Source organism: Archocentrus centrarchus, chromosome 15, assembly GCF_007364275.1.
Source record: "Archocentrus centrarchus isolate MPI-CPG fArcCen1 chromosome 15, fArcCen1, whole genome shotgun sequence".
NCBI classification, from domain to species: domain Eukaryota; kingdom Metazoa; phylum Chordata; class Actinopteri; order Cichliformes; family Cichlidae; genus Archocentrus; species Archocentrus centrarchus.
This window is the reverse complement of record NC_044360.1, coordinates 22,158,286-22,735,001: the sequence shown is the minus strand read 5'-3', so window position 1 is coordinate 22,735,001 and position 576,716 is coordinate 22,158,286. Positions and strand designations below refer to the sequence as shown.

General features: G+C 40.2%; 6 protein-coding genes across 7 annotated transcripts; 4 read left to right on the top strand and 2 right to left on the bottom strand.

Moving 5' to 3' along the window:
* Window positions 1-18,766: 18,766 nt before the first annotated feature.
* Window positions 18,767-24,491, top strand: btbd3b (BTB (POZ) domain containing 3b). The gene is made up of 4 exons (XM_030748556.1): window positions 18,767-19,699; window positions 20,620-20,710; window positions 22,514-22,632; window positions 23,334-24,491. Exons 1-4 carry the CDS (start codon window positions 19,389-19,391, stop codon window positions 24,364-24,366), a joined length of 1,554 nt encoding a protein of 517 aa, XP_030604416.1. The 5' UTR covers window positions 18,767-19,388; the 3' UTR covers window positions 24,367-24,491.
* A 68,765-nt stretch (window positions 24,492-93,256) lies between these two features.
* Window positions 93,257-113,393, top strand: sptlc3 (serine palmitoyltransferase, long chain base subunit 3). 2 transcript variants are annotated; one of them, XM_030748097.1, is made up of 12 exons: window positions 93,257-93,436; window positions 95,203-95,394; window positions 96,174-96,328; window positions 97,815-97,963; window positions 101,301-101,425; window positions 102,933-103,026; window positions 104,909-105,014; window positions 106,274-106,493; window positions 108,890-109,016; window positions 110,842-110,977; window positions 112,054-112,183; window positions 112,363-113,393. In XM_030748097.1, the coding sequence occupies exons 1-12, from the start codon at window positions 93,335-93,337 to the stop codon at window positions 112,474-112,476; spliced, it is 1,650 nt and encodes a 549-aa protein (XP_030603957.1). In that variant the 5' UTR covers window positions 93,257-93,334; the 3' UTR covers window positions 112,477-113,393. The 2 variants fall into 2 exon arrangements, with proteins under 2 accessions (XP_030603957.1, XP_030603958.1); XM_030748098.1 differs by lacking the exon at window positions 93,257-93,436 and adding an exon at window positions 93,899-94,021.
* Window positions 113,394-116,384: 2,991 nt separating this feature from the next.
* Window positions 116,385-127,196, top strand: ism1 (isthmin 1). Its single transcript, XM_030748181.1, has 6 exons — window positions 116,385-117,296; window positions 122,310-122,525; window positions 123,324-123,579; window positions 125,127-125,270; window positions 125,402-125,491; window positions 125,807-127,196. Exons 1-6 carry the CDS (start codon window positions 117,159-117,161, stop codon window positions 126,322-126,324), a joined length of 1,362 nt encoding a protein of 453 aa, XP_030604041.1. The 5' UTR covers window positions 116,385-117,158; the 3' UTR covers window positions 126,325-127,196.
* A 4,990-nt stretch (window positions 127,197-132,186) lies between these two features.
* On the bottom strand, window positions 132,187-165,415 carry tasp1 (taspase, threonine aspartase, 1). The gene is made up of 14 exons (XM_030748831.1): window positions 165,235-165,415; window positions 164,516-164,720; window positions 164,265-164,332; window positions 162,936-163,004; window positions 160,936-161,056; window positions 160,291-160,375; window positions 160,134-160,213; window positions 159,862-159,968; window positions 156,027-156,146; window positions 153,024-153,102; window positions 147,493-147,603; window positions 142,782-142,889; window positions 140,940-141,013; window positions 132,187-132,503 (listed from the first exon to the last, which is right to left on the bottom strand). The coding sequence occupies exons 2-14, from the start codon at window positions 164,676-164,678 to the stop codon at window positions 132,411-132,413; spliced, it is 1,278 nt and encodes a 425-aa protein (XP_030604691.1). The 5' UTR covers window positions 164,679-164,720; window positions 165,235-165,415; the 3' UTR covers window positions 132,187-132,410.
* An 8,913-nt stretch (window positions 165,416-174,328) lies between these two features.
* On the top strand, window positions 174,329-571,057 carry macrod2 (mono-ADP ribosylhydrolase 2). The gene is made up of 18 exons (XM_030747747.1): window positions 174,329-174,553; window positions 181,183-181,284; window positions 183,234-183,347; window positions 290,982-291,011; window positions 334,973-335,089; window positions 441,303-441,424; window positions 470,433-470,463; window positions 480,572-480,645; window positions 536,128-536,206; window positions 542,683-542,721; window positions 544,375-544,434; window positions 549,260-549,298; window positions 549,733-549,777; window positions 551,080-551,250; window positions 551,818-551,871; window positions 567,947-567,982; window positions 568,429-568,491; window positions 569,776-571,057. The coding sequence occupies exons 1-18, from the start codon at window positions 174,517-174,519 to the stop codon at window positions 569,796-569,798; spliced, it is 1,236 nt and encodes a 411-aa protein (XP_030603607.1). The 5' UTR covers window positions 174,329-174,516; the 3' UTR covers window positions 569,799-571,057.
* On the bottom strand, window positions 243,754-254,272 carry flrt3 (fibronectin leucine rich transmembrane 3). The gene is made up of 3 exons (XM_030747746.1): window positions 254,008-254,272; window positions 247,934-248,654; window positions 243,754-246,926 (listed from the first exon to the last, which is right to left on the bottom strand). The coding sequence occupies exon 3, from the start codon at window positions 246,882-246,884 to the stop codon at window positions 244,932-244,934; it is 1,953 nt and encodes a 650-aa protein (XP_030603606.1). The 5' UTR covers window positions 246,885-246,926; window positions 247,934-248,654; window positions 254,008-254,272; the 3' UTR covers window positions 243,754-244,931.
* Window positions 571,058-576,716: the final 5,659 nt, after the last annotated feature.

Here is a 576,716-nt window from a genome sequence, read left to right as displayed (position 1 = left end):
TCAGCCCATGGAAGCATCGCACAGATCAGTTTTTGCTGATGGTTGATGGGGCTTGTTTGTGAATTTTAGAGGCTGCTTCAGTCACACAACGACAGCCCATCATGAAGCAAGAAACCAATGGCCTTTATTTTCCCTGCCATGGTCCCTGACATCGTCTGAATGGCAGAGCGAAGAAAAAAAATCTACTGAGACAACAGAGGGAGGCAGACAGGGCGAGGGGAGAGAAGCAAAGAAGAGAGGCAGAAAAAAGAAGACAGACAGACATGATCTGGGGACAGAATAAAGGAGAAAGGCCACATCACCGTCAGTAAGCAAAAGACTCAAACAACCACCTTGTGTCAATGTCAGGTCTGTAAAAAATACACCACATGAAAGCCAGAGAGAGGTGAGTCACAATATACACTTGAACCATGAGAGGCCAATTCAAACACTACCATGCTGGGATGGATATTGCAGGGTGCATTGTGGGATACACTGATTATGGGGAAAGCGACAGAGAGGAGGTGAGGGAATGAGTAACACAGGATCGGTCTCCATTATGCTCTCAGTGTGAAATCCAAACTCTTTATTGTCGTCATTAGCTCATCCTGTGTCCCACTTCTGAAGATTTGCATCATCCTCTCTAAACCCCGTTTATTTATTTATTTGCATGGAAAATATAGGTCATGCATTCATACAGGACCATACATTTTTAATAGTTTTGCAGCTTTAATTCAAATGTCTGCAAGCTTCCCTGTGAGCCAATCTGCCACAGACGCCGAGTATGAATTGAGCCCAAACAGCATCAACAATGCATGGAGGGGCTGGGTCTCTGTGGAAAAGTCTGGAGTATTTAGAAACACTCCTGTTAATTTGTCTGTGGTGTGGTTAATAAATCCTCTTTTCAAGCTATGCGCTGTGATATTGAGAATGAAGAAAGGACAGAAATCTTTGCTTAGTACTGAAACAAACCCAGCATTGTTACTCAATGATGAACATTAGTTAACAATATCCTGCAAAAAAAAACCCAACAACAACAGGAAAGGTAAATGTAAAATGTCTGTAGTGATCACCCGGATGAATCAGTTACATACTTTTGTGAGACAGCCACAAATAATTTCATCCTTGTTTATGTTGATCAGTCTGGCTCCATTTCTGGGAGGCATAAAGGAGCCCAGAGGCTGTATGTGGCCTTTTCTCTCCCACAGCATGCTCCATCATTTCCACTCTTCTGTCCTTAAAAAGAAACAGAGAAAGGTCACTCTATCTGTATCTTCTGTAGCAATCATCACCTCTGTCACTACATGAGTCTAACATGTATGCTCGTTCAAATTAGCATCCTCAGTGTGATAAGCTTAAAAACATCTTAAGTCAGCTTAGAGAAGATGTTGTTAAGCCATAGATCTAAACCATAAATTATGGGCAAAGGCAAGAAACGCAAAGTGGTTACCAAGTGGTTTGGATGCTTTACTAGTACTGGAGTCCCACCTTTGATGGAAAGCAGAGAACGATTGATATTGTGGTTCCACTGATTCATTTTACAGCCATTAACATCTGATTAGACTGAGATCTGAGGCCCTCTGCTTGAGAACAAGGGAACGTTGTCTTCACTTTTAAACAAGGTTTCTTCTGGGTAGCAACAAAGCGGTAACTGTCTTTCGGATGATGATAGGAGATAAAATGACAGGGAGGGGAAGATGTTAAGGACTATTTGATTCTTCATTTATTACCTTTCTCACATCAGCAGTTTGCCAAGTGACACCGCATTTCAATTACCATCATTTTCCCTCTGTGAAAGCCCACTGCTTTAAATGTCTGCCAAATTACTGACTTCTGTTTGTTGCTTTTGATCTCAATAGAGGCGCATCTGTTTGAAACCTGTTTAGTTCAGTGTCTATTGCAATCGCTAATGACAACATTTACCTGCTAATAAAGGCGTGATTGCGCGCAAGCTTTAAAGTGTAATCTATTAAGTAGTTACACATTAACAACTCAGCATTCTTTATACAAGAAAGGCAGAGTCACTTCTTTTAGACAACCATCATCCAGCTGTGGCAACAATGCTACAAATGATGGCTGTTAGTCATGCTTGATAAAACAAAGGCAGACTGTTCCTCAGCTGAGCGAGCGGTACTATTATATTTTGAATGCATTAGATGGTGGGGAAAAAAATCAATAAATGTCTGCATGTTCAGCCTACCAGAGGAAAAACATATTTTTTTTATTTTACGCTCTGTCTAAAAATTAAATTGGCAAGAAAACAGAATTCAGCCATGGTTAAGTTGAGGCATTTCTATATTTGTCTGGCCATGATTTCTACCCACCAGTCCTCTGAGTGATTGGGAGGGAATGTATTACCATTATTACATTATCTAGTACATACATATTTCTGAAAAAAAAGAACAGTTTCTTTCAATGATTAAAGTCAGGAGGTCCTCAAGGCAGTGTGACAGTATGTCTTAAATAATCTGTGTATAAACTAATTTTATTTGACATGAAGAAATTATAAACTGATCCATTACATAGTTTATGTTAGTAACCGCACTTGCATTGAAATGGAGCCATCAAGTTTGGAAGATATTCGGATATCAGCAATGGGACAAAATACTTGCAGACTTATCCAAGAAGATGTACAGCTGTAACTGTACATCTGTGGGGTCAAAAATGACTCCAAGATTTTGCAGTGTTTCTGGAGGCCAAGGTAATCCCATCCAGTATCTGGTTAGTGTTGGGTCTTATTTTTACTCTTTTTACCTTATGAACAAAATTATAATGTTTCGGAATAAAATTGCAATCAAATGATTAAGTGAATAGTGAATCAATCAATGATTAAATAAGTGAATAAATGAAATGATTAGATTAATAATAATTGAATTAAATTAATAATTGGCAGTTGACTCAAAGCTCTAAATAGTAGTTGATTAAATGATAAATTAATACTTGAATCAAATAATGTTTAATCAGTAGTTGAATTAAAATGATCAAAATAGCAATTAAATTAAAATAACTAAATAGTGGCTGAAGCAAATAATAGAGAATTAAATAAATACATTAGATAGAGCGCAGACAGATGGGAGACCAGTGGTCACCAGACCAACTTCACGGCCTTTGGGAGATATGTTTATCTCGGAGAAGAATATGTTTATCTTATCCTTAAAAGTTTTGCCAAAACATGTACATCTGTGTCTAAGGAGGGAAGGGTGTGTGTAGGCCATCATACCCTGTTGCTAATGAGAATAAAACTACCAAGTCATGATTAGGAATATGTGAGAAGGGAAGGTGTTTTTCTTTTATGGAGCTTTTACTGCTGATTGGAGAAGTTTGTGCCATGATGCCGGAACCAACCACTGGATGAACCAATGTGAGAAGGCCAAGTCTACACCATGGCTCTCTCCATCTGTTTTTGAATTGATAGTGCTTGTAGATGGTGCTTGTAGTATAAAATTGTTATGTTTAGCTTAGAGCAGTGCTGTTCTGGGGAGGGCAGCATAGGCAGCTGGCTGGGAAGGCCTGTGTCTCCCTGAACAAGATTGCCCACGTACATGTAATTTCTTCTGATTCTTTAATATGTTAAATGTTATAATGTTTTAATTAAAGTGTTTCAGGTGTCTTCCTCCACAAATAAAAAACACGCCCTGACATTAGACACCATGTTTCTAAGATTTGTGGGGCCGAGTACATTTTATCTGAATTTAGAAGCAGGAAATTAGAGGTCATCCAGGTCTTTATGTCTTTAAGACATTCCTGCAGTTTAATTAACTGATGTGTGTAATCTGGCTTTATGGAAAGATAAAGCTGGGTATCAACTGCATAACAATGAAAATGCATCTAATGCTTTATAATACTTATAATACTCCCTAAGGGAAACATGTATAGTATAAATAAATTTGGTCCTAGCACAGAACCCTGTGTGAAGAACACTCACCAATTACATAAATATCATTTGTAACCTTCACTGATGCTGTTTCTGTGCTGTGCTGAATTGTGAAACTCTTCAAATAAACCATTCCTCTGCAGATGATCAATTAGCTGTGTTACAAATATTCTTTCAAGAATTTTTGAGAGTAAAGGAAAGTTGGAGATTGGCCTATAATTAGCCAAGACAGCTAGGTCAAGTGATGGCTTTTTAAGTAATGGATTAATTACTACCGCCTTAAAATCCTGTGGCACATATCCAACTAATAAAGACAGATTGATCATTTTTAAGACTGAATGGGATCTAATAAACAACTTTGTGAATTCAATGTACCAAAGTAACCTGTTATTCTAAAGTTCAGGTTATTGTAAACAAGAATTAGTTTCTTCAACTTGTTCTAAATGCTGAGTGTTTATAAAAGATGGATGTAGCACTGAGCATTTCTGGCTTTCTGGATGCTTTCTCATTCCTCATGAAGCTTTGATTTTGGCTTTGATTTTGGCATTTTGTCTTTTGTGATCTTGTGTTTTTTAAACTGCACGCAGGAGCAAAGGGTGGACCTGACTGAGAAACCGAAGACGTGACAATACTGTGAATCAGGAAGTAGCCTAAAGCGTATTCTGCTTTGTGGTCTATTTGACTCTAAAAGCGACCCAAACCTACCAAATTAACATCACGCTTTATTCGATATCACTAAAAACTAGAGACTGAGAGCATAAACTCATCAGAAAAATGTTTTCTGAGGTCACGAATCAATTAAGAAGGAAAGCTGTTTTCTCATAGGCTTCTCATAGGACCAATCCCTGGCTCCTCCAGTCTACTGAAGTATCCTTGGGCAAGATATGAAACCCAGAGTTGACCCCGATGCATCCACTGGAGTGTGAGTGTGTGTATGTGTGAGAGAGAATGTTAGATGAGGAGCTTAGGTGTAGAAAAAAAAGTGCACACATGAATGTGTGTGTGATTGGGTGAGTGAGACTTGTAGTGAAAAGCACACTGAAGTCTTAGTTAGTGCACAAATGCGTTATACAAGTACATGTCCATTTGTACATTCAGACATCTTTTGTAAACCAGAGGCTGCCCCCCCCCCCCCCCCCCCCCCCCCCCCCCCCCCCCAACCCCCACCCCGATGGCCATTGCAAATAATCTGAATGAATGTTTTAACGTTGATGCTCACAGTAGCAGTACAACAACTAACAAAAAAATGTATCCAAATATAGGGGACAGAATAACAACTGTAGGGCTATAATTTCTAATTTGAGAGCAAATATGAAACAGCACTGCTCTAGTTCAACAGCAACACATCTCATTTTATTTATGTATTTCTTTGTACAGACACACAACACTATTTAATGATTTAATATTATCGTCAATTCTTGACTCAACTCAGACCAATTGGTTGGATGTTTCTTGTTGATTTTTGTGCCCCAGCAGTTTGGTCGGTGCCCAGTCCGTGTAGCATCCCCGCTGTTGTAAAAGCAAAACCAGATATAGCCAGCTGGGTTCACAATTTATCAGGTTACAGTATAATGTCATTATATCACAAGTTAGTGGGAGCAGCTGGAGAGGCGGCATCAGGAATAAGGGTAGATGGAGATTGCCTAACACTGATGCATTGTTGAGTCAGTGCTTTGATTAGGTGTGCTCGCGTTCTGAAAGTAGATCGCAGCATCATTTGGTAAAATTCATTCACTTGTTCCAAGTCTTTTGGCACAAACTGCTATCAAGTGTAACCCATGAAGTGGGAAAAAAAAATCTCTTCCCTTATTACATTAGTGGAAAAATTTAACATTAAGGAACAAGATGATATGGATACAAAGAAATGCATGAAATCCCGGACAGTTAAAAAAATAATAAAACAAAACCAAAAGCAAGACATAAAAAAAAAACACAATTCAGAAAAATAGTTACTAAAGTAAAACCAACAATAAAACAAAAATATTCTACAAGTGTCTGTCTGTATTAGGAAAGCATGCATGTGTGTGTGTGTGTGTCACGTATATTTTTTTTTATCACAGTGAGGCCTGCAGTAACATAGCAGAGCTGAGATGAGCACCATCGGCCCTCTGTGGCACATCAGGGACGGCTGGATGTTGTCAGGCAGCTATAATGCTGATGAAACTGTGCTGATTGCAGCTTGCAGGCTCCTCCCACTTATAAATCAGTTTCACAGCACTCAGGGGTGGAATAGAGCAGCGACAAGCGGCGTCACACCTAGTATACTGCATAGGAATCTCTGCAGCAAACTGTATATTCAAATGTCTGACCTGTTATCCTAGTGAAACAGGAGGTTTTTTTTTTTTTTTTTAAATCTCAGAACATTTTATCTTAAAATACATTAACCTGAGTCTATTCCTCATTCAGGAAACACCACTGTCATTAAATCGGTACATAATGACATTGTGCACCCTTTAAAAATGAGAACAATGAGAAGTTGAGGCTGAAAGATTTAATGTGTAATTATAAAAACAGTCTTATACTGTCTTATTCTGGGACAATGTTCAGTGATGTTCAGTCTTTTCTCTTGGTGGTGTTCAACAGGAACTGGGACGGATTTATACCACCCACATGGGCTGCACCACTGTCAGACAAATGTGAAATTAAAAAGCATAACTGCAGCATGCAGCTCCAAAAGCAGTATCATTCTAATTAGTCAGCTTTGGCTCTGCTTCAGAAACAAATTGAGATGCAAAAGGTCTCAGCAGATTTAAATTTTTTTTTTTTCTGCACCCATAATGCCATTGGACTTCAGCACTTTTGAGAATATAAAATTACAAATATGACATCGCTCAGGTTTACAGTGCCTGTTATCCAGTGTACCTAAAATCATTTTTGCAGTCAGGTGCATAAAAGAGTGTTTTAATGTGCATCAGTGAAGCTGTATGAAACTCAGTGGGATGATACATGCGGCGTGAGCAAATAAACCTGAACTATTTATCATTTCCTGGCAGGTAGAACACACAGTAAAAATGGTTTGTATTTGTATTCATTCATTATCTCATTTTCGGAGGTGTTAGAGAAAAAATAATTAAAAACAACATAATCTATCATTCACTACTGACCTTTTAACAAAGTCTACTCAAATTAATTGTGCTGAGAAATTACCAGGTGCCTAAAAGGTGAGTATACACAACAATGAAAAAAAAATCTTTTTGAGCTGATTAGTCTGACTGGCACTTTGCCAATATTTGAGGTGTCAGATACAGTATTTTTTCATTAGTCCAGTTGAAACCACAATATGACACCTTTTTGTAGGCATTATCCAAGTTTAGTTTTGATGAGTTTCATTTCCACTACAGCCTCACAGCGGGGCAGATAAGGTTCTTGGTGGCAGGGCAGACAACCCACAGCAGTCTCCTCCTCCTTTGTATTTGCCGGCTTAACCTGGGCATCTTTGAGACCTGAGAAAAAGTATAATGATTCACCAAGCCATAGAGCTCTCTCTAGTTTTGTAGCTCCTACCTGTTTTTTGTGGTTTGGAGTTTTGTGTCACCCCTGGCTTCCTGAACCTTTTGAAAAACTTCCCATGAGAAAACCAGCAGACTGCTTAATTTAAAAGAGTTATAAAAATTGCCCTGTGCCCACAGTGCCACTGTGGTGTTGCTGTAAACTTGGCTCCTTGGGTCAGATAACAATATGCAGACAGCTGCAAGGTGTCAGGAAATAAGAAACTTTGTCCACGTGCCTCAAACCAGCATGCACTCACTGGCCACTTCATTAGGTGCACTTAAAAGAGTCACCAACTTCTTTTCAAGACATATAGTTAATCAATCACATGGCAATAACTCATGCATTTTCATATATAGACCCGGTCAAGATGACCTGTTGAAGTTCAAAGTGAGCACCAGAATGGGAAAGAAAGTTGATTTAATTGATTCTGAAGACAGCAGAAGACCACACCAGGTGTTACTCCTGTCCTGCTAAAAATGGGAAACTGAGGTTACATTTCACACAGGCTCACCATCTTTTTGGCACACTTTGGGCTCCTTAGAACCAATTAAGCAAAGTTTGTTTAAATTAAACAAATCTGTACCGTGAAGAATTAAAGCAATTCTGAATAAAAAAAAAAAAAAGCAGGTCCAACCTGGTACCAGCAAGGTGTACCTAGCAAAGTGAGCTAATCCAAGAAGTCATATAAAACCTAGCAATTAATCTAAAATGGTACCATAATACTATTTGGTGATGGTTATATTTCCCTACCATCCATCCTGTTCCAGAGAATATGTTTGAGTTTAAAAAGAAAAGAAAAGAAAAGAAAAGAAAACAAAAGAAAAGAAAAGAAAAGAAAAGAAAAGAAAAGAAAAGAAAAGAAAAGAAAAGAAATTGCCACAATGCAAACGAAAACATGTTTTCCAAATAAGGCCCAATAAATGATTTGGTCAGTTTCATTATTGCCATCTGATGCTCCAAATTGAAATGGAATGAGATGTTTTTAAAGGTGTCATCACATTATCCTTATTAGTGTGATTTTGTTTATATTGCTGGTAATAAAATTAGAAAAGGTCACCCCCCCCCCCCCCCCACCATGGGGCTGTGCTGAGGCTTAGGAGAAATCATGAGAAATTAGCTGTGAGAAGGTTAAACCATCCACTCCCATTCCAGCAGTAGGTAATTAGTATAAATGCATAAATCTAGGTGGTCGCAGCATAGGATAGATTCAAATAGCTGTGGAAAAAAAATTTAAATGTTAATGCAATGTCTGAGATTAAACTGAGAGAAGGAGAAGGGAGGAGGTCTGGGATAGAAAAGGATTAGGAAGCAGCTTTGAAGGGCTTTTCCCATGTGCTCCATAGAACCATATCTCACATTCTGCTTTTCTACTGGTTTCTATAGGGACTGTTTTCACTCAGAAAACCCAATCTCCTCTCTGACCTTCTCTTGCCCAGCAATATCTGCTGTCTTCAACTTAAAATTTAATGATTTATGTTATGGGGACTTACTTTATGTCCCAATAAGGAGGACAAGTCCCCACAATGTAAGTGTGTAAACAGATTTAGGTCCCAATATCAGGAGCACTATGTGGACCACATGCGCGCATGTGAGCACACACACACACACACACACACACACACACACACACACACACACACACACATACGTATATATATAATTTTATGTTGCAGTATAAAACATGAATATTGCCTGACAGCGTCCACATTGCAGCAACCTAAAATATCTGTCCACAATGGCACGACATCTTGATTGCACCATCTTACTGTTACATAAATCAATTTAATGTTTCCTACAACCTAAAATATATCACATGGTTTAATAATCTCATTGAACTGGTATTATAACATATAAATGTCTATTTTCGTGGTTAGGATATGTTCGCCATCCTCCACTCCGTCTCTTTCTCTTCTCTCTCCTTTATGTAAGAATGTGATGGATATGATCTAGACAGCTGAGTACATCATTAATACTATCCCACTGCTGTTCCCCTCCTGCTTTATTAAGATAGTCGGGAGACACCCCCTTCTTCCTTGGCAAAAGCGTCCTCATTACAAACCATCTCTTCCTCTCCTTATTCTTCCTCGTTCTCTCTTTGTTTTCTCCATGTCCATATGTGCCTTGTCAGCACGCAGCTCCTTTGCTGCAGCTTGAATACATATGAAGCCTGTTTACATAAACATATGCACATGTGCACAGTATTTATCACCACCCAACACAGTACAAATACCATAGCAATGTGCAGTTCAAATATGTATTAGCAGACGATACATTAAGGTCTGCGTTATGGCTGGGCATTTTGTGTTAATCCACTGATTCCTGCATCTGCTTGGGTTGCAGACATTCTAAGTCACATCACAGGATGAGCCATATGTTCATCCTTTTCAGCACTGATGGGACTCCCACCACCGTCGTAACAGCCTCGTCAACACATTGCTTTCCATATTTTAGGTATCGGAGAGTCTGGTACAGTACTGCAGAAATAAGCATCTGTGTTCCACATGAGTCAGAGAGCATGCAGGCTTCACCTAAAGATCACTAAGCAGCTGATTTTATATGACAAGCACCTCCTGCCTGGTTGACATTATGCTAATCAGTGAAATCATTTGCCGATGTGAGGTTCGCTTGGAGCTGAAGCCTGTTTGATTTAAACTGTCACTAAGTAAAATGAAAGACCGCGTGATGTGCAGAGGAGTTTATGCAGGTGAGATTGTGGATAAAAAGTCTGTGAAATCTGACACTGGCCTACTAGAAGTCTTGGATGCCTTAGTGTCATGATGATGAGCATATGAGGATACAGATTTTGGTAAGTTGAAATGATGAAAGGAAGCAAAAAGTCAAGCTTAGTATTTGGAGTATTTGAAAAAAAGAGATATTACATTAATTGAAGGATTTATGATTTAGGAGACACCCCAGGGACAAGCAGGGGTGTGTGGTGAATAATTACATTTGAGTAAAATTTGCTGAATCAAAATTAAATTTAAAAAGAAAAACACAACTCTCAGAGGTATTTTCAGAGACTCAAGGCTATAGCACTGCCTACTAAACTGAGTGTGGGTCTGTTCACACTGGGAAAAATCCTTCCTCCTGCCATGGTTTACCAGAACCTGTGGGCATGAGCTTTTTTTTTTTTTTTTTTTTTTAAAGGTGCCTCTGTGTTAAACTGACCGTATCTAATGCTAGAAAACTAAAATTTGTGTGTGACTATGAGTGCTGGGGTGAAGGTTACACTCTTGTTAATGTCATTATGATAACGCTATGTAATAATTAATCACAACATATGTTTTAAAGATATTTGAAATAGACAGAGACACACAGCCCATGGAGGTCTCTCTCCATCTTGTGCACATTTGCAGTCAAATTCAAATGAGGCTAAAAAGGAACCGAACCTTGGCAGCACCTGGATTTCATCCAGTGAAAATCAATTCAAAGACCTGGCGCCGGCTTTTGTTAAGATTTAAAACAGCTCTCACTTTGAGTGTATAAGACCTGGGTAGCTTCCTGTAGCTGCCTCAGCACCCACACTTCAGCAGCATCTCTTCTTGGAGATCTTAAAGAACTCAGTCCTAGTCTGACATCCAAACTCACGTTGAGGGAACATCAAGCATTTCCACTGCAAAGCTTTCTAACAGCCTCACTGATCTATGCAAAGGAGATAAGCTGTGTCTAGACTGGATTAGTATTACAGGACAATCAATGTTGGTTATGTAATTTAGCACATTCCACGTCAGTGGTTTTAATGAATAATATGAGCTCATAAAGTACTACTTTATGACTCTCATAAATTATTGAAGAAGCCTATCATTTAAGTCAGACTCCAGAATAACTCTGCTGCCAAAAGTGTTTGTAATTTATGAATCACATATTGATGTTAGTAGAATGGTAGTAGAATTAGAAAGTGAAATCCTAGCAACTGTACTTCCTGTGTGGGATGCATAAGTGATAATCACAAATAATCTAGATCTTTGCAGGAATACACTTCCTGAAAATTACCAGTAAAAGCCTTCACTGCCAGCACTAAATGCATCTCAAAGGGTGGTTTACAGAAGCACCACACTACAGCCGACTGAACAGAGAACGCGCTTTCAGGATTTGTTCAGTCCTGTGTACATTCTTTTTTTTTTTTTATACTTTTAAAATTTCAGCATGAGTAATATCCTGACTCCTACCACACTTAAACAAAAACATTTTAAGGTTTAGAAATCAGAAACTAAATATCACTTTCCATTACCTCTCTGAACTCGTCCCACAATGAACTTATGGAACAGCAGGTCCTCTTTGCAGCCTGCTTCTTACTCTGTGTCCAATCAATGCCATCCTGAACCAGAAAGCCACAATAAGAGTTCCAGGTGAGACGTTTTGGTGAGGATGTCCCTAACTCTCAGTGCAATCTAAGGTGATTTCATTTAACACAACCACTACCGTGTGAGAAGCTGAGCTTTCTGATAATCGACGGAAAACGGGCAGTTGGAATGAAAATAATGGCAAATTTACAACTTGAAGTCATTGGTGAAGCAATGAGGCGTTGGTTTCAGACATATGGAGGAATTATTGTAGCAATATTATTTGCAAAGTATGTGTGAAGAGTTTTAAATCGGTGTCTCAACATGTACCTGAGTGCAATCTTATAAATATGAGAATATGTTTGATTTGAAGTGCAAACGCATTCAGATTTGCAAGTACTATGTATTAAAGAAAGTGTGAAAGTGTGAAAGGGGGTACAAATCTTCTGTCTTCCTGTACAGGAATATGCAAATCTCAGTGTATTGTTTTCTTTGTGGTCGGCTGTCCTGTGCTGTTGCTAAAGCTTACTGCTCTTTGTGGATTTAGCCAACTCCGCTCTATACAGCGGTACTACTACAGTATGGTTGCTTTCCAACACGTAACCACAGTTTTAAGGTGGTATTTGACAGGTTGTAGGCATCTGAGATCATTAATAGCGTAAAAGCAACGAACCTACATAACCTATAATGACCATTAATACTACGGCCTGACCACAATAGTAAAGTACTGTAACACAATACTGTAAACTACCGAGTTTCATAGCCTAAACTCTCCAGCACTCACACAGGCTTTCCAGTTTATTACCGCTTAATTCAGAAGCACATCGCTGTATGGTTAAAAAAAATTATTAAAATTTGAAATTACTTTAGCAAGTTTTATGTAGCTTCAAATTTTTCAGACATCTTTTGCTGGAGCAGTCTTCACCCTGCTTATAATCAGACAATCTGTCATCTTTCTTCCATCTTTGAGAATAAAGATGGAAGAAAGCAGTGAGCAGGACTGATAACCAAGTTGCACAAACACAGCTTCTTTGGTTATATCTGTGGCTACATTTGAGTAATTCCATTTCAGTTTGCTCTCCTTTTGTAGCTAGACGCTAAACAGATGTATGAATGCACGATGGGGATGAGAAGAAAAAAAAATGTGTGATGAGCGCGAGGATCGGACTGAGGGGTGTGATTACTTTTTGATTTGTAATGAGTAAATATCTAGATGTCATCAGCTGAAGGGAACGCCAGGCAAACAAAAACAAGCTCTACGTATGAAATTGCAGCTCATTTATTAATCCAATGTGCTTGATTGTTCCTGGCCACTCTAACCCCTGTATTTACAGGTGTGGTCAGAAAAATACAGCATACTGTATAATTTTGACCCTACGTGGATTTGAAAAAATCCCAAATAAATTCAAACTTGTGCAACCAGTTTTTGTTTTTAAAGTCATTAAAGATGTATGCTGTATAGGCATTCAACACTGAAAAAAGAACAGTTCAAAAACATCATCAATTTTTCTCTCTTTCTTTAAATTTCTTCTTCTGTGTCCAATCAATGCCAACCCGAGGGTCAAAGAAATTATTAAAAGCCCCAAATTACCATGACATTCATGCCCATGATAGAATGAGAGCATGTAAATTTTGTCTACAACTGTATACTTAAAAATCAATGTATATGCCTTTTATTATGAGTGAAAACTTTCTAGTAATAGAAGGTTTTCAACAAGACTTGAAACTAGACTTTCTAGTAGTCTAGGTCAAGAAAAACAGATACTGCAGATAAACCTCAGGCACAGCAAGAGGGTCGAAAAAATCAGATGGATACAAGATCAGGCACGAATAAAACCATCCTGTAACACACGTCGAACGCCGTCTATCAAGGTCCTTCAAGGTCCTTCAAGGTTTCCCTGTTGCTAACACAAATATAAAAATCTTTCAGCATAATTACCAATTTAATACATGCAACACCAAAAAGCTGGTTTGTAAACACAAGCCAATAACAGGCTCCGACAATAAGTTGCAAGGTCGAGACAACAAATAAAACGTGCCGTCACTGAGTTACACTGCTGAATTACCCAAAGGGCACAATACATAATACATCTGCAAAGACCGTCTCACATCACATGCAAAACATTTAATCACAATGAAAATGAGGGCTATTGGGTTTTATGTGACAGCAGAGAGAGGGTGATGAGTGAGCAATGGTGGAAAGCGCGTGGGAGTCAGCGTGTGAGCATGTGGTGGGCTGGGGTTATAAGGTCTTCTCTACACTGTCGTTACTGTGTCCACGCACTCGGCACACACACACACACACACACACACACACACACACACACACACACACACACACACACACACACACACACACACACACATGCAGACACACAAACACACAGCTCCGAGACAGATGCATAAGCATAGGCAGATATACAGGTAGATACACATAGAAAAAGACAGATAGTGTACATGTACAGGGGAAAGGATCCATGCTGAAACGGCTGTTCTTGTGCATGTGATCCTGAGAGGCTTCTGGCTCCTGCAGCCCTCCTACAGTTTCTGTGTGTTTCTGTGCTTTCTAGGCAAGTAAAATTACCCCCATACATCTTCTGCCTGTGACATATTGATTGTGAGCCAAAGGAGAGGCTATCATCTCATCTATGGTGTTGTTGTCTTCTCTGGTGCGTTGGGCTATTTGTTAGACAGGACGTTGTTAAAAAATTCCTGTTGATAATCAATGTTGATTGGTTTTTCTAAAGAAATCTTTACTGTGCAATTGTTAAAACTAATTCTGACAAGCTGATTATGCAACAGAGGCTAAATCTGCGACGACAGGCAAAATTAATCCTCTGGTGTTTGTTGTGAACAAGCAGGAAGGAAAACTGGAGAGTGCGGTGTCAGAACGAGGGTATGGACAAATGACATGCTTTAGTTTTATAAACACACATCAAGTTGTATTTTAACATGCACACACACACACACACACACACACAGACACTCACATTGTTCTTGTGCCTGACTGCCTGGTCACTCCAGGACCCTGCTGACCAGCAGCTCTTTTTTTCAGGAGCTCTAAGCCTCATCTCTGGGCAGGCGCCATCACTTCCGCCCCTTCCACCTGTCAGGTGCCCTTGCCTGCTTTAATGGTGGCAGCAGAGGGGGGCACGGTGCTGGGAAGTGGGGACACACACACACACACAGTGGACGAGCTGCTGGATCCTGTCCCTGCGTTCGTGCGCCAAGCCTGCATCACAGTTCATTTCCCAGCCTCCTCTCTCCTCTGCTGTGCGCAGCCAAACCTCCCAGCAGGTGTTTCTCTGCAGAAGAGTTTACCACTACACAGAACAGCATCTCTGTGCTCTAACTCAGAATGGCAAGCAGCCACTTCCATAACATAACTAATGACCCTAGTACTCAGTGAGTTTGGAAGAAATTATACTTAGATCCTCCTACTAAACTCCATTAATATTACTTATCTTCACAAATATTTTTAAAACTGAGAACTTACCGCTCTGATCGCTTGCAAAAGTGTGAGCATGAGCCTTTAATTATACTGCAGTCATCTGCCTAAATTCTGAAAATGCAGAGAATAATATAATTATAAATATAATTTAGTCTTGGAATAACTCTCAAATTAACCACTGGGCATCAATGCTGTGTAACTGTTCCAGACAGGATACTTCTTGGAAATGTTGTAATCCATATAAAATAGATAAACAGCAACTTTAATTACTTAGGTATGTTCCTAACAACTGCAGGATCTGCTCCCACTCTTTCTGGCTTGTATGCATTGCACACCGGCCACAGTTACCGCTTAGAAGATGAAGGCGTCCTGGTATGCCTACTTTGAAGATAAAGGTGTTGCATTGAGTACGGTTATCAAGAAGCAATCAACAAAGGCACAGCTGGACTTCTGCTGCTTTTTAACTTCACCTTTTGAAGTTAATAAACTGAGGCTGGAGCAACGCAGAGCCTTGAAATAGGAGGGAAATGTTTCAACTGCATGCCTGCATGAAGAAAGTCAAATTATTTAATACTTCAGCTTCACTTTTTTTAGTAGTACCACCTCAAAAACACACAAGAATAGCATCTCTTTGCAACCGACTCTATCAGTAATTATTATTAATGATCAATGATTAAAATAAGAATGTTAGTGTCAGTCTATTTTTGAGTCAAATCTTCAATATTTAGTCATCGGTGATTCAAGACCTGCTGAAAATTGTTGTCCACAATCCTGATTGCTGTTCCACGCTAATGTTTTCCTTTGCTGTGGAAACGGCTGACTGTGTGATTAGAAAGTGTGAGACAAAAAGGTGATGTTGACGCTGTGACAACACCATCATTATTTCCTCCTGTCGCTCCTACCCCCTGAATGTGTGAATAACAAGATTACATTTTCTGCTGATGAATGGAGGGAAAATGTAATTAAAGAAAGCAGGAAGCCATTTAAAGGTGATATATAGTGACACCCTATTTATCCTGTACTGTACGGCTGCATCACCGTGATACCAGATAAATCACCAAACTGTCAGTTTAACATGTGTATTCTGTCACTGCTTATCCAGTTTCCTTCTTAAACATTACAGTTTTTAATACAGCGGTTAGTAGTGACACCGGATTGCTAAGGAATATTTAAATTAAGGTCTCCAATGAAATCCAAAGATGCAGAAATATATTGGGCCTTTTCATTTACTGTCCCCATTGTTTGTCTGTATGTTGCATTTCTGTCCTGCCGTTGATTGTGGATGTGGTTACCAGGGTAACATCTCTAGTGGCCTGCAATTTGAGAGTATGTTGCCCTGTAATGTTGGCTCCATGTTACCATAGCAAATTTTCTCTGTTCTACAGGCTACACTGTAGAGGGGACTTAGTGGGCTAATGCTCCTCAGTGCAACAAACACTAAGACAGTTAATTAAGGTTTATGGAAAAATCAATACTGTGACAGCGGTTCAGGGAAGACTTTCTCTATTAAATCTGTCCACCTTATCTTGTTCTTTTTGTCAGTTTTATTCTCACTCTTACAAATATAATGCGATATATTACACCAATGAGCAAAATTTAATAGCTGTGATAGTGCAATAGTAACAGCGCCGCCTAAAATAGTACTATCATAAATGTACGTACAAGGCAGCAGGAGTAACAACAGCAACGTGCTATCAAATGCAATAAATTAAACGCCAGATTGCTGCATAATATGTCAGCAAAACAATTTAAACCACCAGCAAAAAAGAAAATCCTCCCAGCAGTTTAAACAGCATCCCCACTGTGCTCAGGTTTAACTAGACCAAAGGAAAAAGATGCATCGTGTTGTACGCTGTGTAAAGAGTGCAGTGCATTCAGAGATTCATCTGTTGTTTTCCTTCCTTAAGAATTGCTTCTTGATAGCCACCTTTTCCTTGAGACCATTTCTGATGAGGCTTCAGTAGATGGAACAGTAGATGGATCAACTTGGGGCCAGAAACATCTCTCAGTTCCTGTTTCGGGTCCTTGCTAGATTTTTTTTTTTTTGCCCATTTCTTAAGGAGATGACTTTGAGATACTGTTCAGCTACAGTACTGTAGATAGTTTTTAGACCTCACTCTTTTGTCCACCACTTGTCCAGTTTCCTCTAATTTTTAGGGACACACTGCATACTGTGCTGAGATACACCATGTTTTCAGCAAATAGCTCTTTGGGAATCACCTTGTTGGTGCAAAAATATAATTTTATGCCTGTCAAACTGTGTTATCTTTGTTATTTTTCATAGATTCAACTAAAGAAACTGGATTAAATGATGTGTCTTTGTGACAGGCTGTTGGCAACAAAGTACCTAAAGATACAATTTAAAACTGGTTCTTTGCTAAGTTGTCTGTTATGTGTAGACACTGGTTCATCCCCTGAGTTAGATGCCTTTTTTTAATGCTCGAATGATTCATAGGTTAGTTTTAAGTGGTTCAACAAACAAAAGAAACATGGTCAGGTACAAGGACTGGATTAAAAATGAGTGAAAAAGCAGCAAATGTTCAAAGAAGAACTGGAAGACCTTCAGAAAACCTGGAGAACTATTACACAAGACCACTTTATTTTTAAAAAGTCTGGCTCCTTGGAAGCAAAATATAAAGAAATGAGGGCTGGCGTGAGACTTTTGCTCAGCACTGACTGTCAGCAAAATATTTTAAACCACCACCGCCAAACAGCTAAATCCTCCCTTCAGTTTAAAGAGAATCCCCACTGTGCACAGGTCTAACTAGAGTAAAAGAGCAAAGGAAAAATATGCATCATGTTGTACACTGTGTAGAGAGTGCATTACATTCAGAGATTCATGTATTCTCCTGAAGCAATGACCTAACAAGGAAGCTTAAGTGCAAGCACATATTTGCCTTTTGAGTGCTTCAAAACAACAACGGCCTCTCAGAAAACATCCTTGGTATTACTAAAAGCAAAAAAAGGCATTAATTGTAATCTGAAATATTTAATGCTATAGGGATATTTAAACATTGCGATATGTTACAAGATCAAATTCTTCAAATGATAATAACTTGTGTATGGGGTTTTTTTTGTTTGTTTTTTTTGCATTCATGTTTATACTATGACTCTTCTGTTGACTTAAATCTACTAAGGTTTTGCAGAGGTCAAAAGTCCCATCAAAGCATTCAAGGTGAATAATGAAGTTCAAATTCAGCTGTTTGTGTAAATGTATGGAAGGCTCATTTAAATAACAAGTGATTGTCAGAGGACGCATGAATTAGGCAAATTTTGCCCTTAAAAAGACCAGATAAATTTACATTGTCCCTCTGAATTATAACATGGTCTGAATTTACCAGAGTGCCGAATTAATGCTGTGGCTTCAGGTAAAGGAAACACAGAAAGTAAAGCTGGAGATGAATATATCATTCTTATGGGGCATGGCTGTCACTTTAATTGAGACATTCACTATTGCATATTCAAGTATGTGCTGCTATAGGTTGCATTAGCCAATCATGAATGCTGTGTGCTGCCATTGGCGGAGCTCTGGAGAGAACCATGCACTGTGCTGAGAGAGGGTGGGGAGTGGGGGGGCTCTCCTCCTCCTCTTCCTCCTCCTCCTCCTCCTCTCTCTCTGTCCCCCTCTCTCTCTCTCTCTCTGCACTCTCTCATTCAACCTCTGTAGTCAGCAGAATGAGAGGCTGAGCAGAGCAGAGCAACACGGCATCCACAGCTACAGCATCCTGCAGAGGACTCTTGCTCCATGGAGGAGAGGAAGGGGGGAAAAGAGCCAGTGTTGGAGAAAAAAGGGTAGCTCCACAAATGAAATGATACCAGAGGGAGGGGGGAAGAAAAGCACAGAAGGAGTAAGAGCGCGAAATGAAAGGAACTGATTAAACACCGCTGCTTGAGGACCACTGCAGCTATACTAAATCTGGAGCTGTCAGGCCAACCCTCAGCAAAGCAGTGAGTGAGAGAGGCAAGGGAGCAGAGGAGAAAAAGAAGTGATTTTGAGAGCTGATCTCATCACTCTGGACTAACAGGGATGGGACCCACAAGAGCCTCTCCGTCAGCAGACCAAACTTCACACAGGAAAAGTGCCTTTCAATCACCAGTCTGAACCTGCCTCTTCAGAAGAGAGTTATTCTATTAGTTCCCTAAAGGTCATACAAACCTCACATAGGATCTTTGACTACTGCGCTGCTGAGTACAGCTCAAGTCTCTACTGTCCTCGCTCCCTCCCCCCTCTGTCCTCTATCGCACCTGCCTGCTCCCGGTGAATGTTTTCTCTGCGTGCACTCTTACTGCTCAGCAGTTGAACACACTCATGGTCGATGCCAAGGGAAGGAACATGAAATGTCTGACTTTCTTCTTAATGCTTCCTGAGTCAGTGAAAAGCAAGTCAAGCAAAAGCTCCAAGAAAGGGAATGCGAGTGGCAGCTCCAAGCTGCCCCCAGTCTGTTATGAGATAATCACACTTAGGAGCAAGAAAAAGAAGAAGATGGCAGCGGACATTTTTCCCACCAAAAAGCCAGCATCCACCACTACAGTGCAACAGTACCAGCAGCAGAACCTCAACAACAACAACACAATTCAAAACTGTAACTGGCAGGGACTCTACTCCACTATAAGAGAGAGGTAAGGCAAATCAGCAAGTCTCTAGTTGCACTAGAAATCATTGCTGATGATCAAAACAGTTTTATTAAACTTATATTTAGAGAAAAAGATGAATTTAAAAATTTCACTTGAGAATGTCCCATAAAGTTCACCCCATTTTACTGATCTACACCCCTGTTACAATGAAAAATGTATAGCAAAAACACTTCATATATTAAAGTAGGTTTGTGTGTGTGTGTGTGTAGGTTTGAGTATGGGTGGGTGCCAGCTCTGCCCTGCTCTCCATCTGATGGGGGAATCTCTGTTTACACCCTTTCTGCTTCCTGCAGACTTTGCCGCTCTGACACAACAGAGGGCGGACAGTTGCCGTGAGTGCGTTTTACATGCACAACAGGCAGAGGGCCCGGCTGCACTAAAAGCAAAATATTTACTTTGGCCTATCAGTAAAGGACCCCAGCTGTCCAGTGCAAAATGTGTGTTTTCTGACCTGGCTTTGTTGTCTCTCCAGAACATCATGGGGCTGTTTACCCACCCCTGTGACATGTTCCACTATTCAATAATATATGAACGCAGCTTTATTGTTGGTCCCATTCTTTCACAGTGGGGATTTTCCATTGACTTCATCATCTTCTTTCATTTTCCTTATGTAGAAAGAATGAATAAAAGAATAAAAATGATGAGCTTTTAGCAGTCTGTGTGAGACTTAGATTTTAATTCAACTAATTGATACACTTTGCAGAATCATAAAACTCTTGTGTGTAGCGTAGCAGAACAGATCGGTATAAATGTGATGGACTATATTTGATTTCACTTCTCCTAAAAACTACAGTCACTAGTTGGTAAAAGTTGAAATTAAATAGAAAGAAAATACTTCAAATGCCTTTAAATCACCTAAATTTCTGTTTCTTTTTTTTCCCCTTTTTGTTTCTTTCCCTTTGTAGAAATTCTGTGATGTTCAACAATGAGCTCATGGCAGATGTTCACTTTGTTGTGGGTCAGCCTGGAAGGACCCAGCGACTGCCGGGACACAGAGTAAGAATTTTAGCAATCAGTAAAGTCACATTAAAGGGTGGAAATTAACGAACAAGCAACCCATTGTCTGGCCCATTGTTGTTCATATCATACAAGCATGAAAAAAGATCTTCCTTACTGCCAGCCATAATGAAACTGAAGCCTTTTGTGTTCCACTCTCACTTCCGCACCATGTGTCTTTTCTAGACAGTCCTCAATTATTTATGTAAATGAGACTGAGGGATAGAGGCACAGAGCGAGCGAAGGAGGAAGGGGTATCCTCTGCAGCAGTCATGTCGTGCGGCGTCGTGGAGTATCTTTTTCTACGCGTTAGCTCAGGTTTTCAGAAAATGCTCTGCAATTAATTCATTTTAATCAAACACGTTTAACAAGACACCATTGCAGTGATAAGGCAGAGTGAGGTGGATTCAACTGTGCGCCTCACACCCTACGCAAACTTTTGGACTCATTTACCTGATTATCCTTTAGGTTTGACATGACGGTGCAATTTTTAGTGTAAACACAGCTGATGATGGGCTGATTCAGGCAGTTTACAGGCGCTGCAACCTGCAGGTTTAGCCTGCACTGTGACCTCATCAGTTTTTCGCTCTGTTTGAATACGATTAGAACATTCACATAAATGTGTAAGTGATTTTGCAGCCATAAATTGGCCCCAAGCAATCAACAGGCTGTGAACAGCTCTGCATGGGTCATTTTTAATGTACTTTACATGGGACTAAACTGTGTAATCTGTGAATGGTGGCTGCAATGCACTTTGTCCACTTTAGAGCGCAGTTATGGAAGGACACTGACTTAACTGTACTTCATGCTGAAGACATTATGGCAATGGGATATGGCATTCAGTGCAACAATCTTTATTGTGTCCAGTTGGCAGGAGATTAAATATGCCTTATGATCTACTTTTTGTTAACAGTTATATCCTCGTGGGAAGGAGGATGGAGGTAGAAATAGTTATTTATGTCGATATCTATAAAATATAATGGGCCACAAGGTGAGACTGATATTATTCTAATATGCAGTATATGTATACTTGTCTCTAAATGCATAGAAAAGAGCATCTGTCTTTCAGCTGACCTTGCTTAATGAAAATAAGCATGAATTTCAGTGTATAACAACAGCCACAAAAACAACGGCATTGTTTCCGACAACCTTTAGATTTGCAAGGTTTATTTTCAACTGGTGCACATGCAGTTCACTTTAGAGAAATTCTGTGTTCTTTATGCCACCCACATACCCACCTACGCATACTTATGCCGCGCGCGCGCGCACACACACACACACACACACACACACACACACACACACACACAGACACACACAGACACACACACACACACATATGCACAATGCAGGCGTGAACACAGAGACCTAAAACTCAGGATTAATAACAGAATTCGTAGCTTTGTATAATAAAATATTACTAGTCACACAGTCACATTGAGTTGCATGTGATTACATCATAAATTCAGATGAGTCATTAGTTTTAGAAATTGAACTTTTGCTACACTCAGTACAGTGTCATTAGGAAATTACACCCATGGCCTGAGGGGAAATAGTAATTGTCTAAGCAGTCCTGAGAAAACCAACAGGAGCAATCTTACTGAAGCACAGTGAGATTTGTGTTTTTTTTTTTTTTACATGAAGCAAAACTAACTGAATTCACGACTATTACCGCCTCAAATAATCTTTCTCCATTTTCCAGATGTTAGCACCTCATGTGGATTCCAGTGAAGTCGCAGATAAACTGTTTTCATTTGGGTTTTCCCCCCTCTGTCACTCTGTTTTCTTTTCTGCTTTCAACAGTATGTGTTGGCTGTGGGCAGCTCGGTGTTTCACGCCATGTTTTATGGTGAACTTGCTGAGAACAAGGATGAAATCCACATACCAGATGTGGAACCGGCAGCATTTCTGGCAATGCTGAAGTAAGGATTTTCCTCTCTAAATTCATCCTGTTCTTTCTTTGACTGGTCCTGTTGACCTCACAGTGCTTTAGTTAAACGAGTGATCCTGTGTGATCTTAAGGGGAAAAAAAGAACAATTTGATAAGATTGGCCAATATGTATCTCTGGCACATCTTAGATGAAACTGTTAAAAAAAAAAAAAAGCCCTGACAAACAAATGAAATGAGGTGTTCTTCATATATCTCAGGAACAGAGTCTATATCAGTCTATTTTATTTTTTCATTTCATTATACTTTCAAATTTTCACGTTGAATCCCAGGATACTTTTTTTCTACCTCCTCCTTGCCATTCTTTCATCACTTTTATTTCTGAGTTTTGTTTCTCTGTCCTTGCAGGCAAACTTCGTAGGTGGTTGACAAAGACGTAGGAGGAATACTATTATGTTGCCCAGTTTGATAAGTTTGCACACGAATTGTTTTTATCTGTTGAGAATCTCATTCCATTCCTGTCTTACATAGTTTTTTGAACAGATGCAGAGATGTTTTCCTTACAGTGCTTCAACGTCAAACGATTTCAACCATAAGAAACAAAAAAAAACCCTTCAAATGCATTGTTTATATCATGTCCTCTGTAATGACGATCTTAGAAAACACATTTGCACCATGCAATTTTCTTGTCATTTCTCCGCTGTTTGCTGAGAAATTCCTATTTTATGTCAACAGGTACATTTACTGTGATGAAATTGACCTGAGTGCCGACACAGTGTTGGCCACTCTTTACGCTGCCAAGAAGTACATTGTCCCTCACCTGGCACGTGCCTGTGTCAACTTCCTGGAGACTAGTCTGAGTGCCAAGAATGCCTGTGTGCTACTCTCTCAGAGCTGCCTGTTTGAGGAGCCAGAGCTGACACAGCGCTGCTGGGAGGTGATTGATGCCCAGGCCGAGTTGGCGTTACGCTCAGAGGGCTTCTGCGACATCGATGCCCAGACCCTGGAGAGTATCTTGCAGCGGGAAACGCTCAACGCTAAAGAGATAGTGGTATTTGAGGCAGCACTTAACTGGGCAGAGGCTGAGTGCCAGAGACAGGAGCTTACCTCGTCAACTGACAACAAGCGTAAGGTTTTGGGCAAGGCCATGTACCTGATACGTATCCCTACTATGGCTCTGGATGATTTTGCCAATGGAGCAGCCCAGTCAGGCGTGCTAACACTTAATGAGACCAATGACATCTTCCTGTGGTATACAGCTGCCAAGAAGCCTGAGCTGCAGTTTGTCAGTCAACCTAGGAAGGGCCTCCTACCCCAGCGCTGCCACAGATTCCAGTCCTGTGCCTACCGAAGCAATCAGTGGCGCTATCGAGGCCGCTGTGACAGTATACAGTTTGCAGTGGATAAAAGAGTTTTTATTGCTGGGTTTGGACTGTATGGATCTAGCTGTGGCTCAGCAGAGTACAGTGCCAAGATTGAGCTGAAACGCCAAGGAGTACTGCTCGGACAAAACCTTAGCAAATACTTCTCTGATGGTTCCAGCAATACTTTCCCGGTGTGGTTTGAGTATCCGGTCCAGATCGAGCCCGATACCTTCTACACTGCCAGTGTGGTTCTCGATGGGAATGAGTTGAGCTACTTTGGACAGGAAGGAATGACAGAAGTACAGTGCGGGAAAGTAACATTTCAATTCCAGTGCTCCTCAGACAGCACTAACGGCACTGGGGTGCAAGGAGGGCAGATTCCTGAACTTATCTTCTATGCTTGACGACACCTGTTCAAACTTCTGGCTGATTCTCAGTGCACTTTTGAAAATGGAAAAGTATCACTTTGTGCATAGTGTCACTTTCTGTTATTTATTTTTGTCACTATTGTGCAAAAAAAAAAAAAAAAGTCTCAGACCTGTGAAAGGGTCTTATGTGTTTTGGAGTTTAGTAAGTGGTCCACTTGAGTAGGACCATATATTGTATATGTTTCAAGGTGTGGGATTGCCCAAATATACCAATCAACCGGTCTTAACATCCTAAAAGACAAAAAAGACATCTTGTGCCTGTAGATATTAATATATTGTACATTCTGAAATGTATATAATTCCACAGTTGTGGCCAGTGCTGCCCACAAAGATATCATATATAATGAATATGCTACAATATGTTTATAATTTCTATGCTTGCATAGAAGGCACATATATAGCAGCAATACTTCACATTCTATATTATATGATGATCATTTCATGTTATGACCATCAGCATCATAAAGGAAGTGAAAGCAGCTGTATGATATTCAAAACCAACACCAAATTTCAAGACATGAGTCCAGTAAAAAAAAAAAAAAAAGAAGAAGAAGTACTATTGTATGTATGAACCATACGAGAAGTTTCAATCTGATTCTGGATTGATTTTTGAATCTAGTAACGGGGCACTTAATGAGGGCTTGAGGGGTCTTAGATTAGGGAGCACTAGATATAAGTCACATAACCCCTCTGTAGCATGTTGCTCTGCACCTGCACCCATCTTAGTCATTCCACTGAGGTTTCATTATCTGTACAGGGAAAATTAGGACTTATGGCTATTTGCCACTACATGGTAGAGCAAAGGATTTCTTTGATTTTCTATCGAAATCTGTCTGCACTGCAGTACTTACAGCATGGGCAAAGCGGCACCATTTCATCTGATGTGTACTACTAATTGTTCTGGCGCCTTGGTTTTGTTTACAGTGAAAAAGATCAATGAGTGAGTCTGTGTTAGAAGCCGTTTATGGACTTTTACTTCCCTTAAAAACCCTGTGCACTCTGAACTGCTGAGCACTCCCTCCCAATGTGATCATCCAGTATCAGTATTTGCAGACGCATACTGTACATGCTACAGAATTGCACTGATGTTGGTTTGTAAATTAATTTGTTATTTTGTTTCGCTCCAGTGAGGGAGGTTTTTGATTTACTGTGCTACTGAACATTCATCTGCTGACGACAGTGGATGAAAACTGGTGTTCATGTCCTGTGTTTACGTGCTACAGTGCTGGGAGACCAAGGAATGTGTATGGTTGTTGATGATGCAAATAAACAAAAGAAGTGGTACACATTGGCTGTGTAGCCCATCTGTAAAAAGTGATAATGTTACCTTGCCTGAAATTAGCAGAGGGGACAGATGATGCCCATCGGCAATACAGTGATTTACGATGCCAAGTAGAACTCTGCTGATCGATGAGGCCTGTCTTCATCTGACTTTTACATCCTGTTTTAAGTCTGTCAAACCCCAACTCTGCTCTGTCTCCCATTTAAATAAGCAGTATTACACCTCACAGCTTGGCCAATATTGTACGCCATCTTGACTGCCATTATAAAGAATGGCTCCTTAAGGCCATCAAGTCACAGCATTCAAAAGATAGAAAACAAATCGAAAACAATCTCAGAGCCCCAAAGTTTTGCATTTCCCACCTTGGCTGCTTGACCGAGAGTAGATCTTGAAGCATCAGTCTCCTGAGATGAAGTCAAAAATTCCAATCACACAATAAAATATACATGATAAATGATAAGTCTCTGATTGCCTGATATGCTTTAAAACTCCAAAACAAGATGAGCCATTTGTTGAATCTATAAACAAATTTTTGTGAACTGTGCATTCAGAAAGACAATCCCTCGTGGGAGCTCATGGCAGGCTCTTGATTACTAAGGCACTCAATAATACTGAGACTAAGTTTGACATTGGCAATGAGCATAAAGCCCTTGATGAATTGAGCTCAATAGGTTGGGGAGCTTGGTGCTTCAGTGCAATTTTTCATGATTGTGGCACTGATGTCGCAAGCAAGATCATTAATTGTATTAAAAGAGGCAGGGGACTAAAACGTGGCAGGAGTCAGGCCTCTCTCTGACAGACAGAGATACACACATAGATTCATTTTATAACTGTGACTGATCTATGGAGGAAAAACTCAATTCAAGTACGCTTTATATTTAACTGAATGTTAATTAATATTTATAACACAAACGACCCCATGCAGGGATTACTGAAGTTGTGCCACCCTCAGTGCAAAAACAAAACCCCCCGCTTCACTGGAGACACCTTTCCTCTCTTTGTTTTCGTGGAACGGTAGCTACTCAAGCCCATCAATTTGCCATTTTCTGTGCTTTTCACAGTCAGCTCAGAAGGCAGAATATCTGCCAGAGGCTACCGGCTCACTCACAGAGCTGCGATGGGAACACCTATGCTCTTCATGGAGCACATTACCAAAAACGACTACAGGATCAGTAACAAGACTTCAATCAGCAACTGTGTTGGGAGCTCTAATTACTCACAATTGCACGATGCATATTTCAAAACCCTCTAAGATATGAATCTATCATCGACTCCTCCTGTGCTCAGGCTACGTTTAATAAAAACACAGTATTTTTATTTTATGAGAGGTGACAGTTGTTGTGGGAAGCCATTTTAATTATATGAATGAAATGCAATTAAATCCTATTTGGCTAAGGATAAAATGCATGGTTAGGCCTCTAATTATGATGACTCTGTCAGTAAAGGGAAACATATCTCTGATGAGGAAGTCAGTATTTTCCTCCAAATAAGCAAAATAAAAATGGCAAACATGTCCCGCCTTTTTTTTAGACTACTTGCAAACATACAATGTCATAAAAGACACTATATGTGCAGTTGGAGACTGTGTGAAGATGACAAATACTATAAACGCAGAGTGTTGACTGTGAATTATAAAACATAATGAGGTTTGTAAAAAAACATGGTTCAGCGTGGGAAGACAAAAAAGGGAAGTGGGGTTGGTGGGTATTGACTCAGACTGGGCACATATTGCCCAGGAAAACCTCACTTGGGGTTTAATTACTGTTCAGTACAAATTAAGGATGAAAAGATTCAGTCTGACTTAGAGGGAGGACTGTGGATTACCATTGATCAACATTCTTAATGTTCTCTAAGATTGATTGTTTCAAGTGCAGACATGCCCGTGAAAAGAACCAAAAGGTCACGTGGTATTTGACAGGGACGGTGCTGTTTTCTTGCTCTCTGCTCGCTTAACATGCTGCACCAAAAGATCGCTTCACTGACTTTTGTGCATATTAATGCGGTTTGTAGCGTGAGGCTAAACAGGAAAGAAAAGCCTCCTAAACCCACGCTGCTGAAAAACACACACACACACACACACACACACACACACACACACACACACACACACACACACACACACACACACACACACACACACACACACACACACACACAAAATTCAAACATACAAGGGGAAAGAAAATAGTGAAAGAAAGCGCATCAAACATCGGTCTGTTCACTGCAGGCAATCACATATCCAGTCTTCAACATCCTGATAACTTCCATCCCAGCAAAATGTCAATGAATTAATAATGGCCAAAGAGAGGAGGGAACACAGCTGTGGGTTTAAAGAATTCATCAAAGAAAATGATTTTAAAATATATTTTTTTAAATTCAACAAATCTCAGAGGAAATCCTCTTTTCCCCTACGTCTCCTTAGACCATATGTTAAACAATGTTCAAAGCACAGGTTACATTTTCCAATATACTGGCTAATTCAGGGTGCAAATACTGCCCAGTAAGTGGAATGAGAGCATCTGGCAAGGGCTGCTAAAGGTTACTGAGAATTACTTGTAAACCTGACAGAAGTAAGGGTATCTGAGCTCTTCACTACCCTTATTGGTCTAATCTCAAACTACTGGCAGGAAGTCAAGCAGGAACAAGGGGGTGAAGGGAAAAGACGCAACAGAGGCAAGTAGCAAACATGGCCTGCCTAGTATTCAAGTAATGTGGTCATTCCCTTGGTAATTATCATAGATTATCAGCAGGCAGCCATGGCGGTAATTAATCACAAGTGAGAGGGGCAAGAAGTCACGAAGTTCAGCTGGAGGATGCAGGTGGAGGCAAGGAGAAGGCAGGTGGGTGACTGATAATAGCTGCTGTCACTTCGTACCCATCCCCAACCCTGCGGTGCTGAGGATCTGCAAACTTTAAGGGACATCACTCCAAATAATCTCCTGTTTCTTAGTTGCTGCCGCCTGACACACATGGTTGGGATGCACTGCAGGCCTCGGTGTGTTTTATTTATCTATTTATTTATTCATTGCTACCAGGCAGAGCTAAATCGTTTCAACAGGCTAGGATGTTGAGAGGCCACCTTTTATGTTAGATTAGCCTGTTTATAGCGATGTTGCTCTGCTCCAGATGGATCAATACGGCTCGGATTTCTGGTGGTAAGTGCTATGTGTATCAAGTGAATTATGATTGCTGAAAAGAGTGGAAATGCGCTTTTAGTGGACAATGGGAGTTGCAGAGCCTATTCAAAGTAGGCAAAAATACAGACAACAGCAGAAGAGTATTGAGGGCATGCTGGAAGTAAATCATTACCTTCCAATGGTAATGAAATGGTGCAGAGGTAAATACTTGTTTACATAATTGTGTCTTTCTCCAATGAAATCCGATCCCAGAAGGTATATGAATGCTGCAGTCGGGCAAAAAAGTAGTTCTTTCACAGGCTCTGAAAGCTAAATTTGTTGGCGATGCATTATGCTAATCAAGCTATTTATTCCCTCAACTATGGTTTCGTATACCTGTCACCCACAGCCATTACAGCAAGCCTGATCAAAACCTTGAATGTTGGCAGCTTCCCACCGAGAGAGGTGATGAGGGCTGAGCATGCTACTTTTTGTATGTACTCTAGAGCCTCTATTCATACTGAAGCATGTCCTCTAAGGCAGCTCCATGGCTTTGATAGTATGGAGTGAGAGGGCCCTTCTCTCCCCAGGGTCTGATATAATGAGAGTGAGCTTACTAAACATGATCTGCAGCTCTCTCAAATAAGCTACTCAAAACGGCTCGAGTCTGAAACAGCACAACAAACAGCGCTGATTCATTTGTACACATGCTCTGGCTCTGTGTCTCCTGTGTGCCGCGTGGGGGGGTGAGGGGGGTTAATGTGTTTTAATGTGTGGCAGAGAGAGATAGAGAGAGATGGAGAAAGAGCACAGAGTGGCACAGTAGTCTAGCTTCATGTGCATCCATTCAGAAGTCACACAAGAAATCTGGATTTCCAGTTTAATTATTTCCTGAAGCGACAGATTTTTTAAATGATTGCGCTCACATTTTTTTTTTTGCATTTGTACACACATGAATAGAAATGTTCTCTGCAGTTATTGTCAGAGTGATAGTTTAACTTTGCCATTGCTCATATTCAGTGATTATCTGTTTCAGGATCTTATCACCTGGCAGCGGGAAGTCTGGTAATCAACAGAGACATTATACTGGCAACAAGGCATTTCTTTTGTCAAACAAATCAGAACTATCAACTCGTCTGGGAGTCGGCACAATTTAACAGCAATACATGAATATGTTCTGTATCCCTGAATGCACATTTACAAAAGTGAATTATACACACTGAATGCTCGTTTTGTCAGTATTCAACCTTTGAATGACCGTACATTTTCCAACAATGGCAATTTTTTTCTGACTTATTGGAAAGAGTATAATAACACCTATGGAAGAGTGAAATTGAGTTTTTAAAAAAATCCAACCTAGCTTTAACAGCCTTCTTTTGTGGCCCAATTTAAGAAGTGGAGTGCTACTCTATCTCCTGCTTCTCTGCCCCTCTTTATGTCGTGCTTACAGCAAGAAACACCCGTTACTGGGACTGCAGATCTGTGTAATTAGCATAGTTCAAAAAGGCATTTCACAGACAAATATGGTCTAATTCCAAAAGCTGGTGTTACACAATTCATTTAAAACTTCGCAGCTTGTACGTCCAATCAAAGAGGGGTCGGGAGCAGTACACCTGCTTACCCAGCTGCTCCGCATTTACGTATCGCGTCTACACAAACATCCTCACAGCTGCACGATTCGAGCCTTATTGTCAAGCTGATGATGAATCCGACTTTGGTGAGGCAAGTGATCGCTTCTTGTCTCACCATTAATGCAGATCATTAGTCGCAGCTGCCTCAACTGTCAGAAAGAAAACCTGTTTCAGAGCTGTCATAAGTTATTTCTTTACGTTGAGTCAGATGAAGAATGATATCGGCAAGGATTAAATGCGCAGTGATATTAAATTATTGCTCTTTACCAGATGTCTATCAAAATGGCAGGTAATGGGGAAAACTCAGTGTTATACGTCATTCCACAGATTTAGAGCATCTGCCATCAGCGTTCATCTGACCTAACTAAAAGTATTTCTCTGCCTGTGTGTGTGTGTGTGTGTTTTTTTTTGAGTCAAGCTTGAAACTATTCCCGCTCTGCCCTCAATAATGGCCTCAATTTAAGCTTTGCTGTGCCTCACCTTCCTCCTATTTTCACTTCCCTTTGAGATACCAAAGCTTTTCTCTCTGTGAGCTGCTGGAAATAATCACAGGACATGAGATGAATGCGAGTGTTGCTTGTAGAAGTTTTCCTGCTCGACTTTATGTGTTTTGTATTCTCCTGCTGGCAGTCTACCCTCAGTTTAATGCGTTATTTATGCTTTGTACAAAAGACAGGCAGGTGACAGCTCTGATAAATGCAGCCCTCATATGAAAACAATGCAATTACACGCCAAAGACATATAAAGCACATCAGACCCATACGCAAAGCGCTCATCCCGTGACTGTGAGTGATGTGTGTTTACTGTATACAGGCAGGCAATCATACATGTGCACAGGAGTAGATAACCATCATGTATTCAATCGTGGTGGTGGTGGTGGGAGGGGGAGAGGGGTGGAACACATGTGCTTCTTCACATGTTTGTAAAACATACTACACGTGACTGTCAGTTTGTGGGCAGACGTCACTTCAGCGGCACATCGGCTGACCCCAGTGAAGTAAAGTCAAAGGTATAAGTGGGATGAAAGGTTGTAAAACAAGAAAATATATAAATAAGCTAATAAAACATGAAAGTGAGAGCTAGATTTAAACTTTAATTAAAATAAAATCTGGGCTTTGCAATACTATGCAGAGCTGTTGAGCCACCCATCAGTTCTTTATATGTTGCTAGGAAAATGGGAAATAGATGCTGTGAATTATTTAAACATGTTCAAAGATAAATGGAAATACAGTATATAGGAAAATATGATGTTATTATATCCAAGGTTGCTTTACCTGCATTGGCAGGGTGTTTGGGATCCTTGCTGTGAAGTCGTTGGTGACACTTTCCAGATGGTATTACATGTTGGATCATAATCTGACTGTAATTCTCTGCGTTCATATTTCCATTAATTTTGACAAGATCTCAACACTTCTGGCTGAAATGCCACCTCAAATCATGACAGAGCCTCAATATTGTGATGAAAATTTGAATCAAAATGTTCAAATTTGGATGCATCACTCCATCAGACCTGTTGCTACTGATTTTCAGTCCAGTTCTTGTGTAATGTGGCATACCTCAGCCTTTTCTCCCTGTTTCCCTTCCTTAAAAAGGGCTTCTTGGCAGTCACCCTTCCACCATTTCTGATTGGGGCTGCAGTGAACAGTAGATGGATCAGCTGAACGACCAAACGCATCTCTCAGGTCCTGTGTCAGGTCGTTGCTGGATTTTTCCCTATTTCTTAAGGACATGACTTTCAGGTTCATCTCCTGTAGATATATTTTTTTAAGCTTGCCATGTTTTCTTTTGTGGCAGGCTGCTAGAAACAAAGTCCCTAAAGATACAATTAAAATTTGGTTCTTTGCTAAGTTGTCTGTCATGTGTAGACACAACATTGGTTCATCCCTTGAGTTAGGTGCCTTTTTATGCTTCAGTGATTCATAGGTCACACGTAAGTGGCTTAACAAACATCACATTCCTCTGAAAAAGGTCAAGTACAAGGACTGGACTGAACTCTGAAAGACCTTCAGAAAGCCTGGAGAACTATTCTCAAGACTGCTTTCAAAAATTCTAAGAAAGTCTGGCTCCTTGGACGCAAAATATAAAGAAATGAGGGGTGGTTCAAGAGTTTTACACAGTACTGTGCATAAGTATTATTTGTTTTTTATGATATCATTTGCTTCTGCTTATGAATTCACTGCTTTCTGAGGGCAACCTAACAGAATGAATCATTTGGATTCTCTATCAGTGTTAAAGAAGATCTTGATCACTCAAAGGCAAGAAAAAGTCAATGCAGCCATATGCAATATCAGCCAACCAGCAATGCATCTCACACCATCATGATATCAATGAATGTGTTGTCATCCAAGGCAGCACTAAAGCAAGCGGAGCAAGAACAAAACATTTGGCAGCATCCGCTGCTAAATTGCTTATTTCAGAATTAGCATCTGTGAATGAAGGTGAAAAAAAATCTCAAAATGTGCACAGTCAGGAAATGTGCATTGATACTAGGAGAATGTGAATAATTAATATCTTTTATCAAAGTACCATTTTCTTTAACATTGGGTTCGCTGAAAAGGCACATCCTTTTCAACACAACACAGTGCTTTCTGTTTTCCATTACACTGAATGGGTTTTAAAGCAAGGTTGCCAGCTCTTGAACATCTCCCCCTCAGCATCTTCCTGTCTATCCCTCCAGTGCACAGAAAAGCAACATGAAATATCAAAAGGCCAAAGACGTCAGAGCTCAAGAGATTGGAGTGGAGGGGATTTTCCTCCAGTGTGGAGTGCTGCACCTCCAGCAACACTGAGGAGGAGGGGCAGCTGGAATTTCATTTCTCAAAGATGAAATCCTTTTCATCATGCCTCCTTTGCATAACAAAGGTGTATAAAATTCATTATATATAAGTGTAACTGTAAACCACCACAAGAAGATTACTCCAGAACACTCCTCTATTTTCGGGAATAGAATCAAACTCTGTTGCCGTTGCCTTACTGAGGTTAAAAATATCGCCACCCACGACCACCACCAAGTATGAGTCACTAACCACACATTTAATGTGATTAGAGTGCTCATGTAATTTCAAAAGGAATTCATCCGGTGAATACAATATGTGAGGATGACAGCCTACTATTTCTTGATGTTATTCATACCTATTTGAATACATCCTTTTAACATGCTATATCATTAAAGCCTGATTAACCAGTGACTTGTTTCTTTCTGCCTCACACAGAGTTTAGCCGGGTGCAGAGTGGAGGCTGTAGGTTTGTAATATTTCATCAGAGGTCTATTATGCTGATAAAAGAGGTGGGATGAAAAGAAGGGCCATTACGGCTGAGGATGCATGCCAGGTGTCACTCTAATTTAATCGAACCACTAAAGACAAAGAGAGGACCTGAGGGAAGCCACTCAATAACAGGCCTGACTGCAGACGACAAGTGGCACAGTAACCTGTGATTGAAGGGACAGACAGTAGGCTTCAGGAAAGCCTCACCCTGCAAATGATGAGAGGATCTAGGAGCTCAGAGTTCTGAAATGTGTGCTTTGTGTGAATAAACAGGAATTTGATAACATTTAAAATGTAGCAAAAGAGCAGCAAGTGGACCATTGCAGCTTCTAAAAAGAGAAGAGGCAGTTTGTTTTCATGCTAACCATTATGGATGTGAGAGGTACAGCATATGCGCAGGCTTTACACAGCTTTTAATAAATGAGAGTCCTGAGTCCAGATTCTCTGTGCCATACTGTATTTTTTTTTTCCTTTGCAGAACCAACTGTGGTCAGTAGCTTCAGATGCTTCTCTATCTGTAGCTGTGAATAATTACTGTTTGGATCAAGGCAATTCAGGAACAGTTCAGGGGCCCTGGACACAGTAGTCCTGACAAGTCCAGAGTTTTTATACCACAGTCTCAATGAGTACTGCAGCTTAATCTGTCCTGACGAAGAAAAAGGTCAACTGATCTTAAAAAAAATCACCAAGAACCAGCTGGAATGAATATAGTAACAGGATGTATCATATAAATTATGTTTCCGCAATGCTATCCAAGTCACTAAGATATTCAATACACCACTTCAGGTCCTCAAGAAGATTTGCAGGATTAGAGGTTGTAAGCCCGGCCCGGTCAATATATTGATCCTCCTTCACTGAGAGCTGCATTCAATTTCCCAACAATTAGATGCACCTGAAGGTTAATGTGGTGCTTTGTTAATCTCTCGCACTCTCTATAACTGACTCTCTCTGTGTGTTTTTTCCATGTTTTTTCCTCACTGCATACGTGTTGCTCTGACATACTGGAGCATTGAGGGTTATATACTTCTAAGTAATTTCTTAGAGTACTTAGATTACATTTTTAATTTGTGATGTGTCTATTTTTCCATCTGAATAGGCTCAAAGCCTGCAACAAAAGCCTGTTTTGGTCTCCATAGATAATTTATTTTTAAGCGCAGGGATAGTGTATATTATTTTATAACTTACCTGTTTAAATTGTATTAAGGCTTAAAGTTAAGTATCATCAAGAGCATTGCATCATTTAGTGACCTGTACTAGCAATGGCTAGTAACTGGTAATGGACTAGTTCTTATGTAGCGCTTTTCTGCTCTAGCTGAGCACTCAAAACACTTCATACATGTTTGCATTTACCCATTAAACAAGCACTTCCTTCTACAGCTAAGCACTTACTATCACTCTGATTGGAGAGCAACTTGGGGTTCAGTATCTTGCCCAAGGATACTTTGGCATGCATACTGGAATAGCCAGGAATTGAACCACCAACCTTCCGATTAGTAGATGACTTGCTCTACCTCCTGAGCCACAGCTATCCCAACAGTTTTTTTCTGGTGTTTATACAGTTTCTTTGCAATTATCCAGCCGTTAAGATGACTTGCTGTGCAGCTAAGTGAACTAAAAGCCAATTCAAGAAGTCCATTTTCTGGTGGGTGAATGTCTAATATTTTTACCTCATTCACCGATAGGTGGAGGGAGGTTATGTTTGCACACCTGTTTGCTTGTTTGCCTGTCTGTTAGCAATATAACTCACAAAGTTTTGAACTGAAATTGATGAAACTTTGTGGAAATATTCCTTGGAGACCCAAGAGCATATGATTGAATTTTTCAAGGTCAAAGGTCAAGATCAGCAAAAATTTTCAAAAAAAAAAAAAAAAAATCCCATCTCTCATCGTCGATGAAATTTTAAAATTCATATCGCAGTGAAGTTTTTTGCTATTGCGATACATAAAATGAATAAAATATATATATGCCATTATCTGTTCATGTGTTAAAATAAAAATATAAAACCATATCTTGCAGTTTTAAAATGCCAATAAAATTAATTTCTTGTCTTGGTGATCTAGTAATTTATGATGGAGTATGACAACGTTGTGTGGTATCTACTGCAATATATCAGTGCATACAAAATTTGGGGTGGGGGAGTTTTGTGCTTTACTGAGTGCCCTTCTAGTATTTGTATGTATCTATGCATGTGAACTGTGCCAGTTCAGCCTGTGGATGTACATTGCTAAACAAGGTTGCTTCTGTTTAACTGATTACTTTTTTCTGAGCTCATCTCCTATGTGGTCACCTCTGCTTTCAAAAAACAAGATGATTGTGATAAGGTAGTTGTGTCAAGCCAGAAGGAAAGGACCAAAATGAAGGACACTCGGAAGCAGAGGTAAATAAAAAAAAAAAATCCAAAGCTTTATTTGGAAACAGGCAGAGGTCAAAACCATAAAGCCTCCAGCAAAGCAAACAGTTTCAAAAGATGAGCAGCTAAAGTCAAAGTCTATAAAACAATCCAGAAAGTCAAACACAAAAACATCAGCAGTAACACTGCGAATTCCAAAGAAAACTCACCGAGCACCAAGCAAGACAATCTAGCAAATTACAAGGGGCACTGATGAGTATATATGTTGGGGCAAGTGACAGCAGATAGGACACAGGAGTGTGACTGGGGAATGGGGAAGAGGTGTGGAGCACAGAAGAAACTAATAAGGCCAGAGCAAACAAACAAGGACAGACAAATACCAAAGGAAGTGAAACGAACAGCAATAGACAAGGGCCAAAGATTACAAAATAAAACAGGAAATAACCTCAACCAAAACAACAACAATGAATGAACTATCACAGAAGTCTACAAAGCAATGGGTGGCACCATGGTGATTATAACAATATCTTAAAAGTCTATGGGAAGCTTAAGCTCAACATCAAAAAGCACAGCTCCAAAGCAGTGGTGGAGAGACAGATTACAGAGGAGAGTTATTCTAGTGCGGCTGTTCCAAAACACCAACTACCAGCTTTTATTTTGGCTATAGCTCTCACTCTGATGGAAATTTACAACCTTGTTGCTGGTGGGGAGATTCTACCAATATCGCCTCAGTAATCTGCTAGTTTTAAGTGATCCAGAGGTAGGTGTACAGTAGGCTACGCGTCTGCTAGACAATAATGTAACCAACATGTGCAAAAGCACTCTAACCAGTTACTTTTCTCACTACATAATGCACAAAGCAAACCTTTATTAGCGATAAAAAGTAAGAGAGCCCAGCACTGCCACATGGTTTGGCTCAATTATTAGGCCCAACTCTGTAGAAGGGCATTCTCCATACTGCCATCATAGAGGTCATTTAGCAGTTAGTAATGCCGTGGTATTAAGGTCTTAGTGGAGAGGCTTTCTCTCACAATGCTGAAAGGTAGGCACTGTAAGCCTAACCCTGCAGCTCATTCCAAGTCAACCTTACTGGCCAGAGTAAATTAGTTTTTCCCCACTATGACCTTGTAACCATGCTAACGCCTCCCATGACCACAGTATGTTTTTAACAGGACTGCCTTGGATACCCTCTTAGTGGCAATTTTGTTTCCATCCCCGCCGGCTGATTTCATATTCTGTGAACGTTACACGACTTATGGCTCTGTGAGAATGAGATTGCTCACATGGGATCTCGGGTGGGGGGTGCGTGTGCTAGGTGTGGCATATATTGGGCTTGGAGAAGTAGGAATGACAGCAACATTACATGGTTGAAATGAAACCTCCAAAATGTTATCCATATTATTCACAATGCCTCTCCCTGGTTTCCGTGTTTGAATGCAGGGTGGCAGAGGGGATATTTGTAGCAATTCTCAGTTATAAATCATGGCCAACACGTGGTAAGCAGAAATTTTATAAAGTGATAGTGTATCTGTGGATGTGTAGCATGCAATAATGTTACAGGTGAAAATGTAAGATAATATTTGGTGTCACAAATGCTTCCATTCAATTCTTGGTCTGGATGCTTTATTATCATTCAGCCTAGTACACCTAACTCTTCCACTGAAGAACCATTTTCCATCAAAGCTGACACTTTAAACAGCCAGGGCTAATAGAGTGCAATAATTGGCTGTTAAAACAGTATTTTTACTCTCTGTTCAGGCGCATATGGACTTTCCAGGGTAGACTTAGAGGCTGAGAAATCAGGGGAAAAAAAATGAAGATCATCTAAAAAGGCCAGACTTTCCATTTTACTTTACTTTACTGTGCAACCTCAGTCTGCTCAAAAATTAAACTTCTTTTTTATATAGGTGCTATATAGAAGGGTGAGAACTGAGGAGGCCATATCCGCTTTCAAAATGAATTTACTAAACTATAACTGGAAGAGTGTATATGAAGAAGGTTGTGTAAACAAAGCATATGAATTGTTCATACATACTTTTAAAACCTTGTACAATAAACACTGTCCAATACAACAATATTGTCACAAAAACAAGTTCTCAAAATGTCCTTGGATGTCCAAAGGATTACAGAATGCTTGTAGAAAAAAAAATACTCTTTATAGGCAATTTATAAACTGTAGAACGAAACATAATGAACAAAGGTATAAAACATACAAGAATAGGTTAATCAGTATCATTAGGAAATCCAAAATTGAGTATTATAATAAGATATTTAATGAAAATAAGGACAATATTAAAGAAACATGGAATATATTAAATATTATTCGAAATAAATCAAGCAAAAATAATTATCCTGATTATTTTATAGAAAATAATATGACAATTACAAATAGGAATGTGGTGGTTAATAGATTTAATGATTTTTTTGTTAAGGTGGGTCCAAGACTGGCCAAGGAAATACAAAATATACCATCAGAGCAGAAAAGTGTAAGTGAGTTTTGTGGACTTAATAATTCAAATTCATTATTTTTGAAACCGGTAGAAGAAAGAGAGATTATTGAAATGGTAAATAAATGTAAAAATAAACTTTCCACAGACTGTGATGATATTGATATGATGGTAGTAAAAAAGGTAATTGATGGAATTGTGTCCCCTTTAACATATCTGTGTAATTTATCATTCAGAACAGGTACATTCCCTGAGAGAATGAAAATTGCTAAAGTTATTCCTTTACATAAAGCCGGTGATGTTCATGACTTTACTAACTATAGGCCAGTCTCTTTACTTTCACAGTTCTCTAAGATAATGGAGAAATTGTTTGTGGCAAGGCTTGACAATTTTAATGAAAAATGCAATGTATTAATGGAAAGTCAGTATGGTTTTAGGGCAGCCAGGTCAACAACATTGGCAATGATAGAGTTAGTGGAACATATAACGGAATATATACAAAACAGAAAATATGCAGTGGGGATATTTATTGACTTAAAAAAGGCCTTTGATACTATTGATCATAAAATATTAATATATAAAATGGAAAGATATGGAGTGAGAGGGGTAGCAAATAACTGGCTGAAAAGTTATCTTGACAACAGACAGCAATATGTACAAATTGGTCAGTCCAAATCTTTATGTTTGAATATTACATGTGGGGTTCCTCAAGGCTCAGTATTGGGTCCCAAATTGTTTATTATGTATATTAATGATATATGTAGAGTGACTAATGTTTTGAATTTTATTATATTTGCTGATGATACAATTATTTTTTATACTGGGGATGATCTAAAACAGGTTTTGGATGATGTTGGTAAAGAAATTGATAAACTTAAATATTGGTTTGACAGAAATAAATTATCTTTAAATTTAACTAAGACAAAATTTATGTTGTTTGGAAATAAAGAAATTAATACTGTGGTAAAGTTAGAAATTAATAATGTAAGGATTGAGCAAGTTTTTCAACATAAGTTTCTAGGAGTAATATTGGACCACAAGTTATGTTGGAAACCCCATATCAAACACGTGTGTAATAAGATGGCAAAAATTATAGGGATATTAGGGAAAAATAGGCATATCTTGAATATTAAAACTTTGCACACTTTATACTGTACAATGTTACTACCATATTTGGAGTATTGTGTTGAAGTTTGGGGTAACACATATAAGAGTTCTCTACAAAAAATATGTATTATGCAAAAAAGAGCACTGAGAATGATATATAATGTTGGGTATAGGGAACACACAAATCCACTATTCTTTAAATCAAAACTTATGAAATTTATGGATTTAGTAAAATTTAAAACTGCTCAGATGATGTTTAAATCAAAAAACAGTATGCTTCCAAAGAATATTCAAAATTTCTTTAAAAATAGAGAAGGAAGGTTTGATCTAAGAGGGAAATGTAACTTTGTTCAACCATGTGTTCGCTCAAATCTTAAAAGTATGTGTGTATCAGTTTGTGGAGTGCGTTTGTGGAATGGTTTAGATGATGAAATTAAGTTAAGTACAACTATTGCACAATTCAAGAAAAAATATAAGGAGCATATAAATAATGTGTATAAATACGAATGAGATGTTTTGTTATTTTTGTTATTGTTGGATTGTAGCTTCATGTACATTAAAATGATCTATAGAAGATTGGGTAGATTGTATCACAGGGCACTTTGGCATGGGTAGGTGTGTGTAGCCATGCATGCTGGTGTTAGAGTATGCATGTTTGGTTAAAATGTTTGGTTAATATTATAATTCAGTTTAATTATGAACTTGTAAAAGGCAATGGGGACAGGACTAGATAAGCTATTGCTTCTTCCTGCTCCCTTTTCGAACACCTTGAGATTGTTATAAAATACATTGCTGGTCATTTTATTTATTTATTTATTGATGTTTGATTTGCATTTGTTATATAGGTGAATATGTGTATATATGCATATATGGATATATGTATGTTTTATTTTCCTACACGTTTATTTATTTTTCGTTGTTGTTTTTTTTATTTTATTTTGATTGTTCGAAATAAATTGAATAAAAAAAAAAAAAAAAAAAAAAAAAACTGCTTACTTCACACAGATGTGGCAGTAAGTGTTCTGGTACTTATATAGTAACTGAGCACACAAAGAACTTTTTAAATACAAGCCTCTGTTACCAAATCACACACACATTCATACAAGTGCTTTTTTCTGTACTCACCTGCACACACACACACACACAGATGCATCAGGGGCAACTTGGGGTTCATTATCTCACCCAAGGATACTTTGACATGCAGACTGGAGTGGCCAGGCACTGAACCACCGACCTTCTGTTCGATAGACAACTCACTCTACCTCCTGTGCTATGGGCCGCCTCCATAAGCCAGCCGGTATTCATGAGTTTTTTCCTTTTTTTTTTTTCATTAGCACTTATTCCAGTAAGTGTGAAAACTGGACTCTCCTGGTCAGGTTTTGGTCATTTTCACCTTCACATCCTCCTCTCAACACAATCATATTATCAGCTCTACTACAGCTGATTCTGCAAAATTGAGAAATGAGACAAGATGTGAGGGTGGTTCTACCACGTGTGTGTGTGTGTGTGTGTTTCCTTGCCTGTGGTAGTACTCTGCTCTCTAGATGCGTGGCAGTGAATTCAACATTTCTAGTCAGTGAATATAATTGAGCTTACTGCTCTGCCCTGGAATGATTGCTGTCCATACTGATTATTGACCATTAGGTAGTCAGTGAGTCAGACATGCAAGAGAATAACCTGCATAAATGTATATCTACATTTATGATATGATGACTTTTTGATTTGCTTTAACTGAAGTCAATCAACACTTACCTGCACTTCAAGTGCATTCAGGACGTTTGTCCAACAGCATCAAGCCATCGATAAGAAATTGGAAAATATCAGCAAATTCTTTTACTGGCACTTTAAGGCATATATAACAGATGTCCTTCTCCTTCAAATTTAATTTATCCTGTAGAATTGCTAATTTAATCCATTAATTTGAACTCACACTGTTCTCAGAAACCCTTCATCTTCTCATCTAGTCACACACCCTTCTACTTTCCACCCTGGTGGCGGATGGAGAAGTGGTTGGGGGTACTGCCTCAGTAATTGGTGAAGCCTTCTGAAACATGCAGATGAAGCAGGGTGAGAAGAAGAGGAGCGAAAGTGGAAACGGAAAACTGACCAGATTCCTAATTATCCACCCATTTCCTTCTATTCCCTTTTTCTTGCTCTGACAGGGTTACAGTCATATGGTGGAGGCTCCGCTTCTGCTTCCCATGCTGGCCTGTGCAATAATTAGGCACAGTGTACACGGCTGAACAGAGATTGATGCTCACATAAAGGCCTGACTGAGGAGGGAGGGTTCAGAGGAAAGATATGGTTTTGATGAGATAGTTAAGAGCACTGTCAGCACTCTCACACTTAGATATGTTATAAAGAATCCCCAGGTCAGCTGCAATTAAAAACTTACAGTGGTATGGACAGGGACGTCACATACATTGTTCTAAGATATCTCAAAGTAATCAATGTCTTGTGCAGTTTGGTGTATTTCCAAAACAGAGGGAATAGAGGGAAACCCAAGATAGCATATAGACACCTGAAATAAGAGAACTAGCTTCAGTTAGGTCACATTAATTTCCTCACGGTTGGTGATTGGAAGATGAGATAGGCAGTCTGCTTTTAATACATTTATAACACTGCTCCCTGTGGCACAAAACAGAAGTGAGCCCATGATGAGGTACAGTCCACTGTATCATTCAGTGCTTTGCACAGAAATTGATTTTTGCATAGACATAGTCTCACACTTTGTTCCACTGTTTGTGCACTTGTCTCTATGTCTAAAAACTCCCCTCAGATCCACTCAAACACTGTCTACGTGAACGATAAAAACAGGATTTAGATTTTCCTCTGCTTTATGAGTCGACCAGCAACCTGCTGTTACAAGTTTCAAGTCAGGAGGAGATGCAGTTTTACTTTTGATTGTACATAAGAGTTTAGATGTCGATTTAAAAGTTGAGCAAAAATTGCACAAATATGTTTTGCACAGTATTTCCGTTACATGTGCAGTGTTTTTAAAAGTGAAAAGTAAAGCAAATTAACCCCCCCCCCCTTTCCCCAGTTTGAGATGGTATCAAACACGTACAAAAACCTCAGATCGCACTGAAAATGACACTTAAAATGCATATTTGTATGCGGACCTGTTTATTTTTATCTTTATGCGACAGGTGTTTGACAGCCATATTCCACTTAATTTTTCTCCATGCAGTTTCATATTTAACAAACATGCACACATCTTTGAAAAAGCTAATTCCCACTGAAAGCTCTGATGAGCATTCTTCTCATGGTTAAGCCACCTACCACAGCTAAAGGCGGCTCAGCACTGCCACTCTTGCAGTGCACCGGGCTGCTCTTATCGCCCCACCATGAGGCCGTAGAGGGGTAATAGGATTGTGACTCACAGAGAAAGTGCCATGCTTACCGTGCAGGGAAGGGCTGAGGCACAAGTATGAACGCCTTTGCGGCTGTCCAGCATCATGAAAGCAGAGAGGGGCAGGGGGGGGAAGGATGTGTTCTCCTCGCTCCATAAATATCTGTGCTAAATTGCAGGCTTTGGAGGGTCAGTGGGACACTAGTCTGCCAGTGTATATCTGAAGGCCTGGATATAACCTGTAATCCTGCAGCCCAGAAAAACGAACAGCACAGCAGTTACGGCAAAATGTATTTTCTGTAAAATGGAAGCCTGGGCATTTATGAGCTTGGGGAAAGAGAGACAGAGAGAGGAAGAAGAGCAAGGCAGAGCTGAGGCAGGGTGTGTGTGGGTGGGGTGGGTGGGTGGAGGGAGTGTTGTGTGTAGTGTCTGCATGGTAGAGTCCTTCCTTGGCTGGCTGGATCCCAGCAGCAGCACAGCATTCACTTTGTACTGGGAGGAAGAAGATGAAAGCAGCACTGGGTCAAATAGGGATGGAAGGGGAGAAAGAGGAAGGGGAAGGCTTTTTTTTTTTTTTTTCACCCAGATCCCTTTGGTTTCAGTGTCTGGCTGGGTGTGACTCTTACCATTCAGCAAGAACCCTTGTGGTTTAGCAAGCATTCAGAGATTAAATACTGACTTCAAAAGGTTCACGGATTCTCTGTGATGACTTGAAATCAGAATTGCGATGAAATTACAGTTTTCTTTTCAACCCACCACAGCGAGAACAGGGTAGAGGGTAAGCCAGTTCCACCTGTCTATAGGCAGTGGGTGTGTATGTCAGTTAATGAGTGCCCCAGTGCTCACGGGAAGGGCAGTGAAACGCACAGCAGGTGGTCAAAGACCAAAATGGCCACGGTGGTTGTTTTGTTTTGGATTTGAAAACATAAATGCCTGAGGCAGTGAGAGGTGAATTGAGGGCTATGGTAAAGATATAAAGTTATGACCGAGTGGCAGACAGGTATAAGGTGAACTTCAAGCTTGTGAGACAGGAGACCTCCACTGCAGGATTGATTGCAGAGAGTTACAATCACTTTGCTGCACCAGATAAGCATGACAAGCGTGAGAGAACTGCTAAAGTTGAAGTTAAAGTTTATTATTATCGGGTAACCAGGATTACTGAGCTCCACAGTGCTGTAAGGAATCTATACACTCACCTTCTGGTCTGTTTTTTCCTGAACTTTGTCTTCAGCTTGTTGTAACTAAAGTAGGCCTGCTCGGTCCTGCAGTTACCTGTGGTTCAGCCACACAGACTGAGCTGACTGGAGGTATAATGTGCACTACACACTGTCTGATCAGAAGGATGTAAAAATGTACTGATTGGTGTTATAGTAGCATAATTTTAGCTACACAAAGAAGTATATTTTCATTATGCTACTTAATGTCCTCCTATTTGAATTTCGTATTGCTTGTTTTATTTAATTGATGGTGCTGTTTAATTCTGCACACTCCCATCAGGGAGGGCACTTTGGTTGATGGTAAGTAACTAGCTGTTGCTAAGAAAGCTAAATTTAATCAATGAGTGGATATTTCTGTCCCCGCGGATAACAGACTTATTTGTTTAGCTGGACTGAATAAAACACATCTCTCTCACAGGCTGGTCGAATAAACAGGATTTGGAAATGAATAGAAGGAGAAGAATTTATTATGTGAATGTGGGTGACCAGGTTTACAGAGCTGCAGAAACAGCTGGAAGCCACAGTGCTGTAAGGATTCTCTGCATTCACCTTCTGGTTTGGGGTTTGTCTCCAGATGAAAACATTTTTCATGTGTTAATATTCACATCATGATGGATGTGTTTAGTACCTTTATTTTGTTGTGACTGAATCTAAAAGCAGACCTATTTAGAGATCACCCAGCCTCGCAAGTATCTTTCCATCGTTCCTGCATGTAAAGATGCATAGACGGAGCTCACTGGAGGCATACAGGTGCTTCAGATGGTCTGATCTGAATGTCAGTTTTAACTGTAACACTAAACTCTGTATGCCTGGAAGAGGCCTGGTAAAGAGGAACGCAGAGACGGCCATCTTTTGTTGTTTGGTTGTAATCATAATTACCCTGGCAGGAACAAAAACAGATATTTATTTTACATTTTATGCAAATCTCTGTTTAATGAAGCAAATATGCTAAAGAACGTCTCCTAGTAGAGTTCTTTAAAATTCCAGCTTAATGAAGTAAAAGACGGCTGATGCTTTTATTTTTAAAGTTTCTGCAATGTTAGTGCTAATACAGCTAGCCAACAACTGTAAACATAATAATGGTGTACATTTTGGTACTTCTACTGATTCTCCTTTTGTGCATTTATAAAAAAAAAAAAGAAAGAAAGAAAGAAAGAAAGAAAAAACTAGATAGCAATTATTCAACACTAACAGTTTCAAGAAACACGCAGTGTGCAAAAGTTTTAGGCAGGTGTGGGAAAAATGCTGTAAACTAAGAATGCTTTGAAAAATATAAATACTTGTTTATGTTTATTTAAGGATCAACCAATTATACCAAACAGGTGCTAATGATCATCAGTTTCAGATGTGCAGGTTGAAACACAGTCAGTAACAGAGACATTAACAGCTGTGTAGGAGGCTTAAAACTGGGTGAGGAACAGCCAGACTCTGCTACCATGGTGAGGTTGTGGACGACAAGACACAAGCGTTCCAAGATGTGCTGTTCAAGCTCTTCTGGAAAAAGCACAAAGTTACAGGCATTGTGGATTGTGGAAGCAGTGGTCAGCCGAGGAAAGCAGCAGATGAAAAATGTACCAACCTTATTTCCCCTTCAAAATCGGATGATGTCCAGCAGTGCCATCAGCTCAGAATTGGCAGAAGGCAGTAGGATCCAGGTACACCCATCTACTGTCCAGCGAAGTCTGGCCAGAAGTGGTCTTCATGGAAGAATTGCAGCCAAAAAGCCATACCTCAGAAACGAGGTTAAGCGGCTTATAGTAACTGAACAAAAACATAGGAACTGGGGTGCAGAAAAATTGCAGCAGGTGGTCTGGACTGATGAGTCCAAATGAAATAAAATATGGGGCTGCAGCAGAAGGCAGTTTGTTTGCCGAATGGCTGCAGAGCGGTATATTAATGAGTGTCTGCAGGTAATAGGGAAGCATGGTGGAGGTTCCTTACAAGTCTGGGGCTGCAATTCAGCAAATGGAGCTGGAGAATTGGTCAGGATTAATGGTGTGCTCTGTGCTGAGATATACAGGCAGATGCATCATGCAATACCATCAGGGAGGTGTATGATTGGCCCCAGATTTATTCTGCAGCAGGACAACAACCCCAAAACATACAGCCGATGTGACTAAGAGCTATCATCATGTAAAGAAGAACAAGCTGGAAGTGATGGTCCCTACAGAGCCCTGATCTCAACATCATCAAGTCTGTCTGGGAGTACAAACAGAGACAGAAGCATCTGAGGAAGCTTACATCCACAGAAGATCTGTGGTTAGATCTCAAAGATGTTTGAAACAACCTACTAGTTCCTTCAAAGTCTGTGTGCAAGTGTACCTAAAAGAATTGAAGCTGTTTCAAAGGCACACCAAATATCGATTTGATTCAGATTTCTCTACTGTTCATTGACTTTGTTAATTGAAAATAAACTATTAAAACCACCATTTTTGAAAGCATTCTTAGTTTACAGCATTTTTTTCCACACCTCACCTGTATTTCCCCGGAGAAATGCTCGAGTAAGTTAGCAAGTTGCTAAATCAGACAGGTACAAAGCCTTTTTTTTTCTTATTATTGTTTTTTTTTTTTTTTTTGCCTCATTCTGTTGCAATAAGCTGTAATGATGCTCATTACCACCCAATGAAGCTGGAGGGCAGAAAAATGCTCATACCTGATTACTCTAACAGTACCTAATGGGCAAAAATGAGTGAATATCACACTTGATTTGCCAAATATACGTCTCGTTAAGCAGCCACACTGCTACCTGCCAAGATCTGTTTTTCTTCTTAGTCATGTTAGTTCATACCATTGTTTGTCAAGAATCACAGGCATACCAATAATATGCTGTTTTGAAAGATTTGTTGGTGTCACATTTGTATATTTTTTTTCTGATGCATCAGTTCATTTATTAACAACGAGGACAATAAATAAGCACGTTTGCACAAAGCATGCATCTGCAGACGTAGCCTGGACACTAAAAACATTCAGCTTTAAAAAGCTTAGTTAAAAAGTATTTACACAAATACACCAGTTTTGTTCAAACTCCCCCTTAAATCCACGTCCATCTCTGAAAGTTGAAATTTCCTTTGCAATTACACACTACATCAAATCAACATAATGGAATCCCATTTTTGAAAAGGCGCCACCATCTCACTATCACATCCAGAGTGTGCATCCAGCTGTCACCAATCTTAAAATGCACATGCATGAAATTATCAACTTACTCATAGCAAAACAGGACCGTCAGCCAATAACATGTGTGTCACCGAGGATGCGGCTTCTGTTTCCCCTGCATTTGGTGTGTCCTCGTTTATTCCTTGTCAGCCTTGACGATGATAAAGTGACAAGTGGTAAAAGGAGGTTGTCAGGAGAAGACGCGTTCTTTCTTCTCTGTACCTTTTGGTAGCTATCAGGGGTTCTGATCGGCCTGAGAGCAATGCTTGCCACACTGAAAGGTTCAATAGCCCTCAAACTGCAACAAAACCTCTTTTTGTTCTGTGACTGACACCGAGTCACCACATATATAGTCCCTGTTGAGTATCAGTGTATATCAATGTCTTAATGGGAAATAGGATTTGAGGATTTTTGATAGAAAAAAAATACCTTTAAAGGGAAAATTGGAAATGTATTATATATGGGATAATCTGAAAGACGTTAATCAGTGTGACAGTTGTAGAAAACATTATCGTAACACCTTAGAGCTTTTCCTGTTATCTTCTAACAGCCGTGTTTGGATGACAGGACCTCAATACAGTGCACGAGAGCAGAAAACCTTTTTCATATCATATATTTTACCACTATTGGCGAAATGCATCGATTCACGCAATCATAAGTAATCCTGCAAAATGTGTGAGCTATGTATGCTCGTGCAGTATTTTTATTTTATTTTTTTACATATTCAAATAAGCTGTCGAGCGGTACAATAGCTACAACTGTATCGTACTCTGTACTTCAAAACTCAAATGTACCATCAAAGTTTGGTTGGTAAGAAATTTCCATTTGTAAATTCTTCGTTTTTATTTCGCAGTTGTTGATGGTCACTTGACAACCTGAGATATCTTTTTGTCATCAAAGGACTCAGCTTTGAAATGTTTTCTCTCTTCTAAAAATATGTAAGTTTTCTTTTCTTTATTTATGTCTCCTGGCTTGTCACATGAAAGGCCATTATCGCTTCCTCTTCTGAATTTTCTACCGTCTACCTGAATGATCCACTGGTCTCATCTGTGGGCTAACAGTATCTCTTTGATATTCTTTGTATAATCTGATATTTTAACTTTACAGTAAGGGTCCTCTCGATGTACTGCAGTTTATATTAATTCTGCTTCTCCCCTTCTGCTTTTCTTTGTAGGTCTGCCTCTCTCTCTCTCACTTTCATGTGAAGGAGTAGACGTACTGTACTTCATCACTGGGTGAGCTTCTGCTTCAAAACACACAATCCTGTTAGAAATTGGCACAGCCTCGTCCATTTGATGCCAGTCAAAATATTACAGTCTGTTCACTGATATAATAAACAATGCATATTATGCCATCCATAATGAGATTTGTTTATATGTTTGCCTGGTGGAGTATGAGTTGGAACAGTGCCATGTGGATTAAGCACCTGAATCTGTTTACCTTGTTTTACAGGTTTAAATGTGTGTTTGTTCACAGTTGTTGCTGTTTGAACCTCAGCAGCAAGACGTGGATGCTATCGTGACAAAGCGATGGGCTTTGCTAATATGAGCCAAATGTCTGATCAGGATTCAGCAGGTGTTCGGCGTGGAGGAGACTGACGTTTGGTCGGGACCATCCATCAGAGCTAAATGGCAGATGGTCTTCTCTGTGGCCAGGGAGGAAGTGCACTAACACAATTGCTGCAGAAACACAGGGAGCACTCTACCTGCTGATAATCCACTTACGCACAGACAAAGCCGCTTTAATCTGCCCGCTCCTTCCCTGCATTCCCCCCCATCCACATGACAAGGCCAGGCTCCATGCTGGTGGAGAATCAGCATTGATCCACTGCACGTATGTACACAGGCTAAGCACTGACAGGCCATGTTATAATAAATCCTTAATCATTCTCATATGTGACAGAAGGTTCACAGACAATTAATACAAAGATTTAGAAATAATTAGAAAATTGCAACTTTACATTTAGTTGCTCTTTACTTAATTAATGTTAAATATTATCCTGGCATCTGGATGAAGTGGAGGATGCACAATTAAAAGTGACAGATTATATCAGTACTGACTTATGACATATGATACATACTGTGATTCACCAAACAGAATTAATTACCCACTTGCATTATTACAACGGTTGTGCAATGGTGCAGGAAGCTATTCTTATAAGGCACTTGAACAATGTTTTTGCTACTGTGGCAAAGACACATGAATTTTAAGTAATTTGTTTGAGTACATAGATGCTGTTTAAAAGAGGATCAAATGTTTGGTTGTTCAGCAATTTCAATAAGATTGAGTTATTTTTTTTTACTTTGGCTGTAGCTTAAAATTTTAAACTACCTTTCAAATGTTTAGCAAAAAAAAACCTGAACAAACCTTATTTTGTGTGGGGTTTTTTTTTGTTTGTTTTGTTTTTTTGATTTAATGAGTACAGATTACCAGGTCACATTTCAACCAAGCCCATGCTCATTAGAAAAGCCAGGTTTGGAGTGAGACCCATCAGGTGCATCAGGCCAGGACCTGGAAATCCCACAGGGAGTCATTATGTAAGAAAATGAGGTTTGATTAAGATATTTTCCAGGGTTTTCCCCACTGATTGGCTTCATTAAACAACACAGACTTATTGAGGACTCCTATGTTCATCACTCAGGCCTCAGTAAGGGCTGCTGCGCTGAACCGCTGCCCAGATCAAAGCTAATTTATAGCAGGTTTGTCTTTCCGCATCCTAGTGTGCCGAGCTGTTTTGCGTATGAACTATTTAACAGTTTGAATAACGAGTTGTCCTCTTTTCTTAAGGCGTGAGCACAGGATCTCTGCAGGGAGGAGGTGTCAGAGCGGAATAAGTAGGAGAGAAGGAATGAACAATTAGTGTAGAGTGGTGGAGCAGGTCCATGACAAGCAGAGGCGAAGGGGGAGGGAGCCCTGAAAGAGGCCAGGTGCAATATCACATCCTTCCTGTCAGCGGGCTTAAAAGGAGAGCAGAGGAAGAGCTTTTAGCTCTGAAGGGACGCATGTGGAATGCTGACCATAGGCTGGAACAATCGACTATTCAGTGTGTGTTTCATCCGTGTGCCCTACTGGGTCGGGGAGGTATCTACCAAGTAAAAAGTGTTGCCAGCATCTTCTGAGGTGCTTGGAATACCGACAAGAAAAATCATGTCTGGAGGATGAGAGCTGACCTTGATCATTGCAACTGTGATTCTCATGCATACTAGTTAAAAGAAGTACACACCATACAATGTTTATGTTTTTTGAATGCATCTGAGAATATTTACACAGAGATTTTTTTTTTTTACCTTTACCTGTGAAAGGGGCAAAAAAACAAACGAACAAACAGTGCTGATTTTGCAGGAATGAATTGGCATTTTTTATGTCAGAAATATTTATTCTGTTGCTTTTTTATGTATTTTCTGCTTTAGTTTCATCATGCTATGTGTAAGCATAAAAGTCCGCTACCTTCAGAGGGTACCAGTAGATTAATTTTTTTTTTTTGGCATGCTTTGGAGTTCTGAGGAGTTTTAATCACTTCTTTGTTCTAATGCACGTCTTTGCTTCAATTCACCAGCTTCTCTGAGGGAACTTTATTGCCCTATTTTACAGATTATATAAAGTGCAAATTTGTGAAACACAAGTTTAAAGAGAGGGATGTAAATTAAAATAAAATAAAATAAATCATAGATGGGAGATTTGCTGCTGCTGTCTACACCTGGTGGTCAAACCTGATATTTTTGACTGGAAACTTGGTAAGTGGGTAAGTGTGTCCAAACTTTTGACTGGTACTGTACTTTATGTGTGACAAAATATATTTAAATAAAAATATTTGTTGATCCAGTACAAAAGTCTTGAGCCACCCCTCATTTTTTTATATTTTGCTTCCAAGGAGCCAGACTTTATCATAATGCAAATTTGTACTGCGGTGCTGTGGGCTCCCCTTTCTGTCTGTCCATGCTGCCTGGGTGGGACCAGGATGTGCTGTCTGCCCTCTGTTGGGTCTTGGCGGGGGCCTCGGCCACTGGTGGAAGTCTTCCTGCATGTTTCTGGCTCAGCATGCTGGTGTCCACTGCAGCTTGATCTTTGCTGTAGATTGCAGCCACTTGGGTTGGCTGGTGTTCAGGCTCTGGTGATTCTGGTGGCCTTGATGGGATTGGGGGTGCCCTCATGGGGTGGGCCATCACACTGCCTGTTGCTGTTTCTGCTTGTTTCTCTGTCCTTGCCTGAGTGTTTGATTTCTGGATTTCATTGTGGTGCATTTTGCCTGCTTTGAAGGAGGATCGCTGTTCAGGGTGGGATGTCGTTGAGAACCATGCACACATGCTCACAAGGGGGAAAAAGGAGAGAGGTGGAAAAAAGGGGGGATTTATCAGAAGAATACAAGGTGATTAATGTCTCAACCTGTAGGTGGTGGCACGTTTGGCATTTCAGTTTGCTACCTGTTTCACCTATAAGATTGAGATGCCCGTCAATACTTTCATGAAGCTTAATCATTCAAATCATTGTCAGTATATACAGAGGAGGTCGGGAGAGAGGTACAACAGTGAGTGTCTACAGAACTTTGAATTTCCTTCAAGAAGCCTGGAGAACTGTTCCTGAAGACTACTTGGAGAAATGACAAGAAAGCTGCCTCAGAGCACTCAGGCTGTGTTGAAGAATAAACGTGGTCACACCGAATATTGACTTTCAAGCTTGTTAGGACTGTACAAACTCATGTACTATATTTCAATTAACAATGTGTTTGCACATTTAAGTAAATTTCCCATTTTCCCAGCAGAATATGTAAAGAAATGAGGTGTGGGTCAAGCCTTTTGCACATTACTGTATGCTTTTGCCACAGAGATGAAAAAGTAGACAGAAAAGAAGAAGATAAAAAAAAAAACCATTTTTACATAAAACTGTATTTCACTGGTAGAGATGACTTTTTCCTCCAATCCACTTTGTAATGGCCATCAGTCCATCTAAAGGCTAACGTTTAAAGGTTTTTTAGCTTCCAGTTGCCTGTCTCTTTGATTGACTCTAAGTGCTACCCAATCACCATTTACTGGTGACTGCTATAAAATCTTGTCAAACTAGTTAATTGGTTCTATTAGAAGACCATTTTTGGAAAGGGCTTCTCATTTCTCCCAAGGGCAGCAGGTGTTGAAAGAACAACAGTGCAGCGTCTTGATGCCAGGAGAACTGCTCCAAATTACATTCATTAGGGCCATTCAAATATAAGGACACTTATATAATTATGTGCTATTAAAGAATTCAAACAAGTTTGGGAATGGTTTAATAATCAAATCAAATTACTAACCTCTGTAGAGTTTTAATTGTATACTCAATCTGGGGAGCAATTTAAAAAAAAAAAAAGACAATGTGCTTCAAAATGTTTGTTGTCTTTTGTTTCTGCTCAGAGGGACATCACAAGATGTCTTTGCATGGTCAAAGTCCCCGCTGGGAATTGCTGGTGTTTGTCCATCATTGATTAGGAGTGTCTGTTAACAGCATGCACTAACATCTCAATTCTCTCTCAATTCTCCAGTGATGAAAGTGCCAGGTTCAATAACCACCCTCTCTGCTCTCATAGCTAGAGTGTCTTTTTGTATGTCACAAGCATGCAAAGCGCCGTCTTTTCTTCTTCATTGACGTTCTTCTTCTGAAAGTCAATATCAGCCACAGTAGACCATAGGATTAAAAAAAAAAAAAAGGAAGGAAGGAAGGGCACAATGTTCTTTAAAAGTTTTGACTTTTAAGCTAGAAATAAATAAATAAATAGAAGCTTTTCTTCTTCATAAAGGCTTAGACTTAAAAAACAGAATCAATTTTTATGTCTTGACATTAGCGTATATCACAACAGACCAAAAGATTAGCAAGATTAGCCAGTATTTCTGCTCACACAGCTGCTCACAGAAACACAATGAAGGAATTCTATTGATCAGTTTGCCAATTCACAAATGGGGACTGACAAGGTAGAGGACATTTTGTAAAGAAGCTGAAGGTTGCCTCAATCTAACCCTAAAGTATTCATTAGTCCACTGTCTTGGACAACAAATATACTGTTTGTGAAGCCTCCGGGTGCTCCCCTTTTGTCCTTGCAGAACTTTCTGCCTGCACTGTTTTTAGAGTACAACACACTGAAAACTGTTAGGTGAACGTTCGTGTACAATGACAATAAAGATTCTATTCTAAATGAATAAAACAGGAGGCAATAATAGTATAAGCAAACCCTATGGATTAACAACACTGACAGAGTAACAACAACAGGACAAAATCAACATTTTCTTCTTTTTCAGGTGGGGGAAGGATATTGTTTGGACATAATGAAAGGAGCGTATCAGAAAAAAGTCTAATACTGATACTGATGCACATAGACAGTGCTGATTGTGATTTTTTTTTTCTTTTTGGTGTGTGTGTGTGTTTTGTTTTGTATATTCCTCCTTTGAATTAGGAAAACAAAGAAATCTTCATTTTGAAAGAAAATTAGGTTTTCAAAGTCTTTCAGCCTCCTCACACTTTAATCTTCCCACAGTTCTTGTAAAGGCTGAACTTTGTTTCACCTGTTCAAAGAATGCTGTTCCAGAGGCAGCCTCGCTTTTTGTTTTCAGATATTTTCCTGGCAAAATCGAATCCATCCTTTCTGTTCTGCAGACTGTTTTTTTCTTTTCGTTTTTTTCTTTTCTTTTCTTCTTATTTATTTATTTATTTTTTGCTCTTGTTAACTTTTCTCTGCACTGTAAACTTTGACAATAATATTCACTCCAGTTGTGAAATTTCCTTGCTACTAATATTCCACAGCCAGCCATTGGTGGTATTATAACAAAGTGGAAGTGATTGCCACGAAGTGGTAGGCCACGTAAAATCACAGTGGGGTCAGCGGATACTGAGGCACGCTGTGCACAGAGGTCTCCAACTTTCTGCTGAGTCAGTCGCTACAGACCTCCAAACTTCATGTTGCCTTCAGATTATCTCAAGAACAGTGTGTAAAGAGCTTCATGGAGTGGGCCAGCAGCTGCAGCCAAGCCTTACAAGTGCAAAGTTTGGTGGAGGGGGTATTATGGTGTGGGGTTGTTATTCAGGAGTTGGGCTCGGCCCCTTAGTTCCAGTGAAAGGAACTCTTAATGCTTCAACATACCAAGACATTTTGGACATCCAGTGATCATCCACCAGTGTTGTGATTCAGGTGGTTTCATTTATAAATGTAGCTTTTGCACAAAACGAAAGAGGCACACACCACTTTATTATGCAAAAGTTGGAAATTATGAGAAACAAACTCGAGAGGAGATTGTGAGCACCTTGCTTTAAACATACAAATAATGACAGTTACTACTAGAGGACAATGCAATTTGAAGAACCTTTAATCAGCAGCCTCAAATATAAGCATAAACATGAAGTGTGACAGTTTAAGGTTTAGAGGGCAGGATATGAGGCTGATTTATGTGTGCATATGTCAACACTACATGTAGGTGTGCACATCCTGTGGGTTCTTTTGTAAATGAGTCCCCAGGCATTTTTAATGATACCCAATTTAACAATGCTTTCTCTTTTTTTTCTCTCAAAATGCAGCAAACTGCAGATTTGGCCACTTTTAATGTTCCTGATATCTCCCTGACTGTTTAATTTTTGCAGGCTCTGACCTTTTCTTTACCAAACTGACACATTTTGAATCACCTCCAGACCTTTTGCAAGCTTCATTATAAAGTGAGTGAACATTATGTGTTTCGTTTGAGCCCCTGAAAACACTGGACTGTGTATACAAATGTCTGCAATTCCCTCAATGAGTAACAAAATATTTTTGTTCAACCCCTTGGATTAAAGCTGAAAGTCTGCCCTTTAAGCCCATATTCGTCATATAACTTTAACCTTAATATGTTTGGGCACAGAGATAAAATAACAAAAAGTGCACCAGTGTCCAAGCGTATTTGGTCTTAATTTACCATTCACCAGCAACATGACAGCATTCATGTACAATATTGCTTATCAGTGACACAAATAGTCTACCACTAAAAGTCACGCTGCATTGTCCATAAAAAGCCTATGCTTGTCTATGCCAAAGTTTCAGTGTGAATTTCAAATACATGATGCCACTTAAATACCATGTGGTAGTGGATTTGATGAGGAGCCAAACATAAGAGCTGCTTTTTAGACAGCAATTGAGGTGTTTGCAGATATTCTTTGGGGCCCTTTAATGAATAAATGGCCAGGCAAATGCCGCCCGACTTAAGAACATGCTGCTACCCAGCTCTAGAGTTAAAAGCCTAAAGTGAGATTAATCACTGCTGCTGAGGGGGATGATGTTCTTTGTATCTGGTAATTTATGGTCTCTTTACCGCTGAGACCCTGAACCAACATCACGCCTCTCACATACTGTACATACTCTGCCACTAATCATGAGCGGCTCCTTAGGCACCTCTTTAGCAAATGTACTCAGCAACAAGAAGATGGGCTGGACATAAACAAGTTATAAGGGCTAACACAGTTACTTTCATGCTAGGAAAGCTTCTTTAGCTGCTTTACAATATCCTCTTCTTCCACCCATTCAGGAATGCGCTAACACAGGCACTAGTCACTTTTGAAGTAAGATATAAGTATGATGCCGACATAGTATCACAGAAAAGCAGCGATGTATATGGAAATAGCTTAGCATGGGAAAAGACAGGTTGTAGTCTGGAGGGCTTGCAGAGGATCAAAGTGAACAGTAACTTATTTTAGCCAGGTCTGATGTGGGAACAGGATAGTAAGCAGAGCTCTCCCTGCAGTCAGAACCTGACTCATGGTATAGTGAATATTTCATGGCAAGCGTCACAGACCTGACAGCAGTGCTGTCAGGTCTGTGACGCTTGCCATGAAATATTAACTATACCATGAGTCAGCGTCACAGACCTGACAGCAGTGCTGGCCACAGGGCAGCTCTGATAGACAGAAGAAAGCATGTGTATAGTGGGGTGTTAGAGGGGCGGGGGCATTAGTATTCATAGTACGGGCAGTTTATTTACAGGCATGTGCACAACATATGAAGTGTAATAAACTATCTAAAACAGAAAACACAATCTCAGAAAAATTATAGTTTTTTTTTGTTTGCCATTATAAGGAGGCTTGAATGTTGACTGGTGACTTACATATCTCTAAAGAATCCCCCAAAAACCTATTAAAAACCTTCTCTTTAAAATAGTCCTCCTTATGAAGACAGAGCATACTGTTACTGTCACTGGTTACTGTTATATCATTGTAAAAATATAACTATTTCTCAGTTTAATAACATTCCTTGTCACCCACACATTTTCATAAGTGTGCAGTATTAAGCCAAGCCCTTAATGCACTGTTGCCCCCTAACAGTTTTAGGAGGCTGCATTCAGCTTCAAAAGCTCTGATGGGCTCTCTGGAGAGGCCAAATCATGTAGTCTTATTATAGAGGAGACAAATCAAGTGTACCAAAACCCTCCCCTTCAGCCCTACTTTCTCAAGGTTATTTTCAAAGATAGCTCATGTCTTAGTACAGTATGTGGGTTGGGCTTTAAGTAAGACCTGCCACTGGAGATGCAGTGTAACCCTATGCAGTAGAAAAGAAAGGGTTTCAGAGGCCATGGGTGTATCTAATTTAAACCCTTGGGAGGCTTCGATGAGCACTGGCTTTAGTCCCAGTAGAATAAAGCCAGGCCACTTTGTTTCTGGGTGTGTTGGGCTTCACACACAGCAAAGGCTCTGTCAACTTATGTCTCAGCATTACAGCACTCAAAGGTAATGAGATTTAGGCTTTCTGCATCATAAAGTACGGACACCCTTGAGTCGGCGGTGCCCTTGTTCTGCCTAGGAGCACAAAACAGACTTACACAATATCGGAATCACCACATATTACACTGAAAAATGATTATGGACTCCAGAGAGGCATGTTCCTTCTGTCAGTGATATTTTAGCTGTCACATCGGATATCTCTCAATAGCGCACTCACTGGCTCCACTTTCACTTGCAGGACCAAATACTGCATTTCCTGCAATAATAGCTCACTGAATTCAAACAGATGAATCTCTGCAATCATCCTTTCCACACTGATAAGCACACTGTAATTTACTCAAGGAGCATTTGTCAGCGACATTACTTAAATTTACCTGTAACAACTGTCACATTCTCCATTTTTAAATGCACTGCACTGTGACGATGAAAGCGAGGGGACTGCTGCAGCATTGTATTACTCTTTGGTGGGAATCCAGGCATCACTAACATTGATTTCTTATATTTTATACTGCATTATAATGAACTCCCCTCAGTCAAGACCTGTCACCATGCATTACTGTCTGACCACACCAAATGAAAGCTATGCTGCCTTTCAGGCACTTTAAATGAAATATAACTGCTACATCCAGACAGGAAAACAGGATAAACTATGCAAAAGAATTGCTTCTCTGCTTTTTCATCTCATTTGATGAAAATCCAATGCTTAGTTGGATGTTCAGCTTTACTTATTCCACATGTGCATGTATAAGGAACTCGTTCACAGAGGACAATACAGAAGAGAAAAATGAAAAGCAGGTGATATGTATATATATATGTTCCATTTTTGAGAATATATACAGGACTGAGTTGATTTCAGTCCTCTTGCAACCTAATCTAATTGTGTCTTGCCCTGCAGTGGCATCAAATGTTAAAACCTAAATTTATTAACTATTTAAACCACTTTTCATTTGGATGCATCATTTTGTTAAAGATTATCTTCTCTTTCTTTGGCGAGTGAACAAATGAATCAGAAATCTTGAGTAGTAAAAATGCACTGATCTTAGGAGCTAAAGGTTCTGATAAATGTGAAAGGTGTATGTATCTGCATATCATCAAAGCATGTGACACCAGCTTGCAAAAACCTGACTTATTAGGAGCATGACTTCCTCCTAAAAGGGTGTATACTGCTGAAGAGATGGCTCCAAAAGGTACATTGAGTAAATTTCTTAGAAAACGTTCACAAAAAGTACAAAACCAAACTATACAGTATCTGGACTCTGGTAGGGCAGCCCTTCATATCAGCCAATCTTGCCTGAGGCTGAGATCAGGAACCACCCAGCACATTTTTCTCTTACCCTCTCTTTTTCTCTTCTTCACCTTGTTTGACTCATCACTACTGTTTAGACCAACTGAACTGTGCCAGTAACAGTGAAAGAATGTGTGCTTGTGTGCATTGTGCCTAATGGCAGATGTGTGGTTGATATCAGCGTATGCGGTACACTGCTGCTATCCCCCCACAACAACATGTGCTGGCCTCTTCACGTGTATGTACTAAGCAGGAGTAAAGAATTGTCATCCAGGCAGGTAATTGGCTGATGTTTACACTGCCTTTGGCATATCCCTCCTACCCTGCTTGACACATCTGTAGTGTTCATTAGAGCTGAGGAGCCCCGTGCTTTACTGTGTTAACAAATCTGGCCTCTCAGGCGGTTCACTTTGCAAAGCAAGTTTCCAGAGCTCAGTACTTAGATTCATGTTGGAACAAATCAAAAATTGAACTTAAATAGCCTTTAGACTAATTTTAGACGAGCACATGTAATGTAAATGCATTAAGATCCAGTTTACGCTTTGCTGAATCCATTCATAAATAGCTACTGATGTTCCCTGGAGAGCTCATGCTATTTTCTATAAATAAGTCATACATATTATGGTTAAAACACACAGTAAGGGTAAGAGCTACCAGATAGTGCAGAAGAAAAAAAAAATGAGAGGAGAAATATAAAGCATATAAAAACTGGTACTGAGGAAGGTTTACCCCAGGTGCTCAAACGCCAGATGGAGAAACAGCTGAATCAAGTCCAGCGAAATAGACTCATCATCAGCTCCAGCCTCAAAATCTTCATTAAACCCAAACCAAAGAGAGACAGACGAAGTAAGTGAGAAGAGAAGACATAAACGCTAACAACAGCTTGTGTAAGGACAAATTAAAATTCAAAGTGGTTTCACGGCAGAGCAATTTAACTCTGAAATCCAAGGCTTAATAGATTAAATCACAGAACTATGTGCACGCCAAACTTTGTATTAATGAATGATTTCAGAACATTGTAATTACACAACCACAGTCTATGCATGCCCAGTAATTTCAAGAGAAAGGGTTGAGTGCCCTTATATCGTCTTCATTATGTAAGTTGGGATGTTATTCAGCAAATGCATCCTTCATTGAATTACTGGATGTATTTCATAATATTAGAAGCATTTGTCACACCAGAATCCCTCTCGCCTCTCTGAGAATGGCATTACTTGATGACACAAACTATAAGAGAGTTACGCTTTAATCATATTAATTTGCGCACTTTGGAATCCAGACTGTTTATTGTGGGTATGAGACTCTTACTCATCATATCGGTGCTTAACTCAATTTGAAACATGAAAAACAATTTCCTAAAAAGCCGTTCATACTCAGAACAAATTTATCTTTGAAATCTGATTCTCAGGGTGTTCACTGTGAGAATCACACAAACGTGATGCAAGTCATTTAATGAAGTGAAGTATAACAGGGCTAATATAGAGGTATGACTAAAAAGTAGGACAGATATATTTTGTGTATATATCTGAAAAAACTGGGACAATCAATAGACTCAGTAACAGAATATTTGTTTAACAAATAGGTGTACAACTACTTTGTTCCATTTGCTTTCTCCTTTCATTCATCTATCAGCCATCTGGAGCATCACAGAGAGGCTTCATTTCTTGCCCAAAGACACTTCGGCATGTGGAGGTGCTGAAAATCAGCCAATCTTGTGATTGCTGTGAAACCCGCTCTGCTTCTTATCTAAGCTAAGTGTTGGGATCCCTGGAAGTTTTGTATATTACTGATGTACCCTCAATTCAATTACAGCAGTAGTCTTTGTTTGTGAACTATTGAATTACATTTATTACTATAATACACAATTTGAAAGGTGCACTGCGTGGCTTGTATAATGGTGTGGATATTAAGTTAGCGGACTAGAGGCATATAAAAACAATACTGACTTGAATTTGCCTCATAAAGCACTTCCCCGTATCTTTCAAGTCTTTTTGTGCCTTTCTCCATTTTAAGCAAAATTACAGGCAATTGGCCTCTGGGAAATCATTTCAGTTGCAGTGGAGGGAACAACAATGGACTGTAATAACACATGACCTTCAAGGTGTGAGGTGACAGCAAAACTCCTCTCCAAGATGGCCAGCCACAGCCAAATTAGCAGGTACAATGTGTGTGTGTGTGTGTGTGTGTGTGTGTGTGTGTGTGTGTGTGTGTGTGTGTGTGTGTGTGTGTGTGTGTGTGTGTGTGTGTGTATTTGAGAGAGGAAGAAAGAGAGAGAGAGGGGAGCCTCTAGGCATTACCTGAAAGAGCTGTATGTGAGAACAAAAATGTCTGCCACAGTTGGATTGGAAATTAGGCATCATGTGTCCTGCCTCCTTCACGCTCTATCTAGGCGGCTCCATCAATTAATTTCCAGAGGTGAGAGTGCTACTGAGATGTCCTGTGTGCTGCATATAAAAGGGAAACTTCAAACAATCTTGCAACCTAAACGTTTGTTTACATCAAAATACACCAAGCAGGCATAAAGCTTGCTCCCCCCAGTGTGTGATTTTAATTAAGATGCTGGCATTGTGGAATCAGAAAGGCACGATGTCCAACAAAAAGTGGACATATATAGCAGACAGGCTTTTTTTCCCTACCCCGCTGCTACCTTAATGGCACTACAATAAATCCCTCCTCCATTAAATGTTCATACGTTTATGAAGAACTACAAGGTGAAATAACACCATGATATTCACCGATTGAACAGACTGTAAAAGAGGCTAGAAAGAAAGAAAAGGCAACTTAAACATGTGGAACGTATCCCCGCCCTCATAAAGAAAAGTCTTTGTTTTGTTGCTGTCCTAAATTATGTATTGCTTGTGCTATCTTCTTGTTTTTTTTTTATTGGCGTATTGCCACTTTACCACACATTACTGCTACTGTTAACACCCGTTGCAGCTGGCAGAAATCAGAGTCACATTGTCTAGTGATCACGGCCTGCATGTGCATGTTTGCAAACACATTGATAGAAGACACGGCACGAACAATAACACGCCGCTCGACAGCCCCGGCAGTGGCAAAATTCAAATGCAATGAGGTCAAATTAGCTTCTGGCAGGATAATGAAGCTGAAATATACATATGCGTACATATTAAAGACATTCAAAAGAGGAAAAAGTAAGATATTTCCGTACACACAAGCATTTAATGACAGTACAAGCTATCATTAAATGGTTTGATGAGGATGTAAATTACACGGGACTCTCTCCCAATATCATCACAATCAAGAAAATTTGTAGTATCTATGCCAAGGAGCACTGAAGCTCCTCTGCCAGCATGCAGCTTACCAGACTTTTGTGTGTTGTTCTCTCGTTTGCTTTGTTGTAGCTGAGAGAAGCCAGCATATCCAAGACGCTTTCAGCCAATGTAAACCGTGTAGTGTCGCCGTGAGGACATTTTATCTGCACATTTCAAATGCAACTCCTGTTCGGTCCATGGCATCGAAACCAAATAACAGCCCGCTTTTAACGCCAGAATATTTCCCACTGATATCAAATGAAAAAAGAATCTGTAATATAGGTTAGATTCAAAATTAACCATACATCATAGCCACAATGGCAAGCGTCTTGGTATTTTACCACGTGAGTAGGATCAGCATCAATAGAATCGAGTCATATCCGATTCTACTTCATCAAACTGCATGTCAGGACATATATACCATATTATATCAGAATGATATAGTCGGAGAGGAGACATTAAAATATTGTCCCTGATTGTCAGTCCTACTCTGACTTCATCATTACCATGCCAGGGCCTGGACAGCCCCGCACGGAGTACCTCTGACTCGTTCTGCTGCCTTTCTGATTGCCATAGCAGATTAGCTGACCTCAAGACCTGAAAGGAGCTAGTATCACTTCCCTTGGCCATGCTCTCTGTGTTCTGAGGGGTTTCAATCAGAGCTGGCACCAAGCTTTCTTTCCTCAGTAGCCACACTTGGAGGTCAGGGTCCTCTATAAAATCTGCTTGGGACAAATAGCTGGTAGAGAGTTGACTAATGGAGACTAGATGACAGACTCTGCATGAAGGAGACAGGGAGGTAAGGTATGGCACAGAGCAGTCTTACCACACTTTCAGGTTGTGTATATTTTTTTTTACATACTCATTTTAAATGGATTCAATTTTTTTTTTTCTCATCCACGACACACAACAGTCTACAGTATTCAAGTCTTTTATTCCTGCACCACTGGCAGGAATGAGACTCTTAAGTGTTCTTGGAAATTATCCTACAAGCTTGGCAAACACTTCTTTTGGAAGTTTTTCCCATTAAGCTCACCATTCCAATAGATTGATCTGAAGCACTGGTGCGCAGCCATTTTCAAGTCTCACCAGAGATGTTCTCTTAGGTTTAGTCTCTGACAGGACTTCTCCATGATGTTCACAGTCTGCGTTCTTTCTCTAAAACCAATTATAAAATCTACTTCACAACTGGCTGGTGTATTGCTGGAGACCCAAAGAAGCATGAAGTTTGAAGTTGCTGCTGGGACTGTTATTTCTGAAATGGAAGGATGGCTAAAAAAAAAAAAAAAAAGACAATTGAAATGAAAGAGTCCAAACAAAATCCAAACACATTCTGTGAGCAGTTTTCAGTTCTGAAAGGTTCCTCATTTAAATCTGTGGTGGGACTGGTCATTTGCTCACTGAATATAAATGAACTTGTACACTGCAGAAATGGTTCAATTTACAGCAGCCATGGCTGAAGCTGACTGAGGCCAGGCTATTGGCATGCTGGATGCTGGTTCAAGCTGTTGCTGTAGCCTTTCATGTCCATGAGAGCACCATCTCTGATCCGAATACGCTTGGTGGAAATCTGACTGGACACTGTACCAAGATGAGGCGCTCCAACCTGTACTTGGTCCATTCTAGCCACAGCCATAGCACCCCACCCTATGGCTGTTTCAGAAAGGCAAGTCCCACCCCCACACTGCCAGAGTAGTGCAGGCCTTTCTGGATCCCACTTCCTTGGTCGGGATTTAGTCCTGATATGTCTCCTACAGAATATGCCTGGGATATGCTGGGTTGACATGTTCAACAGAGGCAGCCATAACCAGTGACCATTGTACAGATGCAGGCTGCACTCAGCCGGGAACAGAGAGCAGTTCTTCAACAACAGATCAGACACATGTGCAGTCCATGCGCAGACAGGGGACTGCTTGCATCACACCCAGAGGAGGCCATTTGATTTGGGATTTGGGATTGGAAGCAGTTCCGTTGTGAGATTGGTTATAGTGTGTGAGAGAAGGGGCGAGTAGTCTTAGCATCAACTCACAGAGACGACTCTTTTCTTAGCTGGGCTCTTGGGTTTGGAAAGTGCTGGGGCTAGAATTATGCTGATTCAAGTATTTGAGTGCTCTGTTGTGAATGTTAATTATCAGTGGGTATCTGCATACTTTGCTATGCATGCATTTGTTAGCAATTTTTTTTCTACACTCTAAACCAAATGAAGCTAAGGGCTGGATAATGATTAGATATTCTGAGTAATGTTCTTTATTATTAATTTGGGAGGGGTTATTATACAGGGCATTCGAGAGTAGACTTGAAGGCAGAGAGCAAGGGGGAATGACACACAGGAAAGAGGGCAGAATCTAATCCAGGCTCCTCCAGCCTTCTGGCATATGGGTCAACCAGGTGAGCTATAGACGTGCCCAGTTTTGAAAATTATTTTACAGAGTTTGGAAATTATAAACATTTATCTTAACTGCATTTAAAGCTCCTTAAAGCTTTTTCTTTGGCGTATTAATGGGATGAAGAAACTCTTTGATACAGTTATTGTTTTTTTTTCTTCACAGAACTGTGATTTCAACACTCCAGGCGTAGAGCTTTAAACCATTAACTGATGACCGTAACTGTTTGTTTGCTGTCTCTTTTCTCAGTATCAATGTCTGCATGAACATTTACACATATATATGTTTAACAACAACTTCTTAGATATTTATTATCTACATATCTATCTAGTGTAGGAGAACTCACAAAGATTTTCACAGTAAAACCTCTGAGGCAGTTATAGGGGTTTGAAAATTCTGTCCACTCAGATTTAGCTTTCTATCAAAAAGCAAGAAAAAGTGAGCAGGATCAATCCCACCACAGTTTCTCAAGGAGTTACATGTGGAAAAGCATCTCCGCATACAGTAAACATGAAAAGGGAAACATAAAACAACATTTATTGACTATGTTACGCTTTGGGCAATACAACAACATCATTAACACTGTTATTAAGTTGTTTTGTATTTTTTTGTTTACTTTAACATGTGTAAGAAAATGGATTAAAGACAGGGCCTGTGCAACACCTAATGTAAGTATGTTAATGTTAACATTTAGTCAGTGTGTTGTGATATAATTTGGATACACAGATGGTCATCAATACTGAAAAAGTTGCAAGCAGGAATACTGAAAGCCAAGCATTACACACACTCCAAAAAGGCATGTTTTTATAAGCACTGCACTAGATATAAATGCACTTAAAAAATACTCAAAAAACCTGTTTTAATTTTAATTCAATTTAAGATAATTCTGAAATAAATCAAATTGTGGAAAACATTAAAAGGTTGCCAAATGCACTGAACTCAAGACACCTACAGGGTGGAGAGTCCCCAGGCAGGCAGGCAGGCGGAATGATTCAAGCAGCTCATGTGCAAAGTGCTAAAACAGAGGATACACTGTCATAACTGCAGAATAACACACTAAGCAGCACTTAGGAGTAAAACGCAAAATACAGGACGATAATAAAGTTGTACTGTTTCCTCAATTGCTACAAGCATCAATTATTAATTTCATATTTGCGGAAAAGGCATTGTAAGTTTTTATTCCTAGCTCTACTAAACAGACCTATAATTTTAAAAACATCAACAAGCATTTTAATATCCCGAATCTCTTTGATCCTGCATGCATTACGATCTCACGCTTGAGAATTTCTGGTATAATCCTTTTTGATTAGCATCTCTTAGTGTCTCCTACCTTTAGTTCACCTCGAAACTTTAAAAAAACACACACACACACACATACACTCGCGGAAGAAGCCAGAAAGAGAGACAAAGAGGAAGAGAGAGAACGAGAGCAAGAGAGTCCAAAGATGTTTTAAACATGAGGGGGGGTTTTGTTGCCTGTGTTTTGCTCTCAGACATAATTAAATTCTTAATTAGCAAGCCCTCTGGAAGAAATAAATCAAGATAGAATTCAATTTAGAGCCCTTCCTCATTTAGCCAACAGTAAAAGAAGAGAGACGGGAAGAGACAATGTATATGTAAGGAAGCAAGCCCAGCAGCAATGAATGAGCACACTGTTTTAACTTTAGCTTGCTCTGTGGGAATGCTGCTCCAGCAAATATAACTGTTTCTGCTACATCCATATGACAAACTCAGTGAGCCACTGTTGCCTACATTGTGTCCATCAAGTGTGGCCCAAGAGCAATAATGACATACTGAAAGGATGTCATTATTTGCTTTTATGTCTCTCCGGCCCTTTTATTGTAACAACTGAAGGGACAGGGATTTCTGTGTTGACTAGATGGACTACTTAACATGTATGCTGCTGCATACACGCTCCTTCAGTACTGGATATGGTTATGCGTTTTCAGAAAAGTAACTTTAAGCCAAAAGAACAAGAACTGGATGTGAAGAAAGTAATGCAGCCCTGTTGTATACATCTTATGATCCTGATCATCCTTCTCCTCACCCCTCAGAGTTAACCACGCCACACTGAGCCAGGAAACCTCTACCCAACGGCTGGTCTGACAACTTTAACTCACCGAAGTGGGAAATAGAGAATCCATTTTTTAATATGCCTGCTAAGGTCTTTAGTCATGCCTGGCCTCTCCCTGCGTCTGTCTGGCCTACCTTATAACGGCTGCGACATAGCTCTGAGGTTCCGAGGAGGAGTATGGATTTGCAGCAGCCCTTTGATGTGTCAGCAGTGCGTTGGCGGCACACCTCTGTGAAATATTGAAATGTGATGCAACGACGATAGGTAAGGGTGAAGAACTGCCAGGGGCTAACTGAATGTGCTCTTCCCTGCATGGCATTCCCTGGCTCTAGGTCCTCAATTCCTTCCTTGAAATTGGCAGATGTGTTGTGTAAGAGTGTGTGTGTGTGTGTGTGTGTGTGTGTGTGTGTGTGTGTGTGTGTGTGTGTGTGTGTGTGTGTGTGTGTGTGTGTGTGTGTGTGTGTGTGTGCGCGTGCGTGTGTGCGTGAGTGCGTGCACGTGTGTGTGCAGAAATGCGTGATTGCATTACAAATAAGAGTATGTCCGCACATGTGCCTGCTTAAGTGTTCAATAAGTTCAGGTGTGATGAGGAAAACAAAAAGTCCAAGTGTTCTTCAGAATTAGTTTTAGCTAAAAAAAAAAAAATAAAGTGACATACAAAAATAGACTAATTTGGGAGAAGAATACACAGCTCAGCTCCACGAACCTCTGGTGCACTGGAGTGTCAACTCCCAGAGGGTCCAGTGTGCACGGAGGCAAGATAACAAATTTACTCATAGTCCGACCTTCGCTTGCACTGCAGAACCCTGTGGATTTGGAGTCTGACCGTAAGCATTCGGCATCCTGGGAGAACGGAAACCTCACTACCGTTAGTGAAGCTCAGGTAGTGGAGCTAGGAGTGAAGGAGATGATTGTGCAGTCAGATCAGCTCTGCGGAGGCGAGGGTTTAGAGGCTTTAACATGTACGCAGCACATGTAATCCCCAAGCTCCAGGGTAGGAGTGTGTGCCAGTAGGATTCTCAATGTAACTGCCATTCTGACGGGGTCTGGAAAAAAAAAAAAGATATTTTATTGTAACAATATTCACTTAGCATACTCTATGATGTAGTAGTTTTCTTCACATGCTCCACAAACTCCAACAGACTCAGGGCTCTGTGTTTTTGTTTTAGCTACATAACTAAATCATTCTGGAGCCACAGTTTGGCTGCTTGCACCTCAACCTACAAGTGGGATTTCCTTGATTCATCAAACAAAATCAGTAGGTTTAATGAGTGCACCGAGATCCTGCTATAACCTCAGTGTGCAGCTCTGCGCGATAACCCCTCCATCTAATCAACGACTACTCAGAGAATGATGGGTAATGCTTCATTTCCCCTAAAAAGAACTGGAAATTCTCTGAACTAGAGGATGAGGGCATAGTGGTCATTAAAGTTTTCTGTCTGTTTGTTCTCCCCCTCCTCTTTCCCCTATCATACCTTTCCCTCCTCCTGGTTCACACCTCCCAGAGGGAGAGTAATGAAACAACACATCAGCACTGCTGCACTGTACAGGAACAAAAGCAGGAATGCTGCACTCTTCCAAAACAGAACTTCCCTAACTTGTTTGTCTTGTAAGGCAGGTCAGTACCTTTCATTACAAACTGTCACCCGATGACATTTACAGAGCTTTATAATTTCTCTGACAGTGTGTCTACCTCAGGCACTTCACACAAGGGTGGCCGTCACTCACTACAATGCCTAAAACCTTCCGACAAAACACCAAAGCTGCTGCTTCAGTTCTGCTAACGTGTTGCTCACAATATGCCTGCTCTGTGAACACAGCGCTTCAAATCTTGCAGTAACACTTAGAAGTTATGGGCTCCTCAGACCAACTGACTCAGGACCTGCAGAAGAATGTACTATGAAGAGATATCAAAGCACTTCCAGCATGCAGTTTCCAGTGACTGAATTGTCATTAAGAAATGGTAGTAAAGTGGAAGGGGAGAATTCAAGACAAGATCAAGACCACCAAGAAAAAACAAGTAAAACTGCATGTGGTCGGACTCATCTCGAAGGGAGATGAGGCAGCTTACAGAGAGGAGGTCTTGAAGTTGACAGCCTGGTGTTCAGAGAACAACCTGGTACTGAACACCATGAAAACCAAAGAGATCATCATCGACTTCAGGAAGCACAGGACTGACCCAGCTCCCCCCTACATCAACGGCGAGCGTGTGGAGAGGGTCCACACCTTCAGGTTTCTCGGTGTCCTCATCTCTGCTGATCTCTCTTGGTCAGATAACATCACAGCTGTTATCAAGAAGGCTCAGCAGCGACTTCACTTCCTGAGGGTCCTCAGGAAGAACAACTTGGACTCAAACCTGCTGCTGACCTTCTACCGCTCATCCATTGAGAGCCTGCTGACGTACTGTATCACAGTATGGTACGGCAGCTGCACTGAGGCAGACAGGGTCAGGCTTCAGAGGGTAGTCAAGACAGCACAAAGAATCGTTGGCTGCCCTCTCCCCTCCCTGATGGACATCTACACCTCCCGCTGCATCAGCAGAGCCAGGAACATCATCAAGGACAGCTCACACCCTGGCTTTGACCTGTTTGACCTGCTGCCCTCTGGCAGGCGCTACAGGTGCATCAAAGCCAGAACAAACAGACTCAAGAACAGTTTCTTCGCCAGAGCAATCACCACCCTGAACTCACACACTCACCCACTGTAACTGTGCAATATTATATTATTCATACTGAACAATATCTGACATTCCTATATTGTGTAATATCCAGTATTCATTCACTAGTGCAATATTCATTCACCAAGTGCAATATTCATCATCTTCATTATTATATGTATACACATATTTACTTTTCTTACAATGTACAGATGCACCAATGTATGTATATATTTTTATACATGCTATTTTTTGTATATTTTACACATTGTTTATTTCTGTATATCTCTTGATTATATTGATCATACTAGATTATAATATTTTCATAATATTTTTATTTTAGAGAGTTTGATTTTCTGTTACATGGCACTGAACAGGAGTGGCCCTCCAATCTCATTGTACATCCTGTATAATGACAATAAAGGCATTCTATTCTATTCTATTCTATTCTATTCTATGTCTGCTCAACAGAGAAAGGTTTTTGCTGGCCAAGGAGTGAGGCATTCCTAATACAAAGAATGGAGTCTACAAATAATGTAATGAGGAAACCTCATCACAAAACGTAATGTCTAAAACACACTCTATGTAAAAAAATACTCGACCACCTGCACATTACACCTATAGGATCTGCTTGGCCATGGAAACCTACACCCTGAAGCTTGGCAGAATGCAGGTTTTGTGCTGATGTTGATGCCAGAGGATGTTTGGGACTCGGGAACTTACTGAGTCAGCAGAGCGTTGGTGACTTTCACGCACTATGCGCCTCATCACTCAGCGACCCCACTCTGTACCTTTATGTGGTCTACCACTTGGTGACTGAGTCGCAGTGGTTCCTAAACGCTTCTATTTTGCAGTAATACCATTTACAGTTGATGGTGGAAAATCTAGGAGGGATGAAACTTCATGAACAGACTGGTTCCAACAGCAGCATTCCTATTACAGCACCATACTCAAATTCAATGAGCTCTTTAGAACAACCCATTTCTTTTTTTTTGTAAAGGCAGGTGTTTGATTTTACACACCTGTGGCAATGGGGCTGAAAACACGTGAATTTAAAGATTAAGAAGCGTGGCCCAATACTTTTCTCTATATGGTGTATATAAAACCATGTAAGTCACTGACATTTTGGAAACAAGTATGGTAGATAAATGAATTTGTTTGGTGAGAGCAAGCAGCAGCCTTAAGTGAGGCAGCTTACTTACTATCAAATATTCTGCTTTTGGGCTGTGTGGTAGAAACTCTGCATATATATAGGGAAGAAAAGACTCCACTAGACATCAGCAAATTCTGGATGCAAAAGCCACATGGTCAATCAAAACTGAACAGAGGCTCGCAGGAGAATGATCCATAGCATACCTCAAAATCCACTATGAACCGCTAAAACCAAGATGACAGTTTTGGAGCAGCATTCACTGTCCCCTGACTTAAACAGCATTATAAAAAAAAAAAAAAAAGACCTTAAACATGCTGTGCATACACGACAGCCTAAAAACATCTCAGAGCTTAGAGTGATCTCTTTTTAATGAGTCCGTTTTTCCATGCTCTATGTGTAATAATAGCCCTGTGGAGCTCACATTGTCAGTGTGGTCAGTAAATAACTGATCCATTACCTTGTTGCCATCCATTATGAAAAGATGGCCACAATTTAGTTATTAAATTGCCTTGCCTTATTAACCAGTGTTTGCAACTTAATGGCATAATTCCCACACATTGCAAACTAGTGCCATTCAATACTATGTTTTTCACATTACTAAGAGGGTCTACTTTGTGATATATTATGAGAATGTGAGCAACAATTGATCTAATTCACAATTTATGGAATTCGATAACTGCATAAAGAAATCAATCCCTTGACAATGCGAACACTAAAATGATCTGATTGGGTAATGCTGGCTATTATGGCCGTATCCTCTGTAAGTAATCCATAATCTATGAAAAAAAAAAGTTCTTTGAACACATGCAATATTCCCACATTTATATGCATGAACTAATGAGTTTATAATGTTAGGTTAAAGTGGCTTGTGTGCTCATTCAGCTAAAATAATGTGGTACAAGTGGCTATCTGAGCAAGAATAAATTAGATTTCATTCCCTCAAGTGTCTGCATGTTACACTGCTACAGAAGCAAAAGTCTTGGTTGAGGGCATCCTCGTTTTCTTTTTTCTCTGCTACTCACTAAGTGATGTTCATTCCAACGGTAGCAGAAGTTCTTGTTTTCTAGAAATCCCGTGTTTCATGTGAAATATCCGTCAGCCAGGAGACTGCCTTGAGACAAGCTTATTCATTCCATCACCTGTCTTCTCTGAGTGCTTGCCCTGTGTGCTGCCACGCTGCAGGGAGTCCATGATATCATCTTCTATTAGGAACTTGACTTTAACATAGGGAACAGCCCCGTAATGGCATGCAGAGGCGATTGATGGGTGCTGTTATTGTTTTAAGCTTAGTACACTGCTGGTTTGAAGGGGTTAATTATATCTAGGTCACTGTTTTTTTTTATGAGTTCTAAGAATGAGTAAAACACTGCTACAATTGGGGGGGCTGCATAGGAAGAACATGAACACAAAAGAAAATCTGCATGTTTGTGTGCCTGTGCAGACAAGAGACACACACATGTGCACACTGCATAGTAAATCCAAAAATACTACATTTAGAAGCCTCAAGAGCAACTAAGCCACTAGATGGATGCTTGCCTGGAAACTGGGTCATCTAAAGCCTTAAATGCAGTCTTTTTTTTTTCAGATTCCAAGTAATTCTTTTAATCTTCAACATCTTGCATTTGCATTTGTGCTACAGTACATGCTGTAGAATATGGCAAGCAGTGCAACAAGCAAAGGCTGTATAAGATTACAGTCTGAGCAGAACGGGTAACCATGCCCCACAACAGCTTTGCAATTTGCGACAAAACATCCTAACCAGGCAAAAAATTAGATGAAAATGTTACCTGTAAAGGGAGTAGTGTACAACCCAAATGTGTCAGTTCAATGTCGCAAAATCAGGAGAAATTGTTTACAGGCATACATCATCCTCCAATTACTGCAATACAAGGCAAAAACATTAAAGGTAAGAGTTTTTACATGTTCCTTCTGCTATAGAGATATTTCTTATTACCCCTAAATGCCTCAAACAGCTCTTTTCACTTGGGTGCTTTCTTTATAACAAGGCAAACCTGTGATGACATTAACGCTGTGACATCTCGTGCTGTGGCCTAGCATTTCCCCCCCTCCTTGGTCAGCTAATTGGGTCATTCTCAGTTGGGTTTGTTAATGTAACCATTGAAGCTTTCATATGCTGTATACTTCATGTTTACTAATCTACCAAGCTAGATGTGAGATATCCTCTTCTGTATTCATAAAGAGCACTACATTGTAATGAACCCCTCCCTGTTTCACCCTGCCTTCACAAAAGAAGCTGAATGCAGATGTGGTGCCGTCTGTTTGTGTTCACACTGGCCTCTAGAGTTAAATGCTAAAACAGATTGCCAAACTCTAATTTGCAGAATTTCTAGAAATCAATTTGTATATCACAGTTCAATGACCAACAAGGTATCTCAAAACAGCAGATTAACTTGTCTGTGTTTGGGTGTTCCTCTACTTTCCTTTTTAACACGTGAGTTTGAACATGTTAGTGTTTGCAGATTTCAATATAGTGTGATCTAATAATCGTTTCATAACAGCAGGCACATCCACTGAAAGCTTCGATGGCTCCAGCATCTGCCAGTAGCCACAGCTGCACCCAGAACAAGCTGGATGAGCTGCGGCTCTCTCATCAGAGACTATGAGTACGTGAGACTTTTTAATACTATCGCTCAAAAGTTCATATCATAGATTGTAACTGTGGGTTAAAAATAAGCACGTGAAAGTTATCTAGTATTCTGTAAGTATTAGGCCATTATCTTTATTTATAATTAATTTAGCAGGCTCAAGGTAGAGTGCACTCATGCACTAACAGCTGATTTAGTGCATGCCTCCCTGCAACTAATCAATTGGTTAAGGAGCAGGTCAGACTTCTGTGGACGGAGGTTTTCTTGACTAAAAATCTTCTTGAATAGTTTCATAAATGTCCTTTGTTTTCATTTATAACACACATTAAACGCATCGGAAATTAGATTGTAAATTACAATTAACAGATCCAGCAATCATTTTTTTACATTTTGAGTTAAATGCCTGTCTGGGTGTACAGAGGCCCATTTTCAGACACCATCAGTTCCGTGTTCCTATTATTAAAAGGTGGAGGGTTTATTTCTAAAAGCCTTTTTCAAATATTTTTGCACTCATGGAAACTGTTGTGATGATTTAAAAAAGCAATACATCTGGAGAGCAGAGGGTTCAGAATACGCTCTCAAAATGGCCAAAAGAGCTGTTTTTAGAAACTTGTCAGACTAATCTTGTTCAAAGAAATGAAATGAAGGGTATTTCATATGGGAAAGTGCCAAAAAATGAAAAATTGAAGATTTTATAGCACATTATGTACTTCTGCCTTCACAGAACAGTGCAAACTAGCTCTAATCAGAATTGGAAGAAAAGTGGGAGGCCCAGTAACTGAGCCAGAAACCATGTACATCAGTCACGGGTATGAAAAACAGACGCCTCACAAGTCTTGAACTGACAGCTTCATTAAATGATAGCAGGAAAACAGCAGTTTCGACGTCAACAGTAACAAGGTGAACACCAAGATGTTGGCCTTTTGAGCAGTTGTCTCAGATATTTTCCAACTCCAGCAGGCCGGCCGGCTGATGTTCTACTGCAAAGCAAGTTCAACATAGCCAGGCTTCCCATGCTTTAGCTGGCTCAATAAAAACTATTACTCCAGTCACCGATGTGTGTGTGTGTGTGTGTGTTTATGCGTGCAATTACATAAAAGGGGGCATTTGACATGACATTTAAATCTTGTTCATCAAAAAGTGAACGCAACAAGTGCCACTTAATTTTTGCACAGTGGAGCAGTACGGAGATTATATCACAACAATATCCAACTCCACAAACAAGGCAACAGAGCAATGCTGCAGAAAATCTTAACTCTTCTGCCATTAAAAAAAAAAAAAAGGCCCAGTGAAGATTTGTTAGATGTCCACTCCAAGCAAACTGAACTCTTCTGCCTCGGAACTAAAAGAAGATTGAAAACATTGCTGGGGAGACTTTGTTTAGACTGCTGTTGGATGGATGGAGCTCATTAGAAGTACAAAAAAGAGGCAGTAAGAAATTGCTATTAATATTTCTATACAATGTAATGATAATGAGCAGCCCCTAATGTTTGGAATACATCAAATACTACAAGAGGCATTTTGAAGCACCCTGTTAATAAACACTCACCGGCCACTTCATTAGGTACACTTGTTCAACTGCTTGTTAACACAAATGTCTAATCACAGTGCAGCAATTCAGTACATTTGTGCATGTAGATTTGGTCATGATCTGCTGAAGTTGAAATCGGGCATCCGAATGGGAAAGAAAGGTCATTTAAGTGACTCTGAATGTGAATATTTCAGAAATGATATACTGGGATTTCCCCCGGCATAGCCATCTTCAGGGTTTATAGAGAATGATCCAAAAAAGAGAAAACATCCAGTGAGCATCAGTTCTCTGGATGAAAATGCCCTGTTGATTCTAGAGATCGCAGGAGAATGGGCAGATTGCTTTGAGCTGATAGGAAGAAAGTAGCACAAAGTACCTCAAATGACCACTCACTATAACAAAGGTGTGTAGAAGAGCATCTCTGAACACACAACGTGTCAAGCCTTGAAGCAGACGGGCTACAGCAGCAGAAGACCACAATGGGAGCCACACTTGTCAGCTAAGAACAGAAAACTGAGGCTACCATTTGCACAGGCTCAACAAAATTGGGCAATAGAAGACTGGAAAAATCCGCAGTCTGATAAATGTCAATTTTTGCTTTGACATTTGGATAGTAGGGTCAGGATTTGGCACAAACAACATGAAAGCATGGATCCATCCTGCCTTGTAGCAGCAGTTCAGGTTGCAGGTGGTGTAATAGTGTGGGGAATACAGTATTTTTCTGGCACACTTTCAGTCCTTAGTGCCAACTGAGCATTGTTTAAATTCCACAGCCTACCTGAGTATTGTTGCTGATCATGTCCATCCCTTTATGAGCACAGTGTTCCCATCTTCTGATGGCTGCTTCCAGCGGAAAAAGGCACAATGCCACAAAGCTCAATTCATCTCAGGACCAACAGGAGGGTGACATTATGGATGTGCCTTCGACAAATCTTCAGCAACTGTGTGATGCAGTCATGTCAATATTAATCAAAATTTCTGAGGAATATTTCCATATTGCAGTTGCTTAAGTGGAATGAACACCAAAAGAGCTTAAATGTTAGCGCAGATCAATTATTTTATTCCCTCCAATCAAACATAATGATAGCCATGATTCAGACACTAGAGAAGTGCAGCTGTAAACCCATTCTGTCCTCTAAGAAATATCTCAGTGCTTAACTTCAAAGTGACAGTGGCCATTTTCCAAATACTGATCCACAACTTCAACTAGAACACCATTATGCAGATCCTGCTCGAAAATTCCTATCTGCAATTTTCAGGCGCACCCTGGAGTGTTGCATTATTAGGTTGCCGCTCTGATTTATTCTCACAGATGCTGTAGATCAATCTAAATGATGTCTTTCATATCTTGGTTTGTTTGGAATGATGCATGTTAGCACTGTTTAATTGAGCTGTTCAGCCCCTCCCCGGTGTCCCTTAGTGACATTTACTGGCAGTTCCAATGAAAAAGAGAATTTGCATATCAAACACTGGTTAAACTATTCTCAAGGGAAATGCAATTTTTTATTCATATAGCATAGTTGTTCTCTCTGTTGTTTATTATTTTTTTGCACAATGATTATTTGATTATTTCAAAATGAATGTGTCAGGACTGTTTACCACACAAGGGTAAGTGTGACATGAGGAGTTAGAAAAATCTGAGGGGTTGCTGTTTTGAAGCACAGTAGACAGTGTGAAGCATGCTGGGAACAGGTCTCTACTTCAATTTTATGTAGAGGTAGAATTCAAAATCTGCATCATAATCTCTAAAAGCACTGAAAGTTCACATTAAACAGCATATTAAAGCCTGATATTTAAATGTCTTAGTGCCCTGTGCACGTGAGAATAAAAATGTTAGATACAGTCATACTGGACATTGGCCAGTCTTCAACCTGCCAGCTCCTCAGTGCAAAGTCCATTCAATTATGTGCAAACAGTTCAGCTAACCGTCCGGTGCACTTAATGCTAGTGAGTAGGTGTCATGTTTGCTGCCACCTGTACACTCTATCTAGGCAGGTCTCTTGACTGCATTCCCAGAAGTGTGAACATGTCTGAAGGGAACTGCTGTATAGTACATGCAAACAAAGAGCAAGCTTGGAAAATATCCCAACCCAAATTCTCCTGAAATAGCTGAAAATATGCCCAGTCAGATTAGAATAACAGCTAAGAAAGTCATTCTTTTCTCTTATAGTAAAAAATGCCCCGTCACATGTGGCAACATCCGCCTCTCTTCTCTCATCACCACCTCCAGCCCTCATAAATAATTAAAGATTTAATCTGTGATATTTTCAAAGGTCAGATGCACAACAAAGAGAGAGAAATGCCAGTCTTTCCTCTGCAGGAGTGCATTTGGTAATCACTCCATACTGGGTTTATGTTTTCACCTTGAAAGCTCTATCAAGTGGGCCAACAGATATGATGCTTAGGGGGTGAGGGGATAAGGGGGTGCGAGGAAGAAAAGGTGGGGAGGCCAGCATTACCAAACAATGCTGAATCTGCCATTGTCAAAAAATACACCTCATGAATGTTTCATTCTTTTGTTTGGAACTGGGCAGGACTGATGTCTAGGGGAGCTGCTATGGCCATGAGAAGTGAGCAACTGTACTCAGAGACAACCAGAAACGACAGAGCCACTTAACCTGGCCACAGGTACAGAGAAAGAGCCCATGGACACTTTCATGCATAAATGTCTGCTTCATGCATTTAATGGATGTGGTCCTGATGGATTTCTTCTCCTGATGCATTATCAATGAGAGCTGCTCTCCGCATCACAGCTCCAGCACCGACAGAAAGGCTTCTATCATCTATTTCCTTCTTCAGTGCTTCTCTCAACTTAGAACCAATGGAAATTTAAAAATATAACTTCAGGTGAAGTTTGAATATTTAAGCAGCAGGCTGTCTTTGAGGTAGTGTGGGATCTTGCATTTCTTGCACGCTAACTGGTAAAAGCAATAATTTGCTACAATATTTGCTATTATGTGCACAATATAGCCAGTAAAAAGTGTAAACAAGAAGCACTCATGAGAGCGCAAACATCCGCTAAGGCAGCTCACTCTGTGGGCAGTATTTGTCCTTTACAAATGTATGTAAAGAAGTTTGCAGTGCAGTAAAAATCAGATAAGGGAAGCGTGACAGATGTTTACTTTGATTACACAATGAAAAAGGAGGAGGTCCGCACACCAAAAAGCTCCTTGAGAAATTTCAATCCATCAGTATTTTAAGAGAAGTAACGTTTCAGGCTGGAATGAACTTCTTCAGACTTAACACGGGTGGGGTATTTAAACAGGTGTGTAGCATTACCATTGTTAAGTCTGAAGAAGGGCATTTTCATTGAGTTTTGCTTGGATCCAGCACCCAGGTTAAGTTTTTGGATGTGCGTGTTTCTCTTTTATTAAGTACTTTGATTACACAAACATTTTGTAGGAGTAGGTGATGGATAATAGGTATTGATTTGTAAATAACTGGACATGAATAACTTAAACTTATTATATAATATTATACTACAGAATATTTCTAACTAACTAGGCAGCTCATTCTCTTTCCTTGACAACACTTTCTTTAAAGATACAACACATTTTGGGGTCAACTTGAAAGAAAGGAAGATGTAAAAATTTAATGTGAGGTCAGAGATCAAAAGGTGACGTGATATTTGGATGCAAACTATAATGCGAAGAGTTTTAAATTTAAAAGACATGTTATGAAAGTTTGACCTTGTTTGACCTTGAAGAGGTCAGAGGTAACATGATAACTAGAATCCCCATATATCCTACATGCCTATATGTTGTCAATATAATCAGTAAGAAACATAGTTTTAATAAATAGCTTCATTTAGCATTATCACTCTGACCTTCAGATCAATCTGTTGACCATGAAGGAGAGGTCAGAGGTCAAATGTGACATGATATTTTAAATCTTTATACTGTATGGTGCTTTCTATATGCTGGCAATACACACCACACTTGTAAGAATCATAGTTTTTAAGTTAAAAGGTTTTTTGTTAATTTTCAGCCAATAAATCATTAAGTTGACCTTGAAGACCTTGCTGGATATGAGCCAAACTTTAATGGATTGTTAACGTGACCCCACTCTACACCCATACAAAGTTTAATCAGAATTCATTCAAAGCTTTTCAAGCTGTCCTGTTTACAGACAGAATGACACACACACACAAACGCTACCAAAAGCATAACCTCCTTGGCGGAGGTAAAAATCCGATTAACAAAAATACGAGTTTCCATCTGACCTTTCAAATACCGGCCTCTTTTTATTGCTTCCCTTTCTTTAATTATTCTGCTGAAGTTGTCAAACTGAATGACTACTCATGGAATATGTAGGAGTTCTAAAGTAGAGTTTTTACTGAAATCATATTCAAACACTTTTCCACCCTGTTAGTGCAGCTGACTCATCCGCTTGTTCTCTCCCTCAGATTTCAGCACAGAATGAAAGGCTTTTTTCCCGTCATGCCACCCTGGTAGCAAAATGCAGGAATATATGAAGTTTCCCTTCACCTGGAGGTAGCCTCAGTCTCGCTCTTTTTCTCTCTCACCAACCACCCTGTGTGACACACTTGACTAGTGCTCCCTTTGTGCTGTCTCGTCCACAAAGCTGGAAGAGAGGGAAGCTGTCAGACAGACATGAGAAGTTGATTGTGTTTATCTTGCAAAAAGAGAGAACAGGACTTTGATTTGATGTTTTTTTGTCACTCTATAGTCAAACATCAAACATCATCAAACAAAGAAATGGATGGGGTTTTTTTTTTTAGTAAATGTTTTCAGTGCATGAGAGTATGTAGTTATAGGCAGGAAAAAACCTGGAGACAGAAAAAGGTGGATGTAGGCCATGAACTATACTGTAAAGGAGAGGACTTCACAAAAGCTCTTCAGCACATCCTGTTGTTTCTGGTCTCTCTCCTTCTCAGCCTCTTACCAGAGGTGGGACATAAAGTACAAATACTTTGTTGCTTTTCTTACATAGAATTTTCAATTATCTGTACTTTACTTGCATAGTTTTTTTTTTTTTTTACTTTTACTTCCTATATTTTCACACAAATATCTATACTTTCTGCTGCTTACTTTTCAAAACAGGCTCATTACTTTAAATTTAGGACATCTGAGGGGAGTTATTATTTCCCATCACTACAGACCTTCAAACATCAAACCAATTTGAACCAAAATGGAGGGAATAATAACACATGAAAGACAAAAAAGTGTATCCATCACCAGTGTTTATTGCACACGAGATGAAAGAGGCAAAAAAACATATAACCTATGTATCATTTAAAACTCTATACTCAGGGTTAAAGTAGGCTGGAATGATTGCAGCATTTTTTGGTGCAGATGATGATAAGCTCCAGCTTATCAATGGATGATAAGCTGTGGTCTCAGTACTTCAGCAACTAGCTAGCACTACATAAAAAGAATGAGAGAAAAGGGAATGTCTTTTAAGTCGTATGTAATTTCAAATGCAACATTTCTATCAGCTAAAAAAATATCAAACACCATCTGTCTACTAGCTAAAGTACACCTGCTGTATTTCCCAGGGAGAAAAGAATATGAGATACTGTAACTTCACTCAGAGATGAAGAAAGATGTAAGAAAGTAAGGACAGGAGACGGAAAAGATTATTTTTAAAGGACTGCTCAGTGACATTTGATAGACTGGAAATTTAAAGCTTACATGTAATGTCCTAATTCAGTTAAGTGTTTTTTTAACAGACACTGGATCAATACAGGATATGTTTTTTTCATATTATAAAACATCCTGCAAAACAAATGAAAGTATACAATTGTGTGTTATTCAAAAGCTGCATAAAAATACTGTAGCAGCACTGAAACTGCTCTTTTAAAGGTCTATATTGATCTTCTAATGGCATCTGATGTGGGAAATTGTCCTGTATTCATATTACTTGACCTCAGTGCTTCCTTTGATACTGTTAGCCATAATATTTATTTTATAGGCTCAAGGTTTTGAATGGTTTTCTAGTTCAGCACTGGACTGAGTTTCCTCCTATTTATCTGGAAGGACATTCTCTGTTAGAGCGTGCACGTTCTCCTCTTACAGTACACTGCTTGTCTAACCTGTGGGGCGTTCCACAAGGTTCAATCCTGGGTCCACTGTTATTCTCCTTTTACATGCTTCATTTAGTTGGTACTATTCAACTTTTTTCTGTCATTTATCATTTCTATGCAGATGACATTCAGCTGTACATGTATGTGTCTTTTAAGCCTCATCAATTAGATAGGCTGTCCACCTTAGTTGACTGTTCCGTACTATCCCGTACTGCTGACTGGCTCTCCAATAACTGCCTTGTTGTAAATTCTGAAAAGACTACGGCCACAATTATAGCTCCTCCTGATATACAATCAAGAATCAGTCAAGTGATTGCTTCCTTTTGCTCATCTGCAAAGACAAGTGTTCATAATCTTGGTGTAGTATTTGGTTCCTCTCTGGTCTTTGACTTACATATAAAATCTATCTCATGTTACCTCCCACCTAGAAGGTCTGGATTCAAATCCACTTTTACCAGGTCCTTTCTGTGTGGACTTTGCACGTTCTCCCCATGTTTGCATGGGTTTTCTCCCGGTACTCCGTTTTACTCCCGCAGTCCAAAGATGTGCAGTTACTGGGGTTAAGTTAATTGGTGATTCTAAATTGCCCATCGCTGTGAGTGTGAATGGTTGTCTGTCTCTCTGTGTTAGCCCTGCAACAGGCTAGTGACCTGCCCTATGACAGCTGGGACAGGCTCCAGCCCCCCCGTGACCCTGAACAGGATAAGCAGAAGAGAATGGATGGATGAAGTATATATATTTTTCCTTAAGTGATGAATGTACATTTTTTTGCAGCCTCTGCCTACTACACTTGAGCTTGTTGTCATTAGAGTAATCTACTTATCAGTCTAGCTTTCTTATGTGATATCAGAGGATGTTAATGCCTATAATCAAATGTGTGTCAAATTTTTGAATTGGAGAAGAAAAATGGGAAAAAGTGGGAATATGTGTATACATAATTGCGTGCCTTTATCCTTCCAGACACACCTGATTTCTATGAGTCTGAGGGACTTTCATTTGTTGTGTCCGACACCCTGTATTCATAGCACCCACTGTTTTTAACACCCACTCTGCCTTTGAGTTAGAATGTTTCTGTCAAGTAGCAAACCGAGCGTGGCAGGCCCAAAACAGCCCGCCTTTCCATGAAACATTCATGAACTTCAGTGCAGTGGCACCAATGTAGAAAGGTCATTCCAAAATAATCAGTTTAGTCGTGTATAATGCCCTGCAACAACATGCCAACTTTTAATAAATAAATACATTCCTCACAGACCTGCACCTGGTGCCCTGTTCCTTTTGTAACAAAAACAGAAGATGGTGTTGTTGCATATCGTCTCTACTGAATATTGCATTGAAGAAAATAATTTGAAACGGTCACTAACTCACTCACTCACTCACTCACTCAAGTCACATCTGCGGCCCTGTTTGAACAAGCACGTTTTCAGGTGAAAACAGTAAACTTCTGTTGCACTCTGGCTGGTTGTTTACATGAAAACAGCGTTTTGAGTCCTGAAATGGCACGATTTGAAAACGGGTTCCAGATTGGGACGTTTTTGAAACGCTCTGGTCCCTGTCAGGGAAAACATGACTCTTCCAAAGTGGGAGGTACTGGCACATGCGCAGTGTGGTTGTGACTCCTATACACACCCCGCCAACTTGGCATGGACTGCAGTGCTTCCAACTGTTCCTTGTGAACAGCGATCATTTTTAAAACGCTGCCGTCTGCATGTATTAGTTTTCAAAAACTAAAAAGCACCAATGTTTCTGTTTCCAGCAGATTGTTCTAGAATAAACAGTGCCTAATTGTACCATTAAAGGCACAGTTCACCCTAAACACAATGGAACTTTCTCCTAAAATACAAAGACTGCAGTCTATTCACGCAGATAGTTTTGTTGTGATTGGCTGAGGTTTGCAGATGACAGTAGTAGTAAACTCCACTTTTAAAGGACTGAGTGGCATTTGTTTTATGGCAATTGAAAAGTCCAAAAATGTGCATTTATAAATATCAGTATCAGCATGCCTTGCTGGATGAAATGACAACAGTTCTCCTCTCAGTAAAATACCTGACTTTCTCAATTAGCAGAAAGTTACGCTAAAGTTTCCACCATCTACAGTGCACTGAAAAGCTGGCAGATGTGACTTCTCTGGGCCTTTGAGCACCAAAAAGGCACATTATATTGGTATAAAGTACAGTACTTCTATTAACAGACTCTTTTGAAGTGTATAATTATGTTCAGCAAATGATGTCGAACAATGGCTTAAGGCATTTAATGAAGTGAACAAGAGGACTTTTATATTGTACAGTGTACTTCTTCCAAGTATAACTTTTTGCTGGTAAGATCCCTTGCTTGTACAACTTTTACAACTTTACAACACTGAGCAACTTCTTTGTCATATTGTTATGCAAGCAAACAAATATGCATGTGCACCAGATGCAAATGTTACTGCAGCAGCATCACTCTTTTGGTTATTGCGTTCAAGGGCAGTTCTCTGAAGTGCACTTCAGTGGCACTGTAAAGATGTTGTGTAAATGGTCATAAACTTTGCACACTGTCATTGCAGCATTAACCTTATTATTTTATCTTTATCAGTTGCAGGTTGTTTAAAGCACACAGATGTAACTGAGGCCATTAGAGAGTATAGTAATCACTGAGGATCTGATTCAATGTACTGGGAAGGGCTGCTGGAAGGGGCAGCAAAACAAATCACATTACACCTCAATTAACACCACGGAGGCCTCCGGAGTCCAGTTTCATTCATAGCAATAAAACTCTCCATCTCTCTAGCACACTTTCTGCATGCAAATTAAATACGCACTGCAAATCTGAAGAAATGAGAGCAAGCATGAAAAAGAAAAGAAGAGAAAAACATTTACTGTATGTGCGTAATTGCAGTTTCAGCTGAGCTCGTTACAGTACTCAACTGCAGCGTCTCTCTCTGACCCTACTCGTCTCACTTGGTTAATTATAAAATGCTGCATCTGGCTCGGAGGGCGGTGAGCGGATAAGACCACCCTGTGGAGTGGCTGGTGTCACCATCAAGAGACAAGGACAGTTCCATAGTGCAGCTCTGGGCCAATTACCCACCTGCTGCATGACTGCAGTTCAGTGGTGTCATTTCGTCCTAATACCACTGCCATAATTGCTGTTGTTTTCCCAGTTAGAGGGTTATGGAAATGAGATCTTAAGTGCCACTCAGATTAGACCATACTGTATAACTGGTCAGCTTTGTCTAAACTGTTAGATTTAAGAACAGAAATTATTCAGAGGAGACAATGGCAACTATGATATTAGTATTAAATGTTCATTTAAATGGATTAGGGAATTTCAGCACCATATTAATGTAATTATATGGTCAATTAAGCTTAATTATACCTGTTGAAACATTCTTATAGCCTGTAGTTTTGCAGCTATTTGATAGATATGTTATTTTCATGTGTGGAAAAAAATATAAACTGTAACTTGAACATGTTCTCATTAAGCTAACCCTTTCCACACTATTGCTGAAACAGCATCATTGTTATTCAACTGTATTCCGTCAAGATTAAGGAAGAAAAAAAACTAGAGCACATGGCAAACAAATCAGTAGCACGGGGACTTATCGCTGTCACTATCTGTTTTTCACACTGGTTGAGCAGCATGCTGGAATAACATGTCTCCTGTTAATTTCACAGTCAATTCCAGAGGCTGAATGCCACTCTTCTTCTCTTGCCATTATTTCCCTCAGGGCTCCACATGAGGGCTTCTAAAAGCAGGGGACAAATCAAGGTCAGTGAAAAAATTATAGATACTGAAAGGCTAAGACCTGTACTCTATTATGGCCTCTATGACAATCATTGCTGATATTAAGCAGGTGATTCAGTGTTGAATGGGTTGTAAAAAGCGGAAGAAAATATCAGTACAAGTCTTGGTCTCACAGGGATGCACTCTGAAATTGCCTTTCAAATTAAGTGTACAAATGTTCCGTAATTAAAGCAGAGAGCCTTCTATTCAGCGAACAGTGTAGTACCAATCTCAGCAGCACAAAATGTCCAGAAAAGTTGAGTGGTAACGCAATCCTTCCCTCAGCTGCCCCTCGCTCTGCAGTGACTAATCATTCAGCTATATGCTTCAGCTGCCTTTAGCCTCCAAACATATTAGTGAAGATGATGATGAGTGACAGGGACTTTTACGTCTCGCCCTAATTAACGAGACACTCTTGTCCCCCCTTAACATTTAGTACAGTAGGAGGGTTGACACATGCCCGTCAGTCAATCACCTCCCCTTTTGCCCCTCTTCCAAATGCACACAACCCTCCCCCCTCATCTTCACACTCACGGGCCTGTTGCCACCAGTGTCACAGCCAGCTGGCGTCAATCTCGCCGTCTCTTCTCCCTTTTACCGGCAGCGAACTGAGAAACAGCACAGCAAAGTCAAGAGTATGAAAATCACCGTATGCTAGAATCAAATATGTGCTTTTCAGTACTAGTAAATCTATTTACCAGTTAGCTCATTATCACTGAATCGCTGGGAGGGAGCAGCTCTGAGGAGGTGCTTGTTTTTATTGTGTCTGAAAATTTGAAGACAGCCTGAAAATAGCTAGCATCTTTAGATCAGCATTAGAAAATGATATTCATGTGAAACTTGAGCCACAACAATTGCTTTTAATACTCCAGCTTTTAATACCAAATCAGAGGCACGATTTTGAAGAAAAATCACCAATTGGTGTGAATTTGTTCACAGTACCTGTGAGATGGACTGCTGTAAAACAAGGAGTAGCACTGTGTTATCTTTTTTCTTGTTGTAGTTCACCAAATGCAAAGTGGTAGGTTTACTTTATACACAAATAATAACAAGCGCAACCACGACAGTGATTATTTAGAGGATGTGCTAGACGCTTGAGAAAAACTGTGTTAAATGCATCCATTTGTTTGTATTGATCTATTTTTCATGGTGTGAAGGTGAACCATTAACTTCTTTCTTTGCTTTTGGAGTTTCCTGTATTGACTCTGGGACTCTTCCAAAGTGTGAATACCTGGGCTAGAGTGAGCCACAGCCACCAAAATGTCCATAAATGACGAGGAGCATTGAACAGCATAGAGAATTTCATCTACACTTTAAACCCAAAAAAAGGCAGCTGATGTGACTGGCTCTTAACTGAAACTTGCCTTAACTCCGTCCGCTGATACAGTTTTCTTTTTTCTAACAATATGAACATTCTTTTCCAGCCTTCTGTAGGCATTTTAAAAGAATTGCATTAGCAAACGCACCCAGTTTTAGGTAAATGAGAGGCGGGAGTGTCAAGCTTTCAGCTTGGGGTGCCTCACACAAACCAGGATAAAACCTGAGTGTGGAGACAAGATGTCAAAGATCTGCATGGCTTATAAGGCTTATTAACAGTCATTTCCAGCTGTAGCTGGAATAATAACAAATACTGAATGTGACTATAAAATACAGTGCTTTACTTTCCCATTGAGGCAAAGTGTTGAAAATGAGTGGAATTCCAGCGTGTCATCTGTCTTTCCAGCTCTTTTTATTTCTCTTTTACTTTGACTGCGTGGCAGCTTCGAGCACAACTGGTCTCACTTATCTTGTAGCCTGACACACTGATGTGCACAGCTGTGAGTGATTGCATATAATAAAATATTGCTGTTTCATATATCTGCATAGTGCGCACGGTGTCACTGTAGTGTCTTGCTTTAATCAACTTTTATTAAACACACAATAGTGGCGTGGTTCAAACGGAGCGCTGCTTCAGTTTCACAGAGAAAATCCGAATATTTGTTCTTTTATCTTTTCGTTTTAAAAGCCACGCATTGATTTCATTTGGAAGTTGTGTAATTTACTTTTGAACAACAACATAAAAACAAATCGATATTTCAAACTAGAGCGAGTGAGGCAATCAGCCCATCGCAGCCTGCAACAAAGCTCCATGAAATGTTTTACATCTTAGTTTTTATTCATGCTCTGTAAGCAGACATTTTCAACATAAAGGAAGCACAAAGCTTAAAAAAATGTTTAAAAACTACTCTCGGTCAGCCAGCCATCTGCACCAAAAAAAAAGTAAGATAAACTCTTGTTAGTTGAAATACCTGAAAATGCACATCGATCAGGGAGAAAGCTTTCACTCCAGGCTCTCTTTAGTCCAATTTGGAGTGGACAAAACGGTTACATCACTGCAGTTCAGGAGCAAAACAGCAGAAACAAATGAGAGAAAATGTGTAATTTTGTGCTGCTGGATGTCAAAATAGAAAATTCTTTACTTTTATAGAACGAGGTTTATGTTTATAGGCTGTTAGATGAACTGAAGGAAATCATTCAGAACTAGGATGCACTTCTTGTCAGGCAGGATTTCTTGGTTTTGCCTGATATGAAATCTCTAACACGCACACAGTAGAAACAAAGAAATCTAGTTAATCTTCTTACTATGACGATCTTAGCGTATGTACAGTATGTATACATGCATGTATCCTGTCTCCTCCTTAACGAGCCAATCTGAGCAAAAATTGCACAAATTTATATCCGCAACAGAATTTTGCTCAAGTTGCCAACAAATACAGAATGAAAATTTTGAAAAAGTGCCGCAGGCCTGGCAAAAAACCCACCCTATGGGCACCCTGAGAGAAGAGCAGGGCGGCTTTTTGCTAGTAAGGATAAATTTTCTACAGCAGTTGCAAAGGTGGCGCTTCCAGTTCACTTTTTCACTACACTAGACACACCATTGGTAACATTTGTAACAAGTAAACAAACCACACCTCTTAAAGACAGTTTATAACACTCCATATCATTTATGCAACCAGTTAGTGAATTAATCGTGCATATGTTGTTATTTCTATAATATCAAATTTACTTTAAAGTATGATTGTAAACAAATGTAGCTAAGCCTTGGGACAGCAAAATATTGTTGTTGTTGCAACGTGATAACAGAGGACTTAATGGGAGGCATTGGTGGATCCACAAACACCAGATTTGTTCACTTATTCAAGGTAGAATCAATGTATGGAAGCCCCATCAGTATGTACTTTGAATTGTTCAAAACAGCCTAACATTAAAAAGGTCGACTTCCCTTTGTTCATTTCAGTTTTGAAAAACCGTCATGAATTTTTATATCTATAACAGCATGTGTTGTGTTGCCGGTTTAATTGTGTTTTTTTTTCTTGCAAAAAGAATAACTGATTAAACTGTAATAAATGTAATCTATTTGCACACTAAAAGCAGACGCAGAAGTATAATGACTAACATCTGAGGCACAGCTACCACTTCCCTCCACATATCCTCATTTACTCCTTTTTCTTGACAGCCCAGCTCCTATAAACTCCTTCCTTTTTTTACAGCTTGAAAATGGCTGTCTGCACCACCGTGTGTCTCATCACAGAAGACAACATTTTTTCGATGCTATCCTGAACACAGCAAACTCCCATCTATCCTCCCGGACACGTTTGCCAAGTTTGACAATGACTTCAGAATGGCCTAGTGTGGGAGGAGAGATCATCTATTATTCGCCCCACGATGATCCATACATCAATTGCCCCGGAGTGGAGCTCACTTCCAGGAGGCCCTCCCTTTTTTGTGCCTATCCAGCTACCTATCTGAACGGCCAACTGACAACATCAAGGAGATTTAGAGCAGAGTCTCAGTGGGCCTGGCCTGAACAATCCCAGTAGATGGGGAAACAGTAATTACAGCTAGAAGGCTCACTGAAAGTCTGGAGCCTTGCAGAGATTCAGTGTCATAAGGCCAATAGATTCCTGGGTACCTGGAACAAATGGTTGCTTCAACTGTCAGAGCAGAAAAAGAGCTACAGATCTGGGCAAATTTGACTTCAGAGGAGGTGATTTAGTGGTTTAGCTGTCTACTTAGTGCCAAAATTCTACCCAGATGGGAATTTTAAGACTTTGAGTTGACATTATGACTTATGTATGAGTTATTCAACATTACTTAAAACACTTCTGAAGAACCTATTTAACTTTAAAAAATGCTTATCTACCTATATTATTCTTAAAACATATAAATATTTTAAATTCTCTCATGGTGTTAATAATCTGTGTTTAGGATCACTGCAGTAAACTCATGTGCTGTAGACCCAGGAGCAGATGAGACAGTAGGGAAACAATAGACACATAAATACATGACATACCCTGAGAAGATATTTTTTCAAGTGACTCATTCGCAATATCTGCAGGACTTAATTAGGGTCAACACAGACAATAAAGCTCCAACCTGACCTACAGAGGCCCAGAAATTTACAGCAGGGTCCACACAGCCTCTGGTGATGTGTGCAGCATTATCTATTTCTAAATCTTGCTGCTTCATATTCTCCACCATCTCCCTGTTTCACTCGACAACTCTGTCATTCTCCCTTTCTGTCGTTCTGCCGCTCTCTTTTACTTTAACCTTTCAAGCCACAGTCTCACTTTCTCCCACTCTCTCTATAAATATCTATCTCTGAGACAGTCTTTTTCCCCCCTTCTCCCGCTTGCTTCTGAAGAGAACAGGGGAATCTTCCATCCCCTGTGGATCTGAACACCCACTCAAGGTTAGGAGTACTGCAGATGCAGGAGCTAACAGATCAGGCTTTTAACTGTCATGACATTTGTACAGTCCACTGTATTAATAGCCCTTACTCCCAAGTACTAACTCACTTATCTACTTAAAAAAAAAAAAACAAATACATACACAAAAACTAAATCTGGATTAAATTCTTAATTTTTTTTTCTGTTCCCGCATTCCCCAAACTAATACAGCAGAAACACAATTAAAGTTGTATGTTACATTTTGCTGAGTGCAAACACAGTTTGCAAAGTAAAAACAACAACATCTTCCTTTTATACATCAGAGTTTTATAGTTTTCTCATTTCTCTTTGTGGTTCAAATAGATTGATGGCTTTTGATCTGTACCTCCCGGCAGCCAACATAAACAAAAGATGGAAGACTTACCACCCTGAGATAAGAGCTATTGTATTATTTTTCTAAATGAATCATTCAAACTATGCAATATACTTAATTACATATAAATCCATTTATCCTAACTATCCTAGTTTGAGAGGCGGGGTATACCCTGGACAGGTCACCAGTCTATCACAGGAATAACATATGTAATATTTAAAATCATCATAACTTGAAAAATTAAGGTTTATTGTTTCTGTGTGTTCCATATCTATAAAACACTCCTCTGCTGTGACTGCCCAGTCACTGCAGTCTAGTTTATTTAAAGGTTTAACATCTATGTAAGTGTTTCTGCACGCTGTTTTGTTTTTCACATGTTGGCATCACGTAATAAAGCACATTTGATAAAAGCAGCTCATTTGCACTTTTTTGATTTATATTGGGATTGTTCCTAAGAGTGGTGGGATATGGCAAAGCCCCAACTGGAAATACCAGCCAAGCCTGATCACACTTCTCCTGCCATTCCAACATCTAAGGAATTGGAGCTTATTCTGTCTGTTAGTCTCACACGTTAAGAATGTCTGCAGCAGTGTTTAAATTTAAAATGTAGTATAGCTCATAGACACAAATTCAATATTCAACAATGAATGATTTTTCTTTCTTAATGCTCTCTGATGTGGGTAATGAGGTCAGCCAGGCCTGACGAAGAAATTACATGATTTAATGGCACCCCAGGGGAAGTTTAAATATAGCTCTGCATTACAACTAGCCTCCAACAGCACAGCAGGACATCAGTTCATCCATAAACAAGTGTCCAAATCCTGGATGAGCCCAGCTTTAAGTATTACTGTGAGCAAATATTACATATGAGTGAAGATGTGCTCATCTGCTGATGTAAACACATTTGCTCATTCATTTCATTATAGGGAAAACATGGGCGTGGATGAGGGAAGTGAGGGCTCTGTGTGTGGCTGTATATGTTATGGTGCTGTTACTGCACTGCCACAAGGTGGCAGGACAACACATATCTGCTACTCATGAAAAATCTTTATTGTGGTGTGTTCATCCTTGTTCTTCTTTCAAAAAGAAAATCCCACAGAAATAAATGAGGAAAAATTAATTAGTTAAGCCAGCAACCCGGTGAATGAAGGTCTATTGAAAAACATGCAAGCAGAATAAACACTGATTAGCATTCATCATGTTTTTAAGAAAACACCATTTATTTTACATTCATATGAAATCAGTGCATACAAAAACCCACCAGGCAGCTTATTCACTATGCAGTGTTTCACAAGTCATCTGCATTCATGTTAGAAAAACTAATTTGTTGAGCATCAAAAATATTTCGCCATCCAACCTTAATCAAGACAATGCCATCTAATAATGTGGAATGCAGAGAGGAGACGTCAAGATGATAAATACAAGAAGCAATCCTGTAGGAAACCAAAACATCGATGGGTATTTAACGGGATACGTTTCAAGCAAAGAATTTAAGTCCAGCCCTCAGTCACACTGCATAACATGAAAAATGCTCGCTGAGGTGTAAAATTCAGCTCTCCCTGTGGAAATTAGCCTAATTCTGTGATCCTCCTTAAAGACTGAACACCTTTAGTAAAACTCAGAGTGACGGTATATTCAGCAGCAAGGTGAAATACAACTAAAGGTTCAGTGCTGGAAACTTCAAAGTGTAAATCATGTTTGCCTAAATGTGTGAACTGATTTAAAAAATTAATAAATAATAATGTTTGTAAACCCAAAAGGAACAGTACCTTTCAGATTGACGTAGCTAATGAAATCTGACAGATGTAGGTTACATCTGGTCCCACTGGTAAAAAGCAATCCTCCATTCAAGACTCCAAGCTAAGCTAAGAGGAGGTGAGAGCTGCGAATACCTTTAATTTACTCAGATTGCTGTATGCTACCCTCCATTCAATCATTCTCTCTGTAACAATTGGATGCAAGGCTGACTAGTCTGGATTCATCACGTCCTTTTCTCTATGCTTCACTCAGACTGCAATACCCACCGTCTCCCAGCACTCTTCTGTCAGCTTTCCTAGTTTACCCTCATGCATGTGTCAGTCTGCGTTCTCCCCCTCCCTCCCTGACAGCGGTCTTGAGTTATTAGACAACACCAAACCTCATCAGTTAGTGTCATGGAAAGGCAGCTCTGAAATGATGGTGGATGACACATGTCATCCCATAGGGCTTTAGTGTTTTCAGCCAAAACATCACACAATGCATTCAAAGAAGATCTGATTCTAGCAGCTTTGCAATTTAAATGAAGACTTAAGAACTCTAGACACATGTCAAAGAGAGAGGACAATTTCCGACTGCCCTGGGTTGGGTAAGAAAGAAATGATGTCTATCAAATGGATGTGAAGGCTATACTTTCATATCTATAGTTATAAATGATTTGTGTTTAAATGACATGACGATGAAAAGAATCAGATGGTGTAAAATGCCGCACATTGCAGTTCAGACACTACCTGCAGAGTAGCCAGAAAGAAAGCAGAGAGTTTACGACAGATAGTTATCTAAAACAATCCCTGGTATGTTCAGACATGCACCTACATTCCAAACTTCAAGTTCCCCTTAACATTATCCCTTGGGTGGTGTGGTACGCATATTCTATTTGTGAATCGAGACAAACCGCTCTCCAAAAGCACACATCAAGAAAAGGCGCTCAGTACATTTCTCATTACATGAACTGTCACAGTACCTTGCATATCCTGATTTACAATGCACACACAAACGAAGTGCACCACAAGACCATTGTGTAGGCTCTGACCTTTTACCAACAAACAATCTCTTTGTGTTTGCTGAAAAGGAAAATCTCAAAAATGCAGGCAGACTCCAAACTGTCAGTAGCCCGCATGCAGAAGTTTACGAGGCTGTTTTGATCTGACCTGTGGCACTAAAAGTGTGCCTGATTTATATCACTTTGGTAGATCATCAACTACTAAGTGCAGTGGCCAAAAATTGTTGCGCATTTTCAGCTCTGTGTGCTCTGCAAAAACAATGCCACAGTGGCTGTAGGGAGTATAAAGTGTGTCATTAGGTTCAGCAGATCCGGTGCTCCACCCAAAATATAATTTACCTGTAGTAGTATTATACTGAAAACTTAGTGTACATTTATGACAGGAATCTAGCAAGCAACAGTCCAAGCGCTGATATGAGGAAAAACGTGCTTTCCGGGTGTTTCTTGCATCAGACTGAGACAATTTATCAGTTACAGATGAAGCTGATGATGCATTAAAACAAAGTCCACACTGAAATAATGTAGATTATCATAAACTCTCTTTAGAGCTGTTTTATGTCAAATTAACACAATTTGGGACAACATTTTGTAATGTGCATTGTAATGTGTTTAGCAGAATTGTGAATCTTGTAATCAGATTGATGTGGGCCATAAAATCATGCAAATTGCTAGTGATAAAAGTAATGCTAGTACACCTCACACTCAAAGCTCATACAGGAAATGACATCTACACTCTCTAACCATGTCCTATTTAGCTGTCTGGCGTGGCTGAACAAATGACAGTTATACATTTTTATTATTATTTATTCTTATACAAATATCTTAGTGTCAGGTGCTATAACACTACCAAAATGTGTTATAAGTATCAAAAGCAACTGCTAAATACTTGATATAAGAAAGGATATAAGAAAATATATTCCTGGATTTGATTGATGCTACTGCTGCATTATTCCAAGCAGGTGGAGCTCATTTTAAGTAGGTCATATTGTTCTGTAGTTGTAAAACAATGTTATACAACTACAGAACAAAGTTACAGGATGTAAACTCTTCATCTGCTAGGTAGCAAATAAATGTTTATAATAATGTAGTGAATAAATAGTGCAATCCCTATGTATAAATTGGAGTGTATATATATTCAAGGTGCCTCCATCTATAAAGATTTATCCAGCTAAGAGCTGGAGCCTGTCCCAGGTTACACAGCCAGGACAGGTTACCAGTGCAACACAGTATCCTTTTAGTATGCTTAGTATGCTTTTACGTTGCATTATAAGGAAGTACTCAGAGTACAGTACTAGGAGTACCAACAGCTCTACTCACTAACACAGACTGAGTAAATGTGCTTTACTTTCCAATCAAAAGATTTTTAAATATATCTTTTTAAGAATGAAACCAGACGCACAGTGCGTTTATTTTTATTTTATTTTTTATTTTTTTTATTTTTGCGGAGCAGTCATTTAAAACACTCGAAAGTTTTTTTTTTATTTTTCCACTGATAATAAACGAGAAGTTGTTGCATTTGCACAATATCGAAACAGTAAGTGATCAGAAGCGCGACACACTTTGAGAGAAACCGTGAGCACAAGTTGAAACGTTTCAAAAGAGGCTGAACCGGAGCAAGAGAAGAAAGAGGAAGTCACCTTTGGAAGTTGAGCAGAGCACACCGGTTATACCTGTCAGTCAGAGGAGACAGCCGAGCCCGTGCTTTCAGGAACATGGCAACAACTGCTGCTGACGGCAACTTAAAACCATACTTGAGACAGAATGGACTGAAATACGAAAATATCGCGAAAAACGGCTATCATAACAACAGAGAGGTATGTCTGTCAGCGGAAGGGAGGTTGAATAATGTGTTTATAAAAAAAATATTTATTTTATTTCGTGCGCCCTGGGTTGTGCCTGCCTGCCTGCTATAAAGCACTGCCAAGAATTGCAACACACAAGTGCTAAAATAATACAGGAAGTTTATGTTCATTTGGAGTTCTTCCTTACTAGACGAGACAAACATGACAAATGTGACGTCAGCAAATGTTGTACTATTTATGTGGAAAAAAAAAAAAAAAAACTTCAACTACAAAAGTTAGGCAACACCCACAATGGCAACATAACTGTGTGATTGCAATTTTAATCAGTCAGAACAGTTCTATAATCTGCCTATGCTTAGTTTATAATGATTCATCAGTACAAAATATAAAATATCGAAAACAATACGATGAGGATTTTTAGTTGCCCTAAACATAATGAGCAATGTAAAGAGCAACACTAATGCAAGACCCCGCCCTGAAGCCTCCGTTTTTGCCAAAGCAGATTTTCTCTGCCTTCAGGCCGGTGTGTGAGCCAGGTGTAGATAGCTTTGTGTTAGTTTAAAAATGTCTTTGTATCCTGTGCAAGGGTTAGTGCTGGTAAGTGAGATGAAGCTGATTTGTCTGAGTCACCTACATGTTCAGTTTTAAGCCGTTTCAGTTCCACAGAACTCCCGTATTACTTGGAAAATTTTGCTAAATGGACAGTATACAGTTTATGAACCGTTGTTTTGGTTGCTAGTTTTTTCTAGTGGCTTTTCAAGACATTTGCAGCCATTTCCACGACTACGTACCTACTCGCTACTTAAATTTTTCTCCACAATAAAAATGTTCCTGTAGAAACTGCTTAAAAGAATATCGTGTTCAAAACAAAATTTTTAGCTTGACATAACCAAGCTGCAAGAGCTGCCACAAACAAACATGGCAACCGGAAGTGAATGATCTTTTCTGTACCTGCGGTGTAGCAAGATAGCTTTCAGGCATAATGTTTTATCAAGGGCTCTGTGCTGGTTTTACAAAGTAAAAACAAGTCATTTTGCTTGCCTTATTCCCTGCAAAAACCCCAATGGCACACATATATACTATGCTCCTGCTATGCTTGTTATAGTTTGTCATTAAGAAAGCAAAGACAAAGTGAATGAGAAGCAGTCCAATAATGTATGCAACAAGCATAGTCAAATGATCTTTTATTGAATGCTTTTGGTATGACATAAGTATGGTACTGCTTTCTTTAATAATTTTGTTCATAGATAGGTCCATAGAGTAAAGGTGGCAGCATTACATTGGTAAACTGTGGCTATCACCAAAGTCATTAAACCAAATTGCTGGTCTTCAGAAATCAGCCCTCTTGCTGTTAGCAAGTTTCATCCATTCAAAAGATTTCTTAAATTAATGGAATATTTTCTATTTGAAATGTTTTCTTCATAATTTTTTTTTTTTTTTTTTACAATATTTAATCTTTTAGGCATAGATTAGCTAGAGGGTCAGCGGCCAGAATGGTTGTTTTGTGAGGTACAGTAAAGAGTTATTACTTGTAGTATGCCCGTTTATAACAAATTCAACATTTCCAGAAAAAAAAATTCAATTAAATGAATTTTATAGCTTTTGTCCACACATTTTTTGTTTGTTTGTTTGTTTTATGTATGTGCCACTGACAGCTTGGCCATAGTCTCCATTTTTCAGGTTAATTGGAGCGTCAACTACAAACCCTTTATTTGAAACTGTGTTCTCTGTTCTTGTCTACAATGTAAGACAGCTTATGTGGGCCTCTTGTTGTATAGAAAAATGACCAGGGGACCAGTGTTGCCTCCAAACACCACCAGCAGGAGCCCTTTGAGCAGGCTCCCATATATGTTGCTGTGATGACATACCTAGGCTATGGCATTGTCACCCTGTTCGGCTACTTCAGAGACTTCCTCAGAGCTGTGGGCGTGGAGAAGTGCAACATTGCTCAGGAAAGAGAGGAACAGAAGGTAGGTTATACATGCAAAAGCATATTGTAGGCTTTCACACATAATGTAGACCCAAATACCCATTTAGAGTTGGAGTAGAGAAGCAGCATGTGGTGTCAGTATGTTTTGTTTTCCTCTAATTATTTCCATTTTTTCCCCCCTTAAGCTGTCCCTCTGTTTTCTTCCTCTGTGTTCCTCTACACTATAATGTTGCCATGAGTGAGGCAGGACACCATAGAGAATATCTGTTGAAGATCTAATTAAATCTCAGAGGATTCAAGCGCCTTCTTTGTTACTGTGCTTCAGATTTTAGATAAGGCCTTGGCATTGCCACATAGGAGCCTTTGTGTTACCACAGATTTGATTTTCCAAATCCAAAAATTGAAGTTAAGATGTGTTTGTTGTTGTCAGATTTGTTTTGGTCTAGGTCTTATTAAAAAGGCGATAGCCTGTAAGGAAAAAGCTAAAGCTGTGATCATGTTTTGTCATTATTTCTGTGATAGTCTTTCTGTAGGCAGAAACCTAGAAGGAATAAGCAGGCAGTTTTGCCCTGTGTTTGTCAGGAGTCACTTATGGTGTGATGACTATATGAGGGCTCAGATATGATGCTCGATTCATTAGATCAGACACATGGGGAAGGGGTTAAAAAGTCTCACTTAATCTCGTTAAACACTTTGGCATTAACAGTGGATCACAGAAGATTTCTTGGACTAGAATGAAAACATAAAAACATGAAAAGGCTTGATCTAATTCATGTACCACTTATTGAATGAATCCCGGTACCATCTTGTCCCCCTTAGGATTTTGTGCCACTTTATCAAGATTTCGAGAACTTTTATACTCGAAACCTGTACATGAGGGTACGAGACAACTGGAACCGCCCCATATGCAGCCTGCCAGGACCTGCCTTTGATCTGATGGAGAGGGTGTCTGATGACTACAACTGGACATTCAGGTACTGTAACCCAGTCATCTGTGATAGATATACTGTAAATAGAATACCCTGTATCACTGAAAAGGTGAAATATTATGACTGCTCAGGGTAAGATGAAAAACACTCACTATTACCAGTTAGTAGCACGTGTCAGAGTCTGGGGATGGTAAATGAACTTTAGGTTCTCATAAGCACCATGTTGAAGTTTGCATACATGGACAGGTGTGAAGCTCTGAGTCACTTTGGTAAGGGCCAAATTATTATAGCCAGTCGACTGGGTTGGAGCATCTCCAAAACGACAAGGATTGTGAGCTGCCTCTCACTGGGTTTTGGGTAATTTGCTGGAAAAAATCTGAAAGGATGTAGTGTATGCTAGCACCAGATACCACAGGGCATCAGCCAAGGTCTTGTAGAGTCCATACCTCAGTGGGGTGGCACTTTTTTGGGCAGCATACAAAAGAGCAATTGCATGCTGGTTTAAAATGTTTTGGCTTGTCAGTGTATACCACTCACCTTAAAATGTGCACCAGGAGTTTCAGCTTATAACTGGCCTGAAAGTGTTTTTGAACCCAATCATCTCTCTTCTGGGGTAAAGAATAGATAGCCAAGATATAATTGGCTTGATAACCTCTATAAGGTAATTGCAAAGATGAAAACATGGGTATTTGTCATCTCCAAAGATACGCTACTCCAAAGTTTCTGGGCCAAAGTTGATATTCCTTTTTGCTACACATCAGGGTTGGGGAAATATAGTATGGAAAAAAGTATGAAGGGAGCCACAGGCTAAGGAGATGACATTATGAGTGTGAAGTAAGCGTGGATTACATATTTAAACAGGTTTAATGTGACTAGAAAAAAGTAGAAATGCGGTACTGTGGTGAATGGTGTAGATGGGTTTCGTAGCAGTATAAAGGTTTACATGAAGTTTGAGAAGAAGTAGGTCAGGTGACAAAATGGAAAAGTTCTTCTTAGATAGGTTTAAACTCAGATTATCTCTGGTAGGGATGTGTACTCTTGCCCGAACTCATGTCATGTTTACCTGATCTTGCATTAGTGCAAGAAATTATTACACTCAGATATTCCAAGAGCTCCCAGTTCACACACACACACACACACACACACACACACACACACACACACACACACACACACACACACACACACACACACACACACACACACATTTTACAGTGTGGTATAATCTCTTAATTCAGACTAAATATGACATTTAAATATTAATTAAGTACTTAAAAGAGCCACAACTGCTGCTACTTCCACATCCAGTCACTGCCACTGTCGTCTTAAATAAACATTTTTATAATTACACTTCTCATTAGCAGTCCCCTATTAATAGAATAAGTGGAGTTTGCGATTAGCAAATAGCATATTTAATTGAATGATGATTGCTATTCATATCATGTAATTCATCCTCTGGGCATGTGTGAGAGTCAGAAAAAAACAAACGAATAGACAGGCTAATTGATTCCTGATGTTTGTACACTTGCAGGTTTACGGGGAGGACGATACACAATGTCATCAACATGGGCTCGTACAACTACCTTGGTTTTGCTGAGAACAATGCTGATTTCCTGAAAACTGTGGCAGACAAAGTGCGCCAGTACGGGGCTGGGGTTTGCAGCACAAGACAGGAAATTGGTGAGTTTGTGGTCTGGTGTTCAGTTGTATAAAAAAAAAAAGTGACAAACAGCCACTTTGCTGTTTGTCACTTTTCTCTGTGAGCTAGTTTCACAAGGGGTATTGATCTGATTTTAGAAAAAAATAGTCCACTATATAATAAAGTTATAACAGCTATATGGTAGTGTTTAGTATCGTTACATGTCTTATATATGCCCTAACGAGACTGAACTCATTGCATATGCCATCATTTATTACATTTCTTGCAAACGGCACACACATTTAAATGTCTGTCAGTGGCTGCAGTGTTGTATGAATAATTCATCTTTAGTTTAATTATGTAGCATTTAGGCATATGTTGAGATCATTATATAGCGGTCCAAAGTGAGGAGCTGGGGGCTACAGTGTTGTGGAACTTATCATTATCATTAAAAACCTATATACATGCATGTGCAGGAAACAGCAAGTGAGAAAGTGGGATCTGTGGCTTCTGAAGAATCTTGAATGCTGTTTTATCCTTTGAACTTCAGTCTGGATTTTTTAAGTGGCTACGTTTTAATAATGCTATTATTGTGATGCTATGGCGAGGAAATCGAATGATTGGCCATCGGTTCTGTGTTTATTCATTAAAACCTGTCCATTGATACTCATTATGGCGCTTGAGGAACAGGCAATGCAGAAAAGTGTTTCTCTCTCTGTCAATGAGGTTTGCTTTATGACACCTCTGATACCAATGTGCTGTTTCTGTAGAGAGCAGGCTATCAGTAGGTTAGCTGACATGCAAGCTCAGATCAAGGGCAGTCACTGAGCGTTGCAGGATACCAGCACTTTGACAAGAAAGAGAGAAAATCAGAGGAATTTAAGGACATGTGATTGTTAGTTATACGTATCTGTTTGGCAGAATGCAAGTATGACTACAAGCTGAAGGCACTCCCACACACACACACACACACACACACACACACATACATGCACATACACACTCCACGCCATCTATTATTCATCTATGTGATTTATTTATATGTTTATTTCCCTTTCAAAATTCAACTTCTTTAGCCTGGGTTTCTAATGCGTGTTTTAGCTGGCTCACCGGGAGGCTTAAGGAATAACAAGCATTCTTCCCATGAGACCTTATTTATGCATAAATTATTAAAGATCCCAGAGTGTCTGTTGCACTAGTGATGCCGTCACCGACACAGCAGTTTTTACTGTTGACACACGGAAATTCTTCAAAGTCAAATCATCGAAATTGCTTTTGACTGAATTGCCAGCAATTTATAAAAAAAAAAAAACAAAAAAAAAAAAAAAAAGAAATTAAAAAAACATTTATACATGTAATGTTTTATTTACACTTCACCCTTGTCAGCCTTCGACATCAATTTTTTTGAGCAACCTTGATTTAATTTCATCTCATCTCAACCTTCTACATTTTCTGATACTAAAGACGTAGGTCAACTTCCAGTTCAGAGCTGGCCAGAAAAATAAAAACAACTAACAATATATTTCAAGTGCAGGAGAGTTTTTTTTTTTTTTTTTTCTTTATCAGAAAGGCATTTAAAAGTAGACACAAAGTGCACTGGAAGCACACCCTGTGAATAAACACACATGTCAAACATTTATAGAGTTACATTAATAGGTAGCTCATTGGCACTGCTTTTCCTGCAATCATCTAAAGATAATAATGTCAAACCTTCAGATGAATAAAAAAATACCAGGAAATACTGGGTGTAGCTACTAAACAGAAAGTCATAAAAATTCTGGTATTAGTATGTTAATGCAGTAGGGCATCTTTACATTTTAAAATGTGCTGCACTGTTATGGACCATGGACTGAAGGTTAGTATAAGAAATGATTAACTTTTTTATTTTTTTATCTTTATGTCTTTTTTCTTGTCTTTCTATAAAGGCTTTAAAAAAAGCCTCAGTCACATTTTCCCAATAAAAGCAACAGATTTAACTTTGAGATTTGAATGCACAGTCTTTACTGTCCCTACCCTTCTCATCATGACAGCAGTAAGGTGACCTTGGTAACTCAGAGGAAAGGTGGCCAAACGTAACCAAATGTAGGTTTTATTTTAAGCAAAGCGATCGAGCTCTATCCCCCTCTGTCTTATCTGAAGCATATCCGGACCTAGAGCGGACTTCTGAGGTTAACACATCAATAAGAAGGCAGGATGGGCCTATAAAAAATGTTCTATTAAGAGAGCAAATGTCAGTGGAGTCTGATTTTTGTTCTAAAAAAACAGCTCACACAGGGCTGTGAGCCTGAGTGGTCGAGGAAATGCATGAATCGATCTGACTTGGAGCAAGGCCTGATGGAAAGCGGTGAATGGGAATCACCATAAAGACAGAACTGCTTCTCTGCATTATGTTTTTTATGCACGTAACTCAATAACCATTTCCCAGTCCTTCCTGAAACATCCAGGCTGTTTGAACTTTTAATGCCTGCTCTCTGTGATTACTGATTGTTATTGATTGTGACTACAGTGATTAGGATCCTATGTCTATGCAATTAATGCCCCATTTTTATATGTGAATGCAGCCGTGATATACTGTATTATCTAAACACTCGTTGGTAATTTTCTGTACAAAGTAACTCTCATTCAGTATGCAATACCTACTATAATAATAGTAATAATATAATAATAGTGCATAATCACTACTACGCAATATCACAATAAGTATAGATTGTATTAAAATTTTATAAATGTTGTAGCGTGTTTGTGTTGTACTTAAATCCTACAACATTGTCTTGATGCAGCAGAGATAAAATACAGTGTATGCACTCCTTTTATTGCACACCTCTCTCCTCATAGCTCACAATTATAAAAGCAATTCTTTTATTTATCTTGTCAGCTAAGCACAAGGGCGGGTATCTGAAAAATCCCACTTTATTGCACAAAAAAGAAAAAAAAAAAACAAAAAACACGCCACATCAGGTGACAGATTGCAATCTGATCAATTTTCTAAATGAATTCTGGTCCCTACCTGTCACATAGGGTTATCACCACCTGAGCTGCCTCAGTCCTAAAATGTACAGCAGAACCAGTTCAGACCTCGTAAGACCTCCCTTAATATTACCTGGGATGAAATACGGCAGTTGAACTAAATTACAAATTTACCCCAACTTGAATCTTTATAAATCCCCTGAGATCCCTGAGAGCAAGCGGCACTGATGCTGATCTAGGCGCTTGCTTCTGGGTCTCTTACTTTTTATCAGGAGACATTTATCTCTGACAAAACTTGTGATTGGATGACAAAGACCGGCAAAGCCTAGGGACTAAAGGATTACCAGAGGTGCCAACAGTTACAGTGATCTTGTCAGGGTGAGTTATGTTTTTGTGATTTCCATCTTATAGGCAACCTGAGCATCCATGAAGAACTCGAACAACTTGTGGCCACTTTCCTCGGAGTAGAGTCCACTATGACTTTTGGGATGGGTTTCGCCACCAACTCAATGAACATTCCAGCACTTGTGGGCAAGGTGTGTGATTTTATACACTCAACATTGTTATAGAAACACTATGCGGGTGTAATTACATCATCCACCAATAGGTGGAGGGAGGCTACATTTTTGGTAGTGTTGGTCTGTAGGTCTGATAAGTCAGAATCTTCTAAAAAGAATTGGGGTGCAACATGACCCTAAGTCCTGTCATGTAGCAAAGTTTGTTCATGATTGAAGGAGGATTCCGGATCTAATGAACCAGAATGCTGAAAATTATGGGGTCAAAAAATAATTCACTCCTGTAGAGTAAGAAATAAAGCCAGTGACATGCGACTGACATCAAAATATAGCTGAACCTGATGGAGTATGACAACGCTCTACTGAGAACCCTTCTAGTTTTCATAGTGCAGCAGATATCAGTCTACTTAGCCTAGCTTTCCCCCCCCTTCTTGAATATTGCCTAAATTAATGAACGGTCAAATAAACTCAGCTGCAAACAATCCGACCCACAGCTGTTAATTAAAATCTTAATTACACATTACAGTAGCCAGAAGGAAGCTGCTTTCAGACAGATACACAAGGAAGGGTAGATTTTGTTAAGAGCACTCCTCAAGGGTGGGATTACCCATACTCTGGCCTCTTAGTGCACCGGCCTAGCTCATGCAGAGGGCTGTGGGTTACCAGGGGCAACACACAGCATGAATATCTGTGATTGGACTGGACAGGAGGAAGAAGAGGTTGACTGTTTAAGTGATGAGAACGGGGTCGTTTATGCAGCTCAAGAGGTGTAGCAGCCCCTTAGGCTGCAGCCCCCACAGTAACCCTGCAGAGGCTGGAGGTCAACCCTCACTGCCAGCTCTGTCCTACAGGGACAGCCTGTGCCAGGACAGGCCGTGCTGTGCGGGCAGAGCAACATTAGAGTGACAGCTGCTGGTAGACCAGGGACCAGTCTGGCTGGACCTCAGGCCAAAGCGAGCAGATCTGTCACTGAGACGGTGTCAACATAGCCTCTACAAGACTCATTCAGACTAATGAAGTCAAATGCTTAGAGCTTGAGTCGTATATATGCTAATGCACCAGAGAGAATTTCAGTGGAACAACTGAATTAATTTGCATACAGATTTTTTTTAGGGAACATGAAGTACTGTATTTTCTGTTAAGAAAATTGTAATGGATCTGTGGGTCACAACTTCATCAGACATCAAAGAAGTAAAAAAAAAAACTGCTAAAATGTAGCACATCCAGCTTTGCACAGAGAAGCAGACGTGATTGTGGTTGAGGCATGGATGGAGGGCAGGGCAAGAGGTGTGAACTAACTTTTTTTATCCACACATTCTACAGTTAGAAAAAAAAGGATCAGGGTCAAGTTTTACCATCTTATCAGTAATGGAGAAATTACTATATTTAATGTATTTACAGAGGAGTTTCGAGCAGTAGGTAAGAAATGTTTTATTTCAACATTGCAGTAGCTTAATATTACCCTGAAACCACAAAGCAGTCCTTGTGACATTTAAATAAAAAATGTTTTCTCTTTGCTCTTCACCAGGGTTGTTTGATACTAAGCGATGAGCTCAATCACACTTCTCTCATCTTGGGAGCCAGACTGTCAGGAGCAACCATCCGGGTGTTCAAACACAACAGTGAGTCCAGTCACATAGTACATAAATAGTCCATGCATCATTCTACAGTACAAAACAGCACCCCCTATTTTTTTTTTTTTTAACCACCACCTTCTGTGCTGCTCCTAGAGTAAAAACTGCTCTCCCTTTATGTCATGAGATTCAGTTTGCAGCCAGTTGTGCTCACACTATCAGCTTTTTCTTCACCTAATTCCATACTGGTGCTGCTGCTATGAGATGCAGGCTACTTTTTGTGTGGTAAAGGATTTGCCTTAGGAAAGACCTACATTCAGTGTTTAGAGCAGCAGATGTAAAAGCTTTAATGCAATAGGTTCGGTTTGAAATCCCAGCTGTGTTTTATTCGGCAGCAGTAGCAGCCGTCAAGCAACATATATATATTCTTTGTTTTGTTTTGTTTTTTAACATCGTCTTTACTTAAACTTTTTGTTCTCCACTATATTGTCAAGAGGAAAAAATGGTACAACATCCATAGCTTGCATTTGCTACATCCCTGTCCTTTCAGTAGATAGCACAAATGAGCCAGTCCTCTGGCAGCAAATTTCTCTTGACAGGTACAAGCAGAGTCAGTTATGGGTCCTCAAAGCAGATCCCAGAGGCCTGTCTAAAGGCAAAGAGCCCTCAGGCACCTGAGCTGCTGACCCCTCCCTGCCACTAATCCTCCTGCGCATGGCACTCAGGAACTCTTTTATTTCTAATATGTGCATAGAGGGGGTTATGCCATCCAATTCAGCCACAACAAAAGTTAAATGAACACAAAATACTCATATTTTTTGTAATGATACTTGATGTCTTTTTTGGCAGAAATGGAAGTTCGTACTATGTAGGTAAACTGGTTTGTCAGGCTTCTACGTGAGCGTTACAGTGTTGTATAGCTATAATGTATCAATAGCATTCTTACTCTTTCGAATAATTAAATGTTGTATTATTGTACGAATTGTATTATTTATTAAACTAGTAATATGTGTGTGTACCCCAAAGGTGAGAGCACAGATAAGATAATGTGGAATTATTTTATGGATCGAAGCTGAAGATAACCATCCTCAGTCATACAGTATCTCATATCACGCTGCGGCTTATCTTAAATCACTCTTTCACTGTGAAATAATCTTTTGCTCACTCTTGACTGTGCAGCCAGAAAGCCACAGTGAATTCCTTTTCTCATTTCTGCTTTCCTTAGTCGAGGCATTGTTCTGCTAAGCCTCAGGAAGGAATTTTAACAGCGGAGCATCTGTTGCCTCTTAGTGAACCTGTTTTTGTTTTGAAGTAGGAGTATCAATCATCTATGACAGATTATTAGCTACGACAGGTTTCCTCACTGCTCAGCAGGAAATGGTTGGTTTGCAGTCATACTTTGAATAACACTCTTTCATCACAACTAGAGCTATTTAATACTGCCATCTACTGGTATGCAGCAGAGGCTCATTAGTATTGTCACCACTGACTGCAAGTCACCAGGAAATATTTCTGCTCAGTCAAACTTTTACTGAGGACATAATGCAGACTGCGCTGAACAGGTCAGAGGCAAGCCCCATATTTAGCCTAGTTAGACATCTCAGGTGTTTGTCAGCATCAGAGTGCAAAAGTGTTTCCGGTGTGTTGTTTGTGTAAGGTGTTTCTGGCAACTAAAGTAGCGATTTGTGTATTCTGTAAACCTTCTGACCCAGTGGAAATTATTTCTTTACTTTCTCAGGTTTGCTTTGATGTTGTGTTCCCTCTAAGCTGTAAACACGGAATACATGTAAAGTGTTAAGCTGTACATTGCGTCATGATACATTTGTAAACTATACTATACTTGTATACTAAGGTTGCAGTTACAGTCTGTCTTCTTTTTCCCTTTCTCTTCCTCTCACTTTCCTGTGCGTGTGTGCGTGCACGCGTGCAGACATGCAAAGTCTGGAGAAGATGCTAAAAGAAGCCGTTTGCTCTGGACAGCCTCGGACCCACAGGCCCTGGAAAAAGATTCTCATCATGGTGGAAGGCATCTACAGGTCAGCTGTCATTACACATCTCACACATTATAGTATAGCTGCTTTCACAGACACATATCTTGGGTCTCTTGCATCAATCTTTCTAACTATGAGCTTCCAGGTGGTCTTTAGGAGAGTTTTGCACAGCGAGATTCGGGTAGAAATCTTATTTTATAACCTGAGGTGATTCTGTGCTTAGCCGACCCTGTTACAGTCTCTTTTTCAATTGCTTCCTTTTCTGCACCCTTGAATAATAGATTGTGTGTGTGTGTGTGTGTGTGTGTGTGTGTGTGTGCGCTCATGGTCGGGTACCGTTTGATTACCGTAGAAAGGAGAAAGGTATTGTGTGCCTTGCCCGCCAGTGAGCTATCCTGAGTCTTAGTGACCCTCTCCATCTGCTCATTAGCTCCAAATCAAGGCCAAATGGAGCCATAGAGATTGACTTGGCTACACCCCCCACCTCCAACTGTTTATCGTGGCCATTTTCTCTTCTCTTTTCTTCCCTCTTTTTGCCTTCAGTTGCACTTACATTTCAGTCCTCCCGAAGTAAAATATGACGCTGTGAAGATTACTTGTTTTATGTCAATTTTTTTAATCAAGAAAGAAGAAAGCCTTAAACGTGGCCATCAGCTGGTGTTAATATAATGTAATTAGTTCCACAACAATCCTGGTACTTTGAAAGACAACCTAATTGCACATCTTCAGGCCGCCTTTGTCAGACAGTAATGTCTAAGACATGAGAATGAATTGGCGCCTTTCAGTAAAGCACAGAAAGATCTAATGCTCTGTCTATCACCTCCCTGCAACATCAAAAGGCTCGGATAAAGAGTAAGCATACTTTAGCTATATCCCGAGTCTGCCTTTGATGTCCACATCGGTCCTGGTGAAACCCTGTCTTATGTCATTTGGGCTGCAGACGTTCTCAGCCATAGCAACCAGAGCAGGTCTGGGATTGCTCCATTCCCCAGCCGTATAATCACTCATGCTGTCTATTTGTAGCCTTAAAAGGTTTGCATCTGAGGGGAGGAAGAAATGGAAGAAAGGTGGGAGTAAAGTGAAAGAGGCCAGCAGGAAAGATTCTTGGAAGACTGTAGCATGTCAGATTATATAATATGCATTTGTAGAAGCAGAGATGCTCTGCTGTGGATATTGTTAGTTCAGGGTCGAGTCTTTTCCTTTTAAACCCAATCAGTTTAACAGTTTGGTTTGTAATTTGTCGAATGTGTGTGTCCACGTTGATCCTTTTTTCAATGTGTGTTTGTGGAAATCTCTGCCAATAGCATGGAGGGTTCAGTGGTGCGACTGCCTGAAGTCATCGCTCTGAAGAAGAAGTATAAAGCGTATCTGTACCTTGATGAAGCCCACAGCATCGGAGCAGTGGGCTCAACAGGGAGGGGCGTGACCGAGCTGTTTAAAGTGAACCCGGCTGACGTGGACGTGATGATGGGGACTTTTACGAAGAGCTTTGGGGCTTCTGGAGGCTATATCGCAGGGAAAAAGGTTACTATGAATTTACTCTCATTTTGTCATGGCTTCTCACTATTCTTGTATATGTCAGGCACACAAAAAACACACAAAGCAACATGAAAAGACACATAAATGGGGCATTCTGGGAGTTTGTCCTGAAGGAACAAAATAAGCAGTTAAGGCCCTTAGTGCTTGCCGGGACACTCCAGACGTTCCACTTTTCTGCCCTTTTAACATCATTGTAAAAAAAAAATATAGATACATAACCTGCCCCGTGGAGTGCAACAAGGAAGAGAGGCTGGACAGATAAGACTCTATAGTCAACATGGTAGTGTGTTGTTCCATTACAAACCTCCCTGCCTTTTTCAAAAGCATGCAATCCATCATCGCTGCTTTCATTTCCCTTCACATTGCCAGTTCATAGGAATCTTGTGAAACGTAAATACTGCAGTAGACCTGTTGCTCTGCAAAGAAATCGGGTCAAGATCCATTTTTAAGAAATAAGTAGATGGGATTAATCACACTGAAACAATTCCAATGGCCTTGGGTGCGTTGCCATTACAGAAAATCTAATAAATGAGCTGACTTTTTAAATCCTGACATGGTTAAAATAATCTGACAAGCACTGCATAACACAATTAACCCTTCTGGCTCCAAAGCAGGTTTAAATATCACACAAAGGTATTTTCAAATAATTAGTATTTGAAATGTAAATTTTTATGACGCACGTTATATTTTGTGCCAGGGGTGTTATTAAAAATGTGCAGGAGTCAATTATACGCACTCCATCACACCCTCCCTCTCTCTCAGCCCTCACATGTCGCGCAAATGTTCCCCGGGCTGCGACTGTGGGCTTTTGTAATTCCTTTTTCTTTACTCCATTAAAAAGTACACTTTGGTACATAACCACACCAGTTTCGTGGCAGTTGATTAGAAAGCAACAACGGAAACGGCCATGCTGTTTGAATTAGGTATTCAGAGAAGGACCCTTCCTTCCTTCGCCTTCAGTTTCCCCAGCCCTGCTCCGCCATAATAAGAAGGTAAAGCTGGCAGAGGGCCAGCCCCTTTTTGTGGCAGGCATCAGAACTGCTCTCCAGATTTAACAGGATGACTTTTAACAAGCATGATAATGTTTGAAGTATGAACACTCTGCCTGGTGTGACAGCTGGCTGCAGTAAAGTCCTAAAGGAAAGAGGCAGGAAAAGAGAGAGAACCTTTAGATTTGACGTATTTGTTGTTGTGGTGAAATACCTCAAGTCCTACATTAAGTGGATTTGGGTTGACCAACAAAAGACTCCGCAGATGTGCTCTGGAAAACAGTCATGTTATAGCTATTTTATGAGGGTACCAAAAATAAATACCCCAATAAATACACCCAGAGCTATTTCTATTTCACTGCAATCTTATATGTAGGAGTCTTTATTTATTAACCCTTTTCTGAAAACACAGATGAGATTGGAATTAGGTTATTAAAAAAATCTGTTGAGGATCCAGTTGTTCTGGCAGTTGTGGGCAAGTGGGCTCGCTGTTCTGGAAGCGCCTCCACTCCACGGCTTTGTGAACTCGTATTCCCACATCGGTGTTGTGGCCACCGTGCGGCTGAGGGAACCCTCTGAGCTGTCACTCAGTGCCCCAAGCATGAGATGAATTTTGGACGTGTCCTCTTAAACAGTTTATCTTGGTTGCACCGTAATCCTGCAAGACCACAAAGCTGTGAAAATCTCCTGCCTTAAATGAAAACAGATGTCAGGTTGTTTCAGGGTTCTTATCCTACATTCGAGCATTTCCCCTAAAATCCTTTCCCCTCGTGCGCTCGAGGAAGCCGCAGCCACCGCCCAGCAGGGACAGATGGTGTTGAGTGGAAGTGGTGGCCAGACAGCATCTCCGGCTTACGTGTCATCACCTCGCACCCCGGCTTGCCACCGAGCAGCCACTGAGCAGCAGCCCATCACAGCTCCCAACCTCAGGCCGCTTACACACATATGCTCTAGGGACCCGTGACCAAATCAGTTTCCTGAAATCCTCTTCTTCTCTTGTCAACCACAAGCAGAATTAATCTCCTGCTGACATTTAGGAATAATGAGCACGACAGCCCTCATTCTGGCTCATTTTGACTTTGGTTCTCATATTCATGTGTTGGCTCCCCCAGAGTGGAGAGCAGGAAAGGAGCCAGGGCTATTTTACAGACAGTGCCAAGATAGTCATAGTGACAGAGAAATGACTTGAAGTATTTTAATTGCTTCTCAGGTGTTGACTATACATGAGCTCTCCCTAGTGGTGTTCAAATATAACTGCAGGGTCACACAAGAGGTTCAGAGTTGTTGGTTTGGCTGTGCAGTCGAATGTTTCTTAGCGCCTTAACAAAAATAGATTGTAAGCTTACTATGTGGCGCCTCTGTACTGCGCTGACACTGCATCCCATATTGCAGGAGCTGGTGGACTACCTGCGGGCACATTCTCACAGTGCAGTATACGCCTCGGCCATGTCCCCTCCTGTCACTGAGCAGATAATACGCGCCATGAAGTGCATCATGGGAAAAGACGGAAGCACAGAGGGTAAGTATATGAACTCACTCCTGTGAATGTCACCCAGCGGTACGGTCTTTTTGTATCAATATATTCATCACATGTTCTTTACACGCCTGGCTTATAAAAATTTCTACACCTTTATATAATTTTTATGGAAACAACAGCAAACCAAATCCAGAGGACACTACCAATGTTAACATTGGTAGTGAGACCTGCAGCGAAATGCAAACAGCTGCCCGGTCAGGAAAATGTGGAAGCAATTACAGGGGTCTGCAGTGGTAAGGAGAGGGGAGACGTGCAGTCCCTGAGCACACGTGACCCTAACGTGGAGGAAATCATTTTCATGTGTGTGTTGTGGGGAGCGCTGTTGCTCTGAAAAGTTGCTGCACTAATGGCATCAGACACTAGGGCAGGGAAGCGGTCGTTACCAGACCAGACGCGATACCACCGGAGCAATTCCTGTTGAGTTATTGTAGCTGTACTTCTGGTAATGGAAGGAATGCTAACGGGAGCAGCATTAGTGCATCTAGTGTCTAGTAAGTAATGACAGATTGCAGATTAGAGTTATACCAAATTTACAGTACTTAAAGCATGCACCGTGAGAGAAAGCTAGGCAGCCATGACAAACAAAATGAAACACTTCTGTCATCACTTCAAGGACTAGAGCCTGGTGTGTTGAGGTATACTGCAGTTTCTTGCTGAGATGAGTAACTTTTTCGTCTGGCTCTGAACCAGACATGCTTTCTATCTGACGTAGTCCAGTGAAATATCTGTTGTGGAAAAAAATCAGTCTTGACCTGTCTTATAGAGGGGAGGGAATGCAGCAAACAGTGCAGTCTTTCAAAGCATCAGTTCCAGTGTCCATCAAAAAATTAAAAAAAGACTTTAAAATCTAATCTAATAAGTCTTTATTCCTCTTCCTCCGAGTTCTCCTCTGTCTTCTTCATCTTTCCTCTTTGATGTTGAATTTCACACAAGTCCGACAGACAGCAACTTCCACACGTTCTCGCCCGCTTGTACGATTCCTGTGTCTGGCAGCAGGTTTTTGACCTCCATGCCCTCTATCCTAGCAGAGAGAAACAATTTACAAAATGGGGCCTGGGCTTTTTGGCAGATGTCCTAATGTTATGTTTTTTCCCCCCTTTCTCTCTCTCTCTCTCTCTCGCTCTCTTTCTCTCGCTCTCCTACTCCCTCTGCTGAGATAAGGGGATTTAAAGTGCTCTCTTACATCCCTTTGAAAGAACTGCCAATCTGTTCCCAGGTAATCAGAGGGAAACAGAGCTGTGTTCCAAGGCCGGGCTATGCCAAACTCTACAGCAGCTACAGAGCAAGCAGGCTCCCCAGTGATTCGCATTGTTCGGGAACACAGGGGGGTCAGCAGAACAAGCCGTCTCTGCTGCCTTTGATTTGTTTTCCTAGTACTGTATATTTATTGGAAATACGTTTGATACTTAAGCATTATTTGTATTCAATTTTTCTGTGTGTGTCAGGGCTCCATTCTAGTGTCAGTCCACAGTCACTAATTTAGTGCAAAATCCATCACATCCAATTTGCGAGACCCCGTTCTGGCAACATGCAAGTGCGTATAGCATGCTGTCAGGCGAACAAAACTGAACCATCTGCTGCTGCAGCTGAGCTGTAATCATGGACAACTTCATAGAGGAGGCTGGAATGGCCCAGATGGAGGTGCAGGACTCAGAATGAGATGGCACTACACAGGACTCGCAGTGCATTAGCTGCTACTGACAGTTAATGTCCTTCCCTGCAGGGGACGGTAGAAATATGCAGGGGAAATGCAGTGAAAAGGTGCTTTACTCATGTACATCTGGTGGTGTCCTTGTTTTAATTGGAGGAATGAGACGGATTCGCCAACTGGCAGAGAACACCAAATACTTCAGAGCCAGACTGAAGGAGATGGGCTTCATCATCTACGGCAATAATGACTCACCTGTGGTTCCAGTGCTGCTCTACATGCCGGGCAAAGTGGTGTAAGCATACCTAAACCCTCATCAGAGTTTACAGAGATGATCAGGAGGTTCCTTTGTTCTTATTATATTATAGTATATTATATCATCACATGCATCTTCTGCTCAGCACATCATGTGCCTCCAAAGTTTCCATCAATCATTAGTGTAGAGTGATGCTGTCTGTAACCTCTTAAGAGGCAACATCAGGTACTGATTTTGTAAAATCCCCAGACTGCCACTGAGGTATATAATCATGTGTCTTTCAATGCCAGTCACCATTAATATCCACATAAATGCCGATTCTGCTCAGTTATTGCCTTAATCTGATAGTATCGTTATATAGGCTGTGATTTTAGATCACCCTGTTACTGTGAGCGTCAGTGTTTATTGTAATAAAGTTGAAATTTCACAGGCCCCAAACCTTGTTTCAAAAAAATAAATGATTTTTTTTTTCCAGAGCCATAATATTTATTCTTATAACAACACTGAAGTCCGTTTATTAGCATTGAACATATTTCTGTAGATACTCACCACCAGGGTCATGTAAAATATACAAAACTGCAGAAGTCTGTTGTGTCAGATTCATCAAACATTTTCAGGTTTAAGGTTTAACCTCTCCAAACTGTCCACTTTGCAGCAAAACGAGCCAAACCAGGTTAGCTTCGTTAAAGTGAAATCCATCACAGGTTTGCTCTGAGGTCATCAAAACAATTAGTTGTTCTCTTTTTAATTCATGGTGCTTTGCAGAAATTCTCACAAGCCTTGAAAACCACACATCCCAACTGCATATTTAAACATTTGGAAGGGTTAGAAGGAACAACATTCCTATGGAGTTTTAATTTGATGAGGCGTAGCACCAAAACCTTTCCCATCATAATGTGACTTGTGTGCTCATTTTGGTGAACTCCGGTGACCTCTTAAATATGAGATACATTGCTCTATTGCATAAGTACAGTAACAAATATAATGTAACAGCGTAATACATGACTGTGTTTGGTTAGAAAAACCAGCAAGAAAAAAAGAAAGAAAAAGCACAGTACAAAAAAAGTCATTTTTGTACTGTGTGTTAAACCCGTTTGTTTTTTGATGCTGACCAGGGCTTTTGCTCGAGAAATGCTGGAGAGAAAAATTGGCGTAGTGGTGGTCGGCTTTCCAGCAACACCGATCACAGAGGCCCGAGCTCGCTTCTGCGTGTCTGCTGCACACACCAGAGATATGTTGAACCAGGTATACACACACACACACACACACACACACAGACACACACACACACACACACACACACACACACAGAAATTTCCCACTCTGATACTTTGGAGAGGTGTGTTTTTTTTGTTGGGTTTTTTTTTTTGGCACCTGAGTGAAATATGAAATATACATGCTCTGAGACTTTCCATTATCCTCAGGTGCTGCATTATATGAATGAGGTGGGAGATCTTCTCTGTCTGAAGTTCTCACGGCGGAAATATTCCTCTCTGCCTGATCACTGTGATGAGACAGACTTCGAGCTGGAGAGCTGATCCGACCTTTGACACCTTAACTTCACAGTGTCTAAACTGAGCGCACATAAGCACACAATGAAGGGTAACACTCAGATCAGACAGCAGGGGAGGGGCCAAATGTTTGACAGTTGTTGTTGTTGTTGTTTTTTTACGTGTTAAATCATAATGTCAGACTACTTATTCTTCTTTAAAGGACAAATGTCTTAAACTCTTGAAATGCTGTTTCTTTATGTGTATATGAAATTACTGCAAAAGCATCTTTTGGATTGGCCTAATTCTCAAGTATTGTGTAAATATCTTGAGTTATTTATACGTGGAGAAAATCACATGTTTTGTTCATGTTAACCATGTTAACCTCCTCTGCAGTGACATCTCTTTAATGCTAAAAATGTTTTTTTATAAAAAACATTTTTAGCATTAAAGAGGGTGCAATTTTTTTTTGCAGATTTGTCCTAATTACTTAATGTCTATATTTAGATGCTGACAAGTTTTTATGGAAGCACTTTTTTTGCTTCTTTTGAATAAATTTTTGTAACCATTTATTAGAAGTGCTCATGGCAGCGATAGAAGATAATATTTACATACGTATACTTTATATTTTGAGAAACTGAAAAGATATTTGTTGATATTTGAGGTTTCAAAGTCTCCAAACTGCTATTTTTGCTCAATTTTGAGGATTTTTTTATTTTCATTGTTCTCAAATGCAGTGCACTAAATGCCTTCCAAATAATAAATTAACCTTCCCTTTGTGACTGTGCTTATATCCTGATACATGAATGTTTACACTACTTGTGGCTGAACAGATCAAGGAAAATTTTGTGTTCCACGGCGAACTGTTTTTATAAAAACGTCCCCAGTGAAACACTACTTTCATCTCTACAGTAAATGATAGCCTTTCTGTAAATAATAGATCATGCAGCAATTACTTCTTTGACATGCAGTTAAATCTCAACAGCCCGCGCACAGAATAAAAAAGGTGTTATGGCTTGTTTTGTGGCGAGACTCCTCTTATTCACCAAGTCTTAACAGCTTAATTGTTGATGTTTTAAAGACCCGCTGTTCTCTTTCACGCACAGCCTGCGTTACAGTTGTGAAGGTAAGCATGCCGAGCATGCAGCACCTGAGCCAACAGAAACCTTACCCGGCAATTAGCTCTGAAACTCTAAATTCTCGTGGTATGTGGTAATCATTTGATTAACGCAGGAAGGATTATAGATGGATGATGAATGTGTGTTCGCACTGTGTCAGATTTGATCTAGTCTGCACTTGTTTCTTTCCCCGGGATGTTTCTATGTTTGTGTTTTCCTCGCCATAAACAGCATAGCGATAACATTTTTACAAGGGAGGATAAAAGTGCAGCATGCAGTTATTGGGAAACACGATGAAGTACAAAAATAGATAAAAGTTATGAAAAAGAACTAATTTTCCCCTCTTGAAACGTGTTCTCTGCACTGGATCGCTTTGTTCTGTAAGTGAGTATTTCACATCTGGCTCCTATAGCCAGGAACAATAGAAAACAGTTTCTTTAATCCTCGAATTTGTGATGTCATACCAATGTACTATTTCATAAAGATCTGGAGGAGATGGGGAAAGGTGGCCTCACGCCTTGCGTCGGGGGTGCTCCTGACGTCTTCCCGATGTCTTAGTAATTTTTGTTTACTTTCACCTTGACTCTGAGTGTTAAAAATTCAGTGTGGGGTTTGCAGCAGGAGAGACACGTGTGCAGAGAAAAACTCAAAAGCCAGAATTCATCCTCTGCCCTAACGCGGTGCGTCACAGGCATGGAGTCTTCAAATACTAAGCTCCAATGTTATTATGCAGAAAGGCAAACTCTAACTTGCTGAGACTTAGCGGTGATATTTTTGCACAGCACAGCAGGAGAAAGGCTTGTTCTAGAAGACTCATATTTGACAAAGACTTCTGAGCGTCAAAATAGGCTTGCATAATTCTGCAGTTGTCAGCAGCAACACAACTGGCATATTTAGTCAATATGTCCTCATCATTAAAAGACTGTTCAGATAAAAACAATCATGCTGACAATCAAGCTGTTTTTAAAGATCCAGTTGTCACTGACATATGGACTTTTTTTTAAATTTTACAATCTACTCCAAAAATATCAAGTTCAAACAGGCTCCTGAGGAGTGTAGTAATACGCACTTGACTGCCAGGCAAGGTGGGGAGCACGAGTCTTTCCAAGTTTTTTCCAGTCACTTGTAACTGCCTTCAACTTCAGCAGAAGTGGCAAATGGTCTGTGCTGGCATTCAAAACATCTGTGCAGCAAGACTACTGGTGGCAAGGCCCCAGAGACCTGCCTGCCTGCCTGCACCAGCCTCTTTTGAACTGCAGATCCAAATACACTGCACTTATTGGAATGGCATGTAGCTGCTATTCTGAAGAGGGATCCTCTGCTACGCCTTTGATGTCCACCACTGTGTCCAAAGCAGGCGAGCCATTCTCACCGCTCTCTGTTTTCCATTTAGGCAGAGATTTTTCTGTTCTGCAGAAAGAGATCTGAAGTGAAACAGGACAGACTTGCATGCTTTGCCTGGTCTAAGTAAGGCTGAAGGTTGCAACAGTGCTGTGCTGGAAGCTACTCGTTATGAGGAAAAAAAAAATAATGAAAAAGGTCAAGGTGGGGTCATTAGTGCAGAAGATAACTAAAAGCATTTATTGTGTGTGTTTAAAGCCCAGTTCAGCCTCATCAGATATTCCTGAGGTTGTCTGAACAGCTGTATCTAAATTAAATATTTAAGGTGTTGAACTCCTCAAACACCTGCTCTTCAGTATCTGGCGGTGATCATTAGATTTCTTTGGAATGACCATGATGCCTTCTGGCATAAATGGGCATCAGGGGACACTGTGCTTACACCAGCAGAGGTAAGCTCTGGACATTTCTCCTAGAATCATGTCACAGTTAAAGACATCATTAGGAGCTGATAAAAAATTAAGGCATAATTCCTGGTGCAGGGTGGCATTTTTACATATCTAACACGTCTTTGTCGTTCACTGCAACTTCCAAGATTATGCATGTACACAAATGTTTTTTCTACTGCAGATTGAATTATGCCATGAAAACCACGATCAGACTGATTCCGTGCTTATTTTAGCTGTCGTGACGCTGACAAATCATTTATGACCGCCAGGTAACAGGATCCTGTTAGTCGTCGTCAGGTGACAGATGATATGGAAAGCGTGGTCTTCTCCGGGCCAAGAGGATCAGCAGAGCTGTCACCCACGCTAAAGCAGCAGCGTCCCTGCTTGGTGCATAATTTGACACAGCGGCCTGTCCTTTGAAGCGGACAATAAATAGTCTCACAACAGCTAATCGCATTGTGCACCATTTGTCTTGCTTAAGCGAGGTGTTACAACACCTTCCGTTTTCCTTATAGACTGAGACATGGCCGCTGCTGCCGCTGTACACACACGCCAACGCACGCAGACCTCCCGTAGAGTTCCTTTGGGTGTCTTCCTCTGCGCTGCGAGGCGCTTGCGTACCCGCTGTGCCTTCAGGGACCACCGAAAACACTCAGAATTTGATCTGGAGTCCCCATTGTGCCTACATCGTTTTTTGTTTGTTTGTTTGTTTATTTGTTTAGGATAAGAAATTATGTGCCATTAATTAATCACGCATATCAATCATGCCTTTTGGAATATAATTTATAAAACTGTCATAAACTTTAATATGACCAGAACGCACTTTTGGATACCGTCTGCAGCGGAAAGTAGAGGGGCACCAATATAGTTTCTGGGTGTTTCAGTTTTCACCTTTCTCAGGAATGTTGTGGACGTTAAGCTCCACCGGATTTCAGTTTTGTGAGGACTGGTTCAGAGGGACGAAAGAGTTAATCAGGGGGAGGGCGTCTGCACAGGGGCGTTTGGTATAAAACCACCTCAAGAGCGCACAACAAGAACAGCGTGTGTCTCAGTGGTTTGATATGGTTTCTTTCCACCAGTGGCCCACGACTCGTTAGACACGCACGCCAGCCCGCGTCTTCATTTCTGCGCGCCCGCAGTCCCACGCAATGGATGAGTACTGTTTATGAAGCATAACAGAACTCCACCGAGAAGTTTTAACTGGGAAGATCTACTTTTTTTTTTTTTTTTTTTAACTACCTGTACTTTTCCTCCAAAGGTAGGCTCGCCGGTTAACGCAGAGTGCGCGCAAAACAAGAAATGCGTAAAACGGCTGAGGTGGAAGCTGAGAAAACTGAAGCATGAGGCTGAGGATGTGGGGGGGTACACCACTGAGCAACAGGGCTGCAAGTTTCCTGAGTTTGGAGTTTTGAAGAAGGCGCAGCGAGAGAGGCAAGTGTTAATGCTGCACGCTGGAGCCGTCCTGCAGGATTCACTACACTGTACTGATTGGCACATCAGCGTTGGCTCACCGTATTCGTCTTAAATAAAAACTTTATGAACTTTCAGTCAGAGAGTAAATCTCCATGCAGGACAGTACAAACATCTGCAAAGAAAAAACACTGGATCCAAATTAAACTGCAGCTCTTTATTTCAGATATTTCGGCTGCCCATCTCCGCTCCGTTTCCCTTCATTTTTGCAATTCTGATTCCCGAAGTGGCTCCGAAGTGGTGTTGCGGCTCCTCGTCCCCGGCGGATCCGGAGATTGGAGTCTCTGCACCGGGAGGAGGCGGAGTCGGAGTTCCGACCACACCGCAGGCTCCAAAGAGCGGTCGCGTCAAGAGGATGGTGCGACTGGTGGCCGAACTGCTCTTGCTCCTGGGACTTCTTCTCCTTACCTTGCACATCACAGTGCTGCGGAGCAACCCGCTTCCCCAAGGAAATGTAACTCTGAGCCTGGATCAGGGGACAACACTTACAGAGGTGAGTCAGGAAAGCTGCATAAAGGAGACTTCTTCGGGGAAATTTGACACTAAATGGGGGAATGTAAAGGGTGTCTGGTCGCAGATGGTTCTGATAAAATGTTTATATAACCATACAGTCCAGGTAAAATAAACCTTCATTACCTGGGGGGGGGGGGGGGGGGGGGGGGGGGGGGGGTCCTGTGAGTGAAGGGAGATTGACATACACACGGATGCAGCCTGCCAAAGGTGTCCCCGGGGAACAGCGGTGAGCCAGCCAAGGGGTAGAAGATGAGGCAGGGTCAGAGTTCAGTCCCCCACACCAGACACACCTCCCTATTGTCGGGGGTTAAATGCTAGCTGCAGGCACTCCTCTGTCATCATGGGCTCATCACTGTCATCCGGGCGAGCACTTGATAAGACAGAGGGTCAGAGCTGAAGCCCTGAAGGTGCCCACTTCCTGCCAAGATTCCCCAGGGCGTGTTTGGAGAGTCCAACATCAAACTGCTCAAGATCAAACCTTAAACTTCGCATTTTAAATCTCATCCTGGATCATCAGTGTAGGCAAAATTATACATTTTGGAAATCTTTAAACACTATGGTCAAAATACAGTTTTGTTGACAGCTCTGAGCCTCTATAGAAGGTGTCAACAAAAAATTCACCGGGGAGACATTTGTCAATATGACACTGCTTAAGGCAGCTTTAATGGTTTAAATGCCCATTTTAACATAAAGCACAAAGCACAGTCTCCAGTAGAGTCCCAAATCCTGACCTGCAGGTTAAGACGGGTCTGGGATCAACAGGCTTTTTTAGAGAGTGTTAAGCATCCTTCAGCTGCTTTTTGATGTATATTTAGCTACTGAAATACTCTCTTCTTCTCCTGGTGATAAATGGGTATATATGCCCACTGGAATTGTATCCCTGTGTAAATGCTTTAATAGGAATTAGGGGAAATGAATTGAAAGAATTTTTACTTCAACAGGTCACTGCCATCATTGTGACCTGCATGTATGCAAAAACAAGCCCGTGTTTTGTTGGATATAAGGCCATGCAAAGCTGAGGAAATATTCCAGGAATTTATTGAATATTTGTCACATGGCCAAACGTTGGATCGGATGAGCAGGACGAGGAGCAGCAGGGAGTTTCTCCAGCCGAATCGCAGTAAAAATACTACACACATGCCAACTTGCATCCCAATTTCAACATCCCTTTTGGCATTAGTGCAGATTTACATGGAGAATGTGGCCTGTGATGAAGGAAGCCAGGCGAGCTTTGAGATTTTCTTTTTTTGTTAGTCTTTGCTCATGAATGCTGCAACTATCTGCAGATACGCTTCACTAACCCTCCACTGAAACGGTGATGTCATCTTTCAGCTGTGCTTGTCACGGCCCAAGGGGTGCATTGTCATCCCAAGGTGTCATATTTAAAATGCCATTCACAGAAAGACAATTGGCAGGATGCAGCTCTGTGCACCTGAAGCAGAGAGAGAAAACTCTTTTGTTCAAGGCCTATTATCATCACTGGAACAGGAAGGCCACTGTGGCTGTGAGAAATTAGTAAAATAATAATTCAAAAAAATGTATACATGTGCTAATACAAATTAATCTGATTTTATAGCATCGTGCTTTTCTTTTTAAGAGGTCTGTCATAGCTTGTAGCTTCACAGTTTCATAAGGTAAATAAACATTTGCGCACACCCCGTATGAGGTGTGTGACAGGGGCAGGATGATTTTCTCTCCCACCTACAGAAGCATAGTGCTGAAAAGCATCTGGCACAATGTGGACAGCCTTCATTTCCTGCCAGCCTCCCAGGGGGAAGGACCCCTGAGTTACTCACAATTGAAAATAGAGTCATGCCCCTTTAAGCAGCCCTCACAAAGTGAAAAACGGGGAAGCGGGAAAAGAAGAAGAGATACTGTGAGGATGTAAAGGGGGTGGCTTGTGTGTGCAAGTGTTCATTAATGGCTTTTGGGAAAGGGGGGGGGGGGGGGGGGGTGCATCCTGGGAGGCCCCAGATGAACTGAAGACTTGTGTCACTTTTGATCTCCAAATTAAAGCATTTCACTTGTTCAAGAATGAGATGAGTGATCGGGAATGTAGAACAGCCCACAATCAAACAGTCAACACTGTGTACTGTTACTGTATGAGAGCAAACAAATTAGGAAAAAGCACATTTTTTGGAGTGGCAAGTAGGCAAAAATACCCCATAAAATCAGTAATTTGGGGGTATAACATTTCATGGCTTGTCCTTCACACTGCTGAGCTCATAGAATGGAAATATAGAGTTAGTGAAATGTGACCGTGTGCAACAAAAAGCAGATGAGATTTCCTTCTTGGCTAAGTGATTGATGATGTCAGGATATTCCTGTTTACATGCAAGGTCAGTAGCAGTTAGAAAATCATCATCTCTTCTGGTGGCACCAAAGAAAGCGAGACGCTGGCTGTTCAAAGGGAAAGTATGAAATGTGAAATATTAAGTCAAGCTGAAGGCTGCAACTGTTTGGGAAGAGCAGCCACAAAAAAAAAATTGTTTCTTTGGTCTATGATGGCAGAGCAAGTATTGATGAGACCTAAATACAGGGATGATGGTTTGAAGTCTCTATAGGCTGGGAAATCCAAGGATGGGGACTTTTTTAACGATTGTAGCTCAGTTTGTAATCCGCTGGCTCCTACAGGTGATAACACGACACGTACACTGAACCAACCTGCCATCACATCACAGCAGAAACCATCCTTCCATTTTCAGTGACATTTGAGCAACAATTTTTTAAAATAATCTAATCCTGAAGCAAACTTTAAGCAGGATGTTCTTCCAAATTTACAGAATAAAATTCAATAGCAAATCACTGAATATTCCACATTGATTGATTGAAAAAGTAGAAATACTCCAATATGGTGCTTTTTTTTTTTTTCTTGTTTGCAACATAATTTATGTTTAAGCCACAGATTAAGCGGCATTAGTGCTGCTAAACTACCAATATTTGGTCATAAGCTGCCAAACTCTGTTTACAATCACGCTGCAGCTCGCTGAGCTTCCACACTGGGAGTGTCAGTGGCTCCAGCATTAATCAGAACATGTTTAAGTTTGACTTTAAAGCACCCAAATTTGTGTCAGGGCTAGATAATTTGCCTAATATGATGCAACAGAAGATTCAGATAGGATTAGACTGGATAATGGAGGAATAATCTGTCTGCAAATACAGGGACTGAGTTTTTAGGAGCGTCTGTAACACTTTCTCTTCGAGCCAAATACCTGGGGAAAGGCAGCAAGAGTCAGTTTTGTGTTTTGATTAACCTTCTGAGCATCTCTGGATATGTTTCCATAAATCACGACTTGTACAGAAATCATCTGGCAGTATTATGTCTTCAGTGGCTATGATATTTGTTGTACTGTATTTAGAAAGCAACTTAAATTACTGTTGATGTCATTAGTATAAAAGGTGGCCTCCCAGATGAGCTCAACCACACTTGCTTTAATTTGTTTACAGTTGTGTGTTTGCATTTACACAGTGGGTTAAAGCTGTGAGTGTTCATTCGGGGCTGCCTCCCTCCTCCCTCAGCGGAGCTCAGTTACAGCCACTGAAATCTGAAGACTGGGAACTTGAAAGGCAGGGTTATCACATGGGCATCTCAAAGTCCAAGTACTTGTGATAGATCCAAAGAGAGCCCTGTGATGTTCACATAAAGGGTCGATAGCTGACGCTGCTGGAATGATGTTTTCCTGCACTGAGCCTTCAGCTGTAATTGTTTGGTTGTGACGATGGTTTGTAGGGTTTTTTTTAATTGGAATCTATTCGATTCTGAATATAAATTATCATTAAAAACACATATTCATATCTATGTTAAAACCTTTTTTTTTTTTTTTTGTGGCTCCAAGCAAAAATTTCGACCCATCTGCTCTTTCTCAAAATTATGGTCAGCGGTATAATCATTGTAATTAAGGCAATAGCTCAAATTAAGAGATGCAATTTCAAAGTTTAAAAATCTTTTTTGAAATCCATTATCATATTATCTCCATCTGGTTTTGAATTAAGAAACACAATGCTTAATGGATATGGAAGTCTTAATGTGCAGCTGCTGTGGCTGAATACAAGTTACATTTATAATCCTTCCTCCCTTGCTGTGCAGTTCCATTTACAGCATCTATATTGCCCTAGAGTGCACCTTGGCTGGACACAAACCGCTCCGCTGGGGGCTTTTATACCCGCTACAATGTGGCTGAGCTGACACTTTGTCTGTGACTGGCCACCGCAACCGTACAGCTCTGCTGCCATATTCCCAGGCCTCAGCCTGGCCACAAAAACACTAGGCAGGAAGAAACGGGACATGAAAAAAAGAAAACAAGGAGCGTGACTGATGGCTTTTTTTTTTTTTCATCTTATTTTCTGCCACCCCACAGTGGATGATTGCCGACTACTTATGGCTGCCTGTCCAATTGCTCCTTCTGTGCATACCTGATAGGGGACATATGCCTCAAGTGTCCTTCTGGGGTGAATTTACAACACTCCTGTCAGTACACCAAATGTTTTTCTGTCTACAAGATGGCAGATGTAATTATTTTGCTATGTTTGCTTAGGTTTCTCTGTGTAACCCCAAAGCAGGAAAACCATCAGTCCTACATGGCTCTTTTCTCCCAGCCACATTCAGCACATGCTATATATGTCCACATCATATTTCTATGGTAAAGTAGCAGTATACTCTGTCAGTTAAAAATGGAAAAATATACAGTCTAGCTGTGACACTGGCTCTGAATGCAAGTTCTTGACCGATTATACTTTGGTTTTAGCAGGCAGACACACAGAATGTTTATCCCAGTGGCTCCATCTTTCTGGGCTCCCAGTAGTCCACTGTCCACAGGATTTATGACAAAGGTCACGGTCGAGTGAACCTCTGTCAACACGGGAGATCAATATAATGCTTCTAGTGTGCAAACCCTGTAGTTGTTACACACAGGGCTCATAGCTTTAACAAACCAAACCAAATCGACACAAAGTGACAACAAATTAACATTATCTGCCTTTCTCCCTTCAACAGAACAATATAAATGCAAAAAGCAGCTCCTCGGCCCAGCTGGCCCCTCAAGACCGGAGGTCTGGTCCAGAACATCGATTGGCCCATCGGCCCGCAACCCTCCCGTGGACACAGGGCGGCCATGTACACAAGGATGGCCCGGGGGCTTTCCTCCTAGATCTGCACAACTTTCCTGACCTCTCCAAAGCTGACATCAACGGACAGAATCCCAACATTCAGGTGATCGTGTGTGTCTGCCCACCTGCCAGTGTGCTTTGATGCTTTTTCCCACTTAAGACATGACTACCCAAGCACATAGGACAGGAAGAACAAACAGGAAGAAGGAGAATAGTTTGGTGCACATCATTAACCCCCTTCTGTCGCCTTTCCTCCTTCCTTTTGCCCCTTGTCCCTTTTCACACTTCCTGGCTCGCAGTAAAGCTAAAGACATACATTGAAGCCTCACGTCGATCATAATGACAGCTGAAAAGCAGATGCTAACCAGCAGCGCTTCACTACTAACCAATGTGATGGAAGACAGACAGCAGCTTATGTAAATGTGTGGCAGACCCTTGCCCATAAGTCCCTCAGTGATGCAGATGGTTGAGTAACCGCTGCCATGTTTAAATCATTCTCCTGTCTAATCTAGCAAGGGGGTCTTTCCATTTCTGAGGGCATCGCTGCTAGATCTGAGCACGAACAAAGTGTATTAACATCTCAAGATGTGGGAAGAGAGCAGAGCAACCAATTGAGCAGGGGCGTGAGGCTATGGGAGAGGGGGGGAGGAGGGGGGGGGTGTCTTTGATCCTGAGATTCATCTGGCTTTCATGGTCTGGAGGAGGCTGAATCGCCCTTTGAACTTTGTGTTTAGGTGGAGAGAGCCCGAGAGGTGGGAGGGTGACTGCGGGGCAGGGGTAGAGTTCCCCCCTCATCTGGGAGGCACATGTGTTAGGACAGAAAGGGGGGAGTGGGTAATACTGTGTTGGGGTATCAGAAAGTGCCACCTTGCTGACTTTGTATTGACTGCTCTTAATGCAGGTGACCATTGAAGTGGTGGATGGACTGGAGGGCCACGAACCAGAAAAAGGCCTCCGCAAGGAAAGCAAGCCCAGCTGGGCTTCTCCAAACTGGAGGAACTGGTGGCCTCACACTTCTTCGTCCTCCTCCTCGTCTTCCTCCACTCATCAAACAGAGGAGAATGAACGCCCCTACGGGAGCAATACTCAGGACAGCAACTTCCTCAGGCCACCAGTAGACTGGGACAGGAGGGGAAGCAAATCTCAAACTGAATATGGTGAGAATTAATTACATGAGGTAGAGTGTGTGTGTGTGTGTGTGTGTGTGTGTGTGTGTGTGTGTGTGTGTGTGTGTGCAGAGTCTTATTTGAGCACTGGTCCCCAGCGTTTCCACAGATGGCCATAGTCTGATGTGGAATCTGTAATTTGCAGATTTGCTGATTTAAGCTGTCACCATAATAAGTGCAGTCATCCCAGGCAAGCCTTTGGGAGCCCCTGATTGAAGCCTTTAACACTCTTTTATGAGATGGATTCCTCTGTGTTGTGGAGCTAGCTATGTGACACAGTTTAAACGCCTCACTACATCAAAGTTAAGGAGCAGGACGGGGGCCAGAAGCACTGTTGAGTCGCCACACCGTCCTCACAAGACTCTCCCAAAGTAACCCCACAGATAAATCTGCCGGTGAAGAATTTACGCTCGCTGTCAGAGCGTGTGCGTCCGGCCCGTGTTGTAGCATGCCCAAACCAACATGGTTGAACAGGAATGCGTGTGCTGTGGAAAATCTCATTTTATTCACTTTGCACTACAGTGATTAGGCGGCCAATGTTATAATGTTTTTTTGTAAAGCCATAGCCCATGTTTAATGTCTCTGGCTTATCGCTGTGGTCATCTCTCATTCATCGTTGATTTCATGCCACACAAATGGACAAAGGAACATTTTACCATTATTACTGTCTTGGGTTTTAAACTTTATAAGCATAATTGCGGACAGGCAGTGAGGATCATCCATTCAATCATCTCATCTGTGGCCTCAGCGCCGGTCATTATCTAGTTTTTAGTATTTTGTCTCCAAATTCAAATTTTTGGTTAGTGTTGACACCCAGCTTTGTAATATAATTTAAAGGGGGAGGGGAGCAGCAGAAGTAGAAGCCTATCTGGCCTGTATTCATACAAAAAGCTCATAATGAGGGGCAGATGGCAGCGGGGGGTGTATAGGAAGGTTTGGAGCCAAGCCAGAAATACTTCCATTCCAAAATGCCCACATTAATTCTTCTCATTAATGGAGTATGGCTTTCAAGATGTGTGTGTGTGTGTGTGCACGTGTGCGTTATGGCGATGGCAGTAGAGGAATGAGGTGGTCATAGAGCCTCGTGTAACTGTTTCCATGTATAACAGTGATGTACTCAGTGATAATTGGAGTTAAAGAGGATTTTTTGACATTTCACTTCCCATTTTCAAACTAATACATCACAGAGCAGCTCAGTGGCATCCAGTGCCTCTGAGCCTGGGATACTCAGGCAGCACAGAAAACTTTGATTTCTACATCGCCACCTGGATCCCCGGTAGCTTTGTTGGAACTTCCAAAATACTCTCCAGTTATTTCACTCACTAAACTCACACTGTGCCCTTTGACTCAGACTTGCTGGTTCAACAATTTTGCATTAGCATGTACAATATAGTGAGCAGATAGATGAACCCCCTCGCTTCCCTTTACGTCTCCAAAACCAGCTTGTTATTAGTGAGTCATACTTACAGGCTGGAGTAAGTGCAGCATGTGGCCTGCACCAGAGCTGAGGATATTTGTTTCTTTCTCTCTGATCCAAGACTACATAGATGGAGAGGGGGACTGGAGTCCCTGGTCAGCATGCAGCGTCACTTGTGGAAACGGAAACCAGAAGAGAACAAGGTCATGTGGTTATGCCTGTACAGCCACCGAGTCCAGAACCTGTGACATGCCCAACTGCCCAGGTAAAATCTTATCACTCACACAAAAATCCACATCAGTCAAGACATTATTGATAGCAAGGACACATAGGATGTAAGTCAATGTGTTGATTTAGCAGTCTTTCATCTTTCACTATACTTTAATCTCTCTAAAGGTATTGAAGATGCCTTCAGGACAGCAGCTACTGAAGTGAGCCTGTTAGCTGGAACAGATGAGTTCAATGCCACAGAGCTCTTTGGTGTCGGTAAGATTTTTGCCTCCTCGTGTCTTACTCCACACTATCCCTCATTCAGATGTTCTTACTCTATCAAAGGCATTTCTTCCATCTGGCAGCAGTGTTCCTGCACACTCTTAGCATTCCTCATGCTCACGCTGGGCTCCATTACTGTGCAGGAGAACAGGAAGAGCGCAGCATGCTGCTGCCCACTCCCTCTTTGCTTTCTGTTCTTAATAAACTCAGTGAACACACCTTGATTTTAAACCTTACACTGGTTTCCTCTTCTGCTGTTGGGAAGTGTTAGAAAGATGTTGCATTTAACGGCGTCCTCGTTTCTTCCAGACACTGACAGCTGTGAGCGCTGGATGAACTGCAAAAGTGATTTCTTGAAGAAATACATGACTAAGGTGGCAAACGACCTTCCCAGCTGCCCTTGCTCTTACCCGACTGAGGTGGCTTACAGCACAGCAGACGTATACGATGCCCCCACACGCAGAAACTTCCGCTGGAAAGACGCCAGCGGGCCCAAAGAGAAGCTGGAGATCTACAAGCCCACAGCCCGTTACTGCATCCGCTCCATGCTGACCCTTGAATCCACCACGCTGGCTGCGCAGCACTGCTGCTACGATGACAACATGAAGCTCATCACCCGCGGCAAAGGAGCCGGCACGCCCAATCTCATCAGCACAGAGTTCTCAGCTGATCTGCACTACAAGGTGGACATCCTGCCTTGGATCATCTGCAAGGGAGACTGGAGCCGCTACAACCAGGCCAGGCCGCCAAACAATGGGCAGAAGTGTCCAGAAAACCCTCAGGACGAAGACTACTACAAACAGTTTGAAGAGGCACGGGAATTCTAGCCCACAAAAACACTGCCTATATATCCAGCTAAACCTCAGAAGTGGCCCTGAAACTTTTTTTATTCTGTTTTAGGTCAATTAACTCGTGAACTTTTAGGCTTGGAGGAAAGATATGCCGCTCTTTTGAACCACAAGGAACTATAATTTAACAGAGTCAGAACCAATTTTCTGCTCACGAGGAACTTCTCTCAACTTCATCAAAACCAGGCATGAAATACTGCTTCTTTTTTTTATTATTTTTGTACACTTTTAATAAATGAAAATGAAATGTTGCCAGTAATTATGTTGCCAATTGTAACTCTGTCAGATTTGGTTACTAAAGGGAGGACTGACTTCATATTAAAAGGGAAAACTGTTATTGTAGAAATGTCCATGTAGATTGTGTTGGGTTTGGTGGCGTCTGAGAGAGACGTGTGGTAACAGAATAATGAGACCCCTCAGGAACGAGTTACCCAGTTTTCCTAAATTTTGTCATTCACAGTTATCCAGGTTTTCATGTACGCTTGATTGTTTATTTAGCATGCACACTTTTTCATTTTCATTCATTTACCTGTGTAATTTAACTGTGTGTCTCTGAGGCAGATCTTCATTGCAAAAAGCCAGCGTTATTTTTGTAAAGTATTTATTAAGTTGTAGCTGAGTTTAAGTTGAGTGTCTGTGGCTGGTTTCTGATTCACACGTGGCCGAAGTCGAGATTCCTCTCCAACTCATACTTTGCCGTCAGTGTGCGTATCCATGACTCAAGTTAGGCTTAAATAGAGCAGAAAGAATGTGTGAACTCAACTGTACAGAACCATTTTTTTTTGTTGTTGTTGTTTTTAGATATAAATCTATAAATAAATGTTTAAAAAGTCAGTGAATGTGTTAGATGTTAGAAAAGAAAAATTACGTTAAAGATCCTAATTGACAAAATTTCAAGCCGTATCGGTTACTGTTAAGAGTTCCCTCCTGCTGTCAGAAGGAAACTTCCATCAGCAGGAAAAGAAAAAGCATCTTCAGCTCGGTCACAAGACTTTCATTAGTTCTATGCAGTGTGGCTGTCGGGACAGGCTTTTTGATGGGATTGTGATATTTCTTCAGAGGGCGAGGAGAATAAGGTTCCCTTGAATGCAGCGTCTTTGGCATGTATCCTCACATTCCTGAGTAATTTCTCAGTGTACAAACACACACACACACACACGCTTGGTGCTGCATGTCTGCAGCTGAGACCCTCGACCATTCCCTTTCCACTCAATGGTGCAGTCATTGTCACACAGAGAAAGCCATTCATGGTGCCCTCATTCCTGCAGTTTTGTGTGCAGCACAGCTGGCTGGGTGTAGGGCTCGTCTTTATAACGCAGCAGGCCCCAGCATGTTCCACACCCGAGGCACAACTTGCAACCACCTAGTTTTTCTTTTTTTTTTTTTTACTATTCATAGAAACTTTCTCCAATTGCCTCTTTTGCCCCGTTTTTCCCCCAAACATGGCCTTTTATCAGCAGCCCACCTTCAAATACTCACTGCAAATCACATTCCATTAAAATGGAGATATCCTTCCCCTCTGTTCCATCACACCGGCAGTCCGTAAAGCCTTCTGTCCTCTTCCTGAGCGGTTTAAGGCTAAGATTACAGTAACCTGCATGGATCGTTATCTTAGCAGCAAGTCTGCTGAGCAGGTCACGAAGATCAAAGCGGGGCGTTCGTCTTTATTTTGAATCATTAGTGCCAAGCTCAAATTGATGACATACCTCCACCCCACCTTAACCCAGTATCTCTTCTCCAGACAGGCTCCACGTGTCTCCGGAGCAGGCAATTACTCGTACACCCGACTCACTTTACATCTCTCATTTTGTCTTCCCTGCCCTGCAAACACAAGCACAATTTTCACTGTCTTCTTGTGCCTGTGTACAAGACTTACTCTTGTGAGAGTAACTGGCATGAAAATGTGTAAACTGTAGAGCAGCCAGCACAGTGAAATAGGGTGTCAGTGAGGCCTTGCTTTTGTGTTACTATTTCCACGAGGCTACTCTGGTATTTTTCAAAGGATGCAAAGCACCATATTAGTGGTATATTGTCAAGGATCCGAAAGGGCTCATTAAGCATCACCAAGATATGATTGTTGGTATTTTGTCTCTATTTTTGTTATGAGAAGAAAATCATGTCCAATGTACTTAAACAATTTTAGACCAAGCTTGACAGGGTCGGCTCTGGGAGTTCTCAGTAGATCGCCGTATGAGAGCTAACTATGGGAATAAAAAAGAAAAAAAAAAGAAGAAAGCAGTGGAAACTTGGATGCGTTCATGTAGTACGTCAAGATAAGCTTTAGAGGTGTTCTGCTGCAGATTTTCATAGAAATTGTTCACATTAAAGACAGGTTGAGGTGGTTTGTTTACCATGCTTTCGGAGTTAAAGAACCAGGTTTTATGGTGGTAATTGGGCATCTCTTTGTTTTGTGGTGTGGTGCAGATGTGCTAGGGCCATTTTTAGCCTCTCTCTCTCTCTCTCCCTCACTTTCTTTCACTCGCTTGCCTTAGCGCTGCTACTTTATGGGTGGTGTAGCACAATGCAGGAAGTGTCTGAGCCACAATACCGCAGGGCTCTAATTGCACGGCAAACTTAATTAAAAGGTTTGTCTTTCGTCTTCTAATCTGGAATAGCTGACCTGGACCAGGAGTTTGCTTATCTAGCACCCACCTTCCCTCCACCTCCAAAGCCCAACCTTCACCAGCAATACCGTACTTATAACACAGGACGGGCCGCTGGTGCTCCCCCTGTCACAGGCTCTCTTCTTTGGCACTGTGACAGAGGAGGAGTGGGGCACAGGGGCATACATGCCTGCATGTGCAGCTGAAAAAAACAGGTCAAGCAGATACTGAACATCTAAGGGCATGGTACCTTACTCAACCCCTGCTGCGATGACATTGCTGTGAGGCTAGCATGTGAGGCAGAACATTGCCAAAGCAAATTCCTGAACACTTGGACATAAAACAAAGATTCACTAAACTAATAACATACAAATACTTTTTTAAATTTTCATCTTTAAGCCTGGAAAAAGTAAGTGAACCTTCATGTGAACGGCTTCTCCAAAAGCTACCTGGAGTCAGGTGTTCCAGTTATAGAGATGACTCTGGAAGTGTGTGTGTTGTAGAGGTGCCCAAGCCTAAAGATACACAAAAGTCTGTACTGGCAAAGTCTGCTCTACCTGAAGAGCTTTTGGTTTGAACTGTGCAGTGATCACAACAACTTTTGAAGAACGTTAGCAGAAGTTTTCTAGAGATCACAGAAAAAAGACACATTATGTACAAAGCGTGGTGGAGGGGGCATCATGGATTGGGCCTGCTTTGCTAAACTAGGGCCTCGATTAAATCCATCAGATCTTTACAGAGAAATAACTTCATTTTGACTAATAATGAAAGTACTGTACACAACATCTTTGAATTTATTATAGGAAATAAAAGAAAAGCAAGCACAGTGAAATTCTGCCGTGTCCTGTGAGGTCTCGGTGAGTAAAACTACCACAGAACTACTGAAACACTGGCTTGTTCTGACTAACAGAGCCACATACACTGCTGGGTTTCAGCCCTCTCTGTGAATAAGTGTTGATGTTAGACACTGGCACAAAGTGGCAAAAGTGGTGTTGATGGGATGGTGTCCCTGAGGTGGTGAAGGAGGGTAGTCAGCATGAGCACGGAAGCTGCATGGCCATGACTCACTGTGACAGCACCGCTTGGCATGTGAGGACAGCAAGCCAGACAGGCAGGGCTGCTGCCTTTGATCTTTATTTGCTCCACCGTCTGTTTTGCATTTAAGAGCCTTGCTGAGCGCGAGGCATTGGATACACCTTGAATGGCTCGGGATCGGGTCCACTTTTTAAAGACCCGGGATCCTTTTTCAAAGCTAAGGGGATTCAGGACGGAGAGGGATGATGTTTGAAGGGGAAGGTTTGGGGCTGAATAGGGCAGAGGGTCTCCCAGCAACACAGATTAGCTTTGAAGAAAAGAGGGTGCTCTATAATGGCACATAATCAAGCTGATAGCGAATGCTGTGAGTGTGGGTGAGGGGAAAAGGTAACATGTGCCCTTTCGGATGGACTCTCAAGATGAAACCCAGGGGTGAGACGACTGGAATAAAAAAGACGCCACAACACTTCCCAAACCAACCTTGCGATGCAACTCCTGCATATTATTACACTTCCCCAACATCTGATCACTGTAACGTGCTCCATGTGATTGGAAAACTGGCTGGATATCATTCCTCAGCCAGGCAGGGTGCACTGACAGGGAGGCATTTCTCCCTTCAAATGACAAATATATATTTATCTTCTTGAGCAGCTCTATTGCACATTCCTCTTAGACACTACAGTGACCACAATCCAGAGTGAGGCCCAGCACTTTGACAAACCCTGCCCTGGAGCCTGATACCAATCATATATAAATAACTGCTCTCTAATCAGAGGCTCTAAATGTTTATTTATGAGGAACCAAAACAATACAACTTAGAAGAAAACACATTTTGAGAAACACTTAAAATGGAACATTTTGATGCCTTTACAAACACAGACTTCACTTTTTTTTTTCTCCTCCTGCAGATTTTCTTTTCCCATTTCAGTTACTTCCCCAGTATGTAATTTATTCTCAGACTATACATTTTTGGGAGTCCACACTTTAGATTATATTTATTCTGTCTGCGAGGGCTTACACAAACTGCTCTCCAAATAGCAATGAACGTCTTTTTTCGGAAAAGGTACAGTTGGAAGAATACGTCTCATGTCACGGACTTTAAATGACTCAAAGACAGACGTGGATACTTAGCATCATACATTTTATTTTATCTTCTGAGCACTTTAGAAAGCGGTGCACATATGATTTACATAGCTTATACCATTTTATATTAGTTGCATTTTCAAGTAAACATTAAACAAGCTCTACTGTGGTTTCGCTGGGCCTGGACATCTGATCCAAAAAAAAAAAAAAAGCAAAACCAGAGAAACCAAATATCCGAACAGAAGTATCAATTCAGACAATTATGCTGTTCAAGTACAATTCTCGGCAGCACCATTTCATGGGCTTGATGCATACATTAGTTTTCAACTGTACTTTTTTAGCAAGAAAATACACGTCTCTGTCAATGGGACTGTACAAATATAAATTGTGATTTTCATATGATGACTAACAGTCATGTTTGGCGCTTGGGTCAAATGCTGCTGCCTGAGCACTATATATATAGATATATATTTATGTATAAGCATTACTCTGGAAGTGCATAGCTTCCTGCTTCTTGAGCATTTCTGCACATCAGAGAAAAGAAAAGTGGCTTATTGTGGATTATGCACATGCAGTAGCTATGTATTCACATTTTAAAACGAAAAGCAAAGCAGTGTATTGCAGAAATGGTTGGAAAACTCATCCAGGATGCACATTATGCTACATTAAACAATATGCATGTGTGTATGAGTGGAAGTTGTACATGTAAAACGGTAAGTAGGTTTTATGTCATCGTTCAACCCTCGCAGCTTTAATTCCTCATTCATAATAACCTTGAGTCGCAGGCATTCCACAAGGTGCGATCTGACATCTTTGTAGGATTGAAAAGCATTTTAAAAACATAATAAGGTCTTGCATTTGAAATTCCTGAAAGTCTGAAAATAGTCACATCTGTTCAGTAATATAAAATAATATGAACATCCACCCTGTTTGCCAAAATTATAGCTTATATACAAATGGAAAGAAGCCACTTTTAGTTGAAAAACATTAACAAAGACAAAAAATAAAATGGTGCATCAAGGCAATGGTGCATCAAGTTTAGTCCAGGTGACACTGGAGAGCTCGGGGATAAGTTGGCATAGAGTACGTGCTGGAGGCAGACAGTGGCAAAGGGAAGTCCTGTAAGTGCACTAAGTAGAAGCTAACACTCCTCCCTTCTTCCTGGACACCTGTTTAAACAGTGAAAGCTTATTACTTCTGGCATCACAAAGGCTGTGGGGAGGTGAGGGTGTGTGTGGGTGTGTGTGTGTGTGTGTGTGTGTGTGTGTGTGTGTGTGGGTGGGTGGGTGGAAGAGTTTATGTAGGGGTATTGCTGAAGAAGCCCAGAAGTAAGGAAAACATGGTTCACTCCACTACACCCATCAGCCGACACACCCCTCCCTCGATGGCCAAAGACTGTCCAGGAACTGTCCCGGGTGGTAATCTGGATATGTGTGTCTAGAGGCAATAAAACACACACACACACACACACACACACACACACACACACACACACACACACACACACACACACACACACACACACACACACACACAATGGACGAAAAAAGGATAAGGACAAAGGCAGAGCCACATGAGGAAAAAGAAATGCTGAGAGGGTTTTGATTTCTTAGATTCCTATAAAATCATCAAAGTTCAGTTCATTTCACTTCAATTAGCACCAAAGAACAAAATAAGTCTTTGAGGGCACTTTATAAGTTAAGCTCTACCAGTACGATATCAGAGAAAAACCCAACAATTTCCTGTGAGCCGACTCTGGGTTGGCAAAACTCCCAACAATCCACCTTTGGGTTTCTATTATGTCATAAGTGGTTAAGGTCTCCTAGCTTAACTATGGCATCCCACTCAGTAACTCCAAAACCAACACCAGCACCCAAACCCATTACGCCTGACACTGCACAGCTCCCAGAGATTAGAGAGACACCCAAACCACACGACCACAATGAAGTTTTTAACTGCTTGGTGGGTAGATAGAAATGTTGAGAAAGTAAAAAGCTACTTTCTGCTGTGGGCGGGTGGGTGGGTAGCTCCTCATGTTTGATTTGGTTTTTTTTTTTTTTACGCCGAATGCCGTTCCTGACCCAAGTCCAAAGGGATTTATGTCTCCTCCAGGGACTGAACCAGGGATCTTGTAGGGAATATGTAAACCACTACACAAAAGGATGCATCTAAGCAGAAGATTTAAAAAAAATAAATAAAGCAAGACAATTAGAGAGAGCAAAAACACACACTACAATTGTGCCATCATGAGTTTGTACTACTGAAGTCCAAAGGTGCCAAGTGTGTATTTGCAGAGTGACAGAGTAAGCAGAGAAGGAACAAACTGCTAGTGTTTTTTTTTTTTTTTTTCTGAGCAGAGACTGAAGAGGAGTAAAAAGAGGAGGGAAGGAGCAAACACAGCTGTGAAGACGGGAGTGATACTTCCACTGGTGGGATCAAAGGTGACCGACACTCCCTGTGCCAATAATTGCTGTCATGCTCCTTCTTCTTTTTCCACAGAGGGTAACGCTGGCTCTAGCCTTAGGGGAATAATACATCCACTCATTTACCGGGGCACTGAACTGGCCTGACATCACTCTTTCAGTTGCAGGAGTTTACTGGTCTTTTTCTGTGTAGGCAGCGACTATGGCCCAAAGCACCCTGAAGGCAACTGTCACTTCAATGGGACAACAGCCAGACAAGGCCATGCACACATGGGAACACTCTCAGGGGCCCATTATGCCTCCAGCACACGTTTCTGGGCTCATCTTCTTCCCTTCATTTTCTGAGGATAAGGTTAAGGAAAGGCCTAATTTAAATGGTTTTGAGTGAAGGTCTATAGTGAGTTATAATGAATTAATGTTGACATGCTAAGTGTTTTCCTTCAGAAGTTTGCATGCCAGAAAGGAAAAAGCTTCGCAAATCCTTACCACACTGACCATCTAGCTGAAAACTGGGTACAATTACCTGCTAGCTTTATCAATGCGTATATCCATGCATATTTCTGACAATGACACCTTGGGCCCTAACAACTACTCCTACTCCTATTCAAATTTTTGCCATATGTTAAGACCTTAATTTTGTTTTTAGCTGACAAAAAGGGCAGCATGAGTTAGTCAGCAGGGAGAGTCAAAGGCTTACTAAAGCAAACAAGTGAGTAATGACAGCACTGCAGGGCCAGGAGCACTGCATGCGCATTACAAGCATTGGGATAAAGTAGTGAGGACGCTTCAGGCTCAAAAATCACACAACAGATGTCTTAACACGTCGGTGACATAAGTCTTATTAGCGTCAGGCAAATAATGCTGCAGACTTATGTGCAAACAATAAATAACTTATTCACATTCAAAAAGTTTCTATCACTCTGGAGGAGATACTAAAAAAAATGTTTTTGAATAATTTCTAGAGGCAGAAAGAAGGTAAACTACAACCCATGAAGTGCACAGAAATAATTATTTATTTTAAATATTATGGACAAAGTACCATTCAGCCTGGGTGTTTGATTAAATGGTATATGGATTGGTACCTCAACTGCTCATTAATGCAAATATCTAATCAGCCAATCACATGGCAGCAACTCCATGCATTTAGGCATTGAGGCGTGGTCAAGATATCCGAGCATCAGAATGAGGAAGAAAGGTGATTTAAGTGACTTTAAATGTAGCATGGTTGTTGGTGCCAGAAAGGCTGATCTGAGTAGTTCAGAAACTGCTGATCTACAGGGATTTTCCCACACAGCCATCTCTAGGGTTTACAGGGAATGGTCCCAAAAAGGGAAAATAGTGAGCAGCAGTTCTCTGGGTGAAAATGCCTTGTTGATGTCAGAGGTCAGAGGAGAATGGCCAGACTGCTTCAACCTAACAGGAAGGCAACAGTAACTCAAATAAACACTCATTACAACCAAGCTATGCAGAAGAGCATCTCTGAATGCTGAACCTTGAAGCAGATGGGCTACAGCAGCAGAAGACCACACTGCTATCAGCTAAGAACAGGAAACTGACGACATGGTTCACACTGGCTCACCAAAATTGGAATATAGAAGATTGGAAAAAATGGGTTGCCTGTCTGATGAGTCTCAATTTATGCTGCAACATTCAGATGGCAGGGTCAGAATTTGGCATGAGCAAAAGGAGCCAACCTAACTTGTATCAACGGTTCAGGCTGATAGTGGTGGTGTAACAGTGCGGGGATATTTTCTTGACACACTTTGAGTTCACTGTACTCAAATGGCCTCCACCTTGGGATGTGGTGGAACAAGAGACTCACATCATGGATGTGCAGTCGACAAATCTGCAGCAACTGTGACGCTATTATATAAATATGGACCAAAATCTCTGAGGAATGTTTCCAGCACCTTGTTGACTCCGATCCTTTTGCCTTCAGAACCAGCTTTCATCTGTACCTAATGAAATGGCCAGTGAGTGTATATAAGCCTTTTGTACACTTAGTGACTACTATCTGTTCCATAAACACTCCGTATCACCTTGATTGTAAACTTTTTTTAGTCTGCAGCAGTTATTTGATTCAAAAGAAATAAATCTAGAAAATCTTTTAGCTGTTATGCTTAGTAATACAATACAGAGCAGTGCTAAAGTACTTAGAATGAAACCTTGTTGTTATGCTAGTCAACATACGTGGGCAACTTTTGTCAGTTGTTTCACTTTAATTACCAACAGGAGCTCCTAACAGTTATCTTAAGACCATCTGGTGCCAGTGTGATGTCCGTCATCTAATTCCCAGCACACAGTAACATAACTTGTGCTCCAGTTTATTCTGTAATGACTTCTTGATGCAAAACGCAGATTTACAAAAAAACAGTTAAAAGCTAAACTAATTATAAAGGCAGTCAGCTTAAAAGTAAAGCACAGACGTGCAGAATTATGTGACAGCAGGAACAGACAGAAAGAAAATGACAGCATGCAAGGCTACAGTGAGCCTCTTGTCAGTTTGTTACCCTGTGACTAAAGTGACCACATGACAGGACAACGACTGAGTTAAAATATCCCACGAAAAACACATTTCCATTGTATCTGTCAGAGAAAAACAACATTCTTTGGAGATATGAATGTGTTTAGGAGTGAGAGAAGCCACTCATTAACACCACAGCGTAGACCAAAGGGTAAATTTAGCTCTATGACTATGTTGTTGTTTTTTGTGTTGTGGTTTTCACATTCTTTGAAAATATAAAAATAAATTAAAAAAAAAAACAATCATATGCTATTTATTCTCCTTGCAAAATGGATAATAAAACCAGCATGTAACATAAGAAAAGACATTTGTCGTGTAATATACAAAGCAGACAATAACCATAAGGCCTGAGTTGCACGCCATTTGATTGTCTCTGGCCTTAAAAATCTTTATAGTGGTAATGATGTCCACAAGGAGGAAACTGAGCCATATTCGCGGTGTTGTGGATCCTGTACTTCTCTTTCATCTGTCCAATCATGACAATCATCATATAACAATAGTCTGTTTCAGAAGTACCGCCACTGGCTTGTCCATGCAGCTTTGTGTGTCTCTGTAAAACACAGCTTGATGTTCTCATGTCTATCCAATGCAAACAAAGGTGAGTGTTTGAATAAAACCAGATGCTCTCACTCTTCTGCACCGCTGCCATTTCACAGTCTAATGTCAAAAAGATTAGGACACAGACCCGACTTTTCTGAGAAACAACATCTGACTGAGAAGAAAGAAAAAGCTGAGCAGAGTTAAAAGCACAGTGTCTAACAATCTGGCCTGACAGTTTGGACTGCGCTGCAGCAGTCCAACCTATTCTGTCAGAAAAATACATGCATACAAATCGCACCAAAACACTCTGAAAGAATAGGAATCCAATCTGACCTCTGGCCTGAATACTCCTGCTACTGTGTATCAGCTCTCTCATGTTCTTATCGCGGAAAAGTGGCGGTAGATGGACTCTGGGTGGTTAGAAATGCCCAGCTAAAAGGAATGGGAGGAATGTCTGCTGAACAGCAGCTGAGGCAGTGGATGGCTCCTTATGTTTAGCAATCTGTGCAACCAAATGCACAGAAAATATGCTTAAATTCAAAACTGTTAGGCCAGCCAATTACAGCAAAATGGAATTATAAGTCCATACCACTTTTTTTGTCTTTTTAACAGATTTATGGCAACACAGTCACCCAAATCTTCACCAGAGGCACTCATTCCCTGTTACTTGTTCTGCTCCCAGGGCTACAGAGCAAGACTAAGACTCTACTAAGAAGACAAATATAGGCTTGATCATTTTTGCATTATACTTGCTTCCCTTAGGCAATTTTATTAGAAAAAATGCTACATACATTTCCACTGCTATGCAGAAAACACCCTTGTATTTATCTAAGAAGTCAAATGCTATAAATAAGTTAGTTAAACTACGGGCATTGCTTAAAGACATAAAGACCTGGATGATGAGTAATTTTCTGCTAGACATTAAAAGACATTAGCCTCCATGGCATTACCTTGGCCTTTAATACTACTGTGAGGCACTCTGGAGCATTTCTGAGGCAGACATGTCTTTTAATTGAGCCATTAAATAAATATGTTGGACTGCCTTCTTCCATCTACACAATGTTGCTAAAATTAGAAACACCCTGTTTCAGAGTGAAGCTGAAAAAGTATACCATGCCTTTAATAATTCTAGGCAGGACTATTGCAATTCATTATTAAGCAAGAGTACTAACCAGGACATGAAAGAGAGATCACATTTCTCCCAAATTTCTCTTAATTGGCTCACTGTTAAATCTAGAATTGCATAGTATCACATTATCCCAAAGGAGCACTTTGCTCTCACAGTGCAAGCTTAGTTGTGGGTCTTTGAGTTTACAAAACTGGAACGGGAGGCAAAGCCTTCAGCTACCAGGCCCCTCTGCTGTAGAACCAGTTTGGAGATACAGTGTATCACAGAAGTGAGTACACCCCTCATATGTCTGCATATATTTAAGTATATCTTTTCATGGAACACTGAAAAAAATGACACTTTGACGCTATGAAAAGTAGTCTGTGTGCAGCTTATATAACAGTCTTCATGTAGCGCAACAATTCATCTTTTAAGATCCTCAGAGAGTTCTTTGCCATGAGGTGCCATGTTGGAACTTTCAGTGACCAGTATGAGAGAGTGTGAGAGCTGTACTACAAAACTGAACACACCTGCTCCCTATGCACACCTGAGACCTAGTAACACTAACGAGTCACATGACATTTTGTAGGGGAAATGACAAGCAGTGCTCAATTTGGACATTTACGGGTGTAGTCTCTTAGGGGTGTACTCACTTTTGTTGCCGCTGGTTTAGACATTAATGGCTGTATATTGAGTTATTTTGAGGGAAGAATAAATTTACACTGTTATATAAGCTGCACACAGACTACTTTTCATTGTGTCAAAGTGTCATTTTGTCAGTGTTGTCCCATGAAAAGATATACTTAAATATCTGCAGAAATGTGAGGGGTGTACTCACTTTTGTGATACACTGTATATAAATAAAACTGAATTGAAGTGAACTGAATACTGCCTCTCCAGATGAGTAATGCCCCCCAAACTCTTGGCCCATTCTTTTCTAACAGAATTTCACCGCAGGTTTGCCATGAATGCCATAGACACACAGGTGCCACTTCCTGGGCCTCCATGGCATAGAGACCACAACAGACATGACTGGAGCCTGGCCGCATCAAAGTGCTTCTCTTTGGCTTGGTTCTCGGCAGGCATAAAGGACAGAACAGCCAGTTGCTCTGGTATGCAGATGGTCAGGCACAGAGACACATCAGAACGTCATAACTTCAGTTTCACAACAACAAGCTACTCAGTCTCTGATAGAGCAGTGCGAGATTTGGTGGAGCAGCTGTCTTCCTGGCTGCACTCTCCAATATCACTGTACCACCAACGGCCCCCCCCAGGAGGAAGTGGATACCCTTCCCCAAGAGACCCAGAAACCACTACTGACAGATGATATTCCTGGATCTCCACCCACCTAGCACATGCACGTTGCAAAGAACATTTTGCATGCATATCTTAATTATGTGATGCTTGGTGACTTCACCACAGTAGATTTTAAAGTTACTTGAGTGCTTCTTTGGTGCCCAGACACTAAACATTTCTGCTGTTTGAATTAAGGGGTAGCCTACAAGTGCTCTTTCCATGCACTCTGCACTACTTCGAACTCTGTCAACAGAACAGCTTGAGGATAAATTTGTGGAACAGTAAAAGAGCACCATATTTGGCTCCTGCTTTTCTGACTCACTATCAGTCCAAATACTCTAGTTGTCTTGGGAACTAAATTCTTCTCTATCATCTAGCTATTAAATGAAATACCTCCAAACTGTCATTGCCATATTTCCTTTTAAATTAGCAGCAGATAGATGTCCTACTGCATACTGTAGAGGGGAAGCAAACAAAACAGTGAGTCACAAACAGGAACTTTATGTTCACTGTGCTCTGCTTACCTCTCTCTCTGTTGGCACTGCCATGACAGGAGAGCTTGCATGCTCACATTCCATCCCAAAGCCCCTACACAGAGCACATCTGACAAATATGCAGATTGATACTGATATCCCCAGTGGCGCATGACTTTCAGTAAACTTTATGGGCCTTTAAGACCAGGTAGTGGTCAGAGAGAGGGGGCGATGAGAGAGGCAGACCATGAGAGAGAGAGGAGAAAGGACGGGTGAGAGAGGTGGAGCCAGGGGACACGGGGCAAACACTTTGAAATCTGAACCAGACTTGAACAACAGTGCCCTCTCTTCATACAGAGTGACAGAGATACATTAGCCAAACAAATCAGTGTGAGCTGAGACTCCACTTAGAGCCAGGAGACCAGAGCACTAGGCCCTACTGCTTAAGAAGCCACAGAATTTATGTTAATAAAAAAAAAGAAAAAAGTCTTAAATAGGCTCTGAGATGCCTTTGGCATTCTAATATATTCACATATTATTGTACAGCAGCAGCTAAGAGTGACATTCATTACCCAGGACAGTGTCAGCTAAACAATATAACATATAAAGTTCATGAGTATTTTTCATAAGGAATTAAAGTGGAATTAAGTGCCTGGCTAAAACATGCTTAACTTCATCCACACAATTCATAAGGCACTCGACCCCTATGGCTCCTCTTGGGGGAGGAGGGGGGACCCATGTGGCTCCGTTGTGCTGAGCATGGCCGGGCCCGATGGGTTAAAGCTCCAGCCACCAGGCACCAGAGTGAAGCTAATAGGTGTTGGAATATTCATAGTATATGCCACTTTTATATATCTTACATACATTTACTTCCCTGAGAAATTTGTCTGGAAAATAACTTAACTGATTAAAAATACAGAAGCTTATAATGTTCTGTGTCATCATGAACTTTGTGTTCTGACTGTACACTGATGAAGACTAAACAATGATAGAAATGGAGACTTCGAGGTCACCCTGTTGTTGAAATTCTCTGTTTTCCACATTCTGTTTTGTAAATGATGTAATCAGGACTGATATGCTCTGACTATATGACAACTGTAACTTGAATTAGAAAGCGCCAGTACTTCATGCCATCTCACATGAGTATGGTATGCAGTTCTGACCCGGATTAATCTGTAAACTGTTTGTAAATGGCTTTATTAAATTTAATAATTGGACTCCTTATTCCTGTTTGTTTGTATGTCATTCCTGTTCAAGAAACGAAAACACAGAAACCTAAAAGCAACAACAGCACTCATGCACTCTTATTATTATTTTAAATTCCTTCATAGGCTCCTTTTTTCCATAAACTATCAAAAAAAATCTTTATAACTCAAAGTTAAAAGGGGAGACAAACCACTTTAAAGCCACTTTCTCAGGAACTGGTCAGTGATGCAAGCATTATAAGTTCATTTTAAGACTACATTTAAAACAATATGCTTCGGTTGTCTGGCTAATTGGGAAGCTCACCTTTGCTTTGCTATCTTGGGCAGACATGTAGCCAACACACATGCTCTCTGTGGTGTGACTCCACAGGAACTCCACTGTAAATAAAGACAGACAAAGGTCACAATAGTAAACATTCATACACAGATTTAATACAATGAAGCGGGCAGAGCAACGGTTTGACAGAAACAACAAACCATACAGAACCAAAGGTTCGATTTCCCAAAACAAACAGGAATTAGTAATCCTGCCAGAGAAGAACATCTGGCAGGTGAGTAAGTGGAGTTAACGCTGAGCATGCCCATTATGATGAAAATATATGACTGGCAGTTGTGACATAATTGCAGAGAATAGCAGAACTTGAAAGGTGAAATGTAAACTCAATTATTGCACCAAAAGGATGTGGCTGACAAGCTGTTTATTTGTGTAAAATCAACAGCCCACAGCAATCTGTGGTAGGTGACATTGCACAAAAGCTGCACTACATACGCAGCATCGAAACATTACTCAGCGTCACTTTGAAACATTTTATTATTCAGGCAGACTTAATGTTTTATATAAACTGCACTTCATGATTTGGAGTTAAAATATGAAAAACATTTGCACGTTGTCAGTGAATTTGAACTGAGGATCAAATATATATTAAAATTAGCATCAAAAACAAAAGGAAATATAAAACCCAGTAGTAAAACATACAGGGCCCAAACTCTGAACTGGATGCAACTAGCACTGAAATTAATTCCATAACAGCAGAAATGCCTAAAGAAGGATCATTCTCCTGAGCTCTGGGCAGAGAAACCAAATCCATCAATACAATCAGTTGTCAGAATTAGAAGGCCTCCACTTGTCTGAAGATTAGTGGTTGATTCCATAGTGGGAGGTCTCTGCTTAAATCTGAGATGAAGGGTGTGAAACCAAAGCCTGATTGTGCAAGCTAAAACACAGACCACCTGCCAGGAAAGCCACAGTGCCTCCTCCCTCTCCTAACATCTCACTAATAAATCAAGGAGTCACTGTATGTCTGTGTTCTCTTTGCTTTTCTCAACAGTTCATCACAGTCACTTCACTCTTGGTGGGTGCACTGCTGGGGATCCAGGGAAGTGCAGCATCGAGTTTGAAGTCTGGATCAAAGTAGTTTTTCTGCTGTGCTTTCATAACTATTGCCTGCATGTGTGGGGTTTAGCCAACACATGTAAATTATACTTATGTTATCTAACACCACAAGTAAATTCTCAACCCTTCATGAAAAAAATGCATCTCAAAATGTGCGACTTGGTTCCCAATATTAACGTGAAGGCAAGCAAATGATAGAAATTGAGTTTCAGTTTAATGTGTTCACATCTGTAGCTACAAAAAAAGTAAGTAGGTTACATTATCCCCATATAAAACGCATGAATCTCTGCATGCATTTGTAACACTGGCTCCACCACCGCAGGTGAATTCGCAACCTGTGGGAAGCAGTGCAGTGAAATTGGGTAAAAAGAGATGAGAGAATATCTTATCGGGTTGTGTTAAATTCCAGCTGCCGATCAAACAAATATTGCTTGTTGTTTAAACTTCTATTATGATGCCGTTGTGAGCAAGGAGACAGACTGGACACCAGTGCCACTTGCTGTCTGCTAGAAGTTAAAGTAACACTGTTGTTACACGGGACTATCAAACCATCAAAGACATTTTCCAGTTTAGGTTCAGAAAAGAGATGATTTTTGTTGACTATAAACTTAATCTTTAACTATTACCTGACCAATTATCTGCTTTATTACCAAGGTGGCAGTCTAACTGTAACAGACAATTTAAAAACCGATTTACACTCTTGCCATCACAAGAGGCCTGAAGGCTGAAGTTATGAGATTATTAACATCTTACCCAGTATACCCTGAATATTTTGAGATGGCTGAGCTTCCACACATCTGCAACATCGCAAGACAATTACTCCACCCAAAACACGATCTTCGCTGGCCAGAAAGGGTGAGCCTGGACACAGAGGAAAAACAACACATGTAAGACTTTTAAAAATGGCATAACGGTATAAAAATTTTAAAAATATATATATAAAAAGAATTTCTTTAATCAATAATGTCTCATACTTTTTAGTTTTCCAAGCCTAAAACACAAAACCAAGAATAAAACGACATAATTAGGCGAAACACAACCTTTGATCTACGAGAAACAAAACTTTCTCTTTGAGTTGTCTGCCTTTATATCCAAATTACACAAATGAAAGCAATTGTGTTGAACTGCTGGAATTATTTCATTTAGGTAATTTTTTTTTTAACCACATCTGTGTTGACAGACTTCAGCACATAAACAGATAATAATGGCCAGTGTCATTTTAACTCTCCACACTGCATGTTACTGCTGTAACACCAGATTTCATTTTAGCTCTGAGACCTAAATAACGCTTCAAATATGTTTCAGCTGACTTTCATAACACAAAAAAGAAAGGACCGCTCTTGCTCCCTGACTAAATTTCAGAAGAGACAAACTTCAATGAGGTGTTGTGTATACAGAAAAACTTGGACGGGGCCATTAGTGTAGTGCAATAAAAGAAGAAAGGGCTCGGTTTGGAAAAAAAAACACACTATAAACAGCTAAAGCATGACCTGAAATGTCTCAACACAGCAGTGAGCAAAAGGAAAACGGGACCAGTTGGTGCAATTGATATAAATATTGTTGTGTCTGCATACCATTGTTGCATTTCTCTCAGATTTTGGTTCCATGTCGTAATCCTCCCTGCACTCTATAAAATGCTTTTTTCTGTGTGTAGCTTGGACAGCGTTCATACACAAAAAACAACAATGAATATTTGTTCTACATTTTAAAAAGACAAAATATTCCATAAAAAATATTTTCCATTATTTATCCTGCAACAAGAAATGAACAATGAATGAATGGGAATAAAGATTTTTGAAATATCTGGCTGCTTGATGTGTAACTGGCAGGTGTGTCTATATTACTAGATTATTTTATTACACAACAGCGTTACACAAAAATATTTTTTTAAATGTTTTTTTTTTTTTTTTAAAAATGGTTCATTCAACCAAGAGTGAATTATCTGACACTGCTATGTTATACCTACAGTATTGTGCAAAAGTCTTGAGCCACCACCATGTTTCACATATAGCTGCAAAGCATGACATTCACTGTTGGACCTTCCTTCTGACCTCGTCTGTACATACTGACAACGATCGAAACCAAAAATCTCACATTTGCATTCATCGCTTCCTAAGACCTGATTTTCTGATTTTTAGTCCAGTTCTTTTTGATTTTCAGCCTCTTCTCCCTGTTTCCCTTCCTTAAGAATGGCTTCTTGACAGCCACCCTTCCAACTGAAACCAATTCTAATGAGCCGCTCTCAGGTCCTGTGTCAGGTCCTGGATTTTTTCTGTTTTCTCAAGGACATGACTTTCAGATGTTGTTCATCTGCTGTAGATGCTGTTTTTCAGACCTGCCACTTCTTCTCTTGTCCTCCACTTGCGCAGTTTCCCAAAAACTTTTAATGACACACTGCACACCATGCAGAGATATGCCAAGTTTTTGGTTAAAAGATCTTTAGGAATTACCTTGCTCATGTAAAAATATTATTCTGTGCCGGTCAAACTGTGTTATCTTTGGCATTTTTTCCCCATTGATTCAGTTTAATAAATTGGAACAAATGATGTGTTTTTGCAACAGACTGCTTTAGCGTCCAAAGATGCAACTTAAAACTGACACTTTGCTAAGTTGTCTGTCATACATAACACTGGTTTATCCCTTGAGTGCCTTGCGAAAGTATTCGGCCCCCTTGAACTTTTCAACCTTTTGCCACATTTCAGGCTTCAAACATAAAGATATAAAATTTTAATTTTTTGTGAAAAATCAACAACAAGTGGGACACAATCGTGAAGTGGAATGAAATTTATTGGATGTGTCAAACTTTTTTAACAAATAAAAAACTGAAAAGTGGGGCGTGCAATATTATTCGGCCCCCTTGCATTAATACTTTGTAGCGCCACCTTTTGCTGCAATTACAGCTGCAAAAGGGTATGTCTCTATCAGTTTTGCACATCGAGAGACTGAAATTCTTGCCCATTCTTCCTTGCAAAACAGCTCGAGCTCAGTGAGGTTGGATGGAGAGTGTTTGTGAACAGCAGTCTTCAGCTCTTTCCACAGATTCTCGATTGGATTCAGGTCTGGACTTTGACTTGGCCATTCCAACACCTGGATACGTTTATTTGTGAACCATTCCATTGTAGATTTGGCTTTATGTTTTGGATCATTGTCTTTTTGGAAGATAAATCTCCGTCCCAGTCTCAGGTCTCTTGCAGACTCCCAACAGGTTTTCTTCCAGAATGGTCCTGTATTTGGCCCCATCCATCTTCCCATCAATTTTGACCATCTTCCCTGTCCCTGCTGACGAAAAGCAGGCCCAAACCATGATGCTGCCACCACGTTTGACAGTGGGGATGGTGTGTTCAGGGTGATGAGCTGTGTTGCTTTTACACCAAACATATCGTTTTGCATTGTGGCCAAATAGTTTTGACAGATTTTGGTTTCATCTGACCAGAGCACCTTCTTCCACATGTTTGGTTCTGTCTCCCAGGTGGCTTGTGGCAAACTTTAAACGAGACTTTTTATGGATATCTTTGAGAAATGGCTTTCTTCTTGCCACTCTTCCATACAGGCCAGATTTGTGCAGTGTAGGACTGATTGTTGTCCTATGGACAGACTCTCCCACCTCAGCTGTAGATCTCTGCAGTTCATCCAGAGTGATCATGGGCCTCTTGGCTGCATCTCTGATCAGTCTTCTCCTTGTTTGAGATGAAAGTTTAGAGGGACGGCCAGGTCTTGGTAGATTTGCAGTGGTCTGATACTCCTTCCATTTCAATATGATTGCTTGCACAGTGCTCCTTGAGATGTTTAAAGCTTGGGAAATCTTTTTGTATCCAAATCCGGCTTTGAACTTCTCCACAACAGCATCTCGGACCTTCCTGGTGTGTTCCTTGGTCTTCATGATGCTCTCTGCGCTTTGAACAGAACCCTGAGACTATCACAGAGCAGGTGCATTTATACGGAGACTTGATTACACACAGGTTGATTCTATTTATCATCATCAGTCATTTGGGACAACATTGGATCATTCAGAGATCCTCACTGAACTTCTGGAGTGAGTTTGCTGCACTGAAAGTAAAGGGGCCGAATAATATTGCACGCCCCACTTTTCAGTTTTTTATTTGTTAAAAAAGTTTGACACATCCAATACATTTCGTTCCACTTCACAATTGTGTCCCACTTGTTGTTGATTCTTCACAAAAAATTAAAATTTTATATCTTTATGTTTGAAGCCTGAAATGTGGCAAAAGGTTGAAAAGTTCAAGGGGGCCGAATACTTTCGCAAGGCACTGTAGATGCCTTTTTTATGCTTGAATGACTCATAGGTCGGTGTTAAGTGGCTTAACAAACAAAGTTTCTCTGAAAATGGTCAGGTACAAGGACTGGACTAAAATGAGTGAAAAAGCAGGTAATATCCAAAGAAAAACTTCAGAAAGCCTGGAGAGCTACTGCTCAAGACCACTTTGAAAGTCTGGCTCCTTGGAAGCAAAATATAAAAAAAAAAAAAAAACAAGAGATGGCTCAACACTTTTGTATAGTACTGGACATCAGCATTGCTCCAGGACCAACATGGAAACTGATCAATCATGTTCTGGCGATCTCAAAGCTTTGCAAGCTGGGGATGAAGAATTAAACCTAACCAGGCTATGAATGGAAACTCAGAAAAATACACATCAAAATCAAAACAGGATGAAAGCCCTGTGTTTGATCCCTTCATCCAGCAGGAGCATGCTGACTTTGTCAGTCTTTATACTCACTGTTTGCATTGCATTTTAGTATTTGACACAAAACTGGCATCATAACAATGCAATGAGTCACTTGCAGAGATGGTACAGAAGCAACATTAATATGATGCTGCAGGAATACTAGTAACACAGGATGCCTCTTTCTCAACTTCCACTGTTATCACTGGATCTGCTAAAAAATGAGTGTAAATTTTGAGAGGAAACAGAAGAATTAACTCCAAACTTTCATTCAGTCCTCGGTGTTACAGATATCCATGACAAAGCCAAAATTGGGACGGACTTCTAAAGGAGGCCCGAACAGGGCAGAAACCACCATATGTTTCCACATGTCCTCTTTTTCCTCTGCTCTGAACTATCCCCGTGGTCATTCACAGGCGCAGCAAACACAGTTAACAAGGCTTTCAAAAACTGACCACTTCTGAGAATAAAGCAAAAAAAAAAAATGCATCTCCATATAAACTTTCAACAAAACAAGTATGTCTTCCAAAATTATCTGTGGCTGTCAGCTATGATGTGTGGAACATCTGAACGTTCTTTTTAAACAGCGAAAAGGAACCATAAATCAAAAGCTGTCTCCTCTGGTTCTATAATTTCCAACGTTTCCAGTTGTTCTCTCATTCCTTATGTTATGCAACATCTGTTTGTATAATTCTCTCCACGTGTTTCTCACAAACACGTTCTTGGCTGACAAATCTGTGCATATGGAAAAGAGTGGTAATCCGGCTACGTGTGTGACTCACTGATGAACTTGTTTTGCATAGCCTCCAGCAGGGCTTGGTGGGCATCTTCAGACTGCATGGCAGCGGAGCATTCCCGTGCCAGCATGGTGCGAATCAGATGCTCTCCGCAGCCTGGCAAAAGACACAAAATGACACACATGCTAACTGAGTTAACTTTTAGAGACTTGTGGCAGATCTAGACTAAACAACTTCCTCTCAAATCCAAAGCACATGAAAAGTCTTACTTGTAAAACTTCTAAAACATTGTTTATGGTAGTAATTGCATTGTGATGGTTCTCATCTCTCATCTCATCATTTCAGGGGTTAGTCGGTACAAGCATTCTCTGATTACCATCATAATACTATGCTTCGATATTTAAGCCCTATTAAAAATATACCTGATTATTAGGTTACATAATGGAAAATATCTAAAAAAAAATCAAAGGACTGCATTTTTTTTAACCTCAAATAAAAATAAAAATGATAATGCAATTATTTGGCATATTCTTACAAGTGTAATTAGGCAATTATTATTTCAGGTAATCCTGAAATCACTTTAAGGTTGCAAAGTACTGTTACCTTGCTCAAGGGTACACTGAGAATAATTACAAAAGGAGGGTTTTTGTTTCAGTTTTCCCTGCCTGGATCCCAGCGGGTTTGGGGCTTTAAAACAACCAACCGCCCAGTATTAATTTTACCTCTGTGCTGTAGCTGGCTCTCAGTACAACTGCAGGGTGCGCATGCATACTCACTTCAATCGCCATTACACATTTATGCATCATTTTTATTTTAACAGGCTTTAAATTTCCATGTTAACACAATATGTATTTTTAGAAACAGGATTTTCCAAGTTTGGCTAAGGAAAAGAAACTATTTTTGATCAGATCACCATTTAATTGCATTAAGGCATAAAACAGTGGTAGGACAAAGCAACGACTGCATGTAAAACTAAAAGTAAATAAAACTGCAGTACAAAAGTTGTTTGCTAAAAGATATGAATATTATATTCATGCTAAAATCTAATCCTGCTAAGAATATTGTATTAATGCTAAAAGCTAATCCTGCTAAACTGCTTGCAGGATTTGCTCCAATTGACTGTGATAAGCACCTGAATGTGCCTGATGTTCTTCCTTCATGGTGCATGTGGTAAATAGTCGAAGGAGAGAAACAAAGCACTTTGTTAAGCATTTAGGCAAACCAGGAACCATAAAAGCATGGGCAGCCTGCACAGTCTCTCACATTACCTTCTACCACTTCCAAGTCAAAGCATAGCAGGTGTGCTTTTTTTAATATCTGAGATAATATGCCACTTATTGCTTAAAGGTCAAACATTAAAACTGATGTATTGTTGTTTTTAAGGAAAAGACAGACACAGAATGCAAACTACATGCTTACAGTACAATCTTCCTGAAATGTAAAGTTTGTACGTACTGGGGAACAAGACAAGAAATCTTAAATTGAAAACAAAACCCATCTGGCAGAGGCTCCTGTGGAAACCCATAAAGACTGAAGAATATGGTCTCATTGTTTCTGTAAACACAAATGAAAGCCCCATAAAAAAACAGGTAACTACAACAGACCTGAATGCAGGTCAGTAACTGTGGAGAACAAATGCCCGGAGCAATCTGAAGTGCTTTTTTAAGGCAAGTAGAAAACTGTATTGGCAAAGTACTGTGCCTTTTGTGCTGTGTTTACCATGCCCCCCGCCCCACCCCCCCACCTCACATCCCAGTCTAAGAGGAACTGGATATTATGGCAGTGCAAACATAGTTAAATTGGAACTGCAGCAAGAAACACAAAGCAACAACTCACCAGAAAAAAAAAAAAAAAAACACCCAAAGAGACCAGCAAATGTGGACACATTATGTGACAACCAACAGCAGCACGAGTAAACAGCAAAGTTTGTGAGTTGTTCTCTTGCTGGCCACAGCAAAGTAAAGGCCAGATGAAGCAATAAAACAGACACACATGAGCCATATATTACAAAACTGACTACAATAGAAGAGGTGGGAAGGGGAGAGGGAGGGTGTGTGGATGGGCAAATGTGCTGGTGCGGTGGAGAGACGAAAGGGACATTCGGGGTGAGGATCACACTCCGTGTGTCAGAATGGAAATTATTCTTTTCTGTTTCTTTTTGATGGAAACATCTTTCATGTTAGGAAATTAAAGACAGGTGTTGTACTGGAACACACATTATGCTCTCTGAACCCATAAGGCTGGCTTCTTTTTTTCCCCGTAACTTCAAAGGCAAAGCCACAATATAGGAAGACAGGGTGAAATGCACAGAGTGCAAATATCAAACATACAGTCTACACTTGATCTTCTTAGATAATTAATGAAAAACAGACCATTACCACAACAGTGGTCGTATGCTGGTCGGTTGATGTAAGAAACACTGAACAGATCTGCTGAAATATATCTGCCCTCTCACCTTTAAGCTACAGACTACAAGCAAATGACAGACATTTATTTATTTAAAAAAAAAAGCAAAAAATTGCAGATGCAGTTTGTAAAAAACTAAGTACACACTTACTGCTTCCATAGGAGTGTTAAGAGTGTTAAGCAACAGCCAGGTGCTGCGAATCAATTCACTTGATCAGCTGATCAGCAACAAGTGTGGTCATAAAAGCAGAGGTTTTGGCATCATTCACGTGTTAACATAATGACAACGAGAAAGAGATCAATAGAGAGAGAGGCAGCTGTTGCTGCCCATCAGTCTGAAGTCCATCATTCTACAGTGAGAAAGATTATTCACAAGTGGACAACATTCAGGCCATCTTCCCAGGAGTGGACGTCCCAGCAAATTCACACTCAGAGAAAAAAAAAATCCAAAAAGCTAAATCTTTGACTCTACAGGTCTCACTTAGCATGTTAAATGTTGATGTACAGGTATGGCTTGTTTAGGGTTGCCAGAGTGAAACCTCTCCTCCCTAAAAAGAACATGGCAGCACAGCTAAGGTTTGCAAAGTTACATCTGAGCAAACCACAAGACTTCTGGAACGATGTCCGTTAGACAGACAAGACCAAAGCGGAGATGTTTGGCCATAATGGACAGAGCCACGTTTAGCAATAACCAAACACGACATATCATCACAAACACTTCATACCGACTGACAGCACAGCGCTGATGATTTGGGCTTGTTTTGAAGTCATTGAGTCGATCATGAACTCCCAAAGCATTCTGGAGTCAAAGTGAGGGCATCTGTCCAAAAGCTAATACATGACTCAAATTGGGTATTGCAGCAGGACAGTGATCTCAAGCACAGCAGCAAATCTACAGGAGAATGGCTGAAGAAAAAAAAAAGAATAAAGGTGTTATGACCCAGTCAAAGTCCAGACCTCAACCTTAGAGAAATGCTATGGCAGGACCTTAAAAGAGCTGTGTGAATGCCCGTAAACGTAAATGAACACTGTGATGAAGAGTGAGCCAGAGCTTCTCCACAATGATGTGAGTGACGGATAAAATCACACAGAAAATGATGACTTCAAGTTATTGCTGTGCTATTTTTAATTCTGCACTGTTTTATGTTGTTTTATTGATGCTGCCACGACAAATGCTGCCTACAAATTAACAAAAGAGGCCCCAATAGCATCAGGTCCATGACACATAGATGCACATAAACATATAAACATATCAAAAATAAAAATCCCAGCCTAACATGGAGCAAGCGTGAAATCATGGATCTCAGTGGATCTACAAGCTACTGAATCATGGCGTGTACTTAGTTTTTTGACACACTGCTTCTGCATTTTGGCTTATTTTTTTTTAGTTAAATAAATAATGACATGGTGTAATACGCCATGTGATATAGTTCATCTGTGGGTGTATTTAAAGAATCTTTAGACCTGATAACCTGGTAAGGACCAGATGATTTTTTTTTTTTTTAATTATATCCTGATACGTAAACCCTTAGAACTGAAAGAGCATTCATTTTCACATGTCTGTTCACTCTAATAAAAACAACAAGGAAGCTAATATTATAAGAGACTTGCTGTGATTTTTGCTATGGTGAAATGTTCCAGATAACCTCAGGACTGCCCTACTGAATCTTACATTCTAGGTCTTCTAGACAGCAGACAGCGTAGTCCAGTACTATGAAACAATGTCAAAAAAAAGTCCTAAGATTTGTTAGTAATAAATAATAGATTTGGACATAAAATAACTGTACCACCACAATTGTCAAGGATCATATATTCCCATCAGGCTTTAGTGCCATAAGGGAAAAATCACAAAAACCTGTTTACATTCATATAACTCAAGCTACAGCCTGTCCCATCCAATCAGCTCATCTGCAGTGAAATGCATTAGGCTGGAGATCAACATCAAAAGATTTTTAATGAACTCAAGAAGCAACATTGCACATGTCTACACATCCTAAAGAAGTGGGCTAATGTAGTCAGATTCAAGAACAGACAGCAATGCTGCTTTCAGCACACAGGCACATTTTTGGAAACAGTAAGGCATGACTGTGTCTGTGGTATATGAGAATGAAACATAGCTGGCCATGAAGAACGTAATTTGTTCTCAAAATGGAAGAGTGGTCCTCAAAGGGAAGGACGTCATTGCCCAAATTTATGTAGCTCAGGAGGTAGAGCAGGTCATCTACTAATTGGAAGGTTGGTAGTTCAATTCCTGTGGCTTCAGTCTGCATTGAACCACAAGATGTGTTCACTGGAGTGTGAATGGCTGTGAATGTTAGAAGTCGTAGGTGTAGAACAAGTGCTTGTATGAATGTGAATGGGTGAATGATGCATGTTGTATAACACACTTTGAGTCCTTAAGTAGAGAAGAAAAGCACTTTATGAGAACCAGTCCATTTATCAAAGAACTGTAGAGATGAGACACAGGTCATCTCACAGCTATATTAAAGGCAGTTTTAACAATCCTAAATAACTGTTTATAATGTCATGTTTATCACAAAAGGCTGCTTTGATGCTTATCATTTTTATGGTGCTGGATCATTTTTTCATGTGCTTTTAGTTTATTATTTATGTTTTATATTATATATGCACTCTAAGTAAAAGCTTACACTAAACATCAAATGCAAAAGTGAAAAGGTTTTTTTTGTTTTTTTTTACCATGCTATACAAAAAAAAATAAATAAATTTTTTAAATGCATAAATGCTGCATAAACAACTTCTACCTGATTTAACTGCCAGTTATTATACCGGTAAAGTTATGAATTCACTTTAACACTGCACTGAACTTCCAGCAGTTCTTCTTCAATCATATCTACAACAGGTGTCACAAGTCACTGGAAATTCAAAGAGCTTTGCAATGCACCTGGCATGCAGCTGACTAACAGAGTAGAGAAAGATGACTCAATCAGTCGAGGAAGTGACTGATGAGAAATCACTCGGTGAGAACAGTTGGAGGTCATCGGAAAATATTATCAGGCTTTTTGAAGCCTGACTCGCTCAGGCTGATTCATATCGTCCTTAACACCAAAAGCGAAGCTAGTTGTGAACCCAAAACAGAGAGTGGAAACAAACACACACACACACACACACACACAACTGTAAAGTGGATTGCAGAGAATGTGCTGGTATACCTGAGGTACTCACTGCTGTGGAGTAAGAGTTCATATTAGAGGCATTTTCAGCCCAGCAGCCACATCCATAGTGAGCAGCCTGAGAAAATAAAGACAGTTTTAGATGAAAAGAATATTTGCCTTGAAATAAGTATAAGAATTTCTTAAGTAATAACTTTAAGTGCAGCAAAATCATTAAACACTACTGCCTGGTTGGTTATTACAGCCTAATTTACATTTGAATATCTTAAACTAAAACAGCACGCCACACTTCACAGCTCTATTGCTAGAAGCTTCAGGTTTTCTTAACACTACAAGTGATAATTAGGTTGAGGCAGTAAATCCTACTGATTCATTCATTCTGTTCAGCCTCAATTGTTACGTGGTCGTTTTTCCAGTTAAGCTACTTTTAATAGAAAATGACTTCCTGTGGCTGCCTCAAAGTAAAGTCTTTCTACAAAGAAAAGTTTTGGATTACCATTAAAAGCAGGCCCCAGACCATTGGTTATTATTTCTGTGGTAAGTAGCCTTATTATTTTAGACCATATCCATTAAGAAGAAAGATTTTAGTTCTTTGAATTATACCCAGCAAAGAGAGAAACAAAAGAAAGGGAACCAAATGCTTGGGATCTTCACTGTTAACAGCTGCTTCCTGAAAACTCCAATCTGCTGCCCTTAGCCTTTTGTAAGGTGCACGGATCAGTTAGACCTTTAGCCACTAGAGGGGATCAAAACTCACGAAACATCACAACCTTGACACACTGCTTCCTTCCCATGATTTTAGCGGACAGTGGGTTAACAAGAATGTATCTGTCCACACATACAGCAGACAAAATCTCTCTGACAGTGTATATTTCTGGCCAATTATTAACTCTAAAAGGACTGCAAATACATTCCCATTTAGAGCATCAATCCATACTGCTGCCAAAATCGCAGCCTCGGATGATTTTTTTTTTTTTTTTTTGCACTCCAACTCTGACCTTGTTGTCGTGGCTCCAAAAGCAGCAGATTAAATTTAAGGGGAAAAAAAGGTTTCTATGTTGTGAACATAGTGCAACCATTTCTTTAATGACTGATGAGATTTTAAGTTTCACTATATCCAGATTCCCCACCAACTGCGGGGTAGGGATATAATAAAAAATCTAATACACAATTCATTTTTAGCTCTGTTTTGGTCCCCACCAACAGATAGACAAATATCTTTAGCTGCTGGCTTTTTTTCTTTCACTACAGTTTTTCTAAACAGGTTTTTTTGAACAGGTTGCAGAAAATTTAAAACTAAAATGAAACTTGCACCAAAAAAAAAAAAAAAAAAAAAATTAAACACCACTGCTCTTCAGACAAAAAGACAGGCATGGAAATATTTGACTTTCGCAACATATTTGTTAGCATCCTTGAAAAAAATATAGAGGCAGACATGTAGAGGGATACTGTACACAACAAATGATACAGTAAATGTATATTTTCTAGTTATTTTTATCAGTTAAATCAAAAATAATCATCAGACAAAATGGTCAGAGAAAAATAGCAGGCCCACGCCGACATTAATCACACCTTCACATCCATGCTGTTATGATCAGGTTTGTACCAATCATCCGAACCTTCTAAAGGGAGTTAATGAAGTATGTGCTGTCATCATGACAAGATCTGAACACCTCTCGAAGGCCTTAATAAAAGCAAAGTGTGGAACCCTATGAGTTTAGCAAGGTATTTAAAAGACCTCCAAATTCTTTCAAATAAATTGATTTAAAAAAAATAGACACCCCCAAAAAAGTCAGAAATTTCAAGCTCTGCGGGTAGCTCTTGAAACTGTTGATGTCAAAGTGCATATGTGTACATGCCAGGAAAAAAGTCTTAGCTGTCCAAAAACAACATCAGAGCCATGCTACAGTTTTGCCATTGAACATATAGACAAAGAACAGGCCTTCTGGAATAATGTGACCTGAGTAGAAAAAAACAAAGAGTGAGTTTTTTTGGCCACAGTCAGAGGAGACATGTTCGGCACAGAGCAGAGACAGCGTTTTCAAGAGAAGAACTGCATAGCAGCTGTAAAACATCGTGGTGCGAATGTGCTTTGATGCCCCTGGGACTGGACAGCTTGCAGGCATTGGTTTTACTATAAACCAGCATCGTATCAAAGAGTGCTTGAAGATAATGTGAGGCCATCTGTTCAAAAGTTGAAGTTAAAGTGAAACTGGCTGTTCTAACAGAATGATGATCACAGGCAGTCTAACAAATCCACTGAGAAACAGCTCCAAAAAAAAGAAATGGAGGGCTCTGGAGGTCAAAGTCCAGATTTGAATCCCATCGAAATGTTGGAGGAGTTTAAACAGGCACAAACGCAAAAAAATAAATAATAAACTTTTCCAACTGAAGGAAATTTAGTGGTGAAATTTCTTAACAACCCAAAGGCTGATGGAGGATTAAAGGTGGCATACCAGCTTTTGAGATCAAGGTTGACTTTTTTTTTTCCCCACAGAAGAATGTTACATTTATTTATATTTCAGCTTCTGTTTGTTAAAGCATCACCTTTATCTGAAGAAATCTTTATAATAAAAAGATATAAAGTCTTTATAGATATAAAGAAGAGAAAAAATATCATCAAAAACAAACATTTCCACTGGGTATATTGACTTTCCTCACATGACACTGAAATTATCCCCAAGCCAGAGGTCCATAATTTGGAGCAAAAAAATATTTCCCTCTTTCAGATGGCGATAATTCAGGCAGGCAGAGGAATCTTTGGAGCTTCAATTACAAACATCAGAGTTACATCAGAATTAAACCCAAACCGTATGTAAGCACAGTACACTAATTTTGCTCTCTAAATAGAGTACTAGTATGTGCTATACAGAAATGATACATTACAGTGTTGAAATATTTAAATAAAAAGATGTCTATAATAATAGTGGTACCAAATATAGACATTATCTTTAATTGTGTTACATAAAAAGACATTTAAAGAAGTTATGTGGATAAAGATAAGGAGGGAAGAGAGAAAAAAAAAAAAAAGGGCTTCACTACCTGGCCAACCCTGCCGGGATGTTTCATAGCCAAACCTCCGCTGGACACTGCTGCAGCTACATTCCCCTCCAGGTCCACCACAACAGCTCCAACTGTGTCGAGGCACCCTGAGCCATTTTCCTATATCACAATAAAGAGAAAGAGTCATATGAACTGCAAAAAAAAAAAGGAATATATTCAAATGGACATCTTAAACGATAATGAGAACTGTCATTTGAAGGAAGAATTTCAGGCAACAAAGAGGTGGAGAAATGAAAAAAAAAAAAAAAATCACTTTCTGAACTTGAGATGCTAACTTTGACTAAGAATCCCACTAATAAATGAAGGAATCTTTGTGTGCATCTGTCTGTCTATGCTGCTGCTTCACTTTCTGTCACAGCCGTTCATTCGTTCACACTCGCCATGTGCAGTGCTGGGGTCCTGAGGAAGTGTGGTATCAGTGAGCTGGTCTCCTATTTTGGGTAAAAATTGTTTTTTATTAGGCTTTCTACCAACTCAGTAAATTGTAGCATCTTCTTGTAATAAGAGTAGAAATTGTGTGTTTGTAAGGCACTACATAAAATGACCTAGGTTCCACTTTTCCCGTATAATCTGTGCGACTATGCATGCACGCACATCCATCACGTGTTGTGTCATCTGCCAACACTTTTAAACTGATTTTTAGTGTTTGGAAAACAGAGCAAAAAAAAAATTGGGCACCACAATTAAAAAAAAAAAAAAAAAAAAAAAAAAAAAATGGAATATCACTACACTGTGCATGCCGGCAATATTGCTAAACTCAAACTGTATGCCATCTTTAGTGAGTAACAGCTGTCCCGCTATCTCTTTTAAAAAGGGGACTGACTCAAAAATTGAGACAGCACTGCATGAAAATATGAAGCATTCTTCTTTGCTCTTCACATTCCATAAAGATGTGCTGCTCTAATTCCAATCGTCTGTTTTCTTCCTTGATTGCAGTTTGCTTTGGAAGCGACTCGGTTGTGAACCATCATGAGTCAGACTGCATGATAAATGAAGTCCTACAGGGTAAATGTGCAAACTGGCATTATTACACATGATCACAACCCAGCCTTTACCAGACACTGAAGATCTTGATTACACCTTGGACTAAAAAAACAATGCATCAGCTTGTCTCTTCTGCCTTCTGCTCTCCTAAATCACCCCTGGGAACTGAGCTCCAGAGGCCAAAAAAGATCCAGAGCCAGCTATTTTGAAATGCTACATACGCTAACCTGTCATACATGATCAGCGTATTTAAACTCCACAGTAAATAATGACTGTAAAACCTAGGAACATCTTTGTAATCCTTAATTTATGTGCTTTAGATTCCCCAAAACAACACTCAATCCCGTTATGATGAGACAGGTACTTGCGCTGCACTGCAACAAAAAGACGGGAAAGATTTTATTGGTTGGCAAAAAGACAGAGTCATAAAAGAAAACCTTGTATGCAAATTAAAACCAGGCTGCAATAACATTGTTTGTTGAAACCACTCTCTCTCTCTCGCGTAGCCATTCTTAATGGATGTTATTTCCTATTAACTGATGTTAGATGTCAGTGGCAGAGGAAAGATTAAAGATGAGGTAAAGTATGTTAAACTTCTAAACATGAACAGTCCCCATCAGAGTATGTGTTATTTCCACATTAGCTTTAACTGCACCAAATGGCCACTTAAGCATTTGCCATATTAAAGTTTTAAATAAACATATAGTAGACAGATGAAAACTGGGTGACTCAATCTTTTAACTCTCATTAAGCAAAAATAGCTATTTGACATAAAAATCAATCACTGAATCAAACCTCATTTGATCACGGCTAAGTCAACAAACAGCTGGTCCTAGATGTTAGTCTTTCATTTAATGGATATATCATTAATAAAGACGATTGATGTGACTGAACTAAATAAACCGCAATGCTATTCAAAAACAGATCCAACGAAGCAAATCAGGCAGTGTCTGTTTACACGTTTTACTCCATTTAACACAAATCACATCTGAACCAAGATAAACTTTCCCACCCTCTTCTGTGCTGCTTCCCCTGCTCATAAGTTTGGAGCAGAGGGGAGTTTGCCTTCAGCTCAGCTCATCATGAGGCCGCCCTTCAGTTGTGCTGATCAGGGCGCTGACACTGAATTTTTCCTGGAACTGTCCCTTCAGCTGTCTGGTAATGCAATTTTCTTTGAGAACCCTGTGAGAACATAACATAATAACTGGCAGAATGCATCTTCATTTCTTTGGTTGTAAAGATCTATAAGTTCTTTTTGTCCTTGTTTTTAAACTAAACAAATCACCATGGTTGGTGTTCAGTGAGTGTAAATTTTAAATCCATCCCTTGACTTGCCTTTTTAATTCTGTTTGATGTCATGCAATGAATTGGATGTTTCTCACTTTTACTGCTTTTTTGACAAGAATTTACAAAAAAAGTCAATGTCCTCCAGCATTTCACTATTACCGTCAAATTACTGTATAAAAATTTAAAATATGTCGCATTTGACCTCTGACCTCTCCTTCAAGGTTAATAGAGTGATCTGAAGGTCAAAGTAGTGATAATGCTATATACAGCTGTTTATTAAAACTTTGATTAAATGCCTTTTAACTTTAAAACTCTTCTTAAAATTCTGCTGCCTTTGTTTGTATTGGCAACATTTAGGAAATGATGCTGGTATATTGGGATTCTAAAAATCACATTATATTCTGCATCCAAATATCATGCCACAGTTGACCTCTGACCTCACTTTGACACTTCACATTTGCCTTTCTTTTAAGCTGACCCCGAAATGGGCTTTATCTTTAAAGAAAGTGTTGTCAAGAGATAAAAAAATGAGCTGCCTAGTTAGTTAGAAATAATATAACTCAAAAGGTTTTGAACCAATATTGATGAAACTTTGTGGAAATATTCCTTAGGGGCCCAAGAAAATATGATTTTAATTTCAAGGTCAAAGGTCAAAAGTCAAGGTCACTGAAATCTTTCAAAAAATCTCATCATTGGTGAAATTTTAAATTAATATTTTACTGGGTTTTTCCATCTATCGCAATGAAATTTGGTGCTCAGGTATGAACAATTACTGTTGATAATTCATTGTCTTTTTCTATTTTAAATTAAAATGCTCATAATAATGCAAAGTGAACTACAAACCATACACAAAAAAATTAAAAATCACACACACAGATATACAATTCAAAGCCCAGCAAATACTTTCTTTTTCTCTATTTAGTTTTTTTTTTAGAGGTATTAGGATACATAAACTGAATAAAATATATCCAGACTATTTATATATATATATATATATATATATATATATATATATATATATATATATATATATATATATATATATATATGCCATTACGTGATCTGATCATTTTTCAAATACAAATCCAAAATGTTATTTTACAGTTTGTATGAGCCAGTAAAATTAATTTCTACTTTTTGTGATCTAGTAGTTTTTGATGGCGTCTGACAACCTTGGGCAGTATCTATTGCAGTGTAGTATCAGCACACAGAAAATTTGGGGTGGGGAAAGTATGCGCTCTACTGAGTGCCCTTCTAGTTATTTTTTTCTGTCAAGCACCTTGAAACTCTGTCAGTGCTAAATGCTGTATATCTTTATTATTATTAAGAATATTACTACTTTAGAACATTTTGTTTTATGTAAAAGGTCAAACAGTCAAATCTCTTTATAGCACCTGTGGAATGAAGGAAAAACAGGATTTTTTTCTTTGCTGAGAGAAAAACTACCTCCAAATCAGCAGAAAGAGATTCTGAATGAAGTAACGAAGCTGACAAAGAATATACGTACAACTGTTACAATTTGAATTGACAACACAGAACTCACATTTTCACTCGATTGTCGTCTTTTCTTTGTCTGATTATGTCCTGTGTCCATTTTCTCTGCCAGCTCCATCTTTCGCTTGTTCCTCTTGTATGCAGATAAACTGAACTCTGGGTGTGACAAAATACTTTTTTTTTTTTTTCCTGCAGCCACAGAAATTCAGCCATGTTTTCCAAATGTTTTTAAAAGCCAGCATTTTGGGGGTCAGTTTTGCAACTGCAGTTAATTCATTTCTTGGATAGTTTATGTTTGCGAATCAGCGCAAAAGTACTCACTGGTGGCCATTTTATCTGAAGGGCACGGTGGTATTCCATGGCTGACTGCCCAATCATGTGCTCCTCGCCCCACTAAAAAGCTGAGAAAAACAACAACAAAATTAGAAGTGGACACAGCCACATTAATGCTAAATTACTAATTAACCATGATAATCACCAGGGTGGTATTCTGCCAGCTGAAAGTTTCCCTTTCTGTGCTTCACTCAGCAGACGGTTTGCAACCAACACTGGGTTCTTAACACCTGAAGGAAGCTCATAATTATTACAGGGCTAGCAGCTCATTTCAAGTGATGGTATTACAGTGTGAACAAATCAATTGCTTTTAGTTTATTTAAACCCATTTTTCAGAATCCTGAGACCTTATGAAAAGCACTGGTTGGCTATCTAAGCCAAATGGTTAACATCATGCAGGCATGGTAAAAACAACAACAAGAAGAACAACAAAAAACAATCTGTTGTCTTTTGGACTGCATGGTTAGTGCCACTTTTCACACCTTATCTGTTGTTTGCAATTCTTGCAAAAAAAAAAAAAAAAAAAAAAAGCTTGGAAAAGACTGAATATGCTGCGCTGTATTAACGATCATATATAAACATAATTTCCTGTTTGTCCTTCATCTAAAAGAGTAAGCAGCCACCAACTGGACAGATTTATGATGCCAGTTGCATTAAGATGTAGAAAGTCTATCAGTAAAATATGACATAAATTCTTGTCTTATCGACAATATGTCCAGGTGTCTGAAGTGCATGTGCCACAATAACATAACAGCATTGCATAAGTATCACCACATATGTAGTAACTCACCACTAAGAGCTCCTACGGCACCGAAATGCAGAGACTTTCCATCCATGATACTTGCATCACATTCAATTTCCCCAGACAAATTAAGGTTGGAGCCCATGCCAGCATTTGTAAAAGGAGAGTCCTGAGGACAATTAAAAGAACAGAGTCCAGAATAAAACAACATCTGTGATGACCCATACTGTCAGTGTTAATATGATGAAGTAAAGTCATTTTTTTTTCCTATTTTAACCACAGCACAAAGCGTCATTCTTTATTATGGTTTTAAGTCCTTCTCTAATGTCATTTTTTTTCAAATAAGGCAGATTCGGCATGCTGTGTTTACCCCAGAGAACCTCAGGCAACAGCAATCACAAATGCACAGTTACTTTCAAAAACAGATCTGTTAAAGGAAAACCGCTACAGTGATCAACCAAAAACCAACAATCAAAGAAAGATAATTAACACCCCTTTGAAATGTTATGAACCAAAAACCGCTGTTGTGAAACTTCTTTCTGTAACACAATAGCAATCAGACCCTGAAACATGCACACTGTTATTACTCCTAACTGTAGATATTGTGAAATTCTGGGGTAATGATCCTGATAATGATTTCAGGACACAAATACTGAAAGCAAACTCCCATTTGTATTTTGGCACCATTTATTTTTAATGATATTTGTTTTTGAGTCCAACTCTGTGATTTTCATTCGAGGTTAAGTTCTTAACTGCCTGCTTTCTAAGGATTCTGGCAGATATAGCTGCAGACTGTAGGCAGAGGAACATGAATATTCAAAAATAATTTCACATTTGTCATATTTTTACTTTAACAAACACAAGGGGTATGTCTATTTTAGCAAAGTCATAGCCAGCATGAAGTACATCCAAATCTGGGATGAAGCATATCTCAAAGGTCATGTACTAATCTGAAGGTTGCTAGTTTGATCCCTGGCTGCTCCAGTCTGCATGCAAAAGTATCCTTGGTATGGTCACGGTTCTCTTGAATAATGCAAACTTTGACTGTGGGTTTAATTTCAGTCCCTCTTCCAACACGCAAAGGTCCAATTAGCTCATCCTCAATGGTAACAGTTCATACCAGTACACTTTACACTTTAAAGTGCTGCCCTGTGCCTATTAGTGATTCAACCAAGAGCCCATCCATCTGGTCCATCACGACTCACTTTCATGCCATCTGACCATAAAACCTTTTAAAAGAAAAAGGCGTTGGGTATTTCTTGGCCAAATCTTTACTACCATACTTCAACTTGTGAATCTTATTCAGTGGCAGTTGTGTTTCACCCTTCTTTTCTTTGGTCATGTCTCTGAGCACTTGAAACCTTCTGGACACTCCGGGAAGGCTGTATTTCCAGAATATGGTAGCACTGGAGGCTAACAGGTTCCTGGTATTTTCAGTTTTTCTTCTCCATCTATTCTTGTGACCCTGTTGTTATCCTCAATAAGAATTTATTTGTCCGGTGGTCACACCTCAGCAGTTTGACTGTTTGACTGTTTCAAGAAAGCAGCATTCACCTGAAAGTCCTTTTTAAAATTTGTGACTCCTGGCTCATCTTATCAGAGCTTATGAAGCTGCCAAATAAATATGCACAATCTCATATGAGGCATTTACTACCAGGAACCACTTCCCATTATTACACAAATGCATATCACTTCATTATTATATGATTTAGAATTTCAAAATTAATGACAAGAAGGTCCAAATACTCCCTTGTTTAATAATTGTGCATGCAGTCTATGTTTTAAACTGAATTTAATCAGAGTCACTGTTCTTACATCTCTAATATTATCCAACAGGATGTGCACACATGCTTCAGGAGCTGCAGCAGAATAAAGCTGTTTTGGATAAATGCATACATATGTTGAATTAGATTTCTCATCCTCACTGACATATTTTTGGATCTTGTCTTTCAAGACCCATCTGGGCCACAAAATGCTTGTTTGACAAGTAACTGAATACTGTGTTAACATAAGCTGATTTTATATAACCTGGATCAGAACCAACCAACCTCAAGTTCAACTAGTGCTGCAGCTACTGCTTCCACAGCAAGAGCCCCAGCTTTGAGTTGGTCGACAGCCTGCAAAAGAACCAAAAAAGATTTACAGTCAAAACGGCAAATATACAAATTCATTAAATTTCCACATATGAACAATAATTTCATTGTTATTCATACGAGCAAGCCATTTTTAATATCCCATTTACCCTGCTAACAAGTACAGATGAAACAAATATAACTGAAAACATGAACTAATTGTCAAAAACACTTGAATCCAACCTCAAAGAAAAAAAAAACAAAACTATATTAATATAAGGTAAAAAAAGAGGCATAAAAAATTCAAACATGAAGTTCTCAGATATCCACACGGACAACCCGAGAACTGTTTTTGTTTTGCAGTTCACATTTTATTACTTAATAAACAAATATGAATTTCATCATGGAAAAACTGCAGGCAGATTATAATGGGTCCTATTTTCCATTTTTCCTCCCACAAAGTCAATCAGCGTATGTGAGAAAAAGGACAAACACAGAATGTTAAAACGTAAGGAAAGAAATTATTGTTGAGATACAAGAAAAAAAGACTCATTTTCAAAAGGGAACTGTTTCTCTGTAATGCAACACTGCATCCTGTGGAAACAAGACAGAGTTTGCTCTGCATCTACGACTCCATTGTCGCACAACAGTGACGGAAGTGCCACGGGGCTCAACAGTAAGGATGGAAGCGCAATGAATGAAACCCAACACAAGTAGCAGAGAGCGCTTTACAATGCAAAACAACAAAGACGTCCCCCACTGTGAGCAAATGAAAGGAATACAGCCAAATGAAAACTGGAATGATTTCACATTCGAGTACTACAGCCAAAACATGAAAATATATGCAAAGACAGCTGCTCTCAGATGCTCCCCATCTGACCAGAATCAAACTGAGCAAACATGATAACAATACCTTGATTTTTAAGCTGAAATGTTAAAAGTTCACTAAACAATCTAAAACAGAAAACAGTTGAGATAGTCTCTCTTTCAGAACCACTAAAAAGCAAGAGCACAACACATTAGCAAACATTTATTGCATCTACTATAATGTCATCCCCAACATATTTATTTATAGTTTTAACTAAATGTACATTAAAATTAGGTCATTCTTTACAGAAACCTACTTTCATCTATGACCCATGTCAACGTTATCTACATTCAGCTGTTATTTTGCGGAACAGTGCCAAATTATTTAGACTAAAGGAATATATTCACTAAAAATACACTAAAATTGAATTGATTATGGGCAGCATAGCTTGTTTCCAGGAACGCACATTGCTATAGCAGGCCACAAGGTAAACTTACTCGCTGGCAGGCTCTTTTGCATACATGCTTGTACTCCTTGGCCTTTGATTCAGAATGGTATCCTGCTCCTGAAATAAAAAAAAGAGGCTTAAAAAAAGACCATAGACGACTTCCTTAAACCAGGAAATACTTCTGAGAAAATGGACAGATGCAATATCAGCAGGCACTGTATGAATACTTTACAACTAAGAAATTCCTGTTTGTGCTTAATTCTGCCTACTGATTATGGCGTTCAGGTAATACGTTCTTACCTGCATGCACTAAAACAAACCCCCCCACACCATTTGGCTTTTGACTCTTGCTTGATTCCTGTTTATTGGCCCATGAGTTGGTCAGTGGAGAGGAGGGCTGCTTCTCTTCAGCAGAATTCATTAGACTTTCCATAACCCCCGCATAATTTGTCAAGCCTATCATTGCTTATCAGACAGTGGTAAGAAAATCATTTTCATCGCACACCTGGGACAGGAAAAGAAATACAGACATTGTCATTTCGGCACAATACAATATATTATGGAAAAGAGCCTCCTGTAGACCAGAAAGGTAGCTCTAAACTAGACACACTTACTACTGCCTTAAAACTGTCATTTCACGCACACTGAATCTTTTGTAATGTTATTTGCACAGTCTTTACAAAAATGAATCAACTTCGGTTATCATTCAGCACCGTCAGTGGTCAGCGGTAGACAAAAAGCACATTCCGTGCACCCAGTCTCATGCATCACTCATCTCGTAAACGAAATTTCACGTTATCAATAACTTTCCAAACAGTCGCTTCACTTTAATGTTAGGCATGCCACTTTATGGCTTGCGTTGTCATATAATAAAGAGGCGTTATTCCGTTTGTGTTACATGTACGGTGGACAAGAAGGACACTGCAGACAAATGAAGACAAGTTACTTCAAGTCAAGCTAGCAGTCTTGTGTTTTGCTTGTTAGCTCGCTAACACACCAACAAAACAATCCCGACTTACAGCCTCCCCTTCTTTCCTATCAGCGACACAGCTATCTACTATCCACGGCGTTCACCTGGCATATGTCTTACAGACAAAAGCGTAGTATGAATTTAATTCAGACAAACTTTACTGTCACACACAATTTCACTCTGTGCTATCCATAGCTAGCTAGCTAAAGGATACACAAGTACTTCCTGGTTCAGATACACGTTGCTAAGGAAGTGCGTTCAGTGCAAACAGCGGGACACGTAGATGAAGTTTGCTGTTAGGGCAATAAAAAAAGAAAAAAAACAAAAAACAAAAAAAAACAAACAAAAAAAAAAAAAAAAAAAAAAAAAAAAAAAAAATATATATATATATATATATATATATATATATATATATATATATATATATATATATATATATATATATATATATATATATGTATTTTTTTTTATATATATCTATATATATATACATAAACCATAAATAAATATATATAAACCATAATGGCTTAGATTTGCCATATCTGCATTTATGTATATAGAAGTTTAAAATAATAATATTATTCATAAGATATTTAACTCTTTTATTCTCAGAAATATATCCATATAAAACAAAATGAGAGGATAAGGGGTCTATGTTTATGGATTTAATGGTCAGGAGATTATGCAGAGATTTCCATAACGTTTTTCCAGATTGACAGAAAAAAAAATAGGTCTTCTGTTGTTTCGGGTTTGTTGCATATATAACAGTTATCACAATCAATTTAAAATCTCTGTCTTATAAACTTGTTTGATAGATAGACAATATATATTTCTTTATATTTTGGTGGGAGAGCAAATCTTTGAAATTTTGACATCAATTTTATTTGATCTTTCTTTCCATAATTTTCCATGAATTTCCTTCTTACCAGACCCGGGTACACTTGTTTTGTTAAGTACAGTCTTAAGAAATTATTATTACATATTTTTGTGTAGTAAATCCAGTCCATTAATCTTGATACTCTGTAATTTAACTGTTAGTTTCATTATAGTTCTTTACAAGCTGAACAAATTCATTAGAAATCCTTTTTATCATTTTGTCAAAGTCACTTTTGTGCAAATTAGATTATATTTACTAACAAAATCTTCATATGCACGTTGCCATTATCATCCAATAAATGACTTACTGACCAAATATGCTTCTTCATCCAGTTTTCATAGACTTCCTTCTGTGAAGAACAACTTTGTTATTCCAGAAAGGGACATTATGAGGACTGAAATTGTGTTTGTATGCCAATTTCCAATTTAACAGCACCTGTTGGTGAAAAGCAGATAATTTCACAGGTAATTTAGGGATATCAAAGTCACATCTTAACAGGAACTCAATATAAAGAGGAGACTCTGTTAGAAATGTGATGTAATTTGTAATAGCTTTTATTACATTATTGCAGAGTGTCTGGACAAGTAAGCATTTCATAATGCAACCAATGGGGACTCTTATTTTAAACTGGTTTATAATGAAGTTTATTGGGATGAATACTGATGCTAATGATTTCATTGATAAAACATTAAATATCTCTGCCACAATAAATATGATAATTAATTTGAATAAAATATATAGCACCAGCTGATGTAAATGGTAAATGGTTTTTATGTAGCACGTTTCTACCCTACACGAGCACTCAGAGCTCTTTATACAGCATGTCTCATTCACCCATTCACACACACACACACACACACACACACACACACACACACACACACACACACACACATTCATATGTTGTCTACAAACTTTCTATCTAACATTGACACACAATCACACTCCGATGAACGCATCAGAAGCAACTTGGGATTCAGTATCTTGCCCAAGGATACTTTGGCATGCAGACTGGAGCAAGCAGGGATCAAACCTCCAACCTTCCAATTATTAGATGACCTGCTCTACCTCCTAAGTCACTGCCATCCCATGTGCTTCAAGGGTCTGTGCACTTACTGTAGTCCTGGAAGTCTGTGTTTTAGTTCAATCAAATTGCTTAATCATATTAAAAAAAATTATTTCTATAAAGAAATTGAGGTAATTGTCAGCCATAGTGCTACTGACTTGTTGGCCTGGTTAGTGACCTGAGACAACAGGACAAATAGTTTCTTGTGGATGAGCAATAACAGCTCAACAGTTGTCCTCAAATACACCATAGACATATTCTGAGTAGAAATGTTGTCATGTTAATGTGATGGTGTAACTAGCTCAGCATCTAAATGTCCCTGTGGCCATTTCAGTCACATATATAATGCCTTTAAACTGAGTCATCTGGATGATTGCCTATAGACATTGTCTTCTATAAAGGATTTCTCCCTTTATGGGTTAAAGTGTCTCTGAAAAATTTGGAAACAAGAACAGAAGCAAGCTCTTTGTCTTGGATTATGATGTGGTTGCACTAAAAACTGCAAAATAAAATTTTCTTAAAAGTAAAAAGACACATAAAAATATAACTGTGACAGTCCAACTGTGGTCATGGAGCATTACTGCATGGCATCCTCGCTTTCTTTTTTCTTTTTTTCTCCACTCAGACATCTTAGATCAAATGTCCAAGAACAGAAGGTAGACTACAAAGCTCCTTGGAGCATATTCACAATTTGTTACATTCTAATCAAATGTACTCTCTTGTTACTGGCGTTGTTGAGGTTCCTCAGTCTTCTTATATAACTTGCATGTTTTGTAAGACACCAGACTGCTGAAAACTTTTAATCGGCAGCTATTTTCTGCTCAAGGTTTTTACTGCAGCATTGAGTCCCTCAGCATCAAAGCCAGTTACACGTGGCTTTCTTGAGAACATTACTGGGGAGTCTCCTGGGGAGACAGAGGAAAGAATGGGATGTCCATCTTGAAAATTTGCTGCTGAGCCTGTCAGGCAGCTGATAATTAAACCACGAAGAAAAGCATTCAATCCTTGCCTCATTGTGAAGAGTGACTCAGTGTTACTGTAGACACAGACAATTACAGCATCCGTGACTACAATTAGCTCTTTAAATTTCCAGGCCAGTCATTGCTGAGCTGAACTCTCCCATCATTTTCCTCTTTCCTCTTTCTTCTTGGTCGACACAAGAAAAGGCATTTTATCATTCCCACCTGATAAAGTGAACTGCAATGCAAATAAAATACGTTTGCTGAGAAAAAAAAAACACTATCTGAAGAGACTGGTGACTAAAAATCATACAAAATCATCTAGCAAATCTATTTTTATTTAAATACAATGAGTTACTCTTGCTCTATGCGTTGCAATAAGACCCTTTCATTACTAACACACACTTTTATTTTTACGGCCCAGCAGAAGTTGAGTTGGACCAAAATGAAGCACATTCTCTAATCATAATGTGCAGTGTAATGTTATTTGCTTTGGATCAAGTTAACAGAGATGAAAGAGTTCTGCTGACCAATTAATGGAAAGAGGGCTGGGGCCACGGTGCAGAGTGCCAAAGAGGGGCCATTCAGCCTTTAGGGGGTTGCTTTAGTATTGCATACCATCAAATCTCTGTGGAAACTTCTTCTAGCTGTTGTTAATGGTGTGCAGAGGGAAAATGCCAGTAAATCTCATTTTAATAGACATGATATCTGCCACGACCACACAGACTGGAGATAAGATTCATCTGATGCCTTCTCCACTTCTTGATCTTGACCCAGGTCACATTGCACAGGGCTTTGATGGTCTCCGTGCAACAAATGATGCAGTATTTCGATTATCTGGATGAACAAAAATGGTATAGAAAGATAGTCAGTTTGATTTGTCTTAAAACACTCCAAAAAATATAGTGTGAAGAGATTTTCATGTTCTGGATTTATTAAAGAAAAACACAAAGAAGTAAAAGTTTGAAATACTTTGGAGTTATTGTGGTATTGTGCTGAAAGAAAAAAGAAAAGGGAGAGAAATAGATCAGCCTTCTGTGAGCAGCTTTCTCCTGGAAAGAAAAGCTTTGATACAAAGAAGTTTGGAATCATCTCTCTTTTTTTTTAAAACATCTGAACGTCTCTCCATGCTAAATCTAATCAGCATGAGTTCAGCCAGCGATCAAGACGAAATTCCTGCTGCTCCGAGTAGGCAGAAAGCAGACAGACTCTGGTGTGAAGAGACATGCTGGATGAGGGCTTTATTAAATAAAGTAAAATAAACAGTCATAGCCGTTGCGACATATTTTGCTAAAGCTACAACCCACAAGAATTCTGCAGGAAAAGAACACTTGCCTTGTGATGCTTACTTGATCCAACCTCAAATCCATGCAAGCACTGAAGACAGTGAACAGTGCTGCTCAGTAAATAGCTCACATAATCATTCTTGTTACATTTTTAATCGTGACTAACTCATGAGCAAAAGCAAGTGGAAAAAAATAATTAGGTGATTAGAATTTCTAATCCTGAAATACAGGGGCATAGTTTGAGATAGTTTATATGTCCTAAAGCTAGTGTGTACTGCTGCACACAGGATAGATTTATAAACAGGGGTTCATAAGTGATCTGAGTGTTCTTCATTAAGGAGAAGCAATGAGTAACAATGAAAACCTTGGCGATGTTTTGACATTTTTTCTGCTCTTTTCATCAGATCGCTGGGAAGTTACAACAAAAGAATGTAGAGCTACTCGAATTACTGACTTGAATTGAATGCCAGCCGGTCAAGTCGAAGTTTATATCCATGTCTGCCCCCAAACCGTGTAATATATGTAGTAAAGACCTGCAAGGAATATAATAGGCGGCCTTTAAAGATTAGTGTCAGCTTCTCAGTTTCTGAACAAATCTGAAATATGATCACAGTCTCTTCCTCTGTTCCTGAGCACACTGTCCTGAGTTATGATACTGAATATTGGCTAGAAAAGTGTTTTTTTTCTCACATTATGATGTAATGTTAACTTTTGACATTTGGATGTGAAATGTCATTACTTTTTCATTTACTCTTTTAGACATTTACATGGAATGTTGTCATAATGAACGCATGAAATCTTAATTTACTGCCAAAAATGTGCCTTGTGAGGTCAAAGCGACCTTTGACAGCTAGAATCTAATAGTATGTCACAGAGCCAAAGTGAAAGTTTGTGGAAATTTTGAAGAAACTCCCTCTGAGCATTCAAGTGTTTTGGTGGAACCTCTCATGCATCTTATGAACCTTTCCATCAATAGTGGGAACATTCCCAATAACTGAAAGCAAGCACGGATTATTCTAATTTTTAAGTCGGTTACAGCTGATCAGGTAGGCAATTATAATATTAATAATAATAATGTCATTAATGATTTACATTGAGTCAAATAACATTTTGCATTAACTACAGTTTGGTTTTGGTTTCTAATAGGGATCCTTTCTAACCTCTAAAACAGGTATTCCACAGGGATCAGTTCTCGGCCCGCTCCCTTTCAGTTTATATTTAAATGATTTACCACAGTCGTGCTCTGGAGCAGGTTTTCTGATATGTGCTGATGATACAGTAATAGATGTATCAGGTAAAATTGTCGATTGTCTGTTTCTGTGTGATTTTTGTCTTACTCTCAACATCAAGAAAATGCTGTCAGTTTGCTTTTCCTCCAGGGCTCACTCTTTAAGAGAAGCCCATTAACAGGCAATCCATAGAACAAGTTTTAGAACCAAAATATTATATATTTTTTTAGATTTTCATCCAAAATTTGAGAAACATGGTAAAAAGAGGTTGCACTAATCCAAAGTTAATATATACATGTTTACATAATCTGGGTCTGCAGGTGCTCAGTGACCTTGTGGTTCCTCTTAAAGTCCTGGGTTCAGTAGCGTGCAAAGCATCAACATCTACGGAAACCTTCATTTGGGCAAAGAGCATTCTCTGTTTGGGGTATTAACATGGACTTTTTTTCCTTTCAGAACAGAAGGTGGAGCTTAAAATGTGGCCATGAATAATTTGCTGTTTTGTTATGGTATTTTATTATACTGTAGTCAGTGCCCTGTGCACTAAACTAAACTAAACTAAACTAAGAGATATTGCATTCATAATAGGAAGTTGGGACCAATGACCCAAAAACACAGTGCCTTCAGACATGCCTCATTCAGACACATGCTTCGCCAAAGGAATTCACTTCTGAGGCTTGCTAAGAAACACTGATGGTAATATTTTTTTTAATATAAAATTTATACATTTCCACACGGATGAGCACAGGATATGACTGCACAATCAGAAAAGTGCTTGATTGATCAGGTAGGAAGGCAAGAAAAAACACAATAAATGAATTATTCATGTATTCTACAGGCACTTTCAGACCTTATCTAAGGCCTTCAGAGCTGTGTCTTGTAACCCTGTTAAAGTCATTGGCAAGATATGAAAATTTATGGAAAAACATTAAATAAATGAAGGCATCTAGAAAAAGCCTGGGGGGCAGCTGCACACAGACTAGGCTTAAATCCAACTTTTCACCGGAGATCCTGCTGAAGCTGAAATATTTTGTCTACACTGACTGATTGATCTGTCACTGTGAAAACACTAATTATTGTATTAAGTAATTATGTGTTTCATTATTAGTCATTGACTGAGAACAGACATAATGACATAATCCCTTCAGATAAAACAAATCAAGAAGTCACTAAAAACCCTTCAAAGGGCATATGGATATTGACACGAGAGCACATCTAAACAATAATTACATAATTGCATACTTATAATTGCTATAGCCTATAGGCTCACTTAAAGTCAGGTATAATTTTGTGCATTTCTCTGTAGATAGCTGTATTATGTTGCTTTTGTCATAAGTGGGATATGAAATATCCAGCCAAAAACAGATCAGACGATTCTATGTTCTTGCCAGTGACTTGTAGGTACAGCCTCCGGCTTAATCTTCTTGTGGTGTAACCATGACAATAACAATAGCCTACGCAAACGTACACAAATAGATCCTCCTCTTTTGGGAGTATACAGATTACCCTGCAGAATCAACTCTTCGCTGTGGCCAGCAAGCCAAGACTTATCTTGTTGCTTTTTGCAGAATCATGTCCTCACTGTGGCCAAGACAGTCAACATTCATCTTTCTGCTGCTCACCAGACATACAGACATGTTGTCTGCGTTATAGCTCCCTGTTACACAAACCAGAACACATTAGCCATATAACACATACAGTATGCAACTATTTCAAATCACTTCCAGTGAAAAACAAAAACTCCAGACAACACAGAATGTTTGTTGATTTGTAATTCATCACCCTAAAAAAAGAGTGGATATTACCATCATAGTAATCAAACCCAGGAAGCCACGCAAACAACATTAAATAACACTTTCATCTACTTTGGCTGATTAGATCTCTACTTAGGTCACAGTTCTGTTTTGAAAGATATGCTGTCAAAGGAACAAACAGTGTAAGTCATTCCAACGTAACAGGCACAATGATGCCAAGAGGGAAATTAAGGCAAATATAGCCTAGAATATACATACCAACATGCTCTTATCAGATAACATCAGTGAAAACATAAGCAGAAAATCGGTAGGTAGGCACCTGAACGTCAGTACTTGAACTGTAGAACTATATATTTGGGCATATTTCAGTATGGTAGATCCATATTAAATTGAGTATAGTGTAAACATACTTTTCAATTTTTCCCAACTTTCCTTAGCCTGTTTCTCTTTAATGAAATTTCTTAATAAACGTTTGAAGGTCAGAATTACACATTTTTCTGTCCAGCAGCAGAGTTTGAACATAAATATTCAGTTTAAAGTCCAGAATCGGTCCCACTGTACACTGCTGCCTAAAATATAGCAAGACTGACACCTAGTGGTTTGGTGTGAACATTACAGAAGGAAACCTGCAAGCTTCCCCCTCATTCTAATACAATCTTTGTTCAAATATAGAGCAAAGGTGGATACTTAAGCTTGCTATTCCCACTTTGGATCATATTCAACAGTTGGGTAAATCCATAATAGGCCGTTAGAGTGGAAACTAATTAAAACATTATGGGGAAATTATGAGTTTCTGTGTCAGATGTGAGAGCTGATTGCTTCGTCTTAATTTCCTTAAAGGTGCAGCAGCTCAGTGTGATAAAGATCTTTAATTTGACTGTATTATGAGGGGGTGCTGGTGAAGAATTTGTACAAGATTTAAATACAATACAGCAAATTAGAAAGCTTCATGGCATCCATTTATTCTGCCCCTTTCGTTCACATTTTCCCTCAGTTGAAATGACAGACCTGCATTTAAACTGGATGCGTTTCATCAAAAAAAATATTACTCAGTTTAAAATAAATATGGATAGGGATTATAGTTCAGCTTGTATGAAAGAAATTTTCCACTCTCAGATGATGTCAGTGGGTTTAGGAGCAGATGGGTCTGGACCAGACCATGGCTAATACACCAGCTGACAGACGGTGGTCTCTGGAACCAGTCTCTCACATATGACAGCCTGACTTACTGGTTTGATCTGGTCTTTCTAGTCAGATACTGTCCTCAACTATCTCTGGTCATTTTGCATAAATAATCATTTTTTTAAGCAGCTACAGCTATAGCAAAGTTATTACCAAACCTACCCTTGTATTAAGAAATACAAATATATATCAGAATTGCAGTGAAACAACATTTGTTCCTCAGACATTGGAATTGCTGGATACTGTCTTACTATGAGCTGCAAGGGGAAGTTTAGTTGTCATGATCAGAAAAAAAAAGTAAAAAGGCTACTACTGATAGGCAAGAACCTTTAACAGTGCTATCAAATTAATGGCCACAGCATTTCTGATTATTCTTGCTATTTATCAGCCTATTTATATATAAAAGTTCTAAGGACAGGCGGTTATATCAGCCTACAGCCTATAATTAATTATTATACTTTATACAGGCTCTGCAGTGTGTTCAGAAATCAACTTAAAATTCCTGTAATTATTATTAATCATAATAATAAAAAACCCTCATATTACAGGTACAAAGAAACAGTACTGTTTACTTGCAGTACCTGAAAGTACTGCACTCTTCGCAGTGTGTCTGTAACTAGACTACCGCCTCACACGCCAGGAGGGTGAACCGCCAGAACAACCTACCCTGCCTTCTCCGTGAGTGAACCTTATGTGATTGACACATCGACCCGACCAATCGCACGTCCACTTCCCCTGTTACCGAGATCCAATCATTTGCCCAGGACTCGTACACACAAAATTTCACGGCGCAATCACGGTAGGTTGAGCCTACTGAGCTCCATAGAAATTTGACAGCTTCACAGGTGAGACAACCGTCCGGAGGCTGTTTCACTTTAGATTTCAGTTTGCTTTTTTTTTCTCGGAACTCTATTCACTGTGAGCCTGGGGTTGACACATTCAAAAAACAACCATTCGAAGTCTAATCATTCCGGCAGCATGAGCAAAAAGAAAAAGGACTGGAAGACTGAAAAAGGTAAGGCTTGTTTTGGAAGGGGAAGGGGGGTGGGGGGGAATGAGGCTATCATCACCTCCATGGCAGACAGCGTGAATCTTCACCACGCCAGGAGACTGACAGACACTCTTTCTGCCTTCTCTGTGTGCTGCAGTAGTAGCCCACTTGTTCTCAAGACTGCTTGGTAATCCCACAGGGCGGACTGTACAGATGTTGAAATGATGTTCCGCCTCCTGTTTTGCCTGCCGTAATGTATGCTTGACATTCGCAACAACGCTACTGACACACTGCGCCTTGCCTGCTTATTAGCTTACATGTAAGGTGCTCACAGATCTTTCTATAGTCCTGATTTACCTGCCAGAGTATCCCCCCAACTAACAGATCCAGTCTCCCACCTGTATGATGCACCAGCAGGAAGCTCACTGAGTTGCAAGCAACATTTTCCGCAACTACATGTTCTTGTAGATAAACAGTTACACCTCCCGATTAACAAAAGAACAGCGTGTATGAATAAAAAACATATAGTTTATTAGAAAACTAAACAGCTTGAAATACAGTGAGAGTGGCATGTTGTGAACCTTTTCTCTGTGACAAACAGGATAGACCTGTTGTCTAACAGCAGAGGCAGTGAAATAGATTTCAGCACTTTCTGAAGTTTAGCTGTAAATTGTAGCTTTCTAACTCAGAGCAGGGCTTTTTCGAGGCAGGCTTTTTCTTTTGGCTTAGCAGGCATGGCTAATGTAACAATCACACTGATTAGTGATGGCTGCATTCCGTTTCTGCCACCTTAAAGCTAGCAAAGTCTAAATGGACTGCAGCCATAATTAGGGATGTTAATTATACATGTAGTCTCCCTGCTATGACATAAGTATACAGTACTTACTGTAGCAACAGAAGCAGGGCTACATGCTGTGTTCGCCCATAATGTCTGACCTAGCTCATTCAGCAAATTAAACAATGTGATTTATATTTGAATAATACCTTTTTTTTAAATGGTGCAGTTTAATCTGTATCTGATGGTTAACTCTATAAATGTTTCCAGTTTGAGCAGGAAGCATCACAGAATGAATGTCAATGTAGGTCAAATTTCCTTACTAGGAGATGAAGGTAAGTCAAAATGTGAACGGAAGAAAAAATATTAACCTTTAGGAATTTAATATTCTTATTTCTTTTAAAAACCCTCGTTGGCCTGGGCTTCGGGAAATAGCACTATGTAATAACAGTATGTAATAATACCAAAGACAAAATAGTTTCTTTGGAAAGATCTGCCTTATTTTAAAACCAGATTTGCCTCATTTACAGAGCATGGTTACTATACTAAAAGTGTGGTGATTTCTGAAACAAAAACGGTGGCGTGGTGGTTAGCATTGCTGCCTCACAGCTAGAATGACATCTAGAAGGTCTGGTTTTGATTCCACCTTGGCCCAGACCTCTCGCTGTGTGGAGTTTGCATGCTCTCCCTGTGTCTGTGTGGATTTCCTCCGGGTAGTCTGGTTTCCTCCCACAGTCCAAAGACATGCAGTTACTGAGGTTAGGGTAATTGGTCACTCTAAATTCCCCATAGGTGTGAATGGTTGTCTGTCTCTCTGTGTTGGCGACCTGTACAGGGTGTACCCTGCCTCTCGCCCTGTGTCAGCTGGGATAGGCTCCAGCCTCCCCCTGCGACCCTGATCAGGATAAGCAGAAGAGAATGGATGGATGGATGGAAAAAGAGAATATTAATTAATAAAAAGACAGCATTTGTAGTTCAGTCCATAACTATGTGGACCATGATAGTTTTGCAGTTTTGCCTTTGCATAACACCACACTGTAATTTAAATCAAGCAGTCAATATGTGATTGGAATACAAACTTTAAGCCTGAATTCAAAGGGCTTTACAAAAATTTTGTATTAGCTGTTTAGGAAATACAGCCATTTTTATTCATGGTCTCACATAGGCTCAAAACTAATTCGACAATTATCTAACAAACTGTTACATGCTCAGGAGAGGCCTGTTCCCTCATTATTTGAGATAAATGATCCGGAGATGGTTCCAAATGTTGAACTTGGATTTGGTAGCTTTTCACTGGAACTCTAAATATGAGGTCCAGAGAGATGTCAGCACAAGTGAGGGAGGCCATCAGTAGGCTGAAAAATCAAAATAAACCTCCCAGAGAGCTAGCACAATCTTTAAGAGTGGCCAAATCAACAATCTGGTCCATTCTCAAAAAGAATGAAAGCACTAGCCAGCTCAGCAACACCAAAATGCCACAGAAGACAATTAAAGTGGATTAATTTGTTCCTCATTTAAGAAAAACTCTTCACAACATTTAACCAAGTCAAGAACAAATTCAGTTAAGTAAATTAAGTTGTTATATCATTGTCAGAGGGTTTACAGGAAGTTCAAACCACTGGTTACTTTCAAGAACAGGAAGGCCATGTTAGACATTGCAAGAAAGCATCTAAAAGAGCCTGCACATCTCTGAAAAAAACAAGATTAACTTGTACCATTATCTGTCAAACATGATGGAGTCAATGCTATGGCACGGACATGTATGACTGCCATTTGAACTTGGCCTCTAGGGTTAATGATGATGCTGCCACTGATAGAAGTAGCAGGATGAATTCTGAAGCATACAGGGCTATACTCTCTGCATAACTGATCGGACAGCACTTTAGCAAATGAACCAAAGCATACTACAACAGCCACCCAAGAGTTTCTCAAGGCAAATACTTGGGATGATCTTCAACAGCCCAGTCAGTCACCTAATCTCAACCTAGTAGAACTGATTTTCAGTTACGAAGAAAAAATTGAATGCAGAGAGACCCACAAATAAGCAGTAACTGAAAGTGGTTGCAGTAAAGGCCTGACAGAGCATCTCAAGGGAGGAAGCAGTGATGTCCAAAAGATTTTAATACAAGTATTAAAATCAATCCTTATATTTAAAATGATGTTAGGTTGTCGAGTTAGCGTTGAGCCTACGGAATTGTCTGTAATTCCCATACAGTTAATGTAATTTTTTAGTAAACACCCGTCCAGGACTAACCAAGTTCAGGAAAATTATTTGGGCCCTAGATCAGATAAAATAATATCAAAACCAATATGGTTCTCATGGCCTCTAATTCAATCTTTGGAATTCTGCAAAGGACGGTGACAAAGTGCTTCGCTGAAGTCCAGAGAGCTTTACTGTGTTCAACTTCAGAACTACCTTTTTATTCATTCATGTAGAATAATAGCTATTTTGGGAGTAACAACAGTGGGCAAGAGGGAGAGAGAATACATCAGGGATACAACAGATATCCCCTATTGCTGTAAGGACTTTAATGTAAGCCTGAACTACTGTGGTATTCTGTGTAACGATGATCCAAGGAAGCTTATATTTGTGACTGAAATACAGTGAGCCCTTACTGCCTGAATATTTAGGCTTTCATTTGTGTAAAAGGAAATTCTCATAACTCATAGTGCCATTTTAAAAAGTGGTACAGTGTTTATGTGACATGCATTTTATTTGAACTGTTACAGAGGAGATTTTGAAATGTATTTTAGGGTATCTATCTAGCAATGATTTCACAGTAAAGCACATAATTAGGATGCTTTTTGTTGGTGTTGTTGTTGTTGCCGAACAGTCCAAAGAAACAGTAGCAAGTTAGGACTCTTTTGCCACAGCTTCTAACAGTGAGGGCAGAAGCAGCACTAGTCGTGTGATATTAGATAATTAGAATCTAGTTTGTCTCGAAGCCAAACACATAAACAAAACAAAACACATAAAAAACTAAGATTTCTTCCACTTTGATCAGACAGCACCTGGTATGAGCATAAATGCAGGTAGTTCTTTGAAATAAGTAAGTTCTTCGAAATAGTTGCATCACAGGCAAACTGCAGTACAAACAGATGTTCCAGTTTAGATTTAAGCAACTCGGCTATAATTAACATTTGATATTGTCCATGGGTTCTTGACTTCAGGCAGACACTGGCTGCAAAGGGAGTCAACCAAGTATTAAAAACAATCCTTACATTTAAAATGATGTTGTTGTTCGTCCAATTTCTTTTGAGCCTCTAAAATGGGGGGTGGGGGGTGGTTGTATATAAAAATGTGTTGCATTTTCCTGAAAGCAGTTAATACAATACTTCTGATAAACCCCTCATCTTGAAGAGGAAAAGTCTGCACATCAATCACATTCTGGGGAAAACTTGATCTTGTTAGGAGAGATGGCACCATCTCACTTTGGATGGAGCAGCTCTCATTTCTAGAAATTTGGCCAAAATTTCTTTAAACCCCCCCCCCCACCCAACACACCCACCCCCCCCCCCCACCCGAAGAATGTGACTGTCCAGGGTTGAGACCAGGAAACAGATCTGCAGTCTTACAGGCTCTCTGCTGCCTCCCTCCTCCTGTCATCCCGCTAAAGCCCCATCCCCATAGACACTATGTCTGCTGCCAGCCCAAAAAACAAACCAAAAATCAGCAAAAAAAAATTATAAAAATTCACAAAGAATGAACAATGTAACATCCTCATCTGCGCCAGAGTAAATGAATTAAATGTGGACTATTAAACATTAGGTCTCTCTATTTTAAGTCTATGTTAGTAGATGATTTAATGATTGGTCAACATCATTGACTGATTTTCCTTACAGAAACCTGGTTAGAGCAGGATAAATATGTTAGTTTAAATGAATCAGCCCCCCCAAGTCAAACTAACTGTCAGAAAGGTTGAAGCACAGTCCGAGGAGTAGAGGTGGCAGCAAGCTTTCATGCCAGCCCTTTGCTATTAGTACTATTCTCTCAAAATATAAGTGAGCCCACTCACCATTTTAGTCACACTCTGGTTCTTGTCCTAACATATGGGCTACACACTAAACATTTAACAGCATTTCCTGAAACCCCTCTTTTGTCTGACCATTTTTCATCACATTAAAATTTATAATATATTCATATTACACAGCACCTGGAAAAATAGTATACTTTATTAAAATAAAAGCTCTCTATAAGGCTAGGACATCTTACTATCTATCACTTATAGAAGAAAACAGGAACAGCCCCAGGTTTCTTTTGAGCAGGCTGACAAAGAGTCAAAGCTCTATGAAGTATTAACTAGTAATGACTTCATTACTTATTTATTTTTTTACAAATAAAATGTTAACCATTTGATAAAAAACATTCACAGCTGTCCCACAGCTATATGATTAAGTACAATAACTTTAATAATTGCTGATATTTATTTAGACTCTTTTGCTCATATTGATCTTTCCAAGTTAACTTCAGTAATTCTTTCCTCCAAACCATCGACAGTCTTGTAGGAATGGGGTCTATTAGACTCATTTCCTACAAGATTGTTGATGGGTCTATTAGACCCCATTCGTTAGAGACTGTTCCAAGAAGTTTTACCATTAATGCTACAATTGTAAATATGATCAGTTTATCTTTATGAACAGGCTATGCATCTCATGCTTTTAAGGTGGCTGTAATTAAACCACTTCCACCAACTAATGATGGGGTGATTTAGAACCTTCTTTTTATTTCTGAAAATTCTCAGAAGAGTAGTTGTAAAACAGCTGGTTGAGCAGCTGCAGAGGTTCATGTGAACTAGAGTACACCATTGGTATTAAAGGAAATGAGCTGCAATGGTTTGAACCCTATCTATCTGATAGAGTCCACTTTGTTCATGTAAATGAGAAGTCTATTCACCTGGTTTCACTATCCATTATGTTTATACACCACTTGTGCATTTAATCTTTAGTAATTATTAAACTCTCTCTCTCTCTCCCATAATGTGTCTTTTGTCTTGTCTCCTGCTTTTTTCTCTTTCCCCTCACCCTCAACTGGTCATGGCAGATGGCTGCCCCTCTTTGAGCTCCATTCTGCTGGAGGTTTCTACCTGTTAAAAGGGAGTTTTTCCTTCCCACTGTCGCCAAGTCCTTGCTGATTTTGGGGGGTTTCCTCCAGAATGCTATAGGGTCTTTACCTTACAGTATAAAGCACCTTGAGGTGACTATTATTGTGAATTGGCACAGTGTCTATAAAAATAAATTCAACTGAATTCAGTAGAACGTCAACTGTGGTGGTATATAGAAGCAAAATTACAAAAAATTGTGTCATTTTTCAAATACTTCTGACTGTATGTTCTTCAATGAGCCATAAGTCATGTAGGAGTTAGTGCAGGGGAAATGCAACACAGAGCTTTAACCAGGGAGGAGTAAAAGCTTAGACTCATGCATTGTAGCCTGCGCTGACATAATACATTGCCTTTCATTTAACAGCCCTGCAGTGTCCGCAACAGCCAGTTTACAAGTTTCTAGCCATAAGCAATGGGAAGTGGGCCCAGAGTACTTCTGATGAAGGGTTTGACTCATGACAGTTCCAACGAAGCTGTACTTCGAAACACATCCTTAATTGCACCATGTCCTGCAAATATTATTGACATGGGTGGGGGCTTTCAGTAAAGAAAGAGCACTTTGATTTGACATAAAGAGAAGAAAAAAAATTGATTATTGAGTTAATGGAGGAAAAAAGGTGAAGGAAAGATGTTTGTGGCTTTTAACAGAAATTAACATTACACCTGTTATTACCTGATTGTGTGAGGACCAGGTTTTTTGCCCAGTTTTTAATCTGTTCTTTTCCCATAAAACTGATTTTATTTTCTCTAAAATGTATGGCAACCTTTCTTCACAGAGAGACTGCTCCGTCTAAATGTGGATGACAGGCGCAAGGAGTATCGTCGTCAAGATTTCATTTCTCTGGACAAGATTCCAACCTGGAGAGAGGAAAATAGATGTAAGAGAGGGAGAGTACCATTGGATTTGCTGAATGTCTTTCAAGCTGTTATCAGTGCTTGGTCTTAAACATGCTAGTAGTTTTTACAGGTCAGAGAGCAGAAGTGTCTTTTCTCAGAAAAGCTGAGCCAGAATTCTGATTTCAGATCTTTTTTTTTTTTTTTTTTAAGTATGATGGATAAAATAATCAGCTAAACTTTCTCTTTAACTCCCTTTCTGACCATTTCAGAACTTATATAGGAAACATGTGTTGGATTATATAGCTGCAACAAAATCACCCCACACACAAGGTAAAGATAATGGCTGTGCTGCATGACTATTGATCAGCTCAGAGAGAAATTTGTAAGCAACAGCATGTTACTTACTCCTTTCTCTCAAACTGTGTACTACTGCTCTGTGTCAATAGCTGAAGCTTTGATGCTCGCTCACTTGCTGAACAGAGAGAGAGAAAGACAGAAACTTGTGTAAGACCTTGTTGCAAAAAAGTGATGTCAGAGACCTTTTTTTACTTAAAAAAGTGCTAAAAGGGTGTAAAGAGTTTCTTAATCTGACCGCAAAGGTAAACTGAAGTGGCATGATTACTTGTGTGAGTGAGAGGGATGTCAATCTGAAAACCTGAGCAAAACTACATGTTGCGTATTTCTATGTTGTGAGGAAACAAAAAGTAAGCCAAAATGTAAAAGTATTTAAGTACATTAAAACCTTTTTATGCCTCCATAGGAATTAAGTAGGTAAGTAGCAGCCACGTGCTGACAACCAAATGTACTTTATCGATTAAATATAAAAGCAGAGATTTTCCCACAGAAGTGGCACCCGGTGTGGTCTTCTGCTGCTGTAGCCGATCTGCTTCAAGGTTCAAAGATGCTCTTCTGCTTACCTTGGTTGTAACAAGTGGCCATTTAAGTTACTGTTGCCTTCCTCTCTGGTTAAAAACTCAGATCAGCCCGTCTGGCACCAACAGCCACGCCACGTTTAAAAATCACTTAAATCACCTTTCTTCCCCATTCATTAGCAGGTCGTCTTGACCGTGTCTGCATGCTTAAATGCTGATCAGATAGTTGTGTTAAGGAGCAGTTGAACAAGTGTACCAAATAAAGCGGCGAGTGAGTGTATTTGCCCATATTCAGTTTCTTGGATAGAAATTGATTTGGTTTGAAGTTGGAATTAGTGTATGTGATTGACATTAATATTCACAATACATATCAAATTACATTAGTTAAAACTGCAATGTAAGTGAAAGATTATAATAAATACTTTTTAATTGTGTAACAGATTGACGGATTATGCTGTAATAGTGTTAGAAATAATAAGCAAAACTCATTTAGATTCAAAATGCTGGATTATATTTTCTTAATGTATGTAGCTGCCTTTAAATGACAAGTTTAAAATAATAAGCTATTTGTTATGAAAAAAAACCCAGGTAATTTTAAAGTTGATGATAAGAGTTAATGGAAAGGCTAATATGTTATTAGTATAAATTGACCTGTCATTCAGCATGTAAATGTGGGTGCTGTGTGCAAAGCAAGAAGCAAAACATACAAGCAATTTCTAGTTGTTAATAAAAACCGACACACACTACAGTTTCTGTTCAGTGATGCCAGTAGATTGGCAGCTTGTTGAAGGAATTTTTCATCTGCTCTAAACAAAATATAATAATGAACTGTAATAATTTGGGAGGCTCTTAGCTCAAAATCTGGTATCAAGGAAAACTATTGATTTTCATTATTAAATGTACTCTGTGAAATGCTTAAAACTGAGCATGTCTTCCTTGACCATAGTACTTACTAGTACTACATAGTACTCATTAAAAAAAAGTCATACCACACACTGCATCACACAAGTATTTATAGAGACAGTTTATATAAATAGAATAGAAATTGAAGTATTGATGTGTAGGACACTGGAATCATGGACAAACTGATCCTCACGGTCTTTATGTTCTTATTTCAGGCGATGACACGGAAGATGGGAAGGAGCTGACAGGTGGAGGAGGGCTGAGCGATAAAGTATCTCTCTACAAAGGAGATATTACCGTCTTGGAGGTGGATGCCATAGTCAATGCTGGTAGGCACTCTGTCCTCTGACCTTTTAGAACAGGTGGATGGGCGTTCGATGCTTGAAGACTATTAAGTTGTCCTTGGCTGCCCTCTGCTGTTAACACTCGGGAAATACTGGTTGTCAAGGCATTGCACAGTGATCAGCATGACTGAGACAGATGTTAAAGTGCACGTCTGCATTCATTGATCTGACGTCCCAAAAGTTGAAATGCAGTGCTTGTTTAGATTGCAGCTGCTGCTCGCGACCTCTCTCACACCAGTGACACACAAAGGTTCATCACCAGCTACTGCTGATGGGGTTTATTTTTTTATAATGTTTGTTAGTTATGTGACACAGAGCTGCCAGTGATTATTCGGTGCTGCTGTTGGGGGAAAACCTCATAAACCTCTTTTATAGTGAGTAAAAAAAAAAAAAAGAGGCTGAAGAGAGGTTAGCAGAAGTGCTTTTTTTCATTATTGCACCACTGTTATATAATATTCTGCATTCTGCTCACAACCTACACACAGAGTTATAAGTGTGAAAGAATTGCTTTACCTGTTGCTTCTACGGCTGATCCTGAGGACAATTTTTCAGCTATCGCCTTGTTGTACCTGCATAAGTGTGCGGCAGCAGAATATTAATATGTCTGTATTGGATTTCTGCAGTTGTTTCACAACTTTCTTTTCCTCATGAAGTATTTGAAAATACTTTCATATTCACATTACAGTCTACTAAGCAGTGTGCATCCTGTGTGAAATTAGTGCTCTATAATTTATGCAAGATTAATAGATGTGAAAAACAGACTGCTCCATTGGATAAGGCTAATGAATTTAATGTATTATGTAAATACCCGTGCTTACGAGGTTGACATGGCATCAGCATTATGTAAAAAGAGTACAGCTGACATAAACCTTAATGTCATGGCTGTTGTGTTGCTTCGGCAGTATTTTGAACTACAATGTAATACCTATGTTATTATACAGTACAAACAGATTCCTGTTCTAGTTTCATTGTTGTATGCTATTTACTCAGGTGTTCTGACAGAACCCAAATGAAGTAACTTTGATACAATATCTTTAAAAAATATTGACATTCAACACTATGTTTGATACTGTGGGGGGAGAAAGCCACAGCATTGAGATGTGTTAAAAGTTTGTTACATTTAACTTTTACTAAAAGATAAAAATTATGGTTACACATTAACTTCTTGAGGTACTTATTCAAAAGCCTCTGCACAGCTAGTATCTCTGTTTAATATTGATACAGTTTGATATGCATAAAGACAGATTACTGCTGTACACATGCTGTTTATTACGTACTCCTATGAGAGTCAGAAAAATTTCCCTTTTGCACATTTACCCTGTTTTTATAAAAGATCTATTTAAGGTTTTTTTCAATGCAAGTCTGTGTCCTCAAAATTGAGTATTAAGGTAATGGATAAAATGAGCAGTGATTTGTGGCTGGATAATTAGGGAAAATAATGTTCAGGAGGCAACGTTGCAGGTTTTAGTTTTATGCTGTTTAATGCTATCGCAGCAAAGGAAGGTTGTTTACTTCATCAGCTAATGCAGCCAGACATCCAGGCTGTGATTGAGCAACATGCTGGCTATGAGGCAATTGATTCTGGTTAGGAGGCTGTCAGAGGGCCCAAAAGGTCAAATGAATTGCTGAAGCCTTTTATAATTTTTAGGTCTCAGCATTTGGCCCACTGTACCTCTATTCATACTGTCAAGCCTCGTGTCTTTGCACAGGTGGTAGCACTGATAAGAACACAGTTGCGGACTTCACTGTCCAGTTTTGTTTACAGTCTGGGGCAACTTTGCACAGTAGTTTGTTGTGAATGGAAGTTTTAATGTGAATGGAATTTTTTTTTCACTGCTAACAAAGCATTTTACAGGATGACATTGTGCTGGCAAACTATTTAGTTAAATAGGCTGGACATGTTCTTGGTATTGTGGATCTTGTCCAAATGCTTAGTGACTAACACTAAGCATTGTGGATGTTGAGCAACATGCATTGATAAAATCTTTTGGATAGCTTGTTCAACTTCTTGCCTTTCATCTATTCAATGCTTCCAATCTCTTGGCTGCAGTACTTCCATTTTCTCATGGTGTTTTTCACTTTGGCTTGGCACCAGCAGGCTGCTGTGTGTGAATTGTGGGAGTTTTTGAGCATTGTGAAAGTATTATTCACAAGCTTAATAAACAGTCAGAATGTCTTTTTCTCACCAGAGTCCAACATGATTTACATATTGAGATACTAAGAGTGCAAAATTGTAGGTAAATGTGGAGGTTGGTGTGAAGAAATACATCTTTTTGTCACTCTGCATTCATTTAGGCTACTAATTATGCCCTTTGGTCCATTCACTTGGCAATTTAATGTACTATTATGCTGGACTGTAATGTGATATGGTAGACACAGCTCATTATTTATTATGGCGCACCTTAACTGTTGCGTAAAACTGCATTAGCATTATGTTCTCTAAGTGTAACTCAGCGGAATCACGGTTGGCAAAATTCTTGCTATTCATGAAATAGCATTGCTGTTCAATGCAGTGATTAGCTTGTTAAAGCTGATATGTTGTTGTTGTTGTTGTTGTTTCTTTGATGATGTTACATTTTAATGCATTTCATAAGGAAAAGAAACAAGATTTTGTCACGACAGCAGCAATATGTGGGTTAATAAAATGAGAAATGTCCAGCTTGGCATTAGCTATTATGGTTTCTGCCTATAGCTTTAAGAGGGTGTCAAGTTGCTTTATGTGCTCCATTAAAATTTAATTATTGGGCTCATTGAGTTTTTAATTCTTCCCTAATTCTGTTTAGCTGGAGGTTGCACAGGAGGCGCTTAAACTGTCACCCGTGTGCGAACCTGTGGGAAGTGGTGTCTGTTAAGTGCAGGGTTAGAGGGTAAAGCGGGTATATCATGACACGGTGACTCAGGCTGCAGCATCTTGTCCCAGCAGATGTTCAGACTTAGCCCAGAGTATAAAATGACCCTGCTGTAAAAATGATGGTAGACCAAGCTCATGCTTCTTGCAGTCCTCTTGAAAAACGTAATGAAAATGATAACAAAAGGGGTACTGGCATGGCCATGCTACGTCAAAATAAAAATCACACACTTTTCTAAAATAAATTGAACCAGATGAAAGTGTTTGCAGTCCAGTATTTTGTATTTTGTGTATTTAACTGGACACTTTGGTTTGATTTATGTGCCACAAACCCTAATATAAAATCCCTCTCTGTTTAACTGTCGACGCCAACTCTCAGTCACCTGAGGAAGACTTTCACTTTGTTTCTGTTTACATATTGAAATGATCACAGGCATGAAATGTGTGATGTCAACCCCAATTATAATTTAATCTTTCCCATAGATCTAAATGAAGGATGAGGTTTAGTCACTATTCCTAATGAAACATTAGCCATTTAGGCAGTCTCTGTGAATGACGCTCCTTGTGTGCCCCAACAATTAACCCTCTTTCAAAGTACCTTAGATTGTTTCCTCTTGGCATTTAAATATAAAGTCAGATCAACTGGGCACAAAGCAGGATTGGATATAATTACTTCACTATATTATGTAGTGCTCCTGTGTGGACCAACACAAGTGTTTCTTCACTTTCTACTAGAGGTTTTCATGTTCTGGGCCAGTATGCTGTTAGTCTTCTGGTTCTATTGTGTTCTGACTCTGGAAAACAACCACATCTCATAACTGCGCCTCCTCTGTGTATTTTATTGGAAGGGTGATAGTTTGTTCAGAAGATTTTTTTTCCCCTCTTCCTCTGGGAACATCTCTTTCATCTGTCCACAGCTGCCTTTTCTTAGAAGCATTGTGGCTCAACAACATGCATTTTAGCAAACTCTAGTCTGGCTTTATATTTGTCTATTTATTTTTTCATTAAAAGCCTCTGCTTTTATTCAGTAAGCAAAATGTGGCGGGACCAGAGACTGTTGTCCCGCAATTTTGTGTTTAGTGTTTGTGTGTGCATTCAAGATTTATAACTAACAACTGGCAAAGCAAACTTATTTTTGAATATGCTTGCATTTACCTTCCTCCTGATTTCCTCAGACAACTCTTTCATCTTCTTTCTCTTGTTCACATTGTTGTTGGTGCATGCAGTGAAACTAAGAGCACAGTGATTACTTTTCTCCTTTCAAAGAGGCTGAATGACTAATTATATGATTGAAGACTCCTGTCAAAATAACTAAAGACACTAGCCTGCAATGTCACTACAATCCAACTGCGTATCACTACATCTAATGGTGATAAATAAGGTTTTTTCCAATAATAGTCTTCAGGCTATTTTAGAAAATCTTTTGAGAATAAAAATGAATTAAGCTTTTTCCACAGAGTATTTGTTTAATTCTACGGCAAACTGCAGGTACACATGCAGGTACACATGCAGGTACACATGCAGGTACACATGCAGGTACACATGACAAAAGAGTTTTTAATTTCAACCCTGTAAGAATGGGGACTTGTTTCAGATGTGAGCAGCACATTTGCTCATGTCTGGGAAAGAGGCACGTCCTAAAATCTGGATCAACACAAACAAACAAGCAAAAAAAAAGGACATTTCCATCGGCTATCAGCCAAGTTGTTATCTGGCCTGGGATTTGGCTTGGTGCACCTCTAATCCTGGCTGTTCCATTAGTATAAAGATTTGCCAGCCAAATTTGTGTACTTGGGTGCATTTTTCTCTTTTGTATAGTAACTGTAGTATGTTCTTTTGTTTTTTCAAAAAGATACCCAGCAATTTCTCTGATTGCTAATTCACTGACTACAGCGGACCATGTCTTTAGCATGGTTAAATTGATATCAGAATGATGAATGGAAAGAAACAACTATCAGAGTTAATCAAGCCTTGCTTCATGGAAAATTACAGGGTTCACTAAAAGTGGGTGTTAAATTTAATGTATATAATTTATTTAGATTTTAAATGGCAAACACAAGAAAATCTCTACCTTGTGTTTTTTCGCTCTTGTCTTTCTGGATGGAGTTCATGCGAGTGTCACCACCCTCTCAGTTCAGAATGAGACTGCGAAGATAGCGGCGCAAAGTAAAAAGGACCATTCTTATCATGATGACTGTGATAATTATGCATATGGGGTTGACTCCTAATCCATTACCTGCTGTAAACCTTCCCATCTTTCTGTATTGGATCATTCTTTTTACAGGAGCCAATTTAGTGTGCATAGAAAACCTAGTTATGAATGCTATAAAGAACCTGAAGGGTTTGAAATGAGTTCAAGAAATTCAATTGGTATTCAGCTGTATGGGGCCACTTGTACTGCAGTCATCACAGATTTGATGAGAGCAGTGACCCTCAGAGGGCAGAATAGCGTGATCCAGTAGAGACCGACTTTTATATGTTTTTTTGATATGCCACCGATTCAAACAGCGTTTGCCTACGGGGTTGCTTGGCACAAAGGCAGCATTGTTTACTTTCACGGTCGTTCATCCATAATGCATGGTACAGGATCCTACATATCCTGGTGTGGTCAACAGTGAATAGAATACAATGTTGTTCTGTGGTCAGAGCAAAGCCGTATCTGGAGGTGCAACACTTTCTTGTATAAGGTTCTTCATTAGGTTTAGTGTATTAAGTGTAACCACAACTTGACGTGTTTTCTTTTCTTTTTTTTAATTCTGTATTTGAGGTAAAATTTGGATGCGCAGCAAATGAAGGCAACCATCCAACATCATTCTCATTTTATGAAATTCAGTTGCTACAGGCAAGTTTTTTTTTCCTTTTTTTTTCTTCCATTTTCTTCTTTTTTTTTAAGTGTAAAGAAAGTAGGTGGTGGTTCTGGTTTGTTCTTCCTCCGTTTATTGAAAACCTCAGGAGTTGTGGCAGCACAGCAGCAATGCGCGATAATGGTGTGTAAAGTCCAGAGAATATGATGTGCTCCTCTGAGGCAGAAGCTTTAATGGAGACCACGGCCTTATTTATTTGGGAATGACTCTGAATGCTCCGGTAATATTTTAGCCTACAAAGAAGGTGGCTTTCCAGAAGTAAAAGGTGGCGTCTTTATTCTCTTGCTGAACTCTTCGTCGGCACACAGACACTAAAATGACAGGCTTTTCACTGTTGCTCTTCCCAACTAGGGTGCCTTTAAAGGTCTCGCTGTAATATATGACTACATATTCTTCTTTTCTACTTCATGAACTCCTTATTTTACTGCATCTAATACACTGCTGTGACTCTGCATTACTGCTATCAAGGGGAGGATCACCCCCCCCACACCCCCCCCCCCCCCCCTTTTGCTGAATAGGTTGTCCCACCTAATAAACTAATATGGAGACCTGACTGTGGTATGACATGCCAAACACTGGTGTGAAATGTACTGTTCACCTTTTACTTTACCGTCTCCCTTTGAGTGATAACGCCTATGGTATCTGGTTTTGTTTCCTGCTGTTGATGGATCTTGTCAGCGTAGACTCTTCATTAGATTTTGTGTCAGGCCATGGATGTGCTGCACAGCACACTCGGCCCCTGGAGAGTCTGGCTCAATAGGCCTATCTGTCTCTCTGCAGATTCACACCCTGTGCCATAACCTCCCTGAGTGATGCGGCCATGCTCACAGCAATATGACTGCAATTCGGGCTCTCGCAGTCTCTGTTTTTTCACGCATGCACATACTTGTACACACACACCATCACACACACATTTGCAGCCTTTATTTTTTTTGGGCACTTCAGAGGCTTTTACGTTGACCTACATCTATTTCCTGGGAACAAACCATAATGATAATTACTTCTTGCCTGATTTAATTTAAACTTTATCTTGACATAAATTTTGTCAAGATAAAGATTTTGATTAATGCTATTAGGACTAGATTTTCCCCAAATGTAAGTCTGAGTCTGACTAAAGTTTTGTGTCCCCATAATATGTGTAATACAAGTGCAAGTACACACACGTGCACAGTAAATAGGAAACCATGGCAGAAGGGTGGTAACTTCTTGAACAAACTTGTGATTGTTGTGCCATCACACCAAGAATGAAAATCAATGCCTCTGGCTGAGAGAACTTGCTGCTCTGATGAACAGTGAAATGACTCCGGTGAGTGGGTTGCATTGGGTCCTGCACTAAAAGGTCCAGGTAATCGTATCACCTCTGAGTGAGGTACGGCACAAGGACAGGGTTTTCCCTGCCGTCACTTGGTAAATGTGAACTGAGGTGACAAAGCAGCTGACGAGCTTCCCCTTCTTCCGATTTCTCCCCTGCTAGTATCCAGAGATGATCCCTGCATCCCTTTGGCCGCAGTGTTTGCTCAGCGTCATTGTCTACCTGATCTCAGTGTGCCGACATAGCCAAATAGAAGTAATTTTTCATGAGGTGTTACTAATGGAAAGTAATCATGGGAATCCGTGCTGTCAGTGTGTGTCCATCTCCCACTCAGAGAAATGTCTGCAATTGCTTGGACCGCTAATGGTCTATGACCGTATTGAGCATCTGGGAGAATGAGCCCACCCTTTCTTCCCACCCGCACATTTTGTGACCCCACACGATTAAGAACATGAATGCCACACATATCCACACAAAGCGAAGGCCGTGAAAGTGTGGCTGTGTTTTTGGAGACAGTTGCCAGTGCTCATGAGGAAACCTGTCATTCAGGTCAGGCCTACACTTGTCTCCCCAGTGGAGAGAGAACTTCATTGAAAGTCACTGTAGGTCAGAATGTTGCTGTTTGCGTGACTGTTTTTCTTCCTATTCTTTTGTCTCTGTTCTGTGGCTGTCCTGAAACAAACCTTCCCCAGCACTTCATGCCTTATGCTGCACACATGCCAGATTTCACCCACCAGGCCTGGGATTAATCGACAGGGCTGGTAGGAGCGTGAGGAAATGGTCTCTGACTACCTTTGCCTTCTCTTGTGTGTGTCTGTCATGCAAGTTGGAAAAAAGTAATACCAGCAGAGGTCATTTCTAGAACATAGCAAGGATAATAGCTAGTAAAAAAACCAAAGTGCTGTTATTCAAAATAAAAATGTACTCTTAAGTGTTTTAGTAGCGTAAGGATAATAAAAAAAAACAAAACATTATGCTTTTTAAGTGGGTAGGTAGAACATGATGGTTACAAATGACTCATATCCTTTCCCGAACATAAAGGATGAGGAGGACTGTGTGTGTGTGCGTGCGAGGCTCTCAAGTGGATGAACTGAATCATTTTTAGCAGCACAAAGCAGGTGAAAGTTCAATTTAACTGGTAACACTGAAAGCAGACCACTAGAAGAATGGATGCAGTGCTCGTGGCGCTTATCTGTTCATTGACCTGTAGGGGGCACTGTGGGTCCATTCAAGTATCGCTGACATCTCTTGATAGCAGAGTTAGTTTGAGAAGTGGGATGACTGAGCTGGTTCTGCATTTCAGATAGATAAATCCCCCCTCTTTCTGCCTTGCTTTCACAGATGTTTCTTTAGAAATTTTTGTGGTGACAACTGGAAATTCCAAAGCATCCTACACATTTTCAGCATCTGCTTCTCAAGTAGGAGAGAAAAATGCTCAGAATTGTGTTGTTTTTGGAAACAGAAACATTATTTTAGAACAAAAATAAACCCCTTTACAAAACAGATGTTGATTTTGGTGCTCAGTGCAAGGTTTCAGCTGTTGGATTACATTAATGCTGAATAAGTGAGAGTGTGGCTGCGCACGTACTTTTGGAAATGGTAGGGATGTGAAAAACTGGCATGTGTGTAGCTGTATGCATGAAAGAGTGGGGTGAGTTCTTGTGTCTGTAAGAGAATGTGGAGAGTTGCTGGGTGAGACTAGCTCTTTACTGGTAGAGTGGAGCAAGGGTGAAAGGAGAGGCTTGGAGAAATCGTCCTCTGATTACTGACTGTTTCCCTGCACAATCCCAAGGCAGTGTGCTCTTAGCAGGCGATTCACTGATGTTCTCAATACCTCTCTTTGAACATCAAATCATTCTCTCTTTGTTCTTATATTTTCCTTGGTTCCCTCATTTTCAGTTTCATTTTGTCTCAGTTAATATCTACTCCTGGAAATGCTGGAAACCTTCGCAGAAACAAACAAATGCACAGCATGCACACCGTGAACCCAGAAAAGTGTGAACCTTAGCAGAAATACTGATGAGCTGCTTGGTTACAGGCCGGCAGTGGCACAGCTTTCTATAATGGCTTTCTATGTATAATGGCTAGGTAATGGTAATGATCCAGGTAATGAGCAACATAATGCCACAAGTAAGTAAAGGAATATAAAGTTCCACCAGTCACTCCATTTCATACTTTTATGCTTGGACTTCAGAATCTCAGTCTCTTTAGAGGGGAAGCAGTGGCTCAATAAGAAAAAACAAACAAACATGCTATACACCATGAGAAGCATTACACCTGCAGCAGTACTGTGACTAAGTCATCTTTAAATTCCACCTAGAAAATCAATAGTTTATGGATATGTTAAAAAAAAAAAAAAAAGCTTTGTATAGAGGACCTCCAAGCAAGGCAAATGAAAGGCTGTGATGCTTTCTGAGCAGCTTTAAATGAGAATGCAATTCATAACCCAGGGCAGTTCATTCAATATTTGTGAGTGCGTACATCCGGAGGGGTCGGGCATTCATAAAAGAAGCTCTCAACTGGCCATTTTGAATGCATTTTAAAATAACGGTTGTTTTACTCTGCCTGTTAAAAGTTTTACTTGAGAGTAATACTCAAAGGAATACGGCGCTGTTACATTTCCAGAAGCGCATTCGTAAGTTCTTCTTGCCTGTAACTAAACTGTTACAGTTGGGAGTGAACGCTAAGAGGAAATGCATTTCCGGTTCACTCAAAAGTATATAAAAAAGAGCATATTTCTAGCATTGTAGCAATGCTTGTAATAACAGCTGTAATTCTCAGAATAACTGCCTCGGGTTTTCTGGCAAGAATAATTCTGATGTTGGTATTTATTTTGTCAAAGCCATTATTGTTAGATGTTTAACAATTCAGTCTTTATTCACATTACTTTCTTTTGTGTTTTGGGTAGCTTTGCTCAGCTGTAACCTGCAGTTTGTTTTGTCTCATGTCTTATTTGAGTAGCAGTAGCAGTAGTAGTAGTAATAGTAAACATTATTGCTTCAGCAGATTGCTTTGCGACATAACATGTCAGCCAGCCATCATCAGTCTGTTTAAATGTGAGGCCCATTACGTAGGAGATTTTTATAGTGCTATTTTCTTTTTTTTTTTTTTAAATCTCTTCACCAAATTATGTTTTATGGCAGCACTAATACCACCGAACCAGAAAATACTCACATTATCGTAAAAAATCACCCAAGGTATGAGAACGACTTGTTCGATCTCCCGTAATGAACCTGGTTCATAAAAACAACAGCCTAGATTGAAACAAATAAAGCATGCATTCAGCTCAGCATAACTTTTATGTGTTTTGAAGCTGAAGGAGAACAAGAATCATAAGAATAATAATGATAACAAGAGGTAGAAGAAGAAGGATGATGATATTAACGTCATAGCGTTGTGTGGTTTTTGAAAAACACTTGTGATTAAATATGTCGTTGTGATGAACTAACCGGTGATGATGCTTTAATTGAGTATGCCTTATCTTTTTTTACTGTTATAATGAAACGCACTCTTTGGAAGTGCGCTGAACTTCCAAAGAGCGACCCGCAGATGCTCTTAGGGGCTACATGTCTGTACAGATGGTGCCCCTTGCGTATGGTGATGAAGCACTGACTGGACATCCTGATGAAATGGATTTCCTCTCTGTTGACACAAGTGATTGTGTGGTTACTGTAGGGCTTAGAGATTGTGGACTCATTATATACAAAGGCCTTTGTTCTGTGGAATGGTAATAGAAGTGAGGCGATGTTCTGCTGGTTATGATGAACGGTAAGCTTTATGTGAAATGTCCCGGAGATATGATTTTATTAGGCATGATTGAGTTATTATTTTGAAAGGCCTTACAGCTTACAAGTCAGTGTTTGATGTAAGTAGGCTGCAAACAATAAGAACTAATGAACTGCATCCGTTTTCCAAAACTGGAGCCCATTTGGGCTCACTTATGACAAAATGATCTCAACCCTGTTTATTGCAGGCTGTGTTAGGAGAAAGTACTCTATACTGCAAGAATTTATTTCTTCAGTTGGCCATTTAAGGCAGTGATTATTGTAACAAGGCTGTGGATATTGAAATTTTTCAGTCAGATGCCTGACATGTCATGCTGTTTTACAAACTCCCCAGAGGAACAAAGTGATTTTAGATTGACCAGGAAGACCATGAGATTGGATATTATACTCATAAAAGTGTGATGCATGAGAAAGAATTTTTCATAAGAGGAGAAAAAGAGAGACTGAAACAAGAATACTCGTGCCTTAAGTGCCAGTAAGTGAAGAGGGGGTTAATGGTGCTGGGTTCAGAAGGTTGCATATATAAAGTAGTTATAGACAAGCTGATGATTTGTTGTGATGTACCTGGGGGAGCAGCGAGACCTGACTTGGAGGTAGTGTGACCTCAGACAAACTGCATTTGTTTAACCTCACTCAGCTGTGGAGCTATAATGGGATGATGGCTTCTGTCATTAGAATGATGAAATGGACAAATAAGTGGCTTTAGTGAAACCCACTCAAGTAAGGGGCTGCAATTTGGTTGGCCTTTGAAGCTATAGAAACAATTTTATCTCTTTTAATAGAATCTTAGCCCCCCCCCCCCCACCCATCCATGCACAAACAAAGCAGATTAAGGTTTCCAAAGGCAAAGGCTATGCAGTGTGCAACTGAGTTCACAATACTGTGGATAGCACTGGGTTTTGTTTTCCATTGGATAACCTTGCCCGGTCCAAAACAGCATCTTTTGTAAGTTACAGAAGTGTAGATGTATATATGGAAATGAGAGAAGGCGTAAAACATACAATAGATACAGTATTATACCTTGTCTGCAGAGCAGTGGAATATGCCTATACAATAAACAATATCTAGGTTACAGCGCTGTTGTGTTGTGCAACAGCTAATTATATCTCAAGTGACTGAAACACAGGCTGTTACAAATGGGCTGCTCCTAAGCAGTTTGCACATAGTTCTTTGTTTGAAATGACCAATAAGGAAGTGAGCCGCCGCCTTTTTTTTTTCAGTTCTTCTTCTGTCATGAGCAGATGCTGATTAATCTGCAAGCAGGTAATTTGATGAGGATGAATGTGGAAGACAAAAAAAAAAAAAAAAATCAATCCAGTTTTTGTCTTATTTTTTTTTCCCGATGGCTTTTCTCACTAAGACAAACGTTAAGTAACTGTAGGTATAATGAAAAGCTGCCAGGTGAAGTCAGATAATTGGAAAGATTACACATAGGAAGAAATGAGAGGAGACTGAGAGGAGAATGTTGTGTACTCAAAGCAGATTAAATTTTTCATGTGTCCTGGATAATCAGGTACCGCATGGCCATCCTCCTGCCACTGCATTCTCCAAGGGGCTGCACCATGGAACTGATGAAACATGCAATGTCAATAGTGGAAACAAGTTGGACTCATACTGTCTGACCAAAGGGTTGGAAAACGTTTCACCATTAGGCTCAATTACTGTTTTAATTATGCAACATCTCTTTTGAATAAAGTCCAAATGGCCTGTACAGTACAAAAAAACACCAATGTTCTATTCCACTATTGTTGGCAAATACTTTTAGTGCTTCTTAAAGGGGAAATAAATCAAGCTTTTACATAAACACTGCACTTTCTGAGATGTGGCTCTGGTCGTTCTATGAGTGGCAAATATTTCTAGCCTTCACAGTTTAGTATGTGGCTGCCAACAAAGATAAATAAATGAGTGTTTTGTATTTTAAGAAGATTACCTCTTCTGCTGAGTGACAAGTGAGGGAACGCGCTCAGTTACGTCTTAACAAATGTTATTGTCAAGCCTAAAAAAAAAAGAAAATGAGCAAAACAGTATTTAAACATAAGATCACGGTAAAGATTATTGCTTCCTCGGTAAAACCTTTTTTTTGGTGGAGCTCTGCTGTAATGAGCTTGCTTGTTTGCGTCTGTTGTTTGTGACTTTGCTTCTGTCTGTTACAGAGAGCCGTAGCTCCAGAGAGTTGCAGGGTTGAGAAGGTGATGCGTAGACTGCTGTATAAAAATATGAAAAATAGCTTTTTGAATACAGTTTACATACATTTATACTAGAGTCAATGCAGTTTTTGAGTGAAAGTCTTTGGTGTCAGTATAATTATAATAGATTTAGACAGGGACAGGTGTTACTACTCAGCTCTTTACACATTTCTAACTGTAAGTTGGGGCATTTCATTTGTTATTTAACCATCCCTGCATAATGGATTTCCACTTTGACTTTTAAAACAATGTATCCCCATTTATGTTCTGGAGAGTACTGTATATGATAATCCTGCACAATCCTCCTTTAGTTTTCTCTCTTATTTCTTACTGGCCTCTCTGAATAAGTCACAAATTGCCAATTGGAGTATAACAACTGAAATAATGCAAACACAGAGCATTTACCTTTCTTGTGCTTTAGGGAAATAAATCTTTAGAGTTCGCCATCTGATGCAAGGTGCTGTAAATGGTTACATAGCAGGTAAACACATTTAAAAGGGTATATTAAAGTTGACTGGCCTTTGAGCTCGGATGTGAAGTTTGAAGTCTTCCTTGTCGTCCTTTATTTTTCTTGACGTGTTCCCTTCTTACTAAAAGAGAGTTGCTCACCATACATTGAAACTCTCTGCAACACTGACGGCAGTGTGTGTGTGTATATTAGTGAGAAAATGAGAGTGTCATGAATCATTATAGCCTCACTATATTTCAAGAGTTAATTTTGCTTCTTACTGGACGCTCAGTGTCCACTTGTGTAGCACTGAGTCTGCAGTTGTTTGCAACCATTCAAAAGAATAGCATTGCAATGCTGCTAATTTACCATTATTTTCCATTATTTGATTAAATTAGATTCACAGGCCTTTATTGTAATATTGTGTCAAATAATGTATGTAAATGAACGTGGACACAGTACATTTCTCAGTATGTAAAAAATCTCCATTTGAATGGTCACCTCTCTGATCTTTGAAACTCTGAACACACTGTCAAATAAACCGACAATTAAAAGTCTCACTGAGATGTTTTTTTTTCCACTGTTCTTGTATTCGACTGCAGCAGGTTAGAGCTACCTATTAAAGTACAGTAATAACTCAGATTATATACCTCAGTAATTCTAAACCCAGCTCCGCGGCCTTATCCGAAGCATAAATCAACCTGTATTTGGTTTCACTGTAAAACTGTGTAATACTGTGAACGTGGTAATGGAAGACAAGTGCTTTGGAAAATGTGTTTCACGTTACACATTAGTATGTCAACGCAATAAAGCACTGGAAAGAGGTGTGTGTTACATTTTCATTTAGAAGACACCCTAGATAACTGTTGGCCAATTAATGCTGCCTCTGCTGTTGAAATCAATGAAGAGTCATGCCAGTGCCATATGTGTGAGGAAAGGAAAGCTCAACTAAAAAAAAAATTGCTTTACTGAGGCTGAGGTCATAATGTCTCTGATATTAAAAAAAAAAACTAATCCCAGCTTTCTAACAACTGGAACTAAGTATTTGGATTTGTGCTCCTGCACATATCATGAAAAACAAGCATGCATTCCATTGTAAGCAGGAAAAAAACCCACTATACTTAAAAATAAAGCTTATAGACTGCTTAAAGCTGTGAGAAATCAAGGGTGGGGGTGGCTGGTGGGGTGGGGATTTGAAAAGTGGCATCCCTCCTCCTTCAGCTCTCCCCCCTCCTTACTATGTTAAAAAGAATACACTCTCAGGGCTGAAAATGTTTCACTGTAATTTTGCCATTGCATCTTACTGCTACTATTTTTCTACTACTACTACTATTACTACTACTTCTGCATTACTACATCAACTTATATTCTTTGGTCTAACAAGACATGATTGGCTAATATCTTCAGTTATGGACTCGAAGCCTCAAAAAAACAGAGTGTAGCCCCCCCCCAAACAAAACAAAACAAAACAAACAAACAAAAAAAACCTTACAGCTTTTGGCCAGTGATGCCCTCTACTTTGAGGTAAAGGTGTTTGATAATTTTTCACAAACACAGTAACACTATCATTAATTAATTTAACCTAAAACTCATTCGCTGTCAGAGGAAACATGGTTCCTCGGTGTGTCTGAATCCACTGAGGGCTTCCAGACAGACTGTCTGACTCTTCTGTGGGATGTCGTTCTGGGATTTTACAGTATGAAAAAGCAGAGATACAGTTTTATTGGCTTTTTAGCTTTTATTGTGTTAAGACAGGAAAGCTGGGGAGAGGGAGAGTGGAGGAAGGCACTAGGACAGAATTGAACATAGGTCTCTGGATCAGCCTTACAGCATACAGGTTACCTGCTCAACCCAGTGAGCTAAACCAGTGTTTGACTGATTGCTGATCTGTTGTCCAAATAAGGCTCAGCCTGGAATCCCCTAAATTCCGTCTGTGATGAAGCTGACCTGAAATGGCCAAAACACAACAGTTGCAATTAAGAGGTTGGTTGAGGGTGTCGGTTGGCAGAAGAGTGATGTTAGTCAGAGAGAGAGGTGGAGTTGTGGGGTGCAATTATCAAGGGCAGGAAGGCACCATCGTAATGCTTGCTGTTAGCAGTAATAAGCATATTTCAATTTAATTTTAACAGTTTTGGAGCAGACTTCATTTTCTAAAAAAAGCAGGCTATCAACAAACAAGTATGTCCAACTGAGAAAGGGCAAATTATGTTTACCCATCCTTAGACGAGTTGGCACCCCAAAATGAAGATCGTTTGTGTTGTTTTTTTAGACACATGCAAATTGGCATCAACAGTTCAGTCGTTTGTTTAGCAGAGCTCTTTCAAGCTGTGCAAACACACCCAGTGCCACTTTGTTGTAGCGACGACAAGGGAGATATTGTATTTGTCCCAAACTATGTGTGTATTTTTCAGGTCTGAACGTGTTAAGAAGCCAAGTAAAGCAAAATGGCGTGGGGAGTGCATTGCCTCCCTCTGAGAGCTTCATTATGGTAAACTAGATTTAGGCTTTCACTCTAAACACCAGCTGGCGTCTCAATCACAACCGTCTGCTGTGGTATGTCAACATATTTAAATGTTAACGCTTTATTTTCTCCTTTTTTTTTTCTTACAACTGTTTCTTTCCTTTTCTGTTGCAAAAAAGAAATCCCTGGTGTACAGTTTTAAATGTAACCAGCCTAAAAAGTTATTGATTTTTGGAGATGGTAGTTTTTCCGTCCTCACCAAATTTTAGATTATTTCACTTACCAACAATCACTCGGAGGGATGTTTTAAAAACTAAAAGAATCGGGACACTTTATTTTTCTCCAGCTTTGACTCATGAGTTCCAACTGAATTTCCTTGTATAGATACTGTCATGAAGATAACACGTTTGACAGTATCGACACTAATATCTCCTCAATCTGTTCAATTACTCTGCATTGTGAAGGTAATTATCTTGCTTGCTATCAAAAACAAGCTGTAGCACAGTCCAATTTCCGTTCATATCCCTCATTTATCTGTGTTTTATTTTTTTTGTCAGTTAAGGGCAGACAGACCTCTGTTTGGACCATTCCCGCTGCAACACACTCTAGTATTAGCCTGTTCCTTTTCATTTGACCCAGAGCTGTGGAGCTGCAGGCAATCATAGCATGATTTATGGTGAAAGATGTTGGTTATTCTGCTGAGTACAATAGGCTGTTGCTGGATTCAAAACCTTACCAACACATCACACCCTGTTCTTCATGAAGGCTCATCATGTTGGGTAAAATCTTACACAATATGCCCTAATTTCCTTCGGGATCAATGAAATATATATATATATATATATATATATATATATATATATATATATATATATCTATCTATCTATCTATCTATCTATCTATCTATCTATCTATCTATCTATCTATCTATCTATCTATCTATCTATCTATCTATCATTTGTAGTTGCTAGCATCTGTAATAGTCCTATAGTAAATTATAATTAACAATGACAGTTTATTGTCAAGCCCCTCTTTATCCTCTCTTAGTTTTTTAAAGGAAGCAGAGATGTTTAAGAGGTAAAGCAGTGTTTTATGTATGGCCAGTCTAGAAGTAATTGTTTCACCAACACTCTTTTGCTCCTCTGCTCTGTGAAGAATGAACTTAAGAGCCTTGTCCCTCGTGAGACATGCTGTTCCTTCATAGTAGGGTGTTAAGAATGAGGAGGGTACATCTGTACACTTTGTTTTTTAGGCTTGCTGTTGGGTTTCTTCACCCAGAGAGTTGATGGAGAGGTCTTGAAAACCTGTGCGGTTGCAGATTAATCATCATAAAACACAGCGGGGTTGTGCTTTATACTGCCAAATGGTGCATGGTGGAACACACCATTCTTGCCAGCACTCTTTGCATGTTTCATTCACTTTCTTTCCCCTCGCTTGTGAAAACAATTGCAAAAGGAGCTTTATGAGCAAAAAGTTATGATAATAAAAGCAAAGAGATATATTGGTATTTTACCCCAATAGCCACAAAGTTTAAGAAGCACAGGTTCACACATGCCCATGCACCCTGTATGAGGGGGAGGCAAACATTAGGTCAAGTCTGGCCTTCATTAAGGAAATGCACTCAATTGCAATTAGTGGTAGACATATTCTTCCGCTCACTTACCGTTTGATTGCATTGTTATTGCACAAAGGCAAGATGGATAGCTGTATATTTGACGCTCTGTACTTTTTCAATTAGCTAACTTCTCTGGATCTGTGGCTATGTGTCCCAGGGGCACAGAAAGAGAGGCAGACAACCTGAAGAGAACAAAGTTGGGCTTGAATTCATTAACAGTTAGCTTAGCTAAGAACACATTGGATGTTACAAATGAAGATTGGATGGTACAAATTTAGGACTTTGTGGTTTCTCATTCTTTTTAGTACCAAATTCACCAATTTGCTTTGAAGGTTGGATTATTTAAAGGGGTCATATTGTGTTTTTCTTATTTTCTGAGACTTCTCATATTAAATATGAAAAAAAAAAACAAAAAAACCCTGAACTTCAAAATAGGTTCAAACAATGAACTTAGTTTTAAACACACAGATTCAGACATTTTTTAATACTCTTGGCTTTGGATGATGTCAAAGTGAGCAGCGCAGAGTGAGGTGCAACAAATCAGAGCAAAGCGGACTTAAAGACGGGGGAACTGGAGCAAAACCGAATTGTTTCAGGCAGTGGATGAACTGAGGGGCTGCATCAAGGCCTAGTGGTAGGTAAATAGGGATTATTTTGATCTGTGAATCATACAAAGCTACTAATAAAAACATGGAGCTAGAATTAAGGATAATAGGTTCTTGAAGAGACTGTAGTAAAGTGGCAAAATTGGCAGTTTTTTTGACAAATGTGACATGATTTTTTTAATCTTCCAGGATATGGGAAGCAAAAATAATTCACTATAAAGCATATTCAGCAGTGACAGTGCTGATGAAGCCATTTACTGGGGTAGTGGTTGGTACGACAGAGATTTTAGCCATTCATTTGCGCATTTATGACTGTGAGGCTGTGTCCTCCCAGTCAGGGCCACAGCGGAAGGAGGTGGAAGATGAATACCTGATAGCTACACTCCCCAGACATTACTAAATGAGCAAACTGGCAGTTTACAGCTGCCTCTCAACGTAACCTGCATGTTTTATAGATGAGAAGAATCTCACTAACTGTCAGAGAATGAAAGCACCTCTCAGGATGGTACCATAATGGCCTCTCAGTAAAATGAGACAGGGTTTTATGGGTGTTTATCATTGCACATTTCACCAACTTTCTTTTACAGCCCAAAAGGAGATGGCAACAAAGCTTGAGAGAATGTTGAAGCTTTTATTTCATTAGCCAATATGTCAGGTTGATCAGAGAGGACGAAAAATGTTCCGGTGCTTTATTATTCAGACAGCAATTAAAGTGAGAGCACTACTGTAAAAAGATCAAGTAAATACCTACTGGTGTCTACTAACTGCTTCATTCCCTGCAGGACTTTTAATGTTGTGCTATTTAGGTGCTCTTGATGAGGAGCCTTGGCGCCTTTCTGTTAATATTGTGTTTATCAACCCTGTCACTCCTTACTTGATTTTACTTGGCATTTAAAAAAAAATGATGAGCAACACTATTGTGCAAACAGCGTAGATTTTTAAAGGGATTTTAAAGTGTTTTTATAATAAATTCAAAGTCTGTGCCAGTTTTCTATCAGTAATTGAAATCTTTTAATTTGACTATTTGCATGTCAAATATGCAGATTTTGTCCCTGAGCAATTTTCTTGTCAGGGTAGAAAAACAGAAAGTACATCACACCTTGGAAAAGCTCTGACAGTCCAAATCAATGGAATTCTACTACAGCTAGTTGCTTTGCAAGGCATGATATTTCACAAAGGAGATGGTCTGTTTGTTGCAAAAACATTACAACTGAAAAAAACTAAAAGAACTCTTAATTTATTTAGGTTTTGCATATGAAAAATAACCTTATAAATGCATGGCTGTAGCTTATAAAATATGCAAGAAGTCCCAAAAGGTTACAAAGCCACAAGGATACATGGCCACAAGTTTTCAGCCAAGTAACAAGTTTTTACTCAATTTTTCTCCTTACCACTGGGAGGTCATCAGAAGCTCATATGCCTGAGAACTGCTGAATTAGCTTTAAGTGGACAAAGATGGAGACTTGTAAGGAATTAGCAAGCAGGTAGAACAAAAGGGCTTACTTGGAGGCTAGCAGAACTCATTAGTTATCTCAATTAGTTGGCTGCTAGGAGACAGCGGCTGAAATGACTTTGGCAAAGAGGGTTTATTACAGTACCTTGGAATGGATGGCTGTGAAGGCGGAGTCTTTATAATTCCTATATTATCAGATTTCTGTCCAAGAAAAGTACGATCAGCAACGAGGCTCGTGATGTTTAATCCAGCATGTGTAGCGACTCCACAGCAATCACTGTACTGTTACTGGATGCACGAATCAGCTCTCACCTTTATAAATAGATACTAACCCAAACTCCTGTGCCTCTGGCAGTTTTGCATGTGTTGATTTTGATCAGCACCTTAGCCGCTATCCTACTTCAGGTCTAAGAGAGCATACATCACACACTTGTGATACAGACCAGGAAGAAAGACAAGAGCTGCTGGCCCAATCATTGTCTTATAAATGCCTCAAGCCATCAAACTAACTTGCGCCCCACCACTCCCCATCCGAGTAACTTAGTAGCTCTCTCCACACCGCCCTTTAATGTCTCAACACCTTTTCGAGGATGAAAAATGCCTCACACCAGTTAGCGCCCCAGGACGTTGACCTGGCAGTCCAGGTCATCACTTTAAGACAAAGAGATGCTTATCAGCGCAGTTGCCCTCTCCTCACCCACCTCTATTCTCTGCCCCTCACACGGTGAGCGATGACTTCTGTGAAACTTAATATCAGTGATATCATCAAGGTGCTTCTTTACCCCTCTCTTAGGATTCAGAGCGGTGTTGTGAAAAAATGCCATCAGGTGCTTGGCTGACAGAGGACACCTCTAGGGAGCATTGGTCAGTTTAGTGCCATTAAGTGGTGTGTAATACAAGACTGCGAGAGAGAGACACGTATCCAGAGAGAGAGAGGGAGAGAGAGAGATAGAGGGATAATTGTGAATGAAGAGGTTAATGCTCCGTAACTCATTTTCCTCTCTTCTCCACCCTATAATTCAACAGCAGGGAGAAATTACAAACTGTCCTCCTGCACAATCCTTATGTTTCCCCTTTAAGCTGTTTTGCACTTTCAGTCTTATGCTTCGCAGTCTCAGTCTCTTTTTAAAGGGAAAGCTGTTGGATTTTTTTCATGTGGAGATTCCCAAAAATACATTGGTGAGTCCCTGTTTAAACCATGGCTTTTTGCATTCAGTATTTGGGTTACCTGGTAAGGAGTACTCTGAAACATGCAGTGTTTAAAAAAAAAAAAAAAAAAAAAGAGCTATCAGACTATTACCATGGAATATTACCACAGGAATCACATTCGTCTGGTCTTAAAACACAACAATAATTGGACTAAAGTGTTTACACGCCTCAGCATACCAGATAATAACCCAGCTCGTATAGTCGGGCTTCCAGCAACTGGGATATGATCTTAACTGGGTTATTATAAACAGGACATGATGGCTGGAATACATGAGCATCCTAAATATTAAGGAAACTCTGCCTTGCATGTAAATGAATCCACCAAGGCTTCAATTAAATTGCATATTTACAAAGATTTTTCCCCTGTGGTGCCACTCTGAAGAAATTGCTTCAGTTGAATTATTATTACACATGACTACGAAGAATATGTGTGAATATATGAAATATTTTGATGATGATAACGTGATGAATAGATGGAGAATTAGTGGTGACTTTGCACAAAGTGACTTTATGCTTTATGACTTTATTAAAGATAATGTGGATGTGTTGTCTTCCATGGACAGTCACAATTTTCTGTTCTTGTTTTACTACTAAACAAGTCGTTTCCATCTTATTGGACCAAATAAAAATGCGGTTTGCTCCCTTAGTAATGCAGGCGTTATAATCACAATAATGGCAGGTTAATATGTTAAAACAAAGTCACCATTACTTAACAGTATTTCTACCCTGGTGCATGTCTGCTTGTGCTGTGCACTAACTCTACAGAATGTTCACATTTATATTCAGTCCCTCAGAGTGTATTCATAAAGGTTTCATGAGGAATGAATTAATTTGATCCCTGAATGCTTAGCTATTACAACTCATATTGTGGCTGTCAACATGCATCGAAAGCTTGGACAGAGGAGATGCCGTAGACTCGGGCAACCTCATTACAAACCTCTTTGAGCTTCTTTCAGAGATGTTGTTTTCATACAGCGATGCAGTCTTTGTTAGTCTCAGCGTGAGGTTCTTTTTTTTTTTTTTTTTTACATAATGTACAAAACAAAATTATTTGAAAACATTGTCAGCTAGTGTCTCATCTTATGAACAGAAAGATTATTTTTTCTATCACTGTCCAGGGCTACTCGGCTAATCTAATGAATCCACTGTCTTCTAGTCAATCGGTCAGGCTTAGCGATTATGTCCAATACCCACACTGTTTATCAGCTTATCACCAGAGAAGGCTATAATCAATCAATAAGCCATTTCAGAGTCGATATCTCACCTTCCAAAGCTGCCAATTTAGCTTTCCGTTTATCAGTCTGATCTAACACATTGGTCAATACAACATCCTTTTATACTATCTAGCCTAATTACATAATTAGTTTGATTCAATCAAGCTGTGTCTGCTAAATAGGTAGCTGTCATGTGACAATTTTGTTATCTAGAGAGATCGGAAAATGAACAGTATGCTTTTTTCCTTCTGTTTAAATGGATGGTCTTCACTTTTTGGCTAGCATTTACCATGATGTTGAGCACAATATACTAGGTGAGAGTCAGAATGAGCATTTACCTGTCACACTTATCGACAGTAACAAAAACGAAGGAAGCAACAGTGTAATAGTTTGCGAGCGTGATGAGCAGCACACGTCTATAAGAAAGCAATGGTTAAAAACACAGCCCATAAACTATAGATCTAAAAAATGTGCCAGTAATGCAATATTCATGCAATAGCACAGGAGGAATAAATAAGAGCAAGACTGAAAGGTGATGTTATTTCTCTTCTTTTATCTGTAAAAGTGGCACAGTACATCAAACACATGGCTATTATGTCCCTGAGGCTCCAGACAGTTCTGAAATTGAGGAAAAAATAGCAGCCACCCCATCTCTGAGAACTAGTCTCAGCTGTCTTTTCGCATGGCAGGTCTTGACATTGGGGTGCTTAAATTCGCTTATAATGAACATGGCTGTCTCCTTTGGTCACAGGCCAGAGGTGGTGTGGCGTGGACAGGGAGCTGGTTTCATTAGCAGGGGTGAATAGCCAAATTTCAGGTCTCTGATGGACTGTGACATGGTAGGGCAAGTTTTCCTTTTGGGCAGCACAGGGTCTGAACTCTGTGGAACTAAGCCGCTGTCAGTCCAGATGGGGTTTGGCCACAACAGATTACTACTCCTTCACTCGACAGCTATTGGCTCCGAAGAATTATTCAGAGAATAATACAGTGTAATCCCTCACTTCACCATGACATTTGCCATTCATGGCACACAATCCCCCTGACACCTGTCAGCAGTCCCTCCATACATCTCACCAGTATACAAAATGCAGCTTTGAAGATGGATGTGTTTTGCCTGTTGTGGATGTTGGTAGATGATGTCAGAAAAGGCAGGAAGCGCTAATAGCTAATACCATTTTCATATTTTATAACAACAAAGCTTTTTTGACATACACATTAATGCAAAGTGTGAGGCTATGAAGAATTACTCTACTTCGTTTCCTCTGTTCATCATCCTGTGAGAGAGGACAGGAAAAAAACAAACAGAAAGCACCCCAGATAGGCTTCTTAAGGCAAATTTGAGTTTAGATTTTAATTTACCTTTGTGACTCTTGTGTCTGTCAGTGTTTGAAACGTAGTGCTGAATTAAAGTTGAAGCATCAGGTACAATAAATAACCCAAAACACACACATATGGAGCTAGCTTAGTCGGTCGAATGTTGAGTTCTAAAACCATGTTCACAAATGTTGTCTTGCTTTTCTAGGCTCACTGAGAGCCCTGTGTACACGTTCAGTATCTCATCAGGGAAACTCCCTCCACTGCAGATGGCCTGACCAACCCTATTCAGTGCAAAGTGAAACAGGAATTTTGAGACATATGGCTCATCTCCTCTGAATGCTCTAAGCAAAGACTCAAGCAGTTAGATGTGTCATTGTTCATCGAGTGAGTGCATTTGTTTGGTTTTCTTTTCATCACTGAACACATCCACATAGTGAAGGACAGTCTGAGGTTAAACAGATGGCTAAAATCTGCTCAAATCTCTGTGTTAAATACCCTCCTTATTTCATCAGGTATCCTAAGTGGTATATGGGTTTTAACCAAAGCTAGTGACATTAGGGTCAAACTGTTGATGAGCTCAGTGTTTGTAAATGCTCTTTTTGGCTTCAAGATAATCTTGGCATTTATTTCCGCAGCTCTTTGTTCCTGGAGCCATATGGTCAGGGTGCTGCATCTGAGGTAAATCCACAGAAACAAGTATTAGGATGTCATCAAATACCACCCATAGTCTCGTGGAAAGAAAAAGAGCTGACATCTATATGAAAGCATATCTTCTGTACAGAAGAGGGGACCACAGAAGATCTGAGCAGATCACGAATTGGAACCAGTTTTGGGGGGGGGGTTAGTGCGCAGGGAGGAGGGTGTGGACTTTCACACTGCCCGGGCTTAAAGAAAGGAGCCTGGAGGATTTTGTAGAATCTCCTCCACATTCAGTGGTTCACTGCCTCTCGCTGCATCTCCTTGTCATTTACACAACTGAAAAACTCAATGGACAGCTGGGTTAAGCTCAACCAGTAGATGGGAATGAGATGGGCTGTGAAAGCGATGGACTGCATCTGAGTCATGCTGCTGCACAGGGAAGAAAGCGAAGATGTGTAGAACAATCAGAGGATTTGTCAGAGTGGCTATAAAGCTCTATTGGACCTTTAGGTTGCCAGTAACTATGATTACTGCCTGCACCCTCAAACATTGGGAGTGACATGGTTGTGGCCTGCTCATACTCAAGAAAATATGCAGCAGTGCACATTCAGACTTCCTCCAGCAGTGTATAACAATATTTTGTGGCATTGTATGAAATATAAATGTTTTGGTGTGTGACCAATCTGTATTACTGTTTATTTAGCTTTCTCTGGTATTGAACTAAGCTAGATTGGGCACCTGGGCACAGTAAGGTGACCCCCACAGTGTGGGTTGGCCATTGAGCAAATTGGAGGTTAAGAGAACAACAATAATGACTCTTGCCCAGATTTATCCTTTCAGTCAAAAAGCCAGTTACCTTTTGACCACAAGACTTCTTCTTTAACCAGGCCACTGTTGAAGTGCACGTACTGTTTTCAGCTCACGTCAGACTCAGACTGGTATGAATAAAAGCCTCTGTGACTCGTGTTGGTGTGTTTGCAGGGATACCTTTGTTTGCTGGTTTCTTCATTTGTGTCTGTGGGACTCCTCTGTCACAATTTGCCCAATACTTACGTCAGCAGTGTTCAGTGGGAAGTGTGTGTGATGTGGGCGATACTCACGCTTATTCCCCCGATCCAAGCAGACCCAAGAGAGAGATGCGAACGATGCCAGAGAGTAATCTGTCATGGAACATACATCATTGTCCAACGTGGTCCTGACGAATGTCAGGTTGGCAGAGCGGGAAGTGGAAGAAGTAAGAGGTTGTCAGGGAAGGTCTCTGCCCGATGAATTAAATAAATGTTTCATGAATTTTAAACAGCTTGCTGTTTGTCCGCCTGCAGTTTTAAAAGACCAAAGGTTTAAAAAAAAAAACAGCGTACAGGCTGATAGAAGGAATCTGCATATATTTGCATTCATTTTGCAACACGTTAATTTGCCTGCTTCTCTTAGAAGTGCATTTACAGCGCCTGAGTCTCTTGTGCTTCTTTCTCCACGGTGCCTCTGTATTGAAACAAAATTCCTTTTCTTTGCTATTTTCCTCCTTTAATCTCAGATCTTTCAGTATGTTTAGAAAAAGAAATGTCTCTGCTCCGTCTTTTATTCGGCTGTTTGTGAAAGTGCAGGTTTTTTTAAAATTTCTTTTTAAGTCAAGGTAAAATCCGGGTTTGGTCATGGAAGAGGTACGCAGTCTAGTGCTAATTCATTTTCATTTTCTCTGGTTTCACTCCTGATAATTGCTTCATTTATCATGTATGTAATACCAGTTTCATCCCTTATGAGAAATTTACTGTAATTGGTTTGAGCTGAATTCTTATTTTTTTTTATTTGATATAATTGTTAAAGTCGCAAATATTTTGTGACAGGTACTATGCAGGCTATCATAATGAGATGTTAGAGAAACAGATGCTTCTGAACTTTAAGCTTGCTCCTCACCCTTCCATCGTGCTTATTTCAGCATTTATTTTATTGCATGTTGCTTCTAAGGAGCTTGCCATCTTTTTCTTTACTGAGGAATTCGAGCTCTCTGACCCAATTAAGTTTGAAACATTGCCTGTCAGTACAAAGTTATTTCCCCTTTAATTCTGAGGCTCTATTCTTAGATACTTATTTTAGCCACTCTTAATGGTAAGAGCTAATTAGATATTTTTTCATAGTCTTTGTAAAAAAGAAAAAAAATATTGAATGATTGGGTAGGGAGTATGGAAATCTGAGTCCATATTTGCTAGTGTTTGCATTAGAGATGTGATATTCTGTGCCGCTACATATTTTTTGTTTTTAATTAAGTTTAGTTTTTGTTATTTTTTCCGGCTTTTATGCCGGGGAAACAAAGAAACCTTCATTATGAATAAACTCTTTCAGCCCTTCATCATCACAGTGTATGTACGAACACTGGATCCCAAATATAGGGACCACAAAAATTTATGGCATACCGCAGATAAATATTCGCCTTATGACAGCTCATTGAGGTAGATATTGCCTGATGCCGATTTTGTCTGATAAACTGGTGCGTCCACAGTTTGGTTCGCTCAGTGTCCTGAATATGAGATACAACGTTCCTACAACCATTAGGGAAAGTCACCTTTTACTCTTTCACTTTGGATTGGACAATCAAAAGCTGAATAAACAATAATGTCTAGTCAGTCAATACTCAATTCTATAATAATAGTTATATTTAATGAGACTGGGCTTTGGCGATGCCATTGCCAGCAGTTCTAAGCATCTTTTATGTGCCCTCTTGTTATTAAAATGAATGGGTATGACCAAGTGACAGCAGGGCAGGCGAGGTCAGTGCAGTTCACATGATTGCTCCTTGATTACGAGACCTACAGCAGGTGGAGATGAGAGTGCTCATTTTCTGCTTACTTGAGTCTCCCCAGAAACTCTTTTAATCCTTAATAGCTATATTTACATGCACAGAGGCCATTTATCTGTTACCTCACTGACAGAGGCTTTTTTTTAATGTGGGTAAATGTTTTGACATGATTTAAGTCAGGAGGGAATGCTTTGTTCTCACATAGAATAACTTTATGCTGTTTGAATGAACAAGAGAAGAATTCAAGCTTATGTAAGGCAAACAAGAACCATCCCTGTAACTGCTTTGTTGTTTGCTTTGATAGTGGAAATCACCACTTCACCACTGCTGTTACTGAAACATTTAAGATTATTACCTTCGATTATTTTTCCAAATATACCGTAAGGCTGAGAAAGCGGGTGAAGAAACCTGACTTTCTTCTTCCATAAATTTATTGTGACTTTTAAACATTTTACTACTGGGATACTGAGATTCCCAAGTGACAGTAATGACATACGGCAAAATATAATCATGGCATGGAAATTATTCAATGCAAGGGGAGTTTAATATTTTTAATAGTGTAAGATAATTAAACATTTTGTGGAGTAGATTTCAGGTGCAGCATTTTTATGCTCTCAGTCACGGTCATAATGCCTCTGAAATATTCATGTCTTTGGCATCCTTATATGACATTCTTCCCATTGCAAAGTTAATTCAACAGATAAAAAAAGAACATCCATTCATCTTTTTAGTTGCAAAAAATGTAAAGTACCCTCACATGAGCTAATAGGTAGGATTTTATACTGAATTTAATCCCTAATTCTTATCCATGTCTTTCCCTCTGCCCTAGGGCCAAAGGATAAGTTTGAGATGGCCACATTGAACCCTGACACATCTTACTCTTATTGGGTAATGGCTTGAGACAGGCCATATTGACTCGCCTGACTGATGTGGCCCCACAAGGTTTTCATTACAAACCATCCAACTTACTAAAAGGCCTTTTATATCAGCCGGGGCTCTATCTCTATTTGAGAGACATTTTTGTAATAACTATTTGAGGGGAAGTAACATTGCTTTATTGAACCATGGGTTAATTCAATAGCAAAGTGTTGACTGAACCTCTGGCTCCTGCTGCTGCTGCTGACCTGACACCGCAAGTATCGATATCGCAGTAGCACAGGAAGTGGTCGTCATTTTTGTTGCTGCAAGAAAAAAAATTCTGATGTACTTGTGTACCGGTAGTTGTCAGTGTCACGGGGATGTTGGAGTCAGCAAAGGTGCGTGCAGTATCTGAACAAGTGATGTCACCAGGCTCCTGAGTTGTTATCATCTGAGAGGTCTGCTTGTTGTCAGAAATGAAACTACTGCTCCTTCAAAAACTTTAGGTGCTCCGCTTCCTTGGGTCCCCAGAAATACACCCACCGAGCTGGAAGTAGATTGCATGAGTGATGGACGGACATTACACGTTATTAGATTGGCTCAGTTTGTGTCTCAGGACGTATTCTCTAATAGATACCTTGAAAAGTAAACTCAATAAGATTCAATTCCGCTATTGCTCAGAGAGATGTTATGAAATATAATGCGATATATTACAGCATGATTTAATTAAAGGTGTCCCAGGCACCGCTTGCAGCCCGCATGCTGTTTTTCAAATGATTCCACTGTCAAATTGGCTCGCTCAAGTGTCAGTGCATTCGCAGAGACTACACACAAAAAAAATTGCTCTCTGGACCGGTAGAGTTCACTGCACCTTTTTGTTTTTGCAGTACAAAGAAAAAAAAAAAAAAATTGCTTGCCATGTGTACGTGGTCATCTTGTGGAAATCCTAAATTCTTGCATACTGCCGCACATTTTGTTGTAATTTGAGCTAGCATTTCACGAGCTGCACAAAATGATTGATTATGGTTGTAACGAATCACGTTCTTCGACTCTGTCGGTTTAGCGCTGACATTTGAATTTTCTGTGCTTTCTCTCTGGTGTTGTATGTTTTTAGTGTTTAACCTACACTTAAATGTTTTTGCCCGTGCGTAAACAGAACCGACTTCTAACATCAGCACTCAATTTAACATTTTTAAAATGGAAAATATGTTCCTTTGCAGAGCACTAGGCAGTATTTTTTTTTTTTAGTTCAAGGAGACGTCAAAGATCAAAGTAAAATTACTTCTGGGGCTTATAGCATAGTAGCAGGGGGAAAGACGGAGAGAGACAGAGATGAAGTGAAATGGGAATTGCAACCAAATGCACAGCTCAATAATGTCTGTTGTAAAGCTTGTAATATTTACATTACGAGTGATGTTATTCAGATTTTTTATAAACAGACAAATTGCATACAAACTGCAGGCAAAAGGAAGTCTTAAAATACCAGCAGTCAAAATGCAGTGTGCAAATGATTATTGTTTAAACTCACAGGTGAAATGATATTTTTATAGGGGGGGGAAGGTGGCTCTCAAGCACCTAGACTCTAGAAAATGACCTGTGCAGTCATATTATTAGTATAAGTTGTGTATCATGCTGCATGAATGTCAAGTCACTTTAGCTTTGTAAAACACTTTCTTTCAATTGAGGTATGATTATATTTGAAAGTTTCTTTAGCGGGCGTTACAGCAGCACTCATCCTATTTGAGTCTCAATCTTCAGCACAGCATGAAAAGATTGGAAAGTGCAGTCACAAATGTTTTTGTTGTGGATTTTTTTTTTTTTTTTTTTTACAAAAACATGAATGGAACAGGTATGATGGTTTAAAGCCCGTTTGGTAATAAAGCTGAGAGACTGAAGGTATTAATGAGACAAAAATATATTTGGTCTCTTTTCCCCTCTCAGTACCCTAATTGTAGGAGGCCTTTTTGTAGAGAGTCCCTGGAGGAAAATTGTAGGCGCACTCTAACTCCTGGGCAGTCTGATCCTATTACCTGTCTCCATGCTAACATCAGCTTCAATCAGCAGGTAGAGCACTACCACATATTCCCCTCATTCTGCTGCTCTTGTGTCTGAAAGGTCTGACATTTTGTGCAGAGGAGCTGGGATGGCTTTCTGTTAAAATAAAACCCATAAACCGTGTAGCTTCTAGTTTTACGCCATCAGTCAGTATTTGTTTTTTTCCTTTTACATTAAGGGCATCTGTAAAGTCAGTCCTTGGGTAATAATGAATGTGTTTTCCTAACTTGGCAATTCCCGTTTCAATTATAGATTGCATCTTTGATTATCGGGTTCTTCTAGTTTATTGCTCTTTGTCTGTCTCACATTTCCTGGATATGAAAGAAAAGTTTGTCTTTTAGAGGACAAGAATAATTGTGAGTTAGATAACATTTCTTTATTTTTTTTTTACTGACCTGCCACACTACATTTGTCAGAAAGCTCATGAAAAAAAAAAGTCTCAAAACACTCTTTTGCTCATGTTACGTAAAGCTTAAATAATACAGAGATGGAAGAGGCTCGTCTGAAGAGGTGAATCTGCTATGGTCTACAATTTATATTTCCCTCTTCATGATTTCTTCAAATCCCTCCATTAATCAACGACTCCCTGCTATAAAATATTAAATCTAGATATAGTTGTGAGCACTGGAGCAGAACTACTCAGCTTTCCCTCAGCCCTCTCCTTTGTTATCTGGTGCTTACTTGGCATAGTCATCCTGGATAGTTCAAGACAAATGGACCAAGTGGCAGGCCAAGTAATCAGCTTTGAATTTCAGGTTTGAAAGGGTGAGGTTTAATTAAATTGACTTGGTCTGATAAGAAGTTTAAGTCCAAGGTTAGCTTGAAGAATGAATGAGTAAAAATCATTTTTCCACAAAGGCAAATTAGAATACAACTGGTGGGGGTATGAAAGGGTATTTTTCTTCTCCACCTATTGAATATTTTTACAGTGATAATGGCAGTAATGAACCAGACTGATATTTTATGTCACAGACTGAATATTATACCTGAGCACGTCTCCTTTTAAGCAGATTTTTAATAAGGTGCTTTTTGTTGCCCGTGTGCATGCATGCGTAAACGTAGCCGGCCACGAAACAAATAACTTCATTGCGGTTATTAGCTAGACAATGTGCTGCATTTCATGAGAAAATGCATTTCTCAGATGGGCTGTCTTGAAAATATATGGCTTCTCTCTCTCCGTGCAGCGATGAGTCAGTTAGAACCATAATGAAGTTATTTTTCCTCAGAGTGAGAAATGGGAGAAAGAAAGGGAAATCAATAGTGATATCTTGAAGCTAGAGTCTGCCATCTAATCTCTCAGTGGTACTGGAAGTGCTTCATTTGGCCTTTTTGATGCTTCCCCACCCACTCTCTGCTCACAAAAACACCTACTCCCCAGTGTTTCTTAGAAGTAAACATGCATAAATGGACCTCATACATGCTCAAAATATCAGCTTACGCATGCAGTTGAAATTTAGAGAAGTTTTAAATGAAAGTTCACCACAGACCGAGTGCTACAATACAATTCTCCCACCATATTTTACTGAGTAAACATGTCTTCACTGCATTCATGTCAGCATCCAGCTGCAAAATGCTCTATCAAAGTATTTTTTTTTACACAGTTCTAGAGTAGAACATGTAGACCCTGTCCGCTTTTATGGATTAACCCCATCTCACACATATTGGCTGCTTGTGATAAACTGGCATCTGCACAGTTCTGGTTACAACACTGCGTTAGCTAAGAAATGTAGATCAGGAGTAATGGATGAAGGCCCATAAAAGCACCTGCACATGTGATGTTAATGCTCTGCTTCACATGATCCAACAGCTGAAAGGGTGAGTCTAAAGGCCGTGAATCAATCACACTCTTTCAAGCAGAAAGATCTTTGGCTTTTCACGTTTGCTGGCCTTTATTTCAGCCCAAGAATGGCGCGAGTTGTCTTGGTTCTCTGCAAACCATAAAGTGGAACCACGGTCTTGTTGTGCACGTCTGAGGAGCGTCTGCGCTGAGCTGAGGCAGGCAGCCGGTTCCAATGCAGCCTTTAAGCAACGTGACACAAAAGACTTGCAGATTCTCTCTTAATCTTTGTGGCAGGAGTAGCTGCGGTTTTGAAAGACGGCGACGACAATATGATAAGAAAGCTTTCCAAGAGGCTGAGAAATATGGATGCAAGAGCCTGTTTTTTTTTTTTTCCCAAACACTTCTACCTTTGAGTTTGACTTTCAGGATGAATACACTGCAACTCTGTAGTCAAGCACTGCATCACTTGACACCCATATCATCAATGGCAGCCATAGTAGTGCACCTATATAAAATGTGTTCAAAAGTAACTTTTGACTGCCCCCCTTTGGAGCCTTTAAAGCTGGGATAGGAAAAAAAAAAAATTCTTGGCCTTGTTTCTGGCTGTTCTGCAAATGCAAGCCTGTTCAGATGGCGGAAAGACTGATTGAATGGCTGAAAATCCTACAGGATTGCTATTCCAGTATTGGCAGCAACTGCTTACACTGCAAAGGAACCCAAAAAAAAAAAAATAAAAAATTGAAGATGGACTGGAAGACTCTGAAAAGAAACACAATAGTGTCTGTATTGGCAAAGGCTTTCAGAGATTGCATAATGAATACGTCAAGCTTCCAATATAAGACCATGGTGACTGATTCTGCTGTGTGACAGCCAGAGAGCTCAGTACATTAGAGTACAGTGTTGTAATTACAGGGGTTACAGGGGGTCCTTGCTTACGTTTTTTTGACTGTGGAAACTAAAATTATCATGCTATTGTTAAGATCTGAAAATGTTAACGTATGGATGACGTCCTTAAACCTTGTACTATTCGGTTGCTTCTGGATGTTTTTGCCTTTTCTTCTTAGTGCAGCTTTGTTTATAGTATCTTTATAATGGTTAGAGTCTGGGTTGTAGTGATATGGGTCTACCTCAGGATTTGTTGAAAATACTGATAACCAGTACTGATACTGATCCAAGACCATGGGACAAGACTGCCTGTTAGGTGACGTGACGTTATGGCAGGGTGCAGAATATCAGAAAGCAAATTTCACAATATCCCTTTATTCAGATATGCGGTGGTGAGGACTCGCCACCTGTTCCAATATGTGCTTTGCTGATTAATGGTTTGTGTAGTAAAGGGAATAGCGGTTGGATATCTGAAAGGTCATAAGTTCAGTTTTTACCATCAATTTGGTGCAAAGAGAAGTGACAGAGTGGTACACAAAGATACCCCAATTTAAGGAATTAAACATATTTCATACAAGGACTGCTCTTAATCATGCTGTCCTGAGTTCTGTGCAAATTAGCAGAGGAATGTCTCACTTGTTTGCTCTGTTTCAACGTCCCACCTGTTTTTAGCAGTCATAATCCATCCTCAGTCCAAACCCTCTATTGCCACAAGAGTTTTGGATGTACATTCCTCTCTCTGCAGGAGATGCAGGAAATGCTTCTCTTTGCAGAAATTAGGAAAGGCAAACAGGAAGCACAAAAGAAAATGCTCCATTTTTTTTTTTTTTTTCACACAGGGAACCTACAGAAAAGTATCTATTTATGCACAGTCAGGGCGATATCATACAATATTCATGTGAAAGTACATTCTTTATCTACTGCGTATACAGGTGTGGACACCAAATACAAATCAGACACTTTGTGACCAAATCAAACATTTGCTCCCTCATTCAGTGTGATGTGCTTTTGATTGTTCAGTTATGTAAATTTCATGTTCCTCATAAAACCAGCACACAAGAACAACAAACAGCCTTTAATTAAAATGGCTCATTCTGCGTTTCACCCCCCCCCCCCCCTGAAATCCAGTTTTATTCTACATTCGCTGTTTACATGAGACAGCTTGCTGCTGTTGTCAGTTTCTCACCTCACGCCTTGTGTGGTTAACCTAACAAGCAAAAGTCGCCTTAAAGCCACATGAAAGGTGTCTGCAGACACGCAGAGTTTTATCTGCCTTCACGCGCTGAATTGAGCAAGAACTGTGTGACTAATTACTTGACAAATAATTTACATTCAGACGGTGACAGTTGGTGTCCGCACATTCATCAGAAGCAGAGTGACACAAATGAATGATATCAACCAAAGCAGGATTACTCAGCTCAGAAGGAGTGCACTCCAATCAGAACAGGCAGCCTCCTCATTACTGATTAGGTCCACAAGCTGTCAGCTACATGTTGTTTTTGAGCCAGGTAATATTCACGTCAGAGTGGGACTAATAGATTCACTATTTAGTCCAGTGACAGTTTAATTTCTTAACTACCCTTAATAGAAATATCATGCATTCAATTGATTATTCAGCACAAAGTGTTATTTTTATTAAAAACACAGCCAAATATACTTCTGTCAAAGTATATTTCTGTTAAAATTACTGAAATGAAAATACAAGGGAATGAGGTAGGCGAAGCAATCAGCTTGAAGGCTTTACTCTAGCAGTCACTGCCCATATTAACTTATTTCAAGGAGGCAAGGCTGTCAGATTTTTCTGCACCTGTCCCATAAACCTGTCATATCTCTCAAGCCTTGTTTTTCAAATCTTGATGACGTATCAGTGGCCGAGAAGCTCATACCTACTCTGGATGTCAGGGTGATGTAGTAATGAATCAAGCAGAGGAAATGAAATGAATGAGTGTAGAGCTGAATACTGCACATTACTATGTGCCAGTCCTCAGTTAAAACTCCATGCCCCCGGGGAGATTTCAGACAGTCAGTGAAGTTCTCTTCTCAACCACCCCCCCCCAACTCTCTTTCCTCTGCATTTTTCACCCACTTCACCTCTTCACTTCTGTGGCTGCTTGCTCTCACAAAGTTTCTCAGATTCAGGTCAGAGGAAGCTGACAGTCTGCCTTTGGCAGCTATTAAAGGAAGGTTCAGTGGATAAAGGCCTCCAAGGATAGCCATCCATCAGGGAGGTAAAAGTGGGAGCAGTCTGTTGTGGGCTCTCATTAGAAAGGTGACAATCACCCAAAGTAGAACTACTAAGTCTAAATGCTTTGACCCGTAGAGTCTCAGTATTTTAAGCTTTAGATCTCACATTTCTCCTCTTGCTTCCAACCCAGTGGACTATACATTTGAATGTCATTATGGTCCAATCCACTGAGCTCCACATCCCTGTCTCCTAAGAGCTGTATGCCTTTCCTGGGGTTCTTGAGGACTTTGCTTCTCTACCCACGGGAAGAAGGTGACTCCTCCTCCTTTTCCCTCAGGCCACATGTTAAACTCAGCTTCTCGACCTGACTAAACTCAATTTCTTCCTCCACTGCTTCAAACTGCCGCATCAGAATAAGGTGCGATAGAGCCAGAGCATATTCCCAGTGGCCAGATTTGCATACTGTACAAAAATCCACTGCTCTTAGTCGTTTCAGAGGTCTGTACCTCAGCTTCTTTCATTGCTCTAAACGGTCTTTTTCCTTTCTGCCTTCTCTAGTCTATAGCTCTTTTCAACAGCAGATTGTATGTGAACTCAAAGTAATGTGTTTTTGTATGTGAAGGCTATCCGTGACTGTACCAGTACAGGAAGAAGGCTGGCAAGCAAACAGCAAAACAGGATGTAAGCCAATATGTGTAAACAGTTTTTGCAGGTGCTACATTGGACTGAAAATGTCTCCTGGCCACTTGCCTGGGAAAACCCCAATTAACAGCTATGCTTTGTGTATGTCTCAAAATGGCTAAAGTCAACAGGCATTTTATGTAGCAAAAGATGGCCAGGCCATTACCAAAAGCAGCCGTGCAATATAACTGATTCCCTCAGCTATTCAGTGCTTGTAAGTCCAATCTGCACGCAGTGCGTAGGTGATCTGACAGCCCGAGCCATAGACCTCAACTTAATCTTGACGGATCATTACAGCACAGTCTGTTTTAATATGATTTTAATGGACATGGGATTACTGTTTGTGTTTTGTTTTCTGTTGCCAGTGCTTTGTAAAGGCATTTATATTTGATGGATGTTTTGATGTTCTCACCGTTATTCTATGTGTCTAATATAATTTCAAAAGGAAGATACCTTTCAAGGAGGCAGAGAGGCATCCTTTGAGGCAAAAATAAACTTGATAAAGCGAAAAGGCTAATTTGATTCTGGGTGAGGAGCTATCAATTTTGTCAATCTCTTTGGGTTCCCGAGAAAGTAAAAAATACTCCCATTTTATTTGTGTCCAAGCAAACACTCAGCAGAGAGTAGCAGAGCAGCCAAGACTGCAAGTAAAAATAACCGGTAACTTATAATAGGTATTTAAGTAGAATTAAAACTAGTGATCAAAATAAACACTTGACTTAGAGTAAAAACTATCAAATGGCTGCATGTTTTTTTTTTTTCTTGGTAAACAAAATTCACAGGTACGGCTGTTCTGCTTCCCACTTCATTTATTTGATATGATTTTGATTGACACACTGTCACCCACAGGTAAAGAAGTGAACATATACCTGTATTTGTGTTCACTTTTGTGATGAAATATCATATACCTCCTGATTAGATAATCTACAATGTGTAAACCAAGACAATATTGCTAGTTTTTAATCTCTCACTGAGAATCCCATGTGAAAATTACATTCATATTATACTCTATTATTGTTAATTACACTTAATTTTAATTACTTTACCTTTTGTCTCCACTATTGTATTACATGAAGATCTTGAAATAAATTAACAAAATGAAGAAGCAGGGGCATATCGATTAAATCAGGAGTGTCGACATGTTATTACAGCGTCATTAAACACTGACAAAATTAGAGAATAATCAGATTACAGAGGTGGCCAAATCATTCTAATTCTGCTGAACATCCACTGGCGTCCACATCCTTCATCAGAATAAAGCACAACTGAGAAAGTAATGCACAATAGTGTGATACACATTTATAGATTCTAAAAGGAGCCATCTCTTTTGAACTGTCTTGATTCCTTACGATGATCATGTCATATGGATGTTACTTTGGCACGCTCCAAACCGGACAACAGCTGAAAAAACACAACAAAGGGAACAAGCTGTCGGTGTCCCCCCACAAACTCACAGGTTAACCAGCCTGATCGGGTATCTGTGCAGTGTGCCAGAGCCCAGAGCCCACCCTGCCGCCTCATACCAAAAGGATCTGCTGCTGACATCTCATGACGAGACACCCTAAGAGGTCCAGATTCCATACTTTGTTGGGTCAGAGCTGTTCAGATAGCATAAAGTGGGCCTACGTGATAATAGGTAGTTGGTTTTAATGCTGTGGCTCATCACGCATGCCTATGAGAAAGCGAGACATTTCTGAGGACTAGGCATTATTAGAATATGAGTCATGAACTGTCTGTTAAATAAAAGCTTGTTCGCTTCTTCGCTTGTACCTGCAAAGATGACGTGCGCTTCAGACATAATCAAATATGCTCGCAGAAAATGAAAGCAGTCGCGTGTTTAATTTGCATTCTACTTTTAGCCTCTTCGTCAAGCTACATGAATGATCACGGTTAATACAGTTGCCAAGATACACCATTTCAGTTTTTCTCACAGCACTGTACCATTGTTTTGAAGCACAGCATACTGTGTGTGCATATATAGCTGCTTATTAGCGATAACACAGCAGACGCACTTCCTGCTCTCTGCCGGTTCAGTGGCGGCGGAGTTCTCTGATGTTGTGGCCTCAGACCGGTGCTCACAGCCAGAGTTCACTGTGCTCTGCGCCGTGGTCTGTTTGAAGACCAGACTACAACACTAGAGAAATGAAACGGGGAATCTTGAATACTCTGTTTATCTGAATCTCCCACTCTAGTTTCAGCAATTATTCTGCTATAACAGAAGCATAATGGAGCATGGCTGCAATTGGATAACAATGTCATCAGACCTTGGATCAACAGACCAGTCTCAACAATGGAACGTGCATGACGGCATACAGATATATATAGACTAAAACTACCATGGGGCCTCAAAAATTACCCAAGTAAAAGAGCATATGTTATATATTGCTACTGACGTCTGATTGTCAGTGGGAAGCTCTGAGTATCCAGATGAGCATGAATGATGATTGCAGTCTTTAGAGTTAGACCTCACAGAGTGTGTGTATATTTATATGTAGACGAGGAGGGGGGTAGTGACACGATATGGAAATGGTAGCAACAGGAGTCTCCTAAACACACAGTCGCTCGCAGCATGGATGGTGGTCCCCGGTGCACTCATATTTTTACAGCTGGACTCTGGATCCCATGGCTACCACAGATGCTTCATAGCACTCTTTGAAGCTGCCAGCTGCATATTTCACCTAAGGATCTCTTTTGCTCAAGCCACAATGCAATTTAGTCACTGTAAATTGCTGAATCATAATTTGGTCTGTTAAATTGGCTTGTTCATCATTCACAAAAGTGAAACAAGCTCAAACTGGTGGCCACAGGCTTTTTTTTTTTTTTATTATTAAGTTACAGTTTAAATTGCTTTGTAATGCAATTCAAAAGGATGTGTTTGAGCTTGGATTTGCTCATTGATCCCCCTGAGAAATGATGCTGCATCACCTTCCTGATATTTCAGTGTGGGTGTATACCTGGGTGCAGGCTTCTGTATATAACAACCTCTCATGCTGTCTCTTTCAATAAGATTTGATTGCAGGCAAGGCAGACTGAGATGAGCTCGTAAGAGATTAAAGTTTAGTGTATTTGATTGTTTTTTTTCTGTGGTGGGACTTTTAAAATGGGCCTGACCAGATGAGTTCAGTCTGAATTAGCCTTAGCAGGAGGGAGAGAAGGGGCGCTGAGAGGGTCTGCGGCTAATCCCAGGATATTGAGCAGGATTCCTAGGATGAGGCTTTGCTCCTTTGCTTTCCCAAGTGTGACGGCGGGGTGTGCGCGGGGGGTGAGGGAAGAGGGTGGATTTGGGATCTCTTTCTCTTCACAGTCCCCATTGTGAGTAGAGTTTTCACAGTTTAGGGGCACAGTGTCTGGGATTCTCTGTCCACTGAAGTGAGTCTTTTTTGGGGGGGAAACGGCCAAGCAGTGCTAGCCTCTGAGGATTAGGCCCACCGGGATAATCAGGATCAATTCACAGTGTCCTCGAAGGGGGTCTTAGTCTATGTCCAACAAAGTAGGAGATAGGACGCCACTGTCCTGTGTAGTTGCTGGCTCTGCCCACATCCCCCTCATATCCTAATGACATTAGTTTCCCTCTTCTTCACTGTGTATAACCCCTCAACTATGACACCTATTCAGATTCTGCATCAAATTATCTGGCTTGGGTTAATATAAAACTGGTTCCCTGGTCAAAAAAGATCAAATTCTGCAATGAAAAGGTGGCTGATTGGGCATATTTGCTAAATTTTTCCCTTGTTTAAAAAGAACAAGTTGCAGTAAGTGGATATTTGGATGGTGAGAACCTGTGGTTTTCCTCAGGAAAGTTTTGTGTTGTAGTTGGCTGGACCTAAAGGAAAAAAAAAAAAACGGATGCCATTTAGTTGGCAGCCACATGTGCTTTTCATCTTATAATTCATACCTTTTTATATCTTCAGTGGCAAACTCCCTTGAAACAAAAGCTTAGGAAGTGGGTGAAACTGAATGAGACAGTCTAAAAGCATTTGCGCGAAAGGTTACACTGACGCACATGTATATCCAGGTGGTGCAGCTATTCTCTCTTCACATAACACGCACACACACACACACATGCTTTGAGAGGTAAAGCAGGATGTACACCTTTTTGTTAGCACAATTGATTTTGCTTCCGAATCTGAAACACAGCCCTGGCACAAACTTGGCAAAAAAATTTATTAACAATTTCATTTTCTCAGAGAAAGGCAGCGAGCTCTTTTCTTTACCTCTGTTTTCTGTCATATCTACAGTAAGACCCTCCACGAATGCTATTTTCCTTGTGCTGTTACTAAGATACGAGCGCTAACAACCATAAGTATGCGGGCGAGTTGGTGTGTAACTCCAGCACGCGCGCAGACAGAGCAGTTCACTGCACAAAGGCCAACAAATAAGCGCTTTCATATCTACCCTCCCCCTCTTCTTTGGGACAGTTGAGGAGTTGAATGGAAAGCAGGGCTTGGGGTGTCGGGGGGGTCACTGGGTAGTATAGGGAAACCAGTGTTAGGGACATTGTGTTGCAGAATTCCACGGCTCTGTGTTCTCTTTCTCTTTGCGTGTTGTGATGAAATCAGGATGGCTTTGAAATCTTGGTTGTTCTTTCAGCATCTTTGTCAGCATTTATGTGTCACAATTTTCAGTGATAATCATAGTTTCTCAGACCCTAAGGAGGCAACAATGCTCAAATATATTGTTCTTATATTGTTATATTGTAAGTGTGACATGGGGCATTTGCTGGTTGTTCACAGATGATCTATCTATCTATCTATCTATCTATCTATCTATCTATCTATCTATCTATCTATCTATCTATCTATCTATCTATCTATCTATCTATCTATCTATCTATCTATCTATCTATCTATCTATCTGTAATTTGCCTAAATGTGCTACTGATGTCCTACTTAATCTACAAGATGCACATCAAGATGGTGTAGTACTTGTTGCTGTCAGTTTGTGCTGCATATGGTACCAAAACGTCGCAACAGCACATCTTGTGATGTAATTTTGTAGCATTATAGCCATCCTTCGGGGCAAGTGCAACAATATAAGAAGAAATGGCAGCACGCTATTAGTCTTATGCTTTTCTGGCAGGCACTCTGTCTCAATAGAGTTCATCGCAGTCAGACGGTGCTTGTGCAGCACTGCAAAAAGGGTTGGTGCTCCCCTAACACACAACATCTTTTCTATTCCCTCTGCGCACAAGACCAGACCCACTTACTGCATGCTGTCAGACTCATGACGAGCATTGCAAGTATTTAAATGCTGCACGTTTTAATGCTTTTGTATAATTTTGTGATAAATAACTCCTCCAAGGTCATTAAGTAAAAACATTACATGTATAATATATTACTTCTCCTGATCCTGACCAGTAATAAATTTATTAACATTAACAACTGCTCCTGGGGGAAAGTGTACTCGTCTTTTCTAGGGCGTAGCAAAAAGTACTTAAAATGCCGTTCTTCCTGCTCGTAGCAAAGCCAGAAAAAAAAAAAAGTCACATACCTGCATCCTTCAGTTGTTTCCACTCCTGTCTCAGTCATTTCTCGTCCTTTTCATTGCATTGTCTGCCATGTTTCCTATGCATCCTTTATACTCCCTTCTATTGTGCTTGCATAAACAGGAACATGATGAATCTAAAGGGCTGGGTCCAGACATTAATTTTTTTAATACAAGCTTTAAACCAATAATATAGCATTTAGTGGGGCCTTGGTCAGTAGCTTCATTGTAATTGGGCTTTGTCTTTGTCTTATGCTGCTCCATACACTGACAGCACCTCTCTTCAGTTCCACAGCAGGAATTCTTTTTACATTTTTAGAGGACTTGTTCCCCACATAATAAATTTTCAATTACTGTTTGTGGTTTAGTACTACTCCCTTGTTGAGCACATTCTGTATGCAGCGCTGCTACAGAATGTATAGCAATGCCATATTTCACCTTATAAAAATATTGGGTTTGCCGTTCCCATCCTTTCTCCCACAGTGGAAATAACAGAGAGGGTCAGCTGCAGTGTTGGCCAGTCTGTGATGCGCAGCTGCTGTATTGGTGCTTTATTAATGGGATTCAGGAGCTCATCTGAGTGTTCTGATAATGGAACAATGGAAGACCCTGCTCTGACAATCCTTCATCTCAGCGATGCTACAATTGATCACCAATTCAATTGCTAACTGCAGAAAATTGAATTTCTAGCCCTAACATTGTTCGTTAACCACGGTGCCGATGAGATGGCCATCCAGATTAATGATAATGGGAGCCTGAGATGGCTTCTGAGACGGCTTGTGAATTTGATTAGCTCTAGACGGCTGTAGAGACAAAGAACAGCTAGTCAGACTCTTATGTGGAAGTACTTAATGAAAGCCTTGCATGGACCGTAATTGGGGAAATGTTTGTCTGGCTCCACTCTTCTCAACTTACAGTATGAAGTCTTTAAACCCATCTCGCTTGCATTTAAACACAGTATATGCAACAATTCATTTGAATTTTCTCCGATAACATTATCTTATTACTTCCTAGTACTGTGGCTCCATACACAGCAAAAATGTATAGCATGCATAGTAGACTCACTCCATCCTCCTTGGTGGTCTTACTCATGCGTCTTGGTAGTAACTGTTCCTGTAGTTTCTGCAGTGTTAGTCAAACACTGCCAATTAAGAAATGGCTCGTATTCTCTCCCCTTCCTCTCTCATCAAAATGAGACTGACTCATTTTAGGCTATCGAATAGAAAGACGGTGTTTAATATGTAAATTTCTACCACTGTGTTTGACAGGATCGCACATGTATCCCCTTGTGTTATGATGTAATTTTAGTAGAGGGTCATTCTATAATTGTATGCAGGGGGAAGCAGCAATGACCTGCTACTCTTTTTACATGATATAAGGACTGTAACGTGTATATGCATACATGTATAATGCATTACGATAATGTAATGATGCTCATCATACAGCAAGCGAAATAAGCAAGCCCAAAACTATGGCTGTAACGTGCTTCTTTGGCCCTTGATTAGTAAAGAACGGGAGCTTCAGTGGAATGGAGGATTCATTTTCTTGTTTAATTACAACTGGTGGGACGGAGTAAAATTCCCTGTTCCTCAGTCTATTTAATATGTACACCCTTAAATTCAAAGCACATGTTTTTCAAGGATGCCATCCTCTTAAATCTGCACCTACGGGCATGTGAGGTTTGCATGATTGTGTTCATTTTATTGTTCTGGAGCAGCAAACGGATGCTGCAGTGAGAGATGAAGGTGGTCGAGGAGAGATGAGCTGTTCATGTTGAACTCCCACTGATAAATATCTGTAAATAAATTGGCTTTCTCCATTGAGAGAGATTCACTCAGTATAGAAATCCCTTAAGATTAGCCAAACTGTATATTTTGCTGTTATCTTTATTACATCTGTGTCCAGTTTCTCCGATAACGGCTACATCCCAGCTGAGGTTTGACTGTTGTGTCATTTGACACCAGCGGATCCACGTACTGACAGTTTCTGAGAAAAGTGTCTTGTGGTTAGAAATGTATATTTGGCTATTTTGTTATCAGTGCACACCTCATATTGAGCATCGTTCTTCTCTGAGCTTAAGGATGAGCCAACATTGATTAGAAACCTGTTACATTTTGGATGCAAAAGGCAGCCAAGGTTAATTTACTGGATGAGGAGGCCGTTATAACTCTCCCTTTAGCGAGTCTCTCCATTGGCCTATTTTAAATCCCCCCCTGAAAACAGGAGTTAATTAGGAACACCAACAGAAGAGAAATCCAAGGCAAGACATAGCTTTTAGACTGAAAAAGCACAAAATGTGTTTGCATCCACACTCAATTACTTGGCAGTGCATTTTTGAAGTGTCTTCCTTGGACGGCGTGTGCCCCCCCCCCCCCCCCCCCCCCGTTCTAATTCATTTACATGGGGCAATATTATTAAAAAGTAAACACAATAGAAGCTTTTTGTGAGGTTGAACCTGCTTCTAATTAACAAAGAGCGAATTTGAAACGGGAATTAGTCTATGAAAAGGAGGTTGTTAATGAAGTGTGTGAATGGAATGAAAGAAGAAAGCACGTGGCCGTCCCTGCTGGAGAAAGGTTAATGACTGTATAGAGCAGGCCAGGAGTGTCTTCTCACTGTGCTCTGGGTCCAGATCCTCAGGGCATCACTTCTTGTTGGTCTCCACAAGAAGCACAGTACTTTTTAATCACCCCCAGCACTATTGAGCTAACAATTTTACCACATTTCAATGGCTGATACAGCTACAAATATTAGTGATATCTTGTTATGTTTACATTTTCTAGTTTTTGCTTTTAACATCCAGTATCAAAGGGTGGGCATATCTCTGATTTGGCATGTTTAACAGCTTTCCTATAAACAAAATGCCACATTCTTCCGCTATAAAATGAAGGATTAATAGTAATGACTTTCGCTGAACTGTCACTTTTCGTGTAGAACTGTAAAAAATTCAATTCAGGCAAAATACATGCCAACTAACACCTACTGTGTAGCTGCACAGGAGCACCTGTGACTGAGTTTTCTTCTTGTTTTCTGGATATTGTTTGAATAAAAAAAATAAATTGCTAGAAACCTTCAACTGATGCATTAAAATTCAAACAGCAGTTCGCTGTTGACATGCTCTCGTGCTTAGCAATAAATAAGCCATGCTTCATGTACTCATATTCATCTTTTGATGCCAGAATGATATGACACATTGTTTATTAGCCCAAACAACATATCAGCAGCTAAATATGGATTTACCTAAATATGATACAGTGGTTAGCACTGGCACCTCACAGCAAGAAGGTTCCTGGTTCAAATCCCGGCTGGGGCCTTTCTGTGTGCAGTTTGCATGTTAGTGCGTAACATAACAATGCATGTTAGGCTAATTGTTGATTCTAAATTGGTCATGGCTGTAAGGCAGACAAAGTGCTTTAAGTGTATAGAATAAAGTGCTGGATATGACGTTTAGTCTAAAGTGCTTTGAGTGGTTAGTCAGATTAGAAAAGCACTATATAAATACATTGCATTTCTCAAAATATGAAGGAGGTTAGTATTAGAGTCTGCTGATTACTACTGGCATCATAAATTAATTAATAGTCCTTGTAGCTATAAACATGCCATGTCTGTCATGATAATAAAATCTATTACTCAAACTGTAGTAATGTTGCACAGTTGCTCCCCAGATGTTCCCCTTTAGTACTTTGGCTGCCTATATTAGATTGTTAATGGCAAAAGGCTCTTGAAGGAAAGCAAAACTAAATCATTATGGCTAAGAATTTAAGAACCGGAACCACAGAAATGATTGCCTTTTGAGTTATGCTGATTTATTATGCTGACTTGGTAACTCAAAAGGAAAAAAAGGGAACATTGCAGTGATATTTATGGATTTTTGATGGCATGATAGGTGCTGCAGCTACCACGTACTGTATATAACCTACATTAATTCTGCTACAGCCATTATTTTTAATGAAGGCTCACTGTCAAAACTGCTCATTTGACTCCACCACACCGTCTGAAGTCATGCCAAGTAATTGTAATTGTCCCTGACTTGGAGATGAAATGGAACAAAGACAGTTTTCAACATTCATTTTGAACGACCACTGCTTTGTCATTTTCAATAGGATGGCGATTGATTTGAAGAGTCAATATTAGTATAATTTACCAGCTTATACTTTATGTTAGTGCAGTATATAGGTTTCCGTGCTTTAATGCCTAAAAAAATCCCTGAACAGATATTTTTCTAATATTGCACACTGTGGCAGCACTCCTTTCCCCTCTCTGTCTTAAACACTCCAATTTAGCTGGTGTCTTTTTAAGGTCCTTATTCCAGCCTTCTCTGGACTTACCCTAACTTAGATTTAAGGACTATAGTTGTCACTCTCTAATAGCTCTCAGCTGGAAACAAAACCAGCGTAGCCACTCAGAAGAGAGCCATCCTTTTAACTGAGGTCACACCCAGAAGAAGAACAAACTCCTATAGAATTAAAGCTAACATTAGCCACATTAGCCTAGCAATGTGCTACAGTTTTCCTATTGCTGTGGGCACATCGTCATTATCGATAAAAATAATCCACTGGGAACGTTGCTAACAACTGGTTATTAGCATACCTGATTATGGCTGTTGCTTGGTGTCGTGCTCTCTTGTTAACCTGTCATTTCTGATATGCAGCACTTAAGCCAGATCAAAGCAAAAGAAAAAGCTTGCTTTCATTGATATTGGAATAAGAACATCAATAAAGCTGTACAGTCAGTACAAGAACATGCTGATTGCCAAGCAGTCCACCTCCATTCATAAAATGATGAAAGGAAAAAGTGGAAAAATACATTTGAACAAAACAAACAAAAAAAGAAAAAAAAAAACTGGAGGGGTTCTTCCCCTAAACACATCATTATACTTCCATACATTTGCTTCTGGTGAGCTTTCTGCTTTTATTGGTTTGGTCACATGGAAAGCAGAGATGCCAACCAACTGGTGGGTTATAATCTGATGCAATCTGCATGTCTGGCGACAGCTTTTCAGTAAGATGAAATAGATATCTCGTACAGAATAGAAACCTTTCATCACTCGTCATCCAGTGGTATATATCCAGCTGTTTGCTTCTGTCTTTTCTGTCAAAAAGTCTGCTTGTTGTAAAGCTGACATATGCTTGCAACACTGCTACATTTACAGAACCAACTTAGATTTTGGCTTCACGCCTGCTCCTGACTAGGCATAAAAGTTGTAGCGAGAAGAAGGCTTACGCAGAGATGATGCAACTCTCGTGACTCTAAGGTCAGACTTCCCAAGAAAGACCTCGCTTGCAGCCAACCCCCTGAGTCTTGAGTTCCTCAGATGCTGAGATGCATGTAAACTTTTGCGCTCCCCCTCGCAGCCAACGAAACATTTGTCGTGCTTTGTGAGCCGTGAGGTGTTTCAGGCAGTTTAGGAGTCATTTTGTGTGGGAGTGAATGGTTCCGTTTCTGCATGCACAAGAAAGACGGGAAAACGCCTCCCTCCCGTTTTCTGTAAACGTTTGCTTTTTTTTTGTAGTTTGACACATAATGGTTTCTAAAAAACAAAAATCAACTGTATCTGAAGGGGTATCAACTGTAGCCCAAAAAAAAAGCAGTATTCATGCTTTTCCTGTACACTCACATAAGAAGACACAGTGTTAGAGCAAACACCTGTAAAGCTTTGCTCTGATCCTTTTTTTTTTCCCCTCCTCCCTCCAGCTGGCCTTGATACTCTTGCTGAGGCCAGACGGACTCTCACCCTGGTTTTTCCATGTTGGCAGAGACTTCTTTGCCTCTTTCAGGAGAGCACGCTCACAAACATCACTGACTTCTAGGGTACTAAGGCTTCTGCGGTTTCACTTGCATTTTGGCCCACCTTCTCAACAACCCTTATGCAAACCAAAATTGACTCCATAATTTATCCCAGCCAATCCAGCAAGAATGTAAATAAAGAACAAAAGTTGCCTGTTCTACACATTATCAGAGGGCCTCTTCGGGAACAGAGCTCTCTTAAAACTGATCCTGCAGCAGGCCTGACCCTGGCCATTTTCTCTCCACTCCATTTTCTAAAGCAACAGTACGAGGCAGTGCGCCATAGTCTGTGCATTGCCCTTATCTCACATTGGCAGACACAGGGTCTCCCCGTAGTCTGGATTTCCGTCTGAGCCAGAGCTCCTGTGGCTTGACTGTTTGTCTCATCTGCACTACCATCTCCTCCTTCAGTGTGGCACAGACTAATTGACTTTAAATTGTCTTTTTTGACCTCTTACAGTGAAGTGTACCTTTTTGAATTTGTCTGCCGTACCAAGTGCCTATTAAAAAAGCATCACCCAATAAAATGTATGAACAACTGTTGTTAATTAATATCAGAGGTTTATTGTGTGTGGTACAGGTCCCGGCAAGGCTTTTAGCACTTATAACCATTTAGCCATGCAGTTTGAGTGCCAGTTTAGAGGCTGAGACTAATGAAGCTCATCGGCTAAAATGAAGCAAGTCCGTGAAATAGCCTCATCAGGTACATTATCTCGACACAATCGGAGCATTAGCGCTTTCATTTTGGACCCGGCATCACGCTCATTTTTTGAAGACCATCAAAATAACAGAACAAAAATTAATGATTAAAATATAAAGAACTGTTCATGAAATCTGCATAAAACACCACCAAGAATATAATGTGGGCTGCGTACTGATTGCCATATTTAATAATTACACTGATTTCCTTGTGAATATAATTGTTAGTCCTTTGTTATTTTCTGTTTGCATAACATCCTAATGGTCAGATTTCATAAAAACTAGGTAGCTTGTATTATTTACTGGTACAAAACACAGATTTTTAAGAATGCACCAAAAAAAAAAAAAAAGGTTTGACAAACCTTAATATCAATAACATTCCAGTATTTATGTACACTGATGGTGTATACTGCAGTTTCACTTTTAAGTGCAACATTTCAATTTTTTGAGAAACAAAATGCTGATATAAAAATATATGTTAGAATTACTGCAGACAGTGAACGTACTCTAATATAGAATTTCTTTATTGAATAATGTCATATTTACTCTTTGGCCTTTTCACAGCTTTATGTGATGCATTTAAAACAGTTTATTCACCAAGGTGCAGTACACCTATTTCCATTTTGCACTTTGCTTGGAGTTGCAGTTTTCATCATTTTGGATAAATAATTTATATGGGTTAATGATTTTTATTATTTTTCACCGGTATCGAATATCCACAAAATCAATCTTCCTTGTAAAGTCAGTTTTTTTTTTTTTAATTTGATATATCAAGTTTTGAAAAATGCATTGTTTTGAAACGATGTTTTGACAGGGGAATTAACCTCTACTCTAGCCATTTCACCGGCAAGGTTTTTCCAGCACAGAAGAGTTTTTGGTAGCCTGCAAAGAGGTTTTAGCCAGAGGCAAAAGAATATCACTAGAATGTCAACAATATTTGTTTACCAGTGTTGTTAATTTAGTCACGCATAACAGAAAAATTCTTATAATTCTGTCAGATTAGGTAACACAGGCTGACTGTCCTTTATGCTATTGTACTATCATATGCTCCCCAACCCACCCCAAAAGATTCATTGTGAGCCAAGAAAACCCCAGACTAACAGCTATCCAGTAACATCTGGCCACTGTGTAGTGCAGATTAGCTGAGGGGCTCTCATTTGTGTGAATATAACACCCGTCCAAGCAACGCGGTATTAACTTAATGGTGAATACTGTGCAACAGTAGGTTTTAATTCATTTTATTAAAATTAAATTGATTTGCAAATGAATTAGTCACTGAGGGCCTAATGAGTAACACCATTCACAAAGCACAATGTCATGCATTGAAGGAAGGTCACCTGTCTTCTCGCAGCTCAGTCGCTGTTCTTTTGCTGTTGCTGGTGAGCGCTGATTTTAGCAGCCTCTTGAATAGGTCACAACATACAGCAGAAGATTAACAGACGTATAAAACATGAAACTTGTGGTAAGGACCCCCGTGGAGTGTAATGTATTGCCAGCTTAACATTTAGAAATGTACATGCCCGGAGGATAAGGCCAGAATGACCAGCATTGCAGACATTTGGTCTGCTACCCTTCATTCCTTTTCTCAGTATATCACAGTTTGCTTCATGCTTTCTAGGAACATCACCATGTGTGTTTTACAGGTTTTTAATAAAAATAAGAACCCTTCACATGTAATAATATCCAGATTTGTTTTCTTTAAACTCATGTTCAGTCATATCTCTAGGTTGGTTTTGCATAGTTTGTGTACTGACATATAGAGTCGCAGGTTATATGTGGTTGTTATCTAAATTAGCAAATGTTATTTTTCTTTTCTTTTTTTCATAATATGCTGTTTGCATATCTGTATCTGCTCTGTTAAATCAGCCAAAGATGTTTTCTTCTAAAAATGGGAGGGTTGCGTCCGGAGGGGCATCCGGTATGAAAATCTTTGCCAAATTGAATATGTGGATTTATCCGCTGTGGATGCAGGAAGCAGATGAAATATAAGATGGGTAGTTAGCAGCTTGTTAGGTATCTGTGACTTATTGGCAGTTGACGCCTTACCTTAAAAGGCGCTTGGATATGTGCCACATTTGGGAGAACACTGTAAGAGTGCATTTCTTGCCAGGCTTTATGTATTTAATGACTAACTAAACAGCAGGTAGTTGAGACCAATCAGTGTCCCATAGGCAGTAGTACCAGCCAATAAGGTTGGAGCTACTGATGTCTTTTAGGAACGGAGTTAGACAGATGGTCCGTTTGATCATCTGCTAAGTAATTTCTTTGAAAATGACTACTTGCGAGTTCCTTTTAACTACAAAATTTTCTTACAATAATGATGACTCAGCTCAACTCAGCTGGCCTATCTATGCCGACTGCTTGCTAGCTTTCAAAGCTCAAGGCAGCACAAGCTTGTTTTTCCTTTTCTGGCCTCTTCACGTCCTCTTTTATTTTTTTATTCTGGGGAATTTTTGAAAGTGCTTGCTCAAATACTTTTAGCAGTACTAGGAAAACCAGTGATGTCATTTTTCAGTCAGTATTTGCAAAATTGGTAACTGTTTCTACCACGTTCACTTCCTTCTTACACTTGCAAAACCTAATTAAAAAGTCAATCTTTTCATGTTCACCTTGTGCGTAACTGAAAATCTAATAGCAGTTTGAATTCCAAAACCAGCACTGGACAATTGCATTTAGGATTTTCCACCAGAAATTCTGTCCATCAGCCTGTATTACAAGTCAACACAAGAGTAGCTGCCTCGGTGTTATTTTTGTTTGATGGGCTGATGATTATTTCTTTTCTTTTAGAATCTCATCTCTCTGTCTATCTGCTGTGTGGTTTCTTTCTTTCTCTATTCCTGTAATAGTTTTAATACCACCTTGACTGCATGTTGGTAGTATGAAAGAAGCACTCTAACTCTATTACATACTCAAACACTAGAACCTCGGAACAAAAGACGCCTTTGCCACAATCCCCCATGTTTCTGTCATCTCACAATGGCAAAGCGAGCAACCTTGCTCTTTTTCAGCAGCCTCTGCGATCTACTAAAGAAGCCCTGCTAATTGCTGTCTCTTAAATGACAAGCATCCAATGAGGCCCATTGTCTTGGTTGAGCGTCCGTCAATATTTCATCAGTTTGTTCTTCTGCTTGGCACTCTTTTGCAGTGTTGCCCTGAGTCCTCTAATAATGATGTATCTTTCTGTTATTGTACGTAACCCGCTTATATTTCAGTGAGAGATTGAAAGACAGACAAAATGCAGCTCTGGGGGGATGGAGGGATATTTTAGGGTACTCAGTGTATTTAAGCTTTCATTAAGTATTCAATCAATTCTAAAGGAAAGCATAAAATAATATTGTTCTTATGTATGTCTTGGTCTTTAGCACCGCATGTTGAAGCTATCTTGACCTTGCACTATATGTGCTTGTGTGCACCTTTAAACTGGGCATTTTATTTTTTCCCCACACCTTTTTGCACTGATTGATTAAAGCGATTCTCATTTGTCTCATGAGGACATGACCCCGCTGTTCACCTTCACACAGTATTTAGTATTCTCACTAAAGACTGGACAAGGTGGCCATATTGAGTTTCACTACCAAGGTGTGCAGTAACCCACTCTGGTCCACTCCAAGGCATGAAACAATGGCAGTCACACTAAGAGTTTCAATTAATCATCTTCAGACAAGATTTGCATTTCTCAAGGATTTCTTTAGATGGGGTGAATGTATGACCAAATTTATATTCAAATCGCATTTTGTGTGAAATGTGATCTCTAATGGTCATTGAAATGACAAATTTCACAATGCAAAGAACCCAGTGGTGATAGTACATCTTCTACGCTCTGTCAAATTCACATTAACGATGCTCAAATTAACTGCACCTCAGGGCAAGACCTGAAGTCAGGGGAAATGAGCAGTCAATATACGCAAGTTCACACCTGATATATCGTGCCCTGTAAAAAAGTAGACTCAAACATGGGTAAATATTTTAGCATTATTATTGCTATCATTAAATAATCCTAACATTTACCAAAGTCATCTGAGGCCATGTGCTTCTCAGTTTCTGGCCATACGGGTCAGCTTTGTGGTGACAGACGGTGGCTTTGTGTGGTTAGGGAGTTGGCGAGTGACCCCAGAAGGAGCACCTGTCCAAGAGCGGACCCGGTGCTTTCCTCTGTTATGCCTTTGGGTGGGTTTGGCATTAACCCCACTGTCATGTTTCTCTCTCCTCAGTACCGTCTCACCCCAGCCTCAAGACATACATAACCTGCCAGACCCGCTCTGTCATCACAGGATTAATTAAAATGTTTCAGAGCAAAGGAACTGGATCCCTTTGGGACGGTGCTGCGTGTATGAACGACATACACATGTGTGGATGTCGTTCATACACACGCCCACACACGCAGTCCTGTCTGACATATTGCCAAGTTGTTGTACCTTAGGAGACATATAGCAAATGACCTCTCGTGATTGATGGACGGATTTCACCCCAGTATGCCTTCTTACATGTGTTGTCCTAAAATACAACGGGTATATTTATAATGTGAGACATTACTTATGTCTAAGTGAATTTGCTGCAAACTATGACCATCTGCCTCGTGTTGTTGGCTTGTATTTGCATAGTTGTTGTTTTGTTTTTTTTCCAATGACAACGATGTATGTCAGAAGTTCCAAATTACCTACTCTCATTGTTGTGTTTAATTCATGTTTCTCTCACAAGGCACACTATTCATTTAAAAGGATTCAAATAAATTGAGTGGGGGGGGTTGCTTATTTATCCCGAACCCCAGTGATGCTCTGGCAGCAAGACAATAGAGGTGAGGAAACTAAATGAATTCTGTTGTCCTCTGTGCTTTTCTTGGCTATCACAATAATTTGATTAGTGACCTGGTAACTATGAATATATGGGACCTCTTCATTCAAGTCCACTGGGGCTCCTGGGGAAAGAGCCCATGTTACGGGGCCCAGCCCCCTTCCACTGTGACCCTGCCCTCATGTCATGTATGCACAACCGGGCGACTGAGTGATTAATGACTGAGCTCGTGGTACCATTGAAAACTTCTGGTGACTCCAAACAAAAGCCATCACCATTGTCATTAGCACCCCGTCTGGGAACATTTGGCCGTATGCTGCTCGCCTGCATCGTGGGCAATATGTTGTAGACAGATGAATGTATACAGAGTGTGTCTGCCGCAAACTAAATATAGTCATATTGGAAAGTAGTTTTTCATTATTTCAGCGTTTCTTATGTTTCCCAGCAAAGCATAAAGCTTCTTGTTGGCCTCCGTGTCATATATGGTACAGTATCCCTTTATAATAACATTATTTGCTCAGCGTGCATTTCCTGGCATCTTCTGATTTCATTAGTGCCTCGTTTCCATCAGCGTATGTCTTCTTTGTCAGTTGTGTCTCTAGCTAATAATAATCCCGCATAATTAGAAAATGAAGAATGGCCCTGCCAGCATTCCCAGCAGTGTTTTCTCACAGTGGAAACTTTCCTTCTGCTGCTTAAGTTTTTTGTTTAAATGAAATATCTGCAAGGAGATGAATAATTAGTAGCCTTAAAGCTTCAGGTTACATTAAATTTTTATCTGACTCCTGAAGAGCTTTAATTTGTGAGCTGCTCACCATCTTTAGTTTATTAGGTGGTACAGGAAACGGCCTCACAAGTGAACAGAAAGTGCATATCATTTAGGCAATGTGATTATTTTTTCCCAGATAATGCAGCTGCCAAACTGCGATCATGTGCATAATAAATGCGCTCTTATTTCCCCAAGCTTCACCTGTGTTTACATATCTGTTTGCCTTCAACAGGAACACTGAAATGTGCGTTAATACGCCCCATTGCTCTCTTCTTCATCTGCTGGATCCTGTTTTCACCATAACTATCACCTGTAATAAGAATAGTTGTTAATGACATCTGTGGCTAGGGTGTAACCTTTAGCACTTCAACCCTATTGCTGTACGTCGCTTTCTCACAGCTTAGGTGGGATGTCTTTCAAAATTTCCCAAGATATTTTTGTTTTACTTTTCAACTTTGCTGCAAATTAAATCACTGAATCTGCAATTAAGAGCTTCCAAAAGTGCAGAAACAGATGTCAGCTGCCTCCACACTCCACCTGTGTTTTCTTTCTTTCCTTCCTTCTTTTTTTTTTTTAAATGCTGTAAACGTTGCCAAACAAACAGGCTTTGGTTTGGATGAAGAGCTTGTGCTCATATAGTTTTCTACAGATTTACAGATTTATCGTGTATTTCTCAATTTTATAACGTTTTCTTGTGCCATTACCGTACTTGACATTTTGACAGCTCGCGCGGCAGAAGCTGAAAATCCCTTTCAGTGTGTTTACATATGCTAACAGTAACCAGATGTCTCAGAGAAATCAGAGGACTGCTTGATGAAGCAAGTTTGACATAGCCAGGGCTTTCTTTATGTTTGCTGACTCGACAAAACCTAAATCCCCATTTAGAGGTATTTCAGCTGTGGTTATGAGTTATCTTTGTTCACCCAGGCTTTCTGCTTTAAGGCTCTGTGTACACTCACAGAAAATTATTGTGCTGAGTGCCGATGACTCCAGTAAAGAGGCACAGATCATGGTGAACAATGAAGAATAATAAAAACTATTATGACGAAAAGAGATGTTGCTTTAAAAAAGGGCAAGAAGTAAGTGCTGCAGAAAATTGTATATCCTGCAAATTCACAAGTTCATATCTAAGTTTTTTCCACCTTCGTGCTGCTGTTTATTTCTAATATGACAGCTGCATATTAGAGGTGTGAAACATTTGGCTTCATGAAGGAGACGTTGTAGTAAAAGTTTGTCAGATCATTTCATCAGAGAGGAGCCTCCACGCGGTTCAGTCGGCCACTGCGAAAGAGCACATTAACCAACAGAGAAGAGTTTCAGTAGAGTTAAGAAATGAACATTAACTGGCTACAGCTGATATATGCTACTGTCTTTGATGCTGGAAAGTAGCGCAGTCTACAGTGAGCCTATAAATGACAGTTCATGCTTTCAGTATTAGTCTTTGGTAATTATGACTAGAGGTAAAAAACAAAAAGATAAAAAGAAAGTTAGATGTTTGTTAGCATCAGTGCCGAATCCGAGTGTTATAATTAAATCAAATTAATAATTATTATAATAAAACATCAAATGTCAATGGCTGCACTGCTTTCTAAGGCAATGTAAACCTAGCCTGTATTATTCAAGAATGTAGGAATGCAGCTAACAATCTCAACACAACTTTGAATTGATCTATCAAATATTTTTAGACACGTTATCCTAAAAGTTCCAGCACCCACATAAAAGTTGTTAATTGCTTGTTTTTTCTTTGACCGTTGGTCCCAGAATCACTGCAGCACGAGATTATGAGCTGTGGTAAATTGTGATGCAATTATTGCATCTTTTGATTTGATAATTGTGTCAGCATATTGGACGCGACAAAAGGATTTACCAAGCATGCCAAGAACGTCCAAAGTTGGATAAAGTACCCTCGCCAGATGTTAGTTTAAGCTCCGCGAGTGTCACAGTGTCTATAGACACACACATCACCCTGTTAACTTGAGCAGGTTTTAAGCAGTGCAAGCTTAGGATTATAGTGGCTTACATCCTTTGACCTCCCTTCCCTCAAGCCAAGCATATCACTTGATTTAAATTGATTTTTTTTATTTAAGATAAGAATTTCACTTCATTCTTCCTCTCTCACCCCTCGCCACCTTTCCCTTTCTCCCCCTTTTTTGGATGCTTAAATTCCTCCAAATAAAAAATGATTCTTCCTTTGTGTTTTGTACAACAGACGGTCCCATTTTGGCCCCTCCTTCCCCCTCCTCAATAGGGAGGAAATGAGTTGTGGGAGCAGATTCCTCACACACAGAGACCTCAGTAATCGCGTGGCTGCGTGTCACCAGCGCACCACAGTTACAGCAGCTTTTAATTAATCCCACCACCCTCCCTTGTCCGTTGGTGGCTTCTCCCCCAAACTTTTCCGACTTAACTTTTTTTCCTCTGTGTTTGATGGAGTGTGTTTTGGTATTGCGATGGGGGGGCATTTCTCTAACTGCAGTCTGTCAGCCCACTGCAGCGTTTTGTGCACAACTCGTGTAGTTACAGAATGACAGTGCTGTCACTTTCCCACACTTCTGAAAGTAGAAGATAGCCTGCTAGCTGCATTCATGCTTAAACCCTTCAATGTCAGCTCCACCAATTCTGTCTCTGAAAGTTTGTATACTTTCTGAACTGTACGAGACCAAGTCCACATGTAATGTTAATAACCCTTTGTGGTGGTTGGCCTACATGAGGTCAGGGATGTTGGCCCTCTGATGCACTGCAGTGATCTTATGTTGCTCTACTTGAAGAGCAGTAAAGAAATGAAGCCTTGAAGTGTCTGTGTTGTCTTCCTGGTACCCCCGATGAATTGTGACAAGTTGTATTTACAATCCTAAAAGGTGCTGACACTGCCGAATTCCCCGCCTCTTGGCGAAGTACCAAAACATTGGTACCCTTTAGCAAATTTGTACGCGTTGCCTGTCATTGAGATATGGAGGAGCTGCTGTCTCACTGAACACGGGGCAAGCTAGACCTCTCTGGAGGGATGGACTGAGTTCTTGCCTGAAGGTCAGACTGTCAAAAGGGTAATATCAAACCTGCTGAGGTAGAGCTCAGCCCTGCTCAGTCTTCATTCTCTAAAAAAAGCTTACTAGAACAAATTCAGGCACATATGTGGGAGGACAGAAGCCTGTAAGCGTGCAGTTGATACATCCATGTTAAATAGATGTGGTGGAGCCGGTGCTGTTTGATGGTCAGCATTGAATGTTTCCTGTCATTGCAGATGAGCTCATTATTTTAGGTAGCTGCCTTTCTTGCGTTTCCCTTCTTGAAAGCCAAAGTGAATAAGACAGCTGCAGACGAACACTGCAGATACAAACATTGCCTCGGTATTCAGTATGACTTGGCTGTAGCAGGCATTAGGTTCGCAAAGTGGGCTAAACTTGCATGCGATTAGGCTGTCAACATCTGAAAATAATGAGCTGCAGACAGAGCCACATTGGCATGCAAATACTGTACTGACATTCAAAGCTGGCTTAACATGAATGAGAGAAGAGAATGAATCGAAGAGGAACTTTTGCCTCCCACCGCAGAGCTGCAGACCTGCTGGGTGTAATGGACAAGCTGGACTCTCAGAACCTTTGAGAATGAAATAATTATTCCCCTGCATCAGACTTTGTGGACAAATGAGACTGAGGGTCGATTAAGTTCTAAGGGGGACGTGGTGTTGATCTCATAAAGGGCAGCAGGAGATGTATGGCTACTTACAAGATCATTTAAACCACTTAATGGAGGACAGGAATTAATGGCTGCCATAGAGCAGAGTCAATTATATGGATATTTTCATAACATATTGTGTATAATTCATAGTCTAATGGCATCAACACCAATCAGCCCCTCTGCTTTTGTTTTGGTTATAGCCTGTTTTAAATGAGTTTTATTGACTTTGTATTTTTGGCTGTACAATAAGTTGCCGTCTTCAAACAGTGATATAAAAGCAGTGTCATTGTCTGCTATTGTGGGGTGGCACAATCTTGATGGTGGTGCCTCTTGTTAATTTGTATTAATGTCAGATAATTTAGAGTTACGATGGATATATGTGCACGCCTTGTGCTCTCAGGCAAAAAATTGGATTCATTAAGAAGACGGAGAAGCTGGTTAAGTTTTTTGGCCTTGTGGTTTCAGGTCACTGAGTAATGTGAAGAGATGGAGAGGGTCCCAGCCTGAAGGCTGGGGGGAAGCTGGTCAGAGATGCAGGGGAGTGGACAGCCCCCACCCCAACCCCCTGCACAGGACCGCATCATTCTCATTGACACATCTCACATCATAGACACTTTCACTGCTGCACCAGATTGTGTGTGTGCGTGTGCGACTTAGAGCATCAGAGTCACATGAGAGTCTCGGGGAGAGCCGAGAGGAAGCGAGCCGATGGCTTCAAGTTAGCTTTGCCTGCATGTTTGTCCGTTCGTGTTAATTAGATGTGCGAGCAGTGTGCACTGGTTCACGTGAAAGCACAAGCAATGATACAGAAACGACTAAAATATTCATAATAACACATATAGACAAAAGCACACTCACACATGCAAGCATTCACATGAGCCGCTCACTGTCAAATGCAATCATGAATGAGCGATGAAGATGCCTCAAAAGTGAAAAACATCCTGAATCCTTTTAAGATTCTGACCTTGTTTTGTTCATTGGAAAGTACACAGAAATACTCAAATGATAGTATGTAAAATTGCTGGGAAAAGTGCAACACTTGAACTGCATAAGAAAAGAACCAAATTTCAGTGTGCTTTAAGTGTATGAATCATGCATGTGTATAAATGGAAAAAAGCAAGAGCTTCATATTGAAGCATTCACAAGGGTTCCTTTTTTCATGTTCTTATAATCCTCATGCCAATGAACACAGTACATGTAAGTTTTACACGTTGGCACAAGTTCAGACTTTGTGGGGAGACCCTGAGGCTGTGATTCAGTTTTTGGCCATTTATTATGGATGTCTGTGATGTGCAGACTGGATCGAACAGGTTGTGAGAGAGAGGGTACCACAAGCACCCCCTTTTTATTTTTCATTGGTTTTCAGCATACTGTTTCAACAGTTTACATGCAGAGGGCTTTAGTCCCGGCCTAAATATATAATTTTTATCATTTCATTACACTCTGGGTTTCTGTTGATTTGTGTTGCCTGTGTTCAAGTCAATTTTTCTCCTTTTGCAGTTAATTAAGGTGCCCCAGCCTAGCATGCCTTATCAAGATGATAAACCATTTCAGCTGAAAATTTTAAAAAATCAAAACAAAAACTCCCTCAAACTTTCATCGTTTTTGGCTTGTCTTCAGGGTTTTTTTTTTGCATTTGTATGATACTAAAGGTAATTAAGCCATTGGATAAAAGATCTGACCTTTTCCTTAGCGTAGTATAATTTCTAGCATGCCTGCCTAAGAATGCCCTGTAATGAATTCCAGGGTTACTTTTCTGAGCAGGGTGTCTTTATAATGGACAGGTTGCCTGTCAGAGTCCCTCCATGATTGGCTGTGTTGTGCGAACACTGACATGCATCAGATTTTTCATCTCTTGAGATCTTTGAACTATGCCTGACCTGACCTCACTGACCTCATCAGTCATAAGGTCACGTGGTCTGTACTTTTTTGATCCTAATAATGGCGATGATGGAGAAAAACCAGCTACAGGCAATGGCGAGGGTCATCCAGGGGTGGTTTGATGCGATCATCTATAGGAATGCAAATGTGACCGGCTGCCTGACCAGTACATTACAATGGGAATAACAGCAGCCTGGGGCAGACAGTGCAGCTGCCCCCATTAGTTTTAATCGCTGGGTTACATAAAAGACAAACATAATTAAACTCGGGGTGTGTCGCACAGGAGACAAATGTATGGGGCACCTTGTGTTGTTTAGCTGAGACCTCAGTGAGTACTTGAGTGCGATTAAGGAATTGTTTAAAGGCAGAGATCAGTCAGGGGTCATGAGTGATAAGTGAGGTCCCATGGGGTTGTCAGCAGTCTGGTTCATCAATTTTGTCTCATACTTGGATCAGCCGAAATGCACAAAGCTGCTCTGTTATGTATTATTTGCATTGAAAGCCAGAACAATAGCCTGCCCCCCCCCCACCCCCCCCCCCCCACCCCCCACCCCCCCCCCCACCTTTTTTTTTTTTTTTTAGATAAACTGTAATTTATCACATAGCTGTGTGGATTTGTGAGAGTGGCTGGGAGCTTTAAAGCGATCATCTTACTTCAGTCACTACAAACTCATGTAATTTATTTAATCCAAAGACTAAGATTCCTGCATCAGTTTAAGGGTTTGTGGTGAACTCGTTGATGCGCTGTGCTTGTAGTGTTAGTGGCTCAAAAATAACACTTTAAGTGTTTTAAGAGGTTCTTGCCATTGCTACACATTTGGACACTCTGCTGAAGCACGAGGAATTTTTCCATTTCTCAGAAAATGTTTTAAGTCACCTCATTTATAAGTGAGAAGCTGATGCTGTGAAGCTAGTGGAGAGCTCTGCTTGAATGTTTTCAGCCAGGCTGATAACAGAAATAAGAAAACCTATTTCTGGTTGCTGCACATTATTTTATATGTTATATGCGTCTTACCCCCAAATTCTTAACTCAGATGTAATAAGATTGTGACTGGACAAAAAAACAATTGATGGCAGTCATATGGCAGCTGTTACTATTCGGTGCTCTAAAAGTAAACCGTGTGTTTATCTTAATTTGCAGTTAATGTCATATTTTTAGTACATGGGGCAGGCTTACTGTATACTTAAGGTTTAGATCACTTTTAGCTTTTAGTGGCTTCCCCAGCTGTAATCAAAGATTGCACAGTGTTAAGAGCTTGTGGGTGTGTACTTTTTTATTTGTACTAAACTATAATTGTATGTAAATGTATAATTTCAAATACAACAATCAACAAGCTATTATGTTGTACTTGTATAATGGGCTTGCATGCTATTTTACTGCTTTTGCATGTGTACTTTTTCACCAGATGAGCTGCGGGAGTGTCATTAATTATGCAGCCTGGAGCACCGAGTTATGTATATATGCTCTGTCCTCTGCAGAAACAGACATTCCCAGCAAGGTCTCGCTTGCACCACCCTCCATATGGTGGCTTGCTATTAGTTTTCAGTTGCCCTGGTTGCCAGAGAGGTTCATCTAACCCTAGAGTCCGATGTCTCCATAGCCCAATTTCTACTCTACTGTGATATTTCTCTTTCTGGCCAATCGAATAAGTCGCACATGACTTAACTGCACGAAAGAACAACAGCAGCCTCAAGCAGATGTTGCTCTGTACACTGCCCATGGAGTGGAAAAGTGATTTCAAGAATACTATCCGAGTTTCTGTTTAAGGGTTCAGTGTGTCTCTGAAGGGGAGATGTGGCCGTGAGCTTGAGCCTCAGAGTAGTGATCTTGATAAAAATATAGTACATTGTGTTTTTCATCCACAAAGCATTTTTAGATTTTGTGCCTACTCTGTAATTTGAGACATAAATCAATGAAACAGGTCCTGTGTAGTCTTCTTTGTTACCTTACTGCACTTAGACTGAATTCTTTTGAGTGCGAAAAAATTGAGAAATCTCATCAAAGCATCGTGTGATGGTAGTAATTAAACAGAATAAAAGAAATGTTATTTTTAAATGGTGTTTGTTATACTTAAGGTAAGAAAGAGCAAAGATATTTTTTTCCACTTTTATTCTGTAATATGACCAATATTTTTCATATTCAAGTGTGTATGAAAAAAAGTCACTGGTTTCTTAAAAAGCTAAATACAATAAGCATTGGATCAAGGCACATACAAGACTGGCCAAAGGGCATACAATGCACTTTGGTTTTCAATTGTAAATAACAGTTGACTTCAAATTGTGGCAACATAAGTGTGTTCATTTGGAAAAAAAAAAATACAAAATAATACTCATAACAAGAAAGAGCCGCTGACACTGTGGTAATTCTAATAAAAGCCAGCATGTTTTGTGTTTTTGGCCTGGTGACTAGAATGACGTATGGTACATGGTACTAAAGAATGCCGCCATTGTCATTTAGCCATTGTTGGCTTGTACAAATAGAGATAGTGGGAGTCCTCTGTGTCAGCCTGTCCTGTCTACTTGTTTCAAGGAGCAGAGAGCTCCTTTAGGTCTGTGTGCTTTATCTGCCCTGTGCTGTGGCCTACAATCCTATCAGAGACATTTTAACCTTGCTCGGGTTGGTTTGCTGTAGTTCTTCTTCCTGCAAACAGAACAAAATAACACACTGAACAAAGAGAAAAAAAAAAAAAGCATGGCACCTCATCTTTAGTATTTATACTCCACACCTGCTGAATACTGGAGTAAGATTCTTGGTCCATAGTAAATGGAGACAGCTACTGACTGCTCATTCTTTTAGAGGGCAGCATGCCTGCTTTGTATATTAATTGATCAGCTGTGCCTTAGTTTACGTCATGTCATTTTTTTGCCTTTTTGTTTTTCTGACAGCCACAAAGTTAAAAGAATGACCTGTGCTTATACTACAAGGTTTTCTAAAGTCTGATTGTTCAACACAGCAATGAAAACCCACTTTCACAGTTGACAAGTCATCATATCTTAGTAGAACACAGAGTTTCTTTTGTTGGTCGATAACCTTAAGCAAAGGAAATACAGTACAAATTACTACAAATCCCTAAAATATAGAATTGCAGTTGGTTACCATACCCACTGATGGTTCAGTGATGGCCTGCAACTGGAACGTTCTTCATCTCCATAAAATGTCCTTAAATATAAATTATATGGCAAATGTACAGAACATTGCTTCCTTAGTCTTATAGATCCAGTGTTTTGTAAAAGTCTTGCCACTCTGTTTGAGTCAAACACTCATCGTGAATGTCTGTATGCAATATCATGAATGGGAATGGTCTGAATCTGGTATTCCACTGTCTCTGTAGCTCCTGTTGTTAATACTGTTCTCATTATGCGGAGTTTTGTATAAACTCAGGCCATTTGGTGGGAAAATTGTGTGTATCACAAATTCCTCCTTGGACACAGGCAGGTGATTTATAGGTATCATTTGAAAAGAAGTCTCTCGTATTTCAAGGATGGAGTTGTCTTTTTTAGTGCCAGCCTCAGCATAGTCATCCTTTCTCCGACGGCCTTTGTTATAGGTGCAGTTCCTGGAAAAAAGCGAACCGTTCCTATGGACGTACCAACACACCAGCGCCAACATGATTATTGCCAAAAGAGCCACAGCCCCTCCAATGATAGCAGCCAAAGGCAGACTGGAATTTTTGTAAGGCTCCTTCTCCTGTTCTCTATTTAAAGTTGTAGTCGGGTGGTATGACTTGTGAGAACCAGTCTCTGTCTCGATGCAAACAGGGGTCTCGTCAGACAGGTAAATGTTGCTGGTCTCCATGGGAACCATGCATATTCTATAGGAAGACTCTGGCTCCAGCGCTGTGAGCAGATACTCCGTCCTCTCCCCCTGCACAATGGTTTCAGTGATGGAGCCAAAGGCAGGGCTGTGCCCCAGCTTTAGCCAGCTGAGCCGTAGGGCAGTCATGGGTTGTGACACTCTCCATGATATGTGTATGGTATCTGCACTACTTGACTTCACACTGATGGTGATGATCTTTCTGCCTGAAGAGGTGGTAGTGCTGTGGTAATTTTTACTGATGTCGGGCCTTCTTTCTATCGGCCTTTTAGTCACAAACACGGGCCACTGGGGCTGTGATGGGCGTAAAGTGTTGGAGACTGTGCTTGTCTCATATGTGGAGAAGAGCTCTGAATCTGTGCAGTCAAACATGTCTGTAGTTAGGTCTTTAATTGCCATCCCTTTGACCTTATCAGGACCCTGGCACATGAAGCCACGTACGTTCACCTTAGATGGCAGTGTCCGCAACCAGTCACGCACCCATTTCATCTTGCAGGTGCATTGCCAGGGGTTGTTCCGCAGCAGGAGCTGTGTGAGATTGTCCAGATCTTCAAATACACCCTGTGGGAGGCTGCTCAGGTTGTTACCAGAAAGGTCTAAGCGATACAGCTGTCTAAGAAAGGCAAAAGCCCCAGGTGGAACCCGATTAATGTGATTATCTTGTAGCTGCAGCTTCTCCAAACTGGTGCCTGGCAAATTGGCTGGCGGCATGGTGAGCGAGTTCCTCACTAGTGAAAGCTCAGTCAGGTTGATCAGGTTGATGAAAGCCATCTCGCCAATCCCACGGTTGTTGAGCAGGTTACCATCCAGGATTAGTCGTTTCAGGTTGATGAGATCTTGCAGTGATTGCTCTGAGATGGTGGAGATGCGGTTGTCATCAAAGCGTAGCTCCTCAATACTCATAGGCAGGCCTGAAGGGATGGTGCTAAGGTGGTTTCTGGAAAGGAAAAGCAGTCGGAGATGATTACTGTCCCTGAAGGCCCCCTCCTCTATGCTGACGGCTGATACAGAGTTATCATCCAGGTGCAGTTCTTCGATGTAGGGAATTTGAGCTAAAGAGGCATGGGTAATCATCCGAATGTTGTTCTCCTGAAGGTGGAGCTCTTTTAGCCCAAGAGGAAGGTTAGTAGGAAACTCATCCAGATTATTGCAGTAAAGGTAGATCTTCTCCACCTTTGTGAGTCTTCGAAGTTCTGCAGGAATGCCCGAACTCTTGATGCGATTGTTTTGCAGAAACAACACTGTAGCATCCTGGGGTATACCAGTAGGGATGGAAGCCAGGCCACGGTCATTACAGTAGATAAAGGTCCCATCGCAGCGGCAAGCTGAGGGACATGAGGCGGAGGTCACCAAGGGGTTAGCAAGACCCAGCAGCAGCCCAATCCTGATGAGGAAGAGGACGAAGGACTTGCACTGACGCACCATCTTGAGGGTGTGTTGCCTGGCAGTCTAATCACTCAAGAGCCCCTGGGGAGAATACACAAGTGTACCTTTAATGCACAGTGCCTTGAAAAGGGAGACAAATTCCTCTTTTCATAAATGCTGGGTGTTTGAAAAGCTGCCTGCAGCATTTACCAAATTAAATATGTGCTAAAAGGATCTTCTGAATCCCTGATTTTTTAATGTATATGAATTCTTAATCAGGATTATCAGACATTGAAAGTATAACTTTTGTTTCACAATAAACATCTACAGAGGTAACTTTACATCTTTATGTCTCTGGGATTAAACGTTTAAAACCTAGCCTGCGTTACAAGTAATTAAATAATGTTTTGTATTTAATAAAAAATGTTTCACCTTCGCACCTCTGTAAATTAAAACATCAAACCTTTTTCCCACTGACTTCTGAAATGCAGTGCATTCCCTGGTTTTACACATTTCTCAAGCTCAAGGCAGTCTCTCATTCTCACAGACCACAAGGGTGAAAAAATGCAGGCTGTGTCGATGAACTGTTGTGAAATCTTAAATCCTGATAGATTATTGCCAACGTCCTTGCCTGTTCAAATTCTGGGTGTAACTATACACGTAATTAGGAAAAAAAAAAGGTCTCTTGAATGAGGTTTGATTATAAATATTTGACCTATTGAGATTTTAGATTTCAGAACATATTTTTCAAATGAGTTTTCTGAGGATGCAAGAATTTTGCACAGCAGTATGTTGCTGATTTTTTTTGTAACTGTATGGCATTTTAAAAATACTGGTGAAAAAAACAGGCTATTATTATAGTTAATATATTTTATATTTCCCAATTGTGGACTTAAAACAGACAAACAAAATGGCAAAAGCAGAAGGTATCTGTCTCTTTGACACTTTCTTCACCAGCTATGTGAAAGTTGCCTTTTACTGTGTGTAATACTAAATTATTGCTTTAATTATGCATTCCTGCCATGACCTCTCCTCCTGTACGTCTAATTAGAAAATGGTGATCTGGTCAGTGAAGTGGAAAGAAGCAAAGCCGTCTGTATTTGTCATACCTGATTTATACGATGTTGTAAATCCTTTCCAGCCACCAAAAATCCAATCAAGATTTCCTCTTGAATTTACTCTTATCCTTTCTCAAAGGAAAAAAGTTTGTCCAGGGGGTTTCTTGTGATATCCTGACCTGGTCAGTGTTTGCTGAGCTGATCCTTGTTTGGACGATGACCTCCTCTGTATGGTCAGAGGCTCATGCCTTCAATGAATTTACCATGGTAGATAAGCCTGTACAGAAAGCATCCCCTGCCACTGACAAAGCACGTACTCTCAGGTAATATTAAAAATCCTAACGGCTGCCGCAACTGTCAAGCTCAACAGCCATAACTGCAAATGAGATTTTTTGGGTGTTGTATAGTTATCCGTTTGTTGTACGTGGCGGACTTTAGCAAAGGCTCCCTTCTGCAATCACGGCCGGCAGGCATGATGAGTTCACACAAAGCTGGTCTGAGCCATGCCAATCCCCTCTGCCACAGGCTCAATCCAGGCCTGTTCACTTGTGTACTCCGAGTCTTCAGGTAACCCAGAATCCTCTGCTCCCTTGTTGAGCCTGTATACACATTAATCCAGGGCTCTGGTCCTTTTTCCTGAAGCAGATAACCAGTGTTCTCCTCTCCTCTAAGGAGAGAAACAAGGCAAGTTGCTTATCCTTCTGGGCACAGCCTCTCTCACGTATCTGCAGCTTGAGTCATGCTGTGCACGCCTCACACCTGGGATGGTGTTCTGAAAAATAACCAAAGAGCAACGCATTCAGCTTTTAAATGATCAGATAATGTTTCAATACTGATTAAAAAAATAGATTGAATTCAAGTTATTACCAAGAGAAATTTAATTGACTTTAAGTGAACTAGATGTACAACTCCGGAAATTTAATTGCATTTAGAAATGTTTGATCATGATCTCTGACCTGTCTTATATTGTGACTTTGTATTTTAGGAGTACCCTCTAATATATTACTAATACTATGCCTGTTGACCTTTTACAGTAAGCTACTCCAACAGAGCACATTTCTTTTCTGTGGTGATACAAGAAGGTCCACGCATACAAAAGACAACACTCATCTTGACACCCCCCCCCCCCCCCCCCCCCCCCCCACACACACACACACACACACACACACAGACACACACACAGCTCAACAGTGGCTACGGGTGGAGCTCCTTCCTCACTTCAGTACGTGGCTGAGCTTTAAGCATTTTTAAAAAGAACGAGTCCTGCGATTTAAAAACAAAAATCAGTCTGTGCTAGTTTACAGAGTCCATATTCTAGACATGAAAGGAGAAACCGATCCAGTCAGCACCTGCTGAATTACTCACATTGTTAAAAAGCTTTCATAACAAATGAAGGCCGTTTGAATTTCCTGGTGCATCCATCCCTGTCAATCCCAGCGCCTCTCTGTGACCTCTTACCTCCACCCCATCCACCCTTTACATTCTATGAATGCTGCTTCTGTTCCTAAAAACAGAATTTCCTTTGCCAAAGAAAATGTTGTGTTTCCCTCTTACAACACAATAGCTTTGTGTCCTAAGCGTCCATGTGACCTGTTTGCTGCCTCTGTGCTGTAAAACATGTAAAGGTAAATTAGGAACAAGAGGCCCCAGCCATTTAACAGTTGTAACCCATGACAAGGAGAAGATTAGGGAATTGAGAGGCTTGTAACTCGATTACAACTCCTGAGATGCTGTCTCATAATAACGCCCCCCCCCCCCCCCCCCCCCCCCCCTTCCTTCTGTTCCATCTAAACACGGGTGCTCAGTCCAGTATTACATTAGTAGTAGATTAGAGTCTAGGGGGGAAAAAAAGCACCAGATGTGACCTCTACTAACTTGTGGACTAAAGAAGTCTGATGAGGGGAAGAGGGAAAAAAAAGATTACATTTAGTAATGGAGTTCTTCAGAAAATGGTGGGATGATGGAGGAATATGTGCTGTCTGTCTGGTGGAATGAACTTTATGTGCAGCACTTAGTCAAGCTATTTCAATTTTAAATACCCTCTTTCACCTAAAAGTTCTTCTTTCCCTAAATGTCTGTAGTCTTGATTTGAATACTTGAAATGTTGGCATTAGGTAGAAGGAAAAAGTAGCTGTGTTTTTGCCTAAGGAAGACCTGTTTGCACTCAGAATAATAGACTTACAGGGTTTGAGAAAGGGTGATTCTCATAAAAATGATACGGGACAACATTTCCTCTCTTTGGCCAGAGAAAGCCTTTAGATTATTGAATGTAATTCAGTGCCCAGTATAGGGGATGATGGGACATGGATATTTATCAAGAACATGTGGTAGAATAATCTGTTGGCCTTGGTGTGCTCTGTTATATTGTGTGTGTGATTTATCAGAAGTGTGCTTTGAACGTAGCACATCATGCTTACTTTACAAGGAAAACAGTCAGGCCTAGACGCCCGATGCCCCCCCCCCCCCCCCCCCCCCCCCCCCCACTTCATCCAACCCCAATTCTTTTTCCACGCTCTTCGGATTTCAGGAGAGCGGCCCCTCTCCATTGTTCACTACAAGGCAAGCATGTGGACCGTGTAGCCTCACAGAGGGGGTTTTGGGTTTTTTTAGAACTTTTTGTGAGACAATTTAAAAATGCCTTAACTTAAAACAGCGCATTATGCAAACCTCTTCTGTTCCCACTTACAAATGCACACCCAGCCAAATGTATGCACTTTGCGCGCATGCTTTTGTTTCCTCTGCACACAATCGCTCTGAGAGCAATAGACGGTGGGTTCGACGTTTGTAGTGATGGATGTCTTTCTCCATCGTTCTAATAAGCTCCGCTGGCAGGACAGGGGATTTCTCCAGCAGTCAAAGTGGATTCTGCTTCATTTAATCCAAACTGGCAAAGTTAAATTGAGCATCCTAGTAAAACTGTGTGATGGTGTACAGCAAGTTACCTTTCAGTGGAGAGCGTAGGAGGCTCACACAAAGCTGGACACTGATAGCTATTGTGAGCTGAACACGCATAAATGCGCATTAAGCTGCAATAACAGAGCCCAACACTCTGTGCCCTCTAGTCATACACAGCACAAGAAAGGCTTTGGAAAAAAAAAATCATATAGAAACAATTTCATGCCTGTCAAAAGTATTGCAGATTATAATGAATTTTAGTTCAGTAAAATACAGAATAATATTACATGGGCCGCATTTTGGGAGGGGGGGGGGGGGGGGGGGGGGGGCTGAAGAAGTAGTAATGGCTGACTGCTAAATTATTCATAAGCCCTGAAATTAATTTTGAAACCACGGTAGAGCCTTCCATTGGGAAATCATTGTTGTTTGTATTTGCTGTTGATCTTTCATTCTAATTCATAATTTTGAATTATGATAGATTGCACAACACAGTTATTGTGGGTTACAGTTAGCTCAGATTTGGTGTTCCTGCAACATCAACTGTCTCGGTGATAGCTCTTAAGCAAATAGCCAAGGTGGGAAAGATTGTTTATGGTTATATGAAAATAAATGTACTTGTGTTGGTTAAAGAGAGCCTCACTTCAAGCTGATATGGAAGCAAAATTGTATTTTCCTGCTCCTGACAGAGGTGAGGGTTTTTTGTCCGTTTCTGTGTGCTGGGAAACCTTGTTGTGCGCCATTGATTAACATTTTAGTAGATTGTATGTCAAGACACCTGGCAGCGGCCTACTGTGCCTCTGCCACACAACAGAACATTCATGGTCACATCTGAATTCACAGGGACACAGAACATGTTTCAGCCAAACAGAAAATGGGCAGAAATCTCTTAGTTTAAAGGCTCTGGTGCGTGGCCTCCTGGTGTTGTCGTTAGGTGGGCTGAACAGACGATACTTTTGCTGGCCCATTAAGAGCATATATAGGCCTGGGACAGACGGGGGTCTCTCTTTTGTAATAGCCTGAAAGGAAAGATCTGTAGCAGCTGCAATTGTTTTTCTCCACATGGGGGTGGTAGGCACTGCAAGATAAAAATGCGTGAGTGTGTGTGTGTGTGTGTGTGTGTGTGTCTGTATGCGACAAGCAAACGCCACAACGCCGAATATTCAAGTTAAGCTCCGGGAGCCTATCTCGGTGCAGGCCAGACAACCACCCAAAATAGAGGGATTTGTTCATCCTCCCTACTGGCCCATCTACAGCTTTTTCTGAGTCATATGGCTAAGTCCCCCCCCCCCCCCCCCCCCCCCCCCCCCTGCAGCATTTAAAGCCTTGAAGCCGTGTTTACTCTTTAACTTTTAGTAACCAGTATGAAATGATGTGTCTCTTACAGTTTGGGATTGATCATAAAAGATGCTGCTGAGTGGGTGCATAAATTATGAAAAGAAGTGGATTAGGCCTCAGCAGAGCACAGTGGTGAATCTGAAATATGTCTTGGTAGTAATGAAAGACGTTTTCCTTTTTCCCTCAACCAATCTTACACATCTTTATGCTTTGAATTTCAATCAGTGGTGACCTGGTTAGTTGGTAATCTTCAATTTAAATTCCCGCTCACAACAACTGACTGGGGACTTTTGCCTCTGGCAGTTATCAGTGAAGACAATTGGGTCTGTTCTGAAGTCTGCCATGTTTTACCAGGGTGTTTATTTTAACTGTCTGTCAAACACACTGAAAAACAATGAGCTACTATTACATTACATGACAGCTTAAGTCAAGCTTGCATCATCCACAGTAGGTGATGTGCTTATATATATATATATATATATATATATATATATATATATATATACACACACACACACACACACACACACACACACACACACACACACACACACACACACAAACACAATATGTATAGTTCAAAAGCCTGGATGACCTTATCGTCTCATGAAGATAAAAGGCTGCGTTAAATTGGATTAACTACTGTTCCTGTCTTGGTATTGGTGCTAATAAGATGTCCACTTTATTGCATTGTTGGGATGAATATCAGTTTGTATGGACAGAGACGAGCACGGTTTTCATGAATATGACAGACTGGGATAGAGTGAAGCTATCCCTGACTGGAAACTGCATTTATTTCTTGTTGCTTAATAAAACGACTGTCACAGCAGAGCAGCAGCTGCTCTGAAATGCCACACATATGTTTTAAACGTAACACTATGTGCGTTAAATGAGCCGCTCATTTAACTTTGTGCTTTTTCTTTTGACTACGCCCGTCCAGGAGAGAAAGCTCTCACTGCGTACGATTATTATTGGGGAGGGTGGCGCGTCCGTAATACCTTGGGTTCAGTTTGCAGTTGCACAGCAGCCTAAATTTTACTGTAGGCTCCCTGGTAGGTTGCATGAATAGTAACGGGTCCGAGCCGAGTCGTCTAGACTGTGATTGTGCAGACGCTTTTAGTGGAGTTTTTTTCTCCAGCTGCCTCTCCGTGTCTAACTCCGCGGGATCTGCGCTGCAATTTCAGCAGCACACCGGGGTGTCTTCTCGCGCTGCGACACTCAGGCAGAATCAGACAGCCCACTAATCCCGTTGAAGTTTGTGGTATTCACCGCTGATTATTTCCCCGTCAATTCAGGAATATCAAAAGCAGAAATGAGACTCGAAAGGATTTCAGGCGTCCCTGGTTCTCCCCGAGTGCTGTTCACATGTTTTGGGTATGATTGTGATCATGGACACATTTTGCGCGTCGGAAAGCAGACCGGGTGTTTGGTCTCAGATAGACACGCTGAAGAAGAAAAAACAGAGAGGGACGCAGCACCAAAGCAGCAAGTTGTAGGCATGAAAGGGGGGCTTGAGATGAAGAGAAGAGTAATTTGTCTGGGTCTGATTTCTATCTGCCAAACTCGGCAGTGTGTAAGCTCAGTGTGAGAGTGCCTAATTTGGTTATTTTTCGGGGGGGGGGGGGGAAGTGCACTTGAGATTTTCTTTAAAGATCGCTCTGAGACAATCACCTCTAAGAAACAGCATACCTCTCGCCTGGGCCGAGAATTAGAAATAAGGAAGGAAAGAGGGCAACTAATTAGATACAAGCAACTCCTGAGGATTCCGCATTACTTTCAATTCCTTCTGCCAGAAAGAAGATCCAAAAAGATGAAAAGGATGCATTCCCAACAGGACTGTACCAAAAAAAAAAGGAGGAAAAAAAGGAAAAAAAAAAAAAAAGAGACGCACTTACCTCAACTTAATCAACCAAAAATGGAAAGTAACAGGTATCCTCTTATATTAAGCTTCACAGCGTGAAAAAATAATAATCCAGTCCACGCTTAAATTCAGATCCAAAAAAAATAAAATAAAAACAAAAACAAAAACAAAATCCACACTCCCTCACAGGGCTAGAGCTATTCGGAGTTTATCAGAAGCGGTACTGCTATGTTTACTGGTGACCCCATCACACGCATACACAATCTGCTGGCTGTGCTAGGACATAGGTGCGCGGATAGATCTCAATACAAATGTGGAGTTGTGTTTGCCTCTAGCTTTGCTTCAATAGAGCACTGATGTCATGTGGAGGCGGAGTCTCTCTCTCTCTCTCTCTCTCTCTCTCTCTCTCTCTCTCTCTCTCTCTCTCTCTCTCTCTCTCCTTCGGGGATGCACGGTGCAGTGTTGTGTGGATACACTAGAGGGAGTGGAGGAAAGGGGAAAGGCACTCACATCCTTGTTAGATGTGTGCACTTAAGATGAGCGAGTAGTCACTGGTTGGAAAGCGATTCTGGCTGGCATTAAAAAGACAGAGAGGTGGGAAAAAAAAAACTGGATATGTACAGTATGTGTGTGCATGCTGGTAGAAATGAGATACGTCCCAAGCACTTTACCGGCAGTGGGTTTGCTTAAGGAAGAAATAGTAGCACCTGTTATTATCATTGGGTGTTCATTTCAGAAGTGCCAGGATAATTGATGATCAGCTTTTTTGGGGGGTGGGGGTGTGTGTGGAGGGGTTAGATGTCATCTTTTGTCAGTAATCTTTGTTTTTTTTTAAAGAGAAAGAAATCCAGCATTTCAAAGCTCTGCGCCTGAACTGCTTTATGCAACAAGAGTAGGATTATATCTATAATGCTAATAAAAGCTTTGCATATTTCTGTTTTGAAGCACATACCAGACATGCTTTTTTTTTTTTTTTTTTAAATTGCTTGACAGGTAATGAATATTGGATGATGTTGTCGCAGTGAACCAGAATAATTCATAACAAGAATTTAGAGCTGCGTGCTAATTCCTAATATGTGGCTGAGCCTGTTTGTGTGGCTAAGAACTTGTACCTGCACACACACAGAGGATCTATAAGAGTGTGCCTGTGTGTTTATACAGGATGGAGATGCAGGTTGCTCAGACGTACCTGAACCGATTCTTGCCCTTCGTGCTTTGTGTTTAACCCTGTTTGGTTTCATAGTTAAACGAGGCCAAACAGCTGGTTTGCTTCCTTCTAGGCCCAAAGCATCAGTGACTCATCCTGTTAGTCAAAGGACTGTACAGCAGAGTTGACCCAGCCAACACTCTGTCCTGCCCTGCGTCATCTCCAGTGTTTCCCCCTCTGGCGAACTGACAGGGCAGACACCACAGCCGGGCACATTGAGCAGCTCTGTTCATCTGCCGCTGAATATCAGCTTCCTGTCAGTGGCATTGGGTCAATAATCAGATCTGCCCGATGTATGCAGCTGTCGGTGCAATGTGGAGACTCCTCTCTTGCGTGTCATTCACTCCTGCCAATACCACTTTTTCTTAATTACCTGAAGCCTATTATACTATTCAGCTCTGAATGCCTGAAAGGTCTGCATCCATTTTCAGTAAACAAACAGGTTTGTTAGAGAGGTGTTATTCGCTTGTTCTGTGGAGACTAAAATATCAAGCATAAAATTTTTCATGCATTCTGTTTGTCAAGAGCGAGCAGTTGCCCTGTAATAATTAATGACAGTTTAAAGAGAAGGCAAAGAGAAAAAAAAAAAAAGTAGTAAAGTAGCACAGAGACACAGTAATAGCATGCTCTTATAACTGCTGAAAGGAAAAACAGACTCTGTGCAAACTGAGGCCAGTAGCAGAAAATTACAAAGAATGCGTGCTTAGAAAAATACTGTTAATGGATTTAGATTCTTAACCTACAATCAACAAACAAAAGTCAATTATTATACCATTTTAAACTTCATCTCTGCTTTTGTTATTTGGTCTCCCATTGTCTATTCATGAGCCGATGAGGACCTCTACTCCTAGTAATTGTTATGGCCTTATTAGGATAGGGAGTACTACAACCAGACTGGCTAAGTGTCTGGCCATTGCTGACATTTCATGCACAGTTATTTTGCCAGGACAGAACATGATCCAACTCCAGCCTCAACACATCAGCACACAGTTAAAGCATGATTGCCATCTTAACTGGAGTGGTTGATTGAACAGACACTTAAGCCTGGAGCATCTGCCAAAACTACTTAGGCCTCCAGTGGTGTTTTTCAGATTTGTTTGCTTTCCAGCTGGAGTGGCTCTCACTTTTGTTTGAAACACAAAGGGATCTCTAGACAAGCATAAACTGTCTGTCTGTATACTGTTCACTTGGAGGCAATGAATATATGAAATACAATTTCTATTGTATAGCGGAGTTTCCACTGAGGCTGTTTTTGTTTTGTTTTTTTGCTGCTTCTTTAACAAACTTATCCATCTTTTATTAGTCCAGGTGTGCTGCCAAAGACTGTGAGGTGAGAAAAGGTCACTTCAGTGGACATCATGACCTGATCTGTATCTTCCTTCTAAGCGGGCAGAGCTGCAAAACCTGCGCCTGACCTCAAAGCTGCTTCCTCTCTTAAACTGACTGCAGACGCATCTGTCAGCAGCTGCTGATAGACCTTCTCTTAGACGTACAAAGAGCCCCACTGGAGGGTGATGGTGTTGGGTTTCAGTTATGTCAAGACCAGGCAAAATGTGTTACCTTGTTCGTCTTTTGTTCAAGGGGATATGTGCTCTCCTTTCCCAAGGACATGCTTCAGTCTGTCTAGCTAGTTTCACCGTGTTTAGACAACACAAGTTTGCTTCCTACTTTGTTTTGCTTCTTAATTTTTTTGTAATGCTAGCTAAAGTGCCTTTCTGGGGTCTGGCGGCAACAAACAGCTGTTAAAGTGCACTTGGTTCTTATTTGACTGTCCTGAGAACAGTTTTTTGTCGCTCATGACAGGCATTCGACCAGATAATTGATTTACTTCTGTGCTCATGCTGTGGTCAATAGTTTGGGCTTGCAGTTGGCAGGCTTAGGTGTCCTACTTTTTTGACTGTCTTCCAGAACACATAGACCCGGTCTGATTGGTGCTATGTAAGCTCGATGCTATGGATATTATTTTTTTTTAACTCCCCTAGCTTTCCGTTTATTTGTCACTTAAGCTTAGCATTCACTGCAAAGCTTGTCTGAAATACAATAGTCCCCGAAACTGCTCAGGGGCTCGCAGGGGAAAATGAAGACTGATTTTTTTCCCCCATGTCTCCTTCTGTGCTCTGACTGGAATTCAGTATTGATAGACTTTCTGTGTTCTTAAACAATGCCAAATTAAGGGGAACACGTAAAAGGCTGCTGCCAAAACCCCCACTTTGTTTTTCATTTACCGCCTGCTTTATTTGCATATTCATCCTCTACAGGCAATCTGCAACGATCTTTGCTGTGGGTTTTTCATCTGTGCTTTGTCATTCTGACAGGCAGCTTTTGAGTATCACAACAGCTCACCTACAGCACCATGTGTGGATGAGAGGTGCTATTGGTTCGGTTAGAGTATTCATGTTTTTGATTTGCACAGGATGTCATTTGTGACAGGGATAAAAAGAGAGTTTGTGGGTTAAAACATAAATCAGCGAATGGGTAACTGCAGACAGATGTTGGGTTTTATTTGTGTTGGTTTGTATACATGTAATTGTAGACATTATTGTGTTGCCAACAATGGTTAGCAAGAGGAAGCTTTGACTGATGGAGCGTGTGGGATTTGTGTGCATATGTAGATTTCTGTGATATGAAGTGTTGCCTTGCTGTGGGCATTTTTGTTGCCATACAGTAAGTCTTTTTTGATGCAGGTCCCAGATGTCAAAGGTTATTCGGACCCCTTAATCTCTTGGTACTAGGATGCAGGCCAGAGGGGGAAAAAAGGGCCAACAGCAGCTTGACTAAAGGGGCCGACTTCCTGCTGCTTATGCAAGCCCAGTGGCTTCGGTCAGCAGTCATTCGGGCCTTGTGTTAGTGAATGACAAGCCATGCAAATAGCCCCATCGGCTGTTTTTCCTCTCGGCTTTTGTTTTCTTTGGATGTTTTTGTGGTTGCTCTTGTGTTTTCTGCAGACACAGAGGAACTCAGGGACGAACGAGCTCCATGAAGAAGGTAAAAAGTGGGGGGCTAGGAGGTGACTTGTCAACCTCAGGACCTCCCATAGGTTAATGACCCCAAACACAATACTCTGTGTGATCAGATTAGATAGAGCACTCTCCCCCCACCGCACTAATCAGCACAATAAAGGGGTTAAAAGGTAGAATTACCATAGAGTGCTTTCGCAGTTCAGCGTACATCTCTAATTCAGCTAATTGAAACCTCTCTCTCTTGTTTTGTAACTATTTTCCTTTTTCTGCAATAAACTTGTCATTACCCAACTTAGCATCTTTGTTTGTGTAGGCGCAGACAAAGGCCTCAAAGACAAACATGCAGTTTCCCAGTACTTTAACTCAGAATCACATTCCTTCGGTATATGAGTGACTTTACTACTTTGGACTTTGGATGTCTTATGAAAGGGTCGCTCGGGGTTTAAAGCTATAAGAAGAGGAAGTCTGAGCTAATGTTATCTCGTGAAACAAACCAAGTCTTTTCTGTTCTAGATAAGATAAAATAGATTATACAACACCTCACAGTCTGTAGTGGGAGTCTGTTGATTGGATCACAAACAGGAAGTGTGGCTCTATGGCAACAGCATTTGGCGATGGGGGTGGGGTGGGGGTGGGGGGGTACAACTACAGAAGGGAACTCTCGTCACGCAGAGCTCCCATCATTGAGATCAAACTCTTCACTTATCTGTGCCAAACACTGGCTGACTTTGTTTACTGTGTGATCTGGATCACTATGTTTACTCTCTGGAGTCATAGCTACATTTTTCTTTTTTATGATTTCTATTTGGAGTTTCCACTGCTGAGCACAATAGTGGTCTCAGTTGGGATATGATACTTCAGTCATCTACTTAAAACCCATTTACATGATCTACTTCACCGATTCTGCATGATTGTCTGCAATGAAAAAAATTCAGTGTCGATGAGGTTTTCTGTCAAAGCTTGGTAGATTTACGTTGATATTTTGTATAAATGGTCTTCACTTTTACTTCACTCCACTTTACTTCACTGGGGCTGCTTGACTGACATTAAATGCCACTTGAAGGTGTTTTTGGGTAACACCTCCAACCACTCCAACAAAAAGGTCGAGTCTATGCCTCAGTGTCTGACACCAGTGCTTCAGCTCTCGTCTTGAGTGGCTTGCATATCAGGTATCTTATTCCTCTACAGCCAGAAGCCACATCAAAGGAAGCCTATAGAAAGTGGTGATGAGGGGAAGAAAATGACTGGTTGAGCTGAGGGGACATTTATGACTTTCCTGAAAGAAATAGATGTAGACTAGCCACCTACCTATTAGCGGAAGAGTGTAAGGTGCTTGTGGTGGAGTTGTGAATGACACGTTATATTTAAACCGGGAGTAACTGGAGTAGACCCTCTTTATCCTTTTCTATTGCTGGGGTGTTCCTGAGGTTAAACTTCACCAAAAAGAAGTGTATATTAGGTGTGTATTACATTAGTGGTGATGGGGATGAGGTGTTGGTGGGCTTCTCTGTGGGGGGAATGAGAGCCTTGATCTTGGATGGTAATGTGCTTCTCGTGTACATGTGCACTGAGTTAAAGCTCAGGGTGAATTTATAGCAAGGTATGCATTTTTGTTTAATCTTAAAAGCTATCATGTAAACGAGTTATTTAAAAAACAAAAAGTTATAAAGAGGGAAGTATGTAGCAAAAACTACAGATAAAGATATTCTGTTGTCTGTTTGTGTTCCTATGCATACTATGTTGCAGTGAATGCTTTGTGCATGGGAACAATGCTTTTCCTCTTGTAATATAACGTCTATGTTCCAGTCTCACAAACGAACAGTAAAGACAAAGCTGTGACTTTTCTCAGGCAGGTAAGAACTCCTTAAAGCTGACCCATCAAAGACAACCAGTAAAAGTCAGAGGAAGTCAACCTGCAAATCGTGGCTAGAAGAGATGGGTAGGTGTGTTGGGTAAATAGAAGCAGTGTCATTATACCCAACATCAATCACACAGGCAATAACAGAGATGTGAATTTATACACAGCCATAGGAATAAACACTGGGGGCAGGAGCTGCCAGACTTTGGCAGCCGCTGATGCCATCTCAGTGTTGGTGTGAGAATGGCTGTGATTTGAAATGGAAATAGTCCCTGTCTCTAGTGGGTGTTATTGGTGAACAGTCTTTCTCTTGATTGAATCGTAGCTGAATGCATTACGTTTCTACATAACATTGCAAGAGGCTCTCAAAAACACACTCTTTTCTCTGTAAAGGTCACTGTTGAATGTGAAAATGCTAGCATTTCCTATTTAGAGACATTCATCGCTCTCTGGATGTAATTTGTAGCTTATGATCCACATTTCCATCTTTCTTTTTATGATCATCTAAATTTATAATGCAATTTTTCATCTCTTTGCACATTTTTCTGTATTATTTCATATACTCTAATAGTATAAACAATTGCAAACAAAGAAATTTGTTATATTCTCTCTGTTGCAGCTTCTGACATGCAGCACAAATGCTGTATTTTTTTTCTCTTGCAGTGCTTTCGTGTTTTAGCCCAGTTGAATTATTTTGCATTGAATTCTCTTTACTTTTTATGTTCTTAACTACAACTTTTCTTTCTGCTTTACCAGTGACCCATTTTTTCCCCGCTGTGATCATTAAAATTTCATTATCATGATAAGCGGCATTCCTCTTATTCTTGCTTGTCACCTGCGTGTCTGCCATGGGAAGCCTTGGATATAAGCAGATGCAGATCCCACATGAATTGTTTTACGCACTGTTTCAGTGTTGCACTAATAACTGTAACTCCTTTGCACAGTTTGTAAAAGTTAAGCCAAATTTTTGCCAAAATCCATTAAAGTTCAGTGTGCATCACAGCAGCAGCCACCCCCGCCTCTCCCAGGAAAGGGCAATCCCAGAGGAGGGTCCATTTAACCCCTTAGGATTAATGCTCATGCCTACTTTAGCAATGGTAAAAAGGAAAACGTCTCAGCACATTGAGTCAATAGGGACTCAGGCTTGCTCCACTAGCTTCCCACACAAAAATGGACCAAAGGAAAAAAAGTGAAGCTTTAGCTCTGACTTGAATAGGGCTAGATGTTTGCCCAGCCTGCTTTACCATTTGCCCTTCCCGGCCTTCACAGTACATTACCAGACCAAAAAATACGAGGCTGTAATCTCAACAATATATTCAAAGCAAGTATGTGGAGCTTGCCTTGAATATTTTGTCTGCATCAGTTATTCCACTTAAAATGGAAGGGAGATTATCACATTTGTGGATAGTTATTTTTTTTCATACCAGCAAAGCACTGCAGTGTAGAAAGGGATATGTTTTATTTGGTTTAGCCCTAACGTTCTCTCAGCCTTGTCGTATTTCTTTATGGGCTTGTTTTCATCTCTGTCACTCTCTTTCCCATGATTCATACTCTTTACATGTCCACATTTTATCAGACAGCGTAGTTGTCCCTCTGTTAAGTATCTCTGTCTTGCTTGGAGAGGCTGGCGGAGAGGAGAGGTGTGGAGACAGTCTGGTGTTGTGTCAGAGGACGCGGCCCCTCTCACAAGGGTCCCTGGTAAAGTCTGTCTGTTGACTTTAGCCGTCCACTGACATTCCCTCGTGTTTGTCAGGCTTTCATCAGGGCCCCGTTCAAACAAACGCTGGCAACTGAAAACACATTCTCTCACTAACTCATAGCGAAGTCCACACACACACACACACACACACACACACACACACACACACACACACACACACACACACACACACACACACACACACACACACACACGGACAGACTTCGATTTGACTTCATAGCAACAGGTGATGCCCCAAATAGAGCCATAACTCTAGCAGCTATGTTTCCTGTGTTTCCAGGGCAGATTTTGAAAATTACACTTGACTTTCATATTTGAGGGTATTTACAGCTGGACTGATGTGGAAAGATATCCGGCAATGCCCCAAAAAATGTAGTTTGATGTTTCTTCTTATTAATTTGACTCTGGAGAGAACAGGTAATGCCTTTGTTAACTTTGAAAAAGGAAAGAAAAACACCTGTGCTTTTACACCTGTGTCAATGGCCTCAATTGGGAATTATCTACCTTGGCCATTTTTTTTTTTATGCCTGAGCTGACGAGTCGGAGCCAGCCAACAGGAATTTATCTGCCATTCAAGCAGGAGGAGCGTCTCCTCCTGGTTTGGATTACTGTCTGTGTAGATGGCTTTCCAGCCTGCCAAATTTCGCGCCTGCACCAGGCGCCACTGAGGTGCTGTACGAAGAACAGAGGAATGTAGGGTGTTGGGTCATTAGCAGCGGGCGGGGGGTGGGGTGGGGGGTGGGGTGGTTGGTTGGGTTGAGAGTGACATCACAACTGCAGAAAGGGACAGTGTTAACATCCCAGTGTGGCTGCAACATGGATAAGCGAGAGTTTTGGAAACCAGGTGCAACCCACACCTGCATGTTTCCCTTCCACCTTGCTTAATTAGAGTTCGGTGGCCTCCTAATGAACATTCTCCAGTTTTTGTGCATGTAGTTGTGTGTGGGAGCCAATGGCCTCAATTGGGGATTATCTTGCACTCCCTGGAGAAAACCTGCTTTTTCTCCTCTCTGTTTATCCGCGAGAGCATACTCACGTCAGTGTTAGCTGGAAAGACTCAAAACTCATTACTGATCCCCCTGATCTATTGTTGTGATTTCTTGTGTGTGAGTATGACCGCATGTTGTTTTTTTGTTGTTGTAACTTGTCTTTAAAAACACCAGTGCACCCTGAGAACATATTGAATTAGTAATTAAAGCGCGGCATAAGCGAGCTACAGTTGCATCAGGTGGTTTTAAGTGTTGTTTGGTAGGCAGGAGAGTTTTAGTCTCTGCAGTGTGGAGAGACCCAGTTCTTTTCTGTCACCAGATCTGTGAGTGGGGTGGCAGGGATCAATCACATCTTATATGTCATCTGAAGCTGAATGTGTCAGAAGTAATAGAGGAGTACTCACTCGCCGTGTTACTGTAGCGTAACAGCGTTCTGTATGTTACACAGTCATCTGCTGGGTTATAATTGGGGCTAAGGCTGCTGAACCCCCGCCTGATTCTCCTGAAAGCAGTGACATAGAATCCTCCATAGAGACTTGCTGTGTGATTTTTCTCAAAGTCTGACAGGCGTCTGAAGCTTCTCACATATCCAGCCGTCAGTTTACCTGAGCCATTCTTTATGTCTGTTTTTGTCAGTGTGAGACTTGTGTATGACTGTGGGGATACAAGTGTCAAGCATCGGTTTACACCACATAATGTCTGCTAGGTGCTCTGCTCGTGATGTCAGTGAACTACAACAAAAGAAAAGTTTTCTCACTGCGATTCCTCGGCGCAAATTCAGTCACAGCCACAGAAGGTTTTCCAAGTCAAAGAAGTTCTTTATTAGTTTCATGCTACAAGTTTTCCCCTACACGTCTGATTGCTGCTGCTGCTTCCACCCACATCACATGGCCATCTGACCTTGCACCTCTGTGTTTCACAAACTGTCTTCCTTTGTTTATTCAGCCACGTTTCCATGGCAACTGAGTTGAATCAACCCAAACGGCATGGATTCGCAGCCTCGGAAGGCCAAGCTGGTCTAGCACGAGTCCATGCTTTCGCAATAACCCTGCGACACAACATTAGTGTTTGAGGATGAGACACATTGAAGAAACACAGTCTGATATCTTATATTTTTGATTGCTGTCTGGACACCAATATGATGGTCAACTGTTTTATAAGAGAAAGCAGAGCGAGTTTTTATGGTTTCACCAAGTAATAGCAAAACGGTTTGCTTAGAAATGCAGCTTCATATTTATTAGCCTGAATTTCTTTGGTCATTTGATTGATTCCTTGTAAAGATGTAACAGGTCACACTCTGATGTTAGAGCACCACTGGCTCATCTAGTTACTCAGTTCCAGAAAGCTATTTTTGTCATACTGGAAGACCCGAGACCTGAGCCCTGTCACGAGAGCTCTGTCGCTTTCAAGTACTCACTACCTTGAACTGGACTGTGGCCGTGCACTCGATACTGTGTATTTCTGCTAGGGAAGTCTGCAAAAGCAGATGTGTTTAGTCAGACAGTATTGTTTTTGAGGTTGCATTTTGGGGCACGGACCATTGCAGACAAGGGTAGATTTCAAAATGTGCGCTCACCCCTGCATTACTGACTACACAAGCATAGAAAGTACACTGTGAGCTTAATGCACCTTTGAAACGTGTGCGTCCCTTTGTAAATCTGTAGGTAGTTGCATGATACATATCTGCATTATGTTTGGAAAAAAAGAAAAGGTCATGCCAGCATTCTGACTTGCACAGACCTTTCCACTTTAACACTGCTGATATATGAATTACAGCATGCACAAAGTTAAATAGACATATTTTAAAGGGGTGAAAAGTACAGTTCCATCTGCTCCCCCCTCTCTTAAACTAACTCACCAACTACAGATTTCACGGGTTTCATTTCAGCTCCACAAGTGGCGGCCATGAGTATTCATTAGGCAATCAGTGAATAAAGCCAAAGGCACTTCTGAATATCATGAGAATATTTTTAAAAATTGATTTGATATGTACTGTGTTACTGAAAGGGAGTTAATTCAGTTCATTTATCTACAGAAAAGTAAATAAAAGTAGACCTAAATAAGTTTTCAGATGAAATTACTGAACAATGGAACGTGGGTGTGTTGGTTTGTGTGTATATACGCACATGTTGCATGCTGTGTCTGAGATATACATTCTAGCTAAACTTACCGCACCTTTTATTCTACTGCTTGTCATGGAAATTGCAGAAGAGATTTTTTTCTTATTGGCCCGTCAGTGTGGCGGTGCTCCTGCAGGTGTGCCTTTTGCTTTGTGGTGTCCACGATGAGATTGGCTGTGTGACTGTAATTACTTATTTAGCTTAAGTGTGGGGAAAACAAACAAAGCAGGAAAAGCTGGAATGATCAGACGATGGCTTTTCCCCAGCCTCGTCTCATTCTAATCTGCACGGGTAATTCTTCTCAAACCCACTGAGTCCATACGAGCGATTGAATTTCAATGCATCTCTGATGAGATGTGGGGTGGGGGGAGGAGGGGTGGGGCTTTACCTTAGCACTCAGCTGGATTGGCAAGCAGATGCTCGGTCAAAGTGACAGGTGATAAGTGTTTTGGCAAGCTGTAAGTGAAATCTTTATGCATGTCTTGCTGTATGTAGCTGCGCTGTCACTGCCCATCCTTCATATGGTCCCTCTCATTTGCGGTGCCTCTCAGAGCATTTTCTTAGCTATAGAGCAAGCAGCCCTAACAGTGTGATAAGCACCTGTGACCTTTTAGATGGAGTGTTCTGTTTATTCAAGTGACTAGCGCACAACAGTCTGCTTCGCAAGGTGGTGTGCGAGGGGAAAAAAAAAGAAAAAAAAGAAAAAGAAATGAGAAACTCCACAACTTCTGGTGTTTCATTAGTGCCGACCTTACTGGCCTCTTATGGTAATTTGTTGTTGAAATGGATTTTAATTTGTGCTTGCAGAGATAATTTCACTCAAAGCCTGCTGGATGCAGTTGTAAGATGAAATGTGAAAAGTAAAGTACACTCGGACTCATAGATAAGTGGTGTCAGAGATAAATGCTAGTGAAAATTTTACAGTGAGATCTCAGCAGCCACACTGCCTGTCAGCAAGCTGCGGTTCCAACCCATGAGTATTTTACTACATTGTTACACAAGTGCTCGTATTAATGGGTCGGATCGCACTCATCTTTGAAATTAGCCTTTATTTTGATTTAGACACCTGTAATGCCGGTGAGTGAGTGACAGATAATGTGAAAACAATGTCAGCTATTAATACCATTCAACTAATAATCTAGTAATGAGAGAGTTTTCTTTTCTCAGCCCTTAATGCATTTATCAACTCTCATTTACCAGCAGCCTTAAGTTAGAGGTTCCATGGCTTGTATTTAGTAGAAGAGGTTAATGCAGCCCTTTATTATGGCAGCTGTACAGCTTTAGATCTTGTGCATATGCTCTATAGTATCTTTCTGGTTGAGAATTATGTGTGTAATGGGCTCTTATGGAGCAGTGGTAATGTGAGTACTTTCTCTGGAAAACAGAAGAAAAAAAAAACAGCAGTAAAATAAGCAACTAAAAAGTCTCCTTTTCATCTTTGACAATTACTTACTATCTGTATTTTCTCTGGTTGTGGGAATAATGAAGAGTTTTAAATAACAACACTTTGGCTCCATGCTACCGTGCTGCTGCTGTTGCCACTGTGAGTTTGGCCCCCTTTTTGAGCCATCTCCAGACCTTATCGTTTCTTACTCTATAGACGAACGCACGATAAAACGCTATTGTTTTGGAGAATGCCCTAAACAGTAATAACATGTACGTAATTACATTGTCTCTCACCAGCTCAGTTTGTTATTTGTCTAACTCTGAATTGCATTTTTGGCAGTCTGAATCCAGAAGACGTCTCTGCCTCTCTCTGAGCCAGTGAGCATTACTCACTGCCGCAGAATGCAGAATACACAGAGACCCAGCTCTTAGTGACAATGGAGGCGAGAACTAAAAGTTTAGAAGTGTGGTTACACTTCACGGGAGTCAATGCTGACGGTGCTTGTTGCCGCAAGTGCAGTGAGACTTTTGCACATATGGCAAAAATCACTTGTGCACTGCAGCTCTCTCCATCACTGCTGTGGATGTGACTGAATGAAGCAGTGAGGAACGTTGACATAAAAGTGACCTATATCTGAATGACACAAAGCTGTCACTTCAGCCAGCAGTGTTATGCATCCCATTGAAAAGAGAGGATTTGTCATGGCACCAGTAGACTATGAGGTGCACACAGAGCAGCTTAAGGTGATTTGCCCCATATTTACCCTATTGTTTATAGTAATGTGAATCCCCATTTAATTAGAGTCCAGGGAAGGACCTATGGGAGCGCCCCCGACATATTGCCCCCCTGTTGTCTCCAGGTCAGAGGGTACCTCTGAGATTTGCTTAAAGTTCAGTGGCAGAGCATTTCCTTTAGCACAGCAGTCAAAGCTTCACAGAGACCTCAGACACTTTCATTTATTTCCCTCTACATTTCACTTCACTTCATGCCAAAATCACAACAAAACGGGCAACTCAAGACGCTATCCCTACATATGAAATTGAAGGCAATCAGTAAATTGCCGTCTTACGTGCAACAGCAATGCATCAGTAATGGGTGGCGAACATAACCAAAGAGCTTCAGATCAGAGAGGCTAAGCCTATTGTCTCTAAGAACAAAGCAGTGTTAGAGCAGGCATGGGTGACTATTCTAACTCTTTCTTGCTTCAGGCCACAAAGTTGAATTTTCCTGATGCAGAGGTCTAATCCCCCTTTTCTCAGTCTAGCTCTCGCTCAGTCAGCCATTAGGTCTTCTCTCGCGCTTGCATCATTAGTTGAGGGTCAGTCCTATTCTGTCTTTAGCCCCCTGTGAAGTCCCTGTTGCTCTTTTTAAGAATGGTCACAATTTCCAAAAGCATTAACTCTTTGGCTGTTGAACTGTAAAACTCTAATACCAGCATCTTAAGGAGTTTTTAATCCTCTTGAGCAAAGACCCTTAAAACATAGTGATAAAACAGCTCATGCATGCATCTACACAACTGGCAAATCTATTACCATAACAGCACTATTGTTAAGAAATAATTTGAACTTTTATATTTATATATTTCTTTTACTGACTCATTATGTTACCAAAAGGTCTTTTAGGTCAATGAGGGCTATTAAGAGCAGTACACAAGGCAGTAACGCAACTGTTAAATAGCCTTAAAACACAGGGAGACAGTGTAATTTTTCTTTTATAGCAAAAGAAAAGGGTCTGCACGAGGCTTCATTTATACAGGTATTTTTTTTCACGGTTTAATTACTTTTATTACCACAAAATTAGAACTGCTGAACAATTCTAATGTAATGTTTGCATAGAACAAACCAACATAATGTCTTGCTCTGGGCCCTTTCTGGATTTCTCTGTGCGGTTATAAAGTTCTTTACAGCAGAAACGCAGGAGCTCTCAGAGGACATTCATGCTAAATAGAAATTGGATTTAACAGCAACACATAGATGTTCTTTCAGGGCGATTAGGGCTGCACCCAGGCATGGTGTCCTTCTACATTTGCCTGTTTAGTGTGGGATTAAGCCCGGTAGAACCTGCTCATTCACGTTCCCTTCCTCCAGCAAAGTGTTTTTAAAATATCTCCTCTTCCTCTTGTGAGTTTGCAAAGTAATACTCTTACAAGTTCAGGCCAGGGGATTCATGGTTTTACTAACCAAAAGTAGCCGTTCATTTAATGGCTGCTGTTATATCTCTGGTTTGTTTAGATTTGTTCTTTTCTTTTCCTTTGTATGATTTACTGATTGTTTTTCAATAATAAAAAAAAAAAATCTTGGTGGAGTCACATTTGTAGCATTTCTACCATTTTCAAGAATTCTTATTTGACCCCCTTCAGTCGGACGAATTCTCACTAAGCAGTCGTCACATTTCCAAATCTGATAAGAACTTAAACAGTAAGTGTGATGCTTTTGCAACGAGCTGAGCTGTAAATAGCCTGCTCATATTGGAGGTGGAACAAATGTCCTATTGTACTAATTTGCAATCTGGCCTAAAGCATTATTTATGTAATGCAATCATTTGGGAAACAAGAACATGGAGCTTGCGGGGGGATGACTGCAGAACTGTTAGCCACACAAATAATTATATGGTAAATGTTATGTAGTCATGAGCTGATAATTGTGAAATAAAATGGGCATATTTTACAATGTGCTTGAGATGTGGTAAGTGGATTCTCAGTAGAGAGGAAATTGGCCATTATAAAGCCTAATTAAAAAAAATGAAGGCTTCTCTTAATCATGAGAGGAATCAAAATGGTATCCGAGGTATTATCCTAACATAAACAGGCTGAGTTGTTGTCATTGTCCTGTATATCTACACAGCGCTGTGCACAATGTCCATCTTAATTCTGTGCTCCCCTTCCAAACGAACCTTGATTAAAAAGGTATGTATTTCAAACACTGAACCCTATGTAACCAGACAAAGGAGAGCAAAAATACCTCTAATGTCAGCCCACTTTGTCAAAATTCTGTCATGATTGTAGGAGGCAATTAATCTCACAGGAAATAATTGAGCTTGTCCTGCCAAAAATACTCGAGTACAGCTTGGAAGATGACAGAGCAGGGGTAAACATGGACGCTAGTGGCTTGTAGAGGCATTAATTAGACAAGGCACCGTTATTTTTCAAAAGTAGCGGCCAGCTCTGTATTATCAATTAAATTCTTAAGTTAAACTCAAACAAAAGATATCGGACAAAATGACATGACGTTTGTACCTTGGTGTTCAGTCGTAACCGTCTCATAAATATAAGAACAATAAAAAAAAACAAAGAATTGCTGCATAACACCCTGCTTCTTTTTACTTGCACATTATGGTCACATGTGTAACTCTTCTTTTTCCAAAGCTGAAGCGCTGCATGCGGCAGAGCACCCTAACTTGACGCTTAAGGTGTTCTCTAATTGCAATTGTGACCTTATGCTAAAACAGCTTGCATAAACTCTTTTTCTATTCATTTGTTGGGAAATGAATGCATATTGTTAAACTTTGCCCTGCTGCATGCAAGACATGTAATTATTAGGGATTACAGAATGCTATGACCTTAATATGTTGCACAGCTAGATTTGACTCATGATTTTCTGCCAGATGTGTTGGAGTCGCATTGTAAGCTGTTGAGAATATATCCGTGATCATTTCAACTCAGCAGGGTCCTCGGTTAAGTTGTTCTATTATTACTTGTGTTGCTGAGTACAGTATTACCGATCAGTGGAAAGGTTAATTATTGTGTTGGTTTCAGCTAGAACTGCTAGAAGCCGCAAGTTATTTTCTTCTTCTCTACACGGACAGAAATGCAGTATATGGTGCATTGGCCTTATTATAGAATTCACAAGATCCTAAAAATACATTTCAGTGCGGGATGTTTGGAACATTGTTACCATATTTCTGATTCTAGAGATGCTAACTAGCATTACTACACTGATGTCTTTCACCTAGAAGAGTAAAATTGACATTTGTTATTGCACCAAAAATGTAAAAAAAAAAAAAAAAAGCCACTTTGTGTACAGTGAGCTCACTGTTATGTTCAAGAAACCAGTTTGAGGTGATTTGAACTTTGTGACATGACATGTTATCCTGCTGGAAGCCACCATCAGAAGATGGGTGCACTGTGGTCATAAAGGCATGGACATGGGCAGAAGCAATACTGAGGTAGGCTGTGGTGTCTAAACTATGCTCAGTTGTATTAACAGCAACTATAAAAGACCTTAATATATTATCAGATGTACAGTGTGCCAGAATTTGTTTTTATCATCTACATATGAATGGAAGGCCCATATAATGCTTTAGATTGTAGTGTAGGTGAAGATGTGAGGCATCATTGCCAGATGCTTTATTTGGAAAGGACCAGATTTGACATAATCAGTGTTTTTCATTTTGACTGGAGTGATGAACATGCTCTGGCATACTTCCCATTGAAAGTCCATGAACTATGGAATTATTTAATCAGATTTGCTGAAGTGAACATCCTGCCACTGTCTTCTTAAACAATTAAATTTCTTTTTTTTCTTTTTCTTTTTCCTTGACTCAAGAGGCCAGCCAAGCTTTTTTCCAATCTTCTATTGTCCAATTTTGATGAGCCTGTATGAACTGTAGCCTCAGTTTCCTCTGCTGCTGCTTCAAGATTTGACATGTCGTACATTCAGAGATGCTCTTCTGCATACCTTGGTTATAATGAGCGGTTGTTTGAGTTACAGTTGCCTTCCTAACAACTTGATGCAGGCTGGCTGTTCTCCTCTGACCTCTGATATCAACAAGACATTCTGGCCCAGAGAAGTGCTGCTCACTGTTTTCCCTTTCTGGGACCGTTCTCTGTAAACCTTGGAGATGGCTGTGTGGGAAAACCCCAGTAGATTCTGATGCTCAGCTTGAACTTCGGCAGGTCGTCTTGACCATGTCTGCACGCCTAAATTGAGTTCTGTAATGAGTTGCTGCCACGTGATTGGTTTATTAGTTGAAGAGGTGTACCTAAAAAAGCCCGTTTCACTGTGTATAACTATTGCTTTTTGTTTTTTTGGGGCTTTTATGAAGAGGACATCTGAAAATTACAGGCTTGAGTACGCAATAAAGCTGATTACCAATACTTCTTCCTTAAACTGGGCTACCAGAAAGCTGCTGAGAATGCATACTGACCAGCTGCTCTGTGCTATTGTTTTCTGATGAGTCAGAGCATCTGTACAGAGTGATAAATCAGATACACACATTTGATTATTGGCTTTATTCACTTGTTTGAAGTACAGACAGCTAAGAAAAAAGTAATTTTGTAGTGTGCATCTATACTACACTCTAATTACTATTTTGTGATTTCATAATGCTCTTACATCTTTGCTAATGAAATGAAACGCTGCTCAGTCTGTAAACAAAACATGCTTAGTCAGTCCTCGATGAAGGATGGATTTCTTTTAAGTTTATCTGAAAGAGATGCATTTCAGTCAGGGAGCGGCTCCATCTATTCAGCGTGGAGATTATATTATTATGAAAACATTTAAGCCCAGAACCACGTGTAAAAAGTGCAACTAATCCCTTGGAAATGCTAACCGAGTGCAGGTAAGGGTGCACAGGGACAATCCAACTGTTTTAGGTAGCTACTTTTTGTTGGTACATTCCACATTTAAATCCCTTTAGAAGACTTTTTCCCCCCACCATCAGTCTTGCTAGTAAGAGTAAACCATTCTTGATTTTGATTCACAGTGGCTTTACACTGTATTGGCCTGAAAAACACAAGTATATGCACAAATATAGAGATTAGCATTTGACTAATCGGGAGTCTTTAGGAGAATGCAGGCAGCATGTAATTTATCACACTCGAAAATTCTACAACAGACAGGAATATTTCTCATTTCCCTTTTCTTGGCTTGCATACACATTACGTGATCTTGGTTGAGTTCAAATGTGTTGTGAACTTTTGTCACCACACTCCTCCAAAGAGTAGCTGGAAGTGTTTGTGGGGAAGTAGTTTTCGGGAAGAAGGTGGGGGAATTGGGAGTGTCTAGAAAGTGCTGATTGTAGGCGGTTTCTGTTCTCAAACAGATTAAAAGCTGGGGAAGTTTTAAAAAAGTCAACAGTATTTGCTGCTGGCAGACTTTTAATTTGGCAGTGGAATTATCAAATACACAGTGTGGCAGAATTTCTTTTTAAATCATGTACATACTGTACATATGAATAGGAGCCTCACATGAAGCTTTAAATTGCAGTATATGTGAAGATATGAGGCAGCATTATTAGATACTTGATTTGAAAGGACCAGACTGAGATTTGACATAATCAGTGTTCTCGTTTTGACAGGAGTGATGAACATGCTCTGGCATGCTTCCCATTGAAAGCCGCTGAACTATGGAATTATCTGATCAAATTTGCTGAAGTGAACATCCTGCTGCTGTCTTCCTAAACAAATAACTTTCATTTCATATTTTACTGGACCTCCTGTTCCTCTCTCTTGGCAGCCCATTTCCTGGCTGCATGCACTGTTGTTTCCCGTCCCCTGAATCAGAACGAACAGCCGAGTGTGGCCTGACAATAGAGCGATCTGAGGGGACCCACGGGCTGGTTCTGAGAAATCAAACAAGGACAAATCAAATCATAGCTGAGTGCATTTTAATAACTTTGAGAATCACGCACTCATGCACGCTTAATTTAGGCTTTCTGTTTGGTCACTTCTACACGTATTAATTTGTGTAAAATTGAATACCTGGGTGACTTCAGTGTTTTTACAAACCCAGCAATGTTTACCTGTGGAAATCAATTAATTATATACACCGCACTGTATGCTGTTACTGAACAAAGCTCTGAAAAACACTGTAATCATCTAATTCAGTCAGCCTTCACTGTGATTTGAACAATGAAATGTTTCAAGCCAGACGTGTTTATTATTGCTCTTGAACAGTACTTTGTTTTAATGTGCCGAGAACAGCGGCTGCTTCTTTTCTTTTTCCCTTTTTCACTTATTGATGTTTCCTGAGCCTTTCGCACCTCCCGCGGCTTTAGAGTTGAATGCCTTCAATTCCAGCATTCTTCTTAATATATCACATACATTTCAAGGGGGAATCTTTTAACAGTGAGATCAATAAGATGTAACCCGTTAAATAGCCCAGTTGACCTTAAAACACTTTGATAAACATTCAAAGAAAAACGTGTCTAACTGCTTAAATAAAACAAGTGTCAGTGGGCTGTGTGGGGGACAGAGTGTTGCTACAGTGCTCCAGATGGGCTGGGCTGTATGTGCAGTTAGCGAGCTCAGAGGCACGAGACCTGCGTGGAGCCTAAACAGATGCTGCTCTTTAAGTGAGACTTCTGACATTAACAGTGGTTAGTGCACTCCTGCGAGGCCTCCCTTTACAGCTGTTCTGAGGCCATTTCGGCTTTTAATTGGGATGGGAGAGATCATAGATTACATTAGTCGAACAGCAGACTCTGTGGGCCAATGGGCTCCCACAGTGGGACCTCTCCCTTTTTTTTTACATCCGCTGGGCTGCTTGCTTCAACATAGCCTCCTGCTTAATCACCCTCCCATATGGAGCACCGGCCCTCACGGACCAACCTAGCTATTATCGTGCGAGAGACAACTGTATGAGCAGGTTTTGGTGGGAGAGCCTGTTATTTATGGCTCTTAGTTTTTAGGTCCTTTCTGTGTGTGTGTATGCTGGCAAGGGGAGAACATGTGTTTGTTTTAATAACTTATTGGAATCAAATCTTTACCTTCCTCCATGTTTCTGGTGTAAAATGTTAGCCCGTAAGAGAAAATTCGTACATACATATCATTTTTCTCAAAGCTAGTGTGCCGCCAGTCTAGACTGGTTGGCTGTAACCAATACCTGCTGTCTGGGAAGCAGTGACATATTATATATTTGCAGGAGACAATCCCTGTATTTATGTATGAGTTAAATATGCCCCGGAGACACCACTGGAGATTACATATCTGCAACTGGAGTGCTAGAAAAGATTGACATATGACTGTTAACTCAATTCAAACTTGATTATCCCAAATTGAAAAATGAATGCTGCCTCTCTTTGAGCAAGAAGGGGGGAGGAAAAGCAAAGAGAGGTATTGACAGAGAAGGTATCAGTGCTCCCTGAGTAGGCCACAGAGCTCAAATATTATATTTTTATACATCAAAGCCTTCTGGGAAAGGGGTCAGAGTTTCTAACGATAATATAAACTGTATCCACTGAGGTTGTAGATTGAATGTTTGCACTCCCTGTTAGACGGATGAAAAAAAATGTCAGGGTTTTTAAGTCCAATCAGTCTGGGGTGTCTTTCACGGTCCTGTTTCACATGTCGCAAGAGAGAAGTATACACACATGCTTGCCCTCCTAACGGACACGCTAACACAACAGGGAATGCTGACCAGAGGGCAATGAATTTGGGCCGATCCATTTCATTTAAGCACCAGGTGCTTGGAGAGGTTAAATCCTGCACTACTAGGATAGCTCTTGAGTTTCTACCTCTCATGTCTGTAGGCTGGTTTTACTTAAGTAAAACTCGCTCTCTCACACAGAGCTTTATGTGGCAGGACTCAGACAGCTAACCACAAAACGTTATTTGCTACAGTCGTAATGGTTTTCTATACATCAACCTATCTCACAGTATCTCTTCCAATACTATGTGCAGCTTAGCTGGCCTGCATTCTTTTAACAGCATCCACAGGATCCTGCTTCATCCTGCACCAGATCTCATTAAAGATGGAAGTGAAGATTAAACCACATCCTCTTTAGCGCTCTGCGGCGCTGGTCAGGAGGCATCCACTTCCCTTGAATTACTCATAAATAAGATTGAACAGGCAGTTCCTGCAGTGGCAAAAATAATGCTTATTTGCCACACCGGTGATGGGTTTATTTAATCAGACAAGCTGACAGATGCTCTGGACACTATTATCAGGACTTGGATGTAGCGGGCCTGGAGTGCAGAGTAGGTATTTGCAGAAAGACTAGTATAAACCATAGTGTGATAAAGGCTTGTGGTGGGAGTCATGAAGAATGCATTTAAAAGCCTTTCTGGATGCATCATCATACGTATCGCACCACCACGCTAAATCATTCTGGTCTGTACTGAAATATTTTCTCTTCTTGTTGTCTGCCACCTCATATTTTTATGGATTATTTATATAATGCGGCCTTGTTGATTACTATAGTATGCAACTTGGCCATGTGACATTGACTTGATTAGGGCTGTTAGACGGTGTTTCTCTAAATGTGACTGAAGCTATGTTTCCTTTGTGCTTTGTACAGCAGAAGGAGAGATAAGCCAATTAAACGCTTTGGAGGTTTGAAACTGTAGCTCAGCTTCATAAATGATGAACGTGGCAAGAGCTCGCAGTGGCCCTTTACTGGTGGCTCCTTCAGTAATTAGAACTTCCATTAATGATCACAAATTCCCTGTTCTTTGAAGTAGTTCCTTAATCCAGACAGTGTCACATTCTTTCAGTGTATTCAGGGAGAAAGCTCAAAGACACTAATCTGATGCCAAATCTGAATTTAGCAGTGTGGCAGTTATTATGCTGTAAAGGGATGCCTCTGTTGTTTAATTAACAAGACAGAAAGAACTCGTCTTCTATATCTGTATTTTTAGATCATTAAAATTTTGCGGTTTCAATTTATAATCAAATTCTTCCTGTTCAGTGTGAAATCTGTGCAATATAATCTCGAGTTTGATCATCTGCCTAACTTTTTTTTTCTTCAGATTTTTAACTGGTGTCAACCTTGAGGCAAATCAAAACCCACTACAGTTTAGTACACCACTTTAGGCTTTAGAGTCGGTCCACCTGTGAAATTGCCGACTCCATTTTGGTCATTCATCCATCTGACCTTCCTCACTGAACTGCATTTTGATCATGAATGCTTTAAGCAATCTGTAGCTTCAGTTTTCTCTTTGCTCCTCAATGCACTCAAATTTGGAGACACAGGAGCCCTTTTGCAACGCAGACTGGCCTGACTCATGACTGAGGTAACCTTGGAATACAGATAGATCTGTGCCTCTAATAGAGGTCACGCAGACATTTCCATCCTTCATGTTTCTAAAAAAGATTTTCCAAACAAATGTTTTGCAATTAGATTGTATTTGTCAGACATGTGGCGTGGTGACCTGTTAAATTTATCGTACAATTTGTCATATTTACCTCTTGCCCTAGGAACTTGTAAAGATACAAAAGGCGCAGCAAGGAGTGCTCTTTATTTGTGTGTCAGGACTTGGAGCCTGTCCCTACTCATACTCCCTGATTGGTTGGTGACAGGAAAGACTAGCTAAGGTTAATTCTGGAAAAAGGGATATATCAGAGTGCTGTGGCACCCAATGCATTTCAAATGATGTGTCCTTGGGATGCAAGGTTACTGCTGAGTCCTCACCTCAGGAACAGCCTTTGTAACTTTTTTGTATTATTGAAAGGCCTGCCCATGAAAAAAGTTGTGTTGATTTGTGCAGAGTGAGTGGCTACATGAAAGGTTTGTCTGCCCTCTGACATTATATCTTTTGATGAATTTTCCAAAGCTTATTTCTTTGTTGGGATTTGCTATATTAAGTCTGCCAGTTCCTGTAAGCTGTCTAAAGGACAGCAGGTTGATTTAGTGGCAAACTCTGTTTCCAGTCATATTAGATATTGGGGAATAGTGTTGTGCAGTAATTACTTGTGTGATCGATCTTGCATACTATTATCTGCTGTGCAAAGGTCTTGAGCCACACCTCAATTCTCCATATTTTGCTCTGAAAATAGGTACAGTAATTTATTGAATTATGCACAAACATAAATGGAAATACAGTATACAAGGCAAAAACAGACTTCCAACAAGCTTGAAAGTCAATATCTGAACAGCCACCTTTATTCTTCAGCACAGCCTGAACTCTCTGAGGCAGCTTTCTTCTCATTTCTTTAAGTAGCCTTCAGGAATAGTTCTCCAGACGTTTTGAAGGACATTCAAAGCTCTTCTTTGGATGTTGGCTGTCTTTTATTCCATTCTTTGTCCAAATGATCCCACAGTGCTTTAATATTGTTGAGTATCAGGCTCTGGGGAGGCCACTCCATGACTGATAGTGTTAAATGTGTGTTTTTCTATCCAGGTATGTGTTTTTACTGCATTGGCAGTGTGTTTGGGATCATTGTCATGCTGAAAAAAAATGAAACCTTTGCAAAGCAAACACTTTCCATGTAGTATTGAATGGTGGATCAAAATCTGACTGTACTTTTCTACATTCATAATTCCATCAGATTTGACAAGATCTCCAACACCACTGGCTGAAAATGCAGTCTCAAAACATGACAGAGCCTCCACTGAGTTTTACGAATGGCTGTAGACCCTCACTGTTGTAACTCTGCCCTGACCTCCTCTGTATGGTGATTTGAATTTAAATTTTCAAACTTGGATCCATCACTCCATAAAACCTGTTACCCCTGATTTCTCATCAGCTCTGGTGTAATCTGGCATACCTCAGCCTTTTCTACCTGTTTCCCTTCCTTAAGAATGGTCTCATGACAGCAACCCCTCCACTCATACCATTTCTGAAGAGGCTTCAGTGAACAGTAGATGGATCAACTGAAAGGGCAGATGCATCTCGCAGGTCCTGTGTGGATTTTTTTTTAAGGACTTTGAAAAGTTTTCAGCTACTAACTCTTTGGGAATCACCTTGTTGGTACAGAAATACTATTTTTATGTCTATCAAACTTTGGTATATTTTTTTTTAACAAAAAAGGGGAACAAATTGTGTTTTTGAGACATTTTGAAAGTTGTCTGTTATGTGTAGACACAACACCGGTTCATCCCTTGAGTCAGGTGCCTTTTTATGCCTGAATGATTCATTGTCTGTCAGTGTTCAGTGGCTCAGCAAACCAAAAAATACTCCTCTGAAAATGGTCAGGTACAAGGGCTGGAAGGAAACTGAGGGGAAAAGCAGCCAAAGTCCAAAGAAAAACTTTGAAAGACCTTCAGAAAGCCTGAAGAACTATTGCTCAGGACCACTTTAAAACAGTACAAGAAAGTCTAGCTCCTTGGAAGCAAAATATACGGAAGGGCTGGCTCAAGATTTTTGCACAGTACTGTAGCTCACAACTCATCATAAAGTTTGTTTCCAAATGACAAAATCTTATCCTTCAGCCACAGTCGCTTTCATGTCCTCACTTTCATTTTGCTCCAGCTGGCTTAAAGCTTTACCTGCTTGCAGTTACCACCTTTTTCCCAGTAATACAATGAGTTTGGTGTGTTTTGTTGGATAACAAAATTATGTGTCATAAGTTGTGGTGTTTTTTTCAGCTCATAAGCTTGAGAGAAAAAGACTTGGCACAGTCTGTTTTATTCTGACTAGTTCTATTCAACAAAAGAGGAGAATTAATTCTCTGCCTGTTTCCGTTTCTCTCCTTCAGTTTTTGGCCTCCCAATCTGAATTACAAAAAATCCTGAACACCTCTCCCAGGTTTTATTTTATCACAACCAGTTTGATTTTTATGCAGAATTCTGTTACAGACAATCTGGCGATATCACCAGCACCAAACAGTCCCCCCGCCCTGCATTTTCCGTACCTGCTGCTTTTTTCAGGCCAGATTCAAGTCTTTCTTCATTTCTAAGCTGCATTTTGTTCTCCGTTATAACATTCACTTCTATATTCAGCATCTGTAAAAGAATCCCAAATTAGCTCTGTTCTGCTACAATGTAACCAGTGTGCTAGTGTGATAGTTTTATTGGTGTGGCCAGGAGTTTCTAGAGTACAGCAGCTCTCTGTTTACTGCCCCACCTTCTTTGCACTCTTAACCCAGGAACACTAAAGCTGACTGTCTCATCTAAAATTAGCCTGGTCTAGCTGAAAGTGCGACATGGTTTGCTGTTGTTATTAGCTCCATCCTTTACCTGCCCAATCGTTGAGTTAGTGCCATTTGACAATGACGCGTCGCAGCCGTTGTTCTCAATGGTTAACGTACATTTTGTGTAAATCTCGTCTTCAGCACCTAACCCTGGCTGCAGTGGGTATGTGGTCGGGTTCAGCAATGAAGTAAAGAGCTTGGAGGCAAGCCAATTAATGGCTGCAATTAAGCAGTACTGCAAAGTTCAGCAGGAGGACGGCAATATCATTTAGAGAGATGGAACCATTGTCAATCTATTCTGCTAGTTAAGCATCCCCAAGATAATTGTTTCAGTCTCTCAGACGACAACATGTCTGCCAATTATTTAGTTTGATGTGGTTGATTATGCGTTCTCTCTCTTCTGAGTATGTTAGAGGAAGACTTTTGGATAGCAAAACAGATGCAAGCATTATGTTCTGAAGTGAAGAGCAATGTGTACAACAGGGCTGTAATAAGCTAACTTGTTTAATCAATCAATATGATGGCTAATTACTAAGTTCTTTGCCATGCCTTATTTTTCAAACACAGTGGATTGAGTATTCTTATGGATCCTTACAATGGATAATTCAAAATTTTGACTTCACATTACTCTGTAGCTAATATCCTCTGAGCCTGGAGCATGACTGCAAGTTTGCCAACATAGCATGGCTTCATACTAGATGATGGAGCTAATAAGCTAATACAGCATGAGTGTCACCCTGCCAGGATGTTTTTAGACAAGAGTACTTGATTTGAGCAGACGGATGGATTGTATTAATTCAGTTAAGAAACACAAATGACTCTCAAAGCAGAAGCACGGTACTTAAAACTGAGGTTGGTGGAAACACCCGCACAGTTTTTGTGCTCTTCTTGCCACCACTTCTGTGTCTTATTCAAGCTTAGATTTATTTAGTGACCTTGCCAAGAGGAAAAGTCTGATTGTATAATTCTTAGTCTTAGCCATGTGTTTTACTACTTCAGAGAGTGCACTTGAATAGGCAATTGTAACCGGTTGTCTTTTTTTGTTTTCACAAAAGGCAACTGATAGCAGAAAGAAGGAAATTAGCCACCGGGATTCTGTGTGGATGAAAAAAGAGAAACAGATGCATGCAATCCATATATGACTCAAAGGAAAGAAACACAGAACAATGTTAAATTAATGGAGTGTCTGACAATGACATTTTCGCTATTCTTCAAAAATGTTGGATTTGTGAGTTATTTACAGCTGTGTGAGCAAGTTTTGGCACTCCTGGTAAAATCACCTATTTTGCTGAGTTTTGAAGTAAAAGGTGGTAAGAGGGCATTGCTGGGTAACAGGCAATTGGAGTGTATTTCACAAACTAGGCAGAAGCCTGCTTAAACACACAGGCTTCTGACTACACACCACGTTGTGCTCAGCTATAGTGTGCACTGTTACATGTGCTGCAGGCAGTGTTGAGAGTGAGTAATGGGGTCAGAGCTGCTCTGCTGGACAAACCATTTGTAATGACACCAGTTCTAATATATTGGTGCATATTGGAAAACATATGGCTATACCGATATAAACTCTATTGACTGGGCCAACTTCACATTACACCTATCACAGCTGCTTGGCCATGGAAGCACATGCCATGAAGCTCCCGGTGCACAGTTTTGGTGCTGATGTTAATGCCAGAGGAGATTTGAAGCTCTGCAGTTACCGAGTCAGCAGAGTGCTGGTGACTTTTACTCACTATGTGCCTTGGCACTTTGTGACCCTGCTCTGTAACTTTATGTGGTCTACCACCTTGTGGCTGAGTTCCTGTGGTTCCTAAACACTTCCACTTTGCAGTAACCACTTACAGCTGATTGGGGAGTATCTAGGAGGGAAGAAATCATGAACATGTTATAGCAGTGCACACAGTTACAGTGAGCTCTTTAGAACAACCCATTCTTTCGTACATGTTTGTCAAGGCAGACTGTATGGCCAGGTGTTTGATTTTACACACCTGTGGCAATGGGACTGAAAACACCTGAATTCAAAGATTAGGAGGTGTTGCCCAATACTTTTGTCCATAATGTATCTGTGATAGGCCACTATTGGACTATAATAGGAGACCGCTGGAGTGTCTGGGCACTACTCAACATCTGAGGGATATAATATTTTGTGAGCCTGTTTCATGAGATTCTTATTAGTCATAGTTTAAGGATTTTCACCAACTCTGCCTTATCTCCATGACAAAATAAGCATTAGCTCTGTCAAAGTAAATATATCAGACTATGATCAAACCACTACAACCACTGCTATTTATGTTAATACAGGTATGATTACTTATGAGATCATTTCTCATCAGATTGGGGTGGACTTTATAAGAATCTTCATGCTGCACTTCAGTAGACTAACATGTCTTTGTTAGATATCTACTCAGTTCTCTGTTGCACATTATTTAGGAGCCGTAGTTCCTATATTTTGCGTATTTATGCAAAAAGGACACAAAACTTACTGTTTGCTCTTGTGCAAAACTCAAACAGTGATGCATCACCAGTGCTCCGTTCTACAGCAAGAAATGTGCATTCACACTGTAAAAGGATTAACAGCATTTTGATAAACTGCCTTTAATTAAAGCACAATCCATTTTAGCCTTCATGCTCAATAAGCAGAAAAGAAGATGCTCCAGTCTGATTGCAGCTGGTGCTCCGGGGAGATTAGTTTCTGTGACATAAACGGTGTGCCTGTGCATCCAGGGCTTATTCACACATCACCTCAACGCTTAGATCACTGTGATCAAATAGACGCTGGTGGGAATGGATTCTCTTGAGTGCCCCCTAAGTGCATTTTGCTAAGGAAGTAAGAGAAGTTAAAATACATTTAGCGTTTAAAAAAGAGTATGCACTCTTCCTTAATGCAATGTTCTGCACTTAAGCTATATGGACTCTAATTCTGAGTGTATATACCTTGGCAAGGCTATCGAGGTCGAGACCCTTATTTCCAGACCTCTGTTTTCCACAAAGAGAATGCAGCGATATGTAAAGAGGAAGTCGATTCTGAAACCACACTTCAGTAGCTGAGGATCTCCAATTTAATGCTGTCCTGGCTTCTGCGTCTAGAGAAATCCCAGCCATGTTATTTTGGATATAGTAAGGAGAACTGTCTGGCTGTCTGGTGGGTTATGCACTGGGGTTAGTGGACTGTGAAGGCCCTGAGGAGCCTGTGAGTCTTTACCGTACCAGCAGGCCTGATCATCAGTAAGGAAAGGGCCGTATTAACATGAGGCTGATAAATCCAGAAATGTGCAGCTGCTGGCTCAAATCCTGCCGGAGCTCTGTAGTGACACTGGGTCCTGTGAAGTTTGCAGATAACCCGTTTAATTTAAACCGCAAAATAGAGGTGCCTCTTTAAAGTTCTCACACTTGCACAGGGGTGGTGAATGTCAATTGAAATATCATGCTCTGTTATAGCATTGTGTCAAGTGAACAAAGTTTAATGTTGACTACCTGTCCTGCCTGAATTTCTTTATAGATTTTTTTTTTTCATTATGCATTTCTCTTGCAGTATATACTGGCATTCCCTTATGAAAGGTCCATGAGATTTGAAGTTTGCTTAGATGTCATTAAAAATGTTTCAGTTTTTGCCTCTCTAAATAGTTCTGCCAATAAATGTACTTTGAGTATTTATGTAGATATTTGTGGAAATCAGAAGTTAATGCTATTTACACGAAGACTGAATTTCAGAAAACTTAATGGAGAGGTGGGTGAAGGAATAATCCATTAAATGTTGGTGTGGATCTGAGTAGCTTAAAGTAAGATTGCAGGTTAGGTCACTGGCCTCTGCAGAGCATGCACACCCCAAGTGCACTTACAGCCAACCTTTAAGCTTTAAGTTGTTTAAGTTGTCCTTCTGTGTTTATAGCACGTGCAACTAAGTTTTGCCTCTTTAACATTCAGCAACACACACAGCTACAGTCCGAATGCAAAACATGGCTGGAATAATAGAACAAATGAATTACTGAGTGTGCCATTTTTCTGAGGCTGTTTGTGGTTTCTCGCAGACCACAGACATTTTTTGTTGTTGTTGTGACTACCACTGTGCGTTTGAGATTAAAATTGTGGAAGCAGATTGAAACGACTCATCTAACGAACCCTGCTCTCATGATGCCCCCCCGCATTGTGCCTTCAGAGCCCATGCAGTGAGTCTTTCTCATTTTCTCATTCATGTTAATAGGCTGTGTCTTTAGTGTTGAAAACAATTATTAACTAACACGTCAATCGTTAGGAAGTTGTTTTGTGCATCTTAACTTTGGTGGCATTGACTTTTCCCTCGGTGTCAACTTCAGAAGAAATACAAATGTGTGCTTTGCACAGCCCACCTACATCTTCATTTTCTTGTAATTTCTTCAAGCTTCTTTTTTAGAATTGGGGGTTGAGCAGATGCAGGTGGATGTATATTTATGAGGGGGATGTGTATTTCAGGGAGAAGCGGTGTTGTGAAAGGTGACCTTGTTAGATAAAAGGAGGGCTCGGAAGCCAAATGATGAAAGAGAATGGGATCATCCTGGGCTCATTAATGTGGATTTGAAGGTCAGGTAATTATAACAATAGACGTGTGGGCTGGCTTTGGCATCTGGTATTGTTGCTTTGTTATGATGGTGACAAGCCTGCGGAGGAAAGGGATTAATCACTGTGACACAAGCCTGTTGTCACATTGATACATTCAGACATCATAACACTGGTGCTGAAAGAAGCTGTAAAAACAACATAATTTCAACTATCAGCACTATATGACATGTACATTTGAGACTGTGAATAGGTTTAAGAAGCAACTAACATGGTGCTCTCATATTGTAATTTGGATTTCAAAGTAAAATACAGCTTAAAGTAGAATCCACATTAAGCTATCAGTGATTTTGAACCGTTAAGTCTCTTTTCTGTTCATAAGCGAATGTCCTTCAACTCTAATGATACAATTTAGAAGGTGCTTCACATGCATAGCTGAGCTAAATGGTTACATATTAACCACTGTATCCTGCAACTGGGAGAAGCAAAGAGGGCCACATGCATTTTTGAACCAGATGAACTTTAAATTATGTGAAGCCAGGATTGCACTCTATTCTCAGGGGTGTGTGGACACACCCAGCTGGAGACGAGTAGTTGTTTTTCTATTATTTCACAGTGTGCTTGGAGTTCACTTAGACAACGGTTGGGTAGTGGTGCCCTAGAAGTGTAGTGTCTGCACAGATGAGTCAAAACAAAGAAGCTGTTCACCCTTTGGCATAATTTACATGTCTTGGATCCAAGCTAAATGCTGGTTAGTGGAGTACACACTGCACTGGGACATTTCCTGGTGGCCTGATGTCATTTTGGCCTACTGTGAATTTGAACAGTCATAATAAAAAGCAGGAATGAGTTGATCAAACTCTCCACGCATCAGGCACCACTCTGACACCCTCACCTATAGACTCACTCACAAGTCAATAACCAGGTCAGTCAGGAACCCAAGCAAAAACAGGCATGCTTGCTTTCAGTGACCAAATATGTGTGTGTGTGTGTATGTGTGTGGTTTTTTGATACTTTGCTTGATGTGTGAATATTAAGTTAGCCATTTTTAAGTTTAAGCTCACTATATCTCATTCTCTGTTGTGTTTTTAAAAGGGTAGACTTGTTTTTTATATCAGTGTCTGGCTTTTTACATTTACATTTTTGAATTTGTGCCATGATTAGTGAGTTGAAAGCCAATAAACCTGACAAACACTGAACATATTTCTGCCTCAAGGGTTTCACTATATGCCTGCTTGTATTGGAGATAACTGTGATATTTAAGAATTGAGTATATAGCTAAAAACACACAATATCGTAAATAATCTGTTCTTTTTACTCAGTTTTTCTGGATTTACAGAGAAACACACAGCTGACAGAGAGCACACTTGCTCTTTTTTTTAAATTTTTCTATGCTAGACATCCTGGTGTATTGTTAACAGCAATATTTTGCCACAGTAATCATGTAGAGAAAATCTGATATCATGACAGCCCTAAATAACAGGGTTAGGCTACAAAATTGAAGTCTGTTTGAACAAAGTGGCCTGGAATGGAGTCAAATTCTCAGCCTGAATTATAGTTTGTTATTCCCACAAATGCCAGTTTCCTGTGAATTCATTTTGCACGCACACACTCCGTGTCAATGTTCCTGTTGTCGTTCCTCTCATTCCCTTTGTCTTCATCAACATGTCAGTTACTTGTAATTACAATTTTAGTAATTTGTCTTTAAAAAAATCAGTAAGCAATTTGACATATCAACATTTATCCATTTTGCGTACTTATCTTATTACAAGCACGACTTATTTGTTTCAGCCAGTTTTTCCCATATGAAGCCATTTTGTGCGTGAATGGACTTCTGGGATTGTGCCACCTTGGCTGCAAGTTTGCCCGCCTCAGTCAGGCTCCTTAGGGACCTCTGTGAGATATAAAGAACAAAAGTGCCACCCAGTATTATCAGGCGAGGCAGCATGTGTGGTGTCGCATGCATTTTTAATGCGCCACAAATAAGAAATACCACTGTGTCCTCTCTCACATCTCACAACTGGTGGCTCATTTAAATTTTATTTCTATTTGTGTGAATTTCAGCAGCTACTAAAAGCGAACAGCCTCCATCATTGGTGGTTAGAGTAGTCTCGATTTAACACGGAGCTGCACAGACATGAGATGGGCTGCTCTAGATATCAAATTTGGAATGCTTCCAGTTGCGTCGTGTGTGAATATACACAAACACGCGTCCGTGTACGTGCACGTATGCATTTGATTGCGCGTGTGCTATCACACGGTATCAGGGCTTGTTAGGAAGGCTGGTGGAGTGGAAAAGTCGCTGTGTGTGGCACGAACACTGTAAAAGAAAGTCCTTCACCCCACTGATTCCTTCAAGATCGACTTTCAGGGCTGACATGTTAGACAACAGAACACAAAAAAGAGGAACAGCTAATGACCATCTAAGTGTCAGTCAAGCCTTCAAATGATCAGCTTTTAGGTCCTTAAGCGTTTTCATTTTTTTCATTATTCAAGGACTTCTTTTTGCAGTTCATTGTGTATAAGATGCTTATCATGTGCCTGTCAGACTAGCTGTAAGTAAGATTTCTAATTAAAGCAGAATAATAGATAATATGGCTCCTGGTAACAAAGAGCAGCTCTGTTGACCTAGTTAGTGCTTTTATTTGGGACAGTTTTTCTGTGTAACGTCACATTTGATAAAATCAGAACTCCTTCCTTGTGGACAGGTAAGGCACGCTCCAGCGGCAGCAGTGAGTGATGTGGAACAAAGCAAAGAGCATACTTATGACAGTTGTTCTCAGATGTATTTTCAAAAAATAAATAAATAAAAACGAAGAAAATGCTGGTAAGATTTGTAGACCCAGATAGGCCAGCAGCAGTTTATTGCTGTGGTGGCTCTGGTTAGTGTGAAAAATTGCACAAGGATTTTTTTTTTTTTTTGACTCAGCAACAGAGCAGGCAACCTGACCCATAAAGATTTTTTATTAGTTTCTGTACCCCACCTTTTATCCCAAAGTCACAGAGGTGCACACTATTAACATCTGAGCTTACTGAAAAGCATGTGAGAGGCTGCTAAGGAGAAGGTGAATGTGCATTTGATGGAACATACTTAAAAGGTTCAGTTAAGGTGGCGGAGAGCAGAAGGTAGACAGTGGATCTGTTTACTGCCTTGAGGTTTTGTGGTTACGCTCTGGCACTTCCTATTTAACTGCATGATCTAGGGCTCTGCTGACGACACCAAACATGCAACCCAGATCCATGCCTCAGTGCCCTCTGCGCACACACACGCACACACAGGACTCACACACTGAAGTGCACAAAAGCCATTTTTATGAATGCTTGGCAAATATCTTGACACACTGAGATGAGAGGATGGTTTCAATGGTCTTTTTTCATTGTGCTGGTGTGTGAGAGTCTGTGCTGACTTGATGGCTTCTTGATGCCATGCCTGTCACGCTATCTGGCGGGGGTTCTGTTATCGATAGATTCTTGCTCTGAAAAGACACAGCAGCGGCGCCGCTCTATTTTCATTGGGTGAGGGGTATATGAGGTTGCAGTGGAGGTTAAGAGTTCAAAGGGCAGAAAGGAAGTCGGTGTTCCCACAGTGACAGTTAGGGCATGTGTTTGATGAGCCGGCCTAACGGTGTGGACCAGCAGTTCCAAATGACCTACCATCTGCAGGCAATCTGGGGAGCCTTTCCACTGAGATTTATCTCCCATGTTATGGTTACTCCTGGGATGACACTCTAGGACTCCTGACAAACTCCAAGTTATAGTCTACTGCTTTGGCTTTATTCTTTCCTTCATTCTTGTCATGGCTTACCTTTACTCTAACCAGAAATATTTAGGCTCAACACTCATACTTTGTCTGCTGTGATGGGATCCTTTCACCTATTTAAAAGGTGAAGATACAGACTGTTCAGGCAGAGAGGCTCGCAAAGAGGGAAATGTATGAAACATACATTCAGAGGGACAACTCCACATGTAGGTACACTGTAGAAAAAAAAACAGATAATGTTCTTCTGATGATACTAATTGTTGGCTCTCCCAGTGCTTCCCTGAAGGCAGATATGATCTAAAATATCACCAGACTGAGCCGAGAGCAGGCAAAACTGCAAGGAGGTCTAGTTTATAATTAATACCCACACTATAAAATATGTATTATGGGATGAAAATGGCCAAATATGGATTTCTGTTTTGATTTTCACTCAGAATAATTGAAGTTTTTCTCAGGCAAGTCGTACTGAATAAGACACCACCTCATAGCCTTTGGTGCTAAGAGCGTTGCTGCTGCTCTGTGTGCTGCTGTAGGTTAGCGTCTCTGCCAGCTGCTTCTTATTTGTCTTATGCTGAAAACCTAATATTAAACCAAGCCCTCATTCATTTTCAGTTTTATAAATCTCTATTGATACATATGTGGGCTGGGCTTATTGGCTCTGCATGTTACAGATACAGTATTTTGTGTGGAGAGTGACATTATAATTATTCAATGAGAGGAAACGGGAGGGGGGGGCACAAAGCTACATTTTTACCTTTCCCCCACACACACATTCATCAAAGTGACACTAAAGATGAGAACGCTCCTCGTCTCCCAGCGGGCTATTGCCATAAACACATTAGAAAAGTATCTCACATCTCAACCCCTAGCCTACCCTGTTCACTACTACCACTGCTCTGCCTCACACACACATACACATGCGGGAGAGTTGTGTCAGACTGATTAGCAACCACATCTCCAATCTCTGATTAGGTGTGGAGTAAATGAAGCGCCCCCCTCAGGCATGCATTTCCATAATGTCAGGTAATTAAACCCCAGTGTTTTAATAGCTCAGGAATAGGAAGACTCCCCAGGAGACTAGACAATGATGATAGACTTTGCTGAAAACTAGCATAGTATTAGCTTGCTTTAAGCTGGCACTGAAACTGCCACTTACATTGGGCTCATTTGTAGATGAATGACTTTGAAAACTTTGAAAACGTATATCCTACAAAAAGCTACATAACGATGAAAATTCCTTAAATTCAATGTTTTGTGCATCCGAGCATCTTCTGTGATCTTCAAATATGAACATAAAATGTCCCAACCTGGTTATGAAAGGCTGTTCTAGAAAGGATGCACATTTGAGTTGCGTGCTTTCTGTTGATGGCTGTCAGATTCCTGAGCTAAACAAAGGCTGGGAGAGCACGAGTGTCTTTTTCATCACAGAAAAACCTGGAGAGGTGCTATTGTAAACATGACAGTGCATTGTCAGTACATCCCTGTTTGAGTTGCTGTTTTTTGTTTGTGTATGTTGTGCTCATATTGTATGTACACACACACACACACATATACACACAACAAAGGGCCTTTGATAAAGCAAATTCTGCAGTGGGAGAGTTTTTTTTTTTCCCTGTTGTTATGCCCACTCATATGTGGGGTGCCCAAGTGAGAACAATGCAAAACAGTAATGCTTCCACATAAACATGCAGAAACTGAGTGAACTCCAGAAATCACATTATACATGTAATCAAGGAAAAAAAAATCATAAAAGCCACAGGACTTTGCTGTGACTGGATTACTCTCCCTGATAGCACATGGCCATTATGTATTACTTGAGCACAGAAACGTTTCTGAGAAATAATAAGCTTTTAATAGGGAAGCATTCACTGCTAATGATACCCGATGCAAAGCTGAAGCTGAAGATCATTAAAGGCACGGTTGTATGGTTCTTCCAATACCCGCTGTATGAACTTCACATCAAACACGTAGTCTACCTTCTTCCAGTAACATGCAAATTAACAGATGTACTTTAAATCCCCTCTAATCTTCCTTCTCTCGTGTGTAAGGGATGTCTCTAACGGGGCAACAGTGAAAACAGGTTCACTTTTAATGATAATCTCTCTCCTTAGACATCACCATGACAGTTAACTATCAGTAAATGTCATAAATGTAGGGGATTCAGTCATTCATCAGTCATCCTATGAGTGATTACGAACTAAACGGTCTTAAAGCTAACATACGCCGTTGAGCTAGGCTTTACTTGGAGGGTCTCCTACGTGTCTCCAGTACAGTATGTAACAAGCCTCATGCTAAAGCCTTCCTCTCAGCTCATGTGCTATGACAAATTGCCTTAGAAATGCAGGAAACCTGATACAAGTGTTGACAGCAAGCTACTGTACGCTTTTATGGTGCATAACACGTTTTCTTTTTTAGGCAAGTTCGCAGACTCACAGAAATGACACGTTAAAGTCATTAATTTCATGTTGCACTGTCATGATTATTTCAGTTATTTGGTGTTTAGAATTAGACTTTGTTGTGGATGTGTGATATCACTTTCCAGTGTTTGTGTGACCAGGAAGAGTGCAGCAGTAAGACTGCTGTGACAGTATTCTCATCCATGCAGCCTTGGCACCAGCAGGATGCTCTTTTCTTGTTTTTGACGTCAGTGAGAGGAGGTGAGAGGGCAGCCCCGCTCACCTCCTGAGGGACTGCACCAAAGCACAGTATAAAGTAAATTGTGATTCATGTAAAGCTACAGTAAGTTATATACATAAGTTACAGGATATCTTTTCTTTTAGACAAATGAAAATAAAGTGCTCTGCTATTGGAAAGAGGTACAAATAATTAGCATGTGGCTGTGAGTGTATGTGACTATTAGAACACCAGGTAGGCATGCGTGAAGCCGGACATATGGGAGGCCAGTCACCGGTCAGGGCCGAGAATGCTGGAAATTGTCCGATTCCAGTCCCTGACCTGTGGATTGGTGCATCTGCATTAAATCCGACATCTTGTCCTAGTTCAAGAAAGATAAGAAATGTGTATTTGTTTATTATTTTTGCAGTAATGCAGGAAAACTAAATCTTTTTGCCACGGTTATATTTTATACCTCACAGTAACATACGGCTTTGGGCTTTGCTTTCCCGTCATTTCTGACCACGTCTCCATCAATTTGCGTGACATATTTCCACAGAGAGATGGACGGAGCCTACGATGCCATGACAATATTTGACTGTCACTGTTGTACAGTAGTATACAACTGTCTCAAACTGCACACTACTCTTAAATTGCTTTTAATGAATCACATGTCTATTGAGCACAACCGCTGTGATTTTTGCCAAAGAAAATCTGCCAAGGAGTGTATATTGAGTAGCTGCTGACTGAATCACACATTTGTTGCCAAGTTGCTAATTTGATATTTAAAGGAAAAAAAAAAAATCTGCCTCACACATTGATCATTTTTGTCAACTGGAGATTTGATAAACAAACTGTTGGATGACATTCACGTTATATTTGCTAGACAGAGCTATTGAAATGTGTGATTATAGGTTTTTCCTGTGAAAGTGATACAGAAATGTGTAAAATAACTGTTATTATTCGAGCTAGTTTCAGGCTCCTCACGCTGTGATCCCCTATGCTTTTGAATGATCTATATTTTTGTACGTTTTTTTAAGTTTGCTAACTCATTTTTTTCCCTCTCTTTTCAGCAAACTCCAGTCTTCTGGGAGGAGGGGGAGGTGAGTGAATGCTTTTTGTTTTTCATTATCGTGCCCCATTGATTGCTGTGCTATGGTAAAGCAATTAAAGTCGCACTTATCAGATCTGGCATACAGCACATCTGTTTTATTGAGTTCATGGCAGATTTTAGTGTCTATTTCATCTGAAGTGTCTGTGTTAAATGCGGCTGAATGTAAGGCTAAAATATTGGAGCGTAGTGCACAGCAACCTTGCGCTGTGCCACGCTGAGAGATGGTCATTACTTTAGTAGCCTGCCGAAGTACATTATCATCAAGGCAATGGAGGAAATCTGAGGCAGCCGATTGTGGTGTGGGAATAATGGTTAGGGAGCTCCAGTAGAATAATACTGCTGCCCAATCACACTGTTCTTCCTTTCTGAAATTTGACTTTCGCAGTGACATGATTGAAATAATCATTCTTCACCACAGTGAGATGGGGTTTGGGTAAAATGCACCCAGTTACATGCGAATGTTAATTTTTAGTCCCCAGGGAAATTTTTAATATGTGGGGATGGTATAACAATGAAACAAGGTCACTGCTTCAGCCTTATCTGTTTATCCAGCTGCATTAACAGCCTTCAGTTATATAGTCTGATCCCAACTAGGACAGTCTGCCTTAGTACATCTATCTGTCCAATATAACTAATCAAAAGACATGTTATAGATAAAATCTTTCTTATATTGTGTATTTTGAAGGTCTCTATTGGAGTAGGCATTTTATTTCACAAGACACTTTAATACAACCATCACCCAGCATCTTCACTGTATCATACATTCCCTTTTTTCCAGTGTGCATGTGTTTGCAGCCTGTATCATTTTATCTATTGTTGTGTTTTCTTTAGTCAAAAAAAAAAAAAAAAAATGCAGCATTTGCTGTCATTTTGCTGGTCAAAATTTTCCTTCAGAATTACACAGTTCTTCTTTAAAGAGGTTTTCTAAGTTTGTGTAGGATTTTTAAAAAAAGCATGTACTGCACTAAATATGATGCTTCTGCATTTATTCAGTCATTAGAGTTTGCCACCTGGCAAAGATGACTCATCAGAAGCAAAGGACGGGCAAGAAAAGGAAGATCAAAGCCACCGCATAGTTATGTGCTCTGTGCACATGGTGTCCATTAGAGTGTACATTGAGCTGTTGAAACCTTATTCGCATTTAATCATGCAGCTTGGAGTGGCCCTTATCTCGTCTGATACATTTTTAAGACTGCAAACTCGCAGCGTAGAATCTCAATCCATCAGCAACATGAAGAGGCCCTCAGCGCACAGCCATCTTAGGAATTTCTGTGATTGAGATCAGGGGTCACAAACATGCTTCTCCATAACCAAGCCAGACCCTGTAAAGCAGGTATACTGTCTGCCTGAATGGTGTCTGTCTCCGCTGCGGTCGACTCACGCTATTGATTCGCCACGTACAAAGAAAGACTAGAAGCAATTCTATTTGCTATTACATTTTCATTATTGCTGTTTTATGCCAGATCACCTTTTTACTGTTCTTGGCCTTGATGATTGATCCAGTTTCTATTTCAACTAATAATAGCTGTGAGGATATTACAGATTGCTCTGTTTCATAACAACAACAGCAAAAAAAAAAAACGAGGGCGAATCAGAGGCTGTCAACATTTGAATGCAAGCTCTTATGTGTCAATTAATGTTGTACTTTGCGAGAAAACATTTCAGCTGATTATAACCTGCAGCTGTGCTTATTAACTCCAGAGGAATTTCTAATTGTAGCAAGTGCCATTTTTTGAGAGCAAAGCCTCCTTTCATTCCTAATTGACTTCCAGCGATTCTATTCCTAAGTTACTGGCACAAGCTACAAGGTCAGTTAACTCGAAAATGCAGAGAGTCACATTTCTTGTGCTGATAATGACCACAAGTTAAGTTACATGGATGTTGCTATGTCCTATATGTGAAGAGTAAAAAAAGAGGAGAAGCTGCTTTTGTTTGCGCCCTTATTCACAAGGGCTATTCTTCTTATTTTTTTTTTTTCTTTTTTGGTCATGGTCAACAATGATGACTATAAACAGAGAGAGATTACTATTATCAACCAGAGAGCTGAAAATGTTATTTTCCCCCTAAAACAAAGCACTACACCGTTTGTCTTTTATCTGCACGAGGCCAAGAGGGGTTTTATCTTCCAGTGTCTTTATCACTTGAAGGTGGCTGCTAAACCTGCAAAACTGTTCTCTCTGTTGTCACCTTGCCCTCCCTCTCTGCCTCTATCTGCGGTTTGGCATGTGAAGACCTCCTGCCTGGTGGCGTCGAGGATCGATGTGGAGAGGAGATGTGCTCTCATATAGAGCCCTCCTTATCTCCCAGCTGTCTTCTCGGGGCTCTGCAGAGGGGTAGCTTCACAACAGGATGATCCATCATGCTGGCCTCACACACCTGAGCCATGTGTAACTCTTTAACAGTTCTGGAAGTAGGACTCCAAACAGCTCAGGAAAACTGGACATAGGCTTTACTTTATTTAAGTTAGTTTACCACCTGCATATACAATAAGCTCCCCCCTGTTTTTGCATGGTCTCTGAGAATTTGTTGCTATTCCCATATAAGTTTAGATGTCTTTTCACAGAAAGGTTTTACCTCTCTATAGTGTATCATTTATTCAAGTGTGGTCACAGCAAAACAGAAACACAGAGTTTTTTCTGGTGATTGTTTTGTTGCAGTCAGAGCAGTGTGAAAGGATGGAAATGCATGACAGCAAAGCTCTTTCGGAGACTTTTTTTTTTCTAGGCGCAGGAAAGCTGTATTATATTTCTAGCAATAGTTATACGGAGAAATAATTCATAAGAAAAAAAGATTCTTATGCCCCGATGCTCTATTAAATCCTTAGAAATCACTGATGGGAATTTTCTCTGGGTTATGCATCTTCAGTATTATGTACGCAATGGGGTTAACCAAAATAGCACTGTTATCTGCTTTAGACATGTTGGTCTCACTGGGATTTCAAACATACATAGAGGGAAATAACAATGATCTCTGATAATAGCACACCAAATGAGGCCTCTGTGAATAGAGGGTAATTATGAATGGTACCAGGTTGCTCTTGTGATGTGTGTCACAGCTTGGCTGGATGCTGGCACAGTCCCAAAAGAATAGACCTAATGTAAACACCACGTTGCCTATTCTGCCTTTCCCTTCCATTTGTCTCCCTTTTATTAATACACACTCACACAAACACAAGATTTCAAGTGCACAGAGGGCTATGCAATGATACCATGAAGCCCTTTGTAGCCAGAGAGGGGGAGCTTCTCTTGCCTTTGATGTCTCCGTCCAGGAGGGAAATTTGCTCATTAGCATTCTAGCCAGAACCGTTGCCCTTTTAGCACTAAGCTTTAACTAGACCACCCAAACAAATCGTTCTTCTCAGGTTGGACCTCCTTTTTGTGCTCCAGTCAAGAGATTTCACCGGTCACTGGCATGTCTCTTGGCTTGGGCTAATTCAGTCACAGCTGTGGACACTCTTTCTGCCCATCCAGACTGAAACAAAAGCCTAGCCTCTTTAAAACCGGGTCAACAGGATTTAAAAAAATGATAGCAAGATGAGCGCTTTGCATAAACAAACACAAGTTATGCATTTTAAAGTGAAAACATATTAGTGTTATTGTGATTGCCTACATTACGTAAGAGCAGTGGGCCCTCGACTCACCTCCTTTCCTAAACAGTGGCGTGAGTCATGGCAGGTATTAACACATTATAATAGATGAGAATAATTATGCTCGCTGTAGTGATGCTGATGCCCCTTGTCCTCTTCTGCAGCTAAAGACGTCATGGGATGCAGACTGGCAATGATATGACAAGGCAATAACTTAGTGGCTCTCCTCGGAAAATGATGTGAAAATGCCTGTATGATGACTGTGCTCTACAAATCCAGTTAACAGACGGAAAACAAAATGTTCCAAGCGCTGGCCTTTGAGAGCAATATGAAAAATACACAACATCAGCAATGCAGGTTCACCATGTTCACCACTATAAATGCAGAAGTGCTTAAAAAGGCAAAACGTATTCAGTTTCGGACATGTTAGAATAATCCTTTATCAAGGTTCCTAAGTGCTCCACTGTGCTTATCTTTATCTCCATTTGTTATGCAAAGAGCTCTGTTTTCTTTTCCTGTCACCTCCAGGTGAACCATTATCCCCTGTCTGGCTCTTACCAGGGCTTGTTTATTGAGTCGATTGGAGGGGACCAAACAGGGCACGCTGCACAGTGCAGGGGGAGGGGGTACAGGTCGAGATATAGGATGGTGTTGGGTGACGGTTTGGGCGAGATGGCTTTCTGCCCCTTTCACAGCTCCCTGGAAGCCCCCAGACTAATCACTCAGAGATGACGTATTATTCTCATAATTCATAGATTACACACTATGCTTGACTGATGGTCCTCAGTTCACAGATGGTAGTAACAGCCATTAGCATAACTTATGAAAGAGATAGCGTATTTCCCCATGGAGTAACCTAAATAATGTAAAATGATGAATTGAATGCAAAGATTCCTCAGTCAGCAGGGCACCCTTGGGATTTACTTATCTCCTCATATGTAGAGGGGAGTTAGTTACTCTCTGATCTAGGCCTGCCCTGTATTTGTGCTGTAATATTCCATATCCTTTCTGAAGTGTGTTCAAAACAGCACTGATACACTGTAACTGTATACTGCAATCTCCAACAATTCTCTGTCTTTATCTATGTAATTCAATGAAAGTATATTTACCTCTCATCTCAGTAGGTTGTGTTCAGGGCGAGTGCCATCCAAGCATGGGAGTGCCCTCTCACACTGGTTTAAGCTAGTCATGCTCATTTGAATAATTGAATTAAAAAATATATTTGAATTGGCTCCATTCTTGCATAAGCAGAAAAGTCATTTTGTAAATTGCACTTACTTAGGGAAATTATAAAGCAACTTAACTCTGCAAATCTCAAGTGTAGTGAACTTTTAAGTGTGTGTATGCATTAAAACTGCACTGTATGCTAGCGCTGAAGTGTTGCCTTGGCTTTATTAAATGTGTGTAATGCAGGGGTTATATGCTAGAAAGACAATAGCAATCTGCTTGCCTTGCTGGAATCTAGATCTGTTACTTTTTTAATCAAACACATTTTCAGCGTGTTGCAGGACTTGCAGGAAGGTGATGAATTATTTGTGTTGTATACAATTGCGTCTTCACCTAAAGGATCTCGGTGCACAAAGGAGAGCGTCAGTCATCATGTTGAATAATTATCATGTGTCCTCGTGCTGTGGGATCATTTATGATGGAGATGATGTAATTTAGAGGGCGTTCCAGTGAAAGTAACAGGACAAGGTTATCTGCTGGACTGCAGTTTGTGATACCCAAATAGTGGTGAAGATTGCATTGCTGTGTGAAAGCTCTCGCACGCCATTTCTGTCTTCCTGCTGCCACCACAGAGAAGAGTCACAATGAACACCCCCCGCCTCGTCCTCCAATCAGCAATGATGGATGGACTAATTGATGCAGAATGATTGGGCCATTCATTTTATCCTACAACAGTGGGTTCCATATTTAGGATTAGCATTGCATTATGGGAAGAGAAGAAGAAATGGCCACTGAGCCAATGAATCCTGGGGGGGAGGAAAGAGGGACACATTGAGGAACAGTTATAAAAAATGTAAAGACAAAAAGAGGGAGAGACAAAAAAAGTCATGCAGCCATTATGAGCAGTGTTAACAGGACTGGTTAGTTGTGTAATGCTAAGCTTATGAGACATAAGGGAGTGCTCCAGAGAGTTTATGGTGTGGTCAGGATCCACGAATAAGAGCAAATGAGAGGGGCATATAGCTTCCATGTGTCCTGGTATCCCTCGCTCAGCCTATGAATCATTCATCTCTGTCCCCATGTATAAATCAAGCTGCCCGCTGTTGCCTGCAGCAGTCACGTCATTAGCTCGTTGATGGCATCGCTTGATCTCTGGCACTGCAGTGCAGGTGAGGGAAGGGCTCTAACTTTAAACAGCGCACATAGCAGCATATCAAACTTTGTAGAGCTGTGGTGTAGTGAGCTTTGTGGAGCTTACCATCACCATAAAGAAGCATGTTTCTCATGCATGTTTTCTGTCTCATATCTGGCGTTTCTGATATGTTTAAACCTTTCTCAACAGTGTAATTTGAATGTAGTTTTTGAGAATAAAGTTACTACAAATCTGACTTTGTAGACCTTTGAGAGTATAAAAATAGAGAGAAAATTAGGTATGTGTGATGGAGAATTGCACCTATTTTCTGTATCATTTTCAGACTGATACAGAGTCTTATGTGGCCTTTTGCCACTAAGGGGTCATTTGAGGTGGAGAGCTTTACTTCTCTGGAATCTCTTCCATCGTTTATTGAGCGAGAGGACTTAGAAACCCTGGAGCCTTATCGGTTTTAAATGCTAGCTCTGCCAGTCACTGAGCGCTGTTACATTTTGACTTACAATCATGGTAATGTATCAAGTGCTTAAAATGCATATAGGCAATCTTCACTGTTTTGAAAAGTTACATACATTTTGGCATCCACCTTTATTTATTTTTTTGCTTTTGCACACATTTGAATGTTCATTTTGTTGAAAATAAATAAATGTGATATTACAGTCAGGTCCTCTCCTTCCCTCAGGGTTGCTGTTCTAAACATATTGGAACGACTTGTTTTACTTCATGTTTTACCCCTGCAGCCTCTCTATATCTCTCTGTGTTTTGTGCTCTTACTGTCTGTGAAAGGAGAGATATTTTGCACTCCTGCAACATGTAGATTTCAGCTCCTCAGTAATTCACTTGCTTTTGTACAACAATGGATATTCACTCCCGTTTAAGAATCGTCCACCTTATTCTGTCACCCCTCATTGTACACGACGTGAGAATACCACCACAGGGCTCAAGAAGCAGGCAAGAAAGTGTCAATTTAGTTCTCTTCCACACTGCAGCACACATGACCTCCTCCCGTACCCCGAACCCCCTTTTGTTCACCAGCATTTCTGGGTCACTTGTTAAGATTCTAGACAATTCGGTGCATTACCAAGCGCAGTGTCAGAGCACATTTGTATCCTGCACGGGCTTTATTGTGGCTGTTTTGGGGCTGGATTCTGCACAAAGTTGAAGGTGCTGTCTATTTTGGCATACACATGTCTGTGTGTATTACATATATATGTGTCCCATTAGCTGTGCATTGTCATGACAGTGGCTGTGAGTGTGAGCGGTACTGTGCAAGCATTTGCTTGCATGATGGCATGTCTGTGTGCCTGCCTGCCTGAATTTAAATGCCAGTGTGCTTGTGTGTGTGTGTGTGTGTGTGTGTGTGTGTGATTCTTACCCTGGCATAACTGGATGTTGAGCTGTCTTGTCAGTTGACTCAGTGGTCAGTTTTGGTCCTGCTGCCCCCAGCAACGCGCAGTGGAGTGATGAGATCTGACAGACGGGAACAGTTCTTAGCAGGGCACTACCCCATCCCATAGTCTCACCAATCATGGCAAGGCTATTACAAGGACATCAAGAGCTTAGGCACATGCTCACAAGTGATTCAGCGCTGGATGGCATGCCAATATAACAATCATATGAAACCCGGCCATTTTTGAAAACACTTACCCAGGATTGCATTGTGGAGAAATTTTTTGCAAAGTATATATTAGGAAGAAATACAGATCAGGCTTTCTGGTGTACAACCTAAACTGGGCATTGAGGCTCATTGTAATAAAAATAAAGGTATTCTTTTAAAAACAATGAGTTACAGTAAGAGGATACAGTAAGTAATTTTTTTTTAGCTTAATTAATAGAAAAATAATGTACTCATAAATATACATTTATTAGTGTGTAATTACGTCTTCCAACAAGTTGATACATTGTCATAAACTTGGAATGAATCCATTAAAAATACATAGGAGTGGGTGCTAGTTTGTGGAAACCATTTAGAATACATCGCCGTTCCTAATAGAGTTTTATGTGTGTGGGTAGAGACCGGCCGCATACGTAGTGTGCCCTCTTGCCTCCTTCATTTCCACCTCATCCTCTTCCTCCTCACCTAAAGCCTCATCTCCTGAACTGGAGTCGGGGCTCTAACACACGTAAATGTGCATAAACCTGCTTATTTATTCCAGATATTATCACAAAGCACATATTGTCAGCAGACTTAGACATGTGACACTCCTGTCTCCGGACAGCTGACAATGAGCTGGGTAAACAACAGCTGGTCATAAGCTAACATTATGCCAGCTAATGTTAGGCTTAAGTATCCTAAAAAAATATCACACTTTCCCTCTGATAAAAAGTTTGATTACATTCTCACAGTTTAATCTCTAAGCGTCTGAGTCCAACAACGTTCGATCCACTTCAAAAAAAGTTTCACTAACGCTGGCTAACAGCAGCTAACAGCAGCAGTGCAGAAAAGTTCGAGATATCCTCAACAACTCACCTCAGTATTGCAGAAGTGAGCTTCACTGACTCATCGATTCATACTGTATCAGACTCCTTTTACAATGTTTTACAGCCTCCTCGAAAGTAAATAGACGTGGACACCAGCTGAAATAAACAGCTAACTGACAGCATACACTCACTACAGATGACCAGCAGCCACAGTTGTCCATCTTACAACAGCCACACTAGGATTACGCACTTGAATTGGAAGGGGCAAGAAAACAGGATTCAGTTGACTGCAATCTGCAATCTACTGACATCTAGTTGTGAGATTTTACACACTGCGTCTTTAAAGTTTAACAATTTATTTCCTCCACTCTATATAATCTATCTTTACTCTGCCTATAAGCAGAACCATTAACGTTGTAAACAACCATCAGATCATCTAGAATAACCTCACCTTTGCAGCCAGTTACATTGGACAGAATGATAAATTTTAAATAAATACTTCATGTAGTGCATGCACACAATTATTTTATAAAGGAAGTATGCTACTGTTGTCTGGTGTGGGCCTGAAGTACTGACTGGTTTCCAGTTGCTGTTATTAGCATGAGACCACACGCTACTGATGGGAGGGAACCAAATAGGTGTGGTGGCTCATTCAATTACCAAACAGCATTCTGAGATGTTAATGTACCATGTACTAGTCTGCTATGTTAACTATTGTTAGCTGATGGACCAATGCCATGTGGTCTGATTTAGCAGAGGTACATGTGCAGACTGCACATGCATTTTGCAGCACAAATAAACATCCCGAGCCCTGAACTAAAGTTTACAGTAACATTAGGGTGCTATATGGATATAAATCCTTACAGTGCACTGATGAAGAGATTTTTTTAACTCACAGTGGGAGTAAAATAAAGTGAATATTTAGGTGAGCATCTCTAAATTGCTGGCTGGTGGCTGATTAGTGGCACTTTTTTCTACGCTTTCTGTGCAGAAACTGACCCGCTACAGCTTTTTGCCAACTAGTAACAAACTGTCAAGCTTTCTGCATCTCTCATGGGGCCGCCTAGTTAGCTGTGTCTGACAGGCCTCTTGCCTACAAGGAAGGTTTGAGTCCAGGGAGGGCAGAGCAAGCTCCAGAGGAAAACTGTCATCTTTTTGTCAGACCACAGGGAAGAGGAGGAGTTTCTCTCGCCGTTCTTTTCCCTGTCTCTCTTTTTCACCCCCTATCTTTTCCTCTGTATCAGCCTGCTCCCCTGGTGAAGATCTTCACTTTCCCACTGCCTGTTATGCAGCTCTTAGCCTGACTGTGCAGAATAAACAGATGGGTGTCAGAGGATGAAACACCAAGTGTCCCCGAGGAGCAGGGCCCACTGTTTTTAACCCACTCACAGTTTTCTTCTGCAGGGCCACAGCAGCCATCCCAGTATGCTAGCTGAGAGTGACACTAGGACAGGCAGTTAGACTGAGGTGAAAGACTCTCCATGTGTCCTTCTTAAGGGAAAGATGAACGCTTATACCACAGGGATGATGCCCGCCACTCCACCTAATCCTCTTTTCCCAGACACTTCATTATCACCTGCATACTGCAGCCACAGTATGTGTGTGCTGGCAGATCTCTGAGGAAAGCTACAGAAGCTTGCGTAAAAGCAGAGTGAGTGGAAGGAGCACTGAAAAAGCCAGAGAAAGATGAGGGGGACGGTGGTATGAAGAATGACAGTGGATACGCAGAGTAAAAGGTGTGGTGGAGGTGGAGAACAGATGTCAGACAGTGGGTGGTAGTGAGAGGTAAACAGTCTGCATAATGTCTTCTCATTTTCTTTTCCCTATGTATGCATTTCCATCTCAGAAGCAAATAACAAGCCAAACTGTCCTCCCATCAAACACATCACTTTATCAAATAAAGTGAAGGAGCCACTTGGGAATTTAGCTTAACAGTTAAATAGTAAGTACAGTTTGTAGGGTTTAAAATTGGCAAAATTAACAGCTTACCAGTTATATGTAGAATCCTGTGTATTCCAGGACAAAGTCTTTAAGGAGTAAGATTTCAGATCAACATACACAGACCAATTAATACTAGTATATTTGTTGTTTTCTGTGTTGGGCATGTGCAGAGGTGTCTGCTGGGAAGAAGATTAATTTCTGAGTGGGAAAGTGCAGCAAAGCTATTTGAGCCCACTGAAACATGTTGGCTCTCTACTGTGAGACTCGCATTAGCACATGCCATAATTGATGGAGGAGCATACTTAGCAGTAATAATGGGCATGGGCTTTATAGGGGGTGGTATCAAGACATTATTTTCAGAAAGCTCTAATTAAGCTTTTTGCTGTGGCTTTGGTGTAGCAGTGACTGTCCAGTGTCATCGGGAATGCTTTCTCTGATAAACACGCTGCTTGCCAGTCGGTTTGTTCTGGGCCTCCAATGTGCAGGGAAAATAAACAAGTTCATCAAACAGAGCGAGACAGCGCTCCTCTCCACTGACTCTAGTCCTGGCCCTGATGAAACGGCAATCAGCTCAGTGCCATTGGGAGCCATTGTGTTTACAGTCAGTGGGTGGATAGACTGCTGCTAGCTAGGGGAGATTAGACCTTTGAGACCAGCTGGGACATTCCCACCACCACACATCTCCACCTGTGAAATTGCAAACGAGACCACGTCCTTCCCCTCAACCTCCATGGCTGTTTGAGTGATCAACACCACACTGACACTTTGGGAGGTTGGTCACTCAAATTAAACTGAGGCCCAGTGTACATGAGAGCGTGTGACTGTTTTGATGGTGGAGGCACATGAAAGCAGACACAGCTGTAGGTCAAGATGTGGGTGGGAAGGGACACAGTTGACTTTGATGTCACTTCTCCAACCACTTACCTCCCTCGAATGTTTCTTCGCCGACTCAGTTTGAAAACTCGTTGCAGCTTCTTCAAAATTCTCTGCCGCCGTCTTTTAAATAAGGCACGGATGTTCTTACAGAGTCGCCGTTTTCAGAAACCGTGTTCTACATAAAAAGGGTAAACCTGAAGGAAATCCAGCAGGATGGAGTGTAAATGTGAGCCTCAGCTGACAGCCCCTGGAACGTGTTTCTCCCCCTTGGTGGGCAGCGTAGAAAACCTCACCAAGCGTGACAATAACAGAATGCCAAAACATGGATTGGGCCAAATGAGCTGTGAACGCAAACAAAGTAGCGAATTTGTTCTGTGGCATTTGGGGTGGACATGTGTCCCCTCAGCATGTTAAATACTGCACACAGTCTAACTGACAGACAGGAAGGCAGTGAAAAATGAAGAATAATTAAGGAAAGAGGGAAGAAGAGGCAGAAAAGACAGAAGGTAAAGAAAGGCAAACAAAGCAGCAGCGATAAAGCCATGTCACAGATGTATATGGATGTATATATACATCCATATACATCTGTATATATACATACTGTCCATATATACTGTTCTAGCATTCCAGTGTTTCTGTGCATATGCTGCTTCTTTGGGTCCCAACTGAGATTTGTCATGCCTTATGGTAAAGTTATTGAAGCATAAGCTGAAGCAATGCAGTACTTGTTCTGTTTTGTCTTCCACTGAGAATTTTTTTTGGTCTGTATATGACTTCATATTACCTCATGAATATTGATATTCTGTAAGTTTGCGTCTGACTTACGTTTGGATGCGTATGCTTCTTTGTGCTTTATGTGTTATTTGTGGAACACACACACACACACACACACACACACACACACACACACACACACACACACACAGACTCTACAATCCTGAGTCTGGCTCAGCTGTTAAATGTTTTATTTACTGAGCCTTGATGAGATAAGAGCCGGGTGTTTTGGAATGTCTGTCTGAGGACATCAGCATGCCTCTCTGTGTGTGTATGCTTCTTTTAAGTGCTGATTGGTCATTTGGCATCCGTCCCTCAACACCAAAATGGACTCTTGGAGCAACTCATGAAGGCTATAAACATAAGCAGCCGATAGCAGGGATACTCTGATGGGGGGGAGATCTTAATAATACACAGTTCTTTTGAATCGGTCTGTGGGGCTATTCAGCAAATGCATTTCAGACTTTTAAGTGTGTTGCTGATTAGCTAGGAGCTTAATGGTTTGTGGGGATAGATTGTTGCATATATATTCAGTCTTTTACTCTCTCCCTCTTTTTTTACATGTAATACTGAGGCAGACCAGTTAAGGAATCAAAAGAGCCTAACTGCACGGAAAATGGATCTGTGCTGGGTGGCTTGTTAATTCCCCAGTGTGCCTCCTGAGGTGAATCACTCTCGATGCGGACGCTGCCTTTGATCATTCACAAAGCATGTCGTAACAAGGTCTGCACAGGCACCCAACAGATGGTCATTAAATCACACGTTATATTTTACTGGAGCTTTTTACATTTCTGCAAGATCGCTGGGCTTTTATTGCTGCTATTTAAGATTGCCACCATGCTGATTGTAAACAAGCAGAGACTTTTGTGTGAGTATGCCAATAGACCTAACAACAGTGTGCATGCAAACATTGCATAATTCTCATTCAATTCCTCCCCTCCTTACAGAGGCAGAGTGTTAGGCAGGATTAGCCTTTATATTTTTATTGATTACTGGATTTGCTCTTAGTACTTACTTTTCAAAAAAAAATCCAGCATGTATAAAAATGTGTTTAAGTTTTGCACTTGGTGCAAATAGTTTAAAATGTTGTGGGCCTGCTCTGAAGAAGCTTACTGTTTAGATGCTATCAAACCCTAACAGAACCTTGCTCCCCAGCTGAGCAATAATGATGAACTCTGAACTCCAGTCAGCTGCGCTTCAGCAGCGTGTCTTAGTGTCAGTAAGCATCATGGAGACCGAAATCCCTTATTACCTCTGCATGATTACCTACTGACTAGAATTGGAAATCCACCTTAATGATGTATGTCATGTAGTTGGCATTTAAATTGCTGACTTCCACCAGCTACCGCAGCAAAGCAAGACACAACTGTTCAAATCTCTTCAAGGTGACTCTGGTTTGGGGCCTGCGGATACAGAAGCGGAAAGCATGAGAGCGCAACTATGAAACTATAGGAGGTTATGGAAAAAGAAAATGTTGATTAAGTTGTATGTAATGCAACTTAATGTGCAGAGTGAGCCAGCGGTTTTGTGGTTTAGAAAGACTTCACTGATTATTGAATCCAACTTGGTACTGCCTGCGTCTTTCAGAGTGTTTCTTTAAGATGAGATATGCTATTTGTCTCAACATATACTGTAAGAATGTCAGGCAAAAGCAGATAATAAAATTAAATGATACGCTGTTTAAAGTATCTTTTTTGGCTGTTTGTAGCCGTGTTTTATAACCATCTGTTTATGTTTTTGCACATCTACATTCAGATGCAAGTGTGACGCCCTCCTCTAACCTGCCTGAGCTTGAATGTATATTCATTTGCATCAAATGCAAATCTATTCCAGTTCAAACTGCTGGGAATGAAATCTTTTGAACACCTACACAAACTCCTACATAAAATCCCATTCTTTATTTATTATCTTGTTGTGAGAATTTTGCTGCACCGTATAGCCTTACCAAATCTTTTCATATTAGTAGGCAAAATGAGGGACAAAGGCTATGTGTTACATTGGCATGGAGGCCAAAGTTCCTGACAGGGCAATTTGCTGTCTTTTCTTTTTGGTGAGTGGAGACAATAGACAGCTGTAGGCTCATTCGGGTCCCTGTGTGCTGCAGTGTGAAAGCAGCTTGGCTTTTTGCCCCCAGGGTCAGTGAGGGGATCTCAAGCACCACGACTGATGAGCACTAATCTGGGCTCCTCGGCAAACACAAGCCTTTCTCTGTAACCTTCAAGCCGTGAAACACAATTTCCAGAGGCAGCAGGGAGTCCAGGGGACCGATTGTCAATAAGCAAATGGGGGAGTGGTTTCAGAGTATACACAACACTCACTCAGTACATCTGTTTTCAATGTAGCAATCAGATAATTCCCTGCCTTCAGAGGTAAAATGAATTAAAAATGTGGCACAATACATTTCACATTTTAATATGGAGGATGCCAGAAAATGCCACAGCATGAAGCTGGTGAAAGAACCTTGATGTGAATACTGTTTGTATGTTGTTTGACAGTACTGATATAACATTTATTGATTGTACCAATTATTAGCAGTTTGCAGAAGTGTTTGCTACATAGGGTGAACAGTCTGATGAAGCCCAGTGCGTCAGACCGTTAATGAATAATAAATCTAATTTTGCTTACCCAGTGTTTTTATCATAAGGATCAATCTTTCTGGTAATTTTGAGGTTGTGGCTTGTGTTTCAGCTTTATTGCATTACTTTATCCAGTACACTGTCACTTCTATTGGCCATCTATACAAATAAGAATGGACAGACTTACGAAATACTATAAAATAAAGTAATAAGTAAATAAACCGCAACACCCTGAAGCATCATTACATTGTAAGTTTCAAAAAAGCTGTAATAAATGCAGGTTTATTGATGTATTCCTATGTGCATTATAACTGATATGTGTACTGTGTATTTTTTGTATGGGCTTATATATGTGCATCTATTTAAGCACCATCTAGTGCATATTTTTTTTAAGAAGCATTAATTTGAAATGTTTTATCTTTCACATATTTCTGTCACCTCCATATTTGATAAATGTCTGCAGCTGTACATGAGCGGCATTCCTTTCATTGCAGCTAAAACTGGAGCTGATTAAAGAATTGCAATGGTCCATTTAACCCCTAACACAGGGAAGACCAACCTGTGTGATGGTACCATTACTTTGCAGTAATTCCTGCAGGCGGCAGCTTGAATTGATCCCCCCTCGGCCATCAGGAAGTTTTAGTGCTGCTATGTGTGTGCTCAAAGCCCAGTTTAATAAAGCTAGCTGGTCATGAGCAGTTAAACCAGAGGAGAACAATAAATAAATAAACAGACTTGGTCTGTCCTCCTCTTCTCTACCACCACTTTCTTCTGCACCACACCTCCAGTCAGCCACATGGCGGATGTGCTGCATGCAGAGAGGTCAGCATCTGGACATGCCTGACTTCTAGCTGGAGGCCCCCCTTAGTGCTAGTATTAGACTAGCACATCTTTTTGCTCCCCCTTTTTTAGAGGGTTTTCTTTTGAAGCAGGCACACCTCTCATATTACAACAATCAGTTATATCTTTTTTTTCTTACTCAAAATAGTACACTTTATGGGACATCAGTGTTTTTATTATGCATAAACAGGGCGATAGGAATGTGTTATGAGACTGCTGCCACAACACAGGCCATCAGCAAGGCAGATTGATGATGAGGGGCCTGGCCGATGGAGATAGAGTTTATCTGCTGCAGGCTGGGATATGAAATCTAATCACACGAGTGCCAGGTGAGGAAGAGCAGCCGCAGATGAGCCACTAACGCACACCATCACACTTGTATTCAACAAATGGCAAGGAATTTCTCTCTGCTGGGTTGAGACAGGCGATAAGCTTCAGACAAGAACGCTCTCGCTCCATAGATCTGTCTTTCAGAGGAAGAGAAACTGAATAAAAGAAGATCGCATTAGAGAGCGAAGAGGAAAAAAAGGCTAGCTTTTGGAAATGGAAAAAGGAAAAAAAAAGCGAATCTCAAAATATTCAGCAGCCAAGAATAACAAATCACTTTGGTATATTTTTATTAATTATATTCTTCAAACTATGATCTGTTTTTTCTTTCTTTTTCTATTCGACTATCAATAAATAGTTTAAAAAAATCAGAGTGCTATGTGAGATAACAGAGTTAAAAAAACAACAACTTTAAATTAATAATGGACTGTTTTCATAATACATCTTCCCAACACATACAAAGCCCCTTATACAAACACTATAAACCAAGTTTTACTCACAGCCTCAGGCTACTGCACCTGGGCGATTTGCTTGCACTTTTTACCTGCACTTCAATTGCATTGGTGCCACAAGTATGATTTTAGTGCTGTTTAAAGCTGCGTCCACACAGACAGTGATTTGTTCATCACGCATTGCTTTGAAGCTGACTCCGGGTACCTACGTAACCCTCTTATCATATTTACTACCCTGTGATACAGAGGCTTCTCTCATAACATCAGGCGCACAGTGCTCGAGAGTTGGTCAGCACGATGGATGTGATACAACCGCGGAAAAATGTGTATCCCCTGACTGGTCGGTGAGTGGCTCCCAGAGGCTGTTGGCTGTCGCCAAAAACCTCCTTGTGATTGCTTTGGTCTCCAGCAGATTGCTGTGGTTACCTGTAGTTTGCATGGAAGATGCTGACTTGTCTGCTAACAGCTGGCTGAATGGTAGTAAAACTTGAAAAATTGTGATGCAGACAGGAAACGGACAATGTCCACCTTCAAAGTAAAAGTTGGGCCTGAGCTTTGAATTTCAGAAGGCAGTTTGTCTCACACTTTTCATAGTTTCATGGCTGCAGTTTCATAGTTCCATCCAGACTGTGGGCGATGGTAGCAGTTGCAAGGAAATTTTCACCAACCGGTTGGGGAATATACATTTTTCCCTAACAGGGGTTTTGCCAGGGCTTTACTGACTGGTCTCTAGGCCTGTGTGACTTGGGCCTTGGCAGTCGATTTCACAGCGACTGCTATCAACCTTCAGCAACCACTTGGCAGCCAGTCAGGGAGTACACATACAAATGTCTGACTGGGGGTTATTCACTTGACCTGACATTGTCACATGTCCAAGACATGTGACATGTGTCCAATCTCATTGTACATCCTGTATAATGACAATAAAGGCATTCTATTCTATGGCAGACAAGTTACTGTAATGTGACTACTGGTCAAGTGATTACTGGTCACATGAGTGCAAAACCTAGATATCAGTCACTGGCATCCTTCATTCTCATTGGTCACTTTAAGTGCTCAGCCTGAAGTTGAGAAAAGCTCACTCAGGAACCACCCTCTGCACCTCAACAGTGAAGAGTTTGTTCACCAGTAGTTGCTTGAAGGTGGTGAATTTTGACTTTTGATAGTGTTTGGTCACCATGTTACTGCAAATCTCTTTCTGTTTGCATGCAGGGTAAGCTTTCCATTGTTTGAGCCACTATTACATCATTTTAAAAAATAGCATCTTTTTTCAGTCTGTTCTTTTTATCACCTGCATTCTTTGCTGCATCTTTATATTAGGACTCTTTGGTATCTTAACTGAGGCTCTCAGTTACAGCTGATTATAGCCCATAGTTTCACATAAGAAATAAAATGTGCATCTGATTCTAAATGAATTATTTGGATTTATGACATAAGGTGACATGAGTACCATACATGTATGAGTTTATGTTCTGGTATGAAGAATTTTGATTATTGTATGGTCTTTACCTTATAATATAAAGTGCCTTGAGGTGACTGTTTTGTGATTTGGCACTATATAAATAAAATAGAATTTATTTATTCATTAATTTTCTTCCACTTATCCAGTTCAGGGTTGCAGTGTGGCTGGAACCTGTGCCAGCTGTCATAGGGCAAGAGGTGGGGTACTGGACAGTTTGCCAGTCGCAGGGCTAACACATAGAGGCAGACAACCAGTCACACTGACATTCACACCCACGGCCAATCTATAAACATGAACAAGCATGTCTTAGTACTGTGAGAGGAGCACAGAAAAGCCTCAGCCACTATGCCGTGTTTATGTATGTGAAAGAAAATATACTCACGCATGTAGTATATATGCGATTTTCCTTCAGAATTTGAAATTGAACACTGCATTTCTTGCTGCTACCAACTGTTAAGCTGTGTAGGTAATAGACCACCACATGCCTCAAGTGGTATACAGGGAGATGCCTGCTGTGATAGTGCAGCTTCACCAATAAAGATGTGATTCTCATATATTTCCATAGCTTGAAACTTGGTTTTTTGGCATATTTATTTTTGAAGATGGCAGTTTAATAGCACAGACTGCAGCTTCCCTGCACTTATAAGCATGATAGTGAGCCCTGAAAGGAAATTAAGCAGAGGAAACACAAGAAAGTGAGGATCACACATTATGCTGCACATGGCTATGGCACACTGTACTGGGATTTTATACTTAGTTTCATGTACCACATCATGAATAAAAATGTTTAAATAAGACATGTGGACATATATGGTAAATGAAGTAAACCAAATTCAGTGCCAGTATCAGGAGAATCGGGTTGAAGAGACATTTTTCGAAGTTGTCAGTTGTCTTCCTTGCTATCAGGGATGTACGTGAATAGTCAGCTAGATGAGTAAACTCGCTGCCCTTGCTAGTCCATCAGAAATGCTAGTTGGTTGACCAAATTATTCATATTCACAACTCAAAGATGTAATATAGCCACCTGCCCTTGGCTGGGGCAGCGGCTCTGGCAGACAGCAGCACCACTATCTCAGCCATGCTAACCCAAAGAACAGCTTTATGCATGTTGTGCCATAGTAAATTGGTGCATAACCACTTGAGCAGAGCACTGCTTAACCTTATCCTGCACATATGCCTCCATTTTAACCTGCAAGTAAAGAAAACTGCTAACATTAGTCGTACTCTATGCATAAATCTGGCGCCATGTTAACAATGTATTGCAAAATTGCAAATATGACTCATTTTAGCTATATTTGAAAAACAATTTGATTATTAAAGAATGTGGTTAATGTTTAACCTCATTCATTAGTGTGAGCTCAGTCTGATTTTTACACTAGTAAAATCAAGTAATAAATGATGCTAGCAGCAGCCATTATTGCTACAGTTACAAAGGGCTGAAACAAGAGAGATGATGCATTCATTGTGGTTGCCATCATTAATAGTATTATGGATGTTTACACGTGGGTGAAAAAGGTTAAAAAAAATGTTTAATGTCAGAAACTGCACTTTGCCGTTTGGCTGTTAGGGCCCCAAACATGTTACAAAACAAGCTCCCATTACTCAGTGAATGGCACGGTAATCATTCTGACAGGACTTTGAGATAGGACGGGAAAAGAGAGAGGTACAAATCTGAGGAAGATAATCAGCAAATGGCAAAGATAAACTCTTTGCTGCGGCCCTTTAATTTCTCGCTCAGTCTGAGACTGGTAATTGGTGCGTAGTTTTTATCCCTGATGAAATGTCACAAAAAGAGAAATATTTAATATTTTATTTTTTAAATGCAATCTCAGACTAAAATGGGAGCGTGCAGTCTTCTGCCCAGTTTCTCATCTCCTGGTAGGGAGAATCTTATAACACGATTGCAAATTTCTAGAGACTAAAAGGTTCCACACTCTAAAAGTAATATGTTTGTCAGTACGTATTCAGTATGCTGTGCTGTATATTAGCTGTTAAATCCCACTTGCCCTAAGTTCATATATATAGTTTCTGCAAACTGAGTGTTGGAGGGTGTAATAGTGATGATGATCTCTTTGCCTGGTTACTGATAAAGCCATCAGATCTCTTTATGAAAGGCCTGCCGGATACTTTTCTTTGCTCGCCCAGCATACCTACCCATAAATAACCATGTACACATCCTTCACGCTTCTCCTGAACTGATGACCTCAGAACTAGGGTGCAGTACCATCCGTTTGCCAACATGGGGATTGTTTTTCAGCGCTTGAAATTTTACCCTGCAAGATCAATGTTGCAGCTGGCCTGAGAGATCCCACAGAGGACTAGATGGGGGTGAGGTCAGGGTTTTCACCCAGGCTCTCTGTGGGGTGTTTAGGGTAAGATCAGGCACTCTGGAATCAGTCTTTTCACTGACAGCTGAGGTTTAGACCAGCTGGTCTGGCTGATATTCTTAGATCCTTTAACCAACTGGCTTTCAACCACTGATGAAACTTTAAACTACTCGGATAACCTCTTACTTTAACCTCTTATTTTGATAAGTTTCACTTAGGCTGGTTAATTCCTAAACTGCAACATTTTCACAGTCCCTCCATATCTCATTAACTAATCTGTTTATACAGAGGAGATGAAATTGGAGATAAAATTGTGTTTTTTTTTACTAGGCTATTTAACAGGCCCACCCCACATTCATCCAATTCCTCGTTGTTCTTTTATACTCTGGCGCACATTGTTTTTTTTGTTTTTTTTTTATTATTATTTTATTTTGCCTGTTCAAAATTAGATGGCTGCAGAGTGATTTTATGCTTTCAGCTTAGTAATGGTATTATGCAAAATACCATTACCCTCAAAAGGACACTCCAATGTGTGGAAGCAGGTCAAGCGTTTATTTTAAAAAGGGGTTATCTGTGGAGTTGTAAAAAAAAACAACACAAACAGTGATGTCTTCCTTACTCTTAGCTTTGAGAGCCATTTAGCAGAGAGGGAGACATTTTAGCTGGAATGATGGCGAGCAAAGGTTTCCTGCAACTAATGGTCATTGTTAGTTTTGTTTAAGAAGCACACTAGAGTGAGACATCTAGAGCTCCCATACAATATTTTTCTTTCTTTTTTCACTCCCTTCCCTTTTCTCAGTCTCGCACTCTCAGCTTGGAAAGGTGCTGTTGAGATTCTGGTGAATATGGCATAATGGAAGCTCTTTGTTTGCTCAGGTGCTGATCCTTCACAATGGGCGGATAATGGAAGAACACTTTAGAGACAGATGTTCCCTCTTCATCACACTCATCAGTGTGACCCTCTTGGAAAGGAAAGGGAGGGAAACGAAGGAAAAAAAAAAATCATATTAGACAGCTATGCTGTCCTCTATCCTTTTTGCACTAAAATTAGCTGTTTACATGTGGAAAGCTTAATCTGACATAGCTGTTTGCATGTTCTGAAGTACCAGAGGACCTTAGAAAGACAAGACTGCCTGTTAATCATGTTGACCCCCAATAATTTGCTTAATTCAGCTCAGCTGTGGAACAGCAAATGAACGGTAAAGCATCAGCTCAGTGACTGTTCATTAAAACAAGCATAGACATAAACAGGAAAAGCAAACAGAGGCGTATTTTTTTAGGTTGCTGCATGTCACCCTTTTCCAGAGTGTTTATTAGTTATGGGTCACCTTGAAGGTTGAGGAGTGGATGGAGGGCAATCAATAGCAAAGCCAATAAGGAAGCAAGTGGCTAAGGTTAAGAGAGTAATCCTTGATGGTAAAGCAGGAAATCTATAAAAAGAATGATTTCTCCACTCCTGCAGGGCAGAAGATGCTGTTTATTAGAACAAGGTTGAGACCGCAAACAGTGGGTAACACTGGCTAATATTGACTTACTATCTATCTGTATATGTATAACTCTCCATTCATCCAGCCATCCATCCTAATCAAAATTCAATCATATCTTTAAAAACCTGTTCATCATTGTAGAATACTATTTTTTAGGATTTTATTTTTTTTAATTTATTGAGATTTGTGTCATATGTTAAATTTGAAGTAGTTAGGTTCAGTCTCCAGTTATGCAGAATATTCTGGCAGAAAACTTGTAAAATCTGGCAGCTGTAGGTAACTTTGGTACCTATTGTACCTATCTAACTTTGGTACTATAGGTAAATGGTAACATTTGTGCATGAATCTTTAATAATAAATTAAGCAGCAAACACGTATGCATTTTCGCCTCAAAATTTACAGGAAGCAATACAAAAACAGTGCACTAAGTATTTCTTAATCTCTCACAGAGGTTTCAATCACAATTAACAAAGTTATGCTGCTTGCGTCATCACAGCAGACAGACATGAACATATGAATGGACTGACTACACCTCAGTTTTTTTCTTCCCCGGGGACAATGCACAGTGATCAGCACCATTTAAATAAAACCTAAAACATAAGCTTGTGAATTTTCAATGCTTAATTTATTCAAACTCTTTTCAGCTGATGACGGATAAATTGTTGCAGTAAAACTATTTGCATTCATAATATGGTTTTTGACTCACGGTTATGTTGCCATGATAAATATTTCTTTTTCACAGAGCACATTGCTCATTTTTTGCTGCCATTTTCCCAGCTAGTTGAGGAAAATGAAGTGCAGCCTTACACATACAATGCTGCTCGTCTAACCTTGAGACAGCTGCCTGCCATGCTCAAAAATGCGCACTCTACTACTTTTAAGCCCCTAATAAATCTTGGGCGATAGAGTTTATGAGCTCACTGTTTGTGGCAGCGTAAGTACATGTTTTACTGAAATATAGCAGCTTTTGGCTTTACCTTTGTAGCTAAGTGGTGATGTATCATACAAAAACAACTCTGAAATGTCTTGCCCAAAAGCAAGGTGTATTCTTTATTTATAGCAGGGTTGTTATACTAGGTTTAATTGAGCAGCAAGAGTGAGATGCTAATGTTTTTTTCAGCAGCATATGTTAAGTGTCTCAGTATTTGAAGTCTGACCTGTCAGTGAAAGTAACAGGGTAGCATTTTCCTTGGTAAATAATTAACATTGCAATTCTGCCTTCCACTGTACTCGATGCATATTGATACAGGCAATTTGTTCCCTCATCTAAGCATCCAGGTTCCTTCTGTTGGAGAAACACATGGCATACTCTATATCCATAATGGCCACAGCAACAGCTTGTTAGGGTAATCGCTGAACCAGTTTTTCTTCTGTTATTATGTGCAGACTATCTGTGACAAGCACTTGCTGCAGATCTCATTATTTTAAAATGTTTCACTGTATATTTGCTGGCTGCTATTGATGTGGAATAGCCACAGGATGACCATTGAGATGGACAGCGACTTGAGTCACTGCAGCTCGTGTCCAGTTAAATAATCAAAACACTACAAAGAATGCCATATCGACACATTCACACAAGAAGCAGGGCAGAAGTCTTGATGTCAAAAGTGACACATTTCCTTTGATATGGATATGCACATATTTGAATTTTTTGCTACAGTGGCAGTCTGAGAATTAGCCGTGACATTGACATATTGTGTAACTGAAAGAAATCATAAGATAGTACCATTATGCCAGCATCGATTTCGCTTCTTAGAATAGTAATTAACAACTTTGAAATCAACTTCAGCACCAAAGAAATTCTTTTGTCATTGTCAAAGGAGGCTGACATTTTCCAGACAAGCTTTGTCCCTCTGCCAGGAAAAAAACAAAAAAAATGCAGCCTTTCTCGCCAGTTGTATGTGTTTTCCATTTTACTCCTAGTGTAGTGTTTTGTTCAGTGAGTTGAGTGGCTAGTCTGTAGCTGACTGTCAGCTCGTGTCAGTCGCAGCATCAGTAAAAGGCTGGGTGTCTTTTCGTGCTCGAGTCAGCTCACTGTCTGTGATGGTTGCTTCCACTCCACAAAGCCTAAGCTCTCAAACATGCCATTAGCACCTGCTAAGTCAAGACGAAACTTTTTAAAGCCAGTCTGACTTTGTGCATGCAAGTACCCTCTCACCTAAAGACCTCTCATTCCCTGTAAAGGCAATTGGCTGGGTCATAGAAGATTAATGATTTAGTTTAAATCTTACTGATTAGCAAAGCCATTGGAATGAAATAAGAAAACCTAAAAATATAAGGTGTTGTTTTAATCATGGGCTGTATATAAATAATGGATGGGACACCATAGCTCATTGGCCAATGACTTGTGATTGGCAAGTTGTAAGCTTGCAATCACAAGGACCCTGCAGAATAGTCCTTTCTGACTCTAATAAAGACCATAACTTACAGAACAAACTTCATGTTTTATTCAGTTTGACCTGAATATAAGCAAATGAGTTTATGAAGTCTTCAGAAAAGCATGTACTGAGGTCACAAAGGAAGGGAGCCAAGGATCATTTCCCCCTAGGCTTCTATACAATCCCAAGTCTTTTTGTCACCAGAGGAGGTGGCACTGCTGGCCAATAGAAAGAATGCATTCGCTTCACCTTTCAGACAGGAAGGTATGTCCATCTTCTATTTCCAGTCTATGTTTTGAAGACAGCCTAAAGTGGCTATAAGTGGAATTGCAGTTTTTGTGACTCTTTTTGTCACCAGGGGCTTTTAATGTAATTGAGATGCTGTTGAGTCTATTTTGGACTGGCTATCTAGCAACACTATTGCATGCTTGTTCAAACTGTGCCTGTTTGCCAGACTGGAGGAATAAGGGATGGTTCAAAGCACTTTATATTCGACACAGTGCTGAATTAGGTCCCCAACACTGTACCAACTGAGTGTGTGGTACATTGGATGAAGACCAACAAAGAACAGATAGGCAGACTCACACATACAGCGATTACCTCCTCCTCTGATGTATTGATAACTTCTTATCTGATGACAGGCCAAGGTAATGTGATGTGCTCTCATTATAATAGAAAGGCGGGTAAGTGTTTTTCATAACAACACTGTTAATAATATGCTCATAGTCATGAAACCTTGTCCTACTTGTCCAGCTAATGTGAATGAACACTTCTGTTTGTGGGGACCGGGACATTTTGTGTCTTAGGCTACAAGCCTCTGGGTTTGTCAGGATGCTCAGCTAATTTTCAATTTTTATTGAAAAAATGCTTGCCAGATGCTAGCAGTCTTTTGACAAATGATTTCAAATGATGTTAAATGGACTCATAGGATGATGTGTCCAGGGGTCAAGCAGGGTTGTCCTCATCAACCTTTGACACCAGTGTCTCTCATAAGGTTGTGCTCCAGGCAGAGCTCCATTGGTAAAGGTCACTGAAAGGGTCATCCTCTCTCTCTTTAGTTCTATCCAATTAAAGCATCAGCAGCTGAATCAGTGCCTGGTGTTCATTGGAACATTAATTGTGCTCATTGATTGGCATGTAGTTTAACTAAGCGTCCTCTGAGCGCCACACAATGACACGGTTGTTTCTCATCTCAGCCGACAGTCGGTCTGTTGTCAGCAGTCACGTAAAAACTTGTAACATTGGTACTCGGGGAAAAAAGCTGCACACTAAATCAGGTGGGCGTCTAAACATGTGAGAACACAGTCAGCTTCACTGTGGGCCTTTAGCTTACTGTTAGACCCTATACTCTAGCTGTGAGACTTACTTCATTGCAGGTGAGGGGTTGTCTGACATCACTGTGGCGTGATTGCCAATCATCCACTCAATTTACAGGCTACGTGGAAGGCACAACCTGTTATTTGTACCTTACAATGGAGACACATTTTTTCCCCAGCTGGAAACATAATCAGTATTTCTGTGTGTGTGATCGATTTTTATTTCCCCTTGAAAAATCAAAAATGCTGACTGACTGACTGACAATTTTATTAATATACAATCATTTATGGTCATTTAAATGGTCAATATGATGTATGTATGAAATAGTTTAATAGTCATGCTGCTAAGAAGGTTGTACTTACTTGACTAAATAAGATGAATCATCTACTGCAATGTACACTGTAGTGGTTACAGTATGACATCATAAACGCTGTGACTTATGTGTCTCTTGTCAGGGAGATGGGTTTCAGCTTGTTTTGCGTTACACATCTGAAGCTCATAAAATGCACAATTATGTATTTTAGAGTAGCCTGTGCACCCAGGCTTTTAAATGCAACTTCACAGAGCCTGTTCTGTCTCAGAACTGGGACAACACTCCCACCCGTTTGAAAATCTAATTAAACAAAACTAGTTTTTATCTGTTCTAAATGACTTCAGAGAACCCATTCATTATGCCTGCCCTCCAGTCGTGTCACAAATATACTCCAGTATTACAGTTATTTAATAAATAGGTTACTTAATGTTTTTCTTTTTTTTCCCTTTGTTGTTGTCTTTGTTGCACTCAGTGAGGTGTTTCAGCCCTTAAAAGCTCGCAGGAAGTGAAGACCTTTCCCTGCTGATATCACCATTTTTATTGAACTTTTTGATGTAGCTTGTTGTAATGCTACCAATTCAATAACACACTTCACCTTAACCACCAGATATAATGAAAGTATAACCAAGTGATCAATGAAGGGATTTACACTTTGCCTCACATTTTCCCCCTGCTGCCATGCAACCATAGCAACGAGGCAAGGATAAATCTTCTATTTAGTGAAAAGACACAAGAATCACCCTTGGATTTGATCGCGTGCTTTGCTCCGTCCCTTCATTTCCCCCCCTCTACCACTCTTCAGCAGAAATGATCTGAGAGAAATGAATTGCTTGCCTCATACCTGGTTTTAGTAAATGCAGTGTGAGTGGAAATGGAAATATTACCATTTAGCCCATAACCAGGATGCCTGGCTTGTCTTTGGGTCTGCTGAGATAAGGAAAGACATGCTCACAATTTGCCAGGATTAAAAAAAAAAAAAGGCAAGTGTTTTAATGTTATTCAGATGCTTTGCATGTTATTTAAGTGGCAGACATGCATAAAGTCCAGTGGTGGAACGAATGAGATGCTGAAGAGAGCTAAATGTTGTACATTTACATTTATCTTTTGATCTTTCTGAGAGGTCAAAATGTCAACATTTAGTCCTGAAGAGTCAAAGACAAGCGTGGTCTATTTGTTGTACTGTACTGGCTATAAATTAAATGTCAGCTATTTGCAAAACTTTGCCAACCTGTCTGAGAGTGATTACAGTCGGTCTGACTCAAACTGTGACTGTTTGGAGACAGGCTGCCTTGCACCCGGCGACCTGTGCAGTCGCCTTGCAATTGAAAGTTTTCACCCAGCGGTTGAGTTATGGCACGCTCAACCACAGTTGCTCACCCCTGCTGCTTGCAATCAGTCACCGACATGTGGAAACATTCACTGCAGTCACCGGGCAACCACTGATTTATTTGTTTTTTTTTCCTGGTTACAAGGAGGTCGCTGTCATATTTTTACTCTAGTATGAGTGAAATGAAGGTAGTTGATGACAGCATAGCAAAGAATGGATATAAAAAGCAATTTCCTTAAAGAAGTGATGGCTGTGAAAGACAAGAGAAGCTGCAAAAGGTGGTCCCAGAATTAGTAATCTCTGCACTAATATATAGTGGTTGCAGGAAAGTTTAGCTTAAATAGGACCAGTGGGACCCTTATGCACTCCGTTGTTTGATGCACAGACAGGGTCTGTACATAGGAGTCACCCAATGGAAACCTTACTTTCCCCTTCATTAGAAATGTATTAAGTACTCAAAGTATCATCTGGATTAGAGACACAGGAGCACTGATACTGGGTGTTTGGAGGAAAACAATAAATTGAACTACTTGTAAAATAATTCTGCTTCATATCAGTCAATTCTGTATGCAAATGTCATGCAGTCAGTTAGGAAGTGACATTGTGAGGAACCTGGTTTCTACAAGAATACAATGATCAAGATCATACCTCAAAATCCACCACAAGCTCTTTGAAAAGGTGCAAGCTGGAGCTTTCAGATTGGCCATCAGTGTCCTCTGCCCCGAATGTCATTAAAATCTGTAGGTAGATTTTAACATGTCGTGTATGCAAAAAAGTGAAAAAAGTAAATACTACATTTATACTTTTGTTATTCCTGATTAAAAGCACGGTATATTAAATTATATATAATGTTATACTAATATCCAAGTCTGCACTTTATAGAATATTTAGCTTATGTTGCAGGAAAAGAAAAAGTCGTCTCCTGATTGAGATGAGCTGGTATATTAGTGTTTCTGTCCTCGATCATGCTGCCTGCTCCAGGGATTCCCATCTAATTAGAGTGACGTGATGAGATGGCCACGGCGCCTGACAGAGACTGATGGCTACCCGGGAAAAAAGATGATTTCTAACAATGACTTCTAACAGTCAGGTTGTGGTGCAGTGCTGCTGCACTGGCCACACAGCGTTGATTGATTTGCATTGCAGATTGGATAGACTTGGAGAGGACCTGGCTAGCTTTCCATGCTGTCGCTGTCTTAAACCCAGCATAATCCCTGGCTAGAGGCCCAGCATGCTTCTCACCCTTTCATTAATATGGGAGTGCCAGTACACCTGGCCACTAGACAAACATTTGAGGCAGTCTTAAATGAAATACATCAGTCATGCCAGCTCACTGGTAAATAGACTGCTGTAAAAATCATTCTGTTCTGCTTGGCTTTTAGCTTCCACAGTAATCATATTATGTTATAACTTGCACAGAGTTCTTCTGATAAGTACATATAATAGTGTGTCTTGTTATTATTACTAGTGTTGGCTATACAGTATATAATTCTACAAAACAAAAAGCTCAACTTTCAGACATAACTGTGTAATAGCTGGCTTGATGTAAGTTTTCCGGTGCTGCTACTACAAGTTATTGTTCACACAGACTAATTAGGCTTACAGCTGAGTGCACATTAAGTGTGCTCCAAGTTTTACTTATTCTTTGCCCAACCAGGAATCATAACTGATGTTTGAGCCCAAGATGTCTTCTAGCAAGTGATTTTTTTTTTTTTGTCTGCACAGTAGCTAAAAACCAAGGGTACTTAGTTTGCAGTATTTTCTTTAAGTAACCTAAGATGTTTTACAGAACAGTGGGCTTGAACTGTCTTTAGTTTGACATATTAGCTGAATCAGTTAAATCAAAATTGTAAAGAACTGTAATACAGTTAAAATTCCCAGATGGAGAAAAGAAAGAGCCAAGCTTGTGGTCTCTCTGTGTGTGAGCTCCACTGGCACTACCAGGTTGATGGGTGTTTACTAAGGCTGTGCCTCATCTGTGTGCTCATCAGCTTTTTGTTTGTCTCTTTCTTGTTAACCAGATCCCCAGTTTTAATGGTGCATCTACCAACATCGTACACCGGAAAGATTCATTTTCTTTGTACCAAGAATGCCAGGGTATATTTACAGTTGCAGAGCTTCATTTCTGCTCAGTATTCATACATATTGATATAGTATTGATATACGTCAATATAGATAATATCATGCAATAATTTAAAATACAGTGACTCGTTGCAGAGTTTGCTGTGCGGTGTGCACACCTTATCTTTACCTCACCTGGTTTCCTGTTGCAGTGTATAGAGTCCGCCTGATCCCTGTCCGCTGTGAAAGTCAGACACAAAAGCATCATGATCAGAAATAACACCAGCACGAGTGTCATTACTCAAAACAAAGCTTCCAAAAAGCAGGCACAGCCCCCCTCTTGGGCACAGGTTATTTTGGTGAATCTCTTCATCCTCCATCTGTCTTTACTCTCCTTCAATTTTAGTGACAGAGCCCCTCCCAACTGCTAACGGAGTAACAGGTACCTGGCTAGCTAGCATTACCGAGCATGCCCTTCAATGGTGTAATTTTGTAAATGTGCATTTATTAGTTGAGAAATTGTTTATGTTTAACATATTATTGTGTGATATAATGGCTTGTTGACGAGAACTAGTTGTGAAATATGATGCTACAGTCACACTAAGGAAAACAGTGGTTGGAGACCACAGCACTGTGCAATGAACTTGTGATCTCATTGCTTCTGAAATTGTTTCTCCAACCATTTACAGTAAGTTGCCATTTTCAAAGTGACTTTGGTGCGTCAGGATGGCGATTGAATGTGACAAGTCTCAGAAAATTGCAAATCTGTTGCCGTCTTTATACACAGAAATTCACATTAAACAGAAATTCGCATTAACTACTTGTCATGAAACACTGTGTGTCTAAGAGGTTGTGGACCCAAATGCAGGACTCTTGAGAAAGGAATAATCTTTAAACAAGCTTTGATGCTTCTTGGTCAAAGTAAATCACAAAGTTCAAAGTCGAAAAGGTAACAGGGCACCAAGCCAAGGAATCCAAACACCCAGAAACACAAGGAAACAACAAGGGAAACAAACAGCAATGTGAATGACTCCACAAAGGGCAATTCAACACCTAACACAGAGATAAAGACTTGACAACAAAATACAATGGAACACTGGGAAAGCTAGATTAAACTGAAACACACAAAGAAGTAAATACAAGCTTGTACTTAAAATGTAAACAGAAGCCAGAGTACAAAAGTAACTCTGGGTTCTGTTTAGTAAAAGACTAAAATATAATACAAAATATAAAACACTTGGTCAAAGACCCAGGATCATGAGACTACTTATATTCAGAGTCCAGCCCAGGAGCACACAAGTTTAGAAATTTAGAAATTCAGAAATTCCTCCACAATTAGCGACGTACTGTAATTGCTGTGGGACAGTGATTTAACTGCAAAGTGTCATAAGTGCTCAGGAACCTTGCTTTTATATACAAATAAAGCTAGAATATAACCAGTTGGCAACCAGCTGAGTGAAGTCACTGTTGCAAAGAGACACTTTGTAGATGAGTTGCTCTCACTGGCACACACTGACTCAGACTGTGCTAGAATTGCAATGTGTTGGCAATCTGCCTTCCTATATAAACTAGATGGCAACTTTTTGCAGACCTTCCTCAGTCTGTCTGAGAGGGATTGCAGTCTGAGTTGGACCACAATTGTTTGGAGACAGGTTGCCTCCCACCAGACAACCTGTGCAGTTGCCTTGTGATCTAAAGTGGCTGACGCATCTACTTGAATGTGAAAAAAATTCAATGCAAGCACTGGACAACCACAGATTTTTTTTTTTAGTTGCAAAGAGGTTGCCATCCTGTTTTTACTCTAGTGTGACTGAGCCTTTATTTGTTGCCTTATGTTACGTTTTGCAACATGTTTAATTCATTAAGTGAAAATGGGGCGCAGTTCATACAGGTCTTTCTCAACACACTCAATAGTGCATCTGATGCCTGTATGATATATTAAATATAATAGTGGCTTTCCACCCACTTTGGAAAGCCAGAGTGGGTGTTTTGTGTGTTAGCAAGTGTTGCATTATTTGAAAAATTCATGTCATTTTACAAAATAGCAACCTTATTATCCAGTACATCCGCTATTCTGCCCAACACTCACTTGTCTTGGTGTTTTAGTTAAACATTAGCAATTGAATTCCAATGAGCATTTCCAGATTTAAACTATTAGACTGGTAATGCACAGTGATTGGGAGTTGATAACTGTCCAAACAGTGCATTTGGATAAAGATTTTTGATCAGTGCCAGATCTAAATACTGCTAAAACAATCTTTCAAGTCCCCCAGACATGCATGGAGTAGAATCATTGTGAGTGTGACCAAAAAACAGTTCATTCTCGCTGTTTTCCTACCAAACATTATGCTGCTGAAATAATGCAGGTGACTTTGCAAATTATGCAACGTGACTGTACGTCTCTACCCACACTGAGGTTAAGCAGCTCATCAGTAATTCTCGTTTCCATTTTGTGTGGTCTTTATTATAAAATAATCAGATTTAAAAAATAAAAAAAAATCTTAATCTCTTCTTTAATGGCATCAGCAATTATGGCATAAATGGATTTACTATATCCCATCTTTGTATAAGACATGAAAAATGGATCATAACCTGCTTAAGGGCTATAAAGAAATCATCAGATTGGCTCCAAAACAAAGAATGTGGCTTGCGATTCTTTCTCCATCCATCACTGCTGCCTCACCGCTCTGATGACATATATGCTGACCTGAGAGATTTAAAGTCAGAATTGATAACTAATATTCTCAGAGGTGACAAAGCACACTTTATTGTAAGTCCACATATCATTTCTGGAAGGTCAATGGCTTCCATCATAGCCTTAATAACTGATATCCTGCCAGTCTGTGATACAGAAAGTGGTGTATGATGGTATTAGTGTGTAATGTGTAAACACAGCTATTACTCTTCTGCAATCCCCAAAGCATAAAATCTTGACGCTAAATGTAATGTATAATGCTAGCTTTTCTTTTCTCTAAAGAGAGAGAGCTCAGTGAAAAGATTTCAACTTATGATGCTCATCTTTTTTTTTTTCCTTTTTTTTTGCCAAACGTTTCGCCGTAAAAATTCTTTTTTTTTTTTCTCCAAATGACCATATTCACTGCTGTATCTGTTCCTCCTGGGGTACATCATAAAGACAGTTTGGTTTCCTTTTGTGGGAGGGGGTTTAAAATTAATGGGCAGTGAGCCAAGCTGTGAACAAGCAGCTATCTGAATGCTGTCACTGTAGAGGCCATTATATTGTTCCATTTGAATTATAAAACCTTGCCAAAGCAAGGTTGGTGCTGCATGGGTGCATGACTGCTCACAGGATGGCAGAGATAGGTCTCTTCAGTGAAATGGTTGAATGAAAGGGTGACCAGGCATCTCTCTCATTATTAGACTTGTCACTGTCACTCACAAAGGCATGAGTGACAGAAGACCCTATTATCCTCCCAAGATTCATCTCCACCCTTCAAAGATAGGGCAGCTTTTATAGTCGTCACTGAGATGGGTGGGTGGAACGCGAAGGAAACGCTTGAGCGGTCTCATTATCATACCCCCACCGATTAACGTTTGCTTCTATCGCACGCAGTCCAGCGATAGCCGCAAATGCGATATTGTTTAGGCTTTCATAACAAAATAATAGTTTTGATTCATAAGATTTTTGCCACAGCTCTGTGAAAAGGCCACTGTTGAAATAGCCTGTAAGTATGTTAAAGCTGGTCATCCCCAGAGAGAAATTATCTACTTAATTAAAAAGACCAGCAGGAAAGGCCTGGAATCATGACGGTATAATTATAAAAGCCCAATTTCTGTTAATCCTCAGCTCTGCAGTCAGGAGCCTCACATGATGAAGCCAGGCCACCGCTGCTAGTTAAGCACTGAGACCACACAGGTATTTTACAAGAGGGAGTGTTAGCATGACAGGCCTTAACTGAGGATCTGCGGAGCTAAGTAAGCCCAGAAGTCTGCCCAAGGCTTTTTTTTTTTTAACTACTGTGGAGCCTGAGGAGAAAAGGACAGTAAGATCATTTATGAAGGACAGGGAGTCAAGAGGCGAAACATGTTTAAAATGAGCTCAATGACTAGTGTGGCAACCACAGAAGCATTATTTTAGCCATGAAGGAAAGCTCAAATGCTGTAGCTGTGGTTTATTGCGGCTCTTTAAAATACAGGTGTTATATCACCCAGCTTCGTTGAATTGATCTGGAATATTATTCAAAAATTCAAGTGTACGAAAACTTTAACTGTCACCGTCAAAGTGCTTTACCACAGATGCTTACCAAGCCATTAATCGCAGCAGGACATCAGTGCTGATCTTTGTGTTTGCGTGGAGGTGGGCTCCATCTTTTGTCTGCTCGTCTCAGTGGCAAGGCCTTTGATTTGTGTCTCACAGCTGGGCCTGGGGAAGACTTTTCAGTGGGCAGCTGTGGATGCTTAATCTCCCCTGTGCTGACACGGGCTCAATTAATAGATAGCGCACTTTGGGATTCTGCAAGAAAGTTGTCAGGCCCCCGTCAGATAAATCACCGGAGAGGAATCCACTCTGGCTATCTCATGCTTTGGCCCCGGTGGCCTTTTTCTCTTTGTTTGCTTATACAGAGTTACACAAGGGTAATGATTTTATAGCATCAAGGCACACTGGGGGTCTGCTTGACAAGTGCTGTGATTGCCCTGAATTATAGGCTACCGTTAAAGGAATATCCATAATTATGATTTTGTTTTTAATAGAAAAGCAATCAGTGTAATTGCTGAATAACACTTGAGAACTTTAATACAGTCATTTTAGACTTTCATACCTCTCATGCAAACATATAATTCTGTGAAGATCACCAAATCTGCTTTTTTCTTAAAATACCCATATCTCATAATCATAAAAGGCAAATAACAATTTTGTATCTATCAGCATTTTCCTCCAATTTAGTTCAGTTTTTGATCCTTTTATTCATTTTGTTTCAGTTTCTCCATAATGGAAAATGAAAAATAATTTGTGGAACTCCTTTTTTAAGAAAAGAATACACTTTGCCACGATTGTATTGATTTCAACACTTTAGCTTTAATTGTGTATCGCGCTTTCCTTTTCAGGCAGACATCACCGAATTGTTTGTAATAAAAGAAAAAAAATTAACATAATTGGCTCTTGCTTTAAGTTATTGACCTGTGTAATGTGAGAATTATGGGATTTGTGGACATCACAGTGTCGCGTTGGTTAACATTGTCGCCTCATAGCAAGAAGGTCCTGGGTTTGAATCCACCGGCTGGCCGGGGTCTTTCTCTGTGGAGTTTGCATGTTCTCCCTGCACCTGTGTGGGTTCTCTCCGGGTACTCCCACAGTCCAGAGATGTGCATGCCAGGTTAACTGGTGATTCCAAATTTCCTGTAGCTGTGAATGTGAGTGTGAATGGCTGGCTGTTTCTCTGTGTTAGCCCTATGATGGACTGGCAACCTGTCCATGCCTCTCACCATGCCAGCTGGGATAGAGCGACTTCATAGTCAATTTTTTTCTACAGGTAACAGAGTGAGGTTAAAAATAAAGGAATACAAAATTATGACATTTTAATTCTATGACTTTCTGTGGTTTTTCATGCTTCCTGTACAAATGTAAATGTATTGTACATAGTTGTAGGCTTTGCTGAGGATGTGCTTTGCACCAGCAAACCCAAAGAAGCATGCATAATAGCAACAGCTGTTCATGCATTTTAATTGAAAGCAGTGGCCTTTCATTGAATGGCTCCATCTTTCTTCATTTCCGCAATTACGAACTCGCCACAGAGTTTGGCCCGGAGATCCAAGAGCGTGAAACAGCAGCCATGCTTGTTTTCTCTCCTCACGAGCCGTAAAGCTTACTGTTCGGATTGCCCAATAATTACATGCATTTGTCTTGTCCTGTCCTGATTGTTCTCAGAACCCGTTTGCATTGAACAAAGTGCTTCTGTTCCAACTCTCACCTCTAGTCAGGTTGTTCCTAGAAAAGTCATCCTTTACCTTCCTACAGCAGGCTCTCTTGGGAAAATCAAAAGATGAACTTTGTGCAGGGAAGTAATTTATGATGTAATTGGCCAGGATCTGCTCGGGGGGGAATGTGTTTTCTAGCCATGTTTTCTCGACATTAGTGTGTTCCCCCCATTAGCCTAACTTTTCAAAGAGAGCAATTTCTCCAGGAGGCAGCATTTAATTATGTTTGGAGTGTGAATAGGTGTATTCTATTGATTCCAGATAGTTCTTTATCCAAGGAGGGCTTGTCATATGCTAAGCAGCTGATAGAGCTCGCTATACTTAATATATTACTAAAAACATGAAAGACTTGATGATGTGTTAGTGGTGGAAGTGGTAGATCTGTATTAATATTAAGTGAGAGTAAGATGTACCTAATCAATAATTCAAATCTGGTTTTGACTCTTGATGTAGTCCATGGGGAGTCGTTAATGGTCAGCGGTGGAATTGAAATTAGGAAAAAGAATATTTTATGTTATCTTCTCTGGCAGCTGATTTGCTCTTGAACCATTGAGATACGTGGCAAGCTTATTGATAGGAGATGCTTCCTGGTGTTGGGATGACTAACTTTATACTGGACAACTCTGAAAGCTCTTTGATGTCAGAATCCTTTACAGGAAGGAGTCACCTGTCATGTCATATTGTTCTTGTTAATTGTGTCTCAGATTGATCGGAAATGGGCTGATTCCTCCCGGGACCATGAAGAAGCATCGATAAAGTGTTTAATTTTAGAAACATTTAACCTACATACATACATACATAGGCAGGGAAGACATGATGATTTTTTTTTTTTTACATTACAATATGATGTCACATTTATGGGAGCTAGGTGTTTCTTTGCACTCAAGAAACACCACATGCACTTGGGTACACAAACACATACATGCACAATACACTGGCCTCCTCTACTATACAGTCTAGTGAAACAATCCCTTTCTTTCCCGTTGCAGTAATATTAAAGCTTGGGTGCCACAGGTAATCTAACCTAGGAGACGGGGTGATAATAGCCACACTGGCAGAGTGCTTGTTTGTAATAACAGAGTTGGTGAGGAGTCAAAGGTGAAAAATGAGTGCGATATTGAAGGTGGGAGAGGAAGCTGTAAAAGGACATTTGTGTTTATCTGTGATTATTAGCGCACCTCACACCCTGAAATGAAAGAGGCTTTTCAGACCTAGAAAGTGTAATAGAACGCACAAATTTTGGATTTCCTTCCGGACGGATGCCATTCTGTAAGCACAATGTGATGTGATATACCAAGTGTGATTATAAATGACACAAATCGTATCCTGAGGGATGGTACCTTGATGATAGGCTGGCACACTTTTGCAGTTCACCTCTGTGACCATTGCTATTGAGCCAGTCATTTCACTGTACTATCAACGCAGCTTAGTTGGAGGCATAGACATCATCATGCATGCATTTCTGTTTGGGTGTGTGCAGTTTACCTGTGCTGTGAGGGAATACAAATCATTATAACTAAGGCATGCAAACTACAAAAGAACTCCGGAAACCGCTGTGGGCAGCTTGTCACAACTAATTTGAATAGTCCTTTGTTGATACTCTGTGTCCTGTCCACTCTGTGCAGTTTGAGACTAAAATCCCTCCCGAGGTTTAAGTGATGCTCATTATTGTGTCTGTATATTTTCAACGTGAGCTGCTCATTTTTGGGTTAGATTTAGGATGCTAAAGGGATACAAGTTCATTAAATAGACTAGAAAAAAATAACTTTATAGCTGAAGTACAGAAGGATCATTGAATCGGACTCTCCAAAATAAAGTGTTGCCAACCTGGCTGAAGTTAACCGTTCTTATGTAAAGAATGCAAATGGTACATTTCACTGTACTGGGGACAGAGTGACTCCGCTGCCTCAGACTGCGGACGATGGCAGAACAGTTAAAACAACATCTTTATATGAGTGCCGGGGCCGTCACAACTGTCTTGGAAAGTTCAGCACGGCTGGGGTTTGGCACCGAGTCGTCCGCAGCTGTCAGACTCTACATTTGCGACGACAGTGTCACATGGCCTTTGGTAACCTAACCTGGCATTCCTTTGCTGACCTCAAACAACAACATGTAGATTTTGTTCTCCTAATAAGCCCAACTTAAGCTCTTCAAATCCATGCTTGGGTTTTACTGCAGTTTTGAGGAGTATGAGTACACATGTGAATGAACTGCTTAAGTAACTTTACTCTCCATTATTCTTATGACTGGTTAAATTAAATCAAAAACAAAGTTTAAATTACTTTAAAACTAATAAGTAGATCTGTGTTATTGTTAAATACAGTAGAGACTTCTTTTAACTTAGGTAACACAGACTCTTAACTATATGCAGCCCAGTTGTGTGCTTGCATAGTCACCTCCTAAAAGCTTGTTTTGAGCCATGAAAAACTCTGGTGGAGGAGATATTAATAGCACTAATGGCATAAAGCAGGTTATGGTGGAATTGGACATGCATCTCAACATTATGGAAAAAAGCACAGCATGTCCGTGTACATAAGGGACGATGTCACCTGGAGGGTTAGTCACATTCACAGTTAAGAGGTACTGTATGTGGTACAGTCCTGGACCGATTGCTACTATGCTGCTAGCCGCTTCACTGAATCATCAATCAAACACATGACTTTCAGCCATGAGACAGGGGCTTGTGTCATGTACAATATATGATAATATTTTTTCTCTTTTTCTCCCCTTTTTCCTTTTCATTAAGCACTAACAGCCCTATTCCTACTGTATATTTCCAGGTTCACGTGAACATGCCTGCACTCTGCATGGTTACATATTGCTCCAGCGGAGTGGTTATGTATATGTCAGTTAAATGGCAGTTTACACACAACTGTGTTTTATATTTTTTAGATCAAACAGCCAGACTGTTGTGGTTTTACAATTTCCATCCGTCCCATTTTCGCTTTGCAGCATCATCCAGGCAGTACTACAGGGAGAGGGGGCAAAGATCCACCACGCTGTGCACTGAAAAACAGAACCGAATTAATAATCAGGCTATTGGTATTTCTGAGTGTGATTAGTGAGGGTAGCAACATTTAGTTCTTTAATGAGTCACTGATATTGGTCTCTAGTTTAGGCATGAAATTACTTTAGGAAAAGGGTTGAAGGTTTGATTTAAAATGCGCTCTTTCAGAATGTTAACCCGATGTTAGAAGCTTCTCCCCCATTTTTTGGTTACTAGAGTGATTAATCCCACCCTACTTAATATATGATTTAAGTAAGATGGGGTAAAAAGGAGTGACAGTGAAGGCACCCCCCCCACCCCCTCTGAAAAGTTTAGAGCTTTTATATTTATTTGTCTTTTTTATGGCTGGTAATTATAATAGTAGCAGTTGCACTAATAAAATACTGCGTGTGTTAAGCTATTTTATTGAAAATGTTTTTCAATCTTTGCTGAGATATTCTTCAGTAAGAATATTAACTGAAGGGTTTCCACCGCCCTACAGAAACCTGCGATTGTTGTGTCATTCATTCTACTTCCTCCTTACATCGCAGTGCCAGGAGAATTGTGAGTCAAGTAAGCCTGAGGTATTTTATATCACTTTGGAGAGCAACATTGGTGACTGTGTGCCTGGCACACTATTAGCCCAAATCCCTTGTTTACCTGGGTATTACAGGTAAAATGGAGATTATTATCCCTTTCCTGGGAACTTGGTTACAGTGTAGAGCGAGATCAGGCTCCTGTTGCATCCAAAATTGCTGTGATTAGGCCACATAATCCAGTATCGCAAGGGAGTAACCACAATGGCTTGAATATATTCCACCTGACATTTAGTTGAGCCAGATCTCTGATTGGCACTTGATTAGCAACTAATCCATGTCATTATCTCCTTCAGTGAAATTAGTTGAGTAGAAAATGGTGTCGTAAATCACAGAGGTAGGACTAAGGAGGGGCTTTGATCAGTGTACAGCTCTAAAAGTGCTAGGAGGAGAGTTGAAATATGTTGTTGCCATGGATACTACAAAAAAAAAATAAGTGAGAGGCAATATATGGCTCAGTGGTTTCAGGAATATGCTCGGTTTTGTGAGGAAACAGCAACTCTCAGAGTGAAAAAAGTATTGACAAAAGTTTTGGTTCTTATCTCCTGATCGGCGCTCATGAAGAGCTGGCGTTGCTGACATAGTCACAGAGGTTGAAGTTTAGATCCACCTTGATACAAGTGACTAGTCCCCTCTGTTAGATTATGAACTGATGTGCAGACCTCTCCATTTCCTGCCAGGTAAAATCCACCCCCCCCCCCCCCCCCCCCCCTTTTCCTGCCCACCCTGGCCTGCCTTCTCTGGCTCCAGTCCTGAACCTAACCCTCAGAGGAGAGGAAAATAATTAGGAGAGAAAATTGCTGCTGACACTATTTCTGAAAAGCAGGGTATTGTAATGAGAGCAGAGCAGGTATTCATTGTGTCTGAGGGAGCGATTGAAAGCCCTTGGTTTTCAGGCTGCCTGGGAGAAGCCCAGGGAGAGTAAGCAGAGCTTTGCTGAGTCCCTTAATGCATGTGGGAACGGAGCCTTGAGAGGACAAGGTAGAGGTGTCTCCAACAATGGCAGGAGCCAAGGTTACAGCTGAGTAACTAATTCAAACTGCTCGAGACTGACACACACACTCATACGCACACACTCTTGTCTCCTTTGTCTCTCTCAATATGTCTCTCCCTCTGTCTCTTGCTCTCTCCTAGTTCCCATTATGTGTTCAGAGAGATGCCGTCCAGCCACTGCTCAAAGTTATCTTCATTAGCTGTGTGGACTTGCTGGAGTGGCTGCTCTGGGAAGCTTTTTCTGAGCAAGGCACTCAGAGAAGATGAATAAATGTTTTGTCCCACATAGGCCCAGCCTAAAGCAGTGGCAGGCTGCGAGGAGAGAGATAGATGAGGTATTAACTGTTATATTTTTCAGCGGGGGCTGAGGAAGCCCAGTGGTGGGGTTGATAGAAGCAGATGCTGCCACCTGAATATTAAACCAGTTAAATGAAATGTCCTCTGTAAAGAAGTCCTAATAGGAGTTAAAATATAGCACTGAGCACCACTGGCTGTGCATCACGTAGCTGAGCACATGTTCATCTCAAGGCTTCTGCTTGACATGTGATTCAGCCTAAAAGCTGGGATAAAAAGAGGTCACTTTGATCATCTCTTAGTGCTGTGATGCAGGTGCAGCACCAGGATGATGATTTAGCATTTGAATGATTACTGCATCTAAATATAATGAAACAGGGACATGGGCACAATGGTGTACATGAGTCTTTTGAGACTACTGAAACACAGTACTGTGGGTGATCATAAAACTTCTTTAGCCATATAGAATTGAAATGCACTGAGCTTAGACTGTAGCTGCAAAAATATTGCAATAAACAATGTTGACCCGATGCTTAAATATGTAGATAATCAAAAAAAAAAAAAAAAGCTTATTGTTATTTTTTTTAATTGCTTTGATGTTTTGTTGTGAAGGGGAGCGAATAGACTCGTCTTTTTTCTCAGGTGAATGTTAATGCCATTCTTAGTTAATGAAAATCTGAGACTGCCTTTGTAATGTTGCAGGCATCCATAATAGAAATCTGCAGGGAATAATGGTGAGATCCCACTTAAATGAGAAAATAAATTGATGGCCAAATTGCATGTGGGTCATATCTCCACTTATGGGAACTCAGATCTGCTTTTAGTTGCCTAAATAATGGACAGAGAAAACTGTACTCACAATCAAGTTTAGATTGCCTCCACTCCGCAATTTAATTTCAAATTACAAAGTGCATCTGAAACCTCTCTCTGTTTCTGTGCTTCTCCACTCCTCTCTATATCTCTTTCTCAGACACAGAAATAAACACGCATATTACCCACAATGCATCTGCTGTATTCCATCCATTTATGTGAAGTGGTTGACGTAAAGCAGGTAAATTAAATCTGTGGCTTTACCATCCAAGATTCTGGCAATCACCCAGATCAGTTTAGCATCTCTTGTATTTCCAGGCACTGTGAAGAAATTTCCAGGCTTTTAGGGGCTCGCTGGCATAAGATGCGCAGTGACACACTCAGAAAAAGTAGCTAATGCAACTGTGAACAGGAGGAGGAGGGAAATAAAATCAGGGACTATTATCAGCCATCTTATTTTTCAGCTACTGAGATAAAACACAGAATCTCATGTGCTTTTGTTCACCATGTTCCTGAGGTGCTCATAGGTAAAATATCGGTTCTGCTCAGTAGTGATGAGTGTCTGTGGAGGACGGACTCCCACGGGAACTCTGTACAACAGAGGAGGGCAGTATAATATTTTCCAAACCTGTCTGTCTTCATATGACCATTAAAAGATGGTAGTTTGCTTCCCACCTGTGCAAGGGAAGCATAAAAGATATTTGCTGAACTGTTTCTCCTTCCTTTTTTCAGACTAGAATGTTCTTTTTTAAAGGATTTATTGCCTTCAGAACGGCCTCAATTCTTTGTTGCATACATTCAGCAAGGTGCTGGAAACATTGCTTAGAGGTTTTTGTCCATATTGACATAATGACATCACACAGTTGCTGCAGATTTGTCAGCTGCACATCCACGATGGGAATCTCCTGTTCCATCTCATTCCAAAGGGTCTCTGTTGGATTGAGATCTGGTGGCTGTGGAGGCCCTTTTGAGTACACTGAGCACACTGTGTTCAAGAAGCCTGTTTGAGATGATTTGAACTTTTGACATTTGTGACATGATTTGTGTTATCCTGCGGAAAGTGTACCATGAGAAGATGGGTACACTGTGGTCATAAAGGAATAGACATGGTCAGCAACAATAATCAGGTAGGCTGTGGCATTTAAATGATTCTCAGTTGGCACTAAGGGGCCCAAAGTGTACTGAAAAGATATCCCTCACACCATTACACCACCATTAGTAGGCCAAACAGTTTGATAGAAGATGAATCCATGCTTTCATGCTATTTACACCAAATTCTGATATTACCATATGAGTGTCGCTACAGAATTTGAGGCTCACCTTTCTTGCCTCATCGTTTGATGGAAGTGAACATTATCAACCTACAGAGGGCTGAATTCAAAGACACCCTGAAAATCAAAGTGAAAAAAATGATGTGGAGGGTCGGCACATTTTGCTGAAATTTCATTGCAGAAATTCAAAATGGTGCTCAGTAGTTTGTATGGCCCCATATATTATAATAATAATAATAACAACCACAACAACAACAACATAATACACTTATGCAAAGTTTGGTGGAGGGAGGATTATGGTGTGGGGTTGTTTTTCAGGAGTTCCAGTGAAAGGAACTCTTAATGCTTCAGCATACCAAGATATTTTGGACAATTTCATGCTCCCATCTTTGTGGGAACAGTTTGGGGATGGCCCCTTCCTGTTCCATCATGACTGCCCACTACTGCACAAAGCAGGTCCATAAAGACATGGATGAGGAAGTTTGGTGTGGAAGAACATGACTGGCCTGCACAGAGTCCTGACCTCAGCCTGATAGAGCACCTTTGGGATGAATTAGAGTGGAGACTGTGAGCCAGGCCATCTCATTCAACATCAGTGTCTGACCTCACTCTGACCTGCTTCTGGAAGAATGGCCAAAAATTCCCATAAACACTCCTAAACCTTGTGGAAAGCCTTCCCATAAGAGTTGAAACTGTTATAGCTGCAAAGGGTGGGCCGACATCATATTAAACCCTGTGGATTGAGAATGGGAATGTGTGTGAACGCAAATACTTTTGGCAATATTGTGTGTGTACCAAATATTCAAGCTTCCAGTTCAGCAGGCTTTTGAGTTTAACAATTCATATTTGCAGAGATTCAGATCGATGTTGTCCATGATCATGGACAATCTTGTTTGCACAGTGGATATTACAAAAATGCCAAGCCGGCAGCCAGCGCTACATCTGCTCTTGTGTTGAGTAGCTTTCATTGGCACCACAGCGATCCCTCCTCATATCCACATCACTGTCAAACTCTTGTTACTTTTTTGAAAAGCCATCAGGATTCGTCTCTGTCAACTGCCTGTCCTTCAGTCCATTAAAGATGATTGATAGAGCTAGAAAATCTTCCACCCAGCTGTTGTTGTTGACTCATCTCTGAGAAATTGAAAGGAGCTGAGAAAAAGACCATCCCTCATCAAAAGACCTTTTGTTTGTGTTGATGATGTGAAACAAAATAGATTTTAGAAGATAGGTTATAACTAATTTTCAGCCTTTTTTATTCCACTGTTATTTTGGCTCTGTATAGGAATAATTATTAGATTATAGATAAAAACAGTGATCAGTCACATTTTTCATGAATCTGAATATTAAAAAAATGTTTAACGCTATCCTGCAGGCTGTTAATTCTATGATCTTAACTATCAACTGTTTTAGCACTGAGAGATGAAGTTAGTCTCGGAGACTTTTTCCCTGCATTGATCAAGTCTTAACAAAGAACAACCAAAAAATAGGCACGTCTGTTTGTCCAACTCCTACCGTTTCCTCCTACCTCTGTTTTCCTCTAATGGCTGGTGAGGATTTTTACAGGACAACTTGAGGAGGATTTTATCATGTTTCAGTGTGATTGATAACATGCTCTTGGGGGGATGTCAGGCTTTCAGAGACGGATAATGCGGATTTCTATCTCTCTGCCTTCCCCTGTAAGACGTGCCATCAATCAGATGTATCATGGCCTTAACCCGGTAAAATTAAAACCTTAGAAGGGCGGGGGCCAGGGGTCTCCGCAGAACCAGGACACACACATCAACAGGGAGCATGACAGAATCAGAACACAGATCCACATCATAACAGGATCACCACAGAGAACAGGGTGGATTCCACAGCGGGCCAGAAAATACAGTTAATGATCGGACTGCATATCGCTGTTGACAGAGGAGAGAGATTACAGGAAGAACAGTCTCATTTTCACTGTGTGCGGAGGCGTTATTAGATCCTAGCCCAGCTAATTTCATTCCTAAGCTTGTCAATATTTACCAGCAATAGGCACAGCACTCTATGGCAGACACAGCCTCCCTATAGAGAGGAGATACAGCACTAGGGAGCTGATTTGAAAACGCAGACATTCAGTAACTGGAATCAAACCCATAAACATAATTTTCAGCTTGTTGCTGGCTGTTTGTTTTCTCATGATAAAGCACACAAACTCCTAATTAGCCCAGCTGGCTTGGGATATGTTGAGTGCCTAGTTTTACATGTTTCTCCTCAGGTAGGCTCTTACCTCTCTTTGTATGTCTGTTTGTTTCAGTTGATGGCTGCATACACAAAGCGGCTGGGTCCTGTCTGTATGACGAGTGTCACTCGCTAAATGGCTGTGAAACTGGCAAAGCCAAGATCACCTGCGGCTATGATCTCCCTGCAAGATGTGAGTATCAGTAATTATTAGCCTTTTCTGTTTGTTTTCGTAATGTGTGCAGAGGTGCCTTCCAGGAATTTTCTCTAATTAAAACTGTTGCCATTGAGAGTTACATCACCTGACAGTGAGCATTAAGAAGGAGTGGTAAGCATTAGAGCGTTGAAACACGGCGCTCTCCAGCATTAATCTGTATAGTTTTTTTTTATAAAATTGCTGGTTTCTTTTCAAACATAAGGCTTCTGAACCAGCTGGCAGATTGCTCTGCAAACATTAAAACAAATGTTGTGTTTTTGCATCGCTTTTGATTTAAAGGGTTTTTGTCATTCATATGCGCACATGTATTATATTTCAAACTGAGGTCACTGTTCCTGTAAATTTTTTTGGATAAAAATTTTCAAACTAAACTCACACATGCTTACATACACACATGCGCACCCTCATATAATGACTGAGGTCATTATATGAGTGCCAAAAACAGAGTGGGCTGCTTTTGATGTCGAACAGAAGAACCTGTGAATTCAAATGAGTTGGTTTTAAGAGCTCATTTGAAATAAATAGAGAATTGTTATTTGGAAGATAATTAATATGATTGGTTCTTGCTGTACGGCTGGATGAGAGTGTCATCTGCACACAAACAAAGACATTAAGGAAGCTATTAGTTGCTTAATTTGATTGATTTTTCATCCCTGATTTATTCTGTTAACAGATCACATAAATCTTACTATCATGAAGATGAATGAATAAATGATCAAAAGTTGGACTCGGCAGTTTTGTTTTTCCCCTCTGTCACGGACATAATGTTTTGTAATCAAGTTAAGAAAGTCAGCGTTTGTGTTCGTGTATGTGTGCAGCCTCATCTCACAATCGAATCACTTTTGTGGGCGACATTTCCAAACTAAATTCTTTTGATAATTGTCCTTAATTCATGTGTCACTTTTCAAACTTTGTCACAAGCTCCTTTCCTTGCAAACTTGAAATGGAAAACATGATAGGATGGAAGAAATGTCACTTGGTGTAATTCGGTCGAGACAAACGTCCCAGCAGTCCTAACCTAACCCTGAAGGATTTCCGTGAGACAGCCAAGAGAAGACATTGAGGCTCAGATGAAATTAGGTTGTGTTAATACGGTATGTCGTAAAGATGTCAAACAAATGGAGCAGATAAACTGTGAGTCTGTCTTGTGGGCAGCAAGTTTAAGTGTCTGCAGCTCCAAAACAGGGTGCACCGTGACAATTTAATAACCTGCAATGTCACCTGGGAGCAATCACGCTGCCATTGGGTGCTGTTATTGTAATTATCTCTGGGCAAAACACCTTCTCCACGCTGATAACTCGTTATAGATTGTGTAGTTCTTTACCAGGAACAGTCAGTTCATTTTTGAATGTGATGTTATTTTATATTAAAGCATCTTTACTCGGAGCCAGTATCATCTTGCAGCTCTGATCACTGTCGTAATAGCGTTGTCTCTTGTCTGCTCGTGGGGACTGACAGTTGCTTTACTTTTCTTTGTGAGCTCAGCTCTGACAAGCCCAAAGTCTATCCACAGTTTGGATTTTATTCCTTTTGCATTAATTTCTGTCTCTGACTTATTTGTTCCACCTCCCCACACACTATAAAGCTGCCGTGACTGCAAACAACATCTTTTCACTGTACAAAATCTCAAATAATAGTCTGTCCACCCCCTCACCACTGAACAAAGTAAACAAACACGACAGCAGACAATTTTCTCATTTTTGAATTTCCCTAAATTCAGGGATGTCACATGTAGGCGTATCAATAAAAGGGTAAAAGCTTGCAGTGAAATAGCAGAGTATATTTTTTATTAATTGAAAATTAATATTATGTTAATGGTCCTGCTGTGGTTGAAGCTGAACACATAAACTGAATAAAATTAGTTTTTTAATTTGTATAATGAACTGAAGATAGCAGATGGATTATCACGATGACTGAGAGAAGTGTCTTTTGACAATGCAAAAAGTAGCTCTGTGGTCAGTCTCTTGCTTAGAGAACATCTGAGGGGGCTGCTGCTTTTTATTTCCATTTCCATTTGTAACAATTATTACAAAATCTCAATTATATGTCAAGCTAACAAATGTAAAATACCATAAAAAAAATTCCAGTTTTTTATTTTTTATCTTTATTTGGTAAAATCAAACTGAAGAACTTGATCCATGGACTTTAAATAATAACACAAAGTTGTTTGATACAGAGGCCAAAGGAAGAACAAGCACATACACGAGTGAAAATTAAAGAAATGCATTATAGATGTGTGACAAATTAAAGGAAAACCCAATATGAAGTTCCCCTCACTGTAGGGGTCAAGCATTAAGATTGGTTCAGTATATGACCCACATGCAGGCACAGAGACTACTTGCAAAAACATAAGCTGAGGTTTATTAACCAAAGCTGAGCACAATAAATAATTCTATGAAAGTCCACGAAAACAAACAAGAACAGCAGCAGCAGGCAAAGGTGCAGAAAAGGACAGGCTGGCAAGAAAAAGAAAGAAAAAAAGCAACAGGAACAAACAGAAGGAGAAGGAAAGTTAAAAAAAAAACCAAAACAAAACAAAACCCACAAAACAAGGCACAGATCAGGGCCTCATTCCAAAATGCAGGTTTAGTGAAAAAAATTAGTTTTCTCTTTTAACCCTGAGATGAGAGAAACTCTGCGTTTTCTTGTCCAGAAAGAGCGTTAACTTCAACTCTGATTCAGTTGCTGGGGTAACAGACTTTGTGACCCTAACCTGTTCTTTGGTAGTTTTTTTTTTTTAACAAAGCTCGAGCTTCTCTCTGCTGCGTTTGAACCAAGTAACTCACACTCAGTTTATTTTCCTCGTTTATATTGTTGGTGTCAAAGTGCACAGCACAGTCGTGACTGTTATCAGGTAAGAGGTGTCTCATCTGTTTCTTCACATTTCTATCTTCAGTTCCTGCCAGGTTACAACTGAATAATTAGAATTAAAGGTACAATAAAAATTTTTTTTAGGGTTTTTTTTATAGAAAGAATGTTGTATTCATAAATATACACATTAGTGTGTAATTATGTCTTCCAACAAATTGATGCATTGTCATAAACTTGAATCCATTAAAAATATAAAGGAGTGGGCACTGGTTTGTGGAAGCTGCCATCTTGCCCCCTTTTCTTGAATACAGTGGCCGAGATGGACGTCGCCGTTCCACCTAATCGTGTTTTAAGTATGCGGCTAGAGACCGGCCACATTTATACAGGACGCCTTCTAAGTTACTTTTAATTTAAAGATCACAAACTATACTATGCTTGACCATCTAACATTTGTACATGTATATTTTCATCATCTCTTTCTTATTATGTCTTTTTCCTCCTCCTCCTCCACTGCCGTCCTCCTCCACAGAAAACGGGACCCTTTAACACACGAAAACATGCACAAACATGCCCGAGTTGTTTGAGTTGTCTGAATTGGGAGGGGTAAGATAACAGAATTCACACAATCGGCAATCTACTGACATTTAGTTGTGAGATTTTACACACTGTACTTTTAAGAAATCTAATGTAAAATCCTGTGATAGATTGGTGAACTGTGCGTAGGCTGCAGCCTCCCCACCCATCCTGATCCTTAAGACAAATTTCATGGTCCACACATGTTCATAATTCTCGGTCCCCTGGATTAAAATGGAAGCTCTGCTTATTATTTACTCATTGCCACTGGGGAATCCTGGTATTGGAGCTCGACTGATGATGGCTTTCTTTAATTACTTGCACACATACTCAATCAGGGGGGCATACTCTGAGTTGAGTGAATAAAATCAACTGTAATCTCATCTCAGTGTCCCGTCTCAGAGGTAATCGAGTCAAAGTTTTTGGTTAAAGTCAAACTTTGTTGAAGCTGCTTTCTGGAACAGGGCCCAACATAGCAGAAGTCTGAATAAGACAAAGGTGTGTGAACTAAGTTAGGCTTCACATCAAATTTTACTAGCTGTCAAGACAGCTAGACAGAAAAAAACTTTATATTCACAGTGCATGTTGTCTGTCACGTATTGATTTCTGTAGGCTGTCAGCTGCAAAGGCATTTAAGTCAAACAATACTATCAAAACACTGAAGTGTCAGGATTTAATTGGGGAGATAGATATCATGTGAACCAGTCAGTTACAGGACCAAGTGAACACACACATTTTATTTTACATTGTTAGCACTTTATAGTGGCTCCATACTGTAGCAACAAGCCAAAGATCCCCCAGTTCAATCCCAGGAGGAGACACAAATCCTTTGAGGTTGTGACAGAAAGGCCATCCGGCATGGAAACGCTGCCAAATCAAACATGCAGAGCTGCGGTGGCCCCTTGTGAGTAAGAGAGCAGCTGAATATAGCTTTAGTATTTTCACTATAAATGTAACTTTGTAAATACATTTTTAAATTGTCAAAAACAAAATATAATTTTTGTGTCTTATTTCATGCAGAACTGCGTCTGCTGACGCATATCTGCAGATGGTGGCTCCTCGGCTCTTCCAAAGTGAGAAGAGCACAGACAGATGGACTATTTAGCGTTTACATCTTGGCAAAGCACAATATTTCCAGCGTGGGCATTCGCTTTCTAGTTTTTCCTGAACATTAGTCTGCTTCTCACAATTTTCTATAAACACATAAATCTCTTAGAGGATTGCAGTCTTCTTTAGGGACTCCCCTCTCTGGAATCTGTTCCTCTGGATGTAATTAGACAGTCTAAACATACAATGCGAAGAACCAACTGTATATTTCTTTGCCTTTAATTAGGTTTGCAGGGATTTAGGCTTGGGTTTGCATTGTGTGTCCAGAAGTCATCTAATGACTTTGCCAACAATGCATAGAAACCCATTCATCAGGCTATGTATTCAGCCATTTCTCTTGAAATTATAGTATTTGTGGAGTCTTAAGTGTTATTTAAAAATATCAGCCAAGGTGTATCATTTTTCAGTAGGGAAAAAGATTACACTGGTCAATTTTGTTATTTTTGTAAGAAATTGAGAAATTACAATTTAAACATAATACTCGAAGACACTGGTAAAGCAATAAAATGCTTCCTTGTGTCCCGGAAAACTACTTACTGCCCACAGGGAGTAAAGAAGTAGATCTGAAATCAGAGTTGTCCTTGTTTGGAGATTTGATGTGCAGAGGCAATGGAAAATGACCGGGCTAACCTATCCCATCTCAGCCCCCCCCCCCCCCCCCCAAGACAAGAAAATTGCTCTCCATTACATCCTTCTAAGCAGTTCAGACTGTGAATCCCAGTGGCAAATGAGCCTTTCCTTTAAGAAGGCCAAGCACATGTGGGACTGATTATTATGGGGCTGGCCCAAGATTATTTATCAATGACAGTAATTACCCACCTACCATAGCGGAAAGACTCCAACAAAAGAAAACTGTCTATTACATCAATCTGACAAGGAAATTGTCTGTTTGACCTCATGTTAGACAAGTTACTCATCCGTTCATAGATTAATGATCAAACGAAAACACAATGTCAACTGTAACTAGCTATGTCTCATATTTACGACTTTCCTACTGGAAGCTGTGTTTCAACATTGCGTGCAGTTATTCCATTATTAGCACTTATATTTAAGTATGCGCCATGATTATAAAACATTACGACATACATTTCTCATTGTTATTTATACGCTTAAGTTGCTCTCCTCTGTTATCTGTTCTGAAATCCTTCAAGTTCTGTGGATGTTGCAAGTTGTCCACAGTAGTATTTTTGTAATTCCCACCTAAGGAGGTGCAGCACTGTTATATTAAGCCTTTGTTGGCTTTATACAATCATGTGAACAAGAAAGTTTTCACAGGACTACACAGAGTCCTGTGTAATTAAGTACACCCTTACTGCTTCCATAGGAATAAAGAGGTATAGCCAGATGCAGCTAATGAAATTCAGTTGATTAACTGATCATCAGCAAGTGTGACCAATTCTATAAAAGCATAAACTTTGGCCATTTGGATGCCACAGTCATCTCAGGCCTCAGTTATTATGTTAAATGTAAAGGTTTATGACAGTACAATTAGAAAATGACTGAACAAGTATGGCTTGTTTGGAAGGTTTGCCAGGAGAAAGCCTCTCTCTGTAAAAAAGAACATGTCAGCACGGCTTGGGTTTGTAAAGTTGCATCTGAACAAACCACAAGACCTCTGGAACAATGTCATTTGGACAAACTGGAGATGTTTGACCATAATGTACAGAACCGCAAAAAAACAAACACACCACATCAGCACAAACACCTCATACCAACTGTCAGCACAGAGGTGGAAGGGTGATGGTTTGGACTTGTTTTGCAGCCACAAGACCAGGGCACTTTGCAGTCACTGAGTTGACCATGAACTCCTCTGTATACCAAAGTATTCAAGAATCGAATGTGAGGCCATCTGCCTGTCAGCTAAAGCATGCAGGAGGACAGTGACCCTAAAGCACAGCAGCCAATCTACAGCAGAATGGCTGAAAAAGAAAAGAATCAGGGTGTTGCAATGGTCCAGTCAAAGTCCAGACGTCAACCTGATTGAAATGCTGAGGTGAGACCTCAAGAGAGCTGTGCATAAATGAGTGCCTGCAAACCCCAATGAACTGACGTTGTAAAGAAGAGTGGGCCAGAATTCGCAGTTCTACAATGATGTGAGCGACTGATAGTCATACAGAAAATGATTTCTTAAAGTTACTGCTGCTAAAGGGGTTTCTACCTCAGCTACTGAGTCATGAGGTGTACTTAGTTTTTCACAGGACTCCACAGAGACCTGTGAAAACTTTCTTTTTCACATGTTTTTCATATGGGGTGTTTTTGTGTGTGTGTGTATGTGTGTTTTATTTCATGGAAATAAGTGAGAAGAAAATCAGCAGAACCCTGACAGGGTATTTTATCACATAATCTTCAAGTAAACCTTGGTTCAATATGTGAAACTTTGAAATTCATTGGATAGCAGAAACACTTACAGTTTCTCTTTTACCTTTTAATAAGAAATTATTATAAAGAATGATAAGTTATTATAAAGAATGATAGCCATCCAGCACTTATTAAGAATTACTGTGACTTAAACAGCAGATAAATGTTTGAGAAACCAAATAAGAACAATCTTTAAGTAAAATATAACTCACTTATTAGTAATAATCCACAGTTATCTGCCATTGTTATTGTAATTTAAATGTGTGACAGATTGTAGAATGATATGCAGTGACTGAACTCTACAATGGAGATGTCTGAATCTTATCATTATTATGCTGGTCCACTAGTCCACTCTAATAACGTTTAGCAAAGACCTCGTGGGTTAATCAGCACTTGCACATTTCAGCCCTAGCTGTCACAGTAGACCTAGAAAGTATTTAGGGTTCAAACTAGAGGTCTGCTTGAGAAAGTTAATGTCCCAGAGGAACTTTTAGATAGAGGTTGGCTGTTGTCATTCTCCAGTTTCATCTGAAATCTTTTACCCAGTTTTGTTTTTCTCCCTGGGGCTGCTTTAGATTGACAGTTCCAAACATTTGCACTGTTTATTGTTTTGCCCCCCCCCCCCCCCCCCCCCCAAAAAAAATCTATTATTCCTTGAGCTCTAAGTATATGCTTTAAATAATAAATCATATTTGGATCCAAGAAAGATGGGCCAAGATTTTGTTTTATCGTGTTGCTGTCATAACAGTGGCCTCTTTCGATTTTAATCTTTAATTATTTGTGAAAATGTTGTTATTGAGCTTCTTTCTTACATGGAGAGGACAAACATATTCTCTGTGAATACCATATAAATGTATTTCTATATCTAAAATGTCTGTAGTCTCATTGATCCGAGAACATGTTCAGTCTGCTATTTCACTAACTCTGTAGAGGAACAGTAGTGATTGGGATTCATATGAAGCTTCTGTTCACTCTACGTTATCAGTAGTAAGGTTTTAGATTTCAGCCTTTGGAGTATTGCCTCCAGCCATCCCACTCTGATAGTGTGGAGACACAACCTTATCCACGCAGCACTGAGACACCGGCAAACCTTTGATTACTCTCTTATCTAAGACTAGATGCTAACTGTTTTTAGCACACTCAGCTGATGCTCTGTCTCAACAATGACTTCGTAGTTCTCCAGTGTGCGCTCAAGCTTCGCTTGAACAACATACATCACTTCATTCATTTATTTATTTTCATGCTGCTGCCGCCACATGAGCCTGCTGGCATCGTGTTTCCACTGAAACCATACTGCGGCTTTAGCTTCTGCGTGTGTGTGCTGTCACTGATGTGTTCTCTTTAAAAAATATCAAAACTCGCTGCCTTTCTATTTTCACAAGACATTGTAGTTTGGCACTATCTGCCCGCCAGGCCCACTGAGATCTAAAGGATGTTATCTCTATATCTGTCTCAGTTATTGGCCACGACTTACCTGCTAAGCAAGTAAAAATATATTTAGATAGTATAATTCTATTCTTTTTTGAGAGAACTTTTAAAGTAAGTGCATATACTATTATGTATATTTTATGTGTATATGAAGTTTTATATATATATATATATATATATATATATATATATATATATTGATATTCCTATTTATTTTCCTGTCTATGAAAGATCATATCTAATTAGTCTGATGGCCGTAAGTGGTCATTACTCACTTTAAATGCATGACAACTTTACAAATGCACAAAAGAATCAGACATCCAGAGTTGCTGTCTTAACAGGTGCTGTGACAGTCGCTTCAAAAGTTTGTTTCAGCATCAGTTATTATCGGCGCAAGCTCCAGTGGAACCTACAGGACCGTCGTCAACACAAAACACCTTTGGGAGACGCACCCTAGTTCAGTTCACCTCCTTCTTTATCTTCTGCTCCCTCTCAGTACAAAATGGGAGTCTCTGGTGTTTACTGTAACTGCACCTGTGCTAATAATACTAATCATATGCCTGTGATAAATTTTTCTCCGTAATAGCATGAAGAATCTTTCCCATGCCCTATTTAATCTGGGAGACCAGGCCGTCTGTTTCGTCTCTTTCCACTCAGCAAACACAGATAAATCACAGCAAAGTACCCGCTATTAGTAAGTGACATATATAGCTCATTCTGATTAAATTACCTCCTCGAACATTATCATTCTGCCAAGCTTGTTTTTCATTGTAGTCTCCACCCCATCACATACGGCCGGCGCCGACACATTCGGAGGACCATCGGACAGCCCATAATTTGCTAATCTGGATACAACTTGTTTACAAGAAAGATTTCATCATCTTTACCAAGATTTCGCTTCAGGTTTGGACTTCTTTGTGTAACGTGCATGGCATCAGTAGCAGTGTTTGAAGGGTTAAGTCCTTGATATAGGAGGAGATTGTTGTCATTTTTTGTTGCTTGATTATTTTAGAAATGCTAAAAACATGTCTTCAGGTTGACCATACTTTTTATTTAGGTATTCAGTCTCTGCCCGACCTTTTAAGCAAGGGTATAAATAAAAACAGATATAGACATTTTATTGCAAAAGCAGTTAGTAAGCAATTTACTGGCCTCCCTTTTCACAAATGAATTGGCTAATGGCTTTTTCTCTTCATAATGCATTAAATAGAAGTGGTGAGACGGCTACAAGGTGTTTCTGTTTCTCATTTTGAATTCAAGTCTGGAGTTAAAGAAATCCTTTGTTGTAGTAGATAAATTAGCGGGGCTTAAATCAACCCTGGTGGCCATCACAGTCCCAGCCACACACACAGTACTAAGTCAACATCTTCTCTGCTGCTCACTGTTAGCTCTCACATCATAAATGTCACTTCATCTCTTCATACACACTCCATTTACCGGGCGGGGTCTGCCGCGGACTTTCTCAGAATGTCTTGATTGTTCTAATGTTTTTTGTCTGGTACTTCTGTCACTGTCAGCTGTTGTGGTGTTACCAAGCTGTAGTTTTAAATATAAAAGTTGAACTTTTTGTTGTAATAGTGGTTGAAGTGATTACAGTCTTTAATCTTTCCTATAAAAAAAAAAGTGAATAAAAGAAGGAATTAAATCAAGGAAAGGTGAAAAGCTTTTTTTTTTTTTTTTTAAATCCCCCCCTTTTAATAGGAAAGTAATAAACCTTTGAAGAAAATGGCCTGACCTTGCTGTTGGGATGAAATTTTAAGCTGTTTGTGATTATACACTTTAGATTTCCAAGATGAATTAATGATAGAATTAACTGAGTATGAAAAGGGAAATAGTATATCAAGGAGAGGCCTTTAGTGCATTATTTATAAGACAAAAACTGCTTCTCCACAATAATCATCTCACTCTTTTGCTTACCATTGGCTGAATGGTTGCACTCTTAAAGAACAGAATAAAGCTAAATTCACTGCTTATCTGTAAAGTCTCACATATTCCTCTATGTCGCTCTCCTTTCAGATATTTGTGTTCCCTTTGTTGGCTGGCCTGTCAGTCTTCCGGGCCTCTTGAGAACCGGAGTAATTTGGTAATTTTGCCTAAACGGCGATACTGTAATTATGTGGCATCAGCTGCCTAGCTGTCAGTGAGATGGCCAACGGTCATTCATCACCGGGAAACTAGAAGTGTGTGTGTGTGAGTGTGGGTGTGTGTGTGTGTGTGTCTCTTTGTGTGTTTTTGATGGGGGGGGGGGGGGGGGGGGGGGGCGTGGTCGTGACTGATTGGGTAAACACTAGCAGCAAGAAAGTGTGGTGGTCTCTCACAAAAATGGCTGAAAATAGGTGAGAGGCCTTTGGAGTAATGGGGTGCAGGAGCAGCTACAATCTGTGTGGTGGACTGGTTGTTTGAGTCATGGGGTGGGGGGTGAGAGGTGGTTGTCGGGGAGGGAGGGATGGCGGGGTTGGTTGGTTGAAATCAAGGCGTGCCTGAGCCCCAGAATGACAGTGATGCATCAGGAGGGGTGGGGGTGGGTGGTAGATGAAGTGGGACCAGTGGAGGGTCAGGTTTGAAGTGGAATGTGGCCGCAGTTCTAATGCAGCACTGCTTTCCTATCACACACAGCTCCCATCTGTCCACGAGTGAGCCAGGCTTAATGAAGGCTGTCGTTACAAAGGGCTCATCACCCAGCGGTGGCACATTTACACACGCAGAGAAAACCATCGCTAGTGAAGTGTTGCAGCTGCCAAAATCTGTTACATTTTTTTAACATTTTGTTTTAATGTTGAGTCCATTTTTTCGTACCACAGTAGCAAAAAATTTCTTTTAGCATGATATAATTAAAATTCCTATAGAGGGCAGACCACACATGCAGCACTGCCTCAACAGCCCACTGCTGCAGTATGCCATCAACTGATTTTATCTTTACCATCCACCGAGTCTTAGAAATAAATGCATGAATAAATAAAAACACATTTAGGAAGTTTTTCTTGTTTTGAATTCTCACTTTAGTCGTCCTCGTTTGAACATTTACTTTTGGGATGGGAATGACTGAAATGGGTCTTTCTTGCTGCCGCCCGTGCTTGCATCATCGAATGGGGGATTTTGTGGATTACTCCAGCTTTCCTTTAAAATTTAAAATAATGACTCATCTGTGTACATATATTTTCAGTTTATTACAACAAGGTAGGGATAATTTAAAAAAAAAAAGTTTCACCCGAAGTGAAATGACTCTTTTGTGATAAAGTACCTGAGATGTGCATTTGGGAGCTGAAAAAAAACAAATATGGTTTCATGTTAATTTCCCAGCCGGGACACTTCCCAAATGAAACATGGTGTCTGGAGTCTATTCCGGGCTGTCAACGAAAAAAAGACGATGCAATTTGACTTTCAAATATATCATTTTTATTTGAAATGTATCAGCTTTTTATAATCTCATAAGAGTTCCGGGACAAATTGATCTTAAACTGATCAAAAGGGAAGTCTTTCACAAAAGGCTGCCAGAGCATGACGTGATAATAAACACACACAAAGTTAATGTTTTTTAAACGCTGAAACCCTTCCACATCTAGCTAGCTGTTTTATTCAAGTTTAATTATATGCTCAGTTTTGAAGATTGACTGTCGTGCTACAACAACAGCGGCATTGTAGTGTTAAGCAGGGCTTCAGACGTTTTTACGCTGCCCCCATGACCCATACAGAACGCTGCTAGTCATTCCTAAGGGACAACGGTGCACAGTTTCGGGTAAAACGCTGCATGTCTTCACCACTGACAGCGTTGTTGTCACGAGAAGAAAGCAAAGTTTTAATCTGATGGCTTTGTTTACCTCTCATCCAAGACTAAGGATAAAAACTAATTAAGAATAGGGAGTAGCAGGCTCCTGTAGTGCCATTTTCACAGCTAATTATGCATGAATACAGCCTGCCTAAATAGTTGCTCCCTAGTCTTTGATGTTCTTTTCACTAAATTGCTATGGTTACTTCCGCTCATTAGGCTTTTAAGATTGTAAATGTTGACAGGTTTTGCTGTCCTTTCTTCATTGTGCATCCCAGAATTTTTCCTGCTTAAGATATGTGGGGCTGGTGACATCAATATATGCTACGTCCTTCCTAAATATAATCACGTGTCCTGTATGTATATACCCCTGGTTGCCATTTGTGGTTTTAATGCTGTGGATTTAGAACTGCGCTGTGGTCCTTTAAAAACCATTAACCTACCCATAAAAGTACATATGGCTCTCTATAAACTCTAATGGGGACCAATACACAGGAGCCTATGTGTTCCTTCAGGGGGCACCACTTTGAGAAATACGGAAATGAGACTCCATAAAAAAGGAAAATAAAACTTCTTTTTGATAACATTATGGGCTGAATGTGTGTCTACATTGGTTTTAGTGCTTTCTCAATCAGTATGTTCCCAGGATGGTCAAGTTTGGATACCTCTGTGTAGCTTTTATGGCCCAAGGCTGTTTGAATATTTAACTTTTTATATCTAATTTTGTTTTTTATAAGTTTTTGAATCTTCCGTGCTAAAGCAGTTTATTTTTTGGAGGAATTAAGAAATGGTCTTTATTATTTGGCTCCTTTGCTCCTTAGCGATAAAACTCAGCACTGAAAAATAATCACACGTGATGAAAGTTCACCACTGAATCACATAAATGTGTAATATCCCAGTTCCAGATTAGGGTTTAATCCCGGGATCCGGGATTCCCGGGAAATGCGATCAGAACCATTTCCCGTTTCCCGGGAAACGTTAGACGGGAAAACGGGAAAAAAGTCGCGCGCGTCGATTTGACTTTCAGAAAGAAAAGAAAGCTTCAGAATGTTAAATTTAAGGAAATATTGAGAGAAGGGTTCGTTTAATGCGAAAAGCATTACTCTTCATTTCAGGCACGTTCAGCCTCCGTTTAAGGCTTCAGCCTTCATCTCAAGCGTTTTAATAGAGGTATTACACAGTTGTACTTTTTTCCTCTTTAATTTGTTGAAATCGTAGGCAATGGGTTTAGCCTAAGGTATTTTGTATTATATAATTTTATATTATTATATACTGTTATATTGCATTATATAGCCTATAAAATATGCCTGCCCTGAACAATAAAGAAATATCTGTTTAACTTCGAGTGTTTCTTTTCCTCGTTTGCAGCCGCTTACTAACAATCATGAATTAGGATACGGGCCTAATGTGTGAAGAAATTATCATGAAATAGATTGCTTTAACATATTTCGCTTTTTAAATGGAGTTGAGTAAAATGTATATTTTTTAGGCTATAAGGATTGGCCAGTTTTTCAAAAGACGATTCACAGCGAACCTACTTTAACCCTCAGACACGGTGTTATAAATTTGTTGTTGCCAGAATGGCAATGCCCAAGTCGTAGTGCATTACTCAAGGCCCTGTGTTATGTCATATTATAGTTTAGTACGGTAGTTAACTTTTCAATGACTATTACAGCGTTCCACTGGTGGAGATATAGTGCAACAGATGTCGCCACGACAGCGTGGCTGAGCCTTTATCAATGCTGTGGAGATGAACCGTATTGTTTTGCACCAGCAATTGTAAAATAGCTTGGTATAATTCCATGTACAATGGAGGAATATTCTAATTATATTTGTTAAGGGAGTGTTGAGGAACGATACAACACCGCATAGCTCGAACACTCAAATGTCGAGATGTAGGTTTTATTGCATTAATCAAGCCGACGTTGCCCCCTACTGGGCATAACAGGACATAGCTGGAAAGCTACCTCTACAATATCACAATAGGTTAAGGCCGACACAGGCTACAGAAGGCCTAATTATAATAAAAAAATAAATAAACTTTTTCCCGGGATTCCCGGGAAATGGCTCGTCATTTCCCGGGATTTGATTCATGTCATTTTCGGGAAAAATATTAAACCCTATTCCAGATTAAGCTTCTTTTTTTTTTTTTTTAATTCATATTGCTGAAAGTAAATTTAAACAAATGTTTGACATCAAGTCTAGCTGATTATCAGAAGATATTAAATACACAACATTAAGAACAGCTCAGGGAAAACTGAGAAAAAAGTCAACCAAATATAAAACCATATCACAAAGATTTCTTTTATAACAACTTTAAAATGATCACAGTGAACTTGGACATGTTTGCTTAAGTGTTTATGACGTATATTGGCCTGAGGAGCTGGTGCTGCTGCATTCACACTGCTTCCGTTTCCTGGGTCGTTTTAAGGGCATTGCGAGGTGAGAAATGGCTCTGTGGCGAGCAGTTTTATGGTGATCATCTTGAGTCGCTGCTCTGGCCAAGAGAGCAGTGAGTGCAATGGATCAGTTGGGGGCCCTCAGAGTGGATTTATGAAAGAGCAGGGCTGGAGGGGGCAGGATCACTCACCTGCCTGTTTTTTTACACACTGAAAGTCGCCAGTGAAAAACGTCAGCGAGCTAATCCAAGGTGGCAGTGCTTTGACAAACAATTCACAGATGGTTTCTGGCGGTTGTTACTGATCCACAAAGTTCATTTTACCCGGCACTTCTAGAAACTTAAAAATTCCAAACACAACATGTTAAATTTTTAATTGGGAACAAGCCACTGCTACTAGAGGATTGTCTGGGAAGCGATCTCCCTTGGAAAGTTTGCCATATCCTTCCCAAATAATTGCAAGCACAGGCTTACACACATACACACCCAATTCAGCATGTCACACAGCGTGCGACTGTGCACCGAAGGGGACCAGGACGTGCCTGTAAAGGTCCCCTCCGTGCTCGTGGTGGTTGGGTTGGCAGGGCAAGCAGGGGAGCGTCCGGATCAAGTTTCCCCCTCCTGCTGTCTAATTATTGACCCATCTGGTATTGTCTTTTCAATTGTTTCAATTATGGTGGCACTGGTGTTGCTCGGCATCCTGGCGTCAAGGCATGCATAATTCATGCGCAACACCCTGGACTCCACTCAGAGCTGTGGGTTTGAGCTGAATGTCAATACCTCCTCATGCCCCCAGCGGAGCAGAGGGTTGTCTGTATTGACAGCAAGGCCGATAAGGAGAGCCAAAGCAAGTGCTGTGAAAGACACTGGATAGTGATGCTATCATAGAGCATGTAGGTGAAAAGATTTCTTCTGTGTCAGCGAGAAGTAAGCTGTCTTCACAGCTTGTGTTTACTGTCGCCTAATATGTGGCCTCATTATTGTCACCCCCAGACCTTAGAATCAATAGTGTTCAATTACTCATGAAGCAGAGGCACAGCATTGTTTACTGGGGAATCAGAGCCAACCAAGGGTTAACTCTCTCATCAGGGATTTGACCACTGCTTCCATCAAGGAAGTGTCCAGAGGCAGGTAAAAAGTAAAACTCAATCAAGAGGAAAAGGTTCAGGGAGTGTGAGCGTTCATTAAGAGGCGCGAAGAGGAAAGAGAGAAGGGGTCACATTTTTTTGACACCCTGCTGTAATGGAGGTGCTTCTTGAAGGGCAGTATATGATATCTATAAAATGTGCCATTACTAGATGCCAGTGGCACTTGTTTGCCCGCAGATTGGAACTCAGCAGATGATCAAAAGATTCTCATATTGTTCACAGTAACAGGCTTACACACCACTGCGTTTTGACAGTACATTCTGTTGTGACACATGAGACACAGGAAAAATTCATGTTTATGCAGCCCGCATGAGCGCTCAAGAGTGCCAACGCCATCTGCACTACTTTTAAAACATTATTTAACAGCTGAGAATTTTAAGGTTATTTTTTTCCCAACTGAATTGCAGGTTACTTTGCATATCCATTTATTATTCCCATCATCACGGTCACGAAAGACTCATTGATTCAGTACTTGTGGACCCATGTGGCTGATTCAGTATTCATACGGTGACCTCTCACAACAACATACCATCAATTCCAGGGGTGCTCTTGTGGACACTGGCCTACTGGCCTTCAGGTCTCTTTCTAGTACCCTTGCAGTCACTCCAATGTGTGCGAAATAAGCTGTCAGAGCTCTAACTGGATGGAGATTTAATTCTGCATTTCTAAGGACCTCAACCTGCAAGAACTGAATGATGCCTCTGCCTGAAGGAGAAAGTGCCACACTGGGAATTTTAACCTCCCACACCTCACCAAAGGCTGTTATTTTAAGTGACAAATTAGGGAAAGATTATCCAGAGCCCTGGCTTTACAGTTGCCATTAGCAGTGAAAATGAAAATGTGTGTTTCATCCTGCAGTTTTTTTTTTTTTTTAAAGATGCAGCAACTTTATTAGATCTAAAAAAATAAATAAATAAAAAAAAATGCCAGTTTTTATGTTTGTAAGAGCACTTGACACTAATGATATGGTTATTAGGGCTGAGGAATTGGATTAATGCTGTTATGGTCTTTGCCACAATATCCTAACAGTTTGCCTGTTGAGCCTTTGTGGCTACCATTCTACAGTCATGTCAAAGACCTTGTTTCACTGAATTAAACCTTTCGTGGCAGCTCTTACTCCCAAGCCACTGGAATGGTGAGGCAGCTTACAGCCTCAACTTTCAGCAAAGTGTTTTACAGCATAATATTTCATAGTCCGGAAAACACATTTGCTGAATAAATGAGAGTAATGAGATGGGGTAGAAATGTGCTTTATGGGTTTTTTTTGCAACTGAAAAGTCTTTGTAGGCAGGACTTCTGACTTCTTTTTAATTATTAAAAAAAAAATGGTAGAAAAGAACGGTCAGCTTTGATTTGTGCTCATCTTGGCTAGTTAGTCTCAAAAAGCCTTGAAAAATGATTTTTAATCATTGTAATTTTCCACATCTCCATAAAAAAAAGGATCTCTTTCTTTTCTTTTTTGTTGTTCTGTGGGAAGTTGAGATCAGAGCTTTCTTTTGATTCAAACTCACTTATGTTCGGAAGTTTTGATGTGAGCAAAAGCCGATAGGTGTGAATTTTTCCAAATTAAACCTGGCCTGATTATTCTTTGTCTCTGAAGGTTTGTCATGTGTGAATGTGACGCAGCGTGTTGAATTATTTGTAAAGAGGGGTAGACTGGTACTGTGTGTGTGTGTGTGTGTGTATATATATATATATATATATATATATATATATATATATATATATATATATATATATATATATATATATATATATACTTGCCTCTGAAAAATTTTGCTATTTGGTCTCCAGGCAGGTATCTTTTACTCTGCTGCATGAGCTTTGTGTACATGGGAGAAATGACAGAATAACATGATGGCCTCTATGAGCAGATCTACCAGTCACGACTCCAATAAGCTTTACCTCACTAGTTACTCATGGCAAGTCTCCGACACACCACAGGAAAGCAGAAACAGATAAAATATGGGCACAACACACCCATTCCTCAACCCATTGTGCTCACTCTAGTGGAAACATTATTTTTCTGTTGATGTAGGACACAAAGCCAGGCTGTTGTCACCCTCTCCTGGCATAGCGACACACGCACAGCTGCCCACCCCACCCATCTGCTCATCCACCTCCTGCTCTGGGGGCCATCGATCGGGTGCTGTCACGCTCTCGGGGGGAGTACTATGGTCTTCTTCCTTGGCACAGCATTGCCCTTCCAAGGGAGAGTCGCAGAGCAGCAGGGGGGCTAGGGGAATGGAGGTTGCAGTGGGAAGGGGAGCGTGGTGGCGGGTTGTGTGGCGAGCAGCTGCTTTCCTATGGATCACTTCATTAATATCCCAGGGCAGAAATTTGAGGGGCTGCTGCAGACTAATTAGCCTTGTCTGACCCTCGCATTTCAGAGAGGTCGCTCCTTTCCAGTTTCTGCAGAAGCAATCCAAAGCCGAGTAACCCCCCGCTGTCTACCCAACACCCATTCACCGTCACTGTCGGTTTTGTTTTACAAATACAGTGCAGCAGTAGAGAAGTTTCATCTGCCTTAGAAGTCTTACAACTTGTTGGAATAAAAAAAAGTTATGCCTCTTGTCTAGTGATAAATAGTCACCCAGTCTTATCATGCTGTTTAACAGTCCCATGTTACTGCTTACCTGTCTTTGTCCATCACTGGGAGTACGTTTGCGTAATGAGCAATGTCTGTGACTCCCAGTGGGTCCAGGGACAGTGCAGCACAATGGGAGCAGTGTCTGTCTTTGGTACCATGAGACAAGAAGCCACCCCTCATTAGTATCATCTGTTTTCCCAGATGGCAGGGTCAGGGTAATAGTGAAGCTTGATGAAAGGACTCGTCCTGCAGGGTGACACTCATTCAGCTGCACAACACTCACTATGGTTCCCAAATTTGCCAGCTCCCACAGGTGATACTAGGGATTTAGTGGTATTCACAGTCAGAGAGAGCTGAACTTCGTGTTTTCAGTCCCGCTATACAGCCTTATACGCATGCTGCAGCCTGATGAGTTTAAAAAAAACAGATACAAAGAAGAGGAGACAAGTTAACTGAAGAAGGTGGCATTTCAACTTGTTACTCAAAGCAAAAAAGAATGTGAAAATGGGAAAGTAATTACTCTGACACTTGCTATTCTCAAATGCAACTTTACTTCTCACCTAAAATATTTCCATGCAGCATGTTTTAATGATTTTTCAGCGACTCATTAGAGTAGAGCCCGAGTCCAAAAAAAAGGCCGTAAGCCTTAAGTCACGGCACAACGCTGTGAAAGAAGGCGGACGGTATCTCTGCCATGGCTTGTGAAGCAGCGTCAGCTTTCGGGAGAAGGAACAGATAATGAGTGCCTTTACTTTTACCTTGAAAACTCACCAAACGGCGCTTATACCAATTAAGAGCATGGTTTTCACTGGAGTGGTCATTATCAAATCTGACCTTCCAATTATTTTTCTCATTTTTCTCCTGATTCTGTCACCCTAGTGTGTCTGGTCAGCCCTCAGAGCGCCAGAGGATGGACAAGGAATGGATAATGGTTCTCCAAGCTGAAATCCAAAGACTTGAGACAGAGAGCTACTGCTGCTGAAGTGCTACTGTCCCTCTGTCTTATCTTTATTTTCTACTTTGTCCATCTTTATACACACTGTGGTCTTGAATAGGTTGCTTTTTTTGGCCTTTTCTATCATTTTTTTATATCCTCAACTCAAGAGTTGCATAAAATTTGGAAAAACTGATTTCCAGGTGAAATGTAGAGGGCTTTTATAACTCTTAGTATGAGTGGATAGTTGTGCAGTAAAAAGCACAGAAAAAGAAAATAGTTTTATAAGTTATAGCTAGATGGATAAATAGGAAATAGAGTTGGACACATGTGGGCTCAAGCGTTTTACAGGAAAGAGTTAAATCTATTTGAATTGAAGTCATTTTCAGTTGTGGGATGTGTTGGTGGAATCAGGTGCAGATGGTTAATAGCTAAGTTATGTTTGCCAGTGCAGGCCTTGTTTCCTTTTTCCATTATTGCTTCATGATTGGTGGCAGTGATTTGATTTAATTTCCTCTGCTCTTTTTTTTGCTTTTCGTGTTCAACTTTGGCAACGATGGGTACTGGTCTAAATGTTATTTTTTTGGACTTGGATTTTCTTGGATTTGTTATTTTGGTGCACTCGCTGTGCCACAGGATGTCTAAGATTGTTTCTTTCAGATATTTGGTTTTGGTGGAGAAGGTGTTGAAGTTTGAGCTTCCTGTTTTATATCTCCATAAAGTCATATGCTGATTATCTGAAAGGTTAGGCTGAACCAAAATAAGACCTACCACACTAGAGTTTAGCACAAAGAAGTGCAAAACAGCAAAAAGGTCCAGCAACTGCATAAACATGAAAAAAAAAAATTAGTGCCCTACATTTTCACTTTACTTATTTTTGTCACTGCACACAAGTAGGAGGATACAGCTACAACAGGTAGGCACGGGTCTGCAAAGCTCTGCGTAGCACCAACACAGGAACATGCTGGAGCCTTTAGAGTGCTTATCTGATCGTGTGATGGTGACGGCGGAAGAACAGCTGTAGCACAGTCAGGAATCTGTCACTGGATACTCCTTCTCAGCCCCCATTTCTCACCACACAAACACACACACACACACACATACACACACACACACACACACACACACACACACACACACACACGCGCACACACACACACACACACACAGATGGAATAACGAACGTGGCCTTGGTTGTTTGTAAAGACAAAACTGTTTTGCAGTGAGTTGGTTGAAGGCTTAAGGGTTAAAGGCAGACATGTTTCTGTTGCTTTCCATTATTTTTTCTATTACTTTTTAATATGCATTTTAATTAAAAGCACCGGTCGTAGCACGATGCCACGCTGAGGGTTGTAGCACCTTTTATTTTCTTGTCATCACATCTGCCAATCATGTAATAAACATTCACTTATTTAATCATACCTTGATTTACATTTTCAAATATTTAATATCAATTTACTACAAACTTGTGAAAGACTAACTGTGGAATTATGTTAATGTCCAGTGATTTTGACCAGATTGTAAAATAAAGCATTCAAATGATTAGTCATTTTGAAAGGCAAGAGACTTTTACAGAATCGAAGCAATACATTTAGCTTTTTAATCTGTACATGTGTGGGTAGTTATATAATAATATTCATTTCGAAGGAATTAATGATTAGGTGCCATGACAGAATGACATTACATTAAAATGAATGTTATTCAGAGCACATTTGAATGCAGAAGTCTGTGTAGCACCTTGAAATTCAGCTGTCAGAGTGTTACAGGAAATGATTATAAATCAAAAAAAGGCCCGGTTGTCGTACAAGGGCTTCAATTAAAACCAGTCACAAAGAGTTTAAGAAAATCTACACGAACCACCCCATGTTTAATTCAGACTGAATGAATCACAAGACTTTTTAACTGTTCTCTCACTCAGCTTAGTGAAATAAATGGTTAATTTGAACTTGGATGAAGACTTGACCTCTGGCTGTATTCCTTTGCTCCGGAGGTCATCTCAAATCCCACTGCAAGAGAAGACATTGTTCCATCCATCATCCCTGGAACATTGTTTCTGCCGTACAGCAAGTAATGACTTGATTAGCATTTTCATCAGACCGGTGGATATAACCTGGAATCAGATGCATGCAATTGAGATTACATAAAACAATTCACACAGTAATTAGGAAGATGGGACGAATCAGACAAAAACAATGTTTGCACGGGGCTTGGAAAAAAAATTTTTGTAACCATCACTTGTAACATTGTAGACAGACAGTATGGGTAAAGCTTCACTGAATAAATCACCATCAGAGCTTAGTGTCACTGAGCATTTACAAGATAAGTAAAAGCGAATGGCAAATATATATTGTACTATTTGAGTTCCAAACTTTGAAATCCCCTGGAGTCTCCCTTAAACCATAAAAAGCAGCAAATATTGCTCACAGTGGCTTTTTTCATGTGGTCTCAGCGTCTTTACTGGTGTCAGTCATGATACTTCTTTAGATATTGCCTCATATTATGGCATGGTGCATAATGCCTCAACCTCAAAGAGTTTTTACTCCGAGATCTGTTTTCTTTTTAAAATATCACATTTAAAAAAAACAAAACAGAAACATGCTATCAGCTTTCAGCACCGCGCATTGACTGTCAAAGGAAATCTGACAGCTCAGAATCAGGGATACAGTCAAGATATGTCAATACTCTAGAATACGAAAGCACTACAGAAATTACAGCACAATGGCTAAGTTCAGTGAAAACGAGTAAAGCAGCAGCTGGTGCGCCCACGGTTCTCATTGTGGTGTGTGGGATGAGAAGGAGATCAAATGTAAAGATCTGAGGGTGTTGCCAGACATGTTTGCATGAAAAAGTTCCTAAAGGTATTTGTATTGATTTCTTTCAAAATAAAGAGTGATCTCATTGTGTGCAGCTCCATGGTGATTAAGTGAGAGCAGAGGAAATTTAGGGTGTGCTGTTTGTGTTCTTTCTGATGTATCTGTGGGTATTTGATTACAGCGTCTTATCTGCCACTTACATTGCAAATGGAGATTAGAAGGCTTCGCTCTCTCCACTTACAGTATGCCTCCACTAGAACATGTAGAACACTTGCTGGGACTGAAATTACTGCTGAATAGTAAACAACAAACAACATTTATTGTCACATACACATTCATGTAGTGAACTTCTGTCTCTGCATTTAACCCATCACACATGCAGCACAATATGCGGTGCACTAGAAAGCGCCCAGGGAGCAACTGGGGGGGTTAAGGGCCTTGCTCAAGGGCCCACAGTGGTGTACTGAGAGTGGAGACAGGCAGTACTTCAACCATGCAATGCCATTGCCAGTCCGAGGGTGCTCTGGGGCTTTTTTTCCCCCGAATGGTTCAGATTCCAGATGGTTCCAGATGGGTTTTCAAACCATTTCAGTCCATCTAGTGATGGAAATCCCATTTTTCCAGTACATGCCAGTCCGGGAATTCGAACCAGCATCTTCAGACACACACACACACACACACACACACAGCATCCTTTCAGTCACAAACCACGCTCTTCTCTTCTAGGCCACCACTCCCCTCAGAAGATACTCATAAAGTACAAATCGGTTTACAGTCAAGTTGCAAAGCTGTGTAAAATGTCAATTCTTTCTATGCCCTATGTTTAATATTAATAATAATAAGGGAGAATGTATAAAAATGTGTATTTTTGTTTAGCCACTCCAATTACACTTTAACCCTATATTCACATGTAACTAACCTACCAGCTAAAATAACAAAAAATTATGTCATATATGCACCAAATCACAGAGGCAGCAAAGTAGTTTTGTAGCACTTAAAGGGATACATTTCCACCACATCCCAGCTTTTATTTTTTCTAAGGAGTTTGTTTGTGATGAATGTACAGAGAATGCTGGAAAAAATATTGCATCAGCTGGATGAATGACAATAGCTGAGATTGTAAGCAATCCACTTGCTTATCACAGTAAACCATCACATGTGAACCATCTGCTGTATAGAATATACCACACAATAAAGAGGCACTGACTGAACATTTGTTATAAGGATGACAAAATAATTACCTCAGTATCATACACATCATACTCAAGCCTTTTCTTTCATATTTTTTTTTTTTTCCACTGGACAAAACATCATTATTTTTGTCATTTTTGAAATATTTAAGTCTGAGCACCCAGATTCGAGCCGCTTTATAATTCTTTTGCATATGCAACAGAATTCCAATTCAGTGGAGTACATTATGAAACAGATGGTCCCTTAGCAACCAGACACTTTGATGTTAGATGATGTCTGGTCTCTGACTAGCTATGTCAGTTCAATGAATCTACTGATGTAAAATGCACCAGGGCCCTTTTGCACCAAGTGCTTCATTCAAACCTCCTTTTTGGCTGAGAGAAGTGACTTGCACAGAGGAGACTGCGAATAGATCTGCAAACTACATGTAATTGTTTGTATTTACAGTCCAAATTGCTAATTTTCAGGTACCTCAATATGCAATTAACATAAATTCAATTATAAATCAGGTCATAGAGAGTTGTAGTTGTGCTGTTTTGGTGGCTTAGTAATACATTATAATGACGCTGGTTTTAAGTAGAAAAGTAATTAAGACTACAGAGAGAGCAGAGAACACTGTAGCAGTCTTTGCTGCTGAAGTGTTCATTAAACAAAAAGGCGCAGAAAAAGAACATGATGTGAGGTGTATGAAGGAAATCAGTTACTGTAATGTATGAATGTTACTGCGAGCACAGTGCCAGGATGTATTTTTGGGTACAGTGTTGTGCAAAAGTCTTGAGCCAACCATCAGTTCTTTGTTTCATTAGGAAAATGAAAGATAGGTGCAGTTGAAACATGGGCAAGCCCAAATGGCAACACTATATAAACAGTATATGAGGCAAAACCAGAGTTTGCACAATTCTAACAAGCTTGAAAGATAATATTTGGTTTGACCACCTTTGTTCTTCAACACAGCCTGAACTCTCTGAGGCAGCTTTCTTGTAATTTCTTTAATTAGTCTTCAGGGATAGGTCTCTAGGCTTCTTGAAGGACATCCAAAAGCTCTGAGTTGGCTGCCTCTTCCATACATGTTGATGACAATTTCAACCAACAATTTCAAATTTGGATTCATCACTCGATCAGACCTGAGCCACTGATTTGCAGTCCAGGTCTTGTGTAATTTGTCTTTTTCTCCATGTTTCCCTTCCTTCAGAATGGCTTCTTGACAGCCACCCTTCCACTGAGACCATTTCTGATGAGGCTTCAGTGAACAGTAGACTTAGACTTATCAGTTGAAGGGCCAGATGCATCTCTCAGGTTCTATGTCAGGTCTTTGCTGGTTTTCTTTCTATTTCTTAAGGAAATTCATTTCAAATACTGTTCATCTGCTCTATATAGTTTTGTAGGCCTGAGACTTCTTCTTTTATCAAATTTTTTAAGGACACACTGCTCACCATTGCGATATGCCAAATTTTTGGCTAATAGCTCTTTGGGAATCACCTTGTTGGTGCAAAATACTGTTTTATGACTGCAAACTGCTTTATCTTTAGCTTTTTTTTTAGATTCAACTAAAGAAAATTAAAGAGCCAACTAAAGAAACTTTACTAAAGTGTCTAAAGGTACAATTTAAAATTAGTTTATTTGCTAAGTTATCTGTGTTAGACACGATACTGGTTCATCCCTTGAGTTAGGTCCCTTTTTATGCTTGAATGATTCATAGGTCAGTAGCAACCAATATCTAAGAAGAAACTTTGAAAGACATTCAGAAAGATAGGGGAACTATTGCTCAAGACTACTTTAAAAAAGGCTGGCTCCTTGGAAACAAAATCTAAAGAAATGTGGGCGGCTCAAGACTTTTGTGCAGTACTGTATGTTACTGTGAGAATATCTTATTTAAAATAAATTAAAAAACATTTTCAATTTGATTTCCAGCTTATATCTTTGAAAAAACATTTAATTTGTGTGGTGATTCTGGCCAACAGCCTGCAAAATTATTTCCAACATGAAACGCTCCTGGAGCCCCAAAGCTCGTCACGTATTTAGCACTGTCTTCTTTGCCTCCTTTAGTAAATCTTGTGAATGGAGATTCACGTTATTGCTGGTCAAAGCACTTCTCTAGAACTTTTATTTCATTTCCGCTCACTTTTATTGTGTTATTGATAGAATTATATGAAAGCAATATCTCTGTCAGACTCCTTGGGCGGTCTTTGGGAAAGATGAGATTCTGGCATTAAACCCACCTGTTTCGCCTCAAGTCAGCATGTGTGTGCGGTGGGGTGTGTGCTTCAACTGTGGAGCGCACACACACACACACACACACACACACACACACACACACACACACACACACACACACACACACGGGGGCATATTTGTACGTGCTAGTAGACATTAGAGCAGGCACGAGTGTGAAAATGACCTCGTAGTATTAACTGCCCCTAGAGCAATGGGGTGGCCACCCACATATCAGACGATATCAGTCCCTTAGTTTATCCTCATTTTTGGATATCCATTGTAGGAATAATGCATTTGTTCAGACTTTTTCTTTTCTTTTTCTGGGTTTTCGGATTGCATGTTAATCACTGATGGGCTGGTTTTTAATTTTCCGCTAACAGTGAGACAATTGTAAGCTTTAAAAGTTCATCAAAGGAACATAATTAGACTTTGGAGTTTGAATACTAATTAACTAACTAAAAAATGCTTGAAGAAATAAGATCATTGAGGCAAAATTTCAGATATACCCTGCCAAAACAAACAAAAACAGATATGCTTATTGACCCTTCACTATTTGCTTTCATTGTCTTATTACTTTATCACCCTGGCTCATAGTAGAGCTGCTTTCTGTGTTGCAAACCAAAAAAAAAAAATAACATCAAATGCATTCTTTTTATGGATTAGCAACTAGCCCCAATCTAGATTGGCAGCTGCTTGGTGGTTAAATTGTACATTTGGAGCAGATTCTTTGAGGAATTAGAGGAAATGCCATCTCATCTATAACTTCTCCTTCCAGTTTATCGGCCTTTCAAGCTGGTTAGAAATAACACTGCACTGTAGTCAAATATTCCTACTGGCTAGTATTGCTTTTCCACATACTGTTTTCCTTTTAAATGATACTAGCAACTTAAATTGAAGTAGCATTGTGTCAGGACACGCTAGAAAAGCACGGCTAATGTGTGAATTAATGTGAAACGTGTGCAGTGAAGTTAGTGTGTTCAGCCACGAGAGAAGACTGGAGGTGTTTTCATCTGTGTTGATTGCATTTGATATTTATCAACTGTTAATGAGATGGTGTTGACCTTTCATTAATCCCTGAAATTAAATATTTTACCTCAAGTGGTTGGTATGGTCTTAACGAAATCATTGTGGTTTAAATGTTAATTTTTAAATTTGAAGTGGAGCTTCTGTTTTAGAATAGATACGTTGTATTTGGCACACACTCACACCTTCACCAAGTTTCACCCACACTTCAATAAAGTTATTCAATAATTCATCATCTGGAGTGTGCCAGGAGCAGGGTTATTATTAGTTAGATTTATTTGTGAATTTCTGCACTCTCAAATGTGCATGTGCTTGTATATTACCCGCAGAATACGTGGCGCATGTGATTATTGAAAAATTCTATTGCATTATCATGAGGTTCCAATTTATGTATTCATGTTTCCTGCATGTTTTCCTCTCATTTCCGTGTTGTACATTTTTCAACTAGTTCAATTTGGTGGTGAAAAATCTGTGGTTGCCCAGTGATTGCACTGAATTTTTTCACATTTGGTGGCCAGTTGCAAGTAGTTGCAGCAACAAACTGGTTACTCAGAGGTTGAACATTGAACATCCTCAACCTCTGGGTGACCACTTTCAGTCCCAAGGCTGCCTCCCACCAGGCACAGGTCACCTGGTAGAAGGCAGCCTTTCTTCAAGCAATCACTCAAAGACACATTACCAACTAATTTACGAATGCCAACATGTTTCAATCAGTCTGAGTCAGTCTGCACCAATGAGCATGACTTGTCTGCAATGTGTCTCGTTGTAATAGGGGACTCAGCTTTGCTGGATGACAACTGGTTGTATTCTGGTTATATTCCTATAGTAAAGCAAGGTTGTGGAGCACATTTTGCAGTTAAATAAAATTCCTGCAGTAACTGCATCACTGTCTGTGGAAGAATTTCTGGATTTCAGATCTGTGAGGTCTGACTGAACTCTGGGTGTAAGTGAATTTCTGTGTACATAGACAGCAACAGATTTTCGATTTAATCACCACGTTGCCATAAACAGTTACGCTGCATGTTACCCATTTAACTACAAACTGATAGCAGACTGACTCCATCTTTTTTATTTAGTTTTCTTGACGCACCAAAGTTTCTTTGAAGATGGCAAGAGACCACGAATGGTTGCAGACTCCAACCACTTTTTTTCCTCTAGTGTGACTGCAGCATAAACAAAGTTAACAAGCCATTTAACAGTGCTGACTGGATTTATTTTATTGCCTTTCACGTCATCATTAACAAAGATAAAGACAGTCTATTTTGCCAAATTTTTTTTTGTCACTGAGCCTTCAGTTAGCTGTCTCTAAAAGAAAACTCAGACATACTCTAAATTCTCAACTCAGGGGATATGTTCAACAAAAGAAAAAGGACTTTAGCGTTCCGTTTTTGGGGTAGATTGCCATGAAGATTATATATTTTTATCAAGAGCTTTCACAGAGAATATTAAGGCAGCATCCCACAGGGATGGAATCGCTTATTTCTCTGATGCTATTTTGAACACAGTAGGACTGGACACGTGGCATCTTGCTGGTTAAAGAGGCGGATTACCCACTGAGGTATTTCTATGTTGATTTCTCCTCCATGAGAAGCCATTAGCCTCCGGGGGCAGTGACGAGGTCTGCCCATTATTCAGGGACAAGGTGGTGGAAATGGAGAAGGATAAGACACAATGTGCTCAGGGCCAAGCTGCTCACTCCCCTGACCTGCTTCTCAAATGGCTTTTCCACACTCTCATAAAAGCCATTGCGCTGCATTTTAAAGAATAATAGAATCGCTGCCTCCTCCCCGAGAAACTATTTTAGCTTTGTAATTCCTTGGCACTAGGGCATTTCTTTGAAGGTGACTTCACAGCAAGTTTTCTTTCTACACCTCACAAATGCCTATAAGAAAAATCAAAAGCCCCCCTAAACAAGAGCAACGTGAGCATTGCTGCTTTTGTCACTACATCAAGTTATGAGAATGAGGCTGCGAAGAAAACGAATTGCCTCCATGTCTTTGAAACACGGAGGTCTGTGAGGGGCACGTAGACGAGTTGTGCATCTGCGATGCTTCCAACACTGTTGCACTTGATCTTTGTCTCTCAATATCCTGTATACCTTGATATGTTTAATTCATGCTATTTTAACCAATTCTTTACCACGAAGTGCAGGAAAATGTCAAACAAGACAAAATTTAAATACATTTGTTAAAGGATTTTCATTGCGTTTTCAGCAGATGCTATTTTTTTATTTTTATTTTTTTTTGCAGGTTCTGTAAAACTGCACTTTGAAAGGTGAAATTTAGGAACAAAATCTAAGTTGACAATCACAGCAACACATTGCTGTTTTTCCCGCAGGCTGTTGGTCAGTGACATCCTTAAATTGGACTCTTTTGCACTTTCTTGTCTTGTGGACCTGAGCTGGTAATGTCATAGTCTGTGCATATAGATCTGCATGTTCTATGTCACAGTCTTTTTTTTTTGGCCACAGCGGCTTTAATGACAGTATGGGTTATGACAGGAAAGCGGGAGAAGAGATGGGGGAAGACATGTGGCAAAGAGCACAGGCCGGGACTCGAATCTGCGCTGCCAGCTTTTGCCTCACGGCATGTATGTGGTCACCTGCTCTACCGCTGATCCACCCCGGCACCCCTGTGTCACAGTTTTGTTGGGAAGAATAATGTGTGGCCTGGACTGCTGACCTGAGCCAGCCCGCTCATCTAAATGTTGGTCCTGCTTCAGTCCAGAAGAAATGTGTTTTTTGTGAGTGTCAACAGCTCATTTTACTGTCACCACAAGACTTTGTGAGAGCGACAGTGTTAGAAAGCACCGACCACACTGACCGCCAATGATTACGGGTCTCTCTGCACAGTATAGTAGGTACTGTTATGCTGTTGAGACCAGACTGTTACACACACAAGCAGGAAATCTGGTTATTCCATTCTGGACATAAACAGTATACATGGACAAAAATAGCCTCAGAATATGAGCACATTGTTATACTTGGGGACCGTGTCTGTGAAGCATCGTGCACTTGGTTAAATGTATTGGTGCAGTCCTGCAGGTTGAACTTTAGCACTTCTTGACCACTGTGGGTTCTTTTCTTTTTTATGGAGAATTACTGTGCAAACCTTGCCCCCTTAAGCTGCAGTCACTTGGATAAGAAGCTTAGGCAAATACAGTATCACCTGCTGTGTCCCCTCCTTTTTTTTTTTTATATTCTAAGTAGTACACTCACTTTGTGTTTATAAGAGAAAACACACCACTCCTTTCCCCGCTTTCTAATGCCAGGGGACCCTGAAATTGCTCTTATTAATCAGAGCAGTGATAATGAGCAGTGAATAATAACCATGGGTGGAGGCCTACTGAATGCAATAAGAAAAAAGTACCTCTCTCCCCTAGAGAGGTGTTTATTTGAGATTTGAAGATTTGAATGTTTCTCTGGTTATCCCTGGAGACTCTGTGAGTATTTCTGCCACTGACCTTATCTCTTACAAGTAGTAGTACCAGCTGCTATGCCCCTCCTGCCATTGTCCTCCCTTTTTTACACCTTCTGGAAAAAATGTATATATGAAGCAAAAGGTTTTATAATAAACTTACAATAAAAACTTTTTAGTTAGTTAGAGAACTCGACTGGTTATCATTGCCCAAATTTGACCCTCGTCAGCAATAAAAATTCCTCCTTATGGGATATCACTGTAGAGTTCTTGACCATAGCATGGAATAAAGATGTTATGGAATATGTTTGTTTTTTAGCTTCTGTGGTTTCAAAGCAAAACACATCCTCTCTCTCTGTCACCTTTCGCCTAGTATGAGTGGGTGAGTTGACATTTTAATTCCCTTTTTACTGTTGGTTGGCTTTTGTTTTGTTTTGTTTTTGTTAATTTGTATTGTTGCATAAATCAAAACAGAGAAAATGCTCGCCAAAATATGTTTTCACATGTTGAGAATAAGAGAGACAAAAAGAGATTCATACAGTACTCTCATCTAAACCATTATTGCAGACCTTTGCTTGGGCTTGCCTCCAATCTACTTCAGCTGTAGAAATGGTAAATGCTATAATAGCCACTTTTTTCATGTTTCCACCCAAACTACCTGAAACTTTTTTTTGTTTTTCGTGCATGACCATACAGCATGCAGCTCCACTCCAGTCCAGTATGTAGCGGTAATTTAGAAGACAATACAACAACACTGAAATTATGCAGAGTGACGGGTAACAATGCAAAAATTGTTTACGATTTACTGCTTTGCATTTGACTTTGAGTCAATGCTGTAAAAAGAGACGAAGAGTAGCAGCAAAGTGGGATTAAGCTCTCCAAAGATGCCAGACGTAAGCGGTTTTCACACATGCATCGCAACTCTGAACTTTTCTAGGCAATACCTGACAGAGGTTAATATGAGAACTCAAATAACTGATGCAGCTGGGAACAAAGCAGCAACGGGGATTACATGCACATACAAACTCGGGAAAAGCATAATAGGTCTGCTTTACTTGCTCACCGGTGCCTGCACTGGAAATTCACTGAGTTCTCTATTTTAATGGAGAATGAGGAAGACGTGCAGCAAAGGTCCAGCCCGCCTGAAGGTTTCATATCTCGTCCTCTACTGTTTGTTATTTTAGTTTTCTAAATTTATTTCTGCAGCCTTAGCTCGTCCTTTTAATATGGGCCAGTTTATTTTTGTTTGATTGTTTTGGAATCAGCTTCTTCTTCTTCTTCTTTTCTCACCTGCACTGTATTGTGCTGTAGCACATTTTATCAGTGTGAATGCTTCTTATTGCCATTTTTCAGCACTTTATCACTGCACAGAAAAAAACAAAAACAAAACGAGAACTGAAAGCTTCTATCGACATAGAAATATGTGCCTCAGGTGCTCATTTCTCTTATGCTCTCTTTATCCAGTAGCCTGGTTTATCTGCTATCACCTAAACAGCTCCACTTCAGTGATGATGTTTAGTAAACTGTGGCTGTTCTGAGGAGCTCTGTCTTTATCCACACAGCCTATTTGTTTTTGATAGCACATGATTAAATTTAGCTCAGATTTGCTCCCTCCTTCCACCTTTCTAACCAAGAGCCAGAGAGCGCGTGATGCTTTTTTAGATGCAGCTTGTGATTGATGATCTTTTGATTGGAATTGCGAATGAGACACTTTCATTACTGTCTGTCGAAGTGCATCCTGTTAGGGGCAGTAAAGTCTGTGGCTGTGTGCGTGCGCATGCGTTTGTGTGTGTATGTGTGTGTGTGTGTGTCAGCGTTAGCGTGAGAGAATGGCATGACTTGATGATGAGACCCACTTAATAACATTTCACAATTGGTTTCTTCCAAAGCCGTGACTTCTCAGAGCCCGAGAATGAAGGCTGAGATCACTTCCATAAATGAGACGCCTGACGACCGAGCTCTGATTGGCTTTTCCTCTCACTTATAGAAAAATCTGACCAATAATCTCCTCTTCACTCCCACCGAATAAAACCATTAGTCAGATTTGTATGCGCAGCAGGTGAATAGGTGGGGTGCATGCAGGGAGCTGGTCGGGCTGCTGAAAAACAGAAAAGGAGATTGCCTGGAAAGTAGTAGAAAAAAGCACCACTAGGAGCAGGGAAAAAAATGCTGTCATTAGAGGTTGCTGCGGTTAATCTGTTGCCATGTGTGGTTTTACACTTTAAAGTAAACTCTTTCTGAAGATTAAGTGCATTTTGACCCACAGGAACACTTTAAGAAGTGTATCTTCATTAAAGAACTTGGCTCACTTAAAGTAAGAACATAGACGTTGTAATAAGACGGGTTACTTTTTCAGGTCTAATTTGATTATGCTTTGTAATTAAATTAAGCTATAATGCAAAGGTCCCATGATATACTTCTCAGTTTGTACAAAGCATTTATTATACCCCCCGCTGTGATCAATTAGGCTGTCAAGACAGGCTTTATGAGATGTGCTCGCCTCATAATCACCACTACGGGAAACAGTTCGCATCTGCTCGCTCATCTATTCAGAGACCAGTTTCTAGTTAGCAGTGACACAAATGCATTGTGGGAAAGCTATTGATTGTTTTCCACCTTTTTAATAGTAGTGGTGCCAGATTTATTTGCAAAATAGTACTCATCATTTCCTCATATTGGGGAAGCGTGACAGGCCATTTTGCTCCTGGCAGTGTCCCTATTTCATGTCACATTATTTCGTGTTTTGCTCAGGTCACCTTGGCACTAAACAGGGAAGCAGTGCCTGCAGCAGCTGTGATTAGAACAATGTTTATCAGCAAATGATGTTTCCTCAACAGAAACAAACGGCACATCATGATTACTGCTCAATTAGTGGGAGCCAACTCATTTATTTTCAGGTTTAGCCCGAGGTTCTCGTCTTTGTCTAAGTTGCTTATTAAAAAAAGGGAACAAAAGGTTACAATTCTTGCTTAAGAAGACAATAGGTGTGTCCCGACTCCTTGTTATAAACTAATGCTATAAATTGCATTGATCATTTTATTGCCTTCTCTTAATTTTTAAGTGTCTTGCAGTATAGTACAGTATCTATGAGCACTTAAATAATCTGCCAATTTAAATAGGATCCTAGACATTTTCATTGAATGCACATAAAACCCTTTGCTGCAAATTCAGTGTAGCTGGAATACACTAATGTGTTATGATGTGTTAAAAGTATTTTTCTCAACTGTTCTGTGAGAAATAATTAATACGTCTCCCCCTTAACTCTGACTCAGTTAATAGTTGTATGATGTGACTCATCTCTGTTGTGCAAAGCAACTAATCTCTTTTATTTTTTTCCTTTCAAAAGTAGAAAAAGCAGTCCCAGAGCATCTGCGCCTTTTAGATTTAGGCAGTGTTTGGAGATCAGTTTGAAGATTATTTGAACAACCTTCAACATGCTTTTTTTGTGGTCCAGTCATCAGGATATTGAACATTTGAAAGACACAATGCCCTCATTGTTCAGCGGTACCTGTAGCATGATTGGATCTGCTGATTTAAATTGCACCAATGCTGTGAGTCAGATTACACACACTGGTAACAGACAAAAAAAGAGAAGCACATGCACTCGGCTCCGCCCTGCGCGGGCCACTTTGATTCAGTGTGAAAATAAAACAGGACATCATGATTGATATTTTCCTGTCGACTTTTCCTCACACTGCTCTTGCCCTGTTTTGTCAAGTAGCTTTTCCAGAAGCTTCCTCTCCCCTTTCTGTATTTTGTACTTTGGTTCAGCGCACTTTGTATGTGCTGTGCAGTGTGCACGTCCCTGTGAGAAACAACATGCATTATTTACACAGAATTTGTGAACTTGAAATCAAGCCATGTTTTTCTGTGTGGGGAAACAGGTGTGTTTGGTGGTGGTGGTGGTGGTGGTGCTGGTGGTGGGGTGTGGATGCTTTTTGTGATTCGTGTTGTCAAATGGGTGCAGTGTGCGACCTGTATCTGTGTCTGCAAAACACAATCAGCACCGCGGTGGTTTTTCTAATCTTTGCTTGCTCTCTACGCTGCAAAATGAAAGCACATCTCATCTGCTATCACTCCAAAATGACAGAGCACAAGGTAATCCCTGTTCTTGAATGCCATCCCCTTGCGTCAAGTGCATAAATATGATTTCTACATTTATTCCTCTCCTTTTCTCGTCTGATGAGTTGTATGGCTGCAGGCTTCTATATCTGCCTCTTGTCATGTTGCAGTGATGCAATTAGGTTTGTATCCTCTGCGGTCTCTGTTCTTTTGCAGAAAAGGATTGCCTATAAAATACCTGTCTGTGCAAGCAGCTCGTCCCGTAATGAGTCAACTCCAGTGCTGGGCTTAGATAGGTGACATTTTTAGCAAAGCAGCCATCTCAGCAACAGATCATTTGTATCTCTATATCTGGAAATATAGTGGCAGAAGGCTTCGTTTGAGTTTTCACGGATAAGAGATGCTAACAAGAATCCAAATACTTTATGCTTCTCCTTCTTCAAAACTCCACTATGGCTCCTTTTTACCTTTCCTGCTCGCTACCTTAACAGTGTGTGGAGTTCTAAGTAGTGTTATCAAAAGCACTCTACTAGAGGGCTGAGGCCTGGAGTGTCAGAGGTTAACTAGCTCATGTCCTAATGGATCTTCTCTGCAACTTGACCTTAGAGCCTTGGTGCGTTTAGCATTCCTTGCATGTACGGTAACATATTCACCTCCACATCCAAAAAGACTGTTGAGTTAACAGGGTTCCTACTCAGTGTGGCAAAGTATGCAATTAGATTTTAGTGATTCCCAGGTCTGGATTACTGAAGAGAAAACAGTCATACTAGCCTGGAATATTTGTGGTGCTCTGCTATTATCCTTATTCTTAATTAATCCAGAATTTCTAAAATGAATAATTGATCATACAAGCACCTGTCACCAAACAGCCAAAACAGCATAGCATATTATTGAATGCACACTCTTAAGGACATTGGCCAAATGTGTGTATTTCAGGCGCTATGCGAAACTGTTAATCACGCAACTAGGTATCAAATCATGTTTAAATTCATGCTGAAATGTGCGCTGTGTACAGTGTTGCAAACACTAACCTTAGCTGGCTAACCTTAGCGGTGCTAGCAGCAGTAACCTTGGTTTCTTCCCCATCCCGCTGCAGAATGTGTTTCCACCTGGCTTTGTTATATTCCAGTTCATTCAGAAATGGCCGACATACAGCCACTGTTTTTTTTTTTTTAAACATCATAGCACTGCAGAACCACTGGCACACTGTCATCTGTTTACTTTCCACCTCCCTCATTTACAACTTCACTTCACACGTAGAGAGAGCGGGAGGGACGCAGCCATCTGTCAGGGCTGCGGCAGCGATTTGTGGCCGGTGGCATTGTAACATCTTTGAACCACTGTACATTAATAAAATGAGAATAATGCGTTTAACCGACTAGTCTTTCTGGTCCCTGCTAGCAAGGGAAGCAACATTTAAATGTCTAGATGACCAGTCGCGCAGTCTCCTCCTAAGCAGAGCTTCTTTTTCCCGTCTATAGAGGGTTAGTGTGGGAATCTGCTGTTTGGATGTACTTCCTCTGCTCTCTGTTTCACTGTGTGTGTTTGCCAGCTTTGCTCAGATGGTGACACAGCGAACACAGCATTTAACAGGTTTTGTTAGGAGCTAGCACCTAGTCAATGTCCAGGTTGTTTCAGGCATTTTTTTAATGTATAGCATTACCTTTTCCCGTACCTGATCCACCAGAATGGTGCCCTTACTGTAATCCAGGACCCCTGGTTTAAAAATTTAGTACTGACTTTCTCTTTCCTGCTTAACTAAACACATACCTCAGCGCTATGGCAATATATTTCTCCTGCCATGGAAGCGTAGACCTATTTGCATATTCATTGACCTGTGCATACTAAATGTGACAAAAGTATAGACTTACATCTTAGTCATTTTAAGGCGTGAAGGGATTTTTTTTTTTTCCGTGGAATAAAAATCTTCTAGAAATGTTGATGATCAGAAAAGAAAGAAAGACTTCCAGCTCTTATGAGTTATGCAGTGTTATGGTTATTGGAAAGGTAAACAGACTTTTTTCAGATCTTTTCTGCATGAAGAAGCCTTTGTTTTCGTCGACATAGAGTTCTTTTTTCAACTTATTTTCTGGAATCATTTATAAAAGAGGCAACAAAAGCAGGAGGGACAACAAGAGGCTTCATTTTCACTCTTTTTTTTTCTTTTTTTTTAAGCATTGTGGCTCGAATAAAATGCCTGCCTGGCTTTGAGGTTAATTTATTTCTATGATCTAGTATACCCAAGATCACACAGATCTCTTGAAACTGTTTGGCAGCATTACAGCATTCATGGTTATTTATGTGATTTTTAAACTAAAATGGTGAAATGCTAAACAGTGTTGCAGAAACACTGTTTGTGTACTGATCTCAACAAACTTTTTCTATTTACCAAGGTAATGTGTTATAGAATGAGATCAACACTTGTGCCCCTGCTGATATCCCCAGTGACTCAAATTTTTCAGATCTACAGGAGGTTGATACCCACTGTGAACTCTCTTACAGTATCCCTGTGGACCTTATCTCATATATTTCCTGTACCTCCCTTTCCCCAAATTACTTTAGTCTTTCAATTTCTCTAGATTGAATCTTTTTTCTCTTAACCTTTACTAGCACCACTACATTTTGTCTAAAGATGTTTCTTTTCTCTCTAAATTAAAATTAAAACATGACTCATATCTCCTAAGCTACCTTCATCTTTCCGTCTGGTAACACAGGGTCTTTCCCAAAAACTATTCAATAGTGTTGATTCCCATAAATCCTCTAAACATTATCATCCTCATGGCCCCCCCTTACTGCCTTTTTCTTGCGGTCAGCACATTGCTCTTTGCCCAGAGTGGAAGAAGCCATTCTGCTTGCTGTCACCGCACAGACACATTCTGGGCCGCTCTTGTCTGAATGATGGATCTAGAGGAGTCAAAGACTGCTGACTCCTTACTGACCACCTCTCTCTCACCACCGCATGTCGACTCCTTAGCCCACCAGCAAGGGCCGCCATGATGGATAGGGCATCCATCGCTCAGCCCAGCCCAGCCCAGCCCACATCTCCCCTCCACCCTGCAGAGCCTTTGTCAGTCAAGCCTCTGGTGGTAGCGCGTTGATTGACACAGCAGAAAAAGACAAGCAGGTAAACATAAAAGCCATATTGTTTTCTGCTGAGCTGCTGTCAGTGTTTTGAGGTCACTTACAGTTCATCAACGGGCCCAGAGAGAGAACTGAAATGCCTGGTCATAGATGTAGATGCAGTTTTTCCTTTTCTGTTGTTGACTTTCATTCACTTTCTTACAGAATCGGTTAGTTTTTATAACATGACACTGTATTGTCACAGATGTAGAACACTTTTTCACAGTTTCAGAGTGTGTTTTAGGTTTTGCACTCCCAATTATTTATCCATCTGATTTTTTCCGCCGCTTATCCACTGAACTAATTCCTTAAAGACACTAACACGCCCAGCGGCACATCCTCCAGGTTATTTTGTCAACTAACTGACTGGGGTTGTTTCACTTTCAGTCAGCAAAGTTGGTGATACTGTATCAGAGAGTACTGTTGGTGCCCTGATATGACACTGAAGTGAGTGTTTCCCATGTGACTTGCAGCAACAACTAAGTAGATTCTTTGTCCGTTTTCTTTTAAATGCTGACCTTTCATTCATTAGCCGGCCTTTTTTAGCCTGCCAGTTTAATTTATATGATCACTTATGAACATAAGGGCATTATTTATTATTCATATTATACTAAATTAATCTCACTGATGTTTTTGGGTGTGCTGATGTGGTTTTGTTTTTTTTTTTGTCTCTGTGTGTTTTCCGTTCCCTCTTTTCCTTCCAAGTAATACATGGATCTATATTAGTATCAGGTATAAAGTATACACCACCATATCATTACTAATTTTAATCACACATGATACCCTATGTATTATTTTAAGTCTCTTCCAGTTATGCTTGGGCTGTGCTCTCATATTGCAAGTTCAGAGGGTATTAGTATTGCATAAATGTCCTGATTTTACATCACTATTGTCTTCCCAGGCCTGACCTGCCACCATTTGATGGAAGTATATTATGTACTAGTCAAGTGGATACATGCAGTATTTACCAAATTGCACGTAAAAGTAACTATCAAACTATTTTAGTATAGATTAGCTAGAGTAGCCCAGGGTGTCTTACCAGGAGATGTTTTTAAGCTAAGGTGAGGTAACTTTCATTTGCAGTCTCTTGATAGGCACAGTGTGTCACTGTGCTGCCTTTCCAAAAGGAACAAATAATGTTGAAGTTAAAGTGACGCATAATTGGTCTGGTACCAATTTAGATTTTTTAAATTCAACATAGAAAGGAAAACACTGGCTGATACATTTGTTTCTAAATTTAATGAGAAACAAAATCCCAGTTCAACTGATGTCTGAGTAAAAAAATGTACACTGTGTTTCTTTGCAGCCAAAATGTTGATCTTAACATTGCAGATGAAATAAACTAGGCAAACTTAGCAAAATAAAGCATATATTACATACATTTAGATAGAAATTAAGTAAAAAATGATCATTTCATGTGACTTATGTTAGTGCTTTTTATTATTTTATGTGCTTTTAGTGTATTGAAGCCTTTGCCAATCAGAGGTTTTTCAGATGCTATTGCATGATGGATAAAAATCTGATGGTATTTTTCTGCCTTCATAATTCCATCAATTTTGACAAGATCCTCAACACCATTGGCTGAAAGGCAGCCCCAAACAATGACAGACCTTCCACCATGTTGTAGACACTCATAGATGTACCGCTCTCCTGACCTCCTCCATACATACTGACTATGATTTGAACCAAAAATGTTCTAATTTGGATTCATTACTCCATCCGTACCTCAGCCTTTCCTTCCTGTTTCCCTTCCTTAAGAATGGCTTCTTGACCGCCATCCTTCCACTGAGAATATTTCTGATGAGGCTTTAGTGAACAGCAGGGCCTGAGGCGTCTCTCAGGTCTCGTGTCGGATCTCTGCTGGATTTTTTTTTCCCATTTCGTGATGATTTTCAGGTACTTGTTAGCCCGCTCTGCATAGTTTTTTGCCACTTCTTCTTTTGTCCTCCGCTTGTCCAATTTCCTCAGTTTTTTAATGATGCCCTGCACACCATGCTGAGAAATGTCAGGTTTTTGGTTAATAACTTTTATGATTCATAGGTCAGTGTTAAGGGGCTTAGCTAAGTAAACATTCCTCTGAAAATGGGAATGTTAAAGGACTGGAGTGAAAGTGAGTGAAAAAGCAGCCAGTGTCTAAAGAAAAACTTTGAAAGACTTTTAGAAAGACTGGAGAGCTACTGCTCAAGAGCACTCAAAAAAAAAGGAAAAAAAAGTCTGGCTCCTTGGAAGCAAAATATAAAGAAATGTGGGGTGGCTCAAGACTTTTGTGCAGTACTGCATAGAATAAGCATAATAATGCCATTATATCTAAGTTTTAATAATGTTGCCGAGGCAGTGAATTAGCATCTTTTTTTAAGTATGTCAAAATGATGTTTTACACTGCAAAAGAATATTTCCTTTTCTAAAATCAACTTTTCAGAATTTACAGGTTATGTTTAAGCCAACAAATCCTTAAATGGATTATATTTTGATCTTTCTTCTCTGGGTTACCAGGCAATAGCAAAATACATGAGAAGGAGGATGTGGAAAGGGATGATAGGAATAGAAATACTGCATGCAAAACAGTTTACAAGCTCATTACTGCACTTTTAAATATCGACTTAACTGGTGTATATTTGATGAGATACCAGTCCAAGAAGGAATCACCGTGCTGTTTTTCATGGTTGAAAATATGAAGCTCACTCTCACCATTGGTCCAATTGTCTATTAGATTTGAGTTTAATCTGATGAAAAGAGAAAAAGAATCTGTTTACCCTCTGAATAAAAATCTTTTTCACCCCATTCACTCATTGCCATTGAGTAAATTACTCCCCTTTTAAATGAGACAATTCCACCCACTGTTTTTAGTAGAAAAGGCAACCAATTTAACAGCAGAAAAACCGAGCCCTTCAAACTGATTGTGTATGCAGTGCAACCCTGTGAAAATAAAGCAGAGCTGTATTTCATAAGGGGGTGGGGGAGGGTGGGGGGGGGGGGTGATAAAGGCTCTGCTTTCTTGGTTAGGCTTACTGTAGACAAAACTAAGCTATAAAAAAAATAATAACTCATGCTTATTAAAGAAAACTGAGGAATCAATGATCAGTGAAAGCATTTCCAGCCAAACAGTAATGCATGGCAGAAAAGTAAAATTAAAAAGTGAAGAATTCATATTCTCTCAGTGTTTTGAAGTTGTTTTGCCTTGGTTATCCCAATCAGAGGAGGTAACACTGGAAGTTGAAAAAGTCTGTGAAGTGTGTAATGAGGTGACACCTGATATTCTCTTGGGTCTGTGTTGCATCGGGCTGTAAGGCCTCCATCTGTCAGGGGCCACCAGTGGCTAATCTCCCCCTGCATACTAGGAACTGATCCCACTCACCTCCAAGCTGAATTATTCATTATTCACACACAGACTTTAGCCCACACTGAGCTCTATTTAGTCAGAGGAAAATGTCCTGTTCTGCAAGACAAACAGGGAGCCTTACCTAAGCGTGAGGTAGCAGTTTTGGCTGTCCCTGTCTCACTGCACTTCTTTACTTCTCTCTGATAATTCACACCTTCTGCTGCTCCTTTGTGCTGCTCAGATGACTAAGTGGGGAAATGGGCTGTGGAAAATGATCATCAATGCAGCTGGCCTGCTGACAAGAAAGGAGCATTTTCTCTTCTGTTCTCAAGAAAAGGAACATCCATTTAAGCCCTGCATGATTCACCACGCTCTTTTTTATTATTACACGCTTCTCTATGCAATTGTTTAGATTTCTAAAGATTGGATTTTTTTTTTTTATCTGCATTTTGGTCAGATTATAGATGTTCTTTTATTAGCTGCCGAGGTTTTAAAAGTTATTATGGTTCATGTGTTATTCTGACAAGTGTGCAAAGCATAAATAATACCATGAATCATGGCAAAAATATTAATTGTTTAGCTACTCTGTCGTATAAATCACGGATTGCTTTTGCTCCGCTGGATTTTCCTTACATTCTCTTACTGAGACATTTCACATGAATGTACATCCCTCTGTCATATTTCAAAGACCTCTTATTTGGTGATTGGACGGCGGTGTTGAGGACGTTACAGAACCACAGTTTACTTTAAAGCAATGCTGTTCGTTACCAGAAACAAAAGGAGCAATTTGAAATCATAATGAAGCGTTTATTGTCTTATGGGGATGGGAAATGTGGCGTGTGGCACGCTCTGCCTCGTAAATCTCTGGATGTCACCCACGGCATGTAGATGGATCTCCTCTCCTGCGGATGTCTCCAGCCCCATAGAGCGCAGCTTCGGCAGACTAATGAACACAGAGAGCCTTGAGAATGGTAAACAAGCGCCTGATTAATTGGTCCTCTGCTCCCATTATTTTAGCAGCGGAATACAAAATGCCCTACAATGGAATATTTTTGATCAGTTTTCCCTTTTTTTGTTTGTACTTTACTTCACTAGAAATGCGGGTGGCTTCTCTGTGAAGAATAGTGTGTGCCAGTACACTGTCCTGCTTAAAAGAACCGAAAATATTCTCAAACTATTGCAGCTCAATTAGATTACAAGAACAGCCTTGGCACTTGGACCTGTATGTAACTGACCCTGTTTAGAAAAACAGGCAATCTCGTAAGAGTGCCAGTTGATTGTGGTTCATCTATCAGGAGTCCTTTAATCAGTGCCAGTCTTTTTTTTTTTTTTTTGGTTTTTCAAAGGCGCTATTTGGCACTAAATTAAGCAATCCCCCCCAAAAATGATTTGAACCTTGAAAATGTCCACTGCAGTCATTTAGTATATCACTCAAGCACGGCAACTTTGAAAGAGTTGACAGAATGATCAAAAGATGAACCACATTGGATGTCTCTGGCTGTCAGAAAGCACTGTGGATCATGATTTATTAAATTATCTTTTGATTTTCGTCTTATGAAATATATTACATAACCATCTTTGTGCCAAAAAAAAAAAAAAAAAAAAAGTCCTGAGTTTCTCTTGTAACGCCGACATGTCTGACACTGTGCACATATTCAGACTCAGCAGTTGGTAAACTCAAAAATTCCAGCCAGAGGTCCATGTCTTGCTCACTTATCGGTAAATTGAGTGACTCTGGAAACTGCAGCTCTTTCAGAGAGATCAGGTTGACGAGGTGAATTGTGATTGTGAGTGTCTGCAAAGGCCCCGCTGCTCCAAATCCTTCTTTAGTTTGCTGAAATTTTTAAAAGGCCCAAAGAACTTGAGCTCTTGGCTGCCTCTCACCACACTGCTCTCTGAATCATTGAAGGGCCATTGGATTATCAATGCATGAGAAAGTCCTCAGTACCAGCACTTTAGAAAGAGCCTTTAAAAAAAACAAAACAAAAAAAAAAAAACCATCCAACATCCAAACAAGGACGACTCATCTGAAAAAATATGAGTGTGCTTTTGTGAGTTTTAAGTGTGCTCCTTTGTCATAGTGATCTGACAGCTCCCGTCACTGCGGAGCCTACAGCGCTCATATTATTTGACTGCTCGCATGCAAATCTTTATTATATTTTTCCTTAAGTATTCTTTGAATTGTTTTTTTGGTTTTTTTTGAAGCACCACATCCCAGTTTCCTTGTTGTCACTGATTATGATGTTAATGCTTTCGCTGACAGATGACTTGAATTACCATGAACAGTCATTAGCTGCTTGCCTAGCTGTGACAGGTGGTTAGAGTTGACCTCTCTCCACCACCTTAAGCATGTTATGTCTTCATCTCTGATTTGAAGAGAATGTGCGCCACTCAAGACGGATCATTTTTCAGCTTCATAGCTGGATACACTTTCATATGGACACGACGACTCTGAATCTGTTTTTCCCTTTGAACAAAAGCAGATGCATCATTGTAAATACTTATTTCTCTGTGCTACAAAAAAAAACTGCTGGTGAAAAAGTATCAAAAAGCAGGCCTGCATATTAATGTTTGCATATTTTGGCACAGATGAGACATTGCACTTCGAATGTGCCGCACCCTCCCCTTTGAAAACACACTGTTGCAAAAATCCACACACGGTTACAAAAACCATCACACTGTTACTCTAATTTTTCCATGCGTTTGGTCCATCATTTATCTGAGAGGCGATGGGCTTCACATTATGCTACATGACCCTTCTCCCTCCCTTGATTAGACATTTTATAATTTGTTTGTATGCAATCAAATGCTGTTGTTTTGCAGTTTTCTATTTTATTTTTTTGGGCAATTTTATGAGTTTGTTATGATCAAAAGTTAGTCGAACGAGTGCATATGAGGTTTGATTATCAGGCATCTTTTCCATTCAAAGAATCAAAGAACGTACGTGTGAGTGTTTTTTTATGAAGCGTTTCATCACAGATCCACTGCAGCACATAAGCTGCATTTTCACCCCCGTATGATTCTTAGAACAAAAGCTCTGCTACATCACAGCAGACGTGCTGTATCACATGTATCCAGTATAGGCCTAATGATAAAATCATAAACCTCCTCGGGCTTGTAGATAGCCTAGTTAGGCAGCAGTTTGAATTTTGTCTTGGGACTCATAACTTTTAAACCTACCTTGATTCAGAAGACATTCTTGTTTCCTGTGAGTTAAACATATTGTAAAGCAGCGACTGCTTTGTGAACTCCCAGTGAGTCAAGAGGTTGAGACATCTTATGGATATAAAACGAGGATTTTATTTTATTTTTTTTAACATGTATGGTTGCTCTGCTGGGATTACTCTGTTCTTTGTAGCACTACGAGTTTTCCTGATGAGAACCAGCATCTACATGGGAGACTGAATGGAACCGCGGCGTCTTACTGTAATGCAGTGTTTCTGTAGCAGGTATCTTGCATTGCACTTCTTGGGAAACGCTGCTTGAGACCGCTGAACGTTTCTGATAGATGTAGAACAGAACGCTGAGTTTTTCTGTTGCTTCCGCTCTCTTTTTCCCAGAGTTCTGGGTAAAATGTTTGTAATGCAAATAAGGGCACTTCAAAGAACAGCTTATTAGCATTTTCAATAGGAGAAATGTTCCATTGTGTGGAAAATTCGATTATTTGATTTTTTTTTCTCCCCTTTTGTATGTTAGAATTAACTAAATGAAGCTTGTGTTATCATTTTTCTTAAAGTTTCTAACTTTGCTAAATGTTAAATATGTGACCTTGTTGGCTCTTATCTCCTTCTTTAGCTCATGTACAAGAATTAGTCCAGCAGGGATAGTTGGACACATCTGATTTGGCAGCACAGAGATTGATTGGGTGCTGTGTTTTTATTCAGTGTTTTGCCACCTCAGGCTATGTTTCTCCCTTTGTGCTGTGGGATTCAGCAGCCCAGGCTTAGTGTCATTGTTGAGTTCTATATTAAGACTATTGATTACACTGTAAGTGTGGCAGAGGGGCTGAAGCAAGTATCAGGCTGGTGCTATCACTGTTTTGGTGTTTTTGAACAGGCACACTTGTCTGGCAGGTGGGCAAATAAAAACCCTGAGCGTGATTTTATTGAATATTTGTGTTTAATAATGTTGTCTGCAGCCTTTCCCTCTTAAAAGCCCCGGAATGAGCCAAATAGCTTAAGCATTTGGTTTAATTGGTGGAACCTGTATGGAGTTTTCTGCATTGATGGCAACGCCTTGTCCTCCTGTGCCGAACAGATGCCGATGTTCCCTGCAGCATCGTTGATTATGACTGGTATCATAGTAATTGAGTTGCTGTCACACTGTTGCGCCTGTGCTGAACTTCACAGCCTGACTGGAGCCCGCATCTGTCAGAGAGCCTTGGGCAGGCGAGTGACAGCTGATGGAAAGGACCGCGCAACCGCAGCAACCCATCAAAGAGCACAAATTACACTCTTTTGAATCATTGATGATGTCCATTGTTTTCCCAAAAGCAAAAAAACACACACATAAAAGCTGCACACAAACACGTCACATCCTCTCTACTGTACTTTTTTTTTTTTTGTTTGTTTGTTTGTTTTTTTCATCTCCAAGTTGAACTTTGCAGCTGCTGCTTCCAGGAAAGACCTGGACAAAGATGTTATCCTCTGCATCAATGCTACTCCTCTCTCATGTCCCTCGCACAGGTGCCTGTGAATGAGTCACCCCTCTTGTGTGCTAGAACAAATTTTGAGGGGAAGTAATGACTGTTAAGAGCTTCACAAACATATGCAATGCAATTATGCTTAATTACGGGTGATCAACATTTGCATAATCTTTATCCCAGCTACTCCTCAAGAACCAATCAGATGATTTTTTTTTTTTTTCCAGCACGAAAGTCACATGAATAATTTATATCAGTAAAATATATCTATTCTGTGTGTCTCAGTGATCTCAGTGGCTATTGAGCCTCCTCAGTCATCTATCATTTATGATGGAGAGAGTTAGGAAGGCTCCCTGATTGAGCTAATGAATGCAAATGCAGTGTGCAACTAGCAGGGGTCAGTAGCTTCACTCCCTCCTCCCTATACCTGTTTTCTTCACTATCAATTCACTCCAAGCCCATAAACAAATGTGGCATGTCATTTACTATGGCTGTGAAACGATTAATTTTCATAAAGAAGGAAAGAAATGGCCATCTCTTTGGTACTTGGGGCACCTGCATGTGTTTTGACAGTGATGATAAGCGTACATGGCAGCTCAATTACGTTCTCAGCCCTCGTTTTCTGTTTTATTTAGGCGATGGGAATCCTCTCTGTGAGCAGCCCTTGTGGTTAAATACATGGAAAGTTGCATTTATCGTATCACCTGCACTATTGCTTTTTCATATGGCACCCTGGCGCGTTGCATGATACTCTAGTGTTTGCCCTCATATGAAAAGAATATTTTTAATAAAAGGGAGGCACATGCATATACTTCACAGCAGGTTGCCTCATGCATAAACGCTGCTCTTTGCCTCTTTATTTAGTTGCTATAGTCCACAAGAGGCTCGTGAAAAAGTACAACAGCTGCGTGTGGTGAAGTTATGCTGCTCAAACTGTGTATCGTATATATTTAGATCTTTTCTGATGCATGTTGTGCATCGCGCTCTCAGTTTAAGCACGAGTTATTTGAACTTTACCTTGAAGAATCATTTGGCTTCATGCATTAACAGCTTCTTCTCTTTTAACCGTGAACCTTATTTGATCTGACTCTTTCAAAACTTGCTTTAAGTACTTTTTTTTGTCCTTTTTTTATGGAGCAAATATAATGAAAGCAGGCCAGGAAATAATAAACGGTGCTGCTCTTTTTTGTTTTGCCCTATCCCGGTGACCTTAACCTTTGATTATTAATATTACATCAGTTCACTTTGGTGGATATTTAACTTCTCTATTTACCCACTGACAGATGAGCATTTTTCCTGAAAACCTCTGGACACACTCATTTTTTTTATCCGCCTCAATTTAGAAGTGCACAGACTGTGTAAAATTGAAATTAAATTCATAAATTGTTTCAGTAGCAGATGGTTTTGACATACAAGACTTTACGATTTGTACCAGTCGGAAGTTATTTGACTGGTCCTGTACATTTGGCACTTTGTCTTTTCTGTCAACTAAGACCAACGGTTAGAATTGTGTATTTATCTCTAATTTCACAGTGAAATTGCACCTTAGATGCTAAATTTAAAATGGAATTTGTTCAGTGAGACAAGACTCCATCCCAACCATTATCTTCCTTACAGTGAGGTGGCTCTCATCTCTTCAGAGTAGGAATGATAATGGTAAATTTTCAGGTATTGTACGCTATCCATTTAGATTCTTTTGATCCAAAATTTAAAGGTTTTATTCGATTATCACACATCTAATGGACAGCAGTTTTTCACTGACATCAGTGGACAATTTCTTTTTCTCCTCATTATAGAAAGGACCCATAATGAACAGTTATTGACTCACTGTATTCTTTCACACTGCAGCACCTTTATGCACTATACTCATATATTTTAGCCAGCACTGAAACACCCGTAGATACAAAGACTGAGTGACATTATCTGCTGGCAGTACTTATATGCTTTTTTTCCCATCCCTGGCTTCCAGTTTTGACAGCACAAAGCAGTCCTTCCTCCACACCAACGCGCGCACACACACACACACACACACACACTCCTTTTCTGCACGTCCAAATGTGAAGCACTACCAGGGTTGTCTACCATTGCCAGTGTGACCTTACTTTTTTTCCCCCTCTGCAGACAGGCAGAGTCTGTCCTGACAGCTCTGCTTTTGATATTTATATTTCTACAGAATTTTAATTACTTTGTGCTTCACTTTTCATGTCTCTCCATTGTAAGCATGCCCATAACCACATGCAGTTGTTTTGTTTTACAATGTGGCTCCCAGATATTGACTTTTTCATTCACAAACACATGTGTCCCTCTCTGTTTTCCCCAGAGCATTAGCACGCTGTGATCACCTGCCTGCCAGGACGATACATGCTGTACCGCAGACATAACACACACAAAACTTCTCTTTGACATTTTCGGTTCTTACTCACTTCCTACCTCTCCAGCTGGCATGTATGTAGAGGCAAAGGATAGACTTTGGGGCTATTCTTCCATATTTTTTTACATCATATAAAATAATATATTTTTTGATTGTGAGTCGGGCTATGATGCACAACGCTGGTTCTACAGCAAGATCCATTTAATGCACAATGCAGTGAAGCAACAAAGCAGCCCATGTAAATGTGTAATACAAGCATTGCATCTTTTGTGTGCATTATTTAATCCATAAACACATGCCTTAGAATGGATTATCCTGCTTACGCTCTGGTCACCTCACTACAAATAAGCTCTAAAGGCTCTTTTTCATAATTCGATTTTTGCCTGCATCACAATAGACGCAAAGTTACTGCAGTATTGATCAAATCTGAAATAAACAGACATAAGTAATAAGACATCATAGATATCCGTTTCTTACTGTTCACATTGCAGCGGTTGTACATAAAAATTACATGCTTTACGCCTCATCATTTATTAGCAATGCAGATAATTTATTAAGTTAATGAACACATATTGTTTGCAGATAATGCCGTCATCAACAAAACAGGTAAATTGTAACCTCGTAAACAAAATAACCATGACAAATTAGTAGCAAGATATGAAAACGGGACTCTAATTTCAGGTGTATTTTGATTGCGTCACTTAACTGTCGGTGGACCGTTTGTTAAATTCAGCTCCGTGTTTTCAATAATTGCAGCAAACAGTAATCACAACAAGCCAATTTCAGGTTTTTGTCAGCAGCCTGTGTGCTGATGTGATCAGTCTTTGTACTTTGCTAATGAGCGTAAAACAAATAGAATTCAACCAACACATTAATCGCAGCTATAACGGAAAATCTAAACCATGCCTTCAGTTAATCAGAGGAGATTTCCTTTGCTCCTCTCACCTTTATTTTATCTGTTTTGAATATGAATTGTAGTTTGCATTTATCCTGGCTAAAGTTTTGTCGAATCCACACCTGCGATCGTTCGCGTCGCCTGCTAAGAAGTGGAACAAAATAGCGTTATATAAAGACATAAACAGTGTCTTTTGAGACAGAGAGCCTCACATGCTGCCTTTCTGAATGCCAAATATTCTGTATGAGATGGAACGAGGCAGGAATAAGTAATTGTGAGTGACATTTTTCACTTGGGCACATTTGCTTGCCGTTCAAAATGTCTATTATATGCAAAATAGAAGAATGTGTTTTGTCTCTACTTGATACATGCGTGTGGTTCAAGCTGCATGAAGCCCTTTAAAGGGTATTTATCTAATCATATGCATAGTTTAGAAATATGATAGGTTTGTCAGTCGGTTTTGATGTGATGGTTTGTTTTTAGATACTAAACTTCCTGACAGCTGTGTGTGTGTGGACGCAATGTGGACCCAGGTTAGGCGTGCATAGCATCCGTTCTGTCATGTCAGAGTACATTGTTTGTGGCAGCTCAGAGACGGAGTCTCACTCCACTTCCCCTTGTGGCCGAACTTAATCTTTCCCTCAGTCCCTGTTGAAACGTTCCTCCTGCAGACCCTCGTCCCGTGGGGAAAATAGCATGAGAATGTTCAGGGTTTTTCTTTTGAGTTGCATTTTTCTTGAAAGCAGGCAATCTGTAGTCTAGATTGTGTTACAGCGTACTTTCTACCTCCTTGTTTGTTTTGCGCGTGACCTGTGAAATCATGTTAATGTTAATCGAGCTTGTGCCGTAAAAGTAGTTTCTTATTTTGATTTATTTAACTTAGAGCTATTTAAACTGGAATTCTATCCAGCAAACTTTCATTTTCTTCACAGCCCTGTCATCAGGTAATTATTAATAAGGACATGAGCAGCAGGAGAGACCAGTTCAGCCAGAAGGCATATTCATTATGCGTTCTCTGTGTCTGTGGTAGTTTCAGGCTAGTCTGTGGTTGGTAGCTGGGCTCAGGGTGAAGAGAACAAGATGGCTACCTTGGGCATCATTTCTGGCACCCTTGCCATGGCTTCCGTCAGAGGGAAGTAGTCTGCATTACTGCTTTAGCATTATGAGTAAAAGTGAAGCCATTTTCCTTTTCTCTGACAACTAAGCAGAAACATTAAAGATTCATTAACTGCTGTCAGCTCAAAGCTTATTTCAGAGTGGCACTCTGATGTCTCTCAACATAGGCTCAACAAATCTTCCTTGCACTTGAGTGTGTGTGTCTATATATATATATATATATATATATATATATATATATATATATATATATATATATAGACACACACAAACACACACACCAGTATGTCACAGGAAAAGAATCCACTTCGCTCTGTGGTGTGATTAAAAAGTCAGTCAGCCAGATCTATTGTGTTCATCAAGTCCATTTGCAGTGCGCATACAGATGGAGTATACTAAAGTATCTCATGTAAACGGTAGAATCAACAATTATTCCATTTATTTCTGCATTGATCCTTGTGAAACTTTGAATTTAATGGCTTTGTGCATTCGAGCAGTCAAACACCGGTGCATTTTGATAAGAGGATCTGTTTGATAGGAACTGCATCCCGAAACACTTTGTTGCATCTCCATAATCTCGTGTCCTTAGAAAGATATTTAGAAATTTGAAGCATGCATAATATCCTCCTCTTAATCGCAAATGGAAATTTTCTCTGTGATTCATGCAGCAGCTACAGTCAGGATCTTGTCATTATTCAGACAAATGAGGATTTGGATTCAGAGAGCTGCTTTTTAATTTTACTGGCAGTGTTACCAATCTCCAGCCTGTTTACCTCCTGCTTTGATAAAGCTTTTTAATCCTCCTTTTCAAAGCCCTAACTTGTTTTTCCTTATGTTTTTCTCCCTCACATGGATAATAAACAAAAGTTTTTTCAGATAGCTGCGTTCTAAATGAGAATCTAATTTGCGGTGTCTATTAACTAAAAAATAATCGAAATACTGTGTGTGTATTTTGGATCCATGTCCAAATAAAAAATAATCATTTCCTTCCTTATGAAGAGCTTTTACTTTTTCCAATGCAGAGACTGAAAAAAAGCTTTTCATTTAACATAACAAATACAGAACTGATGGCTATTAGTTGTGCATCCTGCCTGCTGGACATGTAGTTAATAGAGACACACCGTGGAAAAGGAAACATGGAAAGACTTTTGTGTGAAAGCATCTCATCAGCTGTTCCCTGTCATCCAATTCATTTTGCATCTGGAGCCTCTTGGGTCTGCAGGAGAACACACTTTGCATTATTTAGATGGGCAATCACTCAGAGATCCCTCTGTTTGGCCCTGCAGAGGAGCAGGGGTCTAAAAATATCACCTCAGCAATGTGTGATTTTCTGTGTCATATCAATGGGACCTCCAGGTATGTGCATTTGTCTCCAAAACCATATTTCACTGTGAAGGTGGCAAAGGGATGAATGCCTGTGTGCTGCGTGCGAGAGGATTCACGCTGTGGGTTTCCTAAATAGGTGTCCTAGATTTCTCACTCTGCTGCAGCCATTCGTTTGATGGACACAAAGACAATTATGTGTGAAAGAATTGTCAAAATTGCTGACGCTGATGGACGCAGTCGTTTGTGCCAGGTCGGCGTTATCATATGATCGTCACCGTCGTTCATTGTCGGCCTTTTGTATAGAAGAATGAAACTAGAAGAAGAAGAGGAAAAAACAGTATCCTAAATATGTAAGCGTAAGATAATTTTGGGAAAAGTATGCGCCGCTGCTAAATGTCAGGGCTTGCATATTCACTCGAGAATTTATTATCCTCATCAGCATCATCATCACCGAGCCATTTTCCCAGCATATTTGAATACACTTGTGTTGCAAGTATGAATAACTTGGAAGTGCTAGTCAATCAAAACTTAAAATGTTTACCAGTGTCATTTGTAATTTATTTCCATAGATGAAATGAAAAGGCAAAGGATTGGTTACTTTATGCTGTAGGAAAGTTTAGAAAAACACTACAAGAAAAAAAAAGACGAATTAATGAATGGCAACTTTATCTTAATGTGAATGCATTCCCACTTTTCCAGCATAAGTGACAATGAAAGATGAAGCGAGCCCATTCAAGCAGAACTGTGCGTGGGTTTAGAAAAAGATACGTAGCCCCATCCAAGTTGTTTTTTTTTTTTGTTTTTTTTTTCCATGGATAACAAGCTCCCCAGCCATGAGGACCACATCTCCAGACACTGTGGAGGCTTTTCAAAGAGCAACTTCTTCTTTCCCCCCCTGAGCCCAATCTGGCCTTAGTCGTTAAGGCATGTTTCAGCAACGTACCCTCTGGCATATCCCCTGCTGCTTCAGCCCCCTGCTATCTTGGCGCTGGAGCCGCCGTCTTCCACTTGAATTTTTTGAAATTAAAAGAGAAGAATGTAAAGGGAACGACTGTGAGTGCATGAAAGACTGGGAAAGAAACATAAATGAGCAACAGTCACAGAAAGAGTTGAAGTAAACAACATCATTATGACTCCCTCAGCTCTGGCCTCATGAACTGGTCCAGAGTGTTTGTGCAGATGGTTGTTATGCTTGTTACTGTAGCGTTTAGACAAGGTAATTATTGCACACAGCTAGCAACTTAGTTGAGCAGTCTCCCACTTAGCGCGTGGCCTTGATGAAGGCAGACGTATAAAGAGATGTTGGCATTCTCTTTCTGTCTGGTGTACAATCACCTTTAATGCCCGAGCAGTGGAAATTATTATATTTCAGTTCACAGCTCTGGTCTGCATTGTTGCTGATGGTGCAGGCTGTGCAGAGCCCTGAAAACTGAAGAAGACAATAAGATTAACCAAAAAAAAGCAAACTTATTATTATTATTAATTATCCCCACTCTACTTTTACTGCCTAAAACTTTGCAAAGTACTGTACCCGCACGAATAACAGGATGGCACTGCACAGCTTTCAGCTGAGCACAAATACGTGCTTTAAAATTTCCTCAGACAGAAGCGGAGCAAAAGAAAATGCTAACTTCAGGCAAAAAAAAAAATGACAACAGCCTTCAGAGAGGTTAGAGTGGAGAGACAGTGACTAGCTATGACATCGGAGCGAGGGGGGGGGGCATGGTGTGTTTTCTTTGTTTCCACCACAGTGATATGTGACACTTTAACCAAAATACAAACATTAAAAAATAAATAAATAAAAACAGCTTCTAGGCATTGGTTTTTGTTTCTTTATGTATTTTTTCCATTTGGGACAGATGAAACATATCACAGCAGCCCCCCCCCACCCCACCCCCCAGCAACATCTCACCTTTCTTCTTCATGTGGCCCCATGGTGTGGGTGGGCCATGTTAATATGACTTTTTAATTAACCCACGCATTTCACGGTTCTGATTAACATTTGGGGTTCACTGTTCAGGGTGCATCTTGCTGCCTCTTTCTTAGCCCTTGCCCACCAGGCAGATGGTCAGTTATTAACAGTAATTAAAACTCCATCATTGATCATGGTTTGTAATTGTATTTAATTTGAAAAGTATTAATGATTAAAAGCTGCAGCTGCGTGGTTTGAATGGTAATTGGGACGGGGACCAACAGAGGGACACAAAGTGCCAGTGGAAACATCTCACAGGGCTCACCCTCTCTGTTGCTATCAGGCTATTCCAATTACATGTGGAGGTAATCCTGATCACGGCATTACCGCGGCTTCCGAGACGGCGATAGTCATTAGCCGAAGCTTATTTCATCGCAAGCCATTTGTTTATTTCTGTAACTGATTCGGCAGTAAACACATTGTAAACAATGCTAATATAATTTGCAGGCAAACTCTATGCAATGACATTTTCTGGATTTAATGAAGACAAAATGGTGTCTTTGTTGTGGAGGGGATCTTGAGGGAGCTGCAAGACCTTACAGAGAATAAAGTAGGTCAGCTGGCTGACATAGGGTGCCTGTGGACATGTTCTTTATGCTGTTACTGCTTTGCACACAGCAGCCTTGCATAGAAAGGAAGGAGCCATAGTTAACATTAGTAACAGCTTGTCATTAGAGGAAAATATCCTGGAGGTACTTATTTGATCATCTGAGTGGTTCTTGTCCATCACATTGTGGAGTTCAGCCGATATTCAGACAATTCACTGAATGCTTGAGACTACAGTGTGTGTCCATCTGTGTGATTTGGTACCACTGTCTGCATGCTGGTGTACTTCTCACCAAAATGATACAACACTATAACTTTTGTAGGCTTTTCATTGCTATATATAACAATATAAACAGCCAAATGAAAATTTAATGGAATGGAATAAATGATGAATAGAAACAACAAACTTTGAACTGCCATAAGTAGATGCTAGATGTCATTATTATATATCACGTGTTGAGTAAGTTAAAATGCGCCTCATTGTCACTGCGAGCGGAAGAAATCACGAAGACGACTGATTTTGAAAAGAGACAGATTGACAGCTAGATTTAATGACAGGAAACCTTGCCTACTGCTGAGGCTCGGCTTTATTGATTTGTTGTCAGGAATATTATAAAAGAATCTGCGAAATCCAAGTGTTACTGGTGAGTGCAGTCTGTGAATGACAGACAATTAAAACAGGAATGGGATCCTTGGAGTGACACCAGATGAAGGCTCTGTGTGCCAGGAAAAGCAGTCTCCAGAGTTAATAACAGCCTCTATTGGAGACTGTTAAAAGAAAAAGGCAAATTTTTCAGCTGCTGAAATGTGAAGAATTTTTGCATTTGGTGGATTTTCTTTTTTTTTTCTTCTTTTTTTTTTTTGTTTTACACTAATGCCTTTGCCTCGACTAATTTTCCACTAGAGGGTTGGTGAAGGAGAACTTATTTCATTCGAATCTAATTTTTCTGTGTCCTAATTAGTCTCAGTATTATATTAGTCAACGCTGTGCTGAAGCTGAGGTACAGATTAAGATAAGGCAACCAGTAGATTATTGACTGTGATTATTGTGTTGTATTGAAATTGGGGTTAACTACCTCATTTCAGAAGTATTTGTGTAGCTTTAATAGAAGCCACAATATTGTGTTTTCTGTATGCTAACACCAGCTGTCAACCTTCATCCACTTAAAATGCTCAGCAGTGGAGTTTTGGTGGAGAAGGGAAAGTATCCTTTCACCCCTGTGGATTCCTAAGAACAGGGAAAGCAAATGTAATGCAAGCCATTTCTCGTTTTCTGATATCTCCAGCAGCCACATGTTTGTACTGAAAATTATTTGGAGTCCCCCCCGCCCTCCCCTTCTCTTGAAACACTTGCTTCTGAAAGCAGCAATCCCCTTTACAGCCTAGTTCTCCACAGTGCAGCACTAGTGCTTTTGTGCGTCGATAAGAGTTTCTCGGAGCATGCGTCTTTGATCTGCCCTACCAGAGAAGATGTTGACGGTTTAGTGGGGAGATGCCGGTGTTTACTGTTGAGCTTAGATATGCCACCCCCCCCCCAGCCGCGTACTTTCCACGGATCGGCTGTGTGCGCCGACGTATTCCGGTTAGGTCTTTTCAAGCGTGTCTCAAAATTCTGTCGACTAGCTTGTTCTCTCTAAAGAAAAGGATTTACACAAAAGGCAGGCATATCACAAGAATAAAATGATTCAGTGCAAAGTAATACCCCCTTGGTAATTGAAAAGTGATGAGCCCTCACAGCAGACTCTGCAAGAATGCTGGTCAGTGAACGTTAAAACCAAACACTTGTACATACTGTAGAAGTCCTCAGCTCCTACAGCATGTCAAATAATATCTATTAATGCGCGTTTCGTATTCGTTTACAAAGAAATGCATTTGTTGTTCGACTCATCTTCACATTCTAGATGCAAAGTAATTGAAAAACAAATGTGAAACAACGAGGAGCTCTAAATTGCACCACGATCCCTCTTAGTGGAGAAACTGCAACTTCCAAATAACCAATATGCAGGGGAACGATTCCCGACTCTTTGATTTGATTGGTGTAGAGGGCTTTTTGAGTATGACAGCCAGCATTGATGATTTCATTGTTTCCTTCCCTTTGCACCAGGTGACCTTTGGACGACTCGTGCGCACACAAAGAGCACGTCACAGCAAATGAGATATAGATTCTTTGTAAATGTGCACGGCACAGCGTGGATTATTGTAGCTTTCTAATCATGTTGTTATAGCTCTCATGTCGATTATTGCGGGAAAATGAACTGAACAGCAGAGAATGTCACCTTTACAGCCATTACAGAATGAGGATATCGCTACAGTTATTTGGTCCGAGCTTGCTGTACAAAGTGCTTTACATGAGCGGATCATGAAAGCAAGTAAAATAAATCATGATTACTCTGGCTTTGTGCCAACAGCCAGAAATGTGAGATCTGAAAAAGCCACAGTCATATTAAGGTGCCTTTGAAATGATTAACTGCTAAATAATGGTTGATATGATGCAGCCTCTATTTTTCACTTTGACCCTTTAAATCCTGTCATCTGTTAATGATGGAGCCACCAGCCTCCTCTGAACTCTGCTTCCCAAACTGTTTGAATTTTACGGACAAATGGAGTAAGAGGATGCAGCACACTGCCTTTGCGTTCATTTTTGCTGTGCCCGTGATAATCATTGCAAAGAAGCCTCAGTAGTTAAAAAGTGTGCCCATCTGGTGAGGAAACTGGGACAAAGTGTACTTTAGAGGGAACAGTGGATAACTCTCCTGGCCTTTAGGGCTGGAGCTGGGGAGAGCCAAGCGCTCTGAAATAGTTAGGTAAAGATGCTTATTTTTTCATTCTTTATTTTTAGATATTCCTCAGGGAAGTTGCATTTGTGTGGTTGCAAAGGTCATCAATTTAAGTTCCCCTTTCATTTGTTAATGAGTGCTTGCACTGTGAAGAGAGTTTTACATATCACCGGTCAAGATGCAGAGACCCTTATTGAGAGGCTATATAGGGTCTCAGCAGATGCCAATAGTGTTCAATAGTAATGACGTGCTGGAATCGAGAGAGGAGTCCCCAACTTGGCTTTTCAGCTTCTAGCTCGTTCCTGAACTCACCCCCCTTTGCAGTGGTTTTCCTGCCCTTTAGGATTTGGGCCATTCCAGCTCAAGCGCTCAGAGCATCATTATTCTCGCTTCTCTTATCTGAAGATAGGATCAATAAATCTATGAATCCTGCCCTGACTGGACTCCGGTGTCCACCGGACTCCTATTTTTCCTCTCGTCACTCCACTAGAACACTTAACTGCTGGAACACGCCGATGCATTGTGCAGTGCCTCGGCGAATGTTCATTAACTTGTTTTTCGATGAGCAGTGGGGATCAGTAGCAGACTAAGGTGATTCATGTATCTGCGGCGATCTCTCCTAAAGATTAGCATGCCAGTGGACTTGTGCATATTATTTCAATAACAGCTGAAATCGCTTTTAGAATGATTCCAATTGCAATTTGAAAGGTTTTAAAAGTGCAAGTATGAAAAATATATTTTCATGTTTTATAAATAGGCTAAGTTTAATCTCTTCTTGGTGTAAGCAGTCTTCAAGTTTTTGCTGCTATCAAATCTCTATGAAAAAATGTAGTGGAGGGCTAATTTAGTCTTGGCAGGCTTAACAGGATTTCCTTGTTTTATGTTCCAAACACAACGCAGACCCATGGGGTTTTAACCTAAATACACACATCCTTGCTCTTTCCTTTCCTTTTTTTGTTTTCTTTTTTTTTTTGTGTTTTCAAAAATTACACTTAAAGCGAGGTGGGCCAATCGATACTTTGACAATCTCAAAACTAAGTTCTGGTTTGTAAAGATATACAGTACCATACCTGTCTGTTATTGTATCAAATAACAGCGCCTAGCCTCTCAAACTCACTCACCTGCGTCGTGCATACATTGCCAGTATGAATAAAAAGCCAGTGCAGTAAAAGCCCCACTGCATGAGTTTGACTTGCATCTCTTTTAACACCCCCCCCCCCCTCCCCCACAGGCTGCCTTTCCACTCTACACAAACATTAAAAAAACATCCAGATGGAAAGACTTGTTTTTCCACCGTGAATACACCACCCTGTTAGCTTTTACAAATGTGCCATTGATGGACATGTGTGGCATTTTGAGTTTGGTTTAGTTCATAAAGTTTACAACACTCGTAATTTAAATTTGCATCCCAAATAAATGGATTTTGTAGCGAGCTGGTTGCATTTTTTTCCCCTCCTATTTATGTGCTTAATTGTGCTTGTAGCAGAAAATGAGCAGTTAAGTATCTAGGACTACATTGTGAATCTGCTTAATTGCTGCATTTAGGAGAAATCAGAACAATTTTTTTGGGCCGCTAATAAGCCCTGATTTTATGTTACTTGTGTTGTGTATTTGTTTTATTGTTGCTGAATCACTGTTGGGAAGAAGACGACAAACGGCACCTAACGTTTTTCATGCTGGAATTTGAGAGAAAATATGTTACTGTTCTAGGAAATAAACAGTCTTATGGACCTATTTCCAGAGTTGACATTGGCTGACATCATTTTATATTCAGCACAAGTTTGCAAATGGTGTACATGCTTAGAAAATTCCCTCATCGTGGAGCAGGGTTAGGTGCAGTATGTGTGTTTTTCAGAGAAGGGTTTACTCCATCTGTCAAATGTTGTGAACCTGGGATGTACTGCTTGCCTCACAGCCTGAGGTGCTGCGAGGGTGAGAGTTTGAAGCAGGCCGTGAACCTTTGCCATACCGGTCCCAGCGCTTTCTTTTCCTGCTCCTCTCCACTGCCACGCAGCCAAGGCTAGAGAATAATCTTGTAAAAAGATAATGAATCTTATTGAGAATGTGTGCTTAAATTGATGTATAAACATTTTCTTGTATTATTGTGAATTTCTACCAGTTGAGGTAATGATGCCTACAAACCCTACAGTGGCTTTCTTACTGTAACCAGTTATTTGTTTGCACTTTTGTATTATGTAACAAAGCACATATTTTTTTTTAAAAATCTATAATAATTAGAATTTAATTATTTTGAAAATATTTTTAGTTATTTTGCATCACAGTATGTAAAAGAAATTGACATTAGCTGTACATTAGATACATTTTGGTATGTTGGGTTATAGCTGTTACTGCACATATGTTGGTAGAAACTGAAAGCTGCTGCAAGATATGGAGGAAGATAAATCCATTTTCATATCAATTTTTCCTTAATGGCTGCATGCCTTTATTTCTGACAGGGAAATTTAGTTTAATTGGCCAGAGGCATTTTTCTCTTGCTCCCTGCTTAACCTTGTTGCTAATCTCGGTGTGATGGGTCTGGAAAGTGGTAATGTATGGCGCTGGTGGAACAGATGGGCGTTCAGTACAACATAGTGGACCACTGCGATGGAGAACCACAGATTGCTCTTTCTTGCTGCATTGGCATGGAGCTTCTTAATCTAGTGCAACTGATGAGAGGACATCTTCCTCAGCTGCTCTCTCCCAGGGGCTTATCAGTCTCTCCATCCTTGTATCAATCACCTGTGAGTCAAGCCGTTCGGTCATGCTACACAGCCTTAGCCATACCTCCCGCAGTGTTTCCAACTGTACTCTGTTACACTTCATGCAGTCTCCTACATATTGTCCCCCTACAGTTTAGATCTATGCGGTTTCTCACTGAATAGGACATGTGTCTGAATGACAAAACGGGAAGTAAGGGAACAGCAGCTGGAAGTAAAGAGAGCTCACAGTTAATATTAGTTTCACTTGTATCTTTGTATCCTGCTAAACAATGAAGATGAGGGATAACCTATTGTCTGATCCGCTCTGCTGTGGTCGTGGCTCCTATTCATTCACTAATTTGTACATCCCACACACCTCTGGCTCAGTTTAGCAGGAGCAGGAAATGACCAGCCTCCTGTGGCTAACCCCGTGGGACCCCGCTGACCACAGCACTCAGCACTAAGCAGCATTACAAAGACGTCATTACAAATAACATATGTGTGACTGATGGAGACCAACTGCTTTTTACTCTAAAGAAACATCAACATGGACAACAAAGAGCATCTTTGGAGGAACATTGTCGTCATGTGATGGTTGCAGAGGCCCTTTGGGACAGGCTGAAAAAGCTCTTAAATGAATGGGATGAATGGGAATGATCGACTGCTGTCAGAAAAAGGATAGACTGGCTGTGTCATCCAGTGTTGTATCAATTTATGGATTTGCTGTTAATTGAAAAGCTTGTCTTTTTCTGTCATAGTCAGGCATACAAATGGCTGCTTTGAATTGTGTTCATATTTATAACACTGACATTTTTATGCATTGCAAAGCAAATGTAGAATTTCTGAAAAACGGCAATGTGGAGTCTAAACTTGCAATGAGAATGTTTTTGACTTTGAGAGGTCGCTGTTTAAGATTTAGGAGCCCTCTCACAAATCTTCTTCATCATAAGTAGATATTAACTATCACAGTGCCAGCTAAGCGAGTGGACCTTTCGGACAGTTTGAGAGGGCTTTCATTTTATTGATAATTATTATTAGCTGGTATTTGATAAAATATATTATTTGGCCTTTCTCCAGTTTATTTTTTTTTTAAACACCTCAACTAGGTGTATTATCTTTATAAAATAAAACTGTTTACATTATCATATATTGATGAATTGAAACAATAACGCTTAGCTTATTCACATGTGAGCTTTTTGGTTGAACCCACTTGCGAGTGCTTTGGCAAAAACACAATGCTATTAGAAAAATTTATATTTTGTTTCAGTGCAGTGTCCTGGCCTCAATCAATGCAGTCCCCCCCCCCCCCCCCCCCCCCCCCTTTTTTTTTTTTTTTTTCTGAAATCACTCAGTGTATTGGAAATGTCAAATCCATCTTAGTGGCCTCTGTAATGAGTAGAGGGGCGCTGACTTAAAGGCATTCATTTTTTTTATTGACCATTGGATTCCATAAGGAAAATCACACAGCGAGGCCTCAGTCACATGTTAATGAAAACACGGTGGACCTTGACTATATTGCTAGAGGACCTTCCAGAGTCACAGCCATAGAGCAAATTTGGACATGGCTGAGCTAAATCAAATCAACAGCAATGTCATACACCGGCCGTAGAAAGTTGGTTTTGCACAGAAATAATTTGAATGTGTCCCCATGGTGATTTTCCTCTTGAATTCCTGCTCTGGCGTAACCATTTTGCTCTTGCTGAACATCTTCTGGGAACTAAAACTCTACTCCTTCGTGTTATGTATAAGTCAGCCAGCTAAAATGTTAAATATGAGCAAAGTGAGTGCAATTGAGTTCTACTGCAAAATCTATGTCATCTTTTCTTTGGAATCTGCATAGAAATTGAAATATTAGCTGGTGAAAACAGGTTAGTTTTGTCACTCTTTTAAAGTCTGTCTATCAATGCAGCTAATCCACCTTGTATGATGTCCCTAGTATTGTTAAAGGGTATCACACTGAAGCTCATTTCATATGGTTAAAGGTAAATGCTGTATACTTAAATGCCCTTGGGCCACGGACTCCCTTGGTCCAAGGGGGACACTTTTTAAAGCTCATTGTTGGCCCAGCATGTAGAGAAAAGAAAAGCTGTGCACACGATGAAAGAGCTGGGTAATTACATTTCCAATTGGACACATTGCAACAAGATACATGGGAAGAGAAGGGACTGAGTGTGTATTCAGGACTAATTCTGGTGAGGGGACGGGCAAGAGGGCTCAAGCTTTACAATTACCAGAAGGAAGAAACAACCCGGGGCTCCTAACATCTGCACCAAACAGCACGGCTGGTTCTTAATTTTCTGATTTAGCAAAGAAAGCGAGTTCAGTGTGCCCTGAATGAAGCCTTTCCTTCTCAGCGGTTCATTGCTCTATCTACTTGTCAGCATCCAGTTGTATTTACATCTTGCTGGCTGAGTGTCAATTTAGCCCAAATCCTGTATTTGTTTGAGGGCAGCTTATATAGCTTTTATGTATCAGGTATACATCTGAGTTTCCATTTCAGTGACCTGTTTTCTATATCCTGAGGTATTACCCAGGCTGTCCCTTAGATTTAAATTTGTACTAAGGAGTCCAGTCAGGGACTTGGGGCCCAAAGGCGAAGCAGGCAGCGAGGCCTAATGATGAGAGGAGGGGATTTGCGGCCAACGGTATCAACCCTACTCTAGAAGACACACGTACACAAATCTCTGTGTAGCAGCACTGTGACAGTGGAAAGGCCCTGGAGTGTCAACCCAGTTGTCTCTGAAGTCTGTCTACAGAGTCTTAGATACCGTATACAGGTCAACATGGCGGCTACAGTCTTACGACACATGCTCTTCATCAAGGAAGGGGAAATCTGAGTCCATGACAATATAAAACGGAAGCTTCATTTAAAAGCTATAGCAGTAGCAGTGGAATTAGATATCTACTTTTTAAATATTAAGAAAATAAGTTTTAAAAAAATCACCATTTAAGATAATGCAGTTCTACATATGTATTATTGTGTAATGATGGCGCATACCATTAATGTAATTTGGTGAGCAAGATTATGGTCCTATTTTTTAAGCATCTTTGTATATTTTTTTAAATATATAGAATAAAACCTCTAATTTGTATTATTTTCCACTACAGTAACTCAAAAGATTGATCAAAATACAGAAATCTCAAACTGCCCTGCTTCATGTGTATGGGTCAGTTTTTCTAAACCAAATGCTATAAAATACAATGTAACACAATTCTTTGTGTTATGTTTTGGAAAGAGTCGTGTGAGTTTAAGGCTTTTGCCTTCACTTCTCTTTGATTTAGCAGTTTAATCTTATAAAAGTAAAGCTTATGTTGGACATTGTTTCAAATTGAATGCTATTGTAATAATGAATGTAGTAATAGTGATGTTCTATTCATTCAGAAAATAAAAGTGTTTTATGAGGTATTCACTAACCCCGGTGTACATATGTCCAGCATATTCACTGGACACATACAAGTTTTTCTTTTTTTGACTGAGGTCTTGTGTTCAGAAATTAAAATTTCAATACCTAAATTAAATATTTGAGTGTATCACAATCTGATTATAGTGATTATTCTAACAATCGTGAATTAGGCACTACTTTCCTATGTGGTGGGTTTGTACTAGTTAACAGGCAGGACCACGCCAGACTTCTTTGTTTCACATCACTGTCACTCTTTCTCAGCAGGCCTCTTGACAGCATCTTAGTGTCAGGATTTGGAGAGTCCCTGGCTTTTAACCATCTTAGCTGACAATACCTCCATTTCTTGACAGCTTAAATTCACCCACTCTGTTGCTATGTGACAACATGAATTTCTCCTGCCCCCCCCTCATCACTTTTCTTTCCTTTTCTTCTCTCGCGTGGTTATGCTTCTCTGTATTCCACAATCAATTATGTTTAATGGCATTTCCTGGTCGAGATGAGTCAAGTCAGAAAACGTTATTTTGACTAAATTCCCACTGCAAACTGGAATGAGTTCAAGTTTTTTTCTGTGAGCTAAAAGGGACAAGACGTGATTTGGAGGATGCCAGGTGTAGAAGCATAATTATGATTAAAGCTTTGCAGAAGTGCCCTGCCTAGCGGTGGACTAGAGTCTGGCTGACAGTACTGTGTTTGCACAAAATAACTTCCTTGGTAGCAAAAAAAACGGCCACTGCAGGTCACATTCAACGGTGAGAAAATAATCTGCCGTCCCCACTTTTCACCTCAGCTGAATTCAGCCAATGACACTTTTCTGCTCATCATTAAAAGCCTGGCTCTGCAGGTGTATAATATTTATTGGTAGTACAGAAATACTGTTTTGAATATAGTCTGCAAAATGGAATGCCATGTGGTGTCAATATTGCTTTTATGGTGCAGAGGAGAGTGTGCAAGCTTCCCTGCAGATCCGCGGCTAATTGGCTTACTCCGTAGTTTGCCGGGTCCTGTCCTATGGCTGTTCCTCAGTGCCCATTCACACCTTTCACCAACATCTCCGCAGGTGGAGTGTGAAATCCATTTGTTTCAAGGCAGGAACCAAAGTGCTCTCTACCCTGTGACAGACCATTTTGTCTGCACCTCCAGACAGTTCCTATTGAGCTAAACAGGTATAACTCAACAGTATAAGTCAGGCGGCTAATAGTGAATCATTAGCTTTAAACCAAAGCGAGTGTTTCTGGCTTGATGTGATGGCCACCCATTGTTCTCACATTTTTTCAGTGATAAGCAGACAATTAGTGGTTCGGCTCAACATCGGCGGGGGTCATGAATCATGAAGTCGCATCATGTCAGCCTGGTTCAGCTTCCTCACTGCAAAATTAACCCCTTAAGATTGTGCTTTATAAACCGTCCTACCATTGTACAATTTACACTTTCCTCCCTGGAAGTGACATAAATGGGTCGTTACCCAACAGTGAAGAAGGGGCACTTATGCAGTGTTCTGTTCTCATGGCATGGTTAATGACTGACCTTTTGAAACTGTGTACATGGGTAGCTCTGAGAAATGAGTCTGCCATTGAGAACCACTGATGACCTGCAAGCTGACCTTGACTGGAGGTAAACACCACGTTTGTTTGGGACCCTTTTGTAGTAACTGCAACCATTAGTGTGTTCTGAAGGCACTTGGGACCTGCCATTCCTCTGAGGCTCTGTGGAAAGATTTAGTGACTAGTGTCACAAAGTTTGCTTCATGACTGAGGAATAGTGCAAGCCTAATGAGAATGAGAAATTCAAAATGCTAAATTACCACAGTTAGGGCACCACCTGTCTCTGGTGTGCCCTGGTAATTATCTTGCATCACTACTTTCTCATTTCTGCCCACCGAGATGACATTAGCATAGAACAGGAAGGGCTCTGCATACGCTAGATGAGGCACTTGGCTGATTGCATGCCAGTCCTGACCCCTATGTCCAACACACAGCTAGCGGAAGCTCTCCAGATCATAATGAACCCATAGGATGTTTTCTGGCTCCTCACAAATAAACAAAGGACTCAAATGTTAGACTTTGTATAAATTAGCATTAATGACTTCATTATGTTTCTGGACACTGTTCTGTTCTCACGAACAGTACTTCATTAAGTGGTGTTGGGCATTTAATTGAAGTTCCTGTTCTGTTTAAAAGGTAGTTTGACAAGTTGCACAGTGAACACCTGGCCCCATTTAGAGCAAATATAACAGATGAATGTTTATGAGCACCATGTGTCAATTTAATGTGGTTGAACCAAGGCAAGGTGTTTTGGTTGAAATTGAAAACACATTTTGTGATTTTTCTAATATATTTTTGATGCCGACTGCAGTCTGTAAAATGTGTGCGGGTGTGTTTGTCTGTGCATTCACTTGATCCTGAGCATTCTTAAATTAGCCCAAGGCACAATGAGTTGCCCGAGGAATGGCTGACAAAATTTTATTTTAATAAGTCATATATATATATATATATATATATATATATATATATATATATATATATATATATATATATATATATATATATATATATATATGTTTCAGTTTGTATTAAACTAGTTTACATGTATTGCACCGATGTGTTACCTTTACATTATCAATTTCTTCTCACAGCCTTAGGGTAGAAAATAATGAATGAGTAAAGTCCACAGACCAGATAATCTTAGTGATTGTCAGAGTGCTGATTGCCTTATTTTGTAGTTTGCCAATGCCGACAACAAGCCTACGTTACGAAATTGTCCATTTGATCACAGCTAAACAAATCGCCTGGTGATGAAACATGAAGGAATGCAGTGCAGATGAGACAGCTAATTATAGGAACACCTATGATTAGAATACATTATTTAAAAGGATTTATAAGTAGTGTGGTATTTGAGTAGTGTTATCACAGAGTTCTGCGTCTGGAATGATGGGGAAAAGCACAGATTTCTGACAAACATATACACTTATCATATATATATATATATGTATATACACACACACACATGAGGAAATTGAAAGTTTCCACAGCACTCAATGCAGTCCAGTGAAAAACTAAATATACCCCATGATTCAATAGCTTGTAGTAATCACATTGTGTACGACTTTATCTGCACATCATTGTGGAGGAATTTTGACCCACTCTTCTTTGCAAAATTGCTTCAGTTCATTGAGGTTTGCAGGCGTTCTCTTAAGGTCCCGCCACAGCATTTCAATCAGGTTGAAGTCTGGACTTTGACTAGGCCATTGCAACACCTTGATTCTTTTCTTTTTGAGCACCTCTGTGGTGATTTGCTGCTGTGCTTTGGATCAGTGGTTTGCATGATCCAATTTGGGCCAAACTTTAGCTGTCAGAAAACTTTCTTTTTCACATGACTGTGTGGCAAGATGGCCTTTTAAAGTCCACTATTAGCCTTTTAACCTAACATAATTTTCTCCATTTTGTTATATATGCAAAAACAAAAAAATAAACAGTACCAAAATGTCAGCTGTCAGCAGCTCATTGTGTAGTAAAAAGAGATTTAAGACACTTCTGCTAAGAAGTAGGTAACAGTGTCACAGTGACACTATGTACAATGTAGTATATAACATATGTTATTTAGTTCATGTGGAATTAGTCTGGATTAATTATCTGGACATTTTTTGGCCTCTTTAGTCTTTCCTGGGCCTGAGTTCTGCCAGATGTGCCTTAGGGACTTGGACCTAATAGCCTTTATCGATTCAGGCAATAGCCGTATGAAAACCTGCTTTTCCCAGGTCTAATTTTAATGTGGCTTTTGCACCTATGCCCAAAGAACTGTCAATTGGTTTTCTGCCTCTTTATGGACCTGTAGGGGTGAGTTGGTTAATGATATCACCACAGTGTGAAGATTAGAACTCAATTATCTGCCTATGCTGTAGACCTTGGTCCTGGCCCAACATATTAATCATGTTTCTTGATAGAGCTGAGCCAGTGTGGGGAAGAAGCTCACAGCCATATGAAAACTGTGCGGGGAAGAATATATGGTAGAAAAAACAACTTTAAAGCTGTTTTTTTTTTCTTTCTTTCCTTTTCTACAGTACTGCATTGTAAATATTTTACTCATTTTAAATGCAAATCTTGCTTAGTGCACCACATACTTCCATTCATGAGCTTGCAGTTTAGGCTCCAGGATCAAAAGCTTTCAATTATTGTAAGTATTCTGAGAAACCCGTGTGAACTAATTGAGCCCTGTAGTCCATATTTAAAGTTCCATTTTAATATTCAAACCACTTAACTGTCCCAAGGCCTCCTATATTTTCCATTCATGTTAAAGATGTGCTTTGAAAAGAGTCTGAAAATAGAAATTCACTGCTTTTCAGATCAAGTTTGAAAAGCACTTGTGAGATGAACCACACGGCAGTATTGGAGCTGTATCGAATATCAGGAGATGCAGCCAATTTGTATATTATAATGTTGTCTGTTTGTTTAGTCTAGTTAATTATAATCCATTGTTAAACCAAAAAATGCACTCAGTTATTCTGCCGTATATAGTTTAAGGTATTGCTGTAGCTTAAAAGAGAGGAGGGTAAAGAATAAATAATAGCATATTTTATGATGCTAATTATTTTCTGCACAGGAAAATGTGCTCTCTATTATTGGGTAAACAGGTGCACAGCAAGCATCAATTTTTCCAGTATAAATCTGGATGTCTTATCTGAATCCATTGCTATTTTTCTCGTTCCATCTCTACAGGTAAATTTGCATTCACCTTGCTTTTTTCTTTAATCATGGAGGATCATGCAGAAATAAACCTTTTTATCTTCTGAAGGTCAGTTTCAATGGTAGTCTCTAGTCAGAGTCTGCCTAATAGAGGTGTGTTTCATCAGAGGACTCCTGTGCTCCCTGCGAGGCATATACAAGATGCATTTTTGATGTGGTTTTCTTTAAAACAAAAAAACAAAAAAAAAAAGGAAAACCTGTGATAGTAATGACATCACCTGCAGACTGCTACAGAAACTGATTGAAGAGTCTATTTTGGCTACAGGAGTTCTGTCAGTGGGATGCTCGCTCCTGGAGCAGGTCACTGTGATCTTTCTGGCACCCGCTGGAGCTCACAAACACGCCCCCCTCCCAGTCTTTCACCACATGTCCTGGTAGAAGGGATGCGAGTCCCCAAGGGAGGCTGCTTCCCAGCCAGATGCCAGCCAACGCTGCCTCCAACTGCTGTAGTGCTTCTATTAACATACTGACAGACATGACATGCATAAGAGAGCTTTATAAAGCAATCCTCTGCTCTAAACACTAACAGAATAGCTTCTGTTGAGCCTTAACACTTCCAGTATCGCATTACTTTTTCTGATGTTTTGTTTCTAATGTCTCTGCGCTTACGTCCCTTTGTTTTTGACTGTGATGAGATCAGACAGGAAAATCAATAAAGAAAACATTGTGGTTTGACAGTGACATGAAACACCCAAACTCATGCTTGTCTGTAAAAGTGCCAGTTGTCAGAAGAGTTTTAGTTGATATAGTAGCTGCTTTGTTGAGTTTTTGGTTTGTTTATTTGCTTGTTTTGCTTTTTCGGGGGAATAAGTTGTATTTTGTTTGTTCGGTCAGACACAGCTGCCGGATCAGTCACAGATCATCAGTGATGTTTATGTCAAACAGTGATTGATTATATTTCAGATGCAATAAAAGAAATACAGTGCTGTGAAGGCACCACAGCACTGCAGCAGTGGAAGTGTGGTGCCTGACAAAAACAATAACACTGTGAAAGTTATTCTCTACTGTCGACAGTATCCGGAGCATGTTGTATCATTCATATAATTTTACTCTTTAGCCTTATTTAATGGTAATTGTGCTCCTGCCAGTTTGTTAAATTACATATGACAAACTAAAACGATCTGAGTCATTAGCATTTTTGTCTTGTTCTAACAGGTATGCAGTGTACTGCAGTTACTGACAAAGAAAGTAAAAGCTTCCCACCCACACAACAGGGTGACTTTCACCCCCTCATTGCTTTGAAGTCGGATTCAAAGCATAAACCACAGAGGTTGGGAAAAGATAAGGGAGTGATTTCCCCTATTTTTTTTTCTACCATCCTTTATCTTTGTAGAGCAAGTGCAAGTTCACTCTCTTTGTGGTCAGCCCAAGTTTACTTTTCATCACAAAGCCAGTCTTGCCTCTCTCATCTGTGTGGAAAAAAAAAAAAAAAGTGGATTTGGACGAGCACTACTGTACGAGTTTTGATTTTAAAATGTAGTTGCTGTTATAATAAAATTATGCTTATTTGAATAGAAGTCGACAGATGACAGACTAGCACCTGCATTTTGCTGGTTTATATTCAGCTGAGTGACAGCACGCCTTTGTGGCAGGAGGTGAGGACCGTAAGAGTTTGTCATGGGGCAAGCAAGCGTAAATAATTTAAGGAGTCGGGGAGTGAAGGGTCACGGTTCCTGCATAGACCGAAACATTCTGAAGGCGGTATCGGGGCTGTAGGCAGGCTGCACACTTCGATACTTGTCTGAGATACTGTAGCCAGGTTTCGAATGATTTCTCACAGGAACGAACACCCCCACAGACTGATTGAAGTAAGATTTCAAATGTATACCTTTTGCATTTGTGTCTTCATCCAAACAGATATGCCATAATGAGGGAACAGCTCATAGAAACTAAATGGTTTTCAGCATTTTGTATATGGCATCAAGTTTCCTAATGATGCAAAAACACTGATGTCTCCATTATCTGAGTAATTACTTTAGATGTTTAGATTTAATAAACACACTGCTGGTTTGTTAGAGTGTTGCAGAAAGCCCCTTGAAGGCTATTATTAGACAGCTATAGACTATATTAATGGCATCTGCTATTCCCATGCTCTCCTGTTACTATCTGTGCAGGCTAATAAATCACATACTGTACCAGTCTGAAGCATTGTGTTACAGGCTTGGGTCTAACAACAGCAGTGTTGATACAGGCGCACCTATGTAGCAAGCTTCAGCCCCCTATGATCTCTTTCATTTCACTCCAAACCTCTACCCTGCAGCACTCAGGCTTACACAGAGGACACTATCAAAGCATCAGCCACAAAAAAGGAGACGAGCGCAAACATATATTTAGGAAATGCTGCAGTGTTCAGAGCTGTGGCAAATTGGTATTGTTACGGTTCCTCATTTTAGGCTGCTCTGCTTCACTGTGCCATTGCATTAGCCTGGCAGACTTTGATGATGGAAAAGAAAGGATGAGGCTAGGATTAGTTTAATGCTACTAATTAACAAAAGACAGAGGAGAGGAACATGCTATCTGGTTCTGGGTGTCATGTGGCCCTTCAGCACCTCCTCTGCTGTTAATTACCTTTGGCGTTTCACTCTCTCTCCCAGGAATGGACAGGGCACGCATCTCTTGAGCGGCTGCATGCATGGTCATTAGAAGAAACAGATTTATCCCAACCAACTGGCAGCACTTTTTTTTTTTTTTTTACTCTCTTGGCTGTCATTAAATGACAGCACAATGGCAACATATTTAAAAACATGTCTCTAACTATAATATATGCATATTTCTGTGACTTATATTAGCACTTTAACTTTTTGAATCATGTTAATAATATATTTACATGAATTATATGAAACAAATGTTTCTGTGTTTCTTAACTTCACTATTTTAGTGCCAGGCATTATAATAGGTTCATCTCTTATCAGCATCCCTCGCATTTATTAAATGGATGATCTAACAAGAGCTTGATATCCAATTAAGATAGCAATTGGGCATGGGATTTGCCAGATGAATAGTGTGAATAGTGAGCTTTTCCACTGTACAGTAAGTGGAAACAGTGGCAGCAGATCCTTGTATTGTCTTGCAAAGCCAAGTTAAGTCCAGCTATACAGTTGTTTCTTGATAAGCAAAAAACAACAGGCTACTGCCCACTTGTATTTACCCATTTTGAGCAAGGCCTGTGCACCAGCTTATTCGGCAGCAGTGCGGTGCATGACATCATAAAGGTAGGCCATTAAAGGTAGGGGCTACAGTCAGAATATGAAAAAAGGGGTTAATTAAAATGGACTGAGACATAATAGTCGGTGCCGTGTGAGATGCTTTGAGCCTTTCTGAAACTGGTGGTATTTCCATGCACATCAGTCTCTAAGGTTTATATAGAATAGTGCAAAAACAAAAAACAGAAACAACAACAGAAAAAATCAGTAGCTGGCAGTTCTATGGACAGCATCACTGATGAGAGAGGTGAGAGGAGACTTGCCAACTGGTTGGAGCTGACAGAGAGGCAACTTTAACTCAGATGACCACTCTCTACAACCGTGGTGAGCAGAAAAACAACTCTGAATTCACAACATGTCCAATCCTGAGGTGGACGGGCTACAACAGCAGAAGACGATGTCAGCCAAGAACAGAAATCTGCGACTGCAGTGGGCACATGCTCACCAAAATTGGACAGCCGAAGACCTAAAAACACATGGTCTTAATGAATCTCACTTCCTGCTGATGCACATTGATGGTGAAGGCAGAATTTGGCATCAACTGCATGAATGCACGGCTCCAACCTGCCATGAATGAACAGTCCAAGCTGCTGCTGCTGCTGCTGCTGCTGGTGTGATATGGGTAATGTCAGTCAATGAGCACTTGAAAGCTACAGCCTGAGTGTTGTGGCTCACCATACTCATCTAGTACACGGTCACAAATCACACATGTTCTACTGGCCACTTCTAGCATGATAGTTTCATGTTAGTCACAGTGAGTTCAGTATACTTTAATGCCCTGCAGCTGCAGATGTGAATTCAATAGAACACCTCTGAAATGTGATAAAATGGATGATTCACGCCATTAATATGCAAATCTGCAGAAATGCGACGTTACGTGCTGCAATCATGTCTCCACAGACATGGGAATGTTTAAAGTGCAGATAAGGCAACTAAATCTTTTTCAGCTTAATAATTAGCGTTACAAATATGTTTCGGTTTGTGTGTGTTGTTGTCATCTGGATGTAAATTACCAGTAGCTGTTAATAGCCACCACATTGTTAAGTAAGTCAAGACTTTAAAATAGAGCGCCTGTGTTAATTGGTTGTTGAGGCATTTGCATCTGTTTCCAAGCCTCATCTGCTGAGGCAGGAGCATCTGATTTTAAATAACTGGTGCAAAACTTTCTAATCACCACCTTCAGAAGTTTCCTTTGAAGGTGTAAAACATCCTTTGCAGTGCCAGTGTTTCGCAGCCTTGATTCATATTTCTGTAGCAATGAATTCACTGCATGCTGACCCCTGGAGAATACCTTGTGGCCAGAAGGCCTAATCCAGTTACAATGTGTGCACCAGCCATACTTTATCACCAGCAACTGTATCTACCTTTCCTCAGGCTGTGGGACCACACTCTGGAGAAAAGATGCCTCAAAGCTCTACTGTAGACTTGGATCACGTTGTCCTAATCCATTCCAAAGCATAACAACTACATCCTAGGAAAACAAAACTTGCCCTTGGCTAGAGCTTAGGGGTAGCTCACACCTGTCTACTTGGTATGGTCCCTGTTCTTGTGTGTTTCCAGATGGGAAAACTGAATAAACAAGACACGCCATTTGTCCCGTCTTTCCTAGAGAATTAATTCAATGCTAGATTTGTCTGTGCTTCTCATGATCTGAGTGGGCTGAAAAAACAGGGGCATACCTGTAAATCTTAAACATGTGTGTACCAGTAAATATGAAAGGTTTTGATATTAATCTGCTTCTACAATGAGACTGGATATCTACTTTGTCTTTCGGCTCTTCTAACTTTTAGATGGTGCTTTTAATACATGACTTCAGATCAAATCAGATCCACACAAAAGAAAGGGAGGCACATCATGCAGCACAGGCTTTGGTTAGGTAAATACCCAGCACTTACTTTTCTGTGTAATACAATTGGTTCTCCATCTCTGAACATTTTCAGTGTGCATAAGCAGCTTTTTAAAACCAGGCCTGTTTTCAGGTAACTCGAAACTCTCAGAAACAAATGGTTGAACATCTGAGTACGGCTCCATCTTTGTTGAATTTAATCCTTACTGTAGAGAGCAGATGACAAACTGTGGAGTAGATGGTACTTAACCGGCTAATTTTGGGATTTGCGTTTTCTTCCTGGCGCATCTGATGCCAATTTTCATAGGGGTTTGGACCAGATTGTGTCTGGAAGTTGGATCATCATTCAGTAGGCTCATCAGTTTGGTCATGTACAGTAAATATTGTTATGTTTAAATACCTGTGTTTGTTTAAAACACTGTTCTAATGCATGAGCCGTCTTTTTTGGCTTCATTCATTCATTCATTCTTCACTGTCCCTAATATGTGCTGTTTTCCTTCATTTTTCACTGTCATTCATTTGAACTAGTCAACACTTTCTTGCATAACACTGTGCAGGTAAGTAATAACTGCAATGTTTATTACTTTTTTTTTTATTTATTTCACATGAAAATCAGATGAGGAACAACTCTTATCCTCTAGCTGTCCAGTTGGTCGAAGCAATCACTTCTGTTGCCTCCTTCGTGGCTCCTTCTTATTGATTGTCTGTATTACTCCCTGCTATGCACTCAAAATTACCTGTGCTAAAAGATACCGATAAATTAAAGGCCAGGCATTTTAACGTAATGCAATTGCAGGGGATTTGGAGGTGGAGGGATATGCTCACTTCTCTTTTCTGCTCCAGTGAAGTTTTGTAATTAGATTGTCATAGCACAGACCGCTCTCGGGCCTGCTACTGTTTTATATGCAGATGGCTCAGATGATTTGTCTCATGATTTCATTGTCACTGTTTACTCGACTTTGACTATGTTGATGTGACAGTTCTGTTGCTCTGGAGGTAAGAACGACTTAGGGGGAAAGTACAAATCAGAGAGAAATAAACAGTGTTTACATGAGAGTGCTCATAATTAGTCATTTTTGTGTTCTTGGAAGATAATCCAATTAGAGTGTCCAATAATGATTAACTCGCTGTATATTAATCACTTTCTAACACAATAGTACACCAGTTGTTAGGGAGATTGCCAGTGGGACTAATGACAAATCACAGTGATATGAAGGATTGTGCAACAGCTTAAACTCAAGTAACTTTTTTCTACGTGTGCTTCAGGCTAAATGCCCTTACTTGCAGATTTGTGTTAATGTCATATTATAAGACAGAAATATCAGATTTGCAGTTCTCTAGTGAAATGTCAAAAATAGCTCATGAGTTGTACTGTGGGCTTTGACCTTTACTCAGTGTTTTAACCATCCCACTTTCCAAAGCCCAGAATTCCAATGCCATTCCCATATTTAATTGTTGCTGACCGTACTTACAGAAAAGTCCTGTGTAAAGTGGTCTGGCTGCTGTACAAGCATGTCTGCTAAAGCCTGGCCAGATCTGTGTTGTGGTCCAGAGGAGCGGGCCAAAACCAACAGATGGGTAGAGCAGAGGAAATGCTGCTGCAGTGTTTGTCCCAAACACCATGCCGAGCGGGTGTCCCTCCTCAGAGACTGACCACTTGGCCTTACGTCCCTATACTGATGCCAGGAGAGATGGAGAAAGCAGGGGGGAGAGGAATTGTGGGAGAAACAACAAGAGGAATGCCATGGGAGGAGAAACCACCAGACGTGAGCTAAGCTAGATAACCTCGGTTAACCATCCATACAGTACCTGCAGAAATATACAGATGCTATGCACAGACACACAACCTTCAGATTTTGCCTAGCAGGGTTTGCTCACTGATGTCATGATGCAGACATCCTCCACATGTTAGCTAGAGTGCAGGTCATTGCTGAGCCAGTTGCATGCCACCCTATGTGTGTGTGTGGGTGGAAGTAGTGCAAGGGGAGCACTAATGCTTAAAATGAGCTGCTTCCCTTCTCCCTCTAAATAGTATATAATATCAGCTCTTCATTAATGATGCAGGGCCCAGCCCCATGCAGCAGAATGCATTAGAGCTTTAATCAGCAGATATGATTGCTTTGTACTTCGTCTGACTGCACTAGGGGGCTTAATGGGGGTTTGGTGGCGGTTCATGACAAAGCTGATGACAGGAGAAAAGTGAAATGAAAAGAAATAAAAAATGTTAATGATATTCAATCTGACAGCATCTTAGAATGATTTTAAAGGGATGGAGTCAATATCATTTTTTTTTTCAGTAACTTTTGTATTTGGAAGCAAGGGTGTAAAAAAAAAAAAAAAAAAAGTCCCTTAGTCAGAACCAGCATCTGTGTGTTCTTTTCAGTGGTAATTTGGCCATAGAAACCAGGATTCCTTCCAAAAGGAATAAAGAACATGACAGTGTGAGATGATCCTTAGTGGTGACTTCAAAACTGCCCAAGTGCCTTTCAAGCTACATCTAATCTTTCTTTTTTTCTTTCTCCTGCCATTAATTTTCATCACAAAATAATGAAATGCAAATATTTCTCATCAGTTCTCTGAGAGAAGCCTTGTGACTAATTAGAGATCTAGAATATAAAGAATCCAACAAGGGACTTTCTCCCTTTTGGGACTCCTCTAGTTCCCACTGTTATTCTTGTACAGCATGCATACTGGACGATAACTTTGATGTGTGTGTGTGTGTGTGTGTGTGTGTGTGTGTGTGTGTGTGTGTGTGTGTGTGTGTGTGTGTGTGTGTGTGTGTGTGTGTGTGTGTGTGTGTGTGTTTTTCTGGCCAAAAATGTACCCCAGCTGTCTGTGCTGCATACATTGGACAGTATCTTTGTGTCACATGTTCTCTCCAGTTTTTGAAGCATTGCCATTTCATATCATGGCACTCATGGGCAAAAGAAAGTTTTTAGAAAGGTTTTGTACGTCAGGGCATAATAAAAAAAATCATCTGCTGCTCAGCAGGTTCAACAGTTATTTAAATAAAACATCAGATATTACATTGTGTCATTATTTATTTAACAAAAACTAAGCCAAAATACAGAAGCAATGTGTGAAAAGTAATAATACTCCATAATTCATTAGCTTATAGAACCAGTTTTAGCAGAATTAACTTGAAATTATTGTTTTCTGTATGAATTAATCAGTCTCTGCCATCGTTGTGGAGGAATCTTTACCCACTCTTCTTTCCAATCTTGCTTAAGTTTATTGAGGTTTACAGACATTCATTTATGCACGGCTCTCTTAAGGTCCCACCAGAACATTTCAGTCAGCTTGAGATCTGGACTTGATTCTTTTCTTTTTCAGCCTGTATGTTGAAAGTGTGCTTGGGATCATTGTCCTACTGCATGAAACATTTTGGACCAAGCTTTAGCTGTCAGACACACAGCCTCATATTTAACTCCAGAGTACTTTGGTATACAGAGGAGCTCTTGGTCAACTCAATGACTGCAAGGTTCCCGGACCCTATGGCTGCAAAACAAGTCCAAATCATAATTCCTCCACCACCGTGCTTGTAACATGCTAACTGAGCTCTTGGATTTGTTGCATTTTCTCTGAGCATTTCATGGTCTGAGCTTGGCGTGAATTTGCTGGGACATTCTGTGAAGATTAGCAGCTGTTTTGAATGTTTTCCGTTTGTGAATAATCTTTCTTACTGGAGAATGATGGACATAAATTTGTTCAGAAATTTGCCTTATAACCCTTTCCAGACTGATGAGCACAAACAATTGCTTCTCTAAGATCATTGAAGGTTGCGGCATTGTGTTAACACACATCTGAATGCTCCAGACCAGCAAACTACCAAAACGCTTTTATAGAGGTGCTCATACTTGCTGATGAGTTAATCAAGTGCATTTGGTTAGCCTCTTGATTCCTATGGAGACAGTAAAGGTGTATTTAGTTTTTCACACACTGCTTTTGCATTTTGGCTTAGTTTTTGTTAAATAAATAATGCCATTGTATGTCATGTGTTGTTGTTCAATATGAAATTTGCAGCCCCGTTTGGAACCTTGCTACATAGTTTTTTGGGTTTTTTTGACGTGAGAAATAGCTTAAGTGGATCTATTTTGCACGGGAATTTATCCTGTTACTTGTCTTTCATCCATTTTTTTTGACAGAAATAAAACTATTCTGTAGAAGAAATGTCTATGTACATTATACTTGCTGAACTGTTGTTTGCAGAACTTTATTTGCCTTACAGTGGAATTTTTGGGGGTTGTGTGAATGAATCTGCCATCTGCTGAATGGGTTGAGACACTTTCATCAGCATCATCTTTGAATCCCGCACAAAGGACTGGTTATTCATGCATTTGGCACACACTTGTATCCTGGAATGAAAAACCCCTGAAACAGTGAACTGAGTCAGGATTTATCTGACCATACTGGGGAAGCTTTGGTCCATGGTGAAGGATCAAAGCTGCCAAGAGCTTGTGCACTTCATGTCTACAAAGATAAACCTCAACCTCGCTGCCAGTACCCCTCCCCTGTTTTACACTGTCATTACATCTTGCTCTTCTTTTAAATACTTTCCTATGGCCCATTTCTACCAATTCAAATGAATTTTAGATTAGTAAAAACAAATGCAAGTAATTTAAGTGAAGTTGGGGTTACTTTGGAACACAGGAAATCCGTGTGAGCAGCAGTAGCTAAGTGCAGACCTGTACTTTTGAGCAAGAGCAAAGCAAATCTGCGCACGAGGTTTAAATTTTTAAGTGCAGAGGGAAAAAAAGGATTCAGGGAGAGTTCCACAGTGTCTGAAAATACATACCAGCCCTGCTCTACTTGAGACATTTGGGGAAATTAGTCTTTTCCTTGATCTCTTTTAGGATAAATTATCCAGTGTGGCTGTTTTGATTCACTGCAAAGGTCTTAACACATTTCAAGAAGCTGTATAGGTCAAGACACTGATATAACCTTTCCTGCTGTGTAGGACATGCTTCATATTAAGATATTGCCCATTAGGTAATACACCGCCCCGCCTCCCCTCCAAAGCTTCTCATCCTAAACTTCCCTGTTTTTCAGCGGAGCCATAATTCTGCACTGACCTCGCTGGGCGATAATTTTTAGATGGACATTTTAGATACGAGGTACAGGGTGAAATTTAAGTATGTTAATGACTCCTGCTGCACCTACCAAGGCAGAATTAATTTTACTCGTACACTTGGTGACTCCGCTCAGAGATGTCACTTAGCCCTTAACAGAGGTGGCAATTTGCCTGGCAACATAAAACTGTGTTTGTTTAAGAGCTCATCAGAGATTATTGGCTGTTATTATGTCAGTGGAAATCATCAGCCTGCTGTGGAAATTGCCTAAATGGATTTTGTGCATCAGCCATCGTGAGGGATTTATGTAGTAGATATTTGTTAGGTATGGTCAACACAATTTTAACATTAACATGGAAATCCCTCACTTTGTCCATGCACGCACCCACCCACACCCCACCTCCCCAAAAATCTGTCAGTATTGTTTCCTTTTTGCAAACAGACTCGGGCCGATGCTGTTTGTTGTCATGAAAGAATCTTATTTGTTGTGACAGCTTGGGTCTGTCTCTGTATGTGATGGGGATTTGGCCTGGGGAGGTTATAGTGTCTGCTGACTACCCATGCCTTTCTTCATTCTAGCACCACTGGCCCTTTGTCAGATGTTCGTTCATCCTGAATGTGATGTGACACTTGCTTTCTAGTGAAAAACTTTGCATGAAGGCGTATGGGTTCCCTGTTCTCATGCTGGAAAAACTAATAGATGAGCTGTGTATGTATATATACCCATATAATAAGGCTTGCTACCCACACATGGTTCAGAATAGTCTTCTTCTGCAGGATGAAACCCAACATTAAAGGTTGTAGTGCTGAAAATGGGTTACGTTCTCATGTATGTATACGTGTTTCACCTGCACAGATCTCTAACAACGCGCTTTTATGAGTTGACGCACATCCTGGTAGCTCCTTGCCCTCCCTGTAATTCACCTGTAGAGGCCCAGCAGGGAACTGATTCTTCCTCTGTAACGTCAGAACTTTGACTGACAGGTAGATGCCTGTGGAGAGTTAGCCAGAATACACAGAAGCCACTCACTGATAATCTCTCCTGTCCTTGGGACAGGGCTTTTTCTGCAAGCAGACAAATGAATATCAGTCACGCAATTTAAAATCCTCAGTATTTAAAAAAAAAAAAAAAGCCTGCTTTTCTCTTTGTACTCAGAAGAGCGCTCTCTGTCTTTCTTTTACACACAACCAACCACAAAGTATCATACAGTGCAGGATTTTATTTATTTATGTTTACAAGACTCCTCTGTCTTCCTGAATGCTAAATGTAGATAAGCTAATTTTCCTGAGCCGATTATCAGCTTCAGAGACAAGTGGGCAGGCCACAGAGAACATTCAAACATAAATTGAAAGAGCAGCAGAAAGAGGAAGAGAACTGTTTAGTTCCCCTCCTACGTAGCTGGAAATGGATCTCAGCAGTGGCATTTCTCCTCGGCTCAGTCCTGAGATCCCCCCCAGCTTTAAGAGACGCTGCTGCTTGCCACACTAAATGCCCAGTAATTTATTTGTCCTGTAACTCAATAGGAGTGCAACAGATATGATGGAGTTTCACTGTAAACAAAAGGCAAGACCTCTCTCCGTGGTGATTTAGTGGTAATCTCAAAAGATCAGCAGCCGGTTCTTCTGCTCTATGCTGCTCTTTTTATATATAAACCATATTTTTTTTTAAATCATTTGTAAATAGTACAACTTCCAGTCTGTGGAATCTGAAACCAATAACGCAACACAAGAATATTTCCCCTGACTCAGCTTATTAGATTAGGCATGAATGAAATGCTAGACTTTCCACTGACTGTTTTCATATTTTATGAAGCTGCTTCAATAATTCTGGGCTTGGGCTGACTTTGTATGCGATTAATCCTGTGCTTTCGTGTACTTCCTGAACTTTGGGATGGAAGTAAGCGCTGTAGCATGCACTGCCTTGAGGTCACCATGACCTTCAACTACTTTAGCGAGAACACGTATTCAAATATTCAAATCTATGCAGCATGGACACAAATTTGACTCAAAACGCCTATGCTTGGCTGTTTTCCCGTCACAGCAAGGGTTTGCCTTAGAATGACTTCATCCAGGGGACATTTACATTAGTAAATAGCACAAAACTGACAGGCTCTTCTATAAATGAGCGAGTATGTTGTCCTATCAAAAGGCGAGATGGCTGCTGGTGGGGAAATGGGACGTGTTAGGGGCATATGAACTGTATATGCCTGCTGACAATGATGAATGTTGGCTCCAAAATACAGTATAAGTGATTTTCTGCTTTATTTATTTATATACTCCCTGAAATTGGGGCCATTTTGACCAATCAGATTAGGATGCTACTGTATGGGAAAGGAGTGGAGAAAGCTGCAGCAAAGGACACTCGCCAAATGGCCAAATGGATATTGGCCTCCGTCAGAGTGCCTCTAACAGCACTGGTAAAGGGTAAACAGTGACCCCCTCCACCACCTGGCATGCTCCCTAAATGTGCTGTGTGGAGAGACTGTATTAACTGCCTCAGCTCACAGTGAACAGAATCTGTGCACACGGTACATTAAAGATAGTTTGTGTTAAGATGTTCAGTCCCCTTTATCAGAAGCATCCTCGTTCTCCTCCACAAACACATATATACTGTGATTGAAGCCTTCTTGTACTCTCTCATTTTTCTTTCGTTTGGAGGCAGTAGCACTAGGAGACACGTTCTTTTAGGAGCCCAAGTACAAAAGCCATAAAGTTGCCTCTTTACTTCATAAAATTGTTTTATAGGTCCTGATGTTTTAATGGTGTTTACAAGGTTTGGATTAACGCAAGCGTTCTGTCAGAGAGTCATGATCAGTGCTGCTGAACTGTTGCAGTCTGGAGCTCAACTTTCTTCAAGCCTGTTTTATGCTTGGAGAAAATATCAGTTATTCAGTTTGCAGGCAAGTCAGTAAGGAAGGAAGAGGAAGTTGCAGTACACTATAGTGAACCTTTTCCTATAGTCCATTTTCAGAGAGGCAGTGGAAAACGAATTTCGGTTCTGCCAAATTGTGATTTAGAGTTTCTACTTTAATACTTTTTACTGGAAATGTGTTCAAAATTTTATCCTAATCTCTGATTTTAGTGACTATGTCAAAAATGTGACTGGAGAAAAGTCTTTAAAAAAAAGTCTTAGTTTCAGTTACTGGTCCTTCTAATTAAGCTAGAGGGTCCATATCCAAAGAGTCAAAATTAGTTTAATGTAACCTGTGACAGTTAATTAATGTACAGAATGTACATATTCCAAAGCAAACTAATCCTCTCCTGAACTCTGTCAGTAAACTGTATGCATGAGGTATTATGGAAGCCACTGTAGGCGCTCTTCATTTGTATGTCCAAATATAAAGAACATTTGAATATTTGTTAATTTTATAGATGTCTGCCAACATTATAGATCAACATATAGATCTCTGACAACATGAACAAGATGTTTTAAAAGATATAACGAGTGGTCCTAATTGGACCAATCCTGTTTTCAGTCTACTAATTGCACATATTTGATACAGTTAGGGTCCGTTTCAATTTGAGAACACCTACAGTACAGTACAGCAGGGTTTTCAGTGACAGCACCCCCACTGAATGGCCAGTGTGTCATACTACTCAATTCCAATACCATTTACGCTTTTAGGGTTTTTCCTTCCTCACATTTTCCCTCCGATTTATTTTAGCCACCGGGGGGTGTTTGGTCAGGTTAGTGGGGTTGAAGCATCAATACATCCCCTCTATGTCTGAACAATCTAAATCCTATTAATATTTATCAAGCATGGGCCACCTGCTTGCTTTTTTTAAGTTTGAAACATTGCGCTGTTGCTATTGTCACAGTTGCTGTCTGCTTTTGGAACAAAACAGCGTAAATGTGCATGCTGTTTGTAACCTTTCTCACCTGTCTTGATCTCTACTCCCCTGCTGGGCTTTTTTAAAGTGTCTGTTTGTGAAGTGCGTCACCGGTGGCCTATTCATTCTTCAGCAGTGGCTGACATTAGGCTCTGTGTTTACATACATCCAAAATGCTCTCAGTCACTGAGATGATGTCTTGTGCTCTGTTGAAATGCAGCCATGGAACATATCCATCCCAGGTGTGGGGCTGCATACCTGAGATGGATAGGCTCCAAAGGCCCAGTCCATTAACACATCCACTCCTGACCCATAAATCACTGTCCAAGGCCTCATCAGACAACACCAGCCTGTTGGAAGACTCTGGTCTCCTCCACTATTCACATACTGTATGAACCACCCCAGATAAATCAGATCATTCTCTCCTATAACTTTCATCCCTCTTTCATTTCTGCTGTTTATCTTCTCTCCACGTCTCTCCTGACAGATTTTTATTAGCCTATGGCCGGGGACTGAGGCTTACTATTTATTTTTTGCTTTGCACGCTGTTTGTGTAGAGGGCAATAACATACCATGAGATACTGTGCACTGAAAGTCAAGCGCAGTGGTTTTTTGCAGAGACCTATTCATTAAAATGGCCATTTTGGTGAGATTATTATGGAATTATGACCCTTAATCGAGTAGTTCTAAATTTGATTACACCTAATCTGTGATTGGCACACAGACCATCATTTCATTAAGGTCAGAAATGAGAAAATGTTGTGACTTGTGCACTTTTTGCTTTTCTCTGTGCAAAGAGGAAGTGGGAAGCAGTAAAATGCTGCATGATGTTTACAGTCCTCCTGTCTTGAAGTGCTCCACGTGCACTTCTTAGACGCCAAAGAACCCTGAACCCTCTTGCACTCGTGAGGTGGCAGTCAAAGAAATGGAGTCATTGGGGTCTGTGTGATGAAGCTTTATGCTAGCCGACTGACAAATTAACTTATTAATGATAGATTTAAACTGAACATGTATGAAGAAACCATCCATCTATTCATGGAATCCCATTTGTCCTGTTTTATGGAGTGATGCTTTTGACAGGAAGCAGCAAAATGGAAAAACCTAATCGTCCAGCAAAGATGGGCTTTTTTTTTCATGGAGGCCTTTCTCCCCATCAGCCTTACAATTCCCCAACACAAAGAATTAATTTTAGGGTTTTTTTTTTTTTTTCATTGTACAAAAAATGATGATGGGTCCTGATTAGAACTTATTATTGCACTTAAATTGAAATGCAAGATATGCCCGTTTTTATGATTATCTGCAAATTTCTAAAGCTTTTATTCACCTCATTGTAAGTCCCACTTTTTTTTTTTTTTTCTCCTTGCATACCTCACACCCTTGGCATGGAATATGGGACAGTGAATGTGAGCACAAAGAATATGAAGTGCTGTGGCAGAAAATGTTTCTTGTAGCCGAGGATGGCGGTGTTCCTCAATCCCTTCTGGAGCATTACGAATGCCAACAGGAAGAACATTGGATGAAGAAGAAAAAGGGAAAAAAGGAGAAGTGAGTGCAGGCATGGAGGAAAACTGAAGTGAAGGGGGCTGATATAAACTGGAAGAAGAGATGCCAGCTCATTAAACATGTACAGTTAAGAGGCATGAAGTGAAAAAGGGGGTAAAGAAAAGTTGTTGTTTTTTTTCTCCTGGGCTTAGAAGCTGGGTATGGCCGTGCTCAGTTGGCCTCATGCAGAGCAGCAGCCCTCTATTCTGTCAACACACGTACGCAGCATGTCATCAGTGATAAACCCTCTGTGAAAATGAATACAGTCTAGTTCACAAGGAAAACAGATAATGTTGCAGAGGCAAGATCAAAAAAGAAAAGGCTCAGATTCAGAGCGATTTCATACAGTGGCACTGATTACTTTTCCCCTCTCATGTGTTTCTAAAACATACATTAAGAAGAAATGCTGTAGCATGCGGCTGTGGTCTTTAATGGAGAGGACCCCATTATTTCTTGCTACTGAGATAATATCAGCTATTACATTTTCTCAGAAGTCATAGAGGCCTCTGCACAAAGAAAAGTGCCTCCTTTTTTTCAGGCTGAGTATGTCTGTAAGGGTGTTATTGTGCAGTCTTGGTTGTAGTAATAGCTGATGGGAAAGTTTCATAAAAAGATTTGGGTTGTGCGGAAGGAATGGGATTTAAAGTAGTCAAGTAATTCTTTTAGTTTGTTAGCAGTCATTTTCCACGTCTTTCATTTATCTTCCTTCACTCTAAACGTATCAGCACAGTATTAGTGTTATGTGTTCTCTAGTAGTTTGCAAGGGCAAGTTAATCATTATAATTTTAAGGATTTAAGCTTGATAGGTCTGACAGCCCGAAGCTTGTTTAATGGCTTATTCAGAGAATGGAACAGGATCTTTTTGAAGCAAAATGTGTTCTTATAAGTCTCTGAAATAACTGCCATGATAGGGCTGTCATTATCTTACAGAGCCATTATCAGCTGACACTTTTCCTGAGCAACTGTCCAATGATACGATCCAATGTGTTGCCCTGTATCCCACCAACCATAACACTGTAATATGGTGCAGAAAACAGTACATTTCTGAATAAGTGTAGCCTTCTTGTCAGACCAGATCCTGCCAGCGGTTATTCTTATAAGGATTTGATGTTATTAGTTATCTTTTAAGCACTTTTCTTCGTGCAGTAACAAGATTAGTGAGTTCCCCTGCATATTGGAATTAATGATATCATGTGGAAAAACATGAACTTGTCTGATATGTCTTGACCTGCCCTTTGCCTTTATCACATAATCCAAAAATATTTGATCTGAGCTGAACCTACAACTATCTAAACTATCTTTGAGTAAATTATTTATGTGCCTTTTTCTGTGAGCCTGCAGCCACATGACGGACAGAGGCATTTTCTTGCCATTCGCCTAATTCGTGTTGAGGTAGGCTTCAGTCCTCCCGTGACCCATGATGAGCAATGATCTGTCATGCTGTCTATCTGCTATCATCTATATCTGCATTTCTGGCACCAGTGTCTCCCTCCTCTGGCGCTGTTTCTGTGGATATCATAATGAAGGAATGAGGAGAAGATAGGATTCCTTGTATCCTTGTTTAAGTGTGATATGCAGCACTATGGGCTGAAGAATGTGTGTTTGAATGAGTTTTGACATTCACTTTGCTGCATGTCCAAACTGGTAGCGTAGTGCATTATTCACTCATAATGCACTCTTTGTGTAATGCTAATGCTTTCTCCCTGTTCCAAATGCCAATTACATTTTAGCAAACTTGTCACTGCATAACCCAATTTAATGCCAATCCACTTACCCAATACCAAACGGCAGTCAAAAAGTTGCTCTGTCAAAAAAATAGAGATTGCTGCTCGTAATATTAATGTTTCTGAACCTTTTTGTGTGTGTGTGTGCATGAAGGAGAGAAGAAGAAAAACCATTAACAGCTTTTGATTAAATATCCATCCTCAGTATTCCTCAATAATCCCTCCTAGAGGAGTAAAGGCTCCTCATTATGCGCTAATTTCATGTGAGTTTCTGTGGCGCATCTTGTGAGTTGTCCGGTATAACTTATTTTTATGCCGGAGCACTTCAGTGCTTTCCATTTGCAGTTTTGCAGGTAAGAAATGTTAAGCGTGGAACATAAAGTTTCACTCCTGACTGATTGCTAGGTCAATGGCAATGATGCAGGGAGCGGAAAGCAGATGCTCGGGATGGAACAAAAGTAGCCAAGGTTTTAGTGGGCAGAAAATGCTAGGATCTCACGTTGTGAGAAAAAGACTTGCTCTCACATTATCAGCATTCACATTACAGGCTCATTAACAAGAATAATGGAGCTCAATAAAAGCAATCAGGCTCTGAAATAAACTACAATTAAACAACCTTATTTTTCCCCATTAGAGGCAAGGCACCCCTCTGGGCTAGAGAAGAGGGACATTGCTTCAGTCTTTCCCCATCTGCCGCAGACAGACATTTTTACTTTGCAGTCATGACAGCCATGTACTGTAAACATCAGAAGAAGGCAAACAGGACAAAGAGGATTTTTGAGTGTTCCTGTTGTTTGAAGCTTCATAATGCTTCTGTCATGCTAAACAAAGACATCCCAAAAGCTTTTAATGTCTAGTTACATTGCACAAACACATTGTTTATTGTTGTCTTTCTGCAGAGCATCATTCCCTACATAAATCCACCCCAAAGCTCCAGCATGAAGTGCGGACTGTGGCGCTCGAGCACGACACAGGGCTTTGCTTTTGGAGCTGCTGCACCAGGAAATGCCTGTCTGCTTAGGAGCTGTAATTTAATTGAGGGATTAGTATTACTGTGCAGGGTATAATATACTACTTTCAACACCTGCCATTTAACCTTGCTGGTGGTGAGCAGGACCTTCAAGAACAGAGAAAGGGGTTACCTTTAATCGTCAACATGCTGGAGCCCTGAATGGTGGCTGGGGGTTTTCAGGCCCCCTTATTGATTCCAACAGATGGCAGAACCAGAGAGAGTTTTTTCCGCTGACTCCATGCCCAGACGAACAGCAGTGGAGAGCCTGCCATGGCTTCATTAAATATTCACTCACAGCAACAACACACACAGACAGACAGACACAAAAGAACCACAATAGAATTTCCAGCATGCAGATATTCCGGCGGACCATCGAGCTGTATGCGAAGAAAACGACATTCACCTCATTCCCAACTTTTTAAAATATTGAAGCGTCAGTGCCAGTGCCTTTAAAACCTCAGTAAGCCTGAAAATACAAGTTTGAGTCACATTAATTATTAATTCTGAGCTTTCTTCCCTCTAATATCAATCTTACTTGGAAAAAAGATTATCCATTTATAATCATGTCTAACAATTATCATGCTCTTTCTGAGAAGCTGTAATTTAGCATTTCATAAAGCTCTAATGGGACAAGTTGGGATGTGTCGCGGGAGAATTTGACAGCCTATGCTATGAGACTGCTGTTATGCATGCTAAACACTCCCAAAGATCTTGGACCACCTGAGGATTTGTTTATGTTAGAAATTAACTGCAAGAAAGATGATTGCTGGGCAGGTCAGGAAAATAATTACAGGGCTCAGGCAATGTCAGGCTTAACATTAGGCCACATCAAGACCTGTCTCTGTTGTCCAGAATTAAATATGAAAACATGCAAATGAGGCTTCACCGCTTCGCGAGGATGCGCTTCCTGTAGCCCTGTAACAAGCTCATTGAGATGCGGCGCCACTAGTACGAGATAGCTGCTATTTATTCTTGCAGAATTCCTATTTTAATACAGGCTTCTAGACTTGCTTATGCTGAGGAGGTAAAACGATGTTACAGCATAAAAAGGTTTAAATTGCAGCAATTATTTGAAATCTTATGGGGCTTCTTAGAGTTCAAAGAAAGAGAGTTTTTTTAATTGCAAGTTTACTGCGGTTAGAGTGGCAGCATGTTTCATGTACTGTATGGCTGCAGCTGAATGAGTAGAGCACAGTATTAGCACTATGACTTACCAGCTGGATTCCTGCTGGGCCCATTCATGTTAAGCATTTATGCACTTATACATAGTGGACTAAAGCACATACCGTTAAGCCATCCACCAAACAGCCTCTGACATTATACGAGCATTCAACTTACCAAACATGAATACCTGCTATTAACAATATTCTTCATCTTAATGAACAGCATGTCCTTTGAGTCATGTTTGTATTCAGTGATCAGGAAGACGGGAAGTTATTTTTTGGTAACGTCCCTTACTGGTAGATGCGCTTAAACAGAGCTCGGAACTAATTTGATTGTGCATATTTGCTCGTGCTTGAGTTTCAGTGTGTGTTTGAAAGAAGGAGAGAAGCAGTAGGAGAGAAAGCTTTAGGAGATGCAAGCTTTGTAAACACACACAGCTGTATCCTCTTAAAGCAGACCCCGTGGCTGTCCCCTCTTATTCTCTGTTTGTAAGCTATCGTGCACTTCTATCACGATAAGAGCCAGTGAAACTCAGGGCTCAAATGGCAATTATAAGTTATGTTCTACGGTTCCCTTTCTTTGTTGCTCTTTCTTTTGTGTCTGTCTTTCAACTGTTTGTATGGCTTAGAGGGGGATCTTGTATATTCTGCGGTTTGTTGCTTAATTTGATTAATTTCTGTTTTGGTGTTGGTTTCTCTTAAATTCATTGTGCTGCAAGAGAAACAAAAAGATCAGAACTCCCAAATAATTTTTTTATATATATATCTTGTTTTGTTTGAAGCTCATTATTTTGACTTGTCTCTGTGTTTATTCAAAGCCATGACTTAGCCATGCTGTACTGGATTCTGTACAAGCAGTTTTACTGTGGTGCTCCTCTCTGCTTTTCTTTGTTTGGATGTCTCCCTCTCCAGGATCACCAGACTGTGCAGCATAAATCTGATTGGCAATGCATCACTGCAGCAATGTGTTTTTCTTTCACGCATAGATACTAAGTGTAAACTGCTAACAGAGACACACTGAAATGGCAAACACGAGGGAAGATATTGAAAAAGATGTTTGAATTTGCAGGGATAGTTCTGAAACAGTTGCTCCTTTTTTCAGTTGTCAGGTGTTGGATGTAAACTTTTCCATGGTGTTCAATGGGATTTTAACAGTCTCTTCTTAGCTCTTTTTAAAATTTGGCCCTAAAACAAAAATAGGCAACATATATTTTATTATATAATGCCTTTATTAAGTTGTTACGGCTAATAAGTTAAAGCAGAGGGCAGCTTTCTGTACGCGTATATTTAAACAATCCATTATCAGATAACACTTTAATCAAGATAATGGTTATGGAGATTTATATATAAGTTAACAATTTAAAGATCACTATTAGACATGAGCAGACACAGCTCTAATAATCTCTACAACATACTATACCCTGTATGCTACAGGAAATCATGCAGAGAGGCTCTCTGGAAAGGCTACTTTCAGGGTGTCTACTAGAGATATTCTGCAGAGCAATTAGACCCATCAAAGCTATACTTTATTTTTTTCCATGGGATACCATTGTCTAACACTTCTTTTTGAAATATCCTGGCTTAAATAGCGAGCGGGTGTCCTCTTTTTCAACGCTTCATTTGTCCTAATGCTCTTTTAAATGGGCCCCGGGTATAGAGATGGACAAGCATTCTTGTGCAACTGCAATGTGCGATAAGTAGCTTCTCATTTGACCGCCCTTGCAGGCCAATTATAAAGCTGTAATAGGGCAACACCTCCTCAGTCTTTCTGTTATTGAACCTCACTGGTCTCCCCCTCACGTTCCCTTTTTGTCTCTGTCATTTTGTCACATTTCCTTTCTCTCCCCGTCTTCCTTTCTCTCCCCCTGCGGAAAAGGGTAGAGAGGGCAGGCGTGGTGATGGCCAGCCCTAGTGTCCTTTAGTGTCCGATAACAGAGCCTTCCCATCAGCTGCCTGCCTCAGCCAAGCAAGGCCTGGCTAATGGATTTGGCTGGCAGGCATACATCCCTTCTTCCCAATTGAGCCACCCTGCTCTCACACACACCTCTCAATTATTCAGTCTCTACTTCTATGCAAATGCTTTTCTATTGAAGAAAAAAATCTGCCGTTATTTTCATCTGGTTGTTATGTGTGCTGATGCGTGGGGCTCCGGAGACTTGTCGGGTGTGACATATGGTAAAGCTAGTGAGATGGAGGATGCTGCCTACCTGCCAATCCCTCATCTCCTTTTAGGCGAAGCTCCATCAGACCTGAACCATTAGAGGCTGATCTATCGAAGCGCCGTTCACAAGTGGTAACACTCTCTAGCAGTTCCCTAGCAACCGCCGCAAGCACTGGTCTCTTTCACTGTAATGCTCAGTTGCTTAGCTACAGACACTGACAAAACTACACACGGCTTATCTCCCCGTGGAGTTAAGGACCAAAAACCGGTAGCATCATTCCAAAACTGATAACTGAATGGAAACACATTATAATAGATGACACAACACAGCGTCCTCTTAGCTGTGAAATCTCAGTATGAATATTACAACACTGTATTATTTATTCTCAGTAGTTACCACCAGTTATCTCATATCTCCAAGATACAGGGGTGTTACGGTTCTGAAACCGAGCCCAATATCACGGTGCAAACATCCATGGTCTCCCCCCCGCACATCTGTCCATGCAACAGCTGTGGAGATTTTGTGATGTAATGAATAGAGGTGTCGACTGGACAAAGAGATGTTGTACAAGTAAGGTGTGTCAGTGCAAACACAGGCAAGGCAGGAGGGTGATGTGACGGCAGTGACAGAGAAACGGAAGGATCTGGTCAGTGCTGTAGGCAGCTGCAGGGATCGAACTGAAGTGTTGGCCAAGCTTGTGGTGAACTGAGTTTAATCATTTCTTATTAACAGCACGTTTGCTGTTTGTGTAGCAGCATGTGCGTAAATATAGGGTGAATAATGGCAGATGTGAGCTGTTAATGCCTGTCTAAAGCAGCAGTCATGATCGGGTAATCATATCTGTGTTTGTGTGATGATCTTTGGAGTCAAAGGGTGAATGAAGGGCAGTAGGTTGCAGGGAAGACAGGATAGGGGTGATGGTTATGGAGGACTGGGTAATTAAGGCACATAAAAACAGCTAGCCTCTCCGGTGGCAGGAAGGTATGCTGCTGATTTAGCTCTCCCCCTGCATGCTGGCCACCTGTTAAAGGATTTATTTCCCAGGCCAGTGGTGGTGCTCGACATCATCAGGCAACCTGCTTCTTCTCCTTAGCACAGTGGAGGCCAGCAGAAGAGAAGAGGTTACTTACTGTTTGGCAAAAACCAAAAAAAAGAAACAAACAAAGAAACCCCAAAGATTTTGTTCTCGCCTTTTCTCATTTCAGGCTGCCAGTTCCCATAAGAACAGATTTAAACACAAAAAGTTTTTGACTTGAGGAACATTTTCACAGATTTTAAAAGTGTTAGGAAACATATTGTTTCCCGCTGCTCTTATCCGAGTGTGTGGAGAGCAAGGTGCAAGTGAGAGAAACTTCCTTCTTAAGTCACCTGGGAGACATTGTGCCCTTCTCGTAGCCTACCTCAGCAATGTCACATCCCACCTTAGCAGATGCTTAAAGAAAACACCAGCAAGTGCATTTACCCCCATTTCACACTCTCATATTTCATTTTCGTGTCCACTGAGGTTACTTTTCCATTTTCTTCTCCACTGCAGATACTGCAAGGTGAAAATTGTTTGTTACCTGTTTATTTATGAGAACTGCAGTAAGGGGCAATGTGTTTACCTTAGCCACAGATCTGTGTGTATTTTGAAGATGTCTCAGAGGTAATTTCATGAATCTGTAGTTAGGTTTATGCTAACAAGGCCAGGGTAGACACGCCCCCAGATGGCGGCATCTCTCTGCCCCATGAGATGCAGGCACTGCTGGGCACCACCAGGCTGTGGAAGGACCCGCTACTGCCAAAAATAATTAAGCATGCTGTCACAGACTTTTTGCTGTATTAACACAAAATGTTCATCCAAGTCTCAACATGGGAGAAGGCCCCTGCCTCCAGTCTTTTCTTTTCCAGATATACACACACACACACACACACACACACACACACACACACTTGCACACAACCACTGCAGCACTCACTGTTTACACACGATGTCACTGCCAGTGCAGAAGTAAGTTGTCTTTGATCAAGTGTCTCGGAGGAGCAGTGCTTTGTAAACAACCAATAAGATTAGATCCTCACAGGGCCGTAGTTCCTCATTTGTTATTGTATACTTTACAGATGCTGTATAATAACATGAATTATACTTATACTTGCTTAGCATGCACGTGATAAATATGCGATAGAAGTCATATCAGTGTGCAATATGATTATGCATATGCAGTTGGATTGTTGCAGCTGCATGAAGTTGTAAATGAAAATTAAGCTGTGGTGTGTACAAACCTGAGTCTCCTTTTTAGCTATATGTTGGCAGACTGTGATTTTACTGTTTCTATGACAACATGGTAATCAGCTTCAGACAGATCTTGCAAGTTATTGCTATGCAGTTATACAGTGGCTTGTCATTTTTTTTGGTTGATTTACATATTTGCATTATTAATTGGGATTGTAGCAGCAGCAAGAGAAACAGGAGTATGTCCTCCATTTGCAGCCTCTTTAGTACTGAACGCAGACGGCTCTCTCAGGTCTTCATAATTTTTGTTGTTATTTATTCTTTTTTTTTTTTTTTGTCACGCATATTTTGTTTTTCATTCAAAGTGCCTTAGGCAGCCCTCTATAGTAGTCCAGGTAGGGTTTTTTTTTTTTTTTTTTTTTTTAACAGCTCCAACATTTCTTTGTAGATATGGCATTAAAAAGCCAAACAGTGAGCTAACATTTCACAATAGTTAGAGTTGCATCATCACTCATGCAAACAAAAGAGTTTAATTAGTGTTGTTATAAAGAAAACAAACATGGTAAAGCAAAGGCTGTCAGTATAGTATATATGTGGTTAACCATAGAAACCCAAAGTATACCCCTGTCGCTAGACAGATGTTTGGACAGTTGGTGCTTTGGGATGTGCTTCACACATCCTGCAGACGATTTTTAACTGCATGGAACTCTTAGGTCCACTTTTTTTTTTTACTTCCTTAAACTATCTTAATATTTGCATCTTTTTTATCTCACTTTACTGAGTTATATAATTGTCAGCTGTGAGGCTTTGGAGTGTAAAACTCATCTGTTTCTATCATTTATCCTGAAGTGTGCAGGCACACCGACAGCAACCTCGAATTGCTGTCCATCCTTTAGATTCTCACTGTCTCTTCACTCAGGTGTGGAGAACTATTTTCAGCTCTGCCAGAGCGGCAGCACTGATGTGTGCAATGTTTTTCACCTGCTCTTCATCATTTCATTTCATATCCTGAAAGTGTTTACTTTGAAGAAGTGCTATCTGGCTGATGTGTCTATGTGTTTTTGGCTGCTTTGGGCTGGATTTAAGAGGTTGTTTTTATTTTTTGCTTCCATTGAAAAAGAATCCTTGGCGTTTACAAGCCTTCTGATCCACACAGTCTAACTGCCCAGATGCACCTAAATGAAAAACAGCGTTTGTTTGACTCTTCTCTGATACCTGAACAAAGATTTTTATAAGCTGGTGCTATTTGGAAGGAAAAGCGTTGCATAACATGAATCTGAATTGTTCTTTGGATTTAAAACAAAAAGCAGTTTTTGCCACATACTGTTTAACTACGACTATATAACCACTAGTATTTGGGCATTTTCCTGTGCCTCTCTCATTTTATTTATTTATTTGGTTTCCTACAGTGGGCTTAAATCTAAAATCAGATGGTGAGGCATATTTTAAAGGTCACTATGGTAGTAGCAGACATCTGCTGGATCTGGCAAAAAGGGAGACCTGCTCGTGTGCTTAAAGGCTCTGGGCTAAATGATTTCTCTTAGCAGGGATGAAACTGATTGCTCTAATCACCGTATAAATTTTGTAGGTAAAAAAAAAAAAATTCCTTTAATCCTATTGTGTCTTCCATCCAGCACTAAAGTTCCACTGCACCCCCCCCCCCCCCCCCCCTTTCCAGTGTGTGCATCACCTAAAATAGCCAGCTTGTTCCCTTTATTGAGCCAAACTGCCAAGTTCTCATAGCCCTGACCTCATCTCTGCTTTGTAAGGACCACACATCGAAACGTCTCTGCCATGCCAATCTAGCATAGTAGCCCAAATTATTTCATTAAGCCCACATTTTTGTGAAAGTAAGATAAATGTCCATGCAGCATGTGGCTCTGATTGCCAAACTACTCTGAAGAACAAGAGACTGTTGTGCAAAAGTCTGGCCTGCTGTGAATTAGAGGGGCTGGGGGGGGGGGGGCAGGGATAGACTCCCGTCCATCACCCTGGTGCACTCAGCGCTCACAGTACACAGTGTGTGACTCAGCCATAGAGGGCCTCCCATGTTTGTTGAACATATGGAGACATCAACTGGCTGCCTGTGTCATCAAAGCTAACCCTAAAGTGCACTGTGCATTAGTAACATTAATGTAGGCCTGCTGAGAGATTGAGCTCCATTCTCTTATCTAATGTTTGTGTTTCTTATCTAATGGTCACACACGGGTGCACATGGAAGGCCAAGAAGTTGCTGCTCCAATTCCCTTAACCAGAGACGAAATTGCATCAGCAAATCGTCCCCCTTTTTTTCCCCCAATTCAGTTCAATTCAATTTTATTTAGAAAGCATTTATATACAGTAGCATTAAACCACAGCAGTAGTCAACAGTGGCGACAAAACCTCCTCCAGAAGCAAGGCATCTGAGAGCAATAAGGAAGAGGAAAGAGACAAGAAGAGCATAAGGAGACTACAAATAGGACAAAGCACAAAGTACAAGAAAGCAAAAACAAAATACTTTCCATCCAAACTCTTATTTTTGTTTAAGAGTTACATTTTTTCAGACTTGTACATATGCTCTGTGATGACATGACAAAGATATCTAACCCCACTCTTGCAAATGGGATAAAGACCATTAATTATCCATTGTTTAAAACAGACAGTTCAGCATTTCTTAGAGGCCTGTGCAGAACAGTGGCAAGGTCAAACTCTGAGTTTAGTGCAGCACTCAGAAACAGCCCCCCATAAATGTATGTATTTCAGCATTTCCCATGCCACTAAAAGGCAAGAGTTTATATGTGCTCTACTAAAGGCTTCTCCCTGGTGAGGCATTTCTGTTGGGGGTAACAAAGTGAGCGTATGCACAGCGTGGCACAGCCCTCGGTGCAGAAATGGCCGCATCTGTGATAAATACACACGGCAAACAGATTGCAGTAAAGCAGGTGGGGAGCTGACTGATGCTACACGTGACCTTGTGTTTTCCAGACATAAACCTTTCTGCAGTTCAATGTATTTCATTTACAACACTGCTGAGAGACAGACAGAGCCATTCAGGAAGAACTGGAGGGAAAGAAAAAGAGATTGATTTGAAGCACGAGAAAAACAAAAAGGAAGGTGAATTGAACAAGAGCTTGGCCTGCTTCCAAGCCGGCACCTAATCAGTTTTTATTCTACCATCTATCCAAAAGTATCTCCACCTAGTGCAAGTGTACTTCCTGTGGGTTAACGTCAGCTGTATTCCAGCGAGTTTGATCTGTGCTGCGCCATGTGGCCATCTGTTATACGATGAGTAACGTATTCCCATAAGAGCATGTTTCTTATAGCGCTCGGTTGTGTTGCGCGGGAAGTCATTGAGCGCAGTGTGTATGTGTGTTCTCTGTCTTTTGATATATTATGTGGCAGGTGTACCACTGCTAGCTAGCTGCTCCCTGGAGGAGTTTGGTCACACTTCTGCTTCTTCCACATGGGACTCTGAAACTGTCTACGTGGGTGTTTGGAAGTAGGGGTGAGGAGGGCTTAGAGAGGAGTAGAGTCTGAGAATGACCTCTATTTATTTTGATGGGGCCCTCTCGCAGAAATCACTGCTGAGACACACTGATGGGCAAGTTTTGATGCTGTTGTAGATAATCCGTATGTGTGCGAGAGCATGGAGCAGCCTACCTTTTGGGACCCGGGTACTGTGAGATCTCACTAGCTGGATGGGTCCTTGTCACAGCTTCTTCAGTGAAGGTACCTGAAAAAGGCACAGATAAGAGCATGCTCTCAGAGATGGAGCTGTAATGGGGCCATATTCACTCCACTGACTCACTGACTGATGCCTGTTGGAAAAATAGGACTGCCGTAGTCATCCTTCTGTCATTTCTGCAAGGTCATACACTGAACAAGCAAACTGCCTATTGTAGTATTGATATTGTAGTGGGTGGACATGGTAATACAGTGGTTAGCTGCATTGCTTCCCTTATGGAAGGACCCAGACTGCTCGTTTTTTTTTTATTATTACAATTTCTTTGAATGATGTTACCTGTGCTGTACTGAATTCTTAAAATATTTGTCATTTTCTGAGAAAAAATACCTATGCACTGAAAAATATTACTTAGTATGAAATCAGCATCGACTCCTGCAGATTCTCTTTCTGCCGACTACACGGAGAAAATGCATGAAGTGTTTCCCTTTTCTTGTTTTACGGCATTGTTAATCAAAATTAGATAATATGCAGAATCGAACAGCATGTAGCTGTAGTGGTAATCTTGAAGAAACGCGCGTTGTACGTTGAACTGATTAGCTGCATTAAATCCCTCAGGCCCACATTACTCAAGCAGCTGGTTCACTAGTGAAGGAGATAGTTTGTTGTGATTAGTCTCGTAATTAAACTGCAAAGGCTATGAATACATGAGTAATGAGTGGCACCCTGTATGTGAAAGGAGTTGATAAGTAGGCTGTCTCTTTAATGGAGCTTTTGACAGAAAGGAAGCTAAACCGGGAAATAAGAAAAGTGCTGACCAATCTATTATGACTCAAAGGTAGCTCCCAAAGGTCACTACCCACCAGTTCCTTTTTTTGTTCAAGCTTACCTCTGTTTTCTTGCTTTCTACTTTTTTTTTTTTTCATTTTATTGTGGAAAGGACACACTTTATAAAAAGCAGCTCTTTGCACTGGTCCACAACACACATGAGTATTTGTGATGTAGCCTTCTTCTCAAGCTGTTTTTACTCATGTCTAATGAGTAAAATGCATCTTTCAGAGCATGGACAAATTAAATAAAACCACACACACACACACACACACACACACACACACACACACACACACACACACACACACACACACACACACACGAAGACAGGCCTCAGTCCAGCCCTGGGGACAGAGCCGCTCTTTCAGCACGAGATGTTGCAGCCCCCCTGCAGTTTCCCCCTTATTGCAGCCTTGTGAATGTCAGCATGTTAGCAATGTCTGACACTTTTTTTGATATATAATAAGATTTTCAAAGGCCTTGTGGCATTATCATATTACTTTGAACTCCAAAAATAAGAAAGAGGAAGAAGGGAAAAAAAAGTTGTCCTTCTTAGTGCTTCAGGGTCATACTTAGGTCTACATTTGCCAGGATCATCATTCATTTGCAAAAAAAAAAAAAAAGCAAAGGGTCAAAAGTTATTATCTGATTAGCAAAAATATTTATTTGCTTGAGGCTGGGATATAAAAACAACTCACTTTTAAGAAGTTTTTTTAGAAACAAAAGCTGACAAAGTCAAAAGCACATTAAAGGCAGCACAAACTAGGGGATCATTTTGATCACTCTCATCTTTGTTTACTTATGAACAAACTTGCCATTAAAAAAAATCTGCTGGCTCATTTTAGTTGTTGTTTCAAACCGCTTAGCCACTCTAGCCTGGCTAAATGGATGGTACTTTATTTAGTTTTGTGACACCAAACGGGTGCGCGTGATTTCAGTTTTAGTTTAGAGATTTAATAATATTTATTAATTTATTCTAACTATATTTATTAATATGCATTTCTACAAAAATGAAATGATTTCACTATTTAAATGGTGCATTGCCTTACGTCTCATGGACATTTGGATTACTAGTCAAAATTGTGTTTGAATTATAGCTCTGTACTGTTCATTGATGATCATGGAGACAATCCATGAGTTTTGTGGGTTTGCAAAGGAACTGGAGATTATCAGGCATAAAGGGAAAAAAAACTCTTAATGAATTAAAAAAAAAATTGTTTGATTGTTCAGCGCTTTTATGTCTATTGTTGAAGCCACACACAATAATAATATTTATACCCATTTCCTAAGCCTTACTTATGAAATATGACTTGGAATATGCCTTGGTAATTACTATGTAATTACTTTCATTAGGATAATTTGGAGAGCGTGTGGCACATGTTGGTGGAACGAGAGCATGCGTAATCTCTTCACCCGCGGTTTCTTTCTCCATCAAATCCACATTGAGTGAACATATCTTAATTGAAATCATCAGTAATAGCATTTTTGAAGGCCACATCACTTTCAGTCTTCCTGCAGCTGTGCCTCCACAAATGCACGTGTGTATGTGTAAATCTTACTGACATTTAAAGATTCATGAAGCTCAACTCAAGGACCTGTTGGTACAGACCCTTGCAGAATTATGATGTGCAGCCCGGGCTTTTCGATGCCCTAATCAAAGAAGAGCTGGGATGGCGCTGAATTCAGGGAACAACATCACAGCCTAATGTTCTGCAGCAGAGATGAAAGGCTGCACTGTGGCTGTGTGCGCTTTGTTTTCTACATTTAATTCAAAACAAACAAACAAGCTTTGCAAGCAGGTTGCCTTTAAAGCTCTGTCATAGCAGGGCACCTTGCTACAAGGAAACCACTAAGAGAGCAGTAAATATTGCAGATCCCTGCTGCATGGGATTGTACAGATGACATCTTTCTGTTGAATTCAAATTTAGGCAGTCTACACATAGTTTACCGGCCCCATCAGATTCATCAACCGCATCCTTCAAAGGTGTTCCTGAGGAAGCCACGTCGTAGAGGAAAATCGAATAATATATTTTCCTTACGACAGGAATGTAGTTGATGCGACCCGGCAGAGCTGCTTCTGCATCATCACTTCATGCTGGATCGAGGCTTCTTTTACACTGCAAACAACCCGAGACCTGTAGAAGCAGAGTAGCTAAGATGACGTTTGAATTCATTCAACAAAAGCTTTGTTATTTATATATGTATACATGTGGGCATGTAGGATACGGCAGTACATATTGTACTGTTGCCTTCTATTGCGGTACAGTGTCGATACACTGGCACCACATCGATATTTTTAATAAAACATTCAGATTCCCCCGAGAGTTTGACTATACCATAAGTTGTTATGATACAATGAAATCAAAGAAAATCACAAGGTTAAACATGAAGAATAGAGGGGGACAGAGCTCATTATTCTTGTTTTTCTTTCTACTGTAACAGTTATTGTGCTGTTTCATAGATGACTGTCTTCTAATGACTATTACAGAATTTCTGTATTGTACTGCGATCGTTGTGGTGACCACCATGAGTAAATAATGCACTTTTAGTTTTTTGAAACACAGAATTCATCTATTTTTTTAGACTTATGTTTAACAACATTGTATATATTAAGTTTCATAGTTTTAGTTTTGTTTTCAAGTCCATGTATTGTGGCTGCCTTGTCTTCTGTGACCTCAGACGTGCCTCACACATGGTAAAATGCTCTAATTTTCGCATCTTATTCAAAAACACTTTGCAAGTCGCTAAAGGGAGCAAGCAGCGAGCTTTTTGAGAGCAGTGTCACCTGGTAGCTCATTCAAGCTTAGGGGAATATTATGGTAAGCCCAAAGCAATGAAACAGCTGGCAGTGCTGCTCGGTGACTTTCTCTCTGTTTTTACTCTGGGCCCATTGTCCCTGTAGACACTACCAGGGCCATTCTTACAGCATGTGTACAGCAAAACAATCATTGCACTCCCACTGTCCTTCGGTGCACACTCACACCTACACACACACACACACACACACACACCCCTTCTTTTCAGTACAGTAAAGCAGCAAAAATGTGTGCCAGCGGGCTGAGAGTTGGCTTTCAATTTAAGTGGTCTTTGCTTTTACTCGGAGAGCTTCTTGACATTTGAAAGCAGTGTGGACTGTGTTGTACTGTACTTTATGCTCCCGTGGATGTGTGTTGGTGCTGCATGTGCGTGACTCTGGAAGAATGAAACAATTCTTTGTGAATCATTGTGATTGACAAGCGCTGTTCAGTGCGCTATAAAAATGCCACCTAAAATGTGAAAAAAGTACTGATAGAACCTCGGTATCTTATACATGCAAACTCAGAGGCAAGATAACGATAGCTAACTTTATGCATAAAACATAAATCAATAAAATGTCCGCTTAGTGTATTTAATACTTTTTGTCACAATCATGAAAAACATTCCTGTGATATTGCATGTGTGTATGATGGTCTGTCATCATCCTTTTGTAACTGCTCCCCCTCTTGCTCTTTACCCCCTCAGCCTATTTAAGTGTGACAGAACCTCAGTGACACTCACAATGGAAAAGCTCTTTGAAAGCCAAGTGTATGAATAATCACTAAGACACCCCTAATCCATTTTTAAAGAAGGGAATATTAATGCACTAACAACTGTATCTGCTCAGTATGCGTCAGATGATTCCAGGTCTGCAAAAAGCCCCCTCTTTCATACTGAAGCTCCAGCAAGCATTAGGGGATCACTCTGCACTCTGTCACCATGACAACACCAGTTCCATGTCCGAGTGGGTGTACACACTTCATTTAGTAATCCTTAGCGAGCAACGTGGGACAGCTGTGTGCATGCTGAGAGGGTTTAGGCTAGAAATCATGCCAAAATACACTTAATTTCTGGAAATGTGGTCACTCTTGTGGGCATTATGGAATTAGAGTTTGAGTGGCAATGCCTGGCACCTACTGTATACATTACAGTTTTACTGGAAAGAAATCTGATCTTTATCTGAACAGGTACTTTCTTCAGTACTACAGTGCGTTCAAAGGGAATGTTGAGAGGAGAAATACAAATACAATCACTTGATTAATGCTGAATTCTATTAGCATTGAGCCGTGGCATAGGCACGTTCGCCGGTCTTACTGTAAGTGGCAAGAGCTCCATTCTGCCAGCCACACATCTCTTCCTTAACACATGTGCACTGCGTATACACACAGTTGTCTAGCTGGGATAAGTCTCCTGGAGTCTTACAGTTTATTAGTAAATTTGAACAAAAAACACCTCTTTCACTTCTAGTTTTTTACAGCTATGCAGTAGGTGGGGCTTCGACCTGCCAAACCCATGGTAAACTCATGCAGTGGATTAGGCTGGCATGCTGACAGTGAGTTACTTTGAGAGATTTAGGAATAGGAAGCGTGAGATGCCATTGAGCACACTGAAAAGAGCCCCATGACTGACAAAAGATAGATGAGTCCTCTCTGCTCACAATGACTAGCACTTACTTGCTATCATGTGGAAGCAGTATTTAATTAATACAAGCGTGAAAGCGCTAGAAAGAAAGTTAGAGCATCATTGTTTCAGTCTGATGGGTTTGTCAAGACCATGAAATTATAGAGCACTGAGTTTGCTGTAGTGTATGGTATCATAATATTACTGCGATTACTGCAAGTATCAAGAATTAATGCTACTATTACTAATAAATCATGTACTCAGCAATTAAAATAAATGTACTAAATATACTAAATGTACTATATATCTTTTTTAAACTAACAAAACCGCTGCTGCGCTAGCTCTTAACACTGATGCTTTTTTTTGTTCAGTTTCGGGGTTTCTCTCTTTTTTGGGGGGGCGGGGGATCAATATTAATGGCAGACAGATAACATATTGCAGTCGAGTGCCGTTTTACTTTACTGATCGTTTTTCGTCAGTATGCCCTGAAATGTTGCTGTAAAGTTTTCTCAGACAAGTCTCATAAAAGGAGACTTCCAGCTGTCGCACAATTCTCCCGTGATTTGTGTCGACAGTCGCCTGCGATCCGCTTTGCTTGTGGTTCATTTTCATAATATGGCTTTCATGTATAAATCCATACATTTAAATGACATATATGAATGATATTGTAATCTGTGCTAATGGATGACAGTTAGTGAGTGAACCACTTTTGACTTGATGGGAAAACAGCTCAGCCACTTCAGTGAAGTCATGAGTGCTGTGCATAAAACACAGTCACTAGTTTTAGGTATCAGTCATAAACTTTACACACACTTAATTCTATTAGTAAGGATCGCACAAACTAATAAGACTACAAGTCACTCTCCATATAACATATGATTTAGCACCTAAAAACAGGGACTGCAGATTTGGCTGGATTTCCTAATAGACTGTAAGTCATTATGTGCTTTGTTGATTCTTAACTGTGGAGGCTGCACAAAGTAGCTTGATTATTGTCTTTTGCTTGCGAATCATAGAGCTGCACCCCTGTTTAAAGCCTTCAGGAAGCTGTGTAAAATGTAAACAAAATGCATTGATTTGCAAGTAATTAAACCTGGCGTGTGGCTGAAAAATGCACAAAAACAACAATTCCAGTGTTTACAGAAGTTTCACATTCTTTGTGGAAAAATATACTCATTTTATATTTGACTCCAGCAACATGTGTCAACAAAGCTGGGGCAGTTTAGGCATGTTTGCCACTATGTTACATCACATTTTCTTTTAACAACATCCTGTAATTGCTTGGGAATTTAGGGGACAAATTGCAGTCATTTTTGAAAGTGAATTGTTTTTTTTTTCCATTTTAGCTGCTCAGCAGTCCGGGCTCTCCTTTGTCACATGTGCCATTTCTCGGTACACCAAGTGAGTAGGTGACAGATCTGGATGGCAGGCAAGCAGACTTTAGAGCTCTTACCACTACTGAGCCATGCGCTTTCTGCTGTGTAATTGTCTTGCCGGAATATGCAACTGCTGCCTGAGAGCCTGAACTTCATGACCATTCAGTAGTGGTTTTCAGCATTGCCACTCGCACACAGAGATTTTCTGAAGTCCTTCTTCTTCTAAAGATCCCCAAATTCATGCAATTTTATGCTGAGGAAATTATTCTTAAAATGTTGAACTGCATGTGTGTAGTCTTTCTTTGGTAAAGCTCTCCTTATCTTTAATTCTGTATTACTCAGCATGTCTTTGAGGCTCATTTTATACCCAATCATGATTAACCTAGTGGTGATATTTTCTACAGGGTGTCATTATACAGTTTATCCTACTCATTTTAAAACAACACATTTTTTTATCATGTCTTTGCACCATTTTAATAAAATATAAGCTCTAAATGATTGCTGTTCTTTCGGTAGCAGCGCTGTACATAAAGTCTGCCATATCCACATGCAGTGTCGGGGTGATGCTCACAGGTCTGCGTCTCCCGTTCTGTTGGCAAGAGTGGAATTATTCAGAAGAAGCTGCACTACAGTAAATGTGTTCAAATATTTTTTAGCCTTTTGGAATGATTATTATCTGGGATGGTGCGTGCCACATAAAAATGAAAGATTGATTAGGCTGTGAAGTGCTGGTCTCTCTCTGAAATAGCACAGTACTTCACTTCTAAATGAAGTCTAGATATTTCAAAAGATTTTTTAGTTGCTAAGAAAGTGGCGTCTTTGAAGTGAGCATGTCCCCTTGGTAGTTATTCCTGAGCTCTGGGAGAGCTGAGGAATACTTTAGTGGGCTTGTCTAAGATGTTCTCACACATTCGCCACAGTTGGTGTGTTAAGGGGTCATTTTGTGTCCAGTCCTTCTCATCCAAGACAGAAATCACTTGCCACCAGGGATGTCTTGATCTGAGGATTTATTTTTTTTAATTCTTTATGTTTTTGCACCTGATCTGATGAGCTCAAATAACATATGGCACATTTTTGAATTCACTATCAATAATGCCAATACCGAGTCACCATTTCAGCTTTATGTTGCCGTGCCTAATGCAGCCACATTGTGTACAGAGTGGAATTTGCAGGGATATATCAAAGTACATCTGCCATTTGAAGGTCTCCATTAACTAGACTACATTATATTTTCCTTTTTATGGTTTCCTATAGATTTGTATAGTGTGCTTTATTACCTATAATACAGTACATATGAGTCTGGAAGTGGATTGAAGAGATTTTGAATACAGCAGGATTTTAACTACAGACAGGTAACAAATTACCGGGGAAAAAGACAACACTTAACTGGGCCATCACATGCAACGAGAACGGCCTAAATCCACTCTGGCATTGATTCTCCAAGTCTCTGGAAGTGTACTGGAGGGCAAAAACACCGTTCTAAACGATACTGCCTCATTTGTTTTGTTTTTTTAAGGATGCTGGTGGAGAGCGCTGCCCTGCTCATCAAACCAAACTCTCCCATAGGTGCTCAACTGGGCTGAGAGATGGTGACTGTGAAGGCTGCTTTGTTTTGAAATATGAAATAATTCCCCCACCCCACCCCCACGCCTTATAGATAAGGATGCTGTCATCCTGTCATTCTGCCAATAGTACAGTAATTTCTGAATTCATCTTCTTCCTGGTTGAAACAAACATTTTTAGTCTGTCGGGCGGCTAGTTTAACATTTAACAGCCTTCAGTCTTCACCTTCATGCTTGCTGCTGCATTCTCTGGGGTCTTTTGCTGTTACACAAACGTAACATATTACACCTGCAAAGAAAAATATGAATCACAGCCCTGTTCCTCAGGTTATTCTTACTTTATAAAGGTATCCAATAATGAATTTTTGTAATTTTCAGTGTTGTTTGGGACTTACCAACAACAAAAGACCAACAGCAACTTTTTTTTTCCTTAAACAGAACTTTTCTGTTGACTCTCTTGGTTTGCTGTGCATTTTCCTATTTTGCTGCCTTTTTTATTGACTTCTAAGAACTGATGGGGGAAATGTGTGATTATCATGCCACATTCGCAGTACAACAAGCAACATAATGTGACATGTTTCCTTAATTTATAGCGGAGAACTTACCAGTTTCAGCAATCAAGACAGCCTCTTAGAATTAATGGTTAGCCATTTTCGAGTAAACCTGCCCACACTGAGTAATTATAATAGACGAGATAAACACCAAGAAAATTGCTAATGCTCGAGGAACAAAAAAAAAAAAAAATCCTGTGATAATCTAACCCCGTAGTATCATCACAGAATAAAAAATCTTAAAGTCTGGTTGTGGTATTTAATTTTATCCTTTGACTGCAGGTTTAACACATAATTGTCTTTTGAATCTGATGCCAAGTGGAACAGTCTTTGGGATTGCTTTTGTTTTTCTTTGGGGAGCTTGTAGTCTCATGGGGAGAGAACACACAGTTTGAATGACAGTCATCAGTCTTTGCTGGTGCAAGCTTGTTAGCCCTGAGCAACCACCAAGACCAAAATCTATTCTATCAAAAATTAAAAAAAAAAAAAAAAAAAAAAATATATATATATATATATATATATATATATATATATAGATATATTTTTTTTTTCTTTTTTCTGAAAATGGAAGCTCAAGGCAAGAGTGTGTGCAGAGGGGGTTTTTTTGTAGGAGTGAAAGGATAAAGAAGAGTTTTTTTTTAAATTTCTAACAACTTATTGTGCATTCTCATAATAAACTCTGCTGCCTGGTCTAGTATAAAGAAAGCACCCTTCAAATGTATTTAACTCTGTTTTCTACAGTACACTTATTATCATCTACACAATCAAGCCCAACCCGTGCAAGACACCAGCAATCTTTTCAGCCCTGCTAAGATAGAAATGTATTTGTCTCTTGTAAAAAGGTAGCAGTGAGATAATGGTCTACATGTGTCAGTATTCTCACCAAAGGAAAAAAAAACGCTGATAGACTGCGATGTTGTTCATAAGCTAATGGCTGCTGCCGATGATAAAAGCTGAGGGTTTTACTGGGAGAAAAGGAAAAAAATGATGAAGAATGTTAATAATGACCTGTCAGAGCTTTTCAGGCTCTTATTGCAAAAGAGCATCTGTGTGTAATTTAGTTGTTGGAAAAACATCATTCAAAAGCATTAGAAAAATAATTTTTTATGCTAAGAGAGATTTCTGTCTTTCAGGCAAGGTTAAGCTGTGCAAACATCGTACTAACGAGGTTATATTTCTTTTTGTTATTGACCTAATTATTCTGTACGTCAGTGAGTCAAAGCAGAAGGATCAACTCGCACCTTCCCCGATATGGAGTCATGAGTCTGTATTTTTAGTCATATTACTTAAAAGGAGTTTATCACCTTGTTGTAAATACATGGATTTGATTGGTGGATTCCACTGAATTTAAAGAATGACTGGGTTTTCCTTTGAATGCAACAGCCTAGTTCCTCCTAACCCAAGGGTGGAGAGGCCTTTTGTGTTCAAGTTTACTGAGATAGTAAAAGTAGCTGCCAGAGTGTTTCTGAGCTCCACAGTAACAAACTGTCCTTCCTGCAATAACCCTCCATAGTTACAAAGTGAAACATGTCTTTCACCTTACTGAAACACAGTTGTATAAATATTTATTTGATGTGGAAGTGTTGAGGATACAAGTGGAGACATCCGTACTGGTGAGATAAGAACTGTTTAAATTTTCATGAATTCACCAGTAGTCTGGTTTTTGGCGCTTGCCCACACTCTAATTGGCATGTTGCCGTTCTTGTAGTGAAGAACTTCATGAATTATGCACGAAAAACAACTTACCACGTGTCCCATTATAACCACATTGTGCTATGCAATTTTCAGTCTGCTATTCTGGAAAAAAGGCAATACTTCAGACAGTTCTATTCTCATTACAACGCAACTTCAGTTTAGCACTGGGATCAACCAAACCCCCTTGTTTCTTACAGCTCGCAAACACAAAATCTCACCCCTTTAGCAACATTAGAAAATGCCTCTTGGTGGCAAAGGCCCGCTGCATTTTATTCTCAGCCGTGTATAGGATTGAGACAACCAAGTGTCACACCAAGGTGTGTAATAGCTCTGTGAAGGTTCTCAGCTTTAAACAGAAAAAAGTTTGAGAGCCACAGCTTTAGATCTTTTCACAACATTTTCCTTTTTTTGTTAACTTGCCAGGGTGACGAATCCCATACTAAATGCTGCTTTGTGAGCTGTGGATGAACATAGGTCTTAAACATTGTGCTTTGAGAACGAACTGAGAACAAAATTTTATCTAGAAATTATTTATGGCCAAGTAGATTAGTAATGTAGCTGATATTTATTCAGCAGGAAAGCAAGACTGGGTGTTTGATATCAAATAAACTGAGGTTATGTGTAAGAAAACATACGAGGAGACTGCAGCATAAAATGCAGGCTGCTGCGTTTTGCTTGCAAGCCCTTACATGAACCAGCTCTGGATTCTTTAGTCCTTCAAGAGGGCTTAATATTTTAGTAATGAGGATTTGCTGCATAAAATTGCAAATCTAAGGGTCAAAAAATGATCTATATTTAATTTGCTGCAAATGAAGATTTACTGGCCTGTACTGTTGTATAAAGCAAAAGATTGGTACTGCATTTTGCTCTCTGAAACTATCATGAATTCTGAGGAAGTATCATGTACTGTATGTAAGAATTTCTGTTGTTGAGTTTTGGTTTTGTATGAATGACTTTTTGAAATCCTCGTAGTTATCCTTTATAATCACAGCATCTCTGTGGGTGATGCAGAGTTACTTCTTGTATATTGATGTTGACCTGGCCTGTCCAACATTGAGAAGGCCAAGGGTAGCCACACAGAATGCCGAAGATTATGTTTCTGTCAAGTCACTGCTTCGATTCTCTTACTTTCCTGTCATCGCTCCTATGATTCATTTAAGAAGTTGCATTCCTCAGTCTGGCCAGGCCAGACAAGGAGAGCGATGATTGACAGGTAAAGACATTACTATGCGAAGGGAAAGAGAGTACAGGGAGAGATATGAATATTTGAGTGGATAGCATAAAAGAATCTTGTAATTGATTTTCTATCTAAGCTGCCGCTTCATTTACTAAATAAATGCATTCACTTCAGGTAGTGGGTTGATCTTGTCTTCTTCATTGTCTCATTGTGAAGACAAACTTTATCATATTTTGTATTGGATGATGATTTTGCAGATTTTTAAAACTTTGGCTCTACTGCTCAGCTCAGTAGTTTTTTTTTATAGCCCTGCACTTACCACTGAAGAGTTTCAAACATTTATCCTTGTTAAAAGTAGGCCGCGCTTAAATGAGCTTGTGCTTGTTCCCTTCCGACAGATGTGATCCACACCGTGGGGCCGGTGGCCAGAGGTCACGTGGGCCCTACAGAGACCAATGACCTCACCTCCTGCTACCAGAACTCCCTCGACCTGATGAAGGAGCATAACTTGAGCACTGTGGTGAGTACCGTACACTGCCAGGCAGAGGGACAATTGGACTCTGTTCAGAGCGGTTTAAAAGACATAAATTATATGCTTTGGTGTTTTTTTGTTTAACAGCGAGTAAGCCTTCAGTGAGAAAAGCTGTGTTTGAAAATTTTGGAAATTTGGAAAAGGTATGGGAACAAAAGGATTTAGCATCTTTCATTTTAGATACAGTTCTGAAAAGCCTTAATCTTCTTTATTTAAACAAAAGCAACAGAGAACACAACAAAATGGTAATGTTTCATGTTTGTCAAACGAAGGCTTTTCATGTCGACTACTTTGGGTTGTGATTAAATGAAAGGCAGGCCTTTGTACCCACCTCTCTATATTACGACTGTGAATAACTATGCTGTTATTTATTTTATTTTTTTGTTTGGCAACCCACTTGAAGGTTAGAAAACTACGCCCTTTCTCAAATTCAGCAATGGCTTTGGTGTAGATTTGTGATGTATAATTTTCTTGTTTTCAAGAAATTAAGTCTCCTGCACCAAGAAGTAATTTGAGATGTTTCTTGGACATATCTGTTCCACCTCTTCAAGGAGAATTTGCTTCTTTAAAACACCAGAAAAACAATGGGTTCAGTGAATATGACTGAATCATAAGGGCTTTAGATGAGACAGTGCCCACGCAACCCACAGCTGGCAGATGATCATTCACGCACTATCTAAGCTTCGAGCCATGTGCGGACTGTATGTTTCAGGCTGAGCTATGTGATATATGGATTTGCCCTGCCCACAGAGGGTAAACAAAACACAGTGTGACACAAAATAGCCACAAATCCCACTTTCTATGTCAGCATACTACCCTGCAGCCTCATCAGAGGCCAATCAATGGAAGAAAAATGAGACATACATGAGTGCCAGTTTCATTAAAGACGGAGATGACAAATTCCTGCTCTGTTGATGACTTATTGTGAGTGCAACAGACACCTCTATGTTGCAATTAAATGGATTGTGAAGCCAAATGTCTGAAGTAGTTAGGTTTTGGTGCTTCAAAGTTATATGAAAATGAGTAGCTTTTCTACTGATCTTGAAATTTCTCAACTAGTTTCATCCACTAATTATGAATCACAGGCATGACATTGCATTAGAATATTACACAATTAAATTATTTACTCTGTTCTGCTCAAGAATTCGCAGGCAAAGGGAGCTCCTCGGCAAAATGACTTGGCATCACGGGCCTCGTCACCGGAACGCAGCACCTTGCTTACGTGCTTTCATCCACAAACCACAAAACCTTGCTTTTTTGGCACATTCCTAAGATTTATTTAGATTAGGTCTATCTCTTGATTTATTTATACAATAATCCATATATTTATAAGAAACTGAGTTTCTGTTTTTACTAGGAGCAGGCAGGATTCTGTCTAATATATTTATACAGCTGCTCTGAGTTGAACAGGCCTTCAGTGAAAACAGTGGTTTTCTGTGATTGGCTGGCCTTGTAGGATGAACATTACATTATCTTAGCCACAGTCCATTTGGTTTCTCCTTTCTGCAAGGACAAAAGACAGCCTTTTTACTAAAACTGAAAAAGAAATAGCTGTTTCTTTCTTCAAGCAAGGCTGTGGCCCTGATTTAGTTTTACTCTAGTCTGCCTTGATATGCAAGGCACACTTGAAGAGAGGCTGAAAGGGTTCTCTGCTAATTCTTTGTTAGCCGGCTATCTCGCAGACTCTTGGTGCAAAACACAATGAGTCCAAGTTTCTGGTTAGAGCATTAAGCTCATTTCAACTCATCTGAAAGGGTCTCAGTATGAGGTTTGCTGTACGAGAGATCCCACTGAAGACAGGCTCACTGCCAAGCGGGTCTGTAAAGTGGGCAAAAGAAGGCGGGGCAACAGGGAATCCTAGATGGCTGCATCTCTAAAGGGGATTCCAGGGCATTAGAGAGGAATAGGAGTCAAAACAAAGCCTAACACAAGATAAACTTGAGCATGAAAGAAGAAGCGATTGGTAGTTAATCCCCATTTCTTTAAGCTCAAAGCCACCCTTTAGGCTACAAAACTGTATGGCTACCACAGTCGTCATATCAAAAACTTCTTGTTCATGTACCGTGTCAAGATAGGGAGTTTACAGGGAATGCCACTAAATTTCAGGACTGAAAATGCATCTCCTTTACCTTAGGGCAGCTCAGTATGTGTGAGTGCATGCTTACTAGTATCCCCAGTGGTTAGAAATGAGATAGAAGAGCATTCCTTCCCCCTACACTAAGCTGCGCTGATTTGCAGCTGTGCTGGAACGGAACTGAGGAAGATCGAAAATGTGACTTTTGGACACCTCGGGCAATTTCCGGATGGGTGAAAAATAGTTTCTGATTATTTTGGTAAATTTGCAGCGTAATGTTTGTAGGGGTTAAATGTCCAGCAACACTTGTAGTAAAGCACCTTTACTGCTTGACCAACACATTTTGTCTCGTTCTCTGGATAAAGATCAGATTGCACCATGTGCTGTTGAGTCGTGTTTTTTCCGAATCATTTGACCGCAGCGCGTGCTGGAAAGTGATAGCATGTATTTGTACACGCATAAACTTTGCCTTTTAGGTGCGTCATCCTTAGGCATATGTGAGTGTGCCTGTGTTGCTGCAGCATCTCTGCTCAGTTCTTCTCTGCCTAGAGGACTCTCATGCTTCAGTGCTTTTTTTTTTTTTTCTGCGGCTGAAAGAGCAGCAGGCTGTCACAGCTCCCTGGGCTCTGACTGACCATAGCCCACAGCCAGGACGCCAGCGTTCCAGCAACACACAGGGGAGCCATGGGAGCTTTGCAGTTTTGTGAGGAAAGTTGCAGCTCTGGACTATTGAGCAGCACGTTGTCAAACAGCCCCCTCCTCTGCTCATTGCTTGTTACACTACAGTATGTTGTTTGCTTCCAAAGGAGGCTCAGGTGAAGAACCAAAGAGAAAACACAGGTAGAAACGTGGACTTGCTAAAGATTGATTGCAGAAGTGTATTGTGATAATAACACTACCTCATTACCTGGCCTGCTAGAGTATAAGCCAGGACATTTTAAATAGGTCTCATAATGGTTGCTTTGATATATGGAGCGTACCATGTTAGTCACAGTCTATTTGGAAACAGCTGAAATTGTTGGGGGAGACTCACAACTCGGCAATGTTGTATTCCTAAAAAGAAATCAGATAAATAAAGATTTTCTGTAATTTGTCTGTGTGCAAAGGTTCCAACCAATCATAAGACATTCATTTCTTTTACAGCCACCAACCCTGCTAATCAAGCTCATAACTGAAAGGGTATTTCTTCAGGTTTAGGGTTTATTAACTGTGTGCATGTGTATTTTATTGATACACATGGGAGTGTACTGTATGTGTATAGAGAGACCCTGGGGGGCCTCGTCTCCAAAGAGCCAAAAAGCCTGAACAGAGGAGATGGTAATGCAGGTCCTCCGTTATGGTTAGTCATGGACAGCTGCTCATATTCTTCCCTGGAAGCAAGTATAGCATCTGTCAGGCAGAAAGAGATATGAAGGGAAACGCCACCATCTGGAAGTCGTTCAGATTTAAGCTCAGTTACGTTTCAAAAACCATATTAAACAACCCTTATACTATGACCTGTAGAATAAAAAAAAAAAATAATACTCAAGCATACCCAAAGCCCCGTTATCATTTTAGTTATTTTATCCTTTATTTTGACTTATTTGGGTGTGCTCTGTTGACATATTAGAACTAGAATTGTACTTCATGGTATGTAATACAGAGGGAGCATTTTACTTGTTGACTAATGATTTTGTGGCAAACTGAACCTCTTTTTTTTTGTTCTTAATTTGACTTTGACAGGCCACAATTTGATGGCTTGTGAAAGTGTTTGTCATTAAGCTATTTCTGGCAGCATATCGTGGGTTGGCAGCTGCCAGTGTGGACAGTGACAGGGTCGCAGACTGTATTTAGTGGCCTCCTCTCTGACTCCCATGCGGCCTGGAAGTGTTTAGCAGTCATAACACACAGGCTTCGAGGAGATCCAGCAGGGAAGCCACAAATTGCCCGTTGAGAAAAATGCTGAAAGCCAAGTGGATTGCAGATGAATGGTGTAGAATGATAGGATTAGCTCCCCCCCTTCCCTGTGGGCTTATTCCAAGGCTGCTATGAGCATTAGCTTTCATTCATTTTGCCCAACAGCGTTCCCAAAAAGCATTCCCACAGACAATATCTTATAAACATGCACACTCTGCTGGAAGATGACAGCTGATAGCTCCTACTGGATAATGTTTTTGACATGACAGGGACAAAAAAAACCTTGTATGAAAGTGAACTTTCCCCCAAGGTGTCTTCAAGATAGAGACACTCTGGGATTTGGGTGAGAAGTTAAACTTAACCTCGTCTTATGTTCTGCTTTGGCCTTGCTCTGCTCTCAGGAATGATATAAAATATGCTGTAAATAACTTTTACTGTGCCATCTTTATTCATGCGGGTCACCGGTGATATTGAAAATGTGTTTTTTACTACTGTATTTAAGTGCACTGGAGGGTTTTTGTTCTTGTTTATGTGTCTAAATATTGCCATATCAAACTTAATGACTTTGTACTTCATCCTTTTCCATTTTGGTGTACCTGCTTCCCAAGTGATTAATTAAATTTCATGTATGCAGTGAACAGGTCATGCACAAACTTTTCCTCTATCTCCTTCTCTCACCTTTCTGGAGATTATTGTCCAGAAGTGGAAGTAGCTACAGTATCGTTTTTGTTTTTGTTTTTGTAAATAATGACTTAGAAGGGTTTGGAGACCTGATTGTGCACATAATGACTTGTAATCACAGTAAAGTAAACTGTACCATTAATTGGGAGAAGAGAATGAAAGGTTTCCTGCTTATCTGCTTTCACAATACAGTTGTTCTTGTGTCTGCATCACCCAGTAATGCATTTAGTTAAGATGACCTTAGTTATGCTCCCTAAAGACAGACTGTACTCTGCTTCTCATTATGCAACACTTTATAAATATAAATCCCCCTTATATATCAAATAGAGACATGATGACTAAATGTTGTTAAAAAAGGAGATCTTTTTTTGTATTGCAACTTTATTGCTTGACCAATGCATTTCGGCTTGTAGCTTTCATCGGGGTCTTCAATAATTATATTGCAGACCAATCTACTCAAATGTATGCCAGACAAATATGATTGGTTGTTTTAAAATTTTCTCTACTGGAAACATTTTTTTTTACTCAAACATAAAGTGCTGTCTGCCGTTGACCCTGATGAAAACTACAGGCCAAAACATGTTGGTCAAGCGCTAAAGTTGTTCTTCATACTGCAGGTGCTACTGGAGCTTCGGCCTCTTCAGAGGCTGCAGTTCTCCATGCACCTTAGAAGTAGGTGAAGTTGGGCCAGAAACCTCTATTCTGTTTCCAAAGGACTTTTTGGCCACACCAAAACAGTCCTCACTCACATTCAACCCACTTGACAGATTTGCCTCCTGGTGAGTTCATGCACATTCCCAAAATAAAAATCACTGTGAAGGGTTTGACACAATGGAAAAGATCCTTAGCGCACTGCAGAAGCACAGGAGCAAGGGGACAGAATGAGACTTCAATGGAGCGATCCAAAAATAGCAGCCACGCTGAAAGGGGTCCAGAGGTACATGAGAAGTGGGCCCTAAAAGGGAGATTGGCCAAATTTAGATCTTTTTTTTAATGATTTTTATGCACCAAGTCTTTTTTGGTACATCTTGACACAGTTTTTTATATATTGTAAATATTTTTTCTCAGCCCATTATTTGTCTCACAGCTAAGTCCACAGCTAAGCATATTTGCAATCCATTATTGTTTTCTCGATGTCAGCAGAAATTGTTTTTGGAAATTTAGCATTCCAGTTGAGATTATTATCTTGATTTGTCCAGACAGCATGTTTTATTTTCAGCTGTGTTTTGATTCCCTTTAATATGTGAGCATTTTTTTTTTTTTAAATCACTGTTAGTGTAATTAAAAATCAAGAGTAAAATGAGACACCTAGGCTTTATGAGGAGACCGCAACGTGCTGTAAATAATTTTATAGGGTGTTGTCACTAAATTAGCTACAATATGTGATTATAACACAGCCCCCCCTCTGTAACCAATCATTGCTCGTAGCACACTTCCACATACACTACATTACCTGCTTGCATCGACAAAGGTTAATTAGTCTGAAGCTTTCAAAAGGTCACACCGACATTTAAATTAGTCATTTCTGTTTGTCTGATCCAAATCATTGGCAACACTGGGCCAATTAGATCCAATTATACTGATAGTGGTTGCCGTGGTATGCCACCTAGTTGGAGTTAATGACCACTGGAACCCCAATTACCTGAGCAACATGATTCAGAATGAGTCAAGGGGAAGGAGGAGCTTCAGGTGTGAGGAGAAGGGAAAGCCCTGTCATATCACCTTCCCTTCACTCCAGGGAAACTTCAGAACTTTATGTGAGGTAAAATATTAGGATATGTAAAATGTGACATTTCTGCACACCTCGAGAGGGGCAATCACAGCTGATGGGTATAGAAGAGGTAATCTCCAGAGTGCCTGTTTGGAGAGGGCTGATGTGAACATGCTAGTGTCTAGATTACAAGCTCAGGAAACCCACATCAATCACCAGAAAGACAAAGCTGTGTCTCCTACTAAAGGCTACTCTATGAGGAAAATCGCAGCAGTTCCATGCTATGTTAATGTGCTCTGACAATAATAAAAGCCCTTCCCATAATTTAAGTACTAAAGCATAGTCAAGTAGTATAAGACCCACTCAACTCTCAGGCTAGTTTTACTTCATCTTTTTCTCTTCTGCTGCACCTGACTGTGAAGAGTCTCCTGAATTTCTATGAAGCTCATATCTCTCTGCGGTACCATCTGAGAATAGAAGCGACAGCTCGCACCCAACTGAGGGACTGTCAGAGGAAGTTGTTGATTAAACAGATGTCGTTCCCGCCAGACGCCATGAGACACGAACACCACAATAAGCATGCATTAATTAAACATACCTGAAGAATGTGGGCAACGCAGGAGAACAAAAGGCATTTCTGTCTATCTTTGTCGCTGCTTCACAACAGGAATGAGAAAGTGACTCACTTCTTACCTCTGCTTTGACTTGCAGAGAATACAGAGAATTTAAACAGGGTGCAAGCTTAGAGATCAACCCAACAGAATAATAGTGATAATTAGGTCTGATTAGCAGCGTCTCATTCAGCTAAAGTGCAGTGTTGGAATGGGTCATTTGGAACAATGTTGATATTCAAAGTAAGTCCCAAGTCATTTGCCTGAAGGAGGCTTCTTTTGAATTACATTGTTTGAGACAAAAGGAAAAACTGCCGAACAGACGATACGTGGACGGTGGCATTTGTTTGCTTTGAAATCGCCTCAGCCTGAACCAATACAGACAAAAATGTTCTAGTCCCTGCTCAAAGGCTGTTTTTCCTCCAGTAGGCTCCCATCTGTTTCGAGCTGCGCTTGATTCTGAAATACCTGTGTCATCAAACATTTCCTCCACCATCTGATAAATGCTTCTTCTTTGATCAAAGGAACTGAGCATGGAGGAAGGATGTGAAATACATTATTGTACATACAAATGAGGCTTCTCTCACAGCCTGACAGTTACTCTTCAGCTGAGTAAATCGCAGCAGTCTCACGGATACTGTAACAGATTGGTGTTCATCGGCAGCAAACTCAGTGGAATGAGTTCTTGTTTACATCATTATAGATAATTACCATGCCGAATCAGTCCAGCCAACAGCGCCTGTGCCATGTGTGTGTGTGTGTGTGTGTGAAAACGGAGACGCCTCGAACACTCCTGGTCATCTTATTACACATGCAGCACTATCCCCAAGGTGGCGCCTCATGTTGCCCTGGTTTGTTCAGTTGTGGCTCAGGTGGTAGAGCGGGTTGTCCACAAATTGCATTGCATGGCTGGCGGTTTGATCCCAGCCATGCAATTTGCAAATGGACGAGTAAAAATATTCAATACAATTTACTATTTAAATTTGTGATATTGCCCATGGGTGAGTCTAATCAAACAGACTACATAAAGAAAGAATCAGGGAAACCCTTTGTTTCATGTACAGCTCAGCAGCTAATCTTTTACCTCCAATCCATAAGTCCAGATTGTGCATCTGTAATCATGATATGCATACGAACCGTTTCAATTTAACACTCGTAGATGGATGCATTTGACATGAATCTGTATCAGAAAATCAATTTCCTGTTCTGGGTCGGGTTTTTTATTCATGTGATTTTTTTTAGCCAGGTAGGGCACTTAGAAGATTTAATCTTTTACCGCACAGCTTCTTGGATGGTTATGTATTTAAAAAAAGAAGCAAGATGATGAAGCATGCAGTCATTGTGAACATGTGATCTATTAGTAATATGCATGTTAGTAGCTCTAGCACGAGTGTGAAAGCCAGTTTTACTCCAGTGTTGAATCCAGTTACTCTCAAAACTCTCCCTCGAGGTGTTTTCATTTGGGGCGTTTATGAAGCCAGGTGTCGAACCCACTTTCGACCTTGCCAGGGCCTTGTCCATGAAACTGGAATTTCCTGGTCTATCACAGGGTTCCATTTCAACAAGCTTGCACCCAATTATCCTTCAATCATAGTCCCTGGACTTACAGACGTGTTTGAGTACCAGGTCTCTCTAGCGTGGCCTGGCACACTGGGGACTTTAATTTCACTACACATGGCATCTTTTCAAAGGAAAAAAAAACGAACAAAACAGATAGCATAACAGATTAATATGGCTGCTATAATGTTTTTTTTATCCTGTTATTATCTTTTATACTGAATGAGTATCTCAAGATGCAGCATTATGCACTGTATTAATATCTTTAATAAACTGTTAGTCTGCTAAAGGGTTTTCCTAATAGTTCCACTATGTACAAAGTCACTTTTATAACAAAAGAAATATAAGGAAATAAAACTTTGATTGTATGCTGTTTGACAGAAAAGTCCATAACTCAAAGTTGGTGTTGCATTTAAAAAGCAGGAAGACAAATTGAAATGACAAGCAGACTGTGGAATAATTGGTTTATTAATGAGAGAATGAGTTTGTTTAAAAAAGAGAGCGAGAAGAAGAAGAAAACAAAGCCACCCCTTTGATCCTCTTAAATCCCCTTTGGAAAAAGAGATAGTGCCTTTCAATCCTCTTAAACATCATCTTGTTGTTGATATTTCCTCCTTTCTGACTTAATTAGGCTCTGCTATTTTATTTTCCTTACTTTTTAGTAAGTTATGTCTTGTTGAGTATATACAGGGACTTAAATCTTAATCTCAGAGGCAGGAACTGGTTGTATGATATTAACACTTTTTCACTGCATGTTTTCCTCTATTTTTTTTAATATCAGCCGTTTCCATTCTCATAAAACATGCTTAAAACTTAGACACTAAAATATACCGAGGACAACTGTTTTGCTGTCTTTTGTTTATGCATTAGTTCCCATGTGTTTTATCAAAGAGAATGCTTAATGTAGAGAGCTGACAGGTACTGCAGGCTTTGGGAATCTGTGTAGTGCTTTGTGCACTCAGACATGAATAACTACATGTCTTCATCCTGGCTATAAAGTCAGAAATTGAGATTATGCTGTCTATCAGCTGGGTACATATTGTGCTCAGTGTTGCTGGATTTGGCAAAAGCAAACTTGGAACAAAACATGTTGGCATAACAAACTGTCCAGCCTATATTTATGCATGTTTGTGAGAATATCCGGACACTCAATGCAAAATCGTTGACTTCTCCACAAATGTACGCAGGTATGTTTTCCCCACTCGTCATTTTATTATCAAATCTGCAGCATTCCAACTGCTGGCTTGAATGAGGGAATAATTGTGTGCACAGAGAGGCAGTCCAGTGTTTGTACTCGCCTACATATTTTGTTAATTACAGTGCTATTACCACACACACACATATATCCAGTTTAGTGCCACGATTATCTCCCAAGGTCATCACTAATGAGGGCTGATGCACTGTGCCTGGCTCGAGCTGATTGACTCACGACGTTAAACTGGCTCAGTTTGATCCTACTCAGCAATTCAGGAGGCAATGCAGCACCTTGCGCAGGTTTATGAGAGAAATATATTGGGTCTAACACTGCAGAATTGTATTGCTTTGATGCTGGAGATTTCCACAGAGACGTAAAATACCTGTTTCTGCCCCAGCAAATATTTTATTAGTTTTTTTTAATTCCTATCTGCTGTCAGTGACATTTGTGTTTGGTCAGAGAATTCAAATTTACTTCCCCAAACTATCTTACCATTTAGTAATATTTGAAGAAAAAATAAGAGCACGGCCTCGTTGTTGACTTGACTCTTAACATTTACCTGAATAGTCTGCACTCTACTGGAACCAGGCTGTTTCTCTGTGGACAAGTGTTTTCTGATTATTTTTATGATGTCATTTTCGATAGAGAAGAAGGCATTTAGCAGATGAATTTTTGACACCTGAGTTTCAATGTGCAGCTAGTCCTTGAGTAACACTCAGCCTTCCACATTCTATCTTGTCCCAAGTTAATTAAGAGTTATACAGCATGTTAGATCATTATGAAGTAGGCCTACTGTAGTAATAATTTATAGGGGTAATTTAGGAGATTAAAATTTTCTTTTATTATCATCCAGTGACCTTAACATCATAAATGCCACAGTAGCCTTTTTTTTTTTTTTTTTTTTTTTTTTTTTTGGAATGATGTTGCAAGTGTCTTTACCATAGGATAGACTTAAATTTAAAACAGCTATTAGTGTACCAGTACACTAATTTTTCATTTTACATATAGATCTACTTAGCTCAAAGATTTAGTCACCATGTCATATCCTGAATGAACTACCTGCCAGAGAGAACACATGGGCGAATCCTGTTTCATGGTTTGACTTCTTACTCACAGCTTGGAATGCCAGATAACCTCCAAATCTTACTCAGCTTAATGTCAAATGTCACATCCATAAACCTCAGGTAACGACGACACACATGGAATAAAATGTTGGGTGCTCTTTCTGTGGGATCTCAGCCCCATCGCAGGAGAACAAAGACCGTGATGAGTTGAACAAGGAACGACATATTAAAATCATTTTTAGATATGTTTAGAAATGCCACAAAGCAATTGACACAGAAGATTTAATTTATCAGGTGTAATAGAGCACGGTGTGTATGTAACGTGACTTTGAACAAGCATATTATCCTTGTGAGAGTGTGTATCCCTATGTGTGCATGTGTGTGTGTGTGCAGTATTTGGAGCATAGAGGAGGATAGCACTTTTTGATCTGCAGAGCATTGAGCACAGAGGACACCGATCAATTGGGATATTGAGAAAGCACTTCATCTGATAATTTCCTTTACAGGAACTCTTCCCTTTATCTGGACTCAGCACAGCAAAGTCACTGAGCAATTAAAGGAATGAGCACACTACGGTGTACTTACCGCACACTGATGCAGTAAAAAGGCCCTATTATGAAGCTGGAAAAGAAGTGAGTTGAGATAAGGATGCACAACATATTGTTTGGGATTAATTAAGATGATCATGGCTTCACATTCCTACTGTAAATGAGCCCAGTCCTGCAAGAGTTCTTGGCTCGTGGAAGGAGGTTAAGTCATGAGGAAAATTTTGGCAGAGACCCTACATAACGGTCTCTTATCCATGTTAAATTATGATTCACATGAAATACTAATCAGTCTGCTGTGGGATATTTTGTGCTTGCATTCAGTTGTTGATTAAGAGAAGAGATTTAAACTTACATGGACTCCTTTAGTTTTTTCAAAGAAAGGATATTTCCCGAGTGGCAGAATTATTTGGTCACATCATTTCTTGTAGCCGAATATGAAACTTCCTTCCTTTGGAGGGATCCAGTGCAGTTTTGCTCCAAAAACATGTGATGTATTTGGTGCGGAGAAAATGGTTTTTCCACTTTTAGCAACTAATTAATTCTTTATCAATATTCATGATGAACTCCACATTTAGAAAACTGTAATTAGCTTTATTATCCTCTGGCCATTTGTGGGGGAAAAAGTTATCCATATAGTTCAAATCAAACCAGAGTCACAACTCTAGTTTCTCCCCAAATTGAACACTCCATAATTAGACATTACCTTGCATGGAAATCAGAGATCAGTCCAGATGCAAACAACATGTGACAGCATCACTTCAAACCAGCATTGTCTGCTATGGAGACAGAAAGAGCCTGGGTGGATAGTGTAATAATTCACGCGAGCCACCTGGTGATTCCTTCAGTCACCTTCCGGTTTCCTCTCAGCCAGCTGCTCCCTGCACTCCTAATCAATCCGCAGTGCCAATGCATCTGCAATTCACCGTGACCTTGAGTAACATGTCCCCTCTCTTTCGTTTTGGATGTTTGCGGGCTTCGGTCCCTGCTTATTCCTCCTCATTTGAAGATGCACCTGTGCTCAGACCAAGACAGCACCACTTTCTGATGCAGCTCTGGGATTTTAACTGTGATTAAGCAAAATATTCATCTGCATACATTAGAAAACAGGTCCCGTACTGCTCTTAATGATAGTTCTGCAGTTTTACTACCATTTTCAGTAAGTGGACATTTCTTTCTTCTATAAGGTTAAATAAATAAAAAGATATTACCACCAATTTGGGAAGTTTTAGTTGTACTAATTGTATTTACAGTGGATAGTTACCTAGATATCTAGAAACCTATTGAGAAAAGATTATAGATTATATTCCACATAAAGGACAATTTTGCAGAGATATTGATACGTAATGTCTGGTATAAATAATTATACAGTTAGCTCATCCAGCAGTTAGAAGTGCAATATCAGTCCAGGGCCTAAATCCTCTCCAGGTCTGTTTCTTTTTGGTTGAACTCTGAAGGAGGCGGGGGGACATGTTGTTCTGCTTGGTTGACCATATACATGTATTGTCTGAGCCAGGCCACAGTGGCAGAGTGGCTCTCTTCATGACCCCAGTATGACAGAGCTGTCTCTACATGAAGGTGACCCTCGATCTGGATCCTCCACTCTGCCCAGCTTGCCTGTCAGGTCCTACAGGCGACATGGTCTATTAAGCACTTTAATAATGACCACCACCTCATGCAGTCGCACAGTAGACCCTCACTCCTTCTTATCTCTGCATAATTTGCGCTGCCGAATGTGTATATTTTCTCTGAGTCGCCATCCTTGTATAAAGCTATCAAACTAGTAACCAGCTTGTCTGAGGGGAGATTTTGATTAGGCCTGGATCCTTGGTGAAATAAATCTTCTCTGGGATTTAAAGGTAGATACTTTGAACAGGCAATCCTTCAGAAGGCTTTTACACTCAATAAATCCACTAACGCCCCAATGTTTCAAAACACTGCTTTTATAGCCTCATACTTTATATCCATATCCTGCACTGTAGTGTAAAAGTGACAGGACTACTTGAAGATGGCAACAAGCCTTCGGGAACACTCCTACCAATTCTTTCACATCTGTTGATCCCCAATATCCCTGTACCTGTCATGAATAAAGGAAGTTCGCTACGTGACAAGTTTATTATCTGCTCCCCTCGAGGTTGGCAAGAAGACACCTCTGTGTTCAGATGTCAGATGGGTTCAGTGTCTGTACAGACTTAGATGAGTAAAAATGTGGGGACAATGGCTGAGACAACGTCTGTAGGGTATCCTCAGTGCAGTTCATCCCACCACAATCACTTTCATGGCATGTTTACATCCAAAACACCCGGTGTCTATCCTGCACAGTTCTCAAAAAGTGTGAGTCAGGGAGAAGTGGAGAACAGGGCAACTCCCCCCACCTGATATTATAGTCCCAGAAATTTAAATGTGCACAACATTACCAGTAAAAATCTTTTTTTTTTTTTTTTTTTTTTCAATACTACAGTCAAATAGGAGCAGTAAAACTAACCACACTGTGGCTTTAACAACACGCAGTAGCATCAGGTGGGAATTTCACAGAGAACCTTCAAGGAAGCCTAATATTATTTGGCATTATTGGATTTTTTATATTGTCAAAAAGATGAAAGCGGCATTTGATGATGCATAATATAATGTGATGCTGTTGTGCTACTGTATTAATGTGATCACATTATACTCAAACTATGGCTTATATCTAAAGGTCTCATTAACTAAATAAAGGTGTAGCTAACGTGTAGTAGGTAGGTGGCATCATATGTTTATTAAATTCCACAGCAGTAGGTAAGAAGGCATTTTAAAGAAATGCTATTACATTTTAATTTAGTATCATATTTAACTATAAATTTGCTTTGGCCTTGTACATGTCAGCACTGCTGAGACTGTAAAAAAACCATATGAGCGTGCTATTTGTAGATTTTGTGTAAGATCTGTGAGTTACTGAACTGTTATTCAGCCTGTAATAACAATTTCTGAGAAGGCTGCGCTTTTATGTAGCTTCATGTTTCCACACGAGCAGAGGTGCTAAAGGCTCATCAAAGAGGTGCATGAAAATGAAACGTGTATTATTCTTGTCACCTTTCAAGAGATTTTTCATATAGAGACAATGAAATATAAGGCCCTTTGTTTTTGCCGTAGGTGTGAATATCATTAGATCTACCATGAGTGCAATAAATGCGAGTAGGTGCAGTAGCCTTTGCTCATGAGACAATAAAACACATATGGAAATGAGCCGCCAGCATGACTAATAGTTTGCAGTTTCAACCACGCACCCATCTTAGCAAAAAGCCTGTTCTCTCAAAGTGAGCCATTATACAGTTATCAATGAGCCTGCCTCGCCTTTGATCTCTCTTTTAAGGGGTGAGGATTTGATGGCTAAAAAAAGAAACACCTTAGAGAAGCTATCGGTTTGCATGCTGTCTGACGTTATGCCCAAAATAAGGGATAAAATGAATACAAAGCAAGCTGTCGCTCTCCATGTCCCTCCTGTCCCTAATCCTTCTACTCCTGAGTCTGTGCCTGCCACACCATCATCAGAGCTCAGATCAAAGTGTGAGAGAATGGCCCACAGGTCTGCACAGAGGGAGAGCTGACCTCCTCAGAGCTTACTATGTCCTTGGACCAAAGTCCTTTTAAGGGCTAGACATATTCATTGAAAACGACTCTGCGCCGTGTGCCTAAATTGAGCTTTAGTTTGTATCAGCGATCTGGCTTTATGGACATTCCCCGAGGTAGCTTTTGTATGGAAGGTGTCGGTTCTATAAGGACAATTTAGCCACCTCATTTGAAAGCCCTTATGTTCATACTGCTGGAATTAATTTACTTTAGAGACATGCACCCTTTAGTATACAGTAAAGCAAATACATTAGTGTTCATGACCGCACTACTGCAAGCTTTATTATTTAAAGCCTACCAGGCCAGTGCATATACTATAAATTGAAAAATAATGTTTTCTCACGCTAAAACGGCATAGGCCTTGACCTCTCATACCGCTACTGTTAATTAGTGCTGGTTGCTCTTACCTCTGGGCAAGCTCAGATTTATGGCTTAATGTTGTGGGAGCTTAAAATGATCGTGCGCTGCTGGGGCCTAGTCTGCCCATGAACTACATGGATAAACAGGTTTTCATACTCGAACCAAAGCACTGATACGCTGCATGTGGGTTCCCTGACTGCATGTGTGATATTGAAATCATCTTGGAGTTTAAGCAAAGAGCTCTCAAATGAGAAAATTAATTTTTGAGATTAACTGTTTAATCAAGCACAGACTTTTATTCTGATTTTATATTCTGCCAGTTTCATAGCTTAGTCTCTGCATAATGATGTATTCATACATTAAAGGAAACTTTAACATGTTGAGATTATTTTTTTTGTGGGATTTATGTGCTGATTTATCAAGCGCTGTGTAGGAGATCAATATCAATTTCATCCCTGCACGTTCAGTAGGGAGATAGATCAGTCACATGTTTAGCCTACCCAAGCACAATCCCTGGCAGCAGAGGGAAATTGCTAACCCTGAACAGGAGTTAAAAAAAAAAAAAAAATCTTTCCAGTTATCCAGGGTACTGGTTATCTGTCTGCCTCGGCGCATCTTTTTCTAATGCCTATTCATCTCACTCCAGTCTACCTTGGCTCACAAACATGCTGCCGCCTGTCTTTTATTCCTTCACAATATTGCATCACCCGAGTTCACACAGGCTCTGTATCACTGGAGTTGTGCAAATGAGCCCAGATATCAAGTGTTGCGGAACTTGTGTGAGATGAAGGCAATCACAGAGCACCATGAGCTTCTTTTAACAAAGGGAGATCATTAAGTCCATTAAATTCCCAGCTGGAAAAAAAGAAGAAGAAGAAGAAAAAACATCCCTTGCTTCAAGTCTTTGAGTAATTATTCCTAAAGCACAAGGCCAATGAAGAAATCAGAAGAAAGAGACTCAACCCGGTCTTATACTGCATGATTCGCCTTAAAGTATACAGGAAAAAGACAAACATTCACTCTTCTAATTGGAAAATGTGTCCCTCTGATTCAATAATAATTATGTATTTACTGTGCTTCCAAGGGGTCACTGCTACACCAGAGCGGAGCGTGCGAGTCGATTTGCAGTTAATGAGGTTGAGTCTTTTAACAAATGTTAGTTTTTATTCTGTATGTTGTGCTTTGGGGGAATGTGGTTATGGCCTATTTTATCATCTGTTAGGATTCTTTGCTTGATTCATCTGGGTAATATTTAACTTAGCTTTACTATTTTATACATTTAGACACTTAATTGAGTAGTCCAAGAAAAATAAATCTCAGTCTTAATTAAGCATGGAAGCCTTAAATAATTCCCAGCGGTGATTTTTATATAAACAAACTTATCTTATTATCTCAAGAAAAATGGGTATAGAAATGAAGCCTCTCCCTTTGTTGCATCTTTAACACAGTTACTTTGTCATATTTTCACAAAATATTACTTAGTCATATTTTAACCGTGAGAATGGCCCAGATGCTGTATCAAGATAAAATAAGGGTTGATTTAAACCAATCATTTACGTGATGATGGTTACTTAGTAACTCAACTGAAACCACTTTGGCGGATCTGGGGGTTCTAGTGACGCTCCCGTCACTGGACACAGCCCAACTGTGACCAGGCCATTAGTATGCATTATGCAGCTGACATGATTTTAGTTTCACATTGGTCCTGGCACAAAGACAGGGGGCATACAGCAAGTCACTTGTCTTCATATGTATGCTGTTCTGTCAACTCAAAATTCAGAGTGGGGTTTTGACTTTGAAGCCACTTTGATATGGTGCTTTTGAAATGTTGAAGGGTGCCTTGAAAGGAAAAAATGTTTAATTAGTAGCCTTACATTGGAAGGGTACCATAGGCTGGCTTTCACTCTGTATGACCAGCTACCTCTTTTTTCCACCCTTTCTCTGATTAAATGCGCTATTGAAGTTGATTTGTGAATGGAAATTAATGTCTCTTGAAAAATGCTCCCTGATTATTTTACTATTCATTTAGAGCAGCCACTTGGGAATCATCTCTTCTTATGGTACAAATCATGAGCTATATTTTAGGATTACTGATAATACTAACCTTCTAGCTCCATATGCTGCTAATCTCCACTGAGACATTTTGACACGGGGTATGGATATTTGAAAATCCATCTATGCCCTGGTTTTACCTTTCATAGGATATATAGTTTGGCTTGTTCCTTTAGCTCTGTTTTATCTTTAGTGTTTCAGAGCCTTTCTCACTTTGCGATACCCCATGAAACAGCAGCTTGATAGATTCAGACAGAATCCTCCTATTCACGTCTTTGATCACTTTCTTTATGACCACCTGTAATTTAACCCTCCAAAATGCAAATGATTCCTAATGCTAAACACCAGGCACGCGTGCTCTACATATCTTAAGCTCTCACTGGAATATTCGCAGGCTTTAGAGGCCCCCGAGGCATTTTGAATGATGCCTTCTACACTGCTCTGTGCTGAGGTTCAAATATTCAAATCAAACACGATGCTCAAAATTGCCACAAATGCATTTTCTTCCATTTATCACTTTATTTCCTCCCATCACAGGATTCAATCAGAATGCCTCCTTGGTTTATAATGTCACGGCTCTTGTGCTAAATACAATAAAAAATTTCACAAGATCATTAGAATCATGCCAGGCTAAGGACTGTAATCAAGCAAAGTTCAAGGCTTTAAAGGAAGCGGATGTTAGATGCTATAAATTCTCAAATAAAAACCTGTAATCAAATAGTAGAGGCTGTGGGCTGTGACAAGGAAAAATTTTTGATACTGTATTGGCTCACAATGTAAATTTGGGGCAGTATTTGAATTTGCAGCATTGTTTCCAGTAGTAGAGTTAAATTGTGTATGTTACTTTCTGCTATTTATGCAGTTTTTGATTGCTTGTTTCTACAGAAAGCCAGAGACACACAAAATACAAAAGCTTTTGATTAAAATGTGTTCTGCTCCGTCTCTAATAACAGCATAAGTACTCCTGTAAATAACACTGATTAACAGATTTTCAGAGGTTTTCTGCTTTGGAGTGTAAATATCCTATTGGTGTGGATTTTGATGAGCTGACTCCAAATAAAATGGCTGTGATCTCCAAGATTTTACATTTTTTACATTTTACATCTTTGTAAATTGTTTAGATGTGTGTTAATCATAAATTGTATCCTTATGTCTTCTGGTCTGTTTATGGTTGTTTCATTATGTAACAATAAAAAAAAATAGAAAAACAGTATAAAAAGAAAAGGTCTATATAGGGAAGACATATTATGAGACATATTAGAAAGCATGGCAGGGTTGTTTCATCACAAAAATTGCAGAAAAATTGCAGTGAGTTTATTTAGAGCCCAGACTACCAGGTCAGGTCAAGATGTTGTAACTAGGTGACAAGAATCATTTCATCAGTCATCCAAATTATTATGGCATGGATGATGCACCGTAGCGCAAATGTGACCATTCCATGTGTTTCACTAGTGCAAGTACTGTGACTGATAATACTTTCAGCAGCATATTATTCTTCTCCTTCTCTCAGCTGCTCCCTTTAGGGATCGCCACAGCGGATCATCTGTTTCTATCTCATCCTTTCCCTCGCATCCTCTTCTGTCACACCATCCCCTCTACATGTCCTCCTTCACTACATCCATTCAAAATTCAGGGCTCAAAGTGTGTTTTAATCATTTCTAGTGTTGATGAAGAACGCTTGGTTTTAGAACTGACATCGCAGGATATCATGAAAACTAGAGACAACCAACAATTTTAGGCATCATTTCAGCTCAGGAACCCGAAATTAGTAAGTCTCGATGTGACGAGTGAGTGAGCACTTTCATGCTCACCACTTGTCTCATGCATGTTAATTTTACACAGCACAGCATATTGAGGTTTTTTTTCTACATGTCCTTATTTGCTGTGATTTGCCGTTAGTAAGGTAACATTGCTTTACTTACCATCCCCGGCGTGTTTGTGTTAGCATTTTGTTGCATTTGACATCAGAACAATCTAGCATGTTAAAAGAAAGACACAATCATAGGTTGCCATGGTCTCTTATTATGCTGTAGGCTTAAATATTGTTGTTATTTTGTCCAATTGTTTCCTTGTACTAAGCCTCCAAGAAGGTCAGGTGTTTATGAAGGGGCCTGCCCAGCAGTTACTGACTTTTACAGTGCTGGTGATGTCACTGGAAGGGTGGGGTATTCTTTTTCTGGGAGTGTTGAGTTTTGTTTGTTTTATGGATTATAGAATAATTTGTTGAGAGTATTTGTTTTTATAAGGAGCCATTTAGCTGTGTAAATGAGCTGGTGATGGGTTAGTGACTGTTGTGTGATTCTCAGCTGTTCATGTTGGTTTCTATGTTAGCTGGCTTGAGCTGCTGGTGCTGGCTAGACTAATGTGAACCAACAGCCCTGTATATAGTCGGTCAGTAGTGCCTTCAGGTGAAGAGAGGTGGCTCGTGCTGCTTAGCTCATGTGCCTTTTGTTTGTGGTTGTTATGAGTTCATTTGTGGAGGTTAATTTGTGGATCTGAGTCCCACATGTCACAGAGAAGACTGTAAATAAAATACTCACCTCTGGAAAAATGTTTGCTGAGTCTGCCATTCAAGCCAGATTATCATGCACTTGACGAAAGGCATTTCAAATGCATTTCGACTGTAAACCAGTGTAACAGCCCAAACTACTATGTAAGAATTTACTGTTTTCTGATGATAGTGGATCAAACAGCAAAGCCACGGCTCTGTTTCTCCAGCTGTCAATCTGAGTGCGAGTCCGACTTACTCAGCGTTGCTGATCAGCCTACAGAGGAGCCTTGATTTCACCCACCACAAGCATGATAATATAATCAATATAGTATGTCTTAAAAAAACAGAAAATATCCAAGAAGAAGTCTGCCTGCAGCTGTACAGATGAGTGGTACATTCGAGCAGCAGGATCGCATTTTGCTTTTGAGTTTACCTGACATGTTTCTCAGCTACACTCATTTGAATTCTGTCAGTTGTGTGTGGGTCATGTAAAGGTCAGTTTTTCTCACTGATGTGAATTTCTTTTGTATTTGCCTCTCTGTTGCTCGGTGGTCAGTGATATAATTTCAGCTAATCCTGAGCCGGAGTCCTCATACATAAATATAAGCCGATGTCTGACTGTATGCACCTTCGGCTCAGATTCCTGTCATGTTCCCACTTGACACTGATGGAAACATTGTCGTCAGTTGACAATTTTTCTGTGAAAAATTACAATGAAACAAGCAATAAAGGAGAACAGTGTCCTGTTGTATTTTCGCTGTACAGTATATGTATATTTTTAATCTTGGAAGCATGTCACCTTATAGACTGTAGCTCTAAACATTTTAAAGTTGTTTTGTAGTTCTTAGTGCATGACCAAATTGTATTAAAAAACACCTTCTTAGTGTACCTTTGCACCATAGGCTTCAGGGTAAACTGTGCTTGATCAACCATACAAGCTGGTCATGGACCAATGAATCAAGAAGCCATCAGTCCGGCATCTCTGTGTATTTGCTTCACTGCACTGCCCTATCCACAGGCCGAAGCATTTACACCTTTTTTTTTTTCTGCCCATTCATCTCAGTACTGTCATTGTTGTTTGGATGACGGACATGCTGCAACCTGCCTTTCCTCCCCTGTAACACTGCATCCGTTGCACGTGTGGATGGGATCGGTGCCACGGGAATGCGTGCAATGAAGATAATCATAGACCACCCTGAGCTCCATTATATCCAAAGGAAGTTAATTATGTACAGTTACTATCTATCATTGATCCAATCCCAGAGTCTGCTGTTGTTTACTTGCAAATCTGTGTTTAGTTAAGTCAGCAAGGACTTGGGATTGTCCCACTATACCATTAGCAAGTGCTTAAGGGCTCACGCAAACTTTCTAAGGCCACTTTTCCTCATGTCTGAAGTACACACTGCTTGATCAAATAAGCTACAGATTTTTTATAGCAACAGTGGAAAGGGATGTGAGGAGGATGAGTCACTGCATAGAACTGAAAATAAAGAACACACTATTGTATATATTTGAATAAGGAGAGCTCATTAGGAAGAACTGAACATGATTTATTGATATACAGAATTCAATTAAGCTATTTGGCGATTAGACCCCGATGTTCCAGCGATGATAGGAATTAGGGCAGGACCTCCCGGAGTCTAGACGCTGGCAGATAAAGATGGAAGCTTTGATGGAGTGACTTGAGTAAGGTGGAGATGGGGAGGAGGTGGGTTGCACAAATGAGTCTGCAAGGGAGAATGACAGGTAAGCGGTGAGATTTAAAGTACGCAGCGTGGCGTCTGATTGGGAAAACGGAAGTGACATGAAGAATAAACTTACAGCCGAACACCCGGGCAGCTGATGAGTGATTACAGAGCTTCCTTATTGAACTTATGCATAAGCTTCATTATAGTATATTGATTTTGGGGTTTTTTTTGTTTTGTTTTTTTACATATCATTATATCCATATAGGCTTTAACACCACAAGAACCAAGTGGGAAAAGGAAATCCTGTGACAATGAAAAAAAATCTATGATTTTAGTTTTTGTTTTCTTTGCTCATATGGACTCACATTTTCACAACAAAATAGATGCATGTGGATTTCTAGAAAAACACTGCCAGGAGAACTCTTTTAAAGGTCTTGGGTTTTTATTTTCATTTCTATTTTTATTAACAGTTACCCACTATTTCTGAAAGATAGAAAACGCTTAATGGCAGCACATTTTTATATTTATTGCTGGAAGGACCTTAAAGGAGGAAACGGATATTCTGTTCTGGATTGTTCCTAACGACAAGAGCGTTCTAGCTAAAGGCTAATTCATGCCATTTCTCAGAAACGTTGACAATTTGTGACCACGCAAACACGTCAAATGTCCACACAGCAGGAACATAAAACAGTTGGTTGTTTTGAGGAGTTTCATTATCCACATAGCTGATCATTGGAATTGCCATAGTCACTGGTGGATTTTGCACATTTGCTTTTCAGCAGCAGCGCCTTAAACCAAGAGTGGGGATCCTGAAACTCTGTGCTCCGTCTGTGCGCTCTACCTGGGATGGGAAATTATCTCCAGAGCAGCAAAGATCCGTGCAGACAGCTTAAACAAAATAAGCTGTTTTAAGCTGAATGCCCTGCCCCAGTAAGCAATTCCCCACACAGCCGATGAAGCTGAGTCCTTAATGGACAGATGTAATTGTGATAATAGTTATATTTGAACTTGGCCCATATGAAAACGGATGGTGGGACTCAGACCATTAGGTGCCAGGTTTCCTAGCCTCTGCGTTTCTCCATCCTCCATTTAGCATAATGACACTCAAACAATCAATGCTCACAGTAGAATATTGACTGTGGTATTACAGTATGCAGAATAAAATGGTGTTAATGTGTCACATTTAAATATCCTGATCTGTGACTGTGGTGTGTTCCTTTCTGCAGCAGCAGGTAGCTGATTCCAAATGAAAGACCAGGCATGACCGACATGCTTACAGAATTACAGCAACAAAAAGGATTCTGCGGGATTCGTGTTTTTGATACTCTGATGTTAGCCCACACTGTGGCAAAACTGGTGAATAATAACATACTTGCGCAAGATCTCCCCATGCTGCTGTGATTTATAAGCATACCTTCCATCTGCAAACAGGCTAGGAGGCTTCTACCTACTGGGGCAGCACCCAGGGTCCAGTGCTATTTACTCAGCCAGCCGAGACGAGGTGCTCCCCCGGCAGGATCCTGCAGTCACTGTGCCCATGCGTGGTTTTCTCTCCATTAACCTGTCTGCTCATGGCTACTGTGAAGTGCCTGCAGCAGCTACAGCAAGGCAACAGCATTTTGCCACAGGTTGAACCATCTTGACTGTGCCATTTCCTGCTGTTTAACAAATGATAAAAAGCCGCAGGCCATCAAACTTAGCAGTTACAGTGACTACATTTTATGAGCGCTATATTTGGTAAACTCTAGTCACAATATGTGCTCAATAAATCATGTTTTAATAAGCTGTGGTGTGTCGGTTTTAAAATGAAAATACAGTCTCTGTAAACATGCAGATATTTGTTAGTGCATTTGAGTTATATGTAATACCATCACTAATATTAAAAAAAGTTTGTTTTTTTTTTCTAGAAAACATTGTACGCTGTCATTTGGTGCCATAGGTAATACATTTGGAACCAAATAAGTGTGTAGAAATACTAAGAGGAAAGGTGCTCCACTTTAAAGTGATGTGATAGATTAGGGAGGAGCCCTGGCAACAGAATAATTTCCCTGGTGACCAATTTCTGAACACTCTGAGCAAAGAAAATCAGCAACAAGCCTACATGTCAGCTATAGCCCCATACCAGGGTGCAGGAGTACTCGCTGACTCACTTCTAATGAGCAGCCAGAGATAGAAGTAATAACCTAAACAACAAATCGTAGGTCATGACTGCAAATATAGTGCTGACGGCCCTAATTAACATTAGACCTTATTCAGTGTAAGCAGATATAAAAGTATGTATGCAAAATGGCGTCAGTGGCAGCCCAGCATTGATGGGAAAGAAGAAGAGAAGTACAGTAGGTTATGCTTTACTGCGCACTGTGGTCGCCTCTGAAAAACTACCAAAGCTCTTTTAATGCATTTCGTTTAATGTTTTATTGCGTTTAGTATTATGGCTTTAATTCTCCCCATCATTTGTTTTCTGTCTACAAAAGAGCTGCAGCTATATGTGACACTGTAGAGTAGGTATGTGCAGAAGCACTGTGAGGGGATATTGCTGTCATTTTAAGTATTTTAAATTTTAAATATTATAATAAAATGCATACTAACTGCCTAATAATTCTGTGTAAAGTAGTGCACTAACAATGACATTGTGCACAGCATCTGTCTTTCTCTTCATGTAGCTTGCACACCCCCCCCTTCCCCCTTTTATTGCACCTTCAGTATGACTACTTTCATATGTGGTCTCCTGCTGCTCAGCATTCTCTCCCTTATTTTCTGAAGCAGCATTCTGCAAAATGTTTTTAATTCAAAACTGCACGGTAAAGCTAGCATTTAAAGTAGCAGGAACTTTATATTTACTTTGCAGATTCAACAGTTCTACATGTCAGACCGCATTACCAACTGATATCTTTCACTGCAAAAAAATTAATACAATAAATACAGTAGCACAGAGGAAGCAGTTTAGTGTAACTAGCTGGATTTTTATGGACAGGATGCTGAAAACTATTAAAGGTATTTTGCGTGATCACCAGGTTGTCCTGTCTTCTTTAAAGTTGAGGTTTTTCAGGAGAACGTGCCTCAACAGAAAAGCACTCTTTAACATTATGTTAAAAATGACTCATTCACAGAATGAGCGGAAGGCAGATATAATAAAATCTGCATTCACCGCTGATTGAAATAGTTTTGTTGGTTGTTTACATGAGCATGCTTGTTTGGCATTTCTGTTATAATGCCTCACCTGCTGGTCTCTCCTTACAGTCAGGTACATTTGGAAAAAATGAGATTATCATCTGCATCTGCTTGGTGGTTGAAAATTCATCACAACCTGAATTCAGAACATGACCAGCAGCTCATGTCACAAGCTCTTCACACCATTACCAATGTAATGCAAATGTGACAAGAGAAGCTGGTTATTTTGCAGAAGCATATGTGGAGATTTATTTCTTTGTGCCATCTCTCTGTCCCTTGGAGGGGTGCCTAAAAATGAACCTAATTCAAATTTGAACATTGCAGCAGTTCATTTTAGTGTAACTCAAGCATTTATGGGGCTACTTGTGTTTATTCAGGTTCTCGCCATAATTGCAACTGCATGAATTAAAATGGATATGTCACTAAAGCAGATACTGCATTAAATAGGTACAGTAGTTCTTCCCTTTCTCTCCTATACATTAGGTTCAAAATTAAGTTTCTAAAATTTTACCATAAATAGTTTGTATTTTTTTTTTTATTGCGTAAACAGGTAACAAAAACTCAGTCCAGTAAAGTGTTTGCTATGAATATCATATGCCTTGGAAACAGCTCAAATTCTTTTCTGGGACACTTGGATGCAGTTTTTGAGGTATTTGGCATGCATCCACAGATGCCACAGTTCTTCTGCAGATCTGTCTCAGCAGCATTTGTCTCTTTGTGTTATCCTAGATCCTTGAGATCAGAGCTGCTACGGGAAGATTGACTCTGGCTGCGTACTTGGGGTCACTGCTGAGCTACAGAGTCATTTTTGGACCGATTAGGCAACTCCCTGATGCTGCTGAATGATGAATAAGAATCTAAACTGCTTAAAACCTTTGCACATTACTGTTTACTACTTTTAATATCAAATGCCCTTCAAACAAGTACAGTAAATGAATGTGCTGCAGTGGTGTCACGTTTTGACAGCATCCAATTAAGTGATTACCTGGTGCATTTTCACACCGGCATGATCAATGCCCCTTTAATGGAACTAATAAAATGGATTTTAATTGATTACGCTGATGGTCCTTTACTGCCACAGCCTGTTATGTGTTAAGGTTTAGGTGCCGTCAGAGCAGAGGTTCAGCATGAGGTGACTGACACTTTGGCCTTTAAGCTGAGAGAGGATAACGAGGCTGCTGGCTCAGGATCACTTTGGTTGACTGAAGCCGTTGACAGAAAGCAACTTTCCTTATTATAACAGTGCTTCAAATAGTTTCCTTCTGCTGGAGTAATTTTGATTCCAGTTTGAATAGGCGATTGAAACATGTAACACTGTCATTATTTCTTATAATTGAGATACTCAGAATTTCCATGCCTCTAATGAGTCAATCTGTTATCAGTAATCTTATTTGCACACTGTATTTCTTTGAAATATTGTTTGTTTGGTTAGGATATATATGACAGTTTTGCACCTTTAATCTCAGTGTGCCTGTGTGTGTGTGTGCGCCTTGGTCTGAGTTTGCCAGAGGGCTAAAAACGGCCGTGCTTTTCCACGCTTCATCATCTGTAGTTTGTGTCAGACCCAGACAGTCATCTGGAAAGGTCAAAGCATCAGTAAAAGATTTAAATCAGCCCACAGAAGAAAGATTTACCATGACAGGTGGAACCTGAAAAACTGGTAAATAAGAATACAAACAGAGTCTTTCCTCTTGACTTAAACCAAGGAAAAACAGACCTTTGCATTTCAAAGCTAGGGTCAGAGGTTGTGATGCTTTAAAGAAATAAAAGCCTGCATGTTTTATTTGTCCTTGTAATTAATTATTTACTTTCTGAATAAGCTGAGAAGGCTCAAAGATTAGTGCTGTGAGTGTTTGTTTGTATAATCATCCTATGAGGAGGTTCCTTCACTTTCAGATCTATTAATCGTGTTTGCATTTCTAAAATGAAGTGATCTTGGCACAGCTAATAGAAACAGCCCGTTTCTAAATGCAACTTGACAGGGTCAGTGTGAGAAAAACAAACTGTTGGGCTTAGTTTTGGCACTAGCTGAACTTGACGTACGGGTGTTATTCTTTGATTAATCTCTGTAGTGTTTTGTTGTTCTATATTCATCCAGCTTTATGAGCTGCGAGAGGAAACATTTTCTCTTTTTTTTTTTTCTTCATTTGTCATCTGATTATATTAATGTTGTAGCCACGCCTTTTGATGAATGCAGGAACTAAAGCACGTATTCAGCTTGTTTTGAGGACAAATGGGACCTTTGAAAAAAATTCTTTCTCTTTACTGTTTATTAATACACTTAAAAAGATGAATGTGAAATAGGGAAGCTTACAGCAAGGCCTATGTATCATAATATATTAGCTCACAGAAGTAAAGAGTAATGAAACTATTTTCAGCTATAAAGCCATGCTTGAATAATATGTCTGCTGCAAAGCGCTGCAAAGCCAGAACTATTACAAGGTGGTTACTTTTTATAATCTTTTTGGAAAAGACATCCATAAATAAATATATGTTGGTTTTTGCTCTTTGGCTCATGAAGATAATTATATTTATGTTTTTTTTTTTTTCTCAGTCTCTCTGTGTCTCTTTTGTTTGGTGTATGTGTTTTCCTGCGGTTTGGTGGCTGGCATATTATTGATTTGTGCTATTGATCCACATGTGGCAGCAATGACTGTGATTTTGTGTTTAGTTTTATCATCATGCAGTAAAATGCCTCCTGCTGGGATGCCCCTGTTGTTACTGAAACAGCTGAGTCACTGCTGGCAGTTTGCATCTTCACTCAGAATAAAGTTTGTTTGTGAGTCTAGCTACCTCTCTCACTATTGAAATGCACTGAAATAAAAGACACTTAAAGGATTATGTAGGTGACAGACAGGATTGACTTAATTTGGACAATCAATGACGAAAGCTCACAGCAGTGGGATCAAAACCCATCAAATATGTGCGTAAAGAGGGATGCTCGAGTCTGGCATGGATTTAAGTAGCCTTTATTCTGATGCTAACAGAAAATATACTGTGTAACTGTGCAGTCATGTGAAAAAAGAGTTTTCACAGGACTCTGTTCAGTCCTCTGAAAAACTAAGTATATCCCTACTGCATCTATAGGAATTAAGGGGGTAAGTAGCAGCCAGGTACTGCTTATCCAATGCAATTGATTAACTGATCATCATCAAGTGTGAGCATCTCTATAAAAGCAGAGGTATGCTGGTCTGGAGCATTCAGGTGTGTGTTAACACAATTTTTCCAGGAGTGGACGTCCCAGCATATTCACTCCAAGGTCACACACTAAGAGAGCCTTTTCTCTCTATAAAGAGCGCGGCAGCACGGCTTAGGTTAGCAAAGTTGCACAAACAATGTCCTTTGAACAGATGAGACCAAAGTTGAGATGTTTGTCCATAATGCACAGTTCCACATTTGGTGAAAACCGAACACAGTACGCCTCAACACAAAATGCCTCACACCAACTATCAAGCACAATGGAAGAGGGGTGATGATTTGGACTTGTTCTGCAGGCACAGGACCCGGGCACCTTGTAGTCACTGAGTTGGCCATGAACTCATCTGAATACAAAAGCATTCAAATGTGAGGCCATCTGTCCGACAGCTAAAGCTGGGCGGTGCAACAGGACCGTGATCCCAAGCACAGCAGCAGCTCTATAACAGAATGATAGAAAAAGAAAAGAATGTGTTGCAATAGTTCAGACAAGCCCAGATCTCAGTCTGACTGAAAGGCTGTGGCAGGAACATTAGAGAGCTGTGCATAAACAAATGCCTGCAAATCTCACTGAACTGAAGCAACACCATAAAGAAGAGTGGGTCGAAATTCCTCAATGATGTGAGAACCTGATAAAATCATAAATACATTGTTATTGCACTTAAAGGGTGTACTTAGGTTGTTTTGGGGTTTTTTTTTTCCCAGGACTGCATAGAGTCCTGTGAAAACGTTCTTTTTCATGTGACTATACTTGTAATTGTCCATTGGAGCTGAAATATGGTTTACAGTATAGTTCTTTATTATCACTGCAGGGATTTTGTCAAATGCTAGAGTAAATTGCTGCTCTTAGGAATAAACATGTGAGGCAGTAGCAGTAAATGACAATTGTACAAGGGTATAGTAGGTGTCTGACAATCGTTACAACTCAATGCAGATATATGCAGTCATGCAACATTTAGTTTCAGCAGATGATGTTGGAATTCAGCTGCTGTGGATTTAAATATTTGGGCTGATAGGAGTTACCTTTGTTTAGTCACATTTTACTTAGTTTCTATGATTGTGCTGATTGTTTTCTCTCTCTCTCTCTCTCTCTGCGCAGGCCTTCCCGTGTATATCCACAGGCATCTATGGTAAGTTCAATCAGTGCTGTTTTATTTCTTTTTATTAATTTACTTTGTCCTTTTTTGCTTTTCAGTGCAACTTTATAATAATAACCTGCTTATGATCCCTGGTTTGTGGGTGAATATTTCAGAATTATGCACACAGGGCATATCGTTCCTGTGGGTGAATATTTTAAAACTATACACATAGGGCAGGGGTTGCTTAGATATAAATACAAAGCATACCAACAAGTTCATCTCATACCATGTTGCACAAAGGCAGAGCATAGAAGAAGGTGAACAAAATGAGGAGCCTGAACGCTGCTTATATGCACCCTCATGAGACCATGCCAAATATGCTGCGAGGCATCACTGGCAGAGAGCTGATGTGCTCATTACACTTAAACAAAGTCACACTGAAAATATAACAGACTTGTTGCTATAAACAGAATTTTGAGTTTTGAAGAAGGAAAAAAAAAAGTTAAATGCAATAAAATGTTTTGTTTCTTTGACTGCTTTGAACATCTGAATTGCCTCTTTTGAAAAAAAAAAAAAAAGTTTTTTCTCCCACCATACCCTATACAGTTTATGAATTTGCATACAGCTCTAATACACGCAGTAGGTGCCAAATGTGTAAGGATTAATTAACATGCTAATTTCTGTTGTTTGCAACTGACTATTAGCAGCAGTAGCTCCACATAAGTAGTCACAACTCCGGTAAAGTTATGCGTAATTTCAGATCACCAAGACGCCTATTTTGCCAATTTAATAACGGACAGCGTGCGGCAATGACTGATAAACATGATTCTATACGTTTTTAGGCAGTTATCTCACGAGAGTCGATAAATGCCTCTGATCATTTCACGTGAGGCACCGCCAACGGTACAAACACTGTTTCCTCAAGAGCCGAACATATACTGTTCAAGCTCTCAATAGGCACACACACACAGCATTGATTATATTCTTGTATTCAGTGTAATACAGATTCAAAAGTGACATATTGAACTTGAAATCCTTTTATACCCACCACAGTAAGCAAAACTAACAAAAGTTTAAAGATCCCTTTAAACCTTCTTCTGAAAACAGCAAAGAAAACCAGATGATTAAAATGTATGAAGCCAAAGGGTGAATAATTCCTTTCACATCTGTAACAGTTTATATCATTTTAGATGATGCTTGTCTTCTGTCCATTTTATGTCTGGTGAGTTATATTTCCTGTGCTGTCGGTTAATGTTCTTCATGTGGTTGACCGCTGTCATATTTGCGATGTACACCTGTGCAGCTGTTGTTGTTCTAATAAAGCTAAATAAAAGCTATCTAATTTACTAAACCCACTGCAGCTGAGTTCCACAGCTGTATCACTGCATGATTTTAATTTAACACATTTTTTTGGGAACATCAATGGTGTAGCTGAGCACAGCCGCAGCTGAGCCATTTGAATGTGCTATTAAAACACACCCTGATGCTGGGTTTTTTTTAAAATGCAGGCATTTGAAGTCGTGTCGAAAACTGTAAGCAAAGCATCAACAGCCGCTGACTGGATTTAATTAAAGTCTAGTGCGCGTGTGTGTTGGTGCAACTAAGCAGTTACTGCCCATAAAGAAAATGCTGAATTGTTCATAATCTGCCTTTTCATGTTCTGAACTAATATGTCGCAGGTGATATGAAGACTCTGATCAAACTGGATAAGCTAACTTTCATGGTTACCTTTGCTAAATCAGTCTCACAGTTTGGTTATTGATTACCACTGTAGTCCATGAATGCTAATGTCTAATGCAAAAATTCAAAGGAAAAATGTCTGTTAAGTATATAATTTGAGTTTTGTGTTTTGCATATTTGATTTCCAACTGTATACAGAATGCAGAAATGAAATGATTCATCCCCAGCCACTGGGGAACATCAAAAAACCCTCTGCCCACATGCTGGCTACCTTACATCTGTTTGCGATTGTTTTTCTCTCCAATCAAAGCCATTACTCTTCTTCCTTTATCAAACCTGGACTATAACTAACTGCCTGCTGTTGCACTCTGAAATACTACACACAAAACACTGATTATAGAGCCTGTTAAACTTTGGCAGTGCTCATTAAACCAGCTGAAACTGCCCTGCATAGATAAAAGATAGTCCAAGTGGCGAGCTATCCTGATACGAACTATTGAATATGTGTGTTAATAAAGACCAGTCTTTAGTAAAGTGTGCTCATAAATCACAAGATGTTTAATTACGCTCTTGATAGAACACTTTCCCTTTGGGATTTGAATAAATTCCACCCATCACTTTTTGCAGTTCACACACACATCTTTTGTGCAGTATTGTACATTTTCTTCAACCTGCGCATGTCTCATAATGACTAAAGTTTTCTTCATCAGAAGGACTTTAGATACTTTTTTGTTAATTCTTTAAACATCAGTGTCTGATGTCTTGTGACTGAATTCAAGAAATATGATCAAGAATGTCAGCCAATGTTTGTGTACAGCGTGTTTTGTTTAAGAAAATGCAGTAGAGTAGCTGTACTGTAGTGACATAAAGATAATCCAAATGCATGCAGGAGAAGGGGGGGGGGGTGTCAGTGTTTGTACTGTGTGCTGCTGACGAGGGCACCACTTATTGCCGTTCACTATGGTACTGTGTGCTGCACTGCCAGTGGGAGCCTGTCATACCGTACCACCAGGAGCCCCCTCACATCAAAAGGATAGTCTGTGCAGAGCCAAGCATGCAGTGGAGTTGGAGGGGTGGGGTTGGCAGGGGGGTGGGGGGGGGGAGACAGAGAGAGAATTAAGCAGCCTGTTAAATAAATAAACAGCTTAGCGCTTCCCATAACTGCATCTCCACAGAACAACAGCTGATTAAGACTAAAGATTTTCACACAGCAGAGGGCAAATAGAGGAGGGACTTTCAAAGGAACTACAGTATAGATAGTACAGAGCTGTGATGTTGTTCTCCGAGTCCTCTGTGTGCCCCCTGAGTACTGCCATATTCTGAAAGAGGCCCTGCTCTCTTGTCAGGAGTTCTGACATTTTCTGTGCATTTTAGATAACCTTTAAGGTCAGCTTCCATTTTAGCAATATAAACAAAAGCTTTTTAGTGTGGAAGTCACATCTCCCTGATCTCTTTCTTTTCCTGTGTTTCTGTGTGAGTTCTTTTTTATTTATTTATTTTTAAATCTCTTTCTGTCTCTGTAGAATGCACATCATTCTGTATACGTGTACACGGTCGTGCAGGTACTACGCTTATGTGCATGTGCTTGACCCATTTCCACACTTGAATTGGAGCAAGAAAACAAATCACGTGCCCCAAACATTGTGACACAGAGGAATCAGGAACAAGTTATCCAAGGCCGTTGTGTTGAGACAAACAGATTTGTCAGGAAAGTTAATGCTAATTGACACTCTCTCTCACACCTCCATATTCCCGAAGACTGAGTCTCCAGTGACAGATGATGGCAGAACAGGGAGGCTGGGTGTAGTAGAGAGGTGTGCAGGGGGTACTTTAGATGCTTGGAAAGAAAAATGAGAGATCACACTGCGCTGACAGTCCAATCCCTCAGTTCGGCCCATTAGCCACAACAGAATTTCTGCACCGATAGTGTGTCGGAGGTACCACCCATAAACAAACTGGTGCCCACCGTGGGCCGCGGGGTCACCCAGCATGATAGAGGTTATTAAGTCCTGCTTCTGTTTGCACATCAATCACAGCCATGCGACCTGGGTTTAAATGGATTATTCCTTCCACGGAGGAGACACCTCTCAATGTCTCACAGGATCAGTGCCAAGAGTCCAACTACCTCGACTTAGAGAGGTCATTTTCTCTTTTGCTATCCCTTTGTTTTCTGTCCTCCCTCCTATATATCCTCTTGTCTCTTGTTCTCACTTTTCTCCCTGACAATTCTGTCTTAAAATTAGGCATACATGGAAAGTCACATAAAAAAAAATAAATCTATTTTAGGATGCATTTTGACTGTTGTGCCTTGTGAAGATCACATCATAGATAGTGCTGAGAAAGCACTTCTCAACAGCCCCATAATGAGGCATACTGTTTAAAAACAAAGGCATGTACGTTACTTCTGCTGTTGGCTTGATAGATGCCATTGCACACATGTAGTTATAATGTTATCAGAAGAATCAGAGGCAAAGCTGGTGCTCTTCTTTGGACAAATATCTTCCTGTTTACTGCTAACCCTTGACCTTTGGCTCGTCTGTCTCTGTAACTGAGCTGAGATTTGTTGACAAAGGAGTTTTAGCACTGTCTGGTGGCTGTGGGAGATATGCGGATGTAATCCACCAAAGCTCTACTGGTATGTCCACACTGCCGTCCTGCTGTACCGTCCAGATCAAAGGTTTCAAGCAGCTAAGGTTTTTTTTCTCTCTAACCAGCATCATGGTCTGGCTCTCTTTATCCCTGTCTAGGATTAGGAGGGTTGGAGACATTCATGCACCTTATCTTTCAACTGTGATTGCTTGCTGCTAGCTTTCTAGAGATGGCCTGGGCAGGTTCCCCTTTCTCTCAAAATACATAGAGCTTAGACCAGCTGGGTTTGGGAATTTCAAGGTACATAGGAGCAATATGTTGTATCAGCGGGCGGCAGAGTGTGTGCTCAGACGAAGCAAGATCTTCGTGGCCCAATGTGCATTTGTACTCATCAAGTTTTTTTTTCTGCAGCCTTTGTTTGAGCGTTTAACTTTTTCATTTCATAAACTTTTCAGAATATTTTTAAAAAGTAAAATGTCAGGTGTTAAATTTAGCATGTAGGACAAAGCATGCTATCACCTACATGGATTGTTTCCAAGGAAGGTCATCAACTGTTGTGCTCTGCCCTCTTTCTTCTCACCTTTTTTTTCCTGCACTCTCTTCCTCACATTACACCCTCCCATCCCTCTTTGTCTCGGTCTCCTTCTGTGGGCTGCAAAGTCGGTCATGGTCACAGCCCTGCTGTCGTGTCCCAGTGTTAGTGTAGGAGCAGCTTCGGGCCATTTGACACCCACGCTATGGCGTCTAGAGTCCTGGGGCGCTACTCTGTCCTCCACCCCGGGTCAGCTCACCTCTCCACTGGGCCCTGATGGGGTGACTACCCTGTTCCCCCCCTCGCTTTTCAGATGAATGCACAGCATTGATGCCTCCAACTAGAGCAGTACTCAGCTGTGCTACACTTAATGATTTTCTCCTGTCCAAGCCACATCCAACTAATCTGCATTGTTTTATATCGAGTTTAAATAATGCCAGCCTACCTGTCTCTTATTATCTTATTAAGTATCTTTAAAGACAGCAATAAAGCTATCAACATTTTATTAAAAAGTACAGCAGCAAAAAGAGAGTACCTTTTTTAATAAAAGGTATTATAAAGACATTTTAAAGGAAATCGGTGATGCTTTATCTCATAAAAGACCTTCAAAACAAATACTGTAGAGATGTCAGTTTAGCAGTGGGTGAGCAGGTGACCATATGCTGCATGCCTGAAGTGCAGTGGCCCAGGTTTGAGTCCAAGCCATGGCCCTTTGCTGTGTGTGTTTCCCACCCTCTTGTCTATCTTCAATAATCCTCTATCCAATAAAGGCAAAAATGCCCCCCCCCCCCCCCCCCCCCCCCCCAAAAAAAAGAAGTATAGCTCAGCATTAAAAACATTCATCATGAGAGAACTCAGAAAAAATGTCATTGATCCCTGCAGGGAGATTGCTTTGTAACTGTAATTAAAAATGCAGTTAAGAAAAGAGCAAATATTTTAAAAATGGAGCTAATAAGTAATAACACTAATTAAGAGAAAAACATACCATTTAACTAGAAAAGAGTACCTGTGATTGAGAACAGTATGCATGATCAAACATTAGCACGATTTTCTGTTCGTTTTGTTGTGTACTGCAGTAATTTACTGTCATTTCCACACCTGTAGTGAGTTTGCCAGTGCCAGCTAACTCAGCCTCAGGCTACATACGGCTTCAAGCGAGACAGCTCATCAAAATGAATGACGAGTGTTGAGACATGAACTTGACCAGCTACAGCTGTGGAGAAGGAGAGTGGAACCAACAATACGGTTTCTGCCTCAAGGGAAGAAAAAAATTTACTTTCATTTTTTTATTTTTTTTAAGAATTCAAACATCATGCAGCATCAGTTTATCAAACTTCACCATTTCTGTTATCTGTTGGCACCATACCCTTACAAAAAAAAATCAGACTAGGTGCTAAAAAGAAAAAAGAAAGGAAAACAAAAGCAGTAGAAATAATGAAGCCCTAAAATAACAGCAGGCTGTGGTATTCTCCGCACAATATAAGCCCACTCAGGAAAAACAAAACTGGTGTGATCTGCAGTATGTGCCTACAGGCTACCCATATATTTGCAAATAAAGAATGGGAATGTAACATAGCCCGGACATGTATTCATCTTCTGCTCACTTTATCAGGTGATGCATCTACTTCTCACCACAGAAAAAACACCTTAGCTGCACAAGTTTGTTGCCAAAGTTAACTCTGAAAGTTGAGTTAAAGTAAATGCTGGCAACAGTCAGAGCAACGGGCCTCCTTGTTCTTAAAGCCAAAATTTCCCCTAAGGCAGAGTGCACATTTATATATTTTTTTCCTCTGTGTTACAGTTGAGTGGATATTTTTGACCACAAACTTTTCTTTTCTGTTACAGAGTTGTCTCCGATTGAGATGGGAGCTCTTTTTTTTTTCTTCATGCTAAACAGAATATATGTGGGGGGGGGGTTTATCTTTAATATCAAACTAAAGAGCTTTCCTTTGGTTTTTAGCGTTGTGTAAAATAGATGATATGTCATATTCCTTAAACATCACATACAAACTTGTGCGAGCGATGCATTTTGCGTATGACTGAGCGAAAGGGCAGAGACCTCGTTGACTGGTTACATCATTGTTTTCATGTAACTTACTGGATGTGGATAAAAATGTAGCTTTAACTTAACAGGAAATTAAAACAAGTAATTTCCCTTGAACACTTCAATCATGCTGTTTCAAGTAAAAGGGATGAAATTACTGGATGAACACTAACTGCTTTGCAGGCTTCCCATGTCAGATTCTGTAATTATCTAACTTCATATTTGATTTGGGGACTCAGCCCATAGCTGCTATAAATATAACTATGCCATAACATTGTTGACTGTATACCCAAATGTTATGCAGTTGCATTGCTGTATTCTTTTATTTACATGGCACGTGCAAGTTTCTCTCCTCTCCTCTCTCATGTTCTGCCCAGTGATGAAGTAGAGGAGCCTTCAGCAGAAATAACACTGCACCACCTGAGCCCTCATCAGTGGCGCTGCGCTGCACATATCCCATTAGTGCACCTCACTAAGACAAATCTCCCAGAGCTGAGCATATTCCCAGCATAGGTGAGAGCCAAGCCAAGTAGAGCAGGGACCCTGGAGGGCCCACCATCACTGTGCCTGACTCCAGCTCCCCACCACCCGACAGATTGGTTTTCCTGAACTCTCCACACAGCAAATGGCAAAAAATGAGAAGGAAGTGCTGAGGGGAGAAGATCGAGAAGTGAAACACTGAACTTCTTCATTTTGTGCGTACTTAAGCATATAAAAGAGTCGGTGTTGAACATCATTCAGGAAGTGGGTTGTGTCAACAGTGCTGCCACTGGTGCTGTAACTCCTGGGACTGAGTAAGCCGGTGGAAGTGTGGACCGGGAGTTTTTGTGTCTCCCTATTTTAATGTACTTGGTCAAGCTGACATGGACAGAGTGGCAAAGAGATGAGAGGTGATGAAAGTTAAAAGTTGCAGAAGGAGACAAATGATGAGAGAGCTCTCGAAATGCTGCCATTGACCTTGATGGTGCTGCTGAGCAGGGTTGTTCTGCCACGCTGCCCTCAGCTGCACTGACACCTTTTACAGGCTTTCCATCTAAATCTCTGCTACCGCTTGTCCAACGTAGACTAAAAAAGTCTATCATTTTACCTTCCTGTTACTGTTTTCATTACTTCTCTAGCTAACTGCTTTCTCTGCTCTGCTTTCTTGCCTGTTATGATTAATAGGTATAGCTCTCAAATCAATAAAGCATTTGTAGAAACTCCACATAGAATAGATTAGATGTACTCAGTGCCATCCACACTTCTGGTGACCAGAATGTGCTATTACTGTATCGAGACTTAGGCCTGTTTTTTAGCTTGGAGTGTCTGTTTATCTCTCTTAAGATGAATAGATGGAGCACAAAGGCAGTTGCTTACAATTTTAACAATTTACTTATTTGTTTCTTTTGTTTGTGTTTTACTCGTATGACACCTCTCGTTGTTTATGTACTTCCTAAACAGCTGGTCCTTTCTTGGTGGATGTATTTTCTTTAGCTTCCTTGTCATCTACACATCTGTTTGCTTGTGTTACTTGAGCTGTGAGTTGGAGTGTTGTTACTCCTTCATAGGTGTGGTCGCACTTTTCCAAAAGGAAGCATTTAAAAAAAAATTATATCACTGGAAAGGTTAAGTGTGCTTGGGAGACAGGGAGAGACAGGCGACCTGCAGACCGATTTGGCATTCTGGATTAGGTTCTGAGCACACAGCACTCGGGGCATCTTTTGAAGGACAGGAGCTGTGAGTGGGGCTGTGCACTGTCTGCAGACACTGTCTAACAGAGCCATAGAAGCCGACTGGCTGTCACTGCTGGCCAGTATGCAGCTCACATCTTGCTTCACCCAGAGCTTGAACAGGAGCTCAGCTAGGGCTCTGCGGTGAGTCAACCCCTCTTCTTTCCTCGGTGTAATCCGGCCATTCCTGTCAAGCTGAGGAAGGGGAGGAGAAGAGAAGCAGGAAGAAAAAGAGACATCAGCAGTAGTCAGATAGGTGAAGGTGCTGGGGTTAACACGCCGTACACTGTATCTTGACTGTCAAGGCAGTTGATGTGAAGCATTTAGAGAATAGTTATTGAGAGAGTGTGACAGCAGGTGGTCTGAGAGAGAAATGAAAGCGTTGAGGAAATGTAAGGTTAGAGCTTCCTGGCTTTTCTTTTTTCTTTTTTTACACTGACTTAAATGATAGAGGTTGTTGCAGTATTTATAAGGCTGCTTGATAGGTCATACCATGTTACAGTCATGGCAATGACCCAGGAAAGGAACAATATTTGAAAATGTGACCCCTCCAGGCTACAACAATGGCTTGGCCCTTGTATCAGTTTATGTGAGTTGAAATTGAAGTCTTGACCTCTTTCGTTAGACGGTGACACTGTCTCCTGTTACCTGTGGTGCCTTACAGAGGTCAGGGGTTGTGCTATAGAAGAGCATCTACTTTTTAATCTTGAAGTGGGCCGCTATGACAGAAATAAAGTAGGCCGTGTTTATCTGTTGGCCCCTGGTCTTTGCATGAGACATACAGTACTGTAAAGGTTGCACTCACAGAGCAGCTAACTGACTTGAGGATTTGTGCAGATGCGTTACAGAAAAGTGTCCGACACACAAACTCAGCTATAATTACTCTGAATTTAAGACAGCTGAAACACTAGTCTATAACAGATTGTCAGCTCTTTTGGTAATGGCATATACTGTGTACTCTTTAGCTGTAGCACGGCTGGCCCGAAGGGTTTTATAGTCAATAGCTCATTCTAAGCATTTGCTCTTGGGAAGTTCTCTTCAGTGGAAGCAAATGATCCTGAGATCAACATCCAGCAAAGTCTTCCCTTATTAAAAATTAATGAAGTCACAGTCTTTCTTTTTCTATCGATACAATGTGTTAACACAGTAGTAGCTTGCACAGTTGTGATGAATATAGTAGTTAGCCACATTGATTGTTAAGCCACACTATCCTTATGGTTATTCTGGCATGTGAATAAAATAAGGTAGCTTGAAAGCGTAATTGTCTCCATCAAGACTAAATTTTAATCAGTTCTGCTTAAAGTGAGGTTTTGATTGCAGATGTGTGTATACATGTAGCTTGTATCTGCATCCCCCAAAATAGCACCTTTTTTTTTTTTCCTCCCCGCGTCTGGCAGCAAACTTCTACGGCAGTTGATCGGACAGCTGGGTTCATCTACCAGTGCCAAGCAGATTGTGCTGCTTTCCATTGATTTAAGGAGAAATGCTGTTACCTTTGTTTGTTTGCCTGTCTGTTTCTGTCTCCCTCTGGTATCTGCATGTTGTATACAACTAGTATTGACACTTTCTTTTCATTCTTTTTCCCCTTTTTTTTTTTTTGTCTAGGCTTTCCCAATGAGCCTGCAGCCGACATTGCTTTGAACACAGTAAAACTCTGGATCGAAGAGAATCCTGATAAGGTAGGACATGCCAGCATAATTCATGCTGCCAATCTAAAGCCACTTCCTCATTTGTGAAGTCACCGCCTGTCTCTCACGTTTTCTGATTTGCTGTGACCTGAGATGATTGGACCACGGCAGAAACACAGAACTCCAATTGTCATGCATCTCTGTATCAGACATCTTATCCACCTGCCTTGCTTGGTCTCCATGCATATCAAATTAAAAGCCAGTCTGCAACTAATCAGGCCTTAAATGGTCTGTTGACTGTTTAATTGGTCAGTGCTGGGAAGAGCTGTCAAACCCAGAAGAACATAAACACATCAGATGGAATAATCTCATAATTGTTATTTGTTTTAAATAAACAAATCGTGCCTTCCAAGAAGTGAAGGCTCAGATATGGATCTGCTTTTTTTTTTTTTTTTCTTTTTGGTCAAAAACATAAATAAACACATTTATCTTAAATGAATCGTATAATATGGCAAGCAGACAATCATCTTCAATTTCTAGCTGTTGGGTCTGTTGTCATTTGAAATGACCATAATGCATCCATCTCCATTGTGGGAAGCTAAAACACATGACATATTCGTTAAATATCTACAAGCTCTTTTAAAAATCTTTTATTACAGTTTATTTTTACTGGGTGAGAAAAACGCAGGCGTGCTCGCTGACAAAGCTACTACTTCACACTGGTTTTGATACACCGTGGGCTCGACGTCAGATAGGAACCGATTATCAAGTTACAGTCTTCACCCAGTGTGTTATCGAGCTTTATAAAGTATTTTATTAATTGCTAATGTGTTAGAACTAATTAACAGGGTCAGAATTCATGAGACTGTTGTAAAATAATAACTTGTGAAATAGTTACATGTGGCTTTTATGGCAGTGCGTTATGTGCCTCATGACTTGCAAATGATATTTGATTAATATTTTTTAGTTCACGATGATAACAGTTTTTCTCTTCGTGCTCTCAGGAGGCTGTTTAAGGCTTTACAGAACATTTGCCAGCTTGTGAGTCAGTGAGTGATGCTAACCTTTGGGGGTCATCTCTGTTTACTGTGGTACTGTTTATATCTGTCACTGTGGATTGAGGTGTTTTATAGAACTCACAGCGCGATGTGCTGCAGCATCCTTCAGCTGGTATTATGGATGTTCTGAACAAGCAGCCAGATGATACGGAGCTGCTTGATTACATTGCCGTTGATGTTCACTTGTTCTCTGCCTGATTCCTGTAACATGTAGTTGGGGAATCCATCAACCCACCAGCATAGGGGAGGTTGTATACTGTATAGGTTATTGCTGACTGTAAATAACAAGCTAATGTTCAAAGCTGACTTTTGTGGTTGTGTTGTTCCACATACAAGTTTGAAATGTTTCACAGTTGATGCACAGGGAGACACATCTGTGGAGGCTTCCCTTAGCAGTATTTGGCAAAAAAGCGTGAGCACAGTCAGTAGATCTTCAACTCTAACTAAACCAAGAGTGATCTTTTAATAAGATCTGAGAGCATAAAGTGATGTATTTTACCCAGAAGCACAGCACTATTTCTCTTACACAACATGCACTTGCACGGGAGGTCTTTCCTCCAGTGTCAGATTCAGTCACCAGTGCCTGGTATTCTGTTAATCTTTGCGCATCACAGAGAAGATCCTTTTCTGATGTAAAAGCATCCTTCTTAAATAATGCCTGATTAGCTTTTACCACCCAGAGATGAGGAACTCAAGAAGAATTTAAATACGTGTCTAATAGAATTCTCAGTGCCCAAAAGAACAGCATGTGAGCAATTTGTAGTGCAATACATCTTAAGATGAATACCTCTGGCTTTGTGTTCTATGTTTAGAAATGCAATTTATCACTGCAACATTTACTCAATAGACACACCCAGTGTTGGCATGATTGATATGATTGGCATGATTGATAGGATTCTGTTTTAGGCGCTGTCAACTTGAAAATTGTGAATGGGCAGTTGTTTACGGTCTGTAAGGACATTCTCAATCAAAGTCTTGAATGTACAGTATTCAACAAGTTGGTTTGTTTTCTCTATTTCCCTTCAAAGGCAGTTACAAGGTTGATGACAAGTTGTATGCTATCCCATCAAAAGTTCAGCATTGCTACCGTGTCTCATATCACAGATTGTGAAAGGCTTTGCAAGCAAAAGTGAGAGGTTTGGATCGCATTTTATGATGCATGGAACAATAGGGCTAGATTGCGCTGCTTGCTCATCTCCAGCTCTGTGCGCTCAGTCTGTGTTGTAGGCGTCTACAGAGACAAGTTATCTCAAGGCCATGTTTTCTGGAAGATACCGTGTGGCTGAATTTCAGCACAATGGGCCGGCTGAGCATCTAACGCAGCGAGGGTAACAGTGCAGACCACAGCCCCGCAACACAACCCTCTCCACAGGCACATACTACAGCCTGATAACATTATATGTCAGGCTGTGTGTCCATGTTTGATATCCAGTTTAGATGCATTGGAATCTGGCTGGTTCTAGTAACAGACAATCATCACTCTGTAATTGTCCACACAAAGATCTGAGAATACAGTTACTTCAGGTACCGGAGGTCTTTGTGTGCATAATATGTGTGTGTGTGTGTGTGTGTGTGTGTGTGTGTGCGTGTGTGTGTGTGTGTGTGTGTGTGTGTGTGTGTGTGTGTGTGTGTGTGTGTGTGTGTGTGTGTGTGTGTGTGTGTGTGTGTGCAGGACAGGACAGGATGGGAAGATAGAATGGAAAAGGGGTAAAAACAAAACAAAACAAAACAAAACAAAGAAAGGGACACTGTGTGATTGATTAACAGAAAGTCTATCTACCAGGCCAGCAAAGTGAAGCTCTAATGCACTCAGCAGCACACAAAGAGTCCCAATTCCAGTCTGAAACTCACTCTTGAAAGCACCTAGACTTCCATTGTGGAAGAATAAACAGCCTCAATGTGGTCAGAGGGAACAGATCCTTTAATCTAGAGATACTTGAGTGCTGAACTGATCTTTAGATCATAATAGATGAAAGAATAATGGGAGTCAGCCTCTTCTTTCCTGTATATTCCTTACCAATTAATGAAATAGAATTCGTATTTGTAAACAACAGACCATGAGGCTCTAATGACTTAAAAAATGCATAAGGGGATGCGGATACCGAGGCAGTGACATCCTAGACAATTGCTCCTCCATATGGCCTTCGAGCAGTTTCCTCCAGCTCACAGCAGACACCCCTCTCCACTTATCTGGCTTCGGTTTATTTCTCATTTTCAGATCTAATTTGGTTTAATTCAGGCTTACATAGGTTTAATCTGCAGATGAAAAATGTGGTCTGACACTTTATTTGGCTGCCACGGATGTGCTCTGGATAGCCAAGCTTTTTAATGAAGCGTTTCGAGGGCCCCGCAGCCCAGCATTACTGACACAGTCTGAACACTTGAGACAGATTGAGAGTCTGTAATAAGCTCTGCTGCACTGTGCTGCTCAGGACAGAATTGATGTGTAGAGATTTCACCTTTCAACATCACTCTGGCTTGGGCTTTAGTATTAAGCACTCCACTGTGCCAATGATGCTCCCAAAACAGGTGTTTACATCCTATTTCGTGTTCTGTCAATGATCTGTTTACCTTAGTAGCATTTGTCATTTAAGACACCTGATAATAAATTCCATCCCAAGCCAAGGCTGAAGACTGTGTGACAAATGTCAAGTGTTTGTTACAAATAAATGCAATTTTTGTGTGCTTTGTGTGATTATGGTTTTCTGTGTGAATGGATATCAGTTTAGGAGCTTGTCTGGGGGTTTTGGCAGATGGAGCTACAACATGACAACTTTGAAGCATTCATTGTCATTCCGTTGAATAAGATGGATGGTTGCTGTTACCGTGGATATATTGTGTGGCTCACATTTAAAAAATCTAAATAACATTTTTTGTATATTGTGACCATTTTATCTGGCATGCTTGGTAAGCAGACAGTATATGAAATATACGGTGCTTGTTTATCACCTACTATATGTTGCATGGTATGATAATGAATTTCCTTAGGAGAGATCAAAAAAGTAGACATGGAGTTTTTGTTTGTAAGCTGCTCTCTGTTCCGTTAACCTCGTCCATTTTATTTTTAATTTTTATGGAAGATCAGTTTTATTTGACTTTCTGAAAGACTGAAACAGGGTAACAGATTTCAAAATAAAAGATAATTTCATCAGTGGTGAGTTACAAAAAAAAAACAAAAACCTGAGCACTTTCTAATAAGATAATACCAATTTCTTTTTATTAAAATCAGCTATATCAAGAAGTTTTCATTCATTCTGTTGATGACAGACAGAATAATCATGTTAGTATTGTCCTTGTATATACTGTATTCATATATTTCCAGTCTTGTATACATATCTTATAATGAACAAAAAGGTAGGCCCATTACAGTGGGTCATACCCATTTGAATAAGAGCTAAAGAAAAAAACAAAACAGAAATAGTAATTTCAGCTTCAAGATATTAAAGAAGCCCTCTATGAGAAAATACTTTGAGACCCAAGAGCAATTGGATACTAAGCTACTAAGTGGGGCGGTACTTGATCTCTGTATTGCTGCATCGCCTCTTGATGGTATTTTTATTGTCTAGTATCCAGTGAAAAGTCTTTGCCAAATGATGCATCTGTAGTCAACGCTGATTTGCTCAAATTTGCTCTCTGCGTGCCTTGAGGATGCTGATGTGCCACTGATGGTTTGTGCAACTGGCATAGTGTTCAAAGCCAGCATGGTCTTTTGAAGTCAGTGCCTAACCCCTTTGAATTGTTTGCTGTGACTGGGAGCATCAGTGAGACATGGCCTGATCAGAAGAACATGCCTAACCACTCAATTCTGCATCCACATGACGTACTGTCTTGTGTGGATGGAGGTGCACAGTTTGACCTCAGAGAATAGCATTTCTCCTGCATGCGTATCTGTCAAGCACCTGCACATTTTGCCGTAAAAATGTTTTAGAGAGAGTGTATGAATGCCTTAATAGTTTTCTCTCTGAGAGGATTACTTTACTGGCACCAGCGCTAATGCATACCATGTAGTCTAATACATTAGTGGCAGCTATTTGGATCACGGCAGCAGAATGGATCTTTTATGGCTTTTATGATCTGAGAATTATATTATCTCACTCACTCTGGATAATATGACGTGTGCCCTTTGATTCCCTTGACCTCAGGTTGGTGAAGTTATATACTACTAGTTTCAGTGTTGAAATAGATTTAAGATGATATATTGAGTTTGTAAACTGACACTAATCAAAGTTAATTCTTACCTTTGGCTGTTATCTGCGGAGTGAAAAGCAGCTTTGATAAAGTGCTCTCGCTGTCAAGGATTCTTAAAAAAAAAAGTTTATTATGAAGATCAAATGTTACAGTATTTTCAGTGTTTATCTAAATGGTTGCATAGAGCTCTTACCTTCAGAGAGAAATCCTTTGGCACAAATGAGGATTAAGCCTATCATCTTTATCTCTGCCCAAAGACCAAGGTGTTGCTTTACTCTTGGTAATTGCAGAATGATCACCTTATTCTCTGATGCGAGATGACTCAGTTTTCTGTGCTGAGGGAGATTAATATTGAATTTTCCATTAATGTTTTGTCCCCACTTAGAGTCAAACGAATAATAAAAGAATAAATATAGCTCTGCTCTACTCAGAATTGATTGCATCTCACTCAGAAAGTAATGGATAAGCTGTTTGTGATGACTTAAGTACTTAAATCACCATGGCCATTATTGCAGATTACAAAACTCACTAACAAGTAACACCTTCTGATATAATGCACAGTTGCATTAATGGGGTATACATACTTCTAGGGCTTAAAACTATGTTAACACTTTATCCGTGGCTAGAAAGCCCTGAGTGTTTATGAAGTTGGAAACTGATGTCTTCCATTAGCAGGTGCTTTTTTACACATGCATCAAGCCCACCAATAAATGCAGCCCACTGCACTCTGACACATGGACAGTAAGATATGATGCCCTCTGAGTTCAGCTCTTCCTGCTCCTGTAGATACTGTAGCCCCACTCCATGCTTACTGTGCTGGAACAAGCTATCTTAATGACATGCTAATTGATTTAGTGTAGCACAGATAGCAGTAGGCTGGCACACCGTGATAGAGCAAGAGTGGGTCGAGCTTCGGTATTGGTTCAAAGAAGGATGGGAGACTCATCAAAGTCCAAGTAGCTCATTCACTCTATTTGAACACAATTTTCCACCACGGTACCCCGTGCTGGAGCATGGAGACCTTTACCGTGGAGCTGTTTTGTCTGTGTATGTGTGTGTTTGTAGTGTTAAGTGTAAGCTAGGTCGTGTACCGCAGCTTCAGACGCCAACAACAACAAAAAAAATCCTCTGCTGTGTTGTCACAGGAACGCTCATTACAGCCAATAATTATGTAGTCTATCAGTGACCTGCAGAAACAGATGAAAAACATTATGACTGCTCCACTGTCCTCCAGTGCTGATACTGAGCTGTAAAGTCTGGAACAAATAACCTTGCTTAGCATTGCTGCTGTAATGAAGTGCTTATTGATAAAGAAAGGTGCAAACAATTGGTTGTGAAGTGGATGTGTACAGTAAAGCATCTAACTTATAAACAATAGAAAATGGGCTTTCAGTAGCATTTTATTACATCTGAAACCCGTAGCAGGTCTGAATTCTTCAATTCACAAGTTAATGGTTAAGCCATAAGGAATTTATTATCAGTGTCTAGTTTGACTATATTTTGGGGGTAACTATGGCTGAGGAAGTAAAGTAGGTCGTCTACCAGTCGGAATGTTGGTGGTTCGATCCCCGGCTCCTCCGGACTGCAAGTTGACATATCCTTGGGAAAGATATCGAACCCTGAGTTGTCCCCGATGCATTCATCGGAGTACGAGTGTAGCTAAGTAAAAAGTAGTAAAAAGTGCTTTATATTTGGCAAGAAGGAAAATTGTAACATTTGAAAATGTTCAGCAATTTAGCAAAGCAAGTAATCCATAAGTAAATATAGAAAAATATAGATTAGACACACCTTGCATTGATACAGTGAGCAACATTACCAGAAAAGATAAGATGGTTGATATGTAGCCAATAAACTAACTAAATTCAGCAGCAGTTTATAGTCATTAGGTTGTTATGTTTTTTTTCTATATTAACATATTTATGTTTTATGTACTAGAGACAAACGTATAATCTCAGAAATTATCAAAAGAGAAAAAGAAAGAAGCTGGAGATCGGTTGCTTCCATCATTTGGTAACATGTGCGCTAATGTAATGCAGCATTTAGTAGTGGGTTCAGCACCTAAGCACCAAACAATGTTCAACCTTCTTGTTCAAATATTTGTAGCTGCATGGGTTCACTACTATTTCACCATCAACAAACACACTCTCACTGTGAGTATTGGGCTACAGTGCTACAGGCAACTGTGTGTCTGTTTCTGTATGAGGATCACATAAGCAGGCCTTCCCAGCGCTACCGGTGTTGTAGGATTGGAGCTCAGTTCAGGGAGGAGGGTGGAGACCACCACAGTGATTACTTTTGCTGTTGCTGTGTGATTGCACGGTCTCTGGCATGTGATTAGGGGGAATGGGCCATATCTCTCACCATCTCAAAGGGGGATCAAATCAGCCTCAAAGCCTGGCTTCAGGCGGTGGTGCATTTGAAAGTCAATGTTTTATTTCTAAGCATAAATTACTTGATCAGGGTACTTTTTAGCCCAAGGTTGTATTCTGAAATAAGGTTTGCCACATTTAGAGAGATGGAAGAGGGTCTAATGATTGCATATGTCATGTCACATGTGTCCCCATCAACTCTATAGGTTTAACTTCTCTATGAATTTCAAACTGAATCAGGAGGCCTCACAAATAGCTTGCCTGTGCCTCAGTCACTTGTTTTTTTCTCAGTTTATAAACCTACATGTAAATCCTGTGCAAAACAAGAGTATACACAAGGCTATTCAAGATCAGACTACGGAGGTCATATTTTCAGCAATGGCCAATTGATTCAGTAAACCAGAAAAGGATGTCGGTGCTCTTCAAAGTTGCGTTAAAGGTTGAAGCTCGAGTCATGCTGAGTTCTGAGGAGCTAATCCCTCATACAGTAAGCTTTCTGTTGGGCTGCGGAAAGAAAGATGTAAAAAGCTATGGGTACTGTAGATGTTTATCGTTACTATGTGATGATGCCACCCCTTTGAATATTATGCTGTTGTTTGACTGTTGCTGGATATGTTGTGGTGATGCACAGAGAACTCTGTCTCTGTGGGTCCTCAGCGGACAAAGCTAGCACAATAGCAGTGGTACATGTTGTAACTCAACAGGGTTAGAGAAATAAGTCTACGCACTGAGGTCAGCAACATGGTACAGAATGGTAAAGTGGGTGATGGATAGAGCAGGAGGCACTAGCTGTGTGAAGGCTGTGGAACTAGAATTTGGATCGTAGAAGATTTAATGTGCAGCACCTCTACTCAGTGTTCTTGTAGACTTCACATCTTATCTGGGGTGATAAAGGAAAAGCAAAAAAGTTCCAACCGGATCCCAGCTGCTCATCTCACAGTCACCTGCTGTATGAAAAGTTTTAAAACATTTTCTGTGAGATTTGTGAATTCCTTGTGAATTGTGTAACTCTAGAGAAGAATAAAGGTTGATGAAGTTTGTTTATACCACATTGCTATGCAAATGCAAAAATAATTAAGCGAACCTGCCTATTTTTTTCTGGTGTTTATAACAGCTTTGTATGTTAACAATGCGACCCAAGCTTGAACCTTCGTCAGAGCTGTCTCCTCTTTGCCTTGTGCAACGTTCCTCGGCCGGACGCTATCTGCTGGCCGGCTGTATCCTCAGGCTGTCTGAAGTAATCAAAGGAGGGCAGCATTAATTGCTTGACCCTGGCAAGAAGCCAGGTGGTCTGGGATGGGTCATCACCTGCCCAGGGAAAGGTAGCACCTCATGTTTTCATCATCCATTCTTCCCCCCTTTCTTTCACTTCACCACCTGCCACAAGCAAACACCAGGATGTTCTGGCCAGTTCTCTGCGGGGTACTACAAAGTCACCCCAGCTAAATGCCCATCCTATTTACCAAGCAGTCGACCTTAAAATGTAATAACTTTCCCTCCGAAATTATAGTTGAAATCGGAATTGGGCGTACCCACTTTCCATGAACCTATTTCAGACAATGGCTCCATTCCTATTACACAATGTCTGTCTCTGTACCCTGGCATAAACATCTTAGAGGGTGCTGTTTCGGGAAGGGTAGGGGTTTGTCTGACTTATGGCTGATACATTCATCAAGCTCGTGCCAAGCCAATATCACACTGTCAGAAGGGAGCATGTGGCATTCTATCACCATGAGAGGCTGTGACAGAACAAGTCCTTTTCCATTACGCTCTCTCAGGGCAATGTCTGATATTGCCTCTCTACTGCTCCATAATGCTGTTTATTTCAGTTGTTTGCACTGGTAGATTCCACACTGCTTGGTTTGCCTTGCTCTAGCCTAATCAGTGTGAATCCAGTCGAATTTCAGTGTTGAAGACTATAGAGCTCTCACTGTATTCTCTATATTTCCTATTTTTCATTCAGTGCAGGCTGTTAAGAAACTGTCGTCCTGTAGAGTGGTCCCCAGTACACTCCTGTGTTCTCCTCGCCTGAAGCACTGAATTACTATTTATGTGCTGAACTTTGACAGTACACCAGAGTCTGTCCCTGCTCAACCAGCATAACTAAAGCAGCGTTGCTATGAGTTTTTACTTGTCTTCTGCTTTTATGACTTCCTCTTTGCTGAATAAAAGGTGAACTGGAGTGGGGATCGAGTAGTGTGTGAAAACATGCCATTGGGCTGCTTATCAAAGGCTTTGGCTTGCAGAAACTGCCCAATCAAGACAGAAATTTCTATTTTGATTCACTCTCTGCTTTCTCCTAATGCACTGTTTATTGCCAGTGTCCAGCATGCGTGTGTTTCTGCAACAAATAAATTGGGTTTGCAGATATTTTTTTAATCACCCCCTAACAGTCTCTCCTGACTGCTGAAATGAAAATGTACCCCTTCATGAAGTCATCGGATTAGATTTGTTCACAGTTAGTGGATGAAAAGCACACTCACTTGGTAATGTGAACATCACAGACAGAGTTTTTCATAAAAGCTTTGATGGACATCAAATCTAATCTGAAGGATACAGAACCAAAGTATTCTGGCAAATCTGGTACAATTTTCTGCCTTTGATGCGCAGTAATTTTACTTTCTCATCCGAAGAGGGCAAACCTCAAACTGAGCAGACAAGATTTTCTCAAAGAATGAGGTTATGCTGCAGACATTCATTCTCCAATGGGAACTCTATTGATTATCTTGCATATCTGTCTGGCTATGAGGTTTCTCAGCACTTTCACGCTGCAGTTTTCTGTCAGATATCTGTCCTTCCTCGCAGAAAGTTCAGTGTTATAAAAGTGTTAGCAGTTAAATGTCGAATTTTCCTTGGTGCTGGGAGGGCCTGATGCCAGATTGCACGGTTATATATTTAGTCAGCTGTCTTAAAAAATTTTGAAATGTTACAAAAATAAAATGTTGATGAGATTTTTTTTTTTCCACACAGAAGCATTAAAGGCAGTAATCAGCCTTTCTGAAATTGGCATTCTATCAGGTAGTGTATATATGTTGTGTTCTGTAAGTCAAGTGGTAGAGCTTTTAATGATGCTTGACAATGAATTCCACCCAGGAGATTTCCTAAATATGCTTTTATCTGATGATTCTGACTATTAATATAACTTCTTAAGAGTATTTAAAAAATTAATCACGTTTTATAAAGTAGTCTGAGAAGTAAGGCCAAAAAACAGATTTGTTGGTCTGTTGGGAAATGGGATTTTGCAGTGCTACAGGCTGTAACAAGCCTTAGATAAACCAGGTTCATCGTGACAAACAAAGGCAGCTGAAATATATATAATCTACTGAGCAACATGCAATAATGAGGTCTCTTAGATATACTGATAGTGATATCAATTATCCTGAGAACTGAAATTGTTAATAATTAGAAGTGTCTGTAGTACCATAGTCAGCAGGTAAAAGCCCGTTATCAAGCTGATGTGCTGATACCTACATTATATTGTGACAAATATCAGTGTGGCGTGTTAAGCATTATCAGCCATATGCCCATGTCTAATATTGTTGCTGAAGTGCAGTGAGGATTTTTATCACCGCCTGTGCTGTTGTTTTTGTAGCGTGCCGGTCGGGTGGTTTCTTGATGCTAACTGATGAAATAATATATAAGGCTCAGTTTGGTTTCAGGCAAGCGGTCTGAATGCTGTAGTTCAAAGCATTACAAGTATTAAATGTGCTGTCAGCGAGGCGCTTGCATATACAGCCAAGCTCTTAGTCTGAGATGCCGTCCTGTATATCATTAAACAGGACTGGGCGTAATGAAGATAGGCAGACTGTCTGAGGCATGACCTTCAGAACACACAGAGTGCACTCGAACCTGCTCCACTCTCCAAACACGCTGTTTTAGAAGTGGTCTGCTCTCTGTCTCTGACACATCCTCTTTGCATCTAATATTCTCAGATGTTGTCATAGCAAACTGTTTATATAACAGTGGCTCCAGACTGTAGAAAACAATTTACACAAGCCTTGTTTAAAAAAAAAAAAAACCCTACAAACTGCAAAATAATTACCCACTTTGTGTTTGCTGCTGTTCAGGCAAACTGAATGGCATTAAAGGATGAGCACCGGGCAGCTTTAGCACAGGCACTTTTCATCCTCTTCTGACAGACAAACTGAGAGGGATCTCTTGAAGGCTCTGAGATTTTTTTTGGTTTTTTGCTGTTTGAGTTCCCTCAACATGACCTGATCAGACCCCATTCATGCTCCCTCCCTTCATCAACCAGAAGTTGGACCGTACCCAGGTTAAGCCTGTGTCATAATCACCGAGACTTAAGGGATACTATTGTCCAAACATGCTGCCTACAGAGGGCTCAGTGGCAGCTCATATTTTGGCTGTAGTAGGGAGATTACTTTTTTTTTTAATGGTGCTAACAAAGACGTCATTCAAGATTAGGTTTAAGCATGACGTTTACCTCAGTGTGCAGTATGTTTGTGCAGAACTGCATAATTATACAGTATACAATCCAGCCGGATACTGCTGTATTACATTACATGGCATTCATCGACATCTTACTGCAATACGAGTCGATTCTAAAAAAAAAAAAAGTCCAAGCATAGTGCAGCGTCAATTTGAGTCATACCAACAAATCGTTTTGGGTTTTTTCTGGGTGATACTGAGCCTGTGCATTGTAGGCCTGAGAGGGCTGCAGCTGACAGCTTTGTGGTTTCTTCTGACAAAGGAGACTTATTTATGTCTCTCATCCTCTGTGCAGCCTCTGTGAAGGCCCATGCTACAAACCACAGAGGCTGCGCAGCTCTTGACAGAGTATCTCACTACAAAGCCCTCACACTCATTTTTGACTGGCAGCAGCCAGCCTTCAATTTCCCTGTCTCTATTGCCATGAAATCTGGCTCTTAGCAGGTTCTTGACATGTTTGATGTCGGGATTTTATGGTTGTATTATGAGTCTGCAACTAATCGGTGCCCTTGGATTTAGTAATGGCTCTGTGGATCAGCGAGGGGCTTTTCCTCTAATTTGACATTATATGTTTTATTTTTTCATTATTTTTTTGTTCTCTTCAAATGTTTGACTTTTGAGCAAGGGCACAAATAGTAATTTTCTCCATGAGCACTTTTTTCCCGCACTGCATTATTTTGCTTTTATAGAAGCAGTAAGTATTTGGGTTTATTCTAATAGTTAAATATATTTGATAAATTGTTTCATAGTCCAGTAATAAGTGAGTCAAAAGCTCCTCGATGACACACTGAATGACTTAAGTGTAATAAAATTTGTCTCACCGCCATACCTCAGTCTAAAATTCATCTCGGGGTTGCAATTCCAGGAGGAGTTTTGCGAAGAAAATTAAAAAGAAAATTAAAAGAATTTCAATTAAGTGATTTGCTGAATTGGAGGGAAAACGTCAGTGATGTGGAAAAGGCTTTTAATCTTGGTGAGCCACCTCTTGTTCCATTAAGCTCATATCCCCTGCTTATCTCACTAATCATTCCTCCCAATGCCAGCAGTCTTGGCGATTTTTAATGAACCCATTATGTCCTGATTCAGTCCACCAGGACTGGCAGCCACACCGTACTCTCATGAAGTGGGCTGGAAACAATCAAAGTACAATCAGGCACTTGGAATGATGCTATGGCCCTGTTAGAGATGGATAAACAATAGAGCAGAGCGAGGCAGATATATCATTTGGCCTGTCACAGACATATATCAGCTTAGATGAAACTGTTATCCCGTATGTGCCTATATGAAAACCCTTTGTGTGTGCATATATGTGTGTATGTGTACAAAAATATCCTGTAAAGTTTTTTCTGCCTGCTAGAAGAGGAACGACCTCTGTTTACATCATTACGATGTTGCTGCTTGAGGACTGACAGTTCCAGAGAGGCTGTGGTGAATCATCTTTGTGAGAGGAAGTCCTACCACCCTTAACTATGAAACAACAGTTTAACGTGTCATAGATAAGAACAGATGTAAATAATAGTGCTGGAGGATTCCTGTACTTTAAATGATGATATTGAATAACAAGTGGCTGGATTAATGTTTGCGGGGTTTTCTTCCTAGTGATGACATCAAAGGCCCTTTGCCCACCGTTTTTTCAGGTTACTGCTCATTTTTAATTATTTTTAATTCCAGAACTCGACCTCTGAAGTATCTTTGCATGATTCACTGTTCAAAATAATGTTTATTTATCTCATACTGAGCCTTGGTGGAGCCCCTCAATCGAAAACAGGAGCTTTGGTTTGTCTCTCTTAAAGGCCAGCGTCCTTTAAGCCAGCTTTCCTCTGATTGTCTAACCGGCAAACAGAAGATTTGAACAGGAAGTGAGTGGGGCTGCTGTGCTCACAGCCAGAGCTGTTTGTCCGAACATATTGAGGACATTCCCTTTCCTTGACATCATACAGAGTCCAAGAGTGGAAATAACTAAATAAATAATACATCTGAGTATTTAGAGCAGGGCTTGCATAGATTATGTGTACATAAGCTTAACCTCATTATTTGAAACTTTGGCTATATTTAGTATGAGAGTCTACTATTGAAAAAGTATATATGAACCCATCCATCCATCTTCCTCTGCTTAACCAATTCAGGGTCAGGGAGGGCTGGAGCCTATCCCAGCTATCATAGGGCAAGAGGTGGTGTTCACCCTGTTTGCCAGTCTGTTGTTGGGCTGACACAGAGAGACAGACAACCATTCGTACCTTTGGCTAGTTTAGAGTAACTGGGTAACCTAACATGCATGTCTTTGGACTCTGGGAGGAAGCTGGAGTACTTGAAGGGAGCTCATGCAGGCACAAGAGAACATGCAAACTCCACACAGAAAGACATCAACCAGCCAGTGGATTTGAACCCAGGACCTTCTTGTGAGGGGATAGTGCAAACCACTGCACCAGTCTGCTGCCTTTTCTGTACTTGTGTCCTTCCGTGTGGGCCAGCATTCTACAGCCATCCATTTGCATTACAAAAGCTAAAGACATTTTGTGTTTAAATCTTACAAGCCTCAGCAGACAGTTTGTGTGGGAAATTTCCTTTGCCTTTATGTTGTTTGGATTCAACATGTTTGCTCTGATTCCTATATGGCAAACTTTGGCTTTGGATGTTAATGGATGATGCACACACAAGGGCGCACAACTATTTGCTCCGTGTGTTGGTTTAAAGCTCAGTAAATATATTCATGTTTTAATAAAATATTGTTTTATTCAGGTTATAAAGATACACATAAAACATTCCAGGTGGTGACTTACAGCAGTTCTCCTCACTTTATGAATCTTCACAAGCGACTTTAATAACTGAGTGCCTATATGCACTGTATATAATTGCATGCAAAATGTATAGAAACAGGTTTCTGACAGCTCTTGGGCAACAATAACTTTATGTTCTTGGTTATGATTGGCACTAAAGTCAAACAGCGTAGTCTGAGCATTGTTTCATTTTATTTAAGTTGTATGTTAATAAATAAACAGAACAAAAATAAGGAAATTTGTGTTTGATCAATGATTTTTTTTGTTGTATCAGTGCTTCTTGGCAATAAATCTTATACTGTTGGAAAGCTGGTTTATTCCCCATTAAATGGAGCCACATTTGTAAGGAAAATACATTTGTGGGTTGAGCAGCAGAGTTGAATATGTGGGTTGCTCCATGAAAAACAGCAGAATAAGCTGTTTTTTTTTATTGGCAGAGAAGATTTGGCAAGTTTTTCATGGGCACAACCCACATACTCAACTCTACTGCTCAACACACAAATGTATTTTCCTTACAAATGTGACACCATTTGAGGGGGAATAAACAGGCTTTCCAACCGTGTGAGTTTTATTGCCAAGAAGCATTGTTACAGCAAAGAAATAATTGGCCAAACACACATTTCCTTACTTTTTGTGCAAAGTTTATTTAACCATATTTTGAAAGGCTGTAAAATCTAAGAAATGGGTTTTGCTTAAATATTAACAGGCAATGTGAATACTGTTCTAATTTTAATTCCACATGAGTTCCATGCTTAATAAATAGTTAGTTTTTTTTGTTTGTTTTTTTAATCTATACAGCTACATTAAAATTAAAAAGACCAACATTTTATTTATTTATTTTCATTTTGGAGCTTATGGAAAACATAAATCCGCATCAAGTATCCTTAAATGCAAAATAAATAAATGCATCAGGCTTCTTATGTCAAATGTGACCTTAGTGTCCATATTTTATCCTCTAATTTTTGAGATGCTAATTTATAGCTCTTGTTCAACATAAACGCCCTTTTTTCCTTTTGAGTGAAATGATTTCAGACCGTATTACATGGAATAATTTATTTGTTGATGCAAAAATTAGGTCTGATAAGACCTCTAATTACTACAAATGTTTAAAAGTAATTGTGTGTACAGTCCTCCAGCATGTGGTGCACTGGAATCGTTATTTGCTGTACGACTGATGTGGTTTCCAAGCTGATAGAGTGTGTTTGCTGTGCCCTTTGTCATTATGCACGCTACCCAATCGATTCTCCACTATCCCATCCAATCGGGTAACTTGACTTTTATTCATAATTAAAGCTATCTAGATGCAAATCAGGGAAAGTCAGAGGGCATCTTGTGCTATATGCATGTCAAATCTTACTGTTCAAGGATACTTGGATACTTTTTTCTTTTTAATTTTTTATGGCAAACACAATATGCACATTGTCCACATACAGTATACACAAATCCACTCAAAGCCCATTTACCTTATTGTTGCAAGATCAATCAATTATAGCTCATTAAGACTTAATGGAAATTGCAAATGTTAATGTGATTACTTGTTTGTGTTAATGTTATAGTTTTCTTCCCCATTTCCATATTAACTTGTGTTCTTTGTCATCTACATTCTGGATGCTAATAGGGGTTTCCCTATTAATCAACCCACAGCTCTATAATGGTAAATATTATGAGCCTTAATTATGCTTTGACCCCTCCCTTGTGTCTCATAATGACAGTTTACCTCATCAGCCCAGCATCACTTATAATGACGTGCAGGAATAAAGTTTTGAATTGGAGACAAAATATTGTGCATTTTCCTACCTGAAGCTTAATTACATGGGATATATCAGTACATCTCAGCAGTGGCTCTTAAGATTTTCATTTTCCCCATGCAAGGGAAGCTGTAATATCAGCTTTAGCCATCTTTCAAAGACTGACATATTTGGGCTCAAATAGAACAGGTCTATCGGTGAACAGACAGGTAATGTTAACATGATACGAATATGATGACATTTTTTAAAAGATACATAATGCATTTTTGCTTGGAGCAGAGCTCACATCATTCGTTTAGAGATGAAAGATTGCGTAGTGCACTGAAAAAAGAAGAAAACCCACCAAGCAGCCTGGTGTGATTGGCAAGTAATAACCCCACATGTCAAAAATCGTACAGTCGCGTCAATCCCAAATGTGACTGATTATTTTGATGTGTGCATCTTTTTTTTTTCCCCACTGTTTCAGGCTGAGAATTTTCTGCCTGTCTAATGGGTAATAAGGCATGCTATATGTTCCAGCTTTCAAACGCCAGCTCATTTCAGTGTATTTTTCTCACATAAAATCACATGCCTTTTCGGTTACGGTACTTGACACCATGTGAAGTGACAGCCTCATTTTCAGCTTCCACGTGTGAAAATCGATGCTCACCAAACACGCTGAAGACGGACCAGTTTACAGCAGAGCTACACCGCTCACATAACAGAAATGTTAGGAGGCTTGCTTACCATATTTTTAAACTTTAATTTGATACTTTAATATTTTTATTTGAAAGTTAATCTTCTAATGAAGAGAAAATAATTGATTTTCTTGCACATGATCTAATAATCCTGTCAGGGGAACAGAAACCTGGAACCTCTGAAACCTTTCCACTGTTCAGAGTTTATTATGAGATCTCTATCTCCTTGTGTGTGTGTGTGTGTGTGTGTGTGTCTGTGTGTGTTTATGCTCATGTCTGACTTATCAAGTGTTTACTGTCTGTGGTATCCATATTAATTTTCGCTAGCTGTTATTGCAGCTCATTTGAGATTGATTGTGTGGCAGGAGAGAAGGTGCGGGAGGCAGTTTGTGTATGTGTGTGTGTGTCTGGAAGTGTAACTAACAGCAAATTCTGTCTGCTCACAACACACAGATCATTAGAAGCATCCAAATAGCGCAACACGAGTGCAGTAAAGATAGTCATTAAGTGTGAGACTTGAATGGATTAATGAACCATTTTTGTTGCCATTGAGGTATTCTAATTATTGTGTTGGTTTGAAACCTGTCCTCACTCAGAACTCTTCTCACGTGCATGAGCATGTGCACTAAACCACAGTTGACAAGGTAACAAGGAAATATGCTCCAGGAAGCAGAGAATCCAGCACTCATCTTTGAGTCATTTTAAAGAAACAGTGTATGCTTCTTACAAGTTGATTTCTGTCTACAGCACATCAGTGTTTCCACAGCCCTGCAAAGCTAGGGTGAAGGAATGTTTTAAGAGGTCTGTGACCTGAGGTGAATTGCTATGAGGGCTTGAATTAACAAGGCAAAGGTTAATGTTATTGTAATTATCAGTGTGGAGTCTTACGGGAGATGATTTCCTCATCACTGAAGAGCCTGTGTGATCACATCTAATGCATTAGACTAATAATTAGATTCGAACACCGCCTTTTTCATACTTTATTAATACCAGAGCCGCCCAGTTTGTCATTGCCATGCCTATTTTCAGGGGTTAAAGATGTCAGCGACCAGCTAAATGAGAACTGAGTAATGACAGACACGTCAACACAGTTACATCAACCAATGCGTTTGGAAGCACAGTGCTTACTTAACAGTGTCCCTGCAGCTTGTTGAGTCACATGCAATTATTATGCATGGTTTCTCTCATCAGGCCAAGGTGTCAAGGTGTGAAAATGGCCTTGGATGAGTCACGGCATTAGATTGAGGCTCTCATTTGCCCCAAAGGGAGATGGAGAGGAACTAGAATGACTGCCTTGAGCACTTGAGCTGACATACAATACATAATCTTGCTCTGCTTGTGTTAACATTTAAGACACTAATGAAACATTTTTGGTCATATCCAAGACTGCAGAGAATATCTGGCAAGTTGTTGTTTTGGAGGTAGCTGTACAAGATTAAACTACACCTCGATACTTACTTGACAGTCTTTGACCGAGCCAATCTTTTCTTAGGCAGGAACTCTCCCAGTACAGTTCTATCAGTCTCAGGATAAGAGTGTAACTCTTCAGTCAGGCACTACTCTCTCTGCTGATGATTATGTGTTGTCAGGGAGAGAAACCCTGACTGGATAACTTGCAGTGCGTTGCAGCAGATGCCCTGACTGGTGCGTCCATCATTGCCTCTTCTCCCCTTGGGCAACTTAAAATGCAGAGTCTGCAGAAAAGAAAAAGGCATGCTGTGATCCAGACAGAAACATCTGTGATGAATGAGGCCTGGGGGCTAAGACCTCACTAGTGACCAGCACCAGAGACACTGCTCTGGACGTGCTGTTGGGATTCTGGGAACAGCCTAGTAAAAAAATGCATGAAATGTATGTGTGCCCGTGTGGTCCAGTGCTTGTGTGTGTGTGCATGTATCTGTGCTTGTAAACTCTAATCAGGATGTCGCTTATGTGTGATGGAGTAATGTTTGCTATTAACAATCCTATTAAGAGGCGCCTCACCAAAGAATCTATTAGTATACTGTAGTAGCTTGGAGCAATTTCTGTTAGGCAAAATTTATTGGTTCATGAATCAGTGGAGGTGGTACGCTATAAGGAAAATAATCTCATACACTGTTTTAATTTGCATCATGCTGGGATTTGTCACTGTTCCAGATGATGCCGTGTGAAACCACCAGAGTCTTGTTATGTGGAGCTATGTGAGTGCTGACATGATTTGCATTTTCCAGAGCATGCCCCATAAGTGTTTGTTAGCTCTTGTCACTTCACGAGGGCCCAAGGTGTTCTCCCACAGTGCGCATAGCGTTCCCTATGCAGAACCTCCACCAAGGCCTGCTGTTGTCTGGTAGACGATAAGAGATGAACAAAATAATCAAGTGCCTTACCTTTTCTGGTCCTAAGGAGCCAGACATGGTTGTGCATTGGTGTCACACAGATATTTGGAGAGTATACTCCATGTGTTGTAGCTGTGTTCTGTCACCAGGAAGCACTGTCAGAAATATGTGCAGAAAATGCTACCGCTAGCATCTTTATTTCGAACGCTCAGTTTCACTTCACTACAAAGGAAACTGTCATCTGCAGCCTTTGTCTTTGCTTGTGTTTGCTTATGTGTGCATTTTTTCACCTTTGATGGTTTTTTTTCGCACTTCGTCCTTGACACGGGTGAACTGTGCTGTTGTTTCAACCAATCAGTATCCTGCAGTGCTGTGTAAAAGTCTCATTTCTTTACATTTTGCAAGGAAAATAGGCAATAGGTGCAGTGATTTAATGAAACATGCAAACGTACAGTACATAAGGCATAAATGGGTTGGCAGGCTTTTACCTGCACATTACATCATTGTGTTTGGGCTACAAAGAACTGCATTCAAGTATATCTGTGTTGGTCTTTCACTCTGCAAATGGACACCAACATGGGACTATAAATCCTGCTAGATATGGATGAGTGCTAAAGGGTGAATCCTGTATTTATATTTTCATGCTCATAAAAGGTCTTGTTAAAAGAAAAATGAAACAAATTGCAAAAGGTAGTTCTTTTTGGTCTTTATAGCGTTCTTCCTGAATTAACCAGTCACTATTTTCTACTTGAATCCCTGCAATAGCATGAAATTACCAGCCTTCAGTGTTCAACAGTCCTCAGCAGTGCTCAAAGACAAAGCAGTGATGGAAGATAGAGCCGGTGGAGCTCAATCTGTCAGTGAAAGCTGTGTGATTAACCAATCCCAGCTTCTCATTAACATGACCCTTGAAGTCAGCAGTGGCCATGGGGCTCATTAGACCTAAGTTATTCTCAAGATTGTGACAGAAGGTGCTCGCTCTATCATGCTATGTATCTAGCCATTCACACCATCTTCTGCTCCACCTGTTCACACGTTTGCCCATAGCAGGAACATATGCCGAATCACATCCCTGCAAATTTGGTGAGAAACTGAACCAATCAGGGCGTGTGTGTGTGTGTGTGTGTGTGTGTGTGTGTGTGTGTGTGTGTGTGTGTGTGTGTGTGTGTGTGTGTGTGTGTGTGTGTGAGTGTGTGAGTGTGAGTGTGAGTGTGTGTGTAATCTTAGACTGGTCCTTTTACTGCCATGATGCTTTCCCACTCAGTTGGACTAAATTAAAACTGAGGCCAAGCTGTTGTGCCCTCCTTGTAGTCACTCACAATTGATAGTCATAATTACAACGACTAGAAATCAATTAGGGCAAGTGAAAGTGATTTGTTCCTACCTTTGCCTTTCTAATTGTGTTGTTAAAAGGCAAGGATCCAGCCAATATAAGCATTAACCCGTCTTTGCAGAGAATCTATACTGCTATCAGAGGAAATGAGCTAAGGCAAACATGTTTTTCATCAATAGTGTTGCATCAGCTTTCTCTGTATGTTAGTGGACGCATCTGTGTATGGACTCTCCGATTACTTCGGATCATCTATTACTATTCATTTGCCACTTATTCTTCTGAACTTGTGTTCACTGTCAAAAATAATAATAATAATGATATCCCCTGACGTGCATCTAGACAACCCTGGGTATGACCAGGGTCACTTTATTTCTTTATATTTGACTAGGAAAATGAGAACTAGGTCTAGAGAAACACATGCAAACATAAATGTAAATACAGTATATATTATTTATAATTTAAGGCAATAAAGGTTTGCACAACTATAACCAGCTTGAAAGTCAATATTTGGAATAACCACCTTTATTTTTCAGCACAGCCTGAACTCTCTCAGGCAGCTTTCTTGGCTTTTCTTTAAGTAGTCTTTAGGAAAAGTTTTCCAGGCTTCTAGAAGGACATTCAGAACTCTCCTTTGGATGTTGGCTGCCTTTTGTTCCCACACTGCTTCAATAATGTTGAGGTCCGGGCTCTGGGGAGACCAATCCATGACTGATAGTGTTCCACTGAGTGTTTTTCTAACCAGGTATGCTTTTACTGCATTGGCAGTGTTTGGGATCATTGTCATGCTGAAAAATAAGGATGTCACCCATCAGACGCTTTCCAGCGGGTTTTGCATGGTGGATCAAAATCTGACAGTACATTTCTGTGTTCAGAATTCATCAATTTATGCAAGATCCCAAACATCACTGGGTGAAATGCAACCCCAAACCATGACAGAGCCTGCACTGTGTTTTAAAGATGGCTGTAGACACTCACCTCTCTCCTGATCTAGATGGATCAACTGAAGTTCCAGATGTATCTCTCAGGTCCTGTGTCAGGTTTTTGCTGGATTTTTCTTAAGGAGTTGACTTTCAGATTCTGTTCATTATCTGTAGATACTTTTTTAGGCCTGCCACAGCTTCTTTTGTCCTCTAGTTTCCTCAAAGATTTTAAGGGCACACTGTACACCGTGCTGAAATATGCCAGGTTTTCAGCTAATAGCTCTTTGGGAATCACCTTGTTGGTGCAAAAATACTACTTCATACCTGTCGAGCTGTTATCTTTAGTATTTTTTTTACAGATTTAACTAAAGAAAAGGGAACAAATGGTGTGTTTTTGTGGCTGGCTGCTATGTACGTATAGACACATTATTGGTTCATCCCTCAAGTTAGCAACATTTTTTATGTTTGAATGATTCATAGGTCAATGGCAAACAAACAACATTCTTCTGAAAATGGTCAGGTACAAGGACTGGACTGAAAATGAATGAAAAAACAGCCAGTGTTGAAAGAAAAACTTTGAAAGACCTTCGGAAAGCCTGAAGCACTATTGTTCAAGACCGCTTTAAAAATTACAAGAAGGTCTGGCTCCTCTGAAGCAAATATATAAAGAAATGAGGGGTGGCTCAAGACTTTTGCACAGTACTGTATGTGCAATGCATATGTTTTTATAAATGCAGTGCAGCCTAACTCCAGTAGTGAAGATATTTCTATTGAGTGATTTTTTAAAAGAAAATTAAAAAAGCAGAATAATAATAACAGCATGCACTCGAGCTGGCATGGTCTGCTTGTGTTTGTGCGAAACGTGTTACCCCTGAGTGTATCGTGATGTAAAGAATCCTTAATGTTCTCAGTCATTTTTAATCTTTACGTACTCCCAATCTTTTCACTTGTGTGGAGGTCAGGTGAGTGCGGAGGAAAGTCAGTAACAGCTCTTAAGTAGTTTCTGCAAAGCTTTGAGGCGCATTTAGTGTTATTATCCTGTTGCTGTCTGAATCCTTCTCCACAAAGATGTCCAACTTAGAGAAGACAAAACACCTGCAGTCTTCCCACCGCCGTTTTTCACAGTGGGTGTGATACACTGCGGTATTATTCTTTCTTACATGCACGCTTCTGTTACTGCAGGAAATCTCAAACTTGAATTCATCAGGAAATAGGTCTTTTTTTTCATCCACTGTGAAATAATGTTTTATCTCTCTCCAAACATGAGGCCTTGTTTTACCTCCAGCGAAGTGGCTTTGAGACCAGTATTCATTCTGTTGAGAAGACAACCAGACATTTATTGACCCCACTTTTTCTAATTGGAGTATTGCTTTCTTTACTGAGCAAATCCTGTGTTTTTGGTGAAGCTGTTTAACTATCAGTCAGTGAGCAAACCTTGATATATTGATCTTCTGATGGTGTGGCCACTTTTGGTCTGCCTGATCATCGATATAAATTACCCAGTTTCTGCTAAGAGTCTTTGAGTGCCGTGCACTTCCTTCTTCAAAACCTCCAGTCTAGCTAAGATTTGATGCTGAATGAGCCCCTTTTTTTGCTTTGAATAATAATTTGACTTCTGACTTCACTCTCATTTCTGAAGTCATGTCTCCTGCTATTACAGTGCTACTTAGAAAATAATGTTCTCCTCTGAAAGTGACATACAGCTGCAATTATAATATTTTTAAAAGGTTTGCAAGTTGTGATAAAAATCCATCTGTGTCTCAGAAATGGATAGAAAACATCTCAAAAAGATCAAGCCTTTTATACAAAGGACACATCACATTAAAGTGGTCAGCATAACAAAGTGGTTTAGTTCATTTGCTCATCTAGAAGTGCACATCATACACATTTTGTGTTTTCAGATATTTCAAAAATCTAAGACATTCCAAATACCTGCAGGTTTAGAAAAAATCAGATCCCACTTTATATTCAGCTCTTACTTCACCAACCAGGTATTGTCATCATTATTTGCTCCCTTTTCACTGGTCTTGAGCTTCCTCAGTCTGCATCTTGCAGGGGAAAAAGAGGCCTTAAAGCAAGGCTGTTTCTAATTGGGCAACTAATCAAATGTCACTGTGGAAATTCACATAGAGCTGGATTGATTAAACTGTCCAAGACACAGGTGAGACAGAGATAAAGAGAGGATGGCTAGCTTGACAGCCGAACCTGCAGGCCTGCTCTTGTCATGTCCTCTACTGTTACTTGTACTTTCTCCAGGGCAGAGTGCAGAAAAATACTACTCGAATGGTGAAGTGAGCCAAAACTCTTGAGACTACACAAATCTCTCACCAATCCAGTCATTTAAAAAACATTTCTTTCACACCGGTTCAGTGTGCATCCTCACCCAGCCTACGGTGTGTGCTTATTCCACACCAACCTCACAGCCTTACTGTATAAGCGAGGTACAAGTATGCTATACAATACAGGGACTACACACATTATTTTACCTGGATAAAAAGAAAAAGAAAATCAGGTACAAACAATATGGTGCCATGTTTGGTTACATCCCTGTTTTCAAAAAGTTGGGACACTGAGTCAAATGTAATAAACAACAGATTGCAATGGCTTGCAAACCATTTCAACCTCATATGTACCTTTTTGGAAACAGGATTGTATTTGAATGTCAATATTGTTTTGAGGTGACAACATAGCCTACTCTATCAATATCAATAATATCAATTTGGATTTTCAGTCACGTTTTTCTGCTAAGCAGCACTTGGGAGCTCAGCAGCTTGGCTTTGTTTTGCGCTTGCAATTTTTGTTTGTACTATAGTATTGACTTCAGAGGAACAGGAAATACGGCCCGGCTCCCCCTTTCACATACATGGAGAAGCAGTTTAAAGTGTGGAGAAACTAAAGTTCCTTGGACTCACCTTGTCCAACCACCTGACATGGACCTTCGACACCTCAAACCTGGTCAAAAAAGCCCAACAAAGACCGTTCTTCCTGAGGAAGCTGAAGCATGCACAGCTCCCCCAGAAACTGCTGCTGAATTTCTACAGAACCACCATTGAGAGCATCCTGACGAACGGCATCACAGTGTGGTACAGAAGCTGCACAGCTGCCAAGCTAAAGGACATACACCGTCTCCTAAAGACTGCACAGTGGTGTAGTAGGGTTGGAGCTCCCACACCTAGAGGATGTCTACCCCAACCGTCTGAGGAAGAAGGCCAGTAGCATCATTTCACACACACACCGGTCACCCTCTATTTGAACTTTAGCCATCAGGCAAAAGATACAATCCCACACAAACAGACTGAGGAACAGCGTTTTCCCCCAAACTGTGGCCTCCACCACCCCCCACCCACCCAGCTCCATACACTAAAATAACTTGCACCGATAACAACTTTCAGGACTCCCATTCCACTCTATATAATCATTGCTTCAGGTTTAATAATCTATTTATTATCAATCTTTTTCTGATGGGCATAGGGAGATGCCAGTCTAAATTTTGTTGTATTTGTATAACGACAATAAAGACTATTCTATTCTATTCGATTCTATTCTATCTTTACTTTGGTTTATCAGTTACTTCTCTTTAAATGTGAACAGAGCCTCCCTGTATGCATATTTCTAATATCATTTTATATGTCTGCTTTGACAAATAATATAAGCTTGATATTTATTCCACCTTCACTGTATATAATGAAGTGAGAAACTGGGCAGAATGGAACGCATATAAAAGTCAGTCACTGAGTTGAATGTCAAGAGTGACAAATGCGATTTGAAATATCATTCCCTGCCTTCATCACAGTAAACGCTTTTTCCCGTGAATGTCATTTTATTCCCCAAGTCCGCTTTTCACTCAGTGTGACTTGACCACAGCGATTAATTTTGCGTTGTTGTTGTTTTCCTGTTTGCTGCTCCCTGCGCCTTGGCACAGGGTGTTAATGTAATGTCAGTTCAAGTGCCTTGGGAGCCGAGCCACTCCATCAGCCAGCACTCTCATCCCTGAGCTCGAGTGTCTCTTCAGTCAGCTTCCAGCATTACTGCTGATAACTGTATCAGAGCCTCAAGAACTGCTTAATCACAGCAATATCACAGATAGAGTGACAGACAACATCTTTCACTGCCCCCCCTCTTCATAGCTGCACAACATCTGATATAGTGTAGACAAGTCTCATCTGCACTGGCTGACAGGATACAGTTGTTATTCCCCTTCCATCTAGGCTGATAGAAAAGCATAACTGCCAAAAAAAAAAAATGCACTAATACACAAGGCCCACAATGATATTTTAGAGGAACAGCCCTCAAAGATGCCTTTCTCTGCTTCAGATGGTCATGGTAACATGAAGTTTGAGCTCACCTTGACTAGAAAATTAAATTGAGAGAGGAACTGGCAGGAATATGATTTTACAACTTTAAAAAAAAAAAAAAAAAAATCTTTGAATTTAGTGCCTTTCCAAAAATATTTTATCATGTAGAAGAAAAATGGAAGGAATCAAATGCATCAACAAATATCAGCATTGCACAAAAAGCAGTTATCCTTCACTATTAAATGTAAAACCTAGTTAGTTTTACTGCGCACAATAGTATAGTGCATGACCATTGTTTAGAGTTCAGTCTGGATATATAAAAGATAAAATTATTAGAAACAATGACTAAAATAATCTGTTTGTAACTCTAACAGTATTTCAGTGTCGTGCGGGGCACCCAGAGCAGTAATTCTCCAACCCTCTACAGCTACAAGACATTTACAAGGAGACAATGTCACCAGTTCAAACCAACACTCTAGCAAGCACACTGGGCATAGATGTGCACGTGTTAGATGCTGTCTGTTTCTCTGAGTGTTTATTTTATTGGTCTTCCGTTCTAATAAACTGACCAAGAAAAGCCTTTCAGGGTCTTTGCAAATAGTCATATTGTTAAAATATAGTAGTATTCATCATGTTTTTGCTACTGTAAGTGGCACTATGTATCCTTAATACTGTATGCTGACTCAGGTGAAGGCTACAGTTGCATGTGTGAGATGTATAAATATACGGGTGAATGTCAAAGTTAAACCTGTTCTTGTCTGGCCTGCTTCCATGAAAGCAGTTAGGCATGAGTAGTCTCTTTGGCCCCTGCATAGTTACAGATGAGTTTCTACCACAGTGATCAAGAGAACTAACTTGGTCCTGCCGCCGTGCTCAAGGCAACATGGCGATGATTACAGCCCCTTCAGCAGCAGCAGCCCAGCTGGGAACTACTCTGCTCGCCATTCCCTGGACAACTCATACTAGTGGCTGGCATTGCCCTCACCCTCAGAAGGGAAGGAGAGAAAAGAAACAGGCTCCTCAGGCAGAAAAAACTCTGTGGAGCATGTGATAGAAAGTGGGGCAACTTGGTCACATCTGCAAGAGTCACTCTGCCTACTAATGTCTTATGTTTATTCTGTCCTGTGACAGTATCAGGACAGTGACTCAGGCCAGATGAATTAAATGGCACATTTTAAATATGAATTTGCAAAAAAAAAAAAGAAATTCACCAGTATCTGACTGACTTCTTCTGGCTCTTGCTTCGTGAAATGATGACGCTCTTAACGCTGCTTCACTGAATCAAAAGTGAGGAGGAACAGGTAGGGATGATTTATCCCTATTGTGCTGTGTAGTCGTCGTCCTCTGGTGGGCAGTCCTGTCAGACAGTTGTAAATCGGTGACAGCAGGGAAGGTTATTTGTTTGGATTTTGTTCAGGCTGACCAGCCAGGCCTGTGGACTGCCCTTGGGTGTTGATGTGTTCCTGAATGCTGGAAGCTGTAGTGACAAAGTGCTGTGACCAGGGCAAAAAGGAGTAAATCCGGAGGTCTCACAGTGAGAAGACACTAGACACTTTCTGCCTGGGAAGAGAAGCATACCATGAGATGCATTTTTGGGGCATGTTTAATTCAGGAATTTTTGGAACACTGCTTATTTATGGTGGCAATTGTATTTGACCTCTTCAAAGTGAAGTGAAGATAACAGCCAGCAGACAAATAGAAAATCCAAAAATCTACAATGAAACATATCATTGTGAAGTGTATACACTCAGAGCTTCACAAGAGTGTTTTGATCTTCTGTGTGTCTCTTGCACACACACAGACAAATATGAACACACAAAAGCAATTGTACAGAAACACACACACACATAAAAACACAGCCAAGCTACAGAGGGAATTGCTCACTCTTGCAGCCACATACCCATGAAGGTCAGGGAAAATGGCACAGATGGCCTTTTGCACTAAATCAGCAGCTTTTCCAAAGCGTGGTCAAACACACATGGAGTCGGTTCACACGCAGTTCCCCGTGCAACGTACAGTCATCCTCATGCATTAATAGCCCCTGAGCAACACACACTTACACCATCTTAGTCAAGCTTTTCTTTATCTCTCATCATTTTTGTAAAAAAAAAAAAAATGTCCTGTGAATTAACACTGGCATTACATGCATATTTCCCTTTGAAATCAATATTCAGGCCAGAATTACTCATGTTTTATCTGTTGTGGGAGCGACGCAGTTCCTTCCAGCTATTCATAGTTCAGTATTTATAATGAGGTCATGTTTTATAGGAATACCCACCTGAAGGCCTGCCACTGCCAGTGACTTTGAGCAGGTATGTTTAACCAAAATGCCACTCCATACAAGCAGCGGCCAAATCCTTCCTTCTCCAAAGCAACAGTGATTGCTGTTGGTGGGTCATTCAAACTGACAATGAAAAAGGGGTTTTATTACATTTATATTTAGCCTAACTAAAATATTCTGTACAACACTGACTACAGTTACCCTGAAACTAACAGCCAGTCAGTCAATATTAAAATTAATTAGTTGCCAAACCAAGGGCAAAAAACAAACTTTCTGGTAGGTCAACTACGCAAGGAAGGAATAAAATGCTCTCCTTTTTTTTTGTTTTTGCCGCTTGACCAGTACTAGTTGTCTTTATACATGGATGCTCAGGCTGGGAGAAACACTGTGGAGAGGCAATCAGCCGTTATCAATGAGGCTCACTCGATCCTCTCTGGCTCTGTGCTACACCAGAGGCAACATCAGCACTCTGCATGGGAGGAGAGACAACTGGCAGTAACCTGTCCTACATGGTAGTCTTTCATTTCCCTTGATTTTAGTCTTTCATTGTGATTCATCATTCATTTTTATTTTCAGTTTTGACTTTGTTGTATGTTTGGCTTTCTGTTTGAATTTACCCTCCGAGTAAATTTCTGCTTTTGCTTGTTTGTCAAAGCACCGTTTCTTGATGTTCTATATATTAAAAAAAAAAAAAAAGTTTGCCATAATGCAACAGTGTTTGTGTGTGTGTGGGTATAAGGAACTCAAAGCTCGCAGAATTTACCCACTATCGCCAAACACTTTGACAGCCGGTTGTCTCTCTGGCTGTCCTTGCCCGTAGCGCACTACAGCTGCAGATTTCTTGGTGTTTTGCTCTCGACCCCACACTGGAACTGCTTCCGGTGCTGGTGCTGGATGCTGACCACTGCCAGACACCCACCAAAAAAAAAAGAAAAGAAATCAACCCCTTCATGCCTCCCCTGCCACTGCTTCCAAATCACTACTTTCATCCCCGTGGAATGAAAAACCGAACATGAAAAATACAAACAAAATGCTTCCACCTGCCTTCTTTCCTGGCTGCTGTAAATGTGGATGGAATCTTAATTTTTGTGGCTTAAAACAGATGGAAAACTGACAGGCCTGCACTGCAATTTTATAGTGTCCAGTGATGGTTGTGTGTTATAACAGTGTTTAGCTCTCTGTGCCAGTCATGTGACTAAGTGAACGTGATAATATAAAACAGTATCTCCACAGCATGGGAATATGAGTACTATATGGATAGGTCATGCTTAAATCTAGATTATCTTTCATGTGTGAATTATGTGGGTAAAAAAAAAAAAAAAAAAGATAAAAAGATTCCCCCCCTTTTGCTTTTGCTGTTGTGCTGCGTGTCATCCTTCACCCATCTGGCACACAATTAGGATTAAACAAACCAAGAAATTAGGAGTGCTAGTTTACCCAGGCCTGACCACCCGAAGTGGTTGAGTGCTGGTGTCAGAGCAGAAAGCACCGTAGCATCATGGCGGTGAAGTGAGGTGAAGAAATGGTGTGTGACTGGGTGGATATGACAGAAAGCCTAAGTGTCACCTGGGGTCCCCGAGGCCCAGCTGCTCCGCAGCCAGAGTTTAGACGAGAGAAACAGTCATTAACCCTGTCACATTGATTCAGCTCTTTTAGTTTGGTTCTTGTGACCCATACTGTGAAATAAAGCTACTGAGGGGCTATAATGATATCCTTTTTGCCACTGTTGGAGTCTTTACACTCTTATTTGCTCAGTGTGCTTGTTTATTGTCTCGTCAAAAGCCCAATGTATAGTGTTTTGTTATTTCTGTGACATATTTGATTTTCTCCTCCCTGCGTGGCTGCTCAACTGCCTTTTGATTTTCTGACACCTGGGATTGTTAGGAAATGCTGATAGAACCCAGTGCTGTGTGATAATGAACGAATCTGCTGTCAGTCAGTGTTAGATCTTTCCACTTTTGTTGTGTTGTGTGTCAGTCAGGAAGTGTGCGCAGACAGAAACACACACACACACACACACACACACACACACACACACACACACACACACACACACACACACACACACACACACACACATACACAAACATGCATTTAGTTTTCCTCTCTAATGCTTTTCTTATATGGTGAGGAAGCGCTCAGTTCTTTCTACTGCTCCATCTCTGTCCGCATGCTGTTTGTTCATCAGACGAACCATCTGCTAAAGTTGTGTGTTTTTCTCGGCACGCCGTCCCCTCGGCGCACAGCTTCATGTGGCGGTGCTCTACCAATTATCTGATGCACGCGGGGCGCCCAGTGTGAGCCGCTGCCCAATGCACAGACTCATGAAGTCTGTGTGTTCACACCAGGTAGCCTCTCTGCATGCCACCGGATAATGGGGAGAGCAAGTGGGAGACCTCTCTTCAGCTCTCCTCATCATTCATTTGCCAAACTGATTAACTCCTCTCTGCGACCAGCAATAATCTACAGTATTTCATGGCCCATTTCAGAATTAGTGCGTCTTTATATAGTTAAGCCAGTCTTTACTTGCTGCTACTGTTTGCGCTGTGCAGTAACTGTTGCCCCTTGTTTTTGTGCAGTGTAGCATGTAAAACAATAAGGCTGGAGTTAGCACTTGTAATTACACTCATTCATCCTTGTTTTAATGCTTGACATGGGTAGTTGCAGAAATATTATATGAGAAGAAATGTGGCTGAATTTGATGGAAAGCAAATTAACAGGTCAGAATGTGACAAATATGACAGTGCTCTGCTTGATTTATAGTGAATAAAAATAGAAGGGTACAGAAATGAATGTGTGCCAGTCTAGCACCAGCCACATCCCATAGAACAATTAATTTATTCATAAATATTTCATATACAGGGTTTAGATCTTGTGTCAGTCTGACGGGAGTCACGTGCCGCAACAGACTTTCATAGCCTCCTTTGTGTGAGAAGATGAAAAACATCTCTCCCACATCATCTCCTGCAGTACTTTCTTATGCCCTCTGTATATCAGTCACCTCTTTCCCCCTTCAACTCAATCCATATCAATACTTCATCTAAATTGATTTAGATTTTTCTTTAAAGTTGTGAGAGTGTGCTGTGTAAAGCCTGTCGTACAGCATGTCAGTAATACTCTCTGGATTGATCTTTTATTTCATAATAATTGGGAAAATTGAATGGGGAGATAAGCAAGGCAGTGTTTTTGCAGAAGCTTTATCTGGCGTGCCGTATGGCTTCAGTCAGTTCACATGTGGTAAGAGTTAAAGGAGGGAACCCGTAAAGCCTGCTGAACACTGACTGAAACATATAAGTGTTCCTGCAGGGGATGGGGGGGGGTGAAGCCTGAAATTTAGAAATGTGATATGGGGGGGGGCTCTGTGGAAGAAAAACAAAGTTATTTAAGCCGCAAGCCTTTCCTCTTATTAAAATAGTATCACGCTTTTATTGAATTAAACATGTTTAAGGTAGAGGCAACAAAAATGGCCTGTGTGGATTCAGCTCTTTCTCTGAGATAGTCATCTTTGTTCACATTTTCTTTCAAAACATGACCTAACCTGTGTGGGTGTGCATTTGTGACTTTCCCCTTGTCTGAATGTCTTACTTTTTTTCCCCTCTCATACAAAAGGCTTTCCACTGCAGCTTTCCTGTTATTTGTTGGCATTTTTGAAGGTGTTATCAGTGAGCTCTTTCTTCGGCACTCCATTACATTCTCACTCTGTATCTAATAATCTTGTCATTTTCCACCACATTTCCTCTACTAAGCAGTCAATTAGTGATGCAATACTTAGCTGCCTTCAAAATCCTCTGAAAATTGTGTCTAAAAGGTTAATGTAATTTCAAAAGCATAAAGTGGATGGAATAGCCTGAATGTAAGTGTGTCTTACTCATTAGAGTTCATCTCCACGCCCACTATCCCAGCCTGGAATCTGATGGAAAACAGGCATTTAAGCAGTCAAACGAGTGTGAACTAGATGGCGTTCGCTCTATGCATAATTTATAGTCAGAGAAACAGTGATGTGGTAATTTAAAATAGATCTATATATATTTAAGCTGTGGATTGTAAAATGCATGTAGCAGTATTTCAGCTAACTTGCTCTGACACTCGCTCATCTTGTCGGGGTTTACTGTTGTTTCCTCAGAGCCAAAGCAACTGCAGCCATCGTGTTCTTTGCAGTTTTTGACATTTATCAACATCACATCTGACAATAAAAGTCGAAATGTTATGAGGATATGTAATTGAAGGCTTATGAAGTAACACACTAGAGAAACCGTGCCTCATATCTTATTTGAAAGTATCTATCAGCAGCGTGATATCCATGCTATGGCTGTTAGAGTTCTGGGTAAAAGCTTTGGGTCCCTGTAGGCAGTGTGTCTGTATTTGTTATTTTTAAAATGGCATAGTTGCTCTAACCTGGAGAGACCGTGGATTCAGCTTCCATCAAAAGAGGCATTTATTCTTTTCTGTTGCAGCACCCTTTTTGTACTTTGCAATGTTGGCAGATTAAGTGTAATGTCAAGATGTCTGTCAGTCTCCATGTATTCTAGATTTGCAGATACTTCGTGACCCATCACAGAGGACTTACTGTGATTACTGTTACCTTCAGGAACCAAATATAAATTGCATTTATTCAGCTCTTACATGCACCACTTATATGGGCACTTGTTTTAAATGTTTGATCAGATGGTGAATGCACTTTTCAAGGGGTTAATGTTCAAACTGAGTTTAAAAAAAAACAAAAAAAAACTGTATGGTAAAGTTATTTAAATCCATACTGTACTTCTCCACTTCTTGTCTTGCGAGTCGATTTCAGTGAACGAAACCACATGAGCTGCCAGCTGCACGTACTTACATCAGGTTTCTCCACAACCCACTTCTAAGGACTGCGCTCGCGGCCGTTTCTCAAGAAGCTGGTTTGTGATTTGTGGCATGCAGGACGGATCTGAAGGACAACCTTTCAGTTACAGACGGAGAACAGAGGCAGAGCCCGAATCTCCCCTTAATCTTTGAAGTAACTGGTTTATGTCTGAATGTGACAGGTCACAAAGCCCGGACCCATGCTGATTCACTGAGTCCAGCTCATGTTATCATCAGTACTGATTCGTCTCCAAGGTACTCTTTTGTTCTCCTCCTGCAAGCCCATTGGTTCAAGGGTACAACCTATTATTCACTGCTAGCAAGAGAGTAAATATTTTCATCCTCCGGGCTCACGTTCACATTCAAACAGCAGAGATAAAGGCGCAACATTTGTGATAGGTTTATACAGCTTCAGACAAAAACTGAACAACACAAAAATTGTCTTTGGCACATTTTAAATGCATCTTGAACCTTTGACTCATTGTCACCCTTTTATCCTACCCCCCTCACTAGAGGATAGCGATAAGATGTCTCATATCCGTTTACTTTTCAACATTATTCATGCTCCTGGAGGTGTTTTGTAGTTTTGTTCCCAATGCAACTCAATATGTCTGTGCCAAAGGCTTTAGAGCCGCATGAACTGATCTGAAAAACAACCATCTTCTTGTGAATAATGTATTTTTGCTATTCTTTTATGAATTTTACAAAAGGTTAAGTCATATAAAGAGCAGGACATTACAAAAAAAAGTCAACTTTGTCAGCTCATTACTTTAGATGTCACTGCATCACACATGTGAGGTGAGAGTGTCATGGATACCAATTAACCTACTAACCTGGGTTGTTGGGTGGGGCATGGATGGTGCTGGAGGGATAGGTATCTTACAGAGACAGATGTTTCCCTGACTGAGGTTCTGCTGAGTTTTTGGTTTGAAAGACTGCCTTTCTAATGAGTTCCCTGATGTGTAAGCAGATGAAAGCGGTTGTCCTGCAGTAGCACGAAGCCAAATTTAAACTGCCACTCACAGTTTTGTCTATCGGTGCCTATGTATATGGTTAGAATTTCATCTTATTAGTATTTTCCTCAGATTGTAGAGAGACTGTTTTGATCTCATGCCCAATGCAGCATCTTGTTGAAGCAGACACACAGGAGTTGCTCTCTCTCCTCCGCAGAGCAATAAAGACCTGTGTAACATCCATGAGTTTGGAGCCATCCCAGATAAATTAGTTACCGAATTAGCTCCTGTAGAATTCACTGTGGACGTGTGATTGATGTGATCCCGGGTCTGACCTCTGCCCCTTTAAGCCTAAGGCTGTTGTGGAGACCGGCGCGGTATTTATGATGTGTACCTCTCATCAGCCAACAGCCAATCAGAGGCAGCCCCAGCCTAGTTCACCTCATGCTGAAACAGCATGATGGTGTTTTTATTAGCTTTAAAAGGATTATAATTGTGTGCTAAGTACTCGCCTGTCCGTCACACAGATGGAAGTTGAACCTTAATCCTCATTCTGGAAGATTTCCTGCAGTTTTAGGTGGAGAGGGTTTTTATGCCTGTTTTTTGTCTTTTTGTGAAACTTGAAAATCCTCTTTTCTCTCACAAACCCTCTGGGAGTCTAATAAATGTCCCCTGGCACCTGGATAGCTGGGCATTCTTATAACACGCCATAACCTGGGATGTTTTAATAACACTGTCTAAAGCACATCAGCTATCAACTTTCTAAATCTGTTACAGATGTTTATTTTGGGGGGGGGGGGGGTCTCGAGAATGTTGGCAAGCCAATCCTCTAAGCACTAAAGCCGAACAACTCTGAAGTGTAAAACATGTGAGACGATTTATTATTCCTGCAAAACATACACAGTCCCACATATGGGCTTTAGCCTTGTGCCAGTGGGACAACCACAGCTCTTTCTACTTAATCTGAGCCGCTCATACAAACCAGCTAATTAGAATTAGTTTGACTACACTTAAGCTCATGAAAAGCATATCATGAACGTTTATCCAATGCTTAATTGACACCTTAAAGGAATACATATTCATAAACACACACACTGACTGCTTAAAGCTGCCAAACACTGAATGTCAAATTTAATTGGGGTGTGCTGAAAGATACATGTGCCTGCTGATGTAAAATATAGTATATGTATATGTATATATGGTAGTTTGGTTCATTCATATTCATGCAGTTGCCACAATTACAGAACTATGCCAATTATAACACACCAAGATGAATTTCAATAGGTTAAAAAATGTAAATTTGGGTTACCACTTTATTTAGTGACAGTTTCAGACTACATATACAGTGAGCATACACTATAGTGCCAAAAGTACTTGCTCGTCTGCCTTCACACGTATGTGAACTTGAGTGACATCCCATTCTTAGTCCATTGGGTTTAATATGATGTCGGCCCACCCTTTGCAGCTATTACAGCTTCAACTCTTCTGGGAAGGTTTTCCACAAACTTTAGGAGTGTGTTTATGGGAATTTTTTGACAATTCTTCCAGAAGCACATTTGTGAGTTCAGACACTGATGTTGGATCAGAAGGCCTGCCTCACAGTCTCCACTCTAATTCATCCCAAAGGTGTTCTGTCAGGTTGAGGTCAGGACTCTGTGCAGGCCAGTTAAGTTCTTCCACACCAAACTCGCTCATCCATGTCTTAATGGACCTGCTTTGTGCACTGGTGTGCAGCCATAGAAAGGAGCCATCCCCAAACTGTTCCCACAAAGTTGGGAGCATGAAATTGTCCAAAATGTCTTGGTATGCTGAAGCATTAAGAGTTCCTTTCACTGGAACTAAGGGGCCGAGCCCAACTCCTGAAAAACAACCACACACCATAATCCCCCCTCCACCAGACTTTACACTTGGCACAATGCAGTCAGACAAGTACTGTTCTCCTGGCAACACCAAACCCAGTCTCATCCATCAGATTGCCAGACAGAGAAGCGTCAATCCAGAGATCACATCTCCACTGCTCTAGAGTCCAGTGGCGGCATGCTTTTCACAACTGCATATGCTGTGCATTGCACTTGGTGATGGAAAGCCATGGAAACCCATTCCATGAAGCTCTCTACGCACTGTTCTTGAGCTAATCTGAAGGACACATGAAGTTTGTAGGTCTGTAGTGATTGATTCTGCAGAAAGCTGGCGACATCTGCCCACTATGTGCCTCGGCATCCCCTGGCCCCACTCTGTGGGGTATATTTAGTAGCGAGGACATTTCACAACTGGACTTGTTGCACAGGTGGCATCCCATCACATCCTATCACCACACTGGAATTCACTGAGCTCCTGAGAGCGACCAATTCTTGTCAAGTTGTAGAAGCAGTCTGCATGCCTAGGTGTTTGGTTTATACACCTGTGGCCATGGAAGTGATTGGAACACCTGAATTCAATGATTTGGATGGGTGAGTGAATACTTTTGGCAACATAGTGTAATATATAGAACATGGCAGATGCTACTTTTATCCCTTTTTTGGGGATTCATAAAAAACACTCCACCAATTCCTTTGCCAGCTTTCTGTTATTTTAGCTCTTTTACTTGTTCTTTGTAAAACATTTTTTTGAATCGAGCTGCACAGATGAAGAATAAGACATAGTTTAAAGATCAATGAGCAAATAAATTCCTTTCTGAAGTCTGCACTCTTTTTCATAAAAACCTGGCATCGCTTTTCAGTAGACTCGTGCTACAAAAACAGGAGGACTTAACTATGTCATGCTGAATCGTCACTTTAAAAAAAATTGAAAAACAAAGGGATGTTCTCCACAAAAACCTATTAAAACTCAATCAAATGAAATAAGCAAGGTGCAGAAATGAAAGTACTGTCAGACTCAGTGCCTTATCTAAGTGAATGCAGGAGAGATATACCTCTCGGGTCTGCATTTCCCATGAGCTGCTGTGATTTCTTCTCAGCTTCTTTCTCAATATGTCACAGTGATAAAAGAGTGACCGGCTGTGTTTCAGTGTGTGCAGCACGGGCTGCAGGAGAAAAGCTGTCTGTTGACCCTGCTGACCTGCAGAAACCGCAAAGCAGGGAGTAAGGTTTGTGTTTCAAATTCTTACATCCTACCATCTGCCTGGATTTTTAAATGTACCCAACTCTACCAACTTCAAATCAACATTTTGGCCACCAGCCAAAATAAAATGAGGAGCCAAAGCAGAGCACACACTTAAATTACAGATTTAGTTTCAGCGCACAGCACAGGATGCACAAAGGACAGCGTGTTACCGCTGTGTGATCGCTATTGTCAACATGCCTCTCTGTATGTTCAGGTCACAAAGACAGTAGGACACTGATGCACTCTGTGTCAGCACCGAGCCACAGCCTGTGGAGAGACACATATCACAGCACACCACTGTTACTCCGAGCTATAAATATCTGATGAAGAACTATACAGCATTATGTACTTATTGGAGTTCCAGTTTTATTTAACCTACTTACATTTTCTAGAAAATTCTATTTTTTAATCCTTCAAATTGAATTGTATTGCATCTCTGTCTTGCAAGAATTAACAAAAAGATTGAAGTGGAGATGAGCAGATGAGATAGGCCAAGCAAAACAAAATCATTCCAGGAGAGAACGGATATCAAACTGAAGATGCATTTGTGGAAATAATTCTATTTTCCCAGCACACAAAGATAAAGTGAGAGAGCATTTCGAAGTACAAATGTGTCATAGCCCTCTCATTAGCCTGCCATGGTTCCAGTTAGTATCTTAATTAGATTATTGAAGGAATTATGGGGAATTGGTGGCTCTTTTTGCCTTAGGCGTCTTTACGTTTGGTTACAGACTGTTTCCAACTAATTGTTTTGTTTTGTTGCTAAATCAGAGCCTCATGATTTAATATGGCCTGTTCTGTGGTCAGCTGTGGCTTCAGAACAAATTTTCTTCTCTTCTATTTCATTTATTTATATAAGTTTTTTTTTTTTTTTTCTGTTTGGAAGGAAGACACTGTTGCAATCAAACCAAAACTTGCAACTGTCAAAAAGTACTGTGAAGCAGGCAGGTTTTGGACTCAGAGTGCAGGACTGGGGAGTCAGAATGAGAACAGAAAATATAGCTTTAATGCTGATGATTCAAACAGAATACAAACAGAGCTGGACTGGAACTAAGAGTCGGAACAGGAGCAGAACACAGCACTGTGTATGAGGGATGACATTACAAGGAACTATAGTACGGGAAACACAGACAATTTATACACAATACAACGAGGAGACAGGTGGGAAACACAGATGGATCAGATCAGAAATCACAGGACAGGGGAAGTAGAACTAAATACAAACATGAGAGGCTATCAAAATGAGACTGGAAATACAAATTCTGTGGCCAGAACTAAGACATACAAACTCGACACAGACAGAAGATCAATACAGAGAAGAGATGGGAGGACAGAATGGGAATACAAAAGGGAACAAATAACCAACTGGAGTAGGCAGGGAACTAAAGGCACAAAAAACAGGAAGCAAGACATAACCTTACACAACTAAACAGGGAACCAGATGACCACGGGAATAATAAGGACAGAGATGAGACTAGGACAGACTGGACACGAAAAGGAGCATCATCTAACGGGGAACACAGGGGACGCATGATAACTAAACAGGGAATAGAATACCTGGAACCAAGAACAGACCCTTGAACTAAGACTAAGAGGACCTGAAAGAGTAAATGCTAAACACGAAGCGAGCCCTAAACAGAATGTCAAGAACAAAGGACTAAACACTGAGGGGCTACAAGTAACTAGACATAAGACACATAAAAAACATGGAAACATAAGGAAGGCAGGAATACATAAGAACTGAGGAAGTACAATATATATATTTTTATTTTACCAGGAAAATCCTATTAAGATTTAAAATCTCTTTTACAAAACCATAAAACCATGAGCAAAACTAGACAAGAACCCCAAACCTAGGAATATAAATATAAAGAAACAACCCAGGAACTTTACCTGTTCTTTCTTCATCATCTTGGATTTCCATCCTTTTGTTTTGAGCTCGTCATCTTCTGCAGTCTTCTCAGCTTCAGCTGACAAGCTGCCCTCGCTCTCAGACATGTCGTATGCGCTAGGGAACATAAATGCATGGCATTGCTATGCCATTGATAATGTGTTTTCACACTTTCACATCACATAAGAATTTATACCAGTATTATTGTGGATGATAAAATATTGTACAGCCCTAATATTCAAGCTTTTTGTTCAGCTTGAGTAAATTTCTGTATTTCTTTCATTTATGTTTGCATGTATGTTCTAAAAATGCGAAAAGAAAAGAAAAGAGATAAGAAAAATCAAATTTGTCCTTTTAAAAGTTGCCATTTTACAGAATCTAGGTCTATAAATTTTAGTGTAATGAAGACTGATAGTTCGAAAGAACTGACACAGTTGTTGTAATAAGTAATCAGTCTTGGCCTATACTTGCTCAGCCTTGTGTTTCATATGTTCAAGCACAGACATATCACAGACTGATTAAATTTTCAGTGGCTCCTCAATGCCATTTTCACCTCTCAGTGCAGCCAAGCGATAGGCTTCCTTTCAGAAATCCCTCTAACCAATCATGCCTAAAAAGCTTTCCGAAGTGCTGAGTGGAGGAGCACTTGAGTTTGAGGAAGGGTTATGTTCTCCGAACAGCAGGTAGAACAGAGTGGTGTGGAGAGCGGTGATAAATATGGTTCTTTTAATACAATAGCTTTGTAGGTCAGTCTGTGGAGAGACGAGGTGCGCTCACTCAGCCAGCTTCCCCTGCAGAGCCTGCACAGCACACAGACACAGGAACACGCAACCTTTAAAGAGGGATTTGAAAAGGTCAAAGCACAGGCATGCAGAATGGTAATATAGAAGTGCGCTTCCAGAGGTCAAGGGTCAATATGGGCTTTATTCCTCCATGCTACTTCAATCCTACAGATGGCTGTATGGAGTATGTTAGGGCTTAAGATTCATTTTAGCAGTATTTTCCAATCATTTTTCACTCCGTGAAACATAACGGCAACTATTTCAATTGTTTAGCTCAAGAATTTTTTTTTTCTCCTCTCTGGTGCTGGGTTGACCCATTTCGGAGGATGAGGCAGAGGTAAGAAAATTAGTGTCCACCTGGACCTGGTTAGGAGGTGTGGTTCAGGCAGGCTTTCACACCACATTTCTTCACTCCCTCAAAGAGCCTGTCCCTGCTCATCTTTACAGCTCAGGTGTTGTTTAAAGTTGCAATTATCCACGCGTTATGCATTATTTTCCCCCAGGTTTATGCACTGGTTGTTACTTTTCGTATGAGAGATTTATATTGGTCCGTGTTTTCCTCTTGATAAAGCATGGAGGATTTCCTTAAGACTTGAAGCAGCTGGGTCTCTGCCACATGACAGAATGCTCTCCCTCTTTACTCCACAGTCCCATGTGATAGCACTGCATGCTTAGTGACTCTTATTCCATTGATCTAATTAGTCCCTAGACACTTCTTAATGTTCTGTATTTATCAGAAACATTAATTAGTACCTCACCTAGACTGGATATATTACTTTGAGGGCTGTGGATGTCCTTGTTTATTAAAGTATTAATAATTGGGGGGGGGCACACTCTTTGTTATCCCCTGGCATTAGCCACTTGGTGAGCCTGCTCATTCATCATATCCTTTCTGCAGGATGTTTTTCCCCCCTCCTACTTATCCTTGTTTGTCTTTTTCTAAGTGCACATATAAAGTGATGTTGGATTAGCATAATTAATTACAGCAGCTCTCTGCCCATGTTACACAGTTGCAAAGTGTCACCCATCTCTTGTGGGTAGTTACTGGAGTATTAGGCTGGAAGACAACTGGCTCTTGCTTTGGTTCTAGTCAAGTTTAAGGAAGATTACAAGAGACAGTGTGGAAAATAGTTTGCTGGGCATGGGGAGGCCATTGATTTTCTAAGCGACAGCTTGACCAAAACAGACACTCTATTGATTAGAGTTTTCCTTGGGATATTTGTAGAAAGCTGGAAGAGACTCAGAAAGCCAGGAAACACTAGTCTGTATATGTGCTGTATGACTGTCCACACAGACTACTACAACATCTTGCACTAATTTGGTTGCTGTACAAGATTCACTTTCTACTCTACAGCTCTTTTTCTTCTAATAAAAACACCTCTCTTTATTTTTCTGCCTGAGCCCACCACCTTCAGACTCTGTCTCACAAGTACATTATTTTTTCCTCTCCTTCTCTTCTTTGCCTCCATTATTTAGCCGTAGCATCACACAGCAGCAGGCTCCATACTGTCTCAGCTGAGCAAGGGTCTGTGTGCACAGCCTCAATAAGTAATTATTTACATCTTCTGACATGTCATTGCTGTCTTACCTAGTCTTATTAACCTAAACACTCTTCTGCACAGCAAACAGTGGAGCTGCTGCACACATCTGCAGTTTTTGCAGTAAAGACACAGTCTGATTAGGATGAATCCAACAATATCTTATTTTCAACAAATGCATTTTTTTTTTTTTTACAAAAATATATCTCTGCCATTGCATTTCTTATGGGTATAGACCTATTTGGGGGTATTCAAGTATATCAACTTTTTCCCCTGTGGGGTCATCACGGTCATCATGTCTCCGAAAGCACGACCCCCTGAAGCTTCCAATGTGTCAAAAATAATCCTGAGTGTAACAACACTGGCTAATAACCCTCTTGATAACCCTTCCTCTCGCACTAAATGTGCATTAGGGTTTTGTTTATTTATTAGTTTAGAAAAGTAAACTAGTCATTGGATACTGTTACATTTTTTATGTTTTGTTTTGATCTGCCTCCAAGTGAAAGGTTTGATTCATATTCAAGAGTTGAGCACAGAGCTTGATTTTTCTGCTCTCCATGCTAATTCGACCCACTTTATCAATTTTATTATTACTTTTGAAACTTGTTTTTTGTTGATTGGCGTTTGAAAGGTTCAGTCCTTTCTATTTTAGTAACCTTCCACAAACTCTTTGATCAGTCAGACTGAATTTCCAAAGTTTCTCTGTTGTCTTTTAAACCTTGATATGCATCCAAATTAGCACAGTAAGTTTTTCTGCACACTACATGTACATTATGATATCTAGAGGTACAAAGTACAGTGCATGTATGTATGTGTATATATATATATGTGTGTGTGTGTGTGTGTGTGTGTGCAAGGTTACATTTTTATATAAACATTTTATATATATTTATGTAAACTCTTAAGTTTTAAATGTGCAACCTGTACACACATCGTCATATATTAATGCTAAAAAAGGCTCCTTATTTTTCTTGGGTGTGGGTTAGAGTTGTGTTTCTATTCCCTGATGTACACAGCATGCAAATACACATAAAAAAAAACTGACACTAATATGGATATATTGCTGTCTGAGAGAAATTATGCAAATCACTGAGTGTAAAGAGCATTATTTTCCCCTCATGGTTGTGCTAGTCATCATATATAGGCCAGCATATACATTATATTGCCAAAATTATTCACTCACCCATCCAGATCATTGAATTCAGGGATTCCAGTCACTTCCATGGCCACAGGTGTATAAACCAAGCACCTAGGCATGCAGACTGCTTCTACAAACATTAGTGAAAGAATGGGTTGCTCTCAGGAGCTCAATGAATTCCAGTGTGGTACCGTGATAGGATGCCACCTGCGCAACAAGTCCAGTCGTGAAATTTGTTACTTCCACAGTCAGCTGTTAGTGGTTTTTTAACAAAGTGGAAGTGACTGTGAATGACAGCAAATCAGCCACAAAGTGGTAGTCCACGTAAAATCACACAGCAAGGTCAGTGGATGCTGAGGCACATAGTGTGCAGAGGTCTCCAACTTTCTACAGATTCAATTGCTACAGACCTCCAAAGTTCATGTGTCCTTCAGATTAGCTCAAGAACGGTGTGTAGAGAGCTTCATGGAATGGGTTTCTATGGCCGAGCAGCTGCATCCAAGCCTTACATCACCAAGCACAATGAAAAGCGTGCTGTAAAACACACCACTATTGGACTCTAGAGCAGTGGAGACATGTTCTCTGGAGTGATGAATCACGCTTCTCCATCTGGCAATCTGATGGATGAGTCTGGGTTTGGCTGTTACTAGGAGAACGGTACTTGTCTGACTGCACTGTTCCAAGTGTAAAGTCTGGTGGAGGGGGCTGTGGCTGTAGCTCATGAGATAGAGCAGGTCATCTCTTAATTGGAAGGTTAGTGGTTTGATCCCTAGCTGTTTCAGTCTGCATGCCAAAGTATCCTTGGGCAAGATACTGAACCCCAAGTTGCTCTCCAATATGTTCATCAGAGTGTGAATGTGTGTGGATGTTAGCTAAAAAGCACACGGTGTAGAAAAAAGTGCTTGTATGAATGGGTGGATGAGGCATGTTGTATAAAGCCCATTGAGTGCTCAAGTAGAGTAGAAAAGCGCTAAGAACCAGGCCATTTACCATTTACCAGTTACTTAACAGCACTCACATCTGGATGCATTAACACTCAGCTATAAATACCAGTAATATCCCAAGTAGATGCAAATACATTTATTCTTTCACATGTAAACTGTGGATACTCACATACAGAGTAGACACAAACAGGACATATGGTCAAAAACTAAGAGAAAATGTGTTTAGTTTTTTTAGTTATTTGGATCTCCAGCTGCACTTTCAGTATATTCAGGCATACAATAGATATGAGATGTAATCTGCCTCCAGGAGGTTATATCATGCAAAAGAAAGGACATATTAGATTTCATTGTTAATGCTTAGATAGATTTTTTTTTCAATCTCAGATTTACTAATAATGAAGTCCAGATATCCAGATGTGCGATGTGCGTGTTAAAGCCAGCTGTAAAGGTAACCAGTTTGTCATAATGTAACAGCTCATAACTGAGCCTTTGAGTGATGATTACACAGATGTTTGTCATCAAAAAGAAATATTTCAGTGGGTGACACTTATTTACACAAATCTGCATGGCTTAACTCTGCTTTAGTTGATTAACCTGCTATAAACCTCATGAGCCACTTACATCTACAGTATCTAATCAGTCTTCCATCTGTAGAGCAAACACCTTCAGGCACCTCCTATCAGTCTCCTGCTGTCAGCTACAGCACAGAGAAAACCAGAACTAGAAAACTGTATCTAAATCACTGACTGTGTTTTGTGCTTTCTGAGTCTGTACAACTCAGTTATCCCACCAACAGATGCATCTCCTTTGATTGTTGTACTTTTTAACTAAGCAGTGTTAACTGCCTTTTAGCATATTATAGTCTACAGTCAATATTATCTTACATTTTATTTATTTATTCATGATTTATGTGTCTTGTAATGTTTAATATAATCTCTGCTTTTGTGATGGTCCTAATCTGCGAGGCTGTTGCTTTAAATAAATAAACTCTCTACCATTCACATTAAACAGGAGGTTTTAAATTTGCTTAATGCATCTGACAAAAAAACACTTCAGATCTTCATTCCACTTTGTAAGTTATGTCAAACAGCACCTCTGGTCTCAGGCTTGCTTTCATGTTTGATGTCGCCCACACAGCCATATGGTATTGCTCTCAGGATTTTTTTCCCCCTTTTTTTTTGTATCTTTGCCATCACTCACATCACATGTTTTCTTCAGCAGTGTGTAAATCTGTCATATCCTCACAGCGGCCATTGTGGCATTTTAATGTGAAAACGGTCACTTCTTTTAAATACTCAAGTGCTTTCTTCATCCTATAAACTGAGAACCACTCTTAACTATTCCTATGATATCACAGGATGGTTTTAGACATATGATGAGAATATTTAAATTTTTGAGTTTGTCTCTAAATGGGTGGAAAAAGGCAGATAGAAGAAAAATAACTGGTTTTAAATTTGACATTAAATAAGGAAGTGTTGAGGACTACTCAGACTGTTTCACTGTTTGGAACTGAAAGCAAAAAGGGCTTTAATGAATCTTTTCTTTGAGGGTTCAGTCAATCCTAATGCAGACAGTGGATGAAGTAACAAAAGGGAAAAAAAATATTAATATTTCTGCCTGAAATTGTGGCCTATTATAAACGTAGCACCGGGGTAATAGCTTCACTTAGAAGAACGTGTGTGTGAAGCAGTGTACTTTTTAATGCCTGCGACTCCTGACCTTTTGGCATTAAGATCCACAGGAAAAAGAAAAAAAACAGTGGGTAACACTGTAGAGAAAATTATTAGCATTTCTGTGTAGCGAGAGAAAGCAGAGCCCACGCACTGTCTCAGTCATCATCATGTTCAAGTATTGACTAGTTATAGAGAATGATTAATACGCAGGATGAAGATACATTCTTCTCGTGGTTGTACCTCTTCTCCAGAAGAAACACGGATATGTTTTTTTTTTTTGCTCAGATAAAATATAGATCACCGGTGTCCTCTGTGCCTCTCCATGGCCCCTTTTGTCCTCCATTTCCAGTTCATGGCAGCCAGTGTGTAGTTCTTTGGGGAGCCGTGATTGGATTTCCATTCATCTGGCAGCTTTTGTATAATACTCAAAGTGGAGAGGACCTGGCTGGATCACACCACATATTTCCTCCAAGGAGACCCCCTTCAGAACCAGTCAGGCACAGGCAATGCAAACATGCAGCTGAAAAGGAGAAGTCAGACATGCCAAACAATCATTCAGAGAGACACACAGACTGCTGCAAAACAAAAATCCTGCGTACAAAATGATTTATCTGGAAAACAGAGAGGAGATTTTTTTTTTTCAATGTAAACATCAGTGGATATCATTGTACTGTGTTTTTCATACATTTGCTGCTGTGGGACCCAAAAGTGTTCGCTCTTGTTGTGTGAAATCAGTATCTGACAAAAAAAAAAGAAGAAAACGCTGTGTTATGACTTCATCAACCTGAGCAAGGTCTTACAGGTTCAGGATGTCTATATACCACTTTCCCTCAGAGACAGCTGAGTTTACACTTACTGGCCTCCTCCCAGAGGCTGAGCAGTTTCTGATGAAAGAGAAACAGGAAATATGAAAATACAGTATTAGTGGATTTGATAACCCAGTAAGATAACCTCTGTATGATCCTGGAGAGCCGATGAGCAGATACAGACAGATCCATATGAAGCTCCAGTCCCTCAGCTTCTCATCTAATTCTACCTATTGGTGGTCAATATGGGAATCAGGAGTGCAGCAAGGGTGTTGAGGTTTGCTCATCATGTGGGATAAACTCATGTAGAGAAAGAAATCCAAGCAAGAAATATTTTACAGCAGCAGTGCACAGTACATGCCTTTTGTTTCTACTAGAATTTATCTTTATGGTTTAAAATAGATTTAAGATTGACCACAGATGCCAGCTTTGCATTCAAAGCGGCCATTACCTCATTTTCAGAGTGCTTCTCTCAGGCCCCACTCACATAGGCCTAGAGACTGATCGACAACCACTGTTCACAAGGGGAAAAATGTCTGTTCCCCAACCACTGGGTAAATTGTTCCTGGAGAAATGGGTCACAAAGAAATATATGGTGCTAAACTGAAAACCTCTTGTGATCACGTTGGTCACAAGCAGCTTGCTGTCATAATCTTTTCATAGTAAGCATGGAAGACCCCGAATTGTCTTCAGATATTCGCCAGCTGCTCCATGAGCTGTAGTGAAACTGTGAAAAGTGCAACTCAAACTGGAAACGGCAAATGGTCCCCTTTAAACTAAAAATATGTTGGTTTGAATGGTAAAGCACAACTTTCTCTGTTTCTGGTTTGCATCACACTTTTTCAAGTTTTACTCCTGCTTGGCTAGTAGTTGGCAAGTGTTCACAGACAAGTCAGTGTCTTACATGCTGCAGATTGCTGTGGGCAACAGCAGCAATCTAGATGGGACTAAAGCAAACACAAGACGACCAGTTTCACCTAGCGACCGCCATGAAGCTGCAACAACTACTCGCCAGCCAGCCGGAGAATACATATTTTTCCCTTGTGAGCAATGGATGGCACATGGCCACCATTCAGTCCCTAGGCCCATATGACTGGAACCTGAAACACTATTTAGGCTGGCTGATTTGCTAGCCAGCCGGGGAATACACATTTTTCCCTTGTGAGCGTTGGTTGGCACAAGGCCACCATTCGGTCTCTAGGGCCATGTTACTGGACCCTAAACCCCTTATCAGCAAATGCATGAGGACTCATACACAAGCGTGGACATGTGGTGACATTCGTGCCATATGACAAATAATGCATATCAGTAACTGGTGGGCAATAAAAGCTAGCAATGATAGGGTAGGAAAACAGAAGATGGAAAACAGAAGATAAGCGCTGTCTGTCAGAAAATTCAAACAAAGGTTTCATAAGGTAGGAATTGCATATGTGTCATCCAATTGTGGAGACAGACTGCATTTTTGATGAGAAAATCTGAATGTAAAAAATGATACAGTATATACTTGTTGAAAACTGACTCATCAGTGTTTTAAACACGTGTACAAGTAGAGAACAGCATAAATGAGGTAGTGTATATTTCTTTAATCAAGTAGTAAGATCTCTTAATACCACGCTGTTCTCAATAAACTGGATATGATATTTCTGGACTTTTTATAGAATGTGTTTTTTGCTCTACAGACAGCCATTAGTTGTGATGTTGAAAGATGGACTAATCACTGTTTACAATAAAACACTTCAGAAGTCAAAATAAAGAAGTTAATTGCATTATTTTGACTCAAAAAAGACAAAAAACAAAACACTGTATTTCCTATTTTAGCTAAATAATAAAGTCTGACTTTATGCATTCTTGTGCATTTGAAGAAGTTATCACAGTACACCTCCTTCTGCCTTAACACAGACACACACACACACCTCATCAGTATAGGTTATTATAGGCCAGCGGCAGTCCAGAGGTCAGATCATTACCGATGCAGCCATGGATCATAGATACATCCCTTATATTCGTCCTTCCTTTATCATTCCCCCGTGACCTCATCCGCAGTTGTGCTTCTCATCTTTAGGATTAGAAAATGGCCCAATCTTTCTCCTTCACACTTACACTATTCCCCATAGAATCAACACAGGTATTCCATCATTATAATTATTTGACCATTCGTATTAACTGGCAAATTTGTCAGGGGAGCCTATTGCACCATTAGTCACGTTCTTCTTCATTTTTGAGAAGGAAAGCAGCCACTTTAGAATATTACAGCTCTTGAGTTGGATGTTCTTAACATACGGAGGAATTTAGAATCCATAAAGCCTGCCTTCCTCTTTCAGAAAGATTACATGTTAAAATAATGTGAGGTAAAATACAATGGTTGAATTGTGTCTTTTTTCCTGCTGAAGTTATGTCTGCCTGCCCGTCTGTCTGTCTGTCTTTTAATCAGATAGCACAGAGCTTGTGCTGCTGGCAGTGGGAGCTGGCAGGAATGGCTCAAAGCCTGTGAAAGTCAAATGCTGTCTCTTTCAGTTTGAGAGAACAGTTTTTGAAAATGTGAGCTAAAATGCAGGATGCCTGAAGCATGCTGTACTCCAATTTTCGTCTACAGTGCCACGCAGCAATGAAGCCTGAATAATACGGTGGGAACTATTTGTTCAGCTCTAATGTGTAAAATATGTGAGGCACATGCAGCATTTGTTGAATTAACATACAAATTGCTGATATATTATCTTATGGAATTTTCCAAATCTAGCAAGACAGCATTTTCTTGTCAAAATGTTTTATATTCTGCACTGCGCACAGCCTTAGAAGCGGAGTAGTGATGGTTTACACTGATGAAATAACCAGGCAGCTTACCAGAATGTTATCACTTCTATTTAGTCACACTGTACTGAGCACTCATGCATAATTGTGTACATAAGCATCTATCCAAATCTGAGGTCTGTTTTACAATATTAGGCTGACTTCATTGATGATTCCCCCCCCCGCCCTTATCATGATACAGTGGGCATCTAATGTCGACTGGCTTTTGGAAGTAAGAATTTGAGCTCAGCACTTTCTTCCAGGCTTTGGTCGTAACTGTGCCTTCTCAAAGCCCACTGTCAAGCTCGTCCTTTGATGTATGGATGGAGGCATTTTGTTCAAAGGGATAACCTTTTCTGGGCACTTCTTTGAAATGATAATTCACCAGTCTGCTGCAGGTGAAGCTGGAGCTCTCTCAGCAGAGAGGTCAATCAAAGTCAAATGGAGGAGCCACTCGCAGCTTTGCCTGCGTAACCAGTGCCAGTGCCTGGCTGCCGCTGTCAGTCCTGCTCCCAACCCAAGCTCTACTTTTGATAAACGGAGCGGGTATCGGGGATTTCATAGTGACAAGAAAAAATGCATAAATGTGTGCGGAGGCGTTGTGCCATCGTGGTCATGGAAGACCTAGGAATGTTCAGGTGTGGTTGTGTGTTTACACAGCCCTGACTATAGATGCCATATCCAAGTTGAGTTATTCCTTTGCTTTTGCAAGCTGCAGGCTCCGCGCACCAGTGGTAAGGGGGACACAGCTGTGTGTAATTACGTCAGTAATAAAGCCTGGATATGGTCCACCTGCCGCAGAGTGAACCCTCTATCCAATCCAGCGCTTCTGACAACAAAGGAGACGAGTGCTCGCTGATTATGGCTTTGATGATGCAGCTAGACGGCCGCGTTTTATGGAGATATTTCTGTCTCAGGAATAATTCCCTGAAATTATTCAATCAGTCTCAAACAATGACATGTAGTACTAGTGTATGATAACTGACAAAAGACTCATGTGTCACGTCTGTCGCATCAGAGATGAATAAATCGAAAACAAAACAAACATGATATATACAGTGTGTATGTATAATATGTACAATAATATGCTCCGCTACTCTAATGGATTGGTGACCTGCCAAGGTTCCCTTCCATCCAGTGTCCATTCACAACAACCCTGAATATTTTTGAATAAAGGGAATTAATTATTTCTCCTGTTAATACTGTGTATCAGTCTCTTGTCACTGTTGTCCATCTGGATGTAAGCATTCAGGATTCTGCGTCCGCCAGCGCGCCTGTAACGAGGCAACATAGGATACACAGACACAGATCTCCCTTGGGTTCAGGCTCCAGCTGGCAGAGACATGCTAGGGCAACCTGTCCCTATTATTGTTTGTGACAGAACCAAGAAGGAAATGCAAGTAGCAAAAGTGCGTGTGTGGAGCCTGCATGTCAGATTCTGCTGGCAGTGCCTCCAATGTAATTATGGGCATGGGTGGCCAGCTATGACAGCTTATCTGTTAGCCAGCCAGTAGGTGTCTGGTGCACCTGGTGAGCTCCGTCCCACAATGATGAACCACCGATACACAAATTAAAAATCACGTACAGATTTTCATGAAAACACAAGATGTTTGCTAATGGCAATTTCATATTGTTTCATGCTGCTCATGAACACAGGAGCACATGTGGCTGGCACAATGTGACAGACCTAGCCACTCCCAAATCTTGTTTCTCAGCATTTCGCATGCCATCCTAATGAGTCACAAATGCATAGGATGAACTCATGGCATCATCCTGTTTAATTTCTCTCATCCAGAGATAGTTTGGATGAGACCTGTTTGTTCACAATTACAATAGAGTGTTATACATTGGACTAGTGTTCTGGAGAGCATTTAAATGAAATAACTGAAAATAGGCACTTCATTAATAATAGCTCTGTAAATTAAAAAAATTAAAAATGTTGTAATAGAAAATACACTTAAAACAATATTTATTTTTGAAAATAGTTCAAAGACATCCTATCAAATTCTATAACAGTGAGATGTTATTGGGAAATATTAATTAGGTTAATTAGTCGTGAGGTCAGAAACATGTTTGGATATAAAAAGATCATCCCAGAGTGACCAAATCTATCAAAACTAAAGCCGGGGAGAGGGCTCACCAGTCTGTGAGAGACTACATGGGGGAATAGGAGAACAGTTGACAGTTTAATGGATAAAATATAACAAATTTGGAGATGTTATCTATATGGTACATAATATAAAGATTCAGAGAGACTGGAGAAATATCAGCAATCTCAGTTGCAAAGCCCAGGGCAATATTTAAAACAATATTGAATGGCTCTGGCCATCAGGCAGCACTGCATTAAAAAGCAATATGGTGGAAATCAATGACTTGGCAATGAGTTAAGACAGTTAGATGATGCTAAACCCACAAATCATAATTAAAAAGAAGATCCAGAAATGTCTTTGAGCCCAAGCTTAGATAGGCAGAAGTGGAGTCCAAAACTGTCCTGTGGTCTGATATAAAAAAATGGAAAATTATTTATGGAAATCATATATACTCTGTATTTGGGCTCAAGAGTAGGAGAACCATACATCTTGTTATTAGTGCACTGTTCATAAGCCAGGATTTGTAATGCAATTGGGGGGTGCCTAAGGGAATTATGGCAGGGACACCTTGCCAGTTTGTGAATATACAGACTTTTAGAACCACATATGCAGCCATCCAGATGGCCAGGAAAGACCTTGTTTATTTCAGTAAGTCAAAGCCCCAACACACTTGACCAAAATCTCAGTGTGGATTCTCAGATATCCAGGTCATGGTGGTCTCAAGAGCTTGAAGAAAAGGCGACTGGACTTCTTTAATTTTTTTTCTTGAAGACATTTCAGCTCTTATCCAAGAGGCTTCTTCAGTTCATATTAAAATACATATTACAGTATTATCAGCAGTATTCACTCACCCATCCAAATCATTGAATTCAGGTGTTCCAATCACTTCCAGGGCCGCAGGTGCATAAAATCAAGCACCTAGGCATGCAGACTGCTTCTACAAACATTTGTGAAAGAATGGGTCGCTCTCAGTCTTGAAATTTCTTGGCTACTAAATATTCCACAGTCAACTGTTAGTGGTATTATAACAAAGTGGAAGTGATTGGGAACAACAGCAACTCAGCCATGAAGTAGTAGGCCAAGTAAAATGACCAGTGAAAGGAACTCTTATTGCTTCAGCATACCAAGACATTTTGGACAATTTCATGCTCCCAGCTTTGTGGGAACAGTTTGGGGATGGCCCCTTCCTGTTCCAGCATTACAGCACACCAGTGCAGAAAGCAAGGTCCATAAAGACATGGATGAGTGAGATTGTTGTGGAAGAACTTGACTTACCTGCACAGCGTCCTGACCTTAACCCAATAGAACACCTTTGTGATGAATTAGATTGGAGACTGTGAGCCGGGCCTTCTTACGCTTCTGGATGAACGGTCAAAAATTCCTATAAACACTCCTAAGCCTTCCAAGAAGAGTTGAAGCTGTAATAGCTGCATCTGCCTTCACATATGTGTGTGAAGGCAGACGAGCGAATACTTTTGGCAATATACGTAGTATATTACAACATTGTGGCTTCCTTGTAAAAGACTTTCATTTCAAAACACTACATCAAATACTTTGATGTGTTGTATTCTATCATTTTCAATAAGCATAGCATTTAAATCAGCTTCAGATTATTGCAATCTATTTTGAAATTATCATCTCAACACTTCAATTATTTGTTTGTCATGAGTTCTCTGGATTGCTCCACCAAGTCTTGTTTAAATAAAGATGGGTCAAGCCAATTACATTTTGTACCTTATTGTGCAGTATTTCTGTAAATATGACCGTCTGCCCCGTATACAGCCAGGGGACCCGGTCGTTTTGTGCTCACATTAACAAAATCCCTCCAATCAGGGATGAGTAATGACTGAGCAGGTTAGCATGCGGTGATCCCAGCTTTCTAATTAGTCTTCCATTAACTTTTCCAACCTTGGTAACCGCAGGGTGCACATTTTTACACACGCAGATACTATTCCCATCCTCAAACTAAAATATTGGATCTCCACTCCAAAGTCAGAAATCTTAAGCATTTAGTAACATTTTCTACTCTGCAGTGTTCATTTCATGCTTACTTTCACCCTGGTTGGCCAGAAATGGCATTTTTGTAGCACCAATTTTCACCATGTTGTCCACCTTCCAAAATAACAACACTCATATCATATTATGTGTATCATCCCACAAAATGATTTGTGTGTTGTTCTTATGATATAAATGTTATATTTTAAAGTGTACATGATTTAAAAATGTCAGGTGCACACAAGTCCAACTGTTATTCGTGAACATTCAGAAACTATTTGTTCTCCTATATTTATGCTACAATACCTGTGCAGGCAGGTGACATGCTGCCTCCGATAGGTCAAACTAGTGAAATTTACTTTTTTAAAAGGAAAAAGTCTCAGATCACCTTTTCTGACTCTTACGAATTCTTTGCAACAGTGTGTGTTTAGATACAGACTGAATGTCAATGTTCAGCACTGGCATTTTTGGTTTCATTTGGCATCCTGGTCTAGCTGATGTCTGTCAAAGACCATACAATGTAGTTCTGATCTGTAGAATAAAAGATCTTGCCTGAGCCTTGTGCAGAATATGGACATGAAGCAACAGAAACCAGACAAAGAGACTGACAGTCAGGGAGAGGGGAAACAGAGCGCGTATACATGACATGGATACAAAGATTTTCTGTTTTGTTTTTTGGTTTCAGCTCATATTCCCTCAGAGCAATATTCCTCATCTTTTCACATCTAATAGAGCATACGCAAAATGTAATCAGCACCACTGGTATTGGTGTGTCCAAATCATGCATACACCAGCCTTTCTGTGCGATGATGCGCATGAATCCATGATTCATCCTGTTTCACAGTGGGCAGTCAGTTTTAGAATGGAGCGTCACAAAAGAGTGATGGAAATTCCTGGGGAGCTGCTGTCCTGTGGCCTTCCAGCACCCAGTGGTATGCACTATCTTGGCGTATTATTGCTTTTTCTGTTTGTCAGCGAGCCCACGACTTCAAAGGAGGCTTAAAGCATTCTTTCATTTTCTGTCAGGGTTGAAGGGTTGAGAGAGTGAGTCTACATTTTATGAACAAAGCCCCCCCAAGACATCTAGCAAAATAAAATGTTACCATCCTAGATGCAGCTCCTAACATTTACTCCAAAGCGCTGATCATAAACTATTAATAGATATATGTCTCTATGAGCACCAGAAGGGCGCCTCTTTGAATTGGATCCTTGTGTTGGGCTGGGTCAGGAATGGGGCTAAAGCCGGTGAGCCCCCTTTATTCCACTGGAACATACAATCCTGCACGGAGGAGGATGGTGGAGAGATAGCTAGCATTATGGCTGTTGTGTAAAATTGCCATTATTCAGTCAAGCGATTATCTGCTGCCGTGGTGTGTAATGCGTCTCTGTGACCGTGACTGATGCCTGCACATCTAAGACTCCGCTGGAGAAGGGTGAAACTGAAAGAGGTGACCTCTTTCTTCTGAGTTCGGTGAATCTTTTTTAGACACACTATCACAGTGTGGAACATGCACAGTGTGAATGGATCTGTCTTAAGTCTGGGAGTCAGTGAGCTCATTCAGGCATTTGTCTGCTGTTTGTTTTGCTCATAAAATAGAAAGGAGCCTCTCTGCTTTCATAACCCCCCCGGTGCTGAATTTTGTAGAGCTTGTTTTTTCACAGACATACAGTTGCAGGAATTTGTTTACTTTATCTTAGCAGCAAGTAGAAACCCATGGCAATAAAGAAAGACGATAGTCTGTGGGATCATCAGTCAAATTGGTTTATAGCTCTGACTTGATTTGGGCTCTCGTGAATCACACAGTTTCAGAGGGGTCTGATTGGGGCCAAATTTATTAGCATGACAAACATAAAACCAGATGTATAAAGAACTAACTTGAGTGACAAAAACAATGAGGAAACCTGAAACAGATGGTACCCCACCCACCCACCCCGGTGGAGCTCTGATTACATGTAGACAGAAGCACCTGAGACAGAACTATGGCGAATAAAACAGTACACTAATAGAGTACAGAAGACTGGACTTAAAGGCAAATGGTTTTTCTGTGACTGAAGTTCATTAGGTGATGAAACTACCCTTGATATTAATTTAGAAAACATTCTCAGAGTTCATCTTTTATAATAAGCCAAAATCTTATTTTATATTTCAGGTTTTTGATTTCACAAAAATATCTATTTATTTAAATGAGGTTTCACTACAAAATTACTCCATGATTTTCTTTTCAACATTTTTAATTATGACTATATAATTAATTTGCTATTCCTCTTGTAATTTTTCTAATTAATTGCTTAACTTTAATGATGATTTCAACTCCTTTCACATACAGAGGCATATGCTCTTATCACAAGCACCATTAAATAATGCCCATTCTGATGTAATGTGGCGTGATATTTGCCAAAAGTTATCTCAGCTTGTATTGTTTAGATGGACTTCAGGGTAACTAATTAGATTACAGAATGGCGTCCACTATTGTCAGATCTAAATTTGTCCAGTTAGTTTTTCTTCATCTAATTCACAGAGAGACCTTTCAGCAATGAACATGCTCATTAATTGCTCTTCCGTATCTTTTCTTCTTCCCGTGCAGATCAAACGGGTCATTTTCTGTGTCTTCCTCGAGACTGATTTTGCCATCTACAAGAAGAAAATGTCTGTCATGTTCCAAGGTATGTGCATTCACTCACATCATTACCGTATCATTGAAATTCTCCTGCCACCCCTGGCTGTTTTGTGCCGAATTTGTTGATGAACTGGTTGATTAACATGCCGACTTTCTTCAAGTTTTCCAAGTTTTGGATAATGTGATGTCACTACGTACCTAACTAGCTAAACATATGCATACAGCTCAACAGCTTTTCAACCTTGTGCATCCTTGGAAACATCTGCAGTGAGAATTATCGTGTTCCTGGAAGCAGTCGTGTAAGGACCTGTCAGATTTGGGTGACACCTTCAAATGTAAACATATTCAGTGCAACCAACCACACAGCCATTGGGGAGATTAACAGTGAAAATTTATGCTGACAAGGTTGATAAAACAAGTGTCAGGTTCTCTACATACTGCCTTACGATCTACCTGACCCATAATAGCTGTCTAATGGTTGGTGTTCTTGCAGCGAATAAGCACGCTGATATTTCACATGATTGCTGATATTTTGATGAGAATTTAATGTCAGATCTGATTGACTGTAATAATAGATAGCAAAGATTGCCTCTTGAAAAAAAACTGAAAAATTCAGGGATGCATAGCAACTGTGATCATTCTTGGTTACTGCTCCCCAAGTGCGTGTTTGTGTGTGAAATAAACAAACATCCATTATCTTCTACTCCCACACTCTTTTCTGTCCCTTGCTCAATTCCCTCCCCCCTTTCATGCCATCATCTTTTTTCTGGGACCAGGAGCAGTCACCAGCTCTGATGGGGGCTCCACAGAGGATTGAGTTGAATAGCTGGGGAGCTGAAAGAGGCTGGCTGGCTTCACCAGCCTAGCATTACCTTCCATTTACCTCACTTTTCGCTCCTCACCTCCCCAGTGGAATAGCGGCTCTCAGGCCTTCATCTCGCTGCTCCCAGATGGAGAGTGTTTTGTTCTCCCTGCACTCCCGTCATCTCTCCCGCTCCCCGCCCAGGCTCTTCCCTGAAAGATTACATTCTGAGGAGAGACCTTAATTATACTGCCTGCCCCCATGCACCCAGCACCCGTCTCATCATATTAGTGCTTTGAGATGAGAATCTGGAGCTGTTGTTCTCCAGTTATCACTCTCACCATTTAAAAAGTGCTGTCAGTGGATAAATGCCCTGTATCTCCCTGTGATTGGGAACAGGGAAGAAACAAAATGACAGCTTGTATGTGTGTGTGCGCCGCATACGACATTCAGAAAAGTTTTGAGAGTTATATTATTGGAAGCTAATTCTTTAAAAACTATTATTTACCAAACTGTAATGAGTTGCTAATAAGGGAGCCTGAGGTCAGTCTCTGATTAAATTTTGGGTCATTTCATAAGGTTATTACAGCAACACACCATGATGCAAGTGCTTTTGACATCAGTGTCTTACCTGTCACATGTCCTTTGACCCCCTGAGGTCAGGGTCACCTTTGCCATTCCTGCTCGTTGTGGGCAGGAGAGGATAATTGGCTTAATAAGGGTGACATTCCCACTCAGGGTCATTGTCTTAGTTAGGCTGACACCTTCACACCATTCTCACCCACACCATTTCTCATCTTTCACCTCATGTGCAAGTTGAAAGAATTTAATTCGGTATGAAAACAAAAGTCCTTTTAAGTCGTACCTTAAGGAAGAACAGAATGCTAACGTAATTACTTATGCTGTGAATGTAGGCTAGACGTTCACAGAAGGGAGTGAATTCATGTGTTTTATCCAGCCACGCTACACTACGTAGATGGCTTCCAACAGTAGCTGAAAGGTGTTCTTTGAAGAAAGAAGTGCTGATTGGCATGATTGCATCATGTAGGTAATGCATAACCCCATAGTGTGAAAAGACTTGCATTTAGCTTGCGCAGAATGGCAGTAGTGAATCAGAGGCTGTGAATTAGCTCTGCAGGTGTGCTCGAGCACTTTCAGCACATCTCATCATCCTCCCTGCTAGCGATAGACAGTCAGGTAGATCTTACGGCAACACTGAATGCATCACGCAGAGACTTGAGACCATTCTGTCTCCTGCAACATCCTCTCGCTTTCAATAACCCTGTGTCACATGTGCACTTCCTGTTCTCCCTACTTATTCTCACGTTATTCCCATGCCATGTGCCCGTTTCCTTAACCTTTCACAGTCTGTCATTAGAATCATTAGAAGTCTTTCCTAGACTTCCTCGTTACATTAAGGAGGAGCTTCTCCACCACCTCCTTTATCTGAAAACTGTTATAGAGCTATTGTGAATCTTTCTGTGATTTGTATGTGTGTGTGGTTATGTGAAACTCGGGAGCTTTCCTGTGACATCGGTTTCAAGGATGTCTACAGTGGAGAGTAGGTACAATAGATTTTTTTTTTTTATTGAAGTCTTACTATTCTCATTTTTCATAGTATAGCCGCTTTCCTCATATTCAAGCAATCTGTCAAGTGACAATGACTGGAGCAGGAATGTGTAAACAGGACATTTGCATACAGGAAATTGCTTTATTACAATGTGCATTTCCACAAGCTGTCAGTATGTGAGCGCCAAAATACGGTTACTCCTTTGCAAAGGGAAGAAACTGAAAAATAGCCTGTCCTGACAAGAATACTCAGACACACCTGCTACAGTATGACACACATGCACAAAACAGGAAGTTGCACCATTTCAAGTATTGATTTTTTTTTTTTTTGAAAACTGAAAAAGATTAGGACAAATGTCTGCTGTGTGCCTGGCATTCACGCAGGTCTAACAATGGCGCAGCAGTTTGATGAATAATGATGGAGTTCTCACAACCACGCAAAGTATTTTATGTAGCTCATAAAGATCATCATGGTTTTTGTCAAAGATCCCCATCGCAGAGCAACTCTGGCTGCTTACCCTGGCTGTGTTTTTACAAAAAGAAAAAAATCAAGTATAACCATTAATTGATTAAGAAACAGAGCACAATCAATGCAATTAATCATAAAACATGATTCTATTATGTATTCTGATTGGCCTGATTGACCACACGCTTGCCCTGCCACATATTATTTGCGCGCATGGAAGCAGTCAAGCATCTGTAGTTGTAGAGAGTGAAAGCATGTTGAAATTGATTCTGGGTACACTCCTCCACTAATATGATCCGGGTGGCTGCCCACAAGCTGGGCTCCATCTCGTCTTCTCCTCAATCAGCCACAGTGCTGACAACATTAACACAGACCACAGAACTGCAGAGGCTGCTGCATTCTCTCCAACTGTTTCACTGACTTTCCAGTAGACGTTTATTTGCATAGCTTTTCATACACACTGTATGCTCCTCGCCCCCTCAACCCCCGACACACGCATCGACCATCAAATGTCCATAGTAAAAGAACCACACCACTCCTTTTACAGCAGTAAAGCTGTGGTATGCACAGGCTTTTATCACACACGTGTAATTTGTTGACGGAGGATATGAATGGGTGCAGGAACCCTGTGAGGGGTGAAAATGAAGTCTGCGTTGGTTTCACAGGGCTATCCCTCAGGGCAGGGAAATGAGGAGACCATGGTGTGTTAGTGATGTTATTGTCAGAAAGCACACTGGGTTTCTCAGTCAGCTTTAGCATATATGAGGATCCAGCTTCAGCCCATCATATTTGAAAATGTTAGGGAGCTTGTGCATAAATCAGACATGAAAATGGACAAATATGTATGCAGCCTACCAGCTTATCTGTTTTTTTTGTATTGGCTAGTCATGGTTACCCGCTGATAAGTTAGAGGTTTAGGACTTGCTCAGTTATAGGACACTATTTTAAATCTAAATATACCCTTATCGTTTCTCACCGGGTATTCCAATATGTGAGCGAATATGTAACCCTACAGGAATAGTTCATTCACTGCCTATCAAGAATTTAATGATGGGGTCAACCCTTCTTTCCTACAGTTAGATGAGAGGATCAATAACACTCACATATCTATCTGTTAAAAAGCCGGAGACAGATGGCTTATCTTAGCATTGCATTAGACAGTAGGAAAGAGCTAAGCTCTGTCAAAAGTGGAGAAAAAAATATAGTACTGTGCAAAAGTCTTGAAGTCATTTCTTTATATTTTGCTTCCAAGAAGCCATACTTATAATTTTTTTTAAAGTGGTTTTGAGCAGTAGTTCTCCAGGCTTTCTTTAAAGTCTTTCAAAGTTTTTCTTTGGACATTGGCTGCCTTTTAGCAGCCTGCCATAAAGAAAAACATCATTTGTTTCCATTTCTTTAGTTGTCAAATGTCAAAGATAACACAGTTTGACAGACATAAAATTGCATTTTTGCACCAACAAGGTGATTCCAAAAGAACTATTAACCATCTGGAAGACGTCTGATTGGTAAAAGCTTCATTTTTCAGCATGACGTTGATCCCAAACACACTGGCAATGCAGTAAAAGCAATCCTGGATAGGAAAACACACAATGAAACACTATCAGTCATGGATTGGCCTCCCCAGAGCCCGGACCTCAACATTATTGAAGCAGTGTGAGATCATCTTGACAGAGAACGGAGCAAAAGGCAGCCAACATCCAAATAAGAGCTTTGGATGTCCTTCAGGAAGTCTGGAGGACTATTCCTGAAGGCTACTTAAAGAAATTACAAAATGCTTGCCTGAGAGTTCAAGCTGTTCTAAAGAATAAAGGTGGTCACACTAAATGTTGTTTCAGGAACAGAATCTGGTGCAAAAATCTGCCAAGTCAAATCTGTGGAGCTATCCACTGCGACAACCCCATGTGAATAAGGCAGCAGCTGAAAGTTACCAAATATTGACTTTCAAGCTCAGACTGTACAAACTTTGTTTTCACCTTTTATACTGTATTTGTATGTATGTTTACACATTTCAATAAATCTCTGCACTGATTTCCTATTTTCCTACCAAAATATAAAGAAATGAGGGGTAGCTCAAGACTTCTGCACTGCAGCCTACCTGCACATTAGCGTATCTTAAGATCACTAATCCACATTTTATATAATTTATTTTAAAAAAAATCTTTTTAAAAAGCTGAAAAAAAATATTTGGCCTGGGAACTTTCCTGGAGTTTTGTGGTGGTTTTTAGATTGCTGTTTCCCTTCTTAGAGAGTTTATGCAAAGCTAACCGTGTCCAGGTTATTGTTTCACATTTAGCATACAGTCATGAGAGCAGAATCATTCCTGTCAACTAATTCCCAGAGCATGAATAAGCCTGTTCTCCAAAACAGTGTAGTTGAACAGCTCATACTTTCTCATCAGTTATCAAATCATGCCATCCCGTGTATGTGTATGAGATTTATTTGACATTATGGCATAGAAAGAAAGCAGGAACCAGATAAAGATGTCACATACTGTCATTCTGGACTACACAATATACTGCACCTTCCCTATATTGAGCTGTGATCATAGCAGTATCATGTGTGGCCATAGATGAGACACCTGATGTTTCCATTCTTGCACTGTTGTAGTACTGTATCAGTGGACCTTCCTTTGTTTCCCCAAGCAGGGTTAGATTAATGCACTGTACCCTTTTATTCAGTGTTATACAAAAGAAAAGTCTGTCGCTGGATCCACTGGGAGCTCTGATGGTTACACTTCTACAGAACAGATGACAACAGCCTTTCATCAAAGCCAACGCTTGCTTTTGCTTGTTAACCACAGTGCAATCATTTCACAGACTCCTGCACAGCCACACACACATAAATATAGACGTGCCCTCGCGAATAATGTAATCCATTCATATGAGCTGTGCACATAAAAAAAAGCAAGTACACATGTACTGTGTATATAGTGGCCTGGCACAAGGCATCTAGAGGCATGCTGAGCTGTGCAAGATCTGAGTGTCTGTGAGTGTGTATTGTGTGTGTGTGGGAGCCGTGAGCAGGCATCCACAGTTCCTCTCTCACCTCATCTCTCACTCTGCAGTTCCTCCTGAAGCATAAACATCCAAAGCATCCGTTTCATCTCTCACTGTGCAACTCAACTCATCCACCCAGAACACCTCTAGTACACTCGGTCTGTCTCACACAATAGACTTACGGACAAAAGAAAAGAAAATCAAAGGTTTTATTTTTTTTTCTTTAAAGACGCAGTTGTCCACTCCAGCCCGCAGTCCCTGTATTTTCAGGAAATGGGAGGTTTTGTGTCATTTATGCTGAGCCTCCCAGTATAGATATAATTGGAAAAGAATGTTTCATGAATGTGACCCCCTCTCCCCAAACATATACCCACATACTCAGTCATTTGGTGTAATAACTCTCTATATCCAAGGCCATCTGGTGGGAAATTGAAGGAGGTTGTTGAGTGTGATGAGGAACAGGAGGTGAAAGAGTTTCAACGACGAGCTTTTGGAGCACATCAGGGGGATCATATTTCCCTGATTCACAGGGAATGGTGCAGGTTCTAGTCCCATTGTTTGGTTTCAACAGACATCATTATGGCATCATAATACCGTGCTCTAATATTATAATAGAGTTGCGATGACTCGGATCGTGCATTATAAAAGAGCTTGGTTTGACACGCTGTCGTTTTCCCCCCCTCTGCCAGACAATGACATGGAGGTTACAAAGGAGCCGCTGAAGGAAGGTGAGTGACAGAATATTTCATGGTTGCCTTTTCACCTTAACACCTCCATTAAAGCACACAGAGGGTGAGTGAGTGGTGTAGCTTCAGCTTATGACAGTGATTTGCTAGGTTTTACGAAGCAGATGAAATTGAATGTTTATGCATTTAACGACAAGTTGAATCCCAGGCCTGACTCATCGCTGTTAAAAATACTTCATGTCAGGTGCATTACATTACAAGAGCTTATATCAAAGCCAATTCCCAATGCCATTCTCTTCATCCGGCTTACGGGCACAATGCCTTCAGACCACCTAAAGCGAGTGACAAAGAAACAGCAGAGCTACATCCCTCCACAGTGTGCACCAGGTGATAGCACAAACACAACTGTCAGCACATAATGCTTTTATCACCACACCATCTTGGCACAAGGTCTGAACGTACCAGATACTGCTTATCAAGATAAACTACTGACATTTGTCTGTGCACTGATGTCCTGAATAAGCAATGGCACAAGCTGATGGCCACATGGAAGCGTGTTTGAATAGCAGAAACAATAGGCATAAGAACAATAACAGCAGTTTGGCTTTTACTTGCAGACACATAAAATTCTGTTTTATGAGATGTCTGATAAAATACCGCCTGTAGCAATTTTCTCCAAGGTACAGTGGGTTTTGCAAAGCAGTTCATGAAGAGGTTTTTTTTTTTTTTTTTTGGTTGAAATTTTGATCACAGTGGGATTTACAGTGAGGTTTTCCACATCTAACTGCTGAAACGTCATAGTACATGTGCAGCCGTCTAAGCGAAGAGCGTTGTTAGTTTTACTGTCTGCAGAAGAAAGTCTTCAGATTACTGTAGATGTAGAACCGAGGGTGCTATCAAAATGTTTTCCTCCAAAAGTCACCCCCATGATCTGCCAATTACACGCATGTGTGTTTTCAATGAGATTTCACTTTGGGTGAACATAAAAGGGCTGTTTTATAAGTGCTCTGTAAAATGCGATATTCCAGAGTGAAACAATGTGCACGTAATGGCTGAATCGTAAAGACTTGGCCGAGAGGAACTGCTTTTGAGTTTGTCTCGACCAACTATGTTGTTTTTTTATTGTGTTCCTCACCAGTTATTTTACACTGCATACTTTATAATAACACAGCACCAGACTATACTGAAACAACCCCTGATAATTCCTGGCTCCGTTGTATCATCATACTAGCCCTTTCCTGGTCCAGTTTGGCCTTGTTTGATGGGCTTCTGCACTGGTGCCAAGCACTGGCCTTTTATTCTGCTCCATCAGCCAGAGTTTGAATCAGTCAGCCTGGAGCCCATTCAAAGGCTCAAATGACTGCAATTCTCACATGGAATGATGCTTTTGTCCCAGACTGTGGTCTGGAGTTGGTGTCAAAGCCTCACATTCTTCCCTTCTCTCCCACCAGCGTCATTTTTATCAAGCAGGTATAAAACAAAACACAAGAGCCATCACGCTCTCCCACAGGCTTTTGTCGCATGGTCCATAGAGACAGAATGGCCAAGAATAATCACTGCTACAAAAAGTCAGCTTTAGTCACACCACTCACTCCCCTAGATGCCAGAATGGCATGCCCTTTTCATCCTGATAGGATTTTGGGATACGGATGTGTCCGTCCAACTGAACCACCGTTTATTTTTGTTGATTTATAGATAACACACCACCGTCTACAAAATCCACAACCAAGGAAGAAAGTGAGGACAACAACAGAGGTAGAGTATCCTTGTTCTGACTTCGTATGTCTGTTTGCACGTGTGTTCATTTTGATTCCTTCCTCTTAATACGCCAAGTAAACATTATTGGCAGAGGAAACACTGGTATGTGTTTACTTAAAAAATTGTTGTGTGTGTATAAAGTAAGAGTGTTCTCTTGGTCAGTAATCTCTTGCTCTTCTGATGCCAAGTTCCTCTTTGGGGAAATGAATACAAGATGAAGCTTGGTCTTTTTAAAAGAATGTTTTCTTAGAGGCAAACTTGTTTAAGAAGCCATTATCTGGCTATTCTGCAGTTTCAGCCCCTTTGGATGTGTAATATTGAAACAATTATAGGCTTCTCCGATACGATGGACCAAAGATAATTAGATTCTTACACTGGAGGGTGTTAGTAGGCAATTAAAATCGTACACCATCCATTTGTCTTCAAGCCTTAAGGTTGCAAGGAATTTTTTGAAGATAGCAGTCATGGCTGTTGTCTTTGGGGAGACCGTTCCTCTCACTGATTGTGAGAGGCTGGTCTAGATAGTGCAGTCACTTCAAGGGCACCAATGCATTCTGTGTTGCTCAACAAAGCACAATAAGTCATTTCTCCCTGCCTCTTCAACATACCTTTGCCATAATCCACAGTAATTCAGTATGATTCACAAATTCAATCATCAGCATTAGAAGGGCATAAGTATTTTGTAATAATCTTTATAAATCCTAATTTATCAGGCCCCGCAGCTTAATAGTAACTAATCCATTCACAAAAGGCCTTGGCACAGCTTTCTAGCATGAGAACAGTCAGTCCTTGACACAACCTCTCTCACAGGAAAGCAATGAAATGATTTTGTGCTGCCTGCACTGTAAAGGTTAGGCCTGGTTCAATGGAGCAAATAGGTGGGATTAATCATCGAAAACACTCAGATGTTAAGATAGCACAAAGCAAAGAAAACGCTAAGTGCATGAACATGCTGTCAGTGACGTCAAACATACATTCTAAGGTGTTTGAGAGCTTCATACCACCTCTGTGAACCAGTGGAAGATCTTCTATCAACAGAAACATGTATTTCACTCTTTCATAGAGTATAGTCATTGGTAATGTAGGACCATTAAAAAAAAAAAAAATCAACTCTGCAGCAGAGTTGGTGAAGTGTGTCTGTCAATATCCCTCTGTGGGATCCATTATTCTTCAGGGAATTCACACCACAGTCCATGGGTCAGAGGAGCTTTTAGTCACAGTACTGATGAAGGGAAAACATCAAGGTTTTCTCCAGTGTTTTCCCCTGATAAATACACTGGTTAGTGGACTGAAGGTAATTATAGGATCTATCTGTCCCACACACAAACTGCTGCGCTTACAGTTGTTTTGTCACCTCACAAGCTAAATGAAGGACGGCGGTTAAAAGCGCAGAGTTAACACAGACACCCAGCCCAGATATTATAGAGCAAATAAACTGTGCTAGGACTCACCATTTAAACAGCATAGCAGCTTCTCTCTTTTTGAACATTAGACAACATCAAAATGCATCTCACATCTTGCTTTGTGACTGTGCATTACATAAATTTCATTTTATTTTCTAAAATGATATTTCATTATACAGCATACCATGCATGATTAGATCATATCAAAAGAACAATGCAGGTGGTATTTAGATTCGATAAACAGTATTTTTAATTCTTGTTCAAAGGACGCTAACACGATTCATCGTCATATATCCCTGAGGAGTATTTGAAATGTGGGGGTCACACATTGACTCTGTGTGTGTGTGTGATGAGCTGTGCTGTGATGTAATCCACATGAAACAGAAGCACAGCATGTAGACGCTACAAGCTATAGAAAGAAAAACCAAGAGAGGTAAAAAGGTGACTGAGACTCGGAGGCGATCGCTGGCACAGAGTTCCAAGCTAGACTGTAACCTCTTTAGAGCACACCTGAGTTGGCAAGGAGCCCTACAGTGCCTATTATTTGATATCAGATTGGAATTAGTGAGATTAGTGTGTTACAGGACACAGTAAAATGCAGACAATCAATGCCTGGTTGGGTCTGTTTGCCTGGAATGCTTGAGTTTAGTGGGAAACACCCGAGATAGAGAGGGGGGGAGATGGTGGGATGTGGCACAGAGTGGACATGCAGATTAATAACGCTACGTGTGGACAGACAGGAAGCCTCTCTGTGGGATACCATCTAGCTCCGTGGTACCTTGTAAAGCATCTCTCACAAACGCACTTACTCTTTGGTTGTACAAACACATATCACGTGCAAAAGGTCTTTGAATGATTGCTGTTGCTCATCTCAGAGCCCCTTTTTCCTTTACACATGTCTCATGAATTTTTCACATTCCCTCATTTTTTATCTTTTTTTTTTTTTTTTTTTTGGTCCTTTGCTCCACTCGGCTTTAATAAAAGGAATAGCAGAAAGGGCTGGGGGAAAAATGGAGCCGAGCTAATGGTTGGGTGTGTATGTATGTGTGTGTTTGTGTGTGTGTGAAAGTGTGCGAGTGTGCACGCATTCCAGTTAACTGGCTCCCATTTCCATTTATTCCCGTCTGAGATATTACTTTTATTTACTAGTAAACATCACCTACAGGTGATGTTTACTTAACAGCCGTGCAAGTAGGGTACACCAGAAAGGTTGAATATCAGCCTGTAAATTATTTATGTCCTTGTAATACTGTACCCCTGAATCTGATGTAGACATAAATAAATCATTTAAGTGTGTGTGAGACTAACATTTTATTCAGAAAAACATTCAGCTTTTGCTCAGTCAACAGAAGTGCAGGCAAGTACCTAAAATTGGCTTTTTGTCACTATGTTTCTTGAAGTGGAATTCATCAGAGTATTGACACTAAAAGTCTCGAGGTGTTGCCCAGACCCTTCTCTGTGAAGTATGTCAGACCCTTATTTACAGTGACGACAGTATTGTATAGCGAGCACTGGGTCAGAAAGCTATGACAATGCTGCCACCTGCTGTTTGGGATTTATGAGTGAGCAATGTCCTGGAGGTGTTATTTGGGTTTTTGCCTTGTAAAGAGAGAGGATTTAAATGGATCGTACCTCAGAGCCTTTATAAGTCACATCTGCCCAACACTTTTTTTTTTTTCGTTTAATTTTTGCTCTGTGTGTGTGTGTGTGTGTGTGTGTGTGTGTGTGTGTGTGTGTGTGTGTGTGTGTGTGTGTGTGTGTGTGTGTGTGTTTGCGGATTTTATCCACAACCATGGTGTCCTTTATCACAAATTGAATGCGGTTTCATTCAATATGCCAAATACAAATGATCAAATAACAAGGAGGAAATTACAGTCTGCCTTTTGTCATATCTGATAAATGGTTGTTTGGGATCATTTTAGACAGACACAAGGCCCTTGCATAATTTTAAACAAAAAAAGAAAGATTTTAGGTGACCTCGAGGCAAGTGGAGCATTCAACTTAAGCTGTTTTCCCCCAATGAAGTATTCTTTTCAGCCCCCCGTCTGTGGCTCTATCTCAAATGCCAGTCATGATTAATAGAAAGGCTCGCCATCTACTGTGTGTCACCAGCATTCTGCATGATGGACAGAGATACTTGAGACAAACATGCAGAACTGGTAGAACTGGCCTTTTTCCCATTTAATAGAGGCTGGCATTTTTATTGTTCTGAGAGCAGGGCAAAATTGCATAGATATGAAAAATGGTTTCTCTCTGCAGCTTGTTAAAAAAGCAATTATAGAAGCTGCACAATAGCCATTGTAAAGCATGTTCTCTTATTGGTGTCATGGCTTTCATTTACTCAATTTGTCCCCAAATGTCATTGGTTTATGTGTGTGTCTGTGAGTAAGAGTGCAAGACAGCAAGAAAGCGGTGAGGAGGGTGGGAGTCGTAACAGATAGGATTTTTATTCATATTAAATTCTGCCTTTTGTGCATACGGTGGACATATCTATGGAGTTCAGTTTATAGGAGGACGTAACTGGACAAAAGCGCTAACGACTCGAAATTTTAGTTTGGTGATGATTTTTCCTGCGTGTAACGCATGAGTAACATTCTCCAAATATTACTATACGTGCAGCATATAAATGTTTTTATAGGAAAAGTTGTAATATAGTGATTTTTTGTTTGATCATAATGAAAACTGCAAAAACAATCGTATTCGATATAGCCGACTGGGGCGAGCTAGGGTAGCATTGCTAACATGGTACATGTCAGCATGGTTGTGTTACTTTATGCATGTTACACCGCAAATATTCAAAGTCCAAAACACTACTGTGCCTTATTACTCACATAGTGGACCCACTGCTACAATTCTAAGAGCCTCTTCATTGTAACAAAACTGTGTGAAAGACTGACCCCCATGTTTGTCCCCCGAGTACTTAAAATTAGTACTTAATCACAACAAACAGTCACCTCAAGGCGCTTTATTTTGTAAGGTAAAGACCCCTCAATAATTACAGAGAAAACCCAACAATCAGAACAACCTCCTATGAGCGAGCAATTGGCGCAAGTGGGAAGGAAAAACTCCCTTTTAACAGGAAAGGAAAAACACCGGCAGAACCAGGCTGAAGGAGGGGCAGCCATCTGCCATGGCTGGTTGGTGGTGAGGGGAGGGAGACGGGGCAAAAGACATCCTGTGGATGTGGCTGTGTGTATCATATGTTTTCATCTTAGGAACAAAAAAGATTTTAGATTGGAGGATGCTGTTTTGAAATGTGGTGTCAACACCCTCAAGATATATCCTTTGCCTAAAGAAGTCAAACAGTCAAACAGCGATCACTGTTATGACCGTTTCCTTTGTTTTTCAAAATGAATGACTGGTATTGTTCATATACATGGCTCTGTTTGGCTGATGGGTTTTTTTCTCTCCCTTTTCAGGTACAGAGGAAGCAGGTGATGAAGAAGAGGGTGACAATGGTAATGTAGCTCTACGGACCATTAACGCATGTTCTGAGCCTCTCGGCTCTACCAATGCTTTTTGATGTCATTTGTCATCAAAAATTGAATTTTTTTTCTTTGTTTCAGTTCAGTCTTTCCATCCTGTGTGCCACCACTCTAACAAAAAAAAAAAAAAAAAAGTTCTCTTATCACAGAAGCTTGGAACAAAGAAATCCCTCAATTATGTATGGCTTTAGAAGTGACATTCTTTTTCCCTTCGTTTTTGTCACTTAATTTATGCATGTCTTTGTGGATCCGTTGCTCTCGTACTGTAGAACAAAGACAAAGCTACAGAAAGAGATGGAATGAAAAGGCTGTTTGAGGTGATATCGAAAGCCAAGTCAATTCAACTCCAGACGCTAGCACTAAACTCGTATGTTTTCCACTCTTTTGAATTCCTCTTCTCTTTCTAGATGAAGATGCAAATCAAGATGTGGAGATGGAGAGTCAACCCGCAGGTATAGTACAGTTACAAATCAAGGAGCCAGCAGTGGTGGGGGTGTAATTACATGTTCTCAGGGTGCAAATTGCCACTACTATAGCTAGCACTCACTCAGACAGCGATGGGCAGGAGTCCACATTAATCTCTTATCTTTGGAGAAGGCTGGAATTGTGTGAGTTGACCAACAACAATTGCCTGCTCTCCCTTTTACTTTTGTTCAGAGGGTTTTTCTTTTTTTTTTCCCCTTTTTAAACCAACCTGAGCTGTCTTGTCAGCATAGCAGAAATAAGTAGTATATAGGACTTTAAATGTGTATGTATAACACATCCAGAAGCTCTGATGTGTTGTGTTATGCTGACAGCAAGAGCGTTAAATGGACTGTATGTGTGTGTGAATGTGTGTGTTATAAAGGGGCAACCATTAACTTTGAGCCAGAACCATTTCTCTTTTCTGAATATCCTCTGTGCTGCTGCTATATAATTAAGATTCTGCATTTGCATACTGGCAGCGCCTCGTCTCTCCTCTGTTTTTGTTTTATTCAAATCCAATCCCATTGACAACGATTTGACAGATAGAGCTTCTCTGAACATGAATTTTGTAGATATTCTATGAGCGAGTTATAGCAAATGCTACCCTGGGATGATATCCAAGACCTGAGATATGTAATTACTTTCTCATGAGACATAAACAGAGTTAGGACCTAGGAAGAGCAGAAATATACAATTTAAAACAACACCTGCAGGATAATTCTGCTAAAAAAAAAAAAAATGCAGTAGTTGCATCATTCTCAAATGTGTGTGTGCTGCAGGTGAAAGCCCGCCACCACAAATCAATATGTTGTTCAATTTGTGGTCTTGGTTACTCAGTAAAATGTAGTCTTTGTGCAAAGACCAATATTAGCCAATTTATCTCCATCAAATACTCTTTTCATCCACATTTAACTTTTTCATTTCTTTTAACCCTCATATTTTGTTCTTTTACTACTAATACTATCCACATTTTTAAAATATAGCTGACTTTCCTTTCAAAAAGTCAAAAAGACCCCCTTGGATATGCTGCACACCACCTAAAGACAACCTTAAAACCTCCAGCATTACAACTCTTTAGAAAAATGTTCCTTCTTTTCTGTTACTTCCATTCAAACTGACAAAGAGCTACCTGTTAGTGTGGAAACGTTTGAGAGATTTCTGTCAGGAGTAATGAAGTACAGGTTTGTCTGTGTCACATGTAGCAGGGTTTAATATTAAGGGCTCTGACTCTACAGTGCCTGAATTAATCTTTCAAAATGTGCTTTCTTTTTTCTTTTTTGTCTCTTTAGATGATGAGCCGGCAAACACAGAGCCAAAAGAAGACCAGCAGGGCGATAATAATGAAAACCAAGCTCAAGAAGACAATGAAGACACTGGGAATGTCAACGATGCACGTCCTGACGATGAGAAAGACAAAGGTGAAGAAAATGACATTAACGACAGCAAGGATGAAAACAAAGGTATGTCGATAAGGGCAGTTTGAGTGTGTGTTTTATCCCTTTGCATCACAACCTTTGAGGCACTCAGTATGATGTCCTTGTTTTTCATTTGTTTCCTACAGTACACACAGTACTAGTCAAAAGTTTGGACACATTCATGGGTGACTGGTACTGTTCTTAAATATCCACAGGGGACTAAGGCAGGAAGATATGAATAAATCAGTTTAGTCCTCGAAACACTGCAAACTAACCAAATAGAAACAGATGTTAAGATTTTTTGCTCTGTCAGTGATGTAACATTACTGTACATAGCTGGTTAATAATAAATTCAGAAAAAGTAATTTAGCTCCTGCTATATACTGCAGATTATATCTATGCAGACACAATAAACAGACCCAAGTAAGGAGGTCTCATACTGTATGGAGGCAGAGTCTCACGGTCCACAGCACTTACACATTTTAAGGCATATTAACAGAGCTGCTTTGACTGAAGATGAGGCAGGTTGAGCTTTTTCTTTTTTTTGGCAAGTCAATGAAGACACTTGTGTCATGTTAGTGTAATAGAACATCTGCTTCCTTTTCGCAACAGAAGAACAGCAACCTGCTCCGATGGAGTTGACACAATCTGAGGAGAATATGGAAGGTAAGATCCGATTTGTTGGACTTCATTTAAAGTGAGTCCAAATCACTGAATGTGATTTTCTGGTCCCGTCTGATGTGTTTGTTTACTGCGTATTGAATTTGTATTTTTATTTAAAATTTTCTCTTTGTCTCCTGTTAGTGTTAGAAATGCTAGTTTTCAGTCTCTGTCTACCTGAAATCCAATTCCTCACCCATGAAACATCAATCACTATAAAAAGCCATAATCACTGCAGGGAGCCACAAGCGACAAAACACATCTCCAACAGCCATGATGGAGATGCTGAGAACAGCCAGCATCACATTACAGCATATTCTAAACTTATCACTGACTATTATGACTATGTGGAATACACATTGTTCTTTCTTTGGCAGATTTTCTCTGAACTGATCATTTCAGTCATAAAAATTACTGTATTTAGCTGTCAGCTTGGTGAAGATGGTGACAAACCATCTATTTCTTGCTTTGATTAACTGAAGTCACTTTGAGTAACTGCAGCCACTCCAATAATCAGACTTGCCTTGCAGACTAGCGGTAGCAGCAGATTCTTTCTATACCTCATACCTACTTAATTCAGAACTTGTACCATTCAACCTGTAATTCAGTAGTGCTCTAATTTTCTCTTAGAGTCTGGTGTGGAGTAACATTTGGGTAACAGATAGCTGAGCATAGCGAGAAGCTAGGATTAGAAGAGCCTTTGTAGGAGAATCTTTTATCAACAAATCCTTTGAAAACTGTTGAGTCTAATATACAATCCAAGGCCTTATACAGCTTATTGCTCTGTCCTATAAACCAACATTGATGTCCAAAACAGTTCAAAAACAAACCAATGGGCTAAACCATCACAATGGTTAGTTGCTTCTTCATCAGAGTGAGCATTTACAGTAAGAACAAAGTATCAGGCCTGCTGTCAAATAAAGGATAGTTAGGTCAAAAGGTATTCAGTGATATATGAAGATAATGTTGTTGTTTGACCAGAATAAAACTATTAAGCATATTTGACTAAAGAAGAAGTCAGTATGCAAGTAAAGTTCTAAGATATTCAACTTAAATTGTACTTTACAGATACTTTATTGTAATCTCTCTTTTATCAAAGTTTCCACACATTTAGCCTTCATTTATTTAAACGTCTTGAAGCCAGCCACTTGCAGGCATTTCTCTCAGCACAGCCTGGGTTTGTTTCTGCACAAATAGATTAACTGTCTTTATTGCCCACCAACTTTTCTCTGGCTTCTCCCTGAGTAATTCTCTTGAGAAGTTAAGGCTAAAGTTTGGAACCTCAGCCACCCCTCTTCCACTAACACAAAGGTCTCAGCCACTCACTTGCCTCCATTTCACTTTCTCTTTGACTGACATTCAATTAATTTAGTGTGAGAGTGAGCATTCCTGATAGATCTGTCTCAGATAGCCTTCTCCATCCTCCCTGAAAGCCAGTGAAATATAGCCTTCAAACTCTACAGGATTTCCTTCAGTGGAAAGCTTCACTCCACCCTGTTGACTGTGTCTTGCCTGAGCCCGCCACTGTCTGTCACTGTCTAGGTTTCCATAGGCTACACACTGCGTGGCGGCACAGTCGGGCAGTAAACAGTGGTGTCACTCCTGATTGCAGGCAGATTGCATTTTGTATAGCTGAGCAGGGCCTTGGACAGAGTGCAAACCCAAACGGTCTCAGATACTGAATCTCATGCAGACCAACACAGCCTGGATTAGCCATGCATAACCAGCTATTCACAAGACAAGACCAAATGATTCCAGAGCAAATAACCTTTTATTAGACATAAGTGTAATCAGGCTCCCTGCTCATGGCCACTGAAAGGAGTAATATAATGGTTCATAATGATAGGACTAGTGAGTAATAAATCAAACAATTTGAGGACATAATATTAGGTTGCTACTCATATACGCACACATCTCACGCATTTGTGTGTGTCTGCAAGGATCTTCCATGCCTGACCTTCTGCTGGACCATTTTAGGTTTCAAACATTATCTTCCAGATAAATATTAATGTGTAGGTGCACATAAAGATGAGAGTATATATATATCCACTCTTCCCATCATGTTACTTTTTGATTGTCTGATGTTTTGACAGAAGCAATCATTGAAAGTAAAATGTACCTTGGGTTAAGCTTTGTAGCACATTTGTACATTTATGGAGTACCTGAATAATTTTGAACATTATCTTGCCATTTTCCATTCAGTTGAACAAATGTTGCATCAGTCTAATCTACATTGGCCTCATTTCCCCAAGAAAGGATTCATGTGTCTCATTTAATTCTAAATCTTTGATAAACTGAATCATTTTTCATACTTTTCAAAGTGCCCATAACTACTTAGCTACACTGGTAGCCTGGCTTCCCAATGCAGCCTTTCTTTCCAGGTCTACCTCCCCCAAATTATTCACAGACAATTTTTATTTTAGCATCCTTCCACGTTCCATGTTGTCCTCCATAGTGTTCATCCAGTAGCAGCATGAATTCTGCTCCGTGCCACTCTGTCACTCTGAATTTGACATTGTTGTGTATTGCATTGCAAGTGCAACAAAAAGTACTTTTAAATCCTTGAGTGTCCAGAGCGTATGGACTCAAACTGATTGGAAATCGCCTCAGAATGTATTTTGGATCCAAATTGCAAAAATCTTGTCTGCTGTCCAGACTTTCTAAATCCATTCTGGATACAATCTGAACCGTGCCATAAAACGGATTTGGGCTGGCAGTCTCAGCAAGGCCTGGATAACTTGGCTGCATGCACCAATATCAAATGTGTATCCATAGGAGCAAAATGATTCAAACATGCTTATTATATATAGTATATAAATAATGTGCCCTCTTAGTGTGAACTAATGTTACCAATTCAATCACCTCCAGAACTCTCTTTTTACAAGAACTAGCCATATCTGACTTTCCTCTCCTCCTGCCAGCAGTTCTGACAGTCACAAAAATACACCTTAACCTCCGCTTCAAAGACCAAAACCACTTGTGAACAAGCAGCTGGCTTTGGGCTCAATGTGTGTGTGTGTGTGTGTGTGTGTGTGTGTGTGTGTGTGTGTGTGTGTGTGTGTGTGTGTGTGTGTGTGTGTGTGTGTGTTGAGTGTTGAGTTTGTGACTGAAAAACAAAAAGAAACAGAGGTAATTACCATAAAGCCTATAGGAATACAGGGAAACTGTTTAGTATTTCTTCCCTAAAGTGTATTACAGAATCTTTTTTCTAAATCATTCTTAGAAGCAACTTTCTGGTAAGGAACGTGAATTTCTAACCTGCATTGTAGCCACAACTTTAAACATTGTAAATCTAAATATAAACTGCCGATTTGCTCAGGGTGGCCAAGATTAAAGAGAACTCTGATGCTCTTAAACACAAAGTCAAGGAGAAATCGGTTCAGAAAAGAAGACTCCTTGGCTCTTGTTGAGTAATGCTTTCTAATTTGTTGCTGGGATAATTGTTCACTTGTGTACATCAATTCATTGACCACAGAGCAGGATTTGCAGTAGCTGTAACAGACATCAAACAGCTACACTGTGGTTGTGGATGCATTCTTATTTAAAAATGACCCACTTGGTATTTTCTTGTCTTTTAAATATTCATACCGGGAGACCACGCTGATTAACCTCATAATGTACAGTTACACTGTACGTATTATTATTCACACAGACACTGTATATCTCTACAACTTTCTTAAGAACCATCCTACATCTGTGATGTTGCTGTCAACACTGGTTGACACCTCGCAGCTTTCACATACTCTGTATTGCCAAAAGTATTTACTCACACATCCAAATCAATTAATCTGGGTGTTTCAATCACTTCCATGGCCACAGGTGTATAAACCAAGCACCTATGCAGACTGCTTCTGCAAACATTTGTGAAAGAATGGGTCGCTCTCAGGAGCTCAGTGAATTCCAGTGTGGTACCGCTGTGCAACAAGTCCAGCTGTGAAATTTCCACACTACTAAATATTCCACAGTCAGGTGATAGTGGTATTATAACAAAGTGGAAGTGATTGTGAACAACAGCAACACGTACATAAAATCACAGAGTGAGGTCAGCAGATGCTGAGGCACATAGTGCACAACTTTCTGCAGAGTCAATCGCTACATACCTCCAAACTTCAGATTAGCTCAAGAACAGTGCATAGAGAGCTTCTATGCTGAGCAGCCACATCAAAGCCTTGCATCACCAAGGTGCTGTCAGTGAAAGGAACTCTCAGTGCTTCAGCATATCAAGACATTTTGGACAATTTCACGCTCCCAACTTTGTGGGAACAGTTTGGGGATGGTCCTGACCTCAACCTCATGGGATGAATTAGAGCGGAGACTGTGAGCCAGGCCTTCTCGCCCAACATCAGTGTCTGATCTCACAAATGTGCTTCTGGAAGAACGGTCAAAAATTCCCATAAACACTCCTAAATCTTGTAGAAAGCCTTTCCAGAAGAGTTGAAGCTGTTATAGCTGCAAAGGGTGGGCCGACATCATATTAAACCCTGTGGATTAAGAATGGGATGTCACTCAAGTTCATATGTGTGTGAAGGCAGACGAGTGAATACTTTTGGCATTATTGTGTAGTTCTGTATTGTGCATATGGGAGTGTGCATCACATCTAAGCATTTCAGTCCCAGAAGAGGCACACTAAATACTGCAAAGCTGAATAAAACTGTTTTGTGTTGTTAATGTAATAATGTATTCAGTGAGTCAGGTCTTATTACTTCATATTACAAACTATGCCTCCCTCATGCTTATCTTGCTTACCTATTTGTATACTGTAAATATGTAGCTCAGTTCAAACAATTAGAATTGTGGTTCTTAACTACATATATGACTTCAATGCAATTTTATAAGCATCCAAAAGCAATAACTGATGAATACATATCTCTGAAGAAGAGATATGTATGGAGGAAGTTGTGTGTGTGTGTGTGTGTGTGTGTGTGTGTGTGTGTGTGTGTGTGTGTGTGTGTGTGTGTGTGTGTGTGTGTGTGTGTACAGTCTTGCACAGGAAATAAGTTTTTTGGGTTTTTTTGTTTTTTTGCCTGATAGGTGGAATGTTATAAAGGCTCCACAAATTGAGTCAAAATCTAAGCAGCCCATATTTATGAATATTCATAACATACTTTAAAAATGAAAATGGGGGGCTAGATTGTTATTGTGTTTGGAAGATCTGTTTGGAAGCCTTGTTCTGGTGACTTGTGAGAGTGGGCACCCGCTTCAGTGAGCTCCTGGAACACTCATAAATTAAAATAAGACTCTTTGCCTAAAGCTAGGAATAAATAAATCTGAATTGTGAGCAGAGATTGTTTTTCCTTCATGCAGTGTGATTTTCCTACAGTAGTCGATAGCTATTGTCTTAGCTCCAAAGGTAAGATTTAATGGCTGCACAGGTTCAATGTCACTGAATAAACAGCAGCTCATCCTTTCTTTTTAGTTACCTTCACCTAAGAGGAGCCTTTGTAGCTTATAGGTTACAAATGTTTTATTGTTCTCTGAAATGATTTACTGTTAAACTGCTTCTCAATTTAGCAGGCCTGTTTTAATGTGACCATTAAACATGGCCATCGTTAAAATTTTGTTCAATATATTCCTTGAAAACATAGCACAGGCAACCCTGCAATTAGCCAGGATGTTCTATATTTAAGTGATCTTTAAATTTTCCTACCTTTGATTAAGCTGGCTTCTGGCAGAGGCTGAACAGGCATGAAAGGAGCTCCTTGACTATGGAAGGCTACTTTAGCGGGGTGGCTGGGTGCAGACCAGACGAACAAACAAGGGACAGACTGTAATGGGATACTAAAGCCAGGCAGAAGGAAGCTTGCAGGGGAGATAGAGAGACATACTCAGCAGGTCATCCCAAACATTTCAGCCTCGACACAGCAGAGACAAGGCCCCATTACACAAATACAGAGCTTACACCCCCCCCTGCTCCTATGTCCCTCGCTTTATCTTTGATTCCTTTTCTCTGTTTAGACTTGTTCTGTGGTTTAAAGCATCACAGCAACTAAAGAAAATGTCATCATCATTATCCAAGTTTTCACATATTTAAATGTTTTCATTTCATGAATCGCTAGCGCCAAATGTGTTTTTTTTTTTGTTTTTTTTTGCCCCCTTCCCTGGTGGCCAGGATGTTTTGAACATGCAGTATAGATGGCTATGACTGCTTTGTTTAGCACTGTGGCTTTGCCACAACCACTCACAGCTCACTGTATGCGAGGCTATGATCAGAGAGCCCAGCTGCATCCACAAGTAGCATATGGCACGCGAGAACATGCACACAATCCAGCTCTCTCCTCTTCGCAAACAATAACAAAAAGTTTCAAATGGCGGAACAAAAAAAAATCCCCTTCTAACAGCCGTCTGGAGAATTGGTTGCGTTTCTTGTTTGTAAGGTTTATTTGGGGGATGTTATTGATTTCTATGTATTTTACTTCCTTATTGTAACAGCTTGAGTGTTACAGTTTAACAACAAACACAAATGGGTCTTCTGAATCCAGCACACTTTGAGGCTCGAAGTACCAGTGAATTTATCCCACAATTCACTAGTATATTCCACTTAGAGTTTGATGTCGCTTTGCATTTATGGTCCTTTGTCTACAAAAAGCAAAAAGCTTTACTTAATTGGTTGTATTGCGCCCCTTTGTCTTGGTCTTTTGTGAACAGTGGGATGCTTGTGATGCAAACCTAATTTTGGAGAGCAGCACAGTGTTTCCTGTGGCTAAGGGTTGTCAGCACACAATTAACTTTAGGCATAATACTGTATACTGTAACACTGTGTGGCTCCTAGGGGAGCAGACTGCCACGGGATGAAGGTACTAGGCTAAACTTCTATTTTATAGCCTTTTATACTGACTGTGAAAGTTTAGTAACAGCAGTTTTACCACTCACAGCCATGCTGAGGCATTGTTTCTGAGTACACTGAGCATTCGTGTTAATGCAGCTTTTTTCCCCTTATCATTAAACTCAATTTGACTTCCTTTTGATGGGCTTTGGCAACATTGGGTTACTGAGTATCAAATAAATATAATACAAATGAAAACACAAATGTTACAATCCCCACGGAAACAAGTGTAGCATGTTTAAGTTCAGTTAATTTAGATTTACTATCAAGCTATATGTCACATTTTTCTTCACTCTCATTGGTAGTCACTTCAATTGTTGACCTTGAAGTTTAGAAAAGTTTATCTTGGGTCCCGCTGACTTCCTGTCAGCAGCAGATATTTCGCCCGTAATCACTTGAAGTCTCAGAATGGTGCTCACTTTCAATGGTCTCTGGTCCATCGCTGCAAATTGTTTCCAGTGTGGATGTAGCTTCTGAATTGCACAGTATAATTCTTCCATTCTTTCCTATATGCATAGACTGTATATAAACAATGAGTGTAGCTCTCAGAGGGGTTATGCCACAAAGGAAGTTAACAGTCAGGCTCTCTTTGCATTAGCTGGTGTGACAAAACGTAAAACCTGGCGATAACGGTATCATGATGGTGGTTTCTGTTAAGCCTGGCTTTCTGCTCCAGTATCTGTGCACACTAACATGAAAAAGGGCGCTTCACGTGTCATATGACTCTTCTGTCACATAAAATTATCCCAATTGAAGTGCTGCCTCCTCCAGAGAAGTTATCAGATGATGGTGATACGAATCTATAAAGAACATAAAAATTTAACAGTAAAATGCAACACTGTTACAAATCAGACAACAGAATAAAGCTGCAGAAAATCAATAATCTCGTGATTCATCACACAGAGCAGTAAAATAAGCATTTTAATTAAAGTTAATTATTTTAACGCTGAGTGCGCGCTCGGTGCTGCTGTTTATTTCCATGGTGACGGCTGTGCATTAGAGTCTGAAACGTTCAACAGGAAAATGGTTCAGCATTAACTGTTACAGTCCTATAGCTCCTCCTAATAAAGGAGACGTGGAAATCATTTTAGTTTGTTGCAGATCAAAGTGCAATTAATTTTATTGATTGAACAGGTGTTCCTGATGTGCGTTCTGTGTTCTGCTAGCTGTAGTTCAGACAGTGTTAAACTGACTTAGCAGCAAATTCCATTCAAGTATAACATTTATACATTTTCTGCTTCACCAAATGAATACATGCACATTCCCATGACAATACAACGCACCGTTTGTGCTGTTGTAACTTTCCATCTCGGCTTCATTCATGACATTTGAAACAATTTGCACAAACATATTTGCCCAGCAGAGAATCTATATTGCACTTACAACATGCTGCAAGTACAAGAATCAGTGAAAACATGGCATTTTCAGCTGATTTTACAGTGAAACTCTGAATATATAACCTGCTCCTGACAAGTTTATATGTTGCTTGCTAACTCTTATTCTTGTTTCGTAGTATATCCCTCTGGTCTAAAAAGTTAATGGGTAGCGACTCCTCTGGCTGCAGAAGAAAGCGCAGGTGTATATACATTTATAGGAAAACAACCCTTCTGCTCCTTTTATCTGTGACCTCAGTAAACACTTTCCTGTCAAGGCTGAGGATATAGCTATCTTACAGTGGCACTGAGAGCTTTGAATGCCCTGCAATTCCAGAAACACAGAGAAATAAACAAACCACGTACAGAGGAAAAAAAAAAAACATCTTCACTAATACGACAGCCCAGTGCACATCATTTATGCTGCAAAGTGAGAAAAGTGAACCACACACTGGAACATGCTGCAAATATACAGAAAAACTGTAAGTAGCCTAAAAACTACTGTTGTCAAGGGGCACTAAAAACTGATGAAGGTGGTGAGGGATAGGCTTGACGTTGCCATGGTGACACATGGAAATGAGTGACTCGACAGCAGTGTGGAGCTAAATGTTTTTTATTTAAACACTTGAACATTTCATATATTTTCCATGTAGCACCCTCCATCATTTTTGCATTGTGGAGAAACACAGAACACTGGTCATTTAGTTGGAGATGGAGAGTAGGACACGCTGTCTACAGTGTCCATTACATTGGTCACCTCTGGCCCAGAAGCTGGCTTCAAAGAGAGGGGGCCTCATCTAACAGGCTACACTTTTTCTGTTCTTCTTTGAAGCTCCTCTTTTGATCAGTTCTCTTATCCCATCCCCGCCCACTGTTTGGCTCACAAAAATGGCAAATGAATCAACTCTCAGCAGAGGGAGAATTTGCCAGCCAGATGAGAAGCAACAAATGTGTTTTTCAAAATGCCTGGAACATATTTTAGTCGCAGACACGGAGAAAGACGTATTATAAAATACACACAGACACAAAAGACAGTGTCACAGTGGTGATGAGTGATGGGTTCCCTGTCTCCTGGAGGTGGACAGGAAGATTTGATGGGATGCAAGTAAACCCAGGTGAAACACAACGATGCTCTTTGAGACTGAGACATGCCAGTTGGGGCTTTATGTCTTTTTGACCCTTTGAACTGCAAAAGTCTGGCACATTTGACAATTTTCTGACTCTGACCCTGCTCTGATCTCCCAGGTTCACTCAGACTATGATGCAATAAGAGACAACATGATACCAGAGCTGCAACATGTAGTCAATAAATAATAAATCCAATAACATCAAAAATGCAGCTTTTCCTTTTCTTACATTATAGCAGACATGATTTGGTTTTCTGACTCTTTAGTCAATCAAAACAAGACATTTCATGAGGTCTGGTTTGTTTTTTTTAGTTTTAAGAAACTTTGATGTCCACAGTTTTTGTAAATATTCACTAGGTGCGATCCAACATTATACAGTATATAACAGTATGGAGAGATGGAATAACTTTGATTATGTAATCTTAAGCTCCAATTAACCAACTCATCAAAAATCTCCACACATTTTTGAGGTAAACTGACAGTTTGCATGTGTTACTAATTCGATAATATGATGCAGTTATCTGCTAGTATATTATGTCATACTATACGTCATTAAAATTTATCACAGAAAAAAATATCTGCAGAGAAAGAGAGCAAATATAATGCCTGATGCAATACCTTTATTCTTTAGATGATATCTCCATTAGTTCCACACTCCACTGCTGAAATATCGGTGGTGCATTTAATGAGGTTGGCCAATCAAGCTGCTCCTTTTCTGACCTTTCAGTGATAAACAGCTGCTCTGCCTGGGCTTCTGTTTTCACTGCAGTCTAGACAAGCACTTTGATTATATTGACCAGTCCAATCCATAAGGAAAACCTTGAGCTGCCCAGTAGAGGCATCACTTAATAACTGCAAGTCAATGCATAACTGCAAAGATGGCAACACACACACAACCAGGCCTTCCTCTGCAAACATGCCTCCTCCACGCCTCGCTCAGACGCGATGTGTCCCATTTTAATGTATCACAGGGGTTAGCCGGATCGCCCAGCTCCAGATTCATCTCTCCCCTGCAAGACTGTCTGTGTCTTGATATAGTAAACCACAATAGGTATTGAAAACAGCAGCAGGCATCTACCTGCAGCAGGCCCTTTAGCTGCACAGGGAGAGTCTAAAGATTATGTAAAGTAATTCAGTGAGTGATGAGAAAGGAACAGGCCACCACTGACAGCAGGTTTAGCAGGTATGTAGGTCACACAGGGGGAGGCCTCGTTTGCATTTTTCCCTTCCCTTCCCGTCTATTTTTGTGTTGTCTCCCTCTCTTACTTCTTTACTTAATCAGTTATTCACTTATTCCTTTCATCTCTGTGCATCTCAGTGTTCTGGCTCTTTTTTTTAATAATATGCTCTGTTGTCTTCTGACAGACCGCGGTGACTGTCTCGCACTACCTTGGACAAAATAAGTAATACAAAAAGACAAAAGAGAGATTAAGGAGAAGAGACTTTGCCAATGGAGACAACATTTTTACTGGCTTTTGTGTCTCTTTCAAACCCTTTGCATTATCAAAGGATTGCCAGTGGTCATTTTTGTAACATATCTAAACCACCTTCTTCTCTTGCCATCGCTGGCTGCCTTCTAATCATCTTCACTTCTCCCTGAGTAGTAGCTTAACCCCAAAGCAGATGGTGTCCTGTTCTCTTTTCACTCATTCAGAGTACTTTGTGTTTTCTCATCTTGTCAAGCATGGCCCAGGCCTCTGTAATGAGCTTGGGCCTTTTCAGTCTGTTTAGAGGACCCTGACACAACTTGGAGCCGCCTCACCACAGCCACCACTGCAAGGTTACCCAAACCCACAGGGGAGCACAATGCTACTTAGTGTCCACAACCCCTTGGCCTTTTCTTGGGGAGAAGAAAGGCAGAATATTAATGAAGACTCTTGGCTTTTCAGGAGGATAGCAGTAGAGAGGGGCGGTCAGTGTTTACTGAACAGGCTTGTTTTCATCTCCCTAGCCCGCAGGTCACAGCTCAATGCTCTTTAATTGGCTCAGATTGTCAGACAGTGTTCCATCTCATCGAAAAGAAAACTCTAGCTATCAAACGCTGCCTCCACCCCTCACCCCCCCCACTGCCTCCCCTTACAAAATCCCCCTTTTTTTTTTTACTGCTTTGAGAATGGCAGCTCATGCAGCTAAGCTATTTCCACAAGCATGTACTACAAACTTAAAATTAACATATGAAAATGGGTTGCTTTCCACATTTACCAGCTCATTAGTTCTTTTGGTTGGGCACTTGTTGAGGTCCACCCGTTCTTGTTTTGCCTGAACAGGGATGTCTTTAATTATCTTTGCAGTAGGCATATCAGGCCCAAAGCTATTAGCCCATGCAAAGTTCAATGAGGGACTCTTTGATACTTGTTAAATATACATGGCCCAATACAGACCAGACCCGAGTCCCCTGAAGACCACCCAGTTTACATTCTGAAATTAATTTTCCTCTCATCCTCTGAAAAGAATGGAGCATCAACAGATACTGGCACCGACCTTGACATTTTCCTTCCTTTTTCTCTCAAGATAAAGTGCTATTGAGCAAGCAATGGCCCTCCAGCTGCATTATAAAAGCTGCAGACAACAGACTGAAATCAAGCAAAACAGAAATTCTTAATGCATTCAGTACAGGACATTGCACATTCTCTAGTGAGCATTTCATGGCGCTGATGGTTTTCAGTTGTTCCTAGACTGATTTTGTGATGGGTCGTGTTCATTGTTGGAGTGGAAGCAGCTGGACACCTGTGTGATCTGCCTGGGATCAAAGCTCTGAGATGTGTTCAGACACAGTAGACCAGCCTGGCATGCCATGCTTTAAGGATCAAATGAACAGAAGAAATTCTCCTAAGGGAACTGACACTGTAGAGCAGACACTTCTACACCTCCATCGATTTTTTTTTTATGTTTTTTTTTTTTGTTTTTTTTTTTTTTTAACTTCTCAAGATGATGAGATAAAAAAAAAAGACTGTGAGATGTCCTGTGGCTGAGGGACAAAGAGAACCTCCTGTTCTGCTCAAGGCTCCTGTCTGGAACATTAAACAGAGACGGTTCCCATGCTGCTGTGTGGGTGACCCATAGGGACTGCCTCCCTTGTGAGCTGAAGGGGATGGATTGACAAGACCATTAAAAGTTGCGCAAAAGCAGAAATGCTGGTAGTCATGACAAAACAGTTTAACGATGATGAGAGTACTAATCACACGAAAGCTACAGCTAATCAAAAATGTGTCACTTATTCAAAGCGTTTTTAAAATCTTAACTTGCCGTTGCCGCAGTTCAAACACACTTCCTAGTGATGCTGAATATTGTGCTGTGGTACACTAATGCTGACCAACAAAATGCTAACTACCGCTTGTCTAATAAATGAATGGAAGGTGGGGGGATGTAATTTTCTGCTTGTCTGCATACGAGGGTGACTTATGCCCAACTCTCTTCCTTCCTCTCCCTTCTCTTGTGCGTGGAAATGTGAGCGCATGCACATTTCCTCTGTCTTGATGGGTTTTCTCTCCAGGATGTTTTAACTGAACTTTTAAAAGGCTGAAATGACAAAAAAAAAAAATGCTAAAGAACTTAAAAGTTAACGTTTGAAATGTTTTTCATATTCTGGGTGACCTCTGCTCATCTCTAAATTAGTCTAGCTTGATCGCTGTCTCCCTCGCCTTCACCAAAACATGATGATATCATGACAGATAATAGCTGATTACAGTTCAAATATGTGGAATCAGATCAAAAACCCTTTTGAAAATCTCATTACCACTCACCTCGTCTAAGTTTGCTGGTCTCTGAAGTTGAGGCTCTCTTTTGCACGCCCTCACTCATAAATTTGGGGTCAAGCGTGTTTGGATGGCACATTATGTCTCCTAATGTAAAGTCTTTCATGGATAATTGATCAACAATTCCAATTATAGCAGCACAAACTGATTAAAGAAGTAATACATTCATCTAGTTAGGTGTCTGGGATGAAAAAACACACAATTAACAAGGTTATAGATAATTTGAAGCATTATTCCTTTTTTTTTTTTTTAACTTTCTGAACATATAATAATATTACCCTGAATTCTTGCAACCATGATAACCCTGAAGTACTAATCTGATATCGTGACGGCCCTGTAGTGTTCTACTTTCTTCATAGAGCAACACAAACTGGCTTTTAATAGACTGGAAAAAGAATTGAGAGACGTTGATGCACAAGTGCACAAGAGGACAAGTACATTAGAATCTCTTGTTTGTGAAACGGATGCCTCTCATGTCCTCAGCTGGCAATTTCATTAAATAGTGGCAGCAAAACACCAGTCTCAGTGTCAACATTGAAGAGGAGGCTCCTGCATCCTGGCCTTCAAGGCAGAGTTGCAAAGAAAAAGACCAATTTCCTCCTACAACAGGACAGCGACCCAAAGCACAGCTCCAAACTGTGCAAGAAGAATTTAGAGTGGAAGATGTCAGCTGATATGCAATCAGCAGAGAGGCCGGCACAGTCACCAGCTCTCGATTATTTTGCCCTCTTTCTGTAGACTCACATTAACCCATGTACATACAAATTCTGTAACCAGGGCTGAATGCTGCTAATTTACATACCAACATGGAGGCTTGGGGGTCACTATCAAGGACCCCTCAGGTCCTTGGCATTAAAAAAACATTGCTGTAAGCTGTCCACTTTTCCTGCTGAGGGAGTAGTCAATTCACTCTGTTTTTCTTCTATTTTTCTTATCTGCCCTCTGTGGACTGTGCCTCTCCTTCACCAGAAGCCCATTTTTCTCTCTCCCCCCCCCCCATCTTGTTTATGTGTTTACCACAGCAACCTCAGATCCTCCACTAAATGATAGCCCTTCCACTGTCAGCACACAGGAGTCAAATTAGAGAATGAGACAAACCAATGCTGCCGTTCCCTCTGAGCTTCAGTCAGAAGGAAACGGAGGCCACAATCAACTGAAATTCGGAGCCTTTTTTTTTTAGCTTTGTTTTGATCAGTGCTGGGTATTGGAAGAGGATGCTAGCTCCAAAACTGTGTTGTCATTACCTAGGAGAAAACAAAAAAAGGAGCATCTGGAATGAGGCCGCTGCTTCAGTAAGCTCCTGCTGCTGCATGTAGACATGCTAAGCTAGCTCATGTGATGAAGGCTCTGTTCCAGCATCAGGCACATTTCCCATGTCTCGCCGTCAGCTTTAATGCACACAGAGATTATGTGGAAAAGTGTTAATGAATGGCATATCATTTCATGTTTATGCATAATTAATGACTTCACTATTGATGCCATACGGGTGCCTCCAAAACACATCTGGCACAATGTGTGTGTCATGCTTCCTGTCAATTTATTCTATTACAGTGGGAAAATCTGCTTCTTTGATTAATTTATAATAAGGCAGAAGAAATTAAAGGGGAATTCTGGTTTATTTAGAGTTTTCTCTTTCTGGTTATTTTTCTTATGGATGAGTCAGTTTAGGGTTTCACTTAAAGTAATGTCTGCGATCTGGGGACAAACTGGCAAGAAATATAAATTAAGTTTTAAACAAGTTAATTTAAGTCAGATAATTTAAACCAATTAGCACTTGGAGGGGGGGGGGACTATTTGAAGCACACTTGTCACACAGAAAAAACTGTTGGCAAGCACGAATGAATCAAGATTTGTAGTCTACATATGGTGCGTATGTTGCTATTTTCCCACATCAATTAGCTTCCTAAGTGAAACTCTGCTATTACTGATAGAAATCAGAGCGGTTGTGCCAAACCAATAAAAATAACATCCAAGTTATAAATAACCAGAAGATAAAAGAACATAATATAATTCCACGGCCATTTCCATGCCACAGATCAAAAGGTAAAAGAAAGGAGGGGGATATTGTTGTTGCCTCATCCTTCCTGCTTTTCTGCAGTCCTTGAGTCCCGGTGGTGTCTCGGAGAGGAGAAATTTATCCCAATATGTTGCAACAGATTAAATCAGTTTTATACTGAAGAAGCAGTATAATGGATTTTCTACACAGCTGACAGAGTCCTAGTCAGACAGCGAGCAAGGGAAAGCTATTATGCAATGCACAAACTTTCAACTCACTTTGAGGACCTTGGGTACCTGCAATTACAACCATGAGTGTATGACCCTAACCACAGCCTTGTTCTCTAAACATAAAGAACACTGGAACACCCTTAGACTCTATGGGTGCTTCTATCATGCCTAACCAGTTGCATTTGTTTGCATTATCACCAGACTGCCTGGGGAGTGAGGATATTTTTATGGCCTGCTTTGTTTGGTTGATTGCTGTTGCAAAAGGGGGGAGTGCAGTGGTTTGCTGAGGGAGTGACTAAGGAGTTGTGTGACTACAGAGGTAACAGACAGCATAGAGGGGGGAGAAGGAAATGTGTAGAGGAGGGTTGGGGGCGTCTGTGTGTGTATGGTGGGGAGGGGGAGGTATCAGGCTGCCTTTCGGGGCTGGCGGTTTGTAATTAATTTTGCATGCATCTCTCTCTCTCTCTCTCTCGCTTCTCAGATTTTGTTTTGTTCTGTTTTGAAGTGTAACACTTAAGGAAGGCGCTGAAATTCCAGGCATGAGAGTTTAAGCATCAGGATAAATGGAAACTTTAGCTCATAAAATCCTGGAATGGTTCCAGGATGGTTGAATATAAAAGCAATTTGAGAAAAGCCAGACAAGTCGAGTTTGAAAGAAAAAAAAAAAGCTGAATAATGGTGCACAATGGCTGCATTTAGTCAAACATTTAACACCATGCACTAATTGACTTTTAGAATATCTAACATGTCTGTATCTGCGTGTTCTGCATATTACAGTGACTGAGGTGACTGAGACTGGCACCAGCAATGAAGGTGAGTAAAGATTATGCTTTAAACACTGTAACACACAGTTGTACCTAACAGACTCCTGCTGACTGTCTGACAGCCACATCCTTCCCTCTATTTCCTTGCCTTTCTTCATATCACAGTACACATTAGCCTTTGATTATATAACACATGCATGCAAATTTTAGAGCTAGGAAGCTGCAGTCAGCATCAGAAGTCAGTTTTGAAAAGAATTCACATATAAAAAAATAATTATAAGATGTTCGCATAAGCTTCGATCCTGATCTTAAACAGTTTCTCTTAGCTACACTGTAACTACAAACCAACCAATTTGATTCACAAGCTTGGCAAGGCAGAAGTTGTTTAGATATACTGATGCTTTTTGGCACAGAAAAGGGGGACAGGCTGCTTAATTTTGGCCTCTTGTAATATTTTCCCCCTCTTTCCCTCTCCTTTCTTTTACTCTCATCAAGGAGATACAAGCGATCCTGTCGAGGGCTCAGAGCAACCTGATTCAACTCCAACTCAGTCCAAAGGTAAAAGCATGAAAGAAGCACTCACACCCGCTTACTGGCGTACACTTGTGCCACACACATCTCTATAAGTGGATTCTTATTAGTGGCCACAGCTGCTGAATTAAAATTCACTTCTTTTCGAGAATACTCCGCTGCACGCAGCCAAGTGTTACCCGGCTTCAACCTCCTTGTCTCCATTTTTTTTTTTTGTCCCCTCCCCCGTCTGTCTCCATCTCCTTCTCTCTGTTGGGGCAGGCGGCAGGCAGTTTGTACGTGCTCCTTCAGGGCCAAATGCATTTGTAAATCCTCTGTACCCATTTCAGGTCTGCAACTATAACCCTGATATTTTGGTGCATGCGTGTCGGCACGTCTTTGGAGATTGAGTATGATGAATTACCTGCACCCTCAACTATTGGACATTTAATAAATCAAGTGTGCATAGCATATTGTTTTAACATGCAGCCAAAACAGACTGTAGGGGTAATAATCATACCAATAAATCATATCTGATAAGGATACTGCACTGTTGTTATCCTCAGATCTTCATTGAGATTTAGGCTAATAAGACAGCATATAATTTGAGTCTAGGGAGAGTGTTCTGAATTTCTATGAACACAGTTCATGTTCTCTGTGTTGAGCCCAAAAAAGAAAAGGGATTCAGGTTTGGGCATCGTATAGTTTCCAGGTAGAAAAAAATTCATTAAGCAACTGCTACGAACAGATTGTTGGGGGTTGAATAAATAGGACAGGGAAGCAGCATATGAAATAACTTGGCAGAGGTAAGCGGGTTGGTGTAGAAAGGAGAGAGCTTAAACAATGCCAGACAAAGCAGCCAGAAAAAAAAAAAAAAGCCTGTTGCCGAACAACCGTGTGCATCAGGGTGGGATTGTGTATGAGGGAGATGGTTAGTTCATAGTGTGCTGTTAAAATTAGCCAGAGTACAATATGAAAACTAACGTATGACATTATTAGAGCAAAGTTGATGGGCTGTTTTATCTTTAAAAAAAATCCTGTCATTTGCAGTGAAATGGGAACAGAGGAAATGGATCAGCCTCAATGTCTCTCTCTGTCGCACACAATTTTTTGAGCAGATTTTGACAAATCTTTGAGTTGTTATAAAGTATGTGTCATCCCTCACATTGGTGCTTTTATTTTAGTTTTTTTTTTTTTTTTGACATTTATTTATGTATACAATCTAATTCAATCCACTGCGGGAAATCTTCTGAAAATTAATAGCACGAGAACTTGAAAACACAGTGTTGTGCTGTAAATGTGAGGGAATGTCTCGCATTTGTCTCCATCCAGGCGCTGTTGAGAAGAAAGAATGACCAGCTGAGGGGAAGACAATCGACCTCATCTGACAGCCAGCAAACTGTGCGAAGGCCACACTGGTGTCAGCCTGGCCCATGTCAGTATGGGCTCTGACACTGGCCCAGGAAAACCAGTTACTCACAAGATGCTCACATTCCCAACTTTACTTAGCCTCCCCTCTCTTTGTTAAACTATTCATCCCTGAAGTATGTATGTACTATATGTATATGTATGTACAAAACCTTACTTATAGGACTTGAACATATCAACCAGAAAAGATGAGCCATACCTCACTGTGTGTTAGTCATACATCATTTTGCCCGAAGGGTGCAATGAGATAAACCAGGTTCAAGTCTTGTTATTTGATAAACCCACTGTGAGAGCATGGTGATGCTGTCAGAGGACAACAGCCACAGCTCCTACATGTTGACACTCCTGGCTGGGTGATGCTAAAACCATCAACCATCCTTTAGTTTTTACAACTCAGACACCGCCAATACAGTCACGATGGCACTCAGTAGTGGGACAACACCCTGCATTTGTAAGCTTCTTTGGAGTGCAACACACTGGCACCTGCCATGTCTCCCCACACGCACCGCCGCAGCTCGAGTTCCATTCTTTAGTCAGATCGGCCAATGCCTCGATTCGCACCGCGGTCTGTAAGGCGATGTGCCGCTGCCAGTCCTTTCATCTGCACGTCACTAATCGAGTCTCATCTCCGCTGCTGCCGTGACTGCAGCTTTATTAGTTTTACCAGGAAATTGTTCATTAACGCCCATGCACATAAACGAGGATGTGAGTGTCTTTTCAACAAATCGATTGAGTCTTTCCCCCCCCTCTCTCCCTCCCCCACTTCCTTTTTCTTTGCCATTTCCAGTGCATGCCAGAAAATTGCTTTGAACTTCACCAACATAAACGAGAATTACGATCGCTTTCGCTTGTCTTCTTACCAGATTGTCTATAATTGTATCGAATGAATCTGCCTTATTTCATATCAAATTACAAAATCACAATCACAGACCTGAGGAGGAGACGGATGAGTTCTTGGTTGTGCATTGCTTGCAGATGATTTGTATTTTTAAGTACATGTAATGGCTAACACCTGTTTTATTTTCCTGAGTTTGTTTTTAAAAAGGGTTTTAATTTCTTTCAAATGCTGGTATGATTCATTAATTATTTTCAGTGGTGCCATACTAAAGATCAGACAAATTACAGTTCTATGAAATGATGCCTTCATACTTTGATGTTTGCTTTGCTAAATTATAACAAAAAAAAAAACAACTAATAAAGTTTAAGGTGGAAGTAATGGGTCAGCTTTTAATGTGCCTTGTTCTGTGTGTTGTTTTTACTTTCATGACGGCAGCTTATGTTTTATTTTATTGTAATAGCAGCCAGTACAGTCAATTTCCCCTCAGTTCAACAACTGTAACAGAGCAATCAGTCGTGTGTCTTTGGGCAGTCAGAAACAATTAGTCTGTCCTTTGATCTCTTGCATACTCACTCTCTGGCCCTCAGGCTCTCCCTCGTATCAAACGAGACAAGATATCTGGCAGAACCTCTAACCCCAGAGCCCTCCCACCCTCAGAAACAGCTGGGACCTCACAAGGAGCTTGTTACCACAGCCTCAGCGGCTCCAGAGCCAAACTTATCTATGAAAGAGCTTCTTATTTGCAACAAAAAACACCATAAATATAAACAATTATTCACTATATGAAGTACACAATACTAAACCTTAATACTCATTACGCATGGATCAGACCACCTTCATTTCAATCTCTACTACACACTTAACACAAAATTGTCAAAACACAGATTATAACAACATACTCAACAAAGCACACCCACAAACAACAAAAAAAGCTCCTTACAACACACTGACACATTGTAAGCAACATTTAAATTAAATATCATTACTAAAGCATACACACAACTCAAATTCATATTAGCAATTCCTAGATGTTTTAAAGTTTTTTTAAATCCCATTTGACTGATTTCTTGTGTCAACAGTGAATTCCATCCTTTTATTAATATAAAACTTTTTATTGAATTGAATGAAGCCACTGCCAATCAGATGCTTTCCAGAGGGTTGTCTCCATCTTGTTACAGAGAAGAGAAGAAGAAACAAAGTTACACTATAGCAAGGTGCATAACACAGACACGGATACCTGCTAATCAGTGCTAATTAACACACTAATAAATCAGTTAGCAAAATTAGAGCACAGGCAACCTGTGCAAATAATGACATAGTAAACCATATTATTGGACAGATTCTTCAAAAAGGCACCAACATCACAAAGAGTCAGTACAGTTCATTAACTTGAATTAGCTGAGGTGAAGCCTGGAGTCAGCACCTAATTGCCACTTAAAGTGGCCACGCCACTTAACAACGCGCAACTTTGTGCCTTAACAAAATCTAAAGGAGTGAATGATGAAAAAGTTTCACCTCCGTAGACACCTTTCTGATTCCATAATGCCAGCTTTCTATATAAAATCACAAGCAAAGAGGCATAATGGCAGCTTTTTGTGGTTGAGCGTAAATAAGCAAAGGTGTTATCTGAATACCATTAAAGCAGAGTCTCTCTGTAAAAAGGGCGATACAGACATAAAAGGTGAAAAAATACCGAGCCACACTCAACAGCTGTTACAAAAAAAAGCAAGTCTGCAACACTTTCCACTAAGTTTGTCTCATCATTCAACAAACAAGACCAAAATAAAACTGAATAATACCCAGTGACAAGTCAAAACTTTAAAAAAAATGAACACTTTTTTTAACTTTTCATATCTACAAAGGAGAACATCTATTATTAATACTGTGACAATAAGCTTGGTAGGTAAGGTATAATTACAACTGCTTTACTACGCAACCACCAACTTCCCATAAGGAAACAAATCCTTGCATGTTTCATGACTCATCAAGAGACATTTGCTTTGCTTTAAACTGTAACTGTAACCCAAACGTGAAACAGAAGGAAAATATGGCAAGACACAAAATTTGGAGGAGTGGCGACAACAACGGCTGCTGCAAAGAGCCTTACTGCAGGTGAGAAAAACCTTAAGAGAGCAAGACGGAAAAACATGAACTGTACTTTATAAAAATAGCTGCTCTCTTAGTCAAAGAACATTACAGTCTTTGCCATTAGCTCGACACTGGTGGCTAGTCATGTATGCACATATTTTCTGAGCAATACAGAGATGACAATCGGGGCTACACAAGTCAGGTAAGATAGCTCCACACCTCGTGATTTTACAGGATGGTTGGTATCGTTTTCACTTTGTCTGCATTGTGTGCATGCTGGAGAAACCTGCTGTGCTGAGCTACCACATTGGCAGGTCTACGATTGTGTTATTCTGCAAGATGCAATCAAAGTGAAGGATGAGTGTGCAGATGGGTGTTGTTAGAGCTGGTATTCTTGTGTTAATGTAGAAGCCCACCTCTTTGCAATACAATAAATGTTTATTTAGCAGCTTGTGCCATATCGATGAGACTGAAACATGGATTTAAACTTAAAAAGTTGTGGTCACATACGGTGCTGTGAAAACTTATTTATATTATTCATGATTTGCATATTTGTCACGCGTACATGTTTCAGACAAATTTTAATAGTAGACAAACTGAGGAAATACAAAATGCAGTTTTTACATGATTTCATTTATTAAGGGAAAATCTATCCAAACCTACCTGCCCCCCCCCGTGTGAAAAAGGATTGTCCCCTTGTTAAATAATGAATTAACTGTTCTTAACCACATTTTTTGGAAAGCTGAGTTTAATTTCACTAACCACTGCCAGACCTGCTGAATCAAAAATTCACATTAATAAAACCTGTCTGACAACATGAAGCAGGCTGAGAGATCTATTCCAGCAAACCAAAATTTTCCAAAAAATATCTTTATGATCCCCAAGAAAATATTCTGTGGAGTGACGAGACAAAAGTTGAACTTTTTGGAGGGTTTGAGTCCCGTTGCATCTGCTGTAAAACTAACAGCATTTCATAAAAAGAACTTCGTACTAACTGTCAAGCATGGTGGTGGTAGTGTGATGGTCTGAGGCTGCTTTGCTGCTTCAGGACGACTTGCTGTAACTGATGGATCCATGAACTCTGCTCTCTACCAGAAAATCCTGATGGAGAATGTCTGGCCATCAGTTCGTGCCCTGAAGCTCACTTGGGTTATGTAGCAGGACAATGGCCACTCCAGAATGAAGGTTTTGGAGTGTCCGAGTCAAAGTCAGGACTTTAAAACAGATTGAGATGCTTTGGCACGACCTTAATTCTGGAAAGATTAGCGGGCCAAAATTTCTCCACAGCGATGTGAAAGACTCATTACCAGTTATCACAAATGCACAACTGCAGTTCTTGCTGCTAAGGGTGACACAGCCAGTTATTAGGTATAGCGGACAATTAGCTTTTTTCGCTCAGGGCCAGGTGGGTTTGGAAACCTTTTTTCTTTTAATAAATGAAATCATCATTTAATAACTGCATTTTGTATTTAATCCAGTTATCTTTGTCCAATATTAAAATTTGTGTTGTGTGAAAAAGTGTGAAAAATATGCAAAAAAGAAAAAAAAAAATCAGGAAGGGGACAAATACTTTTTGACAGCACTGTGAGCCTGAACTATACGACTACCAAGACACCATAAGACCTCTAATCCAAAGACTGCAAATGCAGACAAATATAGACAAAAGGTGCATCCTAACAAACAAACAAACAAAAAATATTGTGCTTTTTCCACCAGAGAAAAATCAAATATCAAATTGGAAACAGCATATTTTAAACAAACTTTATTTGATAACACAACCAAAAGCAAGCTTTAAGAAACAGGTTTCTCATTTTCTGGGAAAAGCAAATAAAAAACGTTTCATGTTGCATTAGCAGCTACAGTGTTTGTATTCCTCAACTTGTCGTATGCCAAGCAGATGTCAGCAGTGATTGTCCCTGGAATGGAGACTGTTTAAATTTTAATGTCTTCATTTAAATGTTGCATGTCAGAGCAGAGGGTCCCCTGAACTCGAGCAGCAGGTAGTGTCAGGGGAAACGGCTTCAGCGCGCAGGCTTGCTGCTGCGCACTCGCTCCCTGGCATACAAAATATTTCAATGCTGAAATAACAAACTAGTTGGGATAAAAAATAAAAACTTCTTCTGTCCTAGTTTATAGCAAACAATGTTGGATTTTCTTGCTTACAGAGTTTTGATGTTTAACAGCTCTGCAACAACAGGTACAGCCGCTGTACCTGCTCCACACTCAAATAAATCACATGATAGGGCATTTATGTGTGTTACAGTGTCGCTGATTGACATGTGTAGGTGTTAGCGTCTTGTTAAGCTGTTGTGGGCTGATGTGATGTGCTCCATTTTACAAATGAAAGCTCTGAGGACCTCTTCTTATATAAACATGCATTACTATGTTCTCTCGCCTTCTTTAAGCTCTCTCTCCACTTCTATAACTCCACCCACCTTCTTCCACTCTCTCTTTCTCCACACTACAGCAACCCAGTGCCACAATAGCTGTTAACACAGCACAAACAAATTGGAGAAAAATAAAAACCCAGCTTTAAAGCTTTAAATCCCAGTGCTAGATAAGCTGTTTTTATCTGAAGTACAGAGTTTGTCCTTCATGAAAATTCATCATCCTCACAAGAGGAAAAGGCAACACTATAGGTGAACTAAGCCGAGATAAACACTCTAATTGGGATGAAAATTGACGCCATTCATTATGGATGCCTGTCTTCAAAGGCAGCGAGAGCCACTGAAATGTTGAAAGGAAATTGACTTGCAGTGTTGCTGGTTTGCTTTGAACATGTGAGAATACGTCGATTAAACTCCACCAGCATAAGACGGTTATGCAGATTACATTTGCTGTCGGGCTAAAAAAGCATGTTTGTCTCATGCTGATGGCCCCTCATGACAAAAGTACAAAACAAAGAGGAACGATAATTTAATTCTATTTATCTCGCTTTCTGTTGTTGCTCTAATTATCAACTTGATAACATGCCCATTCAGGTGATACAGCGAATTCTCAGCATTACTTTAGTTATAGTGGAGATAAGACTCAAACAGCTGTCTCTCGAACATACAGGGAACTTGTCTCACTAATGAAAGAATCTCTGAGGATGTCTGGCTGTTTGTCGCCCTACTCGACAACCGTTCGTCCGACCTGCTGCACGCTTGGCAGATGTCTCGCTGGGAACCAAAGGAAGTGCAGAGTCGAGTTTGAAGTTGTTGGAATGAGTGGTTCTTGTGTTTTGGCCAAAGGTTGTTTTCTGTTCCATGTTAATCACATGGGAAGCGACACCCATTAGTATTCAATTAAATTTCAGCAAGGAGCAGGCAAGCAGTACGACTGCCGGGTGCAGTCCTGAGAGACTTGCTGCTCGTGAGCACAAATCGAGAACATGCCCACCTCCAAGTTAAAGAATGTTAAATTTTGAGGTGACAGCAGGGTATTTATCTTGTTTAAGCAATAAAAACAAAATGTATACTCTTCTTCAAAGTGACAAGATAGAACATTTAATTTAGGCAGTGGCCAACAACCTGGGGTGCAGCTCAAATGTACAAATTGAAATTTTGAAAAGTGTCTGGTGTGGCCTTCAAGCACCTGAGTGCTTGAGGTTGGGGCGGTGCTGTTGCAAGAGAAACAAGATGTCACCCTGAATCACTATCACGGTACCACGCTGAAATTCACTGAGCTCCTGAGAGCGACCCATTCTTTCTCAAATGTTTGCAGAAGCAGTCTGCATGCCTAGATGCTTGGTTTAACCACCTGTGGCCATGGAAGTGATTGGAAGACCTGAAGTCAATGATCTGGATGTGTGAGTGAATACTTTTGGCAGTATCACTGGCTGTGATCATGGTGTTACATCCTGCAGCCACCCGAGTTGCTCCCTGCTCCAAAAGGTCAGCGGCTGCAATTATATTCCCATATTTTTCCATTCTGACTG

Bases quoted from the DNA above. Each gene is read 5' to 3' on its own strand.
- btbd3b (XM_030748556.1), top strand. From the start codon at position 19,389: ATGGTCGATGCCAAGGGAAGGAACATGAAATGTCTGACTTTCTTCTTA. The intron at 20,711-22,513 runs GTAAGAATTTTA...TGCTTTCAACAG, and splicing joins AGCGACTGCCGGGACACAGA to TATGTGTTGGCTGTGGGCAG. The intron at 22,633-23,333 runs GTAAGGATTTTC...TTATGTCAACAG, and splicing joins GCATTTCTGGCAATGCTGAA to GTACATTTACTGTGATGAAA.
- sptlc3 (XM_030748097.1), top strand. From the start codon at position 93,335: ATGGCAACAACTGCTGCTGACGGCAACTTAAAACCATACTTGAGACAG. The intron at 106,494-108,889 runs GTTACTATGAAT...CCCATATTGCAG, and splicing joins GCTATATCGCAGGGAAAAAG to GAGCTGGTGGACTACCTGCG. The intron at 109,017-110,841 runs GTAAGTATATGA...TTTTAATTGGAG, and splicing joins AAAAGACGGAAGCACAGAGG to GAATGAGACGGATTCGCCAA.
- ism1 (XM_030748181.1), top strand. From the start codon at position 117,159: ATGGTGCGACTGGTGGCCGAACTGCTCTTGCTCCTGGGACTTCTTCTC. The intron at 123,580-125,126 runs GTGAGAATTAAT...CTCTGATCCAAG, and splicing joins CAAATCTCAAACTGAATATG to ACTACATAGATGGAGAGGGG. The intron at 125,271-125,401 runs GTAAAATCTTAT...ATCTCTCTAAAG, and splicing joins TGACATGCCCAACTGCCCAG to GTATTGAAGATGCCTTCAGG.
- tasp1 (XM_030748831.1), bottom strand. From the start codon at position 164,678: ATGATAGGCTTGACAAATTATGCGGGGGTTATGGAAAGTCTAATGAAT. The intron at 161,057-162,935 runs GTTGGTTGGTTC...AATTGTCCTCAG, and splicing joins CAGCACTAGTTGAACTTGAG to GACTCTCCTTTTACAAATGC. The intron at 160,214-160,290 runs GTGATTATCATG...TGTTTTTCTCAG, and splicing joins GCTGGCAGAATACCACCCTG to CTTTTTAGTGGGGCGAGGAG.
- macrod2 (XM_030747747.1), top strand. From the start codon at position 174,517: ATGAGCAAAAAGAAAAAGGACTGGAAGACTGAAAAAG. The intron at 544,435-549,259 runs GTAGAGTATCCT...CTCCCTTTTCAG, and splicing joins AAGTGAGGACAACAACAGAG to GTACAGAGGAAGCAGGTGAT. The intron at 549,299-549,732 runs GTAATGTAGCTC...TTCTCTTTCTAG, and splicing joins TGAAGAAGAGGGTGACAATG to ATGAAGATGCAAATCAAGAT.
- flrt3 (XM_030747746.1), bottom strand. From the start codon at position 246,884: ATGGTGCGTCAGTGCAAGTCCTTCGTCCTCTTCCTCATCAGGATTGGG.